General features: G+C 39.7%; 23 protein-coding genes and 3 long non-coding RNA genes across 64 annotated transcripts in view; 15 read left to right on the top strand and 11 right to left on the bottom strand.

The window, feature by feature from the left end:
- The window catches only part of ada2b (adenosine deaminase 2b), a 7431-nt gene extending 3746 nt beyond the window's left edge, over positions 1-3685 (top strand). For 3 of the 4 annotated variants that reach the window (XM_077499284.1, XM_077499282.1, XM_077499280.1), the window contains exons 7-9: positions 1-340; positions 1091-1293; positions 1376-3685. The exon at positions 1-340 is cut by the window's left edge and continues 6 nt beyond it. In XM_077499284.1, coding sequence (XP_077355410.1) covers positions 1-340; positions 1091-1293; positions 1376-1402 — 570 coding nt within the window. In that variant the 3' untranslated portion in view covers positions 1403-3685. The remainder of the gene's footprint in view (positions 341-1090; positions 1294-1375) is intronic. The other variant, XM_077499283.1, reaches the window with a different exon arrangement.
- Positions 1685-4318, bottom strand: rad51ap1 (RAD51 associated protein 1). Of its 2 annotated transcripts, XM_077499287.1 has the most exons (9): positions 4109-4318; positions 3984-4033; positions 3170-3275; positions 3003-3100; positions 2861-2926; positions 2715-2792; positions 2497-2652; positions 2023-2133; positions 1685-1940 (listed from the first exon to the last, which is right to left on the bottom strand). In XM_077499287.1, the coding sequence occupies exons 1-9, from the start codon at positions 4123-4125 to the stop codon at positions 1813-1815; spliced, it is 810 nt and encodes a 269-aa protein (XP_077355413.1). In that variant the 5' UTR covers positions 4126-4318; the 3' UTR covers positions 1685-1812. The 2 variants fall into 2 exon arrangements, with proteins under 2 accessions (XP_077355413.1, XP_077355412.1); XM_077499286.1 differs by having other exon boundaries at positions 1685-2133.
- Positions 4319-5500: 1182 nt separating this feature from the next.
- Positions 5501-24276, top strand: rin1b (Ras and Rab interactor 1b). Of its 10 annotated transcripts, none has more exons than XM_077499277.1 (13): positions 6861-7252; positions 7843-7905; positions 11964-12107; positions 12298-12412; positions 12487-12559; positions 13826-13917; positions 14022-14194; positions 14380-14664; positions 15657-16194; positions 17662-17970; positions 18163-18297; positions 18368-18537; positions 21738-24276. In XM_077499277.1, exons 2-13 carry the CDS (start codon positions 7888-7890, stop codon positions 22059-22061), a joined length of 2376 nt encoding a protein of 791 aa, XP_077355403.1. In that variant the 5' UTR covers positions 6861-7252; positions 7843-7887; the 3' UTR covers positions 22062-24276. The 10 variants fall into 10 exon arrangements, with proteins under 10 accessions (XP_077355404.1, XP_077355403.1, XP_077355405.1 ...); XM_077499274.1 differs by lacking the exon at positions 6861-7252 and adding an exon at positions 10310-10536 and having other exon boundaries at positions 7262-7905; XM_077499278.1 differs by lacking the exons at positions 6861-7252; positions 7843-7905 and adding an exon at positions 5501-5781.
- Positions 24277-25337: 1061 nt separating this feature from the next.
- On the top strand, positions 25338-33362 carry adisspb (adipose secreted signaling protein b). The gene is made up of 6 exons (XM_077500104.1): positions 25338-25481; positions 27646-27761; positions 30265-30407; positions 30613-30751; positions 31682-31807; positions 32461-33362. Exons 2-6 carry the CDS (start codon positions 27725-27727, stop codon positions 32559-32561), a joined length of 546 nt encoding a protein of 181 aa, XP_077356230.1. The 5' UTR covers positions 25338-25481; positions 27646-27724; the 3' UTR covers positions 32562-33362.
- A 2273-nt stretch (positions 33363-35635) lies between these two features.
- vax2 (ventral anterior homeobox 2) lies at positions 35636-50246 on the top strand. Its single transcript, XM_077500656.1, has 3 exons — positions 35636-36368; positions 38679-38866; positions 46340-50246. Exons 1-3 carry the CDS (start codon positions 36146-36148, stop codon positions 46820-46822), a joined length of 894 nt encoding a protein of 297 aa, XP_077356782.1. The 5' UTR covers positions 35636-36145; the 3' UTR covers positions 46823-50246.
- A 14870-nt stretch (positions 50247-65116) lies between these two features.
- Positions 65117-68034, top strand: LOC144003927 (uncharacterized). The gene is made up of 2 exons (XR_013279128.1): positions 65117-67178; positions 67252-68034. It is a non-coding gene; the product is annotated as an uncharacterized LOC144003927 (long non-coding RNA).
- Positions 68035-68775: 741 nt separating this feature from the next.
- Positions 68776-74960, top strand: tex261 (testis expressed 261). The gene is made up of 6 exons (XM_077501167.1): positions 68776-68981; positions 70117-70196; positions 70262-70415; positions 70492-70559; positions 72326-72428; positions 72758-74960. Exons 1-6 carry the CDS (start codon positions 68912-68914, stop codon positions 72871-72873), a joined length of 591 nt encoding a protein of 196 aa, XP_077357293.1. The 5' UTR covers positions 68776-68911; the 3' UTR covers positions 72874-74960.
- Positions 74961-84842: 9882 nt separating this feature from the next.
- f13a1b (coagulation factor XIII, A1 polypeptide b) lies at positions 84843-100768 on the top strand. Of its 6 annotated transcripts, none has more exons than XM_077501566.1 (18): positions 84843-84941; positions 88062-88093; positions 88182-88342; positions 88428-88627; positions 91590-91805; positions 93818-94006; positions 94199-94447; positions 95742-95860; positions 96769-96876; positions 96981-97155; positions 97387-97525; positions 98015-98118; positions 98193-98281; positions 99101-99254; positions 99323-99598; positions 99717-99877; positions 99952-100088; positions 100546-100768. In XM_077501566.1, exons 5-18 carry the CDS (start codon positions 91616-91618, stop codon positions 100685-100687), a joined length of 2232 nt encoding a protein of 743 aa, XP_077357692.1. In that variant the 5' UTR covers positions 84843-84941; positions 88062-88093; positions 88182-88342; positions 88428-88627; positions 91590-91615; the 3' UTR covers positions 100688-100768. The 6 variants fall into 6 exon arrangements, with proteins under 6 accessions (XP_077357692.1, XP_077357694.1, XP_077357693.1 ...); XM_077501568.1 differs by lacking the exon at positions 84843-84941 and adding an exon at positions 86930-87069; XM_077501567.1 differs by lacking the exon at positions 84843-84941 and adding an exon at positions 87141-87180 and having other exon boundaries at positions 88062-88106.
- A 156-nt stretch (positions 100769-100924) lies between these two features.
- LOC144004362 (interleukin-8-like) lies at positions 100925-103779 on the top strand. Its single transcript, XM_077501575.1, has 3 exons — positions 100925-101837; positions 102728-102863; positions 103444-103779. The coding sequence occupies exons 1-3, from the start codon at positions 101786-101788 to the stop codon at positions 103571-103573; spliced, it is 318 nt and encodes a 105-aa protein (XP_077357701.1). The 5' UTR covers positions 100925-101785; the 3' UTR covers positions 103574-103779.
- On the bottom strand, positions 103716-106564 carry trmt10b (tRNA methyltransferase 10B). Of its 2 annotated transcripts, none has more exons than XM_077501574.1 (7): positions 106108-106564; positions 105663-105765; positions 105466-105596; positions 105117-105269; positions 104322-104400; positions 104177-104244; positions 103716-104053 (listed from the first exon to the last, which is right to left on the bottom strand). In XM_077501574.1, the coding sequence occupies exons 1-7, from the start codon at positions 106237-106239 to the stop codon at positions 103808-103810; spliced, it is 912 nt and encodes a 303-aa protein (XP_077357700.1). In that variant the 5' UTR covers positions 106240-106564; the 3' UTR covers positions 103716-103807. The 2 variants fall into 2 exon arrangements, with proteins under 2 accessions (XP_077357700.1, XP_077357699.1); XM_077501573.1 differs by having other exon boundaries at positions 105466-105599; positions 106108-106563.
- A 44-nt stretch (positions 106565-106608) lies between these two features.
- On the top strand, positions 106609-115892 carry intu (inturned planar cell polarity protein). 2 transcript variants are annotated; one of them, XM_077501563.1, is made up of 18 exons: positions 106610-106893; positions 107228-107352; positions 107798-108086; positions 108155-108240; positions 108504-108683; positions 108767-108885; positions 108952-109041; positions 109689-109766; positions 109840-110014; positions 110873-110926; positions 111007-111069; positions 111192-111371; positions 112561-112653; positions 112712-112945; positions 114046-114140; positions 114220-114409; positions 115174-115304; positions 115395-115892. In XM_077501563.1, the coding sequence occupies exons 2-18, from the start codon at positions 107350-107352 to the stop codon at positions 115504-115506; spliced, it is 2172 nt and encodes a 723-aa protein (XP_077357689.1). In that variant the 5' UTR covers positions 106610-106893; positions 107228-107349; the 3' UTR covers positions 115507-115892. The 2 variants fall into 2 exon arrangements, with proteins under 2 accessions (XP_077357688.1, XP_077357689.1); XM_077501562.1 differs by having other exon boundaries at positions 106609-106893; positions 115174-115892.
- ino80b (INO80 complex subunit B) lies at positions 115045-119365 on the bottom strand. The gene is made up of 5 exons (XM_077501571.1): positions 118898-119365; positions 118606-118780; positions 118362-118531; positions 117223-117395; positions 115045-117158 (listed from the first exon to the last, which is right to left on the bottom strand). The coding sequence occupies exons 1-5, from the start codon at positions 118935-118937 to the stop codon at positions 116670-116672; spliced, it is 1047 nt and encodes a 348-aa protein (XP_077357697.1). The 5' UTR covers positions 118938-119365; the 3' UTR covers positions 115045-116669.
- aadat (aminoadipate aminotransferase) lies at positions 118386-123951 on the top strand. The gene is made up of 12 exons (XM_077501570.1): positions 118386-119980; positions 120504-120672; positions 120963-121095; positions 121159-121233; positions 121296-121490; positions 121596-121744; positions 121820-121916; positions 123143-123204; positions 123275-123339; positions 123422-123528; positions 123594-123695; positions 123764-123951. The coding sequence occupies exons 1-12, from the start codon at positions 119914-119916 to the stop codon at positions 123803-123805; spliced, it is 1263 nt and encodes a 420-aa protein (XP_077357696.1). The 5' UTR covers positions 118386-119913; the 3' UTR covers positions 123806-123951.
- Positions 123952-125420: 1469 nt separating this feature from the next.
- Positions 125421-127372, bottom strand: LOC144003445 (myeloid-associated differentiation marker homolog). Of its 2 annotated transcripts, none has more exons than XM_077499694.1 (3): positions 127303-127372; positions 126838-126994; positions 125421-126555 (listed from the first exon to the last, which is right to left on the bottom strand). In XM_077499694.1, exon 3 carries the CDS (start codon positions 126511-126513, stop codon positions 125662-125664), a length of 852 nt encoding a protein of 283 aa, XP_077355820.1. In that variant the 5' UTR covers positions 126514-126555; positions 126838-126994; positions 127303-127372; the 3' UTR covers positions 125421-125661. The 2 variants fall into 2 exon arrangements, with proteins under 2 accessions (XP_077355820.1, XP_077355821.1); XM_077499695.1 differs by lacking the exon at positions 127303-127372 and adding an exon at positions 127112-127278.
- Positions 127373-127559: 187 nt separating this feature from the next.
- arhgef11 (Rho guanine nucleotide exchange factor (GEF) 11) lies at positions 127560-151838 on the top strand. 6 transcript variants are annotated; one of them, XM_077499688.1, is made up of 42 exons: positions 127560-128628; positions 129037-129051; positions 129184-129275; positions 129351-129455; positions 129794-129843; positions 129921-129978; positions 130058-130209; positions 131121-131192; positions 131263-131370; positions 131460-131508; positions 131595-131632; positions 131702-131794; positions 132321-132392; positions 132510-132614; positions 132688-132786; positions 133420-133462; positions 133541-133637; positions 133700-133822; positions 133932-133955; positions 134017-134143; positions 134212-134305; positions 134401-134430; positions 135496-135610; positions 135679-135864; positions 135962-136009; positions 136099-136247; positions 136387-136527; positions 136598-136674; positions 137758-137883; positions 137953-138070; positions 138135-138283; positions 138367-138442; positions 139139-139303; positions 139373-139454; positions 147096-147173; positions 147256-147302; positions 147378-147497; positions 148369-148491; positions 148543-148629; positions 148707-148858; positions 150461-150548; positions 150655-151838. In XM_077499688.1, the coding sequence occupies exons 1-42, from the start codon at positions 128594-128596 to the stop codon at positions 150702-150704; spliced, it is 3858 nt and encodes a 1285-aa protein (XP_077355814.1). In that variant the 5' UTR covers positions 127560-128593; the 3' UTR covers positions 150705-151838. The 6 variants fall into 6 exon arrangements, with proteins under 6 accessions (XP_077355814.1, XP_077355813.1, XP_077355816.1 ...); XM_077499687.1 differs by having other exon boundaries at positions 135487-135610; XM_077499690.1 differs by lacking the exon at positions 129037-129051 and having other exon boundaries at positions 135487-135610.
- A 111-nt stretch (positions 151839-151949) lies between these two features.
- LOC144003446 (SLAM family member 5-like) lies at positions 151950-269862 on the top strand. 3 transcript variants are annotated; one of them, XM_077499697.1, is made up of 7 exons: positions 151950-152104; positions 152698-152757; positions 152840-153037; positions 268775-268885; positions 268957-269223; positions 269293-269400; positions 269536-269862. In XM_077499697.1, the coding sequence occupies exons 1-7, from the start codon at positions 152080-152082 to the stop codon at positions 269538-269540; spliced, it is 774 nt and encodes a 257-aa protein (XP_077355823.1). In that variant the 5' UTR covers positions 151950-152079; the 3' UTR covers positions 269541-269862. The 3 variants fall into 3 exon arrangements, with proteins under 3 accessions (XP_077355823.1, XP_077355822.1, XP_077355824.1); XM_077499696.1 differs by having other exon boundaries at positions 269533-269862; XM_077499698.1 differs by lacking the exon at positions 151950-152104 and adding an exon at positions 152137-152435 and having other exon boundaries at positions 269533-269862.
- A 9348-nt stretch (positions 269863-279210) lies between these two features.
- Positions 279211-285471, bottom strand: mtpn (myotrophin). Its single transcript, XM_077500911.1, has 4 exons — positions 285094-285471; positions 283071-283184; positions 282914-282997; positions 279211-280677 (listed from the first exon to the last, which is right to left on the bottom strand). Exons 1-4 carry the CDS (start codon positions 285166-285168, stop codon positions 280588-280590), a joined length of 363 nt encoding a protein of 120 aa, XP_077357037.1. The 5' UTR covers positions 285169-285471; the 3' UTR covers positions 279211-280587.
- Positions 285472-289061: 3590 nt separating this feature from the next.
- Positions 289062-369287, bottom strand: LOC144003353 (uncharacterized). Of its 2 annotated transcripts, none has more exons than XR_013278947.1 (7): positions 368952-369287; positions 349624-349772; positions 303881-303968; positions 303305-303469; positions 290670-290833; positions 290380-290512; positions 289062-289973 (listed from the first exon to the last, which is right to left on the bottom strand). It is a non-coding gene; the product is annotated as an uncharacterized LOC144003353 (long non-coding RNA). The 2 variants fall into 2 exon arrangements; XR_013278948.1 differs by having other exon boundaries at positions 349628-349772; positions 368952-369285.
- Positions 352597-415312, top strand: chrm2a (cholinergic receptor, muscarinic 2a). Of its 2 annotated transcripts, none has more exons than XM_077499510.1 (4): positions 352597-352774; positions 372549-372653; positions 372998-373046; positions 408934-415312. In XM_077499510.1, exon 4 carries the CDS (start codon positions 408977-408979, stop codon positions 410471-410473), a length of 1497 nt encoding a protein of 498 aa, XP_077355636.1. In that variant the 5' UTR covers positions 352597-352774; positions 372549-372653; positions 372998-373046; positions 408934-408976; the 3' UTR covers positions 410474-415312. The 2 variants fall into 2 exon arrangements, with proteins under 2 accessions (XP_077355636.1, XP_077355635.1); XM_077499509.1 differs by having other exon boundaries at positions 372546-372653.
- A 518-nt stretch (positions 415313-415830) lies between these two features.
- Positions 415831-457719, bottom strand: ptn (pleiotrophin). 2 transcript variants are annotated; one of them, XM_077499512.1, is made up of 5 exons: positions 457325-457719; positions 428923-429020; positions 428608-428781; positions 425117-425278; positions 415831-416234 (listed from the first exon to the last, which is right to left on the bottom strand). In XM_077499512.1, exons 2-5 carry the CDS (start codon positions 429017-429019, stop codon positions 416179-416181), a joined length of 489 nt encoding a protein of 162 aa, XP_077355638.1. In that variant the 5' UTR covers position 429020; positions 457325-457719; the 3' UTR covers positions 415831-416178. The 2 variants fall into 2 exon arrangements, with proteins under 2 accessions (XP_077355638.1, XP_077355637.1); XM_077499511.1 differs by lacking the exon at positions 457325-457719 and adding an exon at positions 442011-442152.
- On the top strand, positions 442250-449929 carry LOC144003354 (uncharacterized). Its single transcript, XR_013278949.1, has 3 exons — positions 442250-442430; positions 447831-447922; positions 448311-449929. It is a non-coding gene; the product is annotated as an uncharacterized LOC144003354 (long non-coding RNA).
- A 678-nt stretch (positions 457720-458397) lies between the features above and the next one.
- On the bottom strand, positions 458398-481107 carry LOC144003160 (protein PHTF2). 7 transcript variants are annotated; one of them, XM_077499075.1, is made up of 22 exons: positions 480287-481106; positions 479813-480126; positions 477990-478053; positions 473869-473949; positions 469900-469956; positions 469708-469719; positions 467677-467746; positions 467442-467600; positions 467191-467356; positions 465710-465871; positions 465137-465587; positions 463529-463685; positions 463392-463462; positions 463189-463317; positions 462523-462608; positions 462217-462409; positions 461463-461594; positions 460575-460661; positions 460335-460490; positions 460175-460270; positions 459981-460106; positions 458398-459903 (listed from the first exon to the last, which is right to left on the bottom strand). In XM_077499075.1, exons 4-22 carry the CDS (start codon positions 473911-473913, stop codon positions 459883-459885), a joined length of 2376 nt encoding a protein of 791 aa, XP_077355201.1. In that variant the 5' UTR covers positions 473914-473949; positions 477990-478053; positions 479813-480126; positions 480287-481106; the 3' UTR covers positions 458398-459882. The 7 variants fall into 7 exon arrangements, with proteins under 7 accessions (XP_077355201.1, XP_077355205.1, XP_077355202.1 ...); XM_077499079.1 differs by having other exon boundaries at positions 465137-465283; positions 465353-465587; positions 479813-481104; XM_077499076.1 differs by having other exon boundaries at positions 479784-481107.
- On the top strand, positions 480309-481625 carry LOC144003161 (transmembrane protein 60-like). The gene is made up of 3 exons (XM_077499082.1): positions 480309-480499; positions 480765-480848; positions 480924-481625. The coding sequence occupies exons 2-3, from the start codon at positions 480765-480767 to the stop codon at positions 481239-481241; spliced, it is 402 nt and encodes a 133-aa protein (XP_077355208.1). The 5' UTR covers positions 480309-480499; the 3' UTR covers positions 481242-481625.
- Positions 481626-482203: 578 nt separating this feature from the next.
- On the bottom strand, positions 482204-499386 carry LOC144003159 (uncharacterized). Its single transcript, XM_077499073.1, has 9 exons — positions 498768-499386; positions 493847-493966; positions 492108-492607; positions 491137-491295; positions 487875-488012; positions 487361-487503; positions 486745-486915; positions 486560-486668; positions 482204-485404 (listed from the first exon to the last, which is right to left on the bottom strand). Exons 1-9 carry the CDS (start codon positions 499336-499338, stop codon positions 483953-483955), a joined length of 3363 nt encoding a protein of 1120 aa, XP_077355199.1. The 5' UTR covers positions 499339-499386; the 3' UTR covers positions 482204-483952.
- A 3036-nt stretch (positions 499387-502422) lies between these two features.
- Positions 502423-545421, bottom strand: ptpn12 (protein tyrosine phosphatase non-receptor type 12). 2 transcript variants are annotated; one of them, XM_077499920.1, is made up of 18 exons: positions 525925-526503; positions 518890-518998; positions 518566-518642; positions 518379-518474; positions 517973-518011; positions 517726-517794; positions 517545-517604; positions 517331-517473; positions 516230-516296; positions 516062-516139; positions 514706-514804; positions 513378-513466; positions 510000-510189; positions 508579-509452; positions 506375-506446; positions 505906-505959; positions 505493-505583; positions 502423-505184 (listed from the first exon to the last, which is right to left on the bottom strand). In XM_077499920.1, the coding sequence occupies exons 1-18, from the start codon at positions 526027-526029 to the stop codon at positions 505175-505177; spliced, it is 2322 nt and encodes a 773-aa protein (XP_077356046.1). In that variant the 5' UTR covers positions 526030-526503; the 3' UTR covers positions 502423-505174. The 2 variants fall into 2 exon arrangements, with proteins under 2 accessions (XP_077356046.1, XP_077356047.1); XM_077499921.1 differs by lacking the exons at positions 506375-506446; positions 525925-526503 and adding an exon at positions 545053-545421.
- Positions 545422-556995: 11574 nt separating this feature from the next.
- pim3 (Pim-3 proto-oncogene, serine/threonine kinase) lies at positions 556996-561124 on the bottom strand. Its single transcript, XM_077500429.1, has 6 exons — positions 560347-561124; positions 560084-560193; positions 559951-560001; positions 559499-559862; positions 558832-559008; positions 556996-558591 (listed from the first exon to the last, which is right to left on the bottom strand). Exons 1-6 carry the CDS (start codon positions 560432-560434, stop codon positions 558386-558388), a joined length of 996 nt encoding a protein of 331 aa, XP_077356555.1. The 5' UTR covers positions 560435-561124; the 3' UTR covers positions 556996-558385.
- Positions 561125-576716: the final 15592 nt, after the last annotated feature.

Here is a 576716-nt window from a genome sequence, read left to right as displayed (position 1 = left end):
AGGGAGGACAGCGGCAGGCCGCTTTGGTACTTCCGGGACGCTCTCGCTCTGCCGGCCAAGCTGGGCCTCAACCTGCCTTACTTCTTTCACGCGGGAGAGACGGGTAGGTTGGTTGAGATCGTTTCAGCCAACTCAAATGTAACGCTGAACAAAATGCTGCTAATACACGTGACACTCGGCAGACAAGGAGGGCACGGAGGCGGATCAGAACATTCTGGACGCCCTGCTGTTCAACACCAGCCGCATCGGGCACGGCTACGCCCTGGCGCACCACCCGCTCGCCAGGGAGATCTCCAGGCTGAGGAAGGTGGCGGTGGAGGTGTGTCCCATCTCAAACCAGGTCAAGTTACGCCAGCTTTCCTTTTTCTTGTTGTTTTTAAGGTAAAATTTTAAATGAGATTTGTTGCCATGGATTTTGTGTGTGGATTTTTTTTTTCTCATTTTTAGATAAATTTAAAATTAAACAACTGATTTAGTGATTTGAGATTTTGTGTTTTTTGTCACTATTCTGTCTAAACTAGTAGGAACTAGCTGTACAGATAGCTAACAGCTTTTCCAATAAAGACCAGGAAGCCTCTTGCTGTTTTTGGTAATTTACTGGATGAAACTGTAACATACAAAACATAGTGGGACATTACAACCATGTTATTTAAAGTTTGAAACAGTATAGGTTTGAATCATTGACTAAAATTGGCTGCAAACCCTAACAAACGGGATCGTTTTGAGCTGTTAGCATTATGCTAATTTACATGGGCGCGACGCCGCTACCATCGAAATGCTACGCTAACAAGCGCCTAGTAACTTATGTCACATTAGTACTTGAAGCACAATTTAAACATCCAATTCAATAACCTAGTGCTAACACTCCTCAAAATCCAAATATTTCTGGAACCAATATACACTCAAGGCTTAGCACATGGTTGAAAAACAGTCGCAAATACCACTTTCTCCACAAGAGGGCAGTATCGTCACCATTTTTTATTTATTTTTTTTAAATCACCAATTGTCTATTTTTTTTACAACTCAACTTAAATTTAGTAAATTAAATTTTGTGGCAAAAAATAAATTAACTAAAATTTGCATCCAGCAGGTTCTGAAGCTAGTCTCGGACCTGCGCAACCACCCGGCGACGGTGCTGATGTCGGAGGGCCACCCGATGGTGATCAGCTCGGACGACCCGTCCATGTTCGGCACATCGGGCTTGTCCTACGACTTCTACCAGGCCTTCGTGGGTATCGGCGGCCTGAACGCCAACGTGGGCACGCTGAAGGAATTGGCGCTCAACTCCCTCAGGTGATGCACACATGCATGCATGATCGCAGCCGGTCGGATTACCGCGCAGTCGGCTAATTTCGGCTTCCTTGTGGCGCTGCAGGTACAGCTCGCTGCCGGAGACGCTTAAGGACACGGGACAGGCCATTTGGCAAAGGAAATGGGACGCTTTTATTTCGGCTCACTCGTGAGAACCCAACGGAACCTTTTTTGAACACATGATGGACCTTATTATCAGCACCGCGCTTTGGCTGAGCTGAGTCGGGTCTGTTGTTGCCTGAATAATTAGAAACAGTTAAATAGCAAGGTATTGGAATGATATCAGTGACCACCAGAGGGCGCCATTAATCCAGGCCAGCTGTTTTGCTAGATTTACTTCTTCCTTCTCATGTCGTCTTCGGTAGTGGTTGAGTAACGGTTCGGAAACTTGACTTTTATTTTGACTTAATTTACACATACAACTAAAATGGAAAATAATATTGTTGATTTCATAATATTTACATGTGTGTTAAAAAATGAAAGTTGTAATTCCTCCTGTGGTCAGTAGGTGGTGCTGCTGGGGTGCAGCGGCTTAACTCGCACTCGTCGGGACAGACCCAGGCGAAGGCCCTGACCAGGAGACCTGGCGGTGGGAATCTGAGATGAAGGCGGACTTTTTCCAATTTGACCTAAGTGAAGAAGAAAATTTAGAACACTTTTTTTTTTTTTCCCCCTTTAGATGACATTTTTGTTTGGAGTAAACATAATTACCTGGTGGGTTCCATTTGGGAATCCTGCCTCCTATTGGACTGACTGAGACTGGCAGTTTGCACACGGCAGGTTTAAGCGCTGGGGGGCTTTTTGGAGTGGGCGTAGGAGATGCTGCACATGTTTAAATGACAAGTTTTGTTTGTTTGTTTTTTTAACAAAAAATAAATGCTGAAAGACAAGACAAGACAAGACAAAAAAAAAGATGCTAAACGTGCTAAAATGAGCCTGTTTCCAAGGGGTCCTGTCGAATTTCTATTACCGCACACTTGCAGTTCAGCATTTGCTGATTTTATTTAGTTATTTTTTAGAACTTGTCCTCTTATTCGCTGTCAAATGTGTTGAAGTGAGTTGAGGATTTCAAATTTAGTCAAAAATCATGCTTTAAGTTGGCCTCAATTTTTTTGACATCGATAGGACATTATAAACCTTATAGTTGTCAGCAATCCTGTAAAACAAACTGAAATCAAATTGCACCTCTCCTGGGCTGCGCTTCCAACTTGGGCGGCTGTCTATCTTTTTTGCAGCGGGGACGCTTGTGAGGCTTGCCCTGGTCGCTTTCCTTTTTTTTCTGGCTGTTCTTGTTCACCGTGAACTCCTCGTCCTCACTGAAGGCCTCCTCGCTGTCCGAATCTGAAACGGCGGCCATGTTAAGACGCATGAATCCCTCCGGAAAGGATGCTTGGAGGGGCTACCTGGCGTCAGTTTAGGCACATAGTCGTCATCGTCGTGAGGAAGTTTCCTTTGATTCTCTTTGGAGATTTCATCCAAGCCTAAAGAAAAATGTAATTGAGTGATGTTGCTTGATAAATACTGTATATATTTTTAAAAACATTTTTACCCAAAAGTGATGCGTCAACACTGCAATTGGAGCGAGGCAGAGAAGTGGGGTCTGTGTTCTCATCAGCTAGAATATATAACGTTTTTTGTTTTGTTTTGTTTTTTTAAAAGGCTTTTCATAGTCATACAACACTTGATCCTACCTTGACCAGCAGGAGGCGCTGTGTTACTGTGATTGAGCAAGGAGAGCGTAATTGCCGCCTCCAGATCCCTAGTCAGCAGCTTTTCATCTAGAGCTTTTCTGGAAGACATTTTGAAGTCATAAAACTAGAACGGTTGCACTTGTCATCCATTTTGTCTCCTGCTTTACCTGCTTTTGTGGCTCTCCTGAGTCGCCTCTTGGCTTGATGTGTTCCGATGCTCCTGCTGTTTGACTTTCTTGCCAGGTGGGGGCTTCACGCAGGCAAAGTCTTCATCTGCCATCAAGAATAGAGTTGATTTGTACTATTGACAAAATGACGTCTTTCAGATAAAATTTCTGGATGCACCTAACAATGCATTGACAGCATAAATGTGACTAGCTGGTGCCAAGGTCAGGAATGTGCCTATCAACTTTTTCGCCACATTTTTTTTTTTTTTTTTTAATGTCAAACGTCTATGAAAATGGTTACTCACAAAGATAATTCTTTTTTTTTTTTTCTTTTTTACTGTATGAATATATTTCTACCTCTGTTGCCATTCATACAACAGAATACCTTAATGCTTAACTAAACTGGCACATATTTCACACTAGATCGTGTTTTCAGTATGCATACGTTTTTCTGAAGTACCGTGACATGTTTATGATGTGAAATGTGTCGTGGCTTAATAAAGATTTAGAACGATATAGTGACTCCCCAACACTATTTAACTGCATTACACATTCTGTCCACAAGGAGACATCACTAATGCACATACAGTATAGTACATAAAATTATTGCACTGTACAAATTTATCTCTGCCAGATTTAACACAGAGCTTTACAGTCATTATTTTTTTTTTTCATTTTAGCCTTTGACCGTTTTAGCGTGTGTGCAGAATGCAGATGATAGAACGTCGAGCTAGCTGATTAGCATACGTGGTGGCTCGGGACGAACATACACCATGTTCCTTGAACAAGAAGACATTTTCACAATTTCACCCACCGTCATCGTCAATATCCCTGTACTCGCAGTAATTGACGCTCTTGGTCTTCCTGTGAGTAAGAAAAAGTCTCACGGTGAGTAGTTCAGACAAGGTAGTACAATAACTGCATACATTTAGCACAAACCTCGCTGGTCGAGCCATTGAACGCAAGATAATCGAAAAAGCGAGCTCGATTGCGTTAAAACGTTGAGATTAGATGAGTCAACGAAGAGAGAGAGAGAAAAAAAAGTTTTGAAGGATGATCCTTGTGCTTTGTTGTCAAATTGATTTTGAAGCCGCCCGCCACAGAACAGACGAGAAGTGACGAAACGCCATATCCGATCGGTTGGCCACCGCCCACCGGTTCCCCTGTAGTTAAAAAAAAAAAAAAAAAAAAGGGGGGGGGGGGGTTGATGCTGATAACAGTTTTTTCAATATCGTCTCATTTTGGAGACTATCTGTAGGAATATGTCTACATTAACTATATGTGTGTAATGTGTCGAATCTGCTGAGGAGAAATAGCTCACGCGGAAATAGCTCACGCGGTCGTTCAACTATGTACTAATAATTTTTATTTTTTTTATGTGTGTGTGTGTGTGTGTGTGTGTAGATGAATAAAACTGTGATGTCGACATACAATTGTTTACTGTTTTGCTCGGGGTATCCGGAAATGAGAGCCCGGAAATGTTAAAATGTATCGGCATGAATTAAAAATGAGGTTTTGATGGTTATCCTAATCAATGTGATGTGTATCTTGTACTTTCAAAAATGTATTAAAATAGCAACTATTTTTGACTGATCCATACTATACTATGCTATCTATATCATGTCTAATTTGTATATATATTTAGCTATTTATATCATATTGTAACTTGTTCTTTCTACATTTGTCTTGTCTGTATCACCTCGACAAGGTATTTTGCATTCTTATGTAAAATGTTCTTGATGGTCAAGTCCACAAGGGGGCGCTGAAGCATCGCTGGAAAACCTGATCATGAAGCGCTTCTCTCCCTTCACCAAGGTCTGACTCAGAATCTGGTGCAAACTTTGCATAATTAACATAATTGGTATTTATTTGAATATTATTTTTTTTTATCAAATAACATTTTATATTATTAGCTATAAGATGACCTTATGAAAGATGAGCTTTCATGATGTGCCGTGTTGTTGTTTGAACCCTTTTTTTAAATCTCGATAAAACAAACGAAGACAAACCAAATGTATAAAACCATCCAGGGACTGCGCCGTCTGCTGGGGATACGCGGTACGGCAACCATCCTAGTCATTTTTATGTGGAGCTCTTTTAACCACAACTTTTGAACCCATTTGCCGAAGAGACGTTGAGTCTCCATTTTCAGCCGCTAAATGAGCGTCACAGAGTGTGAGTCTCATTTGGCGGCTGATTGGCAACAAAGTTTCACTCGCAGTCGCGGAATAAACTTAGTGGGCGCGCCCCTGTGGACAAGTAGAGGAATCACAACCCCCGCCCCTGCACCTGCAAGCTTTGGGACACAAATAGCCCGCTGACGTGCGTCAAAGTCCAGTTCCGGCGGAGTGACGTGCCGAACGGCGTTCCCATGGTCACGCCTGGGATGGAGTCGGGCTTTCGGGAGTCGCCTCGACTCGGTGCAAGTTTAGCGCGGGCGCGCGCGCGCACAGGCTGACGACCGACGGGACCGCTGGAGATGCGCTCAGTCTCCTCCTCCGCCTTGTCGCCGTCGATGAACGAGGGTGCTCTTCCTCGCTGAGGAAGAGGAGTGACGAGCTCGCTCTTCGCCAGCTGCCGGGACGCGCACCCGTCCGGGGAGGGCGCACAAGGTAAGTCACCTGATCGCGGGCTCGCGCGTGACCCCCCGCAACGTGCGCCGCTCACTGTTGCTGTCAACTTTGCCGAAGCGCGTCAACTTGAACAATGATGACGTCATTTTAACGAACAGTTACAAAGTCAGTGTTGTTGAGTTGGGACTTTGGGGGGCTTCACGGGCCGAGAGGTCGCGCAACGAAATCAGGTGCAAGCAAGCCCAAGTGGGCGGCAGCTCACCCTCGGGAGTCGGGACGTTACATAATCGTCAAGAGTGAAAAGCGCCATCCTGTCGGCGTGGGAGTGGACGTGATGCTGAATTCTCGCCGCTTTCCTCGCCTTATTTTGCATGCGCGCGCGTGCGCGACATGAAAGAACTAGAAGAGATGTGCCCCCCGACCTTTATGCACCCCCAAGAGCAATTAACAGTCCTGCAGTAGTCTTTTTCTTTTTTCTTTTCTTTTTTAAAGAAAGACAACGGCTCCATGCAGCTTTTGTTCTCTCCATGGGTTAAGGGGGAGCTGAGAAAATCATTTCTAAAGATACGTTTTAATATCAAATAAAATGCTGGAGGAGCTTAAGTGGGGCTACAGATTTTCCTGATCGAAGAACGGAGTAAAAATTCCAAATTAGATTTGCTGGGTTGTTCCTAAAAGCACTCGCTGGGTAGCTGTGGATTTGAAGCAGGTTATTGGGTGGAAGATCGGTTTAGGGTCGGCTGAAGAGCTGAAGCTGGTCGCCATTTTGGACTATTTTGTCTATTGAAGTTGAAATAAAGGTTATTTAACAGCAAAGAAGAAAAACAGAATAAGACATTTAAAAGCAAAATAATGAAATAAAAGTAGTTTACAAAAAGAACACATAGTTTTGAACCTGGTTTTCAAAGCATTTACACTTGAAAAGTTTGACTTTAACGCCATCTGGTGGAATCTTGATGTTTGGTTGAATTCATTGGTGACCTGTGTTGTTTTTTCTCTTGAATTTACGTGGGTGTCATTGACGCCATCTGGTGGCTACAAAAGTCATGACTGCAGTCCGCACAAATACAGAGAAACAAATGTTCTGCATGCGCGCGCACACAACTCCCGAGTGATCCGCTTGTTAACTAAGGAATATTCATATTCATGCTAACGTTTCTCCCCTACAGTCCAACTTCCAACTGTTGTGCTACAGCTGACTCACAAACGGCTTTGTCACCCTAAAATGGACACCTGCCGTCATAGCAGGCAGTAGGACCCCACCAACCCGCCCGCAATGTGGACACTTGTAGCTTTCTCATTAGTCATCAGGCTAAACTTAGCCGCCATTATGTTAACGCAGATGCGTTGCGGGCGGCCGTCAACCTGCTTTTTTTGGTCGCCAGTTTTACGTCACATTGTTAAGCAAGTGCTGCAATAGTCGTCGAACTTCATCCGTTAATATGAAAGCCACAGACGTAGGGAGGATACACTAGGTTATCTACATTTAGTTCATGATAGCCTCTCAAAGGTGACTTGACTTCCGTGTTTGGGGTGCTGGCGGCGTGTGTAATGCATAAGACAACACTGTAATATTGGAAGTAGTCAAAAATCGCGTGTTATTAGTTTGTTTTGATGGGACCTCAAACTGACAAAGGCCTTGGGAACAGTTGACAGATATGTTGTTTTTTTAAAATTCTTCCCATTGGTGGTGCAAAGCAGCATTGTGTGGTTGCTAATATGATGGCTTGTGTTAATTGTTTGGTATAAAAGTGCATTTTTTACGAAGGTTTGAAGAGTTAAACTACACTTAATGCTTTTACAAGAGAGCTTTTACACCATGTGGTTGATAAGTGCTACTTGTATGATTTTTTTCACCTGTAAATTAGATTCTGATTTTAAAAGTGAGCAAGCATTTTCACACAGACGTTTTTCTCAGCCGTTAATCGTTTTATTTGATTTTGTTTCAGTCCGGGTGTTTAGGGAGACTGGCGCACTTTTTATACTTTTATATACTTCTTGGAGTCAATACATCATATATAAACAAAACGTATACCAGAGGAAAGACCAACGTCTTTGGTATATTTTTTGTATTCATGTCATATTTGTACTGTGTGTCAGTGCAGTTATAAGCCGCCCATCAAATATACGGAGCGAACAGGTGACATGTTGCCCCACGAATGGGTAAGTTGTCACACTATATATTGGGTAAGATGTCACATTGGATTTTGCAACTAAAAAAAAACAAGGACAAAATTATCCTTGTTCTCCTGTTTGTTTTGTTTGTTTGCTTTTCCAGCCAGAGAAATTGTTTGTCATTGATCTTGAAAATTAACAATAGTCGTTTGAGTCGTTGAAATAGATAAAAGTCCTTAGTAACTGCTTGCATATAGGTCAAAGCTCTCAGTCTCAAATGCCTGATTTGCTTTCCTTATATTGGAAATTTGAGATTAAATTGAATAAAAAAAAAGAAGAAAAAAAAAGAAAAGCGATGGATGGATGGATGAAACTTAAACCAGTGGTGACATGTGGGCATAGTGTAGTTCCAGCAACTGTAAAATCATTTTTTAAACAATGAAACAAAACCTAGCAAACTAATTTCCTCACTCTTAAGACTAACCATCATCGGAAGAACAATTCTGGCATAAGTAAACAGAGTTGCCAGAGGTGCATTTTTCATTGGCCCAGCCCCATTCTTTGCACATGTGACAACAAACAAACCTCAAAATGGCTGAGACAAGCTGCCCCAAACTACCATGTTAGCTAATACTTGCTCTAGTTTAAAGTTAGCTTAAAACAGAGCAGTGACTGAGGCATGACAAGATGCCCGAATATCTCCTCTAATGAGTCCATATGATTTGTTGCTAGAATTTGTCTATGTACGACGCTTGTTTAAAAAAATATGAAGTTGAAAATTTGTACTTTTGGTTGTGCAAAACAGATAACTGGCACTCATGTCAGCTCACAATGTGCTATTCGCTTCTCAGGCAACCTCTTAACATTTATATGAAGAAAACTGGCCTGTCACTTCTTCGTTGCGCTCTCTGGTGGAGACAAAATTGCAATGTGACAACTTACCAGTGATAAAACCAGCCCCGGTCTCCCTCTGTGGATGAACTTTTAGGATGACCCTAATGAGTTTGCTTTGATCTGTCTGCAATTTGCTGTTTAAAATGTGTGCGAGGCTGTTGTACCAGGAGGTGGCAGCGTAGTCAAAGTGTCTCTGAACTAGTGCCCACGCCATGTGGCGGTCAGCCGTTAGTGAGGTGGCTGGCTTGGGATGTGCAGACCTTAAGCAGTGCGAAAACATACATGAGAAATGGAGCAAAAGCAAAGACATCAAAGGCAGGACAAAAAGTGGGGGTGGTGCCCACAGTGTCCCCGCCAGTTCCATTGCCCAAACAAAACATTTTTTATTTTTATTAATATTTCTTTACTGTTAGTGAGCGTGCCTGTTTTAATAAATGGGCACAAACAAGCCATTTTGACACACAAAATGGTTTCCTCCTCCTTGTTACAACTTTCATAGTGCTTGCACTGAGAAGAAAAATAGATTACCTGGAAACTGATTAACCAAAGGAAAAAAAACAGGACTAAATACACCTGTATATGTTTTTGACACTACACAAATAATTTTTGAACATTAGAAACTAGTGGTTTCTACAAGATCTCAATCAATCAATCAATCAATCAATTAATCAATCAATATCCGATATAACTATGATTTGTTTGAATTATTGTTGTTTTTTTAGGGGTGTCAAAATGATTGCGTTAATTTTGAGTTAAAGTTAAAGTTAACACCACTTTTTTTTTTTTTTTTTTTTTTTTTTTTTAACGCGTGATTAATGACCGCCCCTTACTTGGAAAACCTGTACTGGGGAAATTCCAGTCGCAACGCAGCAGACACGTCCATGACAAAATTTAGCAGTAATAAATTGAATAATGATGATTATATTTGTGGAGACTGGGGTTAAGTTGTATTTTACAATTTTAAAAATGTGCAGAATTTCACAGGTTACTTCATGTTAAAGATTAGATAGCTCCTAATATGAAAAGAAAAAAATGCACTGAACTATCACCAATGTCTTACAAATGCAATTATGCCATCTAGTGGCAGAAAAATGAACAACACAAATCAATATCACACTCATTTTTTATAATGCATTCGTTAACTCAATTTGATGAATTATGAAATTACTCTATCAATGACTAAAAGATGCAGCCATATTTCTATTTAGTGTTCCATTTTTTCACTTTTATGTTAACAAGTGTATGAAACTTGAAATTTGCAATTAATCGTGAGTTAATTAGTGAAGTTATGCGATTAATTACAATTAAAAATTTGAATCACCTGACACCCCTATTTTTTTTTTTACTTTTTTACATTGTGACGTCATGTGCCAAGGTTGAAAAAGCAACTTTGCCTATTTAATTTTGGTGTCCAAGCAAAATGTGTTCAGAAGAATAAATACGCTACCAAAGTACAGTTGCCTGAAAACGTACTTAAGTATACTAACAATGTATTTGTACTTCCCAACTCACGTGTGTGTGTGTGTATGGGTGTGCGTGTGTGCGCGCGTGGGTGCAGTTGCATTTTACGTAAGGAAATTCTGCGGGGTCGTTTTCCCCGAACGTCTAACGCACGCTCGGGTTGTAGCCAACGATGGTGCTGTGGAGGAGACGAATGGAATGATGAAAACAATTATCCCGGATATGACAAATGAGTCCTCTCGGCCTATTATTTGCCAACGTGTGGCGAAGCGGCGTGCGCACACGCTGCCGGAGGGGGAGGAGTTACGTAACAGGTGTCAGGAGGTGAGTGTTGATGTGCAAATGAATGGAAACAAAGTATGTAGCAGTATATTCCTTGCATGTTGCTGAAGCGCAAGGTCCCTCCCAAAAATACAATAGAGAAAGCAAAAAATGAGATACACGTGACGTACAGAAGGTGTCACTTTTATTTATTTCTTTTTTACAAAGCTTTGTGGAAATAAAGTCGTAGCCCCCTTGCCACTTTAACAACAGCGTTGGTGTGGGTGTGTGCGTAGCCTCGGCTTATCAGGGAAAAGGTGTTTCACTGAGTGGGAATGCCTGGTAGAACGTGTAGGCCAGGGTTGCCATGGCAACCATCTGCTGCTACGCTGGCGAACGCTTGCCGGCAGCCCACACAGTGTGACATCCAGCAGCACACCAAACCGAGCGAGCGCCACAATTGCGGGGCCAGACACTGAAAATGGACTGCTACCATCAAGCTATCGTTAGCCTTCCAGCTTGATTAACCAGTCTTAAACCATTTTTAAGTTCTGTCCGAACTGCTGACGGTTCTCTTGGCATTAATGCTTGCTATGCTATAGCCAAGTCAAACACATGTAAAGGGATACTTAACTCATTAAGCCATTTTCAGCAGTAAAAAGTTAATATTTTGTCCAGAATTAATTTGATAACTTTGTAATTTTTCATGTACAATTAATACCTTTAAAAACGATTTTTTCCACTTGCTGTCGACTGAAGATGACATCACCCATCACCCATTGTGTTGCATCATAGTCCCTGCGTCACTGCTATTTGTGTTTTCCACCTTGTAAAAGTCCTCAAGATCTAAGTCACTAAAAATAAATAGAAAGTTCAGATATCTGTTTCAAATGTAGGCAACAAAATTACAAATTTTTGAGTCATCAGTAATCTGAAAAAACTATTTAAAGAGGAAGTCAATCCATTTTTTTTTTTGGACAATAATATGTTCTATGCAGCCCCACTAGTCAAAATATAGTATTCTGGTGAATATTGTGTTAGTGGAATTTAAGTTAAGCAGCTAAATCCAGCTGTTTTTGTCCATCTCAGGGGGCGGCCATTTTGCCACTTGCTGTCAACTAAAGATGACATCATTGTTCCTCAGTTCTCAGGAAACAACACAGGTCATCTTCAGAAAACAGGTGAGCTGTGATTGGTCATTGCCTGAGCAACTGTGATGTCATCTTCAGTCGACAGCAAATGGCAAAATGGCCGCCCCATGAGATGGATAAAAATGGCTGGATTTTGTTTCGTACCTCCTATTCCACAAATGTAATATTGATCAGTATGTCATGTTTAGACAAGTGAGGTCACATAGAACATGTTATTGTCAAGAAATGTTTAAGGTTGACTTCCACTTTAACGACTCATGATTGAGCCACTTGCTTGAAAGTGACCCAAAAACAAAGCGGACTGCAGAGATGTGAGGTAATCCGTGTTGTTTGTTTCAGATGCAGGAGGCGGGCGCCACTCAGCCAGGTGCCCAGCGGGCCTTTAGCGTCTTGGATCGTTTGCTCTTAACACACCCTGTGTGGCTTCAGCTATCACTCAAGCAAGAATCCGTCCTCTACATTCTGCTTCGAGAGCCTGTCGGGGTGAGCACACGAGCACGGAGACGACCGCTCAACTCAATTGAGGGAAAAAAAAAAAATCACTGTAAAGTGAAAATACAGTAAATGTTTTCTAACTAGTTGACAAGCCTGCCAAATCTAAGCTTGAAATTCACAATTGCAATTGCACTGATCCATGCTGGTGAGCTGATGACGATGTCGGTCTACTTCGCAGACGTTCTTGGTGCGCAAGTGCAGCGTGAGCCAGAGGAAGGTTTTATGCATGAGGGTGACGGCCGACAGGAGCTCGTCCTCTGTGAAGGAGTGCTTCATCTGTGAGGAAGACTACAGTGAGTGCAGCTTCACCTGGCTGACGATGAGGCGGGGGGGCCTGTCACTCAAACTCTACTTCCTCTTCCGCCAGCGTTCGCCTTGGAGAGCTCGGCGCTCAGTTTCCCGGACTTGTGTCGCCTGGTGGCTTTCTACTGCGTCAGCAGGTCCAGTTAATTGTGTTTCTGCTCAATAACAATAACACTGGGGAACACCATTTTTTGTTGATCGAGGTCTGACAGCTGTATTTAACTCAGTTTTGAGTTCAGAATCTAAAAATGATCTCACGTCAAGCTTCGGAGCCATAGGGTCCCCGTTTTCTTAAAAAAATATGAAATAAATGTGTATTAATAGAGTACAACACTAAGATGGAATGATCGCTGTAGATGAGTCCAGCCGTAATCAGCTTTTCTTACTCCAGCCTTACAAAACGGAACTTTCACTGAATTTGTTCATTAAGTTAGGGGAGGTCAACCCCCCAAAAACGTTTTGACAATAATATGTTCTATAATCTATGCAGCCCCACTCATCTAAATACAGTATTCTGGTTAATACTGCGTTAGTGGAATATGAGTCAAAGCAGCAAAATCCAGAGAATTTTTGTCCATCTCAGAGGGCGGCCATTTTGCCACTTGCTGTCAACTGAAGATGACATCAATGTTGCTCAGGTCTCAGGCAATGACCAATCACAGCTCACTTGTTTTCTGAAGCTGAGCTGTGATTGGTTGTTACATGAGACCTGAGCAACATTGATGTCATCTTCAGTCGACAGCAAGTGGTAAAATGGCCGCCCCTGAGATGGATAACAATGGCTGCATTTTGCTACATAACTCTTATTCTACAAATGTAATATTAATTAGAATGTCATGTTTACACTAGAGGTCACATATAACACACTATTGTGAAGAAATGTTTAAAGGGACAATAACGTGAAAAATCAACTTTTTGGAGCTTTTAGCCATGTTAAAATCCAAATTCCTCACCGAAAACATCACCAAAGTTTTCCTCCATTGGCCGCTCTATGAGACATTCTAGGTCATTCTGCTCTTCATGCACCAGCCCCTCCCAACCTGAGAAAACGAGCGGGTGCTCACTTTATGATGTCATTAGGTGCGGACCCACCCCCGCAACGTCTATGCGGACTAAACACACGCCCACTTTCTCTGAGACCTCCATGCTCACAGGATAGTGATAAAATTAGCCTTTAACAGTAGACATTCTTTCCAAATGAATTCAAAACAATCAATTATCCTTCACATTTGCAATGCCAAAGTGCAAATGACAATTGGCCGGCTTAAAATCCGGTTCTGGCTGACACTTGTGTAAACTACAAGTAAAACTATGGTCCACTTTTTGGCAACCTGATTACTCATCTTTGACAACAAAATTTAAGATGACGATGTGAAACAATCGTTGGATTATTTTGTCTGCAGGGATGTCTTGCCTTTGCCTCTTCAGTTGCCAGATGCCATTGCCAACGCCACGACACACAGGCAGCTGGAAAGCATCTCGCACATGGGCCAAGGTGCACTCCACCGCATCGTCAAGATGACGGCGATGTGTTGCTGTTGAAACCAAAACCCTAACTTCTTTCTGTCCTCCATCTCGTCCCGTCTGGTCTCCACGCAGACTTCTGGAACTCCCCCAGCCCATCAGAACTTCAAAATGGACCTCTGGCGTCATTGAGCAGCAGCCTGATCCAGGTGGAGGCGGCCTTGGACCGATGGCGTGTTCAGGGCCACAGCAGTCAAGGCAAACTGTGCTTTATAAACCCTCTCTTCCTGCAGCTGGAAGTCTGGAAGGTGGGTTGTCTCAGGCTGGAATTGATTCTTGATGACTTTGGCTGAGAGGCAGGACTGGTCCCAGTCAGTCGCAGGCGTTCTCAGTCCAGTTTGTTCTTAAAGTAACAATAGGACATAAGCTAGCAAAGATGTGAATCAGAACCGAGGACGCTGAGCTGATGCGGCCATCTTTTCCATCCTCATAGCAATCACAACTCCAGAGTCACAGTGCCTCCAACAAGCGACACCGCTTCAAGCGTAGCATGCGGCTGCGCCTCTCCGAGTCCTCCATGAATCTGTCCCTCGAGGGGGTGGGCTCCTACTCCCCGCCTCCGTCCATAGAGATGCCCGGTGGCTCCGACAGGCTGCGCGACTCCAATTCCAAGAGGAGAGTTCACGCCGGAGCCGGGGTCCTGAGGAGAACCCCTGCCTTGTCACCGGGGTCTGCAGGGTCTGAGGAAGAGGACATGATGGTCGCCCGAGCGCCTCAAGTAAGATTGTCAAAGGAAAAAAATATATATTTCTGAGCCCTGGACCAGGGTTCATGGATCATGTTACTATGGTAACTAACCGAGATCTTAAATGACCTCTTTTTATGAAGCAAGCTCGAGTTCCCTCTTATCCTCTGGTTTCAGTGACCTCCCTTTCTGAAACGGAATACGCAGTTTTACACTTTTCAGGGTTTCTTTACTCAGGTTTTTCACTAAACCTGCTTTGTGGAATACACCCCAGGTTAGGTTCATGAACCATGTTACTACGGTAACTGACAGAGAGCTTAAATCACCTCTTTTTATGAAACAGGCTAGTTACCTCTTCGCCTCTCGTTTCAGCTACCTCCCTTTCTGAAACGGAAGACGCAGTTTCCCACATTTCAGGGTTTCTTGACTCAGTGTTCTCACTAAACCTGCTTTGTAAAATACACCTTTTATCTTTTACAAACCCCCAGAGAAAAAAAAAATCACAAACTGTGAGGTCAGGAGATCTAGAAGGCCAAGCACAAAGAGCATTTTTTTTTTTTTGCTGTCGCTGCCAGACGCATGAGTCTGTCAGTGTCACGTGACAATTATAAAAACTTGGAAATCTGATCTTTCAAACACCCACTTCCTGATTCTGATTCATACATTTACTTATGAAATATTTGATCATGAAATCGGGTCATTCTTTTTGAATCACCCTGTATATCAGATTTATTATACAAAAATGAACACAACTGGTTGCTCCTCTAAACTAGAGGTCACTTCCTGATTGGCGATCATTCCGTTCCTCTGTGGCTCGACTGAACTCATTGTTGACGACATGATAGGTGTAAGGGGTTGCCACCGTAAATTTTGAAAGGTTCATCAGAGTAACTGTTTTTTGAGCAAATCTAAGAGGAAAATGAACTCCTGTCATACCCATAATTGCTCAGGATGAAAGACATCTGATAATTGGGCCTTTTCGTCAAAATCAAGCCGATGATCAGTATGTTTGTACTCTGCTTCAGGTGGAGCAGCCTCTTGACGTCCGGCAGCCAATTCCAGCGGATGCGCCTGCCATCGAAGTGGCTCTCCTGGCGCCGGAGCGCCGGCCGGCTCCATCTCTTGCCGAGCTGGACAGCAACAGCTCCTTCAGCAGCCTGGACGAGGAAAATGATTCGGATTCCGACTGTGAGAGTGGGGTCCAAACCCAAACTCAGGATTCCCGCCGGCCGCCGCTAGTGCGCTCACGAGGCCGAGGCGGGCTGCACCGCATGAGTGAGGCATTTGTGTGTTTCTTCGCTCCGGACAAGCGTCTGGCGCGACTGGTGCAGGAGCTGTCCCGGGACAGGCGTTCAATTTTCGGAGCGACGGTCCAGGACTTCCTCCTGGCTCAGACGGGATTGCTCAAATCGGTGGCCGCCGCCTCACCCTCTTCACCGCGTGTGACGTCCGTGCAACTCCTGGAGGGTGTGCGCCTCTTCCTGTCCCAGGCCAAGTTTTGTTTGCTGGAAAGTGGCGAGCTGGAACCTCCCATTGAAACTTTGGTGCCAGAGAGTGAGAAAGGTAAACACATCCAAGCAGAATCCAAATCAAAACCACATATTGTTTGGTTGTGCGCGCATAAATAAAAACTATAAAAGTCACGCAGCTCTGTGCGTAGGCTTGTGTGTATGTGCGTGCACGTGTGTTGCCTGGCACTGCACGGACTTCTGGGGGGATTGCTGGGCCGCTCGCCTTCCTTCCTTCCTGCACTCTGATTTATCTGCCTTTGCGTTGGTGGGAGCCATTTGCATTTTTTTTCCCTCACTCTCGTTTATCATAAAAAGATCTCACGGGCCCACGCACGCTTGGAGAGCGCACGATTCAAAGGGGGGTGCGGGGGGAGAGCTGGCTAAAGGGAGGGGTAGTTTTACTGTAGAAACACGGAGTCACTTAACACATTTGTAAGCGAGCGAGATGAACACATGAAATCGACTTCAGTACAGGTGAGAGAGGAGAAGCATGCTGAGAAGGGCAGTGGTGCGAAGTAACTAAGTACAAATACTTCAGTGGTCCACGATTTGATTCGATTCCGATTCAGAGGCCTACGATTCGATTCTGATGCATTACTATATTGGCTTATATTTTATTGTCCATGGAAAACACTGGGTACCTTTTTAAAACAAGTGCAGAACTCAAGGAAGACCAAGGATTTAGATTTCACACTTTGACTTTTATTAATGTAGCAAGGCAACCTGGTTTACAATAGTGTCAACACAAATTTCAAAAAGTGCCAACAAGTGGCAGCATTTGCTGTAACAAATGTCTAACTTCTTCTATAACAATATTTTTACAAAAAAAAACATATTTAAACTTATCACTCTGATTTAGTGTAACCTGCATTACTTGAAAGTGCAATATACAGCAAACAGTGGCTTTTAGTTTTTTTTTATTTAAACTTAAAAAAAAACAATTAAAACCTCTGCATCAATTCAGAATATTTTTAAGATGATGATTGTTGTATAAAAGACAAACAAACAAACAAACAATTATTGTTCCCAGCCCTGATAAGTGGGGTCAAAAAGTCAACCCAGAAATTTTCTTAACAATATATGTTCTCTGCACGCCCACTAAACACGGTATTCTGATTAATATTACATTTGCTGAGTACGAATAAAACAGCAAAATCCACCCATTTTTATCTGCCTCCGGGGGTGGCCATTTTGTCACGTGTTTTCGACTGAAAATGACATCACAGTTTGAGCAATTGTGATATCATTTTCAGTCAACAGCAAGTAGCAAAATGGCCGCCCCCTGAGATGGATACAACAGGGGGGATTTTAATGCTTCATTCATATTCCACAAATGCAACGGAAGAAATTATGGGATTCTCTTTTAAGTACAGGCATCTTTATTATTATTATTATTATTATTATTATTATTATTTGACATAAGTACCGTATCTGTACTTGTACCAAGTGTAATTTACGTACTTATGCCAGCTCTGTGGAATTGACAGGTAGAATTCCAATAGTTCTCCTGGTTTGGCAGATCTTGCCCTGGAGCGTGCCATGTTCTCCTGCGTGCTCCGCCCCCTCAAGTCTCACCTGGACAAAGCCCTCGTGGCGCTACACCAGCACGATGCATCCAGCCAGCGCTTTCAGCGGAATCTCTTGCGCCTGAAAGGCGAGGGCGCAGCGGAACGCCTGGGCATGCGCATGGGCGTGCCCGACGGTCGACAGGTGGACAAGGTGAAGCGGAAGCTGGCGCTGATGCGGCGCACGCATTCGCCCGTCGACAAGGTGCTGCTGCTGCTGCAGATCTGCAAGTGCGTGCAGAAGGGCGCGGGCACAGCGCACGGTGAGACGCCAGGTGGTCGTGCATGCCAAGGGGGTGAACATTTCCGGTGCAAATTTATGATCAAGTTCCATGGGCAAGTTAATCTGGCGAATGTTTGAAACGTTTCCATGAATTGCCGTGGAAAGTTTAAAACTTTTCAGAATTTTTCGCCATTTGTCGGAACTCTTGACATATGGAGTGTTTGGTTCCCAGCAGGGCAGGAAGTGAGCTGGGAGGACTTCCTGCCGTCGCTGTCCTACGTGATCGTTGAGTCCAACAAGCCTCACATCCTGATGGAGGTGGAGTACATGATGGAGCTCCTGGAGCCGTCCTGGCTTGGTGGCGAAGGTTCGTGTTCAGTGGAACATCGGCGTGTGCAACCGGTCTGGATTCCACTTGTCTGTTCTTGTGCTTGCAGGCGGCTCCTACTTGACCAGCGTGTTCGCCAGCCTTCATCTGATCCAGAGTATGGACCGGGACCAGTCGATCTCAGGCTGCCTTACGTCCGAGGCCCAGGAAGCGCTGAAGCAGTGGCGCTGTCGGCGGAGTCGCGAGGCTCAGAGGCAAAAGGAGACCCTTCAGAGCCAGGTAACGGTGGCCACATAAGTCCACGCTGTTGGTTGTTGTCCGCACAAACAGAATCTAAACCGGATTCAAGCCGGGCTGTGCACGACGGCGGTGACTTAAATTGAGTAGCGAATTGCAAACAAACGGCGAATCAGAATTTTCCCATTCAAGTCAGTATGCGACTTAGCATATTGTCAGGGAGAAATTTTTGGATGGCACATGGGGGAGTGCACATGCGTGAAAGCGACGTACCCGAAAGTAGTTATGGGAATTTGTGCCCAGCTAACTATTGGTGAACTATTAGAGACGAACGAGCTTAACACTAGCGAGGATGAGGCTCGTAGCAATTTAGATGGATTTAGAATGATAACCTTGCCAGCAGGCTGAATTCTCGCTGTATTTGTTTACAAATACTGTGAGAATGTAAACATGTTTGTTCTCCCCCCTTTGACGAGAACAAAGATGACATTTTCATCCGTTAGCCGTGATTGGTCAAAACAAACGTGCACAAGATGCCACATCGTCCAATCAGCTCGAAGTATTGTACAGAATGTCCCGCCTTTCCCGAGCAAATCACGGTGGAGCAGGCTCAGATTGATATTGTGGAGAATCACAACATCAATTTGGCTATTGCCAGGTTATTAAAATGAGACCAGAGAGAGAGAAAAAAAACATCCTTTGTTCTGGCATTGGCCAGAGTAGGTGGAAGGTTAAAGAAAGTTATTTTAAACTAAAAAGGTTCAACTTCCTTGTGTGTTGACGTGCCAGTGTAGGCTACACTCTTAATACGTTTGAACGAGATAAGTGAATATGGCTTTGTAAACATCTGGTCAATATAGATTGCTATACTCGATGCACTTTTTCATTTTTGGAACTATGACATGTTTTTCGACATACATTGAGTAACTCATTCGAGTTGTTTCGGTCATTTAGTGGCTAGTGTCAAAACGAATAATGAAGGCAGGCGGATATTTGGTGCGATTCCGAGCTCATTGAAAAAACGCTGGGTTGTTTTCCTAACCCACTGGCCGGGCGGCTGTGGATTTTAACCAGGTTGGATGATCTATTTTGAGCCATCAGATTGGATTTGGGCGGGCTGAAGAGCTGAAGCAAGTTGTCATTTTAGACACACGTTGGTTGTTTCTTTTTGTAGCTTTCTTCGAAAATGTTGGGGCTGCGTGATTGGACAGGGATCGGGGTTCAATGTGCTGGGTCAAATTCTCAACCAATGCGCTGGCTATAAGCACCCAGTGCAGGGTTAGCTTTGCGACCATTCGATACAAGTGAATAACTTTCTGATAAATCAGTTCCTTCAACAAGAAGTTCCACAAACTGGACTTGGCGAGACATTCTTTGGGGTCCACAAAAAAAAAAACTTGCATTTTGCAGAATCCTAGGTGGTCCCCCTCCAGCTTTCGGAAACATGCTTGAAATGAATTTGCGGGGATTACTTTTTGAAGGTAATCCTCTGATGTGGGCCATGCATGAACACACGCGCACACACTTTCACCTGTTATCAGATTGGTCCAAGCAGATGCAGGAGAGAGAGAGAGAGAGAAAAAAATAAAAAAATAAGAAGCATTGTCAAGCACGTTGTTTGCGTGCGGTCACGTGGTGCCTCTCTGGGCTTCAAATAGCCCATCCAAGTGAGCCGGCAGCCAGATTGTGCTCCGACACAGGCGGGCGATCTGTGAGGCGAGTGCCATGAGGAAGTGGGCGGTCAGATAACATGAAATTTATTGAGCTGTATCTACGCATCCAAGCAGGCAAACACAATATGCACACGGACAGCGAGGAGCTTGGTGACTATGTAAGTTGGACCTGTTGACAGTTGGCTCTTATTGCTGTTTGTGCGTCTCTGCTTCCAAAATTCTTCTTTCTTTCTTTTTTTTTTGCGCTTGTGAAATATCGCAGATTTTGAAGTGTTTTTGTAGTACTGTACATGGACAAGTCTGAATTTGGAGTTGTAGTACCAGGTTGTGCCACAGGAGGTGCAGTACTGACATCCTGGATGAACTGTCGCTGCAGCATAATTAAGAGCTTGAAGAAGAGGCAGAGAAGTCAACAACGAGATGACTTTTGTCTAGTTAAGATTGGCAATGAGGAAAACTAAGTTTTGCTACTTCGAGGGGGTGATCCAGTTTCTTTTGTCGCAAATTAGCAACCCTGTTTTGGAGAAGATTCTCTCTCGGCAGCATTACAGGCACCATCATTCATATCACAGAATGATTTCCTTGTTTTCGTCGTCATTCTGTCTTCATCAAGTTGAAATGTGTCTAGATCAAAGGTGTCCAAACTTTTTCATTTGAGGGCCACATATGGAAAATCAGAAGGACGCAAGGGCCACATAATGTTATGAAGAGATATTGTGTTTAGTCTTAAAAATTGTACAAATAATGTATTTGTGCTTTTGCATATTTAGAAAAATGCTACAGTATATAAACCAATTTGTTTGTAATATGGCAGTAGGGTTATTATAGTTTTGCAGTTTTTCATTTTAGTTTTTATTTTGATTTTAGTTTTGTTTTTTTAAATGTAGTTAGTTTGAATTTTTTCGTTTTTTTTTTAATTAGTTTTAGTTCTTTAATAAATGCTTAGCTTTAGGTTATTTAGTTTCGGTGTATTTTTTATTTTTATTTTTATGTGTATTACTTGTGCGCAATATTTAAAAAAAACCATGGTCGCGGCGTCATTATTCCAGTTTATATCAAAATAAATCTACTAAAAATCACATTTAAAATCATCCCCAAAGGCTCATGCATTAAATTAATTACCAAAGACTAAAACGAAGGACATTTTTCCTATAATTGTAGTTAGTTTTCTTTTTTAAAAAAGCATCTTTGTTTTTATTTTATTTTGTTAACAAAACTGTTTTTTGAATTTTTATTTTTTCGTTAGTTTTAGCCAACTAAAATAACCTTTAATAGCACCTGTGTTTTTCGACATCCTCCCTTCTTACTTTGAACATCTCCAAATATTTTTGTTTTTATTTTATTTGAACTGAGTTAAATGCCATTTTTTAGCATATGTCGCGGGCCACTAAAAAATGGACGGCGGGCCGCAAATGGCCCCCGGGCCGTAGTTTGGACACCCCTGGTCTAGCTAGTTCTGTTTTCCTCCTCTGTGCATCTGCACATCTCCATACAGTCACAGATGATTAATATATGTCGTTCACTTTGAGGTTGGTGACCTCGTTGTTTGTGCTTCTGCCCCCCCTCCAGAGGTGCGTTCGGATACTGTTCCAGGACGGGGAGCGCAGCGCCGTGCGGACCTTGCAGTGGCGAGTCGGAGAGAGCAGCCAGGCGCTGGCGCAGCTGTGCGCCGCCACCTTCGGCGTGTCCGACCCGCAGCAGTACACGCTGTACTGGCGCAGCGGCGGCGAGATGCGCGCCCTGCCGCCCCAGGCCCAGCCGCAGGACCTGGCGGGCCACAGCGAGGGAGGCCCCTCCCTCTCCTACCTGAGGACCGACCACGACTTCAGCAAGATGCGGCGGCTCACCAGAGGCGGCGCCGTGGACCTGAGTGAGTCGGTGTGCGAGGAGTGAGTGGGAGCGGAGGAGCGCGGGAGGAAGGAAGAGACTAATGCCCGCGGGGGGGGACGTGGGTCGGACAAGGAGCGGCGCTGCGCCTGGTGTGGAGGAAGGCTCTGTTTGCATCCGAGGAGGAAACGGCCGTCCACCGAAAGACTTCCAAGCCAAAGTTTCCGGCTTTTGACTTCTAAGGACAAGTCTCAAGTCAAGTCGCTTGAGGAAAAGCTATTTGCGCATTTCTGTGATATGCAGCTTACTCCACGGCGCCACCTCTGGTGAGCCACCGCATAAAGCCTGCTCAAACGTCAGTCCGGCTGTAATTGACTGATATGACCAGGATGAATGACCAATAGGACAATTCCGCATACTAGTAGAACAATTTTGTCTTACATCAATTTTTAACACCATATTTAAGGTTTTTTTTTTTTCAATAGCTTGATAAATAATACCTCAATTCAATCATTTAGACTTAGACTTAGACTTGACTTTATTGATCCCTTTGGGATGGCTCCCTCTGGGAAATTTACATGTCCAGCAGCAATGAGAACAGATAATAAAATAAAAAATAATTCAATCAATAAATAAGGTTATTACACCAGAGATTGAATTAATACTACTACTAATAATAATAATAATAATAATAATAAAATGAAAAATAATAATAATAAAATGAAAAATAAGAATTCAATCAATCAATAAATAAGGTTATTACACCGGAGATTGAATTAAATAAATGAAAGTATAGTAAAGTGCCATATTTGTGAAGTGAAGTGCATGCTACACTGGTATCGGTAGACTCCATGAGTACCCAATACCTGGTACAACCATAGAAAAATGTAAGACACAGTTGTTCTACTGGTGTGCTCATCCATCTTTTCCTTTGTTTTGGATGCTTTTCTCCTTTAAGACGTCTTTAGCATGACACGGTGTGATCGCTTTTGTATTCTAGAGACACTATCTCGAAGTACAGGACATACTATATATTCACCGGGGGTTCGCCTCAACACAAAGAGTGAAAATTTGTGACTTCCAAAATATTTACAATTGACTGTATTAATGTCTAAAGCCAAAATCAATTATCAAGTATGATTCCAAAACACAAACTCATCTTACAACCATATGCTTAAAAATGAATGGCTTACAGATTGTTTTTGAAAATTGAGAGACGCACATGAATAATAGGTGAAAATCAGCTATTTAGCGAGGCTATGTAAAAACACATTCTTAAAAGGTGAAGCCATACAATAAATCCCCCACACACACACCACAATCACACTTTTTTTTATGCGGTTATAATGGGCATGCTTATGCTGCATTCAAACCAAAAGCGGGGGGAGGCGTTTAAACACCGATTTTCTGCCAATAGCGGGGGTCCACTGAAATGGGATAAAAATGATTTCTCTTGTAGTTCATTCACACTTTAAAATATTCAAAATCACATTGAAGCTTTTGAACACATTGTCATTATATTGCAGCCCAAAATAGTTAATGGTCAACAATAAAATCAGTGCTTTGTGAAAGTGTGCTATGGAGGGGGATTATTGTATGGCAAATGACTCTCTACCCTACGTGGCCACTGACGTTACCTGAAGTTGAGCAGCTATCCGTTGAGAAGTTTAGCACTCTGCTTTGTCCAGTATCAAGCTCACACGAATACTGGAATGGTCCGTCACGCTTCTGTTTGTTGTCATGCCCGTGGACGCTCAGCCGGAGGCCAACGCTAGCCTCTCCTATGTGGATAGATGTGCATAGGTGAGGTTTTCGGCAAATACATATTATTTAGGTTCTGCAAAAAAAAACTTTGCAAATGGTCCTCCATATCACGCCAGCCACCGGCACGTCATCTTTTAAATCAGGAAGCTGGCCGGACTATTACGAATTAGTTGAGGCCGCATTACTTGGCAATGATTGGATCGATGTGACCGGGACAAATTCCCGCTGACTGTTCAACTCCACGTCTAGTATTTAAAACTATCTTTCATTGTTGGGCTTGCAGGGTGGATGTGTGCAGCAGCTGTGCAGGCTTTCACCGATAAGTAATGACGATGATGTGTTTTGAACATAAGTGCATGCTTTTTTAAAAAAAAATATATATATATATATATATTATTTCAAATCTCTGCCAAAGTGACGTGTGCATGTGTTTACTGTGTGAGCTCACTATTTCTTTCACTGTAACTGTGCCAGGTCATTTGCAGTAATTGCAAGAATAAAAACAAATTGGTGTGCAGCTGTGAGTACTAATGCTTTTTGTCCAACACATTTTTAGGGCCCGAGCAGCGACTGCTGCGAGGTCCCTATTGTTCCTGAAGGAATTCTTCTTCTTCTTCTTTTTATTTATTATTCTTTTCCGCAAACAATCACATTTTTGAGAAACTAAACGTGAACGAAAACTCACCAAACTTTACACGCAGATCGGGCCTGGCGAAAAAATTTTTAGGGCCCGAGCAGCGACCATGTATAGTACGGCATATTTTTATTTATTTATTATTATTATTATTTTTTTTACGACCATGTATAGTAAGGCGTTTTTTTTTTTTTTGTTTTTTTTTAAACGACCATGTATAGTAAGGCGTTTATTTTTTTTTTAAACGACCATGTAACCTAAGGCGGGTTTTTTTTTTTTCCCCAAACAACCATGGATAGTATCCATCCATCCATTTTCTTGACTGCTTATTCCTCACAAGGGTCGCGGGGGCTGCTGGCGCCTATCTCAGCTGGCTCTGGGCAGTAGGCGGGGGACACCCTGGACCGGTTGCCAACCAATCGCAGGGCACACAGAGACGAACAACCATCCACACTCCCAAGCACACCTAGGGACAATTCGGAGCGCCCAATTCACCTGCCATGCATGTCTTTGGAAAGTGGGAGGAGACCGGAGTACCCGGAGAAGACCCACGCGGGCACGGGGAGAACATGCAAACTCCACCCAGGAAGGTCCGAGCCTGGACTCGAACCGGAGACCTCAGAACTGGGAAGCGGACGTGCTAACCACTCGACTACCGTGCCGCCCACATGGATAGTATGGCATTTAAAAAAAAAAAAAAAAAAAAAACGACCATGTATACTAAGGCGTTTTTTGTTGTTGTTGTTTTTTAAACGACCATGTATAGTAAGGCGTTTCTTTTTTTGTTTTTTTTTAAACGACCATGTATTGTATGGCGAAATCTGTATTTCGGGAAACCAAAAAAAAAAAAAAAAAAACACCAGTCGTGTCGATGGAAAAAAAATGCCAGAGGGTGGCGCCAGAATCCACATTACCACGTAAAATGATAAGTCACGTGACCCAACGCGGAAATGGAGTGTCGATGGGCGTGAGGAGAGAAGCTGAACGTGCGGTGCTGAAAAACGCATGAAAAGATCTTCCAAGCTTGCGAGGGCAGGTGCGCACTAACGTAAACAACACACTCAACGTGCCTTTGTGCTTCTTACTATGTAAGTAAACTCTTCTTGGACATGACACTTTTTCCGTGCTTGCTTGCGCATGTTGATTGTGTAGACCCGTTGTTGAGCTTCTACAAATCTGCACTAAATTGTACACTAAATGTCTCTTGTGCGCAGCATGTTTTATTTCGGGATTTTTGCATTCATTTTTAGTGTGCAATAGTTGTGTGTAACACTACACGATTTCTTACCACATAATACCGACTGTATTATGAGTTATGTTCATTTTGCCCGTTTAAAACCAGAGATTTTGTTTTTCTACATTTGTAAGTAGAAAATGCTTGATTATAGTAACAGTTGTGCACTTGCAGTAGTGTAAATGTCGCAAGTACATAACCCTTTCACAAATAACACTTAAGTTGAATTACATTCAATAAAAACTGCAATTTCATTACATATAACATGAATTAAATGTGTTCAGTGTAACTATGCATCTTCTAAGGGATAAATGTTAATGATAGGAAAAGTAATTTAAGAACACTGATATTGATCGTCATCAACATCAAGACTGAATATCAATATTTAGTTAGTCAAGTCATCTTTATTTATTTAACGCTTCCAAACAGCCTTAGCTGTCACGAAGCGCTTTACAGAAACACAACAAAGCAAACATAAAACATTAACAGCAATACAATACAATCGCAATTCAACATTTTTCCATTCCTACTCACTTTGATTACACTTGCACTTTGATTTTTGAAGTAGTTCTTGTGAAAGAGGATAAAATCAGTCTCCTTTCAGTACGTACCACTGGTACTATTAGACGTACACATACTTGTGTTAAATGAAAGACATACGCCTTTTTTTCCCTTTGTCTAAGTAAAACAAAAACAAAAAATCTGAACTGTACATAAGTATAGAAGTAAAAATTAAATTTACTGTTGACAATGAGCAAGCTAGCAGACTTTTTTTTTTTTTTTAATTAAATATAAATGTCTCCTCATTGCTTTGCCACATTTGCCAGTTATTTCCCCCTACTTTATAAGACACCGATATTGCACTCTATCTATCTGGAGTTGACATTACACTTTTAAGGGTCGGGGGGAGAAGTCGCCCACCTCGTTTAAATGGACCACAAAAATATGTAGACACAAAATATTTGGTATTGGTTTGACCAGACAGATGTTTCCAGTCAACTTGAAAGTAAACACGCATATGTATTGTGTGACTGTTCCACAGTCTGTTAGCGCCCTCTATTGATGGATCATTTCGCCAAACTAGTGCATGTGTCTGGTTGCTTCATAATATTGGTGTGTCCCCAATTGATGTTGTATTTTGATGTAATCTGTTGTTTGATAGAGCAAGTATCTCACATGATGTGTTTGGCACAATTTTTTAGTGATAGACCGATATGGTTTTTTCAAGGCCGATACCGATACAGATTATTTGTAGTCAAGTCGGCCGATAACCGATATTTCAAGCCGATATTCATTTGCAGTAAAATTGGGAGGGGGGGGGGAATTCTTTCAAACTATATATAATTTCTCACTGAGTAACAAATTCATGTGAATGTAGCTCATTTGGGGTTTTTGTTAGGGTTCGTAAAAACGTTTCAAAAAGATTTTCGCGGTGAAAAATTGTGTGAATATGTTCCAAATGTGTTTACGACAAATAAAAACTGACTGCGAACATCTTACAAATCCTGATGAAAACCCCAAATTCGCTACGTACGCAAGTATCCCCTGCTCAGTGAGCTTTATCGGCCTTCAGATTCAAAACATGGCCGATGCCGATATTTGTCAAAATGCCAAATATCGGCGCCGATAATCGGCCGGGGCCGACTATCGGTCTATCCCTACAATTTTTACTGCTGGATGCCCGTCCAGACCACAATAGTGGCTGGGAAACAGCAAATTGCATATAAGATGTCCGTCCCCCATGTCCGGATTCACCGGTCACATCCAGTTGCTATCATGGTTGTGATAGTGGACCATTTCCAGCAAAGGTCTGGAATCACTGATGATGAGATCATGATAGCCAACGCAATAGCCGTCGTGATGATATGGGGATGTCGCCACCATCCAGCTAATCCTCTTATTGACTTGTTTTGCTCCACTGGCAGCGCATCTCCGCCCCCGCTTGACGAGTACACGCTTCACTCGCTTTTCGTTTCAACACTCCATCATTGCTTTCATTTTCTTGTCTCCTCTTCCAGTGTGCTTTCAAGACGAGACTCGGTCGTGGTGTGGTGATGACCAGGCTGTGATACGGAGTTGCCACCTGCTGCTGGGATCATGGCTGATGCAGCCGCCTCCGCCCGTGCAAGCAAGAGTGAGTGTTGAGCACGTCGCCTCCCACCTGTAAGGGCCAATTTTCTTCGGCACTCCTGGGAATTGACGCCGCGTCACGTCACTGTCAGCATTCCAGTTTAGAATGGGGGAGGGGAGGCCTTGTTTATTTTTTTCCCCAAGTTGAGCATCATAATATACATCCATTATTATTCACAACTCACAAATAGTTTGCTTTATTCAAAACTGCTTATCCTCTCTAGGCGTGTTGTAACTCGTCCCATTTGTGGTAGAAAATGTAATAACAATAAATGTACTCGAACAGTGGTGTCCAAACTACGGCCCGGGGGCCATTTGCGGCCTGCCGTATATTTTTTAGTGGCCCGCGACATATGCTAAAAATGGTATTTGACTCAATTCAAATAAACAAAACAAAAATGTTTGGAGATGGTCAAAGTAAGAAGGGAAGGTGTCGAAAAACACAGGTGCTATTAAAGGTTATTTTAGGTAACTAAAACTAACCAAAAAAACTAAAATTAAAAAAACTATTTTGTTAACGAAATAAAATAAAAACGAAGATGCTTTTAAAAAAAAGAAAACTAACTGAAACTACATTTTATATTTACAACACTAAAATAAAACTAGAAGTATAGCAAACATGTCCTTCGTTTTAGTTTTTGGTAATTAATTTAATGCATGAGCCTTTGGGGATGATTTTAAATGTGATTTTTAGTAGATTTATTTTGATAGAAACCGGAATAATGACGTCACGCCCATGGTGTTTTTTAAATATTGCGCACAAGTAATACACATAAAAAAAACTAAAACTAATACTGAAACTAACTAAACTAAAACTCAGCATTTATTAAAGAACTAAAACTAATACAAAAACTAACATAACCACCCAGAAAACTAATTAAAACTAAATTTAAAAACAATCAATTAGAAATCTTTTTTTTTAACTTATATTTAAAATTGTGTTTAGCAGCACACTATTTTGCTCTTCACAAACATTGGTGAGATGTTTTACCCCCTAAATATCACCCCATAAAATTTGTTCTATGATTTTGCCGTGATAAACGACACTTTGAGAAAGCCTGGTTTGTTGAAACGTGATCAGTCGGAATGGCAGCCATTTTATGTGTATTAATAAACTGCTTTTGAAAAGTCATCAGACGGCTGTCGCCTGGCAAGCACTAATAGCCGCTAACGCTAGCGTTGCTAGCGCCGGAGTCTGCTGTCACAGGACCCCTGGATTAGGGACAGATGTCGAGAGAGATTCAATTGAAGTAAAGCAGTTCAGTCGGGCGCGCGTGCGTGTGCTTTTGTCTTTGCTACATTGTGGGGCCCATACACGCATGTTTTTCCAGGTTTAACTACCATTGTGGGGACTGACTTGAAATGGTGGGGACATTTTGGTGGTCCCCACGAGTCTTTTTGAGGGTCAAGACTTGTTTTTAGAGTTTAGGTTTGAATTGGGTTATGGTTGAGGTTAGGGAAAGGCATTATGTCAATGAGAAGTCCCCACGATAATACAAAGACAATCGTGTGTGTGTGTTGCACTCTTTTTGTATGGGATTAGCTCAGTGGTAGTCAAACTTTTATGCTCAAGAGGACCCACATTTGATACAGATGATTTGACAGGTCATTGGTACCTGCTCGGGCCCTAATAATGAAAAAAATGTCTATGTAAAATATTTAATTTTATATATAATGAATCTTTGTGTTTTTATGTCATTTATAATGAATTGAATTTCAGTTAAGTAACCATTGCCGATATGATATATTGGTTACTTAATTGTAATTGAGTGAATCAATGGATGAACATGAGCACCTGCCTGGCTGCGGTTCACCATGCGTTTTTTTGTTTTGTTTTTGTTTTTTGTTTTTTTATGTGGCCCCGTCCTCCACTTCTAACAGAAGCTTAACTGGGGCCCGAGTCAAGGTTGAGCGAATTACAAACAGTTCCAAATACCAAATGCTAGTTTGGTTAGCCTGTCTATGGAATTCTCCATTATGTGTTAGCATTAAGCTTGCAAACTTTTGTAAAAGTGTGATGTGGTTTGGTTGAATATGCAATCTGTTAGGGCTGTGCAATTAATCGAAATTCAATTACAATTTCAATTCTTACACTCACACAATTACAAAAGCAGCATAATCGTAAAAAAGATTAACACTAATTTTGAGTCATTTAAATTTATACATTTGCACCTTTTTATCTTAACACTCCACAATTACAAGTTCAGCATAATCATAAAAAAATCCTAATTTTGAATTGTTTAAATTTATACATTTGCACCTTTTTATTTTTTTAAATAACAAATTTAATATTTTTTTCATCTAAAAGGAACTTGCATAGTTATAGTGTATCAAAGAATTTTTATTTTTCTTAATGTTTTTACGTTGAAACATTTTCTTGTTTTATACCAAAAAATAAATGTTCATCCTAATTGTGATTTGAATTAATCCCAATATAATCGTGATTAATCTTTTCTTAATAATCGTGAAGCCCTGCAATGTGTAATTCCCTCCTTGCTGTTTTTAAGGCTCCGCCAAGGCGGGAGGTGTTCGCTTCTCCGAGAACGCCCCGGTGGCCGGCGGGGCCCCGTCTCACGTCCACTTCGACGAAAAGCTGCACGACTCGGTGGTCATGGTCACAGCGGAGGATGACGGCAGCTTCCTGGTGAAGGTGACGCTAACCTTGCCGCGGCAGATGTCGTCGGGACGCTTAGCATGACGCGTGCCAGGGAAGATTAAAGTTTGATCAACGTTAATCCCCTGTGTTGGACGGGAAATCTCGGGGACGATCATATCGGCGCACAAAATCGCCTTCTTTTGTGATCGAAATTGGCACTCGTCCTCATTAATGTCACTTTCCTCCTGTCTCCATCCAGTTGGGCTTTCTGAAGGCGCAGCACCGCTACGAAATCGCCTTCACCCTGCCTGAGGTCCCGGCTCTCGGAAAGCACGTGTGTCTGGCGCCGTTGCCGAGCCCCCACCTACGTGTCATTGATGTTTCGCCTGCTCCCGAAGGTGAGCGAGGTTGACACCCGCCCACAGACGAGCTTCAGTGTAGCGGTTCTTCCTTTTGTTGTTTGTTGATGGGAAACTTTTTAAAGGGACAGTCAGTGATCCCTAGTGCCATCATGAGAAAAAATGTTGTATTGCATAATTTTTTTTTTTTTTTTTTAATATAATCGTAGTTCTAGTAATCCTCTATTATTATTATTAGGGGTGTTTAAAAAAATCGATTCGGCGATATATCGCGATACATCGCGCGATTCTCGAATCGATTCAATAATCGGCAAAATCGTTTTTTTTTTTTTTTTTTTTTTTTTTTTTTTTTTTTTTTTTTTTTTTTTTAAGGATTCACACCTTAAGCATGGAAGAATGTTATATGAACGGAACACTAAGCCTTAATATTTTATTTCAATGCTGTTCAAACATGAAACAAATTACAACCTCTATAAGACTGAAATTTCAGATAAATAAATAATACATTTTCATATAAATCTTACACTCTACAAGCTTACTGATTAGTATTTTCTAAATTTGAATTTAAAAAAATCGCAACAATCGACTTATCAATTTGTATCGGGATTAATCGGTATCGAATCGAATCGGGACCTGTGAATCGTGATACGAATCGAATCGTCAGGTACTAGGCAATTCACACCCCTAATTATTATTATTATTATTATTATTATTATTACGACGGACGCCCAAAGGACAACTTGGCAAATGGCTGCGCGGTGCTTGCATCGCGCGTCGGACCCAATGGGTCGACCGCAGTTTACCTTCCACAGCTGCGGCCTGCAGGTGGTCGTCACTATCTCCCGTGTATCCTGGCCCGTCGCTTGTCACGTTCTGCTTTGCTCCACAAGCTTTTACTCGCTTTTTTTTTTTTTTGTGAGAATGTGAGCGGTAATGGCATGCGTGTGTTGTGCCCGCCCCCACCTCCAGGAGGTCTGAAGGTGATGTGCGAGTACCTGGCTCAGCAGGAGGGGGTGCTGTGTGAGCAGGTGCAGCTGCTGAGCGAGGCCAACGATGACGTGTGCGTCACGGTCAGAGTTCACGCCAGGGTCATGGGTACGAGTCTGCTCGCTTCTTCACTTACTAGCTTTTTCTATCTCTAGAATACAATTAGGTCTTATTGCTTTTTTTTAACACGTGATGTAGTATATTAACTCATTCACTGCCTTTGACAAGTATACTTGTCAATTGTATTTTTTAGAGCGGTGCTAAATGGGGGCGAATCTGAGCATGCTCCACTGTAAATATCAAACTTGGAAACAACTTTACTGATGCCCAACCACCGGTAGATGACATCATTGCCCCATTTTATAGGAAATAAACACAGTTTCAGAGTCCATGGGAGAAATGGCTGTATTTTGGCAAACCTACATTTTTCTGCTGTCAATTATAAAAGAACGGGACGGGACAAAAAGTAGGGAGTCTATTCTGTTATTTGGTAGATTCGGTTTATATATAATTATTGAATGTAATATCACGTGAGTATTGGAAATGTAAAAATTTTCTATAATGACTGGCAGTGAATGAGTTTTAATATAAAGTAAAAATATTTTTTGGTTTATGAGTTAGTTTTATAAACCTATGGAATTTCTTTTTTTTTTTTTTTTTTTTTTTTTTTCCCAATTTTTAAATTTCAGTTTTCTTTAGTTTTCGTGAGCTACAATAATGCAATGAAACAATTGCTCCCCTGCCCCTCCCCTACTTTGCAGACCGCCATCACGGCACGCCCATGCTACTGGAGGGTGTTCGCTGCATCGGCGTGGAGCTCGAGTATGACTCGGAGCAGAGCGACTGGCAAGGGTTCGACTGAATCACCTTATTACACGCACACAACATTGACCAGCAGTTTTTTGCCTTCTTTGTCCAACTCGCTCTTGAGTTTGTTCCACTTGGCCACATGGGGGCAGCATTGGCCTATCATCATGCAACTGCAAGAAAATCTGGGTAATGTTCAACCACATTTAATTGTTGTTTATTTCTGTTGAGGATTTATTGTAAAATTATGTTTACTTTAAATGAGGCTCATTATGCCCTTTTCACAGATTAAAACAGTTTGAGGTGTTTTAGCGATTAGTAGTTCATAGGAATTATTTTCGCCCACGGACGCAGAACTTCAGATGCGGCACCGTTGTATGTGCCTGTCCGTTGCAACGCCGCCGTGTTCGCAGTTTTTACCAATCACTTTGGTACTCCGTGTTCTGCTTATTAGAAGCTCATGCTAACAGATGGGCTCGGGCTTTGGCCGCTGCTGGAAAGTGGCTCTTTTGCTCAGGATCTTCCCCCAGCCGAGCTGCGGCTGAGTGACTGGGTGTGGGGGCCGTTATGTAAATGAACCAAAAGGGTTCCCCTCATAGACGCGTTCTGAAGAACGGGATCAACAGACACTCAAATGTTTGTTTACAAGCATGTCTCCTTTCAAGTTTCGAAAGCTCACACTGTTCTAGGAGGCCCATGTGCGTCCTAACCTGTTTTACTCATCAAGTGCCTTCCTATGGTGATCAAAGGGCCACCATTGTCAAATGGTTGTTTCCTCTCTATTATGGTGGTGTTTTGTGCATTTTAATTTTGTCTTTTTTTTTTTTTGGTCCCCAATAAATCGTGTTGACTTTTGGCTTGCCGCGCAGTTCTTCGAGTGCACGCTAGGTGGCAGTTGATGCTGCTGAATGTATTTGTGACGCTCCACCAAATAATGACTTGTGATGCTTTCCATGGCTGCGGACTGTTATTTTTAAGAATTATATCAATTACAGATGCCCCCCCCCCTCCCCTAAAAGACAATTTGAATTCAAACGTCTGTGGCCAAATTCCGTTTTAAAAATGTTATGCATGAGAGTAGAATTTTTTTTTTTTATTATTTTTTTACACTGCTAAAATGTAAAGAGGGGTTATGAATTTTAGGCCATATTTATTTATGTTATTGTTATTTATTTTTTTGTTATCAACTGTGCAAAAAAAACAACAACAACAACAACAACGTCCCAACATTTATTTGTGCCTTCGTGTCTTAATTCTCCTTGTCGGTTTGCACCAAACTGCTGATTTGCAGGCGCCACAAAATGTTGCTTCTTATTATCAATGGTTGGAATTTCACGTACAAAAAAAAAAAGTGCTCGTAAAGGGGAATATCTATTATTATTATTATAATTATTATTATTATTATATTATATCTTCTGAAATTTGGTTTAATCAAACTTGCTAAACAAAAAAAAGGGATTTATATACATCTTACTTAAACTATTGAAAGCACTTTAAGACAATAAAACCATAATGCATTTTCTTTTACTCGGATTGTCGGATTGACCAGTTAAAAAAAAAAAAAAAAAACGTTATTTTTTTTAGTTATTTTTTTTAGTTATTTTTTTTTTTTAAGAGAAAAATTAAGATGAGGCTAAAAAAGTTGAATAAGTTTGCTTTTTTCATTTGCAGCAATTGATGCGTAATAATTTGGCAGCATTTGTGGCCTGCAAAGCTTCGACAAAGAAGCAATTTATGGCACGAAAACACTGACGCATGGTGAAAACCACACACACACACACAAATAAGAGAAAAAGCACTATACATGCAGGCGCGCATCTTCACTCAAGTCAAACGTGTTGAAATTGTGGCAGCGGTGAATTGGCAGCAATCAGCCTCCTCTTGTCTCTGCTGAGTGCCGCGCGTGATTGACAACTCCTATTGACGGCGGGCGGCTGAGATTAGGCCGAACCAAAGGCGGAACTGGCCGTAATTACGACCTTGGAAGAGAACAAGAACAAAACTATCATTATATAATCCCGCACAAAAAAACAAAAAAAAAACACGTCTGCTTTCGTGCTGGAAAGCGTCACAACAACACGCCGCAGGTGCACCATCAACATCATCACAACACAAGCCCACAGGAGGCGCGTGCATGCACTCGTCACTGCAAGCACGACCATTTTCTTCACGAATTTTGACTATCAACTGATGTGCCACTTTAAATGTGTATTTATATTTTATATACATATATAAAGTGATGTTTGTTTGTGCAATAGCAAATAAAATAGATGATAAAAATGAGGACGAGCTGCATTTTGTACGAAAGTACACCGTAATCTGCAAGTACCCTATACTAATGCAAAAAAAAAAAAAAAAAAAAAAGTAACTATAGGATGGCTCATGCAGCTGCAACATGCTAAAGTTGAATTTTATTTTACACGCACACGCACGATCCTTAACATAAAGAGGATAGTTTTCTATAGCGATAGATATTTGCTAAGATTGCCATAAATTGTAAAACAGTATTTTAGAGGCTTAATTTTTTAAACTTTACATGACATTAAATCCTAAATATTTTGTAAAATTATGTCATATTTCATAAGAATTTATGCAAAATCATCACGTTTTATTTAAAAACGATTTATATTCAATTAACTTACGTCAAGGTATACTGTTATACTATAATTTAATATTCTATTTGATACATACAAAACAGTTTTACAGTAAACAGTATTTTAGAGGCTTAATTTTTTAAACGACATATTAAATCATAAATATTTTGTAAAAATATGTCATTGTATTTCATAAGAATTGATACAAAATCATCACGTGTATTTTATTTAAAAACGATTTATATTCAATTAACTTATACGTCAAGGTATACTGTTATACTATAATTTAATATTCTATTTGATACATACATTGAATACGATAATGTGCGTATGGTTGTGTATGATGTAAATACATACCTAAAAACAATATTTATTTATTTATTTATGTTTTGTTTTTTTTCTTCCATATACGACGGTGTCGACATACGTCTTTTGGAGTGCGATGGGGTGGGGTGGGGGGTGGGAATTCCCCGTCGGCCCGTATTTAGATTTCCGGCTGCGGGGCCACCAAGGTGTCACATCTTCATGCTCGTCTCGAAATGAGAGCCAATCAGAACACAGCCGGACGTGACGTCACGTAGCCGGCGAAGTGGCCTTTACGAACCGTAAAGGAAAGACGGTCGACATGAGAAATTGCTGGTGGGGTGTGTTTCGGTTTCAATGCAAGCATTTGGCTTGATAGAAAGTTGCCTCTTCGACTCACTCATTTGAGTACACCCGTTTGTGTGTGCGAGTGAGGGGGGGGGCACGCCTCCCCTCCCGCCAAGATTTGCCTGAATCCACCACTACCACCCCTCACCCCTCCTTAGCACCTTGCCTGACTTCCTTCGCCACCTCCCGGTTTCCGTAGTCTCGCCAGGTCGGCTCCTCTAACCGGACTTCCGCGTCATGCCGGCGACACACCTGAACTCATCAACGTTTGCGTGGCAGGTGCTTCCACTCTGAGTCTTTTATTTTTTCCGTGGGGGGGGGGAGGAGCAGAGGGCATGCCCCCCGATTCCCTCCGGGTGGAGAAGAAGTAGAAGGAAGGAAGGAAGGAAGGAAGATGTTCGATCAGGCCGCAATGGGCGACGGGAGCCGCCACCGCTGCGGAGCCAATCCGCTGTGTCCGGAGCGGCTGGACGCCAACCCCAAGTGCCGCTCGCCGGCCCACAGCTCGTCCGACACCCCGGGGACGTCGTCGTCCACGCCCACGTCCTCCAGCGAGGACGGCCACGACAAACTTTTGGGAGTCGACCCCGAGTACTGTCGGAGGATTCTGGTCAGAGGTGAGTAGCCGACATGGACCGCTTTCACGAAATGTTGATCAAAACAAATCTAAAACATATAAGCATGCAACATGTGAAAAGAGTCCGTTTATTTTTATGACATATAAACAAGAATAAAAAAGGTGGGCTTTGTGTGACTGAGCTCTTAAACTGGCTTCAAAATAAAACACTAAATCATTTTAATATTGGCTTATTTTTTTAGGCCATGTTTGTTTGTTTGTTTTTTACCTATATGTTAACTTATTTTTTTAACCAAGGGTGCATCTCGACACTTTAAAATAATCGCCTCAGTCATTTTTTTCAGATTTTTCAGGAAACACACAACAAAAATAATAATAATAATGAACCATTTGCATCACGAGGGAGATGATTATGGCATAAAAAAAAATTTATTTGCAAAAAAAAATGACGACGGCATTTATTTGAAAGGGGTTGATGTTATTTAACATTTAGCTGTCCACGCCCTCGATCCTATATGGGGCCATCAGAGAGCAAAAAATAATAACTATCATCATCATCATCATAAATCCATTCGGGGCAACACCATAAATCGATAGTGCAGTATAGATGCAAGGACAGCAAATTAAATGGGGGGAAAAAACAAATACAATTGGTGCAACGTGCAAGCTGCTATATACTATTTAGAATAGAAACGTATAAAGTGTGTGTTACGCGAAATAGTTTTATTTTTATGTGAGTGTCGAAAAATGTCCAATAAAATGCGATAAAATATGTGGATCGAAAATGGGCTGTTACTGATTGGTTGTTAAAGGCCTAAGGGTATTTTGAGTTGTGTGGATTTGTTTCAAATTGTTTTCGTCTTTTAGGCCGAGGGGTCACGCAGAGTTCAACGCATTCACTTTCGTTGCTTTTTTCTTTTCTTTCTTTCTATGTCTGCAGAAAAAAAAACGTGGCAATATCGCTTCACTTTTGCCGTCAAAGTGCAAAAAATAAAACAAACAAAAAACAATGGAGACATTTTTCCCCCCATGCATCCTGCACGCGTTATTGGCTCATTTCGCTACAATCATATTTTATTCAGGGACGGCTGTTCATTTTTTTTAGTTTCACGGCTTCCATATTTCATGAGTTGAAACGTGTGGACAAAGAGCAGCTCTGTCTGACCAACAGCAACAAAAAGACACATCAATGTTTGCCTCTTACAGCATAAATTCATGCATGGAGGTGGAGGGGGGGAAAAAAGATCGATGTGATCTCTTTTTCGATACAGAAACAAAACGTCGTTATACATAATGTATATATGGAAAATGTTATGTGTACTATGAATGTCTAATAATGGAATGAGTCATAAAAACAACAGCTCAGAGAGTTGCACAATTGCATTCCGCTGTCTTCAATTAAGAGTCTATAATAATAATAATAATAATAATTATTATTATTATTTTTATTATTATTATTTATTAATCTTACCAGTCATATTGATATATTGTTACTAGTACTTCATTGCTACTACTACTGTTATGATAATCGTCATCGTTATTGTTATCATTGTCATATGATCATACTGTTCCTATTATTGACTATATGTATATATATGTAGCCAATATTTAAACAAATTTGGTAGACTACATTTTACACAGAAAATTATCAATCTAAACAGAGTAAAATTCTACATTTGGAAGAGAGTAAAATATTCAGTGTAAATGTCAATAATATAAAAAGTGTACATTTTCCTCTGTTTGGACCGGGACCAAATATATAAGAGTAAAAAGTACAAATGTATGATTCTGTGTATTAGGCCTATATTATTATTATTATTATTGTTATTATTATTATTATTATTATTATATGCAGTTGTAGTAGTGTTTATGCAGCTGCTGCTTTTACTACTACTACTACTACTACTAATAATAATAATAATTGTATTTATTGCATATGTTGTCTAACAATATTATTACACAAAATATATTTTTTTAGTTGTTGTAGTATGTTATCTTTATCAGTAAAGTAGTACTAGTGTTTGTAATGCATAATTGAGTGAATGGAAAAATAATAAATTGTGAATTAAAAGTAGTAACAATATTACAAATTCAATTATTTATACTATATAGCTACTTTTATACCGCTACCAAAAAAATATAGTTTTTCCTATTATTGACAATGACCGTGTTGCATTACATTTACCACCACATTAGAAAGTAATAGTGATAATATTGCCAGCATTTTAATGCTTCTATATACTACTACTACTACTACTAATAATAATAATGATAATGATGATGATGACGTCATTGTCAATGTTCTACTAATTGACGTCTTGTTCACGACCATGCTCGTCGGCGCACGCAGACGCCAAAGGCACCATCCGGGAGATCGTGCTGCCCAAGGGCCTGGACCTGGACCGGCCCAAGCGAACCCGGACCTCGTTCACGGCCGAGCAGCTGTACCGGCTGGAGGTGGAGTTCCAACGGTGTCAGTACGTGGTGGGCCGGGAGCGCACCGAACTCGCCCGCCAGCTCAACCTGTCCGAGACCCAGGTGAGAGAGAGAGAGAGAGAGAGAAAGAGAGAGAGAGCACCCAGACACGCCCACTCCACCCGAGACACCGCCGTCGTTTCTCATTGGCTCGCTCGGGTCGGATTGACTCGTGAGCCAATCGGAGGCCTCGACTTCAAAAGAACACAACCAGCGTGTTTTTATCATCATACTTTTATTTTTTCAACTATTTATTTTCATTCGCATTTTGCAGTATTAAAAAAAGTAGTCCAAAGTAGGCCTATTTATTTCTTTTCATTTTTCCCGCCGGTTGAATCTTCCCTTATACAATCGTGTGAAAGCACTCAAAGCAAATTCAAACGTTTGAGACGCTAGCAAGGAAAAAAAAACCATCATAGACCTATCATACATTTTGTCATGTTCGCTCCTAAATGCCAAAACAATACCTCATTGAAAGACCTCAAACATGACGGTATCGGCAGTTTGATTTCTAATAATATTGTATAAAATGACCTAATATCCACCGGTGTGTTTGCCTTTGGACAATTAAAAGCTCAGATATGATTGTGAGCAATCTGACATATCTGCACTAACAAAAACAATGAAGGTGTATTTAAAAAAAAAACTGACTAAAGATGCCTTTCCTGCATGGAATAAAAGACACATTTATTATTAGGACTTAACTTGATTTTTTTTCCCTCCCCCATTTTTTTATGTAGTTTGTTTCTGCAGTCTCCAGGACTGTCTCAGAAAATTAGATTATTGTGATAAAGTCCTTTATTTTCTGTAATGCAATAAAAAAAAACAAAAATGTCTGGATTTACTTGGAAACACTTGCAGGTGTTTTGAGTTAATTCGACGATTCAAGTGATTAGTACACTTTTTCATGATATTGTAATATTTTGAGAGAGGATATTTGAGTTTTGTTTAAGCTGTAAGCCATAATCAACTATATAAAGATAATAAAAGGCTTGCAATATTTCAGTTGATTTGCATTGAATCCAGAATGTATGACATTTTTTGTTTTTTTTAATTGCATTACAGAAAATAAAGGACTTTATCACAATATTCAAATTTTCTGAGACAGTCCATTCAAACTGACGGGCGTCAGCACACACTGCCGCTGTTTAAATTGCCTCTGCTTAATTAAGACTAAATAAATAAATAAATAAATAAATATTTTAATTAACTTAATAAAATCACATGATGATGACTGTTGGTTCATTAAGCAATCCTACCTTAATTTAACTCAATTACCTTGTGTGGAACTTAATTGACTTAGCATGGATAAACATAATTTATTCATAGTCGTACATTTTATTTATGTAGTTTGGCTCAATTGAAACAGGTCAACTTCACACCTATAGCCAATTTCCATGAAACTTCAATGCATCTTGTGTATGTTTTGCACTGTAAAAAAAAACAACAACCCTGTTTTTACGGGGAAAACCGGCAGCTGTGGTTACTAGGGAAATTCAGTCAAAAAAAAAATAAAGATGGGGAAATGTAAACAACTTTACAAAACAACTAGTTTATTTTACTGGTATCGAATGTACAAGAAACAGTAACTGCTGCTGAATTTTACTGGGATTCAAAGTACAATAAACAGAATCTGCATGTAAATTTTACAGAACAAAATAGTATAAAAGCAGCTTGTGCTTGGAAAATGCGCTTATATGGCGCTTTACTACCTTACACGGCCCTCAAAGTTCTTTGCGTTGTAAATACCCATTTCACAGCATCAGAAATAACTGGACTTAGATTAACTTGCTCATGGATCTTTAACGTCGTCAGACTGCATTGGGATTGAACCAGCAACCTCAGGGGTGTAGATCGACAACTCTACCACTAAATCATGATAACCTGTTGTTAAGCTTTTTTTTTTTTTTTTTTTTACAGTGTGGGAGGAAGCCAGTTGACCCCAAATAAAATTCATTTGTTCTACTGGACATTTCTCGACATTTTAACAGAGATGTGTGAATCTTTTATATCCACACTACACATCCTGCCATTGGCTGGCGACCAGTCAGGGGTGTGGCCTGACGGCTTGTCACTTGTCAGTGACCTCAAGGCGCATGTGAGAGCGTGTTTGTTGCTAGGTTGGTCAAGTGGCGGCCTTGTGTTCCAGCCTCGACGCGACATGACGCCAGTCGCGTGTCTCGACGCGGTCCGTGTGCGTATTGTCCCAAGCGGACGGCGTCTGGCGGGACGACACAGCCGCCATGACGCATAGTGCCGCCATTGTCCCCACGTTGGTGACAGGAAGTGAGGCAGAGGCCTTTGCTTATAGCGTGACCATGTTTGGCGTTGGGAAATGCAACTTTTGACTTTACGTTAAGAGGAAATTTGGTGGAAATTAAAGAACTCAAATTTTGATACAGGTTGTTTTCGAAAAAAAAAAAAAATGGTGTCAATTCAGCAAAAAACATGCAGCGGGGGGCCACAAAACTGGTCTCACTAGTCGAAACAAAACATTCTGATTAATATTACATTTGTAGAATATGATTTATGAAGCAAAATCCAGCCGTTTTTACCCATCTCGAGGCGGCCATTTTGTCACTTGCTGTCGACTGAAGATGACATCAGTGTTGCTCAGGTCTCAGGTAGCAACCAATCACGGCTCAGCTTCAGATAACAGGTGAGCTGTGATTGGTCGTTGCCTGAGCCCTGAGCAACTGTGATGTCATCTTCAGTTGACAGCAAGTGGCAAAATGGCCGCCCCCTGAGATGGATTAAAAAACAGCTGGATTTTGCTGCTTAACTCATATTCCACTAACGCAATATTAACCAGAATGCCATATTTAGACTAGCGGGGCTGCATAAAACATATTATTGTCAAAAACATATTTTTGGGGGTTGACTTTCAACAGCTCAAAAAATTCAACAAACAGGGCTAAAATCAATCTTTCACAAGTCTTCAAATAAGTTTTAACACACAATTAGCAGGAAAATAGTTTGCAAAGTGATAATGTTGCCACGACTAGCAACTTTGTCATGCTAACCGCTAAATGCTCGCGAGGCATGTCTGACGGAAAAATAATCATTGCCAACTGAGGGTCTAAGTCCTGCATGTTTTCTAAGTTTCTCTACTCCAACACACCTGATTCAATGATCACCATCATTATCCGGCTCCTGCAGAGCTTGCTAATGAGCTTAAATATGAATAAGCTGTGTTGAACGTGGGAAACCTCTCAAACATGCAGGACTCAGGCCCTCGAGGACCGGACTTCGACACTTTGTCTTCTCAAGTTGTCAGCGAGGTCCCAGCCGTGCCGAGAGGATCACCTGAGCAGACGATGCGATGAGAGCGCCCCCTATGGGCAGCGTGTGGCATTGTGTGGGGGATGGGCGGTGGCGGTTTGCCTCATAACTGTCCCAAGTGCTTTTGTGCTAAGGAGGGATTAGGGCAGCCATATCTATCAGCCCTTCTATAAGATGGGGTTAACCCCCGGCTGAACCTGATGGCGACCGCTCCCGGTGACATCTTGAAAGGTTGCTAGTTTGTCAAGAGACTTTTTCTTTCTTTTTTTTTTTTTTTTTTTGTCTCGGGCTGCATTGCACTCAAAGGGCCGTCATGACCGTAAAAGAATAGAAATGTAAAATGGCCTCATCATAGTATTCTCATTAAACTACGCCTAGCTGTGTAGCCGAGCAATTTCTGAGTATGCGTGTAGTATTTAACACGATGAGCTGGTCAAGCAATTTCAGGGTCACCATACAGTAGTAACAATTTCATACTATGTGTGAAAATGTCAACAACGCAGGTGGGGGGGGGGGGGGGGGGGGGGGGGGTGTTGTGTGAGGTTTGGTGAATGAATGAACTTTTTCAGTCCAGTCGAGAATTTTAGATCGTCATAATCCTAACACCTCTTTAAACATAACAACTACATGTTTCCCTAAATGTCTTAAGAATTATTAAACAAATATTAAATTAAAAATAATACTTGTATATTGCCAAATTCAGTTGAAATCTTGACAAGAGCCAATTCCTCTTTTATTCGAATAAAGAGTCAACTTACAACAGATTTGTGTTGGGGGTGTCAAAATTTGTGTGTTAATTTTGAGGTAATTTAAAGTTCCTTTAACGGTGCTATTTTTTAAATTTATTTATTTATGTATTTTTATGCACGATTAATGACCGCCCCTTACTTGCAAAGCCTGTACTGGGGGAAATTCCAGTCGCAACGAAGCAGACACGTCCAAATTTACCAGTTATAAATTAAATAATAATGCATATATTTGTGGAGACTGGGGTCAAATTGTATTTTAAAAATGTGCAGAGTTTCTCAAGTTATCTCATATTAAAGATTAGATAGCGCTTAATATGAAAAGACAAATGCATTGAGTGGTCACCAACGGCTTACAAATGCAGTTATGCCATCTAGTGGCAGAAAAATGACCGCAGCACAAATAAATATCACACTCGTTTTTTTTTTTACAGCACAGTACATATTTGTAATTCTAACTCAATTTGATGAATTATTATGAAATTACGGTATCAATGACTAAAAGATGCAGCCATGTTTCTGTTAACATTTTTCCTCCCCTTTTATGTTAACTGTTGAAGTCATGCGATTAATTATGATTACAAATTTTAACCGCCTGACACCCCTAATTTTCATACTAGCGAGTTGAAAACATCATTTGCAAGGTGCTGTCATTGTCCACTAGATCAATAAATAAATAGATAAAAGTCCAAAAACTCAACATTCACAATTTCTGGAGAAATTGCATGTGAAGGCTGATAAGCTGAATGGAAAAAAAATATGGAATGATATTGAGTGATATGGAATGACATTGAAAGATATAGAACAATGTCAAATGAAATTGAATTAAATGGATGTTTTTTTTTTTATGTCATTGGGGATGAATAAGGATTTTTTTTGTGGGTATGTTAATTAAAAAGTGTTCCCAAGGTGACTTGAATGAGTTGAATGTTTTGAATTTCAATTGGAAACGATGTCAAATCTGTTGTGTTCAATGCATCATTGTGAATGAATAGGGATGTTTTTGGGTGTGAATTTTGATTTTGGGTGCATTGGAATTTTTGGCATGAGGAAAATGGTTCCCAAGGTGAATTGAATGAGCGGAACTGAATTTCAAATGGGGATGATGTGATTTCTATGCACACTGTGCAAAGTTGCGTTTGTACCTCGCGAGTGCATTGGGGGCGGGGCGCACGGGGCGAGGCCCGGCCGGGGCAAAATGCAGGTCACGCCAGATCCACATCCCCTCGGTAATCTGTGGCCCAGCGCTGAACCCTGGATCCCATTAAAAAGGATTTACGTGCAATAGTGTAGATGTACCAAAGGCAGATTTGCTTTCTTCTCCTCTCATCAATTTCCCTCCAATCAAATCCCTCGCCATGGATAGTAGTGTAGGCCCCGCCCCGCCCCGCCCGGCTGCGTAGTAAAAGCTTTTCATGGAACCTTGGGCGTTGCAGGCTTTTCCCTGGCTTTGGTTTGGTTCTCTGAGCCACCGCGCGATCCCATTATACGCGTCATGGCCGCCAGCTGACTCATGAGCTCACTTGCCCGAGCCTCGCGATGACTCCGCCCTCACCGTGCACTGATACCGTCTCACGTAAACGTCCTATCTGCTCGGGGGCAGGGATCCGCTCTCCTCGGGATCCACTTTTCTTTTCTTGCCATCGCCGCGCCATTTGCTCGATGCGCTACACGCTGAATTAAACATGGCGGAAAGAGATTGCGGATTGCATTTCGCCATCAATCTATCCCTGTGAGTTTCTTCATGTTGGAAGCAGATGCTCCCTCTGGTGGTGTGCGAAAGAATCACCACCTTAGTACAATGCAGTTCAGTTGTATTTAAGTTGATAATTTACAAATAATTTCCTTTTTAAGAACTGTTAGCTTTGAAGCATTTTTGTCAATACAACTCATTTTACTTTTATGAACGATGCATTTTATATGTTCATGACACATTAAAACTCTTTGACTGCCAGGCGTTATAAAAACAAAACAAAAAAATCCACAGTGCCAGCCGCTTTTGAGCATTTTAACTCATCTTTCAAGGCAAAAAGAATATTGTTTGCCTTTACTACATATACAATGTGGCTACGAAATGAAAGATCACATTCCATTCATTGGAATTTTACTAATCATCATGAAACGTCTTTGGCAGTCAAAGAGTTAAACAAGACATTTAAACATTGGATATTTCAACGCGCATATATTCAAAAAAATCATTTCTATCATATCATTTCATCTAAAAAAGTCAAGTAGCCTAATGCTAACATATTGTGCAAAATGGCTACCAAAAATTGTCAATTGTTGTCTCACTCGATCTCTCTCTACTGCAGATATTCATACTGTTTTTTTTTTGTTTTTTTTTGGTCTAAAATACATTTCAATTAAAAAAAAAAAAGTCTTTTTAGGATGTTATATGATTAAAACATGATTAATAAACGTTAATTAAAATTAGATGATTTAAAAAAATACACATATATATATAAAAATACATATATATATATATATATATATATATATATATATATATATATATATATATATATATATATATATATATATATATATATATATATATATAAATGCTCTACAATAGAGCAGTGGTTCTAAAATGGGGGTACTTAAACCGCACTCTTTTAAAATTTATTTTAAAAGTACATCCATCCAAAAATCCTGTAAATCCTGTAATTCTTAAATGATGTAAACATTTCAGGAATCTATGATTTTGTAAAATGAATTTTAGATTTAAGTAGGCTTGAGTTCCAAATAGAATGAGAAACCACTGTACAAATGCAGTTCAAAAATTGACTCAATCCAGCAATGATGGCACAGCACTCTGTTTTTAGTCTGTTTTTAGTGATTTTTTTTGTAGATTTATTTTGATATAAACTGGAATAATGACGTTTGAAAGTATGTCACACAGAAGTGACGTCATCTAGCAGCAGCCAATACAAAAGCACCTTCAGATGACATCACTCCCATGGTGGTTTTTAAATATTGTGCACAAGTAATACAAATTAAAAACAAAAGCTGAGCATTTTTAAAAGAACTAAACTAATAGAAACTAACAGAACCACCCTGAAAACTAATTAAAAAACACACAAAAATTCCCAAACTATAATAACCCAACTGCCATATTACAAATAAATTGGTTTATATACTGTAGCATTTTTCTAAGTATGCAAAAGCACAAATAAATGATTTGTACAATTTGTAGGACTAAACACAATTTCTCTTCATAAAATTATGTGGCCCTCAAATGAAAAAGTTTGGACACCCCTGGTGAACATATTCATATTTATGTATATGTATGAACCTTTGATTGTTGAAGTCCAAGTTGGACGTTTCAGCACATTTTGCTGTTTGCTGAAAGTCTAAAAGACCAACAGGTCTTTAGTCCATAAAAATGTCGGTGGACATTCCGTGTTGTTTGCATGCGTGCACCAAGCAGGGTTCATCAAGACCTGGTAAAGAAGCTGTTGCTTGAAGATTGCCGATCACAAATTTGTTTGTGTGCTGGCCACTGCAGGTGAAGGTGTGGTTCCAAAACCGTCGGACCAAACAGAAGAAGGACACCAGCAAGGATTCGGACAAGCGCGCGTCCTCCTCTTCCGAGTCTCTGGCCACCTGCAACATCCTGCGTCTCCTGGAGCAGGGGCGCCTCTTGTCGGGCCCGGCGCCACCCACCCCGTCCCCCCTCCTGGCTCCTCACGCCAACGGTTCTCTGCTGAGCGGCCCCGGGGGCGGCGGAGGAGCCTCCGCCTCCCCTCCCGGCACCCTCCCCGGGGCGGCCTTCGGGCTGCCCCTGCACGCCTTGGCCGGCACCCCGCCGTCCCCTCGGCCGGCTGTCCCGCCGCCGCCGCCGCGCTCCCTGTGCTTCTCCGTGCCTCTGCTGGGCGGCGCGCATCACGAGCTGACCTCGGCCTACGGCTGCGGCTCCTCGGCCTTCGAGCCGTACATGAGGATGGACCGGAAAGAGTCGGATCTCGGCGGCAAGAAAACGGTTTCTTAAAATGACTTTGGAGAGGTGGAGGCTATCATGTGACTCGCGTCAGAGACTCTCCCTGTTGCTTTTATATGCTTTTGTCCAATGTGTGCGTGCGTGTGAGTGAATGTGAGGCGAGCGTGTGAATGAGAGCCAGAACAGCATTAAGTGGTTTTGGTGCTGTGAAAATCCCGAAGAAACACTGAGGCTGTGTTGGAAATCACTCCCTATTCACTATAGTGACGTTGCCGTTTTGCAGGGATCAAATTTGCAGTAAGCGCAGTGGCGTGATCAAGGGGGGCTGGCGGGGGAGGGGGGAGGTGCCGTGCACCCATCCAAAAAAATCTTTGCCAAACTTTAATTTACCCCTTTGAAACGAAGGAAAGTGAACCAAAAAAATGAGTTTCCGTCGAAAAACAAAGGTTGTGTTTTTCAAAATGTATTTAATTATTGTAAACCACACATTCTCAAAAATATTGGAACATAAAAACTATTTAATAATTATTCAATTAAAATATATAGCACAAAATGTAATAAAAATACATTTTTTCAGACAAATTGCAAATGTAATGTACATTACTATAACTGAACCATATTTAATAAATGTACTAGATTCCACAAACGTGAACGTTTAATTCAGAGATGCTTTTGCAGACCACTAGAGGGCGCCACATCCCATCAGTGACATAAAGCACTTCATAGTCATTTTCAAATACACTCAACTTCAAACAATAGCATGTTATTTGTTGAATATTTATGTCGGAATAGGTCGGAATTATGCAACAGCAATGAGGAAATAAAAATTAATAATTACCATATACGGAGTCTGTCATCCAAAAATATCTATATAGTGAATAGGGAATGCATGCATGGTTCCAAACACGGCCTATGTTAGAAAAAAAAAAAGACAAGTGTAGCATTTAAATATGTTATTTAAATATGTTTTGTGGTTCTTGATTTGCTTGTGTTTGTGGGTGAACTAATACTGTGCTAGCTCTAGTTCTGATAGTTTTCTAAAAAAGACACAAGAAGTGTAACAGCCCAGGCTGAACTTAGCTCCTCCCAGATTTGCAAGATCATACAACAATATCTCTTCAACTTACTTCCTTGACACCAATTACAGTGGACCCCTGCATAATGGCCGATTGGTACCTAGTCTTACTTTTTTTTTTTTTTGTTACCCGTTTTATATATATATATTAGGGATGTGCAAGTACTGATACCAGGTATCGTGCCGATACCAACCTTATTTTAAGGTATTGGTACTCGCGACTGTGGCCAATATCAGCATTGACCGCCCTCTTGTGGCCGCTTTATGATCAGGAACTAGAAATTAGAAATTAAATTGAAATTAGAAATACATTGGTTTAATGTGTGTGTTAAAATATAATGATCGCCACATTTTGGTTAGTCGGAATCCCCCACGAATTGCCGGGCTCCACTGTATTTGCTTGGTATGAGCAGGACTTTTGGCACCTGCAACCTTGGGGCATCTCAGGGCCTAACAAACCAACACAAAAAGACCCAAGAAACTTTGAAAATGTGCATGTTTTCTGAAAAATAGGTTTCCGGCGGGAGGGCGGGGTTCTACCAATCGGTGGGGATTCACTGGATACGTTTTTGTTTTTGTAATTTTGGAGCCATGTATACTGCAGTGCCAACTAATGGCATTCATCAAAAAAAAAAAAATTTTGCAAAATTCTCCAACACATTTAGTGTGCTGAAAATGGACCGTCTCGAATTCGAATGCAATTTGTAAATGTCCCACTAAAATTTGGTACAGTGTGGGGGGGAAAAAAAGCAAATGTTCTAGTGGGCGTTTTTGTTCTTGTGAGTTCCTGTTCAAACGATGCTCAAACCATCTCCAACTTGGTGCCCACCTTCAAAGCACTTTATGTTTGCAACTTGATGAACCTCCGTGGGAGTGACAGGCTTGCCTACAACAGCCTCGTTGTCTCCAGTCAAATGCAGTTTTTTTCTGTTTTTTTTTTTTCACGCCGTTTCCACTGGCTTCAGCGGGAAAGCCTTCAGCGAACGCAACTCAATTTGAGTTGCTTCTTTCTTTTTCTAACCCAACCCTCCGCTCTTTCATGGATTTCACCTCTCACGCACTTTTTTTCCAAAACAGCATCTGTAGGGCTGTAAGAAAATGGCGACCTCTGTATGTGGTGATTTTTTTATTTTATTTTATTGTTTTTATGTGATTTATCAGGCCGCTGTTTCAACCCTGTCTTATTGTCTGTAATTATTCCCATGTGGCGCCATCAAATATTGAGCGCAGTGATGGAGCTCAGGAGTCTCAGGCGCCCTCATGCACCCAAAGTGACATTCACTCGTTCATTTTGTGTGTGTGCGAGTTGCATAGGAGGGGACGTCAGGGACGTAATTATTCCCATTTTTTTTATTCCTCCCACGTGTTTGACATGCATCTCCTTTCACATAATTCATTCGATTCACATCATTCCAAATCCATAATATTGCAAAAATATATGCCATGTGGGCCAGTATTTTTCTCATTCCAAATGTTCACAGTTTTCCCAAAATTCAACATTTTTCACCACACCATTGACCTTTTATTCCTCATTATGCCCAATTAACCCCAAAAAGTATTTATTCTCAAAAGCGCATTTTTTAACACAAGATATGGACCTGTTGAAATTGAAAACATTCACGTCACCACAAAATTCCCAACTTTTGATGTTTTTTTTTGTGCTTACAGGCACTACTGAAACACTTTCACATTCACGTCACAATTTCTGTTGCTAATATACACAACTGAAACCCTCACACATGACTTTCAAGCACATTTTTTTTTTTTTCACACACAACTGAGTTTTGTTCACTCATTGTGCACTAATAAACAACTCACACACTACTGAAATGTTCTCATACTACAGACTACTGTCTCTGGCATACATTGTAGTAAAATGCTGATTTACACACGACAAAAGGAAATGCATATTTGAAGTGTATTATGTGTCCGTGTTGTGGTGTGATGGGTGAAAGGGTTTCAGTGGTGTGAATGAGAGTGTTTGCGTCGTGTAATGTTGACGGGTGTCCCTGAAGGCCCCTCCTACTTTCTGTGGGACGCTTCTTCAAGTGCTTTGGATTCCTTCTGCTCGGTTGGCTTCCCCTCTGCCCTGCACGCTCATCACTTCTTTTGTTTGGGCACCACTTGCTTCTTTTTGTACATAGCTACAAATGTGTATACATATATATATACATCATTATATAAATAAGTGAGTCTTTCTGTGTGCTTGGAAGAGAAAAGAAAACCGATAAAAAAAAAAAAGAACTTTCTAAATATGCTTTACAGTTGTATGAATCTTTAACATTTTGCACTTATTTGAAGAGGATTTCTTGTGTTTTCTGGGCTGACTTTCTATTGGCAATCAGCCGTTATGTTGTACAATTTTACTCCTATAAATATATGTCTACGTCATTTGCCTCATGTCTACAGTGTCATGCGTCTTCTGCCCGCCTTCAATCACAAATGTACACGATTTCATATTTGGGACATTTAATTAATTTTTTAAATTGGACATACAATTTAAATTTTCAGTTACATTATATTGTACACACACGCACACACAACTTTTTCATCTTTTCAGTCCCTTCAAATAGCTTGTTCTCTTTGATTTAGTCATTTTGTTTCCAAAGTGTAAATTGACTTGTCCTTGTGAGTTGAAGTGTCAGAAAAAGAGCAACATTTTTACAGCTGCTAAAGCAGAAAGCAGCACATAGCTTCCCCCAACTTATTAAGGTGAGCACATTTTTCTTGAGGCCAAATATATATTTGGCAGATGATAGAGCAGGTTGCAGGAGAAACACCCGCACGCACCTGAAGACCCAAACGTTCACATCCTTGGGCCCAGACGTCAGCATGAGGCACTCGCGCAGAGTGGGACAATCGAGCGGCAGGGTGCCAATTAGGGTGATTGGCACGTCTATTTGAGCGAGGACGGACGGGCCGGCAGAATGGGGACCAGATGGGTGGCCTGTTGTGTAGCTTGGCCTCAGTCAAACGCATCACAACATTGTCATGGCAACAATGGCGAGTCCCACCAGGTGCGCCGAGAACCGCGTTTTGTGGAAAAGCGGCCACGGGATTTTTGGGGAGTTGCACTTGAGTATACACATTGTTTATTATTATTATTATTAATATTATTATTGGGCCAAATGTGTGAGCAAAGTTGTCAGCAAAGGGCAGATTTGGAGCTGTATGCTGACCAATCATCATATGGTGTGACGTGCCAAAAGCGATTTTTCCTACTTGGAATAAGGCCACTGTTAGGATGGGTACTTACTAAAAAAGTAATTGAGTTAATTGATTGATTCTGGTACTCAATTTTAAACAACTCAAAATAGTGAGGAAAACGCAAATCGCTCTTCTTCTTCCATTGTTGGCTGCTCGGTAAGAAGACGTGAGTTCACCACATGATCAAAACGTGACTTAGGTAGTGTTCACGTCAGTAGGTTGATATCCCAGAATGCCTCAGGTCAAAAGTTCCCCTTTCTTACATGGGTTACATAATGGATGGAGAGTTTTTAAAAATCCTTTATCTGAATTTTATTCTGCCAAACATCAGAATTGGCCATCAGCCTAAAAAAAAAATCTGGATTGCTCGGACCCAAGATATTAAAAATTGATACGCAATGTTCAGGTCAGATTGAAGTTCCGGCAACTCTTTAGGAATGCAGCTATGCCACCACCCACCCCCCACCCGCCCTCTCTCCTGCATCCCTCTGTCCTCTCCCTTTCTCCAAAGCAGCTCAGCTTCCCAGCGGGTGGGTGCTGAAGGCCTCCACTAATTAGGGTCACTAATTGGAGGTCAGATGGGGCAGAGACCCCTCCACACCTGCATGGTCATGTGACATTCAAGGAGGTGCGCAAGGGTCAAGGCTTTGGATTAGTTGGATCGAGAAGGCGGAGAAAAAAAAACGTTATTGGGAGGCTTGTTGGACAAGTACTTTATATATATATATATATATATATATATATATATATATATATGTATATGTATATATATATATATATATATATATATATATATATATATATATATATATATATATATATATATATATATATATGTATATATATATGTATATATATATGTATATAGTTATATATATTAATGTTGTTCCGATACCGAGACTGGCATCGGCAGAGGCGCCGATACTGCTTTAAAACAGTGGTTGCGGTATCGGTGACTACTCACAAGTAACATGCCGATACCATTAATTCCAACGCTAATATAGGATTTTGGATGCAGCATCTTGTCTTGCTGGTGGACGACATTCACTGATATGTGACATGCTCACTGCATGCCGATCTAAGATTTCCTATTGGCCCTTGAATGCTCTGAACCAATGGCAGGACAGCTTTTTCATGTTGAGGAAAAGAAACCTTAGGTATTGGTATGGTGTCGGGGTATCGGAATCGGTACAGGGGGCCAGAAAATGGTATCGGAACAACACTATATATATATATATATATATATATATATATATATATATAGTTATAGAGAAGCCTGCAAAAGGCAAACGAGCACAGAGAAGTGCAAGACTACTCGCAAGCGATTTCAGGCGGCCAGGTCAAAGGGTAATTGCCAGGTGACATCGGTAGGTGTGGTCAGTTCAGCATTGGCTTTGAACCGGACTCACCCCTCGCGGTGATTTCGGTTTGTTTTGACAGCATTCACACAAGAGTTGGCTGGAAAAAAAAAAAAAAAAAAAAAAGACTCCCGGCTGCATTCCTGTGACCTAAAGCGCCTTCCAGCTTGAAGAAACGAGGCTCGGTGAATAGAAAGCATTTCCATTCAAATATTTACTAATGCGGCTTTCATCATGTCATTGAACAGTTGGCCTTTGTAGGGTTTGTGGAGTCGCGCCGCCGCGGCAACCTTGCATTTTCCTGCTTGATGAAAATATTTGAAAAGACACACTTTCAGGCCAATGTGCACACAGCAGAATCGTGTTTGTCAAGGCCCGGCGAGGGTCGACACAAACAGGTATTTAGAGCGAAAATTGTAGCCTGACCCACGGCTGCCGCTTTTTGTGGCACTTTCCAATTTGTTGAGCTTTCAAAGCGCCGAATGAATGTTCAGTGTGCGCGCAATATTGCACATTGTGTTTTTGCCCTTCTGCACAATGTAACTGGTCCTCGTCTCCTGCTTTTCTGGACTCAGAGCTGCCAATTTAGCCGATTCAAGGTTGGTCGGCCTCTTTTTTTTTTTCTTTTTTTTTTTTTGCGTGGAAGCTCATCACACATATGCTGTGATATTATACAGGAAGTAAAAGTAAAAGTCTGGACTTGTGGCTTTCGCAATGTCACAATGATTTTTTATTTTATTTTTTTAATACTAGAATGTAATGTAGCGCACAGGCAAACATTTTAAGTCTGAAATTTATAGCGTCGCATTGACAGTTCTGTCTGAACATAAGCATTCACAGTGAAGGGAAAAAAAAGCTACTTTAACTATTGTATCCAAAATCAATAATGTCCTTGTGCGGGTTAACGTTTGTGTTGTCCTCCACTGGAATGTGTCAATGATGACACTCGTCGGTCATGAATGAAATTTGAAGCAGATATTCATCCCACTGATTGTTTTTGTCTGTCACACTTTAACAGCAACCTTTTATTCATTTTTAAATGTCTGGCTATGTTTCCATGGCAACCGCCGAAATAGGCAAATATGGCCAAAACATCTTCATTTTCGTGACCGCTTCTTTTCATTTATTAGGTATGGCAACAGACGTATGTGGTCACCCACATGAAATAAAAAAAAATAAAAAAAAAGAAGAAGAAGAAAAAACGAGCTGCTGGCTGTTTAAAAATGTTCCAGAAAAACCAATATTTGCACATAATTGACGCCCAATGAAATCCATTGGGGGGGATTAGAATGTATTTTTAACTATATAAATAAAGATGACTTGACTTGACAAACCCCTGAAAAATTCTTGGAGAAACGCTGATAATCCACAGGGCTTGACTGTACTTTCAACACTGCATCATTGCAGTTAGTATCGGCCTAACATAAATCTGATAGCTTGATGCTAACACGCTATAAAACAAGTTTTTCATATTGCTGATTTTTATAAGCTGCAATTGGCTGGCAACCAGTTCAGGGTGTACCCCGCCTACTGCCCGAAGCCAGCTGGAACAGGCTCCAGCGCCCCCGCGACCGTTGTGAGGAAGAAGCGGTTAAGAAAATGGATGCATGGATGATTTTTATAAGTGGCAAGTGTGTTTGGAAGGTTTCACTCGCTAAAAAAAGTAAACTGGTGACAAATGTTCGGCCAATGCCTAACATAAATATGCTAGCTTAATGCTAACACACAATGGGAAACGCTATAGACGGGCCAACACACTATAATGCATGTTTTTCATATTGCTAATTTTTACAAGTGGAAGGTATCATTCGCCAAAAAAAAGCAAACGTGGGCAACAAATGACAACTACCAGAAAAAAAGAACGTTGCACTTCTATTCTTTCCATTTCTCCTTCATTCGGGGTCACAGTATGTTGCCCTCATTAGTAGCTGGGGGTGTTGAGGTGGGGTGGAGGGTCACTCCGTCACCTCAAAAAATTCACAACGACCACACACAAAACAAACGGGATGCTAACCTCTAACCTCAGCATCTTCACGCTCTTCTTTGCCATCAAAAAGGGGAAAAAAAAAGGCCCGTAACTAGCAATCACTTCCTGGTCCTGCCCTTGGCTCGCACACAGAGGGCGCTAGAGAGGGTCGGGCAGAAGTGGGGCTGGTAGTTCGGGGAGGGGGCGTGAGGAGGAGGCCTCTCTGTTTTTCAACCGATGTGTGAACAAAAACTGGGCCGAGCTGGCCCGGGGTGGTTACTGCGCTTGTATCTATAACCAACAAATCACACACATTGACGGCCACACTCCCCACCGCCGGCACCCCCGCTGCCCCCTTTTCCCGTGAGCTGGCAAGCCTCAAATGAAGGAAGCGTCCATCTGGGTGTGATCAGCAATTACGGAGGGAAGCTGTCAGCACGTATTAAGGCCTGCAGGGAAGGAGGGCGTGTTTGGGCGGCTTTTATGATTAGGGGGGGCAAAGAGATGTGGTGAAACAAGGCCTCTTCTTTCTTGGCTTGGCCAAAACTAGTCCAAGCTACGTGACCCTGTGTGGAAAAGTACTTGCCCTCTCAACGTAGGAACTGGTTGGTCCAACCTGAGCATCAGCACGTTTTCGATTCCTGCTAACGACTCTTTCACATCTCTGTGGATACATTTTTGTTTGTCGCACCCTTCCTTCCATAATCAGTAACACTGGAGGGTTTTCAAGCACTTTTTTAAGACTGACTTTGATTAAGTGTAGGAATAATTGTAGATAATAAGTTATACATTTGCTGCAATGAAGAACTGCTTCTGCTTGCAATGAAGAATGCTTTGCTCTGTTCCCACTCACATTCACATAGCCTGGCTATTTGAAGATGACTCAAAAAGCTGAAGAACCACAACATCTAACGCAGCAGAATGGTTCGAGCCAGTCTGCTGAGGTTGTCTGTTATCTGTTAAGAAATGATTGCAAACTTGACCACGCGTACTCAGCAATCTTCCACTCACATGCACAACAGATAGACAAACAAGTACACTGTGTTCCAACTATGCCTTGCATTTGCATTTTTAGGGTTGGAACAACCATGTAACTAGGGGCGTGGAAAAGCAAATAAATAGAGCGGGTGAGGAGAGGAATCTTCAGAGAGTGCAGGAGTGAATTGTATCAGTCAGTTCCTCTCCTCTCTCTTCGCGAGCCCTGAACTGAGTGTCTTCTCTCCTTTTTGTGTCGTGTTTAATAGATGTCAAACAGGTAACCCTGACACTAAGCCACTCCAAAGTCGTGATTCTGTTTTCTGAAGACATGCAGAAGATTCCTTCCCAGTGTGCTGGAGATCTCAAATGCGCTTCAGTTTGAAATCACAAGCTGATGGCTGAACGTTCTACTTCAGGATTTTCTGCTTCCATCAATCACAGCAAGTCGTCCAGGTCGTGGAGTAACAAAGCAACCCCAGACCATCATCACTACCACCGCCATGTTTGACTGGTGGTATGATTTTCATTTTCTGAACTGACTTGTTACGTTTATCCCAGATGTAATGAGACATTCAACTTCCAAAAAGAAAATAAGTTTGACACCCCTGATGTAAGCGATATCAATATGCTGGAAACCCGGCACAGCTCGTGGCTGGCCCCCTTTTGTCGCTGCTCACTGGCACAGGCAGTGATTCCCTGTAACACTTGTGCTGCCACCGGCGTTCTCAGGGCACAAAAGAGCCATCATTAACTTTTTGCTCCGTCGGAATGCTGAAACACCGCAGCAAACAGCCCTCCCCCACCCCACACCCTCGCCTCCCTTTTCTTTCAGCTCGCCCTCATTTGCCAAGCCCAGGTGTGCGGACCCACAACAAGCGGGCGGGTGGACACGGGAGGGGTACTGTGAAGCTGCCGTCGGAGCACACTATTCACTGATTTGTTTCTCAAGGTCTTCATTGGGTTGTTTGTCAACTCAAATCCTGATTGGCCAGCGAGTAAACGAAAGGTCGGCGGCCAAGGCAAAGACGCAGCTCGCGTTTTGCATCGGGACTCTTCATAGGCGTTCGGCATCTGCGGTGCAATCAACCTTAGAGAATACCGCCAAGGCCACTGGTGCGCCACATTAGGCAGGATTAGTTGCAGGTGGGAGATCAAACTTCTCTTCATTGGGCAGAAACGTCTTTACTCCAATTAATGTATATTCTCGGCCAGCACTGATCACTGTTTTAGTGTAAATACAGCACATTGGCTAACTTTTGTTTTGTGCTGTGCCGTGGCGCTATAAAGTTTGCGGCCGACTATCGATAGCTGTCGCTTTTGCGTGTTTCCCCTCGAGCATATTGTGCGTCCGTGTGTCGTCGCTGGAACGGACCTGGGAAGGCTCATGTGCAAGAAACTGTGAATTTTGTGTGATGTGTCACTTTGAATCCGGTCCCAGAGAATGTGTGAATGACTCATTGTGTGCGTGTGTGTGTGAGAGTAATTGGAGTGGGGAAGCAGGAGGGGCACCAGCGAGTTGCTTCAAAACTCTTTTCAGGGGAGGCGCAGCAGGCGCGGGGCCGGCGGGGGGCGGAGGGGGGCAGACCAGGACTAATTGGCACTAATTGAATTGGATGTGCTGATCAGATGGGAGGCTGTGGAAGTAATCGGAGTTGTCACAGTAGATAACGCAGGGCTGTCCCAGAGTGTCCGCCTCATGTGACAGCCTGTAACATAGCCTGTGAGAGGGCAGCGGCCCCCTTTGTCCGCGCAACAAAGGCCAGCCCTGAAAAGTTGCCAACTACAGCGAGCGGGGGGAGGAGGGGCACACAGGCGAGGAAGTCAGCGAAGAGAATGAAAAGTACGCTCCAAAGAAGTGGATACAGGCTGTTTACAAATATAGTCAAGCACTGTTTATCATGCATGGGGGACATGTTTCCAGACTCGCATCAGTTCTCCTTTCTTTATTTGGACGTTTCATTTCCAGATGACCCAGAGTACTTGGAGGTCAGGGAAAGGTGCCTTGGTGCAACCTGGCTCATTTCTCAACTAGTTTACATAAATCTAGCTCTATCCCGTGCAGTGGCGTGAAAAATGTCAGTTGCCAGCAAAACTTCTTTTACAATACATCAGATTCATGTCAACCAGAAATTTTTTCCATCTGCAATCCCCGAACCACTCCCTGAAGCACTTGATAACATTGTTAAACCATTACGTGTCAATCTTAGGTTAGCTTAGCAACTAGCATGGCTTCTACATCATCTGCTAATTACTCTGTCTCATCCCTTGAAAGATGTTCTGTTAATCCACGTTTGTATTGTCCCAAATTCCTGAAGCGGTCATCAGTAAAATGTTTGCCACAAATTGTCAGGGCTGTTAACGCTCCTCACGATGCACATTTTCGTGTACAGCTACTGGGATTGACAACCCCGTCCTATTCTTGTTTAAACATTATCAATGTGCAAACTTTCATAAATTTTATAAAATAGGTACATTATTGTAAAAAAAAAAAGTTATAGCAAAAGAACACTTAAATTTTTGAAAATATCTCCTCCTTTTTGACCTTATGGAAGTGGCCACCCTATTTGTTGCTTGCTAGCTGCTGTGGCCTACTGCACCAAGCTCGACTCAAGCGCCGACTACTTGCGCATTCAACCTCAAAACGTTCAACCAAACCATATAACATCCTCTAGCTTAATGCTAACATATAATGCAAATTGCTATGGCCGTGCTAACGGAAATTAGCCTAGGTGTCACTCGGACTTGCTTGGATACTGTGAGTCAACTCCAGATGTGTACCCGTTCCCAAAGCCCTGATAAGAGGTTGCAGCGAGCCCAGCGAGCAGGCAGAGGGTGTTTCCCAAGCTTGCAGCTGCGCAGAAGTCCAATTAACCAACAATTCTTAGAGTACACATCGGGCTCACACACGCTCATAAACGTACACGCAGTAGCGACGAGGGAGGGGCTGCCGTTGCGGAGTACGAATTTGCGTCGGCCGGGCACCTCGGGGGGAACTGAGACATGCGAGTGTGAAGGACTAAGCCCTGGCGAAACCCACTGCGAGGGTCACCACCTTTACAGAATCAGCGCCTCCGCATGTCACGGCTAATGGCGGGGCCCCAGCAGCTGCACAGGGAGGATGAGGAGGAGGAGGGAGCCAGATGAAGAGTGCAGAAAATGGGCATAGGAAAGTTTGAGATCTGAGTGGTCGAGAATCACTCATTTGCAGTAACTGAATACCTAAAGTAGCAGAAATGGAATAGCTTAATTTAATAACTGTAAATACAATCAGTACAAAACAACACATTGAAAATGAAAACCAAGTCACTGAGGTGTTACTTGGAACGGCAACAAAGCATATTGACAAAGGCTCTGTGCTATCAATCGCAAAGTTAGCTACGTTGGGCCCCGGAAATGGTTTTAAATAGGTTTGAAATAACAGCGCTAACAGGGAGTGCCACCACGTTTGATACGTAAATCTGCCTTGCTCTTGGTCCTTTTGTTCTCCTACTTCGTCAATAAACACTGAGCATCTTATTTTGCACGCATATTTGATTTTAGATCAAATACAATGTGAGTATCTGTTGGAGGAAATACTAAGCTATTGTAGATTCAGACCTTAATAAGAGTAAAACAATTATCTTCATGAAAACCTTTGTGAGCTAAAGTTGGTCAGTCTGAGCCATGAAAGTCCAAGATTGAAAAAGAGTCCCACTTTGGCCCTGCATGTAAATCATTGATGTGTGCATGTGCCTCTTGTGAAGATGTACAATATGAGGATTTTGCTAATTAAGCGAGAGCTTGTCGGTATCGAGAAGTGTGACATCTTCCATTGTTTGGCGACTGCAATTCGCAATGCTGTCGACTTTTTCAGTTCAAATACGGTGAAATGACTTTCCTGTCAATTCTTGGAAAAAATATCCATGGTACTGTGTAGCTGTACTGAAAGTTTAACAATAAATATGCATTATTTATTTAGGTTACCTAAGGCGCCTTTTAAGCTAATCAATAGTTTGATGTCTGTTTTACGAATTGAAGTTTTCAATTATTTTGACATGGCAACACACAGATGAAGAAATCCGATTGGACAGAAAAGGATAACGCCCACAACTCCACATTCATCAAGTGGAGCCAAGAGAAATGATTGGAAATGAAGAGAATAGACTGTTCGCAATCAATGATTACAATTTCATTCATCAAAGATTACAATGTCGCTTTGTAAGATGTCATGCCATGCAAATATATTAAGGCCCTCAATGGTGACATGTTGTGTGTGCTTGTAAGTGGAAGGGTGTGTGTGTGTGTGTGTGTGTGTGTGTGTGCCATCTTTACTCGCAGACAAGCCGACCAACCAGCCAACAAGGACAAAATGCATTTTGGGGGGGGGATTGAAATGAGTTGCTCAGATTGGTTCTCTCTTTGCAGTGCGGAATGGAGGCAACAGGTGGCAAGCGGCAGAGTTAGAGTGACACCTACAGAGCTGAATGAGGTACAGAACCCAGCAATCATAGTGAGAATTGATTTTCTTTTCTTTTTGTACATGTAGACAGTGGACATATTTTTGTTTTACGTATATTTAGATATATTATGCGTATCCTTTATACTAAACCTGCCCTCAAATATCACCGACGAGATTTGGTTATCCAAATGAGAAATGTAAATCAGTAATAGACTGAATAGAGCACATAGCAACAAAACAAGCTCAATGAATGATTTTGTCGAAGTACATGTCAAAAACTGGATGTTACAAATGATCAGGCATGCTGTTATATACATTTTCCTAACCAGTCGAAACTCCATTCATCGAGCCCAGCGGTCGTCAACGTTAAATATTCAGCCATTTGGGCCATCTCCCATAGAAACTCTTCTAACATATCAAGTGAGGATAACACTCTTTTGTAGTTTTTTTTTATACATTGCATAAATGTAAATTGTGTTTAATTGTTCAGAGAATACAATAATTTCTGCATTTAACAAAAATGCCAAACCCAAAAATGCTGTGTTCTGTCATTTTAGATGGATTGTGCAGTTACCTGTCAACTTGGATTAAAAAGGATTAGTTCACTTAACAATGTCAACTATACTAGCTAGGGAACCCTTAGCTCATCTTAGTAGTTTAGAATAGAACGGAACTGATCTTGTGGTTAGCATATCGCACACCATTCAGGCAGTTTCAAGCAAACAAAGTGCAACGTAAAGCCTGTCCGACATTGATATCAGCTCTTTTCCAAATATTTGCTGAAGTAGTGGATAGTGAAAGAATAATGTGGGGCCAAGAGGATTCCCAAGCAGTGTGTGAGTGTGTAAATGGCGGGCGAGTACAGTGGAGTCAACGGGAGGCCAGCCGTGTCTGCGAGGCGGCGCTTGTCAAAAAGCATCTGTCGTCTCTCTCCGCCATCCTCTCCGCCACTTCCTGGGAATACGGAACCCGTCGGCCGCCGTCGAGCTAAACGACACGGTCGACGCCTACCATCTCGCCGACCCCGGTGGCCTCCCGTTGACCCTTGACGAGGTAGCCCTCTTTTCAGCTGTTTAAGGCCCAGTTAATCCAATCACACAGCCATTGCTGAGCTGGAGCAGGTGAGTTTCTTAAGTTTCACGCCTTCAAAGATCTGGATGATCACGTGCTTTAACACCAGACAGCATCATGGTGTCACTTTGTGTTACTAGCCACGTGTGCGCGTCTGTGCCTGGAGACATTGGTGCCTCCCAGAGGGTACCCATAGTTGAATGCAGTCTTGTGAGGGAACACTGTACAAATATTTAGTTACTGCGCTTAACCCTTCGAGTCAGGCAAATGCAGAGATGGCAAGAGTGACGTTTTTGGGCTTGTAGCTATCCATTTCTAGTCAAGTTTATTTCAATAGCCTAAAATCACAAAAGAATATCAAAAAGCTTCATAATCCTACTCAACTCAACTCAACTTTATTTATAAAGCGCTTTAAAAACAGGCATTGCTAACTGAAGCTTGAGCAGAGAATGCCCTAGATTCTAGGGCCTAGAATCTAGAGCATTCTCTGCTCGTTATCAGGCATGTGTCAAGGTGTGCGGGTAGTTGTGGACCCAAGCGCAGGGAAGCAGAGCGAGGCCTTTAATTTAATTTAAACAAAAAGCAAACAAAGTACAACACAAGTTATAAAGTACAAACCAAAGCAGGGAATAAACTAGTTGCAAACTAAAACAGGCAGGATGCAGGATGTGACAAATACAATGACTGAAAGAAAGCAGGGAACCAGTCCAGGCTGTACCCCGCCTACTGCCCAAAGCCAGATGAGATAGGCTCCAGCACCCCCGTGACTCTTGTGAGGAATAAGCGGTCAAGAAAATGAAATGAAATGTTCTAGGCCCTATAGTATCTAGAACAGAATCTAGATTCTAGACCCCTGTACTAGCTTCTAGTACATGGGTGGGCAAACTCGGTCCTCGAGGCCCGAAGTCCTGCAGGTTTTGGAGGTTTCCCTCTTCCAACACAAGCTGATTCCAATCAACAGGCTCATTATCAGGCTGATGCAGAGCTTGCTGCTGCTGCTGATGATGATCATAGTTCAGCTGTGTTGGAGAAGGGAAACATCCAAAACCTGCAGGACTCTTGTCCCCGAGGACCGATTTTGCCCATCTCTGCTCTAGTAGAATCTAGGCTCTATTAGAGGACCAGAATTGGTGAACCCTGTTATAGACTGTAGTAGAATCTAGAACAGAATCTGTTCTAGACGCTAGGAGAATCTAGAATCTACTTGCATCTAAAACAGGGTTCACCAAGTCCGGTCCTCGAGGTCCAGAGTTCTGCAGATTTAAAGTCCTGTAGAGTCTAGATTGATCTAGAGTGTAGAATCTACTAGTGTCTAGAACAGGATTCACCAATTCCTTGAGGTCCGGAGTCCTGCAGGTTATAGAATCTAAAACTTGATGATTGTATAATCTAGTAGAGATCTAGACTCTAGTTTTAATCGAGACTCTAGATTCTACTCGAGTAGTAGTAGTAATCATCTCATCAGCATGCCTCATAACTATCCTGAACTTGAGTTATCAGGTGTGTTGGTAGGCGGAAACATCTAAAACCTGCAGGACTCTGGACCTCGAGGACCAGAGTTGGTGATCCCTGGTCGAGAATCTCTGAAGTCCGTTTTAGCTCTCAACGTCACCAAAAGAGCTGTGTATTGTGATTGAACATGGCTTTTGAGATGGAACATATACTGTAGTAGCACTATGTCAGCAAGGTTATGGGCAAAAGGTAGGCTATGTCGTTCTTACAGTAATAAGGTCCTCAGGGGATCAGGAGCCAACTGACTTTGGGCCAGTCGCCACCCAATCACAGGAAACCAAAACAACAACATTGGCTCTCGTGGGTGTGCGTGCATGCGTGCGTGTTGGAGACGGTAGAGGGGCCGTGGACGTCTCGGCCGACCAGGTGTGATGGCGTGGCACCTCGTGTTTTGTCATACGTTGGCACCTACGGACGGCCCGGTGTGACAGGACGTGCCACCGAACGCCGGTGTCGCCCGCAGCCAAACGCAAGGTGGAGGAGATGCACGCGCGGAATAGAAGAGATGATGCAGTGAGACAGGATGAAGGGCTTTACTGTCTGCTCCCAGTCGCCGCACATTTTCATACAAATCGCAACTGCATAAAAGTGTTGCACGTACACGACATCATCTGGACCTGGGTTACGAATAAAAGTGGTGGATTTTGCAATTGAGTTCACTTGTATGAACCATGAAATACAATTCATCCCACTTAGTATTGTAAAGATCCCCAACGGGATCTGCGGAGCTGTGCATGCCTTGTTGAGCTGAGATCAACGGCTCACCTCTTTGGTGGCGGTTCCCAAGCATGTCAGATCCACCACACCAGCATCTACCGAAACTCAAAAAGAGTTTGCCTCTCCCACTTGCCACTGAATAAGTGGAGGTTGGCGTGGATCTCACTCTGACTCATCTATCCCTCGTTCCTTCATTTAGTCTTTCCTCTGGTCTCTTGATGTCTCCCTAATATGTAGAAATTTAGATGTATCTGGGGTTGGTGAAAGATTCTGGATTTGTAACTGTGGGTGGAGGGTGGTGTCTGGTTGGTATTGTCGATTTCACTTTGATTCATCTTTCTTTCCTTTGATCCTTCCTCTGGTCTCCTGACAACTTCACGGCTGGCAGGACGCAAAGAACGATGATGATGACATGTTGACGCGGGAAGGCTGCCGAATGAATAATATTGAGCTCTCAGAGGAAAAAAAAAGCATTGCGAAGGTCCTGGGCAGATTCGATGGACACGGCCCGGCCAAATCCGCCAAATCGAACATGACGGTCCACTGCTGTTGGTGCGTCCAATCCCAAGCTTCCGCCTGAGACACACACGGGGACAAAAGCGCCACACTCGTCCCGACATGAGAGTGTCACGCGGCCCAGCTGCTGCTCTAATGAAGGAGCTTCCCTTCCCTTCCTCCCTTTGGCGGTAATTAGCGGCCATCAGGAGAGAATGGCCAACCTGTCTTTGCCTGACACCTTTTGCGTGTCAATTGCGGCCTTTGTGCGCGCCGTCTTCCATTTAGCCCCCATGCGCACAATGGGATGCCTTGCAGGGGTCCCTACCTGTGAAAGGGCCCCTCCCCCGTCTCTCCTCCCTTTCAGAGCGTTTCCTCTCAGGTCATTGTGGAAGGGCCCTCCTTCTCTGCACTCAATGGCTCTTGTGTGCGTTGCTATTTGTCTGTTTTGGTGTGTTTGGAAAACAGCGGCCATTCACAGCGGCGTGATGGTGCCACGCCTTCAACAGGGACGCTTTTTGTGTGCCGGGCACGTCTTTGTCTTTTTGTAGGTTTGTATTTGTCGCCCGCGTCAGCTTGGAATCATCTCGGGTGCTAGTGAAGGTGTTTGTTTTAGTGAACTGCTTCCTTTTTTGTTCTCCCATTCTGGGTTATTTCTTCAAAATGTTCTCAAATCAGGAAGTGATTGTGCGGTTAACGGCAACAACGCAGTGGTAGAACGTAACAAAGTGCAGATTCTCATGTAGAAATTTCAGCTCTGTGTACTTTGTGGCGAATGCGTTGTCTTGTACCAGCCTAAAAACCGGCAATTTCTTTGCCTAATTTAAAAAAAACAGTTGCAGTCATTCAGTTTTCATTTGTTAGTTGTTACAAAGATTTTTTTTCCCCTGTTGCGCTAATTCAGTCAAAATAGGAGTTGCATGTAATTGAGAGTAAATTATTATTATTATTTTCTACATCAAGTACATTTCACAGTCTGTACTTTTTTTTACTTTTGCTTCAGTACTGAGTACTTTTGTTTTTTTACACAAGTACTTTAGATGTGAGTAATTCGGCTACCTGCTGTCTTCAATCTTGACTAAAATAGAACAATTAGTTGCAAATAGGGCTGCACGATTTTGAAAATAATTTCATTTTCCACCAAATGGTGATTTCATATGCAATTATTTTTCAAGCTTCTGTTCCCATGTATTTTTATTAACAAACACAAGCAATAAATTACTCTGTATTACAATCAACAATATCAGACTTATTATATGAATGCAGTTTAGGCTTGCGCAATAATAAAGGCAAACAAAGCATGAATTCATCTTCACCTTCATTCAGCTACTTCAGTTTATGATTTAACGTATGTGGTATATACATAAAAAAAAATAGGTCATAAATCAGACAACAGCAAATAATAATAATAATAATAATAATAATAATAATAATAATAATAATAAATGTGCTTTTATCACTTTAACTTTTCATGTTTCATCAAACAATGATGTATAAATATGACTACTTCTTTAACACTAAACTTAACTTGACACCATATCATATAAACAAATAATATATAGCATATAGAACCAAAGCCAATGGCCATAGCACAATTAAAGCAGTCTAACACACACACACACACACACATATGCGCGCACACACACACACGTGCTACCACACTGTGATGGGAATTTGAATTTGATTAATTGTTCGGCCCCAGCGGCAAGTGTCCCATTCAAGCTCCTAGAAGCGCATTCAGAAGGAACTTGTTGCACGTAAGGGCAAAGAAACGAAAGGCAATGGGACGTAGCTAACGTTATTCTCCTTTAAAGCGGATCCGAGTGCGACTTAAAGGACGGCGCCATTAAAAAAAAACAAAAAAAAAACACCATTCTTCTCTCCGGAGGTGTCAGCCTGTTAAAGCTCGGCCCAGCAGAAAGTCGGCGGCCGAGACACATTTTAGCTCTCACCCGAGGTAAGAGACCCCTCTCGTAATTGACACGCTTCATCCTGGAGGTATTTGGAGATGCAGCAGGTCGCCTTTTGTTTTCACACCTCCACACAGATGCCGTACATGTGTGCTGAGGCGCATAAATAAACCCTCGCTTGCTTTCCCGCCATTGTATAAAAGCATTACTCTCACCTTTGACTCAGACGCCATTTTGGCATCTTCACACCGTTTCGCATTACATATTCACTTTATTTAGCGCTATCTATGAGCGGCCCTGCCTTGCCACTCTCAAGCATTCATTTTTTATTGTTTTCCTCCACCGAGGTGTCAGCTTTTGGAATCAAGTAATGAGTAATGGCTCCGTTGCTTTTGTGAGTCCACGCTTACGCTCTGAATGTGTGTGTGCGTGTTGGCGTGTGCATGTGTGTGTGACTCACACGCAGAAGCGGGAATTGATTCATGGATGCTGACATCACCAAGACGGATGAAATCTTCTCTGCTGGTGGATGGCAGCTCAATTCGCACGAGATGTTTTGAGTGACCTTGAAAAACAAGTTTCAAAAATAGCCTTGAGAATTCCTTTACAATAAAAAAAAGTCAGACATTTTATTTGAATAGTAATTTAATTTTGCACTAATTATGATAAAAGAGTTGCAAATGAATGTGTACATAAGGGAGTTTTGATAGCTATATATTAACTTAACCACTATGCTAACTGGTAAAGAAAAAACTTAGCTATCTACTAAAAAGCAAATTTGGTATGAATATTTGTTTTGCGATATGAGGCGTAGGATAGAGTTGTCCAGTCCATTACAGCTGAAAACTGAAGAGAGGATTTAGCCATATTTATCGTAATTAGCTTGATGATGTCATTACTCCTGCGTCACGTCGCCCATGTGAGCATAAGCGCGAACAGAGAATAGGTGGATTACATTTTGGAGTTACATTTTGTTTAAAGAAATCTATCGTTTTACACAAATGCATGTTTCTTTTTGGCCATGCCAAGTTAGACATTTCATGAGGGGAGAGAGAAATGTCCTCCAATTCTGAAATGATGTGCTCAATAACAAATTCATTAGACAAGTTGCCATAAAAATAAAAAAAAATAAAAAAAGAAGATGAGACCACACTAAGTTGAATTTGAAAATTGTGGCAAGCAAATATTTAAGTGACTGTTCCAATTTTGTTCAATTCAAAGAAGAGAAAAAAAATAGCATTTGAAGAATTTCCACCTTTTTTTATAGGTATGTTTACGGCAAATCTCTCTTTCTCTCTCTGGACATGATTTATGAAACCAAGGCAAATATTTTACATTTTCAAAAGAAAATGCCACACAAAGCGGATCCACGAGTTTTGTGGCATGTTGTGCCTGTCACTACATTTCACTGGCATAGATAATTGAACAAATACACATTTGTAGTACATAAATAATTCGGGGACATTATTTAAGAATCACTTAATTAAATCATTTAACATCCTAATCAAGAACTAAGAATGTGCTTTCCTCTATTTTTTTTTAGGTGTTGTTCTTGGGGTAAAATGCTAAACATGTTTTAGCATTTAAAATTTCATTTAGCTTCGACCCGTCAACCACGACAGAAACATCAACATGATTTTGTTCATCATTTCTCTTCGTCTGTGGCAAATCGATTGTGTTGTGAGTCATTTCACCAAAAGAAAATAATGCTTGCTGTCGTTGCCATGGCTAAGGCGCTGTTATTGTGTTACAGCTGTTGTCGATCCCCAAAACAAAGTATTGACGGGCGAGCTGCAGTCGACGTGAGCTGAATTTTCAACCACACCTCCTCCACTAAGATTCCAACTCACACCGACAAAATAATACCACTCGCAAGCATATATTCTTTATCCTCTGTGAAGAAAATGTTACTGGCGCTGGCTGACTTGTGTGTTTACTGCGTTAAGTATTATACTGACCCCTGCTGGCCAAGATGCACACACCAGTACTTGCAGAACTGTCATGAAATCATGATGTATAAACGTTTATGTTACAAAGTACACTATTTTGTCAAGTGTTTTTTTTTTTTTTTTTTTAAGATCACAACAAAAATGTGTTGATATTTTTTGGGGGGCTGGAAGAAATTTAATGGTATTTCTATTCATTTGAAAAGATGGTTGCTGTAGAAGAGATTGTCAATACATTTTCTTTAACTTGTATTGTGTCTGATTTTCATTTGACCTCATGCCTTTTTCTATGTACATTTTCTTTGCTCTCTTCCCCTCTCTCTGTTTTTGTTTTTTTTGTTTTTTTTTGTTTGTATTCGGTGGTCATTTTTGTGGGATGAGATTTTGCAGGAAATGTCGTTTTTTCTTAGTCCATTTAAAAAAAAAAAACATTTACATTTTTATTTTTGTCTGTATTTTATACACTGCTGACACATTTTTGCATTGCAGTACTTTGCATGATATGCATTATTTAGCTGTTTTCATTCCTCAAATTGTTTAACTAAAGCTGTTTTAATTTACTTACCAAATAAATGGTAAATGAACTTGGAGTTTTTCTCCATTGGTTTGGCAACTTTCTTGAACCAGAAATGACGTTCTAAAAATATCATGGACAAATCCGCAAAGCACCTCACTCATTCATTTCTCACTCATGTCACCCATTTGCAAATGTCTGGAGCGTCTCGGTGTATCTTTGCAAAAACAGTTAGCACAATCAGCCCACATTTAGCACATTTTCCAAAGAAACATAATGATTCACAGACTAACATTTCTTTGTTCTCTCCAATCCTTGAGTATTTGATCATTTCGGTCAGGTAAAATTGGAACTTGTGTGATGAAAATATATGGCCTGGCTTAAAAGAAAAAAAAAAGTGAAAGAGAGATCAGCGCGATGAGGATGAGGGTGGCTGGCAGCCGAGAGAGTGAGGGTGACGGCAGCGACCAGTCAAAGTGTTGCTGTAGTTGTGAAACTTGATTGACAGCACTGTAGGCTAGATGTCCTTTTCTATTTGTGTGTGTGTGTGTGTGTGTGTGTGTGTGTGTGTGTGTGTGTGTGTGTGTGTGTGTGTGTGTGTGTGTGTGTTTGTGCCTATATTTCATACATGTACAAAATACTGTATACATTTTCTTTCAGCGATCTCTACAGTAATATTATTAATCGAGGTTTTAAAGACAGATTATCGGCTGTCGGTTGACGTAAAACGTAAGAGCGCTGTTGTCCTCCAGCGACAGGTGGCGCTGCAGGCAAAACAAAGCCTCCGCGAGCCCTCCTCTTCCAGCGTTCTCTGTCTTCAGCCTATGTTCGAGAGAGAACCTTTGACCGGAACTGCGGTGTCTCCCCTGTTAGCATTGCTAACTTAGCAGCTAACTGTGTTTTTCGTTTCCTTTCCTTCCTCCTTTTGAAGGCGTCCTTTCTCATGCGGCGAGATGTGGTTTATTTATTTGCTGAGCTGGTTGTCGCTGCTGATCCAGGTGTCCTTCGTCACTCTCGCCATCGGTAAGGGCTGGAAACCGCCGAGCTAGCCAACACATTGCTAATGTTAATCGTGTTTATTAGGCTAACTTGACTCATGTTTGTTTTATTCATATATAAGGACAAGGGTTGTTGGCGGCTAACTTGTCCGATTAGTTCAGAGTCCGATACACAAGAAGTACTTTGTGAGCAGAAATTGCAATTCGTGTCAAATTGTTTGGGATTCTTAATGTGTAAAAGTGAGGATTTTGGTAACGTGACCAAATGCTGTGTTTATGTTCTTGACTGTGTTCAAGTGTTTGGAGATGGAATGGTGTGACTTTAAGGCATGAAATGTGGAAGCGGGAGGCAAATATGTCAAATTAAATATATCTTCATTTGAGAATGTTTTTGTTGAAATTTGGGAGATGTGGTAAATGGTTCCCAAGATATATTCAGTGCACAGAATATTTTGAAGCATCAGATTGTTCTATACCCCCAGGAAACCGCTGGTCCGCTGTTTGTTTATTTTTTTTATTTTTTGCAAACCAGCTTTCTTTCAAAATAGATCTAGAACACAGATGTCAAACCCGGGGTCCAAAGCTGGCCTGCCACATTATTTTTTTTGTGACCCTACAAATTAAGCAAAATTTGTCAGCTTCCCGAGCTAAAAATCAAAATTTTAAATTATCTTTTGTAAATTGTAAGACATAACGTTGCGATTTTTCATGAATTTTCACAAACGTTCCAGAAGTATTTCAAATCCAAGCGCTAACCAACAAATATTCACATTGGAGTGATGTCACTTTTTTTCTTTCTTTTTTTTTGCCTTCATGCACTTGTGCAAGGATGTTTGCAGGCTCCATCGTCACTGCCATTTTGATGTAATCATAAGGGACCTTCTTTGAGCTTGCGAAATGTTAGATTTTCAGGGCTATGTTTGCTCACTGAAGCGAATGCTGTTGAATCCCGTTGATCAATTTGAAATCAAATATCCTTAGTCAATTTATCTACTATCCAACCCATTTTTCACCCATTACTATTTAAAAAAAAAATCCAGACTTTAAATCTTTATGTGACATAATGCTGCACGACTCTCCTTTCCCTTATGTGAGGGCATGTCAGTACCTCAACTGTGACTTTTTTTTTTTTCTTTTTTTTTTTTCTTTTTTTTTTTCAGCTGCTGGTCTATACTACCTGGCAGAACTAATAGAAGAGTACACAGTGGCCACCAGTCGCATCATCAAGTACATGATTCTGGTAAGCCAGTCATCAAGATGCATGATTGAATGTGGGTGTGCGTGTCATGTGTTGGTTTTGTGCAGTTCTCCACAGGCGTGCTTGCAGGTCTGTACGTCTTTGAAGGCTTCCCGACATTGATGATGGCAGTGGGGCTCTTCACCAACCTGGTCTACTTTGGCCTGCTGCAGACGTTCCCCTACATCCTTCTGAGCTCGCCCAACTTCATCCTCTCCTGTGGTAGGCGTTCTGTCATGGTGGCCTCATCTGGATGCTGCGTGCACGTTTAAACCCTTCTCTGTCTTCCGCTCGGCAGCGTTGGTCGTGGTCAACCACTACATGGCCTTCCAGTTCTTTGCACAGGAGTATTATCCTTTCTCAGAGGTAAATTCAACTCACATTTGATTCCATCTAGTATGCCACATGACATTATTTATTTTCACGTACAAATAGGAGCTCTGAAAGGCTCTTCAGGAATGGAAAAACAGAAATGTCAAGGCTCGACAGAGTGCTTTGTGACAGCAGCGGTTGTTAGAAAGCGCTATACGAATAAAGATGACTTTAAAAGATGACACCTTGTGGTGCACGTTGCGTCAAATAATGGCACATCTGTAGTAGGCCCGACTAATTAATCGGCCGCCGATTATTATCGGACAATTATTGGCCTTCAAACATCGGCCAAAACAACTTGGGCCAAATGGCCGATTGTTTTCCCCTTAAAACGTTATCGAAGAAAACCGACGCTGTGAAAGTACCCTGACTGCACCATTTTGCTTGCGTAGCATTAGCTACTAGCAAGTGTATGTGTAGTGTGTATGTTATTCTGTTATTCTTATGGTTATTCTGTTGTCCCTAAGCGTCCTTTAAGCTGTTTAATGACAATGCAGTTGGAGTTAACTGTAAAACTAAATACACATTGTTAAGAATTACATCCACTGTATATTTAAATACAAAATATGCTGCGTTTTTAAAACATTGCTAGCCTAGCGCAAACAGGAAATTAGCAAATGCTGACAGGAAGTTAGCTAGTTAAAAAAAAAAACTTAAAATGTTGCTTTAGTCTTGTTTTTGTTACCTTATTCTTTACTGCACAACCGATTTCTGTTTCATGTATAGCACTTTGTATACAGCAATGCCTGTTTTTAATGCCTGTTTTAAACTATAAATATAGTTGAGTTGATTTGAGCATCGACTTTGGGAGTGTTTTTCCTTCTAATAACGAATATCCACACACAAATCTTGTGGGAACACATACCCACAGATAATATAACATAACATTACGCAAAGGCACAAATTCTTTCCAATGTGTGAAAAACGAGTTATTTTAATAGAGTTCAATCGCAACGTTCTTCTGTAATCACTTTAAGTGTGTACGCCATGGATGCACGGCACCACACTGCCCCCAAAAGGCCAAAACACACAGGAACTGTCAGTATTTGTTCTTACTGTTTTATCAGTTGTTTATTCTATTCTTATTTCACATTCTCATTGATTTTATTTTGTCATTATCCTTCAAGTTATATTATATTATGAAGTTGATATTTCAAGGATTCAAAAACTTTCTTTTTTCAAAATTCAAGGATGCAAGCATCCAACGATTTTTATTTATTTATTTATTTTTGTCTTAACACACATTTCCACATGACTTGGCACAAAATACAATCCACAAGGTCCCAGGTTAGCCCAGTAAGTCCCAAGACTTGTGAAAATAACACAAGATAAAAATATATAAAAGAAAAGGTTAATGCTTTACAGAAGTTGTAAACAAGTAAGAATGGTTTTATTATTGACACATAAATCTATACTATAACCTTGTATACCCAATGATTTTTTTTTTATTTTATTTTTTTTAAATGGACTTGTCATTCAAAGCAGAGAATCTGAATAGTGAAAGTTTGTGCACCCATTGAAAAGGAATTGGGGAAGGGGTTAATTTTATGCATTATACAGTATATATTTTTTTATATTTTTAAATTAGCGGTAGATTAATCGGTATTTTTGTCTGCCAATAATTAAGTGAGGTGACACAATTAGATATTTTTTCATGACTGTCCTTCTGTGTTGGTCTTGAAAGAAAGGATAGTGAATATAAACCAATTTATTTGCTGCATTTTCTCTGATCCTTTATTCTGGCCTTTGGTTTCCCTCAGGTGCTGGCGTATTTCACCATCTGCCTTTGGGTGATCCCTTTTGCCTTTTTCGTATCACTGTCAGCGGGCGAAAATGTGCTTCCGTCCACCGTGCAGCAAGGCGGTGAGTGACTTTGTTTGCTGGCAATCTAGCAACCACGGGTCTACGTTAGAAACGGAACAAACTTTTCAAACTTATTTCACATCCAACTGTGAGGAGCGATTCTTCAAATATATTGCTAGGGGTTGTCATTGAAATTTCACTTTTGAACTTTGCCCAGTCTGAGCTACATCTTAGAGCAGTTTGACGTTGCTTGCAGTAAATAAGGATAGTTTGTGGCCACAAGAACAAGTTTCAAGTAACTTTATCATCAAATTTAGTGCTTATAAAAAGAAAGGGAAGTATATAGAGATAATTTTCTATTAATTTTTCGCTTCCCGTTTTGTTTTTAGATGACGTAGTGTCCAATTACTTCACCAAGGGCAAGCGGGGCAAGCGCTCCGGGATCCTCCTGGTGTTCACCTTCCTCAAGGAGGCTGTGCTGCCCAGCAGGCAGAAAATGTACTGAGGGACTGGACTCAGGTGGGGTCGGGTGGGAATGACTGTGGGAAGGGTTTATTTAACTGTGCTTGAAGGGGAAAGCGGAAGGACCAATGATCTGTGCGACGCCTCTGTGTCGTGCCAGCTGATGATCGTGAGAGATTGTAGTCAGCACCTGCACAACCTGCTGCATTGGACTGTCTTGTTTAAAACGTCTGATTTTGACAAGACACAAGCAGAAATCTCACCATTGGTCGCCTGGGTCTGTCGGGTAAAAGTTCCACAGGAACGTTGGAAAATGGATATTTATGAAACCTTGGGAGAAGTTGAAAATTGCTACAATTCTGAAGGTCGAGACATGTAGCAGCTTAGAAGACAGTCAAGAAATCACTTGGTAAAGTTGAATGAAAGCCACCCGTGGGCTGCTTTTCACCAGCTCAGTTTTATACCTTGATTTGAGCCTGAAGATGTCAGTGAGAAAGTTTTGTTAGAGAAGCTACTCAATAGCTTTCCCAAAATCATACAAAAGATGCAGTCATGCATTTGCAATTTCCTGTACTAGAAGGAATTGGAGTAAAAAAAAAAAAAATCTTCTGCTCTGAGTTGGACTTTAACTGTTTGATGCTTCTTTGTATTGGTCCATTTGTATTCCAAATGTTTGTATGATGTCTGCTTGGCAGAGGTGGGGGACTTAACAGAGGTGGGCGAGGACTTGCTTTAAAAGGAATCCATTTGACTTGGTATTCATGAAGCCGATTCAGGATCATTAAAAAAATAAAATAAAAAAAAATGCGATTATGATTTGGTACAGCTGACTAATGCTAGTACAAATGGTGAGTACAAAGTGGCTAACTTGACTTAACTTAATTAACTAATTGACTCCCAGCCATTTTCACTGAAGCAACCCCCTTCGATCTGGCTGTTTTACTGGATTTACACTGATTTTGCAAGGCCGACAGAATATTGTGTTCTATTGCTATAAAAACACGGAACCAATCAAAAGAAGGATTAGAGTCTCTTCTTTCATCCGGAAAAAAAAATGTACGTTTGCAACTGTTTCCGTTTCGCAGCAATTAGCATTAGAATATAGCTAAGTTTCATCAATATTCACTAGCGTTGTTCCGATACCGTTTTTTTGGCCCCCGATTCCGATACCCAGCTTTTGCAGTATCGGCCGATGCTGATACTGTACCGATACCTAAGTTGTTTTTTCCCTTAAACATGAAAAAGCTGTCCTGCCATTGGTTCAGAGCATTCAAAGGCAAATAGGATATCTTGGCACACAAGATGCTGCATCCAAAGTCCTATACTAGCGTTGGAAATAATGGTATTGGCATGTTACTTGTTGGTACTCACCGATGCCGATACCACTGTTTTAATGCAGTATCGGGGATCTCTGCCGATACCAGTATCAGTATTGGAAAAACACTAATATTCACATTCCTGGTGAAAACACTGATAAAAGATTTTGTTGCAACATTGCCCTGGCTGATTCTTATACTCTGCTGCCACCTACTGGCCGTTTTTTTTTTTTTTTAACATAACTACCATTGCTTTAAGCCACCTCTGCATGTCAGAAGCTGCATCAAAGCCTTCTTTCTGTATACGCTTGCATAAAAAAAGTGTAAAAACATTTTTGGGAGGGAAGGACAAAGTATTTAAAAACGTTTTTACACATTTTGGAATTGAATGAGTTGGGGTGGGGACTTCACTCCACTTGGAAACTTGGAACTTGCTTAGAACTTGAAGATGAAGACTTGAGATTCGTCAATGACGTGACTTTCTCCCACCTCTGTTTATCGCTTATTAAAACCACTCGAGGGAACTGGTACAGTACAAAAAAAAAAAAAAAAAAAAAAAAAAAGACTCAAAACCATCGTAGGCTTAGCCCACAGCCAGCAATGCTTGCTAAAAAAAAAACGTGGTCTATATCGATTGTCAGGCAACCCAGGGTATGGTCATCTGTAAAAGTTGACTCAAGACAACAGGACTGTTATTGTTTGTTGCATTTGTTGCGTTTTTAACATTAAAAAATGACTTAAGCAATTATGCTGTCAGGCTGATGCTATATTTATTGTATGTGAAGCCTCAAAACCCAATAAAGGGTCCCGATTTTTCCTTTGTCATCTTTTTTTCGCGATGACCAAGACCTAAATTAGTAATTAATTAATTCATTCATTAATTAAAGTACGGATGCTGAAATGTTGTTTCTGTATCTGCTGCCTTTTCATTTATGTTCTCCGCTTCACCTTATTCCATGTCGCTGCTGGGTTGTTTTTTTTTTTCCCCCTGACCAAGTCCTTTCTCTATTCAGATGTTTTGACAAAGGTGGAGAGGGTGTCCTTTAAAATATAGTGAGTGAAGGTAAAAAGTAGTAAAGCAACTCAACTTAGGTAGGCTTACAGATAGCTGAAAAGTGCACTTGTTTGGTTTGGGTGACTTTCTGACTCTGCTGCCCTCTGCTGATGACTTTGATGAAAACTATAGGCAGAAGTTATGAAATGAGACGGAAATGAGTAGCAGAGAGAGCAAGCGGCCGTGGATGTACGTTTTCATCTTTAATGACTATGAGCAAGCGTTCCCAGGACCACGTATCCTCAGGGGCCTCCTGGACTCCGCTTGTGTAAATGCGCTAAATCCCTCCCTCATCTCTCGACATTTTTAACATCGTCTCCGCTTCCCGCTCGCTCCTCTTTACTCGCTGTTCTCCATTCCCTCTTTCCCTCCCTCCCTCCTCTCCACGCCTGTGTGCTAATGCACCATGGCACGTTCAGCAGCGTGGAGTCAACAACGCGACTCAGGCTCCGGACGGTGACCGCACAGCGACCTCCCTCGGCATCGCCACCCGGCCTTCACAGAGTCACATTTGTGTACTCGCAATGAAGGAGAGGCGGCAAGAGACTGCGCCATCGAGGTGTCAAGCCGGCTGCGAAGCTGTGAGGAATTTGGATGTGGTTTTGACCAACCAACAATGGGCTATTTTCATAGATTATGGGTTGTGGATATCACCCAGGGGTCAAGATCTTAAAAACTACCCATCCTGAGGACTTAAAAGCAGCCGAGAAATTGGGTTACCAGTTATCAGTACAGTATAGGTGACATTGTCAAAAATCCAAATCCAATCTTCAGCCCTATCTGCTTGGCCAAAATAATGAAAAAGTCTGCACTGGGAGGCGGACGTGTTAAACAGTCATCCACCGTGCCGCATAATAATATATATTTTAATATTTATTTATGTTGGCAAAAACAAATTTGGAGTGCAGCATGTGCACAGTACAGTAGGACGATCTTTTTTTGGGGGGGGGGGGGGGACAAAAGAAAACATTTAAACGTAAAAAATAAAAATAAAAATAAAAAGACGAATAAAATTCTTTGAAACACTATAATTATGTAAATTCCTTTTGGATGAGATAAAATTTAATTTATTTTAAAATTGTTGACCATGTGGCCGATGTAATATAATTTATTTTAAAATTAAAAGTGCAATTTTATAAATTTAAACAACTCAAATTTTTTTTTTCTTTTTTTTTTTTAACGATTATGTTGATTTTGTAATTGTGGAGTGTAAGAATTGAATTGAGTTTCAATTAATTGTCCAGGTCCTCACGAGTGGGGCCGGGCCGGGGGGTTTCAGTCAAAATGCCAGGGCTGATGTTTTTGAGCCAGTCCAGCGTTGTTGTGAGACCGCGGTGATATCCAACAATTCATCAACAGTAGTGAAAAACTGTCATTGACACCTTACTGAAAAAGTGTGATTACATTGATGCCGTGGATTCAACACGTATTTTTGCTTTAGGTGAATCACAAAATTTGACCTGCGAGTCCAATATCCCTCGTTTTTTTGAGTTGCATAAATACCCATCTTGGGGAGACGCATATGAAGAAGCCGTAAAGCTTGCCTGGCCAAGATGTGACCCTTTGGTGGACCATGCTCTGGGTCACAGGACCTGACAGACATCCTGTCACCATGGCCCTATTCCGAGCTCCTCCCAAGGGATGGCGGGAGGCCACAAGAGATGGTGAGAAAATAGCAAAATGGCTTGTGAAGGTCAATGTTGTGTAGGTAAGAGGAAGGAGTTAGAGGACTGATCCTCAAGGAGGATTTAGTTTGTTTGCTTTAGTTCTGCTGAATGTAGATGCAGGTGTTAGCAGAAAGCCACTTCACTCTAGACCAGGGATCTCCAAGTCCAGTCCTCGAGAGCCCCTATCCAACCTATTCTTCTGCATCTCCCTCCTCCAACACACAAAACAAAAATGTACTGAAATGCAACAACGCAGCATCTGTACTTCCCACCACAACCTGGCACCATCCATTTGTTAATAACCAGAACCCTTAAAAGGATGTGCGAAAATGCAGCCCCCTCTGAAACGCCACAGCGCTACAAGCATGGTTACGTAGCAGAGCCTTCTATTAATATCCAGGTCACGGAGCATCAGCCCGGCCCCGGTTCAGCAGCAGGGCACGGCTTGGCAAAAAGCCCATTATCTCATGACACGTATGCAGATGACACGCTCAGCAGGGTGCTGGTAGTGATGACATCATGCCATGATCCGGAGCGCCGATACAGCATTTTCACATGCTACAAGTACAGTGTTCCCTCGTTTTCCGCTGGGGTTAGGTTCCAAAAAATACCCGCAATAAATGAAATCCGCGAAGTAGTTAGCTTTATGTTTTACAACTCTTATAAATGTTTTAAGGCTCTAAAATCCCCGACCGCACAATTTATACACTTTTCTCATTGAGGCATTTACATGTTCTGACATTTCTCTCTTGTTCAAACATTGACAATGTTCAAACCTTCATAAATTTTATAAAATGGGTATATTATTGTAAAAAAAAATATGCAAAATTGCACTTAAAAAAAAATCCGCGATACAGCGAGACCGCGAAAAGTGAACCGCGTTATAGCGAGGGAAGACTGTACACTAAGCGTGACCCGAGAATGCTGCGTTCACGTCCATCTGAAATAGTCATGTCAATGTCAGGATGTTCTCATGTTTCTCCCTTTTAAAGGGCAACTTCTGTTTGTGGTAGTTGTAGTGTCTGTGTCTGTTTGTGTATTTTGGAGTTGCTACAAGACATGGCATGGCTAAATTCATTGATGCGCTCACCTCTGGTAATTTATGTAACGTGATGCAGATCACTTTGGAAATACTGTATGTTGCTGGTCAAACTTTTGTTCTGACAACCCAATCAGGGAACAGAAAAATGCTGACCTTAATGTGGATCAGTTAACCGTCCCTGTGAGGAAAATTTCAAATCTGATTGGGTATTAGAATCCCGTTGCTAATAGTTTAAGTTACGTCGGCCGACACTACTGATTCTGAAGGCCCGGGGCAGATTAGATTGACATGGCGATACAGATAGCAGGGCTCGGCAACCAATGCCGCCATCCGAGGGGTCCAATCGGCCTCCCCTCACGCTGATGTGCGGCCCGTGACGGAGCTGTGCGGCGGAGCTATTTCTGCTGATGTTAATTTGCTCCATGTTCGCTGGGCGGTTCACAGCTCGGTCAGCCCTCCCTGATACTACACTGCCGCTTGCATCAGTAAAGGTTCTCCCGTCACATTGCATTTAGGTCGAGATGCCGCTGAACTGTGAATGCACCGCGCGCAGGGACCCAGCTGCCCCGCGGCCTCTGGGTCCTGGAGTCCTTCGATTTCAGTAGTTATTTCATTCAGGCTCATTTTACAGCTTTATTTCTTTCCCCGTCTTTCGCTATCTGAAGCATCCGTCTGAGCTGCTGCTTAATCCTCAAAACAAGATTGTCCCCTCTTTCCTGCTAATTAAAATCAACTTAATAATAATCTAAAAACAAATATTATAAATGATAGCTGAGTTTTTATTTACTGTAGACAATTATGACGAATTAATTAGTTTTTGAAACAGATAGAGATGTTCAAAAAGAGCACAAAAAATGATAAAAACAAAGAAAAAAATTAAGAATTAGGAGAGAGAGAGAGAGAGAGAGAGAGCGAGCGAGCATACCAATGAATAATTCATTCCATTATTCACAAGCACCTTAATTGTGGTTGGGATTATTATCATCACAATTATTCCCTTTAGAATAAAATAAATATGATGCTTCTCAAATACCTGAATGTAGAACTAAGTGGCTAATAAAAGAAGAGCTCCAATAATCTGGAAGTAAAACATGAACACACAGCTCAGTACTAAAAGGCGACCGTGACCTTTTTGAAAAAAGAAAAAAAAAAGGTGATTTTTCTACATGTGAAGACATCAGCAGCGACTTCATGTGAATTTGTCACCCTTAATTGAATCCTGTTGAAGTATGCACAGATAAACAGTCAATGGGAGGAGGTCATGTCACCCAACAACGGAATTAGGTCACACTGCTCCAAACGTTTTGCTTCCATGAGATGTTTCGGATGCTGTGCTCCGTTGTTGCTATAAAAATATATTTAAAAAAAATAGACTACTCTTTGGCATCACATTCAAAATTGATGGAACATCTACACTCACCAGATGCCGCTGAAGGGTTAATGGTACCACATGTGAAAACCAGCTTTAAGGTCACTTGTTTGCGCGTCAAACATTTTATTCATTTGTCATTTGTCTTTTTTGATTTTCTAACTTGAGCCCAGAGTTTAAAGCAAATATGGCGAAGGAGCATTTAGCTGTTTGGCTACCCACATGTGCAATATACAGTACATAAATATTCCTTCCTCGCCTTGCCTATACACGTCAAATTCTTCGTCATATACTAGTCAAAAGGGGAAACATCGGAGATTTGTATTTTTAATAACATTTTTCATTTTCATTTTTTTAAACAACATCATATGTCATACCTTCAACTTTAAAAATATGTTCAATAAAAAGTAGCGTTATATGTTGTAGCATTGTTTTTTTTGGTACATTTTCAAACAATGCCTGAGTAATTTTCATTTCATTTTTGAAATCATTTAAAATTTAAAAAAACCCTGATGTCTTGTCACTAAACTTTAAAGATGCATTGCAGAGTTTGTCACTTTTTTTGATTCGAAACTGCCACCTGTGGCTTAAAGTGTAACTGCAGCCCCTGTGTTAGGCATGCGATGTATGTGTGCTTGGATAAACTTTCCAGTTTTTTTGGAGTCTGAGCTGGAGTTTGGGCTGTGATCAAAGCTTCTCTTCTTGTTTTTTTTTGTTTTTTTTTTTGTTTTTTTCCAGTTTCCATCCCATTTGTGTCGTACGCTAGCTAGTACAACACTACATGTCCGCGGGCGCGAGCACGACGTCACTCTTCACCATTCCACCCCTCCCCCTGTTCGCCCCGATATGCTGAACTGAAGATACAAGCTAATAGGCACAGCTGCAGTTAAGTTGCGCTTCAGTCGATGTCTTCTTTTAGGTGGTAGCGTGCAGTTGCCATGACAACAAGGGCAGATGTTGGAGCTCTCCGACATAAACTCTTGACCCCTGTGCCACCAGTAATGGATATAGATTGTCGGGCGTCGTAAGCTATATTGTCGGTAACGCAGCTTGGCACGCCATATGCCGCCGTGTGCATTTTTTATGATGTCATGCTCGCAGGAGAGAGCTGATTTGGCGCGGATGCTAACAGGCAAAGAGCACACACGTACAGTCAAGTGCCATTATCATGAAGGCTGCTTACCATCCCCCCACCAATGCAAGCATTTGACTTTGAAAGACTTTGGGAGGGCTTGTACCAGAATTTCTTCTTCTACAATATCGTTGTCGTCACGTTCACAATATTTAAAAGGAACACATTTGTTAAAAAAGTCAGGTTGATTTCCATTTGTACAGTTCTCGCACCCTCTAGTGGCTAGTTTCTTAGTGCAATTTAATTTTCATTAGGGATGTTTTCGCCTTCTATGTTTAACTCTTTGACCGCCAAAAACGTTGAATAACGATCAGTAAAATCACGACGTATGCCGCCATAAACGTTAAATTACGTCAATCAATTACAATTAATCAAAAAATAAGGTTATTACACCAGAGATTGAATTAATAATAATAATAAAAATAAAATACAAATTCAATCATGATTGACATTTTGAACAGCCAATAAGATTCTGAATACGTTGAAATCTTGCTTGGTTTTTGTTTTGCTTGTTTTTTTCCCCCTAAAGCCAGCTAATGACACAGAAGATCAAAGCTCCAAAAAGGGGCATATCTCTTTGTTGCGCTTGCTTTTATTTCATGTCAGAATGATGTCTAAATGTGGATATAGGCTCTCAACTATGGCTAGAATAGCTTTTCTGTAGTATTATTGTTAAACTTGAACTGAAGTTAGGGAAGACTTCGAGCTTTGATCCTGTACTATTTTCAAGTCCTAATCACCATTCTACATTCATTTTCAAGGAAGATATTGTGAAATATGATTAGATGAACATAAAATCCGTCCCTTTTTTTGTATTCAAACTTCCATTACTCAGTGCCAGTAGTACAGATTCTGACTGTTTGGGAGAAAAATTCTCCATCTCTTGTATAGATTGTTCTCCCAAAAGGGAAATCTATTTTAAAAATGTTAACAGACACTATGCACCTTGGCCAAAGCACAAGTAGTATTTATGCCCCATGCAATGAATATTTAATACTTCATCTTCTCCTCACCTCCATCCATCCAACTTTCATGAATGTAATGGAGCCAACGTGAGATCTTATTTTTCGCTAGGTGCTGTACAACGAACTCCTGACCCATTCGGACAAACTGGCGAGTTTAGATTATTTAGGCAAAACACAATGATGCACACTGACTCAGTGACCCGGTTCTCCCAGTTGGTCGGAGCGTCCGCCCACGCTCGCTCCTCTTTAGCCCCCGCAGGCATCTGCCACCATGAGCTGATCAAAGGGCGCTTGAGCGGGACATCAAATGCTCATCGTACAACCTGACCTCCAGCTGAACTCCTGCCCCCTCCCGTCATGGTTCCAAGGAGCCCAGGGAGAAGCTCAACGTTGCTCAAGCTCACAACCTCCATCACGTGTCAGAAGGTTTCAACACGTGCCGTCAGGTCAGGTCAGGTCAGTGGGGGCTCGTTTTCGTGCCCGTCTGAATAATCGCCACAATCTGGGACATTGCAAAGGAATTCTTCACACTTGCGGTTCAAAGCAGTCATGCTGGAAATATACGCAGGACGTTCCGGATGAGAGGTCGCGACTTTGGCACATCGCAGCAAATGCTGTTTTATTCATGTCAGCAAGTTGTGCTCATTGTCTGTTCAGATATCGCCCTGAATAAATAACATCTATAGATAGGTCTTTATTATTTATTTGTCGGCAGCGTAAGAGATCAAAGCAAGGGTGCCTTTCTCGCATGAGATGTTATTACTCATTCAACCACACAAATGATCACAAAGTGAAGGACGGTATTTGTGAGAAAGCACGGCTTTGCCACGGAACTATGTTTAGTGTGGGGGAGGAGCTTCATTTGACAGGCCATCGCTCTAATAGAAAAGTCAAATATGGATGTGTACATACAGGTGTAAACAAAAAATACTGTACAGTGTACCCTTGTTTTTCACCTTCGGTTAGGTTCCAAAAAAATCATTGCAATAAATGAAATCCGAGAAGTAGTTAGGTTTATGTTTTACATTTATTATAAACATTTTAAGGCTCTAAAACACATCACCACACAGTTTATACACTTTTCTCATCCAGGTATTGCCAGTAACATTTTGTCACATTTCTCTCGTTTAAACATTCTCAATGTTCAAACCTTTTATTTTTATAAAATGGGTACATTACTGTAAAATAAAAAATGCATGCAAAATTGCACACACAAAAAAATCTGTGAAACAGCAAGGCCGTGGAAAGTGAACCGCATTATAGCGAGGGAACACTTTATACAGAAACGTCATTTGGAGTGAGCATTCATCGAGTGTTTTGTCATTAAAATGCGTATTCCACCTGACGGACAATCTGTCAATATTGTTATACAGTTCAGTTGTAGTGAAGTTGTTAGCCATTTGTATTAGATCTTTTTAAACTTTTTTTTTTCTTGGATACAATTTTATTTACTTTTTTTTTAAAGAAAAAAAAACATATACATATTTTATATGTTTTGTATTTAGTTCTACTGCATTTTAATGTTGGTCAAGGTGAGAAGTACTTTTTTTTTAGATTCAGTAATTAGTGTCAAAAGGTTGTAAGCATTTAAACAAGCATACGCCGTAATATGCGCCGTTTCAGTCAGGGATATTGAAACTGTCAAATTTTCATTTCTTTATGTTTTTTTTTTTTTAATACTGCATGGTTGTACTGGACATCTTTTGGCCTTCTTAAGCGTTTCAGTGGTTAAAAAAAAAGAAAAAAAAGTTGCTATTCTTGCTCATGAAAGCTGCAAGCTTGATGTGCAACACTCCCCGACAGCTGCTGTGTCAGCCAATCATCTCAGTCGCTGCCAGACGCTCCACCAATGGGCTGCTCGGTGTCCTCGAGGGTGTGTGTCTCATTAGCTAGATTCCAGGACCTGGCTTTGGCCCACTGGACGCACTCAACCGGAAAGGATGACATCCAGAGGGGGATTCATCATCTGCAGCGCGCTCTCCTCTCTCCGATTTCTCTGCCTTTTCAGGAACAGCCAAGACCAACGAATCAACGCTCAAGCATGAAGCTGACGGGATTTGGAAAACCGATCCGATGATTTGGTCTTACATAATCACTCTGGCTGACCGTCTAACCCTAAAAAAATAATCCAATAACCTGGTCACGTGTTGTAAACATAATAGTGTTCTTTAGTCCTCGATAGCCTTTTGAATCACTGAAAACAATATGCATATTTTAATCAAAACTTGTAAAAGCCCTATTTTTATTTCCTGGTGGACGGTCATGGCTGGCGAGGCCTTTTCTGCTCTGCTTTCTTTAAACACAATTGCAACTTGCACTGACCTACATTTACATCCAGTTCTAAGATCTGTTCCATAAAACTCCCAACAGCCTTTTCTCTTCATTTTGTGCTGCATTTCTTCCTGGCTGAGCTAATTCCAGCATGTGGATTTGGATGTTAGATTTTTGTTAGAGCACACAGCAGTTGTACGTCTTGTTCTTTACTTACCGGTAGTATATTTAGTGTGGAACCCTAACTAGTTTTGAACGCAAGCCAAGGAAAAATAACGACTTTGGTGGGCTACATAAAATAACGTGGACCGAGATCTGCATCTGGCCCGCTCGCTTTGAGTTTGCCACCTGTCGTCCTAAGGATGACTGGACAAACATGAGCAGCATTGTTAATGTTAGCTTGAAAAGCAACTCCAAAGGCACTTGAATGGCTTCATGTCAGTGCCGTGAGCAGTTTCGGCAGGTTAATGTGACCTAAATGTTGCCTCTGGGTGGAGGTGGAGGCAAGCTGTTGAGCTTATCATGGTCCATCCAGTTTGTAGAAATGTCCCCACCCCCAACCTTCAGATATGGGACCATTATTGTACCAAAACTATTTACAAATGCGTATTCCGATTCACAAATATGTAAAAAAAATATTTGTATCTGTAACCAAAGTCACAAATGTGTAACTGAAGTCACAAACACGTAACAAGAATCCACAAATGTGTGACTGAAGTCACAAATATGTGACATAAATCGGCAAATGCGTAGACTGATTTGTATGTGTAAACACATAGTTGAATAAGTATACATATCTGCCCTGTAAAGACCGGGCCACGGCATTAGTTGAAAGTGACAAAAGCTGGAAAGTTACAGGTCATGACAAAATATCTACTGCCTTAAATATGAATTATTGACTATTATCCTTTCGTAAAGGATGTTGAGAACGTGTTTCCAAGTACTTCCGGGTCATCTTTCTCGACTAGGTTCACGTTCACGGACTTAAATATGGACTGTTCTTAAGAAATCAGTGGATATGATAGGAAAGTAAATTTCCTCGGCAAAGACGAGAATCTGAAGAGGCCCCTGGTCTCCGAAAGACAAGAAAACAAACGCTGTCTATGGCCTAGATTGCAGCCAACAACGGAGCTAATTGGCGCTAGCGTCCCCTGGTGGTAGGAGCGAGCTACACACATACTGTATTTCCATATACGCGTTTGCAAATCCCCACACATATTTGTGACTCCTGCACGGCAGGACTGTGACAGGTCATATGTAAAAATACAGCCAATCAAGAGGCCCGGTGTTTACAGGTCAGATACGCATTCAACTATGTGTTTACGCATACAAATCAGTGTACGTATTTGCTGATTTATGTCACATTGTGACTTCAGTCACACATTTATATATTCTTTATACGCATTTGTGACTTCAGTTACACATTTGTGGATTTTTGTGACATATTTGTGACAATGTTAATGTAGAGGCGAATTGTTCGTTGTTTCATTTGGTTCCTCCACCTCTTCGATTAATGGCTGATAGAAACTTGTTTTTTACGCGTGACAACAGCACGGTAAAAAGACCGTGTTTCTGCTGCCATCTTTTATTTCCTTCTTCAACAATGTACAGAATCACATTTCTTCTTCGTGTACAATAACAACAATGAATTTGCGCCCCCTATCGCAACATTCTATAAGTAATTCAATACAGAAAATATACACAAAAAATGTCATTCGTCTTTCATAAAAAAAATCAACTTAGAAAATATTCAAATATTTAAATCATATGTATTGCCAAAAATATAAATATCTAAACTCAAATGGCATTCACTTTAAATCAAATGAAATGGCGCTTACAGTTACAATTTCTGTTTTTGAAGAACCCTTTAGGAGCGCTGATGTTTTTAGGTAGCACTTGATGTAAAAAGTTGCCAATTCACTGCTGTAGTTTATCTGGGGATGGGGAGTGGCGCTTTGCAAAATGGATCATTCCTTCCAAATGAAACTTGATTTCTTCTCCAGCAACACTTAAATTCCAAATTTGAAAAGGGAAAAAAAAAAAGCCCCATTCAGCATACTAATTAGCAAGTCAAAAATAAATCTTAAATCCAATCAAATATTAATGGGGGAGTTAAAGCAAAATGGCGTTTGTGTCCTTCCCGGGTCAAGTGCTGAAAGGAGCAGGACTGGGTTGGCTGGAAGAAAGTACATTATTCAAATGAGACACGACACACTAATCAAATCAGCCCAAGTATTCTCTTCTTTTCATTTGCAGCCCACATCCAAAAAGCCTCTCGCTGAACCTTAAAAGGCTCCAAATGAGAGTAAATCATGACTTTCAACTAATGCTGGCAGCAAGCAGGAGCGCAAACGGATGCTCATCACTGGCTTTTGACATCATTTCTTCTACTTGCTGCTACAAACTTTGGATGAAAAATCATTCTCTATTTTGCAGACAAACGCACACACAAAAGCACATACGTTTGTCCTGGTGTCATCATGGGGACTTCCATTCTGTACCCTAACCTGAACCATAACCCAATTCAAACCTAAGTCTTCACCTTCAAAAAGAGGTCTGAAAAGGGACCTACTGCTACTTGTTGTCAATTTGACCCTACTTTTTTTTTTTTTTGCACAAAATAACTCCCCCAAATTGAATTGTTTTGTACAAAATACCCCCCCCCCCCCCCCAAAAAAAAAAAAATATAAAAATGGGTGAAGCTGACACAAGTAGTGGACATTTTAACCCCTTAATTGGGTTATTTTTGACCACATTGACCATGTTATTTTTAGTCACACACTTGTGGTAACTCGTCATCAGTATGGGTCAGGTAGGTCTTTATTTTATTTTATTTTATTTTATTTTATTTTAATTTTTATGTATTATTATTATTTTTTTTAATCTTGAACCAACATACTGGGTCAAATCCTCTTCCAATGGCGCTGGGAAACTATTTCAGCCAATTTGACCCAGCATCTTCAAATGTATTTTATTTTATTTTTTTTAGCATCTTCAAAAGTGTATGAATCATTCTTTGCAATCCGTCTTCCAGTCACGAAATGATAGACGAAGGTGTCTTGAGATTGTTGTTGTTTTAAACATGTTAAAATAAATAAAAATGTATCTTTTAGAATTGAAGGAGGCTGCATGCCAATTGTGCTTTTCCATGTTTGCAGCGCTCCCTCCCTAATTATCTGTGGAATGATTGCACACAAGTGATTTGGACTCTTGCATCAAAAGTGCATTTGGAGGAAGACGTTTATGTTGTCTTCTCCAAAGTCCTAATTTACTTGTCAGAGCTCTCTTGCTCCAAGCAGCGTGGACGAGGGAGGTATCCCGCTGCGCTAATGGCGAGATGGCTTCTTTTAAAAAAAACAAAAACAATTAAACGTTCAACGGGGGGGACGTTTCATGCCACTTCCGCCGTCAAATCCTTGTCAGGTGAGGCATGCGTGTTGCAATATTTCCATCTAGTGGACAGAGGCAGAACGTCTTTGCTGCCAGGTCAGCTGAGGTTCTACATGATTTGGAAATTCATGATGGAGCTGATTCGTGAGCCTGTATAATTTATTTCTATTCAGGGTTGGGGAATCCAGGTCCAGAAAATAAAAGTAGTGATGGGAACATAATTCATCCACGGAACGTTGGGGCGAGGGGAGAGTTCCGGGTGGGAAGGTTTTGTTATGACGAAAGGAGGAAATTTTAGTTAGCCTGTTAGCCTCCAGCAGAGGGAAGAGTTGCTGTTAAGCCCTGAGAAGCTAATGTCAATAAAACGCCAGCCTTTGGCTCCCGTCACTACTCGCAACAAGCCTTGAAATACCCTGTGTCCAAATTCACAAGGCCGAATTTGTCGCGACTAGACAACACTCACGGACTTTTATAATGGATTGTCAATACTTGTCGTTAGCGCATTGACCGACGGCCCTTCGAAGGACCCAGTCTTGTGAATATTGTTTCTACTCAGCAGGTGGAAACGAGTTTGTTCACCTGCCAGTTGAGTAGAGGCACCTGTGACTAAATGCAATCTGTGGCAGGGTTTTTATTTTCTCGACCTGCTGAATTCCACAACTCTGTTTATAGTCACCTACTTTGTGGCTGCAAATGCGCGCTATACCTTATTTGTGTTAACTAGGGATGGCAGAAACGGAACATTAAAACGATTGAATCATTTGGAACAAATGATTCAGAAATAGAATCAATCTTTTGGAACGTTCGAAACATCTCTCCACAGTGACATGTCGACATTCTGGATGAGTTATAGGCCAATATAAAAAAAAAAAACAAAAAAAAAAAACGACTACTGTATTTCCTTTTTGAGCCTGATATTGATTCATAAACCCATGAATTGATTAATAACTCCTTTTCCCATATATATATATATATATTTATTTATTTATTTATTTATTTTTGCCATGTCATCCATTGACGAGAAGGGTTCGGACCAAAGCAATGAACGAGTCCCAAGGTGAGATGCGTAGGTGAGCTAAAAGTCCACTGCGATTGCACCTTCGAACATGACACACACGTGCTCACAAGTTTTTCCTCTCTTTCAGCTTCATTCGATCCCAAACAGGACGAACCGTGCACATAAGCGGTCTGGTTAAAATTAGAGTGACGGATGCCCTGTCAACAAGTCAAGCGCTTCCTGTGAACAGAGGAAGGATGAGGAAATGTTTTGTCTTGTGGCCAGTGAAGAGGGCTGCATGGAACGATCGTGGGTCACTTTGCCCTCAGCTTTCTTGCATCAAAGGAATGTGAGACAAACTGGTGTTGATTATGGCTTTCCTTTTTTTTTCCAGCTGAGGTGAAGCAGTACCAAGATCTCAGATTCCACATGCGCTTCTCAAGAGTGGACTGGGTGCGTTCACACAGCAGGGTCCCACCCAACTGCAGGGTCCTGCCCACCAGTGGAATAACTCCCACCGATACGAAAACTCCGTGGACTATTTAAGCAGAAGAGTCTGACGGGGCAGGCGGAAGCTTTCAGTCTTTCACCAAGGTGCGTCCAATCCACACTTGGAGAGCCGTTGCAAACTTGTCGGTGAGAACCACTTTCAATCCCCCCTCGTCATGTCAACTTGTCCATTTGTTGCGAAAATGTCTGCATGTGTGGTTTGTTTGACAAAGTGTTTGTTATTTAGGATTATTGTTGCATTTGAGCGTTGGGTGTGCCACTGAGGATGTGTCACAACCATCTTTGCGCAAACAGCCTTTGACAGACTCCAGATGGGACTTGGCATTCCAGTTGTCACTTTTTGAAAGAAAAACATTTTCAGCACCTGCCCTGTCGCATACACCTTGTTTTCCGTGTACAGGACACATTGTTGGCTTTAACACAAACTGTAACTGACTGCATACATACTGATGGGTTAAGCAGGAAAGTGAGGCAGCAAGCAACCAGCTTCACCTAAGATTGCGCAATGGCTTGCAAAAAGCAGAAATTGTACCGTTGAAGCAGCGCAATCTATTGGTCAAATGACTGGACTTGGTTGGAAATGTCCTGACTTGCTTAAAGTGAAGTCAGCGTTAAATATTTCTTGACAGTAATATGCTAGACCCCACTAGTCAAAACATGACATTCTGATTAATATTACATAGGGGTGTCAAAATTAGTGCGTTAATTTTTAGATAATTTAAAGTTCCTTTAACACCACTAATTTTTGATTAATAATGACCGCTCCTTACTTGAAAAGACTGCAATGGGGGGAATTCCAGTCGCAATTCACGCCCACTACAAAATTTAGCAGTAATAAATTTAATAATAATGCATATATTTGTGGGGACTGGGGGCAAGATGTATTTTACAATTTTACTTCATGTTAAAGATTAGGTAGCGGTTTATAGAAAAGAAAAAATGCACTGACCTGTCACCAATGTCTTACAAATGCAATTATGGCATTATGTCATTTTACAGTACAGTACATATTTTTTTACTTTACGTCAAGTTTATGAATTATTATGAAATTCCTGTATCAATGACTGAAAGATGCAGCCATATTTCTATTGCTTCAACATTTTTTCCACTTTTATGTTAATATATTTTTAAGTGTTTTTAATTAAATCGTTTTTAAATTGTACAATGTCCTTGAGTATCAAAAAGGCGCCTATAAATATAATGCATTATTGTTATTATTATTATTATTATTATTATTATTAAGAGTATGAAAAGTTAGAAAAAATATTTTATTGTGCATTTAGAATAGATGTAAAACATGGGATTTATTATCAGTTAACTATTTAAGTCATGCGATTAATTCCGATTAAAAATTTTAATCCCCTGACATACCTAATATAACATTTATGAAATATGCGTTAAGAAGCAAAATCCAGCCGTTTTTATCCACTTCAGGGGCGGCCATTTTGCCACTTGCTGTCGACTAAAGAGGACATCACAGTTGCTCAGGGCTCAGGTAACAGCTCACCTGTTTTCTGAAGCTGAGCTGTGATTGGTTGTTTACCTGAGACCTGAGCAACTGTGATGTCATTTTCACTCGACAGCAAGTTGCAGAATGGCCGCTTTCTGATATTGATAAAAATTGCTGGATTTTGCTGCTTAATTCCACTTACGCAATATTGACCAAAATACCTATTTAGACTAGTGGGGCTGCACAGAGCATATTATTGTAAAAAAAAAAAAAAATGGGGGGGGTTGACTTCCTCTTTAATAAAGTCAGGATTACCTCAAGTTGGTTGAAATGTAGCAATGGAGGACTCGACTTGCTTCCACCCTCACTCCGCAGCAAATATCACTTTTTCTTTGTTGTGAATTCAGATGAATTCTAAGTGCGAAAGACTTTGTAGTTTGTTGAGTATGCAGTCAGATGTGGAGAGTTCATTTGTCTTGGTTGAATATGCACGAGTGAGTCAGTGAGGGTAATTGCCAACATGTGTGCCACTGGAGTGAATGCCAAGCATTGATTTGAGCGTGTATGCAGGCAAACGATGTACAAGCAAGACAGCAAACAGCACACTCACGTCCCTGATTTGGCTCGGCTGTATTGCCAGTGCTCACAAGCATTTTGGGACACAAAGTTTTCAGTGTGTGTTTGTGTCAGGTTTATTGTAGTTGCGGAATTGTTTTCATTTTGAGTATTGTTTTTAAAATAATTTAAGTAGTTTTAATTAGTTTTCAGGGTGGTTCTGTGGGTTTTTTATTTATGTTTTTGTTAGTTTTAGTTATTTAAAAAAGGCTTAATTCTAGTTTAGCTTTAGTTTCAGTATTAGTTTTTTTTAATAGAAAAAGTGCATTACATTTAATAAACACTATGGTAAAATGAATAAAGTAAACGTATTTCTTACCTAGCGTTGCATTTTGGCTGAGTTAAATGAAAAAGCAGGCGAGCCGAGCCATCAAGCCAAAAGTCATAAACACAAAAATTGTCACCTAGAAGTGACGTCATCTGAAGGTACTTTTCTATTGGCTGCTGCTAGATGATGTCACATCTGTGCGACACATTTTCAAACATCCTTAAGTAAATATAATTAAAATCATATTTATAATCATCCCCAAAGGCTCATGTATTAAATTAATTAGCAAAGACTAAAAATAAAGGACATTTTCGCAATAATTATATTTATAGTTAGTTTTATAAACATAAAATGTAGTTTCAGTTAGTTATCATTTTTGAAAAATCTTTTTCGTTTTTATTTTATTTCGTTAACAAAATTGTTTTTTGAATTTTAGTTTTAGTTTTTGCGTTAGGTTTCATTAACTAAAATAATCTTGGTGTGTATGTGTGTGTGTCTGTGTACTTGCGTGTATTTTGGCTTGTCAACTTCATCCACTGTTAGGCCGACACATAATTATGATGGTTCTTACTTAGCTAGCCTATTGATTGGCCGAACTTTCATGAATAAGCAAAAGGTTGAACTAACCAAATTTGGGAGAAAAATATAAGAACTATTGATAAAGAAAATGTATCCTGTGGTCGGAGCGATGACGTCACTCTCCTCTCTTCCAGTCCTCACTGAGTGAAGCATCACCGACATGTCCGGTCCATCTGACACCACCACCAGCCCCTCTTCCGCCCCTCCTGCTCCCACTGGAATCCATCCTAAGGCGAGCAGCCGAGGCCGCACCGCCGGTCCTGCCGCCAACTCCAACTCGGACGAATCAGACGTCCCCGAGTTTGAGCTGTTTGGAGCAGTCGGCCCGAGAGGACTTCCACCTTTGACTGGTGAGGCGGACGCTAGCTTTGGAGCTGGTGGCAAATAATCATGTGTGAAAATTGCCTTACTGCACTTGATCCTTTGCTCACTGACATATTGTAGTCGGCAATTTTTAAGGCTTGTTGTTATCTTTTTTACGAGAGACGGTCTCCAAATTTTGACACCAAGTACCACCTTGGTAACTTTAACTCTGGAATTGTTTTCATAAAAAAATAAAAAAATAATAATTATAATAATAATTAGGGGTGTGAATTGCCTAGTACCTGACGATTCGATTCGTATCACGATTCACAGGTCACGATTCACTTGGAGTCCAGAGGTAAAAAAAAAAAAAAAAGAAATACTCTGAAAAATAGAAGTTGGTGCTCTGTTTTTTGGAATTTTTTTCTGTTTTTTTGAATAATATTTTCCCCTGTTTTTCTGAGTATTTTTTCCTCCTATTTTTCTGAATATTTTTCCCTTTTTTTCAAAATACTTTTTTTATGACAGAAAAAAATCAGTAAAACAGAAAAAAAAAAAATTCAGTAAAACAGAAAATTAAAAAAAAAATACTCAAAAAAACCCTCCCCAAAGCTCCCCAAAAAATTAGTCCGAAAAACAGGAGATTTTTTTTTTTTTTTTTTTTTTCAAGTGAATGCAATACGCTTCCATACTTTTATCAGAATATCTTAAAGGGCTACAAGTAGAAAAGAAAACAGTGTGCATTTTTATTTAAAAAAAAAAAAAAAGTTGACTCAGCAGTTCTACTTTTATTAGAGTCTTTATTTTTTAAACCGATATCTGTACTTGTCCTTCAATAGAGAGGGTGGCTATTTTTGCACAAGTTGTTATCTTGAAGCATCCATGCTGGGGTTTGTGCTTAAGATTGAAAGTTGAGTGACAGCATGATTGACAGGCGCACAGGATGAACTCTGCTCACTTCCGGGCAACCTGCCATCTCATCACACTCGGGCTTTTTGTCAGACGGCTGCGCAGACAGATACGCGGGCAGGATTGACAGCTGTTAACTAGCATGGCTAATCGTCGCCCAAACATGAAACTTGATAGTCGTTGTGCTGCCACATCCACCAGATCCGGCCTTGCGCTATATTTTCAGTGCTTGTCACACTTTTTCTTTCACTTGACTGTTCAAAAGTAGCATCCAGCAAAGTGGCGCTTTACATGTTTGAAAATATTGTAAGACAGACTTAATTGATTAACAGCTACATCAACAAACTTTATTGCATTGTGGAAACAATTATCATATCCAATCAAATTGTACCGCTCCCAAGAAAGAATTGTTTTTTTTTTTAAATCAAATCGCAGACCTTTTTTTTTTTTTTTTTTTTTTTTTAATATCTAGATCATGTCAGAGATTCATCTACTGTATTTTCATAAACACTTCTAGATGTATACAAATACTTCTGAAGAGTTACCTTAAATCCATTGAAATACTCTCCAAAAATAACCTAAATAGTTTTAAAGCTATTGAAATACCACCTACAAGTCATCCAAATATTCCTAGATGTACTGGAATGCTTACTCAAAGTTACCTAAATACTATGAAATCACCTGAGATACTCAGTAAAAATAACCTAAATACTTTGAGATATTCTTGAATACTCGCTAAAAGTTACCTAAATACTCATAAAGCTACAGTGCTCAACATAAATAAGTAGTACACCCCAACAGGTTTGTCAGAACAGCTTTAGTTTCTTTTCAGAATCAAGATTTTTTATATTTTTTTTTTAAATCAAAGACTCAATTTTGCATACGTTTCTATGAAAAATGTGGATTACATCTTCAATTTTAACATTTTAAAACAATCAACAAATAATATTGATTTAATTGGATTTAATATGTAAGTAATTTTATTTACTTTTGCAATGTTACGCCAAAAAATTGTCACAGTTTATAAAATGAAACAATTGACAACTGACTGACATGTTGCATGACAATAATGTTTAAGAAAGACACAAACTTGTTCACAAATCAAAAGTGTGTTTGGTGGGAGCGCAAGAATGAAAATGTGTGTGACCAGAGTTCCTGGACATCTGGGATGTGGACCTGATGAGGAAACGAGACGAGAGCAACAAGATCCTCCACCACACGTCGCTGTACAATTGCGACAACCTGGTCGTCCGTCGAGGACAAGAGTTCCAGGTCAACATCACCTTCAACCGCCCGTACAAACCAAACAAGGACAAGTTTGCCCTGGAATTTGTCATCGGTGAGCCAACGCGCAACTACAGCTGATATAAAAAGTCTACACACCCCTTTGTAATTAGATTTCTGGGATATAAAAATACAAGACAGATGATTTCAATATTAAATGGAATTTTCAAAAAAATATTTTCAGTAAGCGATCTGAACCATGTTTGCACAAGTGTGCACACCCTCTTATAAGAATTCGCCCCCCTAGGTCCCAGTCCTCAGTACAGCAAGAACACCTACGTTCCCGTCTTCCCCACCGAAGACAAGCAGACCTCGTGGCCGGGCCGCGTCATCAACACCTCGGACAACGTGCTCTCCATGGGCGTCACGCCCGCCGCCAACTGCATCGTGGGCAAGTACCAGATGTACGTCGCCGTGGCAACCCCGTACGGCATCCGCAGGACCAAGCAGGATAAGAGCCGTTACGTCTATGTTCTCTTCAACCCCTGGGTGAAGGGTGAGTTCAGCCCGCTCCCGTACCTTCGCCTCACAGACACTACTGAAACCCTCTCACACTTGAAATTCAAAACATCTCACATATCATACTGAAATATGCTCGTAATATAGCCAAATAGTGTGCTGAAATGTTACGGTTTGGTATTTCAGCAAAAAAAAGTGTTTATGAGAGCATTTCAGTTGTGACTGTGAGAGCTTTCAAATGTATGAATGAGAGAGTTTCAGTAGTGAGTGTTAAAGAGCCTGGGGAATTTGAGTGAAACAAATTTCAGTAGCTCGTGTAAGTGTTTCTGGAGTGTACAGGAGAAAATTGTCAAAGTAGTGTGTGAGAGCATTTCAGTTAGGTGCCTGAGAGCATTTCAGTTAGGTGCCTGAGAGCTTTTCAGTTGTGTGTGAGAGCGTTTCTGTTGGCTGAATGTTTTAGTTGTGAAAGTGTCACAGAATTTTGTTTGTGTGAGAGTTTTTTAGTAGGTGTTTCATTAGTTTGTGAGGGTGTTTCAAGCAGTGCTGTCACTATTGAATATATTTGGAATCGATTAATCTTTCAATTATTCAATCGATTAATCAACTAATCTGATTCATTTTAATTTTACATTAAAGCTATTACAAAACCATTTTCCCCCTGGTTACTGTTTATTGACCAGTGATTGGTCATTATTTCATACGTTTTATATGTTATAGTGATTAAAAAAAAAGGTTGGGTATGTTACCGGTTTGGTCATTGTTTTCCAAAGTAAAAACAAATGTTTGCAAATGTCGTATTTTAAACACAGAAGAAAATCAGTCTTCTTTCATGAAGGACTACAAAAATCAGTGGGCAATTATGCTGAAATCAGATGATTTGGACACTTTTAGATTAAAAATGTCTCCAAATGATTACTAAATTATTAAAATAGTTGTCGATTAATTTGATCATCGATTACTTGTCAATTAATCGATTAATTTTGACAACTCTAGTTTCAAGTAATGTGTGAGACAGGGTCTCAGTAACATATGAAAGGGGAAAAAAATTCAGTGTATGTAAGATTGTTTTAGTTGCACATTTGAACAAGAGTATGCATGAGAGCATTTTTAGTGTGTACGAGTGCGTTTCGTAGTGTGTGAGATGTGAGAAGTTCAAATGCACTAGATGCAGAGTGCATTATGGAGACATTATGATCTAATTTTGAATGCAGTATAGATAGATTAATTGGCAACAGGGGTGGCAAGGCATTTTGTCACCCTGTAAAAGAGGCCACCTTTGAGAACATCTGAGGAGTTTTTCCCATGAGCATGATCATGTGGCCCTCCCTCAGCCGATACGGTGTTCCTGAACGACCACGTGGAGCGGGAGGAGTGCGTGATGACCGAGACGGGAATCATCTACCACGGCTCCCATGACGACGTCGCCGAGAGACACTGGAACTACGGACAGGTGCTCCACAAATATTTCATACCTCATTGGTACAGAGATGGCTGGCAAAAAATTATCAAATAATCTAATTGATTATAAATTAATGAATAAAAATATGTTTAGAAATTGAGCATGAATTGTTTTAGTATTAAAATAAATATAGTGAATTAACATATTCATTAAAAAAAATGTTTTTTAATTATTAATTGGGGTTATTTTGAGTTAAAGAGTCAAAGAAGCAGCTTCACATATCCATTTAACAATGCTGTATTATTTTATTTAATATTTTTTTTTCTAATAGTTGAAATACAGGTAATATATTTGTGTAGTGAGGATTCGGTTTTTCGATGATCGGGATTGGCTTAAATGATCAGATTTTAAAGTGTCCTTCATTTCTCATGTCAAAAGTAAAATATTTGATTTCTTTACTTGATTTGAAACATTGCTGACTTCTAGCCATATATAAATGTATCAGTTTCTTCAGTTATTTAACTCATTATATATATATATATTTTTTTAAATAATTGGTGGGTTAGTCGGTTATCTGAATTCTTTTGCCAAATATCGAAATTGGCGAAATCCATATCGGTTGGACCCTAATTTTAGCCCCACGTTGACTTTTTTTTCATACTCTGGTCTGACATAAGTATTTTTTTTTTTAACTTTACTTTTAAACATTTTTTTAAACTCCATAAGTGAGTCACATTTTTTTTTAGATAAATTCCCAAATTATTCCACAAATTAACACCTTTTACAGATACACAATCTTTGCTTAATATTTGTTCTTGTTTAGTTTTTTTTTGTAGACACTTGTACCCATCTCTGAACACGTGACCCATCTGTCCCTTTTTAAAGATCAAATGTGGAGCTTGCGCAAGAATGTCCTCCCACGCCTGTTGTTGTTTTCCTTCTTTCTTCTGTGTGTGTAGTTTAACTACGGCGTTCTAGATGCGTGCCTGTACATCATGGACAGGTCTGAGATGCCCCTCATCAACCGAGGGGACCCCATCAAGGTGGCCAGAAGGGCCTCCGCCATGGTGAGCATGCTTGTAACGGTTTCAAATCAACCTTTGCCCGTATCATGTTTGACACGAAGTCTGGTGCTTGAAAACGACACATTATTATTTGCCCTGGGATGCAGCTGGACGCTCGCGACGACAACGGCGTGTTGGTGGGGAACTGGAGCGGCGACTACACCTACGGAGTGGCGCCCACCGCTTGGACCGGCAGCACGGAAATCCTCCTCGCCTATGCAAGCAGCAAGATACCCGTGTGCTATGCGCAGTGCTGGGTGTACGCCGCAGTCTTCAACACCTGTCAGTGCACGCTCAATTTCAGTCACACAGTTCCAATCAACTCCACCGGAGTGTTGTAAAGTGACTCTTTTCGAGTGCGCCCATTAAACTCAAAGTCCTTCACAGACACACAACTCACTCATCATTAGGGATGGAACAATATCCAAACATTGCGATACGATATTACCAAAATATTACATTCCCCCTCTGACCATTAACACTCCATTTTATGGTGCGTGTGTGGGATTTCAGTCCTGCGCTGCCTGGGCATTCCGTCGCGAGTGGTCACCAACTACTTCTCGGCCCACGACAACGACGGGAATCTGAAGTCTGACATCATCCTGGATGAAAACGGCCGGATAGATCGCAGCCGGACCAGGGACTCCATCTGGTAGCTCTACTTCCTCTTCGTCGGCTTTTCCCTTCTCAAATTGGGGTGGAGCTTGTAGTACCATTCGGACCCTTTGCACATATCCAAAGTAGTCCTTGATATCCATTTTGTAGTGCTACACTATTTGTTTTCACCAGTAAGACAATTCAGCGCACCAGTAGTAATGTTTATCCACTCCTGATTGCACTTTTGGGCTAGCCTGCTCGGTCTAATAATTGCCGCCTCAAAATACATTTGAGTCCAAATGGTTAGCTGTAATGCTACGGTGCATTCAACTGTGTGTTAGCCACAAAGGTGCAGTGCGTCACGATCCTTTCCTCACTGTTTTAGTTATTGAATCCTGTCAAAGACCTTTGACAAAGAATTTGGGAAGATGGCAACATCTACCGTTTGCTTTTGGGAAGTATTCAGCTCTTTGAGCACAAGCGCGTTGTGTAGCTAAATCGATGTGATAACAAATTGTGATCAGCTCAAGTTTGATCTGACCAGGAACTATCACTGCTGGAACGAGTGCTACATGTCCAGACCGGACCTCCCGCCCGTCTTCGGAGGCTGGCAGGTGGTGGACGCGACACCGCAGGAGACCAGCGACGGTAAATGTGCACATTGGCAAAAGTTGCCTCACGCTTGAGAAATGATGATACAACAAACACGCTTTTCCTTGAAGGCTTGTACCGATGCGGCCCGGCATCCGTCCACGCCATCAAACATGGTGAAATCTGCTTCCCCTTTGACGCCCCCTTTGTATTTGCCGAGGTGGGTCCGTTTCAGAGTTTCCCAAGCTTTTACTTTTTACATTGGAAATATAAAATGGCACAGCAACCACACAAAAACATCACAACTGGCAACAAAAGTGAGCGGTCTTTAAAAAAAAAAACTCTTTTACTTCCAAACGTTATCCAAAAAGTCAACCCCTGAAGTGTCAGCAGATTTCAAGCATTTTAAATCATCTTTCAAGTAACACAGAATATTTTGTGCTATGACTACATAAACATAGTTGGTTAGCATGTGAAAAACTGGCTTCCATTCTCTCATTAGAAAAAAAAAATATGATTCTGCCCTATTCCGTTCTTTAGTAATCACCATTAGAAAATAGGTCATTTGATTGACACCAAGCTATAATGGAAAAAATAAGGAGAAAACAAGCTTTTTGTGAAAAGATACATTTTCTGAACAACAGTGACTTAGGCACTAATATTTTTTGTTTAATGATGCTCTGTGAGTTAGATTTAATGTGTTTTTGCTCATTCATGACATCCTTGAAAACGTAAGTCATGCGATCCACGGGAGCCCTTTGTAAAGAGATACAATGCTGCCATCTGATGGCCAAAGTTAGTGGGTGTTTTTTTTATTTTTATTTTATTTTTTTCAGCTCATTCATGAAGCTGTCCATTGATAAAAAAACAAAAAACAAATGTAGTTGACGTCAATTAACGTTATTGGCAGTACTTGTTGTGATTTCCGTTAACGTTAATTAACGTTGTTGGCAGGAAAAGAGCAGTAAGTTGGAAGACGTTAGCTTAGCAAAATTTGCTAACCGCTTTGATGCTCTCTGTTCTGCCGGCCCGCCTGCAGGTGAACAGTGACATGGTGTTTTATTCCCGGCGGAAGGACGGCAGCATGGTGCCGGTCAGGGTGAATCGCAGCCACATCGGCCGCATGGTTTTGACCAAAGCTCCCGGCGGGTGGAGCCGCCGTGACATCACTGATCGGTACAAGTTCCCTGAAGGTGGGTGAGAAGCCGCCACTGTTTTCCCAAATCAAAAATGGATTGATGTCCTGTGAAACGATTTGAAGGCAGCGCCGAAGAGCGCACCGCCCTGGAGAAGGCGGAGGCGTACAGCTGTAAACGATTGACGTCAGACCTGCCTGCGGCCGAAGTCGACTTGCTGCTGTCCAACGTGGAAGTCAGCGTAGGCGATGACTTTGAGTTGAATCTGAAATTGGTCAATCGAAGCAGCAGTCGGCGGACTGTGGAAGCGTACGTCAGCGGCAGCGTGGTCTACTACACGGGCGTCTTCAGTTCCGAGTTCCTGTTTGAAACCCCCTCTGTCAAGATCGGTCCCGATGGCTGTAAGTCTGTGGGGGCCGAGGTGACGTGGGGACCCCGCACTTTCAAGCACCGATGCGGCATTAACAGTAACCCCTCCCCCGGTGGCGGGTTCCGGGCTCGCCGTTGTGCTGTGGGCAGGTGCGAAAGAGTCTGTGAGCGTGGAGGCCAAGCAGTACATGAAGTCGCTGGTGGAGCAGTCAAACCTGCACTTCATCGTCACGGGGAAGGTCACCGAGACGGGACAGATCGTCAGCGCCATGAAAGTCATCCGCCTGCGCAATCCCCAACTCGTCGTCAAGGTGCCCGCCGAAGGCCCGTCTGCGTTACCTTCAAATGGCCCGCGTGCCCATATGGTGTATCTGCCTGGCGTCAGGTGACGGGCCCCGGGAAAGTGAGCGAGGAGATGATGGCGACGGTGGAGTTTACCAACCCCTTCAGCAGCAGCTTGGAAGATGTCAACGTTCGCATGGAAGGCGCCGGACTCATGCTTCCCAAGACCAAATACTACAGGTGAGATGAGCACGACAGGATTCTGTTGTTCCATTGTGCTGGAATTTGATCTTTGTGCCCGTTCTACGGAATATTGCTTTTAAAGTGGAAGTCAACCTTAATTAAATATTTTTTGACAATATGTTATATATAACCTCACTAGTCTAAACATGACATTCTGATTAATATTACATTTGTAGAATATGAGTTATGAAGAAAAATTCAGCCATTTTTATCCATCTCATGGGGCGGCCATTTTGCCATTGTCAAAAAAATAATTTTGGGTTGACTTCCTCTTTAAAACCTGGAAACTGGATCAACCGTTATACTGTATACTGTATACATCCATGCAAGTGATGACTTGACTTGCTTGCTTTTTCACACGCATTGTTGAAACTTAAAGTTCAAGACTTGCAAGTTGTTTACGTACTTGCAATGTTTGACCTCCTACTTCCCACCTGTGCTGTCTCGCCGCCAGGCTGATCACCGGAGGCTCGTCTTTCACCTGGAGCGAGTACTTCACCCCACAGAGAGCGGGTACCAGCAGTGTGATCGCCACCCTGGACTGTCCCGCTCTCAGGCAGGTGCAGGGCGAGGTCACACTCACAATCGAGGCCTGAGCAAAGGCCCTGGGTTGACTCCCGCTTCCTTCTTTGTTCTCTCTGCATTGTCATTGAGCCTAAATAAATGACTGGCAGCTGCCCGTGTGTACAATTGTGTTATTGTCCAAACCATGTGACTCCTTCAAATTGGGAAAAGGGTTGCCTTGTGAGTTATCTGAAGGTCCTTGTTTGAAGTCATGAGCTTGATTTTTCTTGAGGCTTTGCATGACCAAGCCACGCTCATGAGTCCTGAAAGGATCCGCAAGAATAAGGATGTGAAAGCTGTTGTTGTTATATTCAATAATAAACAGCCGTGGAAAAGTACTCGCATTCTGTACTCGGGCAAAAGTGCAGATACTTGAGTTTAAAAAACAAAACAAAACTAGTATAAGTACAAGTATCGATTCAACTCAGAAATAGGGAGTTTGCAATTGATAAAAAAATTAAATTTCCAAAATTCTATATTAGCATTGGAATTAATGGTATCGGCATTGTACTTGTGAGTACTCATCGATACCGATACCACTATTTTAATGCAGTATCGGCACCTCTGCCAGTAGCAGTATCGGTATCGGAACAACACTAATATATATATATATATAAAATTAGAAAATCTGATTGTGACCGGATCATCAGTTGTGCTCATGTGAGAAAACCTGACATGTCCTGCGTGAGCACAACAAGGCCACATAACAGAAAATGCGAATGATTAAAAGTGAAAGAATGCACTTGACTTGTATTTGTTTTTGCTCTTCCAAACCTCAAGATCTGGATGACTTTACATACTCTACATGTTTTTCATCATCTGCCAAGGTTAAAAGAAAGCAATAAGCCTATTTTGACTGTTTTCCTCTTTGGGGGGCAGTCAGGGCTTTGTTGCTGTGGGTGTTTTTTTTTTGTTTTTTGCTGGGAGGATGTGTGTGGAAGTGAAACTTTCAGGCCAAAGTTCGAGTAGTTCCTGAGGCGCTGTGATGCTTCAACTTGAAACGCGGCCTTCTCCATCCCATGACTACTTGACGCGCGTCAAGTCGTCAAATGTTTCCGCCTTCTTCAGAGGAGGCTGCCTTCATATGGCTTAAATACCACGGCGGGGATGCACATCTCTGAGTGGACATCATGAAGCTCTACGCACTGCTCACCTTTGGGATCCTGCTTGCCGTCGTTGGCGGTAAGACACTTTCTTGTTCAACACTTCATTTCAAAACAGGAAAAACGCTGGTTTCCTTCTGCATTACGTTAGCTTCATGGAATACTCTAAATCAGGGGTGGCCAAGTTCGGTTTTCTGTTTTCCATGTTTCTCTCCACTAACACACCCGATTCATGATCAGGATCGTTATCAGGCTTCTGCAAAGCTTGCTGATTAGCTGATCATTAGGAGGGAGACATGGAAAACAGGCTGGATATGGGCTCTCGAGGACCGAACTTGGCTACCCCTGCTCTAAATTGTCCATGCCTGTGAGAGTCAATGTTTTTTTTTTTTAAGTTTAGAAACACATGGACAAAATTGGTGGCCGTTAGTGGTGTGTACGACACAAAACATGGACCGTAGGAATGAAGGAGAGTTACTTATTATTTTCTTCCATTAACAAATAGGCAGCAACAATTTTGTCCATTTGCGTCTGTACCCTGTGATTGACTGACCATCAATCCAGGATAAACCTCTAAACCCTAAAACATCTCAGTAAAAAAAATAAAATAAAATAACACAACTAGGGGTCAAAAATTGACCGATCCTCTACTTGGGTCTATTTCACGCAACTTTGAGTCAAAAAATGGGTCTTCCAGTATAAAACAACTCATAAATATTAGTCAAATAAAAAAATTGGGTCATTTGTATAAAACAACCCAGAAAGTTGGGTCAATTGACCCATAAAATGGATCGTTCCATTTTTGATTAGTAATTGGGTTACTTTTGACCCAACTGTATTTAGAGTCTACTCTCACCCAAAAGTTAGCCAGGATAGGCTCTAACTTTACCCCAAACCCAATGAGGAAAAGCAGTATTGAAAGTTATTGACGGGATTTTTTTTTTTTTCTTCTTTCGACCTCCACGCCAGGCATGCCACCTATCAACCGAAACTACAACACACACTGCCGATGCCTGCGGATGGAGACCAGGATCATCCCGCCGGACAGTTTGCGGAGCATCAAGCTGGTCCCTGAGGGCCCGCATTGCACGCAGACGGAGATCATGTGAGTAATCCTTCACACATCAGCCCTTCAAAGCAGCACAAAGTACAAACTACGGTAATTGTGGGAGCTCCACAAGGGACTAACCTGGGCTTCCTTTACATTTAAAACTGTTGTTGTATATAAATGTTTAAGGGTGGGGTGGGAATCGTAACATCCCAATCTGAAAATAGTTGGGTAAAAAATAACCCAATTTGGGTCAAAAATGGACCAACCCAACTTTAGTTAATTCACCCAAAAAGTTGGATCAAATTAATTTAATAGCCCACAAAACAGCCCTAAAATTGGATGTTGTGTGGGTTATTCATTTGACCCAACTTTTTGATGTATTTAGCCCATAAAGTTGGGTCAAATGAATCACCAACAAATTAATCATTTGGGTTGTTTTTGGGTTATTCATTTGACCCAACTTTTTGGGTTTGTTGATGAACCCAAATGAATTAAGTCAAAAGTGAACCAAACCAACTTTTTGAGGTATTTAGCCCCAAATGCTAGGTCAAATGAAATTAATAATCTAGAAATCAACCCAATTGTTGTTGTGGGTTATTCATCACACTTCGACGCTGTCCATCTTTCTGAGCAGAGCCATCCTGGTGAGTGCCGAGCGGGTCTGCCTGGACCCTCAGTCGTCGTGGGTGAAGAAGCTGATCCACTTTGTCCTGGAGAAGCAGCTCCGTCAGCGGGCCGGGCCGCGTTCCCGGAGTCTGGCATGAGTGTCGTCTTCTTTTTGTAAATATTTACGCTACTTATAAAAAGTTAGGGCCATTTAGCTCTCAGGTGAAATTTCACCCAAAAAGCTCCATTGTGTATCGGTCATTCACATTTTGTGCTAGCCATAATTCAGATGAGAAAATGTTCGGATCATAGAATTTTTATAAAGCAGCAGTTGTACATGAATTTAAAAAAAACAAAACACTTTTCCAATTTGTTTTCATTTGCATCAAGTGTTAACTCTCGCATGTGCTGTGGCCGTGCTGTGCGACCTCATAACCCTTCCCCCGGGGGAAGCACTTGTCCAGAGCGTGTGTCCAGCTGCCCGTGTCGCACACGGCCATCAAGATGTCAAAGACTTGATTGATGGCCAGGATCTTGGAGTGGAAGTTCTTACTGTTGGCTGTCTTTTGCATGTATTGGTCAATAGGAAGCCTCGCCGCGTGGACGCCCGCTTCTTTGGCCCTGCAGAGGCTCAGCGTCTGCACACAAGTTATTGCATTTCAAATAAATAACGCAAACTAGAAACGAAAAACATTTTCGCTCACTGATTTACAAACAAAAAACAAATTGAATTGGAAAAAAAAAAAAAAAAAAAAGTCAACCTTTTGCACGCTTTCGTCCACAAGCCCTCCGAGGACGTACACCTTGTCTTGGTCCACTCGTTCCAAAGCTGAAAGGGACACATGCAGGTCTTGAGTGGGGTTGTCTCGTGCTTCCGACTTTACCACTGACCGACCGGCGGACAACCTTCTTCAGCATCAGGTGAGAGGTAGATGATGTTTTCTGGAGGGAAAATGTCCAGACAGCTTTGCTCTGTTCTTTCCATCTGTGATAAGCAAAAGACTCAAGTCACCAATTTTCATACTTAAAAGGTAATCAAAGACTCCATTTGCACTTGAGATTAACGAGACTTGACTCAAGATTTGTCAAGTTATGTAGCTGAAATCTGACTGTTTACAGTTTAAAAAGCATTTTCAACAAAGTCAGCCAATTGTATTGCTTTTCAGTTATTTTTGGTGGAGAGCGCAAAAACCTTGCAACATACCAGTCTACTCTGATGCAGAGTCAAAAATGAAGGTTTGTGATTGCCTATAGTGATGGTGCCAAAGCACTACTTTGGTCTAAATGAAGCTCCTCAACTCACTTTCACGTTCCCCGGCACTAAGACTCCACCAGATGGCGGCAACGAAAGACAGACATAAGTACTAAATCTAATTCCATCTGTCACGTCAAAGCTACATTAACGTCACAGTTTAGCTAATTGATAGCTTGTCAGTCATGAACTAAACTTCTTGCTCGTTATGTGTTTGCAATAATAAAGAGGCGCAATTGCTAATGTGCAAATATATTGTAACTTAATAAGATTGTATGACTTACTCCTTATTTAAGCAAAGTTCTAACTCGATTGAGCGAAGTCATTACTTGACTTGCATGTTTTGTTTTGTTTTTTCCCCAGAGCAAACTTGGGGTTGCTTGAAATGTCATGGTTAAAACTGAAGCCGTATGTATGATTGTGACCTCTTCTCTGTGATGGCGACTGACCGTGTAGTTGAGGAAGCCGGCGTTCATTCGCACGCACTCTGCCAGGAGGCGACTGTCCTCCCCAAGGCTCGTCAGAAACAAGTGGAAGGGTTTGCTGGCCCTTTTGTTGGATCCATACAGCCGCCGCAACTGAGCTGCCAGCCGGCTGGTCTCCTGCAGAACAACACGTGCAACGGTGTCAAGCAAATGTTTCGAGCAGGGGTTATCAAACTGTTACTTAAGGGGCCATTACGGCCGGTAATTCATAGCTTTGAGTGTGCGCAAAACAAGATTGATCGGCGTTAGGATTATGATGCAGCCAATGGAATAATTTTTGTCCCTGCCTGAAGGTTTAGAGGGTGGTGCGTACCTTGTCAGACATGCGGTGGCTCATGCTGAGGTCAATGCACACTTTTAGGCCACTGAAGCGAGCCTCAGCCAAACGTTCTTTGGTGACAGCCTTCATGATCCGCTTGCTGAGCTGAGGATGCGCCATGTCTTCTTCTTTTCATACACACATAGTCGTTAAGAGAGGAAATGTACAATGTTATTTCCCGCAGTCTTTACCCGAGTGCCGATTGAGCTTCCTCCTCAATTTCTCCTCCTTTCTTTTGCTCTTCCTGGCTGCCAGCTTTCTCTCCCAGTGGCGCTGCTTCCTCAACACGTTCTTCTGATACACCACAACACACAAGCTTCTATCATTAAAATATAATAATGAGATGATTGGCATAGATAAGCTAGAACAGTCAGTGTTGTGATAATTTGGTTGCTATATAAACTGCTTCCACATGCGCTGGATTGTTCATCAATCAAAATTAAGTTATCTTTATTTACATAGCACTTTCAAACAGCTTGAGCTGTCACAAAGCGCTTTACAGAAACAGCATAATACATTAACAGCAATACAATCACAACAAACTCAGATTTAGACTTGTGTATTCACTCATGCATTGAAGCACTGGCGAATCAGCATACAGGAAGATTACTGTAGTCGGTGTGGTGTCAAACTTACTGAAAAAGGGTCATGCTCTCTTTCGGGTTTGCCCTGCAGCACCTCCTCCTCCAGCACGTCGATTTGAAGCAGCTCTATCATCTCCAAAACGCTTGCGTGCTCTTCACTCGACTCTGATACAATCGCCGTCATTTTGGCGTACTAGACTAATAATAAACAATTGATAAACAAGTAGCATATATATTAGTCGTACCCTACTGTATGTCGAGTTTGACAGCTCACAAAAATAAATACAAAAGTGAAGGAAAACTAGCCAAAGCCGACAATGCTTTCTTCAAGTATTGTTATTGTCGCAAGTATATGACGTCACACGCAAACTCTTGGCCAATCAAGGCTCATTTTTAAAAGCTCTCAGCAATGATTTTACGCGTTTTTAAAAATGTAACGTGGGTTTAAAGATGCAGATACTGATTTTGTGTTTTTTTTTTTAAATGTTATATCGTGTTGTTACGAACGCGCACTATCGCGTACGCATATAAAGGTATTTGTTCTAGTGTGTTTGCCGTAGTTGGCGACCCAAGCTGGCGGGATCTTCTGCGCATGCGCGTCACCGATAGCGTCTTGACACTGTTATGTCCAATGAGAGACCGGAATATTTAAAAGTGATGTTAAAAAAAAAAGTCGGCGTTTCTGAGTTGTTGTCTCTCAAAAGAGCTACTTTAGAAGCCCGTGCACCTCGGACTCCACACTTGGGGGAATTCCTTCTCACATGGCGTGAGCCTGTAGCCTTTTGTTTTGCTGACTGTTCGGACTTCGAGAGGACATGCTGGCGACACCATCGAGCGCGTAAGAAAATTGCTTAAAAAAGCAAAATACATGTAAATGTACACATAATGGAGCAGGGCATGAGAAAAACATTTTCATGTGGATGGACAAATGGCGCTTAGTTTTTGACACACAAGGAATATAGTAAGTAGAAAAATGATATTAATAAATGTCTGTAGGTGAAAATTCCAAGTCGTCCATATAATGAAAATAATATGGCACAATTAATTAATTAAAATTTGGAACAAAATTGATTTTTATCAACTTTTTTTTTTATGTCTGTCCGGAGAAGCATTGAGAAATTGGTCAGATGTTGTTTATCGATGTTGCAAAGTGTAAAATCGTGTCATTTCAGTGACCCGGAACCAGAATGGCTGGACAACCTCCAGAATATTCGCCAGCTGTTCTATTTGGAGCTGAGCGAGGGAGAAGAAGAGGTGGTGGCGGCCTGAAGCACACAGGCTAGGGGTGGGCGATATGGTAAGAATGTCATATCACGATTCTTTAACAATAAATTCACGATCTCGATTTTATCATCACTCTTTTTTTTTTCTTTTTTTTTTTCTCCATATATTTCGACTAATCTTCATTTCTGAACATTTTTGTAAAATATAAAACATTTAAAATGTATATAAAACCCTAAAAGAAAAAAAAACATAGACATCTAAATTGAAATAGTGCAGTTTTTTTTGTTTGTTTGTTTTTTAATCAAATCAATCAAATAGTGCAATGAATGTAAACATAAATGGTAATGAACAGCCTCGGTTACTTTAGTTACAGTGCCAATGGTGTATGAACTTAACACCACAATAGAAATGTAAAATGTTTTTTCGTCAATAAAATATCGACAAAAACAGTTTGAGATCGTCAACACTTAACGATCCTTAACGATCTAATATCGTCATATCGCCCACCCCTAACACAGGCTCATGTCACGAGGAGAAAACGGCGTGAGTTCCGGAATCAAGGCGTCGCAAGGAAGGATTCAATGTCATCGGCATCCATCTCGAAGACGCAGCTCAAAACAGTGTGCGTCTACGTCAACCCGAAACCTCTCGGCAGCTCGGGTGTGCTCCCTCTCTTGGAGACTTTGCTGGGGGTGGTGCATCGACCACGTCGGCTGGATGGCGCCGTTGTCGGACAGGGGGGAAGACTGACGGTGGACAGGCTGACTCCCGGCGGCCTGGCCAGCAAGTGCGGCCGCATCGTAATCGGTGAGGTGAAATTGTGCACTGTTGCCCGAACATTTCCTCAGACCTGTTGACTTTGCTCTGCCTCTTAGGCGACGTACTTGTTGCCGTGGATGACGTGGACGTGAACACTGAGAACATCGAGCAAGTTCTGGCGTGCATTGTGGGACTAACTAAGGTGTGACGTTAAGTTAACCCACAACTACTTTTTAGCATGCTCAATGCTGCATTAGACTCCCTGCAGTGGAAGCCGGAAGTCACTTAGTGGACTGATGAAAGCAAAATTAGAGATGAGGAGCCCATGCTTAGTTAGCACTCTACAAATTTTCAATATTTGGTCAAGTTTTTCTTTTTATTTATCTTGTGGTGTTTTTCAAGTTTCATTTTGGACTGAAAAGTGTTTGCATATTGTTTGTTGAACAGTAGCTCCTCCTCTTTTAGGTGAGGTTGACCGTGGCGACAAGTACGAGCGCCGCTGGGCTGGCTCGTGCGGTCAAGGCCTGCATACCTGTGGTGCCGCTTGGGAAGGATGCATCCGAACCGCAGATGTCTGTCAGCCATGTCCCACACGCGCTCATGTACCTGTCACTAAAAATGGACGCCGAGTCGCCGCAGGACAAGGTCCAATTCGGGGTCTGTCCGGTGCCATTAGGCGTGCCGGCATGTTTGTAAAAAGACGTCCGTCTCCGCTCTGGTGTGCGCAGGAAGAGATCTTGTACCAGTACCCGGTGTCAGAGGCGGCCGCCCGGCTCAAGGCAGCCAGAGGAATTTTCTTGACGCTGTGTGACATGCTAGACAGTGTCACAGGAGGTCACGTCGTGAGGTACTGAATGCCGCGGTACCTTTTGACGGTTCACTCGACATGATGCACGCTTGACTGTTCCTTTAGTTCAACGCTGATGCTGGATGAGCATCTGGTGCATGTGGGCTACTGGAAGGAAGACGACGCTCTGCTGGTGCTTGGACTTCCTGCTGAGAGGTACACGGACGCTGCGGGAGGGCTTAAATATTGAGAAAATTCATTGCGGTCGGATGGCGGATTCATTTATATTTATTTATGAGGACTTAATGAAAAAGATACTCAGTTCAAAGCTCGAGAGGAGGAGGAACTGACTGATACAATTTACTATGCACTCTGAAAAAAAATCCCCTCATCACCCTCTTTTTATTTGGTTTCCACGCCCCTAGTTGCATAGGTGTTCCAAACCTAATAATGCTAATGCAAATCATAGTTGGAACACAGTGTACTTCTTTTTATATTTGTATGTGCATGTGAGTGGAAGATTGCTGAGTACACGTGTGGTCAAGTTTGCAATCATTTCTTAACAGAAAACAGGCGGCCTCAGCAGACTGGCTCTACACATTCTGCTGCGTTAAATGTTCTGGTTCTAGAGCTTCTTGAATCATTTTCTGTTCAGATAACATATAGCTAGGCTATGTGAATGTGAGTGTGGAGCAGAGCAAAGCATTCTTCATTGGAGCAAATGTATGATAACTTACATTTACAATTATTCCTACAAATCGTAATATTGAGCGGGGAGGATTGAATCGCAATTCCTTTAGATGTCAATTTCCGTTGGCACTCTGGGGATGAGCGGCTCTGAAGATTTCCAAATTTCCTACCAGGGTTCCTTTGCTGTGCCTGCAGTCGGTGGTGGGCGACGCCGTGCGGACGTTGCGAGTCATGTACGGATCCTTGGGCAGGTCGGTCAGGCATCAAAGCGACAAGCGGTTGACACGTCTTTCAGCCGTGCGTTTTACCCGTGTGCCTCCGCAGGGCCTTTGGCAGGACAGAGCACTTGCCACAGCTGGACCGGTTCTTCGGCTTGTTGTTCCTGCGTCTCATCCAGCCGTCGGATTCCCCCTCGGCGCCGCCCCCCGACATCTCTGGGAGTGTCTTCCTGGACGGGCTGCCGGCTGTGCAGTGGCTCACGCTGCCTGTACAAGTCAAAGTCAGTGATAAAATCACCTTTGCCCATTGAAATGCATTTAAAGCGTTACAGCCCCCACGTGCTGTGCCACATGAAAAAACTAATACATAAATCTCTACCTCATCACGGGCATAGCCATATCCTTTATGGCACTTTTCTTTTTTCAAAATAACACAAACACATTTAATATATTGAGAGAAAACAGAAGAAATAAATTAGACAAAAATATTGTACAACAGTGTACTGGTCCTTGTATGCGTTTACAGTAAACATTTTTTTTTTTTTTGCAAACTAACAAATTTACCATCACAGAATGTACATCAATAATCTTGCCCACAGATGTACAGTGTTAAATGAACCTCGCATTTTGTTGGCACAAAAAGCAGGATTCAAGAGGATTTCACATTCAGTAATCTTCAGCAAAAAACTAAATACTTCCTATAGGGCTGCTCAAAGAAAATATTCATCCTGATTAATTTGGTAATATTTGAAATCACTATTAGGACAATCATTTGGTTTTTGGTACAAAACAATAAATTGTTTAAACATGTAAAAAAGTATTAAGGCAAAAAAAATATTATTTGAAACACTATAATCATGCATGTTCCTTTTGAACCAGACGAGTTATTAAATTTGTCATTTTAAAATAAAAAGATGCAAATATATAAATTTATATAACTCAAAATTAGTATTAATAATCTTTTATTTTTGTTTACGATTATGCCGATTTTGGAGTTTTATGAATTTAATTGTCATTGAATTTTTTTATTTTTTTTTGTCATGTTATTGCTTCAGTATGGATATCAAGATATTTTCTGGAAGTCTAAATTTTGACATTGTGTTCAAATTGATAATTTGGAAGGAATGTTGTCTTCACAGACGGACGTGGATTCTCTTCTCACTGACTTCGAGGCCTCTGATTTTGGAGAACAGGTGAGCCGAGGCCCGGTTTGCATTTTCTAGATGTCCCTCTCGGATCTACACTTGACCTTATCCTTTTTTTCACCGGTCAGTCAGAGGACTTCTTTGGCATGAGGCGTCTCTACGGAATCCGGGGCTCTTGTCTCTTCTACAAGGTGAGTGGACATGTCCGTCGTGAAACTCTCTTGCAAATTGGCATTTACAGGGCCCTAGACTAATCTCTGATAAGGGAAGCACAATAAGGATCTGTGAAAAGTGGGAATGTTGTCGCCAACAGTCCTGCTTGATCGCCAACCATCTTCCCAAAGAGGACCTGCTGGACGTGTGTCTGTACATGCAGCACGACGATCTGCTGCCCGTGGCGTCCCGCCAACGGGTGGGCCGTCTGATCATCTGGCGGGAGATCTTTCCCCAGCGGCCCCTTCCAGGACGTCACTTCCTCCTCATCGTGGGCCTGGTAAGAACAAAAATGTTTTCTCTCAGTGGGCGTCATTCACTTAGAAATGCGTCCGATTGTTCGAATTCTTCGCTCAAGTTGAATAGAGACACAAAATGGGTAACATTTGCCACTTTGCCGTCTTTTGACAAAAATAACTATTGAACCCACAGGTCTGTCCAGTGACAGGATTAATTTTAGCTAATACTATTTATTCTACAAGGTGTGAACATATAGCTTTTGTCATGGAAGCAAGGCAAATTACCATTTGTTTCGATTCATAGACATACCGGATGAAGGGGGGGCAATTGTATTCAGCAGAGTTGTGAGTTCGACAGTTTGACAATTTTGTGGGAATTGACCGAGGTCAGAAATCCTAGGGCTGGACTAAAACTAATACTGAAACGAATGAAAATTAAACTAAAACGAAGCGTTTATTAACTAACTAAAACTTATAAGACCAGAACCACCGTGAAATCTAATTAAAACGAAATAAATTTACAAAACAAAACCCAAACGACTAGGGGTGTTAAAAAAAATCGATTCGGCGATATGTCGCGATACTACATCGCGCGATTCTCGAATCGATTAAAAAAATCGATTTTTTATTTTTTTATTTTTTTTATTTTATTTATTTATTTGTTTTAAGAGCTCAGAATTGTTCATTCGGTCGTCTTACCGATTCAACGTCTTATCATCATTGGCTTTTTTTTTTTTTTTTTTTTTTTTTTTTTTGTGTGTGTGAATCGATTTTTTAACTTCCATTTTTAATGGAAAAATATTCAACAAAACGTCTGACTTCGGGTTAGGATTCACACCTTGAGCATGGAAGAATGTTATATGAACGGAACATTAAGCCTTAATATTTTATTTTAATGCTGTTCAAACATGAAACAGATTACAACCTCTATAAGACTGAAATTTCAGATAAATAAATAATACATTTTCATATAAATCTTACACTCTACAAGCTTACTGATTAGTATTTTCTAAATTTGAATGAAAAAAATCGCAACAATCGACTTATAAATTCGTATCGGGATTAATCGGTATTGAATCGAATCGTGACCTGTGAATCGTGATTCGAATCGAATCGTCAGGTACTAGGCAATTCACACCCCTACAAACGACATAAAAACTAACTAAAATTCAAAACTATAATAACCCTGCTATTACTCGAAAAAAAAAAAATGTTTGTGTCTCTTATCAGAGGTGCTGGATGCAGTGTGTGCTGCTGGAGGCCGGAGGCCACACGGCGCATTGTGACGCACCTCCGGGACCCGACTGCGTTTATGTGGATCAGGTACGCTTGCGTTGCTCGCTGGATTTGCGACAGAACCCTAACCACGTCACGACCTCAGGCGACGGCCACACTGCTACGATTGGAGGGCCTGAAGGGGGTCATAGAACACCGTCTGAGCGACACCCTCGCTCCAGACCTGTTCCGTGCCGACCGGGGCCGTCCAGGTGGTCTGTTTGAGGAGAAAGCCCGAGACTGGGGGGGCGAGGGGCTTACGGACGCCGGCCCAGGTTCTCCAGCCAAGATCCCGGGTGGGTGTCAGGACTCGGCCGATGCGAGTCGAGACATCTTGAAGGTAACTACGACGTCAAAGTGTTGGGAGTAAGTCGTCGCTGAGTAATCGACCGATACTGGCTATTTTCAAATCAGCAAACATCGACAGATTTTTTTTTTTTTTTGCCAATTCTTCTTTTTGTACAGTACATGCCTTTTTTTTCAGTCATGAAATGAGTCAACACCTTCATGTGAGGTTCATCAGTCGTACTAGGCTGCGAGTATACTAGCTGAAAAATATTCTAGCATAAAGTGACGTGACCTGGTGACAACTGGTACAGCCACCAAACTCAACTTTTGCCATTTCCACACAATGATGTATATATTTTTAAACATCTGTTTAAAGACAAATATAAAACAAGTGTTTTTGAGAAGTATAAGGAGGAAGAAGGGCTTGGTAAATAGTTGTGGAAGTAATGGTTATATTATAATGGTGACAATATGAATAATAATAATTTTTATTACTCTTGTTGTCATTATTTTATTATTAGGATTGCTGTTATGTAAAAGTCAAATAATATATTATTTATTACAAATAAATGTATTGATCCTCATTCAGTCTAATAATATAGCAGGTAGCCTAATAGTAAACTATGTTGAGCAAAATTTACAAATTTAAAAAAAATATATTTTGATGTTGAAATAGAGATTAAAATCAATCAATCAACTTTATTTATATAGCACCTTTCATACATTCAAAATGCAACTCAAAGTGCTGGACATCCATAATACAATTAAAAAAAAAAAGAACCCCCCCACCCACACACACAAAGTCTGCACTTCAATTCCATTGTAGTTGTTTCCGTTTAAATCCAATGTGGTGGCATGCAGAGCCACCAATCGTGAAAATTGCGTCACTGTCCAAATACTTTTTGGGCCAAACTGTACTGGTATGTCTAATTTACGACCAAAGATTGGGTTGATGACTGTCTTACCTTATTGTGTTTTGCTTGTTTCTTGTTTGCTTCAATTGCTTTCCCCCCCCCCTTATTTTATTTTTTTGCCATTTACAAGTTTTGGAAAATTCTAACAGCAATGCAGACTTATCAAAATTTGACTTTCAAGGGTAGACCGAGTTGAAAGATGTTCACTTTTGGCTTGTTGCACTTTTTCCTCCATCAGACCCCGTGGATGAAGCACTCGAACCCGTTCGACCTCGGCACACTGATGAAGACTCTGAGTAGGAGGGGCCCGGACGAGATGTCCAACGCCACAAAGTTTGTGTGCCCTCGCTTTTTTTCTTGCAAATGTTCACAACCTGAGCTGAAGCGTCGGGTCTGATTGCATGTGCGACAGACTGAGCACCGCTGCCGAGAACTTCTTGTTCCACTACGTGCTCATGGAAACCGCCCAGGGGATCTTTATCTCGCCCACGTCAACGGAGGAGGCTCATCTCGCCGGATCCATTCACCCGTTGCTCATTGGCAACTTTTACCGATGCTGCCTGTCCATTCGGGCACTGTTCAAAGAGAACATGCCTGTGCAAGTAAGCGTAAAAAAACAAAACGGAATTAAGCCATGAATATTTAAATCGCAAACTGTTCAATCAAACCACAACATTTTGTCTCACCGTAGTGTTAGCTAACGGGCATTAGCTTAGATCAGGGGTGTCCAAACCTTTTCATTTGAGGGCCACATACGGAAAATCAGAAGGCCGCAAGTGCCACATAATGTTATGAAGAGAAATTGTGTTTTGTCCTAAAAATTGTACAAATAATTTATTTGTGCTTTTTCATATTTAGAAAAATCCTACCGTATATGAACCAATTTATTTGTAATATGGCAGTAGGGTTATTATAGTTTTGGAATTTTTCATTTTAGTTAGTTTTTAGGGTGGTTCTCTTAGTTTTTATTAGCTTAGTTCTTTAAAAAAAAATGCTTAGTTTTAGTTTAGTTTGTTAGTTTTAGTATTAGCTTTTTTTTCAAAAGGGTATTACTTGTGCGCAACATTTAAAAAACAGCATGGTAGTGATGTCATCTTTTGGTACTTTTCTATTGGCTGCTGCTAGATGACGTCACTTCTATGTGACATACTTTCAAACGTCATTATTCCGGTTTATATCCAAATAAATCTACTAAAAAAAAAATCAGCCCCAAAGGTTCATGCATTCAATTAATTCATTCATTCAAGTCATCTTTATTTATATAGCGCTTTCAAACAGCCTTAGCAGTTGTCATAGCAACTCATCTAACTCCATCTCGAGAGAATTAAAGGTTGCGTATGCTTTCTCCTTCTCGTTCTCCCTTCAGGGCCAGCGGCCGGCGGAGAGGCCTCGGGGTCTGGGCCCAGTCAAAGAGCACGGAGTTGCGTTCCAGTGTGTAGCTGAAAACTGGACAGAGCAGAGCAAACCTGCTCCCACCCTGACGTACTGGGTCATCGGGTACGTCCGCCCCAAGGTTGGAAGACTCGCAAGTCCACGGTGTTGCTCACGTTTGCACCTTGTGCCGCTTTCTTCTTTTTATTCCTCTAGGCGGTTGCTGCTGGAGCCAGTTCCTCAAGAGTTGTACGTGTGTTTTCACGACTCGGTATCGGCGCTTCCTGTGGAGATGGCCTTCAAGCTCTCCTTCGCTTTGGCCACTTGATGGAACAGCTGACCTCCAAAGTCTGTTTTCGCCCCAAAGACTTTTGTTGCCAAAATAGGATGCAAGTAAAACCATTGAAAGAAGCACTCTGGTGGACTTGGAAGAAAAAAAAAAAAAGAACCAGAGTGAACATTTATACACAATGTTGAATTACCTTTATTAGGGATGGGCGAGTACTGATACCAGGTATCAGTATCGGGCCAATACCAGGCCATATTTCAAGATAACGACAGACGCCGATACTTTTCAATCAGGACCTAAAAGCTGACGTGGTTATTTTGCATTTATTGACTGCTACAGGGGGCTCCAATAAGAGAGCACACTTGAAGCATTTTTGTATTGAATTCTTCACTTAACTGTATTCCTTAAAAAGTTGTACAACCACATTTTGATTGGGACTTGTTTTCTGGCCACTGGATTATTATTATTTTTTATATTATCCATCCATGTAATTCATTTTATGACGTGCTCTATAATTCTGATATATAGGTAATTTTTTAAAACAATTATCATTGTTTTGTGGAAATTTTATGGATCATAAGTACTAGTGTTGTTCCGATACCGATACTGGTATCGGCAGAGGCGCCGATACTGCATTAAAACAGTGGTATCGGTGAATACTCACAAATAACATGCCGATACCATTAATTCCAACGCTAATATAGGACGTTGGATGCATGTTGTGTCTTGCTCGTGCCCGACATTCACTGATACGTGATATGTTCACTGCATGCCGATCTAAGATATCCTATTGGTCCTTGAATGCTCTGAACCAATGGCAGAATAGCTTTTTCATATTGAGAAAAAACAAAACAAAAACATAGGTATCTGCATCGGCCGATACTGCAAATCTGGGTATCGGAATAGGTATCGGGGGCCAAAAAACGATACAGTACTAATTAAAACATGGCTCCGAACAATTACATGATTATTAACATAGTTGTCGATTAATTTGATAAACGATGACTTGTCAATTGATTAACTTTGATGGCTCTAATAAGTTCTAATGGTATTGGCACTTGGTATTGGAGAGTACTGAAGATCGAAGTATTCCTATCAGTATCAGTCAAAAAAAAAGTGGTATCGAACATCCCTAATCTTTGTGTTAGTTTTACACTTTACAGTAAATTCCAGCCAGCTTGACGATTGACAATCTTCTGATGTCAAAGTGATGTTATCCGGTTGTCCATGTAAGTCCTCTCAAAAAACTGCATGTTCCTCTTGTAGCACTGCAGGCTGCACAGAGGGACGCCCGTTTTGGAGCAGCTGTATTTCTTGGGGTTGGAACAGCCGCTCACGCCGCATCTCACGGCGGGCGGAGGCGGCCGGGGGGGCGACGCGGCCGAGGGGGCGGGGACGCTGGCGGGGAAGGAGATGGTCACGCCTCGGGCCGAGTCGCTGTAGCGGATGCTGGGACACTGGCTGGCCTTGGACTTCTTCTCTCGCGTGCTTTTCATCTTGGCCTTGCTGGTCTTGGTGAGTCTCTCGATAGTCTGGTTCTTGTTCTCCTCCGCCTTCTTGGCCGCCTGCAAGCGCCGCTTGCGAGCGCGCTCTTCCCGCTTCTGCATCATCTCGGCGGTCATTTCCTTCTCCTTGTAGCCCATGGGCAGCTCCAGGAGGGGCTGGATTTGCTGCTTGTGGAGGAGCGCTTTCTGAAAGGCACAAAGTGTCTCGTCAGCAAAAACGTGGATTCCGCCTCCGCCTCATCTTCCTCACCTGTCGGGCCGTGAGCAGAGACTCGTCGACTTCCTTCTTCAGCTCGCCGTTGTCGTCGAGCTCGCCCTTCTCCAGAGCGTCCAGCCACCTCTCCTCTTCATCCACGGGCACAACTATCATGGAGTCCGAGTCCATGTCGGGCAGAGGAGACGTGGCCATGTTGCTGTCTTCATCTGAGATGGGCAGGAAAGTAAGTAGAAAGGGGCACGTGCTCAAGACACCCATTACCACAATTATTCACACAATTAAGAAAAACTAGTAAATGTGCGCACCAGACCTTAATATTTTTGGTTTTTGAGTGACGTAAACTCAAAATAACTATTTCCTGCTTGAAAACATTCATCTCAGGCAGCATTTATGTAGTATGGTATAGCCACATGACGGATCGACAAGGTAGTAAAAATCTGATATGCCATCCTTCAAGTTGTGAGTAGCAACATTTTTATTGAGTCACAGGAGTGCCAAAATTAATAGGAAATACAAACACAATCCATAAAAGAAACATCAATCAATAAAAGAGAACATTTAAAAAAACAAAACAGTTGTATAAATACATCCAATAAAAGAGAATATTTACTAATGCAGACATAAAAAGGCATTCAATAAAACAGAACATTTATTTATTTTTTTATTAATTTTGGCACTTCTGTGAGTCATAGGAGTGCCAAAATTAATAAAAATAAATGTTCTATTTTATTGAATGTCTTTATATGTCTGCTTTTGTAAATGTTCTTTTTGGGGATTGCGTTTGTACTTCCTATTAATTTTGGCACTCCCGTGACTCTACAGAGTGCCAAAATTAATAAAATAAAATAAAATAAATGTTCTGTTTTATTGAATGCTTATGTATGTCTACATTAGTAAATATTCTTTTTCTCTTTTATTGACTGTCTTTATATAATTTCTTTTGTAAATGTCTCTTATTAATTGATGTCTCTTTTATGGATTGTCTTTGTATTTCCTATTAATTTTGTGACTCCATATATTTTGTATTATAAAAGTAACTGTGGTCTGATTACTTGAGTGTAAAAGGTAAGTGAGCTTTGTCAAAACGCTGACTTAGGTTGTCCTCTGCTAGTGCAATAAGGTGCTTCTTTCCATATGATTCGATTTGTGGCGTTCACTGTATTCGTTCTCACCAAGCCAGGCCCTGTACTGCTCCAGAGGCACCGAAGGCTCATCGTCATCCTCTTCTTCATCGTCGTCATCCTCGTCCTCCTCCTCATCGTCATTGTCGTCATCATCATCCACAATCGTCAGTGGCGAGGGAGGACAAGCCACACCAGGGTGCACGGTGAAAGTAGGAACACTTGGGGCAATTGAAACGGCAGTGAGACAGAAATTGAACAGAAAGCGAGCATCACGTGTGGCTGACAGCCTCACCTCTTTGTCCCCAGCGTCTGCCCTCCCAGCTTGATCTTGAGTCGCAGCTGTGGGGGCGGGCGAGGGGCGACGACGGGCTCAGGGATCTCCGCGAGGCCGTGATGCTTCCTCTTGTGCCTCTTGTGTTTTTTGTGCTTATGCTTGTGCATGCCGTGCAGCCCCACGCGACCTTCGCCTGCAAAGTGAAAATACATTGAAAGACGGATTTGATCAAATACATAATTAAAAAAAATCCTTAAAGGTTTAAAATGTGCTAGATATATACAATATTCTCACCAAGGCAAATACTTACATAGAAATCTGGACGGAACCGCGTCTTTCCTTTTCCCCATTGAAATCACTCCAGTTTATTACATGACAGCAAACGCACTAGGTTGAAAAAAAGTACCGCGTCAACCGGCAAGTGTTATTTTAGTGACCATAAAAGTGGGATTTAGCGGCCACGATACGTTCACTAATCGCATTTGTTAGCACAAGCTAATGCTTCAAACAACATGCATCTTCATCTACTTCCGGCTATTACGTCAACTTGACGCCCACTGCCCTCTACTGGCAGCGGGGTGTATATCAACGCTTTAAACGTAACTTGTAAGCAATGTCTTGTCATGCCTTTCTAGGTGTAACTTGTAGTTGATGACGTTTTTGAAATATATACGCGACGAAATGGAGGACTACGGAGCCCTTAAGGTGACATGGTAGAAAAAAACAACAACTTTGCGTTCTCTCGCAAAGATTGCGAACGCAAAGTTGTTTTTGTCGCCTATCATGTCACCTTCGGTGCGCCGTAAACACTTCCGGGTCACCTTCCATCTGACCAAAAGTGATGTGTAAACAAAGCAGTGGGAAAATACATGCTCCTGTAGTGATTAGAACATAATTCACCCACGGAACGTTGGGACGAAGTTATGCTATTTTCACTACACTCCATCCTAGGCGCTTTGGGGAAGCTTTCCCACTGCTTTGTTTCATGTTTACAAACGTTCCATCCTCGTCGCCTTTGGTCATTTTTTTTCTACCATGTCACCTTAGGGGCTCCGTAGAATAGAAGACCTCGTGGGACTTGTGTTTTTTTTTTTTTTTTAGTATACCTGGCGGCCGGCCGGTCTTAGAAGTGCGCAATTGAATGACGTCATAACAATGCGTCAATATTGACATTTCCATTCGTTTCAAACTGAGCTTTTCATTTATTATGAGGATTATTACAGGAGTTGTTCAGTTGTAGCGGTTTCAAAAAGTTTGGCCAAATTATAAGGCACACGTGACTGGAGTGCGTGTGAGTGCTTTGTAGAGGAAGTCCTACAAGGAAAGATGAATTACGCTCGATTCCTCACGGCTGTCAGTTCAGCAAGGAAGCCGTCGCCCATCAGGATGCTGAGTGAGTGTGGAAGGGGAACACTTTTAATGTACATGGAACATATTCACAACGCATTCTCCACTTTTAAATGATTATTTGGCCTCAAAATGCTTCAGTATACACTTCATACTGACAACATGAAACTTATGTACCTACCGGTAAGTAGCCTATCAAATCGGCGGTCATTTCCTTCTCTTTGTAGCCCCTCCTTATAGGAGGTCTGCAAATTACTCAATGACTTCTTTATGCACTTTTGATATTCAATGTCAGGACTTTTATCACGCTGTGGATACGTGTTTTTTTTTTGGTACACCATGTAAAATAAATTATTTGATAAGGAATTGCTTGAACAAGTTATAAGGCCCAGAAAGTGTCAAATGTTCAGTGACACATAGCATGAAAATAAGTAACTACTTATATACTAGTAATGTTTTGTTAAAAGGCTTAAGTAAATGAAGTAAGAAATTAAGGTAAAGCGCTGTGAGTGCTTTTCAGGTGCACAATTTGTCCTGCTCTCACCTGCTGGTGTGTTCTGCGTGTAAAGCTGAGCTGCAGCAGCGCTCGCCCCCATCGCTGATTTCACTGGCCGCAGGGGCGCCCAACCCCGACACGTTCCCCTTCCAGTCGGCCGTCATCAAGGTCAAGAATGGCCCGGCGGTCTCCTTTGACGAGGTGGCCATGAAAAGGGCTCTCCAGTACTCCGCCTCCAGTGGGTAAGACCATGTGACAGCTTCCAATTCACCCAGATTGGCTCAATGTTATTTTTTTACCCATATTTGGTGATGTTTTACAGCAGTTTTAAGGATGTGTAGACAGAAATGTTTTAGCCAAATTGGCAAAAAAATAACACATCTAAAAAAATCTATCTCACACCCCCCAAACTCAGTCACCAAAAACCTCTTATACACCAAAAAAAAACCTCTTACACACTAACAGAGAGCTTTTTGGGTGAGTATAGTGAAACGTTTTTGACAGCTCATCGAAGCATGTAACCTCGACGCAGAATCCCTGAGCTGCTGACGTGGATGAAGAACTTGCAGAAGAACCTCCACGACCCCCCAACAGCTTCCTATGGTCCCGAGAAGGGACAGATGGACATGTGCGTGACCACAGGCAGCCAGGAAGGACTCTGCAAGGTGCGTCTCCATTTTTCTGGTTTCTCCAACTGCCGCCTTTTCATCTTCCGTGTTCTTTGGCAGGTGTTTGAGATGCTGGTCAGCCCGGGAGACGTCGTCCTGCTGGACTCGCCCACCTACCCCGGAACGCTGGCGGTGGTAAGACCCCATCGGCTGCTTGCAAAAACTCTGGCAAACTCAACCTCTGGCGCCTAATGCAGCTCCAGCCGCTGGGTTGCAACATCGTCAACGTCCCCAGCGATCAGCACGGCATGATACCGGTAGCCCTCAAGGAGGTCTTGTCCCGTTGGGACCCATCAGATGTTGGCAGGCCCAAGGTCGTCTACACCATTCCCAATGGGGGGAACCCCACCGGGGCGTCCATGACCGCGCAGAGGAAGAAGGAAGTCTACCAGGTGCCGTTTAACACACAATAAATCTTGTATGAGCAAGAAGCCTACAAAAGGACAGTCGAAACTACGAAAAGCGTGACGAGCGGACCATTCCGTCATTGTGCACAGCTGGCGAAGATGTACGACATGCTCATCATCGAGGACGACCCCTACTACTTTCTGCAGTTTGACAAGCCCTGGGCGCCCACCTTCCTCTCCATGGACGTGGACGGCCGCGTCATCAGAACCGACTCTTTTTCCAAGATCCTGTCTTCGGGGTAATCCTCATCCTAATCCCTTGTCACATCGTCCGCCATCCTGCCGCTAACGTTTTATCTCTTTGTCTCCTTCAGTTTGAGGATCGGCTTCGTGACTGGGCCCAAGCCGCTGGTGGAGCGGCTGGTGCTTCACGTCCAGGCCTCCACCATGCACACCAGCACCTTCGCGCAGGTCAGAGCAATTCGGCGCTCACTCACTCGCATCTACAACGGCAACATTTTCAATTAGCGGGGAATAAAAGTCACATGTTTCGTTACTCATTTTTAGATTTATTTATATAAGGTTAATGCTCTGAAGCCATTATCAACACTCCTTTCATATGTTCTTTTTGACATTTTCATGCACGCCAGCATCGTCTCTTTCTTGGTAGCTAATATTTGGTATTTTTTTTAGAAATCTAAAAAAAAAAAAAAAAAACAACAACCAGAAATCAGAATGCCAGCTCAATCCCCAAAGTGTCAAAAATAATAATAGTAATGTGTTTTTAAGGCTGGGGTCTGCAACCTGCGGCACGGGAGCCACATGTGGCTTTTTAGTCCATCTCCTGTGGCGGGAAGTGGGAGAGGAAGAAAAAAAAAAAGAATCAGTAGAAATTTTGATTTTTTTTTTTTTTAACATATTTATTTTTAGATAAAATATTTCAATGAATTAATGATTTAGATTTAAAAATAACTAAATGTTAAAAAAAATTGTCATCCAATTTTTTAAGTTGTCAGAAAATGAGAGATGAAAGGTAGACAAAAAGTTTTTAAAAGTATCTAAAAAAATTGCCATAAAATATCCATGAAATTGTCAGAGAAATTAATAAATAAAAGGCAAAAAAGAAAACATTCAAAAAGTAACCATAAAATATCCAAAAACAAAAGACCAAAGGTAGATAAATACCATAACATTTATTTGGAAATGCCAAAAACGTCACAAAATCGACTTAAAAAGGGCAGAAAAGAAAACGGTCAAGAAGTAACCATAAAATGTCCACAACATTTCTACAAATGTCAGACAATTGATAGCAAAAACGGCAAGAAAAAAAAAAAGCTATAAAATATCCAAAAAGGAAGAAGCGAACGGCTCCAGACAGATTTTTTTTTTTTTGTCATTTATTTGACCTAAAATGACTCTTTTAGCAGTAAAGTTTGCTGACCCTTGTTTTAGGGGATGCAATGTTGATATTATTACGGTATAAACCTCACAAAATTGTGGAGAGGTCGGCGATATAAAAAAAGTTCAGGATGCTGTTAAAAAAAAAAATCCCACAAGATTTTGGTTTTGTACATAAGAAAAGAATCCATATTGGCCACTCGCCGCCATCTTGAATGAGTGTGTCAACAGCGTGTAGTTGACAATCCTGTGTTGGACTGACCGTCCTCAACATCAATGGCACCCTTCTTCCTGCACAGCTCCTGGTGTCGCAACTGTTGCACAGCTGGGGCCACGATGGCTTTCTTCAGCACATAGACGGGTATGTTGTCCCCGCAGCTTTGGAAAAGATAAATATTTGAAGGCATCCGTTTTTTTGCTTCTTGCCACAGCGTGATCGAGTTCTACAGGAATCAGCGGGACGCCATGATCAGCTCCGCTCACAAGTGGCTCACAGGTGCACTCTGTATGCTTCAAGAAACACATTTTTTATCTGAATGATTCTGAGCTGTTTTTTTTTTTTTTGCACATCATGTCAGATTTGGCTAAATGGCAGACCCCGTCGGCAGGGATGTTTCTGTGGATGGAGCTGATGGGCATCCGTGACAGCCGGAAGCTAATCATGGAGAAGGCCTTGGAGAAGGAGGTCGGTAGAGCAGCGCGGCTGCCTGAACATGTGGCGTGTCTTTACGTATGTCCCGCTTTGAAAAGGTGCTGCTGGTCCCAGGAGGCGTGTTCATGATCAACAGCAGCGAGCCGTGTCCTTACGTCAGGGCGGCCTTTTCGCTGTCCACGCCTGAACAGATTGACGAAGTATGGAAACCTATGCTGCCTAGAACACACATAGAAAACACTGACTCTCTTCATTTCTCTTCCAACAGGCCTTCAGACGTCTTGCCAGTCTCATCACAGAGGCTTTATGATTTGGCATCTACCATTTTGGAAAATAATGGGCAGGAATTGCTTTTTTTAAGTCAATATTGCAATTGAGATTTTATATGCCATTATTTTTTTCAAGTACTCTTGTGTATTTTTCAATAAAACACCAATAAATTATTCTTTATTACAATATCAGCTATATATAAAGACACTATTAACCTTTGACATCAATTACAGTTGTTAACTTACCATGACAATAGAGCAAAACGTTTCAAATAAATGGGGCGTAATGTGAAATTCACAAGGCATTCTATAAATAAAATATACATTGTCATATGATTTTCAAGTGGGGAAGCTGCAAACAAAATCAATATTTGAGAAGAAGGAAAATGCGTTTTCTAGTCTTTTGAAGCGCGTAATATTTGAGAGGGGCAGCATGATTACATAACTATAGTTACAGTTGCTATGATGATTCACTTTACAAGTGATGCCCCATACATATCGTCTTGTTTAATTTAAAGCATTGCATATTGTATATCACATAGTCAACCCATTTTATAAAAAAGAAAACCGTTTTATTTGTGGCTTTTTGGTCTCTCTTTCGGTCATTGGATATTGCCAAATATTTACAAACGGAAAATAAAAATGGGAAAATGACTTGTTTGATTTTGAAAATAGAAACACCAAAAGTGAAATACAGCTCGAATGTAATTACAGCACGAGACACAAATGGACAAAACGGCTTGTGTATTTTTGTTTCGTATTCCTGGAAGTTGTCAGCGACAGTATTTCTCATACTGGCCAGGAGATGGCGACAGTGTGACATTCATCTCCAGTCGAAAGAAACAAATAATATAAAAATGTATATATATTTTTCTTTTTTAAATAAAACAGCTGAACCACAACAAGCACTGATTTTCATTAGTTAATCCTGATTAAGGTTTTATTACTGGTTTGTTTGTTGTCTTTCTTTCTTTATAAGAGGGGTACCGACAATTTTCTCCATAGTACACATGCTGACTGCATGTGGTATCGTAATTATGATAAATATGCTACCACATGTCGAGTAGAAAACTGCACGTGAACGACCCCCCCAACCCCCAACCCCCTTTTCGACTGGACAACTGACAACTGGGAATTTATTTTTATACCCGAGTTTCCGAGAGCGGAGGGCGCCGAAGGATTTGTGAATGGCAAGAAATATTAACACTTATAAGAGCGTTATCATCCGCTAGGAGGTTGTTTTAGAATCTCCACAATTACGTACATACACAATTCAATGTCCTGTCCTTTACAACTCATTATTTGCCGTAATTGTTCGGTTTTACGAGCAAAGAGTGCATCGGCTGCTAAGTGTAGTTTTTAGCTACAAAAAAAAAAAAAACATGAACAGAATTCGGTCGTAATTAGGAGTTTCCGAGTGCTAAAGTCCATCTTTCCCATAGCACGTAAAGGCAGGGTAGCGTTGGGAGAATTTTGGATGTTGACGCCAGACAGACGCCACGCTGTCGCCATCGCCCGGTCAATCTGAGAAATGCTGTATTTTAAATTAAAGCTGTATTTAAATTTTGGTGTTTCTATTTTGAAAATGAGTTGTTTTTATATTTTGAATTTTGGTTTCCAAACGTAATATCCAATGAGCAAAAGAGACACGGACCCTTTACAGCAGCTTCTCTTTTAATGAAACATTTGCTAACAACAACAAACAAAAAGCTTTTCTCCATATACTTTTTTAGGTCAAATATTTTCTGAATGACACTTTTACGATGATTTTGTAGTCACTTTTTTTTTCAAGGCACAGGAAAATTCCACTTTTAAGCAGGAGAAATTGCATTCTTTATCAAAATGGTTCAACAGAAAGTTCTAGAATGTAATAATAAAAAAAAAGTGGAATTCGGCATCAGCCGCTGACGAAGACAAGTCTGGCAGTGTACGCTACATCTGCGAGGTACAGCAGGAAGTTGAGGCCGGTGAGGACCGCCACGGTGATCAGGCTGGACTTGTTGCCGCCTCTGGCCCCGTAGCTCTTGCTGAACTGGAAGATGGGCCAGATGATGGTGGCCGTCAGGTACATGACGGCCGCCAAGAGGCCAAATGCCGTCAAGAAGCGGGGGAAGGGGACAGGCAGGTAGCCGGTGCACTCGCCCACGCACATCACCACCACGATCATGGAGAGGATGAAGCAGATGCAGTAGACCGCCATGCACCACTGGAGCGCGGCGTGACGCTCGTACGCCACGGGCTCGCTGACCAGGATGAAGATGACGCACGCCACGAACGTCTGGCACACCTTCAACAAGCCCGGCGCTGTGGCCATGTAGCCCGTCACCTCGCCGGGCCGCGCTCTGGTCAGGCTCACCTCTGCCATGTAGGCCACCACCGCCATGCAGGAGAAGACGGTGGAGGCCACGCGGTGGTCGCGCATCTCGGTGTTGTAAGCCTGGTCCCTCAGGAAGTAGAGCGGGAAGATGACGGAGGCGGAGAGGCAGAGGAGGGCGGCGTAGCATGCCGCGGTGACGGGGAAGTTGGACCAGGACACGGGCATGCGTGCCTGCAGGCCCAGCAGCTCCACCAGCAGTATGACGGCGGTGGCGGAGAAGCTGAAGGCCCAGCAGAAGATGCACCAGGCGGCCATGCCGCCGTGGGGCAGCGACGCACCATGCGCCGCCACGCTAAAAGCCACGCAGGTGAACAGCAGGGCCGCCACACGCACCAACAGCAGCCGGGACCAGCCGAGCACAATCAGGGGCATGATGGGATGTCAGAGGGGCGGAGCTTGATTCGATTTAATCAACTGTAGGGGAGGGGAGACAGGTCATGATGAATTGTGTTCTCAACACAAACTGTCAGATCATATGCACATATTCTTTATCCTCTAAACATTTACTATTTATCTTGCTCATAGTCATGATATTAACTGGCCAAAAACAGCTGCTTTGTATTTGTTTACAAACTTGGCGCATGTGGCTGTTCCACTTCTTGCCATTTAATTATACAATTGCCCCTGCATTTGGCAGGTACCAGCTTTAGGATAGTTTTGAATAGAAATCAAGTAATGTGGCAAGTTTTCACACACCTCTTAAAATGATATCTAGTCCCCGGGGACAACCCACAACACGCTGGAGACTGATTATGTCTCTCGGCTGCCCTTGGAGCGTCTTGGGATACCTTCGGAGAAGCTGGCTGGGGAGGGGGAAGTCTGGGCTGCCTTGTTGAACCTGACCTCGGACAAGCTGTAGTTAATGGATGGATAGACAATTAGTTCATTTCATACCATTTTTCCTTTGTTCAATAACCATATAAAAGCAAAAACATGTATTCTAAGAGCTTTTCTTTAAAATGCACCTCACCTAACTGAACCCCCCCACACACACACTCACGCCCTTCCTGTGCAAGCATGCAGGGGAAGTTGCTGTTACCCTGCCAGCAGCTGATAGATGACAGGAAGTGGCAAGACTACCCAAAAAAGTTGCACGTGTGCGTGAAAGAGAGACAGTTAAGCAGAGGAAGCAGAAAAAACAAATCCGTAAATGCAGCTTACCTAAATCCTCTGCTGATATCGACTGCGTTCCTCAAAGTCTGATTCTGGCAGGCACGCCCCCTTGACCCCCGTCTTCCCCGACGCCCCATCAGACCATGTTTGGTCAAAACAAGTCGTGTCGGTTTTCAACAGTCACTAATAAAGTCAGACTTTCCAAGTTGCCGCAACGTGTAACTGTTGTTTTAAAACCTCGAACTCATCATTTTTTCACGAGTATGCGTGTTGCACCGTGCGCGGAAACGGCGCCGTGCCTGCAGGGGGCGCTCGCGCAACCGCGCTGCGGACGCAGGAAGCGGAAGTGCATAGCCTAGGATCGGATGCCCCGGAGAGCCCAGAAAGAAAACAACATGTTCATTCGACCGCCGTCTGGGATTTAAGAGGCTTTTTTTTGGTTCTTACGGAGTGGACCGCGACTTCCAAGCATGCAATACGCGTTGTAGTTGTTTTTTGACCGTGTGGCCGAGGTGAGCCGGTTTTGAAGGCAGCTAGCCGGCTAGCACTGATATACCTTTAACCTGAGTGGGGGATACACTGGCTGTATTCATGAAGCACCTACTGTAGCTTGTGGCATCACAGTTTTGTTTTTGTTTTTATAATTACTTTGTTAATGTAAAGCAACCTCCAACAGGAGCGCCTTGTTAGTTCGGTCTCAGCTTGACGTCGGCACGCAAACGCCAGCTTGACACCAAACGAGACGTTGATGGATCTCTTGAGCCATCAATACAATTGTGCATTTAGTTATTAAATGTGTGAATAAAGTAGAAACGGCCGATTTTGGTTCACCTAGCAGTAGACGTCCACAACCGTGTTTGCCAACATTTTTTGGGCCAAGGCGAGGACAAAATGTCATGGCACAACACCAAATGTAAATTGCACAAAAAGTGCAGGTCAGTATGTATGTACCTTAGGCCATCTAGTGGATGAACATTTAATTGTTTTGCCTGCAGCCTTTCACTATAGGTCGCTGGTGTAGATAGCTGACCAAAGGTACTTATTTGTAGTAAGTAAAATTATTTTCACACTGATTAAGTTGGACGTGCTAGCAAGGCTTTTCTTCGACATGTTCAAGTTTTAGCAACGTTCTGCACTCAGCGTCGTGACAGATGTGGACTCATGCAAACCTTAATTTTAATGACTGACTTTGAGTGTGAGCATCCTCACAAGAAGGCTGAAAGGAAAATGAGCAAGTTGTCTATGCTAGTGTTGTGAAGCCGCATAAGAAACTGACACTTGAGCAAGCAGCTCTTCACAAGTGGAACATGGACATGATGACGACGGGGACAGCAGCGCCATGAGTCTCCGCCAGCCCACCTCCACCCTTGACAGGTAACGCGACACATACACAGTGTTAGACCATGTTGCCATACCACTATTTGTACTAGTAGATGAGCTTAAGATGATGATGCATCCTGCTGGTACCAAAAAAAAGGGAGTCAAAATGAACGATGGGCTTGCTGGGGAAAGGCCAAATAATCAGAGGAAGAAAAAGAAAGATACACCCAAGCTTCTCAATCACTGCAGGGGATTTTCAAGCACCATTTCTGTCTCCTACATTGCTCATGTGAAAGCAGAGAGCTTTCCCTGACCAAAAAGGTTTCACTTGAGAAGCCAGAGAGTGGCTCAAATGCAACTTGCGGTCAAACAAATGAGCAGTTGATATCAAACACGTTGTGACGTCTGAATGCCTTCTCTCTCTTTCCCTTTGATTGGCTTCCCGCCTCCTCGCGCTTTCAGCCCCTTCGCCGCTTGGTGAGTTGTCAGCTTGTCACGCATTCCCCGCCCTCTCTTGTCCTCTCTGCTCCGCACTGCCATTTCTCACAGAGTGTCCCTCACCTCGCCGCACATCTTCATCTTAAGCCATCTCTTTGCCCTCCAATACAGGCTCAGCAGTCTGACCATCGGGGACTCGGAACGCAAGTCGTCCACCAGTCAGCAGAAGGACCCGCTGGTTGACGGCCCCAATGAGAGCGCTGGTCAGTACGACGCGATTTATTGAGGTAATGTCCCTGCTGCGTGTCCTGCTTGATGTGTGGGTGTCGCTCCGTCAGCTGCCGGTCTGGTCCAGAGATGCGTGGTGGTGCAGAAGGACCAGCTGGGTTTCGGCTTCACCGTGTGCGGAGAGCGGGTGAAGCTGGTTCAAAATGTGCGAGCAGGTGCGTCATGCCCGTCTTGTGTCGAGTACCTGAAAGTGCGGTGGGTGCAGGTACAAGTGTCTGTGCCGGGTGGAAGTTCAGATCACCTTGTGGAGTATTACTTGAGTGCAAGTAGACACATTGCATTTACTTCATTTTTGACATGAAATATACTGTATGGAAGTACACGTTTTTCTTAAAGTATAACTGGAGGAGGAAATTTAATGGAGTAAAAGTTGAAGAAATATGAATAACAAATGAAAATGCAGCGGGGGGGTCTTTTTCAAGACTGAGGTCAGCCGGTACTTGTTGATGAGACAGCGTTTCTCTGGTCCTCCTCCGCTCTTTCCTCCTCACAGGTGGCGCAGCCGTCAAGGCCGGAGTCCAGGAAGGAGACCGAATCATAAAGGTGTGCTCCCTGGTGACACAGCCAATGAAGAGGTTCGTCACTGTTTAACTTCCTCTCCATCCCTCTCCCATCCTCAGGTGAACGGTTCGCTCGTGTCCTCCATGTCCCATCAGGAGGTGGTGAAGCTCATCAAATGTGAGTCCAGATAATTAAATAAAAATGTATCAAAATCTTGGTCTTGACACCTTTTGTGTGTATCATGGTCATCTCACAGCTGGAACGTATGTAGCGCTCACACTACAAGGACCGCCCCCTTCATCGTCCTCCTTCCCCCCTGATTCCACATTCAATCGGTATGGGGAGACTCCATCCACACCACCCAGCAGCACCCCCACCCAAAGAATCACTGGACCCAAACCACTCCAGGTTAGTGGGACTCTTGGGACCTTACCACGGTTAGAATAGTTTAGCTTTTTTAAAGGGGAAGTCAACGTCAAACATTCTTTGACAATAATATGTTATATGTGATCTCACTAGTCTAAACATGACATTCTGATTGATATTAAATTTGTGGAATATGAGTTAGGAAGCAAAATCCAGTCGTTTTTATCCATCTCAGGGGGGGGCCATTTTGCCACTTGCTGTCGACTGAAGATGACATCAATGTTGCTCGAGGCTCAGGCAACCGCCAATCACAGCTCACCTGTTTTTTTTTAAGCTGAGCTGTGATTGGTTGTTACCTGAGACCCGAGCAACATTGATGTCATCTTCAGTCGACAGCAAGTGGCAAAATGGCCCCCCCCAGAGATGGATAAAAATTTTGCTGCTTAATTCATATTCCACTAACACAATATTAACCAGAATACCATAGTCAGGAATTTTTTTTTGGGGGGGGGGGGGGGGGGGGGGGGGGTTGACTTCAACTTTAAATGAGATATTTAGTTTTAATTTCATTATTTTTTAATTAGGTTAATTTTTGTTAGTTCTAGTTTTTTTTCTTAATTTATGGAGTGTTTGTTGGGTGCAAAATGAGAGAAAAAAAAGGTTATTACAATTCTCAAACGGCTGTTTGACCTTTATTCTTCTTAATAGACGTACCGGAATTGTTTTTTTTTTTTTTTTTTGTTTTTTTTAAAGTTTTTCTTATCCCTAATAACCTTGGTCCTCAGACTCCTCACCTGCCTTCAGAAGACTTGGTCATTTAATGGCACGAACAAGCAAAACGCAGTCATCAGTGTCATTTTTCACTCTTTCTTGGATGACCTGTGACTGAACACCAATACATGCTTGGCGAATAACTGTGAATGCAATTGTGATAATTCCTTTGTGTCTTTGAGGACCCCGAAGTGCAGAAGCAGGCCTCTCAGATACTCAGGAAGATGCTGCAGCAGGAAGAAATGGAGCTGCAGGTAATGCACGCATGGGGATGACATGACAGCCGGGCCGGCGTCAATCCCTGCGCTGCCATGTGCTTTGCAGGCTTTATTGGGGGAGCGGTCGCGGAACCCGTCGCCCTCTCTGGATGAGCGGATCGAAAGCGCTAAGAGGCGAGCTCATCAAGTGCGCATCAAGCTTCAGCGGGACACGGTGAGTTTGCCTGCTGCCGCCTTTGTCATGGCCGTCAATGTGTCTGGCTCTTCTCACGACAAATGTTTCACCCTTTTGTGCGCTTCCAGGAGGGATCGTCTGCAGAATGCGTCACTCGCACCGTCACGGGGGTTGAAGGTGCGTGTCCTTGTGTCACAAGACATTAAAGTAGTAACGCATGCTAAAACTCCTCCTCCTCTTTCTTGTCTTCATTCTTCCGGTAGGACGCGTGCCGCCGGACTGGAGCGAGGGTGACACGGAGGTAGGCTGCCGGTCTCCCTGCCTTGCACCTTGGCATGTTTATGACTGCTCCTCTCCCCGTCTCTCACAGGCCTTTGAGAGCCCCCGCTCATCCCCCTCATCTTCCTTCCGGAGCCTTCTCCAGCCACGGCAGAGCTCCGACACGCCCCCACTCTCTGATTCGGTGAGCACTTCCTGTTTGCTGTGATGTGATCTTCCCTCCTGCCAGACAAGAGGGTACATATCGTGTTACTATGCCTGTCGGGTCCACCGGTTTTCACATTTGAATTCGAATCCTTTGCATTTTCATCAATATTGCGATTGCGTTTGAATATGCAATTATTTTTTCAACGTTGTCATTGCAATATTGAGTGTTTGGATGATTCCCCCCCCAAAAAAACTTGTTCAAACCAAGTGCACACCATAACTGAGATGGAAGTCATGCAGAAGATTGATTAGAATTTATGTCTGCTTGAAACATGAAGCATCAAGTCTGCACAAAGACAAATCATCAATGACACTTGTGACGAATGATGTTTGAGGAAAGAAAGTCAACATTTGTCCCTCCTCCATGGAGGACATTGCAAATAAACGATTGCAAGAGCTTGTCTGATGCATTCCTTCCTCACCTCCATCATCATCATCACCATGATGGATCACTCCTGATGCGTACACATTTGACGTTGGCATGTTTGCGCGTGTGTTGGCAGAGCGGCAGGGTGCAGATTATCGGGCCCGAGGAAGAGGACGAGGATGAGGAGGACGCATACGCCTTCACTGAGGTGAGCATACGTATCAGGATACATGTGTATCGCAATCCATGTTGTATGGTGAGGTTGATGGCTGCTTTGGGCCAATGAAAGAAGCTGCTTGAGACTTGTGACAATTTGACTATGCAGATGGACGGCCCCTTCCAAGACATGGAGCTGTTGAAGTCGCGGCCCGCCCACATGAGCGTCTTCCTAAGATACATCTTCACGCAGCTGCTAGACCCCAACCCGCTGGTCAGCCGCCCGGCAATTGTGGGCCCCGCCTGGTGGCCTGGCCGTCTCTTGACCTTCTCCTTGTGCGCCGCAGCTCTTCTACCTGTCGGTGGAGGCATACCTGAGCGCCACGCCCAAGGACGCCCGCTCCCTGGCACCACAGATCTGCTCCCATTTCCTTGATCCAGACGCCGTACGTACCGTAGACTACTAGGCCTGGCTTATATGACCTTTCAAAACATTTTTTCCCATAGATAGCCCATGTCCATTTTTAGATGTTTTATTTGTATTTATTTTATTTTACCTTTATTTAACTAAGAATGTTGTTTTTGGGTTTGAATGAGTTAATTGACGAAAAGGGACTTTGATGCTGACAGCCCGACACAGTTGCTGGTCCTGCTTCTCACGTTTAAACAAAACCAGGCTCACTCAAATGTGCTCGTTTAGTTGGCAAAATGGTTACTGGGCTTCTGGCATCATTTTGTCACAGAACAAAATCAAGAGGAAAAATGTGCTGCTGAAATATAATTACACTTAAACAAAACTGAAAAGCAGTTGCTCATTGATTCTTTTGGAAGACATGATTTGGACAATCTTAATTATTGGTATGAGAAAAGCGTGTGATTCTGCTGCTGATCAGTGCAGAGGTACTTCCTAGTGGTACCAACCCAAAATCTACAAAAATCCACTCTTACATTTGATTCACCTTCTCACTTGCATCTGAAAACATTGTTGTAGCAATCCTTCAAATTTGATATTTGCTAATCAGTCGAAAGAGTGTGGCAGCCATGTTGAGTACTAAAGCCTGCATTCGATGATGTTTCAGCCCTTGAAGGTGAAAGTGCCAGAAGACTACCTCACAGATATTGGTAAGAAGACGATGATGATGTCGTCCAGTGTTGCGGCGGCACCTGCTCTCACCATTTTGTCTTTTGTCCCATTTGCAGAAAGCCGCCTCCACGCCCAGGAGGACATCCGCGGGCCGCTGTCCGAGCTGCAGCAGTGGGTGCTGCCCCATGTCCAGGACCAACTTGTGGACTACAGGTACGGCGGGCGCTCGCTGCTCCCGTCCTGCGGGCATCACCCCAGCTGGCGTGTTTTAACAGGAAAAAGCAAACGATGGGCCTGGGAGCGCTTTTTGGCGAAGGTGACCTGCTGATGCTGGACGGTGACCCGATGAAGGAGCGTCAGGCGGTGGACAAGCAGGTCACCGCCTTGTGGGAGATCCTGTAAGTGGCCGAGTCCGATGCTTGACTTTGCGGGGATTCCACTTGTTTGATTTTTACCATTTGTGACTTGGTCCCACTTCTGTTTCCTGTCCTGACGTATCCGCCGCAGGTGCAAGCACGAGGAGGACAAAAGGTAAACAAGCCAGCAGAGTCCCAAGCAATTCTTCACCCTTCATGGTCCCATCTTTTCCCAGCTCCCCGCTGGCGTCGGCCGTGCTCCTGTATCTGCGGCACGCTGGCGTCAAACTGCGAGACTCCAAGGTGTTCCCCGGCTTGAGCGCCGACAAGGACAAGTGGCTCGCCTTCCTCAAGGCAAAAAAGGTACCTGGTCTCGGCATCGGCGTGAGCTTGCACGCTGCCGCCGCTTCATAACGATGTCGTCCCCTCAGCCAAGCGGCGCTAAGAAGGACAAAGATGGCGAGGACCGAAAGAGGAATCCCATCCTCAAGTACATCGGGAAACCTCGGAGTGCATCTCAGTCGAGTGAGCACACAGGCAACACCTTTTCTTTTCTCTCATTTGCCTTATTTGCATTTTCTCATTGTGTGCTTTGTGTTGGCTTCTTTTTGCTTTGGTAGCATTCCATGTCCCGCTGTCCCCCGCTCAAGGTACTTTGTCCCCGACCTTAACCTACCTGGATGCTCATGAGCCCTTAAATCTAATTTAAAGGGATAATTTGGATTTTTATGACATGAATCTCTATTTCATCCTCACCTCTAGTGGTGTGCGATCAGCACTGACTTACCCCGAACAGCATTCTGTGACACGAGTTCTGGTCCGGTTTTGGTCGAGAGGAAAGTAGTCCGGCAAGTTGGCTGGCGTCACGGAAATAAAGCGTTTTGCTTCTAAGAACAATTTTTGTTCAAAAGAGTGATACATTTGCATCACAAATCTTTGCCTTAGAAAAAAGTTAGACTCTATTACCACCGGGCACTATTTCTGTTTGTTTGTATAACTGAATAACTGTATAAAAAATTTTAATCGTTGGACAGCACAATTTTTTATTTTTTTTTAAATAGTGAACCATAGATAAACCCCTATAAACATTTATTGGGGAATAAACTGATTTTGTAGTATATTTGAATGTAAAAAAAAAAATAATCCCATTATTCAATCACTCAATTGAATTATTTTATAGTGACATCCTGAGTTGTTATCGTGAAGGGACCAAAAAGATAAGTTATATTTGTTTTTATTGATCACAGTGTTTCCCACAGATTTGAAATCTACTTGGGTGGGTGGATTCCAGTGGGTTGGGAGGTTTGATGGGGGAGGGAGGGGTCGTCTCAGTCCCGTTACTATGTCTCCTCTAGCCTCAGGATCCACAAAGTAATATATACATTTTCTTGAAAACTTCTTGGATGGTGGCCAGTTTACTTGGGTGGCCTGCCCAAGTATTAACATGCTGTGGGAAACACTGGATCAGTTGTATGGGAATTTTATTGTTCCAAATGGGAATGGGCATCCATATGGGCGAGCCCTTAATTGACGGTGTTCACCAATCGGAAGCTGAACTCGGCTGGAATTGCTGCAAAGTTGGCCTCCCCAGCCCAACTTCCTTTTTTCTTGCTCTTCACCGCCATCTTTCACGTCTTGCGCTTTGACTTCTTCAACCTTCGACTGCAGCTTTGTGCGTGTTTGCGTTTTGCCGCGCGTGTGCACAGTGCGTCCAGGCAGCGTGAGGAACATCATCCAGCAGTTTGAGAACCACGGCGAGGCCGGGGCCGAGGACGGCGGCGACCCGCAGATGACCTCGTCCGGCAGCCAGGGCGGCGATGGCGATTACAGGTGGGACGCGAGACGCCGGCCCGCGAGTTGGGAGGATGATGTCAGTACGCCGTGTTTTGTGGTTGCAGCCCCACCGCGTCTGTGCGTCTGGCACGCAGCGAGTCTTTGAAGGCACAGGGGGAAGGTCGGCGGCGGGGCTTGGCGACGTGCGGCGAGTCCGTTCCCCGCTCTCGCAGCGACGTGGACATGGAGGATCCTGGCGATGAGAGGGATGGGGCGGGCTTCAGAATGCGGCGCGGCGCCTCGTCGGCCAGGTGGGGCGGCGTTTACTGACACTGTGGCACGTCTGGAAAGTATTGGTGGCACATGACTTTTTTATTTTTTAATTTTTTTTTTTTTTTTAATTTTCAGGTCTCTGGAGAACCCCACGCCGCCGTACACGCCGCACTCCATCCGCAGGTAACGCTTGAAGCCATCCCTCGCCACTTTTATGTCCAATATGAAGTGTCGTCGTGAGTACACACGTCCGTCCTGATATGCTCATGCAGGAGCTCCGAGTCGCTGCCAACACTGCTGCTGGACAGCGGAGCACCTGAGGAGGAGGCGTGCGAGGGTCAGAACTGGCAGGAGACGGTCCCGCATCAGCTCCTGGCCGCGCTCAGTCCGAGGGAGGTGGAGCGCCAGGCGGTCATGTATGGTGCGAGTCCAACCGCTGTCTTTGTGTGCCTATGGAAGGAATAACTTGCCAGAATAATAAACACTTTCATGGCGCGGTCGCAATCATAGAAAAATATCGCAATTAGCAATAGATTCTAATATGTTGTTGTTATTGTCAGAGCTCTTCACAACCGAGGCGTCGCATCTGCGCACGCTCCGAGTCCTGGACCAGGTCTTTTTCCAGAAGATGAGAGCCGTGCTCGCCGCCGACGAGCTGGCCTGCATCTTTCCCAACCTGCCGCAGGTCTACGAGCTGCACGGTGCGTACGCTGTGCGGCGCTAGCCGCCGGCTTCAAGGTGTGACCGTTTGCTCTTCCTCTCCACCTACAGCCAGCCTGTGCGAGGCCATGAGGAAGCGGCGAGAGGCCCTCATCGTTCACGACATCGGCGACGTCATGTTGGCGAGGGTGAGCCTGCTTGTTTGAAGAACAGCGAACACTTGATATTAGCCATTAACATACAGTGCATCTCGTGATTCTAAAAGTAACATATAGGGAAATGATGGTTTGTTGTCATGTATGGGGATGGAAATCACACACTGTCTGTTTTTGTGGTGTCATACGTCTGTATAGAAGAAAGACGGTCAAACAGCCATTTGAGAATTGGGAATTCTTAGTGATCTTGTTTTTTTGTTTTTTTTTACTTTCAATGAATATTCCATATATTTAAAAAAAGAAGTAAAAGTAATACTGAAACTAAGAACTCGGGGTGTCAGGCGATTACATTTTTTAATTGTAATTAATTTCATTGCTTCAATCGTTAACTCACAATTAATCGCAAATTTTATATCTGTACAATACATTTTTTGCAAGTTTTCATACTCTTAACATCAAAGTGGAAACAAATGTTAAACTATTAGAAATATGGCTGCATCTTTTCATCATTGATCCAACAATTTCCCAATAATTCATAAAATTAAGTTACAATTAATAAGATGTATGCACAATACTGTAAAAAACAAGTGTGATTTTGATTTGTGTTGAGGTAATTTTTCGGCCACCAGATTGCATAATTGAGTTTTTAAGATGGTGATACAGCTCAGTGCATTTTCTTTTCATATTAAGAGCTAACTAATAATCAACATGAAGTAACTTGTGAAATTCTGCACATTTTTAAAATTGTAAAATACAACGTGACCCCAGTCTCCACACACATATGCATTATTATTACATTTATTACTGCTAAATTTTGATGTGGACGTGTCTGCTGTGTTGCAAGTGGAATTCCCCCAGTACAGGCTTTCAAGTAAGGGGCGGTCATTAATTGTGCATAAAAAAAATGAGTGGCATTAAAGGAACTTTAAATTAACTCGGAATTGCCTCACTAATTTTGACATTACAACTAAGAACCAAATAAACATTTTCCAAAAACGTCTGCTCTCAAAACAAATAAAAAGTGAATTTCAAAGCCCAAATCTGAAATGCAAAACGCAAAAGTAGCACCGCCGTAGGCGAGCGATCTTCTTGTGATGGTGCTGCCGGTGTGTCCAGTTTGAGGGCAGCGCCGGCGAGGAGTTTCAGGAGCAGGTGTCGCAGTTGTGCAGGCAGCAGTCTCAGGCGCTGGAGCTCATCAAGAACAAACAACGCAAAGATGCCCGCTTCGCTCACATTGTCCAGGTACACAAACGCTTGGCCCGCCGCGATGGCCGACGTGCCGCGCTTCACCTGCCGCTCTGTCTCGCGCAGGAGTGCGAGGCCAGTCGCCACTGCCGCCGCCTGCAGCTCAGAGACCTGCTGGTGTCGGAAATGCAGAGGCTGACCAAGTACCCGCTTCTTCTGGACAACATCATCAAGCACACCGAGAGTGAGTGCGCCCCTCCGCAAGACGTGCGCTTCGCCGCTCACGCGCTTTTTCCTTCCCGTTCAAGTGGCCTCGGCCGACCTTCCCGCCCTGAAGCAAGCTCAGGCCTGTTGCCGCCGAATACTGCAGGCAGTTAACGAGGTGGTCCGGGAGACGGAACATCGCCACCACCTGAGCAAGTACCAACGCAGGCTGGATGTTGCTCCGCAATTCAAGGTGAGCATTTGACCAACGTCCCAGCCTGGCGGCGGCGCCAGCTCCCACTTTGTTTTTGCAACTGAAGTCAAACATGTTGGCAGGGTCTGGACCTGAGCACCAAAAAGATGATCCATGAGGGGCCGCTCATCTGGAAAGTCAGCAAGGACAAGCACCTCGGTCAGTAGAAAAGCAAAACAAACTCTGATCTCTGAACAAATTTTGATCATTTCCCAAATGGAGAACTATGCTTGGCAAATCAGAAACAATTGACCAAATCTGACTCGGCCGCAACTAACCATTATTTCAATCCTCCATTCATATGTCCATTTTTTTTTTTTCCATGAGTCGATGAATAGGATAGTAACAAAAAGTTTCAAATTTCAAAAGCAGGACAGCACAAAATTGAATGAATTCCTTTTCAGTTCCTGCTTTGATCTGTAACGTTAGCAAAATCGTCAAAAAGGTCGATGGCTGTTTTTCCAAAGTCAAAGCAATTATTTGATTTTGGTTGAAAACAAATCAGCGCTTTTGAGGACTCCAGAAATGTGTTGAGGAACTGAAATTTTGCAAACAATTCATCTATGATGATAATCGACTAGTTGTCAATTCATTGTTGCCTCTCTAAAGGTTTTCAAAAGGAAGTGAATTATTGTTGCTTCAATCTGTTTTTGCATCATAATCAAATTAATCTTGAGCAAGTCCAGTTGAAACCGGAACTTGTGATACTGGAAGACATTTTTTTGTATATGTTTTTCCACCCACCAGACATCCTTGTGATACTGGAAGACATTTTTTTGTATATGTTTTTCCACCCACCAGACATCCTTGTGATACTGGAAGACATTTTTTTGTATATGTTTTTCCACCCACCAGACATCCATGCGCTGCTGCTGTCCGACTGCCTGCTACTGCTGCAGCGCGGCCCCGACGAGCGTCTGTTGCTGCGTCACCCGTCGCGCTGGCTGGGCGTCGGCGTGGGAGGCGGAGACAGCCCGCTGGTCAAGTTGGACTCGCTGCTGGTGCGCTCGGTCGCAACAGGTAAGCTCGGCGCCGGCCGCGACTGCGTGCCGCCTGGTCAACACCTCCGTCTTCCTTCCGCGCACGCAGACAACAAGGCGCTCTACATCATCAGCACGGCAGAGAGGCAGATCTACGAGCTGGTGGCGGGCACGGCGTCGGAGAAAAACACGTGAGTGCTTTTGGCCCACCTCCGCAACTTTGGCTAGCTTCACACTAAAGGTCAGTTTTGCCAGTTGTTGCTTTGTGTCGGCTTAGAAAGCAGATTCAAGAAGACTTCAAATAAAATCGGCTAAAGCAGTGGGGTCAAACATACGGCCCGTGGGCCAGAATTGGCTCGTCAGGGAGTCCAATCTGGCCCGTGAAGACAGGACACAAACTTGAGTTTTCACTCAAATTAAATGTTGTAATTTTGTCCACCAGAGGTCACACTGACAACCACGTAAATAAAATGAATTTGGCTCTTACTCAGGATTTGATGCAGTTCTTATACACTCATTTTTGTTAATAAATTTCCAATTACTCTTGAATAAAATACAAAATAAATGAGAATACAGTTATCCCTCATTAATCGTGGGTTAATCTTTTACGGGCTCACTGTTCCGCGGATTTTTTGCAGTGTGTGTGTTATTTTTTTTATTTTTTTTTTATTTTATTTTTTTTAAATGTCTTTTTGTCTATGTCCGACCGGGGACATACGGGCATTCGTCTTGACAAGAACTTTCCAACGGCGTTTGTCCTGTCGCTCCACGGCATTGTATTCCGGAGATAGAAAATATATACTGTGCTGTATAACTAGTCAATTAAAAAAAAAATACTTTTAATGGACTGTAAATGAAAAAAAAATGAATGAAAAGGCATTAATAATGAACTAAAAATCATGGCAAAACGAAAAAAACATAATAAATAAAAATATATATGTACTGTGGTGTACACTGTAATAAGTAAATTTAAAAAATAAAATAATTCTATTGTTGATAAAACTGCTATAAAAATACATTCTATAATTATAAGTGATCATGCACCAGTCTCCCTCACTCTACAAATTGACTCTACCTTTAAACCTCCCCCGATATGGCGTTTTAACATCTCATTACTGAAAGACGTAGAGTTTGATAAAATTATTAGAAGGGAGTGGGCAGATTTTTTGGAAATAAATGACTCTCCAAATATATCTCCATCTCTTCTCTGGGAAGCAGGGAAAGCGGTAATTAGAGGGAAAATTATATCATATTCAACTTATAAAAAGAAACAGGATCAAAAATTAGAAAAATACCTGGAAGATAAAATTAAACAACTAACGGATGAATATGTATTAAACCCAAATAATCAAATATGGATAGAACTACAGAATATAAAAATACAGTTAGATAACATGTTATCTAAAAAGACAGAGTTTATAATACAACAGTTGAGATATAATAATTTTGAACATAATAATAAATCAGGTAAATTCCTGGCAAATCAACTTCAACGGAATCGGGAAAAATCTCTTATAACGGCTATTAAAGATATAAATGGTGAATGCACACAATCACCAGAAGAAATTAACCATATTTTTTATAACTATTATCGAAATCTATACACAGAAATTAATAGACCTAACCCTGAATATATTGAGGAATTCCTAAACAGCTTAAATATACCTCAGTTATCTATTGAACATAAAGATATTCTCGATACCCCGCTTACTATAGATGAGTTGTATCGTGCTTTAGACAGTATGCCTAATGGCAGAGCACCTGGTCCAGACGGCTTTCCGGCTATATTTTTTAAACATTTCTGGTTAATGTTTGCTCCATTATTTCTAAGAGTAGTAACTGAAATTAAAAGTAAAGGTGATATACGTCAAGATATGAATATAGCAGCAATTAAACTTTTATTAAAGCCAGAAAAAGACCCTACCCTCCCGTCAAGTTACCGACCGATATCACTAATTAATACCGATATTAAAATTATCGCTAAGGCCTTGGCATCTCGATTAGAGACGGTAATCTCGACAATTATTCATAGTGATCAAACAGGTTTTATTAAAGGTCGTCATTCTACTAATAATATTAGGAGACTCTTTAACTTGATTAGTATGTCACAGCGGCATGATAAAAAGGCAGTTGTTATTTCGCTGGATGCAGAAAAAGCATTCGATAAAGTTAACTGGTCCTTCCTCTTTGCTGTCTTAAATAAATTCGGCTTCGGGGAGTCATTCATTCAATGGGTCTCAATATTATATGATTCTCCTAAAGCTACAGTTACTACTAATGGGATTACATCACAGAGTTTTACTTTACAAAGGGGAACAAGACAAGGGTGCCCAATTTCTCCTTTATTATTTGCTATATTTATTGAGCCGCTTGCATTAGCTATACGTCAGGATAGACGGATCCAAGGAATCCACTCCGGGACAATAGAACATAAAATTAATCTATATGCCGATGATATATTACTCTATTTAGAAGAACCTGCTATTTCGCTAGGGGAAGCATTTAAATTAATAACTAAATTCTCTCACTTATCAGATTACTCTATTAACTGGACAAAATCAACATTATTACCTATTACAGAAAATTCATGGAATCCTACAAGTCAGGATCCACACTACTCCTTTCCTACAGGTAATTTAAAATACTTAGGTGTTAAAATTTCACCTAAGTTAACTGAATTAACTTCTTTAAATTTTTCACCATTATTGGATAGTATCCGTAGTGACCTGGAACGCTGGAATAATCTTCCGATCTCTTTAATAGGACGGATAGCTACTATAAAAATGAAAGTTTTACCAAAGATTAATTATTTATTTTCAATGATTCCATTTAAACCTACGTCTAACTGGTTCCAATCGCTGGACTCTGCTATCATAAAATTCTATTGGAATAAAAAAAAAGCCAAAATTAGTCTATCTACTCTTCAGGAAAGTAAATCTAAAGGAGGTTTAGAGGCACCAAACTTTATGTACTATTATCTAGCTAATCAACTACAATATCTTGTGCTATGGACACAACCCAACAGAGATACTAACTGTTGGTTGGAATTGGAGCAGAAGGATTGTAATAATCTTAGACTGTCAGATTTACTCTTTATTACAAAATCAATAAGACGACATAATTGTTTTAAAAACCCAATGATAGCCGCCACCCTGACTGCCTGGTGGAAGGCATTAGAAATTACAAACTCCCAATTGGCGCCCTGTGGGCTCTCTCCCATTTGGCATAACCCCGACTTTCAACTTAATAATCAGTCGTTCCATTTAAGCCTATGGGAGCAGAAAGGAATTACACACCTTCATCATCTTTTCTCAGATAATAAGTTTATATCATATACAAACTTGGTCCAGAAATATGAAATAAAAAAGGGAAATTTCTTACATTATCTGCAAGTTAAAAATATGGTTAAGAAACAAATCCCAACACTTCAAGATACGCTCCAACTGCCTGTCTTAGCTAAAGATATTATAAAGCTTTCTCCAACAACAATAAAGAAAATATCAAAAATATATAAGTTATTTTTATACACAAATAAAACGTATTTACCGACTTTAAAATGGGAAAAAGACTTGTCTATAGTTCCGGAACCAGACTTTTGGACCCAAATCTGTGAAAATGTATTTAAAATGACCAAACAGACAAATTTGCAACTTATCCAATATAAGATACTTCATAGAACATATATTACACAATATATGATGAAAAAAATGGGACTCTCTGACTCCGACATTTGTCTCCAGTGCTCACAAAACACTGCCGATACTTATCTTCATGCTTTATGGTCATGTACTCCAGTGCTGCATTTCTGGACTAAAATCTTGGAAAAGCTCGCTGATATATTAAACTGTAGGCTTCCTTTATCTCCAAGACTGTGTTTACTAGGTGACTTAACAATAACTGAGCGACCATGTAAACAATCTCAATCTATATTTATAGCCCTTACTATTGCTAAAAAAATAATCCTTGTCAATTGGAAAAATAAACAATCTCTAAATATCGACCACTGGTTAAACTTACTAATAAATTATATCTCAATGGAAAAAATCTCTGCCTTAAATAAAAATCAAGTATCAAGATTTAAACAAATATGGTCTATGTACATAGAATATTTTAATCTCAATTTGGCAACTTAATCCTGCCAAGATTCTGCCTGTTAACGAGAGCCACCACATCGTTACAACTTCTGTTTTCGCTGCTCCTGTATTTGGTATTTTGTATCTGATTGTTTTTATTTTTATATAGTCAGGAACCTAGTTGCTGCTAGTGGGCTCGAGCATACCACACTATACGACACTATACTCAATAACTCCTTAAGATCTATTTCTAGTGGGCACTAAGCATCAACACTTGGTGTTACTGCATGCTAATTAGTCAATTTTCTTGACGCCGTCCCCTGTGGTCGGGCGGGGGTGGTTCTGCCCCCCCCCCCCCCCCCCCCGTTGTCTGCTCGGTGGCGGTTGCGTCTTGGCCGCTCCCTGGGCCCCCTGTGGGGTGCGGTGTTGGGGTGCTTCCCCTGGTGCCCGGGGCGGTGCCGTCCCGGCGCGGTCCGCTGCTCCGTGCCCGGCGGCGCGGTTCGGGGTGGGTGGGCCTCCGGTGTGCCCCGTGGTTCCCTCTCCCCTCCCCCTTCCTCCCCCCCGTCGCCTCTCCCTCCTCGCCTCCTCCCGCCCATCCTCCTCTGCCTCCCGGTCCCTTTTCCCTTGTCGCCCTCCCTCCTCCTCTCCCCCCCCGCCTCCTGCCCTGCAGCCGCCCTTTCGCCTTCTTGTCGTCTTCTCCCCGCTTCCCCCGCCCCCCCCCCCCCCTTCCCTGTCTGCCCTGCGGCCCCTCCCCCTCCCTCTCCCTGGGCCTGGGGCTCCCTCCCCGGCCCGGGCGTCGGGCTCCGGGGGCCGGGCGAGGGTTTGGGGCCTGCCCCGCTCCGGTATAACTCCTGGTGCCCCGGGCGGGCCCCGGTGGCTGGTGGGCTGTCCGGTAGCCCTGCTGCGCTGGCTGTCCGCCCATTGTGGTGCCGGGTGGACGAGGTGGGGGGCGGCGGGGGGTGGGGGTGCTGGGGGGCGGGCGTGCCACCTACACCCGCCGGGTTGGGTGAGGCCCCGCTGGTCGCTCCTCTTACTCACTTCACTAGCTTGCACTATACACTTTGTAAATATACACATAGGGCACACAACACATTTCTTGGTGGGGTGGGGAAGGGTGGAAACACCGTCTTCACCCTTCAACTCCCCTCCAATTTTAATGCACCTCACGTCCAAGGGGAGGGGTGAGTTGGGGCGGGGAGCCATCAGAGGGGATGGACTGCAGTGCCTGGCAGCGCTGTGGTCCCCCCCATTTGTGTCCCTGCCCCACCACTTTGTCCCTCCATTCCCTTTTTTAATGCACCACACATATACATATTCATTTTTTGGGGGGGGATACGGGTGTGTCGGAGTAGGGGAAATTTTTTCCCTCTGCTCCGACTCACCTGCTCCCAATTTTAATGCACCACACGCACACACTTGTATATACACTGGGTGGGGCCACATTCACGGTGTAAGGGTAGAGCTCGCCAGTCGGCGAGCTGGCGGACTCAGTAACAGGGTTAGGTGTCACTTGTACTCTGGCGTGACGACCGGGGCCTCTCCCCACCGGGCTCGGTGTTCTGGTGTCCCGCCTTCTCCCCTGGTGCTTCCTCCTCTGCTTCCCCCCTCCCGCCGCGGTGCAAATCTCGCGCGGCTGGAGGTGGGGTGGGCACATCTTCCCTCTCTGCGCTGCTGCCCGGTGCCGGTTTCCGGGGGGGGGTGGGGGGTTCTCGCGGGGGGCCGGGTTCGCGGGGGGGGGGGTGGCGGCCGTCGGGGGGGGGGCGGCTTGTTTGGGGGGGGGGTGGAGGTATGGGTGGGTGGGGGGTTGGGTGCTGGGGGTCGGGGTGTGTTCGGGGGTTTGGGGGTCGGGGGTGGTGGGGCCTGGGTCGTGGTGGATGGCGGGTTTGGGTGGGGTGCGGGGGGGTCGTGGGGGGATGGGGGCTGGGGACCGGTGGGGCGCTGTGGGGGCCCGCTGGGCCTCGTTCTGCGGCCTTGGGCTCGGGGGTGTGGGCCGGGGCTGGGGCGGGGGTGTTCCGGGTATCTGGGTCGGCTCGCTGACCGGTGTCCGCTCGGGTGGCTTGGGGGTGGCCTTGGTGCTGCCGCGGCCTGGGGATTCCGGGGGGGGTGGGGGGGGGGGGGGGGGGTGCTCGCTTTGCTGGACCGCGGTTGACGGCTTCTCTCTTTGGTGGTGGTCCTTATGCATGCCAGATCCGTCGCACCAGCATCTACTGAAACTCAACAGAAGTACCCTCTCCCTCCCACAGCCCCTTGAATCAGTTGGTGCTGGTGTCTGTGGTTCTCACTTTTCTTTATCTATCCTTCCCTCCTTCCTCTCTTTAGTTTTTCCTCTGGTCACTTGAGATCTTAATTTATTAGAAGTATGAGGTTTCTGGGGTTGGCATAAGACTCCGGTTTTGTAACCACGCAGGAGGGGTCTTGTTGGTGCTGGACTTCACTTTGATGGATTGGATGTACTGGCTTCTATTGATCTCACTCTGCCTTATCGATCCTTCCCTCCTTCCTCTCTTTAGTTTTTCCTCTGGGCTCTTGAGATCTCGCTAAATTTGCTGGAATTTAGAGGCTTCCGGGGTTGGCGTAAGACTTTGATTTTGTAATCATGGGGAAGGCAGGAAGTGTTTGGTCGGTGCTGGATGTCACTTTGATTTACCTTTCTTTTCTCTTTATTTCTTTTTTTTCTGACCTTTTCTCTGGTCTCCTGACCATTTAAATCTCACGACTCTGGCAAGATTCTGAAGTACCTGGTTAAGGCGAAGGGTAATGGGATATTTATAAGGTTTTAGGTGAATGAATGAGTATAAATTTATACGTATTTGCACGCACGCACGCAAACGCACGCAAACGCACACACGCAAACGCACGCACGCACGCAAACGCACGCACGCAAACGCACGCACACATACACACACACCAAAAAAAAAAAAAAAAAAAAAAAAAAAAAAAAAAAAAAAGGAAAAGAGCAATGATGACAAGACGTTGAATCGGTAAGACTACCGAATGAACAATTCTGAGCTCTTCAAAAAAAAAAAAAAAAAAAAAAAAAAAAAAAAAAAAAAAGTAAATTTAAAAAAAACATACTTTTAATGTAAAAAAAAATGAATGTCAATGGAAAAAAAGAACATGTATGGTGAAGGAAAAAAATATGTATAATAATGTAAAAATCATACCAAAACAAAAAAAACATTAATAATAAATGAAAAAATATATACTTTGCTGTATACTGTAATAAGTAAATAAAAAAACCCCATATTTTTAATGGAAAAAATAAATGTAAATGAAAAAAGAACATATGATGACTGAAAAAGCATTTAAAATAAAGTAAAAATCATACCAAAATAAAAGAAACATAAAATACAAAAAAATTATATAAATAAAAATAAAAAATTACGCGGATTTCCATTATTGCAGGTAGTTTTTGGACCATAACGCCCATAATAAATGAGGGAACACTGTATTTTCAGTATGTATGTGTAATGCACCAAAAAAAAAAAAAAGGAAATATTTTTGACGTGTTATTTACAGCTGATTAGGCCACGAACATACTGGTCTGGCCCACTTGAGATCAAATGTGGGTGAAAGTGGCCCCTCAATTAAAATGAGTTTGACACCTCAGGTAAAAGCAAATACTTGTCTGAGCTTGAAATACTTCCTGTTTTCACTCATCTTTGAAATGGATAGTCAAGCATAGTAGTATGGCACCATCTCTTGGCCAACAGTGGAATTGCAGCCAAAATAAGTGGCTTACAGGAGTTTGTGTTTCAGGTGGAAGGACTTTCTGGAAAAGAGCATGGCCTCTGCGGCCAGCCCACCCCCGGCCAATCGCGGCTCAGCAGCCGGGCCGTAAGTACATGTCCCGGCTCCAAGCTTTTACATACGCTTTATCAGTCGCGAGGCCTAAAAGTCTTTATTTCCCAACTCCCAGTCTGGGCTCTGCATCCCCGGTGGAAGCCGCAGGCCCCGCCTACGCAGGTACGGTGCCCCACCCCTTTCCTTTTTGAGGCCGCAGCGCACATTTCCCATTGCGTTTGACTTGATTACCTGCAGAAAATCCTGGCGGAGCGCAGGCCCACGTGGCGGACATCTCTGCGGCTTGCCACCAAGCAGGAGTGTCGAACAGCCACGGAGACCACGCGGAAGGCCTGGCGGAAGCGGCATTGCGCGACGGTAAGCAGCCAAAAGTCAAAGTCGTTCTCCCACAAACTGATTGTGGCCACTTTTGCCTTTCTCATCACATTTTTGATTTCCTTTTGGGTTTTCTTTTTGAAATTCACTTCATTTGAAGGAGAGCACATTTGTTACTTTGAGTTAATTTGGATTTTTTTGGAAAATGTTTGCTTTATGAGTTTTTTTATTTGTTGAATGTAAAAAAAAAAAATCCATAGAAATCAGTTCCTCAGGACTGTTTCACATTGCTTCTTCTCTACAATCATAGAAAAAGAAAATCAACCCTGAAAATATTTGCACTTTAGTTTTCAAAGGCAGTCATTTTTATTTGATTTTGGTAAGGAAAGTTTTTTTTTTAATTGGACTTTCTTAATTATTTATTATTTATTTATTAGTGCAAACATCTCAGCTTATTTTCAGTAGACCATCCAACATCTGACTCCATATTAGCATGTGTAATACTGTGACCTGAATCAAATCAACATACAAACACAACCAAATACTTCACAACACAATTTACAACATAGTTCAATTTTTTAAGAGAATAGTAGTGTCTTCTAAACTAAAAAGGTGCAAAGTGACAAAAAGAGTTTTATTTCTGAAAATATAGTAAAGATATGAATATAACATTTTGGCCTTATCTTAAGATTGTGATACATCTCATTCACTGCCAGCCATTTTAGAAAATTTCCAAATTTTCAACACCGACATAATGTTATGTTCAATAATTATATATAAACCGAATCTATCAAATGACAGAATAGACTCCCTCCTTTCTGCATGAAAAAAGCAGGTAAAGAAAAACAAACATGTTGTGCCGAAAATGTGCAAATTATTCATCAAGTCATCCGGCTTTTCTCTTTGTTGTCAGTGGAAAGACTGCGTCAGCTCTTCTTCGTGGACGCGGCTGAGGACGGCTGGGGCCTCACCCTCCGAGACTCGCCCCATGAAAGCGCACGCGACAACTGGCAAGCTGGTCAGGTGCTACCAAAAGGTAAGCCCAAACCCGTCTTTTTCCTCCCCTTTTCTCACGCTTCTCTCACAGGGGCGGTGGCAGCCTCTTCTTACTCCGTCCCTGATGATGTCACGACGGTGTCCGAGCGGTCGTCGGCGAGCCGGGCCGTCCCACGCGGTAATAATAACCCCTGGTGACGATGTCGTTGGCGAGGCAAGCAGCTCGCCTGATTGGTTGTTTTACTCCACGGGCAGGAAACGTCTTCTACCTGGCCCCGCCCACCCAGCCGGACGAGAGCACCACGGAGGGGCGGGAAGAGGAGGCGTGGCAGAGTCACGTGATCCAAAATGTGGAGGAGGTGTTCCGCACCATCGAGAACTTGACCGGCAAGCTGCGTCAGCTCAAGGTCAGTTCGTCGGCTGACATTTTGTCGGATGGCCATGCGGGAATTTTCCACTTTTCGCCTGTCAAACGGTCAACTTTTTGCTTTGATCTTTATAACAAAGGTTCAAGTGTGGTTAAGTGTGCTTGCTTCAACCTGTTTGATTCCCGTACCAGTTATAATTGACCCTAAAAGTACACGTGTATTTAAGCAAATGCATGACTTTCTGACAAAAGTCTGTTTAGTGCTAAGGCAAATGCATGCTAACTAGCATCAATACTGCAATGATGACACTTAAAACACACAAACAGTGCCAAAACACTACGACGGCGTATTAGGGCCGCATATATATTTTTTAGAGGATTGGGGCAATATTCCGAGGAAAAAAAAACTGGCAGAGTTTATAAAGTGGCAAATTTGCCGGAAAAAAACTCAGAAACTTACGAGAAATACATGTAACGTACTACTCGGATGTTTCTGCCAATACTTTTCAGTCGGATTTTGAAATAATGAGATAGTAATTGCTTTAGTAGAGATAAACCATATCATGTTAAGCATTCACACTTTGAAGCGAGTTTTTTTTCCGAAATATTAGCCACCGCACACAAAAAATAAATATATACGTGGCCATATTGCCCCAAAAATTATACTTGGCCCAAATACGTTGTCGTAAAACACTAAGCATGTGCAAAGACCCATATTATGAGCAATATCCTCCTGACTACCAGCAATTCAAATTTGTCCTCTGTAGTGGACATTTTTAAACTTGAATATCTCCCACCCAGTGCATATGATTGAATTAACTCCTTTTGTGCTCTATAGAGGACATTCGGAGCTTTACAATGATACCAAATGTGTTGGGGTGGGGCTTTGCTACTTTTGATTGCATCATAAAAGAAAATGGCTTCCCTCAGTGCAAGCACTTTTTAGGGAAGAGGAAAAGTGTATAATACTTTTTATTGAACAAATTTAGGCTTTAAATGTTGTTACCATGTGTTCTATAAGACTCTTAATAACACATTAAAGTATTGTTTGAATTACTTTAACTGTATTTAAGCCTAGCATTTAAGTTTAAAAAAAATGTCCTCTGTAGTGGACACATCATAGCTTAAAAATACAAAAAAAAAAAAAAATTTTAATTTCTTTTGCAGTATTCCAGTTACTTCACAAAGATTGGGGAATATCAAAATAAACATGATTGGGCAAATTTTTTTTTCCTGGTAGTCAGGAGGATATTACTGCAGCTTAGTTACAACAGTCATATTTGGTCAGCAAAATTGCCATAAATGGACATGATTTAATATGCTGCCACCTGGTGGCCAAGGCTCAAACACCAGAAGGAGCAGCGCAATTAACTAGTCGACATCATACCCTAAACATCATTAGGGAGTGTTGTGTCAGGTTTATCATTAGTGAAGTTGATAAATCAATTTGACTGTACAAGCCCTACTAACAAAATTGTTGCTAGATTTCAAGGACAAAAAAAACAGCATGGTCACAGAAATAACTAGAATGTGACAAAAGTCATAAAAATTGAATGCAAATTCACCAATGAAAATCAAAAACTCTCTGCTTCACTTCATCTGGTCCATGTTTAGTACGTTACACCGTGTTCTCTGTCTGCAGGACATGGAGGGGGAACATCACAAACTGCTGACGTCGCTCCGAGAGCAGTCGGCCTGTCGGGAGGAGGAAGACTGCGGCTCGGCGGACGGTGAGCGTGCCACACGCGGTCTCTCTCTTTTTTTTTTTTTTTTTTTTGTGGTCACCTTTTCACATTTGCCTTTCCTCCCTGACACTTGTTTTTGTCCGTCCCGCAGGCAAGGAAGCGAGTCCCGACCGTCCCAGGATTCAGTCCACTGGATTGTAAGAGCCACTGGAAGCACCATGAGAGTGACCTCCCATCAGCCAGCACTTTAGCCGAAATGCAGATCCCCCTCCCCCGGAAGCGCTGGTGGGTCAGTGGGCTGGAGCAAAAATAATTTGCAATAAGTGATTATTTTGCGTCGTTTAGTAAGAAAGCGCACAGCTACTGTACATACGGGACATACGGGAACGGCCACGCTAATTCAATCAATCACAATATGAAGGCGATTAGTTGTCCGCTGCCACACCAGAAAGAAAAGTTCGAGCAGGATCAGTTTCACGTTAGAAGATAAGAAGTTGAATGTTTGACCTCTGGTTCAGCTCACTGGCTGAGTGCTTTTAGGATATTACGAGCTACGTTAACTATGCTAAATCCAGTAAGGTCAAGTATTTGAAAAGGAAATAATGGGTTCATTGGTTGCAGAACTTAAAAGTTTTTTCTTTTTCTTTTCCCCCCGCCTCTGGTGTGGCAAAAGGGGCTTCCAGGCTCCTCCCACCACCTTTTAGTTTTGGCCTAATATTGGCGACTTTTCCCAAGTCTAAGTCGTCACATCAGATCAAGTTTCTATCTCATGATAGTTTGATTTTATTTTCAAAAAAAATATTTTCATAGGATGACCACTTTTTTTTTTCTCGACTTCCTTCTCAAAGAGGTCACTTTTTTCATTCCTGTGGCATTCAAGGTTACCCGTCGGTAGCAACGTTTCTATGGGGTTAGGTTTGAGGGAGGGGGACCCGAAAGTTTGAGAACCCCTGCCACTACTGACTCATTCACTTAGCTTAGCATCAGGATGTAGCGGGAAAGCAGCAGTGCTAAGTAAGCTATGCTAATCTTTCTAGCTGCTGCTAGTAGTCATCACATTAAGAAAAAAAAAAGTAAATTTTTGCTTATTGTTGTGTTGTGGAATTGCAAAGAAAAGCCACACTGTCGGCCGCTAAGTTCCACTTTCTGGCGGACGGACGCTACCAAAGTTGAAACGTCCGCCCAGTGTGCCGATGACTGCAAATGATACATGATTCTACCTCTGTGGCCACATGCCGGCACTCTGGTGTAGTCTTGTTATGTGTTGCACAAAGTCCCTCTACTGTAAGTTGTCATGTTTCTTGTGTTGGTCACATTAAAATCACACAATCGACATGTGTTTTTGTTGATAGAAAACCGTCTGTTTATTTCCTACCTGTGTCTACTTGGTAGTACAGTCTAATTCTGGGAATTATTCCAATCCCCACCCAAAATGTACATCATTTCACCCATCTGTCACTTCCTGAAAAGATGAGTGACAATCACGCGATGCACAAACAGGAAATGAAAGAAGCCATGCTGCACGTAGTCGCGCAGCACAAGCGACAAGTCCTGCGACCGGCGCTCCTTCGCTATCATGGCCCGAGTGCTCCTGTTTCGAGGTAAGAATTGTGAAACATAAGGTCAGCCAAGTGAGGCTATGCGGCCCTGTGGGACCAAAACAAACGTCAAGGTTTTTAGGTGCTTTGTGACTAAATACGACCAAATTACTGTATTATGTGTTACTGTATACTCTGTGACTAAATGTGATGCTGTGTGATGTTATGTGGCACAATGTGATTCTATGCGAGGCTATGTGGGTACGTATGTATACGTATATGACCTTATGTGTATCCTTATGTGACCAATTATGATGCTTTGATAATGGGATATGTGACCACATCTGAATTATCATTGTGCTACCTGATGCTATGTGGCACAATATGACCAAATGTAAGCTATGTGATCTTTTCTGAGGCTTTGTGAATATATTTGGCGCTATTCAATCAAATATGAGCTATGTGACCAAATAACAATGTTGTGGACCTGTGTGACCAAATGTGATGCCTATGTTGTGCTGCATGTGCAGTATGTGACTCAATATGATGTTATGCTTAAGCTATGTAACTCAATATGTTTGACACAAAAGCATGACAATGTTAACTTGTTGACAGCAGCCTCAACTTGATGTTTTTTTTTTGGTCTCGCGTGTCAGAGCTCGTCCTGGCTTCCATGTTGGTTTTTCTGAGGGCCTCGTTAGAGGCAGCTGCTAGCGGTGAGTGGACCTGTGACCACATGTAATGCCATACATTGCTACGTGATGTTACGTGGAACCATGTGCCCAAATATGGTTGCAGTGCTTCATCTCCAGCAGGTGGCCTACCAAGGTGAGGCGGTCACGTTATCATCCGGCAGCGACCCGTCCCGGGAGTTGGCGTCCATCAAGTGGTCGGTGTTTTTCAATCAGACTTGGATCGCCACTTTCCACGGCGGGAAGATTAACACGGAACGCTTCTTCCTGTTCAGGGGACGACTTGCCCTCAATGCTTCATCAGGTGACTGCCGGCCCGGCCGAAAACAACCACGACTAACCAAACAATTCGAATTAAAATGGAAAAAAGCATTTTTGTGAATGAAATATAAAAGCGCAAATGCTTCTTACAAAAAAAATTAACAATTGGAAACTACCTTACGTTTTTTAAAACAAATGAAAAAGTAAAAGTAACTAGAGCTGCGAGCAGCGATAAAGGGCCCTCGCAACCCGGGCCACGTTGGGGTACTTGCACGCCGGGGTACTTGCATGTTGGGGTACTGTGAAATAGGAAACTGTGTAAATTGTAAATGTTTTAAAAATGCGTTGTTTTTAAAAAAACAAAAAAAACAAAAACGCCATACTATACATGGTCGTTTTTTTTTTATTTTTTAAACGCCATACTATATACATGGTCGTTTTTTTTTTGTTTGTTTTTTTTTTTTTTTAAACGCCATAGTATACATGGTCGTTTAAACCCCCCCACCCCCCCAAAAAAAACGCCTTACTATACATGATCGTTGTTTAAAAAAAACAAAAAAAACACGCCATATTATACATGGTCGTTTGAAAAAACCCCAAAACACCTTACTATACATGGTCATCCCAAACGACCATGTATAGTATGGCGTAAAGTATAGTATAGTATAGTAAGGCGTCCCCCCCCCCCCCCCCCAAAAAAAAACGAAAAAAAAAGCCTTAGTATACATGGTCGTTTAAAAAAACAACAACAAAAAAACAACACCATACTATACATGGTCGTTTGGAAAAAAAATACGATTTAAAAAAAAAAAAAAAAAGCCTTACTATACATGGCCGTTTGAGGGGAAAAAAAACCCAAAACGCCTTAGTGTACATGGTCGTTTAAAAAAACAAAAACAAAAAACCGCCTTACTATACATGATCGTTGTTTTAAAAAAAAAAAAAAAAAACACGCCATATTATACATGGTCGTTTGAAACAAAAACAAAAAAACAAAACGACGACCATGTATAGTATGGCGTTTTTTTTTTTGTTTGTTTGTTTTTTTAAACGACCATGTATACTAAGGTGTTTTTTTGTGTGTGTTTTTTCCCAAACGACCATGTATAGTATGGCGGGTTTTTTTGTGTTTTTTTTTGTTTTTAAATGACCATGTATACTAAGGCGGTTTTGTTTTTGTTTTTCTCCCAAACGACCATGTATAGTATGGCGTTAAAACCCCCCGAAAAAAATGCCTTAGTATACATGGTAGTTAAAAAAAAACCCCAAAAAAACAAAAAAAAACACCATACTATACATGGTCGTTTGGAAAAACAAACAAACAAAAAAAAACAAAAAAATGCCTTACTATACATGGTTGTTTGGGGGAAAAAAAAAGTTAAAAAAAAAAAAACGCCTTACTATACATGGTCATTTGAGAAAAAAAAAAAGCCTTACTATACATGGTCGTTTTTTTGTTTTTTTTGTTTTAAACGCCACACTATACATGGGCGTTTGGGGGGGGGGGGGGGGGACGCCTTAGTATACATTGTCGTTTAAAAAAACAAAAAAAACCCGCCTTACTATACATTTTTGTTTTTTTTGTATTTAAAAAAAAACAAAAAAAACAACCATATATACTAAGGCGTTTTTTTGGGGGTTTTTTTTCCTCAAATGATCATGTATAGTATGGCGTTTTAAAAAAAAAAAGAAAAACGCCTTACTATACATGGTCGTTTAAAAACAAAACAAAACAAAAACGCCTTACTATACATGGTCTTTAAAAAAATAAAAATAAAATAAAAATACGCCTTAGTATGCATGGTTGTTTGAAATAAAAAAAAAAATGCCTTACTTTTCATGGTTGTTTTGAAAAAAAAAAAACATTAAAAAAAACAAAACAAAAAACGCCTTACTATACATGGTCGTTTTTTTGGGAGAAAAAAAAAAGCCTGACTATACATGGTCGTTTTTTTGGGAGAAAAAAAAAAAAGCCTTACTATACATGGTCGTTTTTTTTGGGAGAAAAAAAATGCCTTACTATACATGGTCGTTTCTTTGGGAGAAAAAAAATGCCTTACTATACATGGTCGTTTTTTGGGGAGAAAAAAAATGCCTTACTATACATGGTCGTTTTTCTGGGAGAAAAAAAAAAAGCCTTACTATACATGGTCGTTTTTTTTGGGGAGAAAAAAAAATGCCTTACTATACATGGTCGTTTTTTTGGGAGAAAAAAAATTTGCCTTACTATACATGGTCGTTTTTTTGGGAGAAAAAAAATGCCTTACTATACATGGTCGTTTTTTTGGGGAGAAAAAAAAAAGCCTTACTATACATGGTCGTTTTTTTGGGAGAAAAAAAATGCCTTACTATACATGGTCATTTTTTTGGGGGGGAGAAAAAAAATGCCTTACTATACATGGTCGTTTGTTGGGGAGAAAAAAAAAGCCTTACTATACATGGTTGTTTTTTTGGGAGAAAAAAAAATGCCTTACTATACATGGTTGTTTTTTTGGGAGAAAAAAAAATGCCTTACTATACATGGTCGTTTTTTGGGGAGAAAAAAAAAGCCTTGCTATACATGGCCGTTTTTTGGGGAGAAAAAAAAAAGCATTACTATACGTGGTCGTTTTTTGGGGAGAAAAAAAAATGCCTTACTATACATGGTCGTTTTTTGGGGAGAAAAAAAAATTGCCTTACTATACATGGTCGTTTTTTTGGGGGGAAAAAAATGCCTTACTATACATGGTCGGTTTTTTTTGGGAGAAAAAAAATGCCTTACTATACATGGTCGTTTTTCTGGGAGAAAAAAAAAGCCTTACTATACATGGTTGTTTTTTTGGGAGAAAAAAAAAAGCCTTACTATACATGGTCGTTTTTTTGGGAGAAAAAAACAGCCTTACTATACATGGTCGTTTTTCTGGGAGAAAAAAAAAAGCCTTACTATACATGGTCGTTTTTTTGGGAGAAAAAAAATGCCTTACTATACATGGTTGTTTTATTGGGAGAAAAAAAATGCCTTACTATACATGGTCGGTTTTTTTGGGGAGAAAAAAAAAGCCTTACTATACATGGTCGTTTTTTGGGGAGAATTTTTTTTTGCCTTACTGTACATGGTTGTTTTTTTGGGAGAAAAAAAATGCCTTACTATACATGGTCGGGTTTTTTTGGTAGAAAAAAAATGCCTTACTATACATGTTCATTTTTTTGGGGGGAGAAAAAAAAAGCCTTACTATACATGGTCATTTTTTGGGGGGGAGAAAAAAAATGCCTTACTATACATGGTCGTTTTTTTGGGAGAAAAAAAAAAGCCTTACTATACATGGTCATTTTTTTTTTGGGGAGAAAAAAATGCCTTACTATACATGGTCGTTTTTTTGGGAGAAAGAAAATGCCTTACTATACATGGTTATTTTTTTGGGGGGGAGAAAAAAAAAGCCTTACTATACATGGTCGTTTTTCTGGGAGAAAAAAACCCGCCATACAATACATGGTCGTTTATTTTATAGTCTTTGGTGTGACCCGGCCGGGGGATTGAACCCATGACCTCCTAGTCTCAGGGTGGACACTCTACCACTTGACCACTGAGCAGGTCTTTGAAAACACAAAAAAACAAAAAAAAAGCCTGACTATACATGGTCGGTTTAAAAAAAAAAAAAAAAAAAAAAAAAACCTTACTATACATGGTCGTTTTTTGGGGGGAGAAAAAAAAAATGCCTTACTATACATGGTCGTTTTTTTGTCGAAAAAAAAAAGCCTTACTATACATGGTCGTTTTTTTGTCTGAAAAAAAAAAGCCTTACTATACATGGTCGTTTTTTGTCGGAAAAAAAAAGCCTTACTATACATGGTCGTTTTTTTGTCGGAAAAAAAAGCCTTACTATACATGGTCGTTTTTTTGTCAGAAAAAAAAAGCCTTACTTTACATGGTCGTTTTTTTGTCGAAAAAAAAAGCCTTACTATACATGGTCGTTTTTTTGTCTGAAAAAAAAAAGCCTTACTATACATGGTCGTTTTTTGTCGGGAAAAAAAAGCCTTACTATACATGGTCGTTTTTTTGTCGGAAAAAAAGCCTTACTATACATGGTCGTTTTTTTGTCAGAAAAAAAAAGCCTTACTATACATGGTCGTTTTTTTGTCGGGAAAAAAAAATGCCTTACTATACATGGTCGTTTTTTGGGGAGAAAAAAAAAAGCCTTACTATATACATGGTCGTTTTTTTGTCGAAAAAAAAATCCTTAGTATACATGGTCGTTTTTTTGTCAGAAAAAAAAAAGCCTTACTATACATGGTCGTTTTTTTGTCGAAAAAAAAAGCCTTACTATACATGGTCATTTGGTTTGACTCAGCCTGGGATCGAACCCACAACTTCAGTGTCTGAAGGTAGACACTCTACCACTAGACCACAGGGCTGTTAACCTGTTTACTGGAAAGAGGGGCAATGAGATTAGTAAGTATTACTATACATGGTCGTTTTTTTGGGAGAAAAAAAAAGACTTACTATACATGGTCATTTGGTTTGACTCAGCCTGGGATCGAAACCACAAACTCAGTGTCTGAGGGTAGACGCTCTACCACTATACCACGGGGCTGTGAGCCTGTTTACTGGAAAGAGTGGCAATGAGTTTAGTAAGTATGACTGGGAATTTAAAAAATAAAAATAAAAAAAAAATAAAATAAAAAAGCCTTCCTATACATGGTCGTTTTTTTGTCGGAAAAAAAAGCCTTACTATACATGGTCGTTTTTTTGGGAGAAAAAAAAACGCCATACAATACATGGTCGTTTATTTTATAGTCTTTGGTTTGACCCGGCCGGGGGATTGAACCCATGACCTCCTAGTCTCAGGGTGGACACTCTACCACTTGACCACTGAGCAGGTCTTTGAAAACACAAAAAAACAAAAAAAAAGCCTGACTATACATGGTCGGTTTTAAAAAAAAAAAAAAAAAAAAAAAAAAAAAAAAAAAAAGCCTTACTATACATGGTCGTTTTTTTGGGGGAGAAAAAAAAAATGCCTTACTATACATGGTCGTTTTTTTGTCGAAAAAAAAAGCCTTACTATACATGGTCGTTTTTTTGTCAGAAAAAAAAAGCCTTACTTTACATGGTCGTTTTTTTGTCGGAAAAAAAAGCCTTACTATACATGGTCGTTTTTTTGTCTGAAAAAAAAAAGCCTTACTATACATGGTCGTTTTTTGTCGGAAAAAAAAGCCTTACTATACATGGTCGTTTTTTTGTCGGAAAAAAAAGCCTTACTATTCATGGTCGTTTTTTTGTCAGAAAAAAAAAAGCCTTACTATACATGGTCGTTTTTTTGTAGGGAAAAAAAAATGCCTTACTATACATGGTCGTTTTTTGGGGAGAAAAAAAAAAGCCTTACTATATACATGGTCGTTTTTTTGTCGAAAAAAATAGCCTTAGTATACATGGTCGTTTTTTTGTCAGAAAAAAAAAGCCTTACTATACATGGTCGTGTTTTTTGTCTGAAAAAAAAAGCCTTACTATACATGGTCATTTGGTTCGACTCAGCCTGGGATCGAACCCACAACTTCAGTGTCTGAGGGTAGACACTCTACCACTAGACCACAGGGCTGTTAGCATATTTACTGGAAAGAGGGGCAATGAGTTTAGTAAGTATGGCTAGGATTATAAAAAAAAAAAAAAAAAAAAAAAAAAAAAAAAAAAAAAGCCTTATTATACATGGTCGTTATTTTGTCGGAAAAAAAAAGCCTTACTATACATGGTCGTTTTTTTGTCGGAAAAAAAAAAGCCTTACTATACTACTATACATGGTCGTTTTTTTGTCGAAAAAAAAAGCCTTAGTATACATGGTCGTTTTTTTGTCAGAAAAAAAAAAGCCTTACTATACATGGTCGTTTTTTTGTCGGAAAAAAAAGCCTTACTATACATGGTCGTTTTTTTTGTCTGAAGAAAAAAGCCTTACTATACATGGTCGTTGTTTTGTCGGGAAAAAAAAAGCCTTGCTATACATGGTCATTTGGTTTGCCTCAGCCTGGGATCGAACCCACAACTTCAGTGTCTGAAGGTAGACACTCTACCACTAGACCACAGGGCTGTTAACCTGTTTACTGGAAAGAGGGGCAATGAGATTAGTAAGTATTACTATACATGGTCGTTTTTTTGGGAGAAAAAAAAAGACTTACTATACATGGTCATTTGGTTTGACTCAGCCTGGGATCGAAACCACAAACTCAGTGTCTGAGGGTAGACGCTCTACCACTATACCACGGGGCTGTGAGCCTGTTTACTGGAAAGAGTGGCAATGAGTTTAGTAAGTATGACTGGGAATTTAAAAAAAAAAATTAAAAAAAAATAAAATAAAAAAGCCTTCCTATACATGGTCGTTTTTTTGTCGGAAAAAAAAGCCTTACTATACATGGTCGTTTTTTTGGGAGAAAAAAAAACGCCATACAATACATGGTCGTTTATTTTATAGTCTTTGGTGTGACCCGGCCGGGGGATTGAACCCATGACCTCCTAGTCTCAGGGTGTACACTCTACCACTTGACCACTGAGCAGGTCGTTGAAAACACAAAAAAACAAAAAAAAAGCCTTACTATACATGGTCGTTTTTTTGTCGGAAAAAAAAAAGCCTTACTATACTACTATACATGGTCGTTTTTTTGTCGAAAAAAAAAGCCTTAGTATACATGGTCGTTTTTTTGTCAGAAAAAAAAAAGCCTTACTATACATGGTCGTTTTTTTGTCGGAAAAAAAAGCCTTACTATACATGGTCGTTTTTTTTGTCTGAAAAAAAAAAGCCTTACTATACATGGTCGTTGTTTTGTCGGGAAAAAAAAAGCCTTACTATACATGGTCATTTGGTTTGACTCAGCCTGGGATCGAACCCACAAACTCAGTGTCTGAGGGTAGACGCTCTACCACTATACCACGGGGCTGTGAGCCTGTTTACTGGAAAGAGTGGCAATGAGTTTAGTAAGTATGACTGGGAATTTTAAAAAAAAAATAAAAATAAAATAAAATAAAAAAGCCTTCCTATACATGGTCGTTTTTTTGTCGGAAAAAAAAGCCTTACTATACATGGTCGTTTTTTTGTCGGAAAAAAAAAGCCTTACTATACATGGTCATTTGGTTTAACTCAGCCTGCGATCAAACCCACAACTTCAGTGTCTGAGGGTAGACACTCTACCACTAGACCACAGGGCTGTTAGTCTGTTTACTGGAAAGAGGGGCAATGAGTTTAGTAAGTATGACTAGGATTTTTAAAAAAAAAAAAAAAAAAAAAAAAAAAAAGCCTTACTATACATGGTCGTTTTTTTGTCGGAGAAAAAAAGCCTTACTATACATGGTCGTTTTTTTGTCGGAAAAAAAAAAAGCCTTACTATACATGGTCGTTTTTTGGGGAGAAAAAAAAAAGCCTTACTATACATGGTCGTTTTTTGGGGAGAAAAAAAAAAGCCTTACTATACATGGTCGTTTTTTGGGGAGAAAAAAAAAAGCCTTACTGTACATGGTCGTTTTTTTGTCGAAAAAAAAAGCCTTAGTATACATGGTCGTTTTTTGTCAGAAAAAAAAAAGCCTTACTATACATGGTCGTTTTTTTGTCGGAAAAAAAAGCCTTACTATACATGGTCGTTTTTTTTGTCTGAAAAAAAAAGCCTTACTATACATGGTCGTTTTTTTGTCGAAAAAAAAGCCTTACTATACATGGTCGTTTTTTTGTCAGAAAAAAAAAGCCTTTATACATGGTCGTTTTTTTGTCGGAAAAAAAAAAGCCTTACTATACATGGTCGTTTTTTTGTCGGAAAAAAAAGCCTTACTATACATGGTCGTTTTTTTGTCGGAAAAAAAAAAAAGCCTTACTATACATGGTCGTTTTTTCGTCTGAAAAAAAGCCTTACTATACATGGTCGTTTTTTTGTCAGAAAAAAAAAAGCCTTACTATACATGGTCGTTTTTTTGTCGGGAAAAAAAAATGCCTTACTATACATGGTCGTTTTTTTGTCGAAAAAAAAAGCCTTAGTATACATGGTCGTTTTTTTGTCAGAAAAAAAAAAGCCTTACTATACATGGTCGTTTTTTTGTCGGAAAAAAAAGCCTTCTATACATGGTCGTTTTTTTTGTCTGAAAAAAAAAGCCTTACTATACATGGTCGTTTTTTTGTTGAAAAAAAAAGCCTTACTATACATGGTCGTTTTTTTGTCAGAAAAAAAAAGCCTTACTATACATGGTCGTTTTTTTGTCGGAAAAAAAAGCCTTACTATACATGGTCGTTTTTTTGTCGGGAAAAAAAAAGCCTTACTTTACATGGTTTTTTTGTCGGAAAAAAAAGCCTTACTATACATGGTCGTTTTTTTGTCAGAAAAAAAAAAGCCTTACTATACATGGTCGTTTTTTTGTCGGGAAAAAAAAATGCCTTACTATACATGGTCGTTTTTTGGGGAGAAAAAAAAAAGCCTTACTATACATGGTCGTTTTTTTGTCGAAAAAAAAAGCCTTAGTATACATGGTAGTTTTTTTGTCAGAAAAAAAAAAGCCTTACTATACATGGTCGTTTTTTCGTCGGAAAAAAAAGCCTTACTATACATGGTCGTTTTTTCGTCGGAAAAAAAAGCCTTACTATACATGGTGGTTTTTTTGTCGGGAAAAAAAAAGCCTTACTATACATGGTCGTTTTTTTGTCGGAAAAAAAAGCCTTACTATACATGGTCGTTTTTTTTGTCTGAAAAAAAAAGCCTTACTATACATGGTCGTTTTTTTGTCGGAAAAAAAAGCCTTAGTATACATGGTCGTTTTTTCGTCGGAAAAAAAAGCCTTACTATACATGGTGGGTTTTTTGTCGGGAAAAAAAGCCTTACTATACATGGTCGTTTTTTGTCGGAAAAAAAAGCCTTACTATACATGGTCGTTTTTTTGTCGGAAAAAAAAGCCTTACTATACATGGTCGTTTTTTTGTCGGAAAAAAAAGCCTTACTATACATGGTCGTTTTTTTGTCGGAAAAAAAAAAGCCTTACTATACATGGTCGTTTTTTCGTCTGAAAAAAAGCCTTACTATACATGGTCGTTTTTTTGTCAGAAAAAAAAAAGCCTTACTATACATGGTCGTTTTTTTGTCGGGAAAAAAAAATGCCTTACTATACATGGTCGTTTTTTGGGGAGAAAAAAAAAAGCCTTACTATACATGGTCGTTTTTTCGTCGGAAAAAAAAGCCTTACTATACATGGTCGTTTTTTCGTCGGAAAAAAAAGCCTTACTATACATGGTGGTTTTTTTGTCGGGAAAAAAAAAGCCTTACTATACATGGTCGTTTTTTTGTCGGAAAAAAAAGCCTTACTATACATGGTCGTTTTTTTTGTCTGAAAAAAAAAGCCTTACTATACATGGTGGGTTTTTTGTCGGGAAAAAAAGCCTTACTATACATGGTCGTTTTTTGTCGGAAAAAAAAGCCTTACTATACATGGTCGTTTTTTTGTCGGAAAAAAAAGCCTTACTATACATGGTCGTTTTTTTGTCGGAAAAAAAAGCCTTACTATACATGGTCGTTTTTTTGTCGGAAAAAAAAAAGCCTTACTATACATGGTCGTTTTTTCGTCTGAAAAAAAGCCTTACTATACATGGTCGTTTTTTTGTCAGAAAAAAAAAAGCCTTACTATACATGGTCGTTTTTTTGTCGGGAAAAAAAAATGCCTTACTATACATGGTCGTTTTTTGGGGAGAAAAAAAAAAGCCTTACTATACATGGTCGTTTTTTTGTCGAAAAAAAAAGCCTTAGTATACATGGTCGTTTTTTTGTCAGAAAAAAAAAAGCCTTACTATACATGGTCGTTTTTTTGTCGGAAAAAAAAGCCTTACTATACATGGTCGTTTTTTCGTCGGAAAAAAAAGCCTTACTATACATGGTCGTTTTTTCGTCGGAAAAAAAAGCCTTACTATACATGGTGGTTTTTTTGTCGGGAAAAAAAAAGCCTTACTATACATGGTCGTTTTTTTGTCGGAAAAAAAAGCCTTACTATACATGGTCGTTTTTTTTGTCTGAAAAAAAAAGCCTTACTATACATGGTCGTTTTTTTGTCGGAAAAAAAAGCCTTAGTATACATGGTCGTTTTTTCGTCGGAAAAAAAAGCCTTACTATACATGGTGGGTTTTTTGTCGGGAAAAAAAAAGCCTTACTATACATGGTCGTTTTTTTGTCGGAAAAAAAAGCCTTACTATACATGGTCGTTTTTTTTGTCTGAAAAAAAAGCCTTACTATACATGGTCGTTTTTTTGTCGGAAAAAAAAGCCTTAGTATACATGGTCGTTTTTTTGTCAGAAAAAAAAAAGCCTTACTATACATGGTCGTTTTTTTGTCGGAAAAAAAAGCCTTACTATACATGGTCGTTTTTTCGTCGGAAAAAAAAGCCTTACTATACATGGTGTTTTTTTTGTCGGGAAAAAAAAAGCCTTACTATACATGGTCGTTTTTTTGTCGGAAAAAAAAGCCTTACTATACATGGTCGTTTTTTTGTCGAAATAAAAAGCCTTACTATACATGGTCGTTTTTTTGTCAGAAAAAAAAAAGCCTTACTATACATGGTCGTTTTTTTGTCGGGAAAAAAAAAGCCTTACTATACATGGTCGTTTTTTTGTCGGGAAAAAAAAATGCCTTACTATACATGGTCGTTTTTTGGGGAGAAAAAAAAAGCCTTACTATACATGGTCGTTTTTTTGTCGAAAAAAAAAGCCTTAGTATACATGGTCGTTTTTTTGTCAGAAAAAAAAAAGCCTTACTATACATGGTCGTTTTTTTGTCGGAAAAAAAAGCCTTACTATACATGGTCGTTTTTTCGTCGGAAAAAAAAGCCTTACTATACATGGTGGTTTTTTTGTCGGGAAAAAAAAAGCCTTACTATACATGGTCGTTTTTTTGTCGGAAAAAAAAGCCTTACTATACATGGTCGTTTTTTTTGTCTGAAAAAAAAAGCCTTACTATACATGGTCGTTTTTTTGTCGGAAAAAAAAGCCTTAGTATACATGGTCGTTTTTTTGTCAGAAAAAAAAAAGCCTTACTATACATGGTCGTTTTTTTGTCGGAAAAAAAAGCCTTACTATACATGGTCGTTTTTTCGTCGGAAAAAAAAGCCTTACTATACATGGTCGTTTTTTTGTCGGGAAAAAAAAAGCCTTACTATACATGGTCGTTTTTTTGTCGGAAAAAAAAGCCTTACTATACATGGTCGTTTTTTTTGTCTGAAAAAAAAAAGCCTTACTATACATGGTCGTTTTTTTGTCGGAAAAAAAAAGCCTTACTATACATGGTCATTTGGTTTGACTCAGCCTGGGATCGAACCCACAACTTCAGTGTCTGAGGGTAGACACTCTACCACTAGACCACAGGGCTGTTAGCCTGTTTACTGGAAAGAGGGGCAATGAGTTTTGTAAGTATGACTAGGATTTAAAAAAAAAAAAAAAAAAAAAAAAAAAAAAAAGCCTTACTATACATGATCGTTTTTTCGTCGGAAAAAAAAGCCTTACTATACATGGTGGTTTTTTTGTCGGGAAAAAAAAGCCTTACTATACATGGTCGTTTTTTTGTCAGAAAAAAAAAAGCCTTACTATACATGGTCGTTTTTTTGTCGGAAAAAAAAGCCTTACTATACATGGTCGTTTTTTTGTCGGGAAAAAAAAATGCCTTACTATACATGGTCGTTTTTTGGGGAGAAAAAAAAAAGCCTTACTATACATGGTCGTTTTTTTGTCGAAAAAAAAAGCCTTAGTATACATGGTCGTTTTTTTGTCAGAAAAAAAAAAGCCTTACTATACATGGTCGTTTTTTTGTCGGAAAAAAAAGCCTTACTATACATGGTCGTTTTTTCGTCGGAAAAAAAAGCCTTACTATACATGGTGGTTTTTTTGTCGGGAAAAAAAAAGCCTTACTATACATGGTCGTTTTTTTGTCGGAAAAAAAAGCCTTACTATACATGGTCGTTTTTTTTGTCTGAAAAAAAAGCCTTACTATACATGGTCGTTTTTTTGTCGGAAAAAAAAGCCTTACTATACATGGTCGTTTTTTCGTCGGAAAAAAAAGCCTTACTATACATGGTGTTTTTTTTGTCGGGAAAAAAAAAGCCTTACTATACATGGTCGTTTTTTTGTCGGAAAAAAAAGCCTTACTATACATGGTCGTTTTTTTGTCGAAATAAAAAGCCTTACTATACATGGTCATTTTTTTGTCAGAAAAAAAAAGCCTTACTATACATGGTCGTTTTTTTGTCGGGAAAAAAAAAGCCTTACTATACATGGTCGTTTTTTTGTCGGGAAAAAAAAATGCCTTACTATACATGGTCGTTTTTTGGGGAGAAAAAAAAAAGCCTTACTATACATGGTCGTTTTTTTGTCGAAAAAAAAAGCCTTAGTATACATGGTCGTTTTTTTGTCAGAAAAAAAAAAGCCTTACTATACATGGTCGTTTTTTTGTCGGAAAAAAAAGCCTTACTATACATGGTCGTTTTTTCGTCGGAAAAAAAAGCCTTACTATACATGGTGGTTTTTTTGTCGGGAAAAAAAAAGCCTTACTATACATGGTCGTTTTTTTGTCGGAAAAAAAAGCCTTACTATACATGGTCGTTTTTTTTGTCTGAAAAAAAAAGCCTTACTATACATGGTCGTTTTTTTGTCGGAAAAAAAAGCCTTAGTATACATGGTCGTTTTTTTGTCAGAAAAAAAAAAAGCCTTACTATACATGGTCGTTTTTTTGTCGGAAAAAAAAGCCTTACTATACATGGTCGTTTTTTCGTCGGAAAAAAAAGCCTTACTATACATGGTGTTTTTTTTGTCGGGAAAAAAAAAGCCTTACTATACATGGTCGTTTTTTTGTCGGAAAAAAAAGCCTTACTATACATGGTCGTTTTTTTGTCAGAAAAAAAAAAGCCTTACTATACATGGTCGTTTTTTTGTCGGGAAAAAAAAAGCCTTACTATACATGGTCGTTTTTTTGTCGGAAAAAAAAGCCTTACTATACATGGTCGTTTTTTTTGTCTGAAAAAAAAAAGCCTTACTATACATGGTCGTTTTTTTGTCGGGAAAAAAAAAGCCTTACTATACATGGTCGTTTTTTTGTCGGAAAAAAAAGCCTTACTATACATGGTCGTTTTTTTTGTCTGAAAAAAAAGCCTTACTATACATGGTCGTTTTTTTGTCGGAAAAAAAAGCCTTACTATACATGGTCGTTTTTTCGTCGGAAAAAAAAGCCTTACTATACATGGTGTTTTTTTTGTCGGGAAAAAAAAAGCCTTACTATACATGGTCGTTTTTTTGTCGGAAAAAAAAGCCTTACTATACATGGTCGTTTTTTTGTCGAAATAAAAAGCCTTACTATACATGGTCATTTTTTTGTCAGAAAAAAAAAAGCCTTACTATACATGGTCGTTTTTTTGTCGGGAAAAAAAAAGCCTTACTATACATGGTCGTTTTTTTGTCGGGAAAAAAAAATGCCTTACTATACATGGTCGTTTTTTGGGGAGAAAAAAAAAAGCCTTACTATACATGGTCGTTTTTTTGTCGAAAAAAAAAGCCTTAGTATACATGGTCGTTTTTTTGTCAGAAAAAAAAAAGCCTTACTATACATGGTCGTTTTTTTGTCGGAAAAAAAAGCCTTACTATACATGGTCGTTTTTTCGTCGGAAAAAAAAGCCTTACTATACATGGTGGTTTTTTTGTCGGGAAAAAAAAAGCCTTACTATACATGGTCGTTTTTTTGTCGGAAAAAAAAGCCTTACTATACATGGTCGTTTTTTTTGTCTGAAAAAAAAAGCCTTACTATACATGGTCGTTTTTTTGTCGGAAAAAAAAGCCTTAGTATACATGGTCGTTTTTTTGTCAGAAAAAAAAAAAGCCTTACTATACATGGTCGTTTTTTTGTCGGAAAAAAAAGCCTTACTATACATGGTCGTTTTTTCGTCGGAAAAAAAAGCCTTACTATACATGGTGTTTTTTTTGTCGGGAAAAAAAAAGCCTTACTATACATGGTCGTTTTTTTGTCGGAAAAAAAAGCCTTACTATACATGGTCGTTTTTTTGTCAGAAAAAAAAAAGCCTTACTATACATGGTCGTTTTTTTGTCGGGAAAAAAAAAGCCTTACTATACATGGTCGTTTTTTTGTCGGAAAAAAAAGCCTTACTATACATGGTCGTTTTTTTTGTCTGAAAAAAAAAAGCCTTACTATACATGGTCGTTTTTTTGTCGGAAAAAAAAAGCCTTACTATACATGGTCATTTGGTTTGACTCAGCCTGGGATCGAACCCACAACTTCAGTGTCTGAGGGTAGACACTCTACCACTAGACCACAGGGCTGTTAGCCTGTTTACTGGAAAGAGGGGCAATGAGTTTTGTAAGTATGACTAGGATTTAAAAAAAAAAAAAAAAAAAAAAAAAAAAAAAAAAAAAAAAGCCTTACTATACATGGTCGTTTTTTCGTCGGAAAAAAAAGCCTTACTATACATGGTGGTTTTTTTGTCGGAAAAAAAAAGCCTTACTATACATGGTCGTTTTTTTGTCGGAAAAAAAAGCCTTACTATACATGGTCGTTTTTTTGTCAGAAAAAAAAAAGCCTTACTATACATGGTCGTTTTTTTGTCGGGAAAAAAAAATGCCTTACTATACATGGTCGTTTTTTGGGGAGAAAAAAAAAAGCCTTACTATACATGGTCGTTTTTTTGTCGAAAAAAAAAGCCTTAGTATACATGGTCGTTTTTTTGTCAGAAAAAAAAAAGCCTTACTATACATGGTCGTTTTTTTGTCGGAAAAAAAAGCCTTACTATACATGGTCGTTTTTTCGTCGGAAAAAAAAGCCTTACTATACATGGTGGTTTTTTTGTCGGGAAAAAAAAAGCCTTACTATACATGGTCGTTTTTTTGTCGGAAAAAAAAGCCTTACTATACATGGTCGTTTTTTTTGTCTGAAAAAAAAGCCTTACTATACATGGTCGTTTTTTTGTCGGAAAAAAAAGCCTTACTATACATGGTCGTTTTTTCGTCGGAAAAAAAAGCCTTACTATACATGGTGTTTTTTTTGTCGGGAAAAAAAAAGCCTTACTATACATGGTCGTTTTTTTGTCGGAAAAAAAAGCCTTACTATACATGGTCGTTTTTTTGTCGAAATAAAAAGCCTTACTATACATGGTCATTTTTTTGTCAGAAAAAAAAAAGCCTTACTATACATGGTCGTTTTTTTGTCGGGAAAAAAAAAGCCTTACTATACATGGTCGTTTTTTTGTCGGGAAAAAAAAATGCCTTACTATACATGGTCGTTTTTTGGGGAGAAAAAAAAAAGCCTTACTATACATGGTCGTTTTTTTGTCGAAAAAAAAAGCCTTAGTATACATGGTCGTTTTTTTGTCAGAAAAAAAAAAGCCTTACTATACATGGTCGTTTTTTTGTCGGAAAAAAAAGCCTTACTATACATGGTCGTTTTTTCGTCGGAAAAAAAAGCCTTACTATACATGGTGGTTTTTTTGTCGGGAAAAAAAAAGCCTTACTATACATGGTCGTTTTTTTGTCGGAAAAAAAAGCCTTACTATACATGGTCGTTTTTTTTGTCTGAAAAAAAAAGCCTTACTATACATGGTCGTTTTTTTGTCGGAAAAAAAAGCCTTAGTATACATGGTCGTTTTTTTGTCAGAAAAAAAAAAAGCCTTACTATACATGGTCGTTTTTTTGTCGGAAAAAAAAGCCTTACTATACATGGTCGTTTTTTCGTCGGAAAAAAAAGCCTTACTATACATGGTGTTTTTTTTGTCGGGAAAAAAAAAGCCTTACTATACATGGTCGTTTTTTTGTCGGAAAAAAAAGCCTTACTATACATGGTCGTTTTTTTGTCAGAAAAAAAAAAGCCTTACTATACATGGTCGTTTTTTTGTCGGGAAAAAAAAAGCCTTACTATACATGGTCGTTTTTTTGTCGGAAAAAAAAGCCTTACTATACATGGTCGTTTTTTTTGTCTGAAAAAAAAAAGCCTTACTATACATGGTCGTTTTTTTGTCGGAAAAAAAAAAGCCTTACTATACATGGTCATTTGGTTTGACTCAGCCTGGGATCGAACCCACAACTTCAGTGTCTGAGGGTAGACACTCTACCACTAGACCACAGGGCTGTTAGCCTGTTTACTGGAAAGAGGGGCAATGAGTTTTGTAAGTATGACTAGGATTTAAAAAAAAAAAAAAAAAAAAAAAAAAAAAAAAAAAAAGCCTTACTATACATGGTCGTTTTTTCGTCGGAAAAAAAAGCCTTACTATACATGGTGGTTTTTTTGTCGGGAAAAAAAAGCCTTACTATACATGGTCGTTTTTTTGTCGGAAAAAAAAGCCTTACTATACATGGTCGTTTTTTTGTCTGAAAAAAAAGCCTTACTATACATGGTGTTTTTTTTGTCGGGAAAAAAAAAGCCTTACTATACATGGTCGTTTTTTTGTCGGAAAAAAAAGCCTTACTATACATGGTCGTTTTTTTGTCAGAAAAAAAAAAGCCTTACTATACATGGTCGTTTTTTTGTCGGGAAAAAAAAAGCCTTACTATACATGGTCGTTTTTTTGTCGGAAAAAAAAGCCTTACTATACATGGTCGTTTTTTCGTCGGAAAAAAAAGCCTTACTATACATGGTGGTTTTTTTGTCGGGAAAAAAAAAGCCTTACTATACATGGTCGTTTTTTTGTCGGAAAAAAAAGCCTTACTATACATGGTCGTTTTTTTTGTCTGAAAAAAAAAGCCTTACTATACATGGTCGTTTTTTTGTCGGAAAAAAAAGCCTTAGTATACATGGTCGTTTTTTTGTCAGAAAAAAAAAAAGCCTTACTATACATGGTCGTTTTTTTGTCGGAAAAAAAAGCCTTACTATACATGGTCGTTTTTTTGTCTGAAAAAAAAGCCTTACTATACATGGTGTTTTTTTTGTCGGGAAAAAAAAAGCCTTACTATACATGGTCGTTTTTTTGTCGGAAAAAAAAGCCTTACTATACATGGTCGTTTTTTTGTCAGAAAAAAAAAAGCCTTACTATACATGGTCGTTTTTTTGTCGGGAAAAAAAAAGCCTTACTATACATGGTCGTTTTTTTGTCGGAAAAAAAAGCCTTACTATACATGGTCGTTTTTTTTGTCTGAAAAAAAAAAGCCTTACTATACATGGTCGTTTTTTTGTCGGAAAAAAAAAGCCTTACTATACATGGTCATTTGGTTTGACTCAGCCTGGGATCGAACCCACAACTTCAGTGTCTGAGGGTAGACACTCTACCACTAGACCACAGGGCTGTTAGCCTGTTTACTGGAAAGAGGGGCAATGAGTTTTGTAAGTATGACTAGGATTTAAAAAAAAAAAAAAAAAAAAAAAAAAAAAAAAAAAGCCTTACTATACATGGTCATTTTTTCGTCGGAAAAAAAAGCCTTACTATACATGGTGGTTTTTTTGTCGGGAAAAAAAAGCCTTACTATACATGGTCGTTTTTTTGTCGGAAAAAAAAGCCTTACTATACATGGTCGTTTTTTTGTCTGAAAAAAAATGCCTTACTATACATGGTCGTTTTTTTGTCGGGAAAAAAAAATGCCTTACTATACATGGTCGTTTTTTGGGGAGAAAAAAAAAAGCCTTACTATACATGGTCGTTTTTTTGTCGAAAAAAAAAGCCTTAGTATACATGGTCGTTTTTTTGTCAGAAAAAAAAAAGCCTTACTATACATGGTCGTTTTTTTGTCGGAAAAAAAAGCCTTACTATACATGGTCGTTTTTTCGTCGGAAAAAAAAGCCTTACTATACATGGTCGTTTTTTTGTCGGAAAAAAAAGCCTTACTATACATGGTCGTTTTTTTTGTCTGAAAAAAAAGCCTTACTATACATGGTCGTTTTTTTGTCGGAAAAAAAAGCCTTACTATACATGGTCGTTTTTTCGTCGGAAAAAAAAGCCTTACTATACATGGTGTTTTTTTTGTCGGGAAAAAAAAAGCCTTACTATACATGGTCGTTTTTTTGTCGGAAAAAAAAGCCTTACTATACATGGTCGTTTTTTTGTCGAAATAAAAAGCCTTACTATACATGGTCATTTTTTTGTCAGAAAAAAAAAGCCTTACTATACATGGTCGTTTTTTTGTCGGGAAAAAAAAAGCCTTACTATACATGGTCGTTTTTTTGTCGGGAAAAAAAAATGCCTTACTATACATGGTCGTTTTTTGGGGAGAAAAAAAAAAAGCCTTACTATACATGGTCGTTTTTTTGTCGAAAAAAAAAGCCTTAGTATACATGGTCGTTTTTTTGTCAGAAAAAAAAAAGCCTTACTATACATGGTCGTTTTTTTGTCGGAAAAAAAAGCCTTACTATACATGGTCGTTTTTTCGTCGGAAAAAAAAGCCTTACTATACATGGTGGTTTTTTTGTCGGGAAAAAAAAAGCCTTACTATACATGGTCGTTTTTTTGTCGGAAAAAAAAGCCTTACTATACATGGTCGTTTTTTTTGTCTGAAAAAAAAAGCCTTACTATACATGGTCGTTTTTTTGTCGGAAAAAAAAGCCTTAGTATACATGGTCGTTTTTTTGTCAGAAAAAAAAAAAGCCTTACTATACATGGTCGTTTTTTTGTCGGAAAAAAAAGCCTTACTATACATGGTCGTTTTTTCGTCGGAAAAAAAACCCTTACTATACATGGTGTTTTTTTTGTCGGGAAAAAAAAAGCCTTACTATACATGGTCGTTTTTTTGTCGGAAAAAAAAGCCTTACTATACATGGTCGTTTTTTTGTCAGAAAAAAAAAAGCCTTACTATACATGGTCGTTTTTTTGTCGGGAAAAAAAAATGCCTTACTATACATGGTCGTTTTTTGGGGAGAAAAAAAAAAGCCTTACTATACATGGTCGTTTTTTTGTCGAAAAAAAAAGCCTTAGTATACATGGTCGTTTTTTTGTCAGAAAAAAAAAAGCCTTACTATACATGGTCGTTTTTTTGTCGGAAAAAAAAGCCTTACTATGCATGGTCGTTTTTTTGTCGGAAAAAAAAGCCTTACTATACATGGTCGTTTTTTCGTCGGAAAAAAAAGCCTTACTATACATGGTCGTTTTTTTGTCAGAAAAAAAAAAGCCTTACTATACATGGTCGTTTTTTGTCGGAAAAAAAAGCCTTACTATACATGGTCGTTTTTTTGTCGGGAAAAAAAAAGCCTTACTTTACATGGTCGTTTTTTTGTCGGAAAAAAAAGCCTTACTATACATGGTCGTTTTTTTGTCGGAAAAAAAAAGCCTTACTATACATGGTCGTTTTTTGTCGGAAAAAAAAGCCTTACTATACATGGTCGTTTTTTTGTCGGAAAAAAAAGCCTTACTATACATGGTCGTTTTTTTGTCGGAAAAAAAAGCCTTACTATACATGGTCGTTTTTTTTGTCGGAAAAAAAAGCCTTACTATACATGGTCGTTTTTTGGGGAGAAAAAAAAAAGCCTTACTATACATGGTCGTTTTTTTGTCGAAAAAAAAAGCCTTAGTATACATGGTCGTTTTTTTGTCAGAAAAAAAAAAGCCTTACTATACATGGTCGTTTTTTTGTCGGAAAAAAAAGCCTTCTATACATGGTCGTTTTTTTTGTCTGAAAAAAAAGCCTTACTATACATGGTCGTTTTTTTGTCGAAAAAAAAAGCCTTACTATACATGGTCGTTTTTTTGTCAGAAAAAAAGCCTTACTATACATGGTCGTTTTTTTGTCGGAAAAAAAAGCCTTACTATACATGGTCGTTTTTTTGTCGGGAAAAAAAAAGCCTTACTTTACATGGTTTTTTTGTCGGAAAAAATAGCCTTACTATACATGGTCGTTTTTTTGTCGAAAAAAAAAAAGCCTTACTATACATGGTCGTTTTTTGTCGGAAAAAAAAGCCTTACTATACATGGTCGTTTTTTTGTCGGAAAAAAAAGCCTTACTATACATGGTCGTTTTTTTGTCGGAAAAAAAAGCCTTACTATACATGGTCGTTTTTTTGTCGGAAAAAAAAAAAGCCTTACTATACATGGTCGTTTTTTCGTCTGAAAAAAAGCCTTACTATACATGGTCATTTTTTTGTCAGAAAAAAAAAAGCCTTACTATACATGGTCGTTTTTTTGTCGGGAAAAAAAAATGCCTTACTATACATGGTCGTTTTTTGGGGAGAAAAAAAAAAGCCTTACTATACATGGTCGTTTTTTTGTCGAAAAAAAAGCTTTAGTATACATGGTCGTTTTTTTGTCAGAAAAAAAAAAGCCTTACTATACATGGTCGTTTTTTTGTCGGAAAAAAAAGCCTTACTATACATGGTCGTTTTTTCGTCGGAAAAAAAAGCCTTACTATACATGGTGGTTTTTTTGTCGGGAAAAAAAAAGCCTTACTATACATGGTCGTTTTTTTGTCGGAAAAAAAAGCCTTACTATACATGGTCGTTTTTTTGTCGAAATAAAAAGCCTTACTATACATGGTCGTTTTTTTGTCAGAAAAAAAAAAGCCTTACTATACATGGTCGTTTTTTTGTCGGGAAAAAAAAAGCCTTACTATACATGGTCGTTTTTTTGTCGGAAAAAAAAGCCTTACTATACATGGTCGTTTTTTTTGTCTGAAAAAAAAAAGCCTTACTATACATGGTCGTTTTTTTGTCGGAAAAAAAAAGCCTTACTATACATGGTCATTTGGTTTGACTCAGCCTGGAATCGAACCCACAACTTCAGTGTCTGAGGGTAGACACTCTACCACTAGACCACAGGGCTGTTAGACTGTTTACTGGAAAGAGGGGCAATGAGTTTTGTAAGTATGACTAGGATTTAAAAAAAAAAAAAAAAAAAAAAAAGCCTTACTATACATGGTCGTTTTTTCGTCGGAAAAAAAAGCCTTACTATACATGGTGGTTTTTTTGTCGGGAAAAAAAAAGCCTTACTATACATGGTCGTTTTTTTTGTCTGAAAAAAAAAAGCCTTACTATACATGGTCGTTTTTTTGTCGGGAAAAAAAAATGCCTTACTATACATGGTCGTTTTTTGGGGAGAAAAAAAAAAGCCTTACTGTACATGGTGGTTTTTTTGGCGGAAAAAAAAGCCTTAGTATACATGGTCGTTTTTTTGTCGGAAAAAAAAAAAGCCTTACTATACATGGTCGTTTTTTGTCGGAAAAAAAAGCCTTACTATACATGGTCGTTTTTTTGTCGGAAAAAAAAGCCTTACTATACATGGTCGTTTTTTTGTCGGAAAAAAAAAGCCTTACTATACATGGTCGTTTTTTTGTCGAAATAAAAAGCCTTACTATACATGGTCGTTTTTTTGTCAGAAAAAAAAAAGCCTTACTATACATGGTCGTTTTTTTGTCGGGAAAAAAAAAGCCTTACTATACATGGTCGTTTTTTTGTCGGAAAAAAAAGCCTTACTATACATGGTCGTTTTTTTTGTCTGAAAAAAAAAAGCCTTACTATACATGGTCGTTTTTTTGTCGGAAAAAAAAAGCCTTACTATACATGGTCATTTGGTTTGACTCAGCCTGGGATCGAACCCACAACTTCAGTGTCTGAGGGTAGACACTCTACCACTAGACCACAGGGCTGTTAGCCTGTTTACTGGAAAGAGGGGCAATGAGTTTTGTAAGTATGACTAGGATTTAAAAAAAAAAAAAAAAAGCCTTACTATACATGGTCGTTTTTTCGTTGGAAAAAAAAGCCTTACTATACATGGTGGTTTTTTTGTCGGGAAAAAAAAGCCTTACTATACATGGTCGTTTTTTTGTCGGAAAAAAAAGCCTTACTATACATGGTCGTTTTTTTTTCTGAAAAAAAAGCCTTACTATACATGGTGTTTTTTTTGTCGGAAAAAAAAAAGCCTTACTATACATGGTCGTTTTTTTGTCGGAAAAAAAAGCCTTACTATACATGGTCGTTTTTTTGTCAGAAAAAAAAAAGCCTTACTATACATGGTCGTTTTTTTGTCGGGAAAAAAAAAGCCTTACTATACATGGTCGTTTTTTTGTCGGAAAAAAAAGCCTTACTATACATGGTCGTTTTTTTTGTCTGAAAAAAAAAAGCCTTACTATACATGGTCGTTTTTTTGTCGGAAAAAAAAAGCCTTACTATACATGGTCATTTGGTTTGACTCAGCCTGGGATCGAACCCACAACTTCAGTGTCTGAGGGTAGACACTCTACCACTAGACCACAGGGCTGTTAGCCTGTTTACTGGAAAGAGGGGCAATGAGTTTTGTAAGTATGACTAGGATTTAAAAAAAAAAAAAAAAAAAAAAAAAAAAAAAAAAAAGCCTTACTATACATGGTCGTTTTTTCGTCGGAAAAAAAAGCCTTACTATACATGGTGGTTTTTTTGTCGGGAAAAAAAAGCCTTACTATACATGGTCGTTTTTTTGTCGGAAAAAAAAGCCTTACTATACATGGTCGTTTTTTTGTCTGAAAAAAAAGCCTTACTATACATGGTCGTTTTTTTTGTCTGAAAAAAAAAAGCCTTACTATACATGGTCGTTTTTTTGTCGGGAAAAAAAAATGCCTTACTATACATGGTCGTTTTTTGGGGAGAAAAAAAAAAGCCTTACTGTACATGGTCGTTTTTTTGGCGGAAAAAAAAGCCTTAGTATACATGGTCGTTTTTTTGTCGGAAAAAAAAAAAGCCTTACTATACATGGTCGTTTTTTGTCGGAAAAAAAGCCTTACTATACATGGTCGTTTTTTTGTCGGAAAAAAAAGCCTTACTATACATGGTCGTTTTTTTGTCGGAAAAAAAAGCCTTGCTATACATGGTCGTTTTTTTGTCGGAAAAAAAAAAGCCTTACTATACATGGTCGTTTTTTCACCTGAAAAAACGACCATACTATACATGGTCGTTTTTTTGTCAGAAAAAAAAAAAGCCTTACTGTACATGGTCGTTTTTTTGGCGAAAAAAAAAGCCTTAGTATACATGGTCGTTTTTTGTCAGAAAAAAAAAAGCCTTACTATACATGGTCGTTTTTTTGTCGGAAAAAAAAGCCTTACTATACATGGTCGTTTTTTTTGTCTGAAAAAAAAAGCCTTACTATACATGGTCGTTTTTTTGTCAGAAAAAAAAAAGCCTTTATACATGGTCGTTTTTTTGTCGGAAAAAAAAGCCTTACTATACATGGTCGTTTTTTTGTCGGGAAAAAAAAAGCCTTACTTTACATGGTCGTTTTTTTTGTCGGGAAAAAAAGCCTTACTATACATGGTCGTTTTTTTGTCGGAAAAAAAAAAGCCTTACTATACATGGTCGTTTTTTGTCGGAAAAAAAAGCCTTACTATACATGGTCGTTTTTTTGTCGGAAAAAAAAGCCTTACTATACATGGTCGTTTTTTTGTCAGAAAAAAAAAAGCCTTACTATACATGGTCGTTTTTTTGTCGGGAAAAAAAAATGCCTTACTATACATGGTCGTTTTTTGGGGAGAAAAAAAAAAGCCTTACTATACATGGTCGTTTTTTTGTCGAAAAAAAAAGCCTTAGTATACATGGTCGTTTTTTTGTCAGAAAAAAAAAAGCCTTACTATACATGGTCGTTTTTTTGTCGGAAAAAAAAGCCTTACTATGCATGGTCGTTTTTTCGTCGGAAAAAAAAGCCTTACTATACTTGGTCGTTTTTTTGTCGGGAAAAAAAAGCCTTACTATACATGGTCGTTTTTTTGTCGGAAAAAAAAGCCTTACTATACATGGTCGTTTTTTTGTCGAAATAAAAAGCCTTACTATACATGGTCGTTTTTTTGTCGAAAAAAAAAGCCTTACTATACATGGTCGTTTTTTTGTCAGAAAAAAAAAAGCCTTACTATACATGGTCGTTTTTTGTCGGAAAAAAAAGCCTTACTATACATGGTCGTTTTTTTGTCGGGAAAAAAAAAGCCTTACTTTACATGGTCGTTTTTTTGTCGGAAAAAAAAGCCTTACTATACATGGTCGTTTTTTTGTCGGAAAAAAAAGCCTTACTATACATGGTCGTTTTTTGTCGGAAAAAAAAGCCTTACTATACATGGTCGTTTTTTTGTCGGAAAAAAAGCCTTACTATACATGGTCGTTTTTTTGTCTGAAAAAAAAAGCCTTACTATACATGGTCGTTTTTTTTGTCGAAAAAAAAAGCCTTACTATACATGGTCGTTTTTTTGTCAGAAAAAAAAAGCCTTACTATACATGGTCGTTTTTTTGTCGGAAAAAAAAGCCTTACTATACATGGTCGTTTTTTTGTCGGGAAAAAAAAAGCCTTACTTTACATGTTTTTTTTGTCGGAAAAAAAAGCCTTACTATACATGGTCGTTTTTTTGTCGGAAAAAAAAAGCCTTACTATACATGGTCGTTTTTTGTCGGAAAAAAAAGCCTTACTATACATGGTCGTTTTTTTGTCGGAAAAAAAAGCCTTACTATACATGGTCGTTTTTTTGTCGGAAAAAAAAGCCTTACTATACATGGTCGTTTTTTTGTCGGAAAAAAAAAAGCCTTACTATACATGGTCGTTTTTTCGTCTGAAAAAAAGCCTTACTATACATGGTCGTTTTTTTGTCAGAAAAAAAAAAGCCTTACTATACATGGTCGTTTTTTTGTCGGGAAAAAAAAATGCCTTACTATACATGGTCGTTTTTTGGGGAGAAAAAAAAAAGCCTTACTATACATGGTCGTTTTTTTGTCGAAAAAAAAAGCCTTAGTATACATGGTCGTTTTTTTGTCGGAAAAAAAAGCCTTACTATACATGGTCGTTTTTTCGTCGGAAAAAAAAGCCTTACTATACATGGTGGTTTTTTTGTCGGGAAAAAAAAAGCCTTACTATACATGGTCGTTTTTTTGTCGGAAAAAAAAGCCTTACTATACATGGTCGTTTTTTTGTCGAAATAAAAAGCCTTACTATACATGGTCGTTTTTTTGTCAGAAAAAAAAAAGCCTTACTATACATGGTCGTTTTTTTGTCGGAAAAAAAAGCCTTACTATACATGGTCGTTTTTTTGTCGGAAAAAAAAGCCTTACTATACATGGTCGTTTTTTTGTCGGAAAAAAAAAAGCCTTACTATACATGGTCGTTTTTTCGTCTGAAAAAAAGCCTTACTATACATGGTCGTTTTTTTGTCAGAAAAAAAAAAGCCTTACTATACATGGTTGTTTTTTTGTCGGGAAAAAAAAAAGCCTTACTATACATGGTCGTTTTTTGGGGAGAAAAAAAAAAGCCTTACTATACATGGTCGTTTTTTTGTCGAAAAAAAAAGCCTTAGTATACATGGTCGTTTTTTTGTCGGAAAAAAAAGCCTTACTATACATGGTCGTTTTTTCGTCGGAAAAAAAAGCCTTACTATACATGGTCGTTTTTTTGTCAGAAAAAAAAAAGCCTTACTATACATGGTCGTTTTTTGTCGGAAAAAAAAGCCTTACTATACATGGTCGTTTTTTTGTCGGGAAAAAAAAAGCCTTACTTTACATGGTCGTTTTTTTGTCGGAAAAAAAAGCCTTACTATACATGGTCGTTTTTTTGTCGGAAAAAAAAAGCCTTACTATACATGGTCGTTTTTTGTCGGAAAAAAAAGCCTTACTATACATGGTCGTTTTTTTGTCGGAAAAAAAAGCCTTACTATACATGGTCGTTTTTTTGTCGGAAAAAAAAGCCTTACTATACATGGTCGTTTTTTTTGTCGGAAAAAAAAGCCTTACTATACATGGTCGTTTTTTTGTCGGGAAAAAAAAAAGCCTTACTATACATGGTCGTTTTTTGGGGAGAAAAAAAAAAGCCTTACTATACATGGTCGTTTTTTTGTCGAAAAAAAAAGCCTTAGTATACATGGTCGTTTTTTTGTCGGAAAAAAAAGCCTTACTATACATGGTCGTTTTTTCGTCGGAAAAAAAAGCCTTACTATACATGGTCGTTTTTTTGTCAGAAAAAAAAAAGCCTTACTATACATGGTGGTTTTTTTGTCGGGAAAAAAAAGCCTTACTATACATGGTCGTTTTTTTGTCGGAAAAAAAAGCCTTACTATACATGGTCGTTTTTTTGTCTGAAAAAAAAGCCTTACTATACATGGTGTTTTTTTTGTCGGGAAAAAAAAAGCCTTACTATACATGGTCGTTTTTTTGTCGGAAAAAAAAGCCTTACTATACATGGTCGTTTTTTTGTCAGAAAAAAAAAAGCCTTACTATACATGGTCGTTTTTTTGTCGGGAAAAAAAAAGCCTTACTATACATGGTCGTTTTTTTGTCGGAAAAAAAAGCCTTACTATACATGGTCGTTTTTTTTGTCTGAAAAAAAAAAAGCCTTACTATACATGGTCGTTTTTTTGTCGGAAAAAAAAAGCCTTACTATACATGGTCATTTGGTTTGACTCAGCCTGGGATCGAACCCACAACTTCAGTGTCTGAGGGTAGACACTCTACCACTAGACCACAGGGCTGTTAGCCTGTTTACTGGAAAGAGGGGCAATGAGTTTTGTAAGTATGACTAGGATTTAAAAAAAAAAAAAAAAAAAAAAAAAAAAAAAAAGCCTTACTATACATGGTCGTTTTTTCGTCGGAAAAAAAAGCCTTACTATACATGGTGTTTTTTTTGTCGGGAAAAAAAAGCCTTACTATACATGGTCGTTTTTTTGTCGGAAAAAAAAGCCTTACTATACATGGTCGTTTTTTTGTCTGAAAAAAAAGCCTTACTATACATGGTCGTTTTTTTTGTCTGAAAAAAAAAAGCCTTACTATACATGGTCGTTTTTTTGTCGGGAAAAAAAAATGCCTTACTATACATGGTCGTTTTTTGGGGAGAAAAAAAAAAGCCTTACTGTACATGGTCGTTTTTTTGGCGGAAAAAAAAGCCTTAGTATACATGGTCGTTTTTTTGTCGGAAAAAAAAAAAGCCTTACTATACATGGTCGTTTTTTGTCGGAAAAAAAGCCTTACTATACATGGTCGTTTTTTTGTCGGAAAAAAAAGCCTTACTATACATGGTCGTTTTTTTGTCGGAAAAAAAAGCCTTGCTATACATGGTCGTTTTTTTGTCGGAAAAAAAAAAGCCTTACTATACATGGTCGTTTTTTCGTCTGAAAAAAAGCCTTACTGTACATGGTCGTTTTTTTGGCGAAAAAAAAAGCCTTAGTATACATGGTCGTTTTTTGTCAGAAAAAAAAAAGCCTTACTATACATGGTCGTTTTTTTGTCGGAAAAAAAAGCCTTACTATACATGGTCGTTTTTTTTGTCTGAAAAAAAAAGCCTTACTATACATGGTCGTTTTTTTGTCAGAAAAAAAAAAGCCTTTATACATGGTCGTTTTTTTGTCGGAAAAAAAAAGCCTTACTATACATGGTCGTTTTTTTGTCGGGAAAAAAAAAGCCTTACTTTACATGGTCGTTTTTTTGTCGGGAAAAAAAGCCTTACTATACATGGTCGTTTTTTTGTCGGAAAAAAAAAAGCCTTACTATACATGGTCGTTTTTTGTCGGAAAAAAAAGCCTTACTATACATGGTCGTTTTTTTGTCGGAAAAAAAAGCCTTACTATACATGGTCGTTTTTTTGTCAGAAAAAAAAAAGCCTTACTATACATGGTCGTTTTTTTGTCGGGGAAAAAAAATGCCTTACTATACATGGTCGTTTTTTGGGGAGAAAAAAAAAAGCCTTACTATACATGGTCGTTTTTTTGTCGAAAAAAAAAGCCTTAGTATACATGGTCGTTTTTTTGTCAGAAAAAAAAAAGCCTTACTATACATGGTCGTTTTTTTGTCGGAAAAAAAAGCCTTACTATGCATGGTCGTTTTTTCGTCGGAAAAAAAAGCCTTACTATACATGGTCGTTTTTTTGTCGGGAAAAAAAAGCCTTACTATACATGGTCGTTTTTTTGTCGGAAAAAAAAGCCTTACTATACATGGTCGTTTTTTTGTCGAAATAAAAAGCCTTACTATACATGGTCGTTTTTTTGTCGAAAAAAAAAGCCTTACTATACATGGTCGTTTTTTTGTCAGAAAAAAAAAAGCCTTACTATACATGGTCGTTTTTTGTCGGAAAAAAAAGCCTTACTATACATGGTCGTTTTTTTGTCGGGAAAAAAAAAGCCTTACTTTACATGGTCGTTTTTTTGTCGGAAAAAAAAGCCTTACTATACATGGTCGTTTTTTTGTCGGAAAAAAAAAGCCTTACTATACATGGTCGTTTTTTGTCGGAAAAAAAAGCCTTACTATACATGGTCGTTTTTTTGTCGGAAAAAAAGCCTTACTATACATGGTCGTTTTTTTGTCTGAAAAAAAAAGCCTTACTATACATGGTCGTTTTTTTTGTCGAAAAAAAAAGCCTTACTATACATGGTCGTTTTTTTGTCAGAAAAAAAAAGCCTTACTATACATGGTCGTTTTTTTGTCGGAAAAAAAAGCCTTACTATACATGGTCGTTTTTTTGTCGGGAAAAAAAAAGCCTTACTTTACATGTTTTTTTTGTCGGAAAAAAAAGCCTTACTATACATGGTCGTTTTTTTGTCGGAAAAAAAAAGCCTTACTATACATGGTCGTTTTTTGTCGGAAAAAAAAGCCTTACTATACATGGTCGTTTTTTTGTCGGAAAAAAAAGCCTTACTATACATGGTCGTTTTTTTGTCGGAAAAAAAAGCCTTACTATACATGGTCGTTTTTTTGTCGGAAAAAAAAAAGCCTTACTATACATGGTCGTTTTTTCGTCTGAAAAAAAGCCTTACTATACATGGTCGTTTTTTTGTCAGAAAAAAAAAAGCCTTACTATACATGGTCGTTTTTTTGTCGGGAAAAAAAAATGCCTTACTATACATGGTCGTTTTTTGGGGAGAAAAAAAAAAGCCTTACTATACATGGTCGTTTTTTTGTCGAAAAAAAAAGCCTTAGTATACATGGTCGTTTTTTTGTCGGAAAAAAAAGCCTTACTATACATGGTCGTTTTTTCGTCGGAAAAAAAAGCCTTACTATACATGGTGGTTTTTTTGTCGGGAAAAAAAAAGCCTTACTATACATGGTCGTTTTTTTGTCGGAAAAAAAAGCCTTACTATACATGGTCGTTTTTTTGTCGAAATAAAAAGCCTTACTATACATGGTCGTTTTTTTGTCAGAAAAAAAAAAGCCTTACTATACATGGTCGTTTTTTTGTCGGAAAAAAAAGCCTTACTATACATGGTCGTTTTTTTGTCGGAAAAAAAAGCCTTACTATACATGGTCGTTTTTTTGTCGGAAAAAAAAAAGCCTTACTATACATGGTCGTTTTTTCGTCTGAAAAAAAGCCTTACTATACATGGTCGTTTTTTTGTCAGAAAAAAAAAAGCCTTACTATACATGGTCGTTTTTTTGTCGGGAAAAAAAAAAGCCTTACTATACATGGTCGTTTTTTGGGGAGAAAAAAAAAAGCCTTACTATACATGGTCGTTTTTTTGTCGAAAAAAAAAGCCTTAGTATACATGGTCGTTTTTTTGTCGGAAAAAAAAGCCTTACTATACATGGTCGTTTTTTCGTCGGAAAAAAAAGCCTTACTATACATGGTCGTTTTTTTGTCAGAAAAAAAAAAGCCTTACTATACATGGTCGTTTTTTGTCGGAAAAAAAAGCCTTACTATACATGGTCGTTTTTTTGTCGGGAAAAAAAAAGCCTTACTTTACATGGTCGTTTTTTTGTCGGAAAAAAAAGCCTTACTATACATGGTCGTTTTTTTGTCGGAAAAAAAAAGCCTTACTATACATGGTCGTTTTTTGTCGGAAAAAAAAGCCTTACTATACATGGTCGTTTTTTTGTCGGAAAAAAAAGCCTTACTATACATGGTCGTTTTTTTTGTCGGAAAAAAAAGCCTTACTATACATGGTCGTTTTTTGGGGAGAAAAAAAAAAGCCTTACTATACATGGTCGTTTTTTTGTCGAAAAAAAAAGCCTTAGTATACATGGTCGTTTTTTTGTCAGAAAAAAAAAAGCCTTACTATACATGGTCGTTTTTTTGTCGGAAAAAAAAGCCTTCTATACATGGTCGTTTTTTTTGTCTGAAAAAAAAGCCTTACTATACATGGTCGTTTTTTTGTCGAAAAAAAAAGCCTTACTATACATGGTCGTTTTTTTGTCAGAAAAAAAGCCTTACTATACATGGTCGTTTTTTTGTCGGAAAAAAAAGCCTTACTATACATGGTCGTTTTTTTGTCGGGAAAAAAAAAGCCTTACTTTACATGGTTTTTTTGTCGGAAAAAATAGCCTTACTATACATGGTCGTTTTTTTGTCGAAAAAAAAAAAGCCTTACTATACATGGTCGTTTTTTGTCGGAAAAAAAAGCCTTACTATACATGGTCGTTTTTTTGTCGGAAAAAAAAGCCTTACTATACATGGTCGTTTTTTTGTCGGAAAAAAAAGCCTTACTATACATGGTCGTTTTTTTGTCGGAAAAAAAAAAAGCCTTACTATACATGGTCGTTTTTTCGTCTGAAAAAAAGCCTTACTATACATGGTCATTTTTTTGTCAGAAAAAAAAAAGCCTTACTATACATGGTCGTTTTTTTGTCGGGAAAAAAAAATGCCTTACTATACATGGTCGTTTTTTGGGGAGAAAAAAAAAAGCCTTACTATACATGGTCGTTTTTTTGTCGAAAAAAAAGCTTTAGTATACATGGTCGTTTTTTTGTCAGAAAAAAAAAAGCCTTACTATACATGGTCGTTTTTTTGTCGGAAAAAAAAGCCTTACTATACATGGTCGTTTTTTTGTCAGAAAAAAAAAAGCCTTACTATACATGGTCGTTTTTTGTCGGAAAAAAAAGCCTTACTATACATGGTCGTTTTTTTGTCGGGAAAAAAAAAGCCTTACTTTACATGGTCGTTTTTTTGTCGGAAAAAAAAGCCTTACTATACATGGTCGTTTTTTTGTCGGAAAAAAAAGCCTTACTATACATGGTCGTTTTTTGTCGGAAAAAAAAAGCCTTACTATACATGGTCGTTTTTTTGTCGGAAAAAAAGCCTTACTATACATGGTCGTTTTTTTGTCTGAAAAAAAAAGCCTTACTATACATGGTCGTTTTTTTTGTCGAAAAAAAAAGCCTTACTATACATGGTCGTTTTTTTGTCAGAAAAAAAAAGCCTTACTATACATGGTCGTTTTTTTGTCGGAAAAAAAAGCCTTACTATACATGGTCGTTTTTTTGTCGGGAAAAAAAAAGCCTTACTTTACATGTTTTTTTTGTCGGAAAAAAAAGCCTTACTATACATGGTCGTTTTTTTGTCGGAAAAAAAAAGCCTTACTATACATGGTCGTTTTTTGTCGGAAAAAAAAGCCTTACTATACATGGTCGTTTTTTTGTCGGAAAAAAAAGCCTTACTATACATGGTCGTTTTTTTGTCGGAAAAAAAAGCCTTACTATACATGGTCGTTTTTTTGTCGGAAAAAAAAAAGCCTTACTATACATGGTCGTTTTTTCGTCTGAAAAAAAGCCTTACTATACATGGTCGTTTTTTTGTCAGAAAAAAAAAAGCCTTACTATACATGGTCGTTTTTTTGTCGGGAAAAAAAAATGCCTTACTATACATGGTCGTTTTTTGGGGAGAAAAAAAAAAGCCTTACTATACATGGTCGTTTTTTTGTCGAAAAAAAAAGCCTTAGTATACATGGTCGTTTTTTTGTCGGAAAAAAAAGCCTTACTATACATGGTCGTTTTTTCGTCGGAAAAAAAAGCCTTACTATACATGGTGGTTTTTTTGTCGGGAAAAAAAAAGCCTTACTATACATGGTCGTTTTTTTGTCGGAAAAAAAAGCCTTACTATACATGGTCGTTTTTTTGTCGAAATAAAAAGCCTTACTATACATGGTCGTTTTTTTGTCAGAAAAAAAAAAGCCTTACTATACATGGTCGTTTTTTTGTCGGAAAAAAAAGCCTTACTATACATGGTCGTTTTTTTGTCGGAAAAAAAAGCCTTACTATACATGGTCGTTTTTTTTGTCTGAAAAAAAAAAGCCTTACTATACATGGTCGTTTTTTTGTCGGAAAAAAAAAGCCTTACTATACATGGTCATTTGGTTTGACTCAGCCTGGAATCGAACCCACAACTTCAGTGTCTGAGGGTAGACACTCTACCACTAGACCACAGGGCTGTTAGCCTGTTTACTGGAAAGAGGGGCAATGAGTTTTGTAAGTATGACTAGGATTTAAAAAAAAAAAAAAAAAAAAAAAAGCCTTACTATACATGGTCGTTTTTTCGTCGGAAAAAAAAGCCTTACTATACATGGTGGTTTTTTTGTCGGGAAAAAAAAAGCCTTACTATACATGGTCGTTTTTTTTGTCTGAAAAAAAAAAGCCTTACTATACATGGTCGTTTTTTTGTCGGGAAAAAAAAATGCCTTACTATACATGGTCGTTTTTTGGGGAGAAAAAAAAAAGCCTTACTGTACATGGTGGTTTTTTTGGCGGAAAAAAAAGCCTTAGTATACATGGTCGTTTTTTTGTCGGAAAAAAAAAAAGCCTTACTATACATGGTCGTTTTTTGTCGGAAAAAAAAGCCTTACTATACATGGTCGTTTTTTTGTCGGAAAAAAAAGCCTTACTATACATGGTCGTTTTTTTGTCGGAAAAAAAAAGCCTTACTATACATGGTCGTTTTTTTGTCGAAATAAAAAGCCTTACTATACATGGTCGTTTTTTTGTCAGAAAAAAAAAAGCCTTACTATACATGGTCGTTTTTTTGTCGGGAAAAAAAAAGCCTTACTATACATGGTCGTTTTTTTGTCGGAAAAAAAAGCCTTACTATACATGGTCGTTTTTTTTGTCTGAAAAAAAAAAGCCTTACTATACATGGTCGTTTTTTTGTCGGAAAAAAAAAGCCTTACTATACATGGTCATTTGGTTTGACTCAGCCTGGGATCGAACCCACAACTTCAGTGTCTGAGGGTAGACACTCTACCACTAGACCACAGGGCTGTTAGCCTGTTTACTGGAAAGAGGGGCAATGAGTTTTGTAAGTATGACTAGGATTTAAAAAAAAAAAAAAAAAAAAAAAAAAAAAAAAAAAAGCCTTACTATACATGGTCGTTTTTTCGTCGGAAAAAAAAGCCTTACTATACATGGTGGTTTTTTTGTCGGGAAAAAAAAAGCCTTACTATACATGGTCGTTTTTTTTGTCGGAAAAAAAAAAGCCTTACTATACATGGTCGTTTTTTTGTCGGGAAAAAAAAATGCCTTACTATACATGGTCGTTTTTTGGGGAGAAAAAAAAAAAGCCTTACTGTACATGGTCGTTTTTTTGGCGGAAAAAAAAGCTTTAGTATACATGGTCGTTTTTTTGTCGGAAAAAAAAAAGCCTTACTATACATGGTCGTTTTTTGTCGGAAAAAAAAGCCTTACTATACATGGTCGTTTTTTTGTCGGAAAAAAAAGCCTTACTATACATGGTCGTTTTTTTTGTCGGAAAAAAAAGCCTTGCTATACATGGTCGTTTTTTTGTCGGAAAAAAAAAAGCCTTACTATACATGGTCGTTTTTTCGTCGGAAAAAAAGCCTTACTATACATGGTCGTTTTTTTGTCAGAAAAAAAAAAGCCTTACTATACATGGTCGTTTTTTTGTCGGGAAAAAAAAATGCCTTACTATACATGGTCGTTTTTTGGGGAGAAAAAAAAAGGCCTTACTGTACATGGTCGTTTTTTGGCGAAAAAAAAAGCCTTAGTATACATGGTCGTTTTTTGTCAGAAAAAAAAAAGCCTTACTATACATGGTCGTTTTTTTGTCGGAAAAAAAAGCCTTACTATACATGGTCGTTTTTTTTGTCTGGAAAAAAAAAGCCTTACTATACATGGTCGTTTTTTTGTCGAAAAAAAAGCCTTACTATACATGGTCGTTTTTTTGTCAGAAAAAAAAAAGCCTTTATACATGGTCGTTTTTTTGTCGGAAAAAAAAGCCTTACTATACATGGTCGTTTTTTTGTCGGAAAAAAAAGCCTTACTATACATGGTCGTTTTTTTTGTCTGGAAAAAAAAAGCCTTACTATACATGGTCGTTTTTTTGTCGAAAAAAAAGCCTTACTATACATGGTCGTTTTTTTGTCAGAAAAAAAAAAGCCTTTATACATGGTCGTTTTTTTGTCGGAAAAAAAAGCCTTACTATACATGGTCGTTTTTTTGTCGGGAAAAAAAAATGCCTTACTATACATGGTCGTTTTTTGGGGAGAAAAAAAAAAGCCTTACTGTACATGGTCGTTTTTTTGGCGAAAAAAAAAGCCTTAGTATACATGGTCGTTTTTTGTCAGAAAAAAAAAAGCCTTTATACATGGTCGTTTTTTTGTCGGAAAAAAAAGCCTTACTATACATGGTCGTTTTTTTGTCGGGAAAAAAAAAGCCTTACTTTACATGGTCGTTTTTTTGTCGGAAAAAAAAAAGCCTTACTATACATGGTCGTTTTTTGTCGGAAAAAAAAGCCTTACTATACATGGTCGTTTTTTTGTCGGAAAAAAAAGCCTTACTATACATGGTCGTTTTTTTGTCGGACAAAAAAGCCTTACTATACATGGTCGTTTTTTTGTCGGAAAAAAAAAGCCTTACTATACATGGTCGTTTTTTCGTCTGAAAAAAAGCCTTACTATACATGGTCGTTTTTTTGTCAGAAAAAAAAAAGCCTTACTATACATGGTCGTTTTTTTGTCGGGAAAAAAAAATGCCTTACTATACATGGTCGTTTTTTGGGGAGAAAAAAAAAAGCCTTACTATACATGGTCGTTTTTTTGTCGAAAAAAAAAGCCTTAGTATACATGGTCGTTTTTTTGTCAGAAAAAAAAAGCCTTACTATACATGGTCGTTTTTTTGTCGGAAAAAAAAGCCTTACTATACATGGTGGTTTTTTTGTCGGGAAAAAAAAAGCCTTACTATACATGGTCGTTTTTTTGTCGGAAAAAAAAGCCTTACTATACATGGTCGTTTTTTTGTCGAAATAAAAAGCCTTACTATACATGGTCGTTTTTTTTTGTCTGAAAAAAAAAGCCTTACTATACATGGTCGTTTTTTTGTCGAAAAAAAAAGCCTTACTATACATGGTCGTTTTTTTGTCAGAAAAAAAAAAGCCTTACTATACATGGTCGTTTTTTTGTCGGAAAAAAAAGCCTTACTATACATGGTCGTTTTTTTGTCGGGAAAAAAAAAGCCTTACTTTACATGTTTTTTTTGTCGGAAAAAAAAGCCTTACTATACATGGTCGTTTTTTTGTCGGAAAAAAAAAGCCTTACTATACATGGTCGTTTTTTGTCAGAAAAAAAAGCCTTACTATACATGGTCGTTTTTTTGTCGGAAAAAAAAGCCTTACTATACATGGTCGTTTTTTTGTCGGAAAAAAAAGCCTTACTATACATGGTCGTTTTTTTGTCGGAAAAAAAAAAGCCTTACTATACATGGTCGTTTTTTCGTCTGAAAAAAAGCCTTACTATACATGGTCGTTTTTTTGTCAGAAAAAAAAAAGCCTTACTATACATGGTCGTTTTTTTGTCGGGAAAAAAAAATGCCTTACTATACATGGTCGTTTTTTGGGGAGAAAAAAAAAAGCCTTACTATACATGGTCGTTTTTTTGTCGGAAAAAAAAGCCTTACTATACATGGTCGTTTTTTTGTCGAAATAAAAAGCCTTACTATACATGGTCGTTTTTTTTGTCTGAAAAAAAAAGCCTTACTATACATGGTCGTTTTTTTGTCGAAAAAAAAAGCCTTACTATACATGGTCGTTTTTTGGGGAGAAAAAAAAAAGCCTTACTATACATGGTCGTTTTTTTGTCGGAAAAAAAAGCCTTACTATACATGGTCGTTTTTTTGTCGAAATAAAAAGCCTTACTATACATGGTCGTTTTTTTTGTCTGAAAAAAAAAGCCTTACTATACATGGTCGTTTTTTTGTCGAAAAAAAAAGCCTTACTATACATGGTCGTTTTTTTGTCAGAAAAAAAAAAGCCTTACTATACATGGTCGTTTTTTTGTCGGAAAAAAAAGCCTTACTATACATGGTCGTTTTTTTGTCGGGAAAAAAAAAGCCTTACTTTACATGTTTTTTTTGTCGGAAAAAAAAGCCTTACTATACATGGTCGTTTTTTTGTCGGAAAAAAAAAGCCTTACTATACATGGTCGTTTTTTGTCGGAAAAAAAAGCCTTACTATACATGGTCGTTTTTTTGTCGGAAAAAAAAGCCTTACTATACATGGTCGTTTTTTTGTCGGAAAAAAAAGCCTTACTATACATGGTCGTTTTTTTGTCGGAAAAAAAAAAGCCTTACTATACATGGTCGTTTTTTCGTCTGAAAAAAAGCCTTACTATACATGGTCGTTTTTTTGTCAGGAAAAAAAAAGTCTTACTATACATGGTCGTTTTTTTGTCGGGAAAAAAAAATGCCTTACTATACATGGTCGTTTTTTGGGGAGAAAAAAAAAAGCCTTACTATACATGGTCGTTTTTTTGTCGAAAAAAAAAGCCTTAGTATACATGGTCGTTTTTTTGTCAGAAAAAAAAAAGCCTTACTATACATGGTCGTTTTTTTGTCGGAAAAAAAAGCCTTACTATACATGGTCGTTTTTTCGTCGGAAAAAAAAGCCTTACTATACATGGTGGTTTTTTTGTCGGGAAAAAAAAAGCCTTACTATACATGGTCGTTTTTTTGTCGGAAAAAAAAGCCTTACTATACATGGTCGTTTTTTTGTCGAAATAAAAAGCCTTACTATACATGGTCGTTTTTTTGTCAGAAAAAAAAAAGCCTTACTATACATGGTCGTTTTTTTGTCGAAAAAAAAAGCCTTACTATACATGGTCGTTTTTTTGTCAGAAAAAAAAAAAGCCTTACTATACATGGTCGTTTTTTGTCGGGAAAAAAAGCCTTACTATACATGGTCGTTTTTTTGTCGGGAAAAAAAAGCCTTACTTTACATGGTCGTTTTTTTGTCGGAAAAAAAAGCCTTACTATACATGGTCGTTTTTTTGTCGGAAAAAAAAAGCCTTACTATACATGGTCGTTTTTTGTCGGAAAAAAAAGCCTTACTATACATGGTTGTTTTTTTGTCGGAAAAAAAAGCCTTACTATACATGGTCGTTTTTTTGTCGGAAAAAAAAGCCTTACTATACATGGTCGTTTTTTTTGTCGGAAAAAAAAAGCCTTACTATACACGGTCATTTGGTTTGACTCAGCCTGCGATCGAACCCACAACTTCAGTGTCTGAGGGTAGACACTCTACCACTAGACCACAGGGCTGTTAGCCTGTTTACTGGAAAGAGGGGCAATAAGTTTAGTAAGTATGACTAGGATTAAAAAAAAACAAAAAAACAAAAAAAAAAAAAAACAAAAAAAAAAAAACCTTACTATACATGGTCGTTTTTTTGTCGGAAAAAAAAGCCTTACTATACATGGTCGTTTTTTTGTCGAAATAAAAAGCCTTACTATACATGGTCGTTTTTTGTCAGAAAAAAAAAAAGCCTTACTATACATGGTCGTTTTTTTGTCGGGAAAAAAAAAGCCTTACTATACATGGTCGTTTTTTTGTCGGAAAAAAAAGCCTTACTATACATGGTCGTTTTTTTGTCTGAAAAAAAAAAGCCTTACTATACATGGTCGTTTTTTTGTCGGAAAAAAAATGCCTTACTATACATGGTCATTTGGTTTGACTCAGCCTGGGATCGAACCCACAACTTCAGTGTCTGAGGGTAGACACTCTACCACTAGACCACAGGGCTGTTAGCCTGTTTACTGGAAAGAGGGGCAATGAGTTTTGTAAGTATGACTAGGATTTAAAAAAAAAAAAAAAAAAAAAAAAAAAAAAAACCCTTACTATACATGGTCGTTTTTTCGTCGTAAAAAAAAGCCTTACTATACATGGTGGTTTTTTTGTCGGGAAAAAAAAAGCCTTACTATACATGGTCGTTTTTTTGTCGGAAAAAAAAGCCTTACTATACATGGTCGTTTTTTTGTCGGAAAAAAAAGCCTTACTATACATGGTCGTTTTTTTGTCAGAAAAAAAAAAGCCTTACTAAACATGGTCGTTTTTTTGTCGGGAAAAAAAATGCCTTACTATACATGGTCGTTTTTTGGGGAGAAAAAAAAAAGCCTTACTGTGCATGGTCGTTTTTTTGGCGAAAAAAAAAGCCTTAGTATACATGGTCGTTTTTTGTCAGAAAAAAAAAAGCCTTACTATACATGGTCGTTTTTTTGTCGGAAAAAAAAGCCTTACTATACATGGTCGTTTTTTTTGTCTGAAAAAAAAAGCCTTACTATACATGGTCGTTTTTTTGTCGAAAAAAAAAAGCCTTACTATACATGGTCGTTTTTTTGTCAGAAAAAAAAAAGCCTTTATACATGGTCGTTTTTTTGTCGGGAAAAAAAGCCTTACTATACATGGTCGTTTTTTTGTCTGGAAAAAAAAAGCCTTACTTTACATGGTCGTTTTTTTGTCGGGAAAAAAAGCCTTACTATACATGGTCGTTTTTTTGTCGGAAAAAAAAAAAGCCTTACTATACATGGTCGTTTTTTGTCGGAAAAAAAAGCCTTACTATACATGGTCGTTTTTTTGTCGGAAAAAAAAGCCTTACTATACATGGTCGTTTTTTTGTCGGAAAAAAAAGCCTTACTATACATGGTCGTTTTTTTGTCGGAAAAAAAAAAGCCTTACTATACATGGTCGTTTTTTCGTCTGAAAAAAAGCCTTACTATACATGGTCGTTTTTTTGTCAGAAAAAAAAAAGCCTTACTATACATGGTCGTTTTTTTGTCGGAAAAAAAAGCCTTACTATACATGGTCGTTTTTTTGTCAGAAAAAAAAAAGCCTTACTAAACATGGCCGTTTTTTTGTCGGGAAAAAAAATGCCTTACTATACATGGTCGTTTTTTGGGGAGAAAAAAAAAAGCCTTACTGTACATGGTCGTTTTTTTGGCGAAAAAAAAAGCCTTAGTATACATGGTCGTTTTTTGTCAGAAAAAAAAAAGCCTTACTATACATGGTCGTTTTTTTGTCGGAAAAAAAAGCCTTACTATACATGGTCGTTTTTTTTGTCTGAAAAAAAAAGCCTTACTATACATGGTCGTTTTTTTGTCGAAAAAAAAAAGCCTTACTATACATGGTCGTTTTTTTGTCAGAAAAAAAAAAGCCTTTATACATGGTCGTTTTTTTGTCGGAAAAAAAAGCCTTACTATACATGGTCGTTTTTTTGTCTGGAAAAAAAAAGCCTTACTTTACATGGTCGTTTTTTTGTCGGGAAAAAAAGCCTTACTATACATGGTCGTTTTTTTGTCGGAAAAAAAAAAAGCCTTACTATACATGGTCGTTTTTTGTCGGAAAAAAAAGCCTTACTATACATGGTCGTTTTTTTGTCGGAAAAAAAAGCCTTACTATACATGGTCGTTTTTTTGTCGGAAAAAAAAGCCTTACTATACATGGTCGTTTTTTTGTCGGAAAAAAAAAAAGCCTTACTATACATGGTCGTTTTTTCGTCTGAAAAAAAGCCTTACTATACATGGTCGTTTTTTTGTCAGAAAAAAAAAAGCCTTACTATACATGGTCGTTTTTTTGTCGGGAAAAAAAAATGCCTTACTATACATGGTCGTTTTTTGGGGAGAAAAAAAAAAGCCTTACTATACATGGTCGTTTTTTTGTCGAAAAAAAAAGCCTTAGTATACATGGTCGTTTTTTTGTCAGAAAAAAAAAAGCCTTACTATACATGGTCGTTTTTTTGTCGGAAAAAAAAGCCTTCTATACATGGTCGTTTTTTTTGTCTGAAAAAAAAGCCTTACTATACATGGTCGTTTTTTTGTCGAAAAAAAAAGCCTTACTATACATGGTCGTTTTTTTGTCAGAAAAAAAAAAGCCTTACTATACATGGTCGTTTTTTTGTCGGAAAAAAAAGCCTTACTATACATGGTCGTTTTTTTGTCGGGAAAAAAAAAGCCTTACTTTACATGGTTTTTTTGTCGGAAAAAAAAGCCTTACTATACATGGTCGTTTTTTTGTCGGAAAAAAAAAGCCTTACTATACATGGTCGTTTTTTGTCGGAAAAAAAAGCCTTACTATACATGGTCGTTTTTTTGTCGGAAAAAAAAAGCCTTACTATACATGGTCGTTTTTTTGTCGGAAAAAAAAGCCTTACTATACATTAGGGGTGTGAATTGCCTAGTACCTGACGATTCGATTCGTATCACGATTCACAGGTCACGATTCGATTCGATACCGATTAATCCCGATACGAATGGTCACGATTCGATACCGATTAATCCCGATACGAATTTATAAGTCGATTGTTGCGATTTTTTCCATTCAAATTTAGAAAATACTATCAGTAAATTTGTACATGTACACTGTAAGATTTGTATGAATATATTTATCTAAAACTTGAGGCTTATAACCGTGAGCCACTGTACACAAACAGTTTGCAATCTGTTTCACATTTGAACAGCATTAAAATAAAAATATTAAGGCTTAATGTGCCGTTCATATAACATTCTTCCATGCTCAAGGTGTGAATCCTAAAAAAAAAATAAAAAAAAACAAAAAATAAAAAATAAAAAATAAAAAAATCGATTCTGCCGATTATTCAATCGATTCGAGAATCGCGCGATGTAGTATCGCGATATATCGCCGAATCGATTTTTTTTTAACACCCCTACTATACATGGTCGTTTTTTTGTCGGAAAAAAAAAAGCCTTACTATACATGGTCGTTTTTTCGTCTGAAAAAAAGCCTTACTATACATGGTCGTTTTTTTGTCAGAAAAAAAAAAGCCTTACTATACATGGTCGTTTTTTTGTCGGGAAAAAAAAATGCCTTACATGGTCGTTTTTTGGGGAGAAAAAAAAAAAGCCTTACTATACATGGTCGTTTTTTTGTCGAAAAAAAAAGCCTTAGTATACATGGTCGTTTTTTTGTCAGAAAAAAAAAAGCCTTACTATACATGGTCGTTTTTTTGTCGGAAAAAAAAGCCTTACTATACATGGTCGTTTTTTCGTCGGAAAAAAAAGCCTTACTATACATGGTGGGTTTTTTTGTCGGGAAAAAAAAAGCCTTACTATACATGGTCGTCTGCTATTGGTTGGCAACCAGTCCAGGGTGTCCCCCGCCTACTGCCCAGAGCCAGCTGAGATAGGCGCCAGCAGCCCCCGCGACCCTTGTGAGGAATAAGCGGTCAAGAAAATGGATGGATGGATGGATACATGGTCGTTTTTTTGTCGGAAAAAAAAGCCTTACTATATATACATGGTCGTTTTTTTGTCGAAATAAAAAGCCTTACTATACATGGTCGTTTTTTTGTCAGAAAAAAAAAGCCTTACTATACATGGTCGTTTTTTTGTCGAAAAAAAAAGCCTTACTATACATGGTCGTTTTTTTGTCAGAAAAAAAAAAGCCTTACTATACATGGTCGTTTTTTGTCGGAAAAAAAAGCCTTACTATACATGGTCGTTTTTTTGTCGGGAAAAAAAAAGCCTTACTTTACATGGTCGTTTTTTTGTCGGAAAAAAAAGCCTTACTATACATGGTCGTTTTTTTGTCGGAAAAAAAAAGCCTTACTATACATGGTCGTTTTTTGTCGGAAAAAAAAGCCTTACTATACATGGTCGTTTTTTTGTCGGAAAAAAAAGCCTTACTATACATGGTCGTTTTTTTGTCGGAAAAAAAAGCCTTACTATACATGGTCGTTTTTTTTGTCGGAAAAAAAAAGCCTTACTATACATGGTCATTTGGTTTGACTCAGCCTGCGATCGAACCCACAACTTCAGTGTCTGAGGGTAGACACTCTACCACTAGACCACAGGGCTGTTAGCCTGTTTACTGGAAAGAGGGGCAATAAGTTTAGTAAGTATGACTAGGATTTAAAAAAAAAAAAAAAAAAAAAAAAAACCTTACTATACATGGTCGTTTTTTTGTTGGAAAAAAAAAAGCCTTACTATACATGGTCGTTTTTTTGTCGGAAAAAAAAGCCTTACTATACATGGTCGTTTTTTTGTCGAAATAAAAAGCCTTACTATACATGGTCGTTTTTTTGTCAGAAAAAAAAAAGCCTTACTATACATGGTCGTTTTTTTGTCGGAAGAAAAAAGCCTTACTATACATGGTCGCTTTTTGTCGGAAAAAAAAGCCTTACTATACATGGTCGTTTTTTTGTCGGAAAAAAAAGCCTTACTATACATGGTCGTTTTTTTGTCGGAAAAAAAAAAGCCTTACTATACATGGTCGTTTTTTCGTCTGAAAAAAAGCCTTACTATACATGGTCGTTTTTTTGTAGGGAAAAAAAAAGCCTTACTATACATGGTCGTTTTTTTGTCGGAAAAAAAAGCCTTACTATACATGGTCGTTTTTTTTGTCTGAAAAAAAAAAGCCTTACTATACATGGTCGTTTTTTTGTCGGAAAAAAAAAGCCTTACTATACATGGTCGTTTTTTTGTCAGAAAAAAAAAAGCCTTACTATACATGGTCGTTTTTTTGTCGGAAAAAAAAGCCTTACTATACATGGTCGTTTTTTTGTCGGGAAAAAAAAAGCCTTACTTTACATGGTTTTTTTGTCGGAAAAAAAAGCCTTACTATACATGGTCGTTTTTTTGTCGGAAAAAAAAAGCCTTACTATACATGGTCGTTTTTTGTCGGAAAAAAAAGCCTTACTATACATGGTCGTTTTTTTGTCGGAAAAAAAAAGCCTTACTATACATGGTCGTTTTTTTGTCGGAAAAAAAAGCCTTACTATACATTAGGGGTGTGAATTGCCTAGTACCTGACGATTCGATTCGTATCACGATTCACAGGTCACGATTCGATTCGATACCGATTAATCCCGATACGAATGGTCACGATTCGATACCGATTAATCCCGATACGAATTTATAAGTCGATTGTTGCGATTTTTTCCATTCAAATTTAGAAAATACTATCAGTAAATTTGTACATGTACACTGTAAGATTTGTATGAATATATTTATCTAAAACTTGAGGCTTATAACCGTGAGCCACTGTACACAAACAGTTTGCAATCTGTTTCACATTTGAACAGCATTAAAATAAAAATATTAAGGCTTAATGTGCCGTTCATATAACATTCTTCCATGCTCAAGGTGTGAATCCTAAAAAAAAAATAAAAAAAAACAAAAAATAAAAAATAAAAAATAAAAAAATCGATTCTGCCGATTATTCAATCGATTCGAGAATCGCGCGATGTAGTATCGCGATATATCGCCGAATCGATTTTTTTTTAACACCCCTACTATACATGGTCGTTTTTTTGTCGGAAAAAAAAAAGCCTTACTATACATGGTCGTTTTTTCGTCTGAAAAAAAGCCTTACTATACATGGTCGTTTTTTTGTCAGAAAAAAAAAAGCCTTACTATACATGGTCGTTTTTTTGTCGGGAAAAAAAAATGCCTTACATGGTCGTTTTTTGGGGAGAAAAAAAAAAAGCCTTACTATACATGGTCGTTTTTTTGTCGAAAAAAAAAGCCTTAGTATACATGGTCGTTTTTTTGTCAGAAAAAAAAAAGCCTTACTATACATGGTCGTTTTTTTGTCGGAAAAAAAAGCCTTACTATACATGGTCGTTTTTTCGTCGGAAAAAAAAGCCTTACTATACATGGTGGGTTTTTTTGTCGGGAAAAAAAAAGCCTTACTATACATGGTCGTCTGCTATTGGTTGGCAACCAGTCCAGGGTGTCCCCCGCCTACTGCCCAGAGCCAGCTGAGATAGGCGCCAGCAGCCCCCGCGACCCTTGTGAGGAATAAGCGGTCAAGAAAATGGATGGATGGATGGATACATGGTCGTTTTTTTGTCGGAAAAAAAAGCCTTACTATATATACATGGTCGTTTTTTTGTCGAAATAAAAAGCCTTACTATACATGGTCGTTTTTTTGTCAGAAAAAAAAAAGCCTTACTATACATGGTCGTTTTTTTGTCGAAAAAAAAAGCCTTACTATACATGGTCGTTTTTTTGTCAGAAAAAAAAAAGCCTTACTATACATGGTCGTTTTTTGTCGGAAAAAAAAGCCTTACTATACATGGTCGTTTTTTTGTCGGGAAAAAAAAAGCCTTACTTTACATGGTCGTTTTTTTGTCGGAAAAAAAAGCCTTACTATACATGGTCGTTTTTTTGTCGGAAAAAAAAAGCCTTACTATACATGGTCGTTTTTTGTCGGAAAAAAAAGCCTTACTATACATGGTCGTTTTTTTGTCGGAAAAAAAAGCCTTACTATACATGGTCGTTTTTTTGTCGGAAAAAAAAGCCTTACTATACATGGTCGTTTTTTTTGTCGGAAAAAAAAAGCCTTACTATACATGGTCATTTGGTTTGACTCAGCCTGCGATCGAACCCACAACTTCAGTGTCTGAGGGTAGACACTCTACCACTAGACCACAGGGCTGTTAGCCTGTTTACTGGAAAGAGGGGCAATAAGTTTAGTAAGTATGACTAGGATTTTAAAAAAAAAAAAAAAAAAAAAAAAAAAACCTTACTATACATGGTCGTTTTTTTGTTGGAAAAAAAAAAGCCTTACTATACATGGTCGTTTTTTTGTCGGAAAAAAAAGCCTTACTATACATGGTCGTTTTTTTGTCGAAATAAAAAGCCTTACTATACATGGTCGTTTTTTTGTCAGAAAAAAAAAAGCCTTACTATACATGGTCGTTTTTTTGTCGGAAGAAAAAAGCCTTACTATACATGGTCGCTTTTTGTCGGAAAAAAAAGCCTTACTATACATGGTCGTTTTTTTGTCGGAAAAAAAAGCCTTACTATACATGGTCGTTTTTTTGTCGGAAAAAAAAAAGCCTTACTATACATGGTCGTTTTTTCGTCTGAAAAAAAGCCTTACTATACATGGTCGTTTTTTTGTAGGGAAAAAAAAAGCCTTACTATACATGGTCGTTTTTTTGTCGGAAAAAAAAGCCTTACTATACATGGTCGTTTTTTTTGTCTGAAAAAAAAAAGCCTTACTATACATGGTCGTTTTTTTGTCGGAAAAAAAAAGCCTTACTATACATGGTCATTTGGTTTGACTCAGCCTGGGATCGAACCCACAACTTCAGTGTCTGAGGGTAGACACTCTACCACTAGACCACAGGGCTGTTAGCCTGTTTACTGGAAAGAGGGGCAATGAGTTTTGTAAGTATGACTAGGATTTTAAAAAAAAAAAAAAAAAAAAAGAGTTACTATACATGGTCGTTTTTTCGTCGGAAAAAAAAGCCTTACTGTACATGGTCGTTTTTTTGGCGAAAAAAAAAGCCTTAGTATACATGGTCGTTTTTTTGTCGGAAAAAAAAAAAGCCTTACTATACATGGTCGTTTTTTGTCGGAAAAAAAAGCCTTACTATACATGGTCGTTTTTTTGTCGGAAAAAAAAGCCTTACTATACATGGTCGTTTTTTTTGTCTGAAAAAAAAAAGCCTTACTATACATGGTCGTTTTTTTGTCGGAAAAAAAAAGCCTTACTATACATGGTCATTTGGTTTGACTCAGCCTGGGATCGAACCCACAACTTCAGTGTCTGAGGGTAGACACTCTACCACTAGACCACAGGGCTGTTAGCCTGTTTACTGGAAAGAGGGGCAATGAGTTTTGTAAGTATGACTAGGATTTTAAAAAAAAAAAAAAAAAAAGAGTTACTATACATGGTCGTTTTTTGTCGGAAAAAAAAGCCTTACTATACATGGTCGTTTTTTTGTCGAAAAAAAAAGCCTTAGTATACATGGTCGTTTTTTTGTCAGAAAAAAAAAAGCCTTACTATACATGGTCGTTTTTTTGTCGGAAAAAAAAGCCTTACTATACATGGTCGTTTTTTTGTCGGGAAAAAAAAAGCCTTACTATACATGGTCGTTTTTTTGTCGGAAAAAAAAGCCTTACTATACATGGTCGTTTTTTTGTCGAAATAAAAAGCCTTACTATACATGGTCGTTTTTTTGTCAGAAAAAAAAAGCCTTACTATACATGGTCGTTTTTTTGTCGAAAAAAAAAGCCTTACTATACATGGTCGTTTTTTTGTCAGAAAAAAAAAAGCCTTACTATACATGGTCGTTTTTTGTCGGAAAAAAAAGCCTTACTATACATGGTCGTTTTTTTGTCGGGAAAAAAAAAGCCTTACTTTACATGGTCGTTTTTTTGTCGGAAAAAAAAGCCTTACATGGTCGTTTTTTGTCGGAAAAAAAAGCCTTACTATACATGGTCGTTTTTTTGTCGGAAAAAAAAGCCTTACTATACATGGTCGTTTTTTTGTCGAAATAAAAAGCCTTACTATACATGGTCGTTTTTTTGTCAGAAAAAAAAAAGCCTTACTATACATGGTCGTTTTTTTGTCGGAAAAAAAAAGCCTTACTATACATGGTCATTTGGTTTGACTCAGCCTGGGATCGAACCCACAACTTCAGTGTCTGAGGGTAGACACTCTACCACTAGACCACAGGGCTGTTAGCCTGTTTACTGGAAAGAGGGGCAATGAGTTTTGTAAGTATGACTAGGATTTAAAAAAAAAAAAAAAAAGAGTTACTATACATGGTCGTTTTTTCGTCGGAAAAAAAAGCCTTACTGTACATGGTCGTTTTTTTGGCGAAAAAAAAAGCCTTAGTATACATGGTCGTTTTTTTGTCGGAAAAAAAAAAAGCCTTACTATACATGGTCGTTTTTTGTCGGAAAAAAAAGCCTTACTATACATGGTCGTTTTTTTGTCGAAAAAAAAAGCCTTAGTATACATGGTCGTTTTTTTGTCAGAAAAAAAAAAGCCTTACTATACATGGTCGTTTTTTTGTCGGAAAAAAAAGCCTTACTATACATGGTCGTTTTTTTGTCGGGAAAAAAAAAGCCTTACTATACATGGTCGTTTTTTTGTCGGAAAAAAAAGCCTTACTATACATGGTCGTTTTTTTGTCGAAATAAAAAGCCTTACTATACATGGTCGTTTTTTTGTCAGAAAAAAAAAGCCTTACTATACATGGTCGTTTTTTTGTCGAAAAAAAAAGCCTTACTATACATGGTCGTTTTTTTGTCAGAAAAAAAAAAGCCTTACTATACATGGTCGTTTTTTGTCGGAAAAAAAAGCCTTACTATACATGGTCGTTTTTTTGTCGGGAAAAAAAAAGCCTTACTTTACATGGTCGTTTTTTTGTCGGAAAAAAAAGCCTTACATGGTCGTTTTTTGTCGGAAAAAAAAGCCTTACTATACATGGTCGTTTTTTTGTCGGAAAAAAAAGCCTTACTATACATGGTCGTTTTTTTGTCGAAATAAAAAGCCTTACTATACATGGTCGTTTTTTTGTCAGAAAAAAAAAAGCCTTACTATACATGGTCGTTTTTTTGTCGAAAAAAAAAGCCTTACTATACATGGTCGTTTTTTCGTCGGAAAAAAAAGCCTTACTGTACATGGTCGTTTTTTTGGCGAAAAAAAAAGCCTTAGTATACATGGTCGTTTTTTTGTCGGAAAAAAAAGCCTTACTATACATGGTCGTTTTTTTGTCGGAAAAAAAAAAGCCTTACTATACATGGTCGTTTTTTCGTCTGAAAAAAAGCCTTACTATACATGGTCGTTTTTTTGTCAGAAAAAAAAAAGCCTTACTATACATGGTCGTTTTTTTGTCGGGAAAAAAAAAAGCCTTACTATACATGGTCGTTTTTTGGGGAGAAAAAAAAAAGCCTTACTATACATGGTCGTTTTTTTGTCGAAAAAAAAAGCCTTAGTATACATGGTCGTTTTTTTGTCGGAAAAAAAAGCCTTACTATACATGGTCGTTTTTTCGTCGGAAAAAAAAGCCTTACTATACATGGTCGTTTTTTTGTCAGAAAAAAAAAAGCCTTACTATACATGGTCGTTTTTTGTCGGAAAAAAAAGCCTTACTATACATGGTCGTTTTTTTGTCGGGAAAAAAAAAGCCTTACTTTACATGGTCGTTTTTTTGTCGGAAAAAAAAGCCTTACTATACATGGTCGTTTTTTTGTCGGAAAAAAAAAGCCTTACTATACATGGTCGTTTTTTGTCGGAAAAAAAAGCCTTACTATACATGGTCGTTTTTTTGTCGGAAAAAAAAGCCTTACTATACATGGTCGTTTTTTTGTCGGAAAAAAAAGCCTTACTATACATGGTCGTTTTTTTTGTCGGAAAAAAAAGCCTTACTATACATGGTCGTTTTTTTGTCGGGAAAAAAAAAAGCCTTACTATACATGGTCGTTTTTTGGGGAGAAAAAAAAAAGCCTTACTATACATGGTCGTTTTTTTGTCGAAAAAAAAAGCCTTAGTATACATGGTCGTTTTTTTGTCGGAAAAAAAAGCCTTACTATACATGGTCGTTTTTTCGTCGGAAAAAAAAGCCTTACTATACATGGTCGTTTTTTTGTCAGAAAAAAAAAAGCCTTACTATACATGGTGGTTTTTTTGTCGGGAAAAAAAAGCCTTACTATACATGGTCGTTTTTTTGTCGGAAAAAAAAGCCTTACTATACATGGTCGTTTTTTTGTCTGAAAAAAAAGCCTTACTATACATGGTGTTTTTTTTGTCGGGAAAAAAAAAGCCTTACTATACATGGTCGTTTTTTTGTCGGAAAAAAAAGCCTTACTATACATGGTCGTTTTTTTGTCAGAAAAAAAAAAGCCTTACTATACATGGTCGTTTTTTTGTCGAAAAAAAAAGCCTTACTATACATGGTCGTTTTTTTGTCGGAAAAAAAAGCCTTACTATACATGGTCGTTTTTTTTGTCTGAAAAAAAAAAGCCTTACTATACATGGTCGTTTTTTTGTCGGAAAAAAAAAGCCTTACTATACATGGTCATTTGGTTTGACTCAGCCTGGGATCGAACCCACAACTTCAGTGTCTGAGGGTAGACACTCTACCACTAGACCACAGGGCTGTTAGCCTGTTTACTGGAAAGAGGGGCAATGAGTTTTGTAAGTATGACTAGGATTTAAAAAAAAAAAAAAAAAAAAAAAAAAAAAAAAAAGCCTTACTATACATGGTCGTTTTTTCGTCGGAAAAAAAAGCCTTACTATACATGGTGGTTTTTTTGTCGGGAAAAAAAAGCCTTACTATACATGGTCGTTTTTTTGTCGGAAAAAAAAGCCTTACTATACATGGTCGTTTTTTTGTCTGAAAAAAAAGCCTTACTATACATGGTCGTTTTTTTTGTCTGAAAAAAAAAAGCCTTACTATACATGGTCGTTTTTTTGTCGGGAAAAAAAAATGCCTTACTATACATGGTCGTTTTTTGGGGAGAAAAAAAAAAGCCTTACTGTACATGGTCGTTTTTTTGTCGGAAAAAAAAAGCCTTACTATACATGGTCGTTTTTTGTCGGAAAAAAAAAAAGCCTTACTATACATGGTCGTTTTTTGTCGGAAAAAAAGCCTTACTATACATGGTCGTTTTTTTGTCGGAAAAAAAAGCTTTACTATACATGGTCGTTTTTTTGTCGGAAAAAAAAGCCTTGCTATACATGGTCGTTTTTTTGTCGGAAAAAAAAAAGCCTTACTATACATGGTCGTTTTTTCGTCTGAAAAAAAGCCTTACTGTACATGGTCGTTTTTTTGGCGAAAAAAAAAGCCTTAGTATACATGGTCGTTTTTTGTCAGAAAAAAAAAAGCCTTACTATACATGGTCGTTTTTTTGTCGGAAAAAAAAGCCTTACTATACATGGTCGTTTTTTTTGTCTGAAAAAAAAAGCCTTACTATACATGGTCGTTTTTTTGTCAGAAAAAAAAAAGCCTTTATACATGGTCGTTTTTTTGTCGGAAAAAAAAGCCTTACTATACATGGTCGTTTTTTTGTCGGGAAAAAAAAAAGCCTTACTTTACATGGTCGTTTTTTTGTCGGGAAAAAAAGCCTTACTATACATGGTCGTTTTTTTGTCGGAAAAAAAAAAGCCTTACTATACATGGTCGTTTTTTGTCGGAAAAAAAAGCCTTACTATACATGGTCGTTTTTTTGTCGGAAAAAAAAGCCTTACTATACATGGTCGTTTTTTTGTCAGAAAAAAAAAAGCCTTACTATACATGGTCGTTTTTTTGTCGGGAAAAAAAAATGCCTTACTATACATGGTCGTTTTTTGGGGAGAAAAAAAAAAGCCTTACTATACATGGTCGTTTTTTTGTCGAAAAAAAAAGCCTTAGTATACATGGTCGTTTTTTTGTCAGAAAAAAAAAAGCCTTACTATACATGGTCGTTTTTTTGTCGGAAAAAAAAGCCTTACTATGCATGGTCGTTTTTTCGTCGGAAAAAAAAGCCTTATTATACATGGTCGTTTTTTTGTCGGGAAAAAAAAGCCTTACTATACATGGTCGTTTTTTTGTCGGAAAAAAAAGCCTTACTATACATGGTCGTTTTTTTGTCGAAATAAAAAGCCTTACTATACATGGTCGTTTTTTTGTCGAAAAAAAAAGCCTTACTATACATGGTCGTTTTTTTGTCAGAAAAAAAAAAGCCTTACTATACATGGTCGTTTTTTGTCGGAAAAAAAAGCCTTACTATACATGGTCGTTTTTTTGTCGGGAAAAAAAAAGCCTTACTTTACATGGTCGTTTTTTTGTCGGAAAAAAAAGCCTTACTATACATGGTCGTTTTTTTGTCGGAAAAAAAAAGCCTTACTATACATGGTCGTTTTTTGTCGGAAAAAAAAGCCTTACTATACATGGTCGTTTTTTTGTCGGAAAAAAAGCCTTACTATACATGGTCGTTTTTTTGTCTGAAAAAAAAAGCCTTACTATACATGGTCGTTTTTTTTGTCGAAAAAAAAAGCCTTACTATACATGGTCGTTTTTTTGTCAGAAAAAAAAAGCCTTACTATACATGGTCGTTTTTTTGTCGGAAAAAAAAGCCTTACTATACATGGTCGTTTTTTTGTCGGGAAAAAAAAAGCCTTACTTTACATGTTTTTTTTGTCGGAAAAAAAAGCCTTACTATACATGGTCGTTTTTTTGTCGGAAAAAAAAAGCCTTACTATACATGGTCGTTTTTTGTCGGAAAAAAAAGCCTTACTATACATGGTCGTTTTTTTGTCGGAAAAAAAAGCCTTACTATACATGGTCGTTTTTTTGTCGGAAAAAAAAGCCTTACTATACATGGTCGTTTTTTTGTCGGAAAAAAAAAAGCCTTACTATACATGGTCGTTTTTTCGTCTGAAAAAAAGCCTTACTATACATGGTCGTTTTTTTGTCAGAAAAAAAAAAGCCTTACTATACATGGTCGTTTTTTTGTCGGGAAAAAAAAATGCCTTACTATACATGGTCGTTTTTTGGGGAGAAAAAAAAAAGCCTTACTATACATGGTCGTTTTTTTGTCGAAAAAAAAAGCCTTAGTATACATGGTCGTTTTTTTGTCGGAAAAAAAAGCCTTACTATACATGGTCGTTTTTTCGTCGGAAAAAAAAGCCTTACTATACATGGTGGTTTTTTTGTCGGGAAAAAAAAAGCCTTACTATACATGGTCGTTTTTTTGTCGGAAAAAAAAGCCTTACTATACATGGTCGTTTTTTTGTCGAAATAAAAAGCCTTACTATACATGGTCGTTTTTTTGTCAGAAAAAAAAAAGCCTTACTATACATGGTCGTTTTTTTGTCGGAAAAAAAAGCCTTACTATACATGGTCGTTTTTTTGTCGAAAAAAAAAGCTTTAGTATACATGGTCGTTTTTTTGTCAGAAAAAAAAAAGCCTTACTATACATGGTCGTTTTTTTGTCGGAAAAAAAAGCCTTACTATACATGGTCGTTTTTTCGTCGGAAAAAAAAGCCTTACTATACATGGTGGTTTTTTTGTCGGGAAAAAAAAAGCCTTACTATACATGGTCGTTTTTTTGTCGGAAAAAAAAGCCTTACTATACATGGTCGTTTTTTTGTCGAAATAAAAAGCCTTACTATACATGGTCGTTTTTTTGTCAGAAAAAAAAAAGCCTTACTATACATGGTCGTTTTTTTGTCGGGAAAAAAAAAGCCTTACTATACATGGTCGTTTTTTTGTCGGAAAAAAAAGCCTTACTATACATGGTCGTTTTTTTTGTCTGAAAAAAAAAAGCCTTACTATACATGGTCGTTTTTTTGTCGGAAAAAAAAAGCCTTACTATACATGGTCATTTGGTTTGACTCAGCCTGGAATCGAACCCACAACTTCAGTGTCTGAGGGTAGACACTCTACCACTAGACCACAGGGCTGTTAGCCTGTTTACTGGAAAGAGGGGCAATGAGTTTTGTAAGTATGACTAGGATTTTAAAAAAAAAAAAAAAAAAAAAAAAGCCTTACTATACATGGTCGTTTTTTCGTCGGAAAAAAAAGCCTTACTATACATGGTGGTTTTTTTGTCGGGAAAAAAAAAGCCTTACTATACATGGTCGTTTTTTTTGTCTGAAAAAAAAAAGCCTTACTATACATGGTCGTTTTTTTGTCGGGAAAAAAAAATGCCTTACTATACATGGTCGTTTTTTGGGGAGAAAAAAAAAAGCCTTACTGTACATGGTGGTTTTTTTGGCGGAAAAAAAAGCCTTAGTATACATGGTCGTTTTTTTGTCGGAAAAAAAAAAAGCCTTACTATACATGGTCGTTTTTTGTCGGAAAAAAAAGCCTTACTATACATGGTCGTTTTTTTGTCAGAAAAAAAAAAGCCTTACTATACATGGTCGTTTTTTTGTCGGAAAAAAAAGCCTTACTATACATGGTCGTTTTTTTGTCGGAAAAAAAAGCCTTACTATACATGGTCGTTTTTTTGTCGGAAAAAAAAAAGCCTTACTATACATGGTCGTTTTTTCGTCTGAAAAAAAGCCTTACTATACATGGTCGTTTTTTTGTCAGAAAAAAAAAAGCCTTACTATACATGGTCGTTTTTTTGTCGGGAAAAAAAAAAGCCTTACTATACATGGTCGTTTTTTGGGGAGAAAAAAAAAAGCCTTACTATACATGGTCGTTTTTTTGTCGAAAAAAAAAGCCTTAGTATACATGGTCGTTTTTTTGTCGGAAAAAAAAGCCTTACTATACATGGTCGTTTTTTCGTCGGAAAAAAAAGCCTTACTATACATGGTCGTTTTTTTGTCAGAAAAAAAAAAGCCTTACTATACATGGTCGTTTTTTGTCGGAAAAAAAAGCCTTACTATACATGGTCGTTTTTTTGTCGGGAAAAAAAAAGCCTTACTTTACATGGTCGTTTTTTTGTCGGAAAAAAAAGCCTTACTATACATGGTCGTTTTTTTGTCGGAAAAAAAAAGCCTTACTATACATGGTCGTTTTTTGTCGGAAAAAAAAGCCTTACTATACATGGTCGTTTTTTTGTCGGAAAAAAAAGCCTTACTATACATGGTCGTTTTTTTGTCGGAAAAAAAAGCCTTACTATACATGGTCGTTTTTTTTGTCGGAAAAAAAAGCCTTACTATACATGGTCGTTTTTTGGGGAGAAAAAAAAAAGCCTTACTATACATGGTCGTTTTTTTGTCGAAAAAAAAAGCCTTAGTATACATGGTCGTTTTTTTGTCAGAAAAAAAAAAGCCTTACTATACATGGTCGTTTTTTTGTCGGAAAAAAAAGCCTTCTATACATGGTCGTTTTTTTTGTCTGAAAAAAAAGCCTTACTATACATGGTCGTTTTTTTGTCGAAAAAAAAAGCCTTACTATACATGGTCGTTTTTTTGTCAGAAAAAAAGCCTTACTATACATGGTCGTTTTTTTGTCGGAAAAAAAAGCCTTACTATACATGGTCGTTTTTTTGTCGGGAAAAAAAAAGCCTTACTTTACATGGTTTTTTTGTCGGAAAAAATAGCCTTACTATACATGGTCGTTTTTTTGTCGAAAAAAAAAAAGCCTTACTATACATGGTCGTTTTTTGTCGGAAAAAAAAGCCTTACTATACATGGTCGTTTTTTTGTCGGAAAAAAAAGCCTTACTATACATGGTCGTTTTTTTGTCGGAAAAAAAAGCCTTACTATACATGGTCGTTTTTTTGTCGGAAAAAAAAAAAGCCTTACTATACATGGTCGTTTTTTCGTCTGAAAAAAAGCCTTACTATACATGGTCATTTTTTTGTCAGAAAAAAAAAAGCCTTACTATACATGGTCGTTTTTTTGTCGGGAAAAAAAAATGCCTTACTATACATGGTCGTTTTTTGGGGAGAAAAAAAAAAGCCTTACTATACATGGTCGTTTTTTTGTCGAAAAAAAAAGCTTTAGTATACATGGTCGTTTTTTTGTCAGAAAAAAAAAAGCCTTACTATACATGGTCGTTTTTTTGTCGGAAAAAAAAGCCTTACTATACATGGTCGTTTTTTCGTCGGAAAAAAAAGCCTTACTATACATGGTGGTTTTTTTGTCGGGAAAAAAAAAGCCTTACTATACATGGTCGTTTTTTTGTCGGAAAAAAAAGCCTTACTATACATGGTCGTTTTTTTGTCGAAATAAAAAGCCTTACTATACATGGTCGTTTTTTTGTCAGAAAAAAAAAAGCCTTACTATACATGGTCGTTTTTTTGTCGGGAAAAAAAAAGCCTTACTATACATGGTCGTTTTTTTGTCGGAAAAAAAAGCCTTACTATACATGGTCGTTTTTTTTGTCTGAAAAAAAAAAGCCTTACTATACATGGTCGTTTTTTTGTCGGAAAAAAAAAGCCTTACTATACATGGTCATTTGGTTTGACTCAGCCTGGAATCGAACCCACAACTTCAGTGTCTGAGGGTAGACACTCTACCACTAGACCACAGGGCTGTTAGCCTGTTTACTGGAAAGAGGGGCAATGAGTTTTGTAAGTATGACTAGGATTTTAAAAAAAAAAAAAAAAAAAAAAAAGCCTTACTATACATGGTCGTTTTTTCGTCGGAAAAAAAAGCCTTACTATACATGGTGGTTTTTTTGTCGGGAAAAAAAAAGCCTTACTATACATGGTCGTTTTTTTTGTCTGAAAAAAAAAAGCCTTACTATACATGGTCGTTTTTTTGTCGGGAAAAAAAAATGCCTTACTATACATGGTCGTTTTTTGGGGAGAAAAAAAAAAGCCTTACTGTACATGGTGGTTTTTTTGGCGGAAAAAAAAGCCTTAGTATACATGGTCGTTTTTTTGTCGGAAAAAAAAAAAGCCTTACTATACATGGTCGTTTTTTGTCGGAAAAAAAAGCCTTACTATACATGGTCGTTTTTTTGTCGGAAAAAAAAAGCCTTACTATACATGGTCGTTTTTTTGTCGAAATAAAAAGCCTTACTATACATGGTCGTTTTTTTGTCAGAAAAAAAAAAGCCTTACTATACATGGTCGTTTTTTTGTCGGGAAAAAAAAAGCCTTACTATACATGGTCGTTTTTTTGTCGGAAAAAAAAGCCTTACTATACATGGTCGTTTTTTTTGTCTGAAAAAAAAAAGCCTTACTATACATGGTCGTTTTTTTGTCGGAAAAAAAAAGCCTTACTATACATGGTCATTTGGTTTGACTCAGCCTGGGATCGAACCCACAACTTCAGTGTCTGAGGGTAGACACTCTACCACTAGACCACAGGGCTGTTAGCCTGTTTACTGGAAAGAGGGGCAATGAGTTTTGTAAGTATGACTAGGATTTAAAAAAAAAAAAAAAAAAAAAAAAAAAAAAAAAAAAGCCTTACTATACATGGTCGTTTTTTCGTCGGAAAAAAAAGCCTTACTATACATGGTGGTTTTTTTGTCGGGAAAAAAAAAGCCTTACTATACATGGTCGTTTTTTTTGTCTGAAAAAAAAAGCCTTACTATACATGGTCGTTTTTTTGTCAGAAAAAAAAAAGCCTTACTATACATGGTCGTTTTTTTGTCGGGAAAAAAAAAGCCTTACTATACATGGTCGTTTTTTTGTCGGAAAAAAAAGCCTTACTATACATGGTCGTTTTTTTTGTCTGAAAAAAAAAAGCCTTACTATACATGGTCGTTTTTTTGTCGGAAAAAAAAAGCCTTACTATACATGGTCATTTGGTTTGACTCAGCCTGGAATCGAACCCACAACTTCAGTGTCTGAGGGTAGACACTCTACCACTAGACCACAGGGCTGTTAGCCTGTTTACTGGAAAGAGGGGCAATGAGTTTTGTAAGTATGACTAGGATTTTAAAAAAAAAAAAAAAAAAAAAAAAGCCTTACTATACATGGTCGTTTTTTCGTCGGAAAAAAAAGCCTTACTATACATGGTGGTTTTTTTGTCGGGAAAAAAAAAGCCTTACTATACATGGTCGTTTTTTTTGTCTGAAAAAAAAAAGCCTTACTATACATGGTCGTTTTTTTGTCGGGAAAAAAAAATGCCTTACTATACATGGTCGTTTTTTGGGGAGAAAAAAAAAAGCCTTACTGTACATGGTGGTTTTTTTGGCGGAAAAAAAAGCCTTAGTATACATGGTCGTTTTTTTGTCGGAAAAAAAAAAAGCCTTACTATACATGGTCGTTTTTTGTCGGAAAAAAAAGCCTTACTATACATGGTCGTTTTTTTGTCGGAAAAAAAAAGCCTTACTATACATGGTCGTTTTTTTGTCGAAATAAAAAGCCTTACTATACATGGTCGTTTTTTTGTCAGAAAAAAAAAAGCCTTACTATACATGGTCGTTTTTTTGTCGGGAAAAAAAAAGCCTTACTATACATGGTCGTTTTTTTGTCGGAAAAAAAAGCCTTACTATACATGGTCGTTTTTTTTGTCTGAAAAAAAAAAGCCTTACTATACATGGTCGTTTTTTTGTCGGAAAAAAAAAGCCTTACTATACATGGTCATTTGGTTTGACTCAGCCTGGGATCGAACCCACAACTTCAGTGTCTGAGGGTAGACACTCTACCACTAGACCACAGGGCTGTTAGCCTGTTTACTGGAAAGAGGGGCAATGAGTTTTGTAAGTATGACTAGGATTTTAAAAAAAAAAAAAAAAAAAAAAAAAAAAAAAAAAAAGCCTTACTATACATGGTCGTTTTTTCGTCGGAAAAAAAAGCCTTACTATACATGGTGGTTTTTTTGTCGGGAAAAAAAAAGCCTTACTATACATGGTCGTTTTTTTTGTCTGAAAAAAAAAAGCCTTACTATACATGGTCGTTTTTTCGTCGGGAAAAAAAAATGCCTTACTATACATGGTCGTTTTTTGGGGAGAAAAAAAAAAGCCTTACTGTACATGGTCGTTTTTTTGGCGGAAAAAAAAGCCTTAGTATACATGGTCGTTTTTTTGTCGGAAAAAAAAAAAGCCTTACTATACATGGTCGTTTTTTGTCGGAAAAAAAAGCCTTACTATACATGGTCGTTTTTTTGTCGGAAAAAAAAGCCTTACTATACATGGTCGTTTTTTTGTCGGAAAAAAAAGCCTTGCTATACATGGTCGTTTTTTTGTCGGAAAAAAAAAAGCCTTACTATACATGGTCGTTTTTTCGTCGGAAAAAAAGCCTTACTATACATGGTCGTTTTTTTGTCAGAAAAAAAAAAGCCTTACTATACATGGTCGTTTTTTTGTCGGGAAAAAAAAATGCCTTACTATACATGGTCGTTTTTTGGGGAGAAAAAAAAAGGCCTTACTGTACATGGTCGTTTTTTGGCGAAAAAAAAAGCCTTAGTATACATGGTCGTTTTTTGTCAGAAAAAAAAAAGCCTTACTATACATGGTCGTTTTTTTGTCGGAAAAAAAAGCCTTACTATACATGGTCGTTTTTTTTGTCTGGAAAAAAAAAGCCTTACTATACATGGTCGTTTTTTTGTCGAAAAAAAAGCCTTACTATACATGGTCGTTTTTTTGTCAGAAAAAAAAAAGCCTTTATACATGGTCGTTTTTTTGTCGGAAAAAAAAGCCTTACTATACATGGTCGTTTTTTTGTCGGGAAAAAAAAATGCCTTACTATACATGGTCGTTTTTTGGGGAGAAAAAAAAAAGCCTTACTGTACATGGTCGTTTTTTTGGCGAAAAAAAAAGCCTTAGTATACATGGTCGTTTTTTGTCAGAAAAAAAAAAGCCTTTATACATGGTCGTTTTTTTGTCGGAAAAAAAAGCCTTACTATACATGGTCGTTTTTTTGTCGGGAAAAAAAAAGCCTTACTTTACATGGTCGTTTTTTTGTCGGAAAAAAAAAAGCCTTACTATACATGGTCGTTTTTTGTCGGAAAAAAAAGCCTTACTATACATGGTCGTTTTTTTGTCGGAAAAAAAAGCCTTACTATACATGGTCGTTTTTTTGTCGGAAAAAAAAGCCTTACTATACATGGTCGTTTTTTTGTCGGAAAAAAAAAGCCTTACTATACATGGTCGTTTTTTCGTCTGAAAAAAAGCCTTACTATACATGGTCGTTTTTTTGTCAGAAAAAAAAAAGCCTTACTATACATGGTCGTTTTTTTGTCGGGAAAAAAAAATGCCTTACTATACATGGTCGTTTTTTGGGGAGAAAAAAAAAAGCCTTACTATACATGGTCGTTTTTTTGTCGAAAAAAAAAGCCTTAGTATACATGGTCGTTTTTTTGTCAGAAAAAAAAAGCCTTACTATACATGGTCGTTTTTTTGTCGGAAAAAAAAGCCTTACTATACATGGTGGTTTTTTTGTCGGGAAAAAAAAAGCCTTACTATACATGGTCGTTTTTTTGTCGGAAAAAAAAGCCTTACTATACATGGTCGTTTTTTTGTCGAAATAAAAAGCCTTACTATACATGGTCGTTTTTTTTTGTCTGAAAAAAAAAGCCTTACTATACATGGTCGTTTTTTTGTCGAAAAAAAAAGCCTTACTATACATGGTCGTTTTTTTGTCAGAAAAAAAAAAGCCTTACTATACATGGTCGTTTTTTTGTCGGAAAAAAAAGCCTTACTATACATGGTCGTTTTTTTGTCGGGAAAAAAAAAGCCTTACTTTACATGTTTTTTTTGTCGGAAAAAAAAGCCTTACTATACATGGTCGTTTTTTTGTCGGAAAAAAAAAGCCTTACTATACATGGTCGTTTTTTGTCAGAAAAAAAAGCCTTACTATACATGGTCGTTTTTTTGTCGGAAAAAAAAGCCTTACTATACATGGTCGTTTTTTTGTCGGAAAAAAAAAAGCCTTACTATACATGGTCGTTTTTTCGTCTGAAAAAAAGCCTTACTATACATGGTCGTTTTTTTGTCAGAAAAAAAAAAGCCTTACTATACATGGTCGTTTTTTTGTCGGGAAAAAAAAATGCCTTACTATACATGGTCGTTTTTTGGGGAGAAAAAAAAAAGCCTTACTATACATGGTCGTTTTTTTGTCGGAAAAAAAAGCCTTACTATACATGGTCGTTTTTTTGTCGAAATAAAAAGCCTTACTATACATGGTCGTTTTTTTTGTCTGAAAAAAAAAGCCTTACTATACATGGTCGTTTTTTTGTCGAAAAAAAAAGCCTTACTATACATGGTCGTTTTTTGGGGAGAAAAAAAAAAGCCTTACTATACATGGTCGTTTTTTTGTCGGAAAAAAAAGCCTTACTATACATGGTCGTTTTTTTGTCGAAATAAAAAGCCTTACTATACATGGTCGTTTTTTTTGTCTGAAAAAAAAAGCCTTACTATACATGGTCGTTTTTTTGTCGAAAAAAAAAGCCTTACTATACATGGTCGTTTTTTTGTCAGAAAAAAAAAAGCCTTACTATACATGGTCGTTTTTTTGTCGGAAAAAAAAGCCTTACTATACATGGTCGTTTTTTTGTCGGGAAAAAAAAAGCCTTACTTTACATGTTTTTTTTGTCGGAAAAAAAAGCCTTACTATACATGGTCGTTTTTTTGTCGGAAAAAAAAAGCCTTACTATACATGGTCGTTTTTTGTCGGAAAAAAAAGCCTTACTATACATGGTCGTTTTTTTGTCGGAAAAAAAAGCCTTACTATACATGGTCGTTTTTTTGTCGGAAAAAAAAGCCTTACTATACATGGTCGTTTTTTTGTCGGAAAAAAAAAAGCCTTACTATACATGGTCGTTTTTTCGTCTGAAAAAAAGCCTTACTATACATGGTCGTTTTTTTGTCAGGAAAAAAAAAGTCTTACTATACATGGTCGTTTTTTTGTCGGGAAAAAAAAATGCCTTACTATACATGGTCGTTTTTTGGGGAGAAAAAAAAAAGCCTTACTATACATGGTCGTTTTTTTGTCGAAAAAAAAAGCCTTAGTATACATGGTCGTTTTTTTGTCAGAAAAAAAAAAGCCTTACTATACATGGTCGTTTTTTTGTCGGAAAAAAAAGCCTTACTATACATGGTCGTTTTTTCGTCGGAAAAAAAAGCCTTACTATACATGGTGGTTTTTTTGTCGGGAAAAAAAAAGCCTTACTATACATGGTCGTTTTTTTGTCGGAAAAAAAAGCCTTACTATACATGGTCGTTTTTTTGTCGAAATAAAAAGCCTTACTATACATGGTCGTTTTTTTGTCAGAAAAAAAAAAGCCTTACTATACATGGTCGTTTTTTTGTCGAAAAAAAAAGCCTTACTATACATGGTCGTTTTTTTGTCAGAAAAAAAAAAAGCCTTACTATACATGGTCGTTTTTTGTCGGGAAAAAAAGCCTTACTATACATGGTCGTTTTTTTGTCGGGAAAAAAAAGCCTTACTTTACATGGTCGTTTTTTTGTCGGAAAAAAAAGCCTTACTATACATGGTCGTTTTTTTGTCGAAAAAAAAAAGCCTTACTATACATGGTCGTTTTTTGTCGGAAAAAAAAGCCTTACTATACATGGTCGTTTTTTTGTCGGAAAAAAAAGCCTTACTATACATGGTCGTTTTTTTGTCGGAAAAAAAAGCCTTACTATACATGGTCGTTTTTTTTGTCGGAAAAAAAAAAGCCTTACTATACACGGTCATTTGGTTTGACTCAGCCTGCGATCGAACCCACAACTTCAGTGTCTGAGAGTAGACACTCTACCACTAGACCACAGGGCTGTTAGCCTGTTTACTGGAAAGAGGGGCAATAAGTTTAGTAAGTATGACTAGGATTTAAAAAAAAAAAAAAAAAAAAAAAAAAAAAAAAACCTTACTATACATGGTCGTTTTTTTGTCGGAAAAAAAAGCCTTACTATACATGGTCGTTTTTTTGTCGAAATAAAAAGCCTTACTATACATGGTCGTTTTTTGTCAGAAAAAAAAAAAGCCTTACTATACATGGTCGTTTTTTTGTCGGGAAAAAAAAAGCCTTACTATACATGGTCGTTTTTTTGTCGGAAAAAAAAGCCTTACTATACATGGTCGTTTTTTTGTCTGAAAAAAAAAGCCTTACTATACATGGTCGTTTTTTTGTCGGAAAAAAAATGCCTTACTATACATGGTCATTTGGTTTGACTCAGCCTGGGATCGAACCCACAACTTCAGTGTCTGAGGGTAGACACTCTACCACTAGACCACAGGGCTGTTAGCCTGTTTACTGGAAAGAGGGGCAATAAGTTTAGTAAGTATGACTAGGATTTAAAAAAAAAAAAAAAAAAAACAAAAAAAAAAAAACCTTACTATACATGGTCGTTTTTTTGTCGGAAAAAAAAGCCTTACTATACATGGTCGTTTTTTTGTCGAAATAAAAAGCCTTACTATACATGGTCGTTTTTTGTCAGAAAAAAAAAAAGCCTTACTATACATGGTCGTTTTTTTGTCGGGAAAAAAAAAGCCTTACTATACATGGTCGTTTTTTTGTCGGAAAAAAAAGCCTTACTATACATGGTCGTTTTTTTGTCGGAAAAAAAAGCCTTACTATACATGGTCGTTTTTTTGTCGGAAAAAAAAGCCTTACTATACATGGTCGTTTTTTTTGTCGGAAAAAAAAAAGCCTTACTATACACGGTCATTTGGTTTGACTCAGCCTGCGATCGAACCCACAACTTCAGTGTCTGAGAGTAGACACTCTACCACTAGACCACAGGGCTGTTAGCCTGTTTACTGGAAAGAGGGGCAATAAGTTTAGTAAGTATGACTAGGATTTAAAAAAAAAAAAAAAAAAACAAAAAAAAAAAACCTTACTATACATGGTCGTTTTTTTGTCGGAAAAAAAAGCCTTACTATACATGGTCGTTTTTTTGTCGAAATAAAAAGCCTTACTATACATGGTCGTTTTTTGTCAGAAAAAAAAAAAGCCTTACTATACATGGTCGTTTTTTTGTCGGAAAAAAAAGCCTTACTATACATGGTCGTTTTTTTGTCGGAAAAAAAAGCCTTACTATACATGGTCGTTTTTTTGTCTGAAATAAAAAGCCTTACTATACATGGTCGTTTTTTGTCAGAAAAAAAAAGCCTTAGTATACATGGTCGTTTTTTGTCAGAAAAAAAAAAAGCCTTACTATACATGGTCGTTTTTTTGTCGGAAAAAAAAGCCTTACTATACATGGTCGTTTTTTTTGTCTGAAAAAAAAAGCCTTACTATACATGGTCGTTTTTTTGTCGAAAAAAAAAAGCCTTACTATACATGGTCGTTTTTTTGTCAGAAAAAAAAAAGCCTTTATACATGGTCGTTTTTTTGTCGGGAAAAAAAGCCTTACTATACATGGTCGTTTTTTTGTCTGGAGAAAAAAAGCCTTACTTTACATGGTCGTTTTTTTGTCGGGAAAAAAAAGCCTTACTATACATGGTCGTTTTTTTGTCGGAAAAAAAAAAAGCCTTACTATACATGGTCGTTTTTTGTCGGAAAAAAAAGCCTTACTATACATGGTCGTTTTTTTGTCGGAAAAAAAAGCCTTACTATACATGGTCGTTTTTTTGTCGGAAAAAAAAGCCTTACTATACATGGTCGTTTTTTTGTCGGAAAAAAAAAAGCCTTACTATACATGGTCGTTTTTTCGTCTGAAAAAAAGCCTTACTATACATGGTCGTTTTTTTGTCAGAAAAAAAAAAGCCTTACTATACATGGTCGTTTTTTTGTCGGAAAAAAAAGCCTTACTATACATGGTCGTTTTTTTGTCAGAAAAAAAAAGCCTTACTAAACATGGCCGTTTTTTTGTCGGGAAAAAAAATGCCTTACTATACATGGTCGTTTTTTGGGGAGAAAAAAAAAAGCCTTACTGTACATGGTCGTTTTTTTGGCGAAAAAAAAAGCCTTAGTATACATGGTCGTTTTTTGTCAGAAAAAAAAAAGCCTTACTATACATGGTCGTTTTTTTGTCGGAAAAAAAAGCCTTACTATACATGGTCGTTTTTTTTGTCTGAAAAAAAAGCCTTACTATACATGGTCGTTTTTTTGTCGAAAAAAAAAAGCCTTACTATACATGGTCGTTTTTTTGTCAGAAAAAAAAAAGCCTTTATACATGGTCGTTTTTTTGTCGGAAAAAAAAGCCTTACTATACATGGTCGTTTTTTTGTCTGGAAAAAAAAAGCCTTACTTTACATGGTCGTTTTTTTGTCGGGAAAAAAAGCCTTACTATACATGGTCGTTTTTTTGTCGGAAAAAAAAAAAGCCTTACTATACATGGTCGTTTTTTGTCGGAAAAAAAAGCCTTACTATACATGGTCGTTTTTTTGTCGGAAAAAAAAAGCCTTACTATACATGGTCGTTTTTTTGTCGGAAAAAAAAGCCTTACTATACATGGTCGTTTTTTTGTCGGAAAAAAAAAAAGCCTTACTATACATGGTCGTTTTTTCGTCTGAAAAAAAGCCTTACTATACATGGTCGTTTTTTTGTCAGAAAAAAAAAAGCCTTACTATACATGGTCGTTTTTTTGTCGGGAAAAAAAAATGCCTTACTATACATGGTCGTTTTTTGGGGAGAAAAAAAAAAGCCTTACTATACATGGTCGTTTTTTTGTCGAAAAAAAAAGCCTTAGTATACATGGTCGTTTTTTTGTCAGAAAAAAAAAAGCCTTACTATACATGGTCGTTTTTTTGTCGAAAAAAAAAGCCTTACTATACATGGTCGTTTTTTTGTCAGAAAAAAAAAAGCCTTACTATACATGGTCGTTTTTTTGTCGGAAAAAAAAGCCTTACTATACATGGTCGTTTTTTTGTCGGGAAAAAAAAAGCCTTACTTTACATGGTTTTTTTGTCGGAAAAAAAAGCCTTACTATACATGGTCGTTTTTTTGTCGGAAAAAAAAAGCCTTACTATACATGGTCGTTTTTTGTCGGAAAAAAAAGCCTTACTATACATGGTCGTTTTTTTGTCGGAAAAAAAAAGCCTTACTATACATGGTCGTTTTTTTGTCGGAAAAAAAAGCCTTACTATACATTAGGGGTGTGAATTGCCTAGTACCTGACGATTCGATTCGTATCACGATTCACAGGTCACGATTCGATTCGATACCGATTAATCCCGATACGAATGGTCACGATTCGATACCGATTAATCCCGATACGAATTTATAAGTCGATTGTTGCGATTTTTTCCATTCAAATTTAGAAAATACTATCAGTAAATTTGTACATGTACACTGTAAGATTTGTATGAATATATTTATCTAAAACTTGAGGCTTATAACCGTGAGCCACTGTACACAAACAGTTTGCAATCTGTTTCACATTTGAACAGCATTAAAATAAAAATATTAAGGCTTAATGTGCCGTTCATATAACATTCTTCCATGCTCAAGGTGTGAATCCTAAAAAAAAAATAAAAAAAAACAAAAAATAAAAAATAAAAAATAAAAAAATCGATTCTGCCGATTATTCAATCGATTCGAGAATCGCGCGATGTAGTATCGCGATATATCGCCGAATCGATTTTTTTTTAACACCCCTACTATACATGGTCGTTTTTTTGTCGGAAAAAAAAAAGCCTTACTATACATGGTCGTTTTTTCGTCTGAAAAAAAGCCTTACTATACATGGTCGTTTTTTTGTCAGAAAAAAAAAAGCCTTACTATACATGGTCGTTTTTTTGTCGGGAAAAAAAAATGCCTTACATGGTCGTTTTTTGGGGAGAAAAAAAAAAGCCTTACTATACATGGTCGTTTTTTTGTCGAAAAAAAAAGCCTTAGTATACATGGTCGTTTTTTTGTCAGAAAAAAAAAAGCCTTACTATACATGGTCGTTTTTTTGTCGGAAAAAAAAGCCTTACTATACATGGTCGTTTTTTCGTCGGAAAAAAAAGCCTTACTATACATGGTGGTTTTTTTTGTCGGGAAAAAAAAAGCCTTACTATACATGGTCGTCTGCTATTGGTTGGCAACCAGTCCAGGGTGTCCCCCGCCTACTGCCCAGAGCCAGCTGAGATAGGCGCCAGCAGCCCCCGCGACCCTTGTGAGGAATAAGCGGTCAAGAAAATGGATGGATGGATGGATACATGGTCGTTTTTTTGTCGGAAAAAAAAGCCTTACTATATATACATGGTCGTTTTTTTGTCGAAATAAAAAGCCTTACTATACATGGTCGTTTTTTTGTCAGAAAAAAAAAAGCCTTACTATACATGGTCGTTTTTTTGTCGAAAAAAAAAGCCTTACTATACATGGTCGTTTTTTTGTCAGAAAAAAAAAAGCCTTACTATACATGGTCGTTTTTTGTCGGAAAAAAAAGCCTTACTATACATGGTCGTTTTTTTGTCGGGAAAAAAAAAGCCTTACTTTACATGGTCGTTTTTTTGTCGGAAAAAAAAGCCTTACTATACATGGTCGTTTTTTTGTCGGAAAAAAAAAGCCTTACTATACATGGTCGTTTTTTGTCGGAAAAAAAAGCCTTACTATACATGGTCGTTTTTTTGTCGGAAAAAAAAGCCTTACTATACATGGTCGTTTTTTTGTCGGAAAAAAAAGCCTTACTATACATGGTCGTTTTTTTTGTCGGAAAAAAAAAGCCTTACTATACATGGTCATTTGGTTTGACTCAGCCTGCGATCGAACCCACAACTTCAGTGTCTGAGGGTAGACACTCTACCACTAGACCACAGGGCTGTTAGCCTGTTTACTGGAAAGAGGGGCAATAAGTTTAGTAAGTATGACTAGGATTTAAAAAAAAAAAAAAAAAAAAAAAAAAAACCCTTACTATACATGGTCGTTTTTTTGTTGGAAAAAAAAAAGCCTTACTATACATGGTCGTTTTTTTGTCGGAAAAAAAAGCCTTACTATACATGGTCGTTTTTTTGTCGAAATAAAAAGCCTTACTATACATGGTCGTTTTTTTGTCAGAAAAAAAAAAGCCTTACTATACATGGTCGTTTTTTTGTCGGAAGAAAAAAGCCTTACTATACATGGTCGCTTTTTGTCGGAAAAAAAAGCCTTACTATACATGGTCGTTTTTTTGTCGGAAAAAAAAGCCTTACTATACATGGTCGTTTTTTGGTCGGAAAAAAAAAAGCCTTACTATACATGGTCGTTTTTTCGTCTGAAAAAAAGCCTTACTATACATGGTCGTTTTTTTGTAGGGAAAAAAAAAGCCTTACTATACATGGTCGTTTTTTTGTCGGAAAAAAAAGCCTTACTATACATGGTCGTTTTTTTTGTCTGAAAAAAAAAAGCCTTACTATACATGGTCGTTTTTTTGTCGGAAAAAAAAAGCCTTACTATACATGGTCATTTGGTTTGACTCAGCCTGGGATCGAACCCACAACTTCAGTGTCTGAGGGTAGACACTCTACCACTAGACCACAGGGCTGTTAGCCTGTTTACTGGAAAGAGGGGCAATGAGTTTTGTAAGTATGACTAGGATTTAAAAAAAAAAAAAAAAAAGAGTTACTATACATGGTCGTTTTTTCGTCGGAAAAAAAAGCCTTACTGTACATGGTCGTTTTTTTGGCGAAAAAAAAAGCCTTAGTATACATGGTCGTTTTTTTGTCGGAAAAAAAAAAAGCCTTACTATACATGGTCGTTTTTTGTCGGAAAAAAAAGCCTTACTATACATGGTCGTTTTTTTGTCGAAAAAAAAAGCCTTAGTATACATGGTCGTTTTTTTGTCAGAAAAAAAAAAGCCTTACTATACATGGTCGTTTTTTTGTCGGAAAAAAAAGCCTTACTATACATGGTCGTTTTTTTGTCGGGAAAAAAAAAGCCTTACTATACATGGTCGTTTTTTTGTCGGAAAAAAAAGCCTTACTATACATGGTCGTTTTTTTGTCGAAATAAAAAGCCTTACTATACATGGTCGTTTTTTTGTCAGAAAAAAAAAGCCTTACTATACATGGTCGTTTTTTTGTCGAAAAAAAAAGCCTTACTATACATGGTCGTTTTTTTGTCAGAAAAAAAAAAGCCTTACTATACATGGTCGTTTTTTGTCGGAAAAAAAAGCCTTACTATACATGGTCGTTTTTTTGTCGGGAAAAAAAAAGCCTTACTTTACATGGTCGTTTTTTTGTCGGAAAAAAAAGCCTTACATGGTCGTTTTTTGTCGGAAAAAAAAGCCTTACTATACATGGTCGTTTTTTTGTCGAAAAAAAAAGCCTTACTATACATGGTCGTTTTTTTGTCGAAATAAAAAGCCTTACTATACATGGTCGTTTTTTTGTCAGAAAAAAAAAAGCCTTACTATACATGGTCGTTTTTTTGTCGAAAAAAAAAGCCTTACTATACATGGTCGTTTTTTTGTCAGAAAAAAAAAAGCCTTACTATACATGGTCGTTTTTTCGTCGGAAAAAAAAGCCTTACTGTACATGGTCGTTTTTTTGGCGAAAAAAAAAGCCTTAGTATACATGGTCGTTTTTTTGTCGGAAAAAAAAAAAGCCTTACTATACATGGTCGTTTTTTGTCGGAAAAAAAAGCCTTACTATACATGGTCGTTTTTTCGTCTGAAAAAAAGCCTTACTATACATGGTCGTTTTTTTGTCAGAAAAAAAAAAGCCTTACTATACATGGTCGTTTTTTTGTCGGGAAAAAAAAATGCCTTACTATACATGGTCGTTTTTTGGGGAGAAAAAAAAAAGCCTTACTATACATGGTCGTTTTTTTGTCGAAAAAAAAAGCCTTAGTATACATGGTCGTTTTTTTGTCAGAAAAAAAAAAGCCTTACTATACATGGTCGTTTTTTTGTCGGAAAAAAAAGCCTTACTATACATGGTGGTTTTTTTGTCGGGAAAAAAAAAGCCTTACTATACATGGTCGTTTTTTTGTCGGAAAAAAAAGCCTTACTATACATGGTCGTTTTTTTGTCGAAATAAAAAGCCTTAGTATACATGGTCGTTTTTTTGTCGGAAAAAAAAAAAGCCTTACTATACATGGTCGTTTTTTGTCGGAAAAAAAAGCCTTACTATACATGGTCGTTTTTTCGTCTGAAAAAAAGCCTTACTATACATGGTCGTTTTTTTGTCAGAAAAAAAAAAGCCTTACTATACATGGTCGTTTTTTTGTCGGGAAAAAAAAATGCCTTACTATACATGGTCGTTTTTTGGGGAGAAAAAAAAAAGCCTTACTATACATGGTCGTTTTTTTGTCGAAAAAAAAAGCCTTAGTATACATGGTCGTTTTTTTGTCGAAAAAAAAAGCCTTACTATACATGGTCGTTTTTTTGTCGAAATAAAAAGCCTTAGTATACATGGTCGTTTTTTTGTCGGAAAAAAAAAAGCCTTACTATACATGGTCGTTTTTTGTCGGAAAAAAAAGCCTTACTATACATGGTCGTTTTTTCGTCTGAAAAAAAGCCTTACTATACATGGTCGTTTTTTTGTCAGAAAAAAAAAAGCCTTACTATACATGGTCGTTTTTTTGTCGGGAAAAAAAAATGCCTTACTATACATGGTCGTTTTTTGGGGAGAAAAAAAAAAGCCTTACTATACATGGTCGTTTTTTTGTCGAAAAAAAAAGCCTTAGTATACATGGTTGTTTTTTTGTCGAAAAAAAAAGCCTTACTATACATGGTCGTTTTTTGTCGGAAAAAAAAGCCTTACTATACATGGTCGTTTTTTTGTCGGGAAAAAAAAAGCCTTACTTTACATGGTCGTTTTTTTGTCGGAAAAAAAAGCCTTACATGGTCGTTTTTTGTCGGAAAAAAAAGCCTTACTATACATGGTCGTTTTTTTGTCGGAAAAAAAAGCCTTACTATACATGGTCGTTTTTTTGTCAGAAAAAAAAAAGCCTTACTATACATGGTCGTTTTTTGTCGGAAAAAAAAGCCTTACTATACATGGTCGTTTTTTTGTCGGGAAAAAAAAAGCCTTACTTTACATGGTCGTTTTTTTGTCGGAAAAAAAAGCCTTACTATACATGGTCGTTTTTTTGTCGGAAAAAAAAAGCCTTACTATACATGGTCGTTTTTTGTCGGAAAAAAAAGCCTTACTATACATGGTCGTTTTTTTGTCGGAAAAAAAAGCCTTACTATACATGGTCGTTTTTTTGTCGAAATAAAAAGCCTTACTATACATGGTCGTTTTTTTGTCAGAAAAAAAAAAGCCTTACTATACATGGTCGTTTTTTTGTCGAAAAAAAAAGCCTTACTATACATGGTCGTTTTTTTGTCAGAAAAAAAAAGCCTTACTATACATGGTCGTTTTTTTGTCGGAAAAAAAAGCCTTACTATACATGGTCGTTTTTTTGTCGGGAAAAAAAAAGCCTTACTATACATGGTCGTTTTTTTGTCGGGAAAAAAAAAGCCTTACTTTAAATGGTCGTTTTTTTGTCGGAAAAAAAAGCCTTACTATACATGGTCGTTTTTTGTCGGAAAAAAAAGCCTTACTATACATGGTCGTTTTTTTGTCGGAAAAAAAAGCCTTACTATACATGGTCGTTTTTTTGTCGAAATAAAAAGCCTTACTATACATGGTCGTTTTTTTGTCAGAAAAAAAAAAGCCTTACTATACATGGTCGTTTTTTTGTCGAAAAAAAAAGCCTTACTATACATGGTCGTTTTTTTGTCAGAAAAAAAAAAGCCTTACTATACATGGTCGTTTTTTCGTCGGAAAAAAAAGCCTTACTGTACATGGTCGTTTTTTTGGCGAAAAAAAAAGCCTTAGTATACATGGTCGTTTTTTTGTCGGAAAAAAAAAAAGCCTTACTATACATGGTCGTTTTTTGTCGGAAAAAAAAGCCTTACTATACATGGTCGTTTTTTCGTCTGAAAAAAAGCCTTACTATACATGGTCGTTTTTTTGTCAGAAAAAAAAAAGCCTTACTATACATGGTCGTTTTTTGGGGAGAAAAAAAAAAGCCTTACTATACATGGTCGTTTTTTTGTCGAAAAAAAAAGCCTTAGTATACATGGTCGTTTTTTTGTCAGAAAAAAAAAAGCCTTACTATACATGGTCGTTTTTTTGTCGGAAAAAAAAGCCTTACTATACATGGTGGTTTTTTTGTCGGGAAAAAAAAAGCCTTACTATACATGGTCGTTTTTTTGTCGGAAAAAAAAGCCTTACTATACATGGTCGTTTTTTTGTCGAAATAAAAAGCCTTAGTATACATGGTCGTTTTTTTGTCGGAAAAAAAAAAAGCCTTACTATACATGGTCGTTTTTTGTCGGAAAAAAAAGCCTTACTATACATGGTCGTTTTTTCGTCTGAAAAAAAGCCTTACTATACATGGTCGTTTTTTTGTCAGAAAAAAAAAAGCCTTACTATACATGGTCGTTTTTTTGTCGGGAAAAAAAAATGCCTTACTATATATACATGGTCGTTTTTTGGGGAGAAGAAAAAAAGCCTTACTATACATGGTCGTTTTTTTGTCGAAAAAAAAAGCCTTAGTATACATGGTCGTTTTTTTGTCAGAAAAAAAAAAAGCCTTACTATACATGGTTGTTTTTTTGTCGGAAAAAAAAGCCTTACTATACATGGTCGTTTTTTTGTCAGAAAAAAAAAGCCTTACTATACATGGTCGTTTTTTGTCGGAAAAAAAAGCCTTACTATACATGGTCGTTTTTTTGTCGGGAAAAAAAAAGCCTTACTATACATGGTCGTTTTTTTGTCGAAATAAAAAGCCTTACTATACATGGTCGTTTTTTTGTCGGAAAAAAAAGCCTTACTATACATGGTCGTTTTTTTGTCGGAAAAAAAAGCCTTACTATACATGGTCGTTTTTTTGTCGAAATAAAAAGCCTTACTATACATGGTCGTTTTTTTGTCAGAAAAAAAAAAGCCTTACTTTACATGGTCGTTTTTTTGTCGGAAAAAAAAGCCTTACTATACATGGTCGTTTTTTTGTCGGAAAAAAAAGCCTTACTATACATGGTCGTTTTTTGTCGGAAAAAAAAGCCTTACTATACATGGTCGTTTTTTTGTCGGAAAAAAAAGCCTTACTATACATGGTCGTTTTTTTGTCGGAAAAAAAAGCCTTACTATACATGGTCGTTTTTTTGTCGGGAAAAAAAAAGCCTTACTATACATGGTCGTTTTTTTGTCGGAAAAAAAAGCCTTACTATACATGGTCGTTTTTTTGTCGGAAAAAAAAAGCCTTACTATACATGGTCATTTGGTTTGACTCAGCCTGCGATCGAACCCACAACTTCAGTGTCTGAGGGTAGACACTCTACCACTAGACCACAGGGCTGTTAGCCTGTTTACTGGAAAGAGGGGCAATAAGTTTAGTAAGTATGACTAGGATTTTAAAAAAACAACAACAAAAAAAACAACAAAAAAAACCCTTACTATACATGGTCGTTTTTTTGTTGGAAAAAAAAAGCCTTACTATACATGGTCGTTTTTTTGTCGGAAAAAAAAGCCTTACTATACATGGTCGTTTTTTTGTCGAAATAAAAAGCCTTACTATACATGGTCGTTTTTTTGTCAGAAAAAAAAAAGCCTTACTATACATGGTCGTTTTTTTGTCGGAAGAAAAAAGCCTTACTATACATGGTCGTTTTTTGTCGGAAAAAAAAGCCTTACTATACATGGTCGTTTTTTTGTCGGAAAAAAAAGCCTTACTATACATGGTCGTTTTTTTGTCGGAAAAAAAAAAGCCTTACTATACATGGTCGTTTTTTCGTCTGAAAAAAAAGGCTTACTATACATGGTCGTTTTTTTGTCAGAAAAAAAAGCCTTACTATACATGGTCGTTTTTTTGTCGGGAAAAAAAAAGCCTTACTATACATGGTCGTTTTTTTGTCGGAAAAAAAAGCCTTACTATACATGGTCGTTTTTTTTGTCGGAAAAAAAAAGCCGTACTATACATGGTCATTTGGTTTGACTCAGCCTGCGATCGAACCCACAACTTCAGTGTCTGAGGGTAGACACTCTACCACTAGACCACAGGGCTGTTAGCCTGTTTACTGGAAAGAGGGGCAATAAGTTTAGTAAGTATGACTAGGATTTTAAAAAAACAACAAAAAAAAAACAAACAAAAAAAACCCTTACTATACATGGTCGTTTTTTTGTTGGAAAAAAAAAGCCTTACTATACATGGTCGTTTTTTTGTCGGAAAAAAAAGCCTTACTATACATGGTCGTTTTTTTGTCGAAATAAAAAGCCTTACTATACATGGTCGTTTTTTTGTCAGAAAAAAAAAAGCCTTACTATACATGGTCGTTTTTTTGTCGGAAGAAAAAAGCCTTACTATACATGGTCGTTTTTTGTCGGAAAAAAAAGCCTTACTATACATGGTCGTTTTTTTGTCGGAAAAAAAAGCCTTACTATACATGGTCGTTTTTTTGTCGGAAAAAAAAAAGCCTTACTACACATGGTCGTTTTTTCGTCTGAAAAAAAAGCCTTACTATACATGGTCGTTTTTTTGTCAGAAAAAAAAAGCCTTACTATACATGGTCGTTTTTTTGTCGGGAAAAAAAAAGCCTTACTATACATGGTCGTTTTTTTGTCGGAAAAAAAAGCCTTACTATACATGGTCGTTTTTTTGTCGGAAAAAAAAAGCCTTACTATACATGGTCATTTGGTTTGACTCAGCCTGGGATCGAACCCACAACTTCAGTGTCTGAGGGTAGACACTCCACCACTAGACCACAGGGCTGTTAGCCTGTTTACTGGAAAGAGGGGCAATGAGTTTTGTAAGTATGACTAGGATTTAAAAAAAAAAAAAAAAAAAAAAAAAAAAAAAAAAAAAAAAAAAAAGAGTTACTATACATGGTCGTTTTTTCGTCGGAAAAAAAAGCCTTACTGTACATGGTCGTTTTTTTGGCGAAAAAAAAAGCCTTAGTATACATGGTCGTTTTTTTGTCGGAAAAAAAAAAAGCCTTACTATACATGGTCGTTTTTTGTCGGAAAAAAAAGCCTTACTATACATGGTCGTTTTTTCGTCTGAAAAAAAGCCTTACTGTACATGGTCGTTTTTTTGGCGAAAAAAAAAGCCTTAGTATACATGGTCGTTTTTTTGTCGGAAAAAAAAAAAGCCTTACTATACATGGTCGTTTTTTGTCGGAAAAAAAAGCCTTACTATACATGGTCGTTTTTTCGTCTGAAAAAAAGCCTTACTATACATGGTCGTTTTTTTGTCAGAAAAAAAAAAGCCTTACTATACATGGTCGTTTTTTGGGGAGAAAAAAAAAGCCTTACTATACATGGTCGTTTTTTTGTCGAAAAAAAAAGCCTTAGTATACATGGTCGTTTTTTTGTCAGAAAAAAAAAAGCCTTACTATACATGGTCGTTTTTTTGTCGGAAAAAAAAGCCTTACTATACATGGTGGTTTTTTTGTCGGGAAAAAAAAAGCCTTACTATACATGGTCGTTTTTTTGTCGGAAAAAAAAGCCTTACTATACATGGTCGTTTTTTTGTCGAAATAAAAAGCCTTAGTATACATGGTCGTTTTTTTGTCGGAAAAAAAAAAAGCCTTACTATACATGGTCGTTTTTTGTCGGAAAAAAAAGCCTTACTATACATGGTCGTTTTTTCGTCTGAAAAAAAGCCTTACTATACATGGTCGTTTTTTTGTCAGAAAAAAAAAAGCCTTACTATACATGGTCGTTTTTTTGTCGGGAAAAAAAAATGCCTTACTATATATACATGGTCGTTTTTTGGGGAGAAGAAAAAAAGCCTTACTATACATGGTCGTTTTTTTGTCGAAAAAAAAAGCCTTAGTATACATGGTCGTTTTTTTGTCAGAAAAAAAAAAAGCCTTACTATACATGGTTGTTTTTTTGTCGGAAAAAAAAGCCTTACTATACATGGTCGTTTTTTTGTCAGAAAAAAAAAGCCTTACTATACATGGTCGTTTTTTGTCGGAAAAAAAAGCCTTACTATACATGGTCGTTTTTTTGTCGGGAAAAAAAAAGCCTTACTATACATGGTCGTTTTTTTGTCGAAATAAAAAGCCTTACTATACATGGTCGTTTTTTTGTCGGAAAAAAAAGCCTTACTATACATGGTCGTTTTTTTGTCGGAAAAAAAAGCCTTACTATACATGGTCGTTTTTTTGTCGAAATAAAAAGCCTTACTATACATGGTCGTTTTTTTGTCAGAAAAAAAAAAGCCTTACTTTACATGGTCGTTTTTTTGTCGGAAAAAAAAGCCTTACTATACATGGTCGTTTTTTTGTCGGAAAAAAAAGCCTTACTATACATGGTCGTTTTTTGTCGGAAAAAAAAGCCTTACTATACATGGTCGTTTTTTTGTCGGAAAAAAAAGCCTTACTATACATGGTCGTTTTTTTGTCGGAAAAAAAAGCCTTACTATACATGGTCGTTTTTTTTGTCGGAAAAAAAAAGCCGTACTATACATGGTCATTTGGTTTGACTCAGCCTGCGATCGAACCCACAACTTCAGTGTCTGAGGGTAGACACTCTACCACTAGACCACAGGGCTGTTAGCCTGTTTACTGGAAAGAGGGGCAATAAGTTTAGTAAGTATGACTAGGATTTTAAAAAAACAACAAAAAAAACAACAAAAAAAACCCTTACTATACATGGTCGTTTTTTTGTTGGAAAAAAAAAGCCTTACTATACATGGTCGTTTTTTTGTCGGAAAAAAAAGCCTTACTATACATGGTCGTTTTTTTGTCGAAATAAAAAGCCTTACTATACATGGTCGTTTTTTTGTCAGAAAAAAAAAAGCCTTACTATACATGGTCGTTTTTTTGTCGGAAGAAAAAAGCCTTACTATACATGGTCGTTTTTTGTCGGAAAAAAAAGCCTTACTATACATGGTCGTTTTTTTGTCGGAAAAAAAAGCCTTACTATACATGGTCGTTTTTTTGTCGGAAAAAAAAAAGCCTTACTATACATGGTCGTTTTTTCGTCTGAAAAAAAAGCCTTACTATACATGGTCGTTTTTTTGTCAGAAAAAAAAGCCTTACTATACATGGTCGTTTTTTTGTCGGGAAAAAAAAAGCCTTACTATACATGGTCGTTTTTTTGTCGGAAAAAAAAGCCTTACTATACATGGTCGTTTTTTTTGTCGGAAAAAAAAAGCCGTACTATACATGGTCATTTGGTTTGACTCAGCCTGCGATCGAACCCACAACTTCAGTGTCTGAGGGTAGACACTCTACCACTAGACCACAGGGCTGTTAGCCTGTTTACTGGAAAGAGGGGCAATAAGTTTAGTAAGTATGACTAGGATTTTTAAAAAAACAACAAAAAAAAAACAAACAAAAAAAACCCTTACTATACATGGTCGTTTTTTTGTTGGAAAAAAAAAGCCTTACTATACATGGTCGTTTTTTTGTCGGAAAAAAAAGCCTTACTATACATGGTCGTTTTTTTGTCGAAATAAAAAGCCTTACTATACATGGTCGTTTTTTTGTCAGAAAAAAAAAAGCCTTACTATACATGGTCGTTTTTTTGTCGGAAGAAAAAAGCCTTACTATACATGGTCGTTTTTTGTCGGAAAAAAAAGCCTTACTATACATGGTCGTTTTTTTGTCGGAAAAAAAAGCCTTACTATACATGGTCGTTTTTTTGTCGGAAAAAAAAAGCCTTACTACACATGGTCGTTTTTTCGTCTGAAAAAAAAGCCTTACTATACATGGTCGTTTTTTTGTCGGAAAAAAAAGCCTTACTATACATGGTCGTTTTTTTGTCGGAAAAAAAAGCCTTACTATACATGGTCGTTTTTTTTGTCGGAAAAAAAAAGCCGTACTATACATGGTCATTTGGTTTGACTCAGCCTGCGATCGAACCCACAACTTCAGTGTCTGAGGGTAGACACTCTACCACTAGACCACAGGGCTGTTAGCCTGTTTACTGGAAAGAGGGGCAATAAGTTTAGTAAGTATGACTAGGATTTTAAAAAAACAACAACAAAAAAAACAACAAAAAAAACCCTTACTATACATGGTCGTTTTTTTGTTGGAAAAAAAAAGCCTTACTATACATGGTCGTTTTTTTGTCGGAAAAAAAAGCCTTACTATACATGGTCGTTTTTTTGTCGAAATAAAAAGCCTTACTATACATGGTCGTTTTTTTGTCAGAAAAAAAAAAGCCTTACTATACATGGTCGTTTTTTTGTCGGAAGAAAAAAGCCTTACTATACATGGTCGTTTTTTGTCGGAAAAAAAAGCCTTACTATACATGGTCGTTTTTTTGTCGGAAAAAAAAGCCTTACTATACATGGTCGTTTTTTTGTCGGAAAAAAAAAAGCCTTACTATACATGGTCGTTTTTTCGTCTGAAAAAAAAGCCTTACTATACATGGTCGTTTTTTTGTCAGAAAAAAAAGCCTTACTATACATGGTCGTTTTTTTGTCGGGAAAAAAAAAGCCTTACTATACATGGTCGTTTTTTTGTCGGAAAAAAAAGCCTTACTATACATGGTCGTTTTTTTTGTCGGAAAAAAAAAGCCGTACTATACATGGTCATTTGGTTTGACTCAGCCTGCGATCGAACCCACAACTTCAGTGTCTGAGGGTAGACACTCTACCACTAGACCACAGGGCTGTTAGCCTGTTTACTGGAAAGAGGGGCAATAAGTTTAGTAAGTATGACTAGGATTTTAAAAAAACAACAAAAAAAAAACAAACAAAAAAAACCCTTACTATACATGGTCGTTTTTTTGTTGGAAAAAAAAAGCCTTACTATACATGGTCGTTTTTTTGTCGGAAAAAAAAGCCTTACTATACATGGTCGTTTTTTTGTCGAAATAAAAAGCCTTACTATACATGGTCGTTTTTTTGTCAGAAAAAAAAAAGCCTTACTATACATGGTCGTTTTTTTGTCGGAAGAAAAAAGCCTTACTATACATGGTCGTTTTTTGTCGGAAAAAAAAGCCTTACTATACATGGTCGTTTTTTTGTCGGAAAAAAAAGCCTTACTATACATGGTCGTTTTTTTGTCGGAAAAAAAAAGCCTTACTACACATGGTCGTTTTTTCGTCTGAAAAAAAAGCCTTACTATACATGGTCGTTTTTTTGTCAGAAAAAAAAGCCTTACTATACATGGTCGTTTTTTTGTCGGGAAAAAAAAAGCCTTACTATACATGGTCGTTTTTTTGTCGGAAAAAAAAGCCTTACTATACATGGTCGTTTTTTTGTCGGAAAAAAAAAGCCTTACTATACATGGTCATTTGGTTTGACTCAGCCTGGGATCGAACCCACAACTTCAGTGTCTGAGGGTAGACACTCCACCACTAGACCACAGGGCTGTTAGCCTGTTTACTGGAAAGAGGGGCAATGAGTTTTGTAAGTATGACTAGGATTTTAAAAAAAAAAAAAAAAAAAAAAAAAAAAAAAAAAAAAAAAAAGAGTTACTATACATGGTCGTTTTTTCGTCGGAAAAAAAAGCCTTACTGTACATGGTCGTTTTTTTGGCGAAAAAAAAAGCCTTAGTATACATGGTCGTTTTTTTGTCGGAAAAAAAAAAAGCCTTACTATACATGGTCGTTTTTTGTCGGAAAAAAAAGCCTTACTATACATGGTCGTTTTTTCGTCTGAAAAAAAGCCTTACTATACATGGTCGTTTTTTTGTCAGAAAAAAAAAAGCCTTACTATACATGGTCGTTTTTTTGTCGGGAAAAAAAAATGCCTTACTATACATGGTCGTTTTTTGGGGAGAAAAAAAAAAGCCTTACTATACATGGTCGTTTTTTTGTCGAAAAAAAAAGCCTTAGTATACATGGTCGTTTTTTTGTCAGAAAAAAAAAAGCCTTACTATACATGGTCGTTTTTTTGTCGGAAAAAAAAGCCTTACTATACATGGTGGTTTTTTTGTCGGGAAAAAAAAAGCCTTACTATACATGGTCGTTTTTTTGTCGGAAAAAAAAGCCTTACTATACATGGTCGTTTTTTTGTCGAAATAAAAAGCCTTACTATACATGGTCGTTTTTTTGTCAGAAAAAAAAAGCCTTACTATACATGGTCGTTTTTTTGTCGAAAAAAAAAGCCTTACTATACATGGTCGTTTTTTTGTCAGAAAAAAAAAAGCCTTACTATACATGGTCGTTTTTTGTCGGAAAAAAAAGCCTTACTATACATGGTCGTTTTTTGTCGGAAAAAAAAGCCTTACTATACATGGTCGTTTTTTTGTCGGAAAAAAAAGCCTTACTATACATGGTCGTTTTTTTGTCGGAAAAAAACGCCTTACTATACATGGTCGTTTTTTTTGTCGGAAAAAAAAAAAGCCTTACTATACATGGTCGTTTTTTGTCGGAAAAAAAAGCCTTACTATACATGGTCGTTTTTTCGTCTGAAAAAAAGCCTTACTATACATGGTCGTTTTTTTGTCAGAAAAAAAAAAGCCTTACTATACATGGTCGTTTTTTTGTCGGAAAAAAAAGCCTTACTATACATGGTCGTTTTTTTGTCGGGAAAAAAAAAGCCTTACTTTACATGGTTTTTTTGTCGGAAAAAAAAGCCTTACTATACATGGTCGTTTTTTTGTCGGAAAAAAAAAGCCTTACTATACATGGTCGTTTTTTGTCGGAAAAAAAAGCCTTACTATACATGGTCGTTTTTTTGTCGGAAAAAAAAAGCCTTACTATACATGGTCGTTTTTTTGTCGGAAAAAAAAGCCTTACTATACATTAGGGGTGTGAATTGCCTAGTACCTGACGATTCGATTCGTATCACGATTCACAGGTCACGATTCGATTCGATACCGATTAATCCCGATACGAATGGTCACGATTCGATACCGATTAATCCCGATACGAATTTATAAGTCGATTGTTGCGATTTTTTCCATTCAAATTTAGAAAATACTATCAGTAAATTTGTACATGTACACTGTAAGATTTGTATGAATATATTTATCTAAAACTTGAGGCTTATAACCGTGAGCCACTGTACACAAACAGTTTGCAATCTGTTTCACATTTGAACAGCATTAAAATAAAAATATTAAGGCTTAATGTGCCGTTCATATAACATTCTTCCATGCTCAAGGTGTGAATCCTAAAAAAAAAATAAAAAAAAACAAAAAATAAAAAATAAAAAATAAAAAAATCGATTCTGCCGATTATTCAATCGATTCGAGAATCGCGCGATGTAGTATCGCGATATATCGCCGAATCGATTTTTTTTTAACACCCCTACTATACATGGTCGTTTTTTTGTCGGAAAAAAAAAGCCTTACTATACATGGTCGTTTTTTCGTCTGAAAAAAAGCCTTACTATACATGGTCGTTTTTTTGTCAGAAAAAAAAAAGCCTTACTATACATGGTCGTTTTTTTGTCGGGAAAAAAAAATGCCTTACATGGTCGTTTTTTGGGGAGAAAAAAAAAAGCCTTACTATACATGGTCGTTTTTTTGTCGAAAAAAAAAGCCTTAGTATACATGGTCGTTTTTTTGTCAGAAAAAAAAAAGCCTTACTATACATGGTCGTTTTTTTGTCGAAAAAAAAAGCCTTACTATACATGGTCGTTTTTTTGTCGGAAAAAAAAAGCCGTACTATACATGGTCATTTGGTTTGACTCAGCCTGCGATCGAACCCACAACTTCAGTGTCTGAGGGTAGACACTCTACCACTAGACCACAGGGCTGTTAGCCTGTTTACTGGAAAGAGGGGCAATAAGTTTAGTAAGTATGACTAGGATTTTAAAAAAACAACAACAAAAAAAACAACAAAAAAAACCCTTACTATACATGGTCGTTTTTTTGTTGGAAAAAAAAAGCCTTACTATACATGGTCGTTTTTTTGTCGGAAAAAAAAGCCTTACTATACATGGTCGTTTTTTTGTCGGAAAAAAAAAGCCTTACTATACATGGTCATTTGGTTTGACTCAGCCTGGGATCGAACCCACAACTTCAGTGTCTGAGGGTAGACACTCCACCACTAGACCACAGGGCTGTTAGCCTGTTTACTGGAAAGAGGGGCAATGAGTTTTGTAAGTATGACTAGGATTTAAAAAAAAAAAAAAAAAAAAAAAAAAAAAAAAAAAAAAAAAAAAGAGTTACTATACATGGTCGTTTTTTCGTCGGAAAAAAAAGCCTTACTGTACATGGTCGTTTTTTTGGCGAAAAAAAAAGCCTTAGTATACATGGTCGTTTTTTTGTCGGAAAAAAAAAAAGCCTTACTATACATGGTCGTTTTTTGTCGGAAAAAAAAGCCTTACTATACATGGTCGTTTTTTCGTCTGAAAAAAAGCCTTACTATACATGGTCGTTTTTTTGTCAGAAAAAAAAAAGCCTTACTATACATGGTCGTTTTTTTGTCGGGAAAAAAAAATGCCTTACTATACATGGTCGTTTTTTGGGGAGAAAAAAAAAAGCCTTACTATACATGGTCGTTTTTTTGTCGAAAAAAAAAGCCTTAGTATACATGGTCGTTTTTTTGTCAGAAAAAAAAAAGCCTTACTATACATGGTCGTTTTTTTGTCGGAAAAAAAAGCCTTACTATACATGGTGGTTTTTTTGTCGGGAAAAAAAAAGCCTTACTATACATGGTCGTTTTTTTGTCGGAAAAAAAAGCCTTACTATACATGGTCGTTTTTTTGTCGAAATAAAAAGCCTTACTATACATGGTCGTTTTTTTGTCAGAAAAAAAAAGCCTTACTATACATGGTCGTTTTTTTGTCGAAAAAAAAAGCCTTACTATACATGGTCGTTTTTTTGTCAGAAAAAAAAAAGCCTTACTATACATGGTCGTTTTTTGTCGGAAAAAAAAGCCTTACTATACATGGTCGTTTTTTGTCGGAAAAAAAAGCCTTACTATACATGGTCGTTTTTTTGTCGGAAAAAAAAGCCTTACTATACATGGTCGTTTTTTTGTCGGAAAAAAACGCCTTACTATACATGGTCGTTTTTTTTGTCGGAAAAAAAAAAAGCCTTACTATACATGGTCGTTTTTTGTCGGAAAAAAAAGCCTTACTATACATGGTCGTTTTTTCGTCTGAAAAAAAGCCTTACTATACATGGTCGTTTTTTTGTCAGAAAAAAAAAGCCTTACTATACATGGTCGTTTTTTCGTCGGGAAAAAAAAATGCCTTACTATACATGGTCGTTTTTTGGGGAGAAAAAAAAGCCTTACTATACATGGTCGTTTTTTTGTCGAAAAAAAAAGCCTTAGTATACATGGTCGTTTTTTTGTCAGAAAAAAAAAAGCCTTACTATACATGGTCGTTTTTTGTCGGAAAAAAAAGCCTTACTATACATGGTGGTTTTTTTGTCGGGAAAAAAAAGCCTTACTATACATGGTCGTTTTTTTGTCGGAAAAAAAAGCCTTACTATACATGGTCGTTTTTTTGTCGAAAAAAAAAGCCTTACTATACATGGTCGTTTTTTGTCGGAAAAAAAAGCCTTACTATACATGGTCGTTTTTTCGTCTGAAAAAAAGCCTTACTATACATGGTCGTTTTTTTGTCGGGAAAAAAAAATGCCTTACTATACATGGTCGTTTTTTGGGGAGAAAAAAAAAAGCCTTACTATACATGGTCGTTTTTTTGTCGGAAAAAAAAGCCTTACTATACATGGTCGTTTTTTTGTCGGAAAAAAAAAAAGCCTTACTATACATGGTCGTTTTTTCGTCTGAAAAAAAGCCTTACTATACATGGTCGTTTTTTTGTCAGAAAAAAAAAAGCCTTACTATACATGGTCGTTTTTTTGTCGGGAAAAAAAAATGCCTTACTATACATGGTCGTTTTTTGGGGAGAAAAAAAAAAGCCTTACTATACATGGTCGTTTTTTTGTCGAAAAAAAAAGCCTTAGTATACATGGTCGTTTTTTTGTCAGAAAAAAAAAAGCCTTACTATACATGGTCGTTTTTTTGTCGAAAAAAAAAGCCTTACTATACATGGTCGTTTTTTTGTCAGAAAAAAAAAAGCCTTACTATACATGGTCGTTTTTTTGTCGGAAAAAAAAGCCTTACTATACATGGTCGTTTTTTTGTCGGGAAAAAAAAAGCCTTACTTTACATGGTTTTTTTGTCGGAAAAAAAAGCCTTACTATACATGGTCGTTTTTTTGTCGGAAAAAAAAAGCCTTACTATACATGGTCGTTTTTTGTCGGAAAAAAAAGCCTTACTATACATGGTCGTTTTTTTGTCGGAAAAAAAAAGCCTTACTATACATGGTCGTTTTTTTGTCGGAAAAAAAAGCCTTACTATACATTAGGGGTGTGAATTGCCTAGTACCTGACGATTCGATTCGTATCACGATTCACAGGTCACGATTCGATTCGATACCGATTAATCCCGATACGAATGGTCACGATTCGATACCGATTAATCCCGATACGAATTTATAAGTCGATTGTTGCGATTTTTTCCATTCAAATTTAGAAAATACTATCAGTAAATTTGTACATGTACACTGTAAGATTTGTATGAATATATTTATCTAAAACTTGAGGCTTATAACCGTGAGCCACTGTACACAAACAGTTTGCAATCTGTTTCACATTTGAACAGCATTAAAATAAAAATATTAAGGCTTAATGTGCCGTTCATATAACATTCTTCCATGCTCAAGGTGTGAATCCTAAAAAAAAAATAAAAAAAAACAAAAAATAAAAAATAAAAAATAAAAAAATCGATTCTGCCGATTATTCAATCGATTCGAGAATCGCGCGATGTAGTATCGCGATATATCGCCGAATCGATTTTTTTTTAACACCCCTACTATACATGGTCGTTTTTTTGTCGGAAAAAAAAAGCCTTACTATACATGGTCGTTTTTTCGTCTGAAAAAAAGCCTTACTATACATGGTCGTTTTTTTGTCAGAAAAAAAAAAGCCTTACTATACATGGTCGTTTTTTTGTCGGGAAAAAAAAATGCCTTACATGGTCGTTTTTTGGGGAGAAAAAAAAAAGCCTTACTATACATGGTCGTTTTTTTGTCGAAAAAAAAAGCCTTAGTATACATGGTCGTTTTTTTGTCAGAAAAAAAAAAGCCTTACTATACATGGTCGTTTTTTTGTCGGAAAAAAAAGCCTTACTATACATGGTCGTTTTTTCGTCGGAAAAAAAAGCCTTACTATACATGGTGGTTTTTTTTGTCGGGAAAAAAAAAGCCTTACTATACATGGTCGTCTGCTATTGGTTGGCAACCAGTCCAGGGTGTCCCCCGCCTACTGCCCAGAGCCAGCTGAGATAGGCGCCAGCAGCCCCCGCGACCCTTGTGAGGAATAAGCGGTCAAGAAAATGGATGGATGGATGGATACATGGTCGTTTTTTTGTCGGAAAAAAAAGCCTTACTATATATACATGGTCGTTTTTTTGTCGAAATAAAAAGCCTTACTATACATGGTCGTTTTTTTGTCAGAAAAAAAAAAGCCTTACTATACATGGTCGTTTTTTTGTCGAAAAAAAAAGCCTTACTATACATGGTCGTTTTTTTGTCAGAAAAAAAAAAGCCTTACTATACATGGTCGTTTTTTGTCGGAAAAAAAAGCCTTACTATACATGGTCGTTTTTTTGTCGGGAAAAAAAAAGCCTTACTTTACATGGTCGTTTTTTTGTCGGAAAAAAAAGCCTTACTATACATGGTCGTTTTTTTGTCGGAAAAAAAAAGCCTTACTATACATGGTCGTTTTTTGTCGGAAAAAAAAGCCTTACTATACATGGTCGTTTTTTTGTCGGAAAAAAAAGCCTTACTATACATGGTCGTTTTTTTGTCGGAAAAAAAAGCCTTACTATACATGGTCGTTTTTTTTGTCGGAAAAAAAAAGCCTTACTATACATGGTCATTTGGTTTGACTCAGCCTGCGATCGAACCCACAACTTCAGTGTCTGAGGGTAGACACTCTACCACTAGACCACAGGGCTGTTAGCCTGTTTACTGGAAAGAGGGGCAATAAGTTTAGTAAGTATGACTAGGATTTAAAAAAAAAAAAAAAAAAAAAAAAAAAACCCTTACTATACATGGTCGTTTTTTTGTTGGAAAAAAAAAAGCCTTACTATACATGGTCGTTTTTTTGTCGGAAAAAAAAGCCTTACTATACATGGTCGTTTTTTTGTCGAAATAAAAAGCCTTACTATACATGGTCGTTTTTTTGTCAGAAAAAAAAAAGCCTTACTATACATGGTCGTTTTTTTGTCGGAAGAAAAAAGCCTTACTATACATGGTCGCTTTTTGTCGGAAAAAAAAGCCTTACTATACATGGTCGTTTTTTTGTCGGAAAAAAAAGCCTTACTATACATGGTCGTTTTTTGGTCGGAAAAAAAAAAGCCTTACTATACATGGTCGTTTTTTCGTCTGAAAAAAAGCCTTACTATACATGGTCGTTTTTTTGTAGGGAAAAAAAAAGCCTTACTATACATGGTCGTTTTTTTGTCGGAAAAAAAAGCCTTACTATACATGGTCGTTTTTTTTGTCTGAAAAAAAAAAGCCTTACTATACATGGTCGTTTTTTTGTCGGAAAAAAAAAGCCTTACTATACATGGTCATTTGGTTTGACTCAGCCTGGGATCGAACCCACAACTTCAGTGTCTGAGGGTAGACACTCTACCACTAGACCACAGGGCTGTTAGCCTGTTTACTGGAAAGAGGGGCAATGAGTTTTGTAAGTATGACTAGGATTTAAAAAAAAAAAAAAAAAAGAGTTACTATACATGGTCGTTTTTTCGTCGGAAAAAAAAGCCTTACTGTACATGGTCGTTTTTTTGGCGAAAAAAAAAGCCTTAGTATACATGGTCGTTTTTTTGTCGGAAAAAAAAAAAGCCTTACTATACATGGTCGTTTTTTGTCGGAAAAAAAAGCCTTACTATACATGGTCGTTTTTTTGTCGAAAAAAAAAGCCTTAGTATACATGGTCGTTTTTTTGTCAGAAAAAAAAAAGCCTTACTATACATGGTCGTTTTTTTGTCGGAAAAAAAAGCCTTACTATACATGGTCGTTTTTTTGTCGGGAAAAAAAAAGCCTTACTATACATGGTCGTTTTTTTGTCGGAAAAAAAAGCCTTACTATACATGGTCGTTTTTTTGTCGAAATAAAAAGCCTTACTATACATGGTCGTTTTTTTGTCAGAAAAAAAAAGCCTTACTATACATGGTCGTTTTTTTGTCGAAAAAAAAAGCCTTACTATACATGGTCGTTTTTTTGTCAGAAAAAAAAAAGCCTTACTATACATGGTCGTTTTTTGTCGGAAAAAAAAGCCTTACTATACATGGTCGTTTTTTTGTCGGGAAAAAAAAAGCCTTACTTTACATGGTCGTTTTTTTGTCGGAAAAAAAAGCCTTACATGGTCGTTTTTTGTCGGAAAAAAAAGCCTTACTATACATGGTCGTTTTTTTGTCGAAAAAAAAAGCCTTACTATACATGGTCGTTTTTTTGTCGAAATAAAAAGCCTTACTATACATGGTCGTTTTTTTGTCAGAAAAAAAAAAGCCTTACTATACATGGTCGTTTTTTTGTCGAAAAAAAAAGCCTTACTATACATGGTCGTTTTTTTGTCAGAAAAAAAAAAGCCTTACTATACATGGTCGTTTTTTCGTCGGAAAAAAAAGCCTTACTGTACATGGTCGTTTTTTTGGCGAAAAAAAAAGCCTTAGTATACATGGTCGTTTTTTTGTCGGAAAAAAAAAAAGCCTTACTATACATGGTCGTTTTTTGTCGGAAAAAAAAGCCTTACTATACATGGTCGTTTTTTCGTCTGAAAAAAAGCCTTACTATACATGGTCGTTTTTTTGTCAGAAAAAAAAAAGCCTTACTATACATGGTCGTTTTTTTGTCGGGAAAAAAAAATGCCTTACTATACATGGTCGTTTTTTGGGGAGAAAAAAAAAAGCCTTACTATACATGGTCGTTTTTTTGTCGAAAAAAAAAGCCTTAGTATACATGGTCGTTTTTTTGTCAGAAAAAAAAAAGCCTTACTATACATGGTCGTTTTTTTGTCGGAAAAAAAAGCCTTACTATACATGGTGGTTTTTTTGTCGGGAAAAAAAAAGCCTTACTATACATGGTCGTTTTTTTGTCGGAAAAAAAAGCCTTACTATACATGGTCGTTTTTTTGTCGAAATAAAAAGCCTTAGTATACATGGTCGTTTTTTTGTCGGAAAAAAAAAAAGCCTTACTATACATGGTCGTTTTTTGTCGGAAAAAAAAGCCTTACTATACATGGTCGTTTTTTCGTCTGAAAAAAAGCCTTACTATACATGGTCGTTTTTTTGTCAGAAAAAAAAAAGCCTTACTATACATGGTCGTTTTTTTGTCGGGAAAAAAAAATGCCTTACTATACATGGTCGTTTTTTGGGGAGAAAAAAAAAAGCCTTACTATACATGGTCGTTTTTTTGTCGAAAAAAAAAGCCTTAGTATACATGGTCGTTTTTTTGTCGAAAAAAAAAGCCTTACTATACATGGTCGTTTTTTTGTCGAAATAAAAAGCCTTAGTATACATGGTCGTTTTTTTGTCGGAAAAAAAAAAGCCTTACTATACATGGTCGTTTTTTGTCGGAAAAAAAAGCCTTACTATACATGGTCGTTTTTTCGTCTGAAAAAAAGCCTTACTATACATGGTCGTTTTTTTGTCAGAAAAAAAAAAGCCTTACTATACATGGTCGTTTTTTTGTCGGGAAAAAAAAATGCCTTACTATACATGGTCGTTTTTTGGGGAGAAAAAAAAAAGCCTTACTATACATGGTCGTTTTTTTGTCGAAAAAAAAAGCCTTAGTATACATGGTCGTTTTTTTGTCGAAAAAAAAAGCCTTACTATACATGGTCGTTTTTTGTCGGAAAAAAAAGCCTTACTATACATGGTCGTTTTTTTGTCGGGAAAAAAAAAGCCTTACTTTACATGGTCGTTTTTTTGTCGGAAAAAAAAAGCCTTACATGGTCGTTTTTTGTCGGAAAAAAAAGCCTTACTATACATGGTCGTTTTTTTGTCGGAAAAAAAAGCCTTACTATACATGGTCGTTTTTTTGTCAGAAAAAAAAAAGCCTTACTATACATGGTCGTTTTTTGTCGGAAAAAAAAGCCTTACTATACATGGTCGTTTTTTTGTCGGGAAAAAAAAAGCCTTACTTTACATGGTCGTTTTTTTGTCGGAAAAAAAAGCCTTACTATACATGGTCGTTTTTTTGTCGGAAAAAAAAAGCCTTACTATACATGGTCGTTTTTTGTCGGAAAAAAAAGCCTTACTATACATGGTCGTTTTTTTGTCGGAAAAAAAAGCCTTACTATACATGGTCGTTTTTTTGTCGAAATAAAAAGCCTTACTATACATGGTCGTTTTTTTGTCAGAAAAAAAAAAGCCTTACTATACATGGTCGTTTTTTTGTCGAAAAAAAAAGCCTTACTATACATGGTCGTTTTTTTGTCAGAAAAAAAAAGCCTTACTATACATGGTCGTTTTTTTGTCGGAAAAAAAAGCCTTACTATACATGGTCGTTTTTTTGTCGGGAAAAAAAAAGCCTTACTATACATGGTCGTTTTTTTGTCGGGAAAAAAAAAGCCTTACTTTAAATGGTCGTTTTTTTGTCGGAAAAAAAAGCCTTACTATACATGGTCGTTTTTTGTCGGAAAAAAAAGCCTTACTATACATGGTCGTTTTTTTGTCGGAAAAAAAAGCCTTACTATACATGGTCGTTTTTTTGTCGAAATAAAAAGCCTTACTATACATGGTCGTTTTTTTGTCAGAAAAAAAAAAGCCTTACTATACATGGTCGTTTTTTTGTCGAAAAAAAAAGCCTTACTATACATGGTCGTTTTTTTGTCAGAAAAAAAAAAGCCTTACTATACATGGTCGTTTTTTCGTCGGAAAAAAAAGCCTTACTGTACATGGTCGTTTTTTTGGCGAAAAAAAAAGCCTTAGTATACATGGTCGTTTTTTTGTCGGAAAAAAAAAAAGCCTTACTATACATGGTCGTTTTTTGTCGGAAAAAAAAGCCTTACTATACATGGTCGTTTTTTCGTCTGAAAAAAAGCCTTACTATACATGGTCGTTTTTTTGTCAGAAAAAAAAAAGCCTTACTATACATGGTCGTTTTTTGGGGAGAAAAAAAAAAGCCTTACTATACATGGTCGTTTTTTTGTCGAAAAAAAAAGCCTTAGTATACATGGTCGTTTTTTTGTCAGAAAAAAAAAAGCCTTACTATACATGGTCGTTTTTTTGTCGGAAAAAAAAGCCTTACTATACATGGTGGTTTTTTTGTCGGGAAAAAAAAAGCCTTACTATACATGGTCGTTTTTTTGTCGGAAAAAAAAGCCTTACTATACATGGTCGTTTTTTTGTCGAAATAAAAAGCCTTAGTATACATGGTCGTTTTTTTGTCGGAAAAAAAAAAAGCCTTACTATACATGGTCGTTTTTTGTCGGAAAAAAAAGCCTTACTATACATGGTCGTTTTTTCGTCTGAAAAAAAAAAGCCTTACTATACATGGTCGTTTTTTTGTCGGGAAAAAAAAATGCCTTACTATATATACATGGTCGTTTTTTGGGGAGAAGAAAAAAAGCCTTACTATACATGGTCGTTTTTTTGTCGAAAAAAAAAGCCTTAGTATACATGGTCGTTTTTTTGTCAGAAAAAAAAAAAGCCTTACTATACATGGTTGTTTTTTTGTCGGAAAAAAAAGCCTTACTATACATGGTCGTTTTTTTGTCAGAAAAAAAAAGCCTTACTATACATGGTCGTTTTTTGTCGGAAAAAAAAGCCTTACTATACATGGTCGTTTTTTTGTCGGGAAAAAAAAAGCCTTACTATACATGGTCGTTTTTTTGTCGAAATAAAAAGCCTTACTATACATGGTCGTTTTTTTGTCGGAAAAAAAAGCCTTACTATACATGGTCGTTTTTTTGTCGGAAAAAAAAGCCTTACTATACATGGTCGTTTTTTTGTCGAAATAAAAAGCCTTACTATACATGGTCGTTTTTTTGTCAGAAAAAAAAAAGCCTTACTTTACATGGTCGTTTTTTTGTCGGAAAAAAAAGCCTTACTATACATGGTCGTTTTTTTGTCGGAAAAAAAAGCCTTACTATACATGGTCGTTTTTTGTCGGAAAAAAAAGCCTTACTATACATGGTCGTTTTTTTGTCGGAAAAAAAAGCCTTACTATACATGGTCGTTTTTTTGTCGGAAAAAAAAGCCTTACTATACATGGTCGTTTTTTTTGTCGGAAAAAAAAAGCCGTACTATACATGGTCATTTGGTTTGACTCAGCCTGCGATCGAACCCACAACTTCAGTGTCTGAGGGTAGACACTCTACCACTAGACCACAGGGCTGTTAGCCTGTTTACTGGAAAGAGGGGCAATAAGTTTAGTAAGTATGACTAGGATTTTAAAAAAACAACAACAAAAAAAACAACAAAAAAAACCCTTACTATACATGGTCGTTTTTTTGTTGGAAAAAAAAGCCTTACTATACATGGTCGTTTTTTTGTCGGAAAAAAAAGCCTTACTATACATGGTCGTTTTTTTGTCGAAATAAAAAGCCTTACTATACATGGTCGTTTTTTTGTCAGAAAAAAAAAAGCCTTACTATACATGGTCGTTTTTTTGTCGGAAGAAAAAAGCCTTACTATACATGGTCGTTTTTTGTCGGAAAAAAAAGCCTTACTATACATGGTCGTTTTTTTGTCGGAAAAAAAAGCCTTACTATACATGGTCGTTTTTTTGTCGGAAAAAAAAAAGCCTTACTATACATGGTCGTTTTTTCGTCTGAAAAAAAAGCCTTACTATACATGGTCGTTTTTTTGTCAGAAAAAAAAGCCTTACTATACATGGTCGTTTTTTTGTCGGGAAAAAAAAAGCCTTACTATACATGGTCGTTTTTTTGTCGGAAAAAAAAGCCTTACTATACATGGTCGTTTTTTTTGTCGGAAAAAAAAAGCCGTACTATACATGGTCATTTGGTTTGACTCAGCCTGCGATCGAACCCACAACTTCAGTGTCTGAGGGTAGACACTCTACCACTAGACCACAGGGCTGTTAGCCTGTTTACTGGAAAGAGGGGCAATAAGTTTAGTAAGTATGACTAGGATTTTAAAAAAACAACAAAAAAAAAACAAACAAAAAAAACCCTTACTATACATGGTCGTTTTTTTGTTGGAAAAAAAAAGCCTTACTATACATGGTCGTTTTTTTGTCGGAAAAAAAAGCCTTACTATACATGGTCGTTTTTTTGTCGAAATAAAAAGCCTTACTATACATGGTCGTTTTTTTGTCAGAAAAAAAAAAGCCTTACTATACATGGTCGTTTTTTTGTCGGAAGAAAAAAGCCTTACTATACATGGTCGTTTTTTTGTCGGAAAAAAAAAAGCCTTACTATACATGGTCGTTTTTTCGTCTGAAAAAAAAGCCTTACTATACATGGTCGTTTTTTTGTCAGAAAAAAAAGCCTTACTATACATGGTCGTTTTTTTGTCGGGAAAAAAAAAGCCTTACTATACATGGTCGTTTTTTTGTCGGAAAAAAAAGCCTTACTATACATGGTCGTTTTTTTTGTCGGAAAAAAAAAGCCGTACTATACATGGTCATTTGGTTTGACTCAGCCTGCGATCGAACCCACAACTTCAGTGTCTGAGGGTAGACACTCTACCACTAGACCACAGGGCTGTTAGCCTGTTTACTGGAAAGAGGGGCAATAAGTTTAGTAAGTATGACTAGGATTTTAAAAAAACAACAAAAAAAAAACAAACAAAAAAAACCCTTACTATACATGGTCGTTTTTTTGTTGGAAAAAAAAAGCCTTACTATACATGGTCGTTTTTTTGTCGGAAAAAAAAGCCTTACTATACATGGTCGTTTTTTTGTCGAAATAAAAAGCCTTACTATACATGGTCGTTTTTTTGTCAGAAAAAAAAAAGCCTTACTATACATGGTCGTTTTTTTGTCGGAAGAAAAAAGCCTTACTATACATGGTCGTTTTTTGTCGGAAAAAAAAGCCTTACTATACATGGTCGTTTTTTTGTCGGAAAAAAAAGCCTTACTATACATGGTCGTTTTTTTGTCGGAAAAAAAAAAGCCTTACTATACATGGTCGTTTTTTCGTCTGAAAAAAAAGCCTTACTATACATGGTCGTTTTTTTGTCAGAAAAAAAAGCCTTACTATACATGGTCGTTTTTTTGTCGGGAAAAAAAAAGCCTTACTATACATGGTCGTTTTTTTGTCGGAAAAAAAAGCCTTACTATACATGGTCGTTTTTTTGTCGGAAAAAAAAAGCCTTACTATACATGGTCATTTGGTTTGACTCAGCCTGGGATCGAACCCACAACTTCAGTGTCTGAGGGTAGACACTCCACCACTAGACCACAGGGCTGTTAGCCTGTTTACTGGAAAGAGGGGCAATGAGTTTTGTAAGTATGACTAGGATTTAAAAAAAAAAAAAAAAAAAAAAAAAAAAAAAAAAAAAAAAAAAAAAAAGAGTTACTATACATGGTCGTTTTTTCGTCGGAAAAAAAAGCCTTACTGTACATGGTCGTTTTTTTGGCGAAAAAAAAAGCCTTAGTATACATGGTCGTTTTTTTGTCGGAAAAAAAAAAAAGCCTTACTATACATGGTCGTTTTTTGTCGGAAAAAAAAGCCTTACTATACATGGTCGTTTTTTCGTCTGAAAAAAAGCCTTACTATACATGGTCGTTTTTTTGTCAGAAAAAAAAAAGCCTTACTATACATGGTCGTTTTTTTGTCGGGAAAAAAAAATGCCTTACTATACATGGTCGTTTTTTGGGGAGAAAAAAAAAAGCCTTACTATACATGGTCGTTTTTTTGTCGAAAAAAAAAGCCTTAGTATACATGGTCGTTTTTTTGTCAGAAAAAAAAAAGCCTTACTATACATGGTCGTTTTTTTGTCGGAAAAAAAAGCCTTACTATACATGGTGGTTTTTTTGTCGGGAAAAAAAAAGCCTTACTATACATGGTCGTTTTTTTGTCGGAAAAAAAAGCCTTACTATACATGGTCGTTTTTTTGTCGAAATAAAAAGCCTTACTATACATGGTCGTTTTTTTGTCAGAAAAAAAAAGCCTTACTATACATGGTCGTTTTTTTGTCGAAAAAAAAAGCCTTACTATACATGGTCGTTTTTTTGTCAGAAAAAAAAAAGCCTTACTATACATGGTCGTTTTTTGTCGGAAAAAAAAGCCTTACTATACATGGTCGTTTTTTGTCGGAAAAAAAAGCCTTACTATACATGGTCGTTTTTTTGTCGGAAAAAAAAGCCTTACTATACATGGTCGTTTTTTTGTCGGAAAAAAACGCCTTACTATACATGGTCGTTTTTTTTGTCGGAAAAAAAAAAAGCCTTACTATACATGGTCGTTTTTTGTCGGAAAAAAAAGCCTTACTATACATGGTCGTTTTTTCGTCTGAAAAAAAGCCTTACTATACATGGTCGTTTTTTTGTCAGAAAAAAAAAGCCTTACTATACATGGTCGTTTTTTCGTCGGGAAAAAAAAATGCCTTACTATACATGGTCGTTTTTTGGGGAGAAAAAAAAGCCTTACTATACATGGTCGTTTTTTTGTCGAAAAAAAAAGCCTTAGTATACATGGTCGTTTTTTGTCGGAAAAAAAAGCCTTACTATACATGGTGGTTTTTTTGTCGGGAAAAAAAAGCCTTACTATACATGGTCGTTTTTTTGTCGGAAAAAAAAGCCTTACTATACATGGTCGTTTTTTTGTCGAAAAAAAAAGCCTTACTATACATGGTCGTTTTTTGTCGGAAAAAAAAGCCTTACTATACATGGTCGTTTTTTCGTCTGAAAAAAAGCCTTACTATACATGGTCGTTTTTTTGTCAGAAAAAAAAAAGCCTTACTATACATGGTCGTTTTTTTGTCGGGAAAAAAAAATGCCTTACTATACATGGTCGTTTTTTGGGGAGAAAAAAAAAAGCCTTACTATACATGGTCGTTTTTTTGTCGGGAAAAAAAAGCCTTACTTTACATGGTTTTTTTGTCGGGAAAAAAAGCCTTACTATACATGGTCGTTTTTTGTCGGAAAAAAAAGCCTTACTATACATGGTCGTTTTTTTGTCGGAAAAAAAAGCCTTACTATACATGGTCGTTTTTTTGTCAGAAAAAAAAAAAGCCTTACTATACATGGTCGTTTTTTTGTCGGGAAAAAAAATGCCTTACTATACATGGTCGTTTTTTGGGGAGAAAAAAAAAAAGCCTTACTATACATGGTCGTTTTTTTGTCGAAAAAAAAAGCCTTACTATACATGGTCGTTTTTTTTTTTCGGAGAAAAAAAATGCCTTACTATACATGGTCGTTTTTTGGGGAGAAAAAAAATGCCTCACTATACATGGTCCGTTTTTTTGGGGAGAAAAAAAATGCCTTACTATACATGGTCGTTTTTTTTTCGGAGAAAAAAAAAAGCCTTACTATACATGGTCGTTTTTTTGGGAGAAAAAAAATGCCTTACTATACATGGTCATTTTTTGGGGGGGAGAAAAAAAATGCCTTACTATATACATGGTCGTTTTTTTGGGAGAAAAAAAAAAGCCTTACTGTACATGGTCGTTTTTTTTGTCGGGAAAAAAAGCCTTACTATACATGGTCGTTTTTTTTGTCGGAAAAAAAAGCCTTACTATACATGGTCGTTTTTCGAGAAAAAAAAAAGCCTTACTATACATGGTCGTTTTTTTTTGTCAGAAAAAAAAAAGCCTTACTATACATGGTCGTTTTTTTGTCGGAAAAAAAAGCCTTACTATACATGGTCGTTTTTTTGTCGGGAAAAAAAAAAGCCTTACTTTACATGGTCGTTTTTTTGTCGGAAAAAAAGCCTTACTATACATGGTCGTTTTTTTGTCGGAAAAAAAAAGCCTTACTATACATGGTCGTTTTTTGTCGGAAAAAAAAGCCTTACTATACATGGTCGTTTTTTTGTCGGAAAAAAAAGCCTTACTATACATGGTCGTTTTTTTGTCGGAAAAAAAAAAGCCTTACTATACATGGTCGTTTCTTCGTCTGAAAAAAAGCCTTACTATACATGGTCGTTTTTTTGTCAGAAAAAAAAAAGCCTTACTATACATGGTCGTTTTTTTGTCGGGAAAAAAAAATGCCTTACTATACATGGTAGTTTTTTGGGGAGAAAAAAAAAAAGCCTTAGTATACATGGTCGTTTTTTTGTCAGAAAAAAAAAAGCCTTACTATACATGGTTGTTTTTTTGTCGGAAAAAAAAGCCTTACTATACATGGTCGTTTTTTTTGTCTGAAAAAAAAAGCCTTACTATACATGGTCGTTTTTTTGTCGAAAAAAAAAAGCCTTACTATACATGGTCGTTTGGTTTGACTCAGCCTGGGATCTAACCCACAACTTCAGTGTCTGAGGGTAGACACTCTACCACTAGACCACAGGGCTGTAAACCCGTTTACTGGAAAGAGGGGCAATGAGTTTAGTAAGTATGACTAGGATTTTAAAAAAAATAAAAATAAATAATAAAAAAAAAAAAAAAAAAAAAAGCCTTACTATACATGGTCGTTTTTTTGTCGGAAAAAAAAAGCCTTACTATACATGGTTGTTTTTTTGTCGAAAAAAAAAAAGCCTTACTATACTACTATACATGGTCGTTTTTTTGTCGAAAAAAAAAATGCCTTACTATACATGGTCGTTTTTTTGGGAGAAAAAAAATGCCTTACTATACATGGTTATTTTTTGGGGGGGGAGAAAAAAAATGCCTTACTATATACATGGTCGTTTTTTGGGGAGAAAAAAAAAAGCCTTACTGTACATGGTCGTTTTTTTTGTCGGGAAAAAAAATGCCTTACTATACATGGTCGTTTTTGGGGAGAAAAATAAAAGCCTTACTATACATGGTCGTTTTTTGTCGGAAAAAAAAGCCTTACTATACATGGTCGTTTTTTTGTCGGAAAAAAAAGCCTTACTATACATGGTCGTTTTTTGTCGGAAAAAAAAGCCTTACTATACATGGTCGTTTTTTTGTCGGAAAAAAAAAAGCCTTACTATACATGGTCGTTTTTTCGTCTGAAAAAAAGCCTTACTATACATGGTCGTTTTTTTGTCGAAAAAAAAAGCCTTAGTATACATGGTCGTTTTTTTGTCAGAAAAAAAAAAGCCTTACTATACATGGTCGTTTTTTGTCGGAAAAAAAAGCCTTACTATACATGGTCGTTTTTTTGTCGGAAAAAAAAGCCTTACTATACATGGTCGTTTTTTGTCGGAAAAAAAAGCCTTACTATACATGGTCGTTTTTTTGTCGGAAAAAAAAGCCTTACTATACATGGTCGTTTTTTTGTCGGAAAAAAAAGCCTTACTATACATGGTCGTTTTTTTTGTCTTAAAAAAAAGCCTTCCTATACATGGTCGTTTTTTTTGTCGGAAAAAAAAAGCCTTACTATACATAGTCATTTGGTTTGACTCAGCCTGCGATCGAACCCACAACTTCAGTGTCTGAGGGTAGACACTCTACCACTAGACCACAGGGCTGTTAGCCTGTTTACTGGAAAGAGGGGCAATGAGTTTAGTAAGTATGACTAGGATTTAAAAAACAAAAACAAAAAAAAAAAAAACAAAAAACAAAACCCTTACTATACATGGTCGTTTTTTTGTTGGAAAAAAAAAAGCCTTACTATACATGGTCGTTTTTTTGTCGGGAAAAAAAAAGCCTTACTTTACATGGTCGTTTTTTTGTCGGAAAAAAAAAGCCTTACTATACATGGTCGTTTTTTTGTCGGAAAAAAAAAGCCTTAGTATACATGGTCGTTTTTTTGTCAGAAAAAAAAAAGCCTTACTATACATGGTCGTTTTTTTGTCGGAAAAAAAAGCCTTACTATACATGGTCGTTTTTTTTGTCTGAAAAAAAAAGCCTTACTATACATGGTCGTTTTTTTGTCGGAAAAAAAAAGCCTTACTATACATGGTCGTTTGGTTTGACTCAGCCTGGGATCGAACCCACAACTTCAGTGTCTGAGGGTAGACACTCTACCACTAGACCACAGGGCTGTAATCCTGTTTACTGGAAAGAGGGGCAATGAGTTTAGTAAGTATGACTAGGATTTAAAAAAAATAAAAATAAATAATAAAAAAATAAAAAATAAAAAAAAAGCCTTACTATACATGGTCGTTTTTTTGTCGGAAAAAAAAAGCCTTACTATACATGGTTGTTTTTTTGTCGGAAAAAAAAAAGCCTTACTATACTACTATACATGGTCGTTTTTTTGTCGAAAAAAAAAATGCCTTACTATACATGGTCGTTTTTTTGGGAGAAAAAAAATGCCTTACTATACATGGTTATTTTTTGGGGGGGGAGAAAAAAAATGCCTTACTATATACATGGTCGTTTTTTGGGGAGAAAAAAAAAAGCCTTACTGTACATGGTCGTTTTTTTTGTCGGGAAAAAAAATGCCTTACTATACATGGTCGTTTTTGGGGAGAAAAATAAAAGCCTTACTATACATGGTCGTTTTTTGTCGGGAAAAAAAGCCTTACTATACATGGTCGTTTTTTCGTCTGAAAAAAAGCCTTACTATACATGGTCGTTTTTTTGTCGAAAAAAAAAAGCCTTAGTATACATGGTCGTTTTTTTGTCAGAAAAAAAAAAGCCTTACTATACATGGTCGTTTTTTTGTCGGAAAAAAAAAAGCCTTACTATACATGGTCGTTTTTTCGTCTGAAAAAAAGCCTTACTATACATGGTCGTTTTTTTGTCAGAAAAAAAAAAGCCTTACTATACATGGTCGTTTTTTTGTCGGGAAAAAAAAGCCTTACTATACATGGTTGTTTTTTTGTCGAAAAAAAAAAAGCCTTACTATACTACTATACATGGTCGTTTTTTTGTCGAAAAAAAAAATGCCTTACTATACATGGTCGTTTTTTTGGGAGAAAAAAAATGCCTTACTATACATGGTTATTTTTTGGGGGGGGAGAAAAAAAATGCCTTACTATACATGGTCGTTTTTGGGGGAAAAAAAAAAGCCTTACTATACATTAGGGGTGTTAAAAAAAAATCGATTCGGCGATATATCGCGATACTACATCGCGCGATTCTCGAATCGATTCAATAATCGGCAGAATCGATTTTTTTTTTTATTTTATTTTATTTTTTTATTTTTTTTTTTTTAAGGATTCACACCTTGAGCATGGAAGAATGTTATATGAATGGCACATTAAGCCTTAATATTTTTATTTTAATGCTGTTCAAACAACCTCTATAAGACTGAAAATTTCAGATAAATAAATAATAAATTTTCATATAAATCTTACACTCTACAAGCTTACTGATTAGTATTTTCTAAACATGAATGAAAAAAAATCGCAACAATCGACTTATAAATTCGTATCGGGATTAATCGGTATCGAATCGTGACCATTCGTATCGGGATTAATCGGTATCGAATCGAATCGTGACCTGTGAATCGTGATACGAATCGAATCGTCAGGTACTAGGCAATTCACACCCCTACTATACATGGTCGTTTTTTTGTCGGAAAAAAAAGCCTTACTATACATGGTCGGTTTTTTTGTCTGAAAAAAAAGCCTTACTATACATGGTCGTTTTTTGTCGGAAAAAAAAGCCTTACTATACATGGTCGTTTTTTTGTCGGAAAAAAAAGCCTTACTATACATGGTCGTTTTTTTGTCGGAAAAAAAAGCCTTACTATACATGGTCGTTTTTTTGTCGGAAAAAAAAAAAGCCTTACTATACATGGTCGTTTTTTCGTCTGAAAAAAAGCCTTACTATACATGGTCGTTTTTTTGTCAGAAAAAAAAAAGCCTTACTATACATGGTCGTTTTTTTGTCGGGAAAAAAAAAAGCCTTACTATACATGGTCGTTTTTTTGTCGAAAAAAAAAGCCTTAGTATACATGGTCGTTTTTTTGTCAGAAAAAAAAGCCTTACTATACATGGTCGTTTTTTTGTCGGAAAAAAAAGCCTTCTATACATGGTCGTTTTTTTTGTCTGAAAAAAAAGCCTTACTATACATGGTCGTTTTTTTGTCGAAAAAAAAAGCCTTACTATACATGGTCGTTTTTTTGTCGGAAAAAAAAGCCTTACTATACATGGTCGTTTTTTTGTCGGGAAAAAAAAGCCTTACTATACATGGTCGTTTTTTTGTCGGGAAAAAAAATGCCTTACTATACATGGTCGTTTTTTTGTCGGAAAAAAAAAAGCCTTACTATACATGGTCGTTTTTTCGTCTGAAAAAAAGCCTTACTATACATGGTCGTTTTTTTGTCAGAAAAAAAAAAGCCTTACTATACATGGTCGTTTTTTTGTCGGGAAAAAAAAAAGCCTTACTATACATGGTCGTTTTTTGGGGAGAAAAAAAAAAGCCTTACTATACATGGTCGTTTTTTTGTCGAAAAAAAAAGCCTTAGTATACATGGTCGTTTTTTTGTCAGAAAAAAAAGCCTTACTATACATGGTCGTTTTTTTGTCGGAAAAAAAAGCCTTCTATACATGGTCGTTTTTTTTGTCTGAAAAAAAAGCCTTACTATACATGGTCGTTTTTTTGTCGAAAAAAAAAGCCTTACTATACATGGTCGTTTTTTTGTCGAAAAAAAAAGCCTTACTATACATGGTCGTTTTTTTGTCGGGAAAAAAAAAGCCTTACTTTACATGTTTTTTTTGTCGGAAAAAAAAGCCTTACTATACATGGTCGTTTTTTTGTCGGAAAAAAAAGCCTTACTATACATGGTCGTTTTTTGTCGGAAAAAAAAGCCTTACTATACATGGTCGTTTTTTTGTCGGAAAAAAAAGCCTTACTATACATGGTCGTTTTTTTGTCGGAAAAAAAAGCCTTACTATACATGGTCGTTTTTTTGTCGGAAAAAAAAGCCTTACTATACATGGTCGTTTTTTTGTCGGAAAAAAAAGCCTTACTATACATGGTCGTTTTTTTGTCGGAAAAAAAAAAAGCCTTACTATACATGGTCGTTTTTTCGTCTGAAAAAAAGCCTTACTATACATGGTCGTTTTTTTGTCAGAAAAAAAAAAGCCTTACTATACATGGTCGTTTTTTTGTCGGGAAAAAAAAAAGCCTTACTATACATGGTCGTTTTTTTGTCGAAAAAAAAAGCCTTAGTATACATGGTCGTTTTTTTGTCAGAAAAAAAAGCCTTACTATACATGGTCGTTTTTTTGTCGGAAAAAAAAGCCTTCTATACATGGTCGTTTTTTTTGTCTGAAAAAAAAGCCTTACTATACATGGTCGTTTTTTTGTCGAAAAAAAAAGCCTTACTATACATGGTCGTTTTTTTGTCGGAAAAAAAAGCCTTACTATACATGGTCGTTTTTTTGTCGGGAAAAAAAAAGCCTTACTATACATGGTCGTTTTTTTGTCGGGAAAAAAAATGCCTTACTATACATGGTCGTTTTTTTGTCGGAAAAAAAAAAGCCTTACTATACATGGTCGTTTTTTCGTCTGAAAAAAAGCCTTACTATACATGGTCGTTTTTTTGTCAGAAAAAAAAAAGCCTTACTATACATGGTCGTTTTTTTGTCGGGAAAAAAAAAAGCCTTACTATACATGGTCGTTTTTTGGGGAGAAAAAAAAAAGCCTTACTATACATGGTCGTTTTTTTGTCGAAAAAAAAAGCCTTAGTATACATGGTCGTTTTTTTGTCAGAAAAAAAAGCCTTACTATACATGGTCGTTTTTTTGTCGGAAAAAAAAGCCTTCTATACATGGTCGTTTTTTTTGTCTGAAAAAAAAGCCTTACTATACATGGTCGTTTTTTTGTCGAAAAAAAAAGCCTTACTATACATGGTCGTTTTTTGGGGAGAAAAAAAAAAGCCTTACTATACATGGTCGTTTTTTTGTCGAAAAAAAAAGCCTTTGTATACATGGTCGTTTTTTTGTCAGAAAAAAAAAAGCCTTACTATACATGGTCGTTTTTTTGTCGGAAAAAAAAGCCTTACTATACATGGTCGTTTTTTCGTCGGAAAAAAAAGCCTTACTATACATGGTGGTTTTTTTGTCGGGAAAAAAAAAGCCTTACTATACATGGTCGTTTTTTGTCGGAAAAAAAAAGCCTTACTATACATGGTCGTTTTTTGTCGGAAAAAAAAGCCTTACTATACATGGTCGTTTTTTTGTCGGAAAAAAAAGCCTTACTATACATGGTCGTTTTTTTGTCGAAAAAAAAAAAGCCTTACTATACATGGTCGTTTTTTCGTCTGAAAAAAAGCCTTACTATACATGGTCGTTTTTTTGTCAGAAAAAAAAAAGCCTTACTATACATGGTCGTTTTTTTGTCGGGAAAAAAAATGCCTTACTATACATGGTCGTTTTTTTGTCGGAAAAAAAAAAGCCTTACTATACATGGTCGTTTTTTCGTCTGAAAAAAAGCCTTACTATACATGGTCTTTTGGTTTGACTCAGCCTGGGATCGAACCCACAACTTCAGTGTCTGAGGGAAGACACTCTACCACTAGACCACAGGGCTGTTAGCCTGTTTACTGGAAAGAGGGGTAATGAGTTTAGTAAGTATGACTAGGATTTAAAAAAAAAAAAAAAAAAAAGCCTTACTATACATGGTCGTTTTTTTGTCGGAAAAAAAAAAGCCTTACTATACATGGTTGTTTTTTTGTCGAAAAAAAAAAAGCCTTACTATACTACTATACATGGTCGTTTTTTTGTCGAAAAAAAAAAATGCCTTACTATACATGGTTGTTTGGTTTGACTCAGACTGGGATCGAACCCACAACTTCAGTGTCTGAGGGTAGACACTCTACCACTAGACCACAGGGCTGTTAGCCTGTTTACTGGAAAGAGGGGCAATGAGTTTAGTAAGTATGACTAGGATTTAAAAAAAAAAAAAAAAAAAAAAAAAAAAAAGCCTTACTATACATGGTCGTTTTTTTGTCGGAAAAAAAAAGCCTTACTATACATGGTTGTTTTTTTGTCGAAAAAAAAAAGCCTTACTATACTACTATACATGGTCGTTTTTTTGTCGAAAAAAAAAATGCCTTACTATACATGGTCGTTTTTTTGGGAGAAAAAAAATGCCTTACTATACATGGTTATTTTTTGGGGGGGGAGAAAAAAAATGCCTTACTATACATGGTCGTTTTTGGGGAAAAAAAAAAAGCCTTACTATACATTAGGGGTGTTTAAAAAAAAATCGATTCGGCGATATATCGCGATACTACATCGCGCGATTCTCGAATCGATTCAATAATCGGCAGAATCGATTTTTTTTTTTTTTTTTTTTTTTAAGGATTCACACCTTGAGCATGGAAGAATGTTATATGAACGGCACATTAAGCCTTAATATTTTTATTTTAATGCTGTTCAAACAACCTCTATAAGACTGAAAATTTCAGATAAATAAATAATAAATTTTCATATAAATCTTACACTCTACAAGCTTACTGATTAGTATTTTCTAAACATGAATGAAAAAAAATCGCAACAATCGACTTATAAATTCGTATCGGGATTAATCGGTATCGAATCGTGACCATTCGTATCGGGATTAATCGGTATCGAATCGAATCGTGACCTGTGAATCGTGATACGAATCGAATCGTCAGGTACTAGGCAATTCACACCCCTACTATACATGGTCGTTTTTTTGTCGGAAAAAAAAGCCTTACTATACATGGTCGTTTTTTTTGTCTGAAAAAAAAGCCTTACTATACATGGTCGTTTTTTGTCGGAAAAAAAAGCCTTACTATACATGGTCGTTTTTTTGTCGGAAAAAAAAGCCTTACTATACATGGTCGTTTTTTTGTCGGAAAAAAAAGCCTTACTATACATGGTCGTTTTTTTGTCGGAAAAAAAAAAGCCTTACTATACATGGTCGTTTTTTCGTCTGAAAAAAAGCCTTACTATACATGGTCGTTTTTTTGTCAGAAAAAAAAAAGCCTTACTATACATGGTCGTTTTTTTGTCGGGAAAAAAAAAAGCCTTACTATACATGGTCGTTTTTTTGTCGAAAAAAAAAGCCTTAGTATACATGGTCGTTTTTTTGTCAGAAAAAAAAGCCTTACTATACATGGTCGTTTTTTTGTCGGAAAAAAAAGCCTTCTATACATGGTCGTTTTTTTTGTCTGAAAAAAAAGCCTTACTATACATGGTCGTTTTTTTGTCGAAAAAAAAAGCCTTACTATACATGGTCGTTTTTTTGTCGGAAAAAAAAGCCTTACTATACATGGTCGTTTTTTTGTCGGGAAAAAAAAAGCCTTACTTTACATGGTTTTTTTGTCGGAAAAAAAAGCCTTACTATACATGGTCGTTTTTTTGTCGGAAAAAAAAAGCCTTACTATACATGGTCGTTTTTTGTCGGAAAAAAAAGCCTTACTATACATTAGGGGTGTTAAAAAAAAAATCGATTCGGCGATATATCGCGATACTACATCGCTCGATTCTCGAATCGATTCAATAATCGGCAGAATCGATTTTTTTTTTTTTTTTTTTTTTTTTTTTTTTTTTTTTTAAGGATTCACACCTTGAGCATGGAAGAATGTTATATGAACGGCACATTAAGCCTTAATATTTTTATTTTAATGCTGTTCAAACAACCTCTATAAGACTGAAAATTTCAGATAAATAAATAATAAATTTTCATATAAATCTTACACTCTACAAGCTTACTGATTAGTATTTTCTAAACATGAATGAAAAAAAATCGCAACAATCGACTTATAAATTCGTATCGGGATTAATCGGTATCGAATCGTGACCATTCGTATCGGGATTAATCGGTATCGAATCGAATCGTGACCTGTGAATCGTGATACGAATCGAATCGTCAGGTACTAGGCAATTCACACCCCTACTATACATGGTCGTTTTTTTTGTCGGAAAAAAAAGCCTTACTAATACATGGTCGTTTTTTTTGTCTGAAAAAAAAGCCTTACTATACATGGTCGTTTTTTGTCGGAAAAAAAAGCCTTACTATACATGGTCGTTTTTTTGTCGGAAAAAAAAGCCTTACTATATATACATGGTCGTTTTTTTGTCGGAAAAAAAAGCCTTACTATACATGGTCGTTTTTTTGTCGTAAAAAAAAAAGCCTTACTATACATGGTCGTTTTTTCGTCTGAAAAAAAGCCTTACTATACATGGTCGTTTTTTTGTCAGAAAAAAAAAAGCCTTACTATACATGGTCGTTTTTTTGTCGGGAAAAAAAAAAGCCTTACTATACATGGTCGTTTTTTGTCGGAAAAAAAAGCCTTACTATACATGGTCGTTTTTTTGTCGGAAAAAAAAAGCCTTACTATACATGGTCGTTTTTTTGTCGGAAAAAAAAGCCTTCTATACATGGTCGTTTTTTTTGTCTGAAAAAAAAGCCTTACTATACATGGTCGTTTTTTTGTCGAAAAAAAAAGCCTTACTATACATGGTCGTTTTTTTGTCGGAAAAAAAAGCCTTACTATACATGGTCGTTTTTTTGTCGGGAAAAAAAAAGCCTTACTTTACATGGTTTTTTTGTCGGAAAAAAAAGCCTTACTATACATGGTCGTTTTTTTGTCGGAAAAAAAAAGCCTTACTATACATGGTCGTTTTTTGTCGGAAAAAAAAGCCTTACTATACATGGTCGTTTTTTTGTCGGAAAAAAAAAGCCTTACTATACATGGTCGTTTTTTTGTCGGAAAAAAAAGCCTTACTATACATGGTCGTTTTTTTGTCGGAAAAAAAAAAGCCTTACTATACATGGTCGTTTTTACGTCTGAAAAAAAGCCTTACTATACATGGTAGTTTTTTTGTCAGAAAAAAAAAAGCCTTACTATACATGGTCGTTTTTTTGTCGGGAAAAAAAATATGCATTACTATACATGGTCGTTTTTTGGGGAGAAAAAAAAAAGCCTTACTATACATGGTCGTTTTTTTGTCGAAAAAAAAAGCCTTAGTATACATGGTCGTTTTTTTGTCAGAAAAAAAAGCCTTACTATACATGGTCGTTTTTTTGTCGGAAAAAAAAGCCTTCTATACATGGTCGTTTTTTTTGTCTGAAAAAAAAGCCTTACTATACATGGTCGTTTTTTTGTCGAAAAAAAAAGCCTTACTATACATGGTCGTTTTTTTGTCGGAAAAAAAAGCCTTACTATACATGGTCGTTTTTTTGTCGGGAAAAAAAAAGCCTTACTTTACATGGTTTTTTTGTCGGAAAAAAAAGCCTTACTATACATGGTCGTTTTTTTGTCGGAAAAAAAAAGCCTTACTATACATGGTCGTTTTTTGTCGGAAAAAAAAGCCTTACTATACATGGTCGTTTTTTTGTCGGAAAAAAAAAGCCTTACTATACATGGTCGTTTTTTTGTCGGAAAAAAAAGCCTTACTATACATGGTCGTTTTTTTGTCGGAAAAAAAAAAGCCTTACTATACATGGTCGTTTTTACGTCTGAAAAAAAGCCTTACTATACATGGTAGTTTTTTTGTCAGAAAAAAAAAAGCCTTACTATACATGGTCGTTTTTTTGTCGGGAAAAAAAATATGCATTACTATACATGGTCGTTTTTTGGGGAGAAAAAAAAAAGCCTTACTATACATGGTCGTTTTTTTGTCGAAAAAAAAAGCCTTAGTATACATGGTCGTTTTTTTGTCAGAAAAAAAAAAGCCTTACTATACATGGTCGTTTTTTTGTCGGAAAAAAAAGCCTTACTATACATGGTCGTTTTTTCGTCGGAAAAAAAAGCCTTACTATACATGGTCGTTTTTTTGTCGGAAAAAAAAGCCTTACTATACATGGTCGTTTTTTTGTCGAAATAAAAAGCCTTACTATACATGGTCGTTTTTTGTCAGAAAAAAAAAGCCTTACTATACATGGTCGTTTTTTTGTCGAAAAAAAAAGCCTTACTATACATGGTCGTTTTTTGTCGGAAAAAAAAGCCTTACTATACATGGTCGTTTTTTTGTCGGGAAAAAAAAAGCCTTACTTTACATGGTCGTTTTTTTGTCGGAAAAAAAAGCCTTACTATACATGGTCGTTTTTTTGTCGGAAAAAAAAAGCCTTACTATACATGGTCGTTTTTTGTCGGAAAAAAAAGCCTTACATGGTCGTTTTTTTGTCGGAAAAAAAAGCCTTACTATACATGGTCGTTTTTTTGTCGAAAAAAAAAAAGCCTTACTATACATGGTCGTTTTTTCGTCTGAAAAAAAGCCTTACTATACATGGTCGTTTTTTTGTCAGAAAAAAAAAAGCCTTACTATACATGGTCGTTTTTTTGTCGGGAAAAAAAATGCCTAACTATACATGGTCGTTTTTTTGTCGGAAAAAAAAAAGCCTTACTATACATGGTCGTTTTTTCGTCTGAAAAAAAGCCTTACTATACATGGTCGTTTTTTTGTCAGAAAAAAAAAAGCCTTACTATACATGGTCGTTTTTTGTCGGAAAAAAAGCCTTACTATACATGGTCGTTTTTTTGTCGGGAAAAAAAAAGCCTTACTTTACATCAGGGGTGTCAAACATAAGGCCCGCGGGCCGGATCAGGCCCGCAAAGGGGTTTAATCCGGCCCGCGAGATGATTTTGTAAAGCTTGAAAAAAAAAAAAATAGTAATGTTGGATTAATTAATCAGCCGGCCACAATCAAAATATATAAAATTTGTAATTTCACAAGCAGTCCTCAGATGAGCAATGCAACTTGTACAGGGGAATCCTCCAGGATGTCATTATTTTACACACAACTTAAAGGTACAGTTTGTTTAATTACTATTATTATTATTTTTTTTTTTTTTTATTTTATTTTTTTTTATTTTTATTTTTTTTTAATCATAGACCAACAAACGTGTTAAATACGACACAAATTCAATTACTCGTAACACAAATAGATATGACAAGGATTAGCATCTTTATAATGTAATATAATATAATAATAATATAATAATAATATAATAGAATGTAATATAATGTTATAATAAAACAACTGCGCCACGCAATGCATTCTGGGAACAATATATATGCAACGCATGTGATTTAACACGTCCAGAACTCAGCGTTGCCGCGTTCCATTTGCATTTATATATATATATATATATATATATATATATATATATATATATATATATATATATTTTTTTTTTTTTTTTTTTTGGAACAATATCATGACAGTTGAGCTCCGTAATTTAGGGCTGGCCCACAAATAGCAAAAATCTGCGTATAATTTACGGCACCCGTTTTTAAGTTATATACCGTTATTTGACCTATGCGGCCCACTTGGTAATATATTTTCCTCCATGCGGCCCCTGAGCTAACATGAGTTTGACACCCCTGCTTTACATGGTCGTTTTTTTGTCGGAAAAAAAAGCCTTACTATACATGGTCGTTTTTTTGTCGGAAAAAAAAAAGCCTTACTATACACGGTCGTTTTTTGTCGGAAAAAAAAGCCTTACTATACATGGTCGTTTTTTTGTCGAAAAAAAAATCCTTAGTATACATGGTCGTTTTTTTGTCTGAAAAAAAAGCCTTACTATACATGGTCGTTTTTTTTGTCTGAAAAAAAAAGCCTTACTATACATGGTCGTTTTTTTGTCGGAAAAAAAAAGCCTTACTATACATGGTAGTTTTTTGGGGAGAAAAAAAAAAGCCTTACTATACATGGTCGTCTTTTTGTCGAAAAAAAAAGCCTTAGTATACATGGTCGTTTTTTTGTCAGAAAAAAAAAAGCCTTACTATACATGGTCGTTTTTTTTGTCGGAAAAAAAGCCTTACTATACATGGTCGTTTTTTTTGTCTGAAAAAAAAAAGCCTTACTATACATGGTCGTTTTTTTGTCGGAAAAAAAAAGCCTTACTTTACATGGTCGTTTTTTTGTCGGAAAAAAAAGCCTTACTGCCTGGTCGTTTTTTTTGTCGGAAAAAAAAAGCCTTACTATACATGGTCATTTGGTTTGACTCAGCCTGCGATCGAACCCACAACTTCAGTGTCTGAGGGTAGACACTCTACCACTAGACCACAGGGCTGTTAGCCTGTTTACTGGAAAGAGGGGCAATGAGTTTAGTAAGTATGACTAGGATTTTAAAAAAAAAAAAAAAAAAAAAAAAAAAAAAAAAAAAACCCTTACTATACATGGTCGTTTTTTTGTTGGAAAAAAAAAAGCCTTACTATACATGGTCGTTTTTTTGTCGGGAAAAAAAAAGCCTTACTTTACATGGTCGTTTTTTTGTCGGAAAAAAAAGCCTTACTATACATGGTCGTTTTTTTGTCGGAAAAAAAAACCTTACTATACATGGTCGTTTTTTTGTCGAAAAAAAAAGCCTTAGTATACATGGTCGTTTTTTTGTCAGAAAAAAAAAAGCCTTACTATACATGGTCGTTTTTTTGTCGAAAAAAAAAGCCTTACTATACATGGTCGTTTTTTTTGTCTGAAAAAAAAAACCTTACTATACATGGTCGTTTTTTTTGTCGGAAAAAAAAAGCCTTACTATACATGGTCATTTGGTTTGACTCAGCCTGCGATCGAAACCACAACTTCAGTGTCTGAGGGTAGACACTCTACCACTAGACCACAGGGCTGTTAGCCTGTTTACTGGAAAGAGGGGCAATGAGTTTAGTAAGTATGACTAGGATTTAAAAAAAAAAAAAAAAAAAAAAAAAAAAAGCCTTACTATACATGGTCGTTTTTTCGTCGGAAAAAAAAGCCTTACTATACATGGTCATTTTTTTGTCGGAAAAAAAAGCCTTACTATACATGGTCGTTTTTTGTCGGAAAAAAAAGCCTTACTATACATGGTCATTTTTTTGTCGGAAAAAAAAGCCTTACTATACATGGTCGTTTTTTTGTCGGAAAAAAAAAGCCTTACTATACATGGTCGTTTTTTGTCGGAAAAAAAAGCCTTACTATACATGGTCGTTTTTTTGTCGGAAAAAAAAAGCCTTACTATACATGGTCGTTTTTTTGTCGGAAAAAAAAACAGCCTTACTATACATGGTCGTTTTTTCGTCTGGAAAAAAAGCCTTACTATACATGGTCGTTTTTTTGGGAGAAAAAAAAAGCCTTACTATACATGGCCGTTTTTTTGGGAGAAAAAAAATGCCTTACTATACATGGTCGTTTTTTTGGGAGAAAAAAAAAGCCTTACTATACATGGTCGTTTTTTTTTTTCGGAGAAAAAAAATGCCTTACTATACATGGTCGTTTTTTTGGGAGAAAAAAAAAGCCTTACTATACATGGTCGTTTTTTTTGGGGAGAAAAAAAAAATGCCTTACTATACATGGTCGTTTTTTTGGGAGAAAAAAATGGCTTACTATACATGGTTATTTTTTTGGGGGGGAGAAAAAAAATGCCTTACTATATACATGGTCGTTTTTTTGGGAGAAAAAAAAAAGCCTTACTGTACATGGTCGTTTTTTTTTTCGGAGAAAAAAAATGCCTTACTATACATGGTCGTTTTTTGGGGAGAAAAAAAATGCCTCACTGTACATGGTCCGTTTTTTTGGGGAGAAAAAAAATGCCTTACTATACATGGTCATTTTTTTGGGGGGAGAAAAAAAATGCCTTACTATACATGGTCGTTTTTTTGGGAGAAAAAAAATGCCTTACTATACATGGTCGTTTTTTGGGGAGAAAAAAAAAAGCCTTACTATACATGGTCGTTTTTTTGGGAGAAAAAAAATGCCTTACTATACATGGTCGTTTTTCTGGGAGAAAAAAAACAGCCTTACTATACATGGTCGTTTTTCTGGGAGAAAAAAAAGCCTTACTATACATGGTCGTTTTTTTGGGAGAAAAAAAAATGCCTTACTATACATGGTCGTTTTTTTGGGAGAAAAAAAAATGCCTTACTATACATGGTCGTGTTTTTGGGAGAAAAAAAAAAGCCTTACTATACATGGTCGTGTTTTTGGGAGAAAAAGAAATGCCTTACTATACATGGTCGTTTTTTGGGGAGAAATAAAATGCCTTACTATACATGGTCGTTTTTTTGGGAGAAAAAAAATGCCTTACTATACATGGTCGTTTTTTTGGGGGAGAAAAAAAAAAGCCTTACTATACATGGTCGTTTTTCTGGGAGAAAAAAAAAAGCCTTACTATACTTGGTCGTTTTTTGGGGAGAAAAAAAAAACCCTTACTATACATGGTCGTTTTTTCGTCTGAAAAAAAGCCTTACTATACATGGTCGTTTTTTTTTCGGAGAAAAAAAATGCCTTACTATACATGCTCGTTTTTTGGGGAGAAAAAAAATGCCTCATTATACATGGTCCGTTTTTTTGGGGAGAAAAAAAATGCCTTACTATACATGGTCGTTTTTTTTTCGGAGAAAAAAAAAAAGCCTTACTATACATGGTCGTTTTTTTGGGAGAAAAAAAATGCCTTACTATACATGGTAATTTTTTTGGGGGGAGAAAAAAAATGCCTTACTATACATGGTCGTTTTTTTGGGAGAAAAAAAAATGCCTTACTATACATGGTCGTGTTTTTGGGAGAAAAAAAAAGCCTTACTATACATGGTCGTGTTTTTGGGAGAAAAAGAAATGCCTTACTATACATGGTCGTTTTTTGGGGAGAAATAAAATGCCTTACTATACATGGTCGTTTTTTTGGGAGAAAAAAAATGCCTTACTATACATGGTTATTTTTTTGGGGGGGAGAAAAAAAATGCCTTACTATATACATGGTCGTTTTTTTGGGAGAAAAAAAAAAGCCTTACTGTACATGGTCGTTTTTTTTTCGGAGAAAAAAAATGCCTTACTATACATGGTCGTTTTTTGGGGAGAAAAAAAATGCCTCACTATACATGGTCCGTTTTTTTGGGGAGAAAAAAAATGCCTTACTATACATGGTCATTTTTTGGGGGGGAGAAAAAAAATGCCTTACTATACATGGTCGTTTTTTTGGGAGAAAAAAAATGCCTTACTATACATGGTCGTTTTTTGGGGAGAAAAAAAAAAGCCTTACTATACATGGTCGTTTTTTTGGGAGAAAAAAAATGCCTTACTATACATGGTCGTTTTTCTGGGAGAAAAAAAACAGCCTTACTATACATGGTCGTTTTTCTGGGAGAAAAAAAAGCCTTACTATACATGGTCGTTTTTTTGGGAGAAAAAAAAATGGCTTACTATACATGGTCGTTTTTTTGGGAGAAAAAAAAAAGCCTTACTATACATGGTCGTGTTTTTGGGAGAAAAAAAAAAGCCTTACTATACATGGTCGTGTTTTTGGGAGAAAAAGAAATGCCTTACTATACATGGTCGTTTTTTGGGGAGAAATAAAATGCCTTACTATACATGGTCGTTTTTTTGGGAGAAAAAAAATGCCTTACTATACATGGTCGTTTTTTTGGGGGAGAAAAAAAAAAGCCTTACTATACATGGTCGTTTTTCTGGGAGAAAAAAAAAAGCCTTACTATACATGGTCGTTTTTTCGTCTGAAAAAAAGCCTTACTATACATGGTCGTTTTTTTTTCGGAGAAAAAAAATGCCTTACTATACATGCTCGTTTTTTGGGGAGAAAAAAAATGCCTCATTATACATGGTCCGTTTTTTTGGGGAGAAAAAAAATGCCTTACTATACATGGTCGTTTTTTTTTCGGAGAAAAAAAAAAAGCCTTACTATACATGGTCGTTTTTTTGGGAGAAAAAAAATGCCTTACTATACATGGTAATTTTTTGGGGGGGAGAAAAAAAATGCCTTACTATACATGGTCGTTTTTTTGGGAGAAAAAAAATGCCTTACTATACATGGTCGTTTTTTGGGGAGAAAAAAAAAAGCCTTACTATACATGGTCGTTTTTTGGGGAGAAAAAAAAAAGCCTTACTATACATGGTCGTTTTTTTGGGAGAAAAAAAAAGCCTTACTATACATGGCCGTTTTTTTGGGAGAAAAAAAATGCCTTACTATACATGGTCGTTTTTTTGGGAGAAAAAAAAAGCCTTACTATACATGGTCGTTTTTTTCGGAGAAAAAAAAAGCCTTACTACATGGTCGTTTTTTTTTTTCGGAGAAAAAAAATGCCTTACTATACATGGTCGTTTTTTTGGGAGAAAAAAAAAAGCCTTACTATACATGGTCGGTTTTTTTGGGGAGAAAAAAAAAAATGCCTTACTATACATGGTCGTTTTTTTGGGAGAAAAAAAATGCCTTACTATACATGGTTATTTTTTTGGGGGGGAGAAAAAAAATGGCTTACTATATACATGGTCGTTTTTTTGGGAGAAAAAAAAAAGCCTTACTGTACATGGTCGTTTTTTTGGGGGAGAAAAAAAAAAGCCTTACTATACATGGTCGTTTTTTTGGGAGAAAAAAAATGCCTTACTATACATGGTCGTTTTTTTTGGGAGAAAAAAATGCCTTACTATACTGGTCGTTTTTTTTTTCGGACAAAAAAAAAGCCTTACCATACATGGTCGTTTTTTTGGGAGAAAAAAAAATGCCCTACTATACATGGTCATTTTTTTGGGGGGGAGAAAAAAAATGCCTTACTATACATGGTCATTTTTCTGGGAGAGAAAAAAAAAGCCTTACTATACATGGTCGTTTTTTTTTCGGAGGAAAAAAAAAGCCTTACTATACATGGTCGTTTTTTTGGGAGAAAAAAAATGCCTTACTATACATGGTCATTTTTTGGGGGGGAGAAAAAAAATGCCTTACTATACATGGTCGTTTTTTTGGGAGAAAAAAAATGCCTTACTATACATGGTCGTTTTTTGGGGAGAAAAAAAAAAGCCTTACTATACATGGTCGTTTTTTGGGGAGAAAAAAAAAAGCCTTACTATACATGGTCATTTTTTTGGGAGAAAAAAAAGCCTTACTATACATGGTCGTTTTTTTGGGAGAAAAAAAAATGCCTTACTATACATGGTCGTTTTTTTTCGGAGAAAAAAAAAGCCTTACTATACATGGTCGTTTTTTTGGGAGAAAAAAAATGCCTTACTATACATGGTCGTTTTTTTTCGGAGAAAAAAAAAAGCCTTACTATACATGGTCGGTTTTTTTTTTTCGGAGAAACAAAATGCCTTACTATACATGGTCGTTTTTTGGGGAGAAATAAAATGCCTCACTATACATGGTCCGTTTTTTTGGGGAGAAAAAAGATGCCTTACTATACATGGTCGGTTTTTTTTCGGAGAAAAAAAATGCCTTACTATACATGGTCGTTTTTTGGGGAGAAAAAAAATGCCTTACTATACATGGTCGTTTTTTGGGGAGAAAAAAAAAAGCCTTACTATACATGGTCGTTTTTTTTGGGAGAAAAAAAATGCCTTACTATACATGGTCGTTTTTCTGGGAGAAAAAAAACAGCCTTACTATACATGGTCGTTTTTCTGGGAGAAAAAAAAAAGCCTTACTATACATGGTCATTTTTCTGGGAGAAAAAAAAAAGCCTTACTATACATGGTCGTTTTTTTGGGAGAAACAAAAATGCCTTACTATACATGGTCGTGTTTTTGGGAGAAAAAAACATGCCTTACTATACATGGTCGTTTTTTGGGGGGAATTTTTTTTTGCCTTACTATACATGGTCGTTTTTTTGGGAGAAAAAAAATGCCTTACTATACATGGTCGTTTTTCTGGGAGAAAAAAAAAGCCTTACTATACATGGTTGTTTTTTGGGGAGAAAAAAAAAAGCCTTACTATACATGGTCATTTTTTTGGGAGAAAAAAAAGCCTTACTATACATGGTCGTTTTTTTGGGAGAAAAAAAATGCCTTACTATACATGGTCGTTTTTTTTCGGAGAAAAAAAAAGCCTTACTATACATGGTCGTTTTTTTGGGAGAAAAAAAATGCCTTACTATACATGGTCGTTTTTTTTCGGAGAAAAAAAAAGCCTTACTATACATGGTCGGTTTTTTTTTTTCGGAGAAACAAAATGCCTTACTATACATGGTCGTTTTTTGGGGAGAAATAAAATGCCTTACTATACATGGTCGTTTTTTTGGGAGAAAAAAAATGCCTTACTATACATGGTTATTTTTTTGGGGGGGAGAAAAAAAATGGCTTACTATATACATGGTCGTTTTTTTGGGAGAAAAAAAAAAGCCTTACTGTACATGGTCGTTTTTTTGGGGGAGAAAAAAAAAAGCCTTACTATACATGGTCGTTTTTTTGGGAGAAAAAAAATGCCTTACTATACATGGTCGTTTTTTTTGGGAGAAAAAAATGCCTTACTATACTGGTCGTTTTTTTTTTCGGACAAAAAAAAAGCCTTACCATACATGGTCGTTTTTTTGGGAGAAAAAAAATGCCCTACTATACATGGTCATTTTTTTGGGGGGGAGAAAAAAAATGCCTTACTATACATGGTCATTTTTCTGGGAGAGAAAAAAAAAGCCTTACTATACATGGTCGTTTTTTTTTCGGAGGAAAAAAAAAGCCTTACTATACATGGTCGTTTTTTTGGGAGAAAAAAAATGCCTTACTATACATGGTCATTTTTTGGGGGGGAGAAAAAAAATGCCTTACTATACATGGTCGTTTTTTTGGGAGAAAAAAAATGCCTTACTATACATGGTCGTTTTTTGGGGAGAAAAAAAAAAGCCTTACTATACATGGTCGTTTTTTGGGGAGAAAAAAAAAAGCCTTACTATACATGGTCATTTTTTTGGGAGAAAAAAAAGCCTTACTATACATGGTCGTTTTTTTGGGAGAAAAAAAAATGCCTTACTATACATGGTCGTTTTTTTTCGGAGAAAAAAAAAGCCTTACTATACATGGTCGTTTTTTTGGGAGAAAAAAAATGCCTTACTATACATGGTCGTTTTTTTTCGGAGAAAAAAAAAAGCCTTACTATACATGGTCGGTTTTTTTTTTTCGGAGAAACAAAATGCCTTACTATACATGGTCGTTTTTTGGGGAGAAATAAAATGCCTCACTATACATGGTCCGTTTTTTTGGGGAGAAAAAAGATGCCTTACTATACATGGTCGGTTTTTTTTCGGAGAAAAAAAATGCCTTACTATACATGGTCGTTTTTTGGGGAGAAAAAAAATGCCTTACTATACATGGTCGTTTTTTGGGGAGAAAAAAAAAAGCCTTACTATACATGGTCGTTTTTTTTGGGAGAAAAAAAATGCCTTACTATACATGGTCGTTTTTCTGGGAGAAAAAAAACAGCCTTACTATACATGGTCGTTTTTCTGGGAGAAAAAAAAAAGCCTTACTATACATGGTCATTTTTCTGGGAGAAAAAAAAAAGCCTTACTATACATGGTCGTTTTTTTGGGAGAAACAAAAATGCCTTACTATACATGGTCGTGTTTTTGGGAGAAAAAAACATGCCTTACTATACATGGTCGTTTTTTGGGGGGAATTTTTTTTTGCCTTACTATACATGGTCGTTTTTTTGGGAGAAAAAAAATGCCTTACTATACATGGTCGTTTTTCTGGGAGAAAAAAAAAGCCTTACTATACATGGTTGTTTTTTGGGGAGAAAAAAAAAAGCCTTACTATACATGGTCATTTTTTTGGGAGAAAAAAAAGCCTTACTATACATGGTCGTTTTTTTGGGAGAAAAAAAATGCCTTACTATACATGGTCGTTTTTTTTCGGAGAAAAAAAAAGCCTTACTATACATGGTCGTTTTTTTGGGAGAAAAAAAATGCCTTACTATACATGGTCGTTTTTTTTCGGAGAAAAAAAAAGCCTTACTATACATGGTCGGTTTTTTTTTTTCGGAGAAACAAAATGCCTTACTATACATGGTCGTTTTTTGGGGAGAAATAAAATGCCTCACTATACATGGTCCGTTTTTTTGGGGAGAAAAAAGATGCCTTACTATACATGGTCGGTTTTTTTTCGGAGAAAAAAAATGCCTTACTATACATGGTCGTTTTTTGGGGAGAAAAAAAATGCCTTACTATACATGGTCGTTTTTTGGGGAGAAAAAAAAAAGCCTTACTATACATGGTCGTTTTTTTGGGAGAAAAAAAATGCCTTACTATACATGGTCGTTTTTCTGGGAGAAAAAAAACAGCCTTACTATACATGGTCGTTTTTCTGGGAGAAAAAAAAAAGCCTTACTATACATGGTCATTTTTCTGGGAGAAAAAAAAAAGCCTTACTATACATGGTCGTTTTTTTGGGAGAAACAAAAATGCCTTACTATACATGGTCGTGTTTTTGGGAGAAAAAAACATGCCTTACTATACATGGTCGTTTTTTGGGGGGAATTTTTTTTTGCCTTACTATACATGGTCGTTTTTTTGGGAGAAAAAAAATGCCTTACTATACATGGTCGGGTTTTTTTGGGAGAAAAAAAATGCCTTACTATACATGGTCGTTTTTCTGGGAGAAAAAAAAAGCCTTACTATACATGGTCGTTTTTTATTGTTTGTTTGTTTTTAAACGCCTTAGTATAAATGGTCGTTTTTTTATTTTTTATTTTTTTAAACGCCATACTATACGTGTTCGTTTAAAACAAAACAAAAAACGGACATGGTCGATGTTTTAAAAAAAACAACAACGCCATACTATACATGGTCGTTTGGAAAAAAACAAAAAACAAAAAAAAAAAAAAAACGGCTGCCTCTACATGGTCGTTTTTTTTTGGTTTTGTTTTGTTTTTTTTAAACGCCATACTATACATGGTCGTTTAAAAAAAAAAAAAAAAAAAAAACGCCTTAGTATACATGGTCGTTTTTTGTTTTTGTTTTTTAAATGCCTTACTATACATGGTCGTTTTCTTCTTTTAAAAAACAAACAAACAAAAAAACAAAACAAAAAACAGCTTACTATATCCATGGTCGTTTATTTTTATAGTCTTTGACCCGGCCGGGGGATTGAACCCATTACCTCCCAGTCTCAGGGTGGACACTCTACCACTTGACCACTGAGCACACTCTACCACTTGACCACTGAGCAGGTCTTTGAAAAAACAAAAAAACAAAAAAAAAAAAAAAGCCTGATTATACATGTTTTTTTTTTTTTTTTTTTTTTTTTTTTTTTTAAATAAAAAACAAACAAACAAACAAAAAACGCTTGAGTATACATGGTCGTTTTGTTTTTTTTGTTTTTTAAAACGCCATACTATAAATGGTCGTTTTTTGTTGTTGTTTTTTAAACGCCATACTATACATGGTCATTTAAAAAAAAAAAGAAGAAGAAGAACTTGCAATAAAAACATTAAAACTAAAATAATTTATAAAACAAAGGTCAAAACAAAATAAAAACTAAGTATAATTTTAAAATCCTGGTTTGACCGTGTCCGCGCTTGTCACTAGGCGACCTAACGATCCGCAACGTGAGCCAGGAGGACGCCGTGGACTACAGCGTGGAACTAGTGGATACGGAGAAGCGCAGCGTGGAGAGAGTGGTGAAACTAGTGGTGAAAAGTAAGTCTCTGGGCACCACGTGAGCTAGTTAGCGTACTAACTAGCTCACATAGTTTGCTGTCCCCACACAGGACACCTCCAGAAACCAAATATACGAACGCTGTTTTCCGTGCATTCGGACGGCGGTTGCTGGGTGGGACTCCGATGTTTGTCCCCGGATTTGGACGCCAACCTATCTTGGATGGTCAAACCCCCACTTGGGACCGCCTACAACATGTGCGACCAGGACGGCAAGGGCGGAGTTGTTCTCGCGTCCCTCGCCTTCCGCGACATCACACACTTCACGTGTACCTCCAGCCGCAATCCGGAGAATGTCTCCGACAGCATCCGCGTCGAGTGTAAGGCACCCTGGCCGGGATGGCTGACAACTTGCCGTTAATGAGTGAGCTCCACCTTTTGTGTGACAGGTGCGATGGCGTCGGGGTGGCGGCCTCGTGAACGGAACAGCCTTTTCGTCTTGGCGGGAATTGTTAGCGGCGGCATTTTGCTGACCGTCATGCTGAGGTGCTCGAGAGGTGAGCGCCAACATTTTAGCGTACAGCTAGCTGTTAGCATTAGCGCATGGAAGTCAAGTGAGCCTTGATTTATAGGTGAAAATCCACAACTTAGAGGATGTGACGTTAGCTTAGCATCTGATATTTTCTCAGCAGGCTAAGAAGAAGGAAGAGGCGCAAAAGAAGAAGACAATGGATAGAGGGTGGAACCTTATTGTTGTTGAACTGTCTATTTTGAGTACGGTATTTATTTTTGATGACGACTTTTTACTTTTACTCCCTGTATACGTTTGATATTGCCGCTGAGCTGAAGGGAACGAACTGTCAAGCAAAACAGACGTGCAATTTCTGGAGAAAACTGTGTGTGTGTATGCTGAAAGCTGAATACAGTACTAACAATTTGAATGCGTGTGGAATGCTTTTGGAATTAATATGAATTATATTGAAAGATAAGTGATGTGAAAATAAAAAAAATTAGCATGATATGCAATTAAATATTATTGTACTAATTGTAAGAAACGAGTATAATCTTCATAAAAGCCGGCTATATTGGAACATGGAGAGTCCTTTAAGGATTTTAAAATGTTTCTGTAAAACTATCCTTTATACTACGATCTATCATAATCAAATATTTAAAAAATAAATACAAAATGAAATTTTACACATTTACGATAAGCATTTAACCAAGTAAATAAATTTTTTAAAATGTAAATTATTTTTTTCTTATTAAAACAAAGTTTAAAAAAAATAAACAGTTTTAAAAAATTGACAAATGTACAACTAAAATTTTATTAACATTTGCTATTTACAATAAATGTATCATTTATGAAAAATATTAAATTTCAATGTAAAATTGTCTATTTGCAATTGACCCAAAACATTTGTATAAATTTGTACGTATTTATATTTTACTAATATTTTTTTTCTTTTGCAAAAAACAACAAATTACAATATTAAAAAAAATGTATATATATATATTTATAAATTGTCTAATTTTACAAAAAATATTTGATATTTGTGACATCTGGCAAAAGGGTCCTCATGTGCAAAAAAAAAAAAAAATCAAAATTGAAAGATTAAGAATAATGACATCGCGCCCATGGTGTTTTTTTTTTTAAATGTTGCACACGAGTAATACACATTAAAAAAAATAAAAAAAAATAAAAAAAATAAAAAATAAAATACTGAACCTAACTAAACTAAAACTAAGCATTTATTAAATAACTAAAACTAATAAAAAACTATCAGAACCACCCTGAAAAATAATTAAAACTAACTAAATAAAAAAAAAGAACTCAAAACAATATAAAAACTAAAATGAAAAATTCCAAAACTATAATAACCCTACTGCCATATTACAAATAAATTGGTTTATATACTGTAGCATTTTTCGAAATATGCAAAAACACAAATAAATTATTTATACAATTTTTAGGACTAAACACAATTTCTCTTCATAACATTATGTGGCCCTTGCGTCCTCCTGATTTTCTGTATGTGGCCCTCACATGAAAAAGTTTGGACACTCCTGGGTTAAACGCTTGGTGGACCGTACAATTTTGCCCCCTGCTGGTTTCAAAATAATCAGATACACCTTGCTTGAGTCAACTGCGATTAAACTAATGTCGCCATCATTGACGATACCTGACCTGAGCCTCAGACGCTTTCCCTCCCGCCTTTTTTTTTTTTTCCCGCTCATTGCTGATTCCAGCGAGAGCGAAGCCTGCGCATGAGGCTCTTATCGGGGTTAAACATTGATATCTGCCGCCTTGTTGTTTACCGGCGCCTCTTTTTAATTTCCCACAAGAACGTCGGCGGAATATTATCTGCCTTTTAAAAGTCCACGACCAAGGAGGAAATCAGATCTGCGCCGCTTGTTTTTGTGTGTGCGCGCGTGACACACTGTGCGATTCCCTGCAATACAAGCAGATATGAAATTCTGTCCCCCCCCCCCCCCCCCATAAGCTTTGAGAGACACAAACACAGAGATTACGAGTGGAAAAACAAGTCGAGCCCATTCGGACATGACATTACAAGTAAAGGTCGAGAGGCGCTATATCATGTCCTCTTGAGAGCATTCAAGACCAGAGTTTGTATAATTGTAGTTATATGGTTCCCATCACATTGTGCTGATGTCACACACACACAAAAAAAACACAAATACGGGTTGATATAACATCACATTGTGCGTGTTAAATTATTGCCGCCAAGTTTTGCGCATTTTATGGCTATGCGTGAGGTCACAATGTTGCCCATGGCCAAAAGGGGGCAGTGTGGAGACACTGGTGTCCTGATTACATGTTAGGAAACGTTACTATGCTTCACCATTAGTCAATCAGTAAACTTGACTTTATTATTACTATGAGCCATATAGTCCATGCAAGCTGCTGATTCAACTCAAAATTACCAAAATATATTCATGAATCTGTGCTCTTATTGGGTGTGATATGAAAAAACCCAAGTGAATCCAAACATATATCCCTTGTTAAAGATAACACTTCCGCCCCCCCGTCCCTGTCAAAGCCAAACGTCTTGTTGCATGGCATCTGTCGCTGCCTCCCCATCGACTAGTCATGTCTGGTTGGTAATTAAAACTCTACGTTTCCAGACAAAGGCGGCGATCGCAACCAGACGAAATCAAGAGTTGTTCCAAGTGGCTGCTTGTTGTGAACGCTCAGATCCAATCACCATCCCGCCTTCAAGGCTCTGCTTACTTTCATTCCTGTTCTGTTTTTTTTTTTTTTTTACATGTTGGCAAAGCAGTCAGCGATCATTCCAAGTTCTGAAAAGTCTTTTTTTTTTTTTGGAAGGGGAATATGATGTGACAAATATCATTAAAGTAACTCCGCTTTGGAAACTGTTAAGTGCTCCTTATTATTACTACATGTCTGGTGGTAAACAACACAAACACACTAATTAAGAGTCGAACATTTGCTTCCTCAAAATTAATATCCCCTATTTTTCCTCGACCGCAAAGTGACTTTTTGTCTCGCCATTATCAGGCTCAATCAGCCTCGCCGATTGTAGCGTTTTATTCGCACTGGTTACACTTTTGGCGACAACATAATTAGTACAAGCCGACAGTTGTGTGCAATTAAAAGCAGATGACACAAAAGTCTCAGCAGGAGGGGTGCTGGTTCAATGTGGTTGTCGTTCACTCAACTGATATCAAAGTAGACTCCGACTGACTCATCATAAGCGACTGGATGCTACAGGTGATGAGGCCTTGATAGCTCATTAATTGACATAAGCGAATAATTCCCCCAGTCAATGAGTCAGCAACCAAAGAGGGTGGAAGGACGGAATTTATGAGACAGTGGAGCAGCAAGCAGATGCACAACTTTTGTAGGCTGAATGGAGCACAGGTGGGAGAAGGCTAGGGTAGGGATGGATGCAAGTGGACAACAAAAGAATGGATGTAAATGGGACATCCAGGTGGGAGGAGTCCCCAGGAATGTTGACTCAAGAAGGGTGGATTTATAAAAAAAAAAAATTAAGTCAGGGTTAGATTTGCAAGAAACTAGTGGTGCAACAGATCTCAAATGTAAATTAAGACAAAGATCCATTTATCTTTTTTTTTTTTTTTTATAATAAAAAGACCTCGAATTGCATTTTAAGGCACGTTCCCTTCTTTTAAACATGGAGAATGAATTACAAAGTAGCCTTAGTCAAGAATACTGGAAAAGAATTCAAGTAAGCCAGGTTACCAGGACTCCGGTCTCCTCCCACATTCCAAAGACATGCATGGCAGGTTAATTGGGCGCTCCGAATTGTCCCTAGGTGTGCGTGTGAGTGTGGATGGTTGTTCGTCTCTGTGTGCCCTGCGATTGGTTGGCAACCAGTCCAGGGTGTCCCCCGCCTACTGCCCAGAGCCAGCTGAGATAGGCGCCAGCAGCCCCCGCGACCCTTGTGAGGAATAAGCGGTCAAGAAAATGGATGGATGGACAGGTTACCAAGTAACTCACATTTACCAGCCAGCCGCACGTTGGAATTGCTACCAGCTAACTGCTAGCCACTTAGCTTTGTGCCGTGCTATACAATGACGGCGTAATTCATTAGCGGTTTCTTAACATCCTAAATTAGCGATTGATTAAGAGTTCGGGATAGCGTTGTGTTGATGTTGGTCGCAACTACAATGTCAATCAAAAAACTACTATAAAGAAATCCTAAACGTCTAAAAGGGAAGTCAAGCTAGTCGACATGGGCCAACTTCAAAGTAAAAGTCTACTAAGGCTATTTGCATTGTCGTCAATGTATTTGTTCGATTTTATTTTGAAATTAGACTGTGTAGGGTGTTATGATGAGTATGTTTCAGTTTCCTTGACCTGTCTGAATAGTGTCGATTGAATGTGCACTTTGTGTTTTGTTTTTTGTTTTTTTTTCAACCAACCAATCCGAACCGTGGAGCCTGATCCGAACTGACCACGGATTAATGATGATCCGTTGCACCACTATGAGAAACACAGATGCTAGAGTGCCTGACTGAGATGATTAAGGGATGATAAAGTTGTAAAACAGAAGTGGGCGGGGCACAGAGGGAGCAATTTAGTAGGCCTAGTAACTTGGACACAGGTGGGAGAACATCTGGAGAAAAATGTTGATCTTATTGGCTATACACAGTGAATGAGAGAAAAACTGGTGGAAAAATGACTGGACAAAGAGAAAGCTGATTGGCTGGAGACCAAACGAGATAGGTGGAAGTAGCATTGGGAAAAGACAAAGCTGATTGGCTGGAGACTCACAATGAATGTGACATTAGTGACAAAGAGCTGATTGGCAGATTACAAACAAAGAAGCTAATCAGCTTCTTTTATGCCATAATGAGACACAGGTGGGAACAAAAAGACCGGGCCACATACAGTAGGGCCCGGCTATATTGTTGTCATGGTTACACTACCTGACTCCATCTTCACACTCACACGGGGAATTAACAGTCACCTGTAGCGGGCATTTAGCCTGAATAATTGCCGCTGCGGTGCATCCGTGGAAATATGACTCCGCGCATGAATCAAAGACACAATATTCACTTTTAATGAAGACAAACAAGCCACCTGTGGCAGCATGGCTTGTTAGGGCAACAGAAAAAAGCTCTACGTCATATGGAATCAATATCTGCCAACGCTTGCTAGTACAAACTTTACACCTGTTTATTTTTTGTCATACAGGTGGTGAGCAGCAAGGTCATATTTAATGCCAATTATACAGCTCCGCAACACATACAGATGACCATATTTCAGGCCCTGCCGGCTCATGTGTCGCGACAGCCGACATGATAGCGTTTTCATTAGCATGCCCATTTGTCTGCTGGCACTTGGTTAGCAAATTTGTTTCACTATCAGGAAGCCAAGGAAGGCACTCAGAAAAGCCCAGGAAATGGGAGGCAAGGCAGAGAGGCATGGACAAATACATAAATATATTTTCTGTGGCGCATAATCGCTAACTTTTCCACCGGTGAAGAGAACCTTAACTCCAAGGACCACACAGAAAAACCTTTCGAAGGAGACACCCTTTTTGGGTCACCGCCTGTTTAAATCATTCTAAAAATGTATCATGCCACAGCAGAAGAAGAACTCAGAAGGGCACAAAGTTGGCTGAGTGGAAAAAGTTTGCTAATAGGAAGAGCTGGCGAGGTGACAGCATAATGCTGGTATGCTTACTTTGCGATTATATGCTAATTACTCGAGAAAGGTATAGTGAAAGCCATTCAAAAGTGGCCGCCGTCTATTTGTGATGTATTTCTGCTGTCTTGTTATTCGCACGACTGCGTAGATAAATTGCTTACATGAAAAACATTCAAATGTACCCTTTCCCCCATCCTTCTGTTTCGTAAACATTCATTACCGTGGCGATAAAGGCATGCAACAAGCGAGCCAAACGCTGCATGGTGACGACCATAATCTTTAAGTGTACAGTAGCAGGCCCCCGGAAAGGTTAATAGAGTGCACATGATCTTTTTTGTCCCGATAGACTCAAACCGAATTAGCCTGGCTGCCTGGAGGAGCAGCACCGCAACATCGGGTAACAAACAACAGGAAATGAAGGTGAGAGAAGAGACAGCAGCTCCACTTGGGATTGACGTTGTAAATAACGAAGTACTCGCAAAGGGGGGAAAAAAGGGTCAATCCAATGAGGAGGGGAGATCGCTACACAGATCACAAGGAATGCCAAGAAAATTAGGTTCATCGTAACATAAAGGAAATCAAACCATAGCATGTTAATATTTTCAATGGATCCGTCTTAGGAATTGGCTTCTATATTATTTATTTGATTGTTACTAACATAACTATTAGATTCATTTTTCAAAAATAATTTCCAGTTTAATAAATTTTGCTGAACCTTTATTTAGACTACGCCGCCATTGTTATTTACGTTGCAACGCAGTCCATGCGTAGTGACGTAAATGGCGGCGATTCTCTGCCGAGCAATGTGAAGAGTTGTCATCAACCAACCTTAAGGTTGCAGGTTAGAATCCACGGTCTACTCGATCTGAAGATTGCCCATTAGATCCTTAGTGTACTAAACGCAAAGGTTCCAAATTCAAGACAATCCAAAATTTGAAGTTGAAGTGAAATGAAATGAGGACAGATGGTTTACTTTCTTTCCTGATGTCCACTTAAACACCACCAAGTACTTTCTCAAATCTTCCACCACATCCTCAAACACACTTGGCCTTTCTTTCCTGATCAATTACCCAAGATGTCACCTTCCACCACAAATCCTCATCATCACCTTAAGCCGTTCATATTTGAAAGCTCAGCTGCATTGGATTAGCTCAAAATGTCAGGGGTTAGGGGTCAGTACAAACTGGAGTGTCCTTCTTGGAACATGTGTTTGCTCAACAAATTCAACGACGCACTTCTTCGTCCTAACATGCTCATACTCAGTGTAGGAAAAAGCAGTAAAAGCTTTTTTCAGCCTCAAGCTTGTGAAGATTCCCAATCATCCACATCATGCTAACATGCAAAATTAATGGCGGCAAAAGGACTATTCCTGGTTTATGAAAACCTCCAATCCAAACCTAAACAGAAGCCTTTTGGATTCAAGGTGAGACAGACAAGTGTCCAGTTGTCTCCATTCAACTTCATCCTGCCTTCTCAACTCTTGACGCCACACAATCGCCACGATGCACGGCAGCAGTTTTAACGACCCGATCAATGCCGTGACGTACTGCCCGTCTCGTTGGCGGCTCCATCACTGCGCCTGATTGGCTGCAATGGTGGATGAAACCACCCTTCCACAAAACACTGCCTAAGTATTTTCACATGCTTCTAAATTGGCTCCGTAAGGTCAGAAATGTTCACAATCACAAAATACAGCCCTGCAGTGTTTACACCAATTTTACTCTAGTGTCAAGAAGAATGAAGACGCTGACTGATGTGCAACTCACACAATCAATCGTCGCAAAGGGGTAAAAATAATAAATCAACTTTTATTTCCAATTAAAATGTCACCTAACGGCATTATGATTTCTCCGCCGAACCTTCTAGTAGTGGGATTAAGCCAACATTGGCACACTGGGAGACTGCCAAGTCAACAATTCTAAATCAACACTCCAAATCCACATTATGCTTGTCTTTCCCTCCTCACATGAGCCAGCGGACTTGAGGCTAATATCACCGTGCGGAATCAAATAAAGAAAAATCATTTAATTTGTCGGCGCTAAACGGTCGATTTCGCACAAGGTTCATCTGGCCTCGCTGTCCGCCAACTACAACGAGAGTGGGGAAATAAGTTATAGATTAGTCACAGATCACTCATAAGCTCAACTAATGCGCAAGACATGGAGTCGATAACGGATGAAAGGAGGGAGGCGGGTGCAAATATGCCCGGAAGGCAATCACGAGTCCATATTAATTATGCTAATGATTTGGATTTGCTACTTCATTAAGCAGCATGTTGAGCCGGCTGATCACAATGGAAGTGGCGCTTAATGTGTGGAGCCAGCACACGGCTGCTAATTACAGCATCTGCCAATCACCACTCAGAGCCGAGCCAATCAAGTTTGGTCGCCAACATGTGAGCGGCGCAGCTGATTGTTGACCTGACGACAAACATCGGCCTCGGGGACATTGTCGTTAACTCTTTTACTGCCACACGTTATGGAAAAAAAAAAAAAAAAAAATCCAACCCCTCCACGGTGCCATTTCGCTGATTACATTTCATTGTAATTCCATATACCAGCAGCCCATTGAAAAGAGACACAACACTGCCATCTGCTGGCCATAGTTAGGTGGCGCTTTTGATTCCACAACCCATTGACCGGGCAGCGCTGCATTTAGACGTTGCTCCGTCCATTGACGAAAAACGTAGATGACGTCATTTCACGTTCATGGCAACGTACATCGTGATTTTACTCATCGTTATTAAACGTTTTTGGCAGTCAAAGAGTTAATTGGCACCTTTTATTCACTCGTGTGGAAGCAACAGCGCATTTTTCAGCATCTACCCTTTCCTGTAGTTCTCAGTGAATAATGTATAATCGATCACGATAAAAATCCTTACATCCTTGCCCATGTAAACCAAGAAGATATGAAAATAATTTCTAAAATTACATATTTTAACTTCCCAGTAAATAATGGCAAAAACAAAAAACAAAAAAAAAAACATTTTTGTCCATCTCAATTTTTTTTTTACCCCACTAAACATGAATGCCATTGGGCATTTTTCAACATTTAAAAATATAATTTTATCAGTGAGCTATTGTTTAACACATTTTTTCTTAATGAGTATAGTAAATAACACATTCAATTTCATTTTGTTGTAAATTATACATATTAAATTTTCCTTAATTTCACATAGGGCTGCTACATTATGAAGAAAATATTAATCACGATTAATTTGGTAATAATTGCAATCACAATTAGGACAACTATTTGTTCTTTGGTACAAAACAAGAAAATGTTTAAACATGTAAAAAATATTAAGACAAATACATTTCTTTGAAACACGATAATTATGCAAGTTCCTTTTGGACCAAACAAGATTCATTAAATTAGTTACTTTAAAATGAAAAATATACATAAATTTAAGCAACTAAATATTACTATTAATAATCTTATTTTTGTTTACGATTATGCAGATTTTGTAACTGTGGAATGTATTGACATTGTAATTTAATTTTGATTAATTGAACAGCCCTAATTTCTCATTGAATGACAACTGATTAGTTTTGGGTTCAATTCAGTTAAAAAAAAAAAAAAAAAAAAAAAAAAAAAAAAACTTTTAAATGCAGAACCATGATTACTCTGGAACTATGAGCATTGATTTCTCCTTGTATCTCATGGAATAATGGCAATGCAAAAATATTGACAAGTGAAATGAGGATAAACTTGTGAATCCAGAATTTACACTGGGAGGGATTTTTGACACTATCTCACCCCTCCTGAAAGTATCACAATGTAAATAAAACTCATTTCTATGCATGTGCACGGGTTGCCGGAGACCCAAATGAGGACTGCTTGTCATCTGTGGAGTTCAATAGTTACAATCTGGCATTTGCACACTAATTACCGGTGCAGGAGCAGAGATGTCAGGCAGGAATTGTCCGCGGCTGGGGGGGCTGTACATCTCGAGAAAAGCAATCTGATGTCTAATTTAAAAGGGGATGACTCATTTCACATACCATCAGCATCCACCTGTACCAGACATCAAGATTTACACTGGTCAACACAAATTTTGGTGCCAAGAATGTTTCAACGGTTTTAGGTATTTTGATATCCCCAAAATGACATTGTTTTTCCTGTTAAAACCATTAAAACAATTTTCTGGGGGGCTGTCTGACCAACAGTGTTCGGCAGACAAAATAATAATAATAATAATAAAACATCTTGCTCAGATGACGTGAACTCTTCCATATAATTTTATTCTTGTTTTTACAGACTTTTTGTCACAACAAAGTCAGTGAGAGCATTTTTTTTTTTTTTTTTTTTAACATTGTAGCATGTATTTGTTTGAAAGCAACCGAGAGAGCGCGACGGCGTGATGACGTCCAAGCAGACTTGACATGCAGCCAAAGCAAATCCAAGGAGGGGGAAAGAAAAATGGCCAAAGTGAAAGGAGGGGGCGGAGGTCTCAATATTACTGAGGTGCACCTGCACCATCCACTTAACTAGCTGAGATGTAAAACCAACATTCTAAAAATGCCTCCTAGTTTAATTGTTTTGTGAGCATGCCCCACTCCCCAAAAAACAAACAAACAAAACAAAACAAAAAACAAACAAACTAACAAACAAAACAAAACATTCAAGTGTTCCTAGTTGTTAGCCAGCATGGTGTTTGGTCATTGGATACAGGAAATGCTACCTGATATGTAAGCAATACAAAAAAGGAACTTTATAGGAAGTGGGAGTAGTTGTATTAATATATATATTTAAAAAAAAAATAAAAAAATTTAAAAAACTTAGTCGACATTGGTACAGTGCAATTCTATGAAAGGCTCTTGGAGCCACACTGAAAAGAAGAAAAAGAGAGAATTAAGTCCTACTTTTGTTAACAATACGTTTAAAGAACATTTTAAGAAAGTCGTTTTTGAAAGGAAAAAAACCCATTTTCAGCCTATTTTTTTGTTGTTGTTGAGAATACAGTACTGGTTATTTTACCAAGAATGAAGGTGTATTTTTGTCAAGGGAGAAAAATTGTTTAACATTTATAAGTTGTATTTTTGACGTCAAATTACATTAACCCCAAAAAAGTATTTTTTTTCCTCGAGAATAGTCATATTAGAAGTTATTTTACATAAGCAAAAAATATATATAAAAAAAAATAGTTTTGCAACAAAAAAAAAAAAAAAAAAAAAAAGATTCTCTTTAAATTAGTACTACTTTTCCATCTAGAAATAGGGCGTCATTCTCGCCATTTTTATTCATTTTGTCCAGTGTGGCCCAAACATTCGTTTGTAAAAATCAGATGGAAAAACATAGTGCTAATAAGCTTTGTGTTTTATTGGAGTGACGAGCACGCACCCTCCACCGGTCCTCCTGGTTAATGGCGATTAACAACAACAAAACAAACAAACAAAATAAAAAGACAGCGGAAACCACATCCTGGAGAAATGGGAGAAGAAAAACCACTAGACAGGTAAGATGAGCACCCCGGAGCTAACAGACTGAAGCAGTGAGGAGAAGACCACCTAGGTCTGTGCCGTGTCCAGTCTAGTTGCGCTCGTGCCCCCACGACGCCTCCCTGCGGCGCCCCCCCCACCCTGTGCCTCTATCCCTCCAGCAGTGCCTTGATGGCGGCGTCGTTGACCACGTCCAAGGGTCTCTTGCCATCCGGACCCTCAATATCCTTGTCGGCGCCCTGCGGAGAACACGGATGAGGTGTGGAACTGGTCGAGTGGAAAAGTGGCATTTGTGAAAATATCAAGTGTATTTATTAAAACAATCCTACCTTTGTGTGAATAACACATTGTAGTACAATTCTAGACCCACATCAATAAAAATCTTGACGCATATGCATATCAATGCAACTAAAATTTTATTTTCACTTGAAGCTTGCCCTTGTTAACTCTTTTACTGCCACACATTATTAAAAAACAATCCCCAATGCCAGCGGATTTCGAGCATTTTAACTCATTTTTCGAAGCAAACATAATAATGTGTTCTTTTGCTACATATACAATATGGGTACCACATGAAAGATCGCATGCCATTCTTTCATTAGAAGAAAAAAAAAGTATGTTTCTACCTTATTCCGTTCTTTAGTAATCACCATTTGAAAATAGGTCATTTGAGTGACATTGAGTGAAAATTGAAAAGAAACGATACATTTTCTCCACAACAGTGACTTTGATACTAATATTTTTTGTTTAGTGACGGTCCGTCAAATTAGGTTTAATGTTACAAAGGCTTTGATGATTCACGTCAGCCTTGAAAATATTCTATTTCATCAGATTGCGTCATGTTTCATTGTAATTCACAGCTCTAGTTAGGGCCCGAGCAGCTACCGCTGCCATCTGCTGGCCATAGTTAGTGGGTGTTTTTGATTTCACAACTCATTGAGCCGGCTGCGCTGCACTTGGACGATGCACTGACCACTGATATATTCACACACACACACACACACGCACACACACACACACACACACACACACACACACACACACACAAAAAAAAGTTGACGTCACTTAACGTTTATGGTGGCATACATCGTGATTTTATTAAACGTTCTTAAAGGTTTTTGGCGGTCAAAGAGTTAAGCTCAGACATTCTGGAAAATCCAGTTTGCCTTATCAAAAAGATGCACGTTTGTGTATGTAAGAGAAAATCTATACAATACCCCACGCATCAACAGTCTATTATTGCTTTCTTGACAAAGTGTGTGCGCGTGTGTGGTCAGCACTCCCATGCAAACACCTTATGACTGGGTCACATATTGGGGTTAAATTGCCTTCTGAAACGGGTGGCTGTGAGGCAACAACAGCACAGTTAGCACTAAAAAGGGGCAGCGGTGGGGACATTAGCACATGGGTCAGCTCCCATGGTGCACCTGAGAACACACAAAGGCCTCGTTTGCCGACCAGAGCTGTTGTGAATGAGCGACGCCAGTCAGCAGACTCTTTATAAAGTCCAACATGGCCACGGCACAGAAAAAGACTACAAATGACAATAAATGGCAAATAAACAGGCATTCTCATTTGAAATTGGTCGCTATCCAAAACAGCAGCATCTATCGAGACATGTAAATTGTCTCACACTTCATATCATACCTTCTACAATACTGCCAGTGTATTTTTTTTGTGTTAAAACTATTTGTAACCCGCCTTTTACCCAGCCGTCGCGTATCGTTTGGCCAAGATAAACAATTCGCGGTGGTCATTTTACCGTGACCGATAACCCGTCACCTAGTTGATGTGACTTTGTGATGCTAACCGGGCGCTAAGTCTACAAGCAATCACGGCATTTTCTTGCTCCCCTGATTGACCAATCAGAGACATTCACTGGTTACAGCAAAATAACCACTGCCTAAACAATCGCAGAGGAAAAACATTTTTTCAACAATATACTTGCCTACGATGTACAGAGCCTGACACCACAAACTGGTTGCTATCGTACCATTGTTGAATTTTTTTCCCCCTCTACAACACAAGGATCAACCACACAAGAGAAAATAATGGACTTTCTTGACTCATGCAATTTGCCACTGACTTCTGAAGGTTTGTGTTTTCGTTATATTTGCTAAGTAAATGTGCTTGAAGCAGTTATGTTACAAGAAGACCTCACAGGATAAACACTACCTGGCCAGTTTTTATTTCCATTTCATTCCATTACGGCTGCTAAATTTGCATTTTGTTTACATTCAATTGTGAAAAAAAGTGGCTTAAATATTGCACTGCAATAACAGTGCTATTATTATAAAACACCAATCACTAATCTATTGTTCAGCGTCACCGCAAATTTCTTTGAAATAATGTGGGTTTTTTTAGGCTATATCACCCACGCCTATTTGACAGTAAAACAAAAACATGATCAGTGTATAAGTGAATTGCTTCATACAAGGAGGTGTCCCTAACTTAATGTGTGAAATGTCAACCAACCTTTTCTAGCAGGACCTTGACACAGGCACAGTGGCCTTCGAAGCAGGCGATTAACAGTGGAGTCAAGCCATGTTTGTCAGAGGCCTGCGAAGAGGATGCAGTGAAGACAAAAACTATACATAATATTGGAACTGTATAGAGACAAAACTGTGGTTACGTTGACATCTGCTCCCTTGGAGATGAGGTACTCCACCACAGGTGTATGGCCAAAGTCGCAGGCAATGTGAAGGGGATTCCTGCCGACGTTCAGGGTCCGGTTGACGTTTTTTTCCTGCCATGCAGAAGAGAGAAACACGCAATTGATGACATCACTTTCTGTGCGCGGACGCAGGTGAAGAATGCAAAGCCTCAAAGCACCAAATTGGATGCATGTGTCCAGTATAGAGCTGGTTACTGCTGAATGTCAAATGCTAACACCTGACCTGGTGAGGGAGGGAGTCATTTTGTATACCTGGGTGGACCACCACTCGCACTCATCTAGTACATATTATTCACTCCAGTGGTTGCCAGGGTTTCCAAATATGCAATCTCTTCTTTCCATCTATGCCAGTGACATAGAGACAGACTGCATAATTAAATGCTCATCCACTAGATAGGCTGTGTTGGTCAGAGCCAGATTTCAGAGTACATATAAGCATTTTTGTCTCTGTGTGCCCTGCGATTTGCTGGCAACCAGCCCTGGGTGTCCCCGGCCTACTGCCCAGAGCCAGCTGAGATAGGCGCCAGCACCCCCCGCGACCCTTGTTAGGAATAAGCGGTCAAGAAAATGGATGGATGGATTTCAAGTAAACACCACCATCAAAGTAAATTTAAATTGTTATATTCTCTTATCGTTGACTTCCTTTTTCAATTCCTGCAACAGCCCATTTAGACAGCACACGAACAGGTCATCAACAAACAATCCGTCTTGGGAGTCTTAACAGTTTCCGGCACATCAGTTGTGCAACCGTTTAACGCAACAATTTACTTCCTGTAACGTGTGAAGTTTGAAAATGCTGCCTTTGGTGCTTGTCCAGTGTAAACATTCTCTAACCTTCTTGAAACTAAAATACAATTTTAAGCACCTGCAATGCTAAATTGTGCTGATTAGCATGAAAACATGCTCATGCTACACACCTTGCCTAACAGGCAATTCCATCCCAATCCATTAACCAACCACTTAGGCAGCTTTTATTTATACTGGCTGCCATTACATTGCAAAATTTAACTTTTCAATGTACATTTTAGGACTATGGACTCCAGGCACAAATAGTTGTGACGTGTTTCCGGGAAAATCTCTGAGTGCACCGCCTTTTCCAGTTGTGGCAATCGCTATTTGTTTTCCTTCAGAGAAACTAGACCAGTTGTCAGCGTTTTGGAGCATATTATCATTGTTTCTTATGAGTGCGGTTGCGAGCATTTGTCAAGGCATCGACGAAGAGGAGAGAGGAAAGTACATTGAAACATTTTTAGCATTCTACTAATTATCCCATCAATTAATTGGATTAAAAAAAATTACACAATTAAACGTGCAAATATCTGTGACTTTGAATTTGTGTGGCTTTAAAAAGTCGGGCATCGTCTAGTGAGTGTTACTGTTTTTATTTATTTTTTTCCTCCAAGAAGTGCAACGTTGGACAAAACTGGCAGCCACTGTCAAGTGTATTGTGTTAGGGTTCACTTGCGCAATAAGTTAATTATCATGCTTGTTGATTGACGTCTTGTCTCACCTCCTTGCTTTCAAAAGAAACATAAGGTTGTGATAGGAGCATGCATTTCATATACTGTGTATACATATATGGCATATACCATTATTCGTAGTAGAGTTCATGTCCATACAGAATTGAACGACAAAGGCTCTATGGCTGGAACATGACGACAGGTCCGTTCCTGTCAGCGACATCGCCCAAAACACGTCAGGACGCTAACGCTAAGCAACCTGTCAAAAACACTTATATTTAAATCTTTTCAGTTAAATCATACTTTGAAGTGACTGTTATAAATAACATTAAAGAAACAAGTGCCAGATCCATCTCCCAAAACAGGAGTGACTCACGAAATCAACTTAGTGACGTTAGCCAAGCGTGGCTAACGTTAGCATGCTAAAGCACTTTCTACACGGCGGCCACTTGTCGGAGGCGCATTAAACTCGCTTGAGTGACCAGACCGGCATCGGATTGTTCCCCTCTCTTGTCTCTTACCGACAGATTGGATTTGATCTCTTCCATGTCGCCGGTTTTCAGCGCCCAAATCATATCACCGTCCTTGTCCCCCATTTTGTGTGTGTGCTTCTGAAAAGTGGTGTTCCAAAAAAAAAAGAAAAAAAAAAAAAAGTTAGCTTAGTCGCTAGCGGAGAAGAAAGTCTTCCTGTCGTCGCGGAAAGAGGTTCAAAGAAACCCACACGAATGAAAAGAATACAGGAGCCCAAAATGCAAGGGATGGGCTTTCGTTTGAACCTGACGGTGACAAAAATACGGAAGGAAGCTGACAAAAATTGGAAATAAATCAAGGTGGGGACTCTGGGGAGAAAAAAAAGGCAACTTAGCAAATAGAGATCCGCCTTTCTAGCACGAATAGTATTTCCGGTGTCATCACCCGGAAGTTAATGCTGCATAGTTGACGCGTGAAAATAGTTTTTTTTCCCCTTTTCTTTATTATTGTAATTATTACTACTATAACATAAAGTAATGGTAATGTTAACTTAATAAAATTAAACCGACGTTTTAATGTTGGCAAAACCACCAATACTAATATAAAAGAGAATACGATTTTATTTGTTACAGCACAACCATGTATTACTGTAAAGATATCAATATTAATAAAATAAAATGCGTTTCTATTTTTGTCGGAAATCGGCAAAACGGTGTGAGCTATACTACTAAATTTGTATCAAATAAGAAAATTATACTTTTGCTGTAGAATCTGTTTAGAATCATAACGCTTATGCTACTATTGCTCATTATGATTACATTGTTGCATTATATATAGCAAAAGCAATAATTAATAATATAAAAGAAAATAATACATTTTTAATATTAGCTATAGCACAAGGGTTTGCTATCATTACACTTTCCAACTACAACGTCTTTCATGATGACTAATATTTAATTACTATTACAGTATTAGATTATGTAACAGCAATATGAAACAAAATGAGTTAAAATTTTTGTACAAGTGTACTACTATACCCCTAAGTCATCACCTTATCGTGGTTGTCTGGGGTTTTATGCCCCTGTCAGGGTCACCCATGGAAAACAGATCCTGATATGGGCTGTTCGGTCCCTGTACGACCAGTTATGTTTTTTGTAGGCATTATGACGCCATCTACAAGACTGCGCTTCAAAATCACAAACATATCGCTAAATTAATAATTTCCGGCCTCTTCATTGCTGCTTGTAAGCTGACTGTACAATGATTTCTATATGCTGTATAATGCGTTACATATTTGCAGTAACAAAAACACCAAATGAAACAGCTTTACGTAAGTGTTCACTATGGGGTATATGCCACGGAGGAGGCGGGACTTCCGACTTCCGTGTGTCACACACTTGCACTATTTCTGGTTGTGTTTGTGACGTGCTTGCGCTTCCGCCTGTCTGCCCCTTGGTTGCATGTTCCCGTCGATGCGAGTGTGTAGTGTGTCTGTCTCAGTTCTCCAAAGCATTGCAGAGAGCTGAGATGCCCCGCGAGCTCGCGCCAATCGGTGGGAGCGCGCGTTTGGGCGACGCAGGGGCAGGGGTGCGAGTGTTGGGACGCAGCCACTGCAGCAGTGGCCGGAAACGGCGTGGGGGTGTGACTTACAGAAGTCGGAAGGCTGTGGCATCTACCCCATTAGGAGCACTGAGTCTTAATGCAACTCACCTGAGACAGATTTTATTAACTTACTGTGAAAATATATGCAGATACAGGTATACCAATTAATAATACAATAGGAAAAGCATGTACAGCACCTTTTAAGTGTCCATCATCCATCATCCAGCCACGTGAGACATTCAGGGATATATTTTTCGATCAAAATCTTTGGAATATTGATCCAAGCGGACAGGCAAGGGTGGAGGAAACACTATGACTACCTTGATCTAGTGAAGTCAATAAGAGGGTGAAGGAAAGTCAAACGTCTAGCGATAGCATCGCACACCTTCATTTCCTGTACGCTAACCCTGTTTCCTGGCCGAAGGCTAGTGGTCCCTGCTATGACGTATGACCAATGTTATGGTGTTATCATGACACAGGATCAGGTGCCCTCCTTGGGGGGAAAAAGGACTCTATCCATAACGTCATGAGAAGGACTATAAAAAAAAGGAAGATTTTCAAATTCAAGTGCTTATGTAGCCTCGCTCTCGAAAGATGCTTTTAGTTAACATGCAGTCTAAATTGATGGCGTGATTGTGATAAGATCTCAAGAGTGTGATTAGATCATTAATCCTACATTTGCTTTCATAATATTGACAGTGTAGGCGTGTACTTTTTTCCTAACTAGCGCCAAGTGTTCGTGGTTCACCAAATCCAGGAGATTGCGCTAATTACGTTCTGCGACTGGATCCCAAAAGCGCAGACACAAATAAGATTTCAAGTCTTTATTCGCATAACATCGAGCGGCGTAGAACAAACTTGACTAGACGAGAAACAACGAGAATGCAGTGAGAATCACGAGACACCAAGCCCCCTTGGGCTGTGGAGATGCACAGAGGAACAGAGGTAATAATCCAACAAACACACAATTCTCGATTTGGCTTAAATAGACAGTGAATTGATCGGATCGGCTGTGGCTTGACATGTGGGTAACAGGACTGACATGGAATTATCTGATTGGCTGTTGACCAAGTAAAGAGATTAAAGAGTTTTGACATCGCATAGCGTTTTTCCAGTTGAAACCAGATGATGGTTACATCAGTTCAAAACAGACACTTAACCTCACGGTCATGACCCAAACACAACCCTGGCATGACCCAGTCATGACAGCGCTGTGGTTGAAAATAAGCATTACATGTATAATTGCTCGTGTCCTTTTGATTTCAGCCTAGCAACAAGTGACAGAGCTAATGTGTTAGAACTCAGATGTGCCATATAAATTCTGCCTAGCAACAAGTGACAGAGAAAGCTGCAAATGTTTTTTACGTTTTGGGTGTGTCCCACAAATTCTGCCTCGCAACAGGTGACGACACAAATGTGTTTGTAAGGCTCGGTGTGGTGTTGAATGTGGTGAATTTTGCCACGCAACAAATGACAAATGTGTTATAAGGTGTGACACATATATTCCACCAAGTAACAAGTACCCAAATAATTCCTTTGTACCCCATCAATACTTCGTATACAAGCGGCTGTGCCCAACACGCTCCTCCTCGTGACAAATTACGACGTAAATGTGTCGCAAAGATTGGGTCTACCATCAGTCTCAGTTGTGTGGCTTGTGCCCCACGAAATCTGCTTAGCAACAAGTGACAGCACAAAATTGCTCAGTAAAAATTAATTCAGAGATGTTGGTAGCAAACTCTTTCCAAGCATTACAGTAGGATTTCTTGTCTGTGTGGTTGAGTTCATTTCAGTTAGAAGTTAAATGTTGAAAAGTGGCAAGACAACATAGCTGTTAGAGACGGAAAAAGCCGCCCCGCAGGTAATTTAATTCATGTATTCACGGCAGTGGCAAAGTTTCTGCCTGAGCAAAGTCCTAAAGTGATTCTTCCCGTCGGTGCAACGGCACGCCGCCTCCATTTTTCAATCCATTAGCGGTGCTCAGGCAGGCGGCAGACAGCGGCGGCCGCGCGACAGTACGCAACGCTGGTCACCGTAATACACTACGTCGTTTCTACACAAGCTCCAGGGGGCAAGGGAGGGTGGGGGGTGGGCTTACATCCCACCAACCGCGTCCGCCATTTTTATTCAATTACTAGCTCCCCGTGGCCTTTCAGCGCCGCCATAACTGATGCTCTAACGTCGCAATTATACAATTTAGTCGACTAATTCCACATGCATGACTTATTTCGGGATTCAATCAGTCTGTATGCAATAACAATATCAAGTCGTAATGCAGTGAAAGTGTTGAGTCGGTAATGCAATTCATATTGAATTACTGTGCTTGGTAATGGGAAGCAAAAATGGGGTGCCAGAGTAGTAACAAAAAACAAAAAAAACAAACAACAACAATATTTTGATTTTATTAGCTGTCCAAACCATCTCATTACAATTCATTACACTGAATTGTACTCTCATTTTACACTCAGAAATCCTTTTAGGACATATTTATTTGCATTTAATCCACCACTCGTCTGTACACAATAAAACAAAGTAACAATGTAGAGCTTTGGAAAAGGGCGTGAGCAGGAAATAAGCCATAAACCCATAATTATAATTAGGCTGCCTTCCTACTAAATCAACATTTTTTTTTGGTGTAATATAGGACCTCTCATTTTAAATCAATTTTATGTACCTGTAGTCTTAAATGATATACTTCAGTTCAGTAATTACACACAGATAAGTGCTTATTTGGATGTCTTATATAAACATGATATGTCCCTTGACTTTTATGAAGCTTTTAAATCACTAAATTGAGTTTTTAACAAACGCTGGAATTGTATCACTTTTATTGACCCGGGCGCTTTCAATTTATTCCCACACTAAGCACTTAGAAGAGAAGCTCGCATCTTTCATTTCCAGCTGGTCATTCTGAGTGTGTTGTGGTGGAGAGGATGCGCATCATCTGGGAATTCAATGTTTAAAATGTGGCCACTTTCGGGCTGAAAGAGAAGTAACAATGTATACTGTATGTGTACATAAAAAAATGAAAGTGCACGAGGGCGCAAGAGGAAACAAGTTATGAATAATTTTCCACTCAGTAGAGCTTTACGAGACCCGGTGCCATCCAGTAAAATGTCTCAAATCTCTACTGATGCCTGCAATGCAGAGGTAAAGGTGTATTACTCCAAATACAAAGTACATTGCAAGTTGAGATGAGATAAAGGGGTCGTTGAGGAACTCAAGTGCAAATGTCTCATTTGCAGCTGGGTTTCAATAGCAGGGCGCCCTCTAGAGGCCAGGCCATAAACACGGTCTCTAGGACAGGAAGTAACATTTTCTCTTTTTGCTGAAACACAGAAATGTAATTATGTAAGGCATTGCAAATTAAACTTGTAAACACTGTCTTTCCACAGAAACGGCCCGCTGTTTACAAAACAAACACAAAATGACAAAATACAGGCTGGGGGTGTGGGGGGTTAGGAAAAAATCACCCCCACATGTAATGAAAAGCCCATATTTATAAATTCAGAAGTTTTTTTTGTTTAAATCCTGTATTTAAAAAGTGCATTTTCCTGAGTGAAACCAGCAGACAGCCCCTTTGAGCTATGTAAAAAAAAATAATAAAAAAATAAATAAAAAAATAAATAAGTGCAGGGTCAGCATGGTCACCTTACAAGCTAAAAAAACAGAGATAATAATAATAATAATAATAATAATAATAATAATAATAAAACAGCAGGCTCACAGTTCACCTGTATCACCCGCCATGACCACCCATATGGAGACCTCTCATCCATCATTTGGACATCCACTCCCTCCCCTGACCAGGCTTGATGCTGGGATGTTTGGGGGGGGGGGTTCCGTGCGCCCCGCCCGTGTGAAGACCTGATAGGATGTGACAAGTTTATTAGGCACAAATCGGGCAGGCACGGTCACCCCTTCGCGGCGCTCCGGTGCTTTTTCCTGTCACGGGTGGCGAGACCCTCTCCCCTCGCGCTGGCTTTTCATCTATCTTTGTTTATTCAAAGCCTCTGGGCCTTACCGTGATATTATCGGCTCCAGGGAGGAGACATCTTGGTGGATTCACAAGCAGGCAGGCACTAGTCCTTTTCTTTGAGGCTTTGGATGTTGTCCCACAAAACAAGCTGAGTTGAAAACCCATTGGAAAAGTGCAGTTGGATTGACGGATTGCTCCATTAAAAAGCCCTAAAAAGCAACAACAGTGGTGTTCTGTGACTGTGAGGAGAAGAAGCTCAATGACCACCTGGAAGCCGATCAATCGTCGCGAGGGAGGTTTATCTGCAACATCTCCGCAATTTGCTGCCGTTCGATTAAAGACCCGGCAGATAAAAGCCACCAAATTTAGCGTTTTGTTTTCTGCCTCACAGGTGAATATCAAGTGGCTATTTTAGCAATGAGCTAAATAAGGCTGCCAGTAGGCACTAATAAGGAGCAATCATTTTTAAATTCCCCCCCCCAAAAAAGTTTCCTGCAGCCAAAAGTGAGGGAGTAGTCTACCCATGTGATTTTCGGTGATGAATGGCTGCCTTTTTGGAGGGGTGATAGCGATTAATTTGATGATTACAGACTTTTGTTTTCAATTCACCAATAGTTTCCTTCTAAGGTGACCTCCAGTGCTTCGCTCCCAAACCAACAGCAGCGATAACAAAGCAGATGCATGCATTGGAAGCAGCCCCCGGGGGAACCCCCAGATTGGTAGAGTCCGAGTGAACAGGCTTTTTTCACATGGCGCCGCTTTCATCTTTGTTGAGATAAGCCAACGTCATCAGATAAGCACTTCATTAAGTCGAGGTGGGCTGATGATGCGACAACATGTTGTTGGGGAAGATGACTATCACGCTGTGCGATGTTCTTGAGCTTAACGAGAGGTATAAATTGAGTGTGTGTGTGCCCGTGTGTCTATTGGCAAGATCCAAGTGTCAGGTTTCCTTGGCTGTATGACTAACAAACTGGTTCGGACAGTGTAAACAGCCCAAACCAGTTTGGATTCCAATCTTTTCCAGACTATACAATTACAATAGTAATTCAGGAAAAATAAGACCCTGACATTTTGTCTTTTTTTTTTTAAAGACTTTTCCATGGCAGTACAAACAGTTTCAATCTTTTCAGCTGTACTGCTACTGTATCAGTGTAGTAAAAACAGAATTGGCTTGAAGTATAATGTGACTATTTTGGCAGTGTGAACAGCCCAAACCACTTTGGATTTCAATCTTTTCCAGATTCAGGTATGACATTTTTGTGACTTTTCTTTAGCAATGTAAACAGGCCAAATAATTTTGGATTCCAATCATTTCAGACTACCGCTACAGTACCAATGTAGTTAAGAACAAAGTTGATTTGAGGTTCATTGACTCTTCCTTGACAGTGCGGACAGGCTAAACCACTTTAGATTCTAATCTTATTGAGATAATACTACGACACTATACACACGACACTACAAACAGACGCAGGTCTCAAGTTTTTGGGGGCTTTTTTATTTATTTAAATTTTGCAGTGTAAACTGGGCTAAATCAATTTGGATTCCATCCTTTTGCAGACTATACCACTCTTTTATCAAACGTTTTAAAAATATCTTGTTTGAAGTTGTTGGGCTTTTCTTAGGAAGTGCAAAACACACAAATCACTTTGGATTCCAAACTATTCCTGACTGCACCACAATGGTCTCCGATATTGTTTTTTTGTGGCTTTTCCTTGGCAGTGTGAACAGCCCCAAACCCCTTTCGATTCTGATATTTTCCAGATTCTTACACTATTTTCCATGGCAGTGTATACTGCCCAAACCACATTTGGCAACTTCCACATGAGGTACGGAATGGAATACCGGTAGGATATTTCGTAGTGTCTGAACCATCAAATGGTAGACAGGAAATTTGTTCAAGTACAACGAGGTGTAAATGCACGTAGCTCATCGTGCGCACACGCAGACTGTCCCTGTTCCAGGATTTCCACAAGCTAGCCCGAGGACTGCAGCGTGCATACGTGGCGTTGCTTTTGTTCCATGGCATGACAGTGTGGCTCATTTGCATAATTGTAATTACCTCTGTAGCCGAAAGTCTGACGGACCCCGCAGGTAGCGCTGAGATGAGAAGCTTTTCCACTTTCCTTTCTTTCCGCTTAAATTGCCATCTCGGGAAAAGTGCTCGCATTTCCAGGTGGGCCTTCGCTTTCCTTTAATGACACCTTGTGTCAGATTTTTTTTTTTTTAAGGGGGTGAAAATCATCCGTGATTTTATTCCTGCTGACCAAACCTTTTTCGAGACTATCCAACCGAGCGTCCTTATTATACTGGCAGGCCTTTTGCGGCTGAACACACATAGTGGCTAATGAGCAAAAGTCACATTCACAAACAGCATCTGGAAATTTGGCGAGTGAGGAAGCGGGAAGGCAGCGAGCGAGCGAGCGGGCGGGGTGACCAAATTGCATGGAACCTTCACTCAGAGATCAGCAAGCTCGACACATTTCAGCCTTTTTTTCTGGCGGGTGATTAAGAGCCTTTGAAGGAGGCCGATTGACATCATTTTCATGTGAAATGTGCTGATTAGCGGAGGCGCTTTTCTGAGAATTAACTTGGGAACCACCAAAAAAGGAAAAAAAAAAAAAACCCAGCTCATTTTGTATCAGCCAACTTGCTCAGATGGTGGGCGGAAAAACGCAGTGTCAAAGAGAACAGAGTTAACTTCTGGAGCAGAGATTACCAAATTGGAACGCTTTGGGGTGCGCTGGCTAATTTTTAAAAATCATTTTTGGCATACTTTGCATGATTAAACACGGTGCCTTGAAACAAGTTTTGTTTATTGAGGGGATCAGCCATGTTTGTTGGATATTGCTAGGGGTGTTTGGCTTAGAAATTTGGATAAATGCTCTTTTAGAAAGCTTAAAAAAAAACAAAAAAAAACACGGACAACTCTGTTTTGAACAGTCATTTACACTTGATGTCACGATATATTCTCATTCCCATAAGCATTGATTATTACTGTATTAATCTTGGTAAACTTTTGGAATATCATATTGCGAGTTATTGGTAAGGTCCCAAAGTAATCATAGTTTTTTTTCTCAATAGTTTTACCCAGGCACGAACTGGGTCATCTGGAGGGGCTCGGACAATTCCCGGTGGGCCGTCCTATAATTTGGACCGCGAATTGGGAGGCAGGAGACGACACATCGTTTCAAAATTGCGCATGCAGCAGCCAACGCATACGTAAATAAAGAGCATACGTGTCATCATATGTTGACTGTCTCATTAAAGTCGCAGTCTGCCGGATTCACTCAGGAAAATGCACTTTTTAAGTACAGGATGTACACACTTTAACTTTCTCTCAGTCTACACATCTGTGCTTATGTTAATCTTTGGTGGTGATTTCGTCCTAGTTAGTCCAAGTTAGCGTCAGTCATCTTATCAGTGTGCCCCAGAAATGGTGAGAACACATTTCAAAATACGAGTACTAACAAGAAGTAGTATTAGCTGCCTTAATCTTGCTGGATTAACTTCATTTGGCAAGTGTCTTGTGAAGTGTAAAATATGTCTTATCCCATTTAATATACATTTGCTTATTGGTTTCTTTTTCCCTTTTTTGCCCATTTTATGTTCACATACAAATAAACAATGACCATGTTCTTGAAAGCGCATTCAACTGTAAATTACATTTGTGATCAAATGCAATATGAATATTGTTGGAGGGAATGCTCATCTATTTTACATTTTTCCACAAACTGTAAAATTGTGTATTTTCATAAAAATGTGAACTGAAGTGAGCGCTAAAACTCCAGGGCTGAAAATGAGTCCTATCTCGGCCCACTGGATCAATTATCGCTGGTTCCAAGCAATTTCCAAGCATGTTGTTTAAAAAAAAACTTTTTTCTTCCCCAATTTGATCGATTGTTCATGCAGTTGTGATATTGTAATTGTGGGAAATATTTCACGATTCAAAATAATATCGATATCGCACAAATGCCGTGTGGTGATACAATCAATATTTTCGTCCAAGCATTTAATCTACAATTCGCAGTGAGTGCATTTCAACAAATTTCAGCTCGACTAGTTCAGGGCTGAATGTCACCCGGTGAGATCTTGATGCATCGCATCTGTCGAGTTGTTGAAGTGGCTTAAAGAAGTTTGGCGAAGGCTGCATTCATTACTTCAACCCTGAGAATTTTTTGGGGGCGAGCGCTGGATTGTCAATCTCGCGGCCCGTGGGAAGAGGGAACCCTCAGCAATGACACCTGGAGCCAATTAGCCACAGCTAGCAAAAAATCTTTTGTTGTTTTGTGTACCACGGGAGGCCTTTGTTTTGCTACTTGTGTGAGTATTTCCCAGCATCCCCTCCAGGAGCTTGCCATTGTGTGTTTGTGTTGCTTAGCTCGCTAAATTTAGCTTGACGAGTATGTGCAGGACTCTCTCTCTTCTCCTAATCAATACTGGATGCACCTACGGGGACTTACCAAGCAAAATGGCTGCGGGCATAGTCCCTTCCCACCCGTTTTCTATATATATATAACTTGCTTGGCATATAATGAAAAACATTACCTGCCACCGGGGTACATAACGCAGGAGTTATGGAGCGCCGCTGCGAAGAATGAACCAATTACACCAATTGTATTTTTACACGCGGGGGTCATTTATCTTGGCACCGGGATAGAGATAAATCATAGCTTTGCTTTGAGATAAAGTTGGACCAAATCACTTAATAGCCAGTAAAAAAAAGCCAGAATAGGACCACCTGACCTCCCTAGCTGCAGTTTGTCGGCTGGGGAATAGAAATACAGCCCCGCTTGAGAGTTTCTGCGCAACTAAATAAATATGACAAACTGGTTATCGTCCAGGCTGCAACTTCGGGAGGAGATCACTGCGTGGAGCTTTCCAGTGGTTACATCTCTTTAGCCAAAGTCAGCATACCTATTGTTATGTCTAATTTGCATTTTAGATAGGAACCACCCCCACACAGAGATCTGCTCATCATGACAGGGCTGGGTTAAGATTAGTGTTGTTCCGATACTGATACTGTTATCGGTGACTACTCACAAGTAACATGCCGATACCATTAATTCCAACACTAATATAGGATTTTGGATGCAGCATCTTGTGTCTTGCTCGTGCACGACATTCACTGATATGTGACATGTTCACTGCATGCCGATCTAAGATATCCTATTGGCCCTTGAATGCTCTGAACCGATGGCAGGACAGCTTTTTCATGTTGAGGAAAAAAACCCTTAAGTATCGGTATGGTATCGGCCGATACTGCAAAGCTGGGTATCGGTATCGTTATCGGGAGCCAAAAAACGGTATCGGAACAACACTAGTTAAGATCCAGAACTGCTTTCAAGGAGATGATGATATCTGGCACACAAAAGGTAAGCAGAGCTGCACTGAATTTTTGGCGGTCAAACAGTTAAAGTAAAAAAATCTGCATGGAGTGTTGTTAATTGGAAAACTTAGTGTTAGTTTCTGATAAGTAGCACTTGATTGCTTCGTGCAGTTGTTGATGGGGGCGTCAACTACACTCTGTGAAACAAAGTTGTTGACATGATTATTGCAATTTATGAAGTGCTGCCTCCATCAGTGAAAATGTTTTTATTGTGTCGGCTGGTGCTGGCTCAACCCCCCCCCCCCCCAAATTCCAAGGGCTTCGCTTCTGCAAGTAGAAACCGCTCTCCTAGTTGTAATGCTTTTGCAGTTGGCATTGAAAACGATACTCACCATTTGGCCCAGTAGGCAAATGTGTCCAAACTGGCTAGGTTAGGTTATGTCTTGAACCTTGGGTTAGTCTGACGAAGTAAAATATTTTTTTATATATGCGGTTTTAGGACACCTGGGAATCATTGAAATTTGCTTAAAAAGTCTGAGGGTCGGTCCTGGCTAGCTAATGAAGCGGCCTCGCTATCTGGCTGACTAATGAACGAGATGAGGCCGCCTGAAAAACGAGCTGACTGGCTGCGGAAAATAAAAGGGATTCCTTAGCTCTGATTTCAGTGATTGATTTCACTCCTCAATTCCCTCCTTTAAATTCTCCTCCCTTCCTTAATTTGCTTTGCTGCTCGCGGTCGATGCGCTCCAAATGTAGCCAGACATCAGCTCGCAGGTGCGTGCGTCAATTAAACGAGGCTCTAATGTCTTCCATGAGGAGGACTTCCCGCCGCTTGACCGCCATTATGGGTCGGGTAGCCGGGACCAGAGGGGGAATCAGCCGCGCTCTCCCGGAGCCCGTCCAGCGCAAGGCCGTCCGCGGTCTCCGTGTTCGCCGTCGGCAGCCGGATCCGCAGTGACCAAGGCTCCACCCGCCGTGACCAAGCGTAGCCGTAACCGGAGGGGAAATAAGCCACGCTCTCCCGGAGCCCGTCCACCGCAAGGCTGTCAGCGGCTTCCGTGCTCGCCGTCAGCAGCCGGATCCGCTGTGACTAAGGCTACCCCCGCCGTGACCGAGGCTGCCGTAACTACTCGGGGAACGCGACCGGTGAGTCCCACGTCCATGGCTCGTGTCACAGCAGCTCCGACCACTCTCATCATCGGAGATTCGATCGTGAGGAACTTGAGAGCGGAATCCACCATCACGCGCTGTTACCCTGGTGCCAGAGTTCGTAATATTTTAGAGCGGTTTCCTAGCATGTTGGCTAAATTTCCTTATGTTCGGAACATCGTAATACATGTTGGAGCCAACGACACTTCTCTCCGTCAGTCCGAACTTCTAAAGCAAGATTTTATTGATTTGTTGGAAGCCATTAAAGACTGTGGGAAACATGTTTTTATTTCGGGTCCGATTCCTACTCTGGGCCGAGGAAGCGAGCGCTTTAGCCGACTTTTGAGCCTCCATTCTTGGCTACAGTCTGAATGCTGTTTTTATAATATGTCTTTTATTGATAATTTTAATTTGTTTTGGGAGCGGGCATCTTATTTTAGAAATGATGGTATTCACCCCTCAATACTCGGTGCTCGGAAATTAGCCGAGAACATTGTTTATTCGTTACATGTGTTTCGTCAATGACTAACTGCCCCCTCGGTGTCTGAAGTTCTGTATCCAATTCCTACAATTAGTACAGTCACTACAGTTAGAATGCATACAGATAACAGTTTCCCAATTTCTACTATCACAGGCAGACGATTTCCCCCCACACACAAACAAAACATTTTTAACATTAATAATCTTTTATATGTTAACAATTCTTTTAATTGTGACTATGAGCGCACATTCGGCACAAACATTAAATTGGCTGTGCTGAATGTGCGCTCTCTTTTAAACAAAACTTTTATTATAAATGACCTGATCTTAGACAACAACCTAGAAGGTATTCTTCTATCAGAGACATGGCTCGGCACAGATGCCCCAGTTGTTCTCACCGAGGCTTGCCCATCCAATTTTAACTTTTTATTTTCTAACAGGGATGGTAAACGTGGAGGTGGGACTGCATCAATTTTTAAAGTCACTTTAGCTTCAAGGGAAGTTATTTTTAATACTTATCTATCATTTGAGTATCATGCTTTTCTTTGTAGCAATCCTCCTATTCTCTGTGTTTTAGTTTATAGACCTCCCCATCATTCTACTTCTTTTATTAGTGAGTTTTCAGAGTTCCTATCGATTTTACTTACTACTTATAATCGAATTTTAGTAACTGGCGATTTTAATGTCCACGTTGATAATATCTCGGACCCATTGTCCAGAGAATTTTTAAACCTTTTAAACTGTCTTGATTTTAAACAGCATGTCACACAGCCGACTCACAACAGAGGACACACTTTGGACTTGGTCATAACCTATGGCCTGTCCATTGGTGTGTCCTCTGTTGTTGACCTGGCTGTGTCTGACCACTATTGTGTATTTTTTAACATCGCCAGTTTTAATCATCAGGATGCCCCGGTGAGAACAGTGAGGAAACGCTACCTAACTTCTGAGGTGGCTGCAAATTTTATTGAGAATCTTAAGAGAATCCCTGCAGACTTTCTACCTGCTTCATGTGATTTTATTGTTGATAATTTTAATAAGAACTTAAGAACAACTTTGGATGAAGTAGCTCCACTTTTAACCAAAACTATAAAATTAAAGACTATTCCCCCGTGGAGAAATGACGAGATTAAAAAATTAAAACGAAAATGCAGGTGTGCTGAAAGGAGGTGGAGAAAAACTAAACTTTCAATACATTATGAAATTTTACGTGAACAACTTAAATCCTACAATAAAACAGTCAAACAGGCAAGAATATCTTATTTCTCAAATTTAATCGCAGTTCATTCAAAAGATCCTAAATTTCTTTTCTCCACTTTCGATCTTTTAACCAATCCTGATTTTAAAAAGCCATCACAGACTCCATCAAACACTCTCTGTGATGGCTTTGCAGACCACTTCAGAAGTAAAATTGATGGCATTAGGTCCAGTCTTTTAGTTGATCAAAATATAATTTTTAATAAATATGGACAGTCACTTTTACCTGAGGAAACACTGGAAAGTTTTACCCTGGTTGATGCAAGGACACTTGGTCGAGTTTTCTCCCAGGTCAACCCAACAACCTGCCTTTTAGATCCGATTCCCACATCACTTTTTAAGACATTTTATGGATTTTTTGAGGAACAGATTTTAACTATAGTCAATTGCTCTCTTCAGACGGGTGTCTTTCCTGCCGCCTTTAAAACGGCGGTGGTGAAGCCCCTTCTGAAGAAAAGCAATTTGGACCCCAGCAGTTTTAATAGTTATCGACCTATATCCAACTTACCCTTTTTAAGTAAGATTTTAGAAAAAATTGTTTTTATTCAATTGAATTCATTTTTAGATACAAATAATATTTTAGAGAAATATCAGTCTGGTTTTAGGATGAACCACAGTACCGAGACTGCCCTTTTAAAGATTTTAAATGATATCAGGTGTAATGAAGATGTGAAAAAGCTTACAGTCTTGGTGCTACTGGATTTAAGTGCTGCCTTTGATACAGTAGATCACCACACTTTATTAAACAGACTTAGAAGCCTGGTGGGCATCTCTGGTACAGTTTTTAACTGGTTTTATTCCTATCTCACACACCGATATTTCTTTGTAAGTATGGATACATGTTCCTCTGAAACCCATGAAATTAAATGTGGGGTTCCCCAAGGCTCAATCTTAGGCCCATTACTTTTTAATCTTTATATGCTTCCCCTTGGGGAAGTCATCAGGAGACACGGCGTCAACTTCCACAGTTACGCTGATGATACACAGCTGTATATCGCCGTGTCACCTGATGACATGGGGCCTATTGATACCCTTTTAAATTGTATTTTAGATATTAAGTCATGGATGGCAGAAAATTTCCTGCAGCTCAACCAGGACAAAACAGAGGTTTTAGTCATCGGTCCTGAAGGTCAGAGAGAGAAACTTTTACCTAAACTACAAGATTTTAAACCCACGCAATGTGTAAAGAATTTGGGCGTCCTTTTTGACTCTGAGCTAACTTTTAATCCTCATATTAAAAATGTAGCCAAGATCGGTTTTTACCATCTTAAGAATATTGCCAGAGTCCGCCCGTTTCTCTCACAGGCCAACACGGAGGTGCTGATGCATGCTTTTATTTCTTGTCGTTTAGATTATTGTAATTCCCTGCTCTCTGGTCTTCCCAAAAAGAATATTTCAGTCCTACAGCTCCTTCAGAACTCAGCTGCACGTGTGCTGACGGGGACCGGAGGGCGGGAGCACATTACACCAGTTTTAAAATCGCTGCATTGGCTCCCCGTGCGTTTCAGGATTGATTTTAAGGTGCTTTTATTAGTTTTTAAATGTCTTAACGGTCTTGGCCCATCTTATTTATCTGACTTGCTTTTACCCTATTACCCCTCGCGGCCTCTGAGGTCTTCTGGCAGCGGTCTTTTAACTATTCCAAAGGTGAGGACCAAGACACATGGTGAAGCTGCCTTTAGCCACTATGGTCCTCACCTATGGAATGGCATGCCAGAGAGCATCAGGTCTGCAGAGAATATTTATGTTTTTAAGAGGAGGCTTAAGACTTACTTTTTTAGTTTGGCATTTGATTGACCTTTTTTATTTTTATTTTATTTTATTTTATTTTACTTATTATTATTTTTACTTTTTTATCCCCTTTTATTTATTTAACTTTTAATCTATATTGTCTTGTAGCTTTGTTTTTATTTATTTATTTTTTCTATCGTGTTTAACCGTTTTCTTTTAGTGTTTAAATGTTTTTATTTGGTAGTTATAAAATTTTTAGCTCCAGTGTTTTCTCATGGGGGAGCCTCCACAGTGAGAGGGATGCTTGGTCTTCATCCATCTCACTGTGGATGAACTCCTCCTGGGTGCCTTTCCTTACAGGGTACTTCTGTGCCCCGCCATGTTGTGGTTTTCATGTGTTTGTTGGGTTTTGGGTGTGTCTGTGGGTATGATCATGGGGATGGGGGGGCTTTTTCTTTCTTTTATTTTATTGCATTATGGATGTCCAGCACTTTGAGTTGCATTTTAAATGTATGAAAGGTGCTATATAAATAAAGTTGATTGATTGATTGATAATGGCACTGGTGCGAGGTCACCGGTTAACTTAGCTTAAGTAGCGGATTGGAAATGAAGCGCATTTCAAATCAGTCAATACAGCTTGACAGTTCAAAAAGTTCAAAAGTTTTGATGAAAGTGAAGAGGTCAGGTGGTTGTCGGGCCTGGAACTGCGGAAATTACGACTGCATGACAGTAATGGATATACGGTATATCGCAAGACAGTGAAAGAATCACTGTGAAATAACTGAGACACTCATCAATAGGACATAAGACTAAGTTGACCAAAACTAAATCTGTTGGTGCTTTTATTACATTTTATTGATTTAAAAAAATTATCAGTTGATATCTGAAATATATTTTCAAATTTTATTTTGCCATTTATTTAGTTGTGTAGTTGTGTCTTTTTCATTGCCATTTTTGGTAAACTATTTTCCCCTCAACAATGTCTTTGAAGTCATTTATTTTTCTTAATTATTTCCATTTTTTTTGTAAACTTACTATATTATTTATTTTTACCTCAGAAATTTAAATGAATTGTTCTTTTAAATCATTCCTTTTGTAAAGTGCCTCAGTCATCATTTCGATGTTTTTTTTTTTTTTACTTTTCTATGTTCAAAACTTGACATTTTTATTTTTTTTTAAACAATGATTTATTTTATTTTGTATTTTATTTCTGGTTATTTATTTTATTATATTTTGATTGCTGCGATTGGCTGGCAACCAGTCCAGGGTGTCCCCCGCCTACTGCCCAGAGCCAGCTGAGATTGGTGCCAGCACCCCCCGCGACCCTTGTGAGGAATAGAATAAGCGGTCAAGAGAATGGCTGGATGGATGGATATTTTGATTGATTACCCCCTCCAGTCACTAAAAATAGTATTTTAAGTAACAACACCATGCAAAATTTTGCGCCATGATGCCAACTAGTGGTAAACTAATTATTCATTAATTTCAAAAACCCACTATTGATTGCAGTAATATGAAAAAAAAAAAGTTCTATCACATCAACGTACATTTTAAACATATACATATATATTCATAGCTAATTATATTATATAGGTCGTGCCCTGCCTTACAGGAGGCTGGACGTGTTTTGCCGCTATCCTTCTACTACGGATATCCAAAGGAGAACTTTGTGAATGCAGTTATACCTGGTAGTGGTGCTTGCAGCTAGTGTCGGACCCAATGAGTTGAACGCTGCTCGTCTTCCTATGCTTTGCTCTCGCTAGCTTTTGCGGCTTTCTCCTGCTAGCTGCTCGTTAGGCTCTCTGGTTAACTCTTGCTCGCCGGGCTGCTCACTCGCTCACAGTAAAAATAACTGGTCGTAATTGGTGCTAGTCTTGTGAATTATGGTCTCTCTGAGGCACCGTAGTGCATGTGGTTAAAAGTCATTGCATTCTACTAATTAACCACTAGATGTCAGTCAATTCTACACACTTACCCTCAACTCGCCATTGTATAATTGCGATCGAAGTCAGGCAGCTACAGTATCAATACAGTATATGTAATGTCTCTTGTATCGGTATCACGAGTGCTATGTTGAGATATTATCCAGTATTTTATGTTGGGCTCATTCCCATGCCGGAGCTGTCATGGGGATGCTGGCTAAGAGAACACAAACAACTATCTTATGAGGCCAAAGCAGTCGCTGTTATGATACACTTGAATGCAAATGGCATGCAAATGAGCAAGTGTAGAGGAATTGGTGGGGGGGTGGGTGAAAAAGGGTTTAGAGCAATTAAAATGATGTGCTCTTTGTAACAGTCCAACACTCCCGTGCATTGCAGACACCTAGGGTGAATCCCATAACTTTTTAATAACTGCCGGAACACAACACAACAACACAACACAACACAACACGCTGTGCAACTTTCTGCCTCTTGGCGTGACTTTTTGACCCGGACGGAATATTGCGGAAAGTTGCGTTATAAAAAAAAAAAAAAGAAAAAAAAAGAGCCCTCAGGAGCAGTACGGGCTCACCGAGCTACTCGCAATATTTATCACGCAGATGAACACCACCTGTTTTTTCTAGTATGCATTATGTACTTTGAAAATGCCATTTAGCGACTATTGACTGGCTTGTTGTTTGACATTATTCAGTGGATATACTGTTTACGGAGAAATGTACCCCTCTTTCATCAGTGTGCGGTCAGAACAAGTTCATCACCAAAGGTCAACGTAGGCGCGGCGAGGTCCTCACCTGATTTATTGATCATAGTGTACGAGGCGAGCTGAGCTACGGCAGGGTGAAACTGCTCCGGGGGAATAAACACCAAGGCTGTGGGCTTTAATTGCGTGTGGAATGCTGCAGAAGGCCCGGATTTGCTCAGGATGTGGGAGCCAAGAAACCATTATTGCATCAGTTCTGCAAGCACACATAATGATGAAAACTCTGAATTTAGTGCCGTCCATCTATCTAGTACACAAGCTTGAGGTTTGGTAATGCCGGTCAAAAACAGGGGAAACCATTTGTCTTAATGACTGGAACCAGCTACAATACTGGATTCAATGTCCTTGACTTATTAACCGACATAACCATTTTCCACATTCTCTATAATTACAACAAATGCCTGGCTAAAGTTAAAAAGAAATGGTCTAGAAGACAACGTATTCCAATGTTGGCCATCTGGCGAAGACGGAACATCATCAACCAAGTTTTATGTTGAGAATATGTGACACTAGCTTCACAGGCTGAATTTTCAAGATGTTTGAGGATTTCAACAACTTTGCTCCACCCACAAGAAATGACACAAATATTAAATTCACAAAATTTTACCTTGTCCATCCATCTGGCATAATCCAGGGGTCTGCAACCTGCGGCTTTGGAGTCGCATGTGGCTCTTCAGTGCCTCTCCTGTGGGTCTCTAAAAAAATTAGAAGAAATTAATATTTTTTTACATATTTATTTTTATTTTTTTAGGTAAAATATTCTTCAAATGAATTAATGATAAAAAAAAAATGAATTCAGTACAAAATTTTAAGTTGTCGGAAAAAAAGAGAAAAAAGGTTGACGAAAAAGTTTTTATAAATACCTTAAAATGTCCAAAAACATCACCATAAAATAGTAAATGGTCATATAGCGCTTTTCCACCTTAGAAGGCCCTCAATGCGCTTTACATTCGCATTAAAATGTCCAAAAAGGCAGAGGAAATACATAAATCTAAGATAAAATGTCCACGGAAAAAAAAAGGTAGAAAAATATGTAAAAGAGGCAAAAAATGACCATATTATGTCCATAAAAATTGCCAAAAATGTTAGAAATTTAACAGAAAGGCAGAAAAGTTTAAAAATGTTCATGAAAAATTAAGTATAAAAAAAATATACACACAAAAAAAATCCAAAAACAAAAGATGAAAAGTAGAAGAAAATGAATCTGAACATATTGGATGCTGCATATTTTTCTGCTATGGTGCAGCTCTCATGAGCTCTTGGGCCATCAGTACATTAGACTAACAACACATTGTTTCGCTCATCGCTTCAGACAGATTTTTGTGATTGATTTGGCCTAACATAGCTCTTCTGACATCAAAGGTGGCTGACCCCCACAATAGACCAAGCATAGGTAAATCCATCCATTTTCCAAACCACTTATCCTCTCAAGAATTCTTTAGAAATTTCTAGAGTGAGTCTGTCTATAAAGGAGCCAAGTGGCAGAGATTCTTTTTCTTACGGCATATGCCTTCTTGAGACTTTTTCTGGTTTTGAATTCAAATTTCATGCAGCTGAGTGAAAGTGGCTTCATGGGCTGAAGTTTAAAGACATTCCAACTCTGACTAGAGTGAGTTGCGATTTAGTCATCAAACATCGCTGCTCCACTCGACCCACCACGACTTGACTAATTTCTTGCTATAGCACTAGGGAAGTAACGATATCTAAACATCACGATACGATACTATCACGATATGAAGGTCACGATACGATAATTATCACGATATTGGGGGGGGGGGGGGGGGGGTTGGCGATATTTAAAAAAGATCACAATATTGGGGAAAAAAAAAAATTTCATAAGGTCAGGTTCATTTCCGTTTGTGGAGTTCTAGCACCCTCTGGTGGCTATTTTTTTACGTGTAGTTTAATTTACACAAGGCATGTTTTTGCCCTTCTATGTTTGTAAAATCCATGCTCATGGTCAGATAAAGGGAAACGTAAACTGTCAATATGTGGAGAAACTCAATGTGTACGTGCATTAGCAAGTAAGTGCCTCAATATTAAGTGTTATTAGAGATTGTAAGTGGTTTATATGCATTGCTATTATGCACAAAAGCACAATATTGTGCTTTTGTGCATAACAGCAATGCATATAAGCCACCTACAATCTCTAATAACAATATTAAGGCACTTACTTGGTAATGCAAGTACACATTGATCGCTTCACAAGCAAATTAGGCTCCCCTTCATCTGACAATTAGCATATATTTCAAACATAGAAGGCCAAAACATCCCTATTGAAAATTAAATTGCACTAATAAACTAGCCACTAGAGGGTGCTAGAACTGCACAAATGGAAATCAACCTGACTTTTTTAACACATGTGCTCCCTTTAAATATTGTGACCATGACGACGACAATATTGTGGCAGTTTTAATATCACGATATCACGATATTGCCCTTATTGTTACATCCCCATTTAGCACCTCAATCTCTTAAAAATGGTTCCAATTTGGTAGAAACAATTCTCTTGGATGAGTCTTTCTTTGAAGAACCCTGAGAATTGATCCTAAAATGTCCGCTTCAAAGCAGAGTGGCAGACATCCTGTGTCTTTTTAAGCAAACTTTTTTTTTTTTTTTTTTTTTTTTTTTTAAATTTGATGTTGCTAATTGAAACTGGCTCCTGGGGCTGAACATCCCCATCTGTCTCATATATGAGGCTCCAATTTTGTAGCAATCTGAAAAAATCTCGAGGAATAGTCCATCTTTGGACGAAATGACTAATATGACTGCTTCACAACAAAATGACAGACATCCTGTGTCTTTTCAGGCCTGTGACTACTCATGACAGCCAAGGCCACCAAATTTCAATTTACATCCATGCCGATGAGACGCCCTTGCGAAAAGGACACAGATGTCCAATATATGCAAGTTCTCCGACCTCCAGCTTTGGCTTGATACAATATGGCACCCATGTTGGTTCATTTAAAAGCAATATATGAGCCTGTGTGGATGCCTGGCATGCTTATCTGTATGCGGGCAGCCTTTTTCCTTCCAGGAACGCGCAATCACAGCCCAAAACAGCCGCAATGACTTTTCAACAAAACCAATGGCGTTTAGCACTGGGGGAGATAAGCAAAGGGGGCATGCGTGAAATAGACAAACAAAGAGAAGGGAGGGTTCCGTGCAGCCGGCAGTGGAGTTAATCTCACTCCGCGGCCGGATTAGGAGTCACGCTTGTGTTTTCCCAGAGAAGAAGGCGGCGGCGAAGGGCTTGCGTATGAATATCAAGCCCGACGAGGGGCCACTTCAGGCTGGGAAAAACAGGCAGATGTTAGCTTTTTTGCGCTTTTCATTTCACGCAGAGATGGCCTGCTTCTTTTTCAGTCGTCGTCACGCACTTTCAGCGCCGTTCCACCGTGGTAGTGCAACCACACGTTCCTGTTCCCGTGTTTAACTGAGCTGCAACGGGATCTCTTGGTTCACCGTCGACAAGACGGGACAGAGACGACACACTTGGCACAAACGCCATGAGAGCTCACAATTTGAAATCCTGTTCCCGCAGAATGCCCTCTGTTGGTTTTCAGACAAACCATGATCCTACATAACACCTACAGTTGGTAGCTTACCTCTAAAACAGTGTTTTTCAACCCTGGTCCTCCAGCCTGTTTTCCATGTCTCTCTATTTGCAACGCAGGTGATTCCAATCACAGCTCATTAGCAAGCTCTGGAGAAGCCTGATAACGATCCTCACCTGCGTTGGAATCGGGAGACATGGAAAACAGGCTGGATAGTGTGCCCCGAGGACCAGGGTTGGGAAACACTGCTCTAAAACATGTTCTGGCACAACAGCTACTGTTGATTGACCAAGCACTCTAGTTTTACATAGAAAACCTGTTCCTGAACACCGCCAATAGTTTCTACACTGAGAAAAATATTATTCCCATGTAAAGATGTTCCTGCGCAATACCTAAAATTGCTTTACCAAGAAAACCATGTTCCTGCTAACACCTACTGTATAGCTGGTTAACCAAGAAAACGGGTTGACTCAGTTGACTTACCCAGGAAACCTGTTCTAGCACAACTTCAGATGGTTTACTGAGGAAAAATGTTCCTGTCCAACCCTTTCCGTTGGTTTATCCAGAGAACCTGTTCCTGCACAACACTTACCTAAAAAACATATTCCTGCACTGCACCCAGTTTGTTTACCTACAACCTTGTTCCTGCACATCTTAAGTTGGTTTACTGAGGAAAAATGTTCCTGTCCAACCCTTTCCGTTGGTTTACTGAGGAAAAATGTTCCTGTCCAACCCTTTCCGTTGGTTTATCCAGAGAACCTGTTCCTGCACAACACTTACCTAAAAAACATGTTCCTGCACTGCACCCATTTTGTTTACCTACAACCCAGTTCCTGCACATCTTACATTGGTTTACTGAGGAAAAATGTTCCTGTCCAACCTTTTCCGTTGGTTTATCCAGAGAACCTGTTCCTGCACAACACTTACGTAAAAACATGTTCCTGCACTGCACCACCAGTTTGTTTACCCAGAACCCAGTTCCTGTACATCTTACATTGGTTTACGGAGAAAAATTTTCCTGTCCAAAACTTCCAATTGGTTCACCAACAAAACTTGTTCCTGCACAACACCAGCAGTTGGTTAACTGAGAAAATGTTCCCATTGGTTTTGCATCGAAAACATGATCCTGTACAAAATGTACAGTTGATTTACACAGAAAAATGTTCCTGTTTAACATATGTTAGGTTTATCCAACAAGCCTGTTCCTGCTGTTTACCTAGACAGCCTGTTCTTGCGAATTACCTTGAGTTGGTCTACCTGCACAACACCTACAAATCCTGATCCTGCACAAGGTTAAATTCGTAGAAAGCCCGACAAGGGGGATTTCAAGCCCTCACAGAAATGTAGTTGGCATATTTCATCCGATCCCTTCCAAGATGAACCGTTTCAGTTGTGGTGCTCCGAACCATTAATCACACGGCGTAGCCACTAGCGCGCGGCTGTCAGGCGGGTCCGGCGCGGTAATTAATAAACTCATCACTGCTTTCACGCGTCCTCTCGTGCCGACGGTAGCCGCGTCTAATTACTAAGCACAATAAATATTTGGAGGGATGTTTCGACATGGCAGGGAGCGCGGGTGATGAATTACGGCTCGGGCATATTGTTTGTGGCGGCGTGATTAATTGTGATTTCAATAAAAGGAGGCTCATCCTCATTGTCGCCGCCTGTGTAACATGTTTGTGCTTGGAGATAATGAGGCGGCTCTATTCCAGCAGGCTCTTCGAAGAAAAAAAAAAAAAAAAAAAGATGGGGAGCTGCGGTGACATGTCAACAATGGAGACTGACCAGCTTATGCACGACAGTGAACCTCCACCTTTTGCGGTTGTCTATTCACAAATTCATCCGAGGATGGATCAGCCCAAGAATAGTGAAAATCTGTGTACAACTGACGACTATGATAATTTTGTGAGTGTGTGTATGGCTGGATGAAATCTGGCATTAAAAAATGATCAAATAGAAAATATAGTATATTTAGATTCAAAAACAGTTCATATAGCTTTGTTTGATGCTTGAATAAAATTGTTCTATAAAATCCAACTGTTGAATAACACAATGGAAATTTATTCAGCTTTACAGTCATCTTTCTTATATTCTTTTCATAGAAACAATTCAAAAAACACGGAAATGATGAGACTTGGCCAAGCCGAACTCATTTTGTAGTCAAAAACACACGGAAGTCTGGCGAGCCTTGGCCACGCCCACCAAAAATCCGCTCGCTTGATGCTAGGCTAACAGTAGACCTTCCTCGTGGAGACCAACTCGACAACAAGGTACAATTTCGTGAACATTTCTTTTGATACAGTATCAGTGGATGGTTGGTCTCATAGCTGCAAAGCTCATTTCAGGTATTTTGCGCTGAGATCATATGCCAAAGACGTACCAGATGCTATTTGAATTTGGCTTTGCAAAGTGGGGTTATTACTTTAGATTTCTCCAACATGCAAGTAAAACTGAAAGTACAACTATTTATATAATCCATGTTTGTCCATCTTCACGCCAGACAGCTTTACGCTTGCCTGCACACGAGTGTAGCACTTATAGAGGCTGCCACAGGAATTCAATCAAACTGTGTTGACTGAGTTAACTTTTTTCATCCATCCATTTTCTGAACCGCTTACTCCTCATCAAGGGTCGGGGGGGAGTTTTAACTTTGACAACCCTACGTGTCTCGATACATGGGGGATGTTTAAAAGTGGAACAATCAATTCCGTTCGATGCATTAACATCTTGATTTTCCGATTCAAGTGGGTTTTCGTTACACCCTAAATACATACCATATGTTTGAGTGATAGCCTACATCTTGTTGTTGTTGTTCCACAATTTTCGTCAGAGCTCGGTCCCAAACCCCCGCGATGTTCCTGTTAATCACCTCAACCAACCTCTCCTATCTGTCGTTTTGCAGCGTTATTACCAGTCTGATTTATCGAGCTAATATCTACCCTCTTCCCATGCAATGAAACGCCGTCGAGCAGCCCACCAGGCAATAAAGTCATCCAATGCGTTGCCTGATTAGGAATACAAAAGAATTACACTTTGTCACTAATGATGTCACCTCAGGTGCTTATTAATTACAAGCTTGCACATATTTAAATATCTCTTTTATTGACAATCTTGATCTCAGGGTTAAGCCAAGTCAACCAGTACTTAAGATTTTAAGAATTATCATTTTTAAAATGTGTTTTATTGTTGTCCCTCCCCAAATTAACCATGTTAACCAATGGCAGGCCATTATTATCAGAAGCAAACAAAAGCAGGGAGCTTCGATGGTCCCAAGGAGCCCGTTTGTGTACATGCATAGGCTGACCTTAATTAAAAAGGGAAAAAAGTTAATTAAGCAATTAATGGCGGGAACGCGGAAACTATTACACACCAAATGCTTCCCACTTGAAGGTGGACAACACATCCATCGACCTTCATTAACGCTCGTACAGAAAAACGTGTTAACTCTGAGAGAGCAATGTATTTGATATTTGAGTAACACACAGCCCTGTTCAAATTTACAATACAATAAAATGAGACCTAGGTGTAAAAAAAAAATAAAAAAAAAAAAATAAAAAATAAAAAAAAAAATAAAATAAAATAAAAAAAAAAATAAAAAAATTGAAAGCTTTCGCTATCACTATCAAATAGAAAACTTTAAAAAGGAAAAAGTCAAACAAACAACTGAGATAATGTTGCATAAGTATGCACACCCCTTATAATCAGCATATGGCTGTGTTTGGCATTAACCCATCACATTAAAATCACACAATAGAAATGCAACATTTTTTGTCCCCCTCAAATATTGTTCACAAACCAGTCTAAGTCTGTGATAATGAGCACTTCTCCTTTGCCGAGATAATACATACCACCTCACAGGTGTGCCATATCAAGATGCTGATTAGACACCATGATTAGTGCGCAGGTGTGCCTTAGACTGCCCACAATAAAAGACCACTCTGAAAGGTGCTGTTTTGTTTTGTTGTACTGGTTTTCTTGTGCCCGGAAAACCCATATAATGTAATAAATATTCCCACTGAACATCTACAGGTTGGTTTACAGATAAAAAAAAAAATTCCTGCAGCTCACCTTCATTTGACTTTACAACCCAGGATCATACCTTTGATGCAGGAAGAGAAACAAAGTCCAACTAAGAATTGTTGTAAGACCTCGGTAGAGATTTACACCCCTGCCATGTCTTTTTGATGCAGTAGGAAAACCAGAGCGCCCCCCGCAGAGACTCGTCATCATCACGGGAGGAAACACGCTCAGAAAGACACCCCCCACCCCAATGCCTTTGAATGGGGGTCTCTCTCCCGTTGCGAAGTTGCGTGGAAAGCGAGGTTTGACAGTGATTTGAATTCCAAGCAATCAAGTGTAGCTGCTATGTCAGAACATGGATTTCTCCGCTGAGCCGCGGAAGGGAGACAAACCACCTCTAGCGCTCCTCAAGTGGGGATTATCATGTTAACTAATTCATATATTTTAACACCTGACAAATTATAGTCCCCCTGCAAATGGATCAAGCACGTAAATGAGTAAATTCCAATTAGCATCCAGATTATGTGCGACGTGACGCTAATGTGCCCACAGAGGGTTTAGGATATCGAAGATAAGCTAACAGGACAGAACTTCATCCCGCCCGCAACTTGAGTGTTTAACTATTTGTTGCTCGAGTGCTTTGTTTTGGTTCGTCATCAAACATTCAGCCTGAGGTGTTTTCATTGGACTTTGTCTCACCAATATGACGTAACCACGACTACATTTACAAATCAAAGTTGAGTTGTCATCTGTCTGCCTGAAAATGTCCACATTTCAGCCGACAAGGATGTCAAATGAAACCCGAAAAACACAGAGGCTGTCTCGTTCTGCATTTGCAAAAATGTAAAGCCTGTGGAATAAAACCCACAGCATTTAAAGATAAAGAAGATGAATATGTAAGTTGGCACAACTCATATTGTTGTCCTGAGTCACAAATCAGAGGGCAGGTACTAATGAAAATTAGGTATCCCGGTCATTATAATTATCGTTGCTAAAACATACAACCGAGAAGGCTTTGTTACTAGATCTCCCAGAGCCGTCATTTTGACTGTTTTCAAAATTGGATTTGTTGTTACTCAGTTTACATAGATCCACAATGTTCCAGGTCTTTTGACTTTTACTCTCTCTGTATATATATATATATATATATATATATATATATATATATCTCATTACTGCACTGTCATTTTATTATGTAATATATATATATATATATATATATATATATATATATACATACATACACACACACATAATTTCAATTATATTTATATTTTGTATTTAATGTTTACATTATATTTTTATATCTGTTTGTATTTATTTATGTATTAAAATATTTATTTATTTATTAATTTTTAATTTTGGCAGATTTGGTGTATACCCTTACATAGGCTGTACAATAAGGTAAAGTACAAGCACAATAATAACAGAGGGTGTCAATCAAAGTGACGCACCAAAAACCCCGTAGCAAAAAGTTGCATGTAAACATGGATAAGGATAATATTCTGAGGCGGTCATGCTGAATAACAGAAAAAAGTTATTAAACGGCTGAGATGAAAAACAGCTAAAAGGATCTTTTCAAGTTCCACGGGGATGTCTCTCTCATTATTTCATTAACTCGCTTCATTTTTACCTCCGGCGCAGAAACAAAAAAAAAAAAACATTAATATCAATCACTTTCCTGCCAGAGTGAAACTGTTGTGCGAGGAAGCAACTCTTCCGGGTGGGGTTTTTATGGCCAATTCTCGACGGAGGAGAGCTCCCGATGCCGCCGAATAAACAATAAGGGCGCTTTTGGTACAGGCGGGAACTCGTGAAAGCGCTTTCAGATCACAGCTGCCCCCTCCCTTTGTTGTGTATGGGGATAAATGGCTGACACGCATTGCCGTTTTAACCCAAATCATCCTCCCACACACGCTCGCCTCAGATCTTTCAATTGCCTAATTAGTGCAAGGAAAGGAGGGGGAGGGATGATTTGAAGCCCCTTTCAAGCGCCGCGCTTAATATGCGGCCCGATCATCATCCCAGCACCTGGAGGGAGGAGGTGGAACATCATCATCATCATCCTGGCGAGCCTTTGAGTTTGGGCCGGACAGAAAATGGTAACATAATGTCGCCTTTAGATAAGAGTGACCGGATGTAAAAGTTTTTCAAGAAGGAATAATACCTGTAGGCATGCAACATATTCACAAGAGATGTACTGTATTCCTTAAACAACATTACAGAAATACAAGTAAACATAGTAAATATTTGAGCAAAATATTAGAAAAACTTTCAAAGTTTGGATCCTCCTATAACAAGGAAAGTCAGCAAAACAAATAAAAAAAAAACCAATATTTATTATCTGGTATATTTTTTGGGCTTGTCTTATCCGACATGTTCCACTGAAGCGGTTGCATTGGAGAGAATAAAATTTAAGCACACAAGCGACCCTTGAGAGCAACAACGGGCAAAGAAATCAATACTTTGAGTTCAACTTCAACTCCCCGCTGGAAACTGCGCTTGGCGTCTCAACACGTCGGCACAATGAGATAATTTTTTGAAAAAAGTTCAACGCGGCGCTGGTAAAGTCAGTTATCGGGGCGAGCGGGAGAGCTGGAGGTGAGGATGCTTTTAGATCAGAGATATAGCACACCTAAGGAAAAGAAAATCAATGGGTCATCTTTTCTACAAACAGAACCGTTCTGAGAGCCTCGGCTTGTTCTCCTAGGCTCTTTTTTTTTTTTTTTTTGGTATTCCACTCACATCTTAGTCCAAAAACAGAAACGGGAGTGCAGTCCATTTAAAGTTACAGTCTACACTTTACTCCATGTTTGCGTATACCACCTATTTGACAAGAGCTAGAAGTCCATTTTTATTTCAATGGAACAATCTAGATGCAAGATAATGTATTCCTTTAGGACAGGGGTCTCCAAGTTCGGTCCTCGAGAGCCCCCTATCCATGTTTCTCTCCACTAACACACCTGACTCATGATCGGGATCGTTATCAGGCTTCTGCAAAGCTTGCTGATTAGCTGATCATCTGAAGGACGGAGACATGGAAAACAGGCTGGATAGAGGCTCTCGAGGGCCGAAGTTGAAGACCCCTGCTCTAGGTAACAACCATAAAAAAAATACGGTTTATTTCCAAATGGGAAAAGCCAAATGTCAAGAGTGCAAGCGAAGGAATTTTAAGGAACAATTTCAGTGACAAGACACCATAACCTCAGCCAATTGGAATGTCGACTAATGTACTCCGGTTGATGGTTTTCCACGGTTAAGACGTCCAGGTATGTTCTCCAACTGGAAATATCAAGTGTAAATCATACAAAACAGCAATTTTCAGGGTACAACTCCAGCGACAAGACACTGCAAGTGGAATCAACACAAGTGTACTCCATAGGGATTCTGGGTCCAAAAAGACCAGTTGTGTTCCCAAACTGGAAACGTCAAGTGTCAAATGTAAGATGTCAGCTAAGTGACAAGAACTCAAAGTCCTTTTCTGCCCCCAAAGGACAAATCGACACAACTGTACTCCATTGGTGCAAAAGATCTAGGTATGTCGCCAAACTGGAGATGTCAAGTGTCAAGGGTATAAAAACAAGATGTTTGATGATATTTACTAAAGCAAGTTGTCAGCTCAGTGACAGTTTGAACTACAGGTCTATTTCTGTCCCAAAGTAAAACACGATTTCAAAGGGATACTTTGTAGACTCAACGATAACGAGTTCTCCTGGTCAAAAAAAAGGTACAGAAATCTTCTCGAATGGGAAACCAATGACAAAATACAGAAATCAAAACCAGTCGGAATCGAGACGAACCGACTCCAAAGTAACCGTTTTCCAGGTGGGAAAAACCAACGGACAAAGCTACAAAATCCTTAACTTTGGATGATGCCACCCTTGAAAAGTTTCTAAAGTTTCCATTCGCAGCTTTTGTTTTTCCACATGGCAGCTTTTAATTTGTGAAAATGAGCTTTTCATCATCAGAGATATTCCATTTGCCGAGTGTGTACAGGACTGGGGGCATGCTGGGCCCTTAATGGCACCATCCTGGCACCAATTTTGGGCAGCAGTGAGCACGTTTTGCTGTTGGCTCCAAATCATTTGGCCCGGAGTTTTGCTCCTTCCGAGTGTTTACGAGCCGCTTGATCGATGGCGTCCTGGCCGCCGCCTCCTCGCCGCCGGCGAATAAAGCTGATAAGTAAAAACGAATCGGAGAGGAGGGTCTGTTTGGGTTTTTATTTTGGGAGGGGGGGGATTCAAATCAACTACTCGGGAAGATGAATGACTGCTTCTTTGCAAACAGCAGGATGTTACGACGTGACTAAAATGTAATAAAACAAACACAAAAGTCATTATGGAGCATTATGGCACGACAACACACACACGAGCAGCAGACACTTTCTCATCGCCATCATCTTATTGGCCCGTTAACATTTGCTTCCAACCAAAACAAAAAGTGCTTATGAATAACAATGCAGCACATTGTTCAGACAAGTGCCATGTTGCCAAAATGGATGACATGGCTGATAAGCAGGAATATGAAACATGACAAAAAGCAACGGGAACGAATAAATTAACACCAATACCCTCAAATTAAATAATAGTGCTAACATTTTTTTTTTTATAAAAGAAATAAGCTGGTAATTGATTACTGTTACTTAAACATTCTTTAAAAATAGGTTTTCTAATAATATTCAATATTTTTATATTTAAAAAATACTCAAAAGTATTAGTAAATAATAAACAATATTTCAAGTAACATTAATATAATATCACAAATAATGAAAGCTACAAAATAAAGTCAGTGCCTGGTTGAAATTAGCAGTGTACTATATAACATGTTAGAATACATAAATTGAGTTATATTAATACAATAATATAGAATATTCAGCATTTAAAATAATAACTCAAATGGAAATACTAATTTAATAAGTCAACTTTAATTTGTAATACAAACTATAAAAAATGTAATTGCCTGGTTGAAAGTAGCAGGGTAGTATAAAAGATTTAAAATTACATCTAAATTGAGTAGGAACATTTCTAAACTAAAATTGTAATATCCAACGATGAATAATTCATACCAAGTAGTGTCATGTATGATTATAAATTGGTATTATTAGAGAATCTATAATGTCGTAATACATCAAAACTAAATTAAATACAAATATATATGAGATAAATGCAACTTACACATTACATCACTTTAAAATTGCATAATTTTATTACAAAAAAATATGACCTGGATAAAAATATAACATGTAGGTTTTGTATAAGGTAATATAGGTCAAATCTAATATTGACAAGTATTTTAACATTATAATAGTTACAATAAAAGACTCCCCGCCCCCATTCTCATGGCGCCACATCCTGGTGACACCAGACAGGTGTTAAAAGCAAAAAGTCATCTTTTTAAAAGCAGCGCACGGCGACCCACAAGCCACCGACGTGCTCATTCGACTGATAGCAGCGCTTATCATGCTGCCATTGTTCCACCCAGAATACTTGGCCATATTAGGAGAAGAGCGACTTGTTGCTATTTCAAGATTCAAGTGAGCGTGTGTGTGTGTACAGACCCTCAGCCGGACCACTATGCTGTCTGCGTATGCCCTCTCTAATTGAGCCGAGGAGGAGCGATATTGGGGGGGAAAGAAAGCACTTTCTTTCTTTGTACCTCTCACATAGTGCCTTCCGTCTCATGGGAAGCGAGCAAGGAGTGGGTGGTAATTTGTGTTAAAAATAGTGCCGCCTTCGTCAGTAGGTTACTGTTTCACATCGCCGAGTTAAATGGCAGATTCAGACCTCAATAATTTTCTCATCATTGGAGAGGGGGGAAAGAAAAAGCATGTCCCGGCATGTGGTTGTGCTGGACTAGAATTGCAAATCATGCAGTTAAGATGCTGACTTCCATCACTCAACTCAACTCGAGATTTATGGAGCACATTAAAACAACCACAGCTGTTTTCTTCAGATGGAACCCAGCAGCAGATACAATGAAAACAGCAGACGCCCCAGAATTGAACTACGGCGGTATAAAATAATATTTAATATTGAAATTATTAGTAAAAATACCCCAAAAATTTTTCACATATGTGAGTCTTCAGCATGTCCACTACAAAAAGTCACCGCTTGCCACTGCGTTCCATTATACATGTGAATTAATAATACACATAGTAATCTGACCACTTTGTTTTGCTCAACATAGTTAGTATAAAGGGATAAGAATAATCACAACAGTTATAAGTTACCTATGGATGGATGGATAAAAAATTCACACTAACCAATAGGGATGTAATAATATCCAAACATCATGATACAATATCCCGATATGAAGCTCACGATGCGATAATTATCACAATATTGTGGGGAGGTTGGCAATATAAAAAAAAAAAAAAAAAAAAAAAAAAAATCACAATATTGTCAACAAAATGAGCTCATACTAAAAAAAAAAAAAAAGCACAATATTGTGCTTTTGTACATAACAGCAATGCATATAAACCACTTACAATCTCTAATAACACTTAACATTGAGGCACTTACTTGCTAATTCACGTACACATTGAGTTTCTCCACATATTGACATATTACGTTTCCCTTTATCTGACCATTAGCATGGATTTTAAACATAGAGGGTAAAAACATGCCTTGTGTAAATTAAACGACACGTAAAAAACTAGCCACCAGAGGGTACTAGAACTCCACAAACGGAAATCAACCTGACTTTTTTTTTTTTTTTTTTAAACAAATGTGCTGCTTTTAATATCATGACATGATGACTGTTATGGCCTCATTGGCTCAATACCGACCCCACCGTATAAAGGATGCCAGACAACAATGCTCCAGCATGCTACTCAGTACTCATACTAGAGCTGGGCAGCAGTGGAAAAAAAGAGGAAACTACAAAAAGTTAAACAATATACAAACCCAGGCAACCCCGCCATTGACAATAAGGCTGTATTAACATTGCAGCTCAATTCCGATTCTTTTGTTCTTTTAACGTCACAAATTTATTTAGCGACCAGCCATTAAATGACCACCGCTTACTTTGAAAGCCTGTAATGGCGGAATTGCAGTCGCAACGCAGCAGAAATATCCATGTCAAATTTTTGCAGTAATGAATTTAATAATAATGTATATATTTGTGGAGACTGGGGTCAAGTTGTATTTTATAAATTATATATTTTAGCTGCTACCAATGTCTTATGAATGCAATTATGCCATCTAGTGGCAGAAAAATGACCTCAACACAAATCAATGTCACACTTCTTTTTTTTTTTTTTTTACAGTACAGTACATCTTAGTTTTAGCTTAGTTTTATGAATTATTAATATTATTCATATTCATATATATTTGTATACTGTGTTCTATAGAGTTGAGTAAAAGTCCTCTAAAAATCCCTATACAGGGATTAGGCATTAGGAAATGAATCATTCAACCTCATTTCCTACTTTCTAATCCCTACTGAGGGCAATACATAAGGGATGATAATAACCTTTATACATCACACATACTATGATTGGCTGGCAACTGGTTCAGAGTGTACCCCGCCTGCTGCCCATAGCCAGCTGGGATAGGCTCCAACACCCCCCGCGACTCTTGTGAGAAGCAAGCGGTTCAGAAAATGGATGGATGGTTGGACATTACACATATGAACAGCGCCACAAAATGGCAAAGTAGAGTGCAACTGTAGCAGCTCGGGAGTGATCCCATACACATTCTAAATCATACGGTGGGAAATCAGCTTAATTGTCCAACATGACAATGTATTCCCAGCTGCCGACTATTGCGTAACCACACAATTCCGGCTTGCCTGAGGGCGTCCAATACACACCTCCGACGACTGACACCTGCCAGAACAGCCGCTGCCTAGAGGGGTTGTGTGTTTTTGCACAAAATTGGCCATGGTTTCTCCCTGTCACCGGCGGCCATTTGCGGCGCTCGTTAGGCGGCGCGGGACAGCGGCGTGTCAGCAGCGACGCGTTAATGGCCGAGAATATCGACTGTCAGCCGGCTGACAAGCAGCCAGCGAGCTTGTTTGTTGTTGTTCATGGGGTGGGCGGACATTTATGACAAAAACAGTTTTTTGGATGGGGGATGAAAACGACATTTAAAAAAAAAAATGCTTTCTGGCATTTGGCATCACTGAAAACTTTCTCAAACTGCATTATTATTTTTCATCTTATTTTTAATTCAACCAGAATACAAGTTTACACAAGTCAAACCTTGGATTGCGCTTTAATTTTTTTTCTGATCACTTGTAGAGAGAAACTTGGCAAAACCATAGGGTAAACTAAAGCCACTCTAATTTCTAATTTGCCAAGTGACCTCTTGTGTTCTCTTCACACCTCCCAGTTATCTGAAGGAAGCGATCCCCTTGAGAACCTCATTGTCCGTTATTTGCGTTCACACCTGCTGCTGTACGTGCAATTACACACATAAGACAACAGCAGAGTGCCATTAACACTCCCTGAAGTAATAATATCAATCCTCGGCTACTCTTTTCACACCTCCGACTCTCGAGGTGCGCTTTGCTCGTTATAGAGCGTGGGCACAACAATGAGACGTTCCCGCCTGGTGCCTGTGGCCTAAACATAGCGCAGAGTGCTTTCAGAACACAGCTCTCCGCTGATACCGCCTTTCAAGACAGCACGGGCCCGCAAATCCTCCGCCGCTGGAAGCTGTTGCGACAGAATTTCTGCCTTATTTGGGTTTTTGTGTCAGCCGAGACCCCGGGGCGACTCTACGCGCTTCCTCCGCACGCGTCGCAGAAGCTGAGGTGGCTCCTGAAGGACAGCGCGGAGCTGCATTGAGCATATGGCGAGAGGAAGGAACGCGGAGAAGGCTCCCAAACATGGATGACAGTGCTGCATACTAATAACGCTTTAAAAGTTGGTGACCATGTACGCCAGAAAGGTTGGAAAAACTTTGAAAAAGTCAATCTAAGTACCAATTCAGACAAACTGAGTTTTAGATATTGGTTCCAGTACAGTAAGTCCATTAACTTAAATCAGGCAACAACATGGTGTCCAACCAAATCATGTTTCTGGTGAGTCCTGTAAATGGAGTCAAGCGAATTGATGGAGCAGTACACCAAAATCAACATACAAAGCGGAAATCCCCACACCCTACAATATAGTCCGCTGATTCTAGTCAGCCAACCGAAACAACTGGATCATCGAGTCTGCGATGTTTACGGTGAGTCCTCTAACTCGTGTGAGTGGGTTTTCTCCGGGTACTCCGGTCTCCTCCCACATTCCAGAGACATGCATGGCAGGTTCATTGAGCACTCTGACGTTTTAGATCGTTGAGTTAATCTCATAAAAAAACAGGGGCAAAATCAAAAGTGCTGCGTTTATATTTTTGTTGGTAATATGATACAAATGAATTAGCCGTGGCTGTACTCTGGTGCTCATAACTTCAGTCCGTTAACTGATGCAACCGACTCTTTCAAATTTGCAAAGTCTCAAGTGAATCAGCCAACTCAAGTCAAACAACAAGTGAATAATTTCAGTGTGCCAACTTGACTCAGTCATCCCATTGCCAGATGACTCAGAGGATTCTGGTTAGTGGAGCCATCGGACTAATAATTCCTGATGTTTCAGACCAGACAAGTGGTGGAAAGACAAATGGGCAGTCTGGAGGCGGGTTGATGGAGGTTGCACGGTGCGGCGGGCTGAGGTTCGAGGCCGATAAATCACCATGACGCTCTCTGGTCTCTCCCCCTGAACCTCACGTTCAGAACACTTTCATAACTGACTCAGGACGGTCGTTAGCGGCAGGAAAAAACATCCAAGGATGGGCATTCCATGCCAAGAGGGAGCAATGTATCACTTTATCTTTCGTCATCGTCACTGTCGTCGCCTGGGACAGATGCTAAAGACCGTCTCGACTCGGTCAAGGTTACATTAGCCTAAGTGCAGGTTAACGCCGCCTGTGATAGACTTTCTGCTCCAAATGAGAGGGGAAAATTACGGCTTTCAAAACCACATGGGTGAGGTTAAGGCGATTGCCGTCCTGGAGGTTTTTTAAATTCATTGGAAAAGAGGCTGCCGGGATTTGACCGATGCTTTACAGCCAACTTGGGAAATCACACAGCAAGCTACCATGTCATAGCAACCTTCTGCGGACAAAAGCAACACGCACGTTAATGGTAAGTTCCATGAAAATGGTCTGAGGCAGAGTGGAGGCCAGGCGGGCAAGACAGCCGGAATTGTGAGATTAAATCCATAGAACGATGCTGATCTATTGGATCTTCCCGCTCCCTTACCTTCCACTGTGTGTCGAGATTTCCTGCCCATCTGCAACAATGCTCTGCAGTTGTAATTCTCACCTAGCATCCAGCTGTTAGCGCCTCCTTTGGGGAGCCGTTCTGTTTTCGCCTTGCCTGGGACGACCGATTCATTCACACCTCTTCATCCTATTACTAGGAAATCCAAAAATATTGACTATGTATTCATGTCTGCCGGGTTTATATGGTGAAATTATTGCACAGAACACAAGTTTAGCCATTTGGTTGAGGTCTGACCTTGAGGGTTTTGTTTTATTTTGGTGGGAGCATTATATACTATACCTTACTTTGTCTTGTCCTGGTGTGGTGCTTTGTTGCGGTTTAGTCAGGTTAACCTACGTTTGGTCAAGTTTAATTAAGTCTGGTCAAGTTTATCTCAGTTTGGTCAAGTTTAAGTCAAGTCAAGTTTATCTACGTTTGGTCAATACCCGGAGAACTTTGAAGGAAAGGAAGTGTAACGAACTAAGTGGGGTTGCCAACCTAAGCCTGGTCAAGTGTCTCACCTCCTAGCCATCTAGCTAAGTCATCTCCACATTCCACTCAAGCCTGTCCACGTTAAACTCAAGCCTGTCCACGTCAACTCAAGTCTGTTCCACGCCAACTCAAGTCTGTTCACGTCACCCAAGTCTGTCCACGTCTTGCCCAGTCATGGCAACCAGTCTGCTCACGTTCCGTCCTGTCCCGTCATCACCGTCTTGGTTCCAGTAAATAAAGTTATTCTCATTCCTGCCTGGTTTCTCCGCCTTTGGGTCCCACCTCATCCACATCCTAACAGAGCTACAGTAACTAAAATGGCTTAGCATTAGCTTTAGCTAGCTAGCATAAAAACAGCACATCTACTTTTAGATATCCAGTTAGCTTTAGCCAGATAATAGCACCATAGCTTTAGCCTGAAAACAATATTTATACTTCTGACTACTTATTACTAATACTAATACAAATACTGTAGCTATGCCAGTGACAAGCAGAATAATAAAAAGAATAAATAAATCACATTTTATTTTCCAATAAAGAAGCATTCGGTGAATGTGCATTGGAAACTGGTGGGGTTCACTACCTCCAATGAGGTTAATTAAGAACCATTGCTCTAGGCTAATTACAAATCAATAATTTTCTTGTTCTGGCCTTTCAAAGAAAATCTGTGACCCGCAGCCGAGCCCCGACAAAGCTCTATTCCGTATCGTCACATGAATAGTCAAGCAGGAAGCACGGACGCCTTTCAAGCGCCACAGCTGCCGCTCACTGGAAACGAGCTTGCCGAGATTCCCACTGCCATGCGGAGACGGGGCCGCGGGGCGAAAGGCTCATTTGGTCGGGAATGTGGATATTGCAAAGTGGGGAGCAATGAGAGACGGGTGAGGCTGAGGGTGGCGAGGGGAGTTTGGAGGATGTGAAAGTGCTGACAGAGAGTCGGAGGAAAGGATAAGAGACGAGTCAAGGGCAACAGAGTTGGAATATTTGCCTGAACTCCTCCGTGTGTTTGTGTGTGTTGGGAGGTTGGAGGCAGAATCCAGCATCCACAAACACAAAAGTGCCAACATGACCCTCCTTTGCTTAATTTGATCTATATTACTTTTACATTGTTAGTTGGCAAAAAAAAAAAAAAAAAAAAAAAAAAAAGAGCAGATGGGACTTTTGTGGGAAACAATGTACAATTGTTAAAATGCGCCACATTAACACCTGCTACAAAGCATCTAATTAAAACACAATGATGAGATGCTGAGACATTTATGAACCATCATCAGAGTCAAGGTTTTTTTTCCGCTGACTTGTATTTTGAAAATTCAGCCCCAGAAGCCAGTTTCACCGAGCAGCATGGAATTTGGTGGCTCTGACTATTCAACCTACGAAAAAGTCTCAGTAAGCCATGTTCAAAACCAGACTGTTATGTTTTGGGGTTGGATCCCAAAAACGCAGACACAAATAAGAGTTTAACACTTTATTCACGTAATAAATCTTGTCTGTGCGGAACGCACTCACGACTAGACCAGAAACAACGAGAAGGCATCATGGATCCAGAGGCATGGACCTAACTTGGGCAGAGGAGCAGATGAGCAGGTGGCCAGATGAAACAGAGGAATAATTCGGCAGAAAAACACACTTCTCTGTCAGACTTATATAGACAGCGAATGGATCTGATTGGCTGCGACCAGACATGTGGGTAACCCTGATAGGACGCTGAAACAGGACTGACATGGATTTCTCTGATTCGCTGCTGACTGACACGTGGGTAAAACTGATTGGCTTCTAACCAGGTAAGGAGATTAAAAGATTCCTGACATCACATATCTTGACATCACATAGCTTCTGACCAGTTGAAACTAGTTGCTGGTTACATGCTGATTGCTCAAATCAGACACTTGCCACAAACAAAAACACAGTCATGTCAAATCAGACACTAGCCCCTGACATTTTTCAAAGAAATTCAGCCCCCATAGCCACTTACACAAAGCTACATGAAATTTGGTGGGAATGAGCCTAAAGAAGCAAAGCCTGAAAAGACACAGGATCTCTGCCATTTTGTTTGTAAGCAGCCATTTTAGGGTCAGTTTAACCATTCCTAAGAGTCCTTTAAAGAGAGATTCGTCCAAGAGATTTTGTCACATTGCTAACAAATTGCTAAACTAGACAGATGTCAATTCTGAACCTTTCCAAGAAACAAAAGTGTACCCCTCCAAAGCAAAAATGGTGGCCTCTTTCCTTGGCTAATATTGAATTTCCTGGCTACACAACATCCACTTCCTGCCAGGAACAGTTACTGCTGCAATAAAAAACACCCTCACCCTCACCATTCTTGTCCTTTTTTTCCTGCAAGTCCCAAAAGGTCCCTATGAGGGCTATTTGGGAAATGTTTGCAGAAAGCCTGATTTAATGGATGCTACAGACTTTACGAGAGAAAAACGACGGAGGAATAAAAGTTGTTGCTTATAAAAGTCAAAGTGTCTCCTTATAGTCTTTATTACCTCAAACAGGAAAAGGATGTTCACTTTCCAGTATTAAAGACGAGAGAGGAAATAAGTCACATTGGAGCTCCAGTGAATAATAATTAAATCTTCTTCCCCAAATCAAATGATACCATTTCTCACAATTCAACCAAAACTTTGACTGCGGTTTGCCTTGTGCCCGCTAATAAGTCCCAACGGTCCCTCAAACATTGGGAAAAAGCTCTCAGAGTGTCAACGGCGTAAACAACTTTGGCCGCATGCTCATTTCTACGCAGCAACAAGTGAAGCATCGTTAAAGCCGCAGCAGTTCAATTGCATCCGTGGCACGAAAACGCAGCTAGCTGCGGAAAAGCTAATTAATGTCCCTGCTCGCCTTCAAAATTCCGCTCCGACGATGAGAGTCAACTTTGGAAAAGTCGTGGCTGAGACATGAACAAAACATCATAGATTTTGCACTCCATCGCAGATTTTGCTGTGATCTTTTTCCCCCACATGGATTGCCACATAAATGAGCATCCATTTTCTTTATTCAGTTTTTACATTGTATTTAGATCCGGAACTTTCCGCAGGGCTGCCATGTTGTGTTGTTGTCGTTTTGTTGCCGTGTCCCCGCTTTAGGTGCCACTTGCTGACTCAGCAGGGAGCCCACGAAAGGTGAGCCTCGCTTTGCTTCAAACATCGCACACAGTTTAAGGTCGACTAAGCAGCAGGGGAGCTTTGCAGATAGCCCAGGGAGGAGGAAGACGAAGAAAATCTAAGCAGCGGTTAAAAGGTCTAAGGGAATTTTCCCGTAACTTTGGGAATCTTTAATGTGCAGGTGCTAGCCCTCCTGCATGTCTTGCCTTTGATAAAAAGGGAGACCACGAGGACGCGTGGAGATGAATGAACATATTTGCGTCTTACTAATGGAAAAGCCATGTAGAGCAGAGCACCCCACCGTTTAAACTGGACACCAGACCACCCAAAAATAAGATATTTGGGAAAGCCTATTTCAGTGGTGTCCAAACTACGGCCCGGGGGCCATTTGCGGCCCGCCATACATTTTTTAGCAGCCCGCGGAAAATACTAAAAATAATTTTTCAATGCTGTTTTTTTTTTTTTTTTTTTTTTTTTTTTTTTTTTTTTAATGTGGATTAAACATTTCTAGCTATGCAAAGACACAAATTTGCAGCTAATAATTCAGTTTCAGAAATAAAAATAGTTCCATCCACTTGTTGCTTAGTGTCAAGGTCCAATTTGTGAAAACATCACATTAGATTAATGGTTCTTAAGTGTGGTCAGTTGACGACCGATTGTTCTTATGGTTCAGAATGTCAAGTTGGGATTCAGCTGCTGCTCAGTGGAGAGGCGTACCTATTATAGTGGCACACAGGGGTCACTATTTGCCTTGTGACTGTTAGCAGTTTTCTATAAGTAACTGTACATTATATCAACAATTTATAATTGCTTCACTGATTTTTACCATGTTTAACTCATTCACTGCCATTGACGGAAAAAGACGTCAAATGATGCATTTTTTGCTGGTCTGGGAATGAATGTGATAATAAAAAAACTAAAATAAAAAATCAAAAATCAAAGTGGCCCTTGCAGCTTTCTATTTTTCTGTATGTGGCCCTCAGAGGAAAAAGTTTGGACACCCCTGGCCTATTTCATTGATCAACATATCTATTATGAATAGAACCACAAATAAGTCTCAAGAAGCTGTGCCTTAAAAGACACTTGAAATGTGACATTTCAAACCAGCACCTAAAGCCAGTTTCACTTCGCAACATAAAATTTGGTAGGTGTGTCGATTTTGAGTAGACCCACAAAAGTCAGCCATTTTGGTAGGAAGCAAACATTTTAGGCAATAGCCCTGTCTGTTATTTGTTTTTTTTCCCCTTTTATCAGATTCCGACCAAATTTGAAACAAAATTACATTGTTTTGGTCATTATGCATGGGTGGACTGTGAAATTTGATGACTCCCCATAAAACACAAGCCGCGGGATCCATTTTCACATTGCAAAACACACAGGAAGTCTGCCATTTTTCTTCATTTGGACCAATGCTGTGAGTTTCTCAGTGAACTCCTTTTTTTTCCCCCCCGGATTCCTACTGGGGTTTCGTACCTCCAACAAGATTAAGAGCCACTGATGTAATACTTGTGTGTCCCAAGGCATAATAATGGCTCAGTCAATTAATTGTTAGTTAAAAAAAATTCAGTCATCTGATCGGAATTAAATTGTTGACAAAATCATCAGTTATCTGCTAGCAAATTCATGGATTGAGAATTTTCGACCTAATACTCGTCTGCACAGTGTAATGTCACATCCATAGCTGCTTGTTTGGGACTGAAATGCTTGAGGCATCTCCTCAGCCAAGACGCAAAAAATGTTAGGAAAAAAAACAACATTTGAATCAAATATTTCAAAAGCATTAATTCCCCTTTTGTCGCCGGGACGGATGAAACGGAATCGCTTCCGAACGGTGTTGCTAGGCAACCGCCACCCACCTGTCCGTCACGGTCCGCAGACACCGAACGGGTGATGAGCAAGTGTGCGAGACCCAACCACAACTGCGAGACACAGCTGACGCTAACTGACAAACAGACAGAATAATATTAATAATAATCATAATAATGAACACTTATATAAGAGTCTACCGATTGACAAGTGATCATGCGCGCACCCCCTTACCTCCCTCTTCCGTACACCATCCGGCAATAAAAACCTTCAAAGGCAGCAATCAAGCAAGCATGAATTATTCAGTTGCCAAACAATGCACACATAATCATTTAATGAGTTCTCGCTCGCTCTTAGGTGAGCAAAACTTCCCATTTCCGAAGAAAATTGGGCAGTTTGTCTTTGAACATTAGATCTCCTCCGCGGCTGGAACGTTGTTGTTTTTTTTTATTTAATAGAAAAAAAAAAGCGCGAGAATCCATCAAAAGAGAGATGAGATTAGAAGGATAAACAGTGTACATCCGGCACAGTCTACTTTTAATATGCTCAAAAGCAGCAAGTAGACGGCAATCTTATTTTCCAGGTTGCATTTGTGTTTGCGTGTCAGCCGCGCACACCAAAACAACAAGCTTGAAAACAGAAGTAAAAGTTTGATTGACACTGGCACTGACGCGTACATCCTTACATCTGCCACTTTTGTGCTTTATGGCGAATCATCAAAGTTTGCCGTCATGCTCCGCCCACACGCGCTGACAGAAACTCAAAATTCACACACAGTCTTGCCTCACCCACCTGTCTAGTACACGTGGGAAAGTTTGGTAGCAATAAGACAAAAATCAAGGCTTTGTCTTTCCAGGACAGAAGCAAAATGAGCCACAAATGGCAGCTTCAAACCAAAATGGCACTTTTTTTTCAGCGGCTGTTCAAGATAGCAACATGACATTTGGTATCGAAGCCAAACTGTATTCAGAGGCTGCATTTTCAAGCTTGGTGAATCTCTGACTTTGTGGAGTTCAATTTGAGTTTTGTGCACTATGGCGAGTCAAAATGCTTTGACTCTAATACATGGTTCAGATTTGGTGAGTCTGTGTTTGAACGACCCATGGAAACACGCAAAATGGGGCTGCTTCAAGTCAAAAAGAGTGGTGTTCCTATGTGGTTTTGGGCATGTCTTTCAGACTTTTTGTGGGTCCACTGATTGATGATGACTGAAAAAAAAAAAAAAAAAAAAAAAAACAGTCTAGGAGTCACCCATCTTTGCAAAACCACTGAAAATGGTAGATTTTATCTGTCTTTTTGGGCATGGCTTATTGAGGCTTTTTTTGTGGGTCTACTCATGATTGATCCCCACTAAAATATATTAAAAATAAATAAATAAAAAAAATAAAAATCGAGCAGCCATCCATCTTGGAAAACCCACTAAGAATGGCAAAAAATGAGTATAATGAAAATGGTAGAATTTCTCTTTTTTTTTGGTATGGCTTCGAGATTTTTTTGTGGGTCTACTGATTGGCGATGAATGCCCCCCCCCCCAAAAAAAATCCAAGAGTCATGCATCTTTGAAAAACCAGTGAAAATGGCAGACTTTCTCTGTCTTTTGGGGCATGGCTTCTAGAGACTTTTTTTTTTTTTTGTGGGTCTACTCATGATTGATTCTGACAAATGAATGAATAAATAAATAAATCCAGGGTGTCATCCATATTTAAAAAGACATTGAGGATGCCAGAAATGAATCGAACATGAAAATGGCAGAATTTCTCTTTTTGTGGGTCTACTCATGATAAACACGCCGACCAAGTTTCATGTTACGAAGTGAAACTGGCTTCAAAAGCAAAGCAAAATGGAGTCCAATAATGGTCTTTGCATTTTGAGTGCCTGTCCTATTGTGCTGCTGGAGTGGCGACTTCCTACATACAGGAAATGGTTTGTGACGTCAGGCTGACAGGTAACGGTACGAAATTTGCCGAATGTGACTTTGGAAGATGGCACGTTCCAGGGCGCAGGCCCGCCCGCTGAGGTTGGGGGAACGCGGGGTGTGCCCGTGGGGGCTGGGGAGGACGTCCACTTGGATCTATTGCTTCCGTAATGCAGTGTGACACTGCGCAATTGGTTTCCCTCTCAAGCTTCCACCACCACTTCTTTCCAATTCTGCTACTCCTTGCTGTCGTTGACGTTTGGCATTTCAAGGATGGGCTTATACGGTGAAGCAGTATGTGGTTCACTGGCACCAAGGCTGTTTTCCAAGAAACATTGGACAATTGGAGGTTTGTGATAAGGCGATGTTGTCTACGAGATTATGTGAGTCTACAAATATGATTTTTGACTTGTTTCAGCAATATATGTCGGTGCAGGTGATAAAGTTGAGGGCTCACTGATTAATCGATTGATTGTCATCCGATATTATGGCAAAAATAAAACTGCAAAACAGTCAAATGTTGTCCCCGTAACTCCAATCTTTATTGTTGTAAACAAATGGGATAAAAAAAAAAGTAGTTCTTTTATGTTACGTTCCAATTGTGCAAATGTTTTTTTTCTGAATTTTATAAATAGTCTATGTAAATGGAACTCAGCATAATTTTCATCAACTGTTACAGAATAATTTGAATGTTTTAAATAGGGATGTTCGATACCACTTTTTTTTCAGACCGATACGATACCGATACTCAGACCCTCAGTACTTACCGATACCAAGTGCCGATGCCAGTAGTACATTTGATAAATAAAAAAAAATATAAAAAAAATCACTAAAAATATTTTTCACAAAAATACTTCCTTTAATTTTGACAAAAAAAAAACAGCACGGTCACTCTCCAGTAGTGTTAACTAAACAAAATAAAACACAAAAATGCTCCTTTTAGTTTAGGATTCACAATTTTGAAATATTTCCAAACCGGTGAAGTTTTGGTGAAAAGGCAGACATGCTTGTGGGTTCATTGATGTCAAAACAGGAAGTGATCCTCATGATTTGCCATGGTGTTAAACGGCTGCAGGGTAGCGCCAGCTACAGGCAAGGAGGACTCACTCAACGTCTCCAGCATCGGTCGCTTGTCGGCTTCAGGAGTACTCGAGTACTTGGAAAAAAGGCTGGTATCGGCCCGATACCGATACCTGGTATCGGTACTCGCCCATACCCTAGTTTTAAGCAAACCTCCCAATGATAACAGATTTTTTTGTAGGCTGTAAAGAACTGAATTCACTATTTCACTCAAAAACATCTTAACAGGTCAAGTTACATGTTAACATAGTACCTCTTATTTGCAATCCTGGCATGCATTGAACTTCTGCGTTTGGACAGTTTGTTTAAATTTATTTTCAGGATGTCAGATTAGCCCTCCAGAGGTTCTGTTTGGTCTAATTAGAATCATTTAGAACACAGACTATATTTTATAATCAGTCAGTTAATCGGTTATTGGAATTTCATTCTGCCAAATATCAGAATCTGCAGCGGCCATGAAAAAAAATAAAATAAAATCCTTATCGGTGGGCCCTTCTAAAGTTTCTGGTCCCCTATGTCGCCAAGCAGAATTTTTCCGGCACCCCCTCGTGCACCTCCTGTAATTTAACACCTCTAGTGTTCATTAGAGCTGTGCAGCAGCGTGTCACAGCTTCTATTTACTAATTAGCAGCGAGCGACAATAGCTTAGTGGCACAAGAGGGAGGACAAACAACATCAATCTTTTCACCTGCGTCTCCAGTTCTTGGCGGGCTCTTGCCGGAACGCGTTGTTTGTTTACCGACACGCTACCAGATGAGGGGGGGAAAAGTTCCGAATTTTCTTCTCCCGGAGTCGAGGCGACGCTCTGACTGCGGCGGGAGCCGGCGGGAACGCAGATAAAAGTGTCACCGCCGTGTGTACGGATATAAATATTAAAAGGCCGCTTCCTACCCTTGCGAGGTGGAATTGAACAACGCGAGGGGTGCTTTTTACCCCCGAGTGAGGACGGAGTATCTCCGTAGGACCATGAATGCCAATAAAAAAAAAAATAAAAAAAAAAATACAGACAAAAAAACAATATTTTTGCTCTTTCTGGCGTGTAAAATGATGTGCAAGTGGCCTAAGGGGTGCATGAGATTAAAGATCTGGTATAATATTTAAAAATTTACAATGTTTTTTACACAACCGAGTGCAAAAATTCTATATATATTTTTTTTTTAAATAAATTGAACCTTTATCACTCAGTGTTATTTATTGAGGCAAAGAGGCTGAAAACAAATTAATGATTGCAATGCTAACGTTGACATTATTTTTTCACAAACTGAAAAGCTGTCCAAAATCAAGCATACTATGATTTCCTTATTTTTATCAAGACTAAAATATATAACAAAACGCTGTTAATTTAAATCAAACACACAGCTTTGCCATCCACTAGCTTAATGCTAACAATCAATGGAACTCATAATCAACAGGCTAACAAATAGCATTGAAAGTTGTGGAGCTTTTTGAGCAACGGATATTTGAACACAAATGGTGCATCAACACAAAGACAATTAACAAGACTCGCAGTATTTTCCTCGGGGAAAATCGAGTGATATTACTGCTGTTTACTGAGTGTCACTTTACATGGTTGTACAAGTCTTCTTCGTTTATATGTTAATGGCCGTATTATACTGCCCTCTGGTGGCCAAGGAAGAGCCAGAAAGAAGGACTCACAATAAATTAACCAAGATGCACAAATTCTATTACTATACTTAGCCTATTTTATGAGTACAATATGTTTTATAAAGTACAATATTATGGAATGCTATTTTTTTGCGTGGGGTGGTAAATTAGATTAAAAAATTGTATGTATATATATATATATATATATATATAAAAAAAAAAAAATTCTGCACAGCTTATTCCTTACAAGGGTCGCGGGGGGTGCTGGAGCCTATCCAACTGGCTTTGGGCAGTAGGCGGGGTACACCCTGGACTGGTTGCCAGCCAATCGCAGCGCTCAGATTGTTGTCACTGCCAAATAGCCTCATAGATGCTAATACGCTAACATGACTGCCGTCTACTTCTCCATTTTTTGATTATATATTATTACCAATTTCCCCAGTAGATGTTGGCATTGCAGTCACTTTAAAGATAGATATTTTTCTTCTTTTAACATTAGCTAATGTGCCCACTTGGCTCATTTTCCGACCCATCTGCTCCTGCTTTTGCAATGGTAATACAGAATTTGCCTTTGATGGAATATGCCGTTTTATCCCGACACGGGCTTGCAATGCCGCCAGTCTGCCAGTCTTTCCTCAGCAAAAGCGCCCACTGAGGCGGAGGAAAAGGACGAGCACACTTGGCCTGCTGTGTGGAGTGCTTTTCTAAAGCACTATTGAGCACTTTCTCGCTATCATCTCTTTCATTCGCCGCACTTCTCTCAAAGCACGTCTTGGTACACGTCGGCAAAATGGCCGCCCACACTTGGGTAAACCGGCGCCATTCATTTGGATCCGCGGCGGGAATTCATTTTAAGTGGAGCTGAGATCAATGGAGGTCGCCGACTGCTCCCCGCTCAACCAATGATCTCATTCTCACTCGTTATGTGATAAAATCAGGCATGCCGGCACTATATAATGAGATTGCGTCAGTACAAATTTCACCTAAATTGTCGAGGAAGTTAATTATCGTGCTTGTAGCATTTGATGGTCAGCGCTAGCTCATATTTTGACTGTGTCATATGATGAACAAAGCCAAGAGTTTAACTAAAAATTTTTTTTTAATTTTGACGTTTACTCCAAAACTTAAATATAGAAAAAACTAATGTTTTAAAAAAAAAACTTATTTAAAACAACCACATAACTTAATAGCAAGCTAGCTTAATGCTAACACATAATGGGAAACACCATTGAGTGGCTACTGTGCTTTTTGTCTGTACAGTGGTCACTGTAGCAGCGTGTTGTTGCATGTCCGTTAGTGCTGTCACCAGTGAATATTTTTAGAAACGATTACTCAATCGATTAATCGACTAATTGGATTTATTTTAACTCATTCACTCACAGCCATTTCTTTACTGGATTTTGACTTGTGCAAGGCCCATAGGATATTGTGTTCCATTTCTATCAAAACATAGAGCTTACCAAAAGAAAGATTAAAGTCTCTTCTTTCATCAGGAAAAAAAGTACATTTGTATGCGTTTCCGTTTTGCAGCATTATTTCATCAATATTCACAGTCCTGGTGAAAACACTGACAAAAAGAGCTTGTTGCAACATGGGTGTGGCTGATCTCATACTCTGCTGACACCATGTCAGAAGCTGCATAAAAAAAAAAAACAAAAAAAAAAACACACACACACACATTTAAAAACGTTTTTGGGAAGGACAAAATATTTTAAAACGTTTTTACACGTTTTTGGGATTGAATGAGTTAATTTGGCATTAATGTTATTACAAAAGCTTCTTTTTTTCCCCCTGATTACTGTTTTGAGAAGGGGGATTGATGTCGTACTATGTTACCGGTTCGGTCATGGTTTTCCAAAGCAAAAACAGATGTTTGCAAATGTCTTATTTTAATTAAACACAGAAGATAAGTCTTCTTTCATGAAGGAGTACAAAAATCAGTGAACAATTACTGTTGGTATAATGGAATCAGATTTTTAGGACAATTTTAAATTAAAAAATGTCTCCAAACGATTATTCGATTAGTAAAATAGCTGTCAATTAATTTGTTCATCGATTATTCGCTTAATTTTGACAGCTCTCGTGTCTGTCATTTGGCACGTAAATAAAGCTGCTGTTGACACATTGTTATGGCTGATAAAACAGGACGTGTTGCTCAACGTGTTACACACATACACACTAGCCTTATCTTTGTTTCTCCTCCAAAATGGTGTCAATCACACCCCCCCATCCCCGCCATCCTTTCTCCATTTGTCATCGTTCAACGTGCCTTATCTACCGAAGCAGCGTTGGCATCCGTCAGCAAAGAGGCTCCTCCTCCCCCCTCCTCCCGAAACGACATGTTCTTGTGTTCCCTTCTAGTACATACCGATAAAGTGCCGCACATGCCGGCCTTTATCACCCGCCATGTGCGCTTTCACCGAGTCGGACGAGACGATGCTTCTCAAGCGCTCCTATCGCCTCCACTTACTTCAGGACTTGAACAACAGCGTGTCAACAAAGACGAGTTGGCCATGACTAAAGCTGAACTTACAAACTTAACTCTCGCAGAATATTAACAAAGCGCTTCCAGCCAATAATGTTAGCAGATTAGCATCAATGAAGCTTATGAGGCTATTTGGCAGCGATAACGCATCGGATTGACCCAAAGATTTTATTGTGTGGGTCAAAGAGGAGCGCCGAGATTTAATACTGAGTTGGTGCGGCACATCTCACTCGCACACTCATAAGATGTTAAAAAAAAACAAAAGAAAAGAAAAATAGATAAAAATAAAATAAATCCCCAGAATTGGAAAGGAACACAAAAAATAAAAAAATAACTAAATAAATTAGGGGTGTCAGGTGATTACAAATTTTAATTGTAATTAATGACTTCAATACTTAACTCACAATTTATTTCACATTTTATATCTGTTCTAAATGCACAATAAAATGTACAATAAAATATTTTTCAGTTTCAGTTTCATACTCAAAGTGGAAAAAATGTTAAACTAATAGAAAATGGGTGCATCATTTAGCCATTGATACAGTAATTTCCTAATCATACAATTGAGTTAAAATTAAAAAGATGTATGGATTTGCATAAAAAAAAACAAAAAAAAAACGAGTGATATTGATTTGTGTTTAGGTAATTTTTTTGCCACTAGATGGCATAATTGCATTTGTAAGACGGTGACAGCTCAGTGCATTTTAATTTTCATATTAAGAGCTCTCTCATCTTAACAACATTCTGCACATTTTTTTAAATTGTACAACTTGACCCCAGCCTCCACAAATATATGCCATATTATTAAATTTATTAGTGTGAAAAAAATAGTGGTGTTAAAGGAACTTTAAATGAAATGAAAATTAACATCTCATTTTGACACCCATAAAAAATGCTAACATCATTGATCTGGCGCACCCCTTATGTTGTGCAAACATGCACAATTATTATTCCAGTTTGCCGTCACAACATTGGATGACATGAATGGCTCTCCTGCACCCCCCTGAATCGGAAACATTTGGGGAAGAAAACCCCCCCCAAAAAAACAAACAAAAAAAACATATTAAAATGTGTTATTATTAAACCAGCTTTCCATTGCACTTTTATTCCCGTGCACCCCTGGAGGGCACTAGCGTATTTCTTTCATTTTGTAAAAAGAAAAACACATTAAAAATGTGTAATTATTACACCGGATCGCTTTTAGTCTTGTGCATCCATGAATGGCTCCCGTGTTCCATTTTTTGTTTTGTGAAAATAATAATTGAGAAAAAAAAAAAACAGTAAAAAACAACAACAAAACAAAACAAAAGAGAGTCATTATTATACCAGCTCACTATTACATTTTCGCACCGCACTATAAAATCAAATTACAGAGGAGAAAAAAAAATAAAAATACAATAAAATTCTAATAACTACACCACATACGTTTTTATTCTTGTGAGATATATATATATATATTTTTTTTAACTTTTAGTTTTGTGGAAAAAATTAAACCTGTCGAGGAGAAAAATTATGTGTTAACCTGTTAAGATAAATCAGATTCTTTAGAAGATCAATTCTTCTTAGATATCAAGGACATGATAACAACTCCACAAACATTAAATTCCATATTAATTTTGCGACGGCAGTAACTAGGCAAAAATAATTTAGTTTATTAATGAAAGCAACATGTGTTATGATCACTTTACACAAACATTGACATTAGCAAGGAGGAGATGGAAATATTTTCATCATTCTAATTCGATAATTGTAAATGTAACTGAAAGATTCTGAATTGTCTTAAAATGCAATAAGTCAGGTCTTTCATTAATGTAAGAAAATACTTTTAAATTCACGTGAACAGCAAGTTTCAAGAAAACAGTAAGATACAAAAAAAAAGGGGAAAAAGGACTTTAAAATTATTTTTTCTTATGAATATATGGGAAAAAGATTAGAACAACCGATTCATGTTCTTATGAATCGATATCAAGATCAAAAAGGAAAATCGATTATTCGATATTTTTTAAACCGAGCCCTTGTCTTTTCGTTTTATGAATGATACAGATTTTGTGTTAATTTCCTACTAAATTCTGATGCTAACGGCTAAAGGCAATAGGTTTCCTGCTGGCCATTTTGTTTGATACTGCAGAAGGTCCCAACTGTCTGCTTGTATTCATGAGCAGAGCCAACGGAAAGCACACGTTAAATCAATGATGTGGGACCCTGACAATTCCATTACTGCTTTTCCTTGCCCGACCATCATTTCCCCCCTCAGTGCCTCCCACACTGGCTTCGCCACATTTTCCTTTGTCTTGGCTTTTTGGCGCTAAACAATAGAGCACGCTGGCGCCTCCAATTTTCATTTGCCGTGCATATTTTTGCTGTCAGAGCGCCGTTGACGCGCGAGTCCTTCCTCTCCGACTGCATCAACTGGCAACTTGGCTGAAGTGGCTCATCAATTAACCGCGAGCGCCAAATGAGCGCTAAATGCCTTTGACCTCCGCCTGCCGTCCAGGGAAAGGAGAGCCATGAAAAAAAAAGTAACCCAGATCCATTTTTTTAAGAAAAAATTGAAACAGAATTCCCAGTCACTCCGAGATTTCTTATGAATAATCGTTCATGTTTCAAGTCGCTCGGGATTTAGGTCTTTGGATTTAATAATGGTATTAGCATGTATGAATATTTATCAGGTTGAAAAGCAAACTCTCACAAGGGTTTTCAACATTCCATGGCGATGGAGGACAGAAACATAAGTGGGCCGAAATGGACAAAATTCATGTTAACACATTAAAATAATTTCAGACGCTCAAACCGAAAATAAGGACAAAATCTTGCTTGCCAAAGTAATGCTGTTACTATCAAATATTTTTAGAACCGATTAATCTATTGATTATTTCTGTCATCCTTGAAAACGTTCTATTTCATCAATTTTCATCACATTTCGTCATGTTTCATTGTAATTTCATACGTTTATGGTGGCATACATCGTGATTTTACTAATCGTTATAAAACATTATAAAACGTTATAAAGCATTTTTTCCACTGACTACTGTTTATTAACCAGTGATTGGTCTTTAGTTCATACTTTGTATTTATATTGTTTTTTTGTTTTTGTTTTGTTTTTTTAAAGGGGGATTGATGTTTATTATGTTACCAGTTCGGTCATTGTTTTCCAAAGTAAAAACCGATGTCGATTAATTTGATAATCAATTACTTGTCGATTAATCGATGAACTTTGACAGCCCAACTTTGACGCTGACTACTTTCCGTATCTGTATCTGTAAGGTGGAAAATCGTATGATATGTTAATTGGCCTCTAACTAAATCTAAACAGCAAACATTTCAAGTTAAACTTCAACTGATATGTCAAAATGTAGACAATAATTTACTTACTAAATTAGCGACATTAAGGTAATATTTAACACATTCATTGCCAGACCAGCAAAAAAATGCATCATTTGACGTATTTTTCCGTCAATGGCATTGAATGGGTTAATATTTTACATAGCTCGTATGCAAAAGTTTTACATTATTTATATAATAGGGGTGGGACGATACGGGTAAACCACGATTTGATACTGTGACGATATTTGACTCATGATATCACAATACACGATATCTACGATTTTTGATATATTGTTAAAAAAAAATTTTAGCAATATATCACGATATGTGACTAAAAAAGCCAACAAATGCCCATAAAAAGGAAAAATGTCTGAATTTATTCAATGCCAAAATTTTGTACAACGTACAAAGTTCTGCATAGTGCTTCACTGCCTTTTAGTTTTTAAACTGTAAACATTGTAAAGTGAGACAAATTAAAGTGCATAAACATTTATAACATAACATATCACAACTGGACACATTACATTGATATCTACCGTCAGTGTATTGATAATTTATTGCAACAGAGAGTGCAACATTTTTTGCGATACGATTTTTTTCTCCCACCCCTAAATATCTTTTTTCTTTCTTTTTTGTGTGGTGTCTATTCTTTTCGCTAACTTAAAAAATAAATATAGAACATATAATATCATATAATCCCATTCAAGTTCCGCCGTAGCATTTCGGATGTACCTGACCAGGACTTTATGGCACATTTGCGGCAACGTTACGGCACGTATAGAATACAAATGAAGGCATTTTTGATGAAAAAGTGCAGATAAAGCATTTACAACGGGAGCAAGGTCGCAGCATCCCTTGCTTGAAATGACGCATCTGTCGCGACAGATTGCTCCCGGAGCCTTTGCAAGCGGACGCCCCGCAACGCCGTCGCCACTGTATCGGCGCCATCTTTCCCACCAGAGAGATTACAAGGAACGGCCTGAGGCGGGAGCGCTTCCCATTCCCATGCCGTCAGATTTTGCAGAGCAAGTGAACAAGAAAAGCCATCCCGATTGGACGGATGGAATATTGACCCGCGTGCTAACACGTTACTAACGCGTGTACATGCTGTGAGTGCACTGTAACGTACTAGATGTGTTTCATGTGTTATGGGCGGTCCCTTGACACTTGTTTGTTTGTTTAATGGAATTCCGCAGGATTCTGTTGCCGCGCGAAGGGAAACATCAATAGCACAACAGATTGGCCTCTTAGCTACAGTACACACCAACTGTATTAACACACACACACACACATCCACACCAACATACTTGATGACACACAGTGACGCCCAAAATGATTAATCTTTTAAGCTAATTGGAAGTTTAAGCCACGACCCTTGTGAGGAGTAAGCGGTCACGAAAATGGACGGACGGACGGACGGAAGTTTAATAAATTATTTAACAGGGACTGAATGAGACAAGTAAATATACTTTGAATGTCTTGTATTATAATTGGAATTACCAGAAAATTAAAAACCTTTTAAGATATTGCGAATTAAGTCAAACGCTGATTTTATTTCGATACATTTTGGCTGATCAATCCTTACATTGCATTAAATTAATTATTTGTAGAATATTCATTAATTGGTAAAAATGACTTTATAAAAGATTCTGTGATTGCATTTTATTAAGAATGAATGATTTTATCACTTATTTGTGGAGTCAAGTTGTATTTTACAATTTTAAAAATGTGCAGAATTTCACAAGTTACTTCATGTTAATATGAAAAGAAAAATGCACTGTGTTGTCACCAATGTCTTCCAAATGCAATTATGCCATCTAGTGGCAGAAAAATGACCTCAACACAAATCAATATCACACCCACATTTTTTACAGTACATCTTTTTCATTTTAACTAGATTTTATGATTTATTATGAAATTACTGTATAATGTCTAAAAGATGCAGCCATATTTCTATTTAACATTTGTTTTCCCACTTTTATGTTAACAAGAGTTTGAAAACTTATTGTTCATTTTATTGCACGTTTAGAACGGAACTAATGAAGTTATGCGATTACTTACGATGAAAACTTTTAATCTTTTAACCAGCCAACTAGCTGGTTAACTTAGCATATGTGCGTTTTTGTTAAGCAGAACAAAAACAAACAGGTTGATAGCATTTCTGTTACTTTGCAGAATCAGCTCGGTGTAATTTCTGGAGCAGTACACGAGGGTTTCATTACAAAAGAGTAAATATGAAGTAAAAGTAGAAGACATAATTAGGGCCCGAGCAGCGACCGCTGCGAGGTCCCTCTTGTTTTTGTAAGAATTATTATTATTATTCTTCTTCTTCTTCTCCGTAAACGATCGCATTTTTGAGGGCCTAAATATTTACGAAAACTCACCAAACTTTGCAGTCTCTTCGGGCCCGGCGAAAAATTTGTTATTATGTAGTTGTCATAACAACGCGACTCTATAGCGCCACCTAGCGTAGAAAAATAAAAACCAATCCCGGCCCGTTTGAGCTAGAGCTACGAAAATTGGCAGGCACGTGTAGCACTACGAGACGCACAAAAAAGTCAGTGGAAGCCATTTCCTAAAATGTACAGGAAGTGAGCTATGAATTTTTTAATGTCCAATTTTGGCCTATTTTGGCACATTCACTGTGGTCATGCTTTTTCCCCCTATGCAAACATTTTTCATCCCATTGACTTTAAACTTGGCATTTATCATCTCAAGACTTAAGAGAAAAACTAGGCAAAAAATCTTGCGTTTTCGAAATACTATATGACGGGGGCGGGGCATCAAATATTGCCTTTAAAATTTCATTTGTCCAGAAAGAGCAAATGCTGAATAACTCCCATGTACAAGCTCCAAAAAATCTCAAACTTCTCAGGCAACGTAATAGTCACGGCCTGAAAACACCTATATGAAAAAATTCAGTTATACATATAGCGCCACCTAGTGGTTACAATAAATGTCATACTTTATGTTTTTAGCTACTGTGCTGAGCTCGTTGAAGGGATCCAGTTGAAAATTGGTCAGAAAAGCCTTAAGATGTTGATGATGCCCCACACCGAATATTGTAACTTTTCGCCAAAGGGCGTGGCCGCTACGGTGACGCAAAGTCTGAAGATTTTTCGTGACAATAAAAGCTGCATGAACTTGACCGAGATGATCCTATCTTCTCAAAATTTCACACATTTGATGAGAGTCCAGCCCTAAAGACATCTACGAACTTATATTTCATCTAACTGATAGCGCCACCTAGTGGCAATTTTTTTTCTTACGAATTTTCTTGTACATTTTTCTCCAAACACGTTAACTGGACCAACCTCATATTTGCTCAGATGGGGGTTTCGGCCTTCATGATGTCACAACACGAAGTTTGTGAGTTTTCGCGAATCGCTGTGGGCGTGGCTAAGCACTGTTCGCCAAGAAAACAACGCTAGTTTTGATGGTCTAAACATGCGCAGAAACTCATGAAACTTGGCACACACATCTGGCCTGGCAAAATGAGCAATATTTTATCATGTATTGTCCTATTTTTACAAAAATGACTCAATAGCGCCCCCTAGAAATCTTTAACGAAGCAGCCCCGATTGTACGTTTAAGCAAGATCTACGAAAATTTTTAGGTGTATGAGGGAGTCCAAGACCTACAAAAAAGTCTCTTGGACCCATGTGCTAAAATGAACAGGAAGTGAGCTATGAATTTTTGAATGTCCCATTTTTGACGATTTTTGCACATTTTCAGGGGGCATACTTTTGCCCACTTCTCCTACACATTTCATCCGACTGACTTTAGACTTGACCTGGACCATGTCAAGATCTGAGCCAACTACAGGCAGAAAAATCTTGACTTTTGGAAATACTATATGATGAGGGCGGGGCATCAAATTTTGTGTTTCGCACTGAAAAAGGATATGCTTAATAACTCCCCGTTACATGCTCCAAAAAATCCCAAACTTGACATGTATGTTTATAGTCAAAGCCTGAAGGTATCTCTATGACAAAATTCAGTTATATATGCAGCGCCACCTAGCCCTTCAGGCGTGAAAAAAAAATACCCCACATACGGTATTTTGTACAAAAAATGTCAACTCATTCTAAGTGTGATAACTCCCATGTTCAAGCTCCAAAAAATCTCAAACTTCTCAGGCAACGTAATAGTCACGGCCTGAAAGCATCTATATGATAAAATTCAGTTATACATATAGCGCCACCTAGTGGTAACAATAAATGTCATACTTTACGTTTTTAGCTACTGTGCCGAGCTCGTTGAAGGGATCCAGTTGAAAATTGGTCAGAAAAGCCTTAAGATGTTGATCATGCCCCACACCGAATATTGTAACTTTTCGCCAAAGGGCGTGGCCGCTACGGTGACGCAAAGTCCGAAAATTTTTCGTGACAATAAAAGCTGCATGAACTTGACCGAGATGATCCTATCTTCTCAAAATTTCACACATTTGATGAGAGTCCAGCCCTTAAGACATCTACGAACTTATATTTCATCTTACTGATAGCGCCACCTAGTGGCAATTTTTTTTCTTACGAATTTTCTTGTACATTTTTCTCCAAACACGTTAACTGGACCAACCTCATATTTGCTCAGATGAGGGTTTCGGCCTTCATGATGTCACAACACGAAGTTTGTGAGTTTTCGCGAATCGCTGTGGGCGTGGCTAAGCACTGTTCGCCAAGAAAACGCCAGTTTTGAGGGTCTAAACATGCGCAGAAACTCATGAAACTTGGCACACACATCTGGCCTGGTAAAATGAACAATATTTTATTGTTGATTGTACTATTTTTACAAAAATGACTCAATAGCGCCCCCTAGAAATTTTTAACGAAGCAGCCCCGATTCTACGTTTAAGCAAGATCTACGAAAATTTTTACGTGTATGAGGGAGCCAAAGACCTACAAAAAAGTCTCTTGGACCCATATGCTAAAATGAACAGGAAGTGAGGTACGAATTTTTGAATGTCCCATTTTTGACGATTTTTGCACATTTTCAGGGGGCATACTTTTGCCCACTTCTCCTACATGTTTTATCCGACTGACTTATGACTTGACCTGGACCATGTCAAGACCTGAGCCAACAACAGACGGAAAAATCTTGACTTTTGGAAATACTATATGATGAGCGCGGGGCATCAAAATTTGTGTTTCGCACTGAAAAAGGATATGCTTAATAACTCCCCGATACATGCTCCAAAAAATCCCAAACTTGACATGTATGTTTATCGTCAAGGCCTGAAGGTATCTCTATGACAACATTCAGTTATATATGCAGCGCCACCTCGCCCTTGAGGCAAAACAAAAAAATACCCCACATACGGTATTTTGTACAAAAAATGTAAACTCATTCTAAGTGTGATAACTAAGTCATTTATGAATATTCTTTTACTTTCCACCACTCAAAATGTTCACTGGCATTAGACTTATCCAAACATGTACTTTTTTATTTATTTTTGATAGCCTCTAATGGACATTAAAAGCAATATCGTGAATGAAGGATATGCTTAATAACTCCACGGTACATGCTCCAAAAAAATCCCACACTTGACATGTATGTTTAGAGTCAAGGCTTGAAGGTATCCCTATGACAACATTCCATTATATATACAGCGCCACCTAGCCCTAGAGGCATAAAAAAAAATACACCAACTTAACGGTATTTTTACAAAAAAAAAAAAAATCCACATGTCAAGGTTTATCATGCCATTTTCAAAGAAATTCTGCTTCCAATGTGCCGTACCTAAACTTGCCAGTACCCCAACGTGCCAGTACCCCAACGTGCAAGTACCCCAACGTGCAAGTACCCCAACGTGGCCCGGGCTGCGAGGGCCCTTTATAGCTGCTCGCAGCTCTAGTGTTACTTGTTATTGCTTTTTTTCTTGTTCCACACGAGAGGAAAACACAGGCGAGTGTTGATTAATTAAGCTAACGCCGCTATGACATGTTCAATTTCACAAAACGTGTTAATCTTGCATGAGGGCGATTCATAAATCAAAATGTAAACACTTTAAACCCCTCTCCTCCATTAATAAAACAATGCTGGATTCTGCAGTTAACGTCCCCGTGGCTTGTTATTATGTTTTTACATAACAAATACAGGAATCGATGCAGTCAATGACTGCTTGCAAATGAAGGGAGAAATTTTAATCAGGCAAAAAAAAAAGAAAAAAAAAAGCCGTGAACATTCTACATGGCCTCTTGGTAGCGTCACATTTTTATTATCATCGCTGCAGCGAGACCAAGCGAGAGAACAACAAGACAAAAGCAATCAAGTGTAGCTGCGCTCCAGTCACTTCGCGTAACCTTGAATGCCAGAAAAGTGATGAAATGCGCCGAGCTGATGTACTGAAACATGTGATTAGTTGCATCATGCTGCTTTTTCTTGGGGGTGAAAAGGAATTGATTACGGATTTCAGACATCAAAGTCTTGATGATATATATTAACTAAAGGTTTTTCATGTTTTTTTTTAAAAAGTTACAAAGAAATACAGATGTCACGTTGAGGCACTCGTTTCATCAATAAAGCTTGGCATGTGTTTGTAGTAACGTTACCACAAAGAAACACACACCATTTGCTCATTTTGTCAATGAAGTTCAACAGTGTGATGACTGGCGCATTGGAAAAGTCACCATAAAAAAAATATGGCTGCATCTAAAGTCAATCATTTTGTCAGTGAAGTGCAATATGTGTTTGTAGTAGCATAGTAGAGCTGTCAAAATTAATCGATTAATTGACAAGTAATCGATTATCAAATTAATAAACTATTTTAATAATTGAGTAATCATTTGGAGCCATTCTTAATTCATTTGCTCCCAAAGACGTATAAATACCTTCTATTTTAAATATTACCAGTATCCCAAAGACGTATTTATACGTTTTTTTGTTTTTTTGTTTTTTGTTTTTTAATGCAAGAGCATACAGAATTTTGCAGCCTTTGAACTGAAGGGATCGGTTGACGCAATGGTAGTTATAAAAAAAAAAAAAAAAAAAAAAAAAAAAAAAAACGGCCAGCAGGTGGAAGTGGAGTACAGGAGATCAACCGGAGCCATGTTGCAACAAGCTGTTTTCTCCACAGTTTTAAACAGAGTTGTGAATAATAATGAAACTGAGCTATATTCTAATGCTAATTGCTGCAAAACGGAAACAGATAGGAATATATATATATTTTTTTTTTTCCTGATGAATGAAGAGACTCGGGAGTGAGAGATCTGCGAGCGACGGGGTTGCTTCAGTGAAAATGGCTGGGAGTGAATGAGTTGAATTAAAATTGTCCAAATCGTTTGATTTCAGCATATGAACAGTAGTTGTTCACTGATTTCTGTAGTCCTTCATGAAAGAAGACTGATTATCTTCTGTATTTAATCCAAATAAGACATTTGCAAACATCTGTTTTTACTTTGGAAAACAATAACTGAACCGATATCATAGTACATCAATCCCCCTTTTTTCTATTATTATTTTTAATCACTACATGGATACGAAGGATGAAATCAACAACAATCACTGTATAACAAACAGTAATCGGGTAAAAAAATGATTAATACACTTGAATGCAAAATTAAAATTAATCTGATTAATCGATTGAATAATCGATAGATTAATCGATTCTAAAAATATTAGATAGTGACAGCACTATAGCATAGCACAGTTTAAATCAGTCGTGCCCAAGTCCAGTCCTCTGACCAACCTGTTTTCCATGTCTCCCTTCTTCAACGCAGCTGAAACTAATGATCGGCTGATAACGCCTGAAAACGATCCTGTTCCTGAATCAGGTGTGTTAGTGGTAAGAAACATGGAAAACAGGCTGAATAGGGGCTCTTGAGGACTGAACTTGGGCACCACTTGTTTAAATCCTCAAATTACAACGTGGACGTGTTGTTGGGATACCAGATACGAAATGGAAAGAAATATTGAAACACAAATATCATCTTAAAGCATTTTTTTTTTCCAATGGAAGTTCTGCTTTGTTTGTTGTGGCGCAGCATCGTTCAAAACCCTCAATGAAATCCACTGTTTGTAATTATTTTAGAATATTAACAAGACTACGCAATTTTCATCTTAAACTGCCTCATTTTGTCAAATCCAGCATGAGATTGTCGTAGGCTTACCACATACCAACCATAAAGTCTTAAATTTCGTAATTTGTCAAATGCAGTTTGGTCATCAGTCCAATTTTGGACAAAGACGGCAAGGGCCTCTCATCGATGCAGCTTTCTGCTCGAGCGAGTGGCTAAACATTTCTCATTTTCAAAAGTGCCGCCAGGAAAGTTAGTGCTAATTGTGAGAGAAATTATGAATATTTCAAGCACTTCTAATGAGCGTCTTACTTTGCTGCGCCACTTAATGACCTCTAATTTATGGATGAGCGGTCAAAAGGTTAAGACCGGCCCGGGCGCGAGCACTTGGGATAACGCCGTAGCTCTCCGAGCGAGTTAATTGGCAGCGGCGGCTGTTGTCTCCTGATACGCTTTCGACACAATTTCCGTCTTCTGTTTCGCTCGCACCTTCACACAAACGGCACACGGCGACGATCCTCATAAAAGCGTCAACGCTAGCCCTTAATGAGCTTGGTGCGGCACTGCTTATATCAATGCATAAAAAGGTCGTAAATGCTTATGGGAGCTAATGTGTGCTTACGTTGCAATCCACTCGCACACTGTTTAAAGTCTTGTGGTCAATATGCAAGTAACACAACTTTTACTGGCCACACAACGACATTTGGGTCAGGATTCATCATTTGTTGGTAGTGGCGAAGAAGGCAGCTAGTTTACAATTTGATGATGTTTAATTGGAGCAGTGGTTCTGAACCTGGTTTCGATAAAACTTCGGCAAGGTTAAGACACGTACCTGACTCAAACGTTTCATATATGTATGTATATAACAGAGCGTAAGGCGTTCCACAGGGTTCACTTCTGGGGCCTCTGCTATTTTTCATTATATCTGCTACCCCTGGGTTGCAGTTTTAAGTACCACTTGATGGCCCATTTTTTACTCTTAAACTCACTTTATGTTTCCTTTCATCAGGAAAATTACATTAGCTAGAATTTTCAATCTCATCAGTTTGTTTTGGAGACATTAGCAGATAACTAGCAAACGTAATGCCGAACTTTGCTGACAAAATGATTGATTAAAGACGATAACGTGCTTCTTTGCAGTTACCACACGTATTTTTTTTCATTTTTATTTTTTATCTCCATTTGAGAAAGGCAAGATCACGATTGGCCTGAATCCAATCTTCCGTGCGATGAGCGCCATCTGCTGTTACGGAGGCTCATTTCCTTTCCTGCAGAATTCTTTCCACCCAACTTTCATCCTTGTTGACCAGCTAACACCTTGGCATGAGGGCACCTTTGCCATATGCCAGGTGGGCAAAATCCCCATGAGGGAGCTGGCGGGGGTCATGTTTTCCCATCTTGCGTCCTTTCTCCGTCTGTTTGAAGGAGGTCAACACTTCCTGATGTGATATAGTTCTTGCAAATCTTCATGAAAATGTACACCAAAAAATATGCATGTATTGTCTTAATAAAACGCTTATTTTTCAGATGAAGTGTGGCATTGCGTTGAATTAGTTTTACCAGAGCAAAACGTCAAAAAATACATGCCTTAGAATGGTAACTACTAAGAGATCTAGATGTCTCTCATTAAACCTCTCATTTTTGATAGTAAAGTTTGGCATTAAGTTTATAGGGGCCTTAACTTCATAACTACTAAGAAGTAAAGTTATGAAATCACCTAATTTGCCAATGATGTCAGGCATTTACTATATTTTGTTGTAAAGTAGAATTTGCATTGAGGAAATTCTGAATCCATGAAACTAGTTTTTAGGGGAAGCCGGTGATTAGTGTGCCCGTCATAAATCACACTGTTTGTGCTATCTCGCGGGGCGATTAAACTCCCTGTTGTAATAACCACAACCGATAAAATTAACACGGAGCAATAAATACGACACGAAAAGCTTGACCGTCGCTCCCTGATTTTCTAATTGATTGCGCAGAATAATTTCCCTGCTCAAATTTACTGCGTAATTAGCAGGAAATAAAAGGAGATCCCGACCGGTGTGCGTCGCCGCCAGGCCTTTCTTAAGATTCTCATTCCTGGGCAGTGATTTAATGTGAGCGAGCTGGTCGCACTTTGTCAATTTGACTGCCATGGACTCCATTGGTCGCCTTGGCTGAGGTCATAAAGAGTGAGCCATTACCCACATTTTTGGGGAAATACATAGCATGCGCATCATAATTTAGCACACAAAACAAAGAACAAATGTAATGTATCCACCATCGAGCTAGCTAGCTAGCGAGCCTTGTTATCTTAGTCTGCTAGCAATGGATAACTCAACTCAAGTTTATTTAAGAATTAGATCAATAACTTTCATTGGCGATCACAAAAACTGATCACCCACAGCTAGTACGTAGGAGCCTGCAGCCAACTAGAGACCAGCTAATGTGCTAAGCTAGGCTAACCACATCTGAATCTTGATTGTTTTGATACTTTCTCTACATATAAGATGTAGCAGTCATGCTAGTTTCATACATTTCAAAGCTAAAATGACTGATTTTACAGATAATACATTTAGGTGTGTCTGCTGATTTATATGGATGGATTAAATGACCATAAATGGTAGCACGTTATTTGCATTTTTTTTTTTTAGCTAATATAGCTAAACCCTGGTGTGCCTGTCTTCTTAATGTGTAACTGTAGTTGTTTAATCTTGTATGTTTTTTTTTTTGTTTTTAAGAGTGGACCCCTAAGTCTGGAATAAAATTGAATTGAATTGAATAGCATATTAACTGATTTAATTGAACTAATAGTTCGGTTTTTGAAGTACATTTCCTTTTCATTACATTTTCCTAGTTCAATCAACATAGAAAGATTTGGCCTTTTTGTTCGAGTTAGTAACTCATTCAATAAAAAATTGTTGTTTTTCATTACTGGAGAATGTTTTTCCATGGACACACAAAATGGCCACCCAGCGTTTTGCTACAATTTTCTATTTTGGTGACTTCACAGTTGACAAATGAATGACTTTGGCTGACCCACACGCTCTTGTTAGTGTATGCATGCTTGTTGTGTTCAAAAAAAGAAAGAAAAAGACTTCCAAGTTGAATCTATTCGCTTGCTTCCTCATTTTGTACACAAAAGCTGTCGGCTTTGCATAGATTTGTCTTTTTAATCCGCGTATTCCCACTTTGGGCTGCAGGTGGCGGAAGGTCAAATTGCCTCCTATTGTGCTTTGATATCAAAACATCTGCTCCCAATAGAAGTCTGCCAAATGCACACATTCTTCTCGGCGGGGCGCGAAAAGGACGGACTATCTTCCGTCGTGAATAAAAGAACAGGATGCGGGGACTAGCCGCGGCTAGCAGCTGCTAGCGCTCTTGTGTGGAGTGTTTTGATGCATGCGCATCTGAATAACAAAACAAGATAAGAGCCGCGGGGATGTGTCAGTGTTAATGACATATTCATGTATGCCGCGCACCTTTTGCTGGGCCGTTTTGATGCTTTGTCCCGCCACGACGTCTAATGTCATCACTTCACTTAATTGCCTGCAATTAAGACACTCAAAGTAAAGGGAAATGCTAATCAACTCATTTGGTGACAAGGAAACTGTCAAAAAAGGACAGCAATTAACCCACGGGACACTTACCTGAAATCTACATATCAAATATCCATTATATTTGGGGGGTTTTACCCCTTTTGTATTGAATTAATTGGATTAGGCTTCAACACGAAGGGTTAAAAACCCTCAAAATTGCCTTTTTAACCTTGTCATGAATTTGTGCGGCATGGTGGTTGACTGGTTAGCTCGTCCGCCTCACAGTTCTGAGGACTCGGGCCCCGGCCTTCCTGGGTGGAGTTTGCATGTTCTCCCCGTGCCTGCGTGGGTCTTCTCCGGGTACTCCGGTCTCCTCCCACATTCCAAAGACATGCATGGCAGGATAATTGGGCGCTCCGAATTGTCCATAGGTGTGCGTGTGAGTGTGGATGGTTTTTTGTCTCTGTGCCCTGCGATTGGTTGGCAACCAGTCCAGGGTGTCCCCCGCCTACTGCCCAAAGACAGCTGAGATAGGCTCCAGCACCCTCCGCGACACTTGTGGGGAATAAACGCTCAAGAAAATGGATGGATGGATGGATAGTTAGACATAAAGGTAACCTGCAACATAGAGTTCAACCCCGCAACATAGATGCGAGCAAGTCTATGCCGTTATGCATTGTTACTTAGCTTAAAGTTCAACTTTATTGAAGCAAGTCGAGTCACCTGTATCTCTATTTTAATATTTCATTAATTTGATGAGTTCACACTCATCACTTCAGTCACAAGGCAGAAAACAGAAAAAGCAGGAACACTTTGCTGCATGCTTTGAATGGCGCCCTCCGGGGGACACATAAAAGCTAGAAACACTGTAGAGTAGTCCAAATGAAAAAAATGACCCAAAGATTGCCTTATCAGAACCTAAAGTTATTAGAATCATCTTTATTGGACTATGGACTAACTATGTAGATAGACAAATTCTTTATTTATATATACTTGGTCAACAAAGATGACTCTGATCCTATAAGCAAATAATGTTCCAATAATATGGGGTGAAAAATGACATTTTCCATGGTTTCCATCTCAAATAACTCATGCTACTTTCTCCAGATATTTTCTTACCATCCCGGTAAATTTCCATTTTAATTAGACCTAGAGGAAACGAAAAAGGCAAATACCTGCCTCTGCGTGCATGTCACAAGCGCTTCCGCAGCACTTTGGAGAACGCTGAAGTGGTCCGCTTGCCATTAGCCCAAATAGGAAGACGAATCGTTCGACAAATGGGAGTAAACAGCGCCGACTCCTTCCCATTCGTTGTGATTCCAAACTGCAGAAAAAAAAACAAAAAAACAATTACCATACACACTCCAAATATTTTTGACATTCAATATTAAAAAAAACAAGATATTTTTGTGCTGGATTGATGAGCTTGTATAATTACACTAAGATGAAGCATGACCAAGACTTAGCATAAAAACAGCCTTCTCATTCTCGCAATTGACTTATACATAAATTATGTTTGTGCTTTTCTCTCCATCTGAGAATGAGTGATGCAAAAAAACTGATACAAATAAAGTCCATCCGCTTTCAGGAGTAAAATTAAATATTTTCTTTATCCTCTGCAAAGAGCAACTATCCATCCATCCATTTTCTTAGCTGCTTTTCCTCACAACGGTCATGGGGGGTGGGGGAAGGGGTGGAGCCTCTCCCAGCTGGCTTCGGGCTGTACACCCTGAACTGGTCGCCAACCATTCATACTCAAATCACACCTAGGGACAATTTAGAGTGTTCAATCAACCTGCCAAGCATGTCTTTGGAATGTGGGAGGAAACCGGAGTACCCGGAGAAAACCCATATACACATATGCACACTCCCTGAAAGCCGAAGCACGGACTCGATCTCACGCCCTCTACACCGGGAGGCGGACGTGCCAACCAGTCAACTACCGTGCCGCCCTTAAAGAGCAACTAATATTATTGTAATTTATCGAGTCACTTCAAGTTGTGAAATTCTTTTTTTTTGTTTGTCTTCATGACTGTATTATACTGCCCCCAGTGTACAAGTTGCGCAATCAATTAATCATGATGCACTGTTTAATTCCATTGCATTTCATTAGAAAGTAAATTTGAAATTTTGAACTTTATAATACAAAATCTAAAAAAATAAATAAATAAAAAATACTGATATTTAGGTACTTCAGTCATGATGTTATAATTGATTTTATTTGGTATTTTCTAAATACCCAATGCGAAAACAATAACAACAAAACCATAATGAAAATGCACAAATAAACATGGAATGAATGTTAACACTCATTCCTCTGAGTGGAAGTCAGTAAACATTCATATTTTGGTGTCAGATTAAAGAAAATAAAACTGTTGGCGCATGTATTGTCGTTAATAAAGTTGTGATGAAGGAATTGGGGATTATTTGTTTCTTTGGGGGGGGTGCAGGGTGATGTGGGGGACGCACGCACGCACACAGCAAGTGAGCCGAGTTGTTTTCTGATTGTTTTCATTTTGGATTAGGTGCAGCCAACGCATCCAATCTGCTGTAAACAACTTAGCGCAAACTTCCTCCTGATTAAAGACTATTCGTCTCCCTCACGTGGGAGGACCACCCGCGCTCCCCCAACACCCCTCCCACCCAAGTCTACCTCCCCGCGATTGGATTTAGGCGCTGAATACTGATGTGCACACTCCAGATTGTTAGTAAACTTGTGGAAGAGGATGAGACTGCCATCCAAATGTGACCTCATCAGAAATGCACTCACGGTCCACTTCATTAGGTACAATCTGCATTAACCAACATGAGATCTATCTAGTGCAAAAAGAAAAAACTAACACATAATAGTGTTATTTAAATGGGATTCTCTATGTTTAATGTAAATTATTATACTAATAAAATACAAGCAGATTTCTTGTAGTATAAAGGTTTTTGGGTTCACTCGGGAGAGAACACAATGATAAAAATATTAGGACGAGAAAGTTTCTTGTTTGGATGAGAAAGTTTCTCATTCGAATGAGAAACGTATTTCACTTCCCCCCATGTCACATATAGGGATGTAACGATATCCAAACATCACGAATCACGATACGATATCACAATATGAAGGTCACGATATGATAATTATCCCGATATTGTGGGGGGGTTGGCGATATAAAAAAAAAAAAAAAAACGGTTCATACAAAAAAAATGCACTTTTGTACATAACAGCAATGCATATAAACCACCTACAATCTCTAATAACAATATTGAGGCACTTACTTGGTAATACAAACACACATTGATCGCTTCCCAAGCAAATTAGATTCCCCTTCATCTGTCAATTAGCATAGATTTTAAACATAGAAGACCAAAACATCCCTAATGAAAATTAAATTCCACTAATAAACTAGCCACTAGAGGGTGCTAGAACTGCACAAATGGAAATCAACCTGACTTTTTTTTTTTTAAACCGATGTGTTCCTTTTAAATATTTTTTTAATATCACCATATCAAAAAAAATGCCCTTATCATTACGTCCCTAGTCACATTAGGGGCTCCATAAAAACAAAATTTAAGACTACAAAAATACATACACCAAACTGGTGAAGGACTAACTTAACTTACACATACAAAATAAACAATTCCATACATTATTGCAGTGAATACAAAATAAATAGAAAATTACAATGATGTGCAAATGCAATATAAAACAGGATAGATACAACTATTAAATGCATAAAAAGGAAAGTGAATGACATGAAAAATACACAACTTTAAATTCACAAAAATATTAAATACGCACAATACATACATTCATTATAGGCATACATACACAAGTAAAGTAAAGGGGGGACTAAAATAAAGACATGTATGACGCATCCAAAACTGTGGGGATGAAGTTGCTTTGCCAATTCACAATCTGTCAATCAAAAGTCACAAACGTGATCTCATCTCTTCCTTTGTACCGGATGTCATTGTGCAGGCGTACATAATGAAGTGTCCACTTTGAAATACTGTCAAACGACGGTTTGTTCTTCGGAAAAACGTCAAGTTAAGAGTGCCATCACTAACCCACCTCCCCCCCCTCCTTTTTTTTTTTTTCCATCTCTCTCTTTCTTACTCGCTCTCTCTTTCTCCCACACTCTCGCACCTCCCCCAGTTCCTTGTGCGCAGTCAAGGCGCCGCTCGCCTCCACAAGCATGCGCGCACACATGCGGGCAGCACGGCGCGATGAAGCGGAGCGACACAAGCAGCAGCATCGCAGGAGGAGAATCACTCCACCGCCAGCACCAGCGCCAGCACCAGCACCGTGCACGCAGCGTGACGAAAGCGTGAGGGCAGGTAAGACGACACCTTTTTTTTTTTTTGCCTTAAACGTAACACCTCAACTGCACTGCAGCATGAGAAGGGGTTCGAACCCTTCAACCCAAAAACTGCCAAGACAAAGATTTGGACTGCTTTGTGACGGAGGAAACGTGCGTAGCAGAGGAGGATGATGATTCATCTGCATCTTCTCGTGCCAAATTGCGCACGCAAACGCCTCGTTCATCCAATGACTGATTTTGAATGATCTTTTTGAAGATTTAACCCAATCAAAAAACTCATATAAGCCATATCACACATTTATTTAAGACAAAAATGATCGATTTTGAACTATTTTTTAAAATTAGTTCAAATGTTCAACTCAACACACAACAACGCGTATTCTCACGGTGTTTATAACGCAGTTGGTGGTGCGTACGTGACAATTGGAAGTGCGTGGAGCTGGACTGCGCGCGTTCCTTTTGGCTGCGCGTCTGTGCGCCCTGCGTGCGTAAAAGCGCAGAGCCAAAAAGGTGCGCGCCCAGTGGATTTTGCATGCAAATAAGACGTGCAAAAGGATACAGCTGTGGTTTCATGAATGGAGGTTTAGCTAATCGTCTGAATGAAACTGGTTACTTGTTTGTAAATGGGTTATTTGTGGTTGTGCAGGTGGTTTATGATTTGTGTGTGAGGAGTTAGAAGGGGACAAGTGTGATAGGTCTCCCTATCGAGACATACAGTACTATCGAGGTTGTATAATTGTATGTTCTTGCATGCTATGTTGGCCGAATTGCATGGGAAAAAAATGCTTAAATGATAAATTAGCACCTGGGTGACAGAATCAACTGAACAAATCAACAAAAATGCATTGTAATAATTAAATGGGCTGTTTGCAATTTAGAAAAAACTAACAAAAAAAACAAACAGCTTTTGTCTTCTGGTTTAAAACTGCATCGTGACCTGTGACTGTATAGTACAGTGGTGCTTTGAGATATGATTTTTCAGTTTTTCTTGGACTTACAAGCATGAACTCAAGATATGAGTGGTGTGTGGTGGCACTGACAACTCACGTTTGCAACAATTTACCAGACGGTAACCAATTCTGGTAATTACATTTCCTGTTAAAATTAACATAAAGCCAATTATATATTGTGTATTAATAGCAACCACATAGTGTCCAAAACTTAAAGTGGAAGTCAACCTTCAACATTTCTGGACATTTCTTGATGTGTCCTGAATAGTCTAAACATTCCGATTAATATTACATTTTTGGAATATGAGTTTTGAAGCAAAACCCAGCCATTTTTATCCATCTCAGGGGGCGGCCATTTTGCCACTTGCTGTCGACTGAAGATGACATCAATGTTGCTCAAGGCTCAGACAACGACCAATCAGAGCTCACCTGTTTTCTGAAGCTGAACTGTGATTGGTTGTTGCTGATTAAGTCATATTCCACTAACGTAGTATACATATTATATATATATTTAGACTAGCGGGGCTGCATAGAATATATTGTCCCAAAAAATTAACATTGACTTCCTCATTAATGCTAAGACAAAATGACAAATGTCATAGGCAAGGCTAGTGATTAGCATTTGTGTGCTGGTGCCTTAATGCAATGGATATCTGAACACAGTGCATGCAGACAGACAATATTACAATCACGGGCATGTATATTCTTTATCCTCTGCAAAGAACAGCCAATATTATTGCAACTTACAACTGGTGGCAGAGAAACGCACATCAGTCATTTGATTTTGAAGAAAACCACCGCACCCGAGGCAAAACAAGCAATCCGAGACATAAGTGTCATCACTGACAAGATGTTAATCAATTTGCAGTGCATGCTGGCCAAAATAAATAAATTAATTAATAATAATCCCCAGCCGGAGTCATTTGTTACCGGGCAGATTAAGATCTACATTTAAAGGCTTATTATATTTCAATAGAAAACCCATTTTGCAGCAGGAGAGCAGAGGAGACGGCCTCCCTCAGGGAACATAAAGCACGTTGCAATCACAATGCAGTGAGGCAGGAAGTGTCTTTAGGTGTGATTAAAAGCCTCCTCTTTAATAAAAAAAAAAAATAGACACATTGTGTATGACTGATTGCTAATGGCGTCTCCTTGTTGTTGTCAGCGCGGCTCGAGCACACCCAACATCCTGCGCTTGACAGTGCACCGATGTGTTCCGCCGTGATTAAATGCCTCCTCTTTAATACAACACGCACACACGTTGGCTATGAGTGATTGCTAATGGCATCAATTGACTATCAAGTGCATCCGTCCTGCGTCGGGGAGTCGGGGCGCGCTCGAGCCAAGCCGACAACAATGAGAACCATTAGCAATCAGTCATATGCCAGGTGTGTGTTTTTTTTAAGAGGAGGCTTTTAATCACGCCTCCAGACACTTTCTGCCTCCTAATCTTTTTTTGATCTATGCTAATGCTTATCACTCGTCGGAGTTTCGGTGGCAACCACTGCAGGACTTGAGAAAAGTCATCCAAAAGAAATGAATTGGTCACGAGTGTTCACCATAGCAAAAAAGTAACAACGTTGCAGACCTTCGTTACTTATTCTAAATGTCCGACCTCCAAGTGAGATAATTCCAACTAAGATGCTAACTATTTAAAAAAAAAAATGAATAATCAATATCGAATTGATTTTCCTTTTTGAGCCCAACATCGATTCATAAAAACATGATTATTTAAATATCTATTTTTCCCATAAATTCGTAAGAAAATAGAATTTAAGGGACATTTTTCAGATTTATTGAAATTTACTGTTCACATGAATTAAAAGTATTTTCTTACATTTATGGAATGCCAATGTTGGCATTGGATGCCAATGTTTGTGTAACACTTAAGTGATTCTAACATGTTAACGTTTCCTCAGCAAAATGTACTTGATTATTAAAATTTAATATTTGTGGATTTTTTTATTTTTTTTTTACCATTCCTTGACATTTAAGAAGAATTGATGTTCCATAATTAAGTGATATCGGATTGATGTGAAGTGAAGTGTCGGGAATCGGGAAAAATCAAAATCGAATTGAACTCTTGTGAATCAAAATCAAATTGATTGAGGAAATTAGAATCGATACCCAGCCCTACTATTGTACACAGACTGCATTACGAATGTAGATGTCCAACTGCATGCTTCACTATTTATGTTTTCGTTTACCGTTGAACTCACTCCCTCCATCACCAAAACACCACGCATAATTTCATTCCGGAATATTAAGAATATAAACCCTGTCGATCTCACGTCAATGATTGATTCGTCCTCTCTCCCCGACATGCACAGTTTATCCAGCCCTGATGACCTGGTTTCATTGCAATACTGGACTCCATAACATCCTGAACAGCCTTGCTCCACTAAAAAAAATATATACTCGTTTCTTTTTCCTTCTCTGCTCCTTGGTTCACCCCCGACCTCCGTCTATTGAAATCAAAAAGCTCGACAGTTGGAACGTCTCAGTTCATTCAACTCAAGTCTTTCAAATCATCTGTATCTTCTGTTACCTCAGGTGTGCCCCAAGGATCTGTCCTGGGGCCCCTCCTTTTCATCATCTACCTTCTCCCCTTTGGCAATATCTTCCGGAGATTTAGTATCCAATTCCATTGTTTTGCTGATGATACCCAACTATACCTTTCCACCAAACCTTCATCTACTCTACCACCCACCTCTCTCATGGCTGCATCTCTGAAATAAAAACTTGGTTTACTTTAAACGCCACAACTTCACAGTAGCAAAACACCCAAGTCAAAAGTCTGGGAGTCACCCTTGACAGTACACTTTCCTTCCAATCCCATATCAACTCAACTCAACAACTCAAAAAAAAAAAAAAAGTTAGTTTTTCACCCTCTGTTGGAATAAGTTAAAACATATAACACTTAAGGTTTTTTTCCATCTGATTTTTGTTGCAATTTTTCAGTTGTGCCGAAACTAGCGGTTGTGCTCACGTGACAAAAGGGCACTTTGATAGCTTCTCTTCTGCACCGGCAAATGGCCGCCGAGGCCCTTTTAGCTCCTTATCAAGATGCCGAGTGATTGCGGAGCTTCACAATATGAAGTAGCACTAAAGCGGCCATTGATTGGTGAAGCGACGGAGGGACGGATGGAAAGCAGGAGGGGTGATTATCTCGGGCAAACAAATGGCATTTGGTAATTGCATTTGTAACAAAAACCACACTCACACAAAACCCCGGAATCGATGCAGCGTTTGTCAGCACATTCACAGAAAAAAGAAAATAGTATGCAATTAACGTAAGATTGTGCTCATTTTTTTTAAAAACTGTTTTACATCCACACATCATAGACTGTGAATTAAATATATTGTTATTGCTGACTAGAGGGCGCTGTGGAGCCTTCAAGCTACTACATACCACATAACTGAGCATTAAGTTTTGTTTTGTTTCTTTTAAATTACAGCGCTTGTATTGGACCTCATTAGAATATGAAGGTGTTAATAATATGAAATCTGACTGCACATGGAAAACCAAACCATTAGCCATTAAAAGTGTCAAGTAATTAGCACATTATTGTATTTTTTTTAACCTATGAAACAATCTTAGACTAAGGCAGGATCATCTGGAATTGTGTCATTTTCAGAATTGAGAGCATTTCCACAGCCACGGTGAGAGTCGCGATGTTATTAAAAGGAGCTGCAGCAGCAGTATGTGCAGGCGAACAGTGTGGAATTCTACAGGGAATTCCGTGCAAGTGGAAGCCGGTCCAAAAAAAAAAAAAAAAAAAAAAAGCCTCAGGTGTGCTTCAGCCTTGCCATGCATCTAGCATTCACGCCTCTTAATTATTCCCTGAGTTTCACTAAGTGACATGAAATTCGCTACAAAAAAATTCTCAAGAAGACATGAAGGAAAAGTCACAGGAGATCTTCTATTTTGGTTCCAAGTGGCCATCTTAGACTCATATTAGTCATTTTCAACAGTCTCTCAAACAGACTACTCAGGATTTTTTTGTTGTTGTTGAAAATTCAGCCCTGTAAGTCTGAAATGTAACATGAATTTTGTTATGCATGTCTATCATGACTAGACCTATATTTAAAAAAAAAAAAAAAAAAAAAAAAAAAAAAAAAAAGTCCCAATAAGCCATGACTGTAGAGACAGTGGGTGACTGCCATTTTGGTTCAAAGCGGCCATCTTGAACTTATTTTTAGACATTTTCAGCAGTTTTTCCGAGGCTGACTATTCCTGGATTTAAAATAAATTCTGCCCCCTCAAACCAGTTTGACTTAGCAACATAAAAGTAAGTCAACATGTTGAACATGTTAAGCAATGGTAGTAATTAGAAAAACGACCAGCAGGTGGCAGCAGAGTATAAGAGATCAAGCAGGGGCATGTTAAAACAAGCTGGATTCCCCTCAGTTCTAAACATATTTGTCAATAATGATGAAACGTAGCTATATTGTAATGCCAATAGCTGCAAAACGGAAACAGATACAAATATACTTTTTTTCCCTGATGAAAGAAGAGACTTTAAATCTTTGTTTTAGTAGGTGTTTCTATAGCAATAGAACACAATTTTCGGTGGGACTTGCAAAATAAGTCAAAATCCAGCAAAACAGCCGGGAGTGACGTAGGTTGCTTCAGTGAAACGGACGTACCCTAGAGTTTTTGTCTGATTGTTCCTAAATTTGAACCACGTACACATACTATATACTAAATAGATGAGTGACACTAAATCATGAGGGTTTTGCATTTTTGTCATAGCATGTGGGTATCGCGTGGCAGCAAACTCTATGACTCAAGTTCTATGACTAGACATAAAACAAGAAAATCAAATACCAATCAATCAATCAATGACCAAACGTCTTGAAAATTCCGCAACATGACATTTGGTTAAACATATCTATCGACCCTTGTGAGGAATAAGCGGTCAAGAAAATGGATGGATGGATATCTATCGTAAATAGATCTCCCCCCAAAAAAAACAAAAAAAACAAAAAAACACCGTATTCGGAAGCCCTGTCGGGCACAGGAAGCCTCAGTGGCCATTTCATGGTTCAGATAAGCCATTCCCAAAAGCAAACTCCTTGAGATTTTGTCTGATTTTTACCAAATTTGGACCACATATACCAGACTGATGGGTGCCGTTTACAGATGTTGACTTATATACATGCTGGATCCATGTTTCTGTATACTGGCACTGACTTTCCATTGAGATGCATCCGTTGATGGTCATTTGTATTTTATGGAGCTTTTGCACGGGAAGAAGAGCCGTTTATGTCCCTTTTCTGTAGCATTGTAAACTTGCACTTTCCTTTTTACGTGCTCGGGCGCCTTGGATTTATCGACGGTGTCTACTTTTGTATCTATTACACGAACGCGGGACGGCGTCCAGATGATGGCCGTAAAATAAGAGATGTCCCGCCGCGATGGCGTTCCGGCAGCGTACTGATTTGAAGGTGCCTCCAGGGCCACAGGAAGCAGGCTCACGAGATTCCTGGATGAGATAAACGGCGGCGTGAGCGTCTCACTTCCTGTCCTAGGGCGGTCGTGTCCACTGGATGACCAGCTGTGGTTGTCCTTCCAGGTGAACAACTTGACATTTTGAAGAAATGCTAGCATAAAAGGGGGACAAGTGGACGCAAACCAGGTTATCCTGGCTGTTGTGGAATTTGTGTCTTGACAGGAACAGGACTCTCGACACAGTCCAGAGACGACGAAACACAAACAACTTGTTGGATGGGGTCCCAACGATGTGAAGCCCCCTTTTTATTGCCTACTACTCTCTTCTGCAGACACAAACAAACAGGCGGACTGATGAAACACATCCATCACACCTTCTTTTACGCCGACATCAGATGATAGCCATGATAATATCCCGCTGATAAGCAGAGATTCCGACTCGGTTTTATGCTCCGTGAATTCAAATCCGCCTTCAAAGTGTAGTTTGCGAGCGACGGCAAACCCTGGAGAGCAGCGCAACCGCGGGAAGCCGCGTTTCCAGCTGCTTTTAAACGCCGCGTCTCACCACATGCGTGTCAATTACACTCAACAAGCGCTTGCGCATTACGCCGTATTCCGGGGGTGGAGTAGTTTCGAGGGGTGTAAACCTCCAAAGGGCGTTTGGTTCCTCTGCCTGCCCCAGCAAGGTTAAGGAAGTGCTTGTACTAATAATACAATAACGGCTTACCTCCAGAGAGAAAGGAGCTGATCGCTTGAGAATGAATAAAGTGACCTACACCGTGCAGTACATTTACATCAAAGACGAGGCTGTTGATGACGAGGGTGAAGGCAGAAGTCATGCGACCGACAATTTGCAGAAAAGGTCAGGGCAACTTCAATTTACATTTCAAACCCTAACCTTGTTATGGTGAGTGACGCCAAGGAAGCTAATGCCAGCTTGTTATGTAAATTAGCTGCGGCACCGTGGTGATTTTTTTTTTTCATAAATCTCCAGGTCTGCCATCACTGTGCCCGGTATCGAAATCCAAAAGCCACAACGCACCTCGTCAATATGAACGGCACCAAAATCTGGTCACAAACGATCAACAAACTTAAAGGAAGCTAACGCTGACCCAATCGGTAAATTGTCTCATGGTGCTTTTTTCTCAGATAGTCGCCCTCCGCTGGTTTCCGTAACCATGACGCATCAAGTGATCGTCACCGCGAACCTATTCAAAATAATTGGCATAATCCAAAATCAAGGTGTGATCTACATATATCTACAAAATTCTTTAAAATGTCTCTAAATTATGCCAATTCCATGTTTTTCCCGTCAATACATTGTTTTACTGCCACAAAACATAGCGTAACACTTGTTGGTGAGAAGTCAACAAGCCATCTGCTGGTTATGCCAAATAGAAGAATCCATAATCACGATGCAGCCAAGATAACGTGAAAATTCACTTGCTCCAAATCCAAACGATTAAAATCATTGAATCGGTGAATTTACCATTTAAAATGCCACACCACTATACAATTATGACAAACTATGAGGTGCATCTCATCAGAGGCTCCCATCCTTCGCTTATCTGCCATGTCAGGATGGGAATAGATATTCTCATTTTTTCCTGTTCCCAAACATGGCCTTCACACGCCTCTAATTCATTGGACAAGCAAGGAAATCAGAGCAAGCACATCCCCCCTCTGCTGAGGGTTGTGTCTAATATTTGGACCATTTCACATAAGGTAGATCTCAGCAGGTACACACTCCAGCGACATTCCCTTTCCCGACTTCATTTTCTGGAGCGATTTCCCGGCATAATAACGCTCACAAATCATCTGGCGGGCAGCGGAGCCCCTCCTGTGAAATTGATGCGGCTTCACCTCAAAACAACGGCGCCGGTTTATGAGGGGCTTCATGATGTCATAACTTTAGTGGCTGACAGGGGCCGGAGAGAGGGCACCCCCCCCCCCCCCCCAACCAAGGAATGGCCGAGCGGGACGACGGGAGTGCCATCAAACATCAGCATGCCACCGAGAGACACGGCGGGTTTATGGAGGCGATCGGACGTGCTTGGTCGCGCCAAAGATGACGGACTTTTATCTGCCTAACGTTGAGTGATGTGAACATGATGTGATGGGGTGTGCTGATAAAGAGAGTCACACCGGCGGGGGACGGTGTGCTATAACCGATTACAAGCATTTCCATTCATTTTGATGGGGAAATTCTGTTGAGCATCATCATCAAGCAAATTAATCTTTTATTTCAAGGCACAATGATGTGGAATCTTGACACAACTGAACTACGGTGGTCTTTAAGGGTAAAAACAAAAACAAAAAAAAGCTCAATAATTGATGCTATGCCACGAATGTACAGCCATTTCTTTGAGTTGAATCCAAAGATCTGACAACAGTGTTTGCATGCGAAACCTCATTAAGGCCAGACAGCTGGTGAGAAGAGTGAGTGATCCTGGCGGACAGAGAGCATCTTTGAGTTGGCAGGAAGCGGCCGACCATGACTGACAGGTGACGGGGGGAAGGGTCAAAGGGAGGCTACGCGGCGGAGTCTTGCAATAAAAATGCGTCTAGGTGCTCCTTTTGGCTGCCGCCCGTCCCGGCCTGTCAGGTGGGAGTGACCGGGTCGGGGGAGGTCAAGATGCCTCGTCAACGCTGTGACAAGCAAATAGTTCAGCAAACGCGGATTCATTGCGAACACTGAATACTCGTGATAGGCCGATATGTTTTTCCCAGGCCGATTCGATACCGATTATTCGTAGTCAAGGACACCAATAACTGATATTTGGAGCCAATATTCATTTTTAGTAAAAAGGGAAAAAACATTTGTGTAAAAAATGTTAAAAATAAAAATTCCGGCACTTTGTTGAAACGTCTTAAACCATATGTTTATTGAACAGCTTTTCAGATTGGCAAAATGTTTTCTGTTTTTGTTGTTTTTAATCTTCCACAACAGACATCTTTGTTATAAAATCCTAGCAAAACAGAGAGCTCCCAGAGTCATAATTGTCTTCAAAAGTTAAAGAAAAATAAATAAAAAAATAAAAAAACTTAAACAAGTAAATATCAGACAGCCAAATGCAGAGCAGGGGGTGTTGGGGGCGTGTCACTCACTGTAGGCAGGCGAAACCGGGCGAATTTGTCGGCTGCACCCCGGCTACTGCCCAAAGCCAGCTGGGATAGGTTCCAGCACCCCCCGTGACCCTTGTGAGGAATAAGCGGTCAAGGAAATGTATGGATGGACCCACAGTTTCAAGACAATCCGGACTACTGCATGGGCCCTAATTACGTATAGTACGTTTTTACTTGAGGTCCCTCCCACTGCCAATGGAGAGCTGCCAAAAAGTTCACTTCTTTTTTCCCCTTCAACTTTTGCGTTCAAGTGGACATTAACATGGCTTTCCTGAACCTTCATTACAGAGACGAGTGGCCGGGCGGATCATTACGGTGATGGGGGGGAGGTAGGTGGGATCAGTGGAATGATGAAGTGGGAGGCGAGCCGGATGAAAAATGCCAGTGAGGCCGGCGCACGAAAGGAGAAAAGAAGTGACCAAATAAATCAGCGGCCGGCAAATAATTGGACGAGTGGCTCTCTTGGGGACGGCCCTGTGAAAAGTGATACCATAATTTGCAATTAACTCAGGAGACGATGGACCAGGGAATCGGTTCCCATTGGATAAATCGCACAAATGTAATACCGAGCGGTGGCCATACCCATTATGGTCATTTACCTCAGGCCGGGTGTCGCCACTCGAGACGTTTCACTTTCGTATGTGGCGTTCCCGAGCAATCAAGGCGACGGGACATATGTTAGGTTATGCGCGCCACTGTTTTGCATCCGACAGAGCACTTGTGAATATCGACCTTCTACGGCAGCGTTTTCGTCACTTTTCAATGCAAAGAGGCTTTGAAAGCAGCATTTTTGCTCAAGGTGGCGTTGCACCATTTGCCGCTTTGTGCCGTCCCAAATGAGCACACAAACGCTTGATAATCACCCCACACTCTAAAAATACCCTCAAAGCAAGCCAATTATGGATTAAAAAAAAAAAATAAAAAAAAAAAAAGGACTGATCTACTTTATCAATCAATTTGACCCAACTTTCAGTGTTGTTTTATACAAAATGATCCTTTTTTTTTTTTTTACCCAAAGTTGGGTCAAATTGTGGATATGATGAAAAAGTTAGTTTTTTTTTTTTTTTTTTAAATATATATAAAATGAAAAATTTCATTTCGTGTTTTTTTGAGGGATGCAAAAAAATAAAAATAAAAATAAATATAATAATAATAATAATAATAATAATAATTTTTGACCCATAGTTGGGTTATTTTTGACACAACTGTTTTTAGGGTGTACAGAGTTTTGGACAGGCTTAATGCACAAAGGTCAAGCTCTACAATGAATGTCATAATATGCCGAATATAAATATTCTTCAGCTTGTCTATCATTTTTTAACCGATTGTCTTTGAACTGTAGGTACGTAGCAGGCATCCGATTTGTTTTTGATGAAGTTTGAGATTGCCTCAAATTTCACACCTAAAATACAAATCACATCCATTCATACGCCAAATCAAAGGTTGCAATGAAGGCTTTGCAGTTTTGTCATGATTTAGGAAAAGTGCCCGCATTGGATGACAAAGAGAAAAAACAGACAAAGACAACCAATGACAAAAATTCGTATCCATGTTTCAGTCTTGACCCAAATGTGTTCATGATCAGACATGACCTGCATCTACTGAAACTTTTCCGCTCACGCCAGTCTGGGTCTGAGTGAAACGCGTTGACCTTTGCGCCACAAATGAAGCACTAATTACGAGTCTCATTACGATCCAATAAAGGAGCTCTTAAAATTCCACTCGTGTCAAGTTTGTGATTGACAAAGTCTGACGGGAGCTTTGCTATCCTATGAAGCAATTAAAACGACTCGCTTGACCCCCGAGCCGGTCGATATCGGCACTTTCGCCTGTGTCTCATTTGGCAACGGGCCGCTGCCGCTGTCGCTACCACCGAGCTGCTTGGTAATCCCGCCCCGCTAACAGCTTCCAATTATAGGCGACTGGAGGATGAGACCCCATCTGCTTGAGCCGCGTTGACCCCCCCCGCGATCGATGGCGCGGGAAACGGGTGTAAAATTGCAGGAAAGCGAGACGACCTTGTCCTACCGCCTGATTGACGGCGTGCATCTACACATTAGGAACCGTCCTGTTACACTCTTTCTTCACTGGGTTAGAGCTGCACTTGCTGCATATTTAATGATCAAAATGATCAAATAATAAGTACAGAATTTTTCAATTGTTTTTCTTTACACTAAAAGAATTGAGTTGTAAATTTTAAGATGGATCTGTTTGACCTGATATTTTTATTATTGCCGTTGTCAATATACAACCCCTATCAAAAAGTATGGAATTACCAGTCTTGGATGAGCTCTCACTCAGACGTTTTATTCTGTAGATCAAACTCAGATAAAAAGCATGACACAGTCGTAAGGTCATTCCAAAGTGCAACATCTTGGCTTTCAGAAACACTAAAAGAAATGAAGAACAAACATTGTGCTGGTCAGTAAATGTTACTTACATGGCGCAAGTGCAGGGAAATAAATATGGAATCACTCCATTTTGGGCAGAAAATAAGGACACACCCAAGAAGAATACCGTTTGGCACTCATCAAATCCATGACTCAGAGACTGCGAGCTGTCATAAAAGCCAAAGGTGATGCAACTAAATACGTACTAGTGATGTGTTTTGATTGTTTTTTCTTTGTCTGTTTTTCATGATTCCCTATTTTTTTTCCCTCAGATTGGAGTGATTCCATATTTATTTCCCTGCACTTGGTCTATAAAAAGTAACATTTACTGACCAGCACAATGTTTTTTTCTTCATTTCTTTTAGTGTTTCTGAAAGCCAAGATGTTGCACTTTGGAATGACCTTACGACTGTTTCATGCATGTTTGATCTACACAATAAAACGTCTGAGTGCTCGTCCACGACTGGTGATTCCATACTTTTTGCTCGGGGTTGTATACCATACACACACATTTATTAAGGCATTAAATTAAATGAAATATAATACAACTAGATATATTCAACACACCTTAATACGATATTATCAAGGCAAGGTGTCGGGAATTATGAACAGTTCAAAGCACCAGTCCGTGGCAGTACAAAACCTTCAAAGGTTTGTCTTGAAAGCAAAAAAAACCTGGAAAAGCCTACCAGAACAGTGGAACTTTATTTGGGGTTGTTTTGGACTTATGAACAGTTTGAAACAGTAGTGAGTGACAATTAGCATTATTTGAAGGTTAATCACAGGCAAATTTAAATGATAGCAATGTAACCGTTTGGTTTTGAAAACAGCCACATCACAAGTATGAGGGTGTGCACACTTGTGCAAACACATTTTTCAGTTATTTATATCCCTTCTTGAAAGGATTTAAAATATATATCTATATTGTGTTGTACAAATCATAGGTCAAAATGGTAGCAGAAAGTTTTGAAATAATTTATATTGGTGTGTAAACAACTTTTTATATCTATTGTACGTACATCCATCCACACATTCAATTTGTTCTGAGCTACGTTCTTCCAGAGAAAGCCGTTAAAGCGCTATTACATCACATTTTCCAAAGATAGGATATCTTCAAGTGGGATTAACTGGATTTCGGCTCCCAAAAAAATGACATCCATATAAAGGTTACGCGCTAATAAAAAAAAAAAAAAAAAGTTAGCTTTGCACATTTGCGCTGCAATGACAAAAATGTCCGAATCCATCTTTCAGGATGTATCGCACAGATGTAAATGTGTCACTTCTTCATCTTCTTCCTTTCTCGCCCGCTCCAGCGCTAATTTTTTTTACCACCGCAAGCTTTATAGCGGTTTGAGACGATGGAACACTCTAATCCTGATATGGGATTAAGACGGGATAATCAGACGTTAGTGTCAACATCTGCACGGAACGACGCGGGAATAATGCCGTTTTTTTTTTTTGCTGCCCGGATTAACCGCACATCACTTAATCAACTGGACTATATTCCTGAATAGTAAGATAGCCATGCAACAGTAATACCTCCACCAAGGCCAAGTTAACATCTCACAAGCAGCATTAAGATTCTTTTCTGTATTTGCCAACATCCACCAGCTGCTTCCACACATGCAAGAAGGAAGAAAATGCATTTGCAGACCTTCCCTTTGGAACCTTTAAAAATGGACGACTTCTCAGTGAGCACAATGCGACAGCAGAACATGCTTTGGTTAGTCTAGTGCTCTGCTTAATAATGGCTGGAGATGAGATAATAATGGGAGCAAATCAGTGGTGGTGATTCCCAACGGTTGATTCTGCTTGTTTCATAACGTTTCTCTTGGCTGCTCTGCTTCCAATTTGTGGATGCGAGTTTTTTTTTTTTTTTTTTTTGTCCAATCAGATTTCAGGCATGTGTTGCCACGTTAATCTAATTTGTCCAGAGTTTACAGAATCAGTCGCGATGGCCAATGTAACTTAAATTACATTAGCAAATGGATTTCACATTCAATGATGTCATCTTCTTATATTGTACTATGTATGTTTAATTTCACATTGCTTTGAGTTGCATTTTTATGTATGAAAAGTGCTATATTGATCAATTTGATTTTATCTCTGGTGAATATTTTGTATTTTATTGAATTGATCAAATATTTTTCTCATGATAGCCGATAAATATTGATTGTGAGCTGCTCCAGGCGATGCACACATTAATTGGCAAGTAATCAATTATCAAATTAATCAACAACTGTTTTAATAATTGAGTAATCATTTGGAGATTTTTTTTTTTTTTTTTTTTTTTTTTTAATGGTCCAAATCTTGTAATTTCAGCATATCAACAGTATTTGTTGACTGCTTTCTGTAGTTCTTCATGAAAGAAAACTGATTATCTTCTGTGTTTAATCAAAACAAGACATTTGCAAATATCTGCTTTTACTTTGGAAAACAATGACCAAACCGGTAACGTAGTTCAACATCAGTCTCCCTTTTTTAAAATCACTATATGAATAAAAAGTGATTATTAAACAGTAATCGGGAACAAAAAAAAACAAAAACAAAAAAAAAAAACGTTTTTGTTGAAATACACTATTTGCAAAATTAAAATGAATCATATTAGTTGGGTGTCCAAACTTTTTCATTTGAGGGCCACATACAGAAAATCAGAAGGACGCAAGGGCCACATATTGTTATGAAGATAAATTGTGTTTAGTCTTAAAAATTGTACAAATAATTTATTTGTGCTTTTGCACATTTAGAAAAATGCTACTGTATATAAACCATTTTATTTGTAATATGGCAGTAGGATTATTATAGTTTTGGAATTTTTAATTTTAATTAGTTTTTATTCGTTTTCAGGGTGGTTCTGTTGGTTTTTTAAATGCTTAAATGCTTAGTTTTAGTATTAGTTTTTTTAATTTTTTTATGTGTATTAGTATTACTTGTGCGCAATATTTAAAAAACACCATGGGAGCGATGTCATCTGAAGGTACTTTTCTATTGGCTGCTGTTCGATGACGTCACTTCTGTGTGACATACTCTCAAACGTCATTATTCCGCTTTATATCAAAATAAATCACTAAAAATCACATTTAAAATCATCCCCAAAGGCTCATGCATTCAATTAATAACCAAAGACTAAAACGAAGGACACGTTTGCTATAATTATAGTTAGCTTTGTAAACATAAAATGTAGTTTCAGTTAGTTTTCTATTGTATTTCAGGAACAATATTGTTCTTTGAATTTTAGTTTTTTCATTAGTTTTAGTTAAAATAACCTTTAATGGCACCTGTTTTTCGATACCCTCCCTTCTTAGTTTGACCATCTCCCAACATTTTTGTTTTGTTTATTTTATTTGAACTCAAATGCCATTTTTAGCATGTCGCGGGCCACTAAAAAATGGACGGCAGGCCACAAATGGCCCCCGGGCCGTAGTTTGGACACCATTGGATTAATCGATTCTAAAAATATATGATAGTGACAGCACTAAATATACTGTATAATTGCAACGCGATGTAGTTGTAGCGTATTAAGAGGTTGATTAAATCCACACTGAAGGCCCAGGTTGCAAATGCAAAGCCCACCACTGGAGTAGATTCATTGCAATTATTCACCGTGGCGAATAATCACACACTTTGCAGGAGGTTTGTGACAATTAAGCACAGCAAATGGAAGAAGGGAGTCACTGCTTCAGAAGAATCCCAAGCAAGATGCTCAGAAAATTCACTTCTTTGTTCATTCGAAAAAGGCTTAAAGACTGAACTGCGCTAATCTGAAAGTGAGGCTATAATACAACTCGGAGGGTTTAAATGTGATTGGATTACGCCGCTGGCTTACCTTGAGGGGGGTAAACTTGCTTCCCGCTCTTAAAATGCGTCTTTGGCATTAGTGACAAAAGAAAAGTGGAAGAATGAATTAAATTAAATTAAATTAAATGTAAAATGTCAACAAAAAAAATATTTAAAGCAAAGTACTGTACAGCCCAAAGTAATTAAAGTACATAAATTGCATCTGTAAAACACCTGTCAGGAAATGTTGAAATAATTATCAAAAACTAAGCAAATAACGCCTAATTTAATTGTGTTTAATAAAATGTCATTAAATAAAATGGTGTATATGCAACACACCTTTCGAATGTAGGCGTTATTTCCTCACATTTTTACATGCTTTTCATTTTTATCACCTCTCTCTCTCATATTTATTCACACTCGCTTTCACACATTGCTAGCTTAATGAAAACAACAGTATTCCGCGAGCGTTTAAATAACGCCGACGTCACGTACCTTCTCATCCATCACGTTCCAAAATCACGGTGACGCCGTCCTAATCGGCCCTCGAGCCATCCCGACGTGTGCCAAACTTCCCGGGAACAACAAACCTTCCCAAAGTTACTTCCTGAACGCTGGATAATCCGTGTTCCTCGTCACGCAATCAACGGTGGATTTGTTGGCAGCTTGGCGGAGTGTAATTATGTATGCGTGTACCTCCAAGGTGCCTGATCACAGCTGTTCCATGCAAAACTCAATTATCCACTGAAAACAAGTGCTCCCTCACCACCCCGAAGGTTTTCTGCCGCTGGTTTGAGCTCCTCGTGGAAAAAGTGTCACATTTTATTCAAAGGTTGACTAACGCAATTGTTTAAAAATAATGTTCCCCACTTAATTTGTTGGGCAGAAGACAACCGGTTTTTGACCACCACCTATTGGACACGAAAAATTGCAACCACAAATTAGGACTTCTGTTGCTCGTTTCATATAAAGCAACCAAACAAAGTAAAGACCCAACCTATTAAACAACCAAACAAACAACTACATGAGCCAACAAAACAATGAAAAGCCATAAACGACATCCAACCAATCACCCAACAAAACAACCAAGTTAACAACTACCCTAAAAATCAATTACCAAAAAAAAACAAAAAAAACAAAAAAAAAAAAACTAGCCAATCATCCGAACCACAAAAAAAAAAAAAATCTCATTTTTTCCCCCCTGTCATTATTTTAATCGATTTTAATCAAAAGTTAAAAAAAATATTTAAACATGGTTTTATTTATTAAAAAATAAATCATGTGCAAAATGTTCAGACAAGAACGTACACAGCTTTTGCTCAACTTAAATACCTTACATAGCTTGTGCGAAAAAAAAGCTACTTATAGCTTTTGCATAACTTAAATGCCACATAGCTTGTGCGAAAAAAAAAGCTACTCATAGCTTTTGCTCAACTTAAATGCCACATAAATAGCTTGTGCAAAAAAACAAAAAAATAAATAAAAAAAATCTACTCATAGCTTTTACGCAACTTAAATGTCACATACATAGCTTGTGCGGGAAAAAAAGCTACTTATAGCTTTTGCAGAACTTAAATGCCACATAGCATGCGAAAAAAAAGCTACTCATAGCTCTTGCTCAACTTAAATGCCCCATAAATAGCTTGTGCAAAAAAAAAAAAAAAGAAAAAAAAAAAAAGAAAAAAAAAAAGGCTACTCATAGCTTCAAACAAACAAGCAAATTTAAAAAACACCAAACCAACCAGTCAACCATATAGCATCCAACCATTTAAAAACACAATAAGCCATAAAGGGAGTAAAAATGAAAGCAAAACAAAACCAATTAAACAACCTAACACTTGTGTAAATCCATTCATCACAGAATTGTTTCATTGAACCTTCAGATCCCAATTTCGCACTCCACTGCTGTGCAGCTTTTTCTACTAAATGCCCATCAGAACGTGTTGCCAAAAAGCGTCCTTTCGACAAGGATTTTTGGACTCGTGACTGTGAGCTGGCAGCATTCCGTTCTTCCGGCAGCAGATGTGATCTCAGCCAACACTGATGAGGCTGGCAGATTTACTGTAAAACAAGGCTGCCCCTTCCCCCCTTGCTCCATTGTCAGCCTCTCTTCAAGGGGTGAGAAGTAATCCTGGGAAATGGAGGTGATGGAGTGCAGACAACCACAGTGGCATGGGTCAGCCTGGGCACATTTTTACAACCCTGACACACGTTATTACCAGGCCTCGCCGCTTCATCTCGCCGTCTATGCCGACTTCCGATGAGATCTTTAAAGCGCCGATCCTCAATGTGACGTTCTCCGGCATTTCAAGAATAAGTGGCGACGATTAGAGAATATCATAAATGAATTAGAGATGCAGAGGCAATGATCATTAGGCACATTTTCAACGGAATGACGCTCATTTCTTTTTCCACTGCAGCTGTTTCTGTTCAAAACAAAGCGACGCCATTTCGGCTGTGTGATGAGTCAAAACAACGGCAAAGGCCGTTATCGGAGAGGTCCATCTCCTCAGTACACAAAACACACAACAACCCCTTATCATTCCAACTTGTTATTATAACTTTATAATGCACTAATGCAGCTTGGAAATCATAATAAATAATACAAATCGTGCGTTTTGCTCCAAATGGCACTTTTATGCAACAGTGTCGGGACCAAAAAGTTTGCAAATAAGTGGGAACGTAACACAAGATATTAACTCCCAGCCATTTTCACGTTTCGCAATCCCGTTCGCTCCCGGCTGTTTTACTGGATTTTGACTGATTTTGCAAGGCCCACAGAATATTGTGTTCTATTGCTATAAAAGCATGGAACCTATCAAAAGAAAGATTAAAGTCTCTTCTTTCATCAGGAAAAAAAAAATAAGTACGTTTCTGTTTTCGTTTTGCAGCAATTAGCATTAGAAGAGAGCTAAGTTTCATCAGTTTTCACAAATCTATTTAAAATTGTAAGTAATTGAGCTTTTTTTTTTTTTTTTTTCTACATGGCCCTGGTTGATCTCCTTTGCTCTGCTTCCACCTGCTGGCCGTTTGTGTAATAACTACCATTTCTGCAACCGTTCTTTGCAGTTGAGAGGCTGTGTCAAACTCTTCTGTATGCTCTAGCATAAAAAAACGTATAAATACGTTTTTGGGACACTTAAAACATAAAAACGTATTTATACGTTATCTGGAGCAAATGAGTTAATAACATTAATTAATAATAATCATTAATATTAACCGCATTAAATTTGTTAATTGCTACAATCTCCTTCAAAAGCTGTATTTGTATAAACATAAAATATTCCCCAAAACTGTCATAGCATTAGCTTAAGAGAGGCTAGAGAAGCATTTAAAAGTTGTATCTAGGATTATCTGAAGTCCAAACCATGAACAGAAGAAGATAAATAAATGCGCGAAAATTAATTTTCATCTGGAAAAAGTAAGAACGAGCTCAAAAACGATTAAATCTGCACAAAAATTGTCGAAGGACGAAGTACCTGGATTTCGCAAAAAAATTACTAAAAGTATTAACTATGATCAGGGCCAAGATAAGAAAATTAAAAAAAAGTTAAAAAAAAGAAGAAAAATAATAATAAAAAAAAAAGGCGGGGCCGTTACTAAGATTAGCCAAGAGAAAAAGAAAATCATAAAACAACCTTGGTAAGCAACAATCTTCTTGCAAAAATGGCAAGTTTGTGCTGGAAACATTTGTCCAATTATTTAAGTCTTGGTGATGAGTAGATTAAGTTTGCAAACTTTGGTTGAAAGGACAAGTTTGTTCTCAAAATGCTCATAGGAAACACCGGCTCATCCTGTGATCTCCTTGAAAATGTGACTGTTTTTTCTTGAAAACCTATGACAGAGTTCGTACTGAAAGTTTATAGTATTAACTTATTAATTATGAATTGTTGCAAAACAATTCCAAGTTCGGAAAAGGGACCACCCAATCTAAGAAAAAAAAAAAAAAGTGTAGTAAAATAAATGAGCTTAATTCCATTCAAGAATTCAGAGAACGTTCACGGTAAAAAAAAAAAAAAAAAAAAAAAAAAAAGAAGGTCTTCATCGGTCTTTGACGCTAATGCTAACATTATCACTTTCCCCGCGCAGCAGCCATGGCTAATCATCACGAAGCTGGAGGAAGGCCCGCCCCCTGCTTCCCTACTGGCCCGATTGGCGTCACACCCTCCAAGATGCAGAAGCTGCCCTGCTGCACCTGTAAGTACCAGCACAATGAAATCCATCTCAACAGGATGGGAAGCCATGAGTCAGTTTGAAGTGACGACTGAAAACTGTAAAAAGCAATTCTTTGAAGCTACTTTAATGGACGGACAGGCTACGTTTACATAATGCAGCGCGCCACTCAGCCTAGCGGGGAGCACCCATCAGCACAAATGAATTCTCCACACATACATTCTTATTATGCAGAATGTCAACGACAGTAGCTAGTCCTTCTTTATGTAGTCTGTTTTCTTCTCTCTGTATTATTCTTACGTCTGGCTTGTAAAGACCTTGAGTCTCAACGAGAGTTAAACGTTTTTCTTTTCTCTTTCTTTTTATAGAGCCGCAGGAGTGAAAGGTTAATCGCTGAGCGGGAAGAGATCGTCTCAGGTAAAGAATGCACAGTGGTGGCTTTACTTACACGCTAACGCATTTTCGAGGTGAAGTGAAATCTGGGAAAGACAGCAAACGCTCGCGCAAAATGCAATCATTTAATGGCAAAATGTGATGAAAAACTATGTGATCACTCCATAAAACAATCGGAACGGTCATGAAGATTATACCGGTACTTAATTAACACGTTAAAAATAATTTAAGATTAAATGGGTTACGATACATTTAACAATGTACACCCATAATGAATATCCAAACCTATATAGCGACTAGTGGTGCAACAGATCACAAAAGTCACGGTTCGGATCGGGTGACGGAGCGGATCATTTTTTGGATCAGCAAAAATAAATAAAATATATTTCGTCTTCATTTATTTTGTAGAACACTTTTTCCCCATTAAACAAAATAATAATAATAATGACGTCTAATATAGCCCTTCAGGATTTAGGAACACAACTTTAAGTGCAATGTGAAGCAGAAACACTTATTTTATACATGGTCCATGTGTAAAATAAAGTATTAATGGCTAAAAGTTGTGTTCCTAAAATCTAAACGGCAATGTTTGACATTTTGAGTTGAATGTTGTTATTTTAATGGGCAAACGTGTTTTATAAAATAAATGAAGTCCTATTTCATATATATATATATATATATATATATATATATATATATATATATATATATATATATTTTTTTTTTTTATTTTTTTTATTTTTATTTTTTTTTTAATAAAAATGAAAAGACCTCAAAGTGCAACCTTTAAAGTTCCGAGGGCCCACCGGTGGGTCCTGCGGCCATCTTGGAGAAAGACGGGCTATGCACGTCGCTAGCTGGGTACTTGCCCAGACATCCATCCATCCATTTTCTTGACCGCTTATTCCTCACAAGGGTCGCGGGGGTTGCTGGCGCCTATCTCAGCTGGCTCTGGGCAGTAGGCGGGGGACACCCTGGACTGGTTGCCAACCAATCGCAGGGCACTTGCCCAGACATGTTATACATAATTTGAAAGCTGAGCTTCTGGAGATGACACCTTGTTTGGTCCAATAGAATGATGTTTTAGCAGTCACAAGATCCACACAACCCAATTTGTGCATCAAAAGGTCGTTTGCTTCCATACCACTGTCGTCACTTGAGCCAGTAGCAGTGAAGCCTCTTGGCGATGGACATTTTGAAAAGCCAGTCAGATTCTCAAAATATCGACGTGCTGATTGCCAGGGTAACTCATTTTTTTAAGTCACCCTACGTGGAAACCCTCCAATGTCATAAAGCCACATTTTTGGTTGCTGCAACCTGCCAAATACGCACAAGATTCAGCTATTCTGATGCTCGTTTGAGTTAGCATTCAGCTGTAGCGCTCTGCAACCAAACTCGAAGGGAAATAAAACAAAGGAATCACGTGGGGAGTGATTGACATGTTATGTGGTCTAATCCCCGAGTCTCCCTTTGTCTGTCATGGCCAATGACAATGTGCATAAAAGGTCCGCCCTCGTACGATGCAGGAAAGTCACAGCGATTTCATGGTGATTAACATATTGAACAGCCAATGAGATTCTGAATATGGTGTGGGCTTGCATGCTTTTTTGTTTTTTTCCAAAGTCAGCTGCGCTAAATGCCATGACACAGAAGATCATACGGCGTCATAAAGGGCATATCTCTTTGATGTGCTTGCTTTGATTTCATGTCAAAATGATGTCTAAATGTGGATATTGTCTCTCAACTATGGCTAGAATAGAATAGTCCATCCATCCATTTTCTTAACTGCTTGCTCCTCAATGTTTTCCAGTCCTAATCACCGTTCTACATTCATTTTCAAGGCAGATTTTGTGAAAAATAATTAGACGAACATAAAAATGTCTTTTTTTATTTATTTATTTATTTAACGTCCATTACTCAGTGCCAGTAGCAAACTGTTTCTGACCATTTGGCAGAAAAATTCAAGTGTTATTTTCAAAAAGAGACCAAAACCATGCTGATACTTCAAATGGTTCAATAACAGCTTCAGTTTCGATGCACCTTTTTTGAGGCGTTTTCAGCAAAAATGGCAGGAATGATAAATGAAGGCACATTCCATTCCTTTAAACATTGAGGGTGAATTACAAAGTAAGCCAAAGTCCCGAATATTGAAAGAATTAAAGCCAGGTACCAGCTGTCAAACTCATTTACAGCTACCAGCCAGGCACTCGTCGGTAATGCTAACAGGTAGCTGCTAGCAACTTACGTCAGGGACCTCTGCCATATCCAACAATGACGGAGTAATTAATTAGCGGTTTCTTAGGGTCCTAAATTAGCAATTGAATGGGAGTGTTGATGTTGGTCGACTGCGATGTTGATCAAAACTATGATAAAGAAATCTTAAACTTCTAAATGCGAAGTCAAGCTAGCCATCATGCCACGACGTTTGCCAACTTCAAAGTAAAAGTCTACTAAGGCTACTTTGCATTGCCATCAATGTATTATTTGGTGAACTTTATTTTGAAGTTCCCTAGTGATCATTCATACACAAATGAGATGCTACACAGCAAACGCCCAAATATGGTCATGCACACATTGCTGTCATTGTGCTAAGCGTCCTTGCCCCTGTCATCCATTGTTTGGCTTTAAAAGCATTTAAAAAGTCATTGAACACATCCCATTTGACCCCACGCGTGAACTGACATCATGGTGGCCGCGAGAGGACGCGGCGTCCAATCTGCTCGCACTCGGGGACCACTTGTCACCTTGTTATCAACCACCATCGCACACACTTGCGGCCCGTTGTTTGATGCCCCGACACTGGCGTCGAGGGCTCTCAGTTGCCATTACAGCGAGGCAAAGCAACAGCGGCGGTGTTTGGGGGATGGATGTACGGGGGGGGGGCGACTGATCCGTATGCAGCGCGGCGCCACACGGCATCCATTAGCGGCGAGACGCGGCGCGAGCATGCGGCTAAAAGTGTCAAATATGCATGAGTGAGCGACATCCTCCAGGCAATTAATGCGATCGTTAAGATGCTCGCCTCCTCCCTGCAGGCATGCAGATATGCGCTTGTTGAATTTTTTAGAACATGCTCGTTTAAGAAGACACTGGCCACAGGCTTGCTTGTATAATTGAACAATTGCATGTTTGTCATCACGGGATCGCTCAAAATTAGATAGTTTATCCGATAAACAGATGTCTCGACACAAAAACATGATTATTTGGTGTGCATTGTCTTGAAGACAGTCAAGCTAGCTGCAGCAACGCTCTGTAACATGCCACCAACATGGTGAGAAGGCCAACTTCAAAATAAAATCTTCCAGATACAATAATACACGAACATTCGGGCCTTGGTACGCTTTTAATTTGAAGTTGTTTAAGGCAGTGCGTGGTGGCTTTGAGTTCAGTTTAAGTTTAAACTGCCATCACAAATTGTTGCCACCAACATCATATCATCCTGAAATCATGTTCAATCCTTAACTCTTTTACTGCCACACGTTATTAAAAAAAAAAACTAATATGACAAAGGCTTTGATCATTCACATCATCCTTGAAAAAGTTCTATTTCATCAGATTTAGTCATGTTTCATTGTAATTTCATACACCGGCAGTCCACTGAAAAGAGATACAATGCTGCCATCTGCTGGCCATAGTTAGTGTTTTTGATTCCACACCCTATTGACCAGGCAGCGCTGCACTTAGATGTTGTACTGCCCATTGATTAAAAAACAAACAAACAAAAAAACAAAACAAAAACATAGTTATTTAACATTTATGGAGGCATATCGTGATTTTACAAATTGTTATTAAACGTTTTTGACGGTCAAAGAGTGAAGGGGACGTGCAAAAAAACAAAAACAAAAAGAAATACACTAACTGTCAAAATGCAGTGCCTGCTCCAAGTGTTAGCGTTAGCGGCTAGGCTAATGGTTAGCTGCTAAGCAAGTGCCCTGTAAAGGCTATCAAGATCCTGCGGGCTTCTTTTCAAAGTCACTTTAATAGCTGAAAATGACTCTAATGTACACATTTTAATGCTGACAGCCTGACACAGTTGCACTTCTTACTAAGCCCGTTTACTCAAACGTGCACTTTTAGCCGGCAAAATCGCTCTCCTGTGGTTCTGACGTCACTTCGTCTCATAGGCCAAAATCTCACTACTAAAATATTGTCCGTTTTAATACACAGCTTAAATTTAGGGACAAAAAAAATTCAGTAATTTTAAATTAAAAACCAATAGGTCATTCATTATTATGTAAAATGTTCTTGTGTATTCTTATTAATTTTTTTATCCAGGCAAAAATAAATATCCATCCATCCATTTTCTTGACCGCTTATTCCTCACAAGGGTCACGGGGGGTGCTGGAGCCTATCTCAGCTGGCTTTGGGCAGTAGGCGGGGTACACCCTGGACTGGTTGCCAGCCAATCGCAGTCTGAATAAGTGCTTCAATAGAATTTTCAGTAGGATGTCCATGTGCCAAAATATTTTACAGCTGCATCCCAAGTCTTTGGCTTTATGTTTTTGTACCTGTTGCTTTGGCATTTAAAAAACAAACATCTATCTGTGTACACTGAGTGTTTGATGTCACCTGGCTTTGTGTTTCGGAGCCCCACCGGTCACCGGGTTATCGATCGCGGCGTGTGGAAAAGAAGTGGAACGCGCAGTGGGGGAAGCACTATTGATTGAGTTTAAAAGTGACAAGATGGAGAAGGTCCACTCTGACATGTTACCCCTATCGCCACCAACAGACAAAGTGCGCGCCCGCGGTGCGCACCCTTATTGATTTGCGCCCGCGGCCATCAATCACGGCCAGCCGAAGTAAGTCGGCTATTTTTCAGCGCCACGCGCGGGAACGACGAGCGCTCGTCCCCAAAGTCGCCGCCACACGTGTACGCCATCGCCACCTGTAGCCCGCTCGCATGATTATACATTAGACGGAATCGCCTGCTGTCAACGTCAGGCTGTCGTGAGGTTGAAACAAAGCACAGCGTAATAATGGTCCCCGTCGCACAGTTGTCATCTGATGACGTTTGTTTACGTGACAGCACTTTGATCCCATGTTTATTTACATGGTCGTGATTTGAACCACCATTGGATCTATTGATATTTACGTCATTGCATTTTTACTTGAGATGACACCGCTTTTATCTTGTCGGTCGTTGGTGTGGCAGCTTTCCAACATGTTTGTTTACATGACTTATGTCATTTGTTTGTGACAGCTTTTTGATCCGATGCTTACGTGATAGTATTTTGATCTAATGTTTGTTTACATGCAAGCATGGTTGTTTGTTGACGTGAAAGCATTTTGACCCGGTGTCTGTTTACGCAATAGTTTTTTTTTTCTGCTGTCATTTGACAGGATTTCAGTACTCTGGATTTTATTTGTTTGACAGGTCTGATCTTGATGACAGGTCAGCATCTTGATCAGAAGTTGTTTGTTTAACTCCCATGTTTTTGATTTGATGTAGTTTGTTTACATGACATCATCAGAAGTAATGTCATGTGCTTAGCTTATATGACAATATTTTTGAAGCAATGCGATTTTAGCTCGGTGCCGTTTTTGAACTGACTTTGCTTTGAAACTAACTTTTCCCATTTTCACTCGCCATGTGAAAAGGACTCCAGTCCTTCCTTGTCGCCAGCAAGACAGGAAGCTAACGCGCACTTCGGAAGCAGTCGGCGACACTGCCCTTGAGTGCGAGGCAAGAACAAAAGTGTTTGACCGCTAATGAAAGCCACTTTCAAGCGGCCGACTGGCTCTGATTGATACTTTTTTGCGAATCCATCAAAAATAATCTGGCAGGAAATTGCACAGGCGGGCGCTAATCAAGATACACTCACCGAGAGTGTACGAGTCCTGCGCGCCTCGAGATGGAAAATGTAAAGATAAAGAGAAAATGGAACGCGTGTGTGTTTTTGTGTGTTTGACACAGACAACTTGAATAAGAGGGCAACAAGATACAGTAATTGTATTGTTATAAATCGATGGCCTGTGTCCAATGTGGTGTGCTTATTCCTGTTTTTTTGCAAGTGCTGCACAACCAATTACATATGAAGCTATTGGACGTGTTCTCAATGTGCCCTCTTGTAAATTTAGTCGCATATTGCATGCGGAAAAACCAAAGCATTGCTTTAAAATGTGACTATTATTAGTATTTGGAGATCATTATATTATTTCAATTAAAAATATAAATTTAGTCTTGTAATTTTACTTCTAATCACAAGCAATTTTTAAACAAAATCCAACTAAATTCTTTTGAGTCTGATACTATATGTCCTAATTTTCCCTAAAATTTTGCTCCAAATCAAACAGCAAGTTTGGAGGTTTACCACTAAATTACAGGGGTTTTTTTTCTTGGTGTCGGTTTTGTTTTGAATCCAACTAAATTGTCATGATTTAGTTAGATTCAAATAAAAAAAAAGTTTTCTTGTAATCAGTGTAAGATCAGTGCAAAATCCTACTAAAATCTTATAATCTGCAAATGTGTAGTTTTTTCTTTTTGTCAATTTTTTAACCTTTTATCCCATCTATTGAAACTGTGCATCAAAATGTCCACATTTTTGACTAATTACAGTATTTTGTAAAAATCCTACAAAATTTCATGATCTGGGCAAATTTGAAACTGCGACTGTTAAAGTTTACCCATCCTATGTCTTACCTTGATTTCTCTCATCACCTAATCTTGTCATGACTCGGGTCATGCAGACACTCGGGTCATGCAGGGGTAATGTTTGGGTCTCGTCTCATGTCTGGAATCACGCCTGGGTTAAGTTTGAGTAGAGTTCATGACCCGTTACGTGTCTGTTTTGGTATTGATGTAAGAGCATCCAGTTTCAACTAGTTTTAGGCTATATGATGTCTGAACTATGTGATGTCAGGAATCTTTAATTCTACGTGATGTCTAGGACGATCTGTAATCTCGTTACGGGGTCAACAGCCAATCAGAGAATTCCATGTCAGTACTGGTACTCACATGTCTAGCCACAACCAATGAGATTGATTAACTGTCTATATAAGGGCCTGAGAATTGTGTGTGTTTTGCCGGATTATTGCTCACTGTTTCACTGTGCTTCTCCGCTGCCCAAGGGGGACTTGGCGTGTCGTGATTCTCGATACATTCTCGTTTTTTTTTTTTTAAGTTTAGTCAAGTGATGTGAATAGTTAAAACCTTATTTGTGTCTGCGTTTTGGGATCCAACTCTTCAGCACACAACAAATCTGATTGAAACTGTGCATCAAAATGTGTATGTTTTTGCGAATTAGTCAATTTTTGTAAAAAAAAAAATCCTACTAAAAACTCATGGGAACAATATGGCAAGATTGGAACAGCTTTGTATTTGCATCATACTTTGCATTTGCTGTTACTGCCCAACAAAATTGTGGGTGACATGCATAAAAATGTGTACGTTTTTTACTAAATCAAATTTTCAACTAATTAGTCATTTTTTTATGTACAAAATCCTACTAAATTCCCACATGAACAATATGACAAGATTCTTTGTAGGTGACCTGCCCGCTGTTAACTGTCATTTCTCTCATCTCCAAATGAATCTGTGCATCACAATTTACCGCATGTTTGCAACTAATAAAGTACATTTTGTACAAAATCGCACCAAATTCGCATGGAAACAATATGGCAACATTGTAACTATCTAATTCTATTAATCAAATTGCAGGAGACACATGTAGGAAAATTTGCACAATTTGTTTCGGTTAGTCTATTTTTGAACAAAATCCTCCAAAATTTTAGTGGAACCACTGATAAACCATGACTGCTTGTAATTGCAGTGGTCTCTATGAGAAAGCAGGCAATGCAGAATGCAGATTTATGTGTTTGTTGAACACAGCGCCTATGAAATTCTCCGAAATGCTAATATATCGTAATCATTGGTGCATCTCTGGGATTCACTGGGGTGGATTAGCGCTCCCACATAGCAGCAGCACCTGCGACCGGTCACACTGTTAATTAGCTGCTAAATGTCAACAATATGAAGCACGCCCAATCCAGTGTCCATCTTGGATCACACGTCAGATAAGTAGAGAACGATACTCTTGACCTCCGCTACCCGGCATCACAACAGGTGGTGCTGTCCCGGCAACCGTCAATTACGTCCTTGTGGACTGCCAGAGAAATAATGAGCTCAAGTATACAGTAATTATTGGAAGCAAGCCATTGATGAGGTGTGTGTGTTACGAGTGGCCCGGCAGGAGTGTCCGCACTTCCAAATATCTCTTTGATAGCAACGTGATGCTTCAGGCCTTTGTCTCACTCACTCACTTACTCTGCATTATTCATGCAAGCCGCTAAATCCACTTGTGTGTCGGCCAGGAGATGGATGGTGTCCCTTCAACATTTATTCACACTCCGGCGTTCGTTTAGTGCGTGATGATAAATCTATTTATGGCGGCGGTGTCACGAACATGAATTATGCATGTCGTATAGATTGGGCCGCCGTATGAAGATGCGGGCAAAGACGTGGCGCCCTGGAGCACATCACTGGGACTGATTAATGCAATTTAGCCGTGTAAAAGATCGGATTGCTCTTGCTCGATGGTATTGATATTTGATATGCTCGTGCTGCAAAACAACCATGAAACAAGCATAGTTTTTATCCCGGACTATGTTAAGTTTCAACCGAGGTCAGGTATGCGTGCCAACTGTCTGGCCGTTTCTCTGTTACGTAAATAAGGATGGGAAAAGAAAAAAAAAAGAAAGAAAAAAAACAAGGCCACACTAAATTCAAAGCTGATTATTTTGGTTCCATTTTATTTGATTTATATTATTTTACTGATTTATTATTTTATTTATATTTTTTGTAATTGTTGATTTTATTCATTTTTTCTTAATTTTTACATTATCATTTAATCATTAAATTTTGTAGTAAATTGACTTTAAAACAACAAACAAAAACAAAAACAAAAAAACAATTATGATAAATGATTTTTGTCATAATGTAAATATGAATTTGTACTCCGTGGTGATTTGTACAAAAAGTATTAGAGAAATTAGTATTTACTTTTGTAAACAATTAGAGCATTGATATTAAATAGATAAATTTGTGCCCAGTAGTATTTTGTCCAAAAATTTGTAGTGTAAAAAAAAACACAAAGGCCACACTAAATTCAAAACTGATTATTTTGGTTCCATTTGATTTAATTTATATTATCTTACTGATTTATTATTTTACTTATATTTTTTGCATTTGTTAATTTTATTCATTTTTTCTTATTTTTTACAATATCATTTAATCATTAAATTTAGTAGTAAATTGACTTTTTAAAACAAACAATTATGATAAATGATTTTTGTCATTATTATGTAAATATTAATTTGTACTCAGTGATTTGGACAAAAAGTATTAGAGAAATTAGCATTTACTTTTGTAAACAGAGCATTGATATTAAATACATTTAAATTTGTGCCCAGTAGTATTTTGTCCAAAAATTTGTAGTCTAGTTAGTTTAAAAAAACAAAAAAAACCAAAAAACATTGTTTAATAAAAAAAAAAACATATATTGTAATAATACCAATATGGTGCATATAATTTATTTATTTATTTAATTATTATTTTATTTTAGTACCGATATATATATATTTTAATCATATCTTGTAGTGTCTTATCCAAAAAGTGCTAATTAAGGTGTATCACTTTTTTTTACATCAGCATATTTGGACATAATTGAACATTGAGCACACCAAGTCGGCCATTTTTGTGGAGTAAAAAAAAAAAAAAAAAAAATTCAATTATTTGTATGATATCCCTCAAAATAAAAAAGAAACCCAGCTGTTGCTGTAGATCCATTTAATTTGTAATTATCCGTTGGTACAAAAACAGCAATTATCTGCCATCGTAAAATGAGCCTGAAACTTCCTGAATCTCAACAAAGAGGTTAGCTTGTATCGCTAATGTAATTGCGCTGCGGGGTTACAAGAAGGAACATTAGCAGCGGCGTAGAGTGAATTAGGGGTGCATTGTGCGGGTCCGCGGCGGGATAAAGGGTGGCGTCAAAGGCTTGGCGAGCAAGCATGATGAGGCCGCTCGCTCGCATCATTACCATTCATCAGCGCTATCATCATTAGAGCTGTAAAAGCCGCTGCCGCGCTCACTATAATCTTCGGCGAAGCCTTTTTGCCTTCGCCGACGGACACTTACAATTTGCATACGTGTTGGAGTCACTCGCTGTGTGGGCAACATGAAAAATGCAATTTTATGGGTGACTTGCCGCCAACTGAAGATGGCAGCTATGCACCACTGAGAGAGAGGCGAGCACGGTAAAGTAAAAGGCAACTGACATTTCCGTTTTATTATTTTCCTAATAAATAGGTTTCTGATAAAACTGTTGTAAATAAAAAATAGGAATGAGCGAGTACAGCACTATCTAAATTATTTGTATCTGTATTCCGAGTGGACGTGACATAAACCGGAAGTGGGCGTGGTTTAACCTGAGGTAGGTGTGGCTTAACAAATATGGGTGGGGCTTACATCGATACATTACTGTATTTTTTTAGTATAAAATTGAAAAAAAAAAAAAGTTTGAAATTGAAATGGATTGATCAGAAGTTTCTATATTTTTGTTTATTTGAAAACTGTTGACAAAACAGCCTAATAAAGATTCAAATCAATGCTTTTGATCACATAAGAACTAGTTTTCAAAAAAGTTTTGATAAACTCAGAAAATGTATGTGTATGAATAAACATTTACAGAAATCTGAGAATTGAGATTCTTTTTTTTTTTTTTTTTTTAAATCACAATAATAAGGGAACTATTTAGAAAAAAATTTAATGACTCAGAACAGGAATCTTTTTTTTTTTTTTAAGTGCATGAATAATTATTTACAGAACAGTCTGAAAATTAATATTCACTGTTTTTGATCACAATAGTAAAGAAACTACAGAACAAGTTGTTTTATAAACTCGGGAAAATACATCTGAACACAGGATAATGAGAAAGTCAGTTCGTGTTATATTCATATCCCGGAAAAATCATTTAACCGTACCAGATACGAATATGACCCCTAATAAACACTATTTAAATCACTGAATGAATCCCTGATTTTTTTTTTTTAGATGAGTCAATAAAATTTGTAATTATTATTGCAAGAGATGCATGTGGTTTTTTGGGGTTTTTTTTAATCTTACGTTCGGCATTGGCAAGTGTTTGTAAAGCATTTGTAAAGTGCATTGTCGCCACCTACAGGACTGGAGAAAAACAAACAACTCAAGCATTCAGATTTCAGATCAGGCTTGGATGTGTTTCTTTTGTAAAGACCATTGAAGCAAATTTAAAATTTTCACGATCCATGACGAGCAGGTTATAATATGCGATGCTGCCACCTATAGGACAGGAATGGAACAATGGAAGCTCACAACATTCAGATTTAAGCTTGGGTTTGGATGTTTATCGCATTTTGAGGGATATACGACAGAAACACTTTAAAAGTGTCTGGGCCTTCTTCCAAGCAGCACTTGGCTGTTTTCTACATTCTTCTTATGTCGCGTTTTGTGCTTGCCACTAGCTTTACATATTGCGACTTATGTTTGTTTTAATTGTAATATTTACGAGATATTTTTTAAGTCAAATTTTCTATCCTACTTATCGCTCACTCTTTTAACTCATTCACTGCCATTGACGGAAAAAAGACGTCAAATGATGCATTCTTGGGCTGGCAGTGAATGTGTTAACGTTAAACCCATTTTAGTTCTGAAGTTTTTATAAAGCATTGCGCTATGTTTGTGTTGTTTTTCCATTGGGGGAAATTGAGTTCAGCCAAAAAAAAAAAAAAAAAAAAAAAAACACGTCCTGTGTGACAATACAAGAGGGAATGATGGGTTGCGTTCCAGCGTCACAGCTGGCTTCCTGCACTTTGGTACCCACATGCTCATCCATCTGAAAAAGGCAAAGTCCTCCGAAAGTATTTTATGATGCGCCGCAGGAGTCCAAAAAAAATAAGAGACTTTCACTCTCCCATCTTCCTTCTGCAAAGCTTTGGCAGCCCTTGCGCTAGATCAACGCCACGACTCCGCCGAGACATTGAAGCGGCGACACGGCAAGTGTCCGGGATGTTCAATTTATAACGGCACTCTCCCGTGTGGGTTTCGATTTGGTGCATCAATATCACTCTGTAAATTCTAACTAGAATGCAGAAGGAGTCAGCAGGGAGCTGCAGAACGTTACTATGAGGTGCACGTGTGAAGACGCTCACTGGCTTCGTAGCGATAGCGGTCAGATTGGCGGCGGCGGAAAAGGGCACGCGCCTCGGTCTTCTTGAATGTGAGGTGTCAGCGTTTGATGAATGTCTGACATCATCATTGCACGATTGGACTCGGGCAGGGTGATAAGCCGCGAGGAATCGCTGATGGATGGGCCACCTTCCGTGGAGATAAGGCTCATTTCGGCCGTACGGAAGAGGGAGATTTCTATTTTGACTTTAAAGACCTTGTGTGTATCACATCGGGGGATCTCAGTCGGCTCCTGGTCTGCCGCAACCATCGCTAGCCGTGACTTCGCAAGATGGTCGAGGAACTGCCTCGAGATTGTGCAGCACCAGTGTTTAGGTACAAAGCTTCTATTTGTAAAAGATGAAGCATTTGTCTGGTTAAATCTATGCTGCCGACAACACCTGATCCAAGGAATCCGAGTGATTATCGTCCTCTGCCCTTGTCTGACATCTTAAACAAAGGTGGACAGTTAGGAACAGCAAGTGCCGGTGATTAAATGCCAATGTTCGAGTCTCAAGAAAAACTCTGACCCAAGACACAAAGGTAGTTGATTTGAGTGAGATCTTGTGCATTTTAACAATGAATCATTGACATTCACGGTTAATAGGTGGACAGCAAAGTTCATCTGATTCTGATCCCAGGGAACTTTTGAGAGGGTTGCAGTCCTCGGAACGTCCTTTTGCCTGATGCCTTAAATCAAAAAGGTGGTCAAGGAACGGCCAGTCATGATTGAATGCCAATGATTTGAATTTGATACTTTAGAAAAAGAAGTCAATGCGATGTTCATTGTCGGTCACTTGATCCTGATCGATAGGCGGGATTACAGTCCAAAGAGCACTGTCATTTTCTACACACTGTAACCCAAAAGTAGACATAGCTGGTCTGACCACATGTTCAAGGCTTTAAAAAAAAAAAAAAAAAAAAAAAAAAAAAAAAGTTTTGACCAATTCCCAAGACTTGAGGGCAGAGATGGGTACAAGTCTCTAAAACAAAGTCCAAGTCTTTATGTTCCAAGTTCAAGTCAAATCTCAAGTCCCTGACTACAAGTTCAAGTCAAGTCCAAGTCCCTGACCACAAGTCTGACTTGCTGGATAGTTTTTAACTCATTCACTCCCAGCCATTTTCACTGAAGCAGTCCCCTTCGCTCCCGGCTGTTTTACTGGATTTTGACAGATTTTGCAAGGCCCACAGAATATTGTGTTCAATTGCTATAAAAGCATGAAACCCATCAAAAGAAAGATTAAAGTCTCTTCTTTCATCAGGAAAAAAAAAAGTAGGTTTCTGTTTCCGTTTTGCAGCAATTAGCATTAGAAGAGAGCTAAGTTCCATCAGTTTTCACAAATGTATTTAAAATTGTAAGTAATTGAGCTTTTTTTCACCATAGCCCTGGTTGATCTCCCTCGCTCTGCTGCCACCTGCTGGCCATTTGTGTAATAACTACCATTTCTGCAACCGTTCTTTGCAGTTTTGAGGCTGCACCAAAGCCTTCTGTATGCTCTAGCTTAAAAATAAAAAATTAAAAAAAATAAATAAATAAAAAATAAATAAAAAACGTATAAATACGTCTTTGGGACACTTCGAACATTAAAAAACGTGATGGGAGTAAATGAGTTAGAAGCAAAGGTTAGAACAAATGGCAAAGCTGTCGCAGCTTGTTGCTCTAAGTCTGCCATGCTGGTGATCGTTTGTGTGTTGCTGTCACATTTGACGACATCATTAACATTGGACATAGCGCGGTCGCATGGGTTGGTAGACAGAGCGAGAAGGGCAACCAACCACGGTACATCGGCACAGGAGGCGAATATTTGCACAGACATTTGTAGTACGGAGAGGAAATCCTTTTTTAAAAATTCCTATCCTCATTAGAGACTCTCTCTCACACAAGTCTGAGTCCGAGTGAGTCTCCATCTCTGCTTGATGCATATAGTAGCGTAGTATAAAGCCTTGACATTCAACGTTGGTTTTCACTTGTATGCCACTGTTGATCCCATGGAGTCATTGGGGGATTACAGTCCTCAGAACGTCATCATTTTGAACAAGGGTGGTCTGAGTGGCTCAGGTCTACAGGTTAAAACTTTCCAATTTCAACGGGCTGTTTCTCTACATCAGGGGTGCCCAAGCCTGTTTTACATGTTTCGCTCCTCCAACACACCTGATTCATGATTAGTATCGTTATCAGGGTTCCGCAAAACTCGCTGATGAACTGATAATTTGATTTAGCTGTGTTGGATTAGGGAGACATGGAAAACAGGTTGGATAGGGACTCTCGAGGACCTGGACTTGGGCACCTTGGGCTCCAAGGTTCATGAATTTTAAAGCTTGTCTAAGGTTGTAGCGGTTTCAACCTCAACGGTTTGGCATCCTATTCAGTTCCAATAAAATCCTATGGATTGAGGCCTATTCGTATTATGTTGTCAATAGCGGAGATGGATGAAGAAATGAACAAGCTGCAGATAGCACACTTAAAAAAAGAAAAAAAAAAACTAATACAAAATAATTCACTGTCTCCGCAACTGTAGGGAATTTTTTTATGTGTTCATTAAGGGAATTGCACGCTTCCTTCCTCAACAGTTTTCTTCCTCAGCCTCCATATTCCAGTCACTTGGAATTTATCTCAAGTGGACACATAACGCTCACTTTCCTGTTACCCCACGGGCATGCCTGTTAGGAAGATTTAGCATATCCCCCAGCTGCCTACAATTGATTTGAGGTGATTCCCGGCGGAGCGGAGTAAATGAAATGTCAACATCTGTGACGTGTGATGAAAATTAATGGCGTGAGCCCACGACTACGGCGGAGACAGAAGAAAAAAAAAAAAAAGAGTGAGAGTGAAAGCCACAGATAATGGCCCACGCTCAGGACAGTCGACATGACATCATGGAGTCACTCTGAAAACTCTCATCCTACAAATCAGACAAATTTAACTCATTCACTGCCTTTGACGGAAAAAGACGTCAAATGATGCAATGCATTTTTTCTGGGCTGGCAGTGAATGTGTTAATTTGATCTCCAGTGTTCATCCTCTAACAACATCTTCAAAATGAATGCCATAAGAAATATGGCAATCACTCATCTAATGTTCATTAACTCGCATTTTGTTTTGCTAAGTACAATTGTGTTCCATATTGTACCTCTAGTACCAAGTGCGCTACCTGTGGAAAGAGTTTTAAAGTGCCTCTTTATTTCTACAATTAGTTTTGAAGTATTTCTAGGGAATATTTGGCTTGTTTTGGGAAGCTAAATCCTCTCAAACGTCGCTCTGACCGTCACCCACACTGCAGCAAATTAGTTTCGGCGGGCTTTCAAAGCGCCGAATATGAACAGATGCATCGCAGAGACGCGTGGCCCTTGTCATACATCGATAGCGAGCGGTCGCCGGCCGCCGCCTCGTCATTACATGCGAGGCCGCGCGGCGTGATGGATCTGGGTCGCCGAGAGGCAGGCGAGGTCGGATCAATGGCGAGCGGAAGGCCTTGATTCAAAACAGCCCTCTGAGGCAAACGCCATTAAGAAAGTGGAATCCAGCTCAAATATCTCAGAAAAGACAAAAAAATTAAATAAATTGAGAATTAAGACCACTGCAATTAATTGGTGAAGTGTTGCTTGCGCAGTGGTCGTCATTGGAAAATCAGTTGCTAGTGATTTAACTCCAGTACATCCTGGCCAGGATCAATCACACGGTACATTCCAGTCCATTCTGGATAAATGTATTCTTGGGGATAATTATTGTACACATGACCCCCATGCCATCATTACCATGTTGGAGTTTGTAAAACGTATGGCTTTTGGATTCTTTAAATAACATAAAACTTGGCTGCCTTTATTTTTAAATCAGTGGAATATGTGTGAAATTGAGCTGGCAAGAATCAAACACATTCATAAGCAGAATGGGAATGCCTATTATCTAATCGCGCCGTCTATGCTGTATTAAGAGTGCAATATGCGGAAAGCAAAAGGAACGGAATCACGAGCTCGAGGGAGTCCAAACGCTTTGATCCGATCCATTTCTCAGTCGAGCATTAATCGCAAAAAAAATTGCCCGTCTGATAATTTCATCTGAAAGAATCAATGGCGATGGAAAGTTGAGAGCAGCGTGGGTGAGTTTGATTGTCGGATGAGCGATTGCTCTGGTCTGGCTTCTCCTCGTAGATTTAGAACGATATAGAAGTAATTTGCATTCACGCAGGGCAGAGATTCGATTTGCAGCAGTTTTTTTTTGCGATAAACTCCAGCTGTTTATCCAATTCCGTCAATCAAATCCCCTGTGAATATCAGTAGACCTCATTTCAACCAGCATTAAAAGATTAACTGGCTTTTTTTTTTTTTTCCACCCTGAGCAGCTTTTCCGGAACAAACCACTACCACATTGATTTCATAATACGCTAGACAAACCTAAAGGTTCACCGCCATATCACTTTACATCAAAACGTATAAACGTTTGTCTGTATTGACATTAACACATTTGCTCCCAATAACGTGTAAATACGTTTTTTTAATGTTGTAAGTGTCCCAAAGACGTATTTATAAGTTTGTTTTGTATTTATGGTAGAGCATACAGAAGGCTTTGATGCAGCCTCTCAACTGCAAAGAACAGTTGCAGAAATGGTAGTTATTACACAAACGGCCAGCAGGTGGCAGCAGAGCAAAGGAGATCAACCAGGGCCATCTAGAAAAAAAGCTAAATTAATTAGAATTTAAAATAGATTTGTGAAAACTGATGAAACTTAGCTCTCTTCTAATGCTAATTGCTGCAAAAAGGAAACGGATAGAATCACTTTTTTTGTCCCTGATGAAAGAAGAGACTTTAATCTTTCTTTTGGTAGGTTCCATGCTTTTATAGCAATTGAACACAATATTCTGTGGAATTTGCAAAATCAGTCAAAATCCAGTAAAACAGCCGGGAGCGAACGGGATTGCGAAATGTGAAAATGGCTGGGAGTGAATGAGTTAATGCTTGATTTTACTAATCTTAAGTTTTTCTTATTAGCCTGGTTAGCTCTTATGACAATTAGCTAATCTAAAATGTTGCTTAAAGAGGAAGTCAACTCCCCAAAAATTCTTTAATATGTTTTTGTAGTCTAAAACGCATTCTGATTAATACTGCATTGGTCAAATATGAATTAAGCAGCAAACGCCACCTATTTTTATCCAACCTGACCTAAAACAAGGCCTGAAAAATACAATTAGTATAAAGGCATAGATATGGAATAGTCAAACCAATTAGCCATTGGGATTTGGTATGTTCAAGTAACATGAATTACACAATAAGAGTGAAAGGAAAACAAACAATTGTGAAAACAAGTCAACAATGTAACTACAATAGACATTTCAATAAGCTCATACTAGTTTAGTATAAGTTTTCAAAAATAAAATGAACAATATATATATATCACATAACCAACTTTCAGTTTTTCCAAGAGTAAAGTGCACTTAAGTCAAGTAGTTAGCTCAAAGCTAACATTAATTCAAGTCAAATCATCAATATTGTTGCGCAACAGGGTTTGAAAAATCACAGGCTGAGGCCGACTCACCGATAAGCAGAGCAGAGCTTTTGTTTTTTATTTCCATCAGTTTCTTCTTATTGAGTTCAAATATTTGTTTCAAATGTTTTGAAGTGACCTCCGAGTATGCTGAGCCACAAGCGTGCACCAACAACAGAGGAGCGAAACTGAGCAAGGGCAGTGGGCTCTTATATAGGATATGCTCGATTAGACCCACAGCTGGGTCTAATTGATGATGAGTAGGCAAGAGCCAGCAGCTCTTAAAGGGACAGCGCCACAGCAGGGTTTAAACCACACAGGTTACACTTGCAAACGTCACAACCAATCTCAGAAAACAGGTGAGGCGTTATTTGTCGTTTCCTGAGCCCTGAGAAACTGTGATGTCACTCTCAGTCGACAATAAGTGGCAAACTTTTGCTGCTTAATTCATATTCCACAAACGCAATAGTAATCAGAATGACGTGTTTGGACCCGTGAAGGCGCAAAGAATATATTATTGTAATGAATATTTTTGGGTTGACTTTCCCTTTAAAAAAAAAAAAAAAAAAAGTCAATAAATCTTTAGAAAAAAAGTTTTTTTTTTGTGGTGCTGGTGTTTGTGCTTTTTCCATGCTAGCGCTAAACGTTAGCAGCCTTTTCTTCACGCCCGCGGAGGCCGGTGTTGCTAAAAAAAAAAAAAAAAATAAAAAATAAAAAGTGGCTGTGGTGGTTATGCAAGACGCGCGAAGAATGCAAACACCTACGTGTGCAGCCTGAAAGCGGATCAATAGATTCACCTGAAAGAAAGCCCCCTTCGCACAACAAAGCCCTCCACCCACTCACTAATGATGCTAATGCTCTCAGGTATCATTTATAGCGCCGATAAGGGCGGCGACCTCATATGTAACGTCCTAATCTGAAAGGCCGCATTGTGCACAGGCGGCCATGTTGCTTGCTCAAATGTCAGCCGTTCATAAGAGGTTTATGATCTTAAACCCTTTCAAAAGAGCACGGCTAGAACTAGAGGGGAGTGCTGTACGCGGCTGATAGAGCAAGAGCCAGATGGCGCCCCCGTGTGTCGATGGCGGGACATTCAGTCAACCCTTTTCCCATGGTACAATGTAGTACGTATGAAGACATTTTTTTTTTTTTTTTGCGCTACTTCAGAGAAAGATTCAGGCTCAACATCAAAAGTTGTACACGGAAGCTTCAGAATCAATGTTGCTCAGGTGCAGTACAGTCGTACCTTGAGATACAAGTGACCCGATTTAAATGTTTTTCAACATACGAGCCGATGTTCAGCTCAACAACAAATGGTGGAGCAACTCATGCAGACATTGATCAGAGGCATATATTCTTTATCCTCTGTGAATATGACTAATATGACAGCAACTTTATACAAAACAAATATTCAATTAAAATTCTATGTAAGTGTCAATCTAGATGTAAATATTTGATACATATTTAAAAAAATATATTTTTATATCCTTTAGTATGAATGACAAATAAAGATAATCTAATATCAACCTAATACAGTAAAAATTACACAATGATTCTAAAATGATAATCTAAAATAAGAATTGGTATTACATTTTTAATTTAAAAATCAATTGAGTATAATCGTACACTACTATTCTATAAAGTCATATAATAATTACATAAATGAATATGGATGGATGGATGGATGTCAAAGAAGGAACCCAATTGCTAATCTAACTCCTAATTTTGCACTGCCAACAGAAATAAATCATGTTTTTGGCATTTGTGTTTCCATGGCAACATGCTGACTGACCCAAAAAAGATGAAGTCATGTTTGCTGTCGGTTTAAAATCAATCGTGGCATCATTTCCATCCCATCCTCTGGGCTGGAACCCTTGTGGTGAGTGTGTGGGGGTGCGTGTGTGTGTATGTGTGTACACTACACCTCATTTAGCTGCGCTCCACAGGGGGAATGGAAAATCATCAGAGGGAGCTTGAGAGAGGAGAATAAACAAATAAATCAAAATCATGAAACCAGTAAAAAAAAAAAAAACGCCACTGATTTTCTTCTACTCACCGTGCACGTGGGAGCGAGCATGGCTTCCCCTGCTGGTCTGGAAGTGTATTACAGCCAATACGGTCAGAATTCATAGTGTTTGCTTGTTTCCTTTTTCACAAGTCAAAGGTTACGTTTTTTAATGCACAATGTTGACTATTAGCTCAATTTAACTTGAAAAAAAAAACACATAAAAGGCTCAGAGTCGCAGATGCAATATGGTGTGCTGACATTTCAAATGAATGGATAGAAAACTGCCATAGAAATGGTGAAGGTTATGTTCTAAAAATACACGCTGTCTTGATGCGGAACATAAATTCTCGAAATCGACTTGAAAAAAATAGAGTCAAGCCATTGTCGAGAGACCTGTTATTGCATTTTGTTGTAATTTGTCATTTTAATTGAATTGGATTTAAACTTTACAGACAGTGCGTCTCGCTCATGCAAGAATCAGCTTTCCGGATTTTACAGCTCAGATTTATTCAAAAAAATAAAATCTCATTCACTCCCAGCCATTTTCACAGAAATGATCCCGTTCGCTCCCGGCTGTTTTACTGGATTTTGACTGATTTTGCAAGGCCCACAGAATATTATGTTCTATTGCTATAAAAGCAAAGGAACCCATCAAAAGAAAGATTAAAGTCTCTTCTTTCATCAGGGAAAAAAAAAGTAAGTTTCTATCTGTTTCCGTTTTGCAGCAATTAGCATTAGTATTAGAAGAGAGCTAAGTTTCATCATTTTTCACAAATGTTTTTAAAATTCTAAGTAATTTAGCTTTTTTTCTAGATGGCCCTGGTTGATCTCCTTTGCTCTGCTGCCACCTGCTGACCGTTTGTGTAATAACTACCATTTCTGCAACCGTTCTTTGCAGTTGAGAGGCTGCATCAAAACCTTCTGTATGCTCTAGCATAAAAACAAAAAACAAAAATACGTATAAATACATCTTTGGGACACTTAAAACATTAAAAACGTATTTATACGTTATTGGGAGAAAATGAGTGAAAAAAAATTATAAAGACGTTTTTAGTGCTTGTAATTTCCCAGGTAGTTATGAAAATAAAGAATTGTCGGCTGCTGCACTCCCCTTTTTAAATGAGCCATGCGAGGGAGTGTATTTCAGCAGTAAATGAACAAAAGGCTTTTTTCCATCAGCAGCACACGGATCGCTTACTGTGTATGTGCATACGTGCACGCGTGTGCTATTTGCTTTGTCACCGATGTTGCGTTTATGTCACGTCGTCAAATAAGCTCTCCCGAGGTATCCTGGCGGCCCTTTTTCCTTGTTTACCAAGCACACTTGCAATCAAGATAAGAACCCGGCAAAGAGTTAGCGTCGCCACCGCGTCGCTTGACATCACTTCAATCAAACTCTCGGTCAAATTACAACATTGTTCCATGATTCAAAACAAGGCAAGGTGCTTTTCTGTCCTTCCGTCTGCTCGCGGACCATCGAGGCAACTATGAATTTGTTCTGGCGAACGCCTGCGTGACGTCAAGGGCAGATTAGGGTGCGATCAAAGTGCAGTTTAGCTGGATGCTTGACATTGCTACAACTTGACCTGTGGCAAGCGGGGGGAAAGACAGCACTGGCTGGCATCGCCACTTGAATCGGGCCCGCTTGTGATTACATATCCACTTCGGGATTAGGCAACAGGGGGGGAAAATGATTAAAGTGAACACTCTATTTGTATGGGGTTAGTGAACAAGTCCTGCTGTGAATAGCAAAACTTTGCGAATAATAGATGTCAACACTGTTGGGCCTTGAGATTTTGAGTTTTTCCAGATGAGCCGTCATTTGGCCAACTTGTTTGCTTTGACTTGCAACCAAAAGTCCGCTAACTTAATGCATGCACATAAATAGACAATACAGGAAGTCCTCGAGTTACGGGCAAGTTCCGTTCCTATACTGGCGATCTAACCTGAATTTTGACCTAAGTCGGATTCCACCATTAACTCTTTGACCGCCAAAAACGTTTAATAACGATTGCTAAAATCGCGATGTATGCCGCCATAAACGTTAAATGACATCAAGTTCGTTTTTTTTTTTTTTTTAAATATCAGTGGCCAGTGCAACGTCCAAGAGCAGTGCTGCCGGGTCAACGAGTTGTGAAATCAAAAACACTCACTAACTATGGCCAGCAGATGGCAGCATTGTATCTCTTTTCAATGGGCTGCCGGTGTATGGAATTACAATGAAACATGACGCAATCTGATGAAATCTGATAAAATAGAACGTTTTCAAGGATCACGTGAATGATCAAAGCCTTTGTCACATAAAACCTAATTCACGGCGCGTCACAAAACAAAAAAATATTAGTATCAAAGTCACTGTGGTGGAGAAAATGTATCTTCTCTTCACAAAAAAAAAGCTTCTTTTCTCCTTATATTTTCAATTTTCGTTCAATGTCACTCAAATGACCTATTTTCAAATGGTGATTACTAAGGAAGGGAATAAGGTAGAAACATGCTTTTTTTTCTAATGAAAAAAATGGAATGCGATCTTTCATGTGGTACCCATGTTGCATATGTAGTAAAAGAACACAATATTCTGTTTGTTTTGAAAAATGGCTGGCACTGCGGGTTGTGTTGTGTTGATAAAGCGTGGCAGTAAAAGAGTTAAAGTTGATACCGTATTTATATCAAAATACTTTGCACACAAATTTGAAAAAAAAACCCAAACATATTTGCGCCACCCTGAATATGCCAAATCCACTATTTCGTGTTTCCACACGGATATTCATTGCTGACGGACGGCAAAGCGGAGCAAATGGAAACTTAAAACACGGAAATGTGACACCTGTAAATAACTTTAAAATGGTGTGATTACTGAGGGAAATTAATGAAAAAGAAGGTGCTACGGTGCTATGTTGAAAAGATGTAGGTCACGTACGTCGTAACTCGAGAACTCCCTGTATAACAATATTGGCAGACAATACAGTATTCTTTATCCTCTGCAAAAATCATCTAATATTACCTTAGATTGAGTCACTTATGAGTCAGGCATTTTTGTGCCATATCTAAGAAAGTCTGATCTGCCTTGTAGTCACAAATGTACAAAACTTCATAGAACAAGAAGATGCTGATTCACCTGACATCATTTTGTAGCATGCTATTCCTGAAAATTTTAATTACAACATTGAAATGCACAACAATTTGTTTAGTTCGTCATCGACGGCCTCCAAGTTGACGGCACATTTATGAGGACAATGACGGGATGTCAAGCTCTGCTGACAGGTACCGATGTAGGAGTAAAAAAAAAAAAGAAAAAAAAAGTACCAGCTAGCCTGGGGCCACTTTTCCGTAAAGGACATAAGATTAACGGTTAAAGACCATATTATCTCCGCTGGGTCAAACGTTGGCCTTTTCCACAGAATTTGCCTTTAGGGTGGATGACGGCAAAATTCACCAATTAGGCAAATCAAAAACGACAGCATGCTTCCTTGGGCTAAGACGCGATTGGCCGCAGGCGATTTGTTGACGCGGCCGTCAAGGCAGACGCGCGTTGTTGATCGGGCGAACGCTAATTAGTCGCCCAGAAAAAGGAAGAGAATCGGCGGTCCGGCAGTATTCCCATCTCGAAGAATAAAGCTGTCAAGTGGGAACACGAGGGAGAGCGACGCGGAGGACTGATGAATATGTCGTAATTACACAGCTGCTGTTTTTTTCCCAGGCTTCCACAGTAATAATTCAAAAGGCGCCTTTGTTGGAGTGCAGCTTTTATTTTTAGGATTTGGCTTTATTGAGCAGAAAAGTTTTCCAGCACAGCAAGCGCTGCTTCAATCAAACAGGACGAAGTGCTAACACCAGTAACATCGTGTCTTTTGCATTTGGCCACCAAACAAGACGCAGAACAATCTGTAAGCCAGTCATTTGAACACACTGTGCAGCAATTTAGTTTGACCTTGAGGGATCATCAGCGATGTGGCGTAATATTATCGAATTTATCTAAATTGATCTAAAAATGACAAGTCATCGTGTATCTTAATTATAGCATCTGACTGAAAAGATATGCTCCCAATCTGGCATCTAAACAAAGCGAGGAGTTATTGACCAGGATGACGATGACTGTGAACATCCGAAACCAAAAGACAGATCCATTAAGATCCCATCCAGTGACACGCTGATTCGGATTGTGGTGCAGTAACATGTGGCATCCTCCTGTTAGTTGCTAACGTTATCGCTAACGTTGATGAGGGGGGGGGGGGGCTCTACGGTAAAACGTGTTATGAGGTTTTCACGTCGCTACCACCTTGATCGGTGTAGCACCGAAGCAACCATCTGATGTCTTCCTCTTCTTCGTTGCCATTTTCCACTAAAGTGTGCCACCAAGTGGTTTGGTTGAAACGAGTGATAAGGCGCCTTGACACTTGCACGATTTTGTGGCACGAATTGGCACGACTCGAGTCGTGCCGGTGCACGAACTCGTCGTAAAGTGGCGTAAAATGTGTGTAAACCCGTCGTGACTGCATGCCATGTCGGGGCAAAAATTTTGAAATGTTCAAAATTTTTGTCACGACAAAATTTCGCGACCGGGTCGTGAACTTTGCGCAAACTGTTCGTGAACTCGTCAGGATGATGCGGGAAGGATGCGAGCCAGTGCGTGGCAGTGCGCGCCTCGGATGTAACGATATCCAAACATCACGATACGATATCGCGATATGAAGGTCACGATACGATAATTATCACGATATTCTGGTGGCAATATTTAAAAAAGATCACAATATTGTTAAAAAAAAAAAAAAAAAAAAAAAAAAGAGCTCATACTAAAAAAAGAAAGCACAATATTGTGCTTTTGTACATAACAGCAATGCATATAAACCACCTATAATCTAATAACAATATTGAGGCACTTACTTGCTAATAATGCAAGCACACGTTGATTGCTTCACAAGGAAATTAGGTTCCCCTTCATCTGACAATTAGCATAGATTTTCAACATAGAAGGCCAAAACATCCCTAATGAAAATTAAATTGCACTAAATTAGGTTCCCCTTCATCTGACAATTAGCATAGATTTTAAACATAGAAGGCCAAAACATCCCTAATGACAATTAAATTGCACTAATAAACTAGCCACTAGAGGGTGCTAGAACTACACAAATTGAAATCAACCTGACTTTTTGAACAGATGCGTTCCTTTTAAATATTGTGAACATGACGACGACGATATTGTGGCAGTTTTAATATCACGATATTGCCCATATCGTGACATCCCTAGTGCGCGCCTCGGATGGGCCCTCCCCGGCGCCTGCGACGCAAGGAGAAGACAATCAAACTTGACTCTACTAGAGGAAGTTTAACAAGATTTCCGTAGGTGAACCTGCGGAAGGATCATTACCGGAGAGAGCGGGCGAGCGAGCCCGCACGGGCGGAGGCGCCTTCGAATGAGACGCCGAGGGCGCGCGGCTGCGGAGGGTCGGACGCTCGCCGGAGCCGGCTTGTTTTGCACTAGCCCCCTTCCCCACGTCCACTCAACCATGGTCCTGGGTTGTGTCGATGTGACCTGTCCTGGCTTGGCGTCTTCCTATCTATCTGCACTTTGGCACAAATTTATCCAGCAGAAACCAGTTAAGACCATCAGGTCACACATTTTTACATTGGCCAGGCTAGGCTGGCCCCCGTGGGGGTGGACGGACAAGGTAGTATGAGATTAGCAACCATTTCGAGAGGGGCAAGCCTTGTTCTGCGTTCAGCAGATGGCTCCACAGCTGTGTACTCGATCTTTTTGGCATCCACTAAATAGTTCAACTGAGAATATGCAGTCTCCTGGTTATTATTATTATTAGCATAGCGAGCATTCAAGATAACCGGTGAAAGTGACTCATCGAACTTTACATGAGCATCGTGTGAAAATGGCCCTGTCCTGCGAGGGTGCAAGGACTGGTCGCCAGACAACATTGCGATGTCACACTGAGACGAGCGAGAGGCAGGAAATGAAAGCGATGGCGATCTTCAGCCGCTGAGATATAATTACAGATTTGCATTCATTTCCTACCACTGTCTACACCCCCCCTCCCTCTCCATCCACCCTTTTCTCAAGGGTACCTGGCCACCGGGGGGGTCGGGTCTTAACAGATGCCTGCCGAGATACAACATAAATATTTAGACACAGCACTACTAATACTGAACCATCAACAACCTCCAGTGAATTGTTTTCCGTGCCCAAGGGCATCGTTTTCCCTTCAGAATGTTCTGCTGTATATATTTGCCGAGTAGGAGACCACCCCCCAGGAGAAAGGCGATTTCTTCTTTCTTTTTTGGCTTCTCTCCACTCAAAGGTACACCGTCTGGATAGTGTCTCATTGAGTGCGCAGTGAGCCAAAAGACAACACCAAGGTCAGAGAATTCCGTCTTGAGTGGTGCTTCTGTGGAGAGTCTGTCCGAGGAAATAAAACCTAATGAGAGGAGCTCATTCCTAGCTGACAGGTGGGCTCTAAAAGTTGTCCCCAGGTTCTCAGTACCAATTGATTTCTCCATATTTGGTCACTCTGGTAGTCCATTTCCTGGGTTTCATTTGGAAGAAATAAAATCGAGCATGGAGAAGCCTATTCATTCTCACGGAGAGCTCATTCCTTCCAGAGTTCACATGCTAACTCTGAATTGAAAAATTTCACCCAAAAAGTTCCCATTACTGAACCAAAACTCCTTATTTGGTCACTTTTTATCCAAGGAAGTAATAATTAACCAGAGCAGAGATTAATTGAGGGCTCAAGTTCTTCAAAATATAATCCAGTTTTTTGACAAGGGTTCATTTCTTGGAGGCCACTCCAAGTTATCTGACAAGTAGTCCGGATCCTGTTTTTTATTTCTGAGGAAATAAAAACCAACAAGTAGAAACTTTCATGTTTGACATTCGTGCACCAAAACTGTTCTCGGTGCCAACCAAAATGTCCTTTTTTGTGCGTTCACAAAAACTACTCATCCATCCATTTTCTTGACCTCTCATTCCTCACAAGGGTCGCGGGGGGTGCTGGAGCCTATCTCAGCTGGCTGCAATTCGGGGCGCCCAATTAACCTGCCATGCATGTCTTTAGAATGTGGGAGGAGACCGGATTACCCGGAGAAGACCCACACAGGCACGGGGAGAATATTCACAAAAACTATAAACGAAATACCGTATTTTCCGCACTAGGCGCACCGCATTATAAAGCGCACCTTCAACAAATGACATATTTTAAAACTTTTTCCATATATAAGGCGCTACAGTAAAGGCTGGGGTTACGTTATGCATCCATTAGATGGTGCTGCGCTAAAGGGGATGTCAACGAAACAGTCAGATAGGTCAGTCAAACTTTATTAATAGATTACAAACCAGTTTTCTGACAACTACATTCACTCCCAAAATGAATAAACAGCTGTTTTACTATTTTCTCTGAGCTAAAGTATTAGTATTAGCTAGCGATCCAAGATGGCGGGATCTGCGCGTCACCGATCGTGCAGGGTCACCGATAGCGTCTTCACAGCGAGACCTGTTGCGGCTCAATATTGATCCATATATAAGGCGCGCTGGATTATAAGGCGCATGGTCAGCTTTTGAAAAAATTGAAGGCTTTTAGGTGCGCCTGATCGTGCGGAAAATACGGTAATTTCTATGATACAGCAAGCTATGCTAAATAAATTAACTAGATGCTATGCTAATAAATGACCTGAAAAGCAATATAAAAATGTTCACAAACGCTACTATTCCAACTCCAACTCGCTAAGGAAGCGGGTACGAGACGTCAGTTTCACGGAGGTAATGTCGGTATATGTCGTATATGTCATATATGTCGGTAGTCATCCAATTCGAGGGGAGCGTGTGTCAAAAGAGAACACACCTCTACTGGCCGGGGAATTAACAATGTGCATCCTGCAGCATTTCAAGAATCATAAACTGAGTCGTGAAAAAGGTGCCCTCTATCAACGCTTTCGATACTGCAGCCGCTTTGCACCATCTGTGAAAAATGACAGTGTCACTTCCGACCTCCGTCAACACCAAAGACACCCTCGCTTCCGTCCGACCTCCCCGGAAGAATATGTCATCGTTTGAAAACAAAAAGGACACAAAGGGGAAGATGAAGACGGGCCATCTTGCATGTGTAATTTAAAAATGTAATCTCGCAGTAATAACTTACTCGAGAATCCTCCTCTGATTTGCCTTTAATTAGCACATTTCCATACGTCGAAAGATAATAGCTTCTCCAGAGAAGAGGCACGAGGGCGGGAGGAATGGGTTATGCTGCCTCACCTGCAGCAATTTTCTTCCACTCCACCTCAACGGGGAGCTTTAGTTTCTTATTAAAGTTGATCAGATATCAGCGAGACACGGCAGCTGTTAATAGCGACCCTCGGGCTACAAATAACACAAACTTTTTCCAAGCAGATTGGAGTGGCCCGAGAGACGTCTCCTCTTTTGGTTGTGTAAGTTGGCCCAAGCACGCAGACGTTATTTACGACACGATTCAAGGACGTGTGCTTGGAAACAAACAGAAGTTGTGCATTTGTGCTTGCCAAAATCCAGCAGTTGTCTACAGTGCTGAGTAAAGACGACCTATCCCGAGTTGTCCCACAGACCAGAGCGCAAATCTACGTCATGTCCATACGCTGTGTTCTTTTCAATTATATTGCTTCCCATTAATGCATATGAAGGGTTAGGGTTAGGGGTGTGCTCAAAAAATCGATACGGCAATATATAGTTGCGGGCCTCATTGCAATACACGTATCGATATGCAGGCGTCAGAATCGATATTGCTCGTTTAATAACGATTAGTGTAATCACAATATATGCCGCCATAAACGGTAAATGACATCAACTACATTTTTTATTTTTTTATTTATTTTTTTACATTTTTCTCTTATCAATAGTCAGTGCAACGTCTAAGTGCAGTGCTGCCTGGTCAATGGGTTGTGGAATCAAAAACACACACTAACTATGGCCAGCAGATGGCAGCATTTGATATCTTTTCAATGGGCTGTTGGTGTATGAAATTACAATGCAAAATGACAAAATCTGATGAAATGGAACGTTTTCAAGGAGGACGTATTAAAGTTTTTTTTTTGATAACGTGTGACAGTAAAAAGAGTTAATAATTTTTCCCGGTGTGTCTGTGAAAACTGCATATTACATATATATACATATTTAGACCAAGAGCTACTAACAAAAACATTTTTTTTGTCATCCAGCATAATAAACATTTACTTTAGGTATACATATGACTGTTATTATAAAATGTAAGTAAATGAATGTGAAATATCGGGAGACGTATCGCCTTGAAGATCGAGTATTGGGATACATATGTATCGCGATACGTATCGTGACCCCTGTATCGTGATACGTATCGTATCGTGAGGTTGGCGGCAATACCCAGCCCTAGTTAGGGTTACAGTTCGTATGGTTAATATGTTGCTGTTCACTAGCTGGTCCCAAACAACATGCCTCAAGTGATTGTTGTCATCTTCTACCTTCGCTCCGGTGAACTCAGAGGAAATGGATCCTCTGCTAGGCGGGGAACACCATCACAAGGAGTCCGCATAATGCGTCGTCCTATCCTTGCCGCACGTTACGATCATTTCCCAAGCAAGCCGTTAGCACGCGCCCTTGCTCGATTGTACACTGCCTCTGGGACTCACCTGTTTCTCCGGCTCGCACGCATTCCGATGAGCTGGCTCATTACGGAGCGAGCCGGCCGCAAAGATGCTCTCGCCATTGTGTTGCTTCTGGGGTTTCAGCTAAAGCCTCTCCCGGGTGGACGTTTTAAAGAATGCTCGCTCCGTCGTCGTTTTGTTTTTGATCTGCGCCAGACAAACAAAAAGGTCGCCATCTGTGGTATGGTTATTATATCCCGTTAACAACGATGAGGGAGAGTGGCGGGATTTGCAAATACAACTAACAGGGGTCAAACCTGTAGCAGCAGCTCATAACTAGGATTAGCACCAATCAAATCACTATTCTACAATTACAGTGGCTCTTGACTTGTGAGTTCAATTCATTCCTAGCTCATAAATCGATTTTGCCAATCGAAAGTTAACCCACATGCACCTGTGGAAGTGAAGGAAACCAAAACATCCACAAGTCAAGATACCACAGTTTGTTGTTTACCTTTGGAAAAAAAAATAATGGTTGTCTGACTGTTTCTCACTCGCTTTCTGTTCATACGTCATAATCAAACTAGGGCTGTCAAAGTTAAAGCGCTAACGAATTAATCACAAAAAATGATCGCATTAATCATGTATTAAGGCAGAAAGTAATTACATGATTAGAAGAAGAGGATGAGCATGTGCAGTGGATCAAAAAATGTTGAAGACGTCCTCATCATCAAATTTGGCGGGTAAAAAACATTGCTAAAAATTAAGCAATGAATCGTGAGTAATCAGAATTCTAAGATGTGATTAATCTTAGACTTCGACTTAACTTTACTGATCCCTTTAAAAAAAATGTAATCATTTGACAGCTTACTATGGAAGTCCCGATCAGATCACGTGATCGGAAATCGGTCCCGACCACGTGGTTGCTGACTCGATCGGAATCGTTGTCCACGTTGTTTCCCGATCAGGACTCGGATAACTTCATTTTTCCACATAGCTTAGCGTGCGGCATGGCGTCACTTTGCTACAGTGACACTATTTTTGTGTAAAGTGTATACAAAGTGAGCATTTTGTGTGGCGGAAAGGATATACAGTAGATGCGTTGCACGCTTCCCCGCTGTGCACTGCACTTAACTTCCTGGCAACCCCGCCTCCATCAGGTGCTGGCAACTATGGATGTGCTCTGGGTCCTCCCCGCGAATCCAGTTGCGGACATGTTTCGTTTCCTCCGCACGGATCCAGCTGAGGTGCCCACCGGCATGCTGAACTAGCGTCAGTGGGACCTCGGCACCTAGCCTAGCCTAGCCTAGCGCAAATGCGGAGGGTCAGACACTTTTTTTCTTTTAATAAATAGACCGGAATCAGCTGATCTCAAAATGAGGTGACACGGGTCCAAAAAGTGTCATCGGGACATCCCTACTTGTTACGGAACTAAACAGAGAATGGTCAGGAAAGAATCTAGTCCGCATTTCAGGGTTGTGGCTTAGCGAAAGGGCGCTTGCTACAGTTTGTTGACTTTGAACAGTTCGTTTAACAAGCCCCGGAATGTTCTCTTCTTGACAGGTTTGTGTCAATCGAAATATTCTTAATGGCCTTTCCGCATGTGACTTGAATGCCTTGCGATGCGTTGCTCCGGCTGGCTGACTTGCGCTCACCCTCGATGAAAAGCTGGTGCTCATTAAGATAGCGACCGATAGCGATGACAGAGAGAAGGCAGTCACAGCAGCGGTGGGGGGGGGCGAGATAAAGTGGGTGCCTGTTGGATTTGTTCCACTTCATTGTTTCTGTGTTTGGCCAGCCATCCCCCACACGTCCTCCTGTGATTCACAGCAAAGCGATAAAGAAGCAAAGCTAACATTGTCCTTGGACAGTTTGTGCTATTTACAGTTCTCCGTCTTAACTGCAGCGGGCCCACAGATGGGAAAAGGCAAGGCAAAACACACCTTCATCGCATAACAGGCAGCAGACGGTGACAAAGTGTCAGACGGGAGAACGGCGTGCCGCCGTCAATCACGAGTAGCCATCAGAGTCCACGCCAACGCATCCAGCGGCGGCGCTGGAAATAAAGCCGGCGGAATGTTAATCCTTGACCGCCGGCCCGTCAAGTCGAGCCGCGTTGTGACAGCACCCACTTAGGCGACGTTCCCGAAACCCGCCTCTCGTTTATCCCCCCGCCGAGAGATTAGTAGAGGGATAATGCAACACCTGTCAGGATTTGATTCCCCACTTATGTCCTGCTTACAGGAGATATGTTTGACACCTTTGGCAAAGAATCATTTGGCAAACTTCGGCTCTTGAAATTAGATATTCAGTGATCTGTGATGCAACAATTGTGGACCTTAAAGAACCTTGCCTCTGATAGAAAACACACGCAAGCCTACTGGTGCCAAACATGATTAATCACACTTGTTGTTCGGCTTGAGCAGTGTTCTGCAGCCAGTATAGAAATAGCTCCACAGTAGGAGTCCATTTTTTAGCACTGGGGTTTATTCCACAGACAAGAGGATAACTTGCAGTACTGAAGAGGCGCAGATATGTAAATATCAACTTTCAGAAACTCTGAGGGGAGACAAGCCTTTGTACCCCTAAAATGTGTCTCCCAAGTTTGAGAAGTCAAATGGAAAGGCTACTGAACCGAATTTTGGAGGGTTCCACCCCAGTAACAAGACGGTGTTGTTCTAAAAGTGATTTCTTTCATGCATGTTGGGTAAATTAGGAGTGCACTGCTGTCCCCCAGAGTACAATCTACACAAATATACACTATCCCGCAGAGCTAATTATCGGATTTTGCGGTATCTGTTTGTCCTCTTTACGGGAACGCTCCCAAGCTGCAAAAGTCAAACGTCAAAGCCTTTTCGCTGGAGGATTGTGTTCTAAAACAGTGAACAGGAAATGAGCAATCTCCCTCAACAACATTCACTGTTTGGTTGACCCACCACTCAAGTACTAATGTGAACTTCAGTTTGTATACACTGGCTTAGGGTTGGACGGGCCAAAAATTCATATCATGGTACAAACTGCATCCCTTCACGTTAACGGTATACATCACAGTAAAGAATGGGCTCTTTGCACAGCTCGACTACTTCCTGAACTGAATACCACGTTTTTGTTTCCTGTCTTTCATGAGTGGATAAACTGATTAATCCAGGTGTGTCTGGCCAATGTTGTTGTAGTTACTGAGATCAGGCACACCTGGATTAATCAGCTTGTCCACTCATGAGTGGATAAACTGGTTAATCCAGGTGCGTCTGGCCAATGTTGTTGTAGTTACTGAGATCAGGCACACCTGGATTAATCAGCTTGTCCACTCATGAAAGACAGGAAATGAAGGACTGGTGTTGAGTAATTAAAAACGAACAATGAAAAAATACATTGAATAACATTTATGATTGTGCAAATCGTAAATCAATATTAAGTCAGCAAATTGTTGCCAACAAAAATGAAGTACTTAGAGCAGGTATTCACTTCAAGATCACAAGGGCATGCACAAGTGGCCATACTAAACAGCACAAGTCGAGGTCTTATATGACCTGACTTGTTAGTCAAGTCATCTTTATTTATATAGCGCTTTCCTTAGCTTTACAGAAACACAAAATAAAATAAACATCTGCTTCACTTCCAAGCGCCAAAACCTCCATCTCACACAGCCCGTTCACACAGCCCCGTCCTCTCCGCTGAGCAAAAAGGGACTTTGAAAAATGCTTCTGGTTTACTGTCGCAAAAAACACAAGCGACCCGCATTTGTCCAATAGGTCAGATAGCGCCGACATCCCCCCCATTAGAATTAGTGCTGGTACAAGCCTGCCGCAGAAGAAGCGCAACCGTCAAGCACCGACATTGTCCCTCAAGGAATGTCACGACCAAAACGCCGAGAACAGTCCACTCCACAACGGGTCCACTCGAAGGACAAAACATGACAAAAAGAAGACGAAGCCATCAAAAAAACATCAGCAACATGCGCTATGCGGTGACATCATCAACATGCGCTACCGCGGTAAAACGGTATAGTCAAAATCTCTACCTACCAAAATTGATACCTTATATTGATTGAATGTACCGTTTATATCGCCCAGCCCCAGTTCACGGATGCTAAATGATTGGCCAATGTGTAAAATGATTGAGTGTTTCTCAAAGTGCAGTCTGTGGACTGCCGGTGGTCCTTGAGAAACCCCCATGTACTCTGTGTTATCTGGCCGATGCTCAAGTAGAAAGCTTTGCTTTCGATGTGATTCTGGTTTCACATTGCAGGTCTCAACGCCAAATTTTCAAATTAGTGCTGATATCTGATTTTATGTAATTTTCCAACTTGTTCTACTGCCAAACCCATCAAGTTCAGGAGGTACAGGTATCCATTAAACCAGCAAGTGTGACCACATCCATTATCGTCCTTGTTGAAAAATCCATTTTAACAATCTGAGAGTAGCGTGATCACCATCTACACTTTGGAGGCTAAAGATGACGTTCCAGTCTATGTTGACCAATCTATATCAATTCATTTTAAACTGATTTCCTTTTCCTCTTTCTTACATGGGTGAGATGTAGAAAGAGAGAAGTCTTGAGTGTATCGACCCACCCCATCCTGTCGATGTCCCAGCTGTGCAGCCGAAATCACAGCTTTTGAATTCTGGTCATGCTTGCCTGCAAATGGCAAATAAACACCAGCCTAGCCCTTGATGGAGAGTGCCGCCAATGATGGAAATGCAAACGATGGGGGGGGGGGGTACAGGTGCCCCGGGGATTTATCTGGGATCTGCAGGTGTAAAGTGTGAACTCAAAGCACGGGAGAAGAGTCCATGTGGGCCGCTTTTAATGCACAGCTGCCATGCTCACAAATCACACCGTGTGCTCGACGCGGGCGTCAGGCGCCACCTGTTGCATGTCGCCGGCAAAAAGCGTTGACCCGTTAAAGCAGCTTCAAATTAAAAAGGCAAGGCATTGTCATTTCACTGCTCTCGCTCTCTGCTCACCTGTGTAAAGCACAAAACGCGGGGGGGTAAAGGTGGCCGTGAAAGGGCAAGCTTGGTCTTTTTGTGCTCCCCAAAGGGCATAAGCAATTTTAGGCTCCGGTGAGCAAACTGCAGATCGGAACAGGGAACAATAGGGAAAGCTCATTTATTTGCACGGTGGAGTCCAGCAGGCTAATACCTGAGACAAAAGAAGCCATTTAAGCATCCACATGAGGTATGTCGGCCTGAAAGGAGGCTGGCACTAGCATTATGTTCATCAGTCAAAGGGTGCGATCATTGGCGTCAGCATTCTGATGAGGTTGGGGCGGACGCGCGGTAGGGGAGCCCAATGATTGATAGCTACGCTAAGATAAGTCGCCGGTGGATCTCCCCAGGCGACCGCTCACTCAGCATGCTGGAGAGTCGTCAGCAAGGAAGAAAAAAAAAATAACTTTCCATTCGGGCACCTTAGGGACATGCAGAGATGTTGCAGCCTGTCAAAGCAAGGGGGTGGGTGGGGAGTGTCCACGGCGACGGATTTGTTTGGACTCTTGCGCAAGTGTCCGACGTCTCAGGTGCGTCGAGGCTTAGGTGGAGGACAAAGAGCAGCCACCTCTGGGACTGTGCTGTGGCCATCAGCACTGCCGCTCTAATCCACTGGGCAGGAAACAAGTGTATCCCGTTTGTATTGTCGCGCCTTGCCGGCGTAAATCGGCGGTGTTAAACATTTTATGGGGATTAGGCCAGCTTAGTTCCATGCCCCAATGCCACCACTGGGGATTTCTGGCACTGCAGATAAGTGAACATTCACAACTGTGCACTCAATGCAGCACAAACACTTAACGTCACTCATTGTAGTAATTAGGGCCAGTAGATTTGTGTAAACCACTAGAATATTTTGAACAATCGGTTCCTGAAGCCAGTTTCATATGGTGGCATGTTGGCGTGTCTATCAAGAGGAGACTGACCCAAAAAAAAGGGTCAAAAACTTGTACGTGAAAAGAACAGGAAGTCTGCCATTTTGGTTAGAAGCAAAGAATTGTAGAGGGTTTGCCTATTACTCCCAAATTTTACTCTGAGCCCCTCCCAGATTACAAAGCCCAGACAAACTTATATTTGCAGTTTGTATCTACGATATTGGTCTTTTGGTGACGACCCACAGCTCACCATTGGTGAGGGTGGGAACGTACATCGACCATTAAATCGAGTGTCGCCTTGATACTTGAAACTTGGGGTAGGATCTCATCCTCAGCCTGGAGAGAGTACGACTGAGGACCGGGTCTCTCGTCTCTGGCTATGTTGTGGTGCTGTTCTAGTTGACATGTCTTAACATGTCATGGGCATCGGGGACATTGCCTGGCAGCCGTGGTGGTCCCCCTTTTTAAGAAGGAGTTCTGAGGGTGTGTTCCAAACTTGATCTTGTTTCATTTTCTACCATCTCAATGTCATATTTCTGAATATTGTCCTGAGATCTGAAGGCGCCTTGACAGTACAATTTAATATCATGACATAACAATGGAAAACACTGCCTCGACAATTGTTACCCCAGAGGTTATCAAACAGATGTTTAAGCAGCATGTCGGGTAAGTCGAATATTAATATGCTAACGTGACAGCACTTTTCATTTCAAAGGGTATAAATATCTTTTTTTCCATCAAAAATTATCTTTTGCGCTCCTCCGCAGGTTCCGTGTGAGTAGGAGGTGTCGACCAGCAGGAGCCGATGCCATGGATGCGCTGAATTTCAGCTACTGGAACGCCTCAGAAGGCAACGACACCGACGCGACAGAGGAGCGTGAGGGCTCCTACAAGACTGTGGAGGTGGTGTTCATCGTGCTGGTGGCCGGCTCCCTCAGCCTGGTCACGGTGATTGGCAACATCCTGGTCATGCTCTCCATAAAGGTCAACAGGAACCTGCAGACTGTCAACAACTACTTCCTCTTCAGCCTGGCGTGTGCCGACCTCATTATTGGACTCTGCTCAATGAACTTATACACAGTCTACATCGTCATCGGGTACTGGCCTCTGGGCCCGGTGGTTTGTGACTTGTGGCTGGCACTGGACTACGTGGTCAGCAATGCGTCAGTCATGAATTTGCTCATCATAAGCTTTGACAGGTACTTCTGCGTCACTAAGCCACTCAGCTACCCTGTCAAAAGGACCACCAAGATGGCGGGCATGATGATCGCTGCCGCCTGGGTCCTGTCCTTTATCCTGTGGGCGCCAGCCATCCTCTTTTGGCAGTTCATTGTGGGCGGGCGGACTGTGCCAGAGAAGGAGTGCTACATTCAGTTCTTCTCAAACGCAGCCGTCACTTTTGGCACTGCCATCGCTGCCTTTTACTTGCCTGTGATCATCATGATTCAACTCTACTGGCAGATTTCCAGGGCGAGCAAGAGCCGAGTCAAGAAGGATAATCGCAAGCCATCGGGAGGCAACGCAGAGCCTTTGTCGCCCGCCAAGCGCAGGAACAAACCCAACAACAACAACATACCGACCGAGAACATAGCAGCCTCCCAGAGCCGGAACACGGAGGACGGCGGCAGTCAGCACGACGGCAGGATGCAGAATGGCAAAGCGCCTTCCTCCACTGTTGAGGGCGAAACAGAGGGTGATGACACGGCAAGAGAGATTTGCACTGCCGGCGAGGAGAAGGAGAGCTCCAATGATTCCACCTCGGGCAGCGCGGCCGCATCAAACATGAAGGACGAAGAGACGCCGCCTTCGGCTGCCAATTCTGACCCTGGCCCTGGCCGCCCGCTACCCCGCCAGCGCACCAAAGCGGGGGTCTCCAAGCTGACGTGCATCAAGATCAAGGCCAAATCCCCCAAGGGCGATTGCTACACGCCATCAAATGCCACAGTGGAGATTGTGCCGGCTTCCGATCGGCAGAACCACGTGGCCCGAAAGATTGTGAAGATGACCAAGCAGCCGCCCAACAAGAAGAAGAAGGCGGCCCCGTCGCGGGAAAAGAAGGTGACACGCACCATCATGGCCATCCTGGTAGCCTTTGTGGCCACATGGACACCATACAACGTGATGGTGCTGATCAACACATTTTGCTCCAGCTGCGTCCCCAACACGGTGTGGACGCTGGGCTACTGGCTGTGCTACATCAACAGCACAATCAACCCCGCCTGTTACGCCCTGTGCAACGTCACCTTCAAAAAGACTTTCAAGCACCTGCTTCTCTGCCAGTACAAGAACATTCGCTCTGCTCGGTAGACATTTACAAAAGTGTGGCGTTGTGCAGATGTTTTGTGTGAGTGATCCTACCATTTCCACCATTTTTCTCAATAGATTATTTCTCCATGACGTCACATGTACTTACAGGTGGCAAAAGCCCAAGTGATCTCCGGTGGCACCAGAAGTTAAAAAAAAAAAAAATCTATATCATTTGACCAGAGTAAATGGCTTTCCTATCACCAGGCTGAATGTGTAAAGTGTTATGCCCAATTCACACTGACTGCGGAACGGACACGGTGCGTTTTCTGTACGGTGGCCGTACGGGCACCGCAAGAATAGAACGCATTCAAGACTGCGATGCGGAAGGTTTCCGCAAGCGTTCTATATTTTCCGGACGCCGCATGCGGATTTTCATGAAGCTGAAGAAATTACATGAGCCAGACAGGAAGTCTTGTATCAAGCTAAATCCGGTATATTTCAAAATAAAACTGCTTGCGCACTCGTTTTTTTTTGGGAGGGGAGCTAGCTAGCTAGCTAACTACATAGCATGACATGAGTCTGACATTTAAGACAAAAAATGAGCTCAGAATAAATTAAACACGACAGAACAACACTATTTAAACACAAAACGTACTTACCCATGGTAGAAGTCCCAGAAATAATGTCCGAAAAGCATATCGATGTGACAATAGCCAAGCGTGGCTATTGTTTACAAATAGGACTCTATATACACGGTTGTTATCGCATGAACTAAACTCTTCAGCGTGAACCCCCGTCATCTTGTGGTCTGGCGGGTGCAGATTTCCGGACACGCAACGCACGCGGTGTGAATTGCAGTCCGTGCGAATGCTGTACGGAAAACGCACCGTGTCCGTTCCACAGGCAGTGAGAATTGGGCGTTAGGCAAAAAGAATTGTGGGGTAAAGTGCTTGAAAAAAAAAAGAGACCCAACGGCAGGTTAAAAACGGCAGGACAAAAATAGTTGACCTGAGTGAGGTAACGGCTAATTCAGGAAATAACAATAAATGAAATGTCTTCATTGGTAATGGTAGATGCAGGGTAATGGCTAGCATGATTTGCAAATTAGCCTCACAGAGTAGTACTTTTGGTGACTAATGTTTGACTTGGAATCTGTTGGGCTATGATTGGTCATCACTTGCCCTGTTATTTAAAGATGCATTGCGAAGTTTAAAATGCTCATGTTAAAGATTTTTCTACAGCGTGCATGCTCCACCAATGCCCAGATGAGTACAAAGCGCTCTAACCTTTGAACTGTCACTGTGCCTATCAGCTTGTATCTTCTCCTCAATGTGGATCGGGGTGAACACTCTACTTTATTGGGCATGGGGAGGGGTGAAATGGTGGAGGTTGACGTCATGCCGTCATGTCGTCCCTATGGACAAACAAGACAAAAAAAACAAGAAAATGCTGATTTATAGCACAGCCCAAATGCCAGCTTGCAGCTGCAGTTACGCTTTAAGCCAGAGGTGGCAGTCATGAGTAAGAAAAAAGTGACAAACTCCGCATTGCATCTTTAACCAAGAAGGCTACCTTTTGATTTGGAAGGGAATTGAACGAATCATTTTGGGGTATAACGGACAGCGCAACCTTAAACGAGTTTTTTCGTCAGCGGTAGTCACTTGCATTCTGCTACCCGGAAGTACTCTGGTGCCTATTGTTTACAAACATTCTGAAATGTCCTATAAGCAATCGTAGTATCAGTAGGCTACAAGACAGGCTACAGATTCTTTTTTGGGATCCACAATGGGACAACAGGGCTTCCTGAATTTACAAACCTCACACGTTTTAGGTTCAGCGACAACACTTGTAGATAACTGTACAAAGAGGCTTTGTGTTCATCCGCAATCTTCTCCATGGATCTCCTCATCATGCCCAAAAACTGGATTTTTTTTTTTTCATGATTTGCCTTTTGTTCAACTTCCTGTCCACAACCACAAAAAACTACTAAATTCTACTCACGTGACGGTTTTTGGCGCCTGTCTTAGGTTTTGTTTTTCTTTACAGCTCTTAAAAATTGGAGGAAATTCATCCCGGTATTCTGCTTGCTCATCTCTTTTGGACAGAATCATTTTTGCTGACACAAGCTAATCACATATTTATGCGTGCTGTCACATTAGGAATCTCAGCAGCATCTAACAGGTAGCTAAAGCTCAGAGCTTATTAGTGTTTGCTTTTGAGTGTGAGGATCAATGTGTATGGTGAGCGCGTGTGCACGTGCGTGTGTTTCCTGATGTGTGGATGTGGGCTCCAAGTGTGGAGTTAACTTCGGATCACACCTTTACCGGCTCGTGATTTAAAAAGGGCTATTTTCACGTTACAATCATGTCAGCATTTTGAGAACATACCTTCACAGACGAAGATTCTTAGGATGCACACTGGTCACTGGGCTGATCGTGATCCAGAGTGCGATCAGGGGTAAGAAATTAGCACGTAGCATTTTATAGCCCCAAATTGGCCCATTTCACGCTCAGTTAGAGCATATGTATTGCTCGCCGGCGGGTGAGAAATACATATGCTTTCTTGGACACACATGAAGGATAGCACCTAACACAACATGGCCTCACAACATGGCTGGAAAACATCGTCGTTTGCTGCCCCCTATAATGCTGTGGCAGTAAATAAAATGTGATTAATTTAATCCAAAAATTGTATTATTCAACTTACCAGGACGTTTATGGCGTAGATGCCGCCGACTTCCGGGTTTCACACTCGCATCCGTCGACGGGAACGCGCCAACCGAGGGGCACAAAGTTGGAAGCGCAACTATTGGGACGCGACCCACACGTCACAAACCTGAACCGGAAACAAAGCTGATATGTGAACGTACATTTTCAGTGCTGCCACCTAGAGGTGTGGAGGACCCTAGTGAAACAACATTTGGGGGGAAATTATGGGTAAGCGGTACAAAAGTGAACAAGTAACAAATTCTAGTGTTTTCTTTGATTAGACTTCACAGGACCTACTAATTTCCCAAAAGTAGGAAGACTGCAAGTAAATTGTATAAAAGTGACAATTCTAGCTATCATGTCCTTTTGGCTCACAAAATCTGATGAATTTAATCAAAGTGGTGACAGCAGTCACATGAAACCACTGTCCAGAAGAGTCATTTTATCTTAGTAATACCTCACTCAACCACCCCCCCGCCCCACCCCACTCATCCACCCTCAAATTTAAGGATGAAGTGCTGATAAAACTAGTCCGAAAGTGACAATTCTAACCAAAATGTCATTTTCTTCACAAAATTTGATTCATTTCATCAAGGCCAGGACTAGAGAAACATAATTAAATTGAATAATTAAATTTTGTCTGAAACAACCGTTGAAACATGTACAGGTTTGCCAGCATGCTCAACTTCTCACAATATGAGTGGGAAGCCCATTTTTATGGTCACAAGATGGCCCATAGTATGGAGGACCAAAACTGCCAAAATTAAAAATAAATAAATGACTACATAAGTAAGTAAATAAATAAATAAATAAATAAATAAATAAAAGTAAACATATATGGATATATAATATACGGATATAAAAATAGAATTAAAAAATTAAATACAAAAAATAAACATAAATGGAATATATACCTCGAAAACATGCAGGACTGAAGTTTGAGACCTGTCCTCTTGGCAGTTTGCAACAGCGGAGCCCAGCCCAAGACACGCGTAGGACCCGCCCCCTCGTTTGAATAACATTTCGACTTGACAGAGCGTCTGCAGCACGAAATAAATAAATGTGAGAGCAAGCATTTTTATTTATTTATTTAAATGTAATTCTATTTTCATATTTCTTTTTGTATTTATTTCGACATTTATTTTTACATTTTATTTTATTTTTGTAATCTCGTTTTTAATTTTTGTATTTTATCTTACTTTATTTTTGTACTAAATGAGAGCAGAGCGTTTTTATTTATTTATTGAGTGATATTTAATTCTATTTTTGTTGTATTATGTCTACATTCATTTTTATGTTAATTTTTTTTTTAAATCTCGTTTTTTTATTTTTGTGTTTATTTGTACTTTATTTATGAATATATATTTGGTTGTTTTTAATTTCCATTCATATATTTTTCATTTATTTATTTAAGTAATTATTTTTTTTTACATCCGTTTTCATTTTCACTTTTAGTCATTTATTTATTTTTAATTTTGGCAGTTTTCGTACCCGAGAGGCGTGGAAGACCTCATTGCAAATGACAAGGTGTCCTATTAAAAGTTTAAAATAAAACACATAGACATTAGCTTGATATCAAGGAATAATTGAGGATCTTTTTTTTTAAAAATTTAAAATATTTGAATAAATAAACAAAAAAATACACTGATTTCAAATCTGATATTAAAATTTAAAAATAAAAAATAAAAATCAATTGAGCAATCAACCATTATATTTGTTTTGCATCGCCATCATGCTAATCCGGATGTCCAAAAGTTACATCGCGGGAATTTCGGAATATCCTTGCCATTTGTTATTCCACGTCTTCACCATCGTTGTCCTCATCGTGCCGCCAGAGCTAATCGGGCTCCTCTTCACACGGCTTTCGTCAAAGGGCTAGAATCCTCCGATGTGGGGGGGGGGGGAAAGGCGGGACGTCACGATGCAAAGAAATTTTGCGATACGGGCGGGAAAGTAAATATCGCCAGATTGTACGGAGCAATTTCAAAGTGCCTTAGCCGGAATGACAAAATGGAAATTGCTCTTTGCGTGCTTGAATGTGAGTGTGTTAGCTCTGAGCTAAAGCTATTTTCATTTAACAGCTGCCACATTTGTGTCCATATTTGCAGTGTGTGTATGAGTATGCATTTTTGTGTGTGATCTGAGATTCCAAACAGGCTTCCAAAGACTCCCCTCCATATGTGCAACATTTCACACACACTTTATAATTAGTGTACAAATGTGCTGTTGCAGTGTACAGAAACTTTGTGTGTTAAAATGGTTTATTTGTTGTTGTTGTTTTTTTTTTATTATTTTAATAATAATAATGTGCATTTCTGTGGGCATGATTTGCAATGTAGTGAGGTTGGATGCCAAAAGTGGAGAAAAAAAAATGGCCCCACCACTAGCTACATTTTTCGTTTGTAGATGTTTTTGTGTGTGACTTGTGTAACAAAGTAAAGTTTGCCATGTAAATACAAATATATATATATAAAAATCTATATGACATATGTAAGAATTGGAAATGTACAGATGTGTGTTTCATAGCTATCTGAATGACAAACCCCCCCCCCCCCCCCCAATTTCCCACCCCACCACCACTGCCCGTTCTCCTCTACAGCACCCCCTGTACAATAAAAAACGGTATTGAAAATTTTTCATGCATCTTAGTAGTTAAAAATTGTGCCATATTCTTTCAGGATGAAAATAAACATGTAAAAAAAAAAATAATAACATTTTATTCTTTTATTTGCATTCTAGGAAAATTAAGGAAGGCGCGTTTGGGATGGGAGGGATGTTAACACGAATGAGGATTAATGGGATTTAAAAAAAAAAAAATGGGTAAATTGAGGTAACAACAAATAAAAAGCAGCAAAAGGAAGGATAAAATATTCCAGTGATTGGTGTTGATTAAGTGATTAAATTTAACGTTGTTTCTAGATAACACTAATTATAAACACTATGGGTCTTATTTGCACGGGCGTAATCCCGCTACAGGCTACGGGACAGTCGATTCCGCCCTCCTCTTCATCATCATCATCCACTGTGTCTTCATCATCATCATCATCATCATCATCATCAGTCCATTTGGCCGCGCTCTCGCTTTTTGCCTTCTTTCTTCTGCTTCTTGGCATCTAAAGGACCAAGAGAAGGACAACGAGAACCTTTGAGAATCATGAAATTCTAAGGCCATGCTCTGCTTTGAATTACCGTATTTTCCGCACTTTAAGGCGCACTAAAAGCCTTCAATTTTTTCAAAAGCTGACCATGCGCCTTATAATCCAGTGCGCCTTATATATGGATCAATATTGAGCCACAACAGATCGCGTTGGCAAGACGCTATCGGTGACCTGCACGATCGGTGACGCGCATGCGCAGAAGATCCCGCCATCTTGGATCGCTAGCGAATACGAATACTTTACCTCAGAGAAAATAATAAAACAGCTGTTTATTCATTTTGGAGTTGTCAGAAAACTGGTTTGTAATCTATTAATAAAGTTTGACTGACCTATCTGACTGTTTTGTTGACATTCCCTTTAGCGCAGCACCATCTAATGGATGCATAACGTAACCTCAACCTCTACTGTAGCGCCTTATATATGGAAAAAGTTTGAAAATATGTCATTCATTGAAGGTGCGCCTTATAGTGCGGAAAATACAGTAACTTCTCGTGTCTTTTTGGGCATGGCTTCTTGGGAGATTTTTGTGGGTCTACTCATGCTGGACATTGTTTCAAGTTTCATGTTGCTAAGTGAAAATGGCTTGGGGTGTGTCTGAATGTTTTATTTTTTTTTAATACAGTTGGCACAACAGAGCCAATTGACCCTAAAATGGCTGCTTGAACACAAAATGGTAGACTTTATATCTTTTCAGGCAGGGCTTCTTGAGATTTTTTTGTGGGTCTACTTAGTATTAAACATGTCCACCAAATGTCATATTGCTTGATGTAAGTGCCTACGGGGGCTGAATTTCTTTTGAAAAATCTAAGTAGCAAGGATCCATGGAAATGAACCATAAAATGGCCACTTAAACCAAAATGGCAGACTCGCTGTGTATTTTCAGACGGAGCTTTATGAGTCAATTTTGTGTCTACTTATGATCGACATTCCCACCAAGTTTCATTTTGCTCAGTAAAACCAACTTTGAGGGTCAAATTTTCACAACTCTTCCATCAGCTCTGACCTGAGAGTTTTCTGTTTTTATAGCAAGTCGTCACACCACCACGCACAACGACGGATCCTCAAACCCTTCGCCATGTAGCATCATTCATGTGTCTTGTACTCACGGTTCCAATTTTGTAGCAATCTTGAGAAGGAGTTCATCTTTGAAGGACTCCTGGAATTGAGCCGAAATTATCTGCTTCAAAGCGGGACTCAAAATGTATACATTCAAAGGGTTTTTGAGTGACAGCTACATGAGCATCAATTCTAATGAAGGCAGGCAGAAATTGGCTGTCGCGGGCACGCGCGCGCACGCACACACAAGGCAGGGTGACGGCAGCAGGAGTGCGGCACGAGCAGCAATCTCAGGCTGAGATGTGATTTTCCGTGTCTGCCAGTTGGGAGATAAGCCTCCCCCGAGAAGCAGAGGGGTTACCAAGGGAGACGGGATGGGGATGAGGGCGGAGGGTGCACAAGGGATGGAAGAGATACAGTCGGCCTCCGGGAGACGGATCAGAAGGCTTAGGTGGGGGGGGGGGGGAGCAAACAAAAACAGAAATGTTTAACCTCCACCGAGATGCCGTGTTTGCAATTCCAGAACAGGAGCGAGGACGGGACTGCAAAGGATTATGGGAGCAGTCCAAGAGCATCCGTGGATTGCAGATCAAGCTCATCTGTCGGGAGATACCAACAATTCGGGTGCACAGCTCTGCAGTAACCGCTTTTGTTTTCCTGTCTGCCATGTTGCCTGGAAGCAGCCATTTTAGGGGTCATTTCTAGGGATAATTAAAACCTTTCTTTGAAAATTCCGCCCCCAAACCCGCCTTCACTTCACGATTTTGCAAGGCCCACAGAATATTGTGTTCTATTGCTATAAAAAACTGGGAACCTACCAAAAGAAAGATTAGTTTCTTCTTTCATCAGGAAAAAAGTATATTTCTATCTGTTTCCGTTTTCATCATTATTCACAAATCTGCTTAGAATTGTGGGGAAACAGCTTGTTTTCATCATGGCCCTGGTTGCTCTCTTATACTCTGCTGCCACCTGCTGGCCGTTTACTACCATTTTTTTCATCTGTTAACTGCAGTTGAGAGGCTGCAACAAAGACTTCTGTATGCTCTAGCATTATAAAAAAAAGTAAATAAAATAAAATAAATAAAAAAAATTAAAAAAAACAACAACGTATAAATCCGTCTTTGGGACGCTTAATACATTTAAAATAGAACATATTTATACGTTTTTGGGAGCAAATGAGTAGACCCACAAAAATGTCTCAAGATGCAGTGTCCATAAAGACGCAGAAAGTCTGCGAATATTGCTTTGAAGCAGCCATTTTAGGGGTCTTTTCCATGCAGAATTAACCCCTTGGATTTTCTTTGAAAATTTAGCCCACAAACCCGGTTTCACTTAACAACTTGAAACTTGGTGGACATGTCTATCATAAGTAGACCCACAAAAAAAAAAAAAAAAAAAAAAAAAAAAAAAAAAAAAAAAAAAAACCTCAAAAATCAGTGCCCATAAAGATGCAGGAAGTCTGCCATATTGCTTTGAGGCAGCCATTTTAGGGGTCATTTCCAAGGAGGAATAACCACTTGGATAATCTTTAAAAATTCAGCCCACAAACCCGGTTTCACTTAACAACTTGAAACTTGGTGGTCATGTCTATCATAAGTAGACCCACAAAAATGTCTCAAGAGGCAGTGTCCATAAAGACGCAGAAAGTCTGCCATATTGCTTTGAAGCAGCCATTTTATGGGTCTTTTCCATGGAGAAGTAACCCCTTGGGTTTGCTTGGAAAATTCAGCCACAGAAGCCAGTTTCACTTAACAACTTGAAACTTGAGGACAAGTCTATAATAGGTAGACCCACAAAAACATATCAAGAATCAGTGCCTGAAAACACACAGGAAGTATTCATTTTTATTGTCTTTATAAGAATTAATTCCAGAAAGCTTTGCCCCTTGTATTTTTCTTTGAAAATTCAGCCACTAAAGCTGATTTCACTTCGCAACTTGAAACTTGGTCGGCATGTCTATCATAAGTAGACCCACCAAAAAGTCACATGCAGCGACGGTCAAAAGACACAGAAAGTCTGCCATGTTGCTTTTTTATTTTAGGGTCATAATGATCTTTTCCATGGTTGCTTCAAAGGCTGACTACACCAAGAGATCTTTAGGTAATGAGTGTACACTAGACAGATGGCTGACCTTAAATTATGAGGGGGTTTGAGTTTCCGCCATTGCACGTTGGCAAAGTTTGAGTCTGGAACTCAAATTTCTGTAGTTTTTGTGTCACCAAACAATGTGTATGCAGCATTGTAAAAATAAGCAAATGAATGCAATGTTTTGTATTTTTCAACAGGCAGCGAAAAAAAAAAAAAAAAAAAGATGGCTCGGGCACATTCGTCCCCTCGGGAATATCAAATTTGCTTCCCTTCCGAGTGCAGGGAAAATGCAGATTGAAAGGTACGCCTGCAAAACAGAGAAAGCAAGCCAGGCTCTAATAAACAATGCTTTCAGTGCTTGTAATAAACACAGTTGGGAGATGGATGGACGGCCATTACGGCAAATGTTGTTTGTCACACAAAATGAAATGGCAGACAGACCATTTGTGCAGAATTCACGCCGACTCCTGTGTACTTTGCCCCATAATAAGCCCCTCGTGTTGCGCCGCAAGGGAAAACCTCCAGCAGGAATATGCTTCCGGTGCACTTCCATCTTAAAGTGTGCATGAAAATTCCCATATTAACATAAGATGTTAATACAAGTGTCTGCAAGTAAAACAGCCACACTCCCCATGCACTAGTGTGCCTCAAGTGTGTTTCTGTGTCCTTCCAGCTTGTTATGTTCCCCCAATCACATTTGAGCTAATCGAATTCCTCCGGCTTAGCTGAGCGGTCATTAAAGGGAATTGAATTGGATGCGGGAGCGCCGCGCACGCCGCCGTCGCCGCCGCTGCCTGCTGTTCGCGCCGCATTACGGCAAACGATATGCACTGCGACAAGAGGACGCCGTTGCCTCTAATTTAACAAATCAACATGACAATAAAGTTAATAGCAAAGTCCACAAAAGGGAGGGCTTTTCTTTTTTCTGCTACCCGTATTGAGCTGGAGGTATTTGTGATTCCTTGTCCGAAATAAACATGGAAGGATTTACGGATTCAATTTAGTCGCAAATGAAAATATCAAATCCTAATTATGTAAATGTAATGAACCCGCTCTGAAGATTATTCCGCATTGTGAGGAAATAAACAGTTAGTCTTTTTAAAATACAAATTTATGATTCCCAGACAGGAAGTGCAGATGATGGGACGTTATGCAGAAGGCAATGCACTGTGCTTTGTGTTATGCGGATGACACCGCACAATGTGGATATGCAGATGATTTTACCCTATAAAAGTGCTTCTCAATTATTTTGCACCACAAACTCTCTGCAGCGACTGTAAATCATGTCATTCTTCTTGTTATAAGTACATCTCTTCATTACATTATATCCTCATTAGCATTAAAGACAACAACAAAAGAAATACAGATTAACCTATAATAAATTATAACTTTATTAGTCTGCTAATTTTGTTAACGAAAACTGAACACAAATATTTTCGTCAACACATTTTCTGCCGGACAAAAACTAGATTAGACTAGACTAAAACACTCATTAATTCTTTTACTGCCACACGTTATCAAAAAAAAATATATACTTTCATATGACAAAGGCTTTAATCGTTCACGAAAAGAGATACAGTACAATGCTTCCATTTGCTGGCCATAGTTACTGTGTTTTTTATTCCACATCTCATTGACCAGGCAACTCTGCACTTAGTCGTTGCACTGAGAAAAAAAAATAAAATAAAAAACTTAGTTGACGTCATTTAACGTTTATGGCGGCATACGTTGTAATTTTCCTGATCGTTAATAAACGTTTTTGGCGGTCAAAGAGTTCATAAACAATAACTGGGACTAGATCAGTATGCATTTTCGACAAATAATGAAGACGAGACGAAAATGCACTTCACTTAATAAAAACTGGACTAAAATCTATGGATATTTTTCATTCATAAACAAAGATGAGACAAAAATGACAAGATTTGGTAAAATCCTGTCTCTGCTAATCTATCACTGTGACACTGTCATGTGACACACAGTGACACACCCCCTTTCAAGTCTACAGCTAGCGAGTGCAACATGGACAAACACATGGGACAGACATGAGTGGGCATATTTTGCGTCAAATGTATGCAAATTACCTCATTCACATACGCACAAATAACACCGGCGCACCGTAGCACAATCTGGTTGGCAGCGCACTTAGTGACGGATTTCCCGATCTGCGCGTGTTTAGTGAATTATGCGTTCCCGGATTGCTCCATTTTTACCGGTTAGCGCCGTGCAAAGGCAACGCAAACCTTTAGCGAATAGGCCTCTAAAATGTTTAGTTATGTTGACTAAAACTAGACGAGTAAAATTATGTTTTCTTGGACTAAAATGCGAGATTTATAGTCGACTAAAAGTTGACTAAATAAAAACGGGATGAGTTTGACTAAATATGATAAAAATTTATTTAATTTTAAATGTAAAAAAGGCAGATCAAATTTATAGAGCACTTCAAAACAAGCACTATTGTTTTCTTAAGATGGAACCCAGGGGCATGGCAGCAGATACAATGAAAACAGTAGAGGCCCCAAAATTGAACCTTGTGGAACACCGTATGTATATAACATCTTCATCTGACCACTTAATTTTTTTTGTTCGACAGAGTTAGTATGAAGGGATTCCAATAATAAAGAAGACCCACTAGTGCAAGATATACAACACACTTCATAGATATCCTCACTCGTGCTCGCCACGCGCCAATGCCAACGGTCACCCGGTCCTCCGCCGCCGTTACGCAAACCCGGTGCACGCGCGTCATCTGCCGAGTGCGATAAGGCGGCCGGTTTGCGAGCGCTTGCCGGCAAATTGGCGCCGGTCGCCACGTCGTGTTTGCGGGTCGATTACGTCCCGGTTTGCAGAGCTAACAAAAGGCCGTTGACTCACTCCGGGTCGGCTTGCCGCCTCGCAGTCAAATATTCCACGCGCCGTTTGACATGCTGCTGTCAGGTTTTTATTCCTGCGGCGGGAGGTGGGAGTTTGAAGCTAACAGCGTGTGATTATGTTTGAATAGCGAGTTAACCTCCTCACCTCGACTTTACCGCCGTCGCTCAGAGCGTCAAGCCCGCGTTTAAGTACGAGGCTTGAGCAAGGCGGGCCGGCGCCGTGAATGGCGGCGGGAGATTCTGAAGGCGCAATCACAAGGGTACATCTTGGAGGATGACAGACAATTAAAGAACATTCATTGTCGAAAGAAAGGGATCGGCCACATGAAAACAGTCTTCACATTCCATGGAAATCGTTATGTATCGTAATCATAGCGAAGCATTGTGTTCTGGCTCCTGAAGAGCCATGATTGTTTTGTTTTGTTTCTATGGTTACAGAGCTGCTTTATTTTGTAACATTGTTTATTGTGAAAAGCAAACCAGATGTTTGACTTTCCTGCATTCAATTCTCTAACATTTTTGACAATTTCATGGTAATTTTCTGCTTTTGCTCTTCCTTTTGGACATTTTATGATCACTTGGACATTTTTAGGTAATTACAAAAAAAAAAAAAAAAAAAAGTTTTTAGCTACCTTTCGTCTCTCTTACTGACAAGTTAAAAATTTACACTGAAAATTGTGGAATATTTCATATTTAATATTGATATATTAAAATATTAATATTTAATATTTATTTTAGATTTCTGAATATATTATTTATTTGAGATTTAAATCGTTAATTAACTCATTCGCTCCCAGCCATTTTCACAGAACCCACCTTCACTCCTACTTTTTCCTGGATTTTGCCTGTTTTGCAAGGCCCACAAAATATTGCGTTCTGTTCCTATAAAAACATGGGACCTTCCAAAATAAAGATTAAAGTCTCTTCTTTCATCAGGAAAAAAAAAAAAATTATATTTCTATCCGTTTCCGTTTTGCAGCAATTAGCATTAGAATTTAGCTAAGTTTCATCATTATTCATAAATCTATTCAGAATTGTGAGTCATTGAGCTTGTTTTCAACATGGCCCTGGTTGATCTCTTATACTCTGCTGCCACCTGCTGGCAGCTTCTTTGCAGTTGAGAGGCTGCGTCAAAGCCTTCAGTATGCTCCAGCATAAATAAATAGAAAAAAAAAAAAAAGTATTTGGGACACTTAAAACATTTAAAATAGAACGTATTTCTACGTTTTTGGGAGCAAATGAGTAAAGAATATTTTATCTAAAAAAAATGAAATAAATATGTCAAAAATTGTCACTTTCTAATATTTTTTTGAGAAATCCACAGGGAGCAACAAGAGAGGGCCTAAAGGGCCACACATTATATCGTAATCAAAGTGAATCGCGAGGCATTGCAATTGAGGTGAATCTAACTGAAATCGGAGCGGATTAGGAGTCGATCCTATGGCGGTGAATGGCGTGATAATTGGCGTGCTATCCCGCGGAGGCAGTCTCATCAGCATGCAGAGCGCAGGGCCAGTATTTGGCTGGCGTCGGTGAAGTTCGCTTCTTTTAGCAGACAGCGCTATAGACAGCCTTACTGTGTCTGTGCGAGGCGCCGACGTGTCCATCCATAATTCATACGCCGACTTCCAAGGAGGAAAAAAAAAAAAAAAAAAAAAACGCCTGCTCCGCTATCCCCTACTTGACTGAGGCCGACACTGACACCTTTATTTATTTAAGGGTACAGTCTGATCTAGTCTATTTGAAAAACAGCCAAATTGCGATAATACAAACGGCATGCTGAGGCAGGTAGTCGCCAACTGTGGAGTTCATGTGGAAATCTCAAGTGCCGAAAGTGAAGTGGCAAAAAGAAGGGGCGTCGGGGTGGGTGGGGGTGCTTGTCAGTATACTCCCAAAACACTTGGAGGAAGGAACACTGTCACGGTGCGCTACATTGTGCAAGTCTCTTGCTTGGAACAAGTGTGAGGAAGGCAACGTGCAAATATCCGAGCGTGCTTGTACACCACGTTTGACATTTACATCCTGGGATAAAAACCTGCAGCTTGCTGCACTTTTTCGCAGCGGGACTTTAACCCAAGAACTTTTTGCGGGGACCTCTGTCTGTTCCATTCTTTCTTAAAAGCCAAACTAAAGTTTAAAAATTAAATGCGATACAATTAGGGCCTGAGTGATTAACTCATTCAAACCCAAAAACGTATAAATACGTTTTTAAGAACTTGTCCTTCTTTCCCAAAAACGTATTTTTACGTTTTTTTCATTTTATGCTAGCGCACACGGCTTCTGACATGAAAAAGACACTTAAAGCAATGGTGGTTATTAGGGGTGTTAAAAAAAAAATCGATTCGGCAATATATCGCGATATTACATCACGCAATTCTCGAATCGATTCAATAGGCGGCCGAAACAATTTTTAACATCCATTTTTGATGGAAAAATATTGATTTTATTATTTTAACAGGTGGCTTTGATTTTATGTTTTTTTTTTTATTGTGAATCGATTGTGAACGCTCAACCGATTAGCATCTGCGAAACTCTAGATGCTCAACAACAGCTGCAAGCTTTGCTTAGTAACGATGTCTGATTGCATTTTCCCCGTTATAAACGTATACAATGAAATGAAATATTGTATTGCAATGTGTCGTCTGGTATTTGTATACCACATCAAATTTGGAGTGAATTCAATTATAACAAATCGTCATTGCAAAAAAAATAAAATCAAATAAAACACGGATAACAAAATATTCCACAAATGTGACTTAGTCGGAGTAACGTTCCCACTTGAGATGTGGGCGTGGCCTCGTGTTGAACGTATGAGGCGCTCACCTTGCAACTTGGCCTTGGGAATCTTCCCGCAGGGCTTACTGGCCGTGACGGTGGGGGCGCAGGTGGCGTCCATCAGCGCCCTCTTGAGCACGCCCGTCCTGTTCTTCTTGCCCGTGCTCAGGTCGCACTCCCCCCACGCCTGGAAGTCGTACTTGCACTCCCCTGACAAAGAAATCAACATCTCAGTCGCTTATTGCCACCAGATGCTTTTTTTTTTTTCTTCACACTCGCTTGTCGATGTCTGCTAACTGGAACAGATGGCGACGGACGAACATGACGCCACCCGCTAACAGATGAGACCAATCAGACGCGTCCCGGATGCTGGGAATAACGTGCAGATACGATCTAAGTTGTCGTACGTGCTTGTGTAACAGGTTACAGTGTTCTGTTAATTTCACCAAAAACACTCATTATAATTGTGATCAAATATTCACGTTTTTCTTTTGCTTTTATCACCGGTACATGAGAGAACATGAGCGAGTGTACTGCTGCATTCGAGGAAGTCGGAAATATCCGAGTTCAAACCAGGAAGTGCGTCCGGGAACGTGTCCACTCGCGAAGTCGGAAAAAACAAGGACCCACCGGCGGACTACAATGTGACGTCACTCTGAATGCAAAAACACAATTTACTCAAGTATAAAACTAGATAGATTTCTTCATTCATAAATATTCACCATAACTTCATAACACCATAACTACTTAACTGTATGGAACGCTTATGAAATAAGATTAAAACAATAAATGAAGCGAAATTGCAAAAAGGTAAGTTTTCTGGAGGTCAAATTGAGTTTTGAGGACCAAAATAAAAAACAATTTATCACTATCCGCCATTTTGGTTGTTTACTTTCATCTCAAACGCTTTGAGGTCAGAACTGGGAAGTTTCAATTCGGATATTTGGCGTTGTGTTCGCTTTGAGACATTTTTGAGCCGTGACCCGTCGATGAATGAAGCTAATGTTGCTAACGATTGGCGCCTTTTTCCTGAGATTCACTTTTGACTTTTAGGAGAGCTTGCGAGGACGTCCAAAAGTGTACACCGTGCTCGTTGTTCTTTTCACGCACACAGGCCGCTGTGGAAAATAAATGCTCAGTGAGACCGAGCCGACTCCATTTGTTGAAAACACAACGCAACGCAGAGTAAAGTCAACCCACGCGGGTTACGCTTGGTCGTGATATGAGACGGACGACGCCTTCAATCCACCCGTGCAACACACGAAATTTGCTGCTGTACGTCGTCTTTTGCACGTGCTCATATCTCTCTCGTCGTCATTTTGCAAACCGGCGGAATATTTGAGGAAGAAAGGGAAAGCGACAGTTCATGAAAGACCCTCTTGTCAGCTCCATCGGATTCCCAGGGTGCTCATCGAGGGAGGGGGGATTGTTGTAAGGAGCCCATGGGGACATTCTGAGCACTTAAGAAGGGGAAAAAAAAGCCTTTAGTGTCTGGATGAAGCATCCTGGGAATTTGGCAGGAAGCCCCTGGCCTGCATTAACGCGACCCATGCACTCACCGGACACAAGATTAGCGACGAAGGAAAGAAAATGACATCATGCTGACAGCTGTTCCTAATGTTTTGGTTACCTCATGTAGCTACGAGTGATGCGAGAGGAAAAACAATTGGCGTTGATGCATGCGTATTACACTCGTCAAATCGGATCAGGGTAGACATAATTGAAGTGTGTCGATTCGTGCAATTTTGGGACATAAATGAAGTGAGATGATCCAAGTGAATCGTGTTTTATCGTAATCAGACTAAATTGTATCGCATAGTTATAGGAGTCAATCACATTGTAGTGAATCGTATCGTATTGCGTCATATCGTATCACAACTGGACTATATCATGTCACAATGTGATTTAAGTCATCATATTGTCTTGAAATTGTCGTGAATCGAATTGTATCATAATTGGCGTGAATCATTTCATAGCATATCTGATGTTATTGTATTACGTTGCATTGTATTATAATTGCCCCCCTGCTGCCCATAGCCAGCTGAGATAGGCTCCAGCACCCCCCACGACCCTTGTGAGGAACAAGTGGTTCAGAAAATGGATGGATGAATGGATGAATGTATCATAATTGGACTGTATGATATGTCGTACTATAATGAATGTGAACCAGACTGCATCACACCATAATTGGTATAAATAGTTTATCGTAACCAAAGTGAACCGAAGCAAAGTGATGATCTAATAATTGCCGTGAATCGCATCGCATTGTAGTCGGAGTCAATCGGATGACATTGTGTGGTATCGTAATCAGCATATCTTGTATCACATCGTATGGCGTCGTATTGTAATTGGAGAAAATCGTATCACATTGTATAACATCGTATCGTAATCGGCATATCTTGTGTTAAATCGTATCATAATTGACGTAAATATCACATTTAGGGATGTACCGATATCCGAACACATCACGATACGATATTATTACGATATGAAGGTCACAATACCATAATTATTACGATATTGTGTTGGGGGGGGGGGGTGTTGTCAATATTTACAATAATGTAAAAAAAAAAAAAAACATACTAAAAAAACACAATATTGTGCTTTTGTACATAACAGCAATGCATATAAACCACCTACAATCTCTAATAACAATATTGAGGCACTTACTTGCTAATGCAAGCACAAATTTATCGCTTCACAAGAAAATTAGATTCCACTTCATCTGACAGTTAGCATAGATTTTAAACATAGAAGGCCAAAACATCCCTAATAAAAATGAAATTGCACTAATAAACTAGCCACTAGAGGGTGCTAGAACTGCACAAATGGAAATCAACCTGACTTTTTTTTTTCTTTTAGCAGATGTGTTCCTTTTAAATATTGTGAACGTGACGACGACGATATTGTGGCAGTTTTAATATCACGATATTGCCCTTATCGTTACATCCCTAGTCACATTGTATCATAATCATTGTATCACATTGTCATTGGAGTGAATCATATCGTGCTGGAATTGAAGTGAATCATATATCAACGTAACTGGAGCGAGTTGCGCTGAGTCATATCCAATCGTATCAGATCATAATTGGGCTGTATCATATGGTATCGGAATTGGAGTAAATGTAACGTGTGAGTAGTATCACTGGCAGACGCGTTTCATCCCCAAAAGTCCCAAAAAGTGTCCCGATCCCTTTGAGAGCCATCCTGTCACGGACTTTGGGACAAAGAGAGACTTTGAAATTGCTTTGGGACAGAAGAGACAGTCGCCTGTTGGGACTTGTTGGCGGGGTAGAACAAGTGTTTTCAAATGGGAGCCACTCGCAGTCCAACTGGAGGACGGCTTGACAGCAGCGGCGGGAGAGAGGGAGGGAGGGAGGGAGGATGGCGGGCGGGCGGGCGGTGGTCACTGGTGCGAGGCGTGAAGCCAGACGGAAAACCCAACAAGTGCAATGCAGTGCCAAAAGTGGAGAATTGTGCTAACTCCATGTCGGAACACATATTTCTCGTTTTTCTATTGGATACAGAGCGGGGTTCACCTCCGAACTTCTTCTTCCAGTTGCAGGGGATCTTGCAGCGCTGCGTTTTGATGGTCTGCTTGCAGTCGGTGCCGGTGCGCGTGCCCTCGCGGGTGCCCAGACCGCAGTCGCCCTCGTTGGCCACGCACACGCTCCACTGCCACTCGCCGCAGTCCGACTTGCGCTCCTTCTTGCCTGCGGGGGGCGCACAAACACTTTCGTCGGCACCTCAGCTGAACCAACTTAACCAACATGGAGTGGCAAACACATACAGCGTCACTATTGAATACAATCAATTAATCGATTATTCAAATGATCAACAAAAACATAGGACACCTTGTTTGTCCGATTTTCCTCCTTCGGCTGCCATGGCGGTGAGCACCAGCAGGGCCATGATGGCAGCTTGCACGCTCCACTGCTTCTGCATGTGCATCCTGCCAACAAAATCATACACACAAAAAAAAAAAAATAATTGAGTGCTCGCTGTGGGCGACGTGCCATCTGGGGGAAACTTTCAATGCTAAGCTAGTTTAACCTTAAACATTTCTTGCCAATAATATGCTCCATGTGACCTCACTAGTCTAAACATGACATTCTGATTAATATAACATTTGTGGAATATGAGTTAAGCAGCAAAATCCAGCCGTTTTTATCCATCTTAGGGGGCGGCCATTTTGCCACTTGCTGTCGACTGAAGATGACATCACAGTTGCTCCGTGCTCAGACAACAACCAATCGCAGCTCTCCAGTTTTTTTCGAAGCTGAGCTGCGATTGGTTGTTACCTGAGAACTGAGCAACTATGATGTCATTTTCACTCGACAGCCAGCGACAAAATGGCCACCTTATTGATAAAAACGTCTGGATTTTGCTGCTTAATTCATATTCCAATAATGCAATCTTAACCAGAATACCATATTTTGTCTATTGGGGCTACATAGAACATATTATTGTCAAAATAAATTGTGGGTTGAAATGTAAACAAACAGGAAAAACAATTTTGTCACGGGCTCATTTTTCATGTTGCAGCCATACAATAACAGCTGCAGCTCCTACTAAATAGTTATTATGTTATATTACGTTAAGGGAGTCCTCCTTGCCTGTAAGTGGCGCTAGCTTGCAGCAGTTTTTCACCAAAACTTGACCGGTTTGGAAATACTTCAAAATTGTGAATCTTAACTCATTCACTGCCATTGACGGAAAAAGACGTCAAATGATGCATTTTTTTTTTTGCTGGTCTGGCAATGAATGTGTTAAACTAAAAGAGCATTTTTGTGTTTTATTTTGAGCATTGAGACTATTGAAGAGTGACTGTGCTGTTTTTTTTTGTCAAAATTAAAGGAAATATATTTGTTTAAAAATATATTTTAGTGATGTTTTTTTTATCTGTCAAAATGTACTACTGGTATCGGCAGTTGGTATCGGTATCAGTGAGTACTGAGGGTCTGAGTATCGGTATCGGTCTGAAAAAAAGTGGTATCAAACATCCCTAATTGTTACAATAGCTTCCAATAGCTGTAAGGTTCGAGGAAAAAATGTTGATCACGGGTGTTTTGACACATGATTGTTGTTTGTGTGTTTCTTTTCTAACCATCCTACACCAATAAAAAAGAAACATGATGTTAAAAAAAAATAATAATAAAAAATAAAAAAATGCCAGCACGGACGTGACATTTCCCCGGCAGCGAGAAAAACATCCGAGTGTCACTTTGAATGAATCATAAGCCCGTGCTGAACTTGCGTTTAAACTTTTAAACACACTTTGAATGTGGAATTGAAATCATGTGTTTCAACATGACGCTCGAAGGCCGTAATGAGTCGCGCGGCTGTCACGGAGGGCTGAAGGCGCTCGCGATTGATTTGACGCTCGTCGCAAAACACATGAAACTCATCCCGGCGGCCGCCATGACTTTGCATTGAAGCGAAAAGCAATAAAAGGATAAAAAAAAATAAAAAATCCTCATCTTGCCACTATAAAGGGATCGTATTGGTTTTGAAGATAAGACGGCGTCTGGGGCTTTGGACGGCGCCGTTCGGATGACTTCCATTAAGTGTTTGTCATGCCTTTGTCCTCTGGGAACTCGTAAGTTTTGGGGGCCACATTAACGAGATTTCATCCCGCTGTAATTTAAAGAAGCACAAATGCAGAACTTTACTCAAGTAGGAACTTGACAGGCACGCTGCATAGGGAACACTGCAACCCTGTGTCAGGTTTTGAGGCTCAACATACTGTTTTTTTTGTTTTGAAACCACAAAAACATGGTGCGATTGTCAAGGAAGAAGCGGATTGCCACAAAGACAGGAAACGAGGAACAAACTGAAGATTTGAGAGTAGATTTGCTGGCAATGATTGTTTGTCTCATTCCCTCACTTCCACCTGTGACAGAGACTCCCCACACTTTGCTTTCTAGCCACAGGTACAATACATATGAAATTATAAATAATTTAATATTCATGTCAATCTGTATATATTAGTATGAGTAACTAGCACCATCCATTCATCCATTTTGCACATAGTTTTGGACCGTTTTTCTAGCATCCTAAAATGGCACAAAAGCCCTGGCTAATAGGAAAGTAGTAATTGATGTTAAGGAAGCATTGTTGAGGTGACACATCTCAACTGAGAGATGAGTTTTGGGCATGGGAGTCAATGAGATGATTAAAAAAAAAAAAAAATCATAAAAAAATGCTTTAAAAAATACTCCAAAAAATGCTTAAAAACAAAATATTGCATTTAAAATTCTTTTTTTTTTTTTAAACAAAAATACTTCTTCCAAAAATTGCGGGGGGGAAAAAAAAAAAAAAAGAACTATTGGTCAATAAAGTTCGGATGTTCTAGTAGGATTACCCATGACAATTTTTGCTCATTTTTTTCCCCAATCACAAAAACTGAGTATTTGAATAGGGGAGTGTAGATGTTTTATATCCACAATATACTCAAGTCGTCACAAAATAAAGACGCAAAAATGAAGGTAACGCACGAGCGAGGCTGCACTCTCTTCATGCACGTCGACGTTCCAACCAACCAATCGGAGAGCGTCGTCAGCCAACTCCTCGTTTAGTCGACATGCCGACGTGTGATCAATAGCATCAAGTCCACTCTGGGGAGTTGTGCTGAGAATTAGTTGGGCCGCTGGGACTCCCGGCTATCAGACCACCCATTTGCCTTATTGATCCGCAGCAAACAGCTGGGCCCTCCCACACAATGGGTGAGGGGGGGGCAATAAATGGGTGAGGTGTCATCAATATTGGGACCGCAGATCGATGGACCCTCACTGAGCGTGTGCAAACACAAGAGGAAGACGATGTTGACTGATGAAGTACAATTTAACATCCATTCATCCAAATATACTTTTTAAACTGTACATAAATTAAGTTTCTGATCCTATCGCATAAGAATGTCTGGACAAACTTTGGACTGTTCTCACATAAGGGATTTTATTTTCATTAATTAATTAATATGAAAGGACATTTTCAAAAATATATTAAATAAATACAGGTTGTTCTAACATTTTTAAAAAAAAATAAAATTAGAGAGATAACAAAAATAAATTGGAATAAAAGGACATTTAAATTAAATTGATAAAGAAAATTTTATAAATTACTTTTTTTTATAGTATTGCATAATTTGTAGCATAATTTCCTGAAAACGATCAATAAACTAGTTTTCGTTAGTCAAAAGATAAAAACGTGACTTTTTTTTTTTTTTTTTTAAACATGGAATAAAATATATCCAGAAGTAAATTACATAAATTTAAACTCAATTTAAATTTCAAGAAAGAAAATTCATCTGTCTATCAGGCAAATAAAATTGATAGAGAAAAATATATTTTATTTTTTTAATTAAATAATCAGAAAATTGAATCAAAATGTACAAAAATAAATTAAAATTGCATTTCTTTATATATATATATATATAAATCACATTGTTAGCACCCCCCGCAACTCTTGTGAGGAATAAGTGGTTAAGAAAATGGATGGATGGATATTCATCAGTTAATTAAGTATCAGATTTCATTTTCAATTAAAATCCCGACTTATCACATTTGTGTGCTCCCTGGGGGCTGCTCTGATGCCTCGTTCGGGCTTACAGGTGCTCCACTTGTTTCCTTTTTGTTTGGAGGATACTTGGACCTAATCCAAGCCCATCATGTGTCCCAGATGAACCCCCGAACGGCGGAATGCAAATGCGGCTGCGATGGCTCCCGCCCGTCTCCTCGTTTGATCCCAGACAATAAACTGGCTGGCGTCCTTGGACAAAGTCGCTCAGAGAGAGCGAGAACATCTCCTCTGCCCGCATATTGAACAGGATTTATTTGGAAGCCTTTTTTTTTTTTTTTTTTTTTTTTTTTTTCTTCATTCTTTTGTGATCAGTGAGCACTCTAGAGATTCCGGCGCAAACAACTTAACAGACAATGCGAAAAGAGCGAGGGAATATCTGATAGCGGAATAGAAATATGGGAACAAAACAGGAAGTGACTCTGGTGGGAATGATAGAAAAGAAAGTGATATGTTTAGCTACTATGCAATATGCTCTTTATCCTCTGCAAAGAACGACTACTATTACTGAAGCTTACTGAACAATTGTGACCGTCTCCTTCATGTGTATCTTTTTCTCATCTTTCAACATTACCCTTCCAAAAATGGCTTACAGGGCAAAATTTGATTTGGAGAAAAATGCTCCGCAAGTGCACAAGCACATAAACTTTTCATAACTTCCATTTAAAAACCCAGGATAAACTTAAACCAATACACCAACAGATTCTCCAGGAAAAAACATCACATGAGTTCCCTTCCCCCAAAACTTTTAATAAAGTCTTCTCACCGTGTCTCTTCATTTTTAAAGGTTAAAACAATATAAAAGTGCTTGAGGCAGCTTTGAAATGGGGCTTTGAAGGGATACTTAAAGTCCACATGGGATGCTCGTGGGATGACAGAGAAGTCGACGCCCCACCTGCGGCCTCTCCGGGTCACTTGGTGGCCAATTTGCAGGGAAAAGAAAAGAAAAATATGCGGCCAAGAAATTTGATTGGACAAATGTCAGTCGATACAACATCAACGGGTATTTTTGGCCTATGAGCTAAGTGGGAAAATGACAAACAGAAAAGTGACTTTTAAAAAAAAAAAATCTTTTGTGACAACTCACACTCTAAAATAAAAACAATACAATTCACAGCCAAAAAACTATGAAACACACCGAGACACTGACTCAACGCATATTTATCAATTAAGAAGGACTTGGTGAAACTGGTGGGGTTCAGTACCCCCAGCAAGGTTAAGAACCACTGCTGTGTACCAAATATGCACACGAGGGTCTAAAAATTTTAATAGTAATTAATAGTAATCAGAATTAACTTCAATAGTTAACTCGAGATTAATCGCAAATTTTATATCTGTTCTAAATGTACGATACAATGTAAAATATTATTTTTCCTAAATTTTTATACTCTTGTTAAAGTGAAAAAAATGTTAAATTAATAGAAATATGGCTGCATCTTTTAGTCATTGATACGGTAATTTCATAATAATTAATAAAATTGAGTTAAATTGCTGCGACTGGCTGGCAACCAGTCCAGGGTGTCCCCCGTCTACTGCCCAGATCTAGCTGAGATAGGCTCCAGCACTCCCCTGCGACCCTTGTGAGGAATAAGCGGTCAAGAAAATGGATGGATGGATGGAGTTAAAATTAAAAAGATGCACTGTACTGTAAAAAACAAGTATATATTGATTTGCGTTGGTCATTTTTCTGCCACTAGATGGCATAATTGCATTTGTAAGACATTGGTGACAGCTCGGTGCATTTTTCTTTTCATATTAAGAGCTATCTAATCTTTAACATGAAGTAACTTGTGAACTTCTGCACATTTTTAAAATTGTAAAATACAACTTGACCCCAGTCTCCACAAATATATGCATTACTACTAAATTTAATACTGCTCAATTTTGACGTGGAAGTGTCTGTTACGTTCCAACTGGAATAACTCCAGCACAGGCTTTCCAAGTAAGGGGCGGTCATTAATCATGTGTTAAAAAAAATTAGTGGCGTGAAAGGAAATTTAAATTAACATACTAATTTTGACACCCTTAATACACGCACTCTAATCTTCGTCTTCTCCAAAATGGTGCTGATCCCAAATCCAAAGTGATGCAACGCTGCCATCTACAGGCGTCTGTAGTGAGTGAATGTCGGAGTGAACTGATGAAATAAATAAACAAATCATGCGTATGACTCAATCACAGCGGTGATGAGGCCCTAAAGTACACAAACATCGCACTCTCTGTTGTGTGATATTGCTTAATGATATCAAATTCTTTCCACTTTATGGCGTGGTTAGCATGCTGGCTTCTCCGGATTCCAACACCATTCCTCAGACGACGACTACAACATCCGCACGCCCACACTGACAGTATTTCCCCCACGGATGCCAAACCTGACAGGAAAGCGTGGCTGAATGTGCAACCCACGCCGCCATCGCGCACGTCATGCAAAAAGAAGAAGGGAAAAAAAATATATACACCAGCAGCAGCAGCTGCGGCACGCCAATCAAATGGGTCTAATTAATTTTAATACACGCCAGGGCAGTCAACACAAAGTAAAAGCATGACAGGAAGCTGTAATGGAAATAAAAAGGCTTGCAGACGTTTCGATTGGAGGATGTATCCAACGTTTCAAAGCACTCGGGAGCGTCAAGGTCAATTTGAACGTAAATAACAGCGAGAGCAGGCAGCTCGCCAGAGATCAAGCGCCGTAAACCGACGTCATGGGGTGAGTATTTATAGTTTAGATGTTAACACTTGTTTTCCCACTCTGGAATGGGCGGCTCAGTACCGCCGAAAACAGGCAATTGTACGATATAGAAACAGGTGTAACTGGGGCTATAAAACCTATTTCAAACAATCAAAAATTAGAAGAAGGTCTAGTGTGGAAAAGGCATGTTATTCTTATTAATATTACATTTATGGAATATGAGTTATGAAGCAAAATCCAGCTGTTTTTATTCCTCCCATTTTGCCACTTGCTGTCAACTGAAGATGACATCAATGTTGCTCTCCGGGGTCAGGAAACGACCAATCACAGCTCACCTGTTTTCTGAAACTACACTGTGATTGGTTGTTACCTGAGGCCTGAGCAACATTGATGTCATCTTCAGTCAAGTGGCAAAATGGCCGGTCCCTGAGATGGATGGAAAAAAAACGGCTGAATTTTGCTGCTTGAGTCATATTCAACTATCACAATATTAACCAGAATACCATACTTAGACCAGCTTGCATAGAACATTATTGTGAAAAAAAAATTGGGGGTTGACTTCCCCTTTAAACATCTTAAGATAAAACATGGCAAGTTTGAAGACGATTAGATAAATTCTGTTAGAGGAATTCATTAAAATATGACCTCTATAGAAGACCCCCTAAAATGGTGACAAATTTCAAAATAAATCAAAATGGGGAACTTCCTGTTAGATTTAGCATTATACGGTTGTCACATACGCCTCTCAAAAATATGACCCCTGTAAATGTGCAAAAACTAATACTTCACTTCCTGTTCATTTAGAGATCATAAAAAATTAAACGTCAATATAGACTGCTTTAAAATATTACACGATAATAACCAATATTGTTAGTCATATATTTCTATTGGAAATAATACTATAGGCAATATAATAGCACTGATGTCTTTTTTTTTTTTTTTTTTTCCTAGCCATAATGTGTGGCTTTGTTTTGCTGGCCACAGTGGTCCCCCGGTGGTGTCGCTGTCAGCAGAGGACCCTCATGATCCATCGTAATGGTGTTGGCCATCAGCTGCCTTTCATGCCAGTATTGAGCGCTTTTTTTTCCCCTTCTTCTTTTGGTCTCAAACAAAAGCAGCTGATGGTCCCGCCATTTACCTGCCAGCGGCCACACACATACTTGGTATGTGTGTGTGCCTCTTTTTTCTTTTTTTTTTTTTCTTTTTGTTCGATGCCCATTGATTTGGCTGCGCTTATTCTCTTTTCGAGCCGAGCGAGTGATGTACGTGCCTCCTCCCTGACCCCCCCTGCACGCGCACGCTCAAATGGATTTTTCTTTTTTCCCCCGGCTAAGCCGTCACATATTGAGAAGATGACCTTATCATCGCCACACTGGCCTCCGGTGGCAGGTGAGAGTTATTGCCCGAGATGGTCGAAGCAAAGGAGTTCATGGCAAATCCGTGGAATGATCCTCAAACTTTGACGGGGCTCAATTGGATGGATTCCTTCGTCGGGGTTCGCCAAAGTACGATCCCTGTACTTGGCCGCAAAATGGCTACTTCAAGCCAAAATGTCCAACTTCCTGTTCATTTTCAATCATGGGTCCCTGAGAACTTTTTTGTGCATACACAAACATATCCACCCAATTATGGGTTAACTGGTTAAATCGACGTCAGGGGCTCAAGCCGAAGAATTCATCCATTAAGGCTAATTCAAACCAAAATTGCTGACTCGCATGTAAATCACAGGCCTGGGTCCTTGCGATTTTTTTTTTTTTTTTTTGTTCCGTTATGACATATTTCATGATGATCCAAAAAATGTGTAGGGGGCTATTTTTTATTTATTTTTCATTTATTTTTTTTACTTCTCCGTCCCGGAATTAGCTCAAAATTAATTCACACCAAAATGGCTGACTAGCTGTTCAGTATCAGACATGGGTCCTTGAGACGATTTCATTCGTCCCGCTATGATAGAAATGTTTGATGTTGATCATTCAAAATGGTGTTAGTGGCAAATTTTTGAGCAATGGAATTTGCCCATAAAATGGCCAATTCAAACCAAAATGGCTGACTAGCTGTTTGATACAAAACATGGGAGCTTGAGACTTTTTTTGTGTCGTATTGTGGCAGACATGTCCGACTAATTTTGCATTGTTATTCTTGTCTTTTATTTACTCCTTATGTCCCCAACAAGCAACATTTTGTCTATTGAGATGCAAGAGCTGGAGGTTGGTCCGTGTTGTTCTTTCTGTGCATGAGCACATAATTACACGTCCACTTTAATACTCCGCAAAAATGTGACGAAGAACAACACACTGGCGGGAAATTCCCCCTCCGACGGCCTTTGTTTATCGCCGGCCCGCGACGCCGGTGTCACCGCCGTGACCTTCCATGTATCAAAGCCAGCTCGCAGACGCGCAACAGTCTCAATCCACTCCGCTCGGGGAACGCCGTGACAGTCTTATTTCCCGAAAACCGGCGGCGGTTATTTACCCTGAATGAGCGGGAGGAGGAGGCGGGGGACGGGGGATTGGACATCCCTGATCAGTCAAGGATGGCGCGCCGGAGCAAAGGCTCATCCTTCATTGCTCGACATTTCAAACAAGGAGATAGACACAGCAGACTCACCGAGGTAACAAAAGTGCGACGGGGGCTGTGTGAAAGGGAGGAGCGGGAAACGAAGGCACGGGCATTTGAAGTTGATAACATTAGTCGAGCCAGTAGACTACCCACTAAAGCCAAGTTTTTCCTTTTTTTTTTCTCCAGTGTGAAAGGAATGAGAGTACGAAAGCAACATGGTAGTATTTCTGGCATCAAAGGTAGTGTCAGAGTCGCCGTTCTGTGTGAAAGGTACCAAAGCAGAATTGGTGTACAAAAGGCGACATGACAATATTAGGGATCAGGCCGGTGTGAAAACATAGAAAACAGAAACTGATAGAAGGCTTCCCAATTCCGGTCCTCAAGGTCCGGAGTCCTGAAGTTTTGAGATGTTTCAGATCAGGATTGTTATCAGGCATGCTGATGAGCCGATTACATGAATCAGGCATGCTAGTGGGCGAAAACATCTAAAACCTGCAGACCTCCGGACCTCGAGGACTGGGATTGGTGAACCCTGCTCTAATCCCTTTCACACTGCTCATCAAAGCTGATTTTGAGTCGCTAACCCAGTTAACCCCTGCAATCTGCAGCAGATTCCTGAGTGGTAGGTCAAGGCTCGGTCCAGGGGTGTTTGGGGCTCGACGGAATGTAAACTCAGAACAGGGAAGAGGAAACCAACCCCCCCCCCCCCTCCCTCCCTCCTTTCTCCTTTCTGTTGGTTGTTTGTTTGCAAAGACCAGCTGTCTTGCAGTAAGGACTGTGGACGGAATACTAACGCTTGTGACTAATGTTGCCGTTCCCTCCTTTCACACTAGAAACACCGGAATACTTCATGAATGTATGAATGAATCCATGGAATCTGCAGGCACATCTGTGCTCTCCCTGCATCCAAGTTTGATGTTATCTTCTCATATATCAATAGCACACCCTCAGGGCTCGGGTTAAAACCTGTCGTGATCCAACCAAGGATTACGCAGCCCCCAGGCATGGGAATGACAGGAAAGCAGTAGCCAAAGCCAATCGGCAAACTTGACGGAATTCTGTGCCTCCCCGCCATTAGCATTGCAATGCAATTAGCTATCGGATCGGAAAAAGGAGGCGCTAAGTGGCAGTCGGTGTTCCATGGCGACGCTTCAGATCAATGGGAATTCTTATCGAGTGACCAAAACGGTGTTTACGCCGGGCATTCCCTCAGCAGGAATGATTACAATATCACTAATAATGGCTCCGAATCCACTGGTGGCCACAATTTCTCCGACAGCAAATGAGATTGCATTGATTTCAGTGTCTTTATGTGCAGCTTTGGAGCCAGAATGGCGGCTTGTTGCTAATAGACACTCAGCCAGACTCTTTGTGTAAGTTGCCCAACTTTTATTTACGCTCCGTAACCGAAAGAACAAGATCCCGAATACAAGCGGCCCAAATGAGTTTCCTTCATAGGGTATCCGGGCTCTCCCTTAGAGATAGGGTGAGAAGCTCGCTCATCCGGAAGGGACTCAAGAGTCGAGCCGCTGCTCCTCCGCATTGAAAGGAGCCAGTTGAGGTGGCTCGGGCATCTTGTTCGGATGCCTTCTGTGTGCTTCCCTGGGGAGCTGTTCCAGGTATGTCTCAGCAGCGGGAGGCCCGAGACGAATAAGGACGCGCTGGAGAGACTAAGTCTCTCGGCTGGCCTGGGAATGCCTCGGTATCCCGCTAGAGGAGCTGGTTGAAGTGGCTGGGCAGAGGGAAGTCTGGGCTTCCCTCCTAAAGCTGCTACCTCCGTGACTCAACCCTGGATGGGTGGATGGGTGGTTGGATGGATGGATGGATGGATGGATTTACTATTAAAGGATCCAGCGCTGTAGAACCTGAGATGGTGTACACCCGTCTTGGGTACCATAAATCTTCTCTGGCTGGAATGTCTGCCACTTTTCATGAGCTAGCTGGTGACTCCTACTCAACTTCCTCCCATCCATTCTGTCGCGGTGACCTTTTACCTCCAGCACAGGCTCCTCGGTTGCTGTGCTGTCATTAACGTCCGTGTGGCTCCTTGGTCTTGGCAATCGGACACGTAGCGCTTCTGTGGAGATTATGGTATTGACGGAGAACTTCCAGAGGCCTTCATTGCCGTCGGCAACTGCACCCACAAGGCTCCGGGACGAGGACTGTCTGCCTCTGCTGTGGTTGAAGGTGTGGATGCTGGTTCCTATACTTGACACTCCCTTCATACTATTATCTGTTTTGCATAAAGCGTCTTTGTATCCATTGTTTGAGATGACAACTTTGTCAAAGGAATTTGTGGAAAATTGTAACAGTTGTATGAAGTTCAACCCTTGACATTCGAGTCTTTCAAACAAAACCTAAAGCAATTTTTCCCCCTATGTTGCTGTTATGTGTGAAAATGTCTACATCCGTGTTCTGCGTCCAAGCTACTGACACAAAATGGGGTATGAAGACACGCATCTTCTTCTGGATGGTCAGGACAGTGGAACATTTTTGCACATTTGGGGGAGGAAAGCCCACCAGCAGACCCCCTACCCCCCGATCCATTCCGGCCTCATTCTCCTGCTTTCTATTCGGCGCTCTTCCTCAGAGGCCCCCTGCTCCCCATGGAGGTTCATTCTGCTCATGTGAATGGTCGTTGAGGTGGAGGGGGGGTCAGTGAATGCACCACTCACTGTGAGCATCCTCTTAACACCCCCTCCTTCCCACTCTTATGGACCCTTTCACATCACCCCGCCTTCGCTAGGACACCCCCGGAGTGGCCTTATTGCTCCTCTGTGGAGAAGCGCTCCTCAAAGACACAGGAGGAGGAGGAGTAGAAAGATGAAGCCCCTTTGTACTCTATTGGCAGCGTCACATGGTCTTGGAGCACTGACATTCCCAAAGGTCTCCTTAAAGGCAAAGTGAGGAAAGGGTCGGAGACTTGTTTACGAGTCTGCCCCCTGCTCCCCGACCCGCATTGTGTTTGGAACTTCCTCGGAAAACTTCTTCAGCTCATCCGCCTCTTTCATTCCGACCACCGCCGTGTGTTGACACCTCATTTTGAAAGGGATGGGAAGGGGTTGAAGGGTTGGGGGAGTGGGGGCTTTTGTCTGTGGCAGGAATGCATACAAGACGGGAGAGTGTTTGCCGAGGGACGCCATGGCAACGGCAGCTGGACGGCGGCGATAGAATACACCCGCTAAGGTTTGTCATTCCGCTCAGGCCTGACCCAAATCGCGGCATCCCGGGACAAAAGTGGGTCCCGTCAGATCGCGCACATGCACGGAATGATGCTCACGGGAGTATATACCCATAAGTCACTTTTCAAACTGGAGGACAGAATTACAAACATCTTCAGATGAGATTTACACAGAGAAAAAAACGGTTCATACAGTTCCGGTCTTTCCCTATACGCTTTCTCACAGACATTGTCCCACCTTGGGAATATAGCCAGATTACATTCCTACTCTCATTACATTTACTTTCCTACAGAACACCAAAACTGGAAAAAGTCAGCTTTGGTTAGCAGTATAAAAGTGGCTAGTGGAAGGGGTTAAACTTCTTTCTTGGCTTTCCCCTATCCCCTCTATTTAATGACTGTTAGTTTGGTTATTCCGTTTTGCATAGCTACCTTCTTGTGTCTGAGACTCGATCTCAGACTGAGAGAATATTTTCTGGCCACCTTTGTACCAAATTCCGTGCCGGTAACTTCCACAAAGAACAAGGACATGGGAAAAAGCCAGGTTTGATGGGCAGTGTACTGCTTTGCCCTTTTACACGTCACCATCCTGCCTGACAGGCCTCAACGCTACCTTTGAAGACAGGACTATCTTCATACCCCTATTCCGTGTTGGTACCATTCACACAAAACAGCGACATCCCACCTATTACATGGCTCTGATGCTACTTCCAAAAAATCAATAATGTATGCCCATTTTGTGTCACGCTTAACAGTGATCTCCAAAAAAAAGGTTTTTAATCTGTTCCATCATTCCCACATGGCAAAATAACATCATCAAATGTTAGGAAAAAACTTGGCCATAGTTTCATCCCAAACTTCAACCAATACTTCAGAGAGGCCCTGACTTGCCCGGAAGTGAGCGCATCCCCGCCTTTTCAAAACAAAGACGCACTTACTTGATCCCGAGGTCTGCTCGTTGTGTGTCGGCACTATCGGGAGAAAAGTGTTCAGTCCTCTAAGCTGTTTTCATCGGAATCCGCTGTCTTGTTTTGCCCTGCCTGCCTCACCAGTACGCCTTCCTTCTCTTTGTGGGCTGAGCATAGCGTGTGTGTGTTTGTTAGGGGTGGGTCAGAGATAGTTGGGGGGGGGGGGGGGGGATGCGAGGTTTACTGACTTGTGTTCAGGAACTCATTACCCCCAAGGTCACTCCACGGACGCTCGGCTTGGAAGGAGACGGGAGATGGAGGGCGAGACCCCGAGATCTTTGCGGGGGGGTCAAACGAGAAAGCTCAACAAAGGAAAGCGCAAGAAGAGGAAGAAGTTTGCCAGAAGCGAAACAGGAAGTTATATAAAATGCGGCATCGATCCACGGAAAAGTGAGTTGGATCATGACGATCGATACAAAATTGACTGGGCTCGGGATCGCGCCATGGTGTACTTCCATTCTCACTTCATTAGAGTGTGACTATTTGGACCGTGACGTAATTGTGCCTGTCGATACTGCTCGGAATGATGTCCAGCTATGAAAACACAAACAGATTTTTGTTGTTGTTGTCGACCAAGCCTAAAAAAGCTGTTGCCGCCTTTGCTTTGAACTTTTTAATGATTGTTCTGAATTTACTTTCATAGTCCTACTGAACATTCCCGTTCAGTCTTCATGTCTCAATTGTTCAGTAAAGTCCAAATACGGGAATCCTGTCTTCCTATATCGCACCTTTAACTCATTCACTGCCTTTGACAAGTATACTTGTCAATTGTATTTTTTAGAGCGGTGCTAAATGGGGGCGAATCTGAGCATGCTCCACTGTAAATATCAAACTTGGAAACAACTTTACTGATGCCCAACCACCGGTAGATGACATCATTGCCCCATTTTATAGGAAATAAACACAGTTTCAGAGTCCATGGGAGAAATGGCTGTATTTTGGCAAACCTACATTTTTCTGCTGTCAATTATAAAAGAACGGGACGGGACAAAAAGTAGGGAGTCTATTCTGTTATTTGGTAGATTCGGTTTATATATAATTATTGAATGGAATATGACGTGAGTATTGGAAATGTAAAAATTTTCTATAATGACTGGCAGTGAATGTTAAAGGACTCCAAGGCTCATTTGTATGAATGATTCCTTTCAATTGCAAAGCAAATGAGTTGTAAATAAATGAAAAGAAACAAAATGGACTAAGAACTGTTCAAAACTATCACAGGTGTAAGCTACAAGCAGTAATCTCACAATGCTTGAAGTTTGAAAAACAAAAGAGGAAGAACATGCACAAATAATAAAACAAGTATCAGATTCTCGCCTGAAAATGGCCGTCCAGCGCACTTCCGCCCGTTTCGCCCGGCTGATGGCAATCGCAATTAGTACGAGTCAGCCACCCAGCTGATAAGGATCTCCAGCATTCCATCCGTCTCATATTCAACTCATTAATAATCCATCTCATCCGTTTGCGACCTCGGAATGCCACCCTCCTCCTCCCACGAGGAGTCTTCCAGCGCGGGATACGCTTCATGAGTAGCCTGATATCATTTCACTCCATTTGATTAAAGGAGATGGAATGATGAAAAAAAGATTGCCGTGATCCGCAGCCGTGCTGACAGGAACCATGCATTACTGACAAGCGGGCATCCTTTTTTTTTTTCTAATGATTAAATCTAAAAGTACTTCCTAACTAAGTTTGTTGCTGGAGGAGCAGCACGGGGCAAAGGCTGCGGATTCATGGATTACGTGTCCACCGGCATCCCAGGGAAGAAAATGGCGGCAGCAGCGAGCGTGTGATGAAACCCAATGAAACCAATAAAAAAAAAACACAAAAAAAAAAAAAACATTAAATATTGGGGGTTTTTTATTCTCCAGAATTCAATTTGTGTAACATGTCTGTGAGAAGCATGTCGAGAAATTGTATCATTTGTCCATAAAATGGTTGGAAATAGAGCTCTATACTCTTTGCATCTAGCAATGTGAGCGCAACAGCCACCTACTGTAGTGGATGTGCAATTACACTCTATTCTATTAAAAAAAGAAAATAAAACATGTTCCCTATGGTCAACACCAGTTGAGAACCATTGGTCGAGACCAAGGATGGGCAACTAAATTCTAGAGGGGGCCACAGTTTTTCGTCAGTAATACTGGAGGGCCACATAGGGCCAAACACACTTCTTAATTAAATGTATGAGAAAAATGCTACTTTATATATGGACAATACACCAGCACATGTGCAAAATGTGCTTTTAAAATAAATAAATAAATAAAATCATTTTTGATAACATATTTCTCAATGCATAAAAGAGCCATTATCGAAGCAAACAACAAAATAATCAGATACTGTATTTAAGGGCTCTCTTGCAGAAATTACCATTCAAGGACAGCACATCACTGTTGAACAAGAAACCAACATTAAATGCTAGAACTTGCTTGTTTGTTATGTTTTTTTTATTCTCACAAAAATCAACTCACTCAAAATTGTAATGGATTTATTAAAACTATTTAAAATATATACATAAATAAATGACATATAAATCATATAAAATTCAAACGTGAATTGTAATAATTAAATTTTAATAGAGGCACTATGCTTTTCTTGCAAATAATTCCAAACCCACAAAAGAAAAACATTTTAGGCCGAATTTGCATTGTCATACTGCATAGGGCAGTATAAGACTCAGTGTAAGGCAGCCAAGCCAGGTCTGCCATCTAGTGATGATTGGTAATATTACAACTTAAAAATACACTCCACCCCTGGATAGTGGCAGTTCGGCATATTTGTTGATTTTTTTTTCTCCCCCTTATCACATTTGAGATTTTTCCTGTTTTTTTATGAGACTTTTTTTTTTTTTTTTTTTTTTTTTTTTTTTTAACCCGCCTCCTTCTGTTCTTTGTGGGAAAAGTATAGAATGTCTATCTGCATTTTTTTTTTCCTCAATAATTTTTGGGGTTTGCGGGGAAAAAAAAAATCTTTTATATTAAAAAAAAAAAAAAAAAAAAAAAAAAAAAAAATTGTTGACTGAACTGTTCCTCATCTCCTGGTTACCTTGCATAGGTCAAAAAGAGCAAGGCATTTTCTTAGTCCATCGGCATTTGAATTTGAGTTATGCGAAGAATAAGACCAAGAGAGAAATTGATGGAATGTCAGTGAAAGTCTGGCCTGTCTGCTGGTAATATCGTTTAAGAAGCAGGACGAGGCCTGCTAAATAACAACACAAATAAAGTTTGTTATTCAAAGTAGAGGTCAGCTGGACCTAACAAAGTGCTCAAGTCTCACCAGCAGCTCGCTTGTATTCATGACGCTCGGTTTAGCCAATCAACAGGCAAGAATGCTGATTTATGAGCCTGACGCCCAAGTGTGATAATGAGCGTTGGAAGGGTCCCCAGGGCAGGGTGGCGGTGGCGAGGGGGTTCACGCAGGAAGTGAAGGTCCCAGCCAGGCCAACTAATGGAATCCAGATAGCAGAATCCCTCCCCATTGTGTCCAATACTTGATTTGGGAGTGACAATTCATTTGAAGGAGCCAAAACACTCGGACGTGAGCGGCCGAGCGTGACAGACAGAAGAAAAAGAAAAAAAAACAGCACTCGCCCCAATTTGTCTCATGGGCGACAATGCGGCCCACCACTCAACGTTTATCCACCCCCCCCCCAAAAAAAAAAAACTCATTAATCTCTAATAATGACTTCTTTCTGTCTTCCCGCTATAGCCTGCAAGTCTTATCAGTAATGGCTTTTCAATCTAAAGCAAAGAAAATGTCTCTTCATAAAAAAAAAAAAAAAAGAGAAGGATTGGATTGGACATCTGTTACCTTATTTGGGGCACCTAAACTTTAACCTGTGTGCCACTTTTGAACAGAAAACCAAATTGGTAACTCATTCACTGCCAGTCATTATAGAAAATTTTTACATTTCCAATACTCACGTGATATTCCATTCAATAATTATATATAAACCGAATCTACCAAATAACAGAATAGACTCCCTACTTTTTGTCCCGTCCCGTTCTTTTATAATTGACAGCAGAAAAATGTAGGTTTGCCTAAATACGGCCATTTCTCCCATGGACTCTGAAACTGTGTTTATTTCCTATAAAATGGGGCAATGATGTCATCTACCGGTGGTTGGGCATCAGTAAAGTTGTTTCCAAGTTTGATATTTACAGTGGAGCATGCTCAGATTCGCCCCCATTTAGCACCGCTCTAAAAAATACAATTGACAAGTATACTTGTCAAAGGCAGTGAATGAGTTTTAAGATGACATCCATATGTGAAAGAAAAGTGGAAGAAAAACACTTAAAAATATTAAAGTAAAAATATAGTCGTGTGTTTTTAAAGGCGCAGTCTGCCAGTTTCACTCAGGAAAATGCACTTTAGAAATACAGGATTTAAACAAACAAACTACTTCTCAATTTACAGATATGGGCTTTTCTTCACGTGTGGGGGTGATTTTGTCCTAACCCCCCACACCCCCAGCCTGTATTTTGTCATTTTGTGTTTGTTTTGTAAACAGCGGGACGTTTCTGTTGAAACACACACTCCAGCCAATCGCAGGGGGGGAGTTACAAACGGGGCGGGCGAACGTGTCGACGAAGTGACGTCACTCCCGCGGCAATTTGAAAGCACGCACAGATTATTTTTTTTCTTCACTCACTCATTCACACACGTAAGCTTCTGTGAGTGAGTGAGTGAGTGAGTGAGTGAGAAAAAAAATTAATAATCCATGCGCGTGCTTTCAAATTGCCGCGGGAGTGACGTCACGCAGCCGACACGTTCGCCCGGTCCCGTTTGCGACCCCCCCCAGCCCCCACCCCCCGTTCTGCAATTGGCTGGAGGGGTGTAAACACCGTCTTTCAACAGAAACGTCCCGCTGCTTACAAAACAAACACAAAATGAGAAAATACAGGCTGGGAGGGTGGGTACTTAGGACAAAATCACCACCAAATATTAACATAAACCAAGATGTGTAGACTGAGAGAAAGTTAAAGTGTGTACATCCTGTATTTAAAAAGTGCATTTTCCTGAGTGAAACCGGCATACTGGGCCTTTAAAAAGAAAAAAAAAAAATACTGGAATGCAAACGTGGCTGCCCCCCTAGTACCACCCCGCCCTGGATGAGCGCTAATGTGTTCCGAAATGGCCTCTTTATTTCCGTCAGACGAGCCGACGGCGGTCATGCCCTTTGTTCGCCATTCCCGGCAGGCGGCCATTCAAACAAAAACCCACCTGACAACACAGCTGGGACCATCTGGGACCGGGATGTACTCGGAGCAAGCGCCGCCATCGTCAACAACAACAGCAGCAGCAGGGGGCTCCACCAAGAACGTAAAAGTTAGAAAAGGGGCAAAGAAGACGTGATTCAAATATTTTGGAAAATGGACTGTATCTTATCAAGAATTGTTGCTTGCTTCCAAATTGCCAAGTTTTAAAAGTATGGAACAGAAAAGCAAAAAACATTTGCCAGTTAGTCAAATCTCGGTTTTCAAACATAATCCGTTTCAGAAGGCTGTTCTAAAAGCGATTTGTTCGAAATCCGAAACAATTTTTCCCATTATAATTAATGTAAATAATTTTAATCCGTTCCAAGTCTTTTAAAAAAAAAAAAAAAAAAAACTTTTTTCAACTTTTTTTTTTTTACTATTTTACACCATAAACTGCACTGTATACTGTTTACCATAAATAGAAAAGGGTAGAAATAGACACTATTTTATTTAGATATCCTATCTAAAATGATGAAAAAAAAAATGCAAACATTTCTTTCTTTAAGTTTTTTTTTTTTTTTTTTTTTTAAAGGAGCAAACATCATTGGATAAAACACCAGGCAAAAACACAGAGAGAACATGAACCAAAGAGGGCAAAAAACGAAGAGGACAGCAGTTAAAAAGGTAAATGAGCATTATTTTTATTCTTTGTTTTTTTACATTATGCACAACTCTCATTTATTGTGCAATAATCTAATTGTAACATGTATTTGTTACATGTTTTGATGCATTTTTATGCTTTATAAAACGTTTATGTCTGAATTTTGGGAGGCTTGGAACGGATTAGGGCATTTACATGGAAAACGCGTCTCCACTTACAAAATTTTCTACTTAACTTTCTTCCAGAACCAATTAATTTCGTATGTAGCGGTACCTCTGTATGTGCCTGCCTCTTTCAGCGTGTTTGCAAGAGGGCGCAAGAAATTTGTTCAAATACATAATTTACTTCAATTTGAATGTGCTGCCTATTATTGCCTTGTTAATATGTTTGTTGTGTTCTTTTCCCTTCAAGGTCGTCACTGAGCGAACAACTATCGACTGGCACTTATCAATATCAGCTGATTGTTTTCACCACCATCCATCAAAACGTCCGCCGCCATCCCCACGTGTCACCTCAGCGTGTGTCGACTCGACACACGGCGTCGCCATTCAGCGATTCCAAACAATAAATTAGCGCCTTTTTTTTTTTATGACTCCTCTGTGCCTGCGGTGCGCAACTCGCCGCCACGTGTGGAGTCGATGGGGTCGATGCGGCGTAGTTCCGGCGCGCGAAAGCGGCCCGAGCGTCGATGAGACGCGACCTTCAAGAGGGGGCGCTGGCGCAGCAGCGGAATGGAACTCCACAAAACAATTATGACACCTTAACCGCCACATGCGGATGATTTATCGGAAGGGACGAACGCAAAGAGTCGATCGATGGCGATTGTAGCCATGTGCTGCTGTGCCAAAACAACTGACGCCTTCTATAAATACACTCCGCGGAACTTGGCCGAATGATTCTGAGGACAGATGGTTAGCTGTCTTTAACGTCAGAAAAACAAAGAACTGTGGTCACGTCTTCTCGCCAAACTCTTTTGCAGGTTAATTAAAACGGAAATTACCTTCAGGGCACTGATGCATTTGAGCGATTCATTTTTAGCAAAATATATCTCAGATGTAGCTAACCTAACAATTTTTAATCTGTTTTTTGTCAGAAAAACAGAAGAAAAAAAAATCTTGAGGCGACATAATCCTTCATGGCTCCTGCGTAGTGAGGACGAATTTTTATTATTACATTTGCTCTGTTTTTTTTATGTAGCGCTTTAACTACACCATATGGTGCCCAAAGCGCTTAACAATTTAAGCCTCACATTCACACACCAGTGGCCAGTGGTCGGCTGCTACCAGGTCCACTGGGAGCAAATCGGGGCTCAGTGTCTTGCTCAAGGACACTTCCACATGGTCACCAAAGGTGAGGATCGAACCCACGGATGGGAGACAACCACTCTACCACTGAGCACTCATGCACTTAATAAATTTGTTCTCTAGTTTCAACACTTTCAATTGAAAAAAAAAAAAGCTGAGAAAACTGAAAACTACGAGAGCTGTAATGATAAGGGCAATATCGTGATATCGTGATATTAAAATCGTCACAATATCGTGGTCATCATGTTCACAATATTTAAAAGGAACACTGTTAGAAAAGTCAGGTTGATTTCCATTTGTGCAGTTCTAGCACCCTCTAGTGGCTAGTCTATTAGTGATATTTAATTTTCATTAGGGATGTTTTGGTCTTCTATGTTTAAAATCTATGCTAATGGTCAGATAAAAGGGAACCTAATTTGCTTGTGAAGCGATCAATGTGTGCTTGCATTAGCAAGTAAGTGCCTCAATATTGTTATTAGAGATTGTAGGTGGTTTATATGCATTGCTGTTATGTACAAAAGCACAATATTGTGCTTTTTTTTAGTATGAGCTCTTTTTTTTTTTTTTTTTTTTTTTTTTTACAATATTGTGATCTTTTTTAAATATCGGCATCCCCTTCACAGTATTGTGATAATTATCGTATCGTGACCTTCATATCATGATATCGTATCTTGTTTGGATATCGTTACATCCCTACAAATTACCCGGTAATATTCACAAATTAACAATATTTGTGAAAAAAAAATGTCAGGGTTTTATTTGTTGTTTATATTTTGCCCGAGTGATAATATACATGTACTCATTTTTTTCATAAAACAATTGCTTTATAAATTATTTTTTTGCTTTAAAAAAATAAAAATATTTTATTTAAAAGCAATAATTAAAAATTGGCATGATTTTTTTTTTTATGAATTCAGACTTTTTTTTTTATTGCACCAAAATAGTATTTTTTTTTCCTGAGCAAAAAAGTTGTTAGTTTTCTTGTAATTGTAAACAATAAAAGAAAGTATTGGTCATTAAAATTAATACACTAAAAAAACACTAAAAAGTTTTTTTTTTGTTTTTTTTTAAAGATTTGATTTCAACTGAAATTAATTCTAAATCAAATTAGACCATTGCAGTTATACAATTAGGGAATTACGGTTTTGATGATCTCGTCTAGGAAGAAATCATTTTTATTCAATTGTACCTTTCATCCTTCTCCTAGTTGCGTCTTTGAGCAAAAAGGGCTCAGGTTTTCGGTTTTAAGGTTCGGCTAAGCACAAGTGGGGCCTGCTGGTGCAAAGAGAAAAAGAAAAAGTGCTGATGTCAGTGAGGAGATCCAAACGGGTAGGAGATTGTGTAACCTCCCTCTTGTGTCTTTTAACCGGCCCCCGCGCGCGTCCACACTGTGCTTCTCGGCTCGTTTATCAAACAAATGATGCACATCACACTGCGCTGTGCTTTTATCACTCCCTGTAGGAACACACGCACACATATAACACACACACCGTATGCTGTGTCTCTTATTGGCGAGTATCCGTCTCACCCGCGTAGGTTATTAACTCATTCACTGCCATTGACGGAAATAGATGTCAAATGATGCATTTTTTTTTTGCTGGTCTGGAAAAGAATGTGTTAAGCGAGCGAGGCCCCTTTGGGTGTGAGGCTGGCAGCGGCGCGAGCACGTGAGCGAGCCCTAAAAGCGAGCAGAGATGGCGGGCTTCCCTCCAGAACTTCAAACAGGAAGTCAAGCATGCGGGCCAATTTGTTCCCGTGCGACGACAACAACAGCAACGCACAACGGAGGGGATCCCAACGTGGTCTTTCTCCGGGCCAATGAGATCCGCTGCTGAACAGCTGACTGGACTTATTGATTATGACTGAGTGACCTACATGGAGCAAGCAGATGATTTTGGTTTGCAGCAGCCATTTGAGGGTTCTTTTGAACATTGTCAGGGTTCGACAAGTAGGCAAAGGCGAACTCATCCTAGATTAGCAGTTAGCAACTTGAAAAAAAAAAAAAAAAAAAAAAGACAAAAATATGTCGCAAAACATTTGAAGGACACCTTGTTATTGTTAGCCTAATGTACTGAGGGCCCAAGAACTAATTAGAGCTGCACCACAACACAAAAATATGCAGCATCCACTACTTTGAGATTCATTTTCTTCTACATTTCATTTTTATTTTTATTTTTTTTTGTGTGTGCAATTTTTCATACATTTTAAACTTTTCTGCATTTCTGTTAAATTTCTGACATTTTTGGTAATTTTGTGGACATATTGTGTTCATTTTCCACCTCTATTCAGCCTTTTTTGGACATTTTATGGCTAATTTTTTTTCTTTTTTTACATTTTTTTCTGCCTTTTTTGTGAGCAAATTTCTGTCATTTTTTTTGTAATTTTGTGGACATTTTATGGTAATTTTTGGGATTTCTTCTTTTGTTTCTGGACATTTTATAGTTACTTTTTGAATGTTTCTTTTCTGCCATTTTTTTGTTTTAAATTAAAATAACATTTGAGTTTTTTGGCAATTCCAATAATATTTTATTGTAATTTTCTGCTTCTCTCGTGTTATTTTAGGTTCCTTTTTGAACATTTTCCTTTCTGCCTTTTTTTTTTATTTTTTTTTTTTATTAAATTCTCTGACATTATCGGCAATTTCATGGACATTTTATGGTAAATTTCTGCTTTTCCTCTTCATTTTTTTCGATATTTTTAATTTAAAAAAAAAAAAAAAAAAAAACTTTCATCTTCTGACAACTTAAAAATTTAGACTGATTTTTTTTTTAATATTTAATAATTCATTTTAATTTAAAACAATTCATTTGAAGAAAATGTTATCTAAAAAAAAATGTAACATACACACACATATATATATATATATATATATATATATATATATATATATATATATATATATATATATATATATATATATACATACATACATACACACACACATATATACAGTACATACATACATTTTTTTTATTTATTTATTTATTTTTTTTTAAAAAGAGATCCACAGGAGAAGGATTAGAGACGCTGATTGCGGATCCCTGACTCTTAAATAAGTTTTCATTTAACTCAGAACAAAGTGCAACACAAAATACAAGTACAAAACAAAGTTGGGAACTAAACTTACTACTTTCAAATTCAACAGTCAGGACTCACTAGCGCAGGGAAACAAGGTGTGATGATGACAACAACAAAAGAGACTCAACGAAAGCAGGGAACTAAATACACATAGTAACGAGACACACCTGGACAAGACACAAGTGGCTTGGGGAGCTGATTGGATAACACGAGGGAACGGCAAAACGAGCCGAACCCAACTGGATGACATTAAATTGCAAAGATTTATTTATTTTTTTTTCAATACGAGTGGTGGATGGCCTTTTTGGATCATTTTCTAGAGTCACCAAGAAGAGTGTGAGGGGCCCCTTTGCCACTGCTCACATTTTTTATTATGATTCTGATTATTACTACGAAGGACAATTTTCAGCAAGCCGAAAAAAAGTGTGAGTCAGTTTGCAGTGATGCGTTCAGGCGCATTGCTCCATGAAGCATCCACTTTGAATGCACCATTAAATCATCACAATTACACACCTTGTTTGGCGCGTTATTAAAGCCGCAGCGGGCACAACGCAGGCGCAAATCTTCCATCATCAGCATTAGGCAATATTTAAATGTTCACGTTGAATCCGATTCAGGCTATTTGGACCTTATGAGTTTGACATTTGTGTCCCCGAAACGACAGGCGTGCGTTTAAATGCCAGACCACTAATGATTTTTATGTCGTGACTTCTTTTTCATGCGCTCATGAAAAAGGGAAGGAGGAGGAAAGAAGGAGGCCTGCAGTGTGTGCAGATTGCATGGTGGCAGATAAGAGGAGCGTTTTATCACTTCTTTTCAAGAGCCGGCGTGTCGACGAGCTCCTCGAGCGAACAAGAAGAAAACCCTCGTCGAGACAAAAGGCATCCCTGCCCCCCCGCCTCCAAAAAAAAACGAATATGACAGGATTAGTGTGGCAAAGGCTTGTGAAATTTTAATAACACTCGTACGGCCTCGCTCTGATGAGCATCTCGTTAACTGCTGGGAGCTAACAAAACTCTCCACTTTAATGGCGGCATACAAAGGAAACAGCCGTTGACGCACATATCATTAATGGATCAATTAATTAACCAGGTGCGTCCGTTTTAAATCGTCACATTAGTTTAAAATGAGCAGTGTGAACAAAAATGGACTTCTCCTCTATTTCAAACATTTTGTTATTTTTAAACATGAATGAGTGCCACATAAAACGTAGCCTAGCGTGCTAGCATAAAAAAAAAAAAGCAAAACTCCCTTCTTAGTTTTTTGGAGCTCCGGATGGCAAATGAAAAGGGAGGAAGGAAGGAGAGAGGGAAAAAAAAGAAAAAAAGAGGGCAAATGGTCCAGTGCAGCAGCTGTGTTGTGGCCAGTCGTCAAGCAGTGCTTGGCTTCTTTAAACGCTGCATGGGACCTTGCATGTGTGTGCGTGTAGAATGGGAAACGCTACAACTTTATATAGTTTTCCACATAACAAGGCCCTTTACATTGGACTACTCATTCATCTACTGATGACGCAGCATCAGGGTAACTGGGGGTACAAAAAAAAAAGACAAATTGTGCATAATTAGATTTCTTAAATAGATTTTTATAGATGTAGACATTTTTATATAATTATTTCTTAATGTATAATTATTTTATAGGGTGAGTCGACAGGAAAAGAAATTTAAAAAAAATATTTCAACATCAGCATCACTGTGTCTAAAGTTTTGGAAATGTACTTTTTTCACCACAGTGCCATCCGGTGGTTTTAGAGGTTACTGCAACACCTTCCTTTCGGTGGCAGCCAAGGATGGGGACCTTAGCGGACCGATCCCTGGCTACAGAAGCTGGCTCTTACAAGGAATACGAGTTTTTAAGCAAAAATCCAGCCATTTTTATCCTTCTCAGAGAGCGGCCATTTTGCCACTTGCTGTCGACTGAAGATGACAACAATGATGTGATGAGTGGCAAAATGGCCGCCCCGTAGATGGACAAAAAAGGCTGGATTTTGCCTTTCTACTAACGCAATATTAAACAGAATAACATATTCGGACTCGTGGGGTTATTATTGTCAAAAACATTTTTGGGGGTTCACTTCCTCTTTAATATAAAATGAAAATCAGTGTGAAAATATGTGGCTCCTCACTCAACGAGTGCATCCTCCACATTCCCGATATGCCGGAAGGGTCATGTGACTTAATTGTACTTGAAATAGGGAAAAACAAAAGCTGGAATACAGGAGGTAGAATCCCGCCTGCTCTCGTGTCTCACTGCGGGCGTCGATTAAAATTACATCGCCGCCGCGGCACATTCAATATTCAGCCGAGTATGAATTATCTATTAAACATGACCGAGGCACAATGTAGCCGGCGTGTCGCCATGACGAGCGGGATGCTCGCTCGACGTTTTTCTCTTCCTCCGTTTCCATATTTGGACACCTTGTGTGCATGATAAAGCTGCCGTGAGGTGCATTGATGCGCCAGTGTGAATAATAACACTCCTTTTCGTTGTCACGGAGCTATTCATTAGCTGTCCATGAGGTGGAACTGACAAGTAGACATGACGAGTCGATGGAATGTGCATCAAGATCACTCTATTCGAGCTGTCTACAAAGAGCGTCGTCATGGCACAGACTTGTTTATGACTGGACTATCAATGCCGCTTTATCACCGTTGTACAAGTGAAGCCACCGGCGGCCATCTTAATGTTGCCACTCACAAAGTCGAGCACATTGATTTCACGTTATTTTCTGCTTCTATGGAGAAAAAAGGCCACCGCGCCGAGTTGATATAAAATCCCCAAGTAAACATTGCAAGCCAATGGACAGATCCAATCAAACTCATAAGCAGACATTACTAGTCGATGAAAATCTTTCATCATGTGAAGCTGATAATACGCCATTACAATAGATATAGATGAAGTTGATAAATTAATCTTTCGAACTCACAAGTAAACATTAAGTGTTACTTTCAAATTCTCTCTCGTTCTTGTGAAACTCACTAACAGACATTACTAGTCGATGGAAATCATTTTAACTCTTTGACTGCCAAAAACGTTTAATAACGATTAGTAAAATCCCGATGTATGCTGCCATAAACGTGAAATGACGTCATCTACGTTTTGTTTTGTTTTTTTCTTTTCTTAAATGGACGGAGCAACATCTAAGTGCAGCGCTGCCTGGTCAATGGGTTGTGGAATCAAAAACACCACCTAACTATGGCCAGCAGATGGCAGCATTGTGTCTCTTTTTCAATGGGCTGTTGGTGTATGGAATTACAATGAAATGTGACGGAATCTGATGAATGCTCGTAATCAGCGAAATGGCACTGTGTTTGTTTTTTTTGTCCCCCCTAACGTGTGGCAGTAAAAGAGTTAAGATTAAAACACACCAGCAGACATTATCAGTTAATTGATTTGGACACTGGACTAAGTTTATAAGGTCTACCTAATTACTTCCATTATTTATAATACACCTTTTTATCAATCAAATATTTTATGTGGGTGGGTCGGGAATCTTGCAGGACCTCACAACATTATGCGACAATCAATATGCATTACATGACCACGCATACGCAATATGCATCACATTACATGCGCTCTTGAACGTTGTGACAGCTTTAAATGAGCGCTTTCATTATTAAACCGCCATCAATAGAACAACATGAAAGACTTTCTCATCCCCGGGGAAGCTTTTGGTTTACCACTCAGGTGCGTGTGCGCGCGTGTGTCTTTGTGTGCGCACGCATCAATCCATAGTGTAAACATGACACTTTTGTACCATCTCTCTGCGCTGTAATAGACTATTGACTTCTTGCCACATATTTGCAAATGGCTTTTTTTTTTTCAACAAGCCTTTATTTGAAAGTCCAATTTGACTTTTTATCTATTCCTCCGAGAGCCTTTTGTGTATGTCTGAAAACACTTCATCACAGCACATCATAACAATGCCCAGACGCCATGCGAGAGCAACCGCTAGTTACTGTGAGTACTTTTCACAGAAATAGTCTCAGCAGTACTGTAGTTAGTACCGATATGCTCGATAGTTCTCATATTTTCTTCATTGGATTTTGAATATTTACTTATATGTACATGTACTACTACATTGAAAAAGCATGATGTCGGAAGAAACTTTTATTTTTTTTTTTTATTTTTTTTTTAAACAAACATGTTATTAATTGTCATTTCCACATTACCATTCTCAATTATTTTCCTCTAATAAACTTGTTTTTTTTAAACTGTGACTTAATTAAATATAAATTGCAGCTGCTTGACCCTTGGGCCCATGTTTCGTTAATGTTGCCTTCAAGGACCCTCGTCACCAAGAGTGTTCTGCTTGTTTTTTTTGTTTTACATGTTGCATTTTAATTCTTAATACTTAAAAGCAGTTCATTAAACTAACATTCATGGTGTGACTACTTTTTAGTGCAAATGCACTGTCAATTGCACTGCAAAAAGGTGTAGGTACTTACTAGTTGAACTAGTAAAAAAACAAAAAAAACAAAAACAAAAAAAAAAACAGTTGAAATTATTAAGCCCCTCTGGTGTCCGGGGCACCAGTCAATCTGTGGGCACAGATTGTTAAACTGTGGATACAGATTGTTAAACTGTGGGTACAGATTACTAAACTGTGGGTAAAGACTGTTAAACTGTGGGTACAGTTTACTTAACTGTGGCAGTCTGTGGGTACAGATTACTAAACTGTGGGTACAGATTACTAAACTGTGGGTACAGATTACTAAACTGTGGGTACAGATTGTTAAACTGTGGGTACAGATTGTTAAACTGTGGGTACAGTTTACTAAACTGTGGGTACAGTTTACAAAACTGTGGGTACGGATTACTAAACTGTGGGTACAGATTAGCAAAAATAAATAAATTTAGACCCTGACACCAGAGGGGCTCCGTATGGAAACAGTGCAGAAGAGAATGCAACAGATATTTTGTGGCTGCATTCCTACAATTTAAGCCAACCATCAACCACCGAAAGAAGACTAACAAAACACAGAGTGTCCAAGTAGTAATGACTGGAAGATTGTGAAGAGTATTCAAACATTTCAAACTACTCACCCACTTCAACCCCTCCTGGATGCAGTCCTCCAGCTGTGAAGAAGGGCAGCAGGATGAGAGGAATCAAAACGAAGAAAGAAAATACTGGTATGCAGCTATGTACCACATTCTTCCCGCAACTATTGATGTTGGAACTTCAGTGACTATAGTTAAAAAAAAAAAATGGAAGATGGCTCTCTGAAACTCTTGAGCCATTTTATTGTCATATTTTTCCAAACAAAATGTAGCTTTAGTTGTCCCAAGCATGTAAAATGAAGAGATGCTTTATACTGGCCCCAGGTGGCCAGCACCGTCTATTGTCATTGTCCAAAAACTGCATAATTCCTGACAGTCTGTCTCCATTTGCAACTATGCTTTTAGAAAGTAGCCCACATAATGGGCTCTTTGCACAAATCCACTACTTCCTGAACACAACACCAGTCCTTCATTTCCTGTCTTTCATGAGTGGACAAGCCGATTAATCCAGGTGTGCCTGATCTCAGTAACGACAACAACATTGGCCAGACACACCTGGATTAATCAGTTTGTCCACTCGTGAAAGGCACGAAACAAAAACGTGGTATTCAGTTCAGGAAGTAGTCGAGCTGTGCAAAGAGCCCATTGCCATTTCCATGTATTTCAATAAGGAAAGACGATTTGTGAGTCATTGAGCAAAATAGTCTACAAGGCACGATCATCAAGTATGTCTTTCCATCAGCTCATGTAGCGATGAAGAAAGAGGAGAGCGTCATGATTAGGTTCTCCGGCGATGATTCAGCGCCACCTGGTGGACTTCAGCAGCAAATGAGAATGTAAAGTACTTTACCTTGAGGGTGATATACAAAGACAGACGTAGAAGGGGAAGATATATGATATAAATAGCTAAATATAGATACAAATTAGACATCCATCCATTTTCTTGACCGCTTATTCCTCACAAGGGTCGCGGTGCTGGAGCCTATCTCAGCTGGGTTTGGGGCCTTTAAGAATGACGAAAAAAAAAAAGTTGCATATACATTCTGTACTTTTTGTGTGTGTGCGAAAGCTTTGTAAAAAAACAAAACAAAACAAAAAAACCCCCCACAAAACTATGGTGTTTTTTCATCCAGCGCTTGGATTTTATTGTAAAAATGTTAACAGACCAGCTCCATCTCAAAATCTTAAATTATTTGGAGCGTCTGAACTTCATGTTCCAACATAAACTTCTTTGTCACTTAAAAAAATAAAACACATATTCAAACATGCCTCTTCTCCACAAATGTGTGTAGAACAAACTTGAAAATACAAAGAGACCACAAGATAAACAAAAACACAAAAAGTACAGCCCGACAAAAACAATTTAAAGCTGCAATACATTCTTTACAGGAAGCAAAAAAAAAAAAAAAGAGGAAGCAAACAATCAGTAAAAGTAAGCACTTTGGTCTCCTTCGAACGCACATGATGAATAATAATGTTAGCAACATGCTAACACAACAACTTTATACATGTCAATTCATTTCAATTTGATGAGACTGATCCACTGTATGTTTAAAGTGCATGTTCTTTTGCTTGACATAAACCGACTTTACAAAACTAATACTGCTGCATGCACACTGACCAATCATTACGGCCTCGCCAAACTTTACATCGCCATTTGTTTGGTGTGCTGACTCGGCTCAGAGAGAAAATACTGTTCATTTCATTGTGTTTGAAATGGGCAAATCCAATTAAATAATTCCATTAAAAATGTGAAAAAACAAGTCATGACTTTGTTATTTGGAATTCATGTTTCTTTTTGATACCTTTCCTTCATTATTTTTTTGTGGCTGTTGGAGCACTGACTCAGCCAATTATGGATTATGATACAAAGGTGTCATATGATTGATTTGCCACAACATTCGCGTTAACATGAAATATTAGGAATTGTACCGACGAGTTCTGTGTTGAAAAAATGTAACTGCATTATTATCAAAAGCAGGCAGGACACATGAGTACATTTTTAAAGGGTCCGTATCACGCTATTTGAAGCCCAACTATAGGCATCGATAGGATTCCATCTTATCAACATGGTTATGTCATTTTTTATTTTTTTATTTTAGCAAAGATGAGTTATTTTGCTGGTTCAGTCAAACCCCGCCTCTCCCCATGTCGAGACTGGCCAGCCGCTTCAGTACAACCGCGGCTTCTTGAACTGTGGAAATCGGACGGATGTTCAATTCTTCAAGAAACATTTGAAACTAAACGGCAAAAAATGTTGTGGAGGCGGTCGAATGGAGGAAAACACCACTTGGTCGGGTGGTGTTTTTGGTGAGGAATTTGTCTTTGCCTTTGTCCTTGGATCAAAAAGTTCATTTTTCATGATACAGACCCTTTAAAACAAAATGAAAACATAAACAGCCTTCAAACGTGGAAGTGAGCTGAGGAGCGACATGGAAATAATATTGATGAGAAGAGTACAATCACTTCGGCTCAATGTGTGATGTCATAAATAGTTAAGTTAAATAAAAAGTGAGAACACTGAGCGGGTAAATAGCTTGTTGAAGGTAAAAAGCACTCCGATGATTCGTCGTCGTCATCATCTTCAGTCAGTCATCTTCATGTCACGACTTGATTTTCCACAGCTGCGCACAGTCACACGCACGCGTTATACACACACACACACACACGCATGCATGCGCGCTTTTTGTGTTGCGCTCACCTTCAAGTTAAAGCCCAACAGGTCCGAAATGACTCCCGAGACAGCGGACAGGATGACCACCTGTGTGATGTTGTACAGCAGCGGGTTCATGGTCAAACCGTACAGCCGGAAAGGACTGTCCAGCTCCTGCGACGCAACAAACACGCAAAAACGTCACTAAACTGATCTATTGATCCATTGATTGATGACATCACCTTGAGTAGTTTGGTTGCCAGTTTTAAAACGTTGTTGACCAGCGTCAGCTCTTCCTTCTTGTTGGGCTTCTTCTCCATCTTGAGATACAAGTTGATCTGACACGCACACAAAATCAGTACCACGAGTGCGTGTGTGTGCGTGTTGCGTGTTTTCATTCACCTGTTCAGTCAGCAAAATGGAGGTGTTGCTGTACTTCTTGCTGGTCTCGGAACCCAGCGTGACGAACCGGAGCAGGAAGAGCGACAGACTGGAACACCAGATGACCAACTCCCAGTTGTAGTGACACTCCAGGAAGGTCTCGTGCACGTGCAGCAGCTGCGCGAGGAGCAACAACGACAACGACAAGCGTCGTCATGACGACGGCGAGGCCAGCCGGCGCCTGTGTGGACGGCACGTTACCTGCGCGCAGCAGATGAAGACAACCGACAGCGTGAGCAGGAAGGCAGACGACACGATGACGTCGACGGAGCGTTGGGGACCTCGACGCTGAAACGGAAACAAAATCGGCTTGAGCGATCAATCGCATGCAAAAAAAGCAATTTGGAAACGGAATCATTTCACGTTGTCGACCGGCTATACTTTCTATATTGTTGTATAACGATCTTGAGAAAATAATGTCTCAGTAAATGGCAATATTGAAGGAAAAAAAGCTGCAATTTGACTCTAACTCTTTGACTGCCAAATATCTTTAAAAAAAAAAAAAAAAAAAAAAAAAAAAATATACAACAGTGCCAGCCGATTTCGAGCATTTTCAAACAAAAATATTGTGCGCTACGACTACATAAACATAAAAAAAAGGGTTTCTACCTTATTCTGTTCTTTAGTAATCACCATTCAAAAATACGTAATTTGATTGACATTGAAAAGATACATTTTTTGCACAACAGTGACTTAGACACTATTTTTTTTTGTTTATTGACGCTCTGAATTAAATTTAATGTGACAAAGGCTTTGATCATTCACATCATCCTTGAAAATGTTCATTTTCATCATATCAGTCGTGTTTCATTGTAATTTCATATAGCGTGAGCCCATTGAAAAGAGATACAACGCTGCCATCTGCTGGCCATAGTTAGTGGGTGTTTTTGATTCCACAACCCATTGAGCAGGCAGTGCTGCACAAGACATTGATTGAGGAAAAAAACAAAAACACAAAACAAACCTTAGTAAACGTCAATTAACGTTTATGGCGGCATTCATTAGGATTTTAGCACACGTCATTAAACGTTTTTGGCGGTCAAAGCGTTAAGTTAGACAATAAAAAAAATCATGTTGCTTTAATGTTACTTTAAGGTATGAGCGCAGCGACAGCCACATCTTGATGTTCTGGACCTTCTTCAGTCGAAAATGAGGAACTTCGGATTTCCTGGCTCGGCGGGCTGAAGTCAGGTGACCAAATAGTTTGGCAAACAGCAACCTCTGAAACGCACACAATGATTGACAGCTGTTGTGGACCAACTGCCACAACGAAAAGAGCCAAAAAAGGATTGAACGTTCTCCAGGCTACCAAAAGAGGAACCACTGCATCGCCAATGGATCACAGCAGCCATAAAAAGGGTGAACAAAAAGGCAGAAGATTTGGGAACCTCCTCATAGCTTGTGTAGAGATCACTCCATATCAGGCGAGTCAAGTACTCAATCAGTTAGACGTTTGGATGTAGCTCCACTGTATAGTTATTAAATAGGGCTGGGTCTAAAATATAAACAAAGTCGGAAGCACAAGTATTGGGACACGGCCCACACATTGCGAACTGGAACCGGAATCAAAGCTGATGTGCAAAAACAGTCCCGCCTCTTCTGTGGCATATATTTTGTGGGCTGATATGACAAATGGAAACGCTGCCCTCTGCTGGCAACATTCTGCGACTGAATCAAGGCGCTTCTTTTTGATTTGGATTTGTGCTTGTAATAAAGTTGAACATTGAAAGCATTGCATGCATTCTGAGTTCAATTACATGCTTAACATCACTGATTAATTTTCCACACTACTTTATCAGAATGATAATACGAACATAGCACAAATGAAAGACTTCAACATTACCTGCTTGTAGGTCCTCTCAGCCACGCTCAGCAAGAAGAAGAAGAGCCAAATGAGGCAGAGCCGCACCATGAAGCTCACCGTTACCATGGTGACCACCAGGGTGTCCGAGCCGCTGCCGCCCCCCAGCGCCACGGACAGCAGCTCATTGGCCGAGAGCGTGGTCAGCTGGTCCAAGTCGCGGTGCTGAGCCAGCCTGACCGCATCAACGGCAAAACAAACAGTAGAAAAAAAAAAATGTGGTTAGCGACATCACCACTTGATTTACTGTCAGCTCGTTAAACACCATCAATGAGGATTCAAAGTTACCTGTAAGCAAATGGAGTGAGTCCCAATGTGACTGACACCAGATTGCCAAACACCTGGTAACCAATTCCCGGAGTGTAAAGATTTACCTGGAAGATAGGGATGTAACGATATGGGCAATATCGTGATATTAAAACTGCCACAATATCGTCGTCGTCATGTTCACAATATTTAAAAGGAACACATCTGTTAAAAAAGTCAGGTTGATTTCCATTTGTGCAGTTCTAGCACCCTCTAATGGCTAGTTTATTAGTGCAATTTAATTTCATGAGGGATGTTTTGGCCTTTATGTTTAAAATCTATGCTAACTGTCAGATGAACGGAAATCTAATTTGCTTGTGAAGCGATCAATGTGCTTGCATTAGCAAGTAAGTGCCTCAATATTGTTATTAGAGATTGTAGGTGGTTTTTTGCATTGCTGTTATGTACAAAAAAATAAATAAGAAAAAAAAATGTACAAAAGTACAATATTGCTTTTTTTTTTTTTTTTTTTTTTTTAACAATATAGTGCTCTTTTTTAAATATCGCCAACCCCCCCGCAATATCTTGATAATTATCGTATCGTGACCTTCATATCGTGATAATATCGTATGTGATGTTTGGATATCGTTACATCCCTACTGGAAGACACAAACATGTTTGGATTTGACAAATGACCCGCCCACTGACTCTGTTCATGATCATGCCGCTGATCTCCAGGACGGACATGTCGGCTTTCTTGCACTCGTTGCCCTCCCACACGATGGCGCTGACTCGCTCCAGGCCCGGGTTGGAGCTGTGCAGCCAGGGGGCGTGGCCCTGGGGACAGAAAAGCAACAATCAAACAAACAACCTTGGACGGCCTGCCGGCCACTCGGCTTGCTTATACTGACCTGATGGAAAGGGTCGTCTCTGTACTCCTTCTTGGTGGGAGGACAGATGGGTGCGCCGCCTCCTTCGCCGTCTGCGGAGAAGGACACGTTAGAGATGACAAGGAATTTGCTTTTGGGGAATGTCTTGAATCTCTAACCTGTCTCTGAGGTGCAGGACGACCTGCACTCGGCGCAGTGCAGGAAGTCTTCCCACAGCAGGTCCTCCGTCTCTGACTCGTGACGAGTGCTCTCCGAGTCAGGAGTCCTCAGGCTGGAGCACCTGGAGCTGCAGCTGGTGCCCGACTTGGGGACGTCCTGACACAGAGAGAAAAAAAAATAAATAAAATCAACATTAACAGTGTCATTTTTCCCAGCGCAGGCATTGAATCAGTCTCAAAGTTCAAAACTTTTGACTCTTTTTCACTCATTAATTGCCAAAAAATAACTTCAGAGTTCCATTCAAAATAAAACATTTTGGTTTGATATGTTTTTCATTGGGAGGCTTTGCTTTGGGTCTGATGCAGCTTCTGATGTGCAAGCAGTTTGACCAACCAGCAGAGGGCAGCCTTTGACATTGAAAATCCTTCATAAAATAAGGACTGAAATATGAGCACACTAACGGAGACGGTGGCACTCTAAAGCTTTGGATTTCACTCAAATACATGATGACACTGGTCAACTCATTTTTACCACTTTTTTTTTTTTTTTATTAAACAAGAGATGGAAACACTTTTATAGGTTTTTTTATTAAGTGTTGTTCCGATACGATACTGTTATCGGCAGAGGCGCTGATACTGCATTAAAACAGTGGTATCGGTATCGGTGAGTACTCACAAGTAACATGCCGATACCATTAATTCCAACGCTAATATAGGATTTTGGATGCAGCATCTTGTGTCATGCTCGTGCACGACATTCACTGATATGTGACATGTTCACTGCATGCCGATCGAAGATATCCTATTGGCCCTTGAATGCTCTGAACCAATGGCAGGGCAGCTTTGTCATGTTGAGGGAAAAAAACCTTAGATATCGGTATGGTATCGGCCGATACTGCAAAGCTGGGTATCAGAATCGGTATCGGGGGCCAAAAAACGGTATCGGAACAACACTAGTTTTTGTTGGTGCTTATTGTGAATCTGCCCTTGTTTTTTCTACAGCACATCATGTATTAATAATAATAATAATTATTATAATAATAATAATAATAAATTAAAGGTTAGGATGAGCAATAAGTAGAATACTTTTTTTCTATAAATTACAACGCATTGTAACGTCTGCATTGCAACTAAACTTAAAAACAAATAATTAAGCTCTAAAAAAACAAAACAAAACGGATGAACGTGCTAGAATAAAAAAAAAAAAAAAGATATTTCTGAAATCAGTGTTTAAAAAAAAATAAAAAATTAGGAACAGTTAACTCTGATTAAAATTAGCTGCTATTATTTTGTAATCAACTTTTTTAAATCAAATTAAATATTGAATTTCTTGATTTTATAGGATGAAACTACGGCAAAAAAAAAGTTGACATCAAAGTCAATGTCATGATTGATGTTTGTTTGCACAAAAAACTATTTTTCTCCAGATTTTAGGCAAACCTTATCTATGTTCGACAGTTGGTTACGAGAGAACGAAGGTTCCACTCGTTTTTTCTAGTGAAAATTCAGTCTTGACAAATCAGTCAACATGGTTTGTTTGATTGTGACGCACTCACATTCATTCATTCATTCATTCATTCATTCAAAGAGTCCAATTAAAGAGCTGACCTCCACAATGTAGTCTTTCTTGTAGTTTGCATCCTTGCGCTTTCGCAGCAAGCAGTCGGCGTTAAGTCTGTCGACTCCCCTGCGGAGGGCGCTGTAGGACGCCTCGGGGTCCTCCTCGCTGGACGCCTCGTCCGAGGCGGCGGGCGCCTGTCGGACGCCGCCCAGTGAGAGTGAGCGCCAGCGGGACCTGCCGCCGTTTGCGTGGCGGCGGCTCACCTTGCTGCCGGCGGCGGCGAGGGGCGGGCCGGCGCTGCGGGCGGCGTGAGCGAGCGAGGGCGGCCCGCGCGCCGCCCAGCACGCCTCGTCAAGGCGCTTCAAGAGTTGGCAGCGCTGCTCGTGCTGCAGCTGCAGACCCTCCTCGCTGCTGCGGTTGGTCACGCGGCCGTCCAGCGACACGTAGCCGTTGTCCGTTTCCGTCGACTTGTCAATGGACACTTTGGACTTTTTGGACCTGCGGGAGGGACACAGATGGGATGATGACATAATTGACAACTCCTTCTTCATGCGAGTGAGGACGAGCACAACAACATGCCTGACTTTGGCCACTCAAAAAGGAAGAAGGCAAATACACACCCAGCTTTACACAGATCATGCCAGAAGTCGTGGAAGAGAGCGCCCAGGCTGTTTGTGGCGCTGGCTGATTGGGGGTGTGGCACCCCCTCCTGTGTATTATCGGTAGTGCTCGAGCCCTCGCCTTCCCTATGCACCTCCATCTGAGAGGCCTTCCTCAACTTCCTTCAGTCGAGAAAGAAGAATAGAGCAGACAGACACTTAATGCTCGCGCGCCTGATGGGCCTTGAGAATGAACCCCATCAAGATCGCTGATCATCCTCTCAGCTCTTATTTGTCCAAAGTGGATGGAGATCAACAGAAAAACGTGGAATATGCGCGCCCTTTGAATGAATGAGCTCTTTCAGTTGACGGCATCCAATGAGAGTGGAGAAATTTCACACCAACACACAACACAAATCCAAATGCAAAACACACAAAGCAAACTTACATTTATCATGGAGTAAAATTCTAACAGTGGTGAGAAATGTGGCTAATTGATATAAAAATCTGACTCAGAGAAAAACTGAGCATTCCAATTTGGAATAGAAATGATGTCAATCTGTTTTGTCGCATATGTCATTGTGAATGAAGAGTTTTGTTTTGTTTTTTTGGTGGGAATTTTAGTGGTGCATTGGAAGTTTTGGCATGTAGAAAATCTTTCCCAAAGTGAATTGAATGAGCTGATTGTTATTCAATTTCACCATATGAATGGGCTGAATGTCCCATTGGAAATGAATTTTTGCTTTAACTTGGAGAATGTTGGGACAATATTTGGAATAAGAAAACAAAATGAGATTTTTAGGGACATTGTCATTAGGGATGTAACGATGTCAATATCGTGATATTAAAACTGTCACAATATATCGTTGTCGTCATGTCACGATATAAAGCAGTGCATCTGTTAAAATAGTCAGGTTGATTCCCATTTTTTTTTTGCAGTTCTAGCACCCTCTGGTGGCTAGTTCTTTACTGCAGTTTTATTTTCACAAGGCATGTTTTGTCCCTCCTGTGTTTAAAATCCAGGATAATGGTCAGATGAAGGGGAACATAATATGATTGTGAACATAGTCAATATGTGTAGGAACTTAATGTGTGCTTGCACGAGTGCCTCAATATATATACATATATTATATTTAATATTTCAAATATTTTTCATGGCTGTAATGTACAAAAACACAATAGTGTGTGTTTTTTTTTTTGTATAAGCTCATTTTTTTACAATATTGTGATCTTCTTTTGTATCGCCAACCTCCCCACAATATCGTGATAATTATGTATCGTGACCTTCATATCGTGATAATATTGTATCATGATGTCTGGATATCATTACATCCCTAATTGTAATAATGTTATGTGGAAGTAGATTCATGTAAAAAAAAATAAAAAAATGAGAGGAATATCTTCAGCCTTCACACAAGAAACTAAATTTGAATTCATGTTGAAAACAGAATGCCTCCATGACAAATGAAAATCCAAACAACTTTTCTCCTGTAATCCATCACCTGCGTCTCTTGCCGCCAATGCTGGAGGCCGGCTTGGGCGTCCTTGTGGAGACGATCTGACAGTGCACGGTGCCCAGCAGCAGCATGAGCCAGATGGCGCCGAACACCTCGGTGGCGGGGATCCCGTGAGGCTGCGGGACGCTCACGTACAGGAGGGCCGCCACCACTGCGGTGGGAGAACACACGACGTCATCACACACACACAGATAAACGAGAGAGGTTGCTGTTTTCTTAAAGGACAGGAGAGCCACCTTGCAACAGGTAGAGAGCCAGCAGCAAGAGGAAGATGGCCCTGGAGGTGACCTGGATCCACCATCGGTAAAAAAAGGGGAAGAAGACCACGCGGACGATGCCCTTCCGAGTCAGCGAGGTCCACGGACTCTCCGGCTTGGCCTTAGCGAACGCCGAGCCTTCAGAAGGAGACAAAGAAATCAATGATTGTGCGGTCATCATCATCATCATCATCATGTGTGAACTTGAAGTCACCTCGAACCAGGTCCACGTCGATCAGGTCTGGCTTGACGTGACCCGTCTTCTTTGGCTTGTTCCTCAGGCCCTGCAGGAAAAAAAAAAAAAAGTCAGCATGAAATATTTGGGAGGCTTTCTACAAATGCTGAACAACTGGACTGTTGGCATGAAGGAAATCACATCACAAGATGCCGTCTGCCCTCTTCAATTTGCTGACATTTTCCGTTTTACGCATGAAATAGGGCTGAACAATTCCCACATTTTGCCCTGCGATTGGCCGGCAACCAGTTCAGGGTGTACCCCGCCTACTGCCCAAAGCCAGCTGAGATAGGCTCCAGCAGCACTTGCGACCCTTGTGAGGAATAAGCGGTCAAGAAAATGGATGGATGAATTCCCACATTTTGTTTTCCCCCCTTCAATACTGTGATTGCAATTGAATTCCTTTTTTTTTTTTTCAAGGTCCACTTGTCATGAATGTTTTTTTTTTTTTTTTTTTTAAGCAATCAATTCATCTGTATTACAAGAAACATTATCCGATTTATTATATACAGGGTGTTCCAAAATGTTTGACCCCATTTCGTAGGCCAGTAATTTTGACAATTTTCGTTGGAATGACCTCAAATTTTCACAGCTTGTGTAGAAACGTTTCAAGTTTTTGTGTGTAACATTTTGTGCTTACACAAAACACAGGAATGGAAGTTCTGAACATCCTAAAAAGCACTTGGGCTGTAATTCCAAAATATAACCTGCCACTTGGTGTTGAACACTTGTGAAAATCTGTCATAGAACCAACAAATATTTGTACTTTTTTGTAAATTTAACCAATAAAACTTATGACCTTCAACATAAAGTGTATTTAATTTCATTAAGATCCATCAAGCAGTTTCCGAGATATGGGCATTTAGAACGGGGTCAACCATTTTGGAACACCCTGTATGATTCTTTCGTACAGGTTTGGTTAAAATTGAATTTCTACTTCAATTCACCTTGAAGCGTTCACGACAACTTCACAAGTCAGATGACAATTCAAACAAATCTTTATCACATCAGCTTTTCATCAAACACGTTTTTAAGAACTGAATGTATCAAGACACTTCAGTGGGGATCGAAGGTCAACATTTTTATTATTGTACATAAACAAGCCAAGGAAAGATAGACCGTAAAAATCTCTAAAAAGGCATCAAATGATGAGACACTTATAACAAGGCAAAAAAAAAAAAAGTGATTTCCATCACTTACAATTTGTAAATAACAGAAAACAAAATAAGAGTGTCTGCAAATGTTTGTGCAGTCCATTTGAATTGTTTGCATTGTTCAGCCCTACCATGAAGTGTGTGTGTTCTTTTTTTTTTAGTGACACGTCTACCAAGCCACACCAAGCATGTGTTGGGATGGAATGAGAGGCAGAAATACAGATCAAACACACCCCAGGTGCATGTTTGAGTTGCATATCATCATCATCATCATATCTATGTTGACAAAGCCAACTACTAGAACTGCAGATGACAATTTCTTGATTGTGCTCAAAGATACACCAAGTCTGTGTCGCTCGTTAAATAAGGATGGCGCCAACCCAAACAAGGAGATCAATAGCTCCTCATTGGCAGGAGATTTATCCAGTTGGCAGTATGACAGCTCAAAACAAACAGCCCGCCTGTGTTCTTATCTGCGGGCCTCTTATCTTTTAATGGCCCCTAAGCCATGGAAGTCAATTGGGAGACTCTTTGCATTATATTAGATAAATAATACGTTGTCACGTAAGACTTATTAGCAACAAATCCTGTCCCTTACATCAAAGTACATTTCAACTCGCTTTCAAAGGAAATGAAATGAACGCAAAACGCAAGCTTTGCGTCTAGCCTAACGTGTGCTTCGAGTTTCCCCCCCCCGAGTGCTCAACCTGTGCTCACGTGTCATGTCTGCAAGCATGGGGGGCTAACAACACACCAAACAAACACAGGCTGCCTGCCCCGTCGCAGTCGTCGTGCTAGTCTAGGGCGCGGGCGAGCGGACGTGCAATGCGCTCGCTCGCTGCCGCTCAATACTCACCCGCGATATAAACTGAAGAGGAGGATGGGTGAAGATGAAGAGGAGGAAGTGGGGCAGAAAGGAAATGGTTACAAACGGAACAAGACTGGACGAGAATGGAGATGGGAGGGAGCGGACACAACTTGAAGAAAGTGAGAAAGAAAATACAAATGAATGTGACGTGCTGAAAAAAAAAAATGGAGATAGCGGCACCTTGATTTCCCGCTGCTCCACCGACTTCTCCCATATCTGCTGGTCATAGGCTCCAATCTATAAGACAAACACACAGATTAGAAACTACTCTTAGAAAGATGACATTTGAACTCCTTCATTCATGAAGGAGATGAATACTGTAGCTCAAAACAGGTGACAGTTTGATTTGGGCTGAACAATTCAAATCGACATCAAATGCAATTGTCAGTCACTAGACTTTATTTTCTGATCAAAAATGAATTATTTTATTCAATATAGTGTCTAGGTCAGCTCAGTGCTTAAAAAGTGGAGTCCATGTTTACATATTGTTTCATGAAACATGATTAGTTGAAGTTATGAAGTGCGTTTGTTTGCATTATTGTTGGCATTTGGGTCGTTACCGACGTGTGTTTACTAGGGATGTAACGATATCCAAACATCACGATATGATATTATCACGATATGAAGGTCACAATACGATAATTATCATGATATTGTGGGGGGGGTTCGCGATATTGCGATATTTAAACAAGATCACAATATTGTTAAAAAAAAAAGCACAATATTGTGCTTTTGTACATAACAGCAATGCATATAAACCACCGACTTCTTATGCATGGAAAAGTGTATAATATCGTCTTTTGTCAAACTAAGCTCACCTGTAAAGCTTACAGAGCATTTAAAATCATCGTGAAACTTCACTCAAAATCCTCAAACTTTTTGTGAGCGTGTATACACAAAATACACACACGCCTTAAAATTATAACGCAATATTTTCTTTGCCTAGAAAGTCATGTTAGAAAACTACACCATTGTTTAACGGCAGTGATGAATTGTTTGGCCACAATGAATGTTGCTCACACATGCAATTGTCATCTGTCAGTGTCACGTGGACTCAATAGCGTTACCGTGGGAACGAGATAAGTGCTTTACGTGTGCCAACAAACAAACCTTGCGGGCTTAAACTACTTTTACAACACGTGAACTGTCACTGTCGAATGAAAGGTTGTTTGTTGTCACGAGAAACGTTGATCAAACTTGGACGACAGGAAGCGGTAGAAAGAAAGATGGCGGCTGCAGGTTGTGAACAAAGTTGCATTCTAAACACCGTCAAGACTTCAAACGCGTTACACACTGGGTATCTGTGTGACATTTGACAGCGGCGGAATTTATCCTCTTAAGTGCTCAGCTCAGTGTTTGTTTACATTCTGTCCAAATGACTCTATTAACACTTGAATTGCCGTGCCGAGTCCGCCTGGATGCGGGCTGGCCGGCCCAAGTGTGCCGCCCGCTGCGACACTCGGCGACGCAGGGAGGTAAGAGGGGGGGGGGGGGGGGGGGGGGGATTATGTCAAAACAAAACGACAATTGCGCAACAGAGCGGCTGCCGGGATTTGTTTGCCACATTGTACATCTGTGACTGATTTCCCATTCAATGACAAGAACAAAAATATAAGCTTACAATACTAGCTCATCATTGAGTTTTTTTTTCTTTTTTTTTCTGAAGAGTGAACAAATATTTGAGCTCTGGCTTAACCCTTCAATCCAATGCTAGCGTCGCCAATGTCGCTAATGGAGATGATAATCAACTAACGACACAGGAGAAAACAACTGGGTGTTCCGTTGCAAGCAAATTTGGGTCAGACGGCCTCGAGATTAACCCCTGCTTTGTTTTAACGTGTCATCATGAGGAATAGCACGTGTGTGTGGCTTTATTTTCACTTCTGACAGGTGTTTGTGTGTCATTAACTGGCTAAATCACATCCAGTCAAGTGCTGTCATTTGTCATGGATGCTTTTCAACTATTTCAAGTGTTCACGACGTCTAAAAATAGAACATGGAAGCTAAAGTTGCAAGACACATAAAAACAAATCTTACACTGTGCTACCGTCGTTGTTAGGTGATCAACATGAAATGTTTCATTTCCTCAAATGGGGTTTTTCCATGACATCATTATGGCACCTGGTGCCAACGAAGTTGGATGTTAGTGCTCAGAATTGCTCATCAGGCGCTACACACTCTCCTTAGATTTCCATTTTCGGCAACAATTCAAGGTCAATTGCCTCCTCTTCAGCCCTTTTCACACTGACTGTGGGGCAGCGCACAAAGAGGATGGAGCACAGGTGCAAGATTAATAGCAAGCCAAGCGTTTCCCGTTAGCTGGGAGGTTAGCGCTCTGAAATCCCTCTGCCATCCCCTCTCCTATCATATGCACTAGGGATGTAACGATATCCAGACATCACGTTACGATAATTATCACGATATTGTGGGGAGGTTGGTGCTACAAAAAAGGTCACAATATTGTATAAAAAAAAAAGCTCATACTATAAAAAAAAAAAAAGGAAAAAAATCAAAAAACGGAAACAAACCCACACATTATTGTGTTTTTATACATTACAGCAATGAATAACCACAAAAATATAAATATTATATATAAAAATATATAAATATAATATATATATTGAGGTACTAATTTTGACTCTATTCAACAAGCATGTTATGTTCCCCTTCATCTGACCATTATCGTGGCTTTTAAACATAAGAAGGGCCAAAACATGCCCTATGAAAATTAAACTGCACTAAAAAAATAGCCACCAGAGGTTGCTAGAACTGCACAAATGGAAATCAATCTGACTTTTCTAACAGATGTGCTGCTTTTAATATCGTGACATGACGACGACGATATATTGTGGCAGTTTTAATATCGCGATATCACGATATTGCAATTACTGTTACATCCCTAATATGCACCCTTCTTGAAAATTGCACACTAAACCAATGGGGTCATCGACCGTAACAAAAAAGGGCCTTTATGGTTTTCAATCAGGTTATTATTAGCTTAAGTCTTTAGCTGTCTCATACTTCCCGTGTGTAGTTGTAAAACAGCCCAATCGAGATGCTCGTTTTTATCCATCTCAGAGGGCGGCCATGTTGCTGTCAAATGAAAACGATACCACAGCACCTAAGGGCTCAGCTTGTGAATATCACATGACCAAATCAAGGAAACAGGTGACATTGTGACCCTCGTTACCCAAAGCACTTGGGACTGCAATCTCATTTTTTTAAGTCGACAGAAAGTGGCAGCACAAAGCAAAATGGCCGCCGTCTGCTTAATTCATACTCCACAAATGCAATATTAATCAGAATGCTGTTTAAACTAGTGGGAGTGCACAGAACATATTGCAAAGAAAATGTGGGACTTGACAAACAGATTTGGATGAAGTTCATGATGTGTTTGCATGTATGAAAACTATTGTCAGGTCACAAGCCCTGCCGTCACATCACTTGTCAATCTTTCATGACTCAAAAGTTCTCACTAGTTCACACAGCAACAATTTAACTCGTGTGCGTGAGGGTGCGTGTGTGAGAGAGAAAGAGTGAAAAGCCTGAAGCTCCGGTCGCAACTACATGCAGTCAGCTGAGATGTGTTACAGGAAACGTGAGTCATGTCGACGCACGTTGCCAAGCGTCGTACGTTCATCTGACAGAGAGCCAGCGAGGCGAATAAAGAGGGACGCGGCGTCTTGAGCCAGGCGACGGACGTACATGTAAGGTGAGCGCTGCAGGGTGGTGAGGAAGGGAGAGAAGGTCAGCGCTGGCGACGGGAGTCCGGCGGCGGATCCGATATCGGAAACCACGGAACAAGATGACAATCGACACCGGCTTGCCGGCACATTTTGTATTCTCAACGTGTGCACGTCATTGCTTTGAACAGACATCAGCTGCAAATGTCACTGAATACGCGGCGCGGACAAAAGTATTGGGACACACCCCCATAAATAATCAATGACTTGGTCAAGCATCATCTTAGCAAAAACATGCTTCCAACTTTGTGAGAACAGTTTTGGGAAGGCTCTGAATGGTTTCCAGCACACACACACACACACACACACACACACACACACACACACACACACACACACACACACAAAAAAAGCTCAGCCAATGTGATGCCAGCATTGGCCAATAATCATCAAACCCGCTTCTTACCTTTTTCTGGTACCACACCACGGCATCTTTCACTTTGGAAGCCATTTACATGTCACCTCTCGCCGTCTGGGGCATCTTAGACTGGAAGGGAAGAAAAAAAATAATAGAAATGACACGGTAGGCAGAGCCAGAGAGGAAGATGTGAGCGACGGACCAATGGGAGCGCGCACACACGACGGAGGGAGGCAGGTGTGTCCTGACTAATAATGAGCGGGGCAGGGAGGGGCAGATGCACACGCACTGGAACACGCTTGTAACATGCTTGTACAAACACAGCAATACTTGTGGTTGAAGGGCGCTTCATCACACAAGCGAGTATGAAGAAAATGCTGCACCCTTGACATTTGGCCGTTCACGCCCATTTGTATGATTTTTTTGGACACACGAGACACACCACTTTTGACAGGCAGGCACATTCTTCCATTTTGATGGTACAATGCAAAACAATTCACGGCCATGACACAGGTGAAATACTCAACCCAAATTTCTGTTATGTTAAGAGCAACAGGTGCTAAAATGTCCACGAGATGATGTCACCCATTTAACCCTTGTGGAGCAATAAAAAAAAAAATGTCTTACCAAACGCATCATGCAGTCCACACATTGGTCGGCCACTTTGGAAGCGTGATAACTAAGTCATTTATGAATATTTTCTTACTTCCGACCACTCAAAATGTTCAGTGGCATCAGACCTATCCATACATATTAGGGGTGTGAATTGCCTAGTACCTGACGATTCGATTCGTATCACGATTCACAGGTCACGATTCGATTCGATACCGATTAATCCCGATACGAATTTATAAGTCGATTGTTGCGATTTTTTTCATTCAAATTTAGAAAAAACTAATCAGTAAGCTTGTAGAGTGTAAGATTTATATGAAAATGTATTATTTATTTATCTGAAATTTCAGTCTTATAGAGGTTGTAATCTGTTTCATGTTTGAACAGCATTAAAATAAAATATTAAGGCTTAATGTTCCGTTCATATAACATTCTTCCATGCTCAAGGTGTGAATCCTTAAAAAAACAAAAAACAAACAAAAAAAAAACGTACATGACTTGCAACGGAACGGATTGAAGCAGAAATCACAGGAAATGCATTATAACACACGGCGTTTACAGTGCCTCAAAAATTAGCAATTAGAATGGGAGTCTATAGCGCCACACATTGGATTCAGTGCATGATAATGGTCTTTCTTATTTAGCTTCGAACTGCTACACTACACAAAAGTCAGCATGGTCGGATTTTTTTTTTTTTTTTATGTATTAACAATCCTGGGGATATTGATGCTCCCAATTGTTTTTTCCCCCGATGCTTTTTTCTTTGAATAAAAATCAAATATGGACATGGAATCGCTTAAGGGCTAAAGGACTTTGTGCTAAAGTGGCACAAGGCCGTGTGAGGGCCACACAAACAGGAAGGAAGCACATATGAGAAGTTAAATGAATTAAGATGTGGTCAGTAAGTGTCTTCCTTGTCTTATTCGTACTCTTCACTTTTCTCATGAAGGTTTGAGGTCATCAGAGTCTGACGCCGTGAGTCAGCAAGGTGACGCATTGGAGAGGGTGTTGGCATCACACTGCAGATAAGCCTGATAAAGTTGACTTTTTTTTTGTGCGCGCGCGAGTGTCAAGGCTGCGCTCAGTGGGTCAAGAATCTAAGCGTTGGGACTAGTGCGGCACTGCGCGTGAATTATCACAGCGGGAGGGGACCAAGAAGACATTTATAGCAACAGGAAGAATGTCTGGCCGGAATTTGTGGAAACTCCAACTTGAGACGGTCACATTCAAAAGCCAAACGAACAGAAGCAGTCGCAACAAAAGTTGCCTAATATGGCCTCAAACTGCACATCAGCCGCGAGACAGGGCACTGAAGCTCATCATTTCAAACGCAAAACATGGCGGCGGGCGGGCCAGTCAACGTTCCCAAAATACACTGTGGCTTTGCATGTGTATTTAGGGAACGGATAGAGCACAAGTAGACATCTTAATGAACTCAAGTGAAGTCACGTCTCCAAACACAAAAAGCACACTGGCCAAGTCCACAGGAAGGAGAAAATAAAAAATAAAAAATAAAAATAAAAACACTTGAAGATAATGACGGGAATTTGCTGAAAAGAAGACTTAGTTTGTTCAAGAGGGGGCTGACTGCTGCACACACGTATTCAGAAAGTCACCACTAGCCTGCAGCTGCACGACACTAAATATGGAAGAAAGGATACAAACAGGCCCAGATGGAATATTCTACTCACAATGGCAGCCAGTTTGGCTATTTCATTCTTAGTCACATTCAAAATGATTTTTATAAAACACAATATGAATTTCTAACTGTATTTATTGCCACTGCAAACAAGTGAGAAACTGTATAACTGTCAAACTTCAACCATGTGACAGACTTGTTTCGACCCGTGTTATGCATAAAACTGGAACTTTTGGAGTTTGACGGCAATATTTTATTGGTGTGCAAAGTGTCTTTAGCGCGCACACACCCAGTGGAACAGGAACGAGAGAGGTGTGAATCAGGGGAGTAGGCAAGAATGTAGACTCGTGTGGCAGGTCGAATTAATTTTATCCGTACCATGGCTTAAGGCAGGGGTGGGTAAACTCTGTCCTCGAAGGCCGGAGTCCTGCAGGTTTTGGAGCTTTCCCTCTTCCAACACAAGCTGATTCCAATTAGCAGCTTGCTGATGCATCTACCAGCTGTGGTGGAGAAGGGAAACTTCCAAAACATGCAGGACTCCGGCCCTCGAGGACCGAGTTTGCTCATCATTGGTTAATACCTTGATCAGACTACAAGAAAATAGCCCGACTTCGGCCTAGCAGACGTGTCGCATACAAACGGGGTATGTCGTTAATGTTAATTTTGAGTTGACTTGACGTATCGTCACCTGTGTAGTGTGACACGTTCAACGATTGCAAAATGATAATCATTAATTTGTAAATGTTACATTAAAAAAACGATTATCAATTAATATGGTAACCATTTAGTCTGTTGATTAAACGTTGCGCCGCAACTTTCGACTTTGAAGTGAAATGCTTCAAATACAACATCAGTGATGTTCATAGTGAAACCTTATCAATGCATTTACATGACCATCTGCTTGGTAAAACTGCTCTGGATGTAAACCATCTTCCTGGACTTTGCAGGGCCGCTCAGGATGAAAACCCGAACTTGTGATGTGCAACCCGAGCTGCACCCTCCCCGCGGGTGCTCTATATTTCATGATGGGTGCCGGTTACATCGGAAAAAGAGCCAGGCTGCCAAATCAAGCCTGATCCCCACTTGCGCTAGGAAGAGGCTAAGGCAGCCAGCACAACAAACACACACGCTTGATTGCGGGTCTGGATGACTTTCCGTCTGGCCCAGTAAGTGGACGGGATCAGACTCACATCCTCTTTGGCTGGCAACTCGATTGTGCTGCCCATCACATTTTCAAATGGACATGTTCCTTCCTCTTATCTCTGTGTATCAGCCTACACCGCCGCACGGACAAAAGAATTGGGACAGTCGTGACAATTAAGGGGAGGGAAAATGCCTCGAAGACTTTCTCCAAGAGTGTCCCCCAATATTGACTAATGTTCTTCGGTGGGGGCGGCATGGAATTAAAGTATGCACCTTTTTAATCCATTATTACCATCAATGCTTATTAACTCATTAGCTCCCAAAAACGTATAAATACGTCATACTTTAAATGTTTTAAGTGTCCCAAAGACGTATTTATACGTTTTTTGTTGGGGGGTTTTTTTTATGCCAGAGCATAGAGAAGGCTTTGATGCAGTCTCTCTACTGCAGAAAATGGTTGAGTGGCAGCAGAGTATAAGAGATCAACCAGGCCGTGTTAAAACAAGCTGATTTCCCCACAGTTCTAAACAGAATTGTGAAAAACGATGAAATTAGGCTATGTTCTATTGCTAATTGCTGCACAGCGGAAACAGATAGGAATATACTTTTTTTTTCCCTGATAAAAGAAGAGACTCTAATCTCTCTTTTGGTATGTTCCATATTTTTATAGCAATAGAACATAATATTTCGCGGGCCTTGAAAAATCAGTCAAAATCCAGGAAAACACTTAAGTTAAAATGGTTGGGAGTGAATGACTTAATACAGCATAACCTACCCGTGGTGGTGAAGGTCTTGACACTGCGATGGTCCGGCACCCAAAACAGCTCACAGCAGCGACTCTGTGCAAAACAGAAGCAACACATCAATTCTTTTGCAAAGAATAGCAAGTCATCGTTTTCATCTCCAGACATCAGCAAAAAAAAAAGAAAAAGAAAAAAAAAGATGCTTGTCGCTCGCCTCCTGCGTTCACACTTTAACTTAATCTGCAGCTGTGACACAAGGCAGCGGATGATGATGATGACGTAACTGTAATGCAGTAAGTGATGTAACCGTTTTCGCGGGGCGGTGGGCTCACTCGGCCGAGCATCCGAGGTGAGCGGCCATCCGGTGATGACAACTTAACAATGACATACAAACTAAAAAGTAGCTCTTAAAGGGATACTTGACTCACTGTGTCGTAAGAAGATACGATTTTGTGTGCTCAGGGAACAGGTACAGTGTTCCATCACTTTTCACTGGTGTCACACTCCACGCCCACCCACAATAGGTGAATAAATAAAATATTTCAAGGCCGAGTTATACGTATCTATTGAGCCATAACGAAGCCACCATACAGTTCTCACTTCTCACCCTTCTAAACACGTGTTAACCAAGTAAATATAATAAGAAAAATAGCAGCATAAATACAGAATACAGTAAATCTGGGAGGGGTGTGTGTGTTTAGAATCTCTGAAACACCCACGAAATAGGAGGTACAACCCAAGATAAACCCCATAATGTATGAATTTTGGACCCAAAAACAAATCTGCAATTATAGTAAACCCCCAAGTAGCGAGAGGGACCACTGTATTGACCAATCATAACTCAGTATGCTACGTAATCCGATTGGTCGTGACCTCTTCCCTGAGCACACGTGATGTCATTTTCAATCGACAGCAAGTGGCTCAATGTGTTTTGAAAGATATTAATTGTACATGAAAAATAATGAAGTTATCAAATTACTTCTAGACAAAATATTAACTTACTGCTAAAAAATGCTAAATGAGTCAAGTATACCCTTTTTCAAGATGGTTTAACATTTTATCCTTGTATCCATGACAACCAACATCTTATGCCAATCTCACAGCCAGCACAGAGCACCCACTGAAATTGATTTTATTTTTTTTCATATTCTTAACATATTCTTAAACACTGACAAAGGCCGTGCCCTCCTGTCACCTTTTGACCTCACCTGCAAATAAAGCTTTTTGAAGGTTGCTAATAAAAGTCAAATTTTAAGACTGTTAAACAAAATGGGCTCAGCTTCATTCCTTTCAATCAAACCTACAGAATTTTACACATAAATCTTAAGCTGTCAAGACAATTTTCTTAGGCGTTGTTGTATGTAATTGTTGCATGAGAACCTACTTAGCATACAGAACAGCTCCTATACCTTTGGCCAAGTTCCTCCATGTCGTAAATAAGAAGTCAACTTTATAGCTAACCAGTCAGGACAACCTAATACGTTTATGTGCAAGAGGATAAGACAGATGTAAACAACAAGGTACTGTATCTTTCTGCAGTTTTAAAGCGCTGTGATGTTAAAAAATCTCAACGAGCAACGCAAGTGTGTTCTTTTTTTCCCTTTTAAAACCGGCTCGACGCAGTTGCTTTTTAAGCGTGTTAACGTTTCGTGGCACACTTTTCAGAACGCTAACGCGGGTATGTCCCCTACGAAATGAGAGGCTAGCACGGGAGCTAACTAGCCAGACAGCTATAGCTACCGGCGGCTACAAAGAGCCCCCCCACTCTCACTTCAACCCGCACCCCTCCCCTCCCCTCCCCTCGCCTCTCCTAGCCCCAGACTTACAACAGACGGGGGCTGCAGCGTCTTTTTACCTCTCTGACGGTCAGGACTGCTCACGCTGTAGCCGCTCACGGGGCTAAAACATCCATCCATCCAAAACAAACAAAAACAAAAAATAAGATAAAAAGAAGGAACAAAAGCTTTACGGAGCGTGGTGGAGCTGGCCTGTCCTGTCCATGGTGATCAGATGCTCGGCGTCTACTCGCAGGCTCGCTGTCCAAAGCATTGAGCTCCTCCGCAGTTGAGTGACGTCACGGGCAATGCAAAAATACAAGTTCATGTCTCTCGCACCGGCCGTAAAGCCCCCAAAAAAGGCGCCCACACATTTTCAGCAGTCTTAGTTTGCCTTTGGAAAAAACAAATACACTTATGTCTTGATTTTAAGACACAATTTTAAACGTTATAAAATGGTTATAAGAAAGCGCATTATCTACTTCTACTGGATTTTATTAGTCGCTTCAGGTGAAAAATTGCTCAGTGTCACGAGCACAGAGTGTACGGCAAACCTGTTGCTTGACGCAGGAAATCCGCAGCCAATCCATATCAAGAGGAGGCGTGGCAAGTGCGGATAACGGACCTAGTCCATCTTCCAGCTGTCGTCATTATAAAACATCCGAATAATAATTCAGTATTTAAAAAAAAAAAAAAAAAGAAATAGTCATGATGTAGGCCGTACAGAAAAATGGACAGGCTATTGGCCGACGTAGGAACACGCTGACGTGAGTACGACATCATCCGCGGTTAGCTTAATGCTATTGTGCTAGCAAAGCTAATTAAGCTATCTGACTTGCTAACGACGTCAAGTAGATTTAAAATGTTACTAGGCTCTATGTCGTAGGTGTTGGCATGTGCATGAATGGAGTCTTTTGTATCCCGTTTATTGACGTTACATCGGTTAATGAAATCCCCTCGCAATGATAATTAGTTATATGTTACTGTGTAATGCACCTAGCGGTGACGATGCCAAATGTTATTCCATCTTAGATGTCTCTGGCTCAGAGGGTCTTGTTGACCTGGGTCTTCACCCTGGTCTTCCTCATCATGCTGGTCCTCAAACTGGACGGGAAGGTAAACTTTATCGCTGCAGAAATGACCGGTTAACATATGAAATAACTTCGAATGCATTTTCACCGTGTACCTTAGGTGCAGTGGAACTGGTTCCTCATCTTTCTGCCAGTGTGGGTCTTTGACGGCATCCTTCTCCTCATGCTCACCATCAAGATGGCCGGTCGCTGTAAACCGGGTTTAGACCCGCGGAATGGCTCGCCGGACCTGCGTCTGCGCGCCTGGTACATGGCGGCCATGCTGCTCAAGCTGGCCTTCTGCCTGACGTTGTGCGCCAAGCTGGAGAAGCTGGCAGAGGTGAAGCTCACGTTGGTGTGCATCCCGCTGTGGACCATGCTGCTGGGAGCGTTGCTAGAGCTGGGACTCAACATCTTTCCTGAGAGGAGAGAGGCCTGACAGGGAGGACGGAACAAAAGCTTTGGGGATATGACTCATCTGAGAAGTGTGATTGTATTCTTGCAAGACTACTGTGAACAATACACTGGATAATTACTTTGACTTGTTGCCATTATGTTGAGTACTGCTTCTTGCTGATTTGCGATTCTAGAGCTCAATTGTTGTTGTGTCCAAAGTCAAGGCCTGTATTTAGTAGCTGAAGTTACACATTCTCCAGAGTAATCTCAAAGCTACAAAATGTGATATGCTGTTTAGAAATGACCCTGAATTTAATGAACAAACAGCGGACGATACATATGTCTCACAAACCAATTTTGCACTGTGCCTAAGTTTTCAGATTATAAGGATTTCATGGAAATAAACGATTATGCACTGAAAATGTTATTCTACCAATACTCCACTACAACTATAAAATATATATATTTTTTTTTTATCAAGGTAATCTGCAGAATCTCAAATATGCAAGTGCACCTGTTGTCTATGTAGCTCAGAGCTACTTGAGTGAAATGTTAAACTTATAATGAGCCCAACAGAAGTGAAAGCATTGGAGGGCATGCGGCTCATGTTCACTCAGGCACGACGACGCTCATCAGCAAATCATCATGGATGACCTAAAAAAAGTAGTGTTGTTCCGATACCGTTTTTCGGACCCTGATACAGTTTCCGATACCCGGCTTTGCAGTATCGGCCGATACCATACCGATACTTGAGGTTTTTTTTTTTTTCCTCAACATGAAAAAGCTGTCCTGCCATTGGTTCAGAGCATTCAAGGGCCAATAGAATATCTTAGTTTGGCATGCAGTGAACATGTCACATATCAGTGAGTGTCGTGCGCGAGCAAGACAAGATGCTGCATCCAAAATCCTATATTAGCGTTGGAATTAATGGTATCGGTATCGGAACAACACTACTAAAAGGAGACATCTGACTTGGGAGAATGACCAGTAACACACAAACAGTGAGCCTTTTATTAGTTTGGCTCTTATTTATTGAAAGTAGAAACCTTTCTACGCGTTTGTCTTTACAAAACCGCTTATGTACACTACAGTGCTGACAGTTGAAAATGGCTGAAATCAAAATAGAAAAACACACACTTGAGATAAATAAATCCTGAAAAAACAAGTCCCTGAAGACTTTTCTACCGTCAATGCCAGTTTGTACAAAAAATATATAGCTCATGTCAGGTTTTTCATTTGACCACACCTGAAGCCCCCCAAGGCATTAAAAACAACAAAAACAACCCCTCAAAGTGAAACCTTCCAAGGCGCAAAAGAGCACAAGAAGTGAGGCGTTAGCTTACATTTTGGAAATAGATGCCACTCGAGCTGCGAGACTAAATGGCGGAAACACAGTTCAACTTGTAGGAAGTCCTGCTGCCATTTTTTTTAAGGCTTTGGTCTAATTTTCCAGTGTGGGGGGAGTCCAAGCGAGAAACTTTGGATGACGAAACAACAAAGACTGTGTGAACATTCCATAGTTTACAGTTGAGGACAGGCACTGGGGGTAGGGTGGGGGGGTCGTGGGCTACATTAGCAATTGGGGAGGAAGAGACAAGAAACATTCCACAACCGACAAACACAAGAGACAAATTGTTTCAACGTTTGGAAGCAGAATGTCCGTCACAAATGGCTTTAGGAAGCGTCGCCTGCGGCCAACATTCATGATAAGGATGAAAACAAGTTATACAAAAGTCTTGCAAGAAGACATCTCCCCTGTGGGAGTCCAGAAATGACATCCATCCACTCATATGCTGAATCTGTGCAATGCTGAAGAATGACGGGGGAACCGTGGGCTGTTTATGGCCGTAGGTTGCCCAATTACAATTGAGGATTTTTCCTAATCGGGATTTGAACGGCAGCAATATCATGATTTAAAAATGTTAAAATGCCAGGTTGTAGCTGTGGATTTTGAGCAGACTGGGTTACCTTTAACCACGGTTGAGCTAATTATTTGGGCCAAGCGACTGGGTTCAAATTGGATTTGGGCAGGCCAATTACATAACATTTCTTCATATCGCCGCACACGGTGCTTTTTAGACTTGTTGGAAAACATTGGTGATTAAAAAAAAAAAAAAAAAAAACTATTATTTTTAACCACAGCCGTACCGATAACCTTTTGGACCCAGAGCTGGGTTAGTTATTTCAACCAATTTGGCTGACTTTTAACCCAGCAATGTAAAGAGTGCATGATCATGAATCCAAATACGTACGTTAATTGAGTCTTGAGCCAGCAGGCAGTTGTGACATTACTCCGATAAGACAACATGGCAAGAGCTGGATCCATAGGCAACACTCGATGGACCATGTCAAAATACTGTAGTAACATCTCAGGAGGCAGTAAGTGTTATCAGGTGACGTCATATTGTCTCACCCACTGGATTACATCAGGCCAACGCTACAAGTGTTGTGTAAGATGACGGCTTTTTTTTTCATTAAAAAACAAAACAAAACAAAAAAAACAGTCTGGGCCACAAAATGGAAGCACTAACTAGCTGCACGTTGTACAGTAAAACGTCATCCTTCACAAACGAGACTCGACGCACCTGTTTTGCAGCACTTGTCAAACCAGACTGGGACTTCAACACCAACTCGTGTACATGAAAGTGCAATCTCAAAGGGACGTAAAAAGCTGTTAAATGAAGCACTTTCCCTTTTAAAAGGAAAGCTTTACATTTTTGTGTGTAAAACAAATCAATAGGTACAAAAACCCCATCAACTCTGCTCCTCTTCAGGATTCGGGGGAGGTGGGGGCGGTGGCGGGGGAGGCGGAGACTCGGAGGAGGAGGGTGGCGGCGGGGGAGGCGGAGTGAAGGCGTGAGTTGGCGGTTGGGGAGGCGGGGCCGGTGTGACGGGCGGGTAATGAGGGGGAGGGTGTGGGGGGAACGGCTGCGAGGGGAGGAAGTGATGAGAGGGGAAGTGCGAGGGGTAGAAGGGTTTGGCGTGGGGTGGGTGGAACTGGTGGGGGGACATGAGGGGGGCCATTTGGGGGTAGTAATGCTGGGGCTGGGCGGTGGCATCCCCCGGGTGAGGGGGGTGCAGGTGCAGCTGGCTGATGTGAACTGGGTGGGGGGGCGGCACCTGACTGAGGAAGGGGGGCAGATTTTGGTGTGAGGTGTGGGGGAGTCTGTGGGGGAGATGAGAGTGAGGCAGGAGCGGCGAATAGGGAGGGGGGAGCATGTGATGGGGAGGCGGCATGGGGGGAGGATATTGCTGCATGTGGTGCCCATGCGTGAACGTCCGGGGGCTCATGTCAATGCTACGAGTCCACTTTTCTGCCAGCGCGCGAGTCCGCGCGTCGCCATGGGAGCCCAGGTGGGCGTGGAACTCCGAGGAGGTCGGCGTGCGCATGTCGGCGTGCGCTTCCGGCTCGATGGGCGGGGCTAGCCGGGAAGATGCCGATTCGGTGGAAGGGTGCGGGTGAGAGTCGGGTGGGGGCTTGGGACTCTGTGATGAAGAGGAGGAGGAGCAAGGGCTGGCAGCAGCTAACGCGTGGCGTAAAGACGACGACGGTTGCGGCGAGGAAGTCTTTGGGGACAAAGAGGACGAGCTGGAAGACGGCGTAGTGGCGCTCGCTGGACGATGATGATGATGATGATGATGATGAGGGTTCTCTGTTGATTTTGCGTCAGGAGAGTGAGGAACAGGTGATGAGGGTTTGCTCTTTCCTGGAAGTTCTGCTTTGACTTGAATCGGAGGTGACTGTGGACGTTTGGGGCTCCCATCATCCTTCGCAAGCTCATTCTCCGCCGGCTTGTCGCTCGCGCTCGCTTCTGAGTCCACTGAAGCGGCTGGTGCAGACAAAACAGGTGAATGAGGACCAGGAAGATCTTCCGTTGTTGGCAACGTCCTGTTCGTGGCTGCACTCAACTCCTCCTCCACTTTTATCCTCTCCTTTGCTTCTTCCTCCTCAGCCTTCGCTCCTTCCAACATGTCCAGATCCTCCTCTCCCTCCTTCTCCTCCTCTTCCTCTTCCTGGCCTCCCCGCTCATACTGTCTTAAGCGGACGTGCCATGCCAGGCTGCAGACGGCCGACACGGTCTTGAACTGGTGGACCACGTTGCGCGGGATGAAGTAGACGTCGTCGTGGCACAGGCGGATGCGGGCGTAGCGGATGCCCTCCCGACGAAGTTGGTTCAGCTTGGCATCATCCACCCATTGCACACACTGAGAGGCAATACCATACAATACGTCAGTATTGTTCAATTCAAACAATGGAAGATTATTTTTTTATGCTTTTTTTCCTTCAAATTGCAATAAACACACTCCTAAACCTTGTCAACAGCTTTCCCAGAATAGTTGACAAGAGTTATAGTTGATTGTTTTAAAGCAATATTTGTGCCGCCCGGAACCATGACTTGTCCACGTTTACGTCATGGACATTTGTTGCACATGTCTGCATTCAGTTAACTCATTCACTGCCTTTGACAAGTATACTTGTCAATTGTATTTTTTAGAGCGGTGCTAAATGGGGGCGAATCTGAGCATGCTCCACTGGAAATATCAAACTTGGAAACAACTTTACTGATGCCCAACCACCGGTAGATGACATCATTGCCCCATTTTATAAGAAATAAACACAGTTTCAGAGTCCATGGGAGAAATGGTTGTATTTTGGCAAACCTACATTTTTCTGCTGTCAATTATAAAAGAACGGGACGGGACAAAAAGTAGGGAGTCTATTCTGTTATTTGGTAGATTCGGTTTATATATAATTATTGAATGTATTATCACGTGAGTATTGGAAATGTAAAAATTTTCTATAATGACTGGCAGTGAATGAGTTAATGGCACAAAGAAAGAAAAAGGGAAAACAGGACAAATAAGGTATTGTGCGAGTGCCCCGTCTCACGCCTTTCAAAACCTCGTCTTCCACTAAACTAGTGGTGTTAAAGCCACAAGGGCCGGAGACCTCCATGTTTAGGTTTCCCACATACAACACAGCTGATTCATATTCAAACTCATCGGCAAGCTCTGCAGGAGCCTGATATAATTGAATCAGGTATGTTGGAGTAGAGAACCCTCAAAAATGCAGGATTCCAGCCCTCAAGGAACGGACTTTGACACCTGTGCACTATCATGCAAAGTTGAAACTTCTCCAGCTAACTTAGCGGACAAACTGGTCTGAACAAATGGCTAAAAAGAGCTAGTGACAGACTGAGAGCAAATTAAACGAGAAGTCTTAAGATGGTACCACTTTAGATGCAAGATCATTTAATGCAGTATAACTTTCACCCAGCAGGTGGTAGCATACATCATCACATAAAATGTATCCTTCTGCCTCTCTTCCAAAATGTGGATGTGTGTGTGTGTGTCCAAGACCTGAGAGAGCGGAGGTTCATAAAGATCCAACTGCAGCCGCTGAACCACGTATGGGAAATCGGCGGCGTGGAAGCACACCACATCTTTGGTGACGCGAGGAGGCTCCAAGCTGTAAGCACAAAAGTGTCATCAGCCCGCGTGCGGCTTGATTGAGTGCAAACAAAAGGCTCAAAACAAACACGTACCCTGCTTTGTAGCACACGGCCTTCAGCACGCCCACTGCCGCCGTGGTCTGACGCTCGAAACCCTGGCCGATGTGGTCGGCGTGCGCTCGGGTCCTGTCCTCAAAGAGCATCTCTCTGGGCTCGCTGGTCCTGGGCAGGGACTGCAGGAGGTTCTTCACTTCGTTGGTGGAACTGCGAGAGGAGAGGACAGACTTGCTTATTATTACAGTTGGGCTGAGCAGGAGTCACGCTACGGTCTGCTCACTGCTGGATCGACAAGAGAGTCAAAACACGTTTTGCAGGGAGCTCCATTGCAAAGCGAGTGTGAACAGACCAGGGTTATTATAGTCTTGGAATTTTCATTATACTTAGTTTTTATTTCGTTTTGGGGTCCTAATTATTTTTTAATGACACTGGAGTTGGAGTTAACTGTAAAAATAAATACACAACGTTAAGAATTACATCCACTGTATATTTAAATACAAAAAATGCTTCGTTTTAAAAACATCGCTAGCCTAGCACTAACAGGAAGTTAGCAGATGCTAACTTGAAGTTAGCATCGACTGCGGGAGTGTTTTTCCTTCAAATAACAAATATCACACTAGGAATCTTTCCACAGGTGTATATTTGGCCTTACCGTTTTCTTTTAAAAGGCGACTTTGGTATGTCGGCTACAGGGATCATCTGCTCTCCCGGTCTCACCCACATGATGGGCCCGTCGTCGCTCTCATCGGGACTCATCAGGCTCAGGCTGGACAAGGTTCCCCACGGAAGAGTGCGCTGGAGCCAGGCACAGAAAGCACATGTCCATTTCCCGCTCAACACCAAAATGGTGGCAAAATAATATTTGGGGGGAAAAAAGCGGATCTGCTCAACTGAGCGTGGCCCTGACAGCTATGAAGAGTTTGAGGATGTGTGCCTTTTGATATTCAGCATATGAAGCCAATTTTCCACACTGCATGCTGAGGCAGAGTCAACACTGACAGAGCGCACAAGCAGAGGCTGTCACATCTCAACAGTAAACAGGACATTTCATTGGCCCGGTGTTGTTCAAATGGCAAAGCTGGCATTTATTGGACGTTATCTCAGACAGACAGCCGCCCGCGCTTCTTGCCGATGTCGCCATTCATCTGGATCTCGGCGGGACTCACCTTCAGGAAGGGCGACTCCTCCAACATGCCGAGGAATTCCGGGAAGAAGTTGCCCACCTCCTCGTCCACGGCCCCCACCAGGCTAATCTGCCTCATTGCCCCGGCTCGGTATGTGCCGTGGCTGTAGGTTCGCTTCACCTGCCACGCCGAGAAACAAAATGTGATGATGATGACATTGTCACTGTTTTATGTTGTATCTGGGTTCATATTTTGGCAAATTGTGCTGAAGATGTGTGGCCCCAGGTTCAACGCACCTGTGTCCTCTCCGTATGCTTTCAATAGTCTCTCATATAACCACACAGACAAACAGAAGGGACGCATCCAAACATCCCTGCCTTATAAATCATTTTTCAACACTTTAATCGCTACAACTCAACTGGAAAAAAAAATCATGTGGTTCTTAAAAACTAGCTGTGTCCAGAATGATCACCGGCTTCCACCATTTAAAATCCCTCTTGTCAACCCCCAATGAAGTTTAGGTGTTCTGGTAGCCTTTTCATTACATTTATTTCCCACATCCCCAGTTATAAAAACAATGTGAACACTTGTGCAACCACTTTTTTTTTATTTATTTTTTTTAACGTCCCCCCTCTTAAAAATGTTTTTATTTTCAGTTGACTTGTAAAGTTTATAAGTCACATTACAGGTGGAAAACAACTTGAGATGATTGATCTTGGTGTCAGTTTTTTTAAATCACAAAAAGCTGACATTTGAACAGGGCTGCGTAAACTTTTTATATCCACTGTACTTGAAATAGTCTTACTGAGTCAGTGACCTAGATACTGACGGATCATGTTTTTGTGTGCACACACTTTCAACGCTTCACTGAGCCTCATTAATGTACCGTATTGTTGTAATGACCAGTTTGTCTTGGTGTGTGTGGAAGCACACCAAGAATAGTGACAGACAGTCCTTCCTCTTGTTGACATCAACTGTTGACCTCCTCCTCACCTCTGAGCATCTTTTTGCGTGTGTTTGTGCTTGTTGTCGCTGTGTTGCGGATGTGGCTCAATCAGAGCAAGTCTATTAGTGTGTTAAAGCACTGCGTCACAACAAAGCCGCTGCTATGCCCAACACATTTATTACAACATCTCTCGCCACACTTGGCTGGCAACAAAAGAGTTGCTTGAATGCGCTCTGAGTAAAAGCGCCGCATTAGCCAACTGGGCGCATTTTATTGATCGTGTTCAAATGAACACGGCTACGGAGTTGATGCTGATGTGATCCCTCCCTCCATGTATGGATGAGGACAATAACACAAGGTAATTACAAAATAAAAACAAAATGCTGAGACAGCACAGTCAAAACACAAATCAAATCTTGAAGTTTTAAAACGAGTGCCACTATACTCTTCTCATTGGTGTCTAAACAGGAATCAGTGGCAGGAAATGATTGACTGAGTTGGGGACGGAAAAAAAAATAGGGATAGCCATCAGGCGAAGCAAAATGATTTATTTTGTTGACAATCCTGTGCAGACAATGACAGCCTGAAGTCTGGAACCCATGGACATCACCAAACGCTGGCTTTCCTCCTCTGTGATGCTTTGCTAGGCCTTTACTGCAACTCTCTTCAGTCTTTGAACGTCTTTCTGCCTTAAGTTTTGCCGTGAGCAAGTGAAATGCATGATCGATTGGTCACAGATCGAGTGATTAACTCGACCATCGAAGAATATTCCACTTCTTTGCTTTAAAAAAAAACAACTCCTGGGTTGCTTTTGCAGTATGTTTTGCATCATTGCCCAGCTCTACTATTAAGCACCGTCCAATCAACTTTGCTGCATTTGTCTGAATCCGAGTAGAAATTATATCCCTATACACTTCAGAATTCATCGGGCTGCTTCTGTCTTTTGCCAAATCATCACAAAACACAAGTGGCCAAGTGCCATTGAAAGCCATGCATGCCTATGCCATCACACAAACACCACAAATTTACAGAAGATGTGGTGTTCTTTGGATCATGAGCTGTTCCAATTCTTCTCCAAACCTTCTTCTTCTCATCATTCTAGTACAGGTTGATCTTCGTCTCATCTGTCCAAAGAATGCTGTTCCAGAACTGGCCGGACTTCTTCAGGTGTTTTTTGGCAAAGTCAATTCTGGCCTTTCTATTTTTAGGCTGATTAATGGTGTCCCAGGTGTCCCAACACTTTTGAACATATTGCCCTTATCTTATCCGCACAGGAACAAAAGGGGCAGTTCGGAAGCACTCCCTCAGATGTATGTGAGCGTGCACACCTGGCCCTGGATGTATTCATCAATGTACACGCATAGGCAGACACTGTGTCGACTTCCCAAGGTCACTGGCGACAGTGCAGCGGGCGGAGAAAAATGGCGTTGGCGCCGCTCTTAAAGGGACAGTACTAACAGCACTTTAACTTATTAAGCCACTGTATTTGATAGACTGAGGAATGAGCCGATCGGGCAGCCAGGGTGGAAGCAAATATTATAACATGAATATTTGATGAAAAAACAAGCAGAGAAACAGCATAAACTGCTGCACGCCGTGTAGTGCGACACGGACACGCACAAACACATACACATGCTGTGCTCACTGACAAACAACAGACAGTAGCTCCTTTTATACTGCACGAAAGAGTATTTCCGCGCCTTTTGCTCCTGGTGTTGGTATGTCTTGTGCATTCTGCACACTAGAAGGCACAAACGCCTTTTCATTAGTGGAACAGTGGGAGCTCAAAATGAGCTGCACACCACTGCAAATTACAAACACAATGTTCAAGAGGAGCACTTTTTACAAGCACAATTCTATATGTCTTGTTCAATAGAGCCATTTTTTCATGTCCCTCTCATCACTGGATCACTCCAAATTTCGAGGAGCAGTTGCCACCATTGTTGCTTGGGCTCTCATTAGATTTGAGCGATGGGACATTAGCCGGAATGGCAAAGCTGTCTAATGTGACACAGATGGAAGCAGATGCTCCAACCAGTTGGTCAGTGAGGTCATTAGCGCATCCATAAGGGATGTAGTGGAGAGAGGCGATGTATACTAAGCGCCATCACTTTTATATGCAAACTACCGCTACTCGTCTGCCTGAGTGAAGAATTGATAATAAAGGCAACTTTAATTTTAGGGTGTAAAACCACAGAATTAGAAAGTAGTAACATTTGTTGTGTTTAACACAATATGAACAAAAAAACACCCCCATCCCATTAAAAAAAATAAAAAATAAAATCTGCTTTTACCAACAGTTTATATCACACCTGCCCACAACTCTCTGAATGAATGACGCCCGTGTGAGGACCTTACCTGAGAGTAGAAATGCGCCATTGTGGTTGTTTCGATGTCCTTCTTTCCCAGGACCTCCATTTTGACCGGCGCTGATGAGAAGTTTGTGGAGAAGTAGTCCAGGAAGTCGGGCAGGTAGGAGGCTTCTCCGTGGATGATGCCCATCACATAATGTGCAGCCTAGGAGACAGGAAATAAAGGTGAAAAAAAAATTCATGCATTCATAGTATGGTATGGCAGAATGATACTGAAAAATAATCTAATAGCGATTTTTCCCCCCACCCTAAACATTACAATATGCTAATTTTTTCCCATGGTTTTTTGTTTGTTTGTTTGTTTTAAAACAAAAACACAAGCAATAAGTTTGTATATTATAATCAGGGTTATTATAGTTTTGGATTTTTCATTATAGTTTGTTTTTATTTTGTTTTGAGATTTGTTTTTAAAATTTAGTGAGTTTTAATTAGTTTCAGGGAGGCTCTGTTTGGTTTTATTAGTTTTAGTTTTAAAAAAAATATTTACTCTTAGTTAGTTTTAGTATTAGTTAATTTAAAAAAAAAATTGTATATTACTTGCGTGCAATATTTAATAAGCGCCATGGTAAAATGAAAAATGCAACACCATTCTTACCTAGCATTGCGCTTTGGCTGAATTAAAGGAAAAAGCAGGCAAGGCGAGCCATTGGAGCCAAATTCAAACATGCAAAATTGGCACTTGTCATCTGAAGGTGCTTCACTTCTGTGAGACACACTGTCAAACATCCTTATTCCGATTTAAAAAAAAAAAGAAGAAAAAACAAACAAACAAAATGTCCTGATTAACTATACTTAAATCAAATTTAAAATCAACCCCAAAGACGACACAACACAACACAAATGAAGCAGGTTGAAAATTGAAAAGTGCATTCGACCACATTGACGTCCATTTGAATTCAATTAAATTGTTCAGCCCGAAATTCTCATCTGCTCAACAGTGGATGAGTTTGCTGGTACCTGCGACGAGTCCTCGCTGAACGCCAGCTTGACAAACTCCTGGGCGAACCTCTGCCTCTGGCCGGCGGAGAGCGAGGACAGCTGCGAGGCGTAGGCGTGGGCCACCAGAGCGCCGCCGTTGGGCTGAGCCTCGACATGGATGTAAGGGGCAAAGTCCAGGTCCGAAAGGCCGGGATGGACGTTGCGTGTTGGCTGCTTGTTTGCGGAACCTTGCGGGCTCACGTAAGACGAGTGCAGGTGTGGGCTTTTGTTGTTGGGCCAAGGGCAAACGGGTAATGGCGGTTTAAAGGGCGACATGGCAGTGGGGGACGCAGCGGAATTGGCGAGCAGCTGAGCTGCTGGCGAGGGGAGAAGAAGCAGGCCGGCACAAACGGTTTGGCACGAGCGATGGTACATCTTCACTCGCTTGTGCTTCTCTCCCTCTTTGTGTTTCTTCTTCTTTTTCTTCTTGACTTTTTTGATTTGCAGCTCTGAGTTGATCGTGGCTTTGACGCCGCCATCTGCAAGGGAAAGAAATCACTCAAGTGTAAAGTGCTTTCTAGCACAGTCAAAAGTTGTATTCATTAACGTGGTTGCTTCTGTCTTCATGTTTGTGATTGCCCTCTTTTATTTATATGGTGTTTCAGTGTTTAAGCGCAGTCCACGTGTTCATAAAATCATTGTTTCATGAAATGCGAAAGTTCAAATGATAAAGACAAAGATTTGTTTGCACAATTGTTGTAATCCGATGTTCTGACTTATATTCATGCCACATTTTGTGGTCCAATTTCATGAAGCTGTCGTAGTGGACACATAAAAGACTGCAATTGAAACGTAAGCAAGTTAACAATTGCATTTGAAGCCCGGATAGATATGCTTCTGCATCAGTACACTGTCAAGCGACCAATAACATCTTGTGCCGTCTCGTTTGCACCCCAGGCACGTTTTTTTTTTTTTTTTGATGGCACATAATGCGGGAATGAGGCAGGCTGAGCGCAGACTGTAATACAATGTGTGTGTTGGTGTGTGAGGGAACAATAAAGAGAGCAACAGAGCAAGTATTTGCACACAATCCCCCCCCCCCCATGTAATATGTAACAAATACATGAGAAGAGCTACTGAAAAAAAAATTATATCACAATTGTAATATTGAGAGTGAGAAAAAAATTGCTATAAAATTATTTTTCAGCATCGTTCAGCCCTACTATGAATGCATGATTTTTCCCCCACTCTTATTTGAACCTGGGGAGTGATGGCTGCTAAAATTGCACTAATTACAAGTACGCAAGTGTAGCCACAAGATGACATTAAACAGCGTCCAGACAAGTTCCCACACACAAGCACGTGAACAAATAGCCCCAGCGGTCGTAAACTAGCCGCTTGCAGCTTATTGATTTCCTTTCGCTGTCTCCTCTGGCCGCCTCGCTGGCTGCGATGCCCGCTTCAGCTGTAAACTTGAACTGATAAGATTTCTTCTTTCCGCTACTAACCTTTGAAAAACTTCTTGGAAAAACAAAACACTCGTTCAGCCTCCTCCATTCAGATGCATCAAATCCACGAGTGTTTTTTTTATTTTTATTTTTATTTTTGCTTTGCCTTGCACACATGACTGGCAAATACCAAGCTGACTACACAGGACGGAAACACAATTTAATGTATGGTTAACTTAGTGTTATCAACATCCCCATTTGTGTCTACTGGTTCAGTATTTTTATATTATTATATTTAAAAAATAAAAAGAAGGATCTATATGTACCTACCTTTAATGGGCTGCATGACCTCTCCATTCTCCCGCTTAATGTCGTTCATCACTTTGTGCTTCTTCTTCTCCTCACGTTGCCCTCGCTCCCGATCTTTAGTCTTGTCCTTGTTGAGGAGCTCTGCGAGCACACAGAGGAGACCTTCAGTGTCCTAAAGCTAATAAAAAACATGCTTTTACTCGTTCGGTCATCTTACAGGTTGTTAAAAGTCCCTTGTGCACAACATTAAAGGCAGAAGAGCTATGATGCAGAAATGATCCTAGCACTTGATGTTTTCTATGATATTTTATGGGATAGGCTTTGCACGATCAGGATTTTGGAGCTGCTCAAAATTGTTTTGTTTTTTTTAAACAACAACAACAACAACAACAACAACAAATAACTGAACTGACCAAAATATGGATGGACTAATCTATCTATCTAACCAACGTGTTTACTTGCTGTACAGCTAACCAGCTAATTATTCAAAAGGGCGTTGGGAGCCCAACTCACAAATAGCCAAAATTTTAAAATAACTGGTCGCCCACTTAAATGTATTGGGAAAAATAGAAACAATAAAACCCGAAAAATTCTACCAAAAACATGAATAAGCATTCACATTCACAAAATAAATTGGGGTTGGGGAAAAAACAAAAACTGGAAAACAATTGAAAAAATAAAATAAAATAAAATAAATTAAAATCCAACTTTAATGTTTTATTTTGTGGATTTGCAAATTATGACAACAGCTGATCACTGATTTTGCATAAATCAGCCAATCTGTTCCCCCAATCTTGCACAAAACTTAATGATATATTATGAACATTAATCATTTCTAAGGGACCTGCGGCATCTACTCATTTCATTCTAGCAGCGTTTTCCCCCTTTCCAAAGAGTTCTTTTCTTTGAAACCACTTGAGTCTCTGTCAACCTTCTTAGAAAAAAAAAAAAAAAAAAAAAAAAGAAGAAGAAGCTGCGTTGTTTTTTTTTCCCCCTCAGTGAGCTTGTGGACGTGGGGAGTGTGAAAGTGAACACGGCAGGGTTGCGGGCGCCGCTCGCACAATCAAAGTGGAAAATGCTTTCATGGAGGCTTCAAAAGAAGGCTTAAAGGGCCAACAGGAGAATAGGTGCAATGACGATCCTTCCGTTTGAAAAAAAATTCATTTTTAAATTTTAGTGGGTTGTTTCTCTTCTATTTGATATGAAGGTGTTGGACAGGAGGAATCTGCAAGAACACATTCTAACCAATGTGTGAATTTTGCGCTAAATGACTGCAAGCTTCCTGGCAACGTGATTGAAAACATCTATTTAGCTGGCCTGTAAAGTGCCAACAAAGGAAGAAGCTCAGCGGACAGATTAATGTGACAGACATGCCAGGACATACTTCAGACCTTCCAGTGTGTGCATGCGCTGGGGGTTTCCTATGAGGCTTGACTACACTACCGGAGCTGCAAGGCATCAAAAGGTCACAGCCGTCATGAATGAGCAGGTAGATGTTATCACGTCACTCACAGCCAGACTGACAATGTAAACGTGGATTTTCTTGAAGGAGGAGCAGGTTTGGCGAGAAAAAAACAACAACCTTTTTTGCTTTGCACGGTAACCGGTAAGTGATCACACATCATCATTCCACTGTGTGAAACGTCACCTGAGGTTGGACATCAGTGATTTAACATTTTCCTCTCACCTTGTTTTTTTTTTTTTAAACAAAATTCATCAGTATTACAAAAACATATATCAGAATTATAAGACATAAATGTTTGGGTGCCCTGCGATTGGTTGGCAACCAGTCCAGGGTGTCCCCCGCCTACTGCCCAGAGCCAGCTGAGATAGGCGCCAGCAACCCCCGCGACCCTTGTGAGGAATAAGCGGTCAAGAAAATGGATGGATGGATGGATGGATAAATGTTTGGTTTAGGCTTAAACTAAAATTAGGGCAAATTAACCATGAATTAACATGAATGACAGTTGATTTATTTATTAGCATTGTTACTGGCAGACTTTTAAGCATCCATCACAAGTTTGACAACTTTACAAAATTCTACCAGTATAAATCATAAATTGGGTTACAACAATGATGTAAACAAATATGTGGCTTTGTAATTTCAACTTCTCATGAAACTATGGATTATGTAAACAAACATTAGGATGGCAACTGTGAAGAACTAAATCAATCTAGACGTTATAAAATGTTAATATACATACCTAAACCATAACATCTACCAATTGACCGAAATGATACCGTTTTTTAATTCCTTAAGATGACCACTGCTGCTGTTCTGGTTAGCAACTAATAGGGGCACTATTTGAGAGAACACACAGAAGGGATGTAATTGGGCTTCCCTCTGCTACAAATTGTAATGTCACAACGACTCTTGTTGCTTTAGCGTGCGATGCAACGTATGTGAAAGGCGGGTCACCCAAATGAAATGGGAGTCAGTGCGCCGACCGGCAGCCACATCAGTCACCGAGCAGTAAAAGCTGCCCAATTGACAGCCCGCATGAATATTTCATAGTATATTGACATCTTGTGTGCCGGTGACAGTTGTGTCCACAACACGTTTCTTGACAGCTGCTGTCGCTGTTCACGGCGCGACCTCTTAAACTAACCAAGTGGATGACATCATTCACACAGCAACACTCGCATGCGTAAACAGCCTACCAGCCTGCAATGGTGTATCACTAACTACAGCGCCAGTATAACTAAATATGCTGTTATAATACAGTCATAGGCTACAATATGTATAAGAGAATATTGCTTTTGATGTTTTGCATGTTTTTACTTTGAGTTCACCATTTATTGTTTTGACCTTAGCATAACAGCTCATGCCCATAACTTGGCAAAATGCCCTTTTTAAAATGTGCACCCACTTGATCATGCACCAACTGAGACGGCAGCTGGAAAAGTGTGGTGGTAAGTACCTCAAACAAGGTTAAAAAAAGCACACATGAATCTGTTAAACATAATTCACAAAAACTGACCAAATTGCAGCTTGGTATTATCTGTGACATAGCTATCCATTCATTTTCTTGACCGCTTGTTCCTCACAAGGGTCGCGGGGGGTGCTGGAGCCTATCTCAGCTGGCTTTGGGCAGGCGGGGTACACCCTGGACTGGTTGCCAGCCAATCTCAGGGCACACAGAAACGAACAACCACCCACACTCACAAGCACACCTCGGGACAATGCGGAGCGCTCAATTAACCTGCCATGCATGTCTTTGGAATGTGGGAAGATACCAGAGTACCCGGAGAAGACCCACGCAGGCACGGGGAGAACATGCAAACTGGAGCCTAGAATCGAACCCGAGTCCTCAGTACTGGGAGGCGGACGTGCTAACCACTCGATCACTGTGCCGCCTGTGTGACATAGCTAAGCATTAAAAAATATTGGGTTGTTTTTCGGACCCACAGCAATTTGGCTACCGTTTACCCAAGGTTGGGTTCATTAGTTTTTAGCCAGCATATTGGTTGGAAGGTTGCATTTGGGCTTAACGAAAAGCTGAAACGTTTGTTGTCTACTGAGAATGGAAGCAAAATAATGAAACTTTCTTAAAAATGCTGTCAGGAAGGACATCTGGTGTTTTTGACAATCATGTCATGTGAGTTGACTTGCTGTGGCAAGTTGTGGAAAGTTGCTTCTTTGGTAATAACATTAGTATTATTACCTAAGTGATACTGATAACCTGGTGGTAGCCCATTCCTTCATAGCTTTAACTCAACAGTATAGTTTTACTAGCAATAGGCCGATATGTTTTTCTCTCTCTCAGGCCCAATTATTAGCTGTCAAGGAGGACATAACATCTTTGTTTTAAAATTCTAACAAAAAGTTCAAGGAGCTCCAGGGGTCATCAGCATGTCTTAAAAGTTAAATGAAAATGTAAACAAAAGCTACCTATAGTTTTCTACAGTAAAAGTTTTCCAAAAATAAAAATAACTGAAATGTTGATTTAACTTTCTCTGATCTTTGATTTAATTCCAAACAAAAACATAAGGTGCAGCATTCCCAGAGTCTGTTGGCCGTCAGATTTATTTTATTTTTTTAAGGCTCATCCAAATGCTGAATATCAGCGTTGATAATCGGTCTGACCGATAATAGGTCTATCCCTACTTTGATACCTTGTTGGATTAAAACCTTGACCGGGTTACTTTTCACGTGTAGCAGTTTTAAGAGTGTTAAAGTTGTTAATCTTTGCTGTTTTTAATGAATTTTTTGAATATGCGGCAGTGCTCCACAAATTACCCCGCCCACCCTCACCCCCAGTCGGACTTTGGACAACCTTGCATTAATCGAACGAGACTAAATTGCAGCTTTAAAACGACGATATTGTTCGTGAGAAAGACATTCGTTGAAGCTAAGATTATTCAATAAAATGTGTCGAAAGTAACGCGCATGAATGGAGCGGAGGGGGGCGTGGTGCTCCACCAAAACAACACTTGGTCCATAATGGCGGGCGCCTGCCTGTCATCGTGTCATGACAGCGGCGTGTACTTTTAATACACACCCTCCATCCACAATAAAGCCTTCATTCGACGTTCAACACCGTTCAGACATGAAACCAAAGGACTTAACACACATTCGCTTTGTTTGTTTTTTCGACGGAGTATTCATTATCTATGCATTACGTTAGCTACGTGACCGCCGCTGCGAGGGTTCAGCAGCGGGTGAGCGAGAGCTGGCAGCCATTAGCCCCGTGGAAACGTCGACTCAGCCGGGGGGCTTTGTGGCGTCAACACCCCGCTTGTGTAGCAGTCCAGCCAGATTAACGGACGCCTTTGCCAAACGTCCGAAAACGAGACTGCCCAAAGCGAATTAGAAGGCACACACTCGTTCGGGGGGGAGGGCACATGTTAGACAAGTGGCTAAATGGACCGGCCACTTTGTGAAATAGTAAAGTCAACTTCATCTAATTGCGTTGAGTGGAGGTTACCGTGGCCTACCTACCTTTTTGTGGCAATGTGACATCCCCATTTGGTCTTTTCACTGGAGAAACGTGGCTCAATCTGCTAATGTCGTTGTTAACGGGCGTCACGAATAGTTTCTTTTTCACGTCTCCCTTGTCCCGCTGTTTATCCTTGCTCGGCTTCTTGTTTTTAACGGAGGACGAAGGCGCCTTGTAGAGGAAGAAGTCGCTCTGCTTCAAGATTTTGTGGCCAGTGGCGGCTGCTTGGCTTCCGCCGACTGTGGGGACCGACGCGGCGCTCGCGTTGGCTGGGTTGAGGCTCCACAAACCCGCCGCGAGACTCGGCTGCTTCGTCGGCTGCTGGAGTTTGTCTTTGCCGCTACAGTTGCCTCCCAACAGCCCTGCATCCCGATCCCGGACGACTTTCTTTGGTTTGACGCTCCTCTCCTCGACTCGGAGCTTCTTGGGCGGCGGCGCATTCAAGTCCCGGGAAGACTGCGGGTGGTTTTCGGGGGCTCTCTTCGCTTCCGAAGGCTTGGGGAACGGGCTTTTAACGGGAGCGACCGCCTCGGCTCCGCTGCCGAGGCGGACGGAGCTCAACGCGTCAGCCATCTTGAGGCTTCTCTTGCTAGTATTTACTCGCTTCGCTCAACTGGCGCGAGACGGGCGGGGGCGGGGCTTGACTCAGTTTGATTGACAGGTCCAGGGGGCCTAGTTTTACAGCGCACATAATACTACGTAATACTCAGTGGTTATCAGGAGCGCAATTGTAACAAACACTGACCTACATTTACAAAATAATTTCAAATCATTTTTTTTAATTAACTTTTATTAGCTTATTCCAGAAGTGTTCCTTTCATTCCCCCCTCTGTATTTCTTCTAACCTGCCCAGGGCCTTCAGAATGAATAGTACACGGTGATATTCCTTGAGATAAGAGATAAATTCGTTCCATGATCACGTTTGTATCTAAAAACGGAAGTCAAGTAAAAAATTTAAAAAACAAAAACAGTGACATGACATTTTGACGTCATTTCCAGTCGACAGCAGAGGGCAGCATAATGCCAAACTGTGCCCCTTTAAATTCTGTTGCGAATAAGTGTAAAGAAATTAATTTCAAAATTTTGCATAATATTTATCCTTGTAATGTCACAATCTCCAATTGTGCCGATATTAATGTGAATTGTTCGTTTTGTAACAATGATGTCGTGGTTTGTGATTAGTTGGACCCCAAAACGGCAACAAGACAGAAAACTCAATCTTTATTACAAAAAAAACTAACGTGACAAACAAAACTGTAAAATACAAAAGAACAATACTGGAACAAAAGGTGCTACCAATTGGGTAGGATCTTAAATACAAAAGTACAAACAAATCATGAATGGGCCTAATTAGACAAAACAAACACTACCACAAACGGGGAGATCGGACTGTAGGCTAACTCAGAGATGAGAGGGGGGAAAAAAAAAACATACGTTGTTGTATTTGAGTGAAACGTTTTAACTCCCAAGAGACTTGAAGGTTTGTTTGAATGGTGACTGCTAGTTTTTTTGTTGTTTTTTTTTTTTTTTTGGGGGGGGGGGGGGGGGGTTGTTTGTGTTTTTATTGTTACATGTATTGCTGATGCTCTGATCTGTGGATTTGATGTATCTGTAAAATTAGATTGTGTTAATCAAAAAACGGTCAAATCACCTTTCCCCATTTTATGGAAACTAACATCAACTGGCACTGCATGTAGCAATCATCACACATTGTATTTTATACATATATATATTTTTGTTACCATGTTTTTAGGTAATATTAATTCCACACAGCTCACAAGCCACTGTCTTAAACTGGTCCAACCAATCACTCTGAGAAATAGATGACGTGTGTTTGTCCGTGGGCTGAAAATGAAAATCCATCAAGGGGGATCCACTTGCCTCTTTGATCCAATCTTCCCAAGAGGATTATCTTATCTCCCTTTCACACACACAGAAAACACATCATTATACAGCATCTTGCGAACCGTCCGGGCTTTGTGCACACTTTGATTCACTGGATTCAAGACTGGCTATGATATCAGTATGAGGCAGACAAGCCGGGCAGCGAGATGATTAGTGACAGAACAAGGAAATGTGCATTGTGGGAGACTTACAATGGAAATTGAGCCACCAACTGTAGTAGTGAGAAAGTCGGTGTTCACTGTGGACAGTGAATAAAAAAAGATTCAACAAGAGGTGCCCTAGTTTGTAACCTTGCTTCATTGACACTATCCACAGCGTTTGCATTTACCTTGTGGTGAACTGGAGTGTGAATCTACGGAGCCCGTCTGGTGTCAGGGTCTGAATTTTTATTTATTTATTTGCTAATCTGTACCCACAGTTTAGTAAACTGTATCCACAGTTTAGCACTTCTGTGACGTTATGTAATACGCATGCGCACGCAACGTTCGAGTGGTTGCTTGACAGCAGTATTAGCAGCGAACGGCTTTTTTTTTTAATTTATTTATTTTTATCTTAAACTGTGGACTAGTTTTGTCAGCTTAACGATGCATTTGGATGAATGGATGACGGAAAGATGAAGTTTCTTTAGCCAAGTATGGCGTATTAACTCATTCACTGCCAGTCATTATAGAAAATTTTTACATTTCCAATACTCACGTGATATTACATTCAATAATTATATATAAACCGAATCTACCAAATAACAGAATAGACTCCCTACTTTTTGTCCCGTCCCGTTCTTTTATAATTGACAGCAGAAAAATGTAGGTTTGCCAAAATACAGCCATTTCTCCCATGGACTCTGAAACTGTGTTTATTTCCTATAAAATGGGGCAATGATGTCATCTACCGGTGGTTGGGCATCAGTAAAGTTGTTTCCGAGTTTGATATTTACAGTGGAGCATGCTCAGATTCGCCCCCATTTAGCACCGCTCTAAAAAATACAATTGACAAGTATACTTGTCAAAGGCAGTGAATTGCAGAGCACAACAAAACACGTCTGCATTTCAACAGCCTTCAGGCTAAACACGGAAGTAAAAGAAAGTGTTCAAGCGCCTCACAGTGGCACGAGCGCAACATTACACATCAACTGAATACATAAATTACCGGTTCCCTGGGGGTTAAAATGAAAAGAAGCAGCCGTTCGCTGCTAATACTGCTGTCAAGCAACCACTCGAACGTTGCGTGCGGATGCGTATTACATAACGCCACAGAAGGGCTAAACCGTGGGTACGGTTTGGTTTACTAAACTGTGGGTACAGATGAGTAAACTGTGGGTACAGTTTACTAAACTGTGGGTACAGATTGTTAAACTGTGGGTACAGATTGTTAAACTGTGGTTACAGTTTACTAAACTGTGGGTACAGATTGTTAAACTGTGGGTACAGATTAGCAAAAAAAAAAAAAATCAAACCTTGACACCAGAGGGGCTCCGTATGAAACTACCGTTACTGTTTGCACATATACACAAGTAGCACCAACTGCAGTGTTACTGCATGTGCACCCATTTGCTGCGCCTTGTCAACAAATATGACTGTCAAGTTAAGCAAGACAGAATGCATTTCGAGGCGCAGTGATTAATTAATTTAATGTGTGCTATTAGAGCAGCGTGTTTGTGTGTGCGCAGGTGGTGGAGACATGCTGACACACACATTTCCAGCAAGTCATGACATTATCAGTTTACATGAGCTAAACAAATGGAAGGCATCCAAAAACACTTAAAAGTGCTTTACTGGAGTTTTGCCATTGTACGCCATTTAACGTTTCTATTTCTGTATAGATGTAAAACGGCGATGATTAATATTTTCACAGAAATGTGATAGCACAGCCCAAAATGAACATCAGCTTCACAAGAAGTAAAACATCCTCACAACAAAAAGGAGTCACATCTTTATATAATGTTGATTTTACTGATTGATTTCTGCAACATACAAACATTTTGTGTGTGTTTGTGGTTTTCCGAGGGACAACAAGGCGAGTTACACGGGGGGTAAACAAAAAGTTTCAGCAGCAAATATCAACGCCACTAAGATGATACGTGGGTGGTGATGGGTTCAAGGCTGTCTCGTAAAGGCACAGGTGGGCTCGTTCTGAGATGGAGGACAGTGTGCATACTGTTTGTTGGCTAAACCTAAAGGCCAAGAAATGATCAATAAAATGCAGCTATGAAGGAGAGGTAAGAAAGACAAAATGGCGTCTGCAATGCATGGACCGAGGTTGATGGGAATTGTGCGAGTGAACGTAAAGTAGACGTAGTGGTCGAATGACGCAACAAACAACTGTGCATACAAAAATAACATTTAAAACATTTACAAAAAAACAAAACATTATTATTATCATTAACATTATTATTACAATCTTATTCAGAGCCCATTTGTGGCTACTGTATGAAAAGGGCAACAGGCTGCTTTTCTGTCAACCAATTAAAATAATCTTTTGAAGCATATCATTTAAAAAAAAATTACAACCCTGAAATATTATCCAAAAGGAAAGCAAAACAAGTGGGCAGCAAAAAATAATTTACACTTTTGTGTAGGGTTGCATGGACTTTCTTACATCTTCTGTTTAAACAGAAAGAAAATATCAAATAAAATAGAGCTCAACTGACCTGTACACTTTTTGATCTTTATAAAAACAAATGAACAAAAAAAATTATGAAACAATGTATATACCGTAATAGAAGTAGCGAGAAAACAACGTGAGTCCTTGTGGGTCAGATTTTGAGATCTTTTGGACGTTCTGCTGTCAGTCAACTCCCACGAGAGTATCGCATGTGCAACATAACAGAAGAGCTTGCTCCCAGAAAAGTGGATTTGCATGGTCGCTCACCTGATGGCTTCCCCCACGAGGAGGAAGAACAAAAAAAACCAAAAAAAAACAAGGGACAGCAGCAGAAAATGAAGCGAGCAGTTAAGAGCCAAAAATAATATCAACAGCAACGCACGATTTCAAAGACAAGCCGAGGAGGATTGTGGTTGACTGTCTTCTCTGAGAGACAGACTAAGGCCGGCTCATGGTCCCAGCACTGACAACCTGAGTCTTCAAGCCGAGTTGTTTGGTCCTTATTGACAGCTTCAAATAATGGACGTACTGATTAAGCTTCAGACAAAAACCATCATATGGTCAGCATATACAGAACTTAAGTTTCATCACCGTGTCCTTTGAAATACTGTGGACATCCATAATCTCTCATCAGAAAGTAGTCTTGAGACCAAATTAAAAAAAAAAAATCCACCACATTGCACAGTTCTATTAATATAAAATAATTGATCTTTCCATTTAAGACCAACTTGGAAGTAATTTCATAAAATGCCAAAAAGTGTCACAAGTGATGTAATTGGTTGGCACGTTATATGTTAGACCATATGTACGAGCCAGATGTTGATCAGGACGCTGAAAATGTTGTGCCCGGACGACCTGACATGGAGTGGAGACGAGACGCATTCTATGCAATGGCATCATTCTGAATGACTCCAACACTGAACAGCATTTACTGTTTCATAAACTCAGTATATATAATCAGCAAAATTTTAGCCAATTATGATTATATTTTGAAAAGGGGTCATTTAAATCTTGAAAAAAAAAAAAAAAAAAAATCGGTCATGTGCTAGTCTAGACCATAAAACTTTTCGGCAACCCTCCACAATGTGCTTCGCTACCCAAAGGACGGAGCGAGACACACTGCAGGCTGTTGGAACTGCACCACATGGTGGAATTTTTTTTTTCATCAGATAGGTAACAATATAAGGACCAAACCACGTCATTTTGGGACTCTGGTTTAAAAACAGAGGTCATCGAAGACCAAATAAGTACTGCAGCTAACATGCTCCCACGCAAACCATGACAGAGGGGAGACACAAGGGTCCGCTCATCTTTCTGTTTCTACGCTCATTCTCAGTAATGTAGCACCATCACACAGAAAGTGAGGGGAGAGTGAACGGGAGGGAGGGAGGGGGACTACTCTGGAGGTTGAATCGTGGGTAACTAAGATTATCTAACTTTGCTTTGAAGATTGTTGATTATTCAGTAGATGGCCACCTTCTAGTTAAAGGAGAACATCGAATAGAAGGGCTTCCATTTGCTCAAAGAGAGTGCGGTCCTTGTTCGCTTTCACGTCAAGGATATTCGGCTTCAAACTAACCAAGGGATAAGCAGACGGATCCCACGTCAGCATCTTGAAACATCCGCCATCAGCCAGCTGAAGAGGACAATGCTGTTACTTGTTGTGGACGAGCCCCTGTCCTCCTGCGTTGGGAGGGGGAACTGAAGAGGAGGATGAGGATGAAGGCTTGTAAAAACGCACAGCCGGCCCAGCAGGGTGGCAATCGTAGAAGCTCGCTTTCGGGCTACCCGGGGTGAGATCTTGGTCCGTCTCTGGAGGGAGGAGGACATTGTTGTGGACAGAGCGCTTCGTCATGTCCACTCCGGGGGGCGCTGTCGAGGGCCTTTGGCTGGAATGCAGCGGTTATCGAACCCTGGAGACGGAGGGGCACAATCAGAATCAAACAACAGAGGACGATCAAGTCTCAGATGCTCTCAGGTCTGAACAATTTTAAAAAACAACCTAATCACAATTTTTTTCCCCCTCAATATTGTGATTACAATTCAATATTCGATTTTTTCCAAGGTCCTCGTGCCATTTCTTTTTGAACAAACACAAGCAATAACATATTCTGTATTGCAACAAACAATAGCAAATTTAATATACATAAATGATGGACTATTATGAAACCCCCAACACCAAATTGCATTGCACAACTATCTTGCCACAAATCAGACTTACCCGCTCAGGTCTGTCTTGCTGTTGGCTGCTGCGGTGCCAGAAGACGAATTATCAGCTGGAGAGCTCGTCTTCTTGACACACTCAGACAAATCTGCACATAAGTAAAACACACGCACACAACAAACTTGTTGCTTTGTGTTCTAGTGACGGAAACTCACAAATATCCTTCTACCCAAGAGTCAAACATTTTCCAATAAATGTTTGAATGTTCCATTCATGACTGAATAGCATTTGTGTGTGGCTTAGTAACTGGAAGTCAACGTTGTGTGAATCCTCTTATTGGCATGCGTCCAAAGTGAACTAGTGAGGCGAAAAATTGGAAGTGACGTAATCATGTGCACAGGACGAGACAAGCAATGATGGAAAGTCTGTTTCCTGATGAGCAAGCATGACACACAAATCAGGGGACGCACCTTTGTGTGAGCCACTCCACTCGACTGAGGCGGGCGTCCTGGTGTCCACGGGGTCTGGCGGAGACAAAACAGACATTTCAAAACTCAATATTGGCTCAAATCGGAAGTGTCGATTAAACACAAGTGCTCATCCACACATTCAAACTCAGTATGTGTACACTTTCAAGCTCTTTTGAGAATTTCATTCATTCACATTGATATTAATGCCGGCCATTCAATGTCCTCGTCTGTTTAAGAAAAAAAAAAAAAAAAAAAAAAGGCAGTCTGCAGTACACTATTCCCTTGCACAAGGTTCAAGAGCGCCCTCTGCTGTACAACTGATTGTATAATCTGAGTGTGATGTGGAAGAATTTGACTGAGCCGTGCATGACCATTATTGATCAAATCCTAAAATCAATAATAGATGTGTTTTATTGCAGCACAAGCTCCTGTCATCGTCAGGACCCCTACCTCGCCGAGGCAAACGCACCTGTGGCCAGTATGAAAGACTCGGGGGTCCTCTCTGGGAGGGGGGGAGGGGAGTCGTCACTGTCCCAGCTGTCTGGGTTCAAAGGGTCAGAGGTCAAATAAGAAGCAATGTTACAAATGGAGGAAAAAAAAGAAAGAAAAAAAGTCCATGTGGATGGACTGATTGGTGGATTGAGAAGCGATCAGTGTGGAAAACAAGCAGCCACCAGCCTGGGCTTGACAAAGCAGAGATTAGCAGAAATTAGCCACACGCCCACAAGCAGATCTTTGCAACCCATCGTGACCGGTTATGGAAACAACGCTCCAGAAAAGCCAAGCAGAAAACAACACTCCAGGGACCACTTTGGGAAATAAATCTGCATTTGGCGGTTTTAAATACGGGAACTACTTGAGGAGAGCATGATGTTTAAAATCTTTGAGGTCACTGTCACTGAACAGTTTTCAATTCTGTCTGCCACAACAATGCATAAAAACTGGAGAGTGACGGACATCATGCACCCTCAGGCGCTTGTGCGTATTTAAAAGGTTTTCTGGCAACAAGAACTCAATGCGTGTCAAAAGCATTCCCAAGTGTGTTCGATTCCAACACACTCCATCGTGACACCCCAGCTGCTTGAAAACCGCATCACGTCACCGCAATCCAGTCAGCGCAAGCGTTTACCATTCAACATGCATTCGAACACCACCACACACAGACAATTCCCGGACACCAAGGCAAATATAATTATGGTATTTAAAAACCCACACTCTTAATTAGAAGCACTTCCTTTTCAGTATGTGTGCAGATACTTTGCTCATTATCATGTCTTCTGAGATTGCGTAATCCTCACTGACCCAGAAAGTAAGGGCTGCGTTCGGATTATGAGGGCAGTTTGTGAGATTAACCTTCAATTTAATTCCAAGAATTGTGAGTGAAAACCACTTTGGTTAAATTAATTAATCTAGTGTTGCGTGATTTTCAAATTCATCGAAAGTACTTTTTATTCTGACACTGATGCCATTAGACCAGATGTTCTCAAACTTGTGCCCCTTCACACCCGAGGTCCAAGAGCCATACCTTCAGTCTTAATTTTAATTTTGTCAGATTATTTGTAGGGATGTAACGATATACAAACATCCGAATACGATATCACGATATGAAGGTCACGTTCAGATAATTATCACGATATTGTGGGGATGTTGGCGATACAAAAAAGGTTATAATACTGTAAAAAAAAACAAAAAAAAACAAAACCTTAAAATTGTGCTTTTGTACATTACAGCAAGCACACATTGAGTTTCTCCACAAATTGACTCTGTTCACAAGCATACAGTATTATGTTCCCCTTCATCTGACCATTAGCATGGGCTTTAAATTTTCAAAGGGCCAAAACATGCCTTGTGAAAATTAAACTCCACTAAAAAAAAACCCCAAAAAACTAGCCACCAGAGGGGGCTAGAACTGCACAAATGGAAATCAACATGACATTTTTTAAACAGATGTGCTGATTTTAATATACTGACATGATAACGATATAATGTGGCAGTAATAATATTGCGATATCACGATATTGCCGTTTATCGTTACATCCCTAGTTATTTGTAAAAATAAATAAATAAATAATGAATAAATAAATACCGTACATAATTAAAACAAACAAACCTATGATGTTTGGGGAGTCATTGGACATCCTTGCATGAATAAAGTTTTTAAAATATATATATTTTAAATGTAACTTTCTTCTAGGGGTCAACAAACTGAATTCACATCAACAGTGCACTGTAGTAGAATGTACTTTTCCAATCAAAAAGGCTCATTTCCCTGGACAGTGGACACTAAAGTTTTGACAACCCGTGGTCTAGGCAACAATTGAGGCTTTTTCACACTGCACTTGGTTTCCTTGGTGTTGGCCGCCTCGACAGTGCAACCAAGCTTGCCTATATTTGGAAGTTCTTGCCGAACAGCCAACCAGGAAGTAACAGGGAGACTTTTCCCACAGGTTGGTCGATTTCTGTCAGCACTCTGAATTCACTCAGCCAGCTTCTCTCTGATTGGATGTGCCTTCTGACGCCGCACAATGACACGACATCGAGCACATACACAACGAATGGACTCGTTGATGGCGTACTGCGCAAGTCTAAGTGCAGTGTGAAAAGGCATAGATGGTGATTAGCTTGATTGAGTCTATTTAGAAAATCAACAGAGCTGAGAGGTGATTGGCGTACTTGCTGTGGCGGCAGCCGGTGATGAGGATCCCTGGCCCGCGATGGACATGGGTGACACCTTCCGCACCAACTGGTGATCTCCAAAGTGAAGGGACGTGACTGTTGCCGTGGAAACACTGGTGTGGTAACCCTCCCTCGCCGCCGCCATCTCGCCGTCGCCCTCTTCGTCCGAGTTGTCCGAGTGCAGCGGGTTGGTGAAGCTCAGCGCAGTCCGAACCGGAGTGGAGGAGGATGATGATGATGAGGAGAGGTGTGAAGAAGAGGAGGAGGATGGGGCGACGCGATCGGACGAGGATGAAGACGAGGAGGTCTTGGGTTTGTCGGGGCTGCCGCAGGGTTGAGTCCACGCCACGTGGCTGGCCTTCAACTCCCCTTTGTCGCCGCCGTCGCTCTTCACCGGGAGGTGGTTGGGCCGGGCAAGGACGCCGCCGTCCGCCTGGCTCTCCCCGCACCCTCCCGCTCCGCCCTCCGTGCCGGAGTCCTCGGACAGCGAGGAGCTGGACGTGAGCAGCGACTGTCCAGAGCGGGCCTTGAAGGCGTGGGATCTCTGCAGCATGCCCCCGCCGTTGGCCGAACCGCCGCCCGCTGTGTCGAAGCTTCGAGGTCCTTCCTGCAAAGGCACCTTCTTGATCTCGATGCTGAGCTTTCTCTCGATGCGCGGCGCGCTGCAGCAATCTGCCGCGGGCGATACGGGCAAGGAAGGAGTCACGCTTTGGCCCGATTCAGACTTTGCTGTTGCGGCAGATAGTCTGTTGCTGTAGTTTTCATTGAGATCCAGGTTGGACATCAGATTTTGGTCTTTGGGTTCGGAGGGACTGGTCTGCGTTTTGGGACTTTCTTCTGACAGGTTCTTCTTCCCCTCCGTGCCTTCATTCTGGAATGGAAAAAAAACAAAAGCATGACATGTAAATGATCTGGAACAAGAAAAGCATGGTTGTAGACCAAGCGGTCTTCAACCACCTGACTGCAGACCCGTATTGGTTCATGGGACATTTTGGTGCTGGGCCTTCTTTTGAAAATCAGGTGCATCTGCTTGTGGGCCAAATGATGACGCAGAAGACGAAAAGCACACAAGTTTCAAGAAAACAAAGCTATGGCTGTTAGAAAACTGCAGTTGTTTACATTCAAACTTTGTTTTCTGCTCATTTTACTTAACTGCCAAAAAAAAAAAATCCAGAATACCATGCTTCTGTTTCCAACATTTACGATGTATCATTATCTGCAATTATGGCTGCCGTTAATTACAACTACATTCAGCATAATGGTGAAGTACAGTTTTAGTCATTTGTTTGCACTCTGGTTTGACGTGAAAGCAGGCTGCGGCGTTTAAAAAAAAAAAAAAAAAAAAAAAGGTTGGGGGCGGCAGTTGTAGGCATTGCAAAAAGTAAACAAAGAGCTTATGAATGGGGCAATGACGTTACCTGAGTGACGTTGTGCTGTGCGCTTGCCAGGACGTGTATGACCGGCTTGGGATGGTAGCGGTCATTGTCCTGACGGACGTTGGTGACGGTGGGGAAAGCTGACGGGGGCGAGGGGGTCAGGATGGGGGGCACGGGATGAGGCTCGGGCGGCTGCAGGATCTCCTCTTTGACGTCGCCTTCCACCTGGGTACTAAAGAGAGAACCACAAACAAGACAATTCTGATACAGCGCTTTTGTGGTCCATGTGACATACTTTTACTTTTCTTCACCACTAGAGGGCACAAACAATAATAAATTGTTATTATTAACATTATTATTATTATTATCAAATAATAGCATCAAGGTAAGTCTTTTCATTCATTCATTTTTTTCCCCCACAAATTGTCAGTATGTAAAGTGAAAATGATATGCCCCAGTTAACCTTGTCAAAATGTGATTTGATATTTCTGAGGAAGCCAACAAATCAATCAGCAGTGAATTGACTGGCTGTGAGCATGTGAGCCGCCATGTTTTGACAGCATGACGAAATTGAGGTTGTGAACATCTTAGGAAGGTTGAAATTGAATTTCACTCCGGAGCGAATGCATTCATTTACGTCTGCTGCATGCGTGCAATATGTAAACGAGCAATTATTGATGAATTCATATTTTTTTTGCTTTTTTTCCCAATTATTTTCTTAAGATTTATTTATGATTCCATTCCAGTAAATGGATAATTTCTTCAACCAATGAGATGAAGCTTCCACTTAACCATTAAAGTTCAGACACTTTTCAGAAAGATTTCAAATGTCTTTTGATGTGATGAATTAAAGATAATAACGACTCTCCTCCACACGGAGCTCAGATTGCACGCAATCTTCATTTAGTGTCCTGGTCCGGCAATCTTCCTTGCAGTCATGACTTGGTCATTCATGGGGCGACACTCATTTCTCTTCCTTCAGATAAACAATGTTTGAAAAATGGCTTTGCTGGCCTTCATTGGGAATTTTCTCTCCAAACAACTTGAATATTGGCTTCCTTGGCTGAGCAAATAACACACAAAATACACAGTAACACAGATGATTCCCACCACTGGAGCGCATTGTTTCCATGGGGATATGAATTATTAAAAAGCAAGAGTTTATCCAAACCTTCGTCCTTCCAAGATAAGATGAAACTTTTATGAGACTGCTTAGGGGCTAAAAGTAACGAACACAAATAAGACACGGCAAAACAAACAAGAGTAACGAAGAGCGGAAGGCAACGTCAGCAGCACACAAAGAATTGAGTTTAGATGCTATGTATGCAAATGAGTCTTTCAATTCAATTAAGCTTTGGTGGCTTTCTTTTGGGGGCTTGGAGAGACTCCACAGTTAAACATGCAAAGGATTTGACTCTTTGGGGTGTGTCTGACTGAGCATGCACTGACTCACTGTCAGTGACCTTGACGTTCAAGCTTCAAACAGAGAGTGTGTGTGTGCATGTGTGTGAGACTGGGCAGACAGAGGACTGTGTCGTTAAAAATAGCGACTTGGATGATCTTAGGAGGCTTAAAACGTGCACCCAAGAGTGAGTATTTAGGAAGTGGAGGGATGAATTTGTGGGAACCGGCAATATATTCCCATATATGTTGACAGTGTCCTAATTTAGCGGAATTTTTAACTGCACGTTTGTGTATTTTGGTTGGAGCAGCGATCCCTAAGTACTTTGAAAAATGTTTGCTTTCCCATCAACCATCTTGGTCAGTTAAAAAAGATGTGCATGTTTATTTTTGTGCAGGGATGTAACAACGGACATTGAGCCGCAGATCATTTTATTTCATTTTTTAATTATTTTTTTATAGTCCTACTGTATTAACACCTTCATTTCCCTCATGGCAGTCGTAAAAGTATATTTGTCTATATGTATGTGCATTAATCATGGGCGGAGTTGTGATCATAAAAGTGAATGAGAATCAGGAGATGAACCGGCTGGATGAAAGTGCAGCACAACCCCTGCTGGGCCCATACAGCAAAATGAAAATTGAGACGGGAGAGAAAAGCTAAGACGAGCAACTTCTGCTCAGCAGGCAACCACTCGCATAGGGGAAGTGCCGGCAACACCGATGGGATAGATCAGTCAAGTGTTTTTAAATGCCTGCTGGGAAAGTCGAGAGCTTCTACTGTGCTTCTACTTCGGGTGTGTTACATTCAACACTGGGAAGACTTGCAGACGATTGCAAAAGTGTTGCAAAATGATCTAAAAATACAGACATTCCTCAGGCGACAGCAGTTTGCAGCTCAACAGAAGCTACGTTGGGAGGCTGGGCACATTCGGAGAGCCAAAAAGAACAATTCTTATCAAGTCAAAAGGTTTTCAATGATCGACACTTTCAATGGCTTTATTAATGAAATGGTATGAAAACGCTCAACTCTACACTCTAGCTGACACCCATGTCACTCACCAGGCCAGGCCTAGCTTTTTCCAGCCATACAAATGTAAAGTCACAGATATTAACAGTATAAGATGAGAATGGCGACTCCAAGAGTGGACAAAGGTAATACTGGCCACCTGACATGCACTTTAGGTCTTAATGTTAAAAGGTACACAATACGTACTTTCCATATGTATACATTTTTTGTTTTCAATTATGTTTACAATGCAATTTCAAATGTAGTCAGGTTTCCATCCAAATGTTTCAAAATTTGTAAGCAAATTTTGTGAAAATGCACAAAACGGACATGCGACTTATGCCCGTTTCCAGCCGTTGCTCTTTTGCGAATCTGCGCCGCGAGATGACGTTGTAGTGAGGGGTACATAATTCACCCACGGAACGTTGGGGCGTGGGGAGTTCTGGGTGGGAATGTTGGTTTTGACAGACTGAACGGAAGTAGTTTGTTTTGTTGGCTTCCCTCACCCACGTAAGTGAAGTGTGCCATTATATTGAGAGCTGATGTCAATAAAATGATGTTGTTGTTTTTCTTTAATTAATTAAAAAATGTTTCTTCGTCTCCCCAAACATATTGTACTTTATCATCCGCCATTTATTGTGACTACAAATGTGCGTGTGATGTAGTATCGGTCAAAACGTGCGACGTATATCCGGTCTTGTAATCGCTTATTCGCAAAAGCTGTTTCTATTGCAAAAATGCGCATTTTTCTTTTTTCGATATGCTTCAAAATAGATCCCCTCCTAGCGTAAAAAGTTTATTTTTTGCAATTATTGAAAATTCGACACCAAGTGTGTTTTAACAAGTTTCAATGTGTTTAATGTGTGTGGGGGTGGTCAAATGTTTTTGGTCACTCCCTATGCCACTTTTTTGTAGTATAGACAAGTGGACAGGGGATGAACTGTAAAGACTGCTGGCAAGGTTGAGTGTGAATGCCACAAATGACGAGGAGGACACAAAAAGAGTCTTACCTGCGTATACGAGGTGGTTTAGGAGGAGGTGTGTCCCATCGCTCATCATCATCCGACTGGTGGCTGCCTTTGTCTGGACTGCTTTCATCCTGTGTAAACACGTCAAACAATATTTATTCACATGTTCGTGACGGCACACTACAACACAACTATCTGGACAGAAGTGGAAGGACGCCTGGCCACTACACCTCCAGGAAATGAAAACGACAAAACAGCCAGCCTGTGTGTCTAATATGGCTCTCAACTGACAGGCAAGATGTCTGAACAAGCTCCATCACATTGTGGGCACATCAGACTAACTGTACTGGACATGACAATGAAGCGTGTCTGGCCATGTGAGAAGCGGGAACTCCATTTGCGTCGCGATACCTGTGTGAAAGGGCGGGGGTGTGGGATGTGTAGACTAATACACAGTGCACCTCTGTGGGCTGCTAAACAATGGCTGAGTTGGACATGACTCAGCCGCTGATGACATGAGTCAGTAAGGCCCACTTATCATGTTTGGAGAAGCAGTTATGCACCAGATAATAACACAGTTGTGTCAACAGCTAAATTTAACGCCCTAGCCTACAATCCGTACATACTCTTCATCCATAATTACTCAAATAATCCTCTCAGATGTTGCATGTGATTTGACAATCCCTCTTAAATGTGGTTTCTGTGAACAGCTGAAGATCTATTCTGGGTTGGAATTGCATTACGGAACAGGAAGCGAGGGGATATCACAGTGATCATCAGAGCTGCCTAAGCAGGAAGTCTCTCCACAAGTGCATATTCGGGTCTGTCTCACCATCTCGCTTGTTTTCTCATAAATATCATGCTGTCTCTCGCAGATTAGATTCTGCTAGTTAGTTACAGTAGTAATCAGGCAGCAAGCCTTACTAGTTGTAATAACAACAGACTGTGCATTGCATATGGCATTGTATAAAATGTTGATGGACTTTTCAAGTTTGGGATGATGAAATGTGTAAGTCTCTAAACATGTTGTGTCTGTAAACTTTTCTCCTTGGTTGCACTTCTGGGACGCGGGTGGGAAGAGGAACAACTGGGGACAGCGCGCTTGTTAGCAGTTATCTGGGCCAAAAGGAGGACAGTGCGGAGTTAATAACCACAACAGAGCAAAGAGTTCTTTTAAATTCAAGTCCTTTGAGGCTCCACTTTCACGCTCTTTTAGGTCACAACTCGTTTTCTGCAGGCCAACTTTGACACTTTGCCTCCCATGTGACTAATTATCTGTCTTTTCCCCTTCTTCCACTGTGTTACTCAGCAACATTTACTTTTTCTTGAACACCAGTGTGTGTGCGCGTGTGTGTGCGTGCATGCGGTACCATGACATCATGTATCTGCACATTTGTGGGGCTCTCCAGTAGCTGCAGTTGCTTGTGGAAGAGCTGCGCTATTGCTCTGTGGACTAACTCGTACTGCTCCTGGGGAAGGGAAAAAACAAAGAAAGAGACAGATGATGAGGAAGACAGGAGGGGGAGGGGCGGCGGAAGGGGGAATGAGGCCCAGGAGGAGGACGAACGGTGTCATAAAAAGCCAAATGGAAGGTGTTAATGAGATGATGGAAAGAGGAGAAAAGGAGAGACAACAAATCAATCGTGAACACACAAACATTTTGCCACTCAAAAACCTTCATTTGGAAGGCAATGAAACATGCAGACTGAAAAGCACGGGCAGACCAACGCTAACCTCATTACTTCCCCCAGTCAGACAGGAAGTGTATGTGGGGCCCTTTTTTTTCTTTAAATTTCATTACAAGCTTCCTGGAAACTGCTTTAGTTTGTATTAAACATAATATTTTGATTCAGGAGAGAAATGCTAACATAAATAGATGGTGAATATTAAGGCCAATCCCATTACTTCCTCTTTACCCTACACCCTTTGTCTCATTAATCTTCGCCCTCCCCCTTCTACTTCTTCACGAAGACGAAGAAAAAGAAACCCTCTCAGAATTGGGAACGTATTAGATCCGCACGCGCTGGTTGTGACGTCAGTGACAACAGCCAACGGAATTCACGAATTACTCTATTACATGACTGATTAAAATGAAAAATGTATGCAACAGAATTCAGCCTAGCATTAGCATCGGTGCTGCTATTGTTCTGTCCGACGGCGTGCATGCTGTATTCTAGCGTTTATCAACAACTTTCAAAACACTGCCAATTGCACCAAACTACAGTATATCGAATGAAACTTCGAGTGTCATTATTAATTTGTCAGTGCATTCGGGAACAAAATAGCATCGTAAATGTATAACAGTGGCACCAGCTCTTGCAGAGAGCATTTACCTAACACATAATTGTACCACTGTAGAGAACACTTGATAAAACCACTATCATTACGATGAAAGTCAATAAATATTACAGTATTTATTTACATTCATGTAGCTCCCGCTTTTAGTTATTTTCAGCTGTAGCTTCTGCCATTGTGAGCGAGGGGGGGTGAGGTCGGTGGCTATCTCGGTTTAAAGGGCGCTACGACCCTTGTTTGTAACCCCCACTCTACATTTTATGGAGAATTAGAAAACCACTTTGTCGTCGTGAACACGCATTCCGAAGACGAAGGAACGAGAAGAGGGGGAAGAGGCAGTGTTGGGATTCAGCCTAACCCCAAAACTTGTCCTAATGGATGGATGAAAAAAACATTTTAAAAATATTTCTGTATAATAATTCGGAACAAACCTTAGTCTGAACAGCTGAGTGTCGTTGCGTCCTCATTTCTTGGATCAAGCGGAAAACGTTGAAATCTTCTGGAATTTTCTGAAAGCGGAGACAATGCAAGGAGGATGCATTTATACATCAAACAAAGCTGGAAGGTCATTGACTTTGTATTGACGTCTATTAGCCTACCCCAGCTTTGAGGAGGTTCCACGTGTAGTCAATGGCACAGATAGCACCTGTCCTCCCACAGCCAGCACTATACAGTCAAAATCATACAAATCAGGTTTCATATAGAAGCACTTTCACTCACAACTTTATCAAATCTCCACGCACACGTTCAAAATGTCAGACAAAATAGAGACAGGGGCTCTACAGAAGCTGAGATGATGTGATATCACCATGTCATAAAACTCTCTCATGCTGTCACACAGCTGTCTGCTTTTCGGCACACATCAAACGCACGCGTGCGCACGCACGCGCCGAGACGCGACGGGAATCCAAGCTGTGTGCATACAGGAAGGGTCCTCGGGCTTCTCATTACGACTTATTACACACGCATGGAGATGGTGCATGCATGTCATCAGCATCACAGTGTGGGCTTCATTTTTTCGCCATCAGAGCGTCTTTATTGGAGGGAATAGTGCAGTCAGAAGCAAAATGTGCTGCTGCTGCTGCGCCAACATCATCAACGTAGGGCGATGTGGCCAAAAAATAAAATCATTTTTTCAGTCATTAATTACGATTTTAAACTAATAAACCCAAAAAACATTTATTTAAATGCACATTTGCACATTGCAATATGTATAGTGGGTACAGTGGTTTTATACAGTATTGGTTTTATTTTATTTTATTTTTTTACCCTATTTTATTTCATTGCATATATTTTTATCTGTCCATTATGTGTGTACTAATGGTAGAGCTTAAATTTCATAATGACAATAAAGGCTAATCTAATCTAATCTAATCTAATCTAATCTAATTCATGTATTCAAAAAAATCCTGTGCAAAATGTCCAAACAATAATGTATACTGATTCTAAATCAGTTTTAACATAAACTTATAGTTTGTGCTTAATTGCGACAATAAAGTAGTCTTGTAAACCACCCATCCAGCATTCTGCCAGCGTTTTAATAATCCAGAAGACAAAATTCAATTTCACAATTTAGCAAATTTTCTATGATTCTATTTAATAAAAAAAAAAAAGTTTAATGAAATTGATTTGATTTATTGCCCAGCCCTTGATCAACGTATATGCGAGTGTGTCAATGCGTGTGTTTGCTCTATATCCACCTGCAGTGCACACATATAGGGACGTCGTCGTTCTCTTGGTATTCTCTCATCTGTCCTATCATGTCCAAGATGGAATCAAACGACGAAGGGACGTCGTGATCAGGCCAGTTCATGTAATGGAACTGAGTTATCCTCCGGCTTTCCTGCAGGGGGACACGTGGCGTGAATATGCTTCGGCTCTAGTTTGAGCAGCAGTAGGTGTGAGCGAACATACGTTTTCATACTCCACCACCAGGGAACGGATGGAGTAGTCCGTCCTGGCCTGCTCCGATTCCTGGAAGACAAACAGCGGAGAGCGTTCACGCAAACCTCAAGCGAGAACATTTGACAAATGCTCTGCCCCTTGCACACTCACTGCAAAGCACAGCTGCGAAGGTGCACATTTATCTACTTACACAGGAGATTCTGAAAGGCCCGAAACTCACGGGCTCCCCAAACAGCGGGAAATACCGCTCACATTTTTTCTGAGGAGAGAAGAGCGGGAGAGTTAACATTTGCAAAAAATAAAGCACAGGTCTAGTACAATGGTTAAAAAAAGAATCATGCTCCTTTTAAAGTTCACAGGGAATTATCGAAATGATAGGGCAGAAACATTTTTATTGGCTTTTGGATTCGTATGCAAAAAAAAGAAAACGGGCTCACCCTTCCCATCTCAAACTCTCGACAGGCCATCACAATAACCTGCAGAGACGCACACGGAAAAGATTACGACGATTGGCATGCAGAAGCTCACACACTTTGATGGGACACTTATCACATCTGCAAGCTTTTCAGACAGCTAGTTGAGCCTAATTGCCGCACCCCCCCAGTATGGGACCCATCTGCTCTGCCCCATCTGCCTCCTCATTTCTCTCATCTATATGAAATATTTATTTATTAATTACATAATTACCAGCCTTTTTCAATTAATGACCACATATGTCTTCTAATCCAGTGGACACTTCAACTAAACGAACCGGACAATTCTTCGTAACAGAGAATCAAATTTTTTTCGACAAATATGAACAAAAGCCTGATGAATTCTGTTTGTCCTTTGTGGCGTACTTACCGCTACATTGTACTCCCAGTTCATCCTCCAGAAGTCGATCACAGTGTTGGCTAGAGGACCCTGAGTTGCTATGTAGGCCTCCGGACCATCCATGCCCTGGAAAAGCAGATGATCAATTAGCCGAAGAAATTAATACAAAATCAATTACCGTGTCTTATTTCCCCCCCCCCCCCCCCCATCGTCACACCTTGATGAAATTGGCATTGATGTAATCCGTATCCTGATTGCTTGTTTTTAACGTCAGCTTCACCCGAGTGTGATCAACTAGTATGAAAAGGAAAGGGACATAATTACACATTGAAATTGTATAAATATGACAGTAGTACAGTAGCAGTAGTACTGCTACTAGTAAAGTAGTGCCCTGAGATACGAGTGACTCGACTTAAGAGGCATTGTTTGACCAATTTTTCTTTTTTGTTTGCTTTGACGTGATATATAGCGCTTTAAGGTCAGTTCCCATGGCGGATCCAAATGACCAAACATAACAGATGTGTCACGATGCAGGACTTACATGGCAGTATGTCTTTGTATCGGTTCTTCTTCACGTTTTCCTCTTGCTCGCCAATATTGGTGGGGTAGATCTTCTCTGTGCGGTACTTTGTGGATAGCCGCCGTAGACGCTGCAAATAATACAGGATACGATGAAGACTTATACTAAAATATGATTCAATATTTATTTAAAGCTCCCAACAGTTGACATTGAAGAAGATACAGTACCTACCACAGAAAACACTGAAACGTTGGAAAAAAAAAAAAAAGATTTATCCACCCACGATTAAATACCCCCAAAAAATGTGGTTCTACAGTACAATAGTTTACATTGTGCTGTGTGAATATATTTATACATCCAGCAGCACCATCATTCATTTGCATAATGCTGGGATGGCTCCAATGTTTACTCCCTTCCATGCCTGTCATGTAGCTGGCAGTCAACTTCAACACAAACAATTTCAAGGGAAGAAGCCAAGTTGCATTTTCAACATAAAAAAAAATACACAATTGTATATATTCCTTGGCTCACGCCACAGCCATGCTGAAAATCATGCAAAATCGACCACACAGCACAAACAAACTTTACATCCATCTGCGACTGAGCTGGCTACTGTCTGCAGAGACCCTGCTTCTAATTACTCCTACTTCCTGTTACATGCACATGTGTACTCCAACAAATAATAGAGGACGCCTGGAGGGCGGAAAAGGAAAAATAAAGCAGAGGGGGTCTGTGCCTGCCTGTTGGACCTTCTCTTGAGCCAACCAACCAAAAGGAGAGCTGGAGGGACCAAACAAGGGCATCAAAGATAAACAAGCAGATAAGGAGGCAGAAAGAAAAAGATGCTCTTGGTAACAAAGCTAATGGCTTCCTGCATTCATTCACACATTCCCGTGACACACTTACTTTGCTCCTCCGCTGAATGGGAGACTAAAAAAAGAACAAACCTAAATGACAACATGCGCAAGCTGAGATGACGCGGCTCCTTCCCAGCATCCAATCACAGAGCAGCAAACCACAATAACTGAACACTTCCTGTGCATGCACCATGTCCACTTACACACACACACACGCAGGCAGGGCGTATCCTGCCTCCACAGACCCCCGTCAGGGTGAGTCACCAGCATTTACAGACACATTACTTGGGTGGAAAATAACTTGCGGATGCCAGGGATGTTACTGGGCAGAGGGCAGCGCACATAATCTAAAGCAAACTAAAGAAAAGCTTAGATGGGCACTTTCATAGATATTTACTGCATGATGTTTGCAAAGATTATGGCGTAAAAACAACATTTCTTGATGAAGGAGGCAGAGAAAAATGTTCAGCTAAGTGAATAAACAGAAGAAGGTAAAACGACTTTTGAGATGCAGCAGAGCTAACCTACTTTCTGTCTCCTGGCTGAATAAGCAACGGCGTACTTGCCTGGCACGCTGAATAATTCACACGCACGCACAGACACACACACTTAGGCACTTTCTCTTTCTTCAGTTCAGCCGTAAGCGCTGATTGGCAGAGCATGTGTTCTTCCTGCATATGCATAGTGTGTGCGAGGAAATGGGGGTTTTGTGTTTGTGTGGTCAGGACGTGGGGGTGTGGAGCTGCTAAGAAGCTGCACTGTGATGGTCACCTTTCATACCCATACATAAAATAGGTCAGCACTTACAATGGTTGACGAAAGAAAAGAAAATCTGACATGCTGGCAAACATGCACTTCGAGAGCACTAGAAGGCTTTGGAGCCAAGTCTGAACTTCACCATTGCTGCGTTGAAAGTAAGTTTACACAATGCGAGTTGGGGCCTCCAACTTGGAGTCACCAACCCATGAAAGCTAATATAGGTCAGTGGAGCACTGCTTCACACAAACAAGAGTACCAAGGACCGCAATGTACTCTCCTTTAATTAGCCACCGGGGTTTTCTTTTCCCTCATTCTCTGTCACTCTTCATTTTCATGTCATAAGATGGTCTGACAGAATTCCCTTGGCTCCGCTGTTGTACAAATGCCAGCAACAATCCAAAGACAATTCCTAATGATAAGAAATTCACACCTGAAAACTCATTCATTAAAAAAATAAAAAAAAAAAAAAAAAAATTGTTGCGCCTCAACCGTGTGGTTCACACCACAATACGGTCACATGAAAGGCAAGCGAGCACGCCAGCTGAACTGGAGTGGTTTGCAACCAGGCTCATTTCTAGGTGACCACTTCCGATGGAGCCTCGTGTGCCAGACCAGACCACACACAAATACTAGACATACATAAACACGTACAGTAGCTGGGCTGTTGTTCAGCTGACAGCCATGTGACTTTCCTTGTGAACTTTACAATATTGTATGTATACGCTCACTACTTGTAGAAGTTTCTGGCCAAACATTATTAATTAGGGTTTTCCTACATATAAAATTCAGGGGTGGTTACTACGTAGCCTGGCAAGCCACACCCACTTTCTTGAACGCAAGAAAGTTGGTTTGGCCACCCACAATGCCGTTGAAAGCAATTTCAGTCCAGCTCAAAATGAACCATACAATCAAATGATGATGAAGGATGAGTCGGCTTTCCAGGCGAGCTACGACCAGCTCTGAAATCTCTGACCAGAGATTGACACAAGTGTCTAAAGGTCAAGTCTCAACTCTCAAATCTTTGACCCCTGATCACCAGTCCGACTAACCCGTCTTTTCTGGTTAAAACGGTTTTAAAAACATTCAAATCGGCACTTTCAATTTTCAACACCGTCCCATTTTTGGGTTTTGGCCATAGTTTCCGCTGCATTTCCGAGCTTCCTCCCACGAGCGCGAAGTCTTAAACAACAACAACAACAACAACAACCATGGCCACTGGCGGTTCTATTAGGTTTGCCCAGGCAAGTGAACATAATTATCCCTAAATATACGAACCCGACTGGAAAATACAAGTTGTTTTTTTTTTCCAAATCACCATAACTCCTGAACCGTTTGCAGTGTACTAGCAACGTAATTCCAACGGCTTCTAAAAGCAGAGAAGCGGAGCTTTACGGAGTCCGTTGCAGAGTTATGAGTCCCCATCTGTCTGGCTTTGACATCAAGAAAGTGTTTTTATCTGACAGGCGTCGTGGTTGCGCTGTTTCAGAGACAGCAAGAAGTCAATCATAAAAGCATCCAAATATTTTCTTTCCTAGTGCCAATTGTAGATTTTCCAACAGGTAAATACTGACAAAGCATTTATCAAGAAGAAATGGCAACCAGTGGTTTTGAGAAAAAGAAAATGTTAACAAACAATAAAATATATTTTAGAAAACGTTGAGCCAGACATCCGCATCTGTGCAAATGATCAGAAAAACGCTTCAATTTGAGCCAGGAAAAACCTTGATTTATTGACAAATTTGACAGTCAGGTATGTCCACCTCCACTATCATCAAACCTTGTTTCCACGTAGGGGTACAGTTCAACTTCCTGCAGTGGAAATGCAAGCCTGATCAGTTTTTACCAAACTGTGCCCCGGTGAGCTAAACGTTGCCATGCCACTTGGTAGAAAAACATGGCATTTGCAAAGCGCTTTTCAGAATATGCAGATACATTCAATCTGAAATATGCAGATACGTTCAATCTGAGAAGCAAGAGGCGCTTTGCTGGCCTTTGTGTGAACAAATTGTGAAGCTTGGGAAGTATTGGACATCGTGTGAAGGGATTCACCCCGAACATCCCACTGTACAGGCTTTTTTTAGTGGTTTAGATCCTCTCCAGAGATGTCGAGCTCGTTCAAATGATGCTCGTCCAGTAACTTTTATTTGGCTCTGTACATGTCACAATAAATTCATCTTAAACTGTGTTACTGACCCATTTATTTAGATGTTCCTTAAAAGTAAGTTACCGCACTAACAATCAGGTCTGACAGCGTACAGCTTTACATGTTGCAATTAAAATGGCAGACCTCTCAGTCATAGATGGCAAACAATGTTTGCCGGTATTGTTCCCACTGCCGCAGGAAGCAGATGTGGTCCAACCGCACATAATCCTAATCATCCGGGACGGGAGCTGCTTGTGTAGGCCGTGCGTGCATCACATCAGTCGCTCAGATATTCACAGCACATAAAAGGTCAACCTGCTGACCTTGTGCTCGTAAGCCGTACCCTTTTGTCGAGACCTCGCCGTGACGACATCTGTCATCGGCCTGCATTGTACGCTTTTACGCTGAAGACACATTTTGGATTCAGAGTGGACACTGGAGCTAATAGTTGCATGTTCAAGCCTTCTCGCTGTTGAGTATTCATTTCCTTTCACATTAGACCCGCACAACATTAGCACATCAATTCCTGTGTGTATGGTCTGGGTCACTGAACTTCATGTAAAGTTGACACAGGATAACTCACAGAGTGGAAATATGTCTTGGTTTCTCCTGTGAGAACAAACAAGGCAGCTCCGGGTGGAAAAAATAAAAAATAAAAATCTAAATTAAGCCCACGGATGGGGCAGCTTGCAAAATGCCACTGAAGAAATTGGAAGATGTTTTTTACAATAACATGAGGCACAAGATCAGCAGCACACCAGCTGTTATGTAGAACAACCGAAAAGCATGCGAATGAAACATCCACACATCACACACATGTAGGCCAGCGATGGGAGATTCACTTTTAACGAGATGACAACCTCGGAGGCCAAAACTACTTCAGCAGCCTGCGGGAATCTTCAGTTTTTACCTGAGAGACTCCAAAGTTTGAACATCTTTCATCTGTGCCGTGATAACATCCAGAGTCCGTGGGAGGAGAACAAAAAACACCTCAGTCAGCATTTAGCTTTAAAAAAAGAAAAGAAAAAAAAGTAGCGAACACAAACTAATCTGTAGTAAAGAAGGTATTTTAGTCACAAGCTTAATACACTCAGGCATAATGAGAGGAATGTCATCTATTTAACACGCCATTACAATGTTCAATTTGGCCATCGCAGGGCTTTGAAATTCACCGTTGGGTCCAGCGCCTTTAGGAACACCATTGCACAAATTGCAAGCATATATATGAGATGCACTTATGATATGATGCCAGCCAGATAGAGCTCAGACAGCTGAGTTTGTATCCTTTTCTTTCTTGGGTTATTCTGTTGACCAACCACGTCTGCTTCAGGCTCTCTGTTCACATCATGAGTCAGTGACGTTCTCGCAGTAAACACACGTTGCCAGTATGTGCTGATGATATCAGAAGAAAAGAAGTTCTAGATTGAAAAAGACACTCGGTATGAGTATTTCGCATTATCCCACAGCATTTGGCCTAGCATATAATCTGTGACTCGTTGACCTACAAGAGCACTGTAATTATGTGTATGAAACACATTCTATATATAAGTAACAATAGGCAGTTAAAGTGGGTGTTAAAGTCCGGGTTTTCTGGTGCAACGGAGCACCTCCCCACAGCCAAGAAATGGAGGTATGGCTGTGAAAAACTGCTGCAACCTGCTAAAACGCTCGGCTGCACTGGGCAAGCGGCCTAACTAACCAAGTTTTCTTTTCGACAGTCTGCTGTCTGATGAATAATAAAAGAGGAACAGTGCATAATGTTGCCAGATGAGAGCAAAGTCAGCCAGAGGCCTTGGATGCATGAATAATTAGCATGCGAACTTCAATTGAACCATTTTTCTCATATATAACGGGCGGTTTGAGGGTCACGCAAGGGGCTACAAGTGTGATTGTTGGGTCATCTCAGTTTCTTTGACGTTCAACTTTGACAACGATAACAGCTCACTTTTTTTGGGCAAGCAGATATCACTGCATGCTAATAAGCAGTAACATAAACATGATAAATGCTACTTCCCCAGTGTCTCTGTCTAATATTTGCGCAACATCTGTTGCCACGTTGACAACAGAATGTGTGTGTGTGTTGTTTTGCCTCATGTTAGTGAGTTTTGACTGTGTGTCCAAAAGGTAATGAAACAGCCATTTAAAAGGCAGAACATCATGTTATGAAATAGGCCCAAGAAAGAATGTTGCAAGCTCCGGCAAGCAAGCAGCTTCCATGAAGTGCACAGGAGGGTGTGTGTTGTGTGTATGTGCTCCCAATGCCTACATCCCAATCAATAGGTCAGAATAAAACAAACACACGTCACTTCAAAAAAATATAACGTGAAATTGGCATTAGAATTGAATGATGGGTGGGTGATTAACTGAGATTACACCTTTAAAAATGTATATTAAACATGTTTCCAGGAGTTATAACATGTAAACATTTGCAATAAGGAGGATTTCCAATTTCACCTTTCATAAAGCAGCATATCAGGTATGTTCAGAAGCATTTTGGGGGGCAGGTGCACAAGCCAAAATAACTGCACCTATCAAGAAAACGATTCATCCAATTAGAAAAAAAAACAATTTGTGTATATTTCATTTCTCCACAGTTAATTGACATATACTGCAACTGCATTCAAAACCGCTTTTATGAAGAAGTTTTTAGTGTTTGAAATATGGTGGGGAAGAAAAATAAGTTTAGGAGTACCACATTTTAGGTCCTATTATTAAGCCGTTATGTCTTGTCAGTGACAATATCCACAAACAAACCAGATCAAGATCTAAATGCACGTGAGACATTCCAAATGTTACACTGTGCCAAGCCACTGCTTATTTACTGGTTACATGAGGACCACAATAGTACAGTATTAGTTGTGAGTGAATTTCCCTTGTGAATGAAAAGCACTCTATGTATCGGTCTAGCTATCGGTCATGGTGAACAGAAGCTATTTTACAACAACAGGAAGTTCAGCCACCACAACATATGCACAAACAAGCCATGCTAAGATATACTGTACAACATAACGGCTGTCTAATGGTCAACAAGTGACGTCAATGTGGAAGGTTGTCTTGCTTATTTGAAAGAAAGTGGAGCCGGCGGCATGTCTGCGGCTAGGAGACAAAGCTAGGCCGACGTGTGAAGCCTGGAAATGGGAGGAAGAGGACAGCGCGGCCGCCCACCGCCTCCTAGCGGGACACGGGGAGGTGGTGCGATAAGAGCACGGGAGGGAGAGGCACCGTGAAGACATAGAAGAGGTTCTACGTGAGTTAGCTTGCGAGCTAGCTAGCTTGTCGATCATTTTTCTCACCCACCATAAAGTCGCTGCCGAAGTTGTCCTCTCCCCTGTCGTCGTCCCCCTCGGTCATGGCTTTCACGCCCTGGATAAACTTTCTCAGGATGCCCGCTTGGTCCATCATGCTTGTGCCCGCTTTCTATTCAAGGTGTCCTGCTACCTTAAAAACAACCTCCCTTAAAGTAGCAGGGGAGGCGGAAAAAAAGCAACAAAAAAAGGACACAAAAGGAAACGGGGGGGTTGGGGGAATAAATAAAAAAATAAATATGCTTCACGGATCCTCCCAAGGAGTCATCGTCGGTTCGCAAGCATTACTCTTCTCTCTCTTTTTTTAAATATATATTATTTATCGCCCCATGTTGTTTCCCCTTCTTTCTTCTTTGCTGTTTTCACAACGCTTGACAGTAGTCCACGGAAAATGCAACCACAACGATGAAGTTTACAACCGTAGCATTACATAAGATATATAAAAAAAAAAAACTTGGTTGTCTAAGAAATTAAAAAAGATGAAAGAAAGCAATTCGACTTTAAAAAGAAAGCGTGAGAGAGAGACCCGGTCCGGTAAGTGTATCTTCTACCCCTCCCTGTCTAGCTGGATTTCCACGACAAAAAGCACCTGCCCCTTCCAGGAGAATTCTGGCTGATGATTGGCGGTCGAGAATAAATGTTGCTATCTCATTGGTGGAAAACAATGTCTCTTTATCAATAGAACGACTCTGATTGGATAGAACTTCAGTCTGTCGCTTCGACGCGATTTGTCACGTCATCATTTTGAAATGAACACAGTAGTTTAGCAAGACATTTTCCTGTGTTTTTTTTTTAATGATTCAAATTATTTTGTGGTTTTACACCCTTTTACAAACAGTGCCCAGCATTTGGCAACAATCGCTGTTATCTGAACAGATGCCACAACAGGTGATCAAGAATTAGACAAGCGAGCAGGTTAATCCCCTCCATGATCTAAAATCAGACGCCAACGGTCAGATAATCCAGTCAAGCAGCCATTACAAGATTTTAATCTCTACCACTAACGATGGAGGGATGCGTGGCTGCTAGATATTACGTGAAGGCCGGAATTAAAACGCAGATTAATGGGTCAGATGTCGACTCTGGATTAAAACAACTCCAGGAATAATTTGGGACAAATACATCTTGCATAATGCAGTCAGTGAATATGACCATTCACTGTTCTGGATTATGGCAACGATAGTGGAAGTTTGGAAACTTAAAACAAATTACTCAGCATTAAACCTCTTCCACAAAAACAAATGAGGAGTATCTTTTTTTTTTTTTTTTTATTCCAGACCTACCCGTGAGACCAACAAAATTCTGTTCAGAATTTGGACTGTGCCAGCAAAACACACGCACATTTTTTCCTCCCTTCTGACACAAGACATCATCCAAACAGTTTATTTTCTGTGACTAACCCCCTCATTTCACACATAACTGTGCAAACAAGTTTATTTCTTCCCTCCATGATTGGGTATTAGCATGGGAATCCTATAAGAAAGTGGTCTTCAGAGTTCAACGCCTGTTTCCTTCTCTTTACTGTATTTGACCTCCCAGTGGCGCTGAGGGGCCCGCAACAGTTTAGCTATGACAACATCCTGCTGACACAGCTCCCAAATCATCCCTGTTTTACTTTCTCCTTTACACACACACACGCACGCACATGGTCTTTCCCCTCCCATCCATCCGCCTCATCCTCCGGAATGTAGTGTTGAGAAGCAGCTGAGAGCAGGAATGTTGCTGCTACTAGCCCATACACAAGCCCAAAGAGTTGGAAGGAGGCGCCAACACAACATGCACACACTAATGCAAATATGCATTACCTTTATCTTGTCCCTGAACCTGAAGCAAAAGTAAAGTAACCTATTTGGGTTCTAATCAGGTGGTAACAATTAAAGACCGATGGTCGCACTAAAATATTACCGTGACCAATAATTTAGCGATTGTGCCAATAATAATCCAATATAAATACAAAATTGAACATGGCAAGTAATAATTTGCAAAAGCGTGAGTTGAAAACCCTTTTAAAAAAAATTAATAATAATAATAAAAAAAAAAAAACGACCCAAACCACCATAACCTTTTTTTGTTTTAAATCAATCTATGACTCCAGACTCTGTTCATTGCTCTTGGGGGCCTCCTAGTGGGCGCATAATGACATACAGTACAGTGCATCGTATATGCACTTCTAGTGCTACAAGCAATTCTCAAAGAGTTGTATGTTGGCTCCCTCTAGTGGCATCAAAATCACCAAATTAAAATGCTCAAACTGTGCATAATTTTACAATGGCGACCCAATTTTCAATTCAGTGCTGCACATTTTAATTGAATCATTAGTTCAGAATTTTTTTTCCCCATTGTGCAAAAGAATTTATGGTCATTTAATTGAAGAGATAATTTTTGAGAGGTTAATACCTTTGTATAATTTTGGAAGAAATTTCCCTTACTTTATTTGTTCAAATATATTTGTATGGCAGAGACCAAATTTGTTTCCAGTGTAAACTATCAGCAAAACCAGACCAGTAAGAAACCAGATACGGAGTTGTAGAAATATCTCTCTCTTTGAAACAATATTTGCCTATTGAAGTTTTCAAGTTGTCCTGGGGTCCATTTGAGGCAAAGACATTTCCTCCCACCACTCTAAAAATAAGCAAAATTCCAGATGGGAAAGCATCCATAACCGTAGCGAACCATTAATGACGTGCGCAAAATAGCATCGCTCGATCATGCGCCAGCCCCCCTTTTGTGTAGTTACTCCAACTGACCACAAGACGGTAGTGTTGCTTCGTGTGCGTTTCTTATTTAACGGACCATCATGCTTTGATTTTTTTGATTTTTTAAAATCATACTATTTACTTTCTATTTGTAACCTTAGCTTTACTTGAGGACAAACAAGCGGAATTAAAAAAAACATTTAACATAAAGAAACGTAAATTGGTCCTGGGAACAGAGGACCGTGAACATGATACAAACAAAATACCACCAGTTTTTGTTAGATTTCTTAGATTTAATCCGGCTATTGTCGCCCTTTGTGACAGAAAACACGTTTTCTCCCAATTCGACCCGTTCAAACTATCAGAAACGACTCGTTATGAACTAAATTAACATATACAAACTTAAAGCGACTTCCGTATGTGACGCGTCATAATCTCGCGAGAGCACAGTGAATTTACATGGAAGCTTGTGCTGCCCTTATACACTTCGGAATCTTCAGATGAATATTTTATTAAAGGGCTTGAAGCAAGCGCAGAATTAATATGTGAAGCATAAAAGCTTCGTTTGATTAATTTGTGAATGCAAAAATAATAAATAGTAAATCTGTCTCGAAATCAAAGCTTTAAAGCAAGGGTGGACAAATACACTGTAGGTACTGTGCGATATTTGAGTTTCAGAATGCACAGACGTGAGCAGTTAGGCCATTCTTAGACGAGGTAAAATTGATTTTTCTTTTATGTCACATTATTTATAATTAAAGTATAATCAAAGTACATCTTATTAACCATAAGATAAAATATGTTAAATTTATATTTAAACAGTTCATTTTACTAATATCTTTTTCAAAATTACAATAATTTAACTTGCAACAAAGTACATGGGGGAAAAAAATTAATACATCTGAATTAGCGAATTTATGTGGTAATTTAGTGGGGTAATTTATTGTAACAAATATGACAAGGACTAATAATAACGTAAGTGTGCCAGAATAAAGAACCACGGCATAATTGCCGAATTTTGTGGGACTTTGGATTTTCCCTTTACATTATTGTATCACAAACGCTCGTTCAATGTTATTTTTCCACCAGGGGGCAGCATCCACCCACTAGTTGCATTCCATTGTCAATGAAAAAGCTTGCAGTAAGGGGGGGAAAAAAAGTGTCTCTAACTTAACTTGGCAGCCTTGTTTGACTACAGTAACAGACAAATAAGAATAAGTGTGATGGATTAAATAATAAAGTGTGACCCAAACGTAGGAATTTGGACATCTTTGTATGTAGTGCAGCTTTTTGGCCACAATATTAAACATAGTTAAATGAACACTTCTCTCACAGTGCTACTCAAAGTTGAGCATTTTTATTGGCTGCCATGACATTGTGCAGGTGTTCCTAATGGAGTGCTACAAGATGTGTTTGCTTGGATCAAAGCATATTTTCCTAACCCCAAACAGTTCCCTGTTTGCAATAAGACTTCCTGCGCAGTGATGTCAGCTGTTTTGACTTGACAGGCCCGCCAAGGTACAGGAGCAAGCTAGTCAAGACCTGCCCGTGCTCAGATATAATCCCAACCCCCCCTAGTCCACATCATCTCCATTTCACGCCAATTTCAAGTCTGACACCTCGGAAATGGTGGACATTCAGTCTTCCTGATGTCCCCGGGATTGAATGAGGGGATTACATGCAAACATATATTTCCTGCTACTGCGCAGGTCATTCACTGGACACCTGAGAGATTCTTGTAGGATTGTTTTTACAAGACCCTTCTGGATTTCCCCGAGTGAAGGAATCTCGGAATGTGGCGCCTTCTTGAGAAAAGTGAGGGAGCCATCTGGTCCAAAGCTGTTGCAACAGGTCATCAAACTCATACGGCTCGTTAACGATGGCTCGTTTTAAGACTGATCCGATAGGACAACAGCATGTGATCCACTGTCCATCAGACAAGCTCATCATGTCATGACAAAACAATAATGTATTGCAAATGATTTGACAACCACTGATGTACATCAGGGGTGTCCAAACTTTTTCATTTGAGGGCCACATACAGAAAATCAGAATGATGCAAGGGCCACATAATGTTATGAATAGAAATTGTGTTTAGTCCTAAAAAAAAATTGTACAAATAATTTATTTGTGCTTTTGCATATTTAGAAAAATGCAACAGTACATAAACCAATTTATTTGTAATATGGCAGTAGCGTTATTATAGTTTTGGATTTTTTTAATTTAGTTTTTATTTTGGTTTGAGTTTTGTTTTATAAATTCAGTTAGTTTTTATTAGTTTTAGTTCTTTAATTAGTTTTAGTTTTTTTTTTTTTTTTTTTTTTTAATGTGTATTACTTGTGCGCAATATTTAAAAAAACACACCATGGGTGTCTGAAGGTGCTTTTCTATTGGTTGCTGCTAGATGATGTCACGTCTATGTGACATACTTTCAAATGTCATTATTCTGGTTTAGATCAAAATAAATCTACTAAAAATTACATTTAAAGTCATCCGCAAAGTCTCATGCATTAAATTAATTACCAAAGACTAAAATGAAGGAAATTTTTGCTGTAATTATAGTTAGATTTAGTTAGTTTTGTAAACATAAAATGTAATTTCAGTTAGTTTTTGTTCTTTAAAAAGCATTTTTTTTTATTTCGTTAAGGAAATTGTTTTTTTGAATTTTAGTTTTAGTTATTTCGTTAGTTTTTGTTAACTAAAATAATCTTTAACTCATTCACTCCCAGCCATTTTCACATTTCGAAATCCCGTTCGCTTCCGGCTGTTTTACTGGATTTTGACTGATTTTGCAAGGCCCACAAAATATTGTGTTCTATTGCTATAAAAACATGGAACCTACCAAAAGAAAGATTAAAGTCTCTTCTTTCATCAGGAAAAAAAAAAAAAGTATGTTTCTATCTGTTTCCGTTTCGCAGTAATTAGCATTAGAAGAGAGCTAAGTTTTATCAGTTTTCACAAATCTATTTAAAATTGTAAGTAATTGAGCTTTTTTTCTAGATGGCCCTGGTTGATCTCCTTTGCGCTGCTGCCACCTGCTGGCCGTTTGTGTAATAACTACCATTTCTGCAACCGTTCTTTGCAGTTGAGAGGCTACAACAAAGCCTTCTGTATGCTCTAGCATAAAACAAAAAACAAAAAACAAAAACAAAAAACATATAAATACTTCTTTGGGACACTTAAAACATAAAAAAACGTATTTACACGTTATTGGGAGCAAATGAGTTAATAGTACTTGTATTAAAATTAAATGTATTATAAATATTTGAACAGAGTCAAATGCCATTTTTAGCATATGTCGCGGGCCACTGAAAAATGGACGGCGGGCCGCCAATGGCCCCCGGGCCGTAGTTTGGACACCACTGGTGTACATCATCCCACTAAGCAACAGTTCCAAAACAGACACGTAAACAAAGCCGCCACCGTCACCTGGAGAAATCCATGTGTCAGCCCAGTTGCATCACAGCACACTTTTGTCTGCATGAGCATGTCGGACGGGAAGCCTACGCAGAGCGGGAGAAACGGAGACGGCGAGAGAAGAAGGCGTTACCGTGAGTAAGCAGCATCGTGACTAATAACGCGCGAGTCCATGTTGGTTAAATTAGCTCGTGTTACGTGGCGCAAAGACAGATGGAGGAAGAGATCGGATCTTGGCAGACTTCAGCAGCAATTTGCAGCAACGTGATGAAATAATATCTTTTTACAATCCCTGTATTGAAAGAGTCATAGTAACTGTATATTAGTATATGTAGTGGGAGACAAGTAACAGGAGCCTGAATCAGGAAATCATGCCGACCACCTGTAGGCCCCAAGTGTGGAAGGTATGCGGCGGTCCGACCGTTGGGTCCAGCTGCAAATACCACCAGGGCTAACTCACTTCGCCAAGTTCTTCTCCTCGGGTATAGCAGAAAGATGGCGGCCAAACATGTCAAGGCATGGGGGAGATGAGCGATTACTAGACCTACAATTAGAATAAAAAGTGTATGTTGATGTGATTTTTTTTTTTTTTTTTTGCATATTATTGAAATTAATCGTGTGTTTTTTTAAGTGACTGAATTATGAGTTCAGTTTTCTTCACTGTACTATGTTATTAGGGATTGCGTTTAAAAATAAATAAATAATCGAAATCGAATTGACTTTCCTTTTCGAGCCCAATATCGATTCATAAAACCATCAATCGATTATTTAAATCTGTTGTTTTTTCCTCACAAATTCTTAAGAAAATAGAATTTTTAAGGACTTTTTTTTTTTTTTTTAATCTTACTGTTTTCTTGAAATTTACTGGTCACATGAATTAAAAAATATTTTATTACATTTATGGAAGACCTGACCTATTGCACTTTAAGATAATTCAGAATCATTTTTAGTTTATAATTCAAATTATTGAATTAGAATTTTGAAGATTAGGGATGGGCGAGTACCGATACCAGGTATCGGTATCGGGCCGATACCAGGTATCGGTATCGGGCCGATACCAGCCTTTTTTCAAGTACTCGAGTACTCGTGACGCAGACGAGTACAAGCGACCGATGGCAGAGGGGGAAGACGTTAATTGAGTCCTCCTTGCCTGAAACTGGCGCTAGCTTGCAGCAGTTTTTCACTAAAACTTCACCGGTTTGGAAATACTTCAAAATTGTGAATCTTAAACTAAAAGAACATTTTTGTGTTTTATTTTGAGCGTTAAGACTATTGAAGAGTGACTGTGCTGTTTTTTTGGGGTCAAAATTAAAGGAAATATATTTGTTTAAAAATATCTTTTAATGATATTTTTATTTGTCAAAATGTACTACTGGTATCGGCAGTTGGTATCAGTATCGATGAGCACTGAGGGTCTGAGTATCGGTATCGGTCTGAAAAAAAGTGGTATCGAACATCCCTAATTAATACATTCAAAAAGACAATGCCACTTTCTGTCAACTTAAAATGACCTCACAGGTGCTCAGGAAGCAGGAAAGGGACCAATCAGAGCTTACCTGTTTTCGGTATCGGTCTGAAAAAAAAAGTGGTATCGAACATCCCTAATGAAAATATTTTCATCCCATCCTTGCTGATGTCAATGATTGTGTAACACTTAAGTGTTACTTTCATAAATAAACTAAATCATTTGACCAGCTACTGCCCTCACAAAATGTACTTTGGAACTTAATTTAAATATTTGTGGAGTTTTTAATCATGGTCTTGTTATTTAAGAAGAAATGATGTCGGATTGAACTCTTGTGAATTGAAATCAAATCGATTGAGGAAATTAGAATGGCTACCGAGCCCTAATTGAATGAATGAATGAATGAATGAATGAATGAATGAATGAATGAATACCTTTATTGTCATTGTAAATAAATACAACAAAATTAAAAATGCCGCTCCAGTAAAGTGCTCCATCTTTAAAACCACCATTAAAAACCATACACAAACACAAATTTAAGAAATAAATACTACGAGCATCCATTAGTTAAAATGACTACTTATGGCTGTTTAAAAGAGTTATTAGACTCGGGAAAAAACTGTCTCTGTACCTACTAGTCCTGGTTTTAAGGCACCTATAACGTCTCCCTGAGGGCAGTAACTCAAAAAGTGCATTGGCAGGGTGAGAAAAGTCCTTTGCTATTTTTCCAGCTTTTGAGACCAGTCTACAATTTGCAATTTCTTCTAATGAAGGAAGGGAACAGCCAATGATTTTCTGTGCAGAACTGATGACTCTCTCTAGACATTTTTTATCAGCTGCTGAGCATCCATTGAACCACACAATCATACAGTATGTCAGGATGCTCTCTATTGTAGACCGATAAAAACACACGAAAAGTTTCTCACAGACCTCGTTTTTTTTTTCCAGCAGTCTAAGAAAAATGCAAACGCTGCTGTGCCTTCTTCTAATTCTTCTTCTAATTGTTATTATAAAAATGTTTTTGTTGAGGGAATATTGCGAGTAAACCTCCTGTAACCGCTGGGCTTGCCTTCTATTTAAACTGGCCTGCCGACTGTAGTTCAAGCCATTGGAATCCACGCCGTATGCATTCAGAGACAGCGGCAGGCTCTTTTCTCATCAACGTTGTGGTGGTTTCCAGTAAAGCTCATCTGCGGCGCACATGCTTTCGGAGGGGTGAGGAGAAGGACACCAACGGACGGGGGTTGCTGAGGAAACCCAGAAGCATGCTGGGAAACAAAGTGAGCCCTTTAATCTCCATTCAGGAACTTCTTTTCTTTTTTTTTTCTCAACTTGAACCAACCGGAACACTTTGCCCTCTCCTCCCTGGCATCACAAGTGATGTGATTCTCCTGCTTGTTTCCCATGGCTGTCCTTCAACAACAATCCGCTTTGTTCCATTGTAAGGCGGGTGGGAGAGGGAAGAGATAATCACAGGAGACGAGGTGCACGGAGGCTAAACTGAGAGCCAGATGTGGCACTGAGCGCTTTTTTTTTTTTTTTACCCCCACTCAGCTGTCAACGGGCCTGCACTGCCTCTGATGTTGGGGCGCTCCTTCAATTTCGGCCCTGTGATGCGGTCTAGCTCGCTCTGCAGCTGGAGACACGGCTAAGCGAGTTGGAAAGTGCGCAGAGGAACTTGATTGTGGATTTTCCCCAGTCTGGAATCAAACCCGATGCCTCTCGACTGTGAGGCAGACCTGCTAACCACCATCCCACATTGATTTTTTTTTTTTTTTTTTTTTCAGAATTGTTCATTCGGTAGTCTTACCGATTCAACGTCTTATCATCATTGCTCTTTTTTTTTTTTTGTGTGTGTGTGCGTGCGTTTGCGTGTGTGCGTTTGCGTGCGTGCGTGTGCGTGCGTGCGTGTGCGTGTGCAAATACGTATAAATTTATACTCATTAATTCACCTAAAGCCTTATAAATATCCCATTACCCTTCGCCTTAACCAGGTACTTCAGAATCTTGCCAGAGTCGTGAAGTTTAAATGGTCAGGAGACCAGAGAAAAGGTCAGAAAAAAATAAAGAGAAAAGAAAGATAAATCAAAGTGAAATCCAGCACCGACCAAACACTTCCTGCCTTCCCCATGATTACAAAATCAAAGTCTGACGCCAACCCCGGAAGCCTCTAAATTCCAGCAAATTTAGCGAGATCTCAAGAGACCAGAGGAAAAACTAAAGAGAGGAAGGAGGGAAGGATCGATAAGGCAGAGTGAGATCCATAGAAGCCAGTACATCCAATCCATCAAAGTGAAATCCAGCACCAACAAAACCCCTCCTGCGTGGTTACAAAACCAGAGTCTTATGCCAACCCCAGAAGTCTCAAACTTCCAATAAATTGAGATCAAATTTTGAACATTGAATTTTTAATGTTCAACGTGAAGGCGTGCTGGAATTCTATTCATTGAGGGGATACAAGACCTACTTCCCACTTTTTTTTTTTTTTCCGTATGAATAGGCACCATTCTGCATTGTTGACCCCATTTAGCACCTGCAAGGCCCCTTCACATCAAAAGCATTTTTCGACCTCACTGACAGGCACGGCGTCAACATTCTTTTCACCCCGCACTAAACTCCCCCAAAGCGGCCGCAAAGCCTCGTTGGAAGCAGACGCACGTGTTTTGCCGCCGCCGTTCGCTGCCATGGCGCTCGGGCCTTGTTGATACCGGAGGGCGTAAACAGACAAGGAGCGGGACGGAGGTGGTGGTCTGAAGGGGATTCTGTGGGTGGAATCGGGGACATACAGTACACACACATACACGGAGGAAACAGGCGACGGGCGTTGGGGGGGGGATTAGTATTGCTGGAAGGACACATGTTCCATTTTCCAGTGTATTTGTGGACAGTAAAGCAAAAATCATACGGTGAAAGGTTGACTCGTGCTGAGTCATCTTTGCTATAATATGAACAGGCATGTGGAAATGGAAGTCAATAATCAACTAGCCGGGTTACTTACACCTCAATTAACAATAGCAAGAAGCGGAAAAAATCAATTCACTACATTAAACATCTGAATAAAAAATCTCCCATCTCATTCAAAATCAACTGGACTGTTGCTTCAAACCATGAACTACAATTTGAATAAGTTTTCATTTTTTTAAACATTGCTTCACTCACTAATTAGTTCAACTACTCACATGTGGACCAATAAATACTACTACTACTACTACTAATCAAATAATAATAATAATAATAATAATAATAATAATAATATATTACTGTAAATAATAAATAAATAAATAAATAAATAAATAAATAAATAAATAAATAAATACGGAATTTCCAAGCAAAAATGTATTGAATTTTATTGAAATGAATTTTCATATTTTTGAAATGTTGTCAAATATATGTGTTCTTTGTCACTATGTACATTTTTTGCTCTCCAGACACTTATTCATTTGCCTAACAATAATGGCAATATCACGATATGAAATCTGCCATGATATCGTCGTTGTCATATTAAAAGGTGTGGTTGTATTTAGGGGTGTTAAAAAAAAATCGATTCGGCAATATATCGCGATATTACGTCACGCACTTCTCGAATCGATTCAATAGGCGGCCGAATCGATTTTTAAACATCCATTTTTGATAGCAAAATATTCAACAAAACGTCTTACTTAGGGTTAGGGCTCACACCTTAAGCATGGAAAAATGTTATATTAATTAATGGAACATTAAGCCATAATATTTTATTTCAAAGCTGTTCAAATATGAAACAGATTACTGTATTGTTAAATACAGTGGCTCACAGATATGACTGAAGTTTCACACACATTTTCAAATACATTTTCATACAAATCTTACAGTGTACAATTTTGTTCAAGTTTACTGGTTAGTATTTTCTAAATTTGAGTAAAAAAAAAAAAAAAAATCCCAACAATCGACTTATAAGTTTATTGTAATATTGTATCGGGCTTAATTGGCATCGAATCAAATCGTGAGACATGAATCGTGATACGAGTCGAGGGTACTAGGCAATTCACACCCTTAGTTGTATTCCATATGTGCACTTCTAGTACCCTCTGGTGGTGAGTTTATTAGTGCAGCTTCATTTGAGTTGGGCATGTTTTGGCCATTGCGATGGTTATCACTCTCATAAATCAGTTATAGAATTTTATTTAATTGCATTGTTTTTCAGTTTTAGTTTAGTTTTCGTTAACTATCATAATTTGTTCTAGGCGTAATGAGTTTGCGTTTGGTGATTTCCCGTTAATCCATAACATTTGGCAGCTCTTGATATATAAACTGTATAGCAGGTCTCGTTCCAAAATCAGTAGGGTCCTTGATTTTTTGACATTGTTAAATTATGTCAAATTTGAAGTTTGGTTGAGATTAGGAGCAGGTACGCACACCTGACAGACGGTTCAGTGACATCCTTTCAACATCAGACTACTGCCCCCTGTTGGCGTGGAGTGTTTACACAGGAAGTGCACGTGTCGCTTGTCATCTTTGTGGTGCGTTCAAGTGCAACTTTCCAGATCACTGAGGACTAAAAATAGCTGAGGGTAAGAATAAAAAAATAGAAGGCACATGCGCGCTGGCACTCCAGCATACGAGTGGCTTGCAAATAACATGTAACTATCACTCTATTTTGTTGTTGTTATTGTTTGCTTAATATCGCCTTAAATTGCAGGCCGGCATTTGTTTGTTTTTTCAGCCCCCTGCGTTGGACTGGCTTACTGGCTTGCTTGGGTCATCATCTTCCCTGATCCCTCTTTTATTTGATAGTGCCGTTCAGTGGGAGTCTGGCTGCGACATAATAAGAGAGAACATGATGCTTGAAAAACCACACAAGCCCCGAAGGGAGCCAAAAAGTGGCCTGTCAGGCTAACAACAACAACGACGTGAATCAATTCCACTCGTGCCCTTGTTACAGTAGCAGATATGAAACAGGCATGAGTGTCATTTTCTGTGGGAACTCATTTCCGGTCTGTTATCAGTTCATGGAATTTGTTTTTGTTTTTTTGATGGGAGTGCTTATCACCACCACCGATGCTACTGGCCGCTTCTTTATTTTCCATGTGGATTTTTATTAGTTTCGTTCTTTAAAAAATACAGGTTTAGTTTAGTTTCTTAGGTTCAGTATTAGTATTAGTTTTTTTGTTTTTTGTTTTTTAAAGAAACGTGTATTACTTGTACGCAATATTTAACATGGGAGCAATGTCATCTGAAGGTGCTTTTCTATTGGCTGCTGCTAGATGACGTCACTTCTGTGTGACATACTTTCAAACGTCGTTATTCCAGTTTATATCAAAATAAATCTACTAAAAATCACATTTAAAATCATCCCCAAAGGCTCATGCATTAAATTAATTACCAAAGACTAAAACGAAGGACATGTTTGCTATAATTATAGTTAGTTTTAGTTAGTTTTGTAAACATAAAATGTAGTTTCAGTTAGTTTTTGTTTTTTATAAAGCATTTTCGTTTTTATTTTATTTCGATAACAATATTGTTTTTTTGCTGCGATTGGCTGGCAACCAGTCCAGGGTGTACCCCGCCTCTTGCCCAAAGCCAGCTGAGATAGGCTCCAGCACTCCCCGCGACCCTTGTGAGGAATAAGCAGCCAAGAAAATGGATGGATATATATTTTTTTATTTTAGTTTTAGTTTTTTACATTAGTTTTAGTTAACTAAAATAACCTGTTTTTCAACACCCTCCCTTCTTATTTTGACCATCTCCAAACATTTTTGTTTTTTTAACTCATTCACTGCCAATGACGACTACAGACGTCAAAAATCCAAGCAAACAGCCAGTGCAAATTTTGACAAGAAATTTTGAATTTAGTTTTAGTATTTCATTGTTTTCATTCATAGTTATTAATAACATGCATAACAACGATGACAACAATTTCATTGCTAAGTGCTACCATCGTGCGTAGAACGGATTCCTGTTAACCTACAACACGGGCGTTGACGTTCTTGTGATCGGTCTTGGTCTTACTGAGACCACATACTGGGTCTCGGGCTCCAATTTTAGTCGACTAAAATTCTCTTTATTTTTGTTGACTAAAATTGGATTAAAACTAAAATACAATCAGGTGACTGAGTTATGACTAAGGCTTTAAATTAAATTTAGTCAGAAGACTATAACTAAAACTAAATTATTATTTTTTAAATTAAAATGTTAATTTTGAATTTTCTTTTTTTTTCCTTTTTTTCAAAATTAACACTGCCGGTTTGCTTGGATTTTGACGTCTATAGTTGTCATTGGCAGTGAATGAGTTAATTTATTTTAACTGAGTCAAATGCCATTCCTAGCATATGCCGCGGGCCACTGAAAAATGGACGACGGGCCGCAAATGGCCCCCGGGCCATAGTTTGGACACCCCTGTGTTATACAGTAAATCGTCTCCTCCTCTAACATTTTTACAACTGTGCATGTATTAAAAACTATGAGCCATTTTTGTGCAAATAATTTGGCACCATCTGATGGCATCAAGGACGTATGTTGAAGTGAGTTGAGGATTTTCACCTCAAAGTAGAAGCAGTGCTGCCATCTTGTGGCACCTGTTGGCAATTACAAAACCTTTTGGGAATTAGTTGCGGAAGGTTCACTGTACTATATTTTCTCAATTTTCAGGACTTTCGAGCACAAAAAATTAGAATAGGTGAGTTAAAAAAAACATGTCTGACTAGTTGAATTTGTGAAGCGTAAATATGTGGGGGATTACTGCACAACAAAAGCTGAAGCTGAAAGGAGCGGACATTTTGTGTGTTGCTGGGGTTGACATTCAGACAAACTAATGTGATGAGGGAAGCTGGCTCAGCGCATAAGCCGCAAGCGCTCTCCGTCCGCTCAGCACTTTTTGGACATCCTGGCCAATCACATGCCACTCATTCCACATTGGCGCACGCCATTCAACCAATGGTGCCCTCTAGCCAATGATCAGCTACACGGTTGTGAAAGCACAATATATATAAAGTTGAGAAATAAAAGCTTTGCGGGAGTACGTTTCTATCGGCATCATTTGAACCAAAACTTTTATCAAGTTGGATCATTAGTAAAATTTCTCTTCCCTGCTTTTCACAATCACTCACCAAAATTTTTTGTTTATTGTTAGATAATTGACTCATTGAACCATTTTCAGCAGTAAGAAGTTCATATTTCGCCTAGAAATAATTTGATAACTGTTATTTTTCATGTACAATTAAAATAGCCTTTTGCTACTGTAGACTGAGAATGACATCACATGTGCTCACGCTAATGCTGCGTTCGAGGATGGTCGGAAGTCGGATATATCCGAGTTGGTTTTCTCAGTTCCGACCTGAAAGCGTTCAAGGCGAAAGTAAACAACCAAAATGGCGGATAGTGGTAAATTGTTTTTTATTTTGGTTCTTAAAACTCATTTTTGATCTCCAGCAAACTTACCTTCTCGTAATTTTGCTTCATTTATTGTTTTTTGTTTTTTTTTAATTTATTTCATAAGCATTCCATACAGTTCAGCAGTTCACCGTATAATTTCATGCCGGAAGATAGCGGCATATTGTCACGTACTTTGCGTTACGTGAAGTTATGTCGACTATTTATGAATGAAGAAAGCTATCTAGTTTTATACTAAAAAAATTGTGTTTTACCATTCATGGTCTGTGTTTCCAAACGGGAAACCATTTTAAAAGTGACGTCACTTGTAGTCCGTCGGTGAAGTCGGGGTCTTTCTTTTTTATCGACATCGCAAGTGGAATTTCCGAGTTCAAACCAGCAAGTGTGTACGGGAACGCTCCCTTGAACTCGAAAAGTCCGACTTCCGACTAGGGGTGTGAATTGCCTAGTACCTGACGATTCGGTTCGTATCACGATTCACAGGTCCCGATTCGATTCGATACCGATTAATCCCGGTACGAATTTATAAGTCGATTGTTGCGATTTTTTTTCATTCAAATTTAGAAAATACTAATCAGTAAGCTTGTAGAGTGTAAGATTTATATGAAAATGTATTATTTATTTATCTGAAATTTCAGTCTTATAGAGGTTGTAATTTGTTTCATGTTTGAACAGCATTGAAATAAAATATTAAGGCTTAATGTTCCGTTCATATAACATTCTTCCATGCTCAAGGTGTGAATCCTAAAAAAAAAAAAAAAAAAAAAAAATCGATTCTGCCGATTATTGAATCGATTCGAGAATCGCGCGATGTAGTATCGCGATATATCGCCAAATCGAGTTTTTTTTTTTAACACGCCTACTTCCGACCATCCTCGAACGCAGCATAAGTTTGCGAACATCACATGAGCAAACCCGGAAAACAGTCAAGCTCTGATTGGTCCCTTCCTGCTTCCTGAGCACCTGTGATGTCATTTTAAGTCGACACAAAGTAGCATTGTGTTTTTGAATGTATTGTTGAAACATAATGAAGTTATCAAATTAATTGTAGACAGTTGTTATCGCTGAAAATATTTTGTACTCAACTTCAAACTTTCAACGTTTACAATATTGATTTGAAGTTGAACTGAGATTTGACTCAACATGTTTGATAGTAAAATTTCAGATCGTTGGGTGTATGCATCTATTCAGCACATCCTCATTTGTAGCCAATATTCTCAAGCCTTTTCCAGACTACTATTCAAATCAAGAAGCCTCCAGATCTTCAATAAAATCTTATTGATGTCAAAATCAACTGGCTGCAAAACTTGTGGGATTATATTTCAGCCTACAAAGCAAGAAGATAATTGATTGTGTGATCTGACTGAAAAATTAGTTCAGGCCAAGGGGTAAAACATTGCAATGAGATTTGCAGTTGACTGGAGAACGTAGTAGCCTCAAGCTCTCCCGCTTGCAAAGGGAACGAGTCGCTCCCTCTGCCCAAATGTAAATGAGCACATGACTGCACAGCTTGATCTGGCAGCTTCACATGACGCTGTTGCTTTGGACGCCTTCCCAAAGCGACAGTGCGGTTCCGGCTTGGCCTGGGTCTGGCTTCTCTGGAGCTCTTTGAGCCAACGCTTGTGAATGGTGCGGCCGAGTGGAAGTGTCTGACACGGCAATGGAGAATGGAGCCCACGCAGCAGCCTGCTCGCCGCCCCCGCCCCCGCCGCACACACATGAGCATCTTCGCTGTCATTCCATTCTAACCATCCGGTGACTCTACTCAACGGATTTACAATTTGCTTCCATGAGCTTGATGCCCATACACACACACCAACTCACTTGACTTTTTCCCATCTTTCTCTCGCCTACACACTCGCTCACTCACACACACTGGAAGTGCCAAAAAGAGTATTCCCAGATGGATATGAGCAGAGTGGGAATTATGTAACAGATTCTGAACTTGAGCGCTGCGTGGATGCACGGTTTTTTTTTGTCATCTTGTAACAACTACATACACGTTGCACTGGACCGGCTAAAAAAAAAGAAGCACACACCCAGACCTCTGCCAAGGCCCAAGAAATCCAATTAGCAAATTGTACATATTTATAGATAACTACCTCCTACATAAGCGTGAGCTGTGTTACATTTGGACTGACCGACCGACCGATTGATTGGCCAGCCCACTTAATCGGTCAACATCCGCTATTTGAACATTGGCAAAAATAGGCAATTTTTTTTCTTTTCACGAAGCAAAGATAATGGCATTCAAACACTGCCCTCCAAAGTGTATATTAATTCATTCACTGCCAGCCCAGTAAAAATGGATCTTTGACATAGGGGTGCTCGATTATGGGAAAAATAATTATCAGGATTATTTTGGCAATAGTTGAAATCACAATTATCGGTTATTTATGTTTTGGCACAAAACAAGAAAATGTTTAAGCGTTTAAAAATATTAGGACCAAATTTAAAAAAAAATAGAAACACTATAATTAAGTTTTGGACCAAACAGAATTTATAATAATATATATTTATTTATGTTGCCAAAAACATGAAAGTTGGAGTGCAGCATATGCACTGTGCAGTAGGGCAATATTATTTTTTTTGGTACAAAACAAGAAAATTTTTAAACATAAAAAACAAATAAAAAAATATTAAGACAAATAAAATTATTTGAAACACTATATTTATGCCAGTTCCTTTTGGATGAAACAAAATTGATCAAATTAGTTATTTTAAAATTAAAAAAAGGTGCAAATGTATAAATTTAAACAACTCAATCTTTTTACTTTGCGATTATGCTGATTTTTTAATTATGGAGTGTAATAATTGAAATTATGATTGAATTTCAATTAATTGCACAGCCCTACTTTGACGTGTATAGCCGTCAATGGCACTGAATGAGTTAAAAAAAAAAACTAAAATTTTTTCTCTCTAAAGTTAAAGCAATAATAATCATTTTTCAGTATTGGATTAGGCATTGTGTACAAAGAATAAAAGTACAAATATCTTTGACATCTTATTCCCTGAATTCTAGTTTAAACGGATTAACTCATTCACTCCCAGCCATTTTCACATTTCGCAATCCCGTTCGCTCCTAGCTGTTTTACTGGATTTAGACTGATTTTGCAAGGCTCACAGAATATTGTGTTCTATTGTTATAAAAGCATGGAACCTATCAAAAGAAAGATTAAAGTCTCTTCTTCCATCAGAAAAAAAAGTATGTTTCTATCTGTTTCCGTTTTGCAGCAATTAGCATTAGAAGAGAGCTAAGTTTCATCAGTTTTCACAAATCTATTCAAAATTGTAAGTAATTTAGCTTTTTTTCTACATGGCCCTGGTTGATCTCCTTTGCTCTGCTGCCACCTGCTGGCCGTTTGTGTAATAACTACCATTTCTGCAACCGTTCTTTGCAGTTGAGAGGCTGCATCAAAGCTTTCTGTATGCTCTAGCATAAAAAAAACAACAAAAAAATGTATAAATATGTCTTTGGGACACTTAGAACATTAAAAAAAAACGTATTTACACGTTTTTGGGAGCAAATGAATTAACTGTCCGAATTCGATTGTATGGTGTGGGATGCCATGTTCCTGGTCACGTGATCATGATGACGTAGCCCGTCCGTAACCGGAAGCCACAGCTTTACAAGCAATGTATCTAAGGATTCCCGGCGGATTTTGTATCGGTTGAAAAGTCTGCTACCGATACGGCCGTTTAGCTCCCCTTGACGACCGATGGTTCGGTCGAATCGGTTTTTTGTCCCACCCCTAATTTTTACCATGTTTAACTCATTCACTGCCATTGACGGAAAAAGACGTCAAATGATGCATTTTTTTGCTGCTTTGGCAATGAATGTGTTAATAAATAACTTTTTAAAAAAAAGTCAAAGTGGCCCTTGCAGCTTTCTGTTTTTCTGTATGTGGCCCTCAGAGGAAAAAGTTTGGACACCCCTGAACAAGGGCCTCAGTGTGGCCCGCTGGCGTCACCTTGCTCCTCCTCTGGACACGAGCAACTCTGTTTGGCTGAAGGGGAACCACCCTGACTTGGAGATCATCTTAATTAAAGACTTGTTTTGACATATTTGTGCGTGTTTTGTAACACATTTGCACACACACACACACCTGTCCACAGGTGAAACAATACATGTGTTGTCTTTTTTTTTTTTTTTTTTTTGCTCTCCAAAATCCCCCACCTGGCCACATGACACGGAAAGGAAGGAAGACAATGGGCCTTGTTGTGTTGGCGCGATTTCTCCGGAGGGAAATGAAGGGATGGTGCTGTCATCACATTTGCCACCCCACAGCTCATCTCGCCCATCCAGGTGTTTTGCCATGAAAAAAAAAACATGCAAATGACAATCAGAACAAATGGTCTTCTATATAAGTGACATTTGCTCAGACACAGACTGATTAGTGGGGGGTACGGTTAAAGGGATTACACTACAGTATTAGGCATATAATGATTAAATCTTACCCTTTGACACCATGGTGATGTAATTTTTTTATGAAATATTAGGTGTTTTTCTGGTTATTTTTAACGCGGAAGTAAAACGCCTGGTTCAGTAAAACCCCGCCTCTCCCCGTGTGATTGCCGCGCCCCCAGCGAGCCGACTGCAGTCTGTTGTTGGAGCTCTGCGTTTGAGCAAGCCAATTCTTTAATAAACATTTGAACAAAACGGCTCCTTGCTGCAAGAAATCATGGAGGAGGAGGGGAGGAGAGGGAAGGAAAGAAGGAGGAAAAAAACCAAACCTGAGCTGGTCTTGAACCAGGGACTTGTTGCTTACAGAGCAAGCACACTAACCACTATAACATTTGTTCAATTAGTTGCAATAGTGCACAAGTTTTACTTGTATTTTACACAAGTGTCCGCCAGCTGGATTTTAAGACAATTGTCAGTGCACTTTGGCATTTCAAATGTGAAGGATAATTGATTGCTTTGAATTCAGTTGGACAAAATATTTACTGATAAAGGCTACTTTTGTCACTATCCCATGGAGGTCTCAGGTGAAATGGGTGTGCGTTTAGTCTGCAGAGGCGGTGCGGGGGTGGGTCCGCACCTTATGATCCGCACCTTATGATGTCAAAGAGTGCAAACAGTTTGTTTTCTCATGTTGAGAGGGGCTGGTGCTTGGAGAGAAGAATGACCTCGAATTTCTCATTGGGGGAGAATGGTGGACAACACCACTTCGGCCATATTTTTGGTGAGGAATTAGCATTTTAACATGGCTAAAAGCTAAAAAAAAATAAAATAAATCATGTTGATGTCCCAATAAATTATTTTCTGGATGTGCTTGAAATTCAAAGTAATGTTCTTCAAATAGGTTAAGATGAGATTAATACAGTAATAGTATCACACAGTGATGACGCTATTGGAATGGCAGCTGGTTTTCATGTGGATAGTTGGATTGTGCCTACCTCTGGGAAGAGGTAGTGACCCGGGTGCAGAGGGTCCGAGAGGATTTTGCCTGTTGAGTATCAAACACAAGAACTGAGATTAGACTCAAAATGTTTGAGGTAGATGTCATCAAAAAGGTTTCTATTCTGCAGTTCTTTTAAAAACAAGAACACAAATATGAATATCAATATGTAAATAAATAAAATAAATTGAATATGGTGCCATATAAATTGTGCAGTGGCTTTTTCAAAGTGGTGCATCTTTTTTTTTTGCACTGACAACAAATATCATTTCTCTTCAAACGGACGCCTACAAAATGTTCCATGCCAGTGATGGTGCTTCTTTCTCCTTGTGCACGTGCGATGGCAGCATTGCCACGCACGCTCACATTCCATAACCCCCATCAAGGCAATGCAGCATGTTGCTGATGCTCATCGCTTCTTTCTCCCCCCCCAGCCTGGCCAATAACAATGGACGCCGGCGTGATTAAGCAAACAAATGGTGGCACAAAAACACGTCTGTGGATGCACGTGGGCATTCCCGGCATGCCTCGCTGTTTACGTGCCCCGGGGGGTTCACGGGGGTTCATGTATTTGTGCGTGCTTGTGATTGGGGGCAAACTGCTTGTGTGGACGTTGTCAACCGGCGACCCGGCTGAACTCGCCGACTGAATGCAGGCAGGCAGGCAGGCAGGCTTGTTGCTGTACCAACTGTAAATGAGGGGATCAACATCCAGGGCGAAGATTGTCTTGTGTTTGACAGTGGCGCTACTTCATAGGAAGTGGCCATTGAGACCGACATCCACATCAGAACAGATTCATCTCACCACGCTGGATTGAGGACAAAAAGTCTCAAACACTACATCGTGACTACTATTTTAGTTCCACAAGCATAATAAATGCAGATGAAAGGTATTACAACAAAAATAAAATAAAATGAATTAAATGAAAACAAAAAAGGCCAACCTCCACCAAGGCTGACCTTATTAACTCATTTGCTCCCAATAACGTGTAAATATGTTTTTATGTTGTAAGTGACCCAAAGACGTATTTATACGTTTTTGTTTTGTTTTGTTTTTTTTAATGCTAGAGCATACAGAAGGCTTTGATGCAGCCTCTCAACTGCAAAGAATGGTTGCAGAAATGGTAGTTATTACACAAACGGCCAGCAGGTGGCAGCAGAGCAAAGGAGATCAACCAGGGCCATGTAGAAAAAAAGATAAATTACTTACAATTTTAAATAGATTTGTGAAAACTGATGAAACTTAGCTCTCTTCTAATGCTAATTACTGCAAAACGGACACAGATGGAAACATATTTTTTTTGTCCTGATGAAAGACGAGACTTTAATCTTTCTTTTGGTAGGTTCCATGCTTTTATAGCAATTGAACACAATATTCTGTGGGCTTTGCAAAATCAGTCAAAATCCAGTAAAACAGCCGGGAGCGAACAGGATTGCTTCTGTCAAAATGGCTGGGAGTGAATGAGTTAAAAATTGATGCTCCTCTGGCTACTTTTTGACCATGTACAGTGTTATGATTATTCATAATTAACTAAAATAAATTCTTATTGATAAGAATATTGTGTAACAATTGAACATGGTCTGGCTTACATCTTAAATAAGATTTGATAATAGTCTATGGCAGGGTTGTCAAGCATACGGCCCGCGTATGTTTTGTAAAGTAAAATAAAAAAATTGTAATGTCGGACCAATTAATCAGCCAGCCACAATCAAATATATAAACTTGTAATTTCACAAGCAGTCATCAGATGAGTAATCTCACTTGTACTTGGAATCGCCCTGTAAGTCATTATTTTGCACACAGCTTAAAGTTGTGGTCTGTTTAAAAAAAAAGAAATGTTTCGTTTTTTTTTTTTTTAATCATAGACCAACATAAATGTGTTAAATACAGCACAAATTCAATTACTGGTAACACAAATACATATGACAAGGATTAACGTCCTTATAACTTGATTAACTGTGCCACACAATGCATTCTGGGAACTATATATATGCAAAACAGGTCGATTTAACACATCCGGGACTCATACAGACAAAGTGTTGCCGCGTTTCATTTGCATTCGTGTTATTTATTTTTTTTAAACAATTGATTACAGTTGAGCTCCGTAATTTAGGGCTGACCTACAAATCACAAAAATCTGCGTATAATTGACGGCAATTTTTTTTTTAATTATCTACCATTATTTTACCGATTCGGCCCACTTAGTAATATATTTTCCTCTATGCGGCCCTGAGCTAATATGAGTTTGACACCTCGGGTCTATAAAAGTGAGGTGCAATGTGATTTACATCATGATTTTCCTTTCAGTTTTCTTTTCAAAAAGCATATATGCCATGATTAAATCCGTCTGCATGTTAATGCTTTACTGTGGAACTCATATTAAATTCCCATGAAAAATGTGGTTACATATGAAAGTCAATTTGCATGTGTCCCACATTTCTTATCAAGACTTTTCATATTGTGTTGTCAATGGTGACCTACATTAATATGACCTCAACATATAATGATTGCAGATTTCACCTGCTGGGTTGATGTGTTTTTTGGACCCTCAAATAGGACAAGTCAACATTTTTTATTCATTTATTTCCAAAATGTCCTGTTCCCAAGTAGCATGGCGTACTTGTACACAACATCGTAAACTCGACCCAATAAATGCTTTGTCACAGCAGGCGCTAGTGAGGGAGGCAAATATGGAAAGAACATGTGACGCCTCTTACTCTAGTGACGTGGGATGTTATTCAGCATGCAGCTACAGAGCTTGACTGGGGTGGTGGGATGGGGGTGGTCTTAGAAGGTATCACGCAGTGGCAAGTGAATGACAAAGTGACACGCATGCACTCGCCGCTTCCACTTGACGTCCTGGAAACAAAATGAAGAGTCCGGAGAGGGCAAACATGGCAGCCGGAGCAGTTCAGCCTTTTCCAGCACTTGAATAATTAAACAGCCACTGAGCGGATCACTACAAATCTATTTTTAGCCAGCATAGGCAACAAGAGCTGGACAAAAACACACACGGGAGTGAGTGAGGCAAGCTAAACACGACGTCACATGACGCCTGCAGCTAAAACAACATCAAACACGAGACGACTGTCGTGAAACGGAGGACGATTCTCCCTCCCCGAGGCATTCGAGCGACACTTTGTTTGCTCCCAAAATGGATTCACTTTGTTCTAAAATAAGCTTCAGCGATGCAATAAATGTCACTAACTGACAGACAGACCACTTTGATTCACTTTTTTCCTTTGGACTGCAACTCAAGTACTTGCTAACACACCAAAAGAACTCCAAAAAGCTGCTTGTGTCTACTAAAAGCCCATACGTAAATGTAACTTTTGGACTTTCACAAAATAGAGAATGGCTGCTTTGTCATCGTCATGGCGACCTGGGAACTCCTACGTCATCTGCGGAACATTTAGCATAGCTGAGTTGTATTTAACTTTTTGAGGCACCAGTGCCATAAATGAAGCGTCTGGTCACATCAAATGCTTCTTTTTCTTGCGCTTTCATTGTACAGTATATTGCTGCTCGAGTATTTATTTTTTATTTTTTCCATCACAATGTCACAATGTGTATTGTAAAGTGTGTCCATCTTTGTTTTGGTCTAAAGAATCCCAAAATACAGGGTGTTCCAAAAGTCTTTGGCATGTGAAGTCCCCATATCTCCTTAACTACTCACATTGAACATCTTTGAACATTCCATGTAAAAATTGAGATGACAAGCTTTCTGAATTTACCAGATGCGTTTTTATATCCTTAGTAGTGTCCGAGATATTCAATGTCAAAATGTGCCCACGACTTTTGGAACACCCTGTATTTTACCGGTAAAATAATAATGAAAGCTGCGATTGGCTGGCGACCAGTTCAGGGTGTACCCCGCCTACTGTCATGCCCTTGCATGACCCAAACATAACCCTGGCATGACCCAGTCATGACAGTACCATGACCCAAACATAACCCTGTCATGCCCTTGCATGACTCAAACATAACCCTGGCATGACCCAGTCATGACAGTACCGTGACCCAAACATAACCCTGTCATGCCCTTGCATGACCCAAACATAACCCTGGCATGACCCAGTCATGACAGTACCGTGACCCAAACATAACCCTGTCATGCCCTTGCATGACCCAAACATAACCCTGGCATGACCCAGTCATGACAGTACCATAACCCAAACCCTGTCATGCCCTTGCATGACCCAAACATAACCCTGGCATGACCCAGTCATGACAGTACCATGACCCAAACATAACCCTGTCATGCCCTTGCATGACCCAAACATAACCCTGGCATGACCCAGTCATGACAGTACCATGACCCAAACATAACCCTGTCATGCCCTTGCATGACCCAAACATAACCCTGGCATGACCCAGTCATGACAGTACCATGACCCAAACATAACCCTGTCATGCCCTTGCATGACCCAAACATAACCCTGGCATGACCCAGTCATGACAGTACAATGATTGGGACAAGATTACCATATTTTCACTTTTTGTTTTCTAATGTATTGCCAATATATCTCAATAAAGGTTGTGAAATGCTTGTAAAGGCGTGTTTGGATGCGTGTGGTGTGAAGGACCTTGACGCTAAACCCGTCAAGCACGTCTGGGGCTGAACTACAATGAGAACAGAAGGACCAAATCCACAATTTTACTTTTTTGTAGTTGTCCCAAGACTTGTGTCCACATGGTGTGTAAAAAAAGAAAACTAGCCTCTCCGTGATGTCATCCGTATGTTCAGTGACAGCTGGCTCTTTGCAAAGCAACCACCAGCTCCTGTTGACCAGAGATGATGTCACTCGCCGACGCAGTCAGACAGAATTAGCTTCTGTACGAATTCATTAACGATGGAAGTCAACCTAATCGTATCGTTTTAAAGGTCACAATCATGACGAGCCCACAGTCGCATATTTGCCAACACAAATTGACAATTGTTTACGCGCAGTGGAAAAGTCCTGACCCGGATGTGACACATGATAACAGTCAATTGATCGTCGTACGCTTCTTTGAAGCCTCTGTGGCAATGTTAACGAAGATCATCTGTTGAGACACAAAATGGAATACAATCAAGGGTCTTATGCACTTGTAAAGCAATCTCATCCATATGTCAAGTTCGATGTGGTGGAGATGGTGGACACACGTGCAGGGAGGCAAACGAGGCGTGGCAGGGGTGCTCTTAAATAAGTTTTAATTTAACTCAAAACAAAGTGCAACATCAGATACAAAGTGCAAAACAAAGCAGGGAATAAAATTACTAATGGTAAACACAAAAGGGAGGAATCGGAGACATGGGAAGAACGAGGACAAAAACCAGCAGCATGACAGGGAAAAAAAAAAGACAACGACAGCAACAATGAACCAACAAGAATTGAACGGAAACAGGTGACTAAATACACACAGACTAATTGACAATGACTAGACACAGCTGGGCAAGACACAAGTGGCAGTGGAAGCTGATTGGTAGATACACTGGGAAGGGAAAACACACGCAGGTGGACAAGGTTAACAAGAACGAGATCAGGGGAGACAAACCGGAAAGCACAAACAAACATGACAAACTCAAAACGGCAACAAAAGCAACAAAAACCCAAACCATAACACCATATGTGACGGCGAGCGAATATAGCGAGCGTGCTGTGCTAATCAGAGGGGGCCGCTGCCTGTGTTGCCGTGCCGCTGAGCTCAAAGTTGCTGGAGCGGAAGTAATCTTCGCTGCTCACTGAGTGCATTCTTTGAAGCGACTGAGCTAATGGCTTCCTCCTCCTTCCTTATAAAACAAAAGAAAAAAAAAAAAAAAACGTGTCCCTGGCAGCAGCAGCAGCATCATCATGGCTTGTTGAGTAACAAAGTCCTTTGGGGACCTTTGCCATCCACCTGAGTGCCCTGCCAGCCACCCACGTTTGGATCACTGCCATTTGCTTGTGCTTTGCCAAGCAGGGAAAAAGAATTACAACCGCAAGGAAGCCTTCAAGCACATTTTATTGATCCGCTGACCTCTCGCATGCTCTATTTTCACGCTTTGCCGGAAAGGACTAACATCATTCAAAAGGAAAAGGATTGTAAATTACACAAGCACACGCACGCATACAGGCACATGTTTCTACATTATTCCGTTCTTTAGTAATCACCATTTGAAAATAGGCCGTTTGAGCGACATAAGCGAAAATACAAAAAAATGAGAAAACAAGCTTTTTGTGACGATACATTTTCTCCACAACAGTGACTTTGACAGTAATATTTTTAGTTTAGTGACGCTCTGTGAATTAGATTTAATGTGACAAAAGGCTTCGATCATTCACGTCATCCTTGAAAACTTTCTATTTCATCAGATTCGTCAAGTTTTACTTCTTTCTGTCCCCTTTCATTTCTTTTATTTTAAAGAGTGAAATAGTTTCATTGGAATTCCATATACCTTTAGCCCATTGAAAAGAGATACAATGCTGCCATCTGCTGGCCATAGTTAGTAGCTGTTTTTGATTCCACAACCCATTGACCAAGCAATGCTGCAATTAGACGTTGCACTTCTCATTGAATTTAAAAAAAAAAAAAAAACGGAGTTGACGACATTTCACGTTTATGGCGGCATACATCGTGATTTTTCAAATCGTTATTAACCGTTTTTGGCAGTCAAAGAGTTAAAGAACAATTGACAACTGATAAAGCTTCAGGAATCTTCCAGGGGCGGTTCTAGCATGTCTTCAAAAGTTAAATAAAAACTTAAGTAAATAGCTCCCTATTGATTGCTACAGTAAATATTAGGGATGTAACGATATCCAAACATCACAATACGATATTATGATATGAAGCTCACGATACGATAATTATCACGATATTGTGGGGAGGAATGCGATACAAAAGGTCACACACAATATTGTCAAAAAATAAATAGCTCATACTAAAAAAAAAAAGACAATTTTGTGCTTTTGTACATTATAACTATGCTTATAAACAACTTATAATCTTTAATAACACTTCATATTGAGGCACTTACTTGCTCATGCAAGCGCACATTGAGTTCCTCCACACATTGACTCGCTTCACAAGCTTTTTATGTTCCCCTTCATCTGGATTTGAAACATAGAAGGGCCAAAACATGCCTTGTGAAAATTAAACTACACTAAAAAACTAGCCACCAGAGGGTGCTGGAACTACACAAATGGAAATCAACCTGACTTTTTCAACAGACGTGCTGCTTTTAAGATCGTGACATGACGACGATGATATATTGTGGCAGTTTTAATATCGCGATATCACGATATTGCCGTTTTTTTTTTTGTCAAAATTAAAGGAAATGTATTTGTTTAAAAATATCTTTTAGTGATTTTTTTTATTTGTCAAAATGTACTACTGGTATCGGCAGTTAGTATCGGTATCGGTGAGTACTGAGGGTCAGAGTATCGGTATCGGTCTGAAAAAAAGTGGTATCGAACATCCCTCGGCATAACCATGTCATATTGTTAGGAAATGTGATTGAAAATGGACGATTATTGTCCCTGAAGAGGCTGGGGTCTTGTGTCAACGCATTGTGCAAGACGACTGCAGTGCTGCCGTAATGAGTTGAGCATCTTGATTACGTGCCACACAAAGGCTGCAGGATGGCGGCACAAAAGTAGGCCGAGAGCAGCGACCTCCTCACACACAATCATATTTTCACTTTTGTGTGTGTGCGTGTGTGTTATGATGCCGCGTGTGACCTAGTTGTGTTGGGCTCGTATCTGAGTTTTCTGCGCTGCAGGTTACACCGCCTTGCCATGCACTCGACTTGTTCCAATAAAAGCGCAGCGCTCGCTTTTGCTCGGCCAGCACTCACGCTTGAGTGAAAATCCATGTGAAAATTCCAAATGTCATATCCGCCATATCCACTCTTTTATACATGATGCACTTACTGTATGTTCTCGCTTTGGCTTTCACTACCGCCTTCCTATTTATTATTATTGAGAATCCCATGTCTGGGAACTGGATGTCCTTGTTGTAACATAATCGCCGTGACGACTTTGGCCGTCACCGTGGATACAGAGACAGATAAACAACACAGGAGGTGAGTGGGAAGGGTCCAGGGTAGGTACAGGTACAACAATAATTTTAAACCATGAATTCCATTTGTCCCAGTGTGTCGTTTGGACTGGAGTGTCATGGTGAAACTTGCTGCGGAAGAGCCAAGTTGCCAACACAATTGATGCATTGATGCGCTCGAGGGTGCGAAACATTCTCACATTTCTTCCAATTCAAAGACTTTTGCGGCGAAACTGTGAGCGCATGCCTCGCTCACACTGTGACAGGATCGCAATGTTCCGCTTCTGTTTTTTTTTTTTTATTGTTTTGTTTGTTTTTAATATGACACAAGTCTTGCGCATGTTGTTGACGAGGGATATTTTTTGCTGAGTCACGCCTTGAGCTTTGAAGCTTGGTCATTGGAACGGAGCTGAGATTTGAACTGCAGTTTCTACTCCTTCCACTTTCTGGCAGAAGTGCTACAATGTGCCAAACTGAATGCCGACAAGGCCAAAAACACAAAGAAAGCACACAAAAAATGAACGTAAGATTAAGATGGCGGCACACACAGTTATGTGGTAGCATTGTCAGTAACGCTAGCATTATTATGTTTTTTTTATTTTTATTTTTACGAACGCTTCTCCTACAATATATATATATATATATATATATATATATATATATATATATATATATATATATATATATATATATATATATATATATATTTACTTCATGTTTCCCTCCTAACATTGTCCGACAGAAACACATTACTCACCCCAATCTTCATTCATACCTCACATAACAAAAGGGTTTTAGTTTAGACACATTTTTTTTCTGGGAGGACAGGAAATTGCCGAGGTTACGCTTCCTTTTCTCCTCAAAGTGATAGCGCCAACTTGAGAACTGGCATGCTATTACATACAACTTTTTGTGTTTGAATATGTTGTATCCCTAAAATTATATTTTATTGGGGTTAAAAAGTAAAGTGTTAAAGAAAATAAGTGAGATGATTTTTATTGCCCCACTAGAGTGCAATACCAACCGACTGAAAATAGAGGTGATTTTTTTATTTTTATTTTATTTTTTTATTGCAATGGTTATTCTCTCCTCTTGGGTTACCATGGTTACGCTTCATCGCTTTTTACCCCAATGTCAATAGAGAATGAAAATGCAATAATAATTCCGGAGATTCTTCAAGTACGAGGCACAAGAGTCAGTATAAATGTAATTTTGGCATCACTCTGAAATGTAAGAAATCAATGAGTTTCTCTATTTTTTTGCCTTAATTCCTGCTGGTTTTATATCTGCGACTCCATGATAGACACACAATATAGCATGGGCCAATGCAAGCTCATGCATTGTAATTGCTGCGTGTCCTTAAAGTGGGGTCAGACGCATGAACACACAGACACATAGAGAGAGAGAAACAAAGAAGCTAGTGTGAAGTGTAGTATCACTGGCAACGCTGGTGCGATCTCTCGTCTCATCTTTTCCTGTTCTCGGTGCTGGCGTCGCAGCCTGTGCCGCCTTGCGTGGGTTGACTGACACCCACCGGCCCATCTGCGCCCACCGGGGGCCTTCGGGGCCCCCTGGAGTCCATCTGGCACCTTCCTCTTGTGTCTGGCGACTCCACACCTACGAGAGTCTCTTCAACTTGTCCGAACTGCTTTGCATGCTTGTGCTAATCAGCATACTTTTCATACAACATCAATGGATTTGGCCCATATGATGTCACCCGGATGAGCCTCCACCAGGAAACAATAGGCTGCTCATGTTTCAATGATTGTGTTCCTCTAGATGTTAACTCATTTGCTCCCAAAGACGTATTTATACTTTTTTTTTTTTTTTATGTTTTTTATGCTAGATCATACAGAAGGCTTTGATGCAGCCTCGGAACTGAAGAAAATGCTTGAATCAATGGTAGTTATTACAAAAACAGCCAGCAGGTGGCAGAAGAGTATAAGAGATCAAAAAACTTTTCCCCACTGTTTTAAACAGATTTGGGATGAAACTTAGCTATATTCTAATGCTAATTGCTGCAAAACGGAAACAGAAATATAACTCTTTTTTTTTTCCTGATGAAAGAAGAGATGCTAGTTTTTCTTTTGGTAGATTCCATGTTTTATAGCAATAGAATACAATACTCTGTGGGCCTTGCAAAAGCAGTCAAAATCCAGTAAAGGGGTTGCTTCAGTGAAAATGGCCGGGAGTGAATGAGTTAATAGACAACGTTCACTAAGTGTTGGAGGCCCGCCCATCTCCACTTAATGAGGATTTCGCAGTGAGAGTGGATGAGGCCTCATCTGCAAGGGTTTTCAATGAAGACAAGATGGCGCTCATTTACATGCCAAAAAGCCAGTGAGACGTGAAGACAATGGGAGGATTAGTGGGGTCGGTGCTTTCAAAGTGCTTGGGCAGAGTTGAGTTAATGAATTAACGGAAGACTCCTCATTATGAATATCAGTAGTTCAGAATATCTCGTTCTGGTCAGGATGAGTCTGTAACCAGAGCAGGGTCGAGTTCAACACACAGAAATGACTGTTTTCTTCCAACCACGTGTCTCTTATTAGCAGTGTGCTTTCTGGACCACATTGTCATGCAGTTCACAACTGCTGTGATGTCTCCACACAATCATGCTGGCCTGTGTGTCACATGTAAAAAAAAATTAAAAAAAAATCATTGTACTTTGTAAAATAAATAGGCACGACACCAGTTACTTATGTACATAAAAGTGGGACTTTAATTGAAAATTTAGTATAAAAAAAAAAAAAAAGAAAAGCAATATCCATCCTTTGGAGCCCCGAGTGGCAACAGTGAGCCCCGAAGGCTGTATGAAAACCACAACTGTTTTGCTTTGCAAACAACTCAAACTTCAACTTGAAATAACAGAAATCAGAAGGATTCAATCTCCAAAGTAGTTAAATAACATTCAAATAATTTCAAATTTAAGTAAACTCGTTTAATTCTGCTTAACATCGACAAGTGTCAGTGCATCCTCCACATCTACCAAAAAAAACTCGATATGTAAAAATAAATTAGGAATGCAAACTAAAGGCCAAGTTTTAAAGTGGGGGAGTTTAAGCATAGACAATAAATAAAATAAATAACCACAAAATGTGGAATGTTGACATGTTTCCTTTACAAATAAATTAAATGCAAATGGGGAGGGGAAAAAATATACACACTGAAAAGGAGGAATCACACTGTACAATATTTGCCCCAAAAAAAAAAAAAAGTTGATGAATATTGCATTGATTGTGCATTTCACACCCCAAAGGAGCCCCTCAGAGGGGTCAGGGGTGGGGGCCATGAAGTGTCAAGCAGTGAGATGGCGGGAGGCAAAAAGAGGCAACACACCTCGCAACAGGCATGGCTGAATACAGCGGGCGGGAGAAAGAGAGAAAAAGGCAGAGCGGGGTCGAGGTGGATGTGTGTGTTGACATGTTGTAGACATTCAGAAAAGACAGGATCCAGTTTCCAAAACACCTGTTCAGGCTATAGAGTGAGTGAGCAGCTTCCAAGAGTGATACACAGTCGTGTGTGTGTGTGTGTTTCAAGTATTCCAATCTCTCCTCTCTCGCAGCCTCTCAGCTGGGGGCTACTTGGCTTGTCGGTGACGGATGTCTCCATCACTGAGGTCGAATGCCAAAAAAAAGGGAAAAAAATGAGATGAAAAGCCCCCAGAAAAAGCAGCGTTCCAAAACAAGGCACTCCAAAATGAAAATATTTTAAAACATGGAATTAAAAAAAAAAAAAAAAAAAAAAATTCTCCAAAGCTCTATGAGAGCAGCCACATCTTAATAGGAAGGCCTTGCCAGATGAATGTACCAGCTACTAACAAAAACAAATTCTTTATTGGAGGAATAAACAGTGCTGGTAAGACCACCAAACAGCAAAATGTTCCCCTTTAGGAAACAACTTGTATTAACTGAACAAACCCAAATCAACTGAACTGTGGGGGCAACAACTGTTGCTGAAAAATGTTTGTGGCCATTGACTAGCCAGCTGGGCTACAGGCGGCCATACTCAAGTTCATTAACTCCTTGCAGCCTCGCCTTATCTTCTCGTGCCCAGCAGTCAGTCTTTTAGAGTCCTTGGGACTGCTCCTCAAAGGCTCCCCTTGCTTGAGGTTGTGCTCGACGATGAATCTGTGGCGATAGTGCGCAAGCGGATGTCACCGGCGGCCGGCTCCTCGGGATTTGACTTGGGCGCCTCGGCCGTCGCCCTCATCCAGGGGTGGTCGCAGATCTGCTCCAGTGTGGGCCGGTCAGAGGGCCGCAGGGCCAGGCACCATTTGATCAGCTGCTGGCACTCTGTGGAATCAAGAGACGACATTAGGATGACAAACTCAGAGGATTCACTTTCACTTAAATGCTGTAAAAAGCATTCAATAACTCCAAATAATGCCAGGCTGTTATGTAAGGCAAGTAAGTGCCTTGGCTCAATAAAACACTGCTGTAAATGATTCTTTTCACACCGGTTCATTCCAGATCCCCGTTAGTACTACATGATGCAACTAGGGGGCGACAGACTCAGCCTTTGTGTGCGCTCACCGGCTGACACCCTCCTCCTGAAGTACACTCTCCCCCGGAGGATCTCCTCGTCCTGCTCGAAGGGGATATCTCCACACACCATGTCGTAAAGCAGCACACCGAGCGACCACACCGTGGCCGAGCGTCCGTGGTACCTGTGGAATCGGATCCACTCCGGTGGACTGTACACTCGTGTACCTAAAAAACACCAAGGGAGGGCACAACAGTTGAGTATGGGGGGGTGCACAAAAGGCATAACATGGTGGGTGTTTTGGGGTCATGCAGGGAGAAACAAAAAATAAAATAAAAACACCTCCCTGTACAACCACAACAAACTGGCTAACCCCCCCCACCCCCACCCCCTTCACCACAACAGAGGAGGAAACATGATCCCATCATGTGACGCGGCGGTGTCTCGGGTTTCACAACAAACATGTTACGTGGCACTCGACAAGACGATGACTCACGCAGTTCGATTCCCGTACAGTTTGGATCCACGTGAATCATGAGTCATGCATTCGTCACAAACGCTCACCATTACATTTGAAATACATTAATGACGCGAGGAAAGCCCTCCGCCCAAAATAAATGAATAAAAAAAATGCGCCAACGCCTCCGCGACTGAAAATAGCACCGAGTGCATCAAGGGCAAGCGGCCCCAAATCCCCAAAACAACACAGCAGCTTACCGTCAAAGTCTGTGTATACGGTGTCCTTGAGGATCGCCCCGGAGCCGAAGTCGATAAGCTTGAGCTCCCCGGTGCGGAGATCCACCAGCAGGTTCTCGTCCTTGATGTCCCGGTGCACAACCCCGCAACTGTAGCAGTGTCGCACCGCCTCCAGGACTTGGCGGAAGAAAGCCCGCGCCGCGTCCTCGTCCAGGGCGCCCTTCTCGGTGATGAAGTCGAACAGGTCCTTGACGAGCTCCGGCCTCTCCATAACCAGGAGCCAGCCGTCGGCGCGCTCGTAATAGTCCAGCAATTTGATCACTCCGCGAAAAGACGAGCTGACCTTCTTGAGGAGGAGGATTTCCAGCGGGACCATGCTTCCATTCTGAGACCAAAAATGAGGAGGGAATCCATGATGAGTGCGGGGGGTTACACGCAGCCCACCCCGCCATTACGTGCAAACAAACACTTACAATTGTGCCCCACTCGGTCACCCTTTCCTTCGCCACGTGTTTTATAGCCACCTAGAGTGAAAAAGACATTTAGCAACAATTCGCAAAAAAAGCTAAACAAACGAGCCATTTCTCCACGCCGTCCGACACTCACCGCTGCCCCGTCAGAGAGCCTGCTGCCGGCGTACACGGTGCCGAAGCCACCGCTCCCCAGCACGGAGCCCACCTGGTACACCTTCTCGAACGGTTCCTTCTCCACTTTGACTGTTTTGGGTAACAAAATGGGGGCGAAAATTAGCTCTCCCCCCGAGTAGTTCCACAGCAGCCGGCCAGCAGTTAGCCGTTAACCTCTTTAAACTCCCCTCCCTTACTATTTTTACATCGGCTTTGCCCAACAAGACATTAAAGGTTACCTACCCGGCTGAAGCTGTATTTTCACTGGGAGGTGGTCCATGCTCGAAGGGTTGCAAATGTGCGAAAATGAACCGAACTTTGACAGCAACATAGTAGAAAACGAAGGTGAAAAAAAGAAAAGAAACGCCGGTGGTGGTAATGACTCAAGGCAGCCAGCTGAGGTTTCGAATACTACTAACGAGAGATGAAGGGGTTCGGGCGCCGTCTAAATGGTGGTGTGGACCGTCTTGGATATATCCAGTCCAGCAGTGCGCCAACTCGGCAGCACCGCGCCCGTTCAATTCGTGTCACGACCTTAAAGCCGCATATCGGTGCCCGAAAACCGACATGAAAGCGGGTTGGAGGGGGAGGGTTGTCTCGAAACTCGAGGAACCTCCACCAAAAACAAAAGTATGTTCCGAGGGAAACAAAAAAACAAATCAAAAGCAAAGGTAATCTCCCAAATGTTGTGGAATCGCACGCGAGTAGAGAAGCTTAAACGTCCTCCGCGATGTGTTGATATCTTGAAAAGTTGCCGCTGTCTGAGCTTCGACACGGTCTCCCACAGCCAATATTTTGACGCGCAGTGGGACGTTAAGTATTCCTCCGCCGCCAATACAGGGCGACCCTTTCGTTCAAATCGCGCTGATAAAACAACATCTTTCACAAAATACGTGTCCGTATACACGTGCAAACCAGAAGTGGTTATTTAAACACAATTTTCGTCGAAAGTATTGTCTAGAAATCTATTTGCATCACGGTACTACTTTCTCATAGTACGAGACGCGCAAGAATCTCTTGTCTGGGAGATTTGCACTAGGTTCACTATAGACTCTGAGGCGACAACCAATCAGATGTCGTATATAAATACGCTCGTTGGGACATTGGCCAATCAGGTAAAAGTTGTTGTAATAAAGCAGACATTTGAGTGCACGTGGCGGCAATTTTGGAATGCCCTCCCCTTTACTTGAACCCCCCCCCCCTCCTCCTCTCTTTTGCAGCTCTGCAGCAAGAGACAGACAGTCTGGTTGGAAAAGAAAAGCTCATTTTGTCAACTGAGACAACCCATAGCAAATTACTCATGAATATGTCGCCACTATTCTTTGTTCAGGAATTCGTGTGTAATGTGTATCCCAAATGTAATGTACAGTATCAACACAAACTAGTCATGATAGTTACCACCTTTGATGCATGCAAATGTTTTAATTCAATCCCATGAATATTTGCCACATCTAAAACTAGTATCAAAAGCCTGCAGTTGAACGTTCAAGTGTGCAATAGAATGCATGACTCATGATTGACACTGTTGACAGTTTGGGAACAAAATAGGTCAGCAAGATGAAAACACGCTCAGATCGAAGTTGGCTGTCCAATTCCCGAGTTCAAACTTTCCGCGTTTACTGTCACACAACATGGCAACACGACCTTGGCTTGCTGTGAACTTTCCACTGTTTATCTCTCCCATCCTCTGATAACCTGTGCGTGTATGTGTGTATTTTTGACCGCTACACAAACAAGAAGCGTTTGAAAAGTTCCATGGAACTTTATCGGGCCAGAGACGGTGCCAGCGCAAAGTTATGTCAACGTACACTGCAAACAAGAAAACGCTGTCGAGGCTGTAACCTGCTTTGATGCTCTATATTTGAGTCAGTATATTGATCAGCAGAATGCTTAGTTTCATACCGAGGCAAGTTATGCATTTGTCTATAAATCCCTTCTTTCAACCTCCTGCCAGTGTTGCGTTTAATAAAACATTGCTGGGGTATCCAGTGTTTTTATTGGTTTAGACTGCGTCTTATGCACTGTTGACATTATTTGACATCCCATGCGTTTATTGTACAGCACTTTGATCAATGTTCTGTATGAACATCACAACATTGGAGGATGAGGTCAAAATGTCATTTTAAATGTATACTCTACATTCCGCGGTTAACCATCAAAGCAAGAGATCACAGCTGTATTTGTCCGGCCAGGTACTAAAATGCATGCATTCCTTCGATGACTCACAAAGGCAGGCTCCAAAAATGTTTTACAAGCTCAAATTGGACTTCAAGGACTCAGACAAAGTACATGACCTTGTGGATTACAACTGGAATTTCTAGCCAAAATGTCTCACTTTTCAGTGGTTTTCCCCTCATGGTCCAAAAGGATACAAGTCAATTCAGTTGAAGTTTTTAGGCCGCGCTTCTCATGAAGTCACACTCCAGAACTATTAACAGTCTTGAAGATGCAACATAATACCCCAGCAGGCAGGATATCCCACAGTGTGAAAATGGGGACACGGGTGGACTGAGGTGAAGTCGAGTGCCTGTAATGGTACACGTGATGGATGACATGTCATTCATATCAAAACTGCTCTTCCACATGGACAATCACATGATTGGAAACTCAATTGTATGTTTGTCCTTGTTGACGTTTCTCAAAACACAATCATCATAATAGTATGATAATGATCATAATAGGCCGACACTTGACCTTACAAGCCCCCAACATGGCTTTTCTAGCTGGCAGCCTCTAAAATTATCTACACATACTTAATAATGCATTTCATAGACAGTAGGGCCCGACCGATTAATCGGCCGCCGATATAATCAACCGATTATTGGCCTTGAAACATCTGCCAAAACAATCGGCCAATTGGGCCAAATGGCCGATTATTTCTCCCTTAAAACGTTAGCGAAGAAAACTGAAATTTCCGACTCTGTGAAAGTGCCCTGGATGCACCATTTTGCTTACTTAGCATTAGCAACTAGCAAGTGTGTAGCGTATGTTATTCTGCTTATTCTGTTGTCCCTAAGTGTCCTTTCAGCTGTTTAATGACGTCGCAGTTGGAGTTAACTATAAAACTAACCACACAATGTAAAGAATTACATCCACTGTGTATTTAAATACAACACATGCTTTGTTTCTAAAACATCACTACCCTAGCACGAACAGGAAGTTAGCAAATGCTAACAGGAAGACAGGAAGTTAGCGTTGACTTCGGGAGTGTTTTTCCTTCAAATAACGAATATCCATACACAAATCATACTAACAGATGAGATAACTACGTAAAGGCACAAATTCTTCCCAATGTGTGAAAAACAAGTTATTTTAATAGAATTCAATCACAACCTTCTTCTGTACTCACTTTAAGTGTGTACGCCATAGATGCATGGCACCACACTGCCTCCAAGAGGCCAAAACGCACAGGAAGAGTCAAGTTATCTTGATTTATATAGCACTTTCAAACAGCCTTAGTGGTCAGTATTTGTATTATATATTTTTTTTAATAAATAATTGGCAGATTAATCGGTAATCTGTATTTTTTTTCTGACATAAATCAGTATCGGCATCGGCCTCAAAAAGTGCATGTCGGTCAGGCCCTAATAGACAGTATGCATTTCTCAATCGAGTGCATCATGTTAGGATGAATCCAACATTTGCACAGGACAAGGAGTCGTTCACAGCTCTCATGGGAAATCATCATCAGGTTTTTTTTTTGAAAAGCCACGAAGAAGAAAAATGGCGAGTGGCACTGTGATGAGCTGTCACTGTCCGGCCTCCTCGGGTCTTGTGTGTATTTCTGCACATGCCTGGGATGCCTCCCACTTTCCTTGGCTCTAATTGCTGCCTTCCTAAATGGTGTCAGCCAGCCCAAAAGGGGGTCCAACAGCATTTGCATCTCTCATTTAATGGCTTTCACTGGGGACACATAAAAGCAGACACACTAGAGGGTACGTGGCCACATCAGAGTCCTGGAGTCACCCGTGGTTATTTTTAGCCGCCACCACGCCGGTTAGCAGCGGCCGCATCATTTTGGTAAGCCGACGATTGAAATGGATCCAGCTTGGCTTTGCTGGTGCTTTCTGTCAAAAGGGGCGTTTGTCATGCGAGGTCCTCAACATGAGAACAAGTCATATAAGCAGGATGTCCTTACAGGCGCTCATCAACCTTTCATCATCATTCCCCGCCATTAAAAAACATTTGGCGTTGAGCGACAGTGAACACGTGTTGCGCTATTGTGTGCTCGTCGTGTGTCGTGCGTAGCAGCCAGGTGGATTACGATCTCGTCTCAACATGATGCAACAACGTCAGCCTGGTCAGTCTGCTAATCTGCACGGCAACATTGCATAACCGCTCATTAGCGCTTTTAACACATTCCCTCACACCTTCTCTGTATGCAGATTTGGCCGGAGAACACCCTTATATGCTATATGCGTCATATGGAGATAACTTATGTTGTGATTTTGCGTGAAATCAATACTCAGACAGAGTTGTACCTGTCAGTTGCAGCGTGTCAATGTAACCAAAATGCGGGTCAAACGTAGGGCAAAATGGCATTTCTAGTCATTGCATTGCACAGAGCAGCTGAACAGTAATACTTTATGCGAAAAGACATATTAAAATATTGTGTTGGCCGGCCGGGGGTTATTGAATTTCTGTGTCACCGCCAGCCAGCAGGTTAATGATGCCCTTCCTCGGCGAGTGACTGAGCAATAGCAGCTTCCAGCATTCTCACAAACACAACACAGAACTAAACAAGAGGACGTAAATGTAAATTTTGCAAGGCCCACAGAATATTGCGTTCTTATGCTATAAAAACATGGAACCTATCAAAAGAAAGATTAAAGTCTCTTCTTTCGTCAGGAAAAAAACATTTCTATTTTTCTGTTTTGCAGCAATTAGCATTAGAATGTAGCTAAGTTTCATCATTATCTATTTAGAATTGTGAGTAATTGAGCTTTTTTTCAACATGGCCCTGGTTGATCCCCTTTGCTCTGCTGCCACCTGCTGGCCGTTTGTGTAATAACTACCATTTCTGCAACCATTCTTTGCAGTTGAAAGGCTGCATAAAAGCGTTCTGTATGCTCTAGTGTAAAAAAAACAACAACAAAAAAAACGTATAAATACGTCTTTGGGACACTTAAAACATTAAAAAAATTTATGTATATGTTTTGGGGATCAAATGAGTTAATATTGCAAATTCGGACGTTCATGTTGCGCTATTGTGACTTTTGTCACGTCAAAAAATATGGGAATATTCTTACTCTGATAAAATTGTGACTTTAAAGTTGCTTTTCAGTCCTGTAAATTTCTATTTTTCATGTCATAACCTTCCAGATTTTGTCATGTAAAATTGCGGCTTTCATGTTGGAAATTCAAATTTAAATTTTTGAATTTCTCAAGTGTTTAGATATTTTTATTTACCATAAAATTTTGACTTTCATTATTCCAACTTTTTCCCATGCAAATTACAAATCTATTGATACAATATATATTTTTTTTAACATAAAATTACAACTCTACTTTTGTAATCACATTTTTCTCCCATAAAAATTAAAATTTTACTGCCATGTAAAATTTGTTCTCACGCTTTTCACTTTATTTTTACAATATTACATTTTCTCATGAAAAAAATGGCTTTATTCCACTAAAATCCCTTGTAATTGTGAAAAATTCATATAATTGAATGTCTCTTTCCCTTTCATTTTGATGGTCCATGTAAAAACAAGTTTCTTCTTCCTTGACTGGTGTCCTTCTAATGAATTGCTACCAAGGTGAACATATCTGCAACTGTAACCATTACACTACAGGTTTTGCTTTACAGTTGACATAAATTGGAATTTCCCCTCTTATCCTTATTAAGAGATTGTTATTTACTAGTCACTAATCAGACTGTAAGTCTATTGCTCAAACTGTTAAGAGAACAAAGGCAGCTGCGACGGCGCTTAATCCTCAGCAGCAAAGCGTCCGTATAGAATTGACACATGCTGTATACAGTATACATCGAAGTTAGTTGGAGCTAAGTGCTCCACTTCCCTTCACTGACTTGATCCATTTAACTGCCCATCCCTGTCTTAAGAGGATACCAAGACCAAAGCTTTAAATCCCACCCACCCTGGCGACCCTGCAATGGGTGGACAGTAAAGAACCGGTTGTCATCTTGTGTTTAAAAATAGACTTGTCGATGAATTCACATACTCTTGTAAAGATTTTTGTTGTTGTTATTTGTGGATTGGAAGTTGACACTTGCTAGCATTCTCCAACGCGCACGTCGCTTCCCTTTGGGCCCTTTGCCCGGCGCTCCGAGCCACGTGATTGGCTCTCCGCTTTGACGGTCATACTGCTGACTGTGTGTCTGTGAGGGCCCGAGCTCGGACGCAAGCTGCCTGCTCAGCAGTCTTGTCACCACGCACACCGACCCACGTTTATTTTACCATCGCACACAAGCGGCTCAGAAGAAATTACGCCACAGCGTGCAGATGCACTGATGGAAACATCACACACGCACGCCCCTCCCCAATTTGAAGCTCATGGTCACATTATGATTAATTGACCTGCGTGGCTAATAGCTACAGGCTCCGACGACCTTCATCCGCACGTTCTGATGGCACCGCATGGTGACAAGAGTAAGAAAAGTAGCTTCAGAGCCCCTCGCAGTGACACCTAAGACACCGGCACAATAAAAACAGCGCCCCCTCTGCCCCGCCCCCGCGCCCCAAACCTGAGCGCTCAGACTGGAATGAACGACACAGCCGAGTCAGAGGAGGGTTCCGGGCGGGTGGAGCTACGCAGAATCTTCTCACTCCATTTGGTTCACATGAGCGCTGTCATGAACTCATTCACTGCCAATGACAACTATAGACGTGAAAAAATCCAAGCAAACAGCCAGTATTAATTTTGAAAAAAAAAAAAAAAAAGTAAGAAAATTTAAAATTAAAATTTTAATTAAAAAAAAAGAAATTTTAATTTAATTTTAGTTATAATCTTCTGACTAAATTTAATTAAAGCCTTAGTCATAACTTAGTCACCTGATTGTATTTGAGTTTTAATCCAACTTTAGTTGACAGAAATAAGGATCAATTTTAGTCAACTAAATTGACTTCTGGAGGTCGAGACCCAGTTTGTGCTCTCAGTAAGACCAAGACCGATCACTATGCACGATGGTAGCACTTAGCAATGAAATTGTTGTCATTGTTGTTATATATTATTATTGTTGTTATAACAACGAGGATTAAAAACTATGAATGAAAACAATGAACAACTACAACTAAATTCAAATTTCTTGTCAAAATTTGCACTGGCTGTTTGCTTGGATTTTTGACGTCTATAATCGTCATTGGCAGTGAATGAGTTAGTGTGTGTAAGGTGCTTGCGTGTGATTGACAGGTCATCTGGGCTAACCTTTGCAGAATGTTCTTTGTATGCGCTCGTTGCATAAGCTTTGCCTTGCTTGAACTTGCGACAAAAACGAAAATGGAACTGCAGAACTGCGAGCACAACTATAACCTGATAAGCAATAGCAAATCGATTTTCATTTTTGAGCCTGACATCATGTCATAAAACCATGAATCGATTATTTTAATATCTCTTCTTCCCATAAATTCACAAGAAAATATAGTACCAAAGTGTTACGGTCTGGGTTTTGTTTTGGGTTTTTTTTGGTCATGTTTACCTTGTGTTTCCTTTTCTGTGTGTCTCGTCAAGTTTTATCATGTCCACCTGTGCTCGTTTTCCCGTTCCCTTGTGTTATCCAATCAGCTACCCAAGCCACTTGTGTCTTGTCCAGGTGCAGTGTTGTCACAGATTACTTTAAAAAGTAATGTGATTACTGATTACTCCGAAAAAGGTAATGTAGTTACTTTCCTGATTACTTTGTCAAAGTAATTACTATTAACTCATTCACTCCCAGGACATTTTCGCTATTTTACTGGATTTTAACTGATTTTGCAAGGCCCATAGAATATTGTGTCCTATTGCTATAAAAACTTGGAATCTACCAAAAGAAAGATTAGAGCCTATTCTTTCATCAGGAAAAAAAGTATACTTCTATATTTTTCTGATTTGCATCAATTAGCATTAAAATGTGGAAAAGAGTTTTTGATCTTTTATACTCTGCTGCCATCTGCTGGCCGTTTTCGTAATAACTACCATTGCTTCAAGCATTCCCTTCAGTTCAGAGGCTGCATCAAAGCCAAAACGTATAAATACATCTTTGGGAGCATGGTAATATTTAAAATAGAACGTATTATACGTTTTTGGGAGTAAATGAGTTAATATGAAAATGCATGAACTTGAAACATAAACATATTTCTTTGTTTCTGTTTCTCTGGTTTTACAATACATAAATTGTTGTAGTATAACACATTACACATTTAGTTTACATCTACTAAGTTTATTCCCAGACTTGTTTTGTACTTTGTATTTTGTGTTGCACTTTGTTTTGCGTTTCAATTAAAACATGCTAAAGAGCACACCTGTCACGCCTTGCTTTGCTCCCACTCCACTTCGGTCCACAAATCCTAACACCAAAGTACTAAAGGTGAGTTGCATTCTGGATGTAGTACTTCATTTGGGTGGTTGGGGCTAATGATGCTGATTAGCACAGTTGACCTTCCACTTTGAAAAGCCACACTCTGTCTTGTCTTCACAAAAGACCACACAGGCTGTTTGTGAGAACACATCGGCTAGCATCGGCCACAGTGATGAAACATCTCCTAATGAAGCAAATTTTACGTGGATGGCATTTTGAAACACAAGGCTCTTCTTTTTCTGCCCCATTTGCTCGTCTTTGGTGGTGTGATCAAAACAGGACTCATGTAACAATGAGATGCAAAATGTCCAATGATTCTCCCGTGCATCAGCCTTGTCAATATTCGTAGCGGTAGATTCATTGGAATGTCAACGGAGTTTTAATTATTCCTAGAGACCAAAGTGTTGATGGAGGCGGAGTCGTCGTAAACAAGGAATGACATGCCACGCCCGCCGCCGTATTTGGCGAGCAAATCAACGCCTCATTCCTCAGGTTGTGGGTCCTTGAACTGCGCCTAATTACGGCCAGGAATGCGCACAGCTGAGAAGCAGCATGTTGGCATGGCAACCACCAAGGTGTTCATTATTTTCTTCCTGGAAGGAAAGGAAGGAATCCCCCTCTTCAAAGGGAAGAAACACCTGCAAGTTAAACCCCCAGTCAGCCCTCATTTGTTTTTTTTATTTTTTATTACCTGTGCCGGTTCCCTGTGTTTTCACAAGCTTTTTCTGTTGCCTATTCTCCCAATTTGCACTTCTCTTCTTGTTCTCACCTCACCCTCGAACCCTTGCTTTATCCTCATAGTTAGTTGAATACTCTTTCACGCTGTCTTACAGGTAAATTGGCGTATTGGAGACGTGGAAACGTTTGAGCAGATTTACCCACCAAGGTGCAGCCGATGCAGCTTGCCACATGGAGATAACTCGTGTTTATATGTATACTTCTTTTGTACAATTTCCTGCAAAAGGTATTATAAAAGGATAATCATTTCTAAATGCAAGGTGAAAGAAGATCTTGTGGATGGAAAAACTGGTTTGATTTGGACGACACCGACCTGCTATGACGCACACTTTGAACTTGGGGGAAGGCAATTATACACGTGAGGGAGGCGCCACATCATGAAAGCGTGTTTCATGTTGCCGCCTTGGTTTTATATTGGAGCACACGGTTGCTAGAAGCTGCTGTCAGGGAAGAAGTATTTCTTACAAAAATATATTGTAATGTAGTAGACTCCAGTGGTCCACCGGCTGCTTTTCTCTGGGTGAAAATTTGCCGTTCAAAATGTTTTGTCATTTGAGTTGGGTACTGTAGAATGTTTCTAACTATTTGAGGTTAACATAAAAAGACACTTTTGGACTTCTACGGAGATAAGGAGGGGAAAAAAAGCTAATTTGGGAGATTTTCTCTATCATAAATTGCTGATTTTGTCACTTCAATGTGGACATAAGTAGATATCGTATTAATTTTTTTTTCCTGAGCTGAAACTTACGACGGCGTATTAGGGCCATGTATAAATATATTTTTTAGAGGGTGGAGGCAATATTCGGAGAAAAAACTCGCACATTTGCCACTTTATAAAGTGTCACTTTATACTTTGCGATAAAAAAAAACTGAAACTTATGAGAAATACACATAGCGTACTACTCGGACGTTTGTGCCAATATTTTTTGGTCGGGTTTTGAAACAAGGAGATAATTACTTGAGCAGAGCTTAACCATATGATGTTAATATTATATTTAGTCAATTATAGCAATAAAAAGTTAGCATTTTGTCTCTAATTAATTTGATACTTTCATTATTTTCACGTACAATTAGTACCTTTTAAAAACAGATTTTGCAATTTGTTGTCGACTGAAAATGACATCACAAGGGCTCAGGTAACCAATCACAGCTCACCTGTTTTCTAGGTTTGGTCATGTGACATTCACAAGCTGAGCTGTGATTGGTTACCTGAGCCCTTGTGATGTCATTTTCAGTCGACAGCAAGTTGCAAAATATCTTTTTAAAGGTACTAATTGTACATGAAAAAAATTGAAATATCACATTTATTATAGGCAAAATATTAATATTTGACTGCCAAAAATGGCTAAATAAGTATCCCTTTAAGCATTCGTTCTTTGAAGCGTTGGGTACGGCCAGCGACAAAGACGCCTCGCTTTGCATAGGTCCACACCCTGAGGATCAAACATTTAAGTTAATTTATTAAAATATATATTTACTTGTACATTTACATTTACAGAATTACACATTCATACATTTTTTTTTTTTTGTACAAGTAGCTAAGTTAATGTGTCGAATCAGCTGCTCTCCGTCATTCATTTGCATGTACCTAAAGCAGGGGTGTCAAACTCATGTTAGCTCAGGGGCCACATGGAGGAAAACATATTATCAAGTGGGCCGCATCGGGAAAATAACGGTATATAACTTAAAAACAATTGCCGTCATTTATATGCAGATTTTCGTGGACGAGCCCTAAATTACGGAGCTCAACTGTAATCATATTGTTGCGAAAAATAACACAAATGCAAATGGTGCGCGGCAACACTTTGCCGGTATACGTTCCGGACGTGTTAAATCGACCTGTTTTGCATATATATTGTTCCCAGAATGCATTGCATGGCGCAGTTAATGATGTTATAAGGATGTTAATCCTTGTCATCTCTGTTTGTGTTAATTAAAAATTACTTTTTAATTAACACAATGTGTCGTATTCAACACGTTTGTCGGTGCATGAATGCAAAAATTAATAATAATTAAACAACCCGTAGTTTAAGTTGTATGTAAAATAATGACAACCAGTTGCATTGCTCATTTGGGGACTGGTTGTGAAATTACAAATTTATATGTTTTGATTGTGGCCGGCTGATTAGTCTGACATTACAATTTTTTTTTTTTTACTTTACAAAATCATCTTGCGGGCCGGATTAAACTCATTTGCGGGCCTGATCCGGCCCGCGGGCCGTATGTTAGCTTCTGATTGGTTAGTGTTATTCAGCTGATAGGGGATCAGGAAGTGTTGTCGCCTTTTTATAAACAGTGTTCCATTAACCACCACCGAATCCTCACGTTCGACTATAGCTACGCTACATGTATTTGTTGTAAGTTTTTTTTCCTCACAAATTTGCCACTTCATAAAGTGGCAAATTTGCGAGTTTTTTCTCAGAATATTACCCTCCCCCACTCTGAAAAAACATATTTATATGTAGCCCTAATACACTCCTTGCTGCACTTAAAAAGTTGTCTTTTGTTCAATTAAACGAGATCCAAACTGTGTTTGATAATTCGAATCGATTTTGCTTTCACCACTCAATAACAAGCAGATTGTTTTTACTCTGCTTGTCATGTTTCATTTGAGTGATGGGCAAAACACGTCTCCCCCCCCCCCATTCTTCCTGCTCTTTAATTGCTTGGTCAACACGACCCCCCGCTTCTATTTGTGCAGGACTCGACAACACACACACACATGGAAAGTCACACAAACCCATCAAAACCAGTAGGACTGTGTGACCGCACTGACTGGGGCCAAGTCTTTCCGGGAAGGGGTCTGTCCACCTCTCAGCTGATTAGGAAACTTCTACTAAGGTTATCGCAAACTTTCCTCCGTCACGGAAAACACCTTGACATGTGTGACTTGTGTTTGTCTTTCAGCCTTTTCAGCGTGTTGGCGGGTAAACAATCACGATCTATCTGAGCAATTTTCCATTTCAGAGGCCCGGCACACCCTAAAACGCTTGCAACACTGACCCTCGTTTGACTTTTCCAATCAAACAAGTGTTAGTATTGCACTCATCTCTGTATATATGTAAAATTAAGCTAAAAACAGATAGTATAGTATTGATTCTGGCTGAGAAATTAGAAAAAAAAACAAAAAAAAAACGTAACAGTGGTCTTTGCCTCAAGTAAAATACAAAGTTATGTGCTAATTATGTGACATGAAAATGAAGTTACATGAGAAAAGACGCCAACATTTTAGGCAACAGTAAGAATCTTTTTCCCCCTGATAATTCACACTATAACAAATAAATTTTGTTCTTCCACTCTAACAAAACACAATCAGCTTTTTTTTAGGTGGCTGAATTTGCCACAACTCTTCCCATTCTATTTTATTTATATTGTTATAACTTAAAAATATTTTATATATTATATTCATCCATTTTCTTAACCGCTTACTCCTCACAAGGGTCAAGGGGTTGGGGTTGCTGGAGCCTATCCTACCAAGCTTCGGGCAGTAGACGGAGTACACCCTGAACTGGTTACCAGCCAATCACAGTGCTTATAATATTATTAATATTTATTTTTATCACTAACAGTGTTCTTCATTGCGACATGGAGATTTCAATGCCATTAATACTGTTATAATTAGGGATGGGCGATTGCCGATACCAGGTATCGGTATTGGGCCGATACCAGCCTTTTTCAAGTACTCGAGTACTCGTGACGCAGACGAGTACAAGCGACCGATGGCAGAGGGGGAAGACATTAAGTGAGTCCTCCTTGCCTGTAACTGGCGCTAGCTTGCAGCAGTTTTTCACCAAAACTTCACCGGTTCGGAAATACTTCAAAATTGTGAATCTTAAACTAAAAGAGCATTTTTGTGTTTTATTTTGAGCGTTAAGACTATTGAAGAGTGACTGTGCTGTGTTTTTTTTTGTTGTTGTCAAAATTAAAGGTAATTTGTTTAAAAATATCTTTTAGTGATTTTTTTTATTTGTCAAAATGTACTACTATCGGCAGTTAGTATCGGTATCGGTATCGGTCTGAAAAAAAGTGGTATCGAACATCCCGAGTTATAATACTTCAAAATGATTTGATATCATTTTATTACTATTTGTTTATTAATAGTTGTAGTATGTGTGTTCTTCTGGGACTGTGCAATATAACGTACATACCCCATGTCAATTAATGTGGCTGTAATGCAAACAATAAGAGAGAATGATTGATTGTCGCGGATCAGCATGCAACACTACTGGGAATGCTGCCACATGTCACCTGTGTGGGTGGGGAGCATTCATTATGCATAGCAATACAACCCCTATCAAAAAGTATGGAATATTTTCTCCCTCAGAATGTTGGGATTCCATATTTATTTCCCTGCACTTGCTCTATAAAAGTAACATTTACTGACCAGCACAATGTTTTTTCTTCATTTCTTTTAGTATTTTTGAAAGCCAAGATGTTGCACTTTGGAATGACCTCACGACTGTTTCATGCTTTTTAATCTGAGTTTAATCTACAGAAGAAAAAAAAAAACGTCTGAGTGAGTGCTCGTCCAAGACAGGTGATTCCATACTTTTTGCTAGGGGTTGTATCAGAAAGTGTATTCGTGGATGCGGATTAGCCCCGCGGTGTGTTTCCAAGGGTGGGGGCCAATGGGGTCAACACGCTCTGCAGCTCTGTGGGCGAGCTGATTGATGAAAGCCGCCGTAACAAGGAAAAGTAATAGAAATCTTTGCTGACCTGTCGCCATTTTTGACATAAGCTGCAGGTTTGTTCTCGCCGGCCCAATCAAAACATCACATGTGTGAAAATCTGATAAATGGCAAGCTGCCACGGCAAAGTTCAACTTCCATTTAGATCACACAGCACACACGCACGCAAACTAACGTCACTTTCAACACAGTTGAACACGAAATAGCTCTGTTAGAAACCAGAGTGAAGTCATTCGTAGCAGCAAATTAAGAGGAAAGACAGAAATATTTGCCCAAAACTGGCTTGTGATGCAGGACAAACATTTTCAATGCAGAACAAGCTGATGACGTCAAACAAAAAGGTCTGTAAGTAGGACTGGGTATCGATTCTAATTTCCTCAATCGATTTGATTTCAATTCAGAGTTCAATTCAATTCAATTTGGATTTTTCCAGATTCATTTCACTTCAGTTCAATTCAATATAGATTTATTGTCACATAAATTCTTCTTAATTGTCAAGGCCATGATAAAAACTCCACAAATATTACATTTTAATAATCAAGTAAATTTTGCTGAGACAGTAACTGGTCAAATCATTACAGAAAATACTTTTAAATTAAATTAAATTTCAAGAAAGAAGTAAGATACAAAAAAAAAGTCCTTTAAAATTCTATTTTCTTAAGAATTTATGGGAAAAAAAAGAGATATTTAAAAAAATCAATTCATGTTTTTTTTTATGAATCGATATTGGGTTCAAAAAAGGAAACTTGATTCTATATCGATTATTTGACGGCTGACTCTTGCAAGGTGGAAAGCCGAATGCACTGAACAGTTTGCCAAATGTTGGTGTACTTTACCTCTCAATCAGTCAGCAAGCTAGCATTAGCATGCTAAGCTAACGTAACATTAGCATTAGCACGATAACTTAGCATTAGCATGCTAACAGCATTACCATTAACATGCCAAGTTAGCATTAGCATGAATATGCTAACTTAGTGTTAGCGTGCTAATTTAGCATTGGCTTGCTAAGTTAGCATTTAGCATGCTAATGTGAAAAATTGCAACAAAATGAGCTAAAAATCCTATTGGTCGGTTAATGTATGTGCGCACAGCGTGGCTTGGAAAAAGGTGCTTTATTTGTGGCTCTTTCCCCCCCTTCTCCATTCATTCCTATGGGGCTTTTTGGTGGGGGTTTTGGGGAATTGCATTGCCATGGTAACTCGGAATTCCGGAAAAAAAATGTTTCCCCGCCGAGTCAGATCGAGCCGCATCTTTTGATACCTCATTTGTGCCGGTACATTCAACGGTTCGGGCCGCATTTTTTTCTGAAAAATTCCGCTATAATAAACGCCAGGGCCGTTTTCTAGGATAGTAATATGTGCCTGCGCAGTCACATAATGACCATTCCACACTTTTCTACAAATCTGGATACTTGCCAGGTACCTTTTGCATGCTTTGTTGACATGTTTAATCAAGACCATGCCAACCCTGCTCCAACAACGTTCCTTATTGGCTTTCAGAGTAAACCATTACACTGCAGGACTTTGCAAAACACACATGAGCATGAAAGCAAACAGCGCCACGTTTTTAGCATATCTAAAAAGTGCATGTGTGTCCTCTCACTGTACGTCCCGCTACCTTTATATTAGCGTCTTTTTATGAGCTCGTTGCAGGGGAGTTCTCCTGCCAGAAGCCCCTTTCGCTTTGATGCTGTGGAGAAAAAAAAGAAAAAAAAAGAAGTGGGCCAGTAAGAGGTTTTGATTTCTTCATCTATTCTGCTCTGTATAAGAGCCTGCAGGCCACGCTTGTATCCAGCGGGAAAGAAAGCACTATGGTGGGGCAGAGGAAGTCCCAGGCCTGATGATGTCATTGATGTATAAACTGTATCAAGTATGAGGTCAAAAGCTACCAATGATTAACTCACTCCCAGCCATTTTGACAGAAGCAATCCCGTTCGCTCCCGTCTGTTTTACTGGATTTTGACTGATTTTGCAAGGCCCACAGGATATTGTGTTCAATTGCTATAAAAGCATGGAACCTATCAAAAGAAAGATTAAAGTCTCTTCTTTCATTAGGAAAAAAAAGTTTTCTGTTTCCGTTTTGCAGCAATTAGCATTAGACGAAAGTTTCATCAGTTTTCAGAAATCTATTCAAAATTGTAAGTAATTTAGCTTTTTTTCTACATGGCCCTGGTTGATCTCCTTTGCTCTGCTGCCACCTGCTGGCCGTTTGTGTAATAACTACCATTTCTGCAACCGTTCTTTGCAGTTGAGAGACTGCATCAAAGCCTTCTGTATGCTTTAGCATAAAAAAAAACAAAACAAAAAACAAAACAAAAAAAACAAACAAAAAAACATATAAATACGTCTTTGGGACACTTAGAAAAATTATTTATACGTTATTGGGAGTAAATGAGTTAAGTAAACGTCACCTCCTCCAAGACTGATCAGGAATTGACAGACTACTCACTCCGGGCCTGATTCTGAGCTCCTGTATACAGTAGAGCTCCATTTTGTTATGAATATAGGGAATTTCTTTCACGAATTTTTGGAAAATATGTGGCTGTAAAGCAGTACAAGCCGGAATTGTAACATGGCTCTAAAGTCATGCAAAACCTCAGGGCCCAATCACTTGCAAGCATAAAGATCACCTGGATATTTTCATTTCCATTCTTGAGAAGAAGAAAATGATTT

Source organism: Festucalex cinctus, chromosome 16 (assembly GCF_051991245.1).
Source record: "Festucalex cinctus isolate MCC-2025b chromosome 16, RoL_Fcin_1.0, whole genome shotgun sequence".
NCBI lineage: Eukaryota > Metazoa > Chordata > Actinopteri > Syngnathiformes > Syngnathidae > Festucalex > Festucalex cinctus.
The sequence above is the reverse complement of the archived record's forward strand: the minus strand, read 5'-3'. Positions and strand labels throughout refer to the sequence as shown.

Coding starts and splice junctions, on each gene's coding strand:
- rad51ap1 (XM_077499286.1), bottom strand. Junction 3,101..3,169: donor CAGGAGAGCCACAAAAGCAG/GTAAAGCAGGAG, acceptor AATGTCTTCCAG/AAAAGCTCTAGATGAAAAGC. Junction 2,927..3,002: donor AGCGCCTCCTGCTGGTCAAG/GTAGGATCAAGT, acceptor TATATATTCTAG/CTGATGAGAACACAGACCCC.
- rin1b (XM_077499269.1), top strand. CDS start 10,240: ATGTATTTGTACTTCCCAACTCACGTGTGTGTGTGTGTATGGGTGTGC. Junction 12,413..12,486: donor CATCTGTGAGGAAGACTACA/GTGAGTGCAGCT, acceptor CTCTTCCGCCAG/CGTTCGCCTTGGAGAGCTCG. Junction 14,665..15,656: donor TGGTCGCCCGAGCGCCTCAA/GTAAGATTGTCA, acceptor ACTCTGCTTCAG/GTGGAGCAGCCTCTTGACGT.
- adisspb (XM_077500104.1), top strand. CDS start 27,725: ATGGCTGATGCAGCCGCCTCCGCCCGTGCAAGCAAGA. Junction 30,408..30,612: donor ACGGCAGCTTCCTGGTGAAG/GTGACGCTAACC, acceptor GTCTCCATCCAG/TTGGGCTTTCTGAAGGCGCA. Junction 31,808..32,460: donor AGTTCACGCCAGGGTCATGG/GTACGAGTCTGC, acceptor CCTACTTTGCAG/ACCGCCATCACGGCACGCCC.
- vax2 (XM_077500656.1), top strand. CDS start 36,146: ATGTTCGATCAGGCCGCAATGGGCGACGGGAGCCGCCACCGCTGCGGA. Junction 36,369..38,678: donor TCGGAGGATTCTGGTCAGAG/GTGAGTAGCCGA, acceptor CGGCGCACGCAG/ACGCCAAAGGCACCATCCGG. Junction 38,867..46,339: donor TCAACCTGTCCGAGACCCAG/GTGAGAGAGAGA, acceptor TGGCCACTGCAG/GTGAAGGTGTGGTTCCAAAA.
- tex261 (XM_077501167.1), top strand. CDS start 68,912: ATGTGGTTTATTTATTTGCTGAGCTGGTTGTCGCTGCTGATCCAGGTG. Junction 68,982..70,116: donor CTTCGTCACTCTCGCCATCG/GTAAGGGCTGGA, acceptor TTTTTTTTTCAG/CTGCTGGTCTATACTACCTG. Junction 70,197..70,261: donor TCATCAAGTACATGATTCTG/GTAAGCCAGTCA, acceptor GGTTTTGTGCAG/TTCTCCACAGGCGTGCTTGC.
- f13a1b (XM_077501566.1), top strand. CDS start 91,616: ATGTCCGGTCCATCTGACACCACCACCAGCCCCTCTTCCGCCCCTCCT. Junction 91,806..93,817: donor AGGACTTCCACCTTTGACTG/GTGAGGCGGACG, acceptor GTGTGTGACCAG/AGTTCCTGGACATCTGGGAT. Junction 99,878..99,951: donor ATCCCCAACTCGTCGTCAAG/GTGCCCGCCGAA, acceptor GCCTGGCGTCAG/GTGACGGGCCCCGGGAAAGT.
- LOC144004362 (XM_077501575.1), top strand. CDS start 101,786: ATGAAGCTCTACGCACTGCTCACCTTTGGGATCCTGCTTGCCGTCGTT. Junction 101,838..102,727: donor CCTGCTTGCCGTCGTTGGCG/GTAAGACACTTT, acceptor CCTCCACGCCAG/GCATGCCACCTATCAACCGA. Junction 102,864..103,443: donor TGCACGCAGACGGAGATCAT/GTGAGTAATCCT, acceptor CTTTCTGAGCAG/AGCCATCCTGGTGAGTGCCG.
- trmt10b (XM_077501573.1), bottom strand. CDS start 106,239: ATGACGGCGATTGTATCAGAGTCGAGTGAAGAGCACGCAAGCGTTTTG. Junction 105,270..105,465: donor GCCACCGCATGTCTGACAAG/GTACGCACCACC, acceptor GTTGTTCTGCAG/GAGACCAGCCGGCTGGCAGC. Junction 104,054..104,176: donor TGGACGAAAGCGTGCAAAAG/GTTGACTTTTTT, acceptor ACTTGTGTGCAG/ACGCTGAGCCTCTGCAGGGC.
- intu (XM_077501562.1), top strand. Junction 109,767..109,839: donor ATGTACGGATCCTTGGGCAG/GTCGGTCAGGCA, acceptor GTGCCTCCGCAG/GGCCTTTGGCAGGACAGAGC. Junction 114,410..115,173: donor AAGAGAACATGCCTGTGCAA/GTAAGCGTAAAA, acceptor TTCTCCCTTCAG/GGCCAGCGGCCGGCGGAGAG.
- ino80b (XM_077501571.1), bottom strand. CDS start 118,937: ATGGGGAAAAGGAAAGACGCGGTTCCGTCCAGATTTCTAT. Junction 118,532..118,605: donor CAGACGCTGGGGACAAAGAG/GTGAGGCTGTCA, acceptor AATTGCCCCAAG/TGTTCCTACTTTCACCGTGC. Junction 117,396..118,361: donor GCAGTACAGGGCCTGGCTTG/GTGAGAACGAAT, acceptor TGCCCATCTCAG/ATGAAGACAGCAACATGGCC.
- aadat (XM_077501570.1), top strand. CDS start 119,914: ATGAATTACGCTCGATTCCTCACGGCTGTCAGTTCAGCAAGGAAGCCG. Junction 119,981..120,503: donor GTCGCCCATCAGGATGCTGA/GTGAGTGTGGAA, acceptor CTGCGTGTAAAG/CTGAGCTGCAGCAGCGCTCG. Junction 123,205..123,274: donor TTTCTTCAGCACATAGACGG/GTATGTTGTCCC, acceptor TTCTTGCCACAG/CGTGATCGAGTTCTACAGGA.
- LOC144003445 (XM_077499694.1), bottom strand. CDS start 126,513: ATGCCCCTGATTGTGCTCGGCTGGTCCCGGCTGCTGTTGGTGCGTGTG.
- arhgef11 (XM_077499687.1), top strand. CDS start 128,594: ATGAGTCTCCGCCAGCCCACCTCCACCCTTGACAG. Junction 133,463..133,540: donor AGACTACCTCACAGATATTG/GTAAGAAGACGA, acceptor TCCCATTTGCAG/AAAGCCGCCTCCACGCCCAG. Junction 139,455..147,095: donor ACGGCGTCGGAGAAAAACAC/GTGAGTGCTTTT, acceptor TTTGTGTTTCAG/GTGGAAGGACTTTCTGGAAA.
- LOC144003446 (XM_077499696.1), top strand. CDS start 152,080: ATGGCCCGAGTGCTCCTGTTTCGAG. Junction 152,758..152,839: donor GTTAGAGGCAGCTGCTAGCG/GTGAGTGGACCT, acceptor ATATGGTTGCAG/TGCTTCATCTCCAGCAGGTG. Junction 269,224..269,292: donor CGACAGCATCCGCGTCGAGT/GTAAGGCACCCT, acceptor TTTGTGTGACAG/GTGCGATGGCGTCGGGGTGG.
- mtpn (XM_077500911.1), bottom strand. CDS start 285,168: ATGGGGGACAAGGACGGTGATATGATTTGGGCGCTGAAAACCGGCGAC. Junction 282,998..283,070: donor CCAAGGGAGCAGATGTCAAC/GTAACCACAGTT, acceptor TCCTCTTCGCAG/GCCTCTGACAAACATGGCTT. Junction 280,678..282,913: donor TCAAGGTCCTGCTAGAAAAG/GTTGGTTGACAT, acceptor TGTTCTCCGCAG/GGCGCCGACAAGGATATTGA.
- chrm2a (XM_077499510.1), top strand. CDS start 408,977: ATGGATGCGCTGAATTTCAGCTACTGGAACGCCTCAGAAGGCAACGAC.
- ptn (XM_077499512.1), bottom strand. CDS start 429,019: ATGCACATGCAGAAGCAGTGGAGCGTGCAAGCTGCCATCATGGCCCTG. Junction 428,782..428,922: donor AGGAAAATCGGACAAACAAG/GTGTCCTATGTT, acceptor CGCCCCCCGCAG/GCAAGAAGGAGCGCAAGTCG. Junction 425,279..428,607: donor CTGGAAGAAGAAGTTCGGAG/GTGAACCCCGCT, acceptor TTTCTTTGTCAG/GGGAGTGCAAGTACGACTTC.
- LOC144003160 (XM_077499076.1), bottom strand. CDS start 473,913: ATGGCTTCCAAAGTGAAAGATGCCGTGGTGTGGTACCAGAAAAAG. Junction 467,601..467,676: donor CGACGTGGACCTGGTTCGAG/GTGACTTCAAGT, acceptor CTCCTTCTGAAG/GCTCGGCGTTCGCTAAGGCC. Junction 463,463..463,528: donor GTCCTGCACCTCAGAGACAG/GTTAGAGATTCA, acceptor CCTTCTCCGCAG/ACGGCGAAGGAGGCGGCGCA.
- LOC144003161 (XM_077499082.1), top strand. CDS start 480,765: ATGTCTCTGGCTCAGAGGGTCTTGTTGACCTGGGTCTTCACCCTGGTC. Junction 480,849..480,923: donor TCCTCAAACTGGACGGGAAG/GTAAACTTTATC, acceptor CGTGTACCTTAG/GTGCAGTGGAACTGGTTCCT.
- LOC144003159 (XM_077499073.1), bottom strand. CDS start 499,338: ATGGCTGACGCGTTGAGCTCCGTCCGCCTCGGCAGCGGAGCCGAGGCG. Junction 491,296..492,107: donor TCAGCGAGGACTCGTCGCAG/GTACCAGCAAAC, acceptor CCTGTCTCCTAG/GCTGCACATTATGTGATGGG. Junction 488,013..491,136: donor TGGCGCATTTCTACTCTCAG/GTAAGGTCCTCA, acceptor TCGGCGTGGCAG/GTGAAGCGAACCTACAGCCA.
- ptpn12 (XM_077499920.1), bottom strand. CDS start 526,029: ATGATGGACCAAGCGGGCATCCTGAGAAAGTTTATCCAGGGCGTGAAA. Junction 513,467..514,705: donor TGCAGATACATGATGTCATG/GTACCGCATGCA, acceptor GTGTTTACACAG/GATGAAAGCAGTCCAGACAA. Junction 505,584..505,905: donor GTGGAGTGGCTCACACAAAG/GTGCGTCCCCTG, acceptor ACTTATGTGCAG/ATTTGTCTGAGTGTGTCAAG.
- pim3 (XM_077500429.1), bottom strand. CDS start 560,434: ATGTTGCTGTCAAAGTTCGGTTCATTTTCGCACATTTGCAACCCTTCG. Junction 560,194..560,346: donor GAAAATACAGCTTCAGCCGG/GTAGGTAACCTT, acceptor TACCCAAAACAG/TCAAAGTGGAGAAGGAACCG. Junction 560,002..560,083: donor GGCTCTCTGACGGGGCAGCG/GTGAGTGTCGGA, acceptor TTTTCACTCTAG/GTGGCTATAAAACACGTGGC.